This window comes from Salmo salar, chromosome ssa06 (assembly GCF_905237065.1).
Source record: "Salmo salar chromosome ssa06, Ssal_v3.1, whole genome shotgun sequence".
NCBI classification, from domain to species: Eukaryota; Metazoa; Chordata; class Actinopteri; order Salmoniformes; family Salmonidae; genus Salmo; species Salmo salar.
The window spans coordinates 20429709-21006424 of NC_059447.1; the positions used below are offsets into that span (position 1 = coordinate 20429709).

The window sequence follows — 576716 nt, forward strand, 5'->3', positions numbered from 1 at the left end:
ACCATGCAGGCCAGACGGGCTCCCCTTCTGTTGCAGTTCAGCTTGTTCCAATAACATCTCCCTTCTCCTGAAGTGTACACTTGTTCACTAGTTCCCATAAATCCCCCACACCACCACCACACACAAAAAATGATACTACTATCACTTTTCATACCCTTTTTACATGCATTTCGTAATTGGACCACTTAGGGGCACCATTGTAACATGAACAGTATGCGTAAGTGTATGCCATGCGTAATTGTGCTAGAGGGGTCATGTTACAAATAAATCGTTATTTACCTGAATTTAATGACAATAAATCATTGTGTTGTCAACATGATACAGCCGAGTCCTTTCCGACACAACAAAACAACCTCCCAACTCTTTTTGGTGAGGTCGCCATTTTGGACACTTGAGACACCCAGCGAGCACACTGATTGGTCGATTACATGCGGAGTCCTCGTACCTGGATCCCCATCCCGTGCTAAACGGCAGCATTTCCACAGCATGCGCTTGATTAGGCTACTCAGTGAGAAAGGACCCCTTCTTAGACCACTCTTCAAGAGCTGCGCTCTGGTAATGACAGACCCAGGCAAAACTCGTTGATTTCTAGCGAGGGAGGTGCTATTACGCACCAAACGAGTGCCCTATCCAATTATCTGGAAACCCGGCATGTGTTGTAATTGAATCCTTATTTCCCAACCGGTTGTTATGGATGGAGGTCGAGAGAGGGGTTAGTTAGTGCCTGTTGCTCTTTCCTGGTGCAGCATGTTGCACGGGGGGTCTCTCACTTTATCAGTCCTCAGGATGGGCATTTGGAGGGTTTGAGGACGCTGCGCCGCCAACAAGAATAATTCACTCGTTTTTGGATAGACGATACGACTAGCAGATATCTTGGCAATACGTTCGCCTGGGTGGATAATTTAGGCTATTTTTAGGAGTTTGCCTTTATTACATGTGAAGTTCAATGCTGGAATGTAATTTTTAATACGGAGTGTTTTCTTGTGTTTGGAGAGTTTTTGTGTGTGAAGAACCTGCAGAGCAACTTTTGGAACAAATTACGCATACGAAGATGATGGTGTTTTACATGTAGAGTGAAAGTTTCGCTCTGCGCTCTGTTGGGTCATTATTGTATTACATTTTTGTATTTTTTTCTGTTTTGCTAACTATATTCAAGAACAAAACAGGTTTAAAGTCCTGGACTGCAGGAGAAATGGCCAGCGAACTGAAACCACGGCTTTGTATCATGACAAAGAGTGAGAACGGGTATGGGTTTCACTTGCACGGTGAGAAGGGGAAGAACGGCCAGTACATTCGCAAAGTTGAGCCCGCGTCGTCAGCAGAAGCTTCGGGGCTGCGCCCGGGGGACCGTGTCATTGAGGTGAACGGGGGAAATGTGGAGAAAGATACGCACTATCAAGTGAGTATAGCACATCACGAACTGTCCAACTTCATCCGATTTTTTTCTGTCAATGGACTACATCGACATGTTTAATATGCGCCAGCAGTATACCACTGCTGGCTTGCTTCTGAAGCCAAGCACTGTTGGTCCTGGTCAGTCCCTGCATGGGAGACCAGATGCTGCTGGAAGTGGTGTTGGAGGGTCAGTAGGAGGCACCCTTTCCTCTGGTTTAAAAAAATGCCCCAGGGCAGTCATTGGGGACATTACCCTGTGTAGGGTGCTGTCTTTCGGATGGGACGTTAAACGGGTGTCCTGACTCTCTGTGGTCACTAAAGATCCCATGACACTTATTGTAAGAGTAGGTGTGTTAACCCTGTTGTCCTGGCTAAATTCCCAATCGAACCCTCATACCATCACGGCCACATAATCATCCCCAGTTTACAATTGGCTCATTCATCCCCCCTCCTCTGCACTGTAACTGTTCCTCAGGTCGTTGCTGTAAATGAGAATGTGTTCTCGGTCAACTTACCTGGTAAAATAAGGGGTAAATAAGTATGTTATGAGCCTAGTGTTTCAGTAATGATATTGTCATGGTAGTGACAGACAGACAGAGGATGACACGGAGAGGTCAGCCACTGTATCATCCACTGGCGTTCAAAACGTTGAAGGAGCACTTGACATTTGATTTGATACTTGTATTTATTCCCTGCACACTTAATATGGTTTTATAAGCATATTATACCTGTATAAAATAATCATAGTATACAACAATGGACAATACCAAAATACACCATTATTTTATCTCCCCTAAAACACTCAGCATTACCCCATGGAGTGGCATAATATAAATCATACCAAAACCCCTAACAACTTTTCCAGGTTAAAATATCCACTTTTTTACGACTAGGCATTGTAAGACACAGTGCATGGTTACATGGCACTCTAACCAAGTTGTTTAGTCTAGAATGTTCTATGGTCTGTGAGAATAAGCAGACAGTCTAGACAGCCTTTCATAAGTTGCTGGAAGACATCACACATCTCCCTATCATCAGCTGCTGAGACTGCCTGGTCACACACACCCACTCTCACACACACTCACACTGCTGTGTTGATAGTGATCTGAGTTCTTAGTGAATGGCTGTGTTGTATCTCCGATGGGCAATGGCAGCCTGAAGATGAGGCAAGCACACCTAAAGCAGACATAGCGTGCATGAGATTGAAGTGGAGCCAATCTATTCCAGTGAGGTAGGATGTCTGAAATGGCTGTCATCATGTTAGTTTCATGTCAGCGTGTGTGACCTCTGACATTGTGACCCAGGATGAGACATATAGTAAGCCCTGCTCTGTAAATGTGTAACACGTTGGTCCGGTGAGCCACACTCGCATGATGAGGAACCTAGCCTGAGACCTTGTCTGAGACCTTTAGAAGACCTAATACTTATAGACTTTAGCTCAGTGGGCTGACACAGTCTTGTGGCGCCCATGCAGGAGACCTGGGATCAAAACCCGGTTAGTCACGTGTAGTCCAATGGGTATGCAATCAATCTGGACCTCATAACCAACTGTTCTATAAATCACCAGAGTTCCAGACGTCCTCGTTGTGTTTACATCCCAAACCCTTCCTCCCTAGTCCCTCACCCCATGCCACTCAGCAGTAAGTCATCACTGGCGGAGACAGACGTCTAGTGAACTAGATAATAAACAACAGAGTAATATATACAATAAAAAAATTAACAGTAACACTCACAAGTTTCAAAGAAATATACACATTTCAAATGTCATATTATGGCTATGTACAGTGTTATAATGATATAATGATCTCCCTCTCCCCACAGGTGGTGCAGAGGATCAAGGCGGTGGAGCATGAGACCAGGCTGCTGGTGGTAGACCGGGAGACGGACGAGTACCTCCGCAGCCTGCGCCTCGTCTGCACCGAGGAGATGGCTGTCCGTCTGGGGGGACTCACCTCTGTGTCCCCCTCCTCGCCCCCGGCCTCCTCGCCCGCGGCCAAGAGAGAGAACGGCTCTGTGTCCAAGCTGCCCGCCACCCTGACCAGAGAGGTACCCAAGCCCACGCGAAGGTCTCCGTCGCGGGCCGCCAAGAAGGTGCGTACCCCCTCGGGTTGAGACTCAATGGATGTTTACTCTGTAGGGGTGTTGTGGTGGTGGGTTAGTGCTGGGCTGGAACGAAAGCTTCCACACGCACAAACACACACCAGAGACCACCAGCTGACATAGATTGTTTTTTTACACTGGAGTAGGGCTGTGTTCTTGACTTGGTGCAGGGCTGGAACAAAATCCTGCACTCATATCTGCACATCAGATATGGACTGAAGGCTGCTGGATCAGGGGATGGTATTTCGGGGATTATGGCTAAAGTTAGGGGATGTTCGAGAGAACATACAGTACTTACTTAGGCCTTTGAATTCCTTATGGAATTACTCGCTTCCAATCTCTTCCAAACTCTTCTGTCCTGCACCATTCCTTCAAGGTGTTGCTACGTCAACCCCACTTTCACTTGTTCTGTGTTACCCCTCCAGGTGTTCTTAGGTCTTCCTCTCTTGCTTTCACCCTGTGGTTTCCAGGTAAGATTGAGTTCGAAGTTAGCTCAAGGGTAGCTAAACCCAAGCTGCTATCTGCTATCTACACAGTACCGTACTGTCACAGTGTGCTGGTATTTGAATGTGGGTCAGCATTCTCTCGCTGTAGCAGCCAGAGAAGCCGATGTATAACATCTGATTGCCTATAGTCACAGATCTAGGGTCAGTTTATCTTCCCCAAATCATAACCTCCGCTATTAGGGGGGAGACATAAAAATTGACCTTAGATCTGTGTCTAAGGGTGACTCCATCCTATTCCCGCTGAGATCTGATTACCTGGGTCTTGTTTTTCGAGCTGGCTGACTGAGCTCCAACCTGATCTGATGGCCTAGATTAGATTAGACCTGTCCTCTATTTGAGGGGAGCCCTGTCCAAGCCCTGTGTGTGTGTGTGTGTGTGTGTGTGTGTGTGTGTGTGTGTGTGTCAGATGGCAGGATTGGTTCCAGACTTCTTGTAGTTGTAGTGGTCAGAAAGGCACTCAAGGGTCATTACATCACAGTGGTTAGGATTCTGACCTAATGGCCAATGCAGCAATTCTCCCTGTGCTTGCCAAGTACCTAAGTGACATCCTGTGGCTGTAGAAACTACTATCCACACAGTATTACAGTAGACCTCAGAGTAAAGTGCTGAGCTAGGATCAGTTTAGCGTTTTAGATCATAATACATGAATAATAATAAATAAGATGGATGGACAGTGGGACCTGATCCTAGATCAGCACTCCTACTCTGTAAGGCTTTATGAATAGGGACCCTTGGGTGAACATGTTCTGGTGAATGGTTGTATGTGCAGATGAAATATGATAGCCCTGGCTTATAGCCCTGGGTTGCAAACAGTTTATTTTCTCAAATCTAGTTCAAGTATTGCATGTTGATTTGGAAAACATTTCTGTTGGGTCCCTGTCTTCCTGACAATCTACTCTGCTTTTGTTTTCATCTGCAAGTTGAGGCTTCTCTGCTTCTGTTTCATGCATTCAACAGAACATGTGTTTTCACTTACGCTCGTCTTGCCAATTGGTGCACGATGCAGAACTCTTATTTATACATAAGCACTGACAAGGCCAATCTGTGTGTGTGTGTGCGTGCGTGCGTGCGTGTGCTGTGGTGTGTGTGCGTGTGGTGTATGTGTGTGTGTGTTTAGCCTTTGCTCAGCTGCGATCGCTTTGTGAGCCGTGGAGAGAAATCCCAGCAGCCTGAGGGGCCAGAAGGCCTAACTAAGCTCAGGAAATGTATCTCTCTCTCTCTCTCCCCCCCACACCCTTCCCTCGCTCTCTCAATCTCTCTCTGCCCAAGCTTGGCTGAAGTGAACATAAAATACACAGAGACGCCAGAAACAAGTCCTTTCCAAGTGGAGGAGAGGAAAGGACTGAGTTTGGGAAACCCTGCACAACAGCCAGTCAGTGGGCCAGTGTACGGTAGTGTGGATGTCTGGAGGACACACACACACACACTCTCATGTATGCACGGCACGCACACACACACTCATGTATCCACAGCACGCTCACTCACGTGTGCACGGCACGCACACACACACTCTCATGTATGCACGGCACGCACACACACTCTCTCATGTATGCACGGCACGCACACACACACTCTCACGTAGGACTAGGGTCCTGCAGCTGGACATGCCTATGGTAATGTCTAACAAGCTGTGGGTGGACGAGGAGGGGATATTTCCTGTTTCATCACAAAGGGATCAAAGTGTGTTTGTGTGTGATGTGTGCATGCATGCGTGTGTGTCCACTCTAATCCACAGAGCTAAAAGAATATATTTATTTGTTGATATAGTATAGCTGGTGGCCAGGACTCATTCTAAAATAACAAGGGGACAGTATCCGGTCTGCAGCCTTTAGCTGACCCCAATGCCTGTACTCTGTCAGTGTCCCAACTGAGAGTCCATGTTTTATAAGAGATGTATTTCAGTCTAGATATGCAATATAAAACATGGACCATGCATCTGTAACTTCCATTGCAGACTCCAGAGGCTGACGTAGAGAGTGTTGGGGGGGGGGTACGACTGGAACGTCCCTCCTAGCTGTCAGTACCAGCCGTCTGTCTCGCACCCTGTCTCCCACACACGTCTGTTTTCCCGCCTTGGCCTCCGCTGTGGTCCATAAAACAGACGTAGAAACGTCTGACCAGCTGGATGGATGGGGAACAGGGAGGGAGGGGCTCTGTAGCAGGGCAGCTGCTCAGTCTTTCACAGGATGGCTACTTAACCACAAAGCAGTTGTGATCAGTTTTAGATGTGACTGTTTAGTCTACTCAGTTATCTAGAACACTAACGAACCTCTCTTTTCCTCTCCTCTTTACTGTGTATGCAGTGAGCCCAGTTTGCTACAGGAAGTGTTGTCAGGGCAGCCAGACTCCTAGGGTTACCTTGAATTCCAGGACTTCCTGGGGGGAGGAGTCGAGGGAGGAGCTGAGGGATTAGGCTCCAGTCTGCAGCCCAGTCTGTTCTGGGGCTGGGAAGTAGTGCAGGCAGCGCCTCCGCAGAGCTCCACAGACCCCCTGTCACCAACCATAATCACTAACACATTCACCTAATGTGTGTGTGTATGTTCATGTGTGCACGCGTGTGTGTGTCTGCATATGTGCATGTGTGCATTACTGCCTGTGTAAGTGGATGTATGCATGCTTGTCTGTATGTCCACGTGCCACCTTTTGCATCGGTGCATCTGTGTGTGTAGAAGTTATACGATTCTTACTGGGGTTTTCTCTCCCTTCATCTTCTGGTTTCCTTTTCCCTGCATTCCTCTACTGTTTACACTCCTGTAGATTTGAGAGACAGCTAAGAGTCCAGAAGAAGAGAGTGACTCAGAACCAACTGATTTCAGGCTGTACTGACTGTGTGACTGTACTGTAGCTGTACTGACTGTGTGACTGTAGCTGTACTGACTGTGTGACTGTAGCTGTACTGACTGTGTGACTGTAGCTGTACTGACTGTGTGACTGTACTGACTGTGTGACTGTAGCTGTACTGACTGAGTGACTGAAGCTGTACTGACTGTGTGACTGTACTGACTGTGTGACTGTAGCTGTACTGACTGTGTGACTGAAGCTGTACTGACTGTGTGACTGTAGCTGTACTGACTGTGTGACTGTAGCTGTACTGACTCTGTGACTGTAGCTGTACTGACTGTATGACTGTAGCTGTACTGACTGTGTGACTGTATTGACTGTGTGACTGTAGCTGTACTGACTGTGTGACTGTAGCTGTACTGACTGTGTGACTGTAGCTGTACTGACTGTGTGACTGTAGCTGTACTGACTGAGTGACTGTAGCTGCACTGACAGTGTGACTGTAGCTGTACTGACTGTATGACTGTAGCTGTACTGACTGTGTGACTGTGTGACTGTAGCTGTACTGACTGTGTGACTGTAGCTGTACTGACTGTGTGACTGTAGCTGTACTGACTGAGTGACTGTAGCTGCACTGACTGTGTGACTGTAGCTGCACTGACTGTGTGACTGTAGCTGTACTGACTGTGTGACTGTAGCTGTACTGACTGTGTGACTGTAGCTGTACTGACTGTGTGACTGTAGCTGTACTGACTGTGTGACTGTAGCTGTACTGACTGTGTGACTGTAGCTGTACTGACTGTGTGACTGTAGCTGTACTGACTGTGTGACTGTAGCTGTACTGACTGAGTGACTGTAGCTGCACTGACTGAGTGACTGTAGTTGCACTGACTGTGTGACTGTAGCTGCACTGACTGTGTGACTGTAGCTGTACTGACTGTGTGACTGTAGCTGTACTGACTGTGTGACTGTAGCTGTACTGACTGTGTGACTGTAGCTGTACTGACTGAGTGACTGTAGCTGTACTGACTGAGTGACTGTAGCTGTACTGACTGTGTGACTGTAGCTGTACTGACTGTGTGACTGTATTGACTGTGTGACTGTATTGACTGTGTGACTGTAGCTGTACTGACTGTGTGACTGTAGCTGTACTGACTGTGTGACTGTAGCTGTACTGACTGTGTGACTGTAGCTGTACTGACTGTGTGACTGTACTGACTGTGTGACTGTACTGACTGTGTGACTGTACTGACTGTGTGACTGTAGTTGTACTGACTGTGTGACTGTAGCTGTACTGACTGTGTGACTGTAGCTGTACTGACTGTGTGACTGTAGCTCTACTGACTGTGTGACTGTAGCTGCACTGACTGTGTGACTGTAGCTGCACTGACTGTGTGAGTGTAGCTGTACTGACTGAGTGACTGTAGCTGTACTGACTGTGTGACTGTAGCTGTACTGACTGTGTGACTGTAGCTGTACTGACTGTGTGACTGTAGCTGTACTGACTGTGTGACTGTAGCTGTACTGACTGAGTGACTGTAGCTGCACTGACTGTGTGACTGTAGCTGCACTGACTGTGTGACTGTAGCTGTACTGACTGTGACTATCGCTGTACTGACTGTAGCACCAGGAATGCAACCCCATTATGCACAATGTACACACATTAATAAAAACATGATTTACCCTGTACAGTGTATGTTTGACTTGATATTGTATGAAGAGAAGGCGTAACTGGGGAGAAAGAGAGCGCTAGAGAGGAGAGAGATTGAGAGAGACAGAGAGAGAGTGGTGAGAAAGAGAGAGCTAGAGAGGAGAGAGATTGAGAGAGAGAGAGAGAGAGAGAGAGTGGTGAGAAAGAGAGAGATAGAAAGAGAGAGCTAGAGAGGAGAGTGATAGAGAGAGAGAGAAGAGAGAGACAGACATATGGTTGTAATGTTATGTACATATGTTAATAGTGGTGGATTTAAAACTCAAAACAGGAAGGAGGACGTTTTCTCATTTTCACCCATAAGCACAGCAGGCTTACCTATACAGTAATGTGAGTCGTGTCCAGCTTTCTAAAAAGTCTTATTTAACGACTCTAATAGAATCCTAATAGAATCCTACTGAGGACAATGACTGGAGCTGCAGAGGGAGTGTGACTGTTATATAACACATATTATAAACTGGGAGGTTCGAGCCCTGAATGCTGATTGGCTGACAGCCGTGGTACATCAGACCGTGTACCACGGGTATGACAAAACATTTGTTTTTACTACCGTAATTTCCGGACTATAAGCCACAACTTTTTTCCCACGCTTTGAATCTCACGGCTTAAACAATGACGTGGCTAATATATGGATTTTTCCTGCTTTCAAATGTTTTTTTGGTTTTTTTTAAACACATTCTGTGTCGTGTTTTTTGGCGGCATGAAGCTTTCATTAGCCCAATGAAATTGCCGAACGGGTTAAGGTCAAACAACTTTTTTGTTTACTGTTTAGATTAAATCGAGCGCTCTCAAACTTCCCATCATTCTGATTACGGTAGTCATTTTGTCACCCTCATCATGGCAAAGACACGGAGAAATGCATATGATGCAGCTTTCAAGTTGAAGGCGATTGATCTGGCTGTTGGAAAAGGAAATAGAGCTGCTGCACGGGAGCTTAGTCTTAATGAGTCGATGATAAGACGTTGGAAACATCAGCGTGAGGAATTGACTCAGTGCAAAAAGACAACTAAAGCTTACTGCAAATTTTTTATTTTTGTTACAAGCCGTGTTTCGTTAAAGCCTGTGTAAAGTTCATTTGTTTCAATGTACCGGCTTATTTATGTTCAAAATAAAAAAATAAAAAATTATTCAGTGGGTGCGGCTTATATTCAGGTGCGCTCAATAGTCCGGGAATTACGGTACTCAAATTACGTTGGTAACCAGTTTATAATAGCAATAAGGCACCTCGGGGGTTTGTGGTATATTATGGCCATTATACCATGTCTAAGGTCTGTATCCAGGCACTCCGGATTGTGTTGTGCGTAAGAACATCCCTTAGCCGTGGTATATTGGCCATATATCACACCTCCTCTGGCCTTATTGCTTAATTAACAGGGGGCGTGGGTATATCTGAAGGCTGCTCTCCACACAAACACACGCACTCACACATGCACACAAAGAGAGAGAGACACACACGCACACACTGACTGGGGTCTAGATATTACAGTAGGATGCTGTGTCTAGCCCAGCCAAGACTATTTCCTCCGGGTGTATGTATATATAGAGACTGATGTAAAGAGACTCACTCTAAGGCCTAACAGCGGCTAACAGCTTTCGTCTTTTGTTTGCCTCTCTCTCTCTCCCAATTTCAATTCAATTTCAATATAAGTGTAACGGCTGTCTGTGGAAAGAGTAGACCAAGGTGCAGCGGAGTTAGTGTTCATCTTGAGTTTTAATAAACGTAAGAACACTATACAATAAAACCGACAGCCAAACAGTACTGTCAGGTGCAAGACACTAAACAGAAACAACTACCCACAAAACCCCAAAGGCAAACAGGCTGTCTAAGTATGATTCCTAATCAGAGACAACGATAGACAGCTGCCTCTGATTAGGAACCCTACTCGGCCCAAAACAAAGAAATACAAAAACATAGAAAAAGGAACATAGAACGCCCACCCAATGTAACACCCTGGCCAAACCAAAATAAAGAACAAAAAACCCCTCTCTATGGCCAGGGCTTTACAATAAGGGCTTTATTGGCATGGGAATCATATGTTTAGATTTGCCAAAGCAAATGGGGGCTCCTGAGTGGCACAATGGTCTAAGGCACTGCATCTCAGTGCAAGAGGTGTCACTACAGTCCCTGGTTCGATTCCAGGCTGTATCACATCCAGCTGTAATTGGGAATCCCATAGGGTGGAAAATTTGTTCTTAACTTACTTTTTTTTTAAAGCAAGTGGAATAGATAATAAACAAAAGTGAAATAAACAGTAAATAAATCTATTCACACACTTGCCAATCAGACCTTACCATTGGATGAATGAGTGGGTTTTAACTTGCCAGTGAAATGGTGAAGGAAATGAAAACGGAACCATGTGGTCATGAGGATGTATCCCTTACCTCTTAGTCAGCAGCTATCACCTTAACACTTACCCAGTCACACAAACACACCCCCCCTCTCTCACCTTCTCCAGAAGAGGCGGGGCTTAGTCTTGTATTGTCACCAGCACCCGTGATAAAGGGTCAGGTGTCACTTTCTCACAGCATCACACAGAGCAACCTCAGCCACACACACACACACACACACACACACACACACACACACACACACACACACACACACACACACACACACACAGCCAAACCACTACAGAGACTACTCTTCTCATGCGTCTGTGGTGCCGGGGGTTGAGAACAGGTGAGTGACATCATTAGGACTGTGTTTGTGTATGTGCTCATTCACAGTTAAATCAGCTTACTGTGTTGGCATCAAGTAAAACTATTATGTCACTTGGTTGTGTGGGGTTTGGCACCACTCATTATGACGTCAGTAGAGTGTGTAGGTGTTGGGGGGGAAACAGGTCAAAAACACCTTGTTGACCTCCATATCTGTGTAGCAGGCACGCATGCACACACACACACACACACACACAGAGAGACAGAGACACACACACACACACACACACAGACAGAGACACACACACACACACACACACACACACGACATATGACAAGAGAGAAGCTACATGTATCTAATTATAGACAAAATGAAGAAAATGATAAGCAGAAACATAATATCTAAATTATGCAAAAAAAACAGTCCTGTCCCCCATATCAAAAAGTATTGGACTGTAGCCACATGTTCTATGTTTGGGGTTGGGTGTTCTATGTTTGGGGTTGGGTGTTCTATGTTTGGGGTTGGGTGTTCTATGTTTGGGGTGGACTGTAGCCACATGTTCTATGTTTGGGGTCGGGTGTTCTATGTTTGGGGTTGGGTGTTCTATGTTTGGGGTGGACTGTAGCCACATGTTCTATGTTTGGGGTGGACTGTAGCCACATGTTCTATGTTTGGGGTTGGGTGTTCTATGTTTGGGGTGGACTGTAGCCACATGTTCTATGTTTGGGGTTGGGTGTTCTATGTTTGGGGTGGACTGTAGCCACATGTTCTATGTTTGGGGTCGGGTGTTCTATGTTTGGGGTGGACTGTAGCCACATGTTCTATGTTTGGGGTCAGGTGTTCTATGTTTGGGGTGGACTGTAGCCACATGTTCTATGTTTGGGGTCGGGTGTTCTATGTTTGGGGTCGGGTGTTCTATGTTTGGGGTGGACTGTAGCCACATGTTCTATGTTTGGGGTCGGGTGTTCTATGTTTGGGGTGGACTGTAGCCACATGTTCTATGTTTGGGGTCGGGTGTTCTATGTTTGGGGTGGACTGTAGCCACATGTTCTATGTTTGGGGTTGGGTGTTCTATGTTTGGGGTGGACTGTAGCCACATGTTCTATGTTTGGGGTGGACTGTAGCCACATGTTCAATGTTTGGGGTCGGGTGTTCTATGTTTGGGGTGGACTGTAGCCACATGTTCTATGTTTGGGGTCGGGTGTTCTATGTTTGGGGTTGGGTGTTCTATGTTTGGGGTGGACTGTAGCCACATGTTCTATGTTTGGGGTGGACTGTAGCCACATGTTCTATGTTTGGGGTCGGGTGTTCTATGTTTGGGGTGGACTGTAGCCACATGTTCTATGTTTGGGGTTGGGTGTTCTATGTTTGGGGTGGACTGTAGCCACATGTTCTATGTTTGGGGTCGGGTGTTCTATGTTTGGGGTGGACTGTAGCCACATGTTCTATGTTTGGGGTCGGGTGTTCTATGTTTGGGGTTGGGTGTTCTATGTTTGGGGTCGGGTGTTCTATGTTTGGGGTGGACTGTAGCCACATGTTCTATGTTTGGGGTTGGGTGTTCTATGTTTGGGGTTGGGTGTTCTATGTTTGGGGTTGGGTGTTCTATGTTCTATGTTTGGGGTGGACTGTAGCCACATGTTCTATGTTTGGGGTCGGGTGTTCTATGTTTGGGGTGGACTGTAGCCACATGTTCTATGTTTGGGGTCGGGTGTTCTATGTTTGGGGTCGGGTGTTCTATGTTTGGGGTGGACTGTAGCCACATGTTCTATGTTTGGGGTCGGGTGTTCTATGTTTGGGGTGGACTGTAGCCACATGTTCTATGTTTGGGGTCGGGTGTTCTATGTTTGGGGTGGACTGTAGCCACATGTTCTATGTTTGGGGTCGGGTGTTCTATGTTTGGGGTGGACTGTAGCCACATGTTCTATGTTTGGGGTCGGGTGTTCTATGTTTGGGGTGGACTGTAGCCACATGTTCTATGTTTGGGGTCGGGTGTTCTATGTTTGGGGTTGGGTGTTCTATGTTTGGGGTGGACTGTAGCCACATGTTCTATGTTTGGGGTCGGGTGTTCTATGTTTGGGGTGGACTGTAGCCACATGTTCTATGTTTGGGGTCGGGTGTTCTATGTTTGGGGTTGGGTGTTCTATGTTTGGGGTGGACTGTAGCCACATGTTCTATGTTTGGGGTCGGGTGTTCTATGTTTGGGGTGGACTGTAGCCACATGTTCTATGTTTGGGGTGGACTGTAGCCACATGTTCTATGTTTGGGGTCGGGTGTTCTATGTTTGGGGTGGACTGTAGCCACATGTTCTATGTTTGGGGTTGGGTGTTCTATGTTTGGGGTTGGGTGTTCTATGTTTGGGGTCGGGTGTTCTATGTTTGGGGTGGACTGTAGCCACATGTTCTATGTTTGGGGTCGGGTGTTCTATGTTTGGGGTTGGGTGTTCTATGTTTGGGGTCGGGTGTTCTATGTTTGGGGTGGACTGTAGCCACATGTTCTATGTTTGGGGTTGGGTGTTCTATGTTTGGGGTTGGGTGTTCTATGTTTGGGGTTGGGTGTTCTATGTTCTATGTTTGGGGTGGACTGTAGCCACATGTTCTATGTTTGGGGTCGGGTGTTCTATGTTTGGGGTGGACTGTAGCCACATGTTCTATGTTTGGGGTCGGGTGTTCTATGTTTGGGGTCGGGTGTTCTATGTTTGGGGTGGACTGTAGCCACATGTTCTATGTTTGGGGTCGGGTGTTCTATGTTTGGGGTGGACTGTAGCCACATGTTCTATGTTTGGGGTCGGGTGTTCTATGTTTGGGGTGGACTGTAGCCACATGTTCTATGTTTGGGGTCGGGTGTTCTATGTTTGGGGTGGACTGTAGCCACATGTTCTATGTTTGGGGTCGGGTGTTCTATGTTTGGGGTTGGACTGTGCCTGTTCTATGTTTGGGGTGGCTGTGTGTTCTATGTTTGGGGTCGGGTGTTCTATGTTTGGGGTGGACTGTAGCCACATGTTCTATGTTTGGGGTCGGGTGTTCTATGTTTGGGGTGGACTGTAGCCACATGTTCTATGTTTGGGGTCGGGTGTTCTATGTTTGGGGTTGGGTGTTCTATGTTTGGGGTGGACTGTAGCCACATGTTCTATGTTTGGGGTCGGGTGTTCTATGTTTGGGGTGGACTGTAGCCACATGTTCTATGTTTGGGGTGGACTGTAGCCACATGTTCTATGTTTGGGGTCGGGTGTTCTATGTTTGGGGTGGACTGTAGCCACATGTTCTATGTTTGGGGTCGGGTGTTCTATGTTTGGGGTGGACTGTAGCCCATGTTCTATGTTTGGGGTCGGGTGTTCTATGTTTGGGGTGGACTGTAGCCACATGTTCTATGTTTGGGGTCGGGTGTTCTATGTTTGGGGTGGACTGTAGCCACATGTTCTATGTTTGGGGTCGGGTGTTCTATGTTTGGGGTGGACTGTAGCCACATGTTCTATGTTTGGGGTCGGGTGTTCTATGTTTGGGGTCGGGTGTTCTATGTTTGGGGTGGACTGTAGCCACATGTTCTATGTTTGGGGTTGGGTGTTCTATGTTTCGGGTTGGGTGTTCTATGTTTGGGGTTGGGTGTTCTATGTTCTATGTTTGGGGTGGACTGTAGCCACATGTTCTATGTTTGGGGTCGGGTGTTCTATGTTTGGGGTGGACTGTAGCCACATGTTCTATGTTTGGGGTCGGGTGTTCTATGTTTGGGGTGGACTGTAGCCACATGTTCTATGTTTGGGGTGGACTGTAGCCACATGTTCTATGTTTGGGGTCGGGTGTTCTATGTTTGGGGTGGACTGTAGCCACATGTTCTATGTTTGGGGTGGACTGTAGCCACATGTTCTATGTTTGGGGTCGGGTGTTCTATGTTTGGGGTGGACTGTAGCCACATGTTCTATGTTTGGGGTCGGGTGTTCTATGTTTGGGGTCGGGTGTTCTATGTTTGGGGTGGACTGTAGCCACATGTTCTATGTTTGGGGTTGGGTGTTCTATGTTTGGGGTGGACTGTAGCCACATGTTCTATGTTTGGGGTGGACTGTAGCCACATGTTCTATGTTTGGGGTCGGGTGTTCTATGTTTGGGGTTGGGTGTTCTATGTTTGGGGTGGACTGTAGCCACATGTTCTATGTTTGGGGTGGACTGTAGCCACATGTTCTATGTTTGGGGTCGGGTGTTCTATGTTTGGGGTGGACTGTAGCCACATGTTCTATGTTTGGGGTGGACTGTAGCCACATGTTCTATGTTTGGGGTCGGGTGTTCTATGTTTGGGGTGGACTGTAGCCACATGTTCTATGTTTGGGGTCGGGTGTTCTATGTTTGGGGTGGACTGTAGCCACATGTTCTATGTTTGGGGTCGGGTGTTCTATGTTTGGGGTTGGGTGTTCTATGTTCTATGTTTGGGGTCGGGTGTTCTATGTTTGGGGTGGACTGTAGCCACATGTTCTATGTTTGGGGTTGGGTGTTCTATGTTTGGGGTTGGGTGTTCTATGTTTGGGGTTGGGTGTTCTATGTTTGGGGTGGACTGTAGCCACATGTTCTATGTTTGGGGTCGGGTGTTCTATGTTTGGGGTGGACTGTAGCCACATGTTCTATGTTTGGGTGCGGGTGTTCTATGTTTGGGGTGGACTGTAGCCACATGTTCTATGTTTGGGGTCGGGTGTTCTATGTTTGGGGTTGGGTGTTCTATGTTTGGGGTGGACTGTAGCCACATGTTCTATGTTTGGGGTGGACTGTAGCCACATGTTCTATGTTTGGGGTTGGGTGTTCTGTGTTTGGGGTGGACTGTAGCCACATGTTCTATGTTTGGGGTTGGGTGTTCTATGTTTGGGGTTGGGTGTTCTATGTTCTATGTTTGGGGTGGACTGTAGCCACATGTTCTATGTTTGGGGTTGGGTGTTCTATGTTTGGGGTGGACTGTAGCCACATGTTCTATGTTTGGGGTGGACTGTAGCCACATGTTCTATGTTTGGGGTCGGGTGTTCTATGTTTGGGGTGGACTGTAGCCACATGTTCTATGTTTGGGGTTGGGTGTTCTATGTTCTATGTTTGGGGTCACATATAGTTGGCCGGTGCAGGCGGGTGAACAAACATCTGACCAGCACACCGCTAACAAACACACACAGTAATGTTCACAAGCAGCTCTTAACATCTTCAAAGCAAATGCAATTTTATTTGTCACTTGTGCTGAATACACCTTACCGTGAAATGCTTACTTACGAGCCCTTAGCCAACAGAGTAAAAGAAAAACAATTTGCTAAATAAACTAAAGGTAAATAGTAGCACGATGAAATAACAATAATGAGGCTATTTACAGGGGGTATCGGTATTGAGTCAATGAGCAGGGGTACAGGTTAGTCCAGGTAATTGAGGTAATATGTAGGTGGGGTAAAGTGACTATGCATAGATAATAAACAGAGAGTAGCAGCAGTGTATGTGAGGAATGTGAATGTATGTGTGTGGTGTCAGTGTGTGTGTGTGTGTGGGGTATGTTTTTGTAACGGGCGTCATATGAAGGGGACCAAGGCGCAGCGTGTTGAGTGCTCATCGTTAATTTTAATGAAAATTGAACACTGAGTACAAATAAACAAAAATGACAGCCGACATTTCTGTCAGGTTAATCTAACAAAACAGAAAACAACTACCCACGAAAACAAAGGGAAAAACAGGCTGCCTAAGTATGGCTTCCAATCAGAGACAACGATAGACAGCTGCCTCTGACTGGAAACCATACCCAGCCAAAACATAGAAAAACAAACATAGAATGCCCACCCACCTATCACACCCTGACCTAACTAAACAGAGAAAACACAGCTCTTCTAGGTCAGAGCGTGACAGTACCCTGAACCTATAGGGGAGGGGCTGGGTGGGCATCTATAATTGGCCTTAGCCAATTACCCGTGTGCCCCCGGGCTCCTGTTGCTTTCTTGCCCATTCCTTAATACTAATACTATATATATATATATATATATACTGAACCCATGGTGGAACCTGGGAAGGAAGACCTGGCGGAACCTGGTGAGGAAGACCTGGCGGAACCTGGTGAGGAAGACATGGTGGAAACTGGTGAGGAAGACTTCAAAGTCCTTACGTCTGCTGCTCTTAGTCCAGTGATGATTATGAGGCCAGCCAGGGACATGTTGCTATTGATGTGGCGTTGATGTGGCTATTCTTCCCACAGTGGTTGAGGCCAGGGATTTTCTGTCTGAACTGTGAGTTGAGTTTATATTTCTCCTTCTGCTGGTTTTGATGCCATATTGACCCAGAAACCCCTAGCCACAGCTGGGCATAGCGTTCTCTGTCAGAAAACACACTGTGAGGGATTTGTTCTTGTTCTGTCAGACTATGTAATGGTGATTTTTCTCTCTGAACTATGGGTTGTTGTGAAAATTGGGCATCTTTTTGTGCAACCCCTAATGCCTTTTGGAGACTCTCCCTCCCTCTCTGTTCCCCCCTCCTCTCTCCCCTGTCAGACTCTGTACTGGTGTCTACGTCTTGATGTAGTTGACAGAACAGAGTAAGTTGTTTACTGTCAAATCCTCTGAGCTTTTGGTAAATCCACTTGTTTCTGTGGGATTGAGGTCGTTGCTTATGTCTCCAGTGATTTCATTCCCCCACTGGGCACAGACCTCAGTTCAACATCTAGTTTTTAGTTCAATTTGGTTGAGTAGTCAACTGACGTGAATTCAACGTGAAAGCAACAAAAAATTCACCATGTCATTGGATTTAGGTTAAAAGTTGGGTGAAGAAAATACAACATTCCCTTATGTTGATGACTTTTTGCAAATCCAATCAGTTGATTCAACTTCATCACATTGAGAATTTTTTGTTGTTGAAATTATGTGATTCAAGCAGTCTTTGCCAAGTGGACAGTTACCATATATGTCCTACTTCCATTTTCCCCGTGTCTGTAAAGTAACATTAGCTTAGTGCAATCACCTGTGTGTGTTTGTGTGCTGTACTCGTGCCCTATGTGAGTTGTATACTGGTACGTTCATATGCAATTGGTTGAATAGGTGCTAGTATCTCTCCAGGTGTTGCCATCCACTGTGTCAGAACACACTAACACACTCTCCAGTCTGAAGCGTGTCTGGACCAGGCCAGGGTTAGACTAGTGATTGACCTACTCCCTCATAAGCTTGGAGGTTCTTCTTGCAGCGTAGAGACCCAGACACACACACACACACACACACACACACACACACACAACCCTCCTCCTGCATTACAACATCATGTTAAGGCTTTATGAAGGAAGGCCTAACTGGAAACATCTGCTCTTCTCTACCTCTCACATCTGTATATATAAACAACCCGGGGGGGTGGTCCTAATGTGTGTGTGTGTGTGTGTGTGTGCGTGTGTGCGTGTATCAGGTGATGGTGAGGTCAAACAGACACTGATCTGAATCTAAACACTAACAGAGAGACTAAACACCACAAACAGAGAATAAACAACGAATAGCTACAAACTGCAGCTAGCTGTCAGTCCTTACTAGGGATGGGCACGGTTATTCCAATATCCGAACGGACTTCAGGGTTCAATTACCTGGGAGAGTATAAAAAAAGATATATTAAAAAGATAGGCCTATTTTAATGAAAAGGCTTTGTCTAAAATGTAATTCAATTATCTGTGACATTGCTACATACAAGGACAGACATTTTAATAAAACAACGGTTATATGACAATTTTTCACGCGTGTAGCCTGTTATTGTCGTCAATCAAAGCAGCACCACAGTGAGGCTGCAAGTGAAGTGGGAGATTTCTAATAACGCTAAATGGAATTACAATTACAGAATGAAGTTGGCTAAATGAGGAGTAGGCTACAGTGATCAACCAACAGGTAAGCTGTTTAATATGAATGGAGTTGTTGTAGACAAGGACGCGGGGAGAGCAGCAGAAAATATCAATTAGCCTTGCTAGCTAGACTGGCTTGTGTACTTAGCTAGTTTCTTTATATTGATTTGATGCAGTCAAGAAACACACGATCTCTCTCTTTATGTCAGACACACCAGCCCCTGCTCCTCTAGCACCCCTCTCCCATCTGTCTGCTGAAACAACAAGCACAGTGGACCGCCTCTCCTGAGTCGCGCAAGCAAGTCCCCACTCATGTATTTCAACTATCCAGATTTACGAAGGGAAAAAAATCTGGACATTATAAGAATAGTGAAATCATTTCCAAGTCCCATCCCTAGTTCTCACTGCATGATACCATATCACTGCATGATACCATATCATTACCACAGTGCAGATGATATGATATCAGTACACATGATACCATTTCACTACATGATACCATGTCACTGCATGGTACCTCAGTAGGAAATGATGGAGCTAAAGATGGGAATCTGATCCATATTCATGTGTCCTCCTCTGCAGGGCTGCTGGTGCAGCAGTGGAAGAGAATCTGTGTGGGAATAAATGGATGTAGAGAACATGGTGTGGGGTTAGGGTCAAGGTCAGAGGTTAGGATTGAATAAACACAGATACCAGGGAGGGAGGGAGGGAGGGAATAATGATAGAGAGCTGGAGTAGAGTGAAAGAGTGTTGTGTTGAAGGAGAGAGAAAAAGACTGAAGCAGTAAGAGGAAGGAGGTGAGAGAAAGAGGGAGAACGAGAGAGAAAGAGAGAGGGAAGAGATAAGAGAGAGAGTTGTGTGTTAGAGGATGTATTCTTGGGTGCTAGCCTTTAAGCAGTAAGAGGAAGGAGGTGAGAGAAAGAGGGAAGAGATAAGAGAGAGAGTTGTGTGTTAGAGGATGTGTTCTTGGGTGCTAGCCTTTAAGCAGATAGAGTATCCATGACTAATGGACAACTGCTTTGTAAATACAGTTGTAGAGTACAATGATGACACACACACTTCTGTCTTTTATCTGTTGAAGCTCAACAGGTTGTTCTGGATCATATGAACTTCATAAATCCCTTCTTTCACCTCTTCTCTTTCTTTTCTCCTATTCCCACATTTCTCATCTCTCCATCTGCAAAGGGATTTTGTAAATGTTGTTTTTGTCTTCCCTCATTGTTTTGATGTAATTCTGTGGGTAGTATTCTGCCAGTTTTTCTCTGTGTGAGAACTTGTGAAAAGTCTCATCTGGCTCTTTGCTGTCTCACATTGTGTCTCAGTCTGTCTCACATCAGTTCTCAGTAATGGGATAAAGATGACTGGGGTCGGCTCCACTCGAGAGGGACACAGTACAGGAGTCTTCTGTATTCTGGAGCCACTCAGCTGAGAAGAGAGCTGAAAGCACAAAGCAGCTGGGTTAAAACACTCTCCTTGCCTCATATTCACTAAGTGTCTCAGAGTATGAGTGCTGATCTGAAATCAGTTTTTTTTTGCTTTTAGATCCTAATATATGTATATATATGGAGAGGTGGGACCTGATCCTAGATCAGCACTCTGAGACTCTTTGTGAATACAGGCCATGGTCTGTAGGCTGTCACTGAACCACTGAGACTGATCTCATGTCTCACCTTTACCTAATCGCTCAGTGACAAAAGAAGGCTATAGATATATAGTCATGTCCCATATGGAATACTGTAGTGTTTCCTCATCTGTACTGTGGTAATGGTGAGTCATGGAAAAGCAATGTGTCCTATTTGTTCTGAAACATGAACCCCAGTAACCCAGTGTTTATCAGTCCCAGTGCTATATACCTTCTCTCCCATCTCTTCTGTTCTTCCCTTCCTCCATCTCCACTCCAGTCTCCCATCCATCCCCCTCTTCCTCAGTCCCTGCTGAAAGCCAGCTGTGTTATGTCCAGATGTGGGTGTGTGGAGGGGCCAAGGGGGGAAGGCGGGCCTGGGGCTAGGGCTGAGGAATGCCTGGAGTTGGAGCTGGCATGTGGGGTATGGGGAGTCTGGTTGGGGGGAGGGGTTTAGGGGGAGTGTGTGTGTGTATACAGACGTGTCTTCCCTCTGTTATCTCTCCAGGCATGACTGCATGTCCGGCACCGGGGTCATTCCCCCTGTTAACCCAACAGACACACACACAAACATACACTGTGTTGAAATGTTGAATGTTTAGGTTTTGTGTGGCCTTTGGCACACATCAGGGGAGATGGTTGCTCAATAACCCCTACCGCTCTATGCTCTGGGCTGCCCTGGTGAATCAGGAATGGATCCCACAGCACAGACACACACAGCTATGTGGTTTAGAGGTCTGTTTGCTAATCACACACAGGCTCTCTCTCACACACACACACACACACACACACACACACACACACACACACACTAGTGATGTAACAATAAAGCTCCAGAATACTGCGTAGGTTCTTCTAACCAGGAAAGGATCGATACTCTGCTGCCCACTCACTCATCATTACCTAACTGTGGGAACCGCAGAGAGAGAGATGGATGGAAGGATAGAGGAAATGAGAGAGCGAGTCAGAGAGAGAGAGATGAGAATTGTTGTATTTGACTGTTTCTGATGTACCGTGCTCTTAGGTGTCGTGAAAGGCACTTAAAATAGATTGTGCTATTATTGTTATTATGAGAGAGGGGGAGAGAGGGGGAGAGAATCTATTGTTCAGCTGTAGTTGACAGGTCTTTGTAATGAGATCCATACAGCTGTACTACTTGCTCCATCAAGCACCTCTCCTCTTAAACCCTTCAAGCATGCCCTCCAACATACAGTAACCCCAGTGTCCTGGCTAAATGTCCTGTGTGGTCCTCATACCGTCATGGACACCTAATCATCCCCAGCTTCCAATTGACTCATTAATCCCTCCTCCTCTCCCCTGTAACTATTGCCCAGGTCATTGCTGTAAATGAGAATAATTTCCCAGTAAACTTACCTGATCATTTTTTTAATAGAACTAAAATAAGGGTTAAATACAAACATCCACCACACACACTCTTTTCCACACTTTCAACCTCTTAATCTCTAGGAAAGGGGGGCAGTATTGAGTAGCTTGGATGAAAAACATGCCCAAAGTAAAATGCCTGCTACTCAGGCCCAAAAGCTAGAATATGCATATCATTAGTAGATTTGGATAGAAAACTCTCTGAAGTTTCTAAAACTGTTTGAATGATGTCTATGAGTATAACAGAACTCATATGGCAGGCAAAAACCTGACAAAAAATCCAACCAGGAAGTGGGAAATCTGAGGTTTGTAGTTTTTCAAGTGATTGCCTATCCAGTATACAGTGTCTGTGGGGTCATATTGCACTTTCTAATGCTTCCACTAGATGTCAACAGTCTCTAGAATCTTGTTTCAGGCCTCTACTGTGAATGGGAAGAGAATAAGAGCTGATTCAGTCATGTGTCTGGAAAATTGGCATGAGCTCAAACATGCGCACGGCCGTGAGGGCGAGCTGCCTTTCCTTTCAATTCTAAAGACAAAGGAATTGTCCGGTTGGAATATTATTGAATATTTATGATAAAAACATCCTAAAGATTGATTCTATACATCGTTTGACATGTTTCTACGAACTGTAATGGAACTATTTTGACTTTTCGTCTGGACTAAACTCACGCGCTTAGTGAATTTGGAGTGCTGGACTAAACGCGCGAACAAAATGGGAGGTATTTGGACATAAAGATGAACTTTATCAAACAAAACGAACATTTATTGTGGAACTGGGATTCCTGGGAGTGCATTCCGATGAAGATCATCAAAGGTAAGTGAATATTTATAATGTTATTTCTGACTTCTGTTGACTCCAAAATGGCGGGTATCTGTATGGCTTGTTTTGATGTCTGAGCGCTGTACTCAGCTTGTTGCAAAGTTTGCTTTCGCCGTAAAGCTTTTTTGAAATCTGACACAGCGGTTGCATTAAGGAGAAGTTTATCTACAATTCTGTGCATAACACTTGTATCTTTTATCAGAGTTTATGATGAGTATTTCTGTAAATTGATGTGCTCATTCACTGGAAGTTTTGGTGGCAAAACATTTCTGAACATTACACACCAATGTAAAATGGGGTTTTTGGATATAAATATGAACTTTATCGAGCAAAACATAAATGTATTGTGTAACATGAAGTCCTATGAGTGCCATCTGATGAAGATCATCAAAGGTTAGTGATTCATTTTAGCTGTATTTCTGTTTTTTGAGACGCCTCTCCTTGCTTGGAAAATGGCTGTGTGGTTTTTGTTGTCTAGGTGCTGTCCAAACATAATCTAATGCTATGCTTTTGCCGTAAAGCCTTTATGAAATCAAACACTGTGGTTGGATTAACGAGAAGATTATTTTTAAAATGGTGTATCAAATGTATGTGTGAGAAATTTGAATCATGAGATTTTTGTTGTTTTGAATTTGGCACTCTGCTATTTCACTGGCTGTTGGCGGGGTGGGACGCTAGCGTCCCACATTTCCTAGAGAGGTTAACCTTTTACTGCAGTGGGCTACATCAAAGTCACACAGAGTGTTTCTTGGTAGTCTTAACCTCTTGGGGCTAGGTGGGACGCTAGCGTGCCACCCGTGGTGCACTCCATCAACAGCAGGTGCATTTCAAGAGCGGCAAATTTGAATCCAAATAAATGTCAAAATTCAAATTTTTCAAAAATACAACTATGTTACACCATTTGAAAGATAAACATCTCCTTAATCTAACCACGTTTTACGATTTCAAAAAGGTTTTACGGCGAAAGCATAAATTTAGAGTATGTTAGGACAGTACATTTACAAGAGTTGTGTGTAATGTTTTGTCAAGTCAAAGACAGGGTCACCAAAACCATAAAACCAGCTAAAATGATGCACTAACCTTTTACAATCTCCATCAGATGACACTCCTAGGACATTATGTTAGACAATGCATGCATTTTTAGTTCTATCAAGTTCATATTTATATACAAAAACAGCGTTTTACTATGGCATTGATGTTGAGGAAATCGTTTCCCTCCAATAACCGGCAGTCAAGTCAGCGTCAGAAATTAAATAATTAAAATTAGAAAACATTGGTAAAATATTATATTGTCATTTAAAGAATTATAGATTTACATCTCTTGAACGCAATCAACTTGCCAGATTTAAAAATAACCTTACTGGGAAATCACACTTTGCAATAATCTGAGCACTGCGCCCAGAAAAATAGGCGTTGCGATACAGACTAGACGTCATGTTGGGGAGATCTAAAATCGAAAATACTATGTAAATAATCCATTACCTTTGATTCTCTTCATCAGATGTCACTTCCAGGTATCACAGGTCCATAACGAATGTAGTTTTGTTCAAAAAAGCTCATCATTTATGTCCAAAAATCTCCGTCTCGTTAGCACATGATGTAAGCCAGCCGGACTTCTCGTCATGAACGAGGGGAAAAAATATATTTCCGTTCGTTCAAACATGTCAAACGTTGTATAGCATAAATCATTAGGGCCTTTTTAACCAGAACATGAATAATATTCAAGGTGGACGAATGCATACTCTTTTATAACGTATTGGAACGAGGGTACCCAACATGAAGTAGCGCCAGGTGTCTAATGGGACATCACCGTTCCATGGCTCTTGTTCGGTCAGATCTCCCTCCAGAAGACTCAAAACACTTTGTAAAGGCTGGTGACATCTAGTGGAAGCAATAGGAAGTGCCAAAATATTCCTAAACCCCTGTGTTTTTCAATGGGATAGGTTTAAAGTCAATACAACACATCAGGTATCCACTTCCTGTCAGAAAATGTCTCAGGGTTTTGCCTGCCAAATGAGTTCTGTTATACTCACAGACACCATTCAAACAGTTTTGGAAACTTTAGAGTGTTTTCTATCCATATATAATAAGTATATGCATATTCTAGTTACTGGGTAGGATTAGTAACCAGATTAAATCGGGTACATTTTTTTTATCCAGACGTGCAAATGCTGCCCCCTAGACCCAACAGGTTAAACAAATCTACTTTGAAACCAAAGTATACACCATGGTTATGGGCTTAAGGAAAGAAGACACCTGTACCTGTCAGATATAGTTTGTATCCCAATATTACACTTTATATACGTCACCGAGGACTGACATATAATTAAACCGTTTCACATAAACACCGGATTTTCAGCTGTAAAAAAAAGTGTATTTATTATGAAGTTATGAAAAATATGAATAACATTCCACCCATGGGGCCACTAGAGGGCGATTTGGTCATTTGACTGCAGGAAAGGTGCTACGGGAATGTGGAGTGGAGATCAGACAGGAATTACTCTTTATGTATGGACTGGGATAGATGGAAGTAATGCTTTGTATCCCTATGGATGAGTGAAAATGATATGGATCCAGCCATCCCTCTCTGGGTTCCAGGGAATGTGGAGTGGGCTGGATCAGACTGGAATCATGCTTTGAATTCCTGTGTCGGGGTGTGGACTGGACTGGGATAAATTGGAATGATGTTTTGTACATGGACTGTGATAAATGGGAATAATGCTCTGTATCCCTATGGATGAGTGGGAATGCTCTGGAATGCTACAGACACTCAGCTGCTTGCCAAACTCATGGATTAACTCATGGGTGTGTGAGGCGTTCAGGTGACATGCATGAATTACATGGGCCCCAATGCAATCTGGATGAGAGGACATTGTGGACACAGAGAGGAATTCAACCTAATTGATTCAACATGCTTTTTGAGACATATTTTTGGGAAGCACTGCCTGAAATTCATGGTGTCATATTATTGTGAAAGAAAGAATGCTTTGATTAAAATTGAACCATGCTGGTTGGATTGTCGGATTTTAATTGAAAAGGTAAATTGTGATTTGGATTAACACATTAGTGGTGTAGATGGTATCTATCCTCCTCGCTATCTCTACCTCTCTATATACTTTCTCTCTCTTTCACCCACGCTTTCTTTTTTTCTCCCACTCAATCTTTCTCTTGCTGTCTCTTTCACACACACACAATCTCTCCCTCTCAGTTACCATCAGTGTACATGCTGTTGGGCCTCATGTTTCTTGGCAGGGGGTGTTGGTGCTCTCGCCTTTTACACACACACACACACACACACACACACAAACCAGGGTTTCTGTCCCCAACAGTCATAGGACCGATGTTGTCATCTGGGGGCCTCCCGGGGTGTGCTTGTGTCTCTTCGAGGTCATGTGTCACCCCCCCGTCACACAACACCCCTCAGAGGGCCCAGTCTGCCCCCCACCCACTCTAACACACACATGCACCCCTGAGCCAGCAGAGGGGTGGCTGCTCCAAACTGATAACATGGGTGTGGAGCTGCCTGTGTGACACACATCATAACACTAGAACACAGAGAGAGAGAGTAGAGGGAACGAAAGAGGCAGGGGAGAGAAAGTAGGTAGTTTAGAGAGAGGAGTTCAAATGGAGAGACATTGCAAATGAATGAGAGATAAAGCGAAAGAGTGAGATATTGAGGCCAAGAGAAAAATATGGAAAATTAGAGATATTGAGACAGAGGGAAAAAGATGGAAAATGAAAGAGAGCTATTCAGACCGAGACAAAAATACAGAAAATTTGAGTTGTTGAGACTGAAAGAAACAGACAGAAAGAGAGAGATATTGAGACTGAGAGAAACAGACAGAAAGAGAGAGATATTGAGACAGAGGAACAGACAGAAAGAGAGAGATATTGAGACAGAGGAACAGACAGAAAGAGAGAGATATTGAGACTGAGAGAAACAGACAGAAAGAGAGAGATATTGAGACAGAGAGAAACAGTTGGAAAGAGAGATATTGAGACTGAGAGAAACAGATGGAAAGAGAGAGATATTGAGACTGAGAGAAACAGACAGAAAGAGAGAGATATTGAGAGAGAGAAACAGACAGAAAGACAAATGGGTTGAAAGAAATAAGGTCTTAACCAGCTGTTTGGATTCCTCACTCTGTTGGAAAACTGACAGAAAAGCAAAAACAGAAAATGAGTCAACCCAATATGGCTGTTTTCAGTTACATGATATTCATATCAAGGTCATCTCCATGCAGTCTGATGCTGAGGGCAATATGATAGTTTACACGTCTGGCAATGGTTTAGCTTAATTTACGAACAGAAATGCATGCAGTCTTTTAGCCCCCAACTGTAATCCACAATGAACTTGAAAACCCAGCCAGCATGCTTCTCTTAGAAAGGGTGTGTGTTCAGCATGTGTTCAGCCTCACACACTCCCATGTCTGTCTGTCTGTCTGTAGAATGACAGGAAGATGACAATGTGATTACGTAGTGAGACAACACCTTGTCTCTCTGTCCATAGGTGGTTGTTTTGTCAGTTTGTCAGTTACTGCCTTTGGATTTCTTGGAAATAAGGACCTCCAAACAAACCTCTTGTATTCAAGATGGCCGCTGTGTCTCAGATATCTATGGTAACACTGTGCATAGAATGCACAGAAATTGACCGATTTTCAGAAACCGTCTGGATCAGTTTTGCCTTTTTGATTATAATGAATAAGATTATAGGAACAGGGGGGACCTGATCCTAGATCATCACTCCTGAGACGCTTTTTGAATACAAGCTCTGACATTGTTATTCCACAGGAAACTGAATGAACCCACCATTATGGTTAGCAATGGAATATTCCATCCCAGCATGCCAAGATTAGCTACTTAGCTTTGTTTTAAATGGTCAAATCTATTCAATGCTAAATCTATGGCTGTGTCTGAAAGGTTACTAGGGGCTCGATTCAATATGTAGCGCAGAAGATCAGCGTTATAGCGCGATTCATATTGAAAAGCAATGTTTCTGCGTTAGCGGAGATTGCATTCGAGGTAAAATGCTGCATATGTCGGCTCAATCGGAAATTACCTTTAAAATTCAACTGTGCTACAATGCAGATGTCCTGCGCTATGGATTGAATCAAGCCCTAGCTGTCCTCCAATTGGCTTTAAGTGTCACGGTTGTCGTTGGTAGAAATGGAGGACCAAAACGCAGCAGGTACGTGAATGCTCATCTTGATTTTTAATTATCTTCAAAAATGAACATACAACATAACATAAACGAAAAAACGAACAACTAACAAACAGTCTGGCAAAGCAAAGCTCAACACAGAACAATCACCCACAAATCACACACAAACACACCCTAATATATGGGACTCTCAATCAAAGGCAGATAGACAACACCTGCCTTCAACTGAGAGTCCCAACCCCAATTAACCAAACATAGAAACACACACACCAGACTAACCATAGAATACAAACACATAGACCATCAACCAAAAACCCGGAAATACTAAATCAAACACCCTTTACACAAACACACCACCCCGAACCACATAAAACAAATACGCTCTGCCACGTCCTGACCAAACTACAAAAACAATTAACCTTATACTGGCCAGGACGTGACATTAAGAGACATTGAGGAAACAAATGCGGGGCACAGGGTCATTATTAACCAAATGGAAGAAAACAGAATGAAACAGTGATGAACTACATGTACTTTGTCCAATGAGAAACACTAATGTTTATTTTCTGTCGCAAAAAGTTTTTAAACATTTTCAGTTGCTAGTCCTTATGAAGGCAACCCTGGTGTTAGCTGCTTTCTGCTCCTTTCCTCAGGCTGCTGTTCATTATCCTTTAGTTCTGTGTTGTAAAGAAGCACTGTATAAACAACGTTTGATGGACTGATGCACTGTGGGACTCGTGGATCCTCCTGGTTGTGATTGGTCACGGTGCAGACTTCCTGTCTGTCTGTCCGTCTGTCTCAGAGGGGTTTTAGAGGGCTGTGATCAGCATGGATTAGAGATGCTAGGATAACTCACACCAGATGAGCTGCACTTGCACCTGAGGGGAGAGAGAGGGAACTGGGGAGTGAGGGAGTGTGGAGGAAAGAGTGATTGGAAGAGAGAGGGAGTGGAGTGGTGGTGAACAGAGAAAATTAAGAAGAGGGAGAATAACAGGGAAAGATAACTGAGGAGAGAGAGGGAATGAGGGAGAGAGAGAATGCAGCAACATGGTCCAGTATTTCAGTGAGGTGGATCATATCTGCATGACTAACAGAGGATCTCTCTCTCTCATTGAGATATTTAAATGAACATGTCCTAATGGAGTTGAACGTGACTCCTACCCTGAACCTAGTTGCTCCCAGTTGACCATAGAGGGGTGTCCCTGACTCCCTGCCCTGCTGTCCTCGAAAGCCACCAAGCTAGAAAGAACATGTTAATTAGCTAGCGTGTGATGCTGGGCTGGGTTTCTATAGTCGTGTGTTCTGCTGTGCTTCAGCAGCCCTGTCTCCCAGATCACTGGGGATTGGAGCCTGAACAGGTGACATGCTTTGACAAGAATAAGATGTGCTGCCAACACAATATTGTCTGGCGGTCGCCGGTTGGCCTATCTGACCCTGTCTTGTTTTTGTGAACGTGATTGTTTTGCACAGAAATAAGATACAGTGTACTTGGAACCAGAGCCGTGTGTGTGTGTGTGTGTGTGTGTGGCGATAGTGGGCAATGCCAGATCAGTTGTATTAGTCTCATTTAAATCATTCATCTACTGCTGAACATTACACTCAGCTAGTTCCTCTGACTCAGGCTGTTCACATGTTGACTACTGTAAAGTCAAAACCATGTGACAGTTTGGCTGAAGGTGTTTGGAGAATACATTATAACACACACACACACTGTCTTTCTTTCCCTGCCAGCTATCCGTGTTAGTGAAAAACCCTTAGGACCTTCACAGAATGATAAGGTTCAGGAGAATATATCACTGTGGTGGTATAAATAATGTAGTAACAACATAACCCATGACCATATCTGGAATCTAATAAGACAACCACTCATTCCCTTTCTTCTTCATATATATTACTACATGTTATATTACTACATGTTATATTACTGCATGTTATATTACTACATGTTCTATTACTACATGTTCTATTACTACATGTTATATTACTACATGTTCTATTACTACATGTTATATTACTACATGTTCTATTACTACATGTTATATTACTACATGTTATATTACTACATGTTCTATTACTACATGTTATATTACTGCATGTTCTATTACTACATGTTCTATTACTGCATGTTCTATTACTACATGTTATATTACTACATGTTCTATTACTGCATGTTATATTACTGCATGTTCTATTACTACATGTTATATTACTGCATGTTATATTACTACATGTTCTATTACTACATGTTCTATTACTACATGTTCTATTACTACATGTTCTATTACTACATGTTCTATTACTACATGTTCTATTGATACATGTTCTATTACTACATGTTCTATTACTACATGTTATAATGCTACATGTTCTATTGCTACATGTTATAATGCTACATGTTATATTACTACATGTTCTATTACTACATGTTCTATTACTACATGTTCTATTACTACATGTTCTATTGCTACATGTTCTATTGCTACATGTTATATTGCTACATGTTCTATTGCTACATGTTATATTGCTACATGTTCTATTACTGTACTATTGCTACATGTTCTATTACTACATGTTATAATGCTACATGTTATAATGCTACATGTTATATTGCTACATGTTATATTGCTACATGTTCTATTACTACATGTTATAATGCTACATGTTATATTGCTACATGTTATATTGCTACATGTTCTATTGCTACATGTTCTATTGCTACATGTTATATTGCAACATGTTATATTGCTACATGTTCTATTACTGTACTATTGCTACATGTTCTATTACTACTTGTTATAATGCTACATGTTATAATGCTACATGTTATATTGCTACATGTTATATTGCTACATGTTCTATTGCTACATGTTCTAATGCTACATGTTCTATTGCTACATGTTAAATTGCTACATGTTCTATTGCTACATGTTATATTGCTACATGTTCTATTACTGTACTATTGCTGCATGTTTATTCTGCTGTAGCCTATGTGGATATCATTGATTCTCATCTCAGAATGTCAGCTTGGCTTCCAAAGAGTTCCAACTGTAGTCTTTTCACCCTCAGTCAATCACGCTTGGGGTCAACTGAATTCATGTGATTCAGGAAATACATTGAAATTCCAGTCCAAGAATGGAAACATCCTCATTAAAAAAAAATGGCACTTGGAATTTAAATTCTTCTCCTAATGAATTGGCTGGATTGAAATGGTACTGACCCCAACCCAACCCTGAGTGCTGGGGCTACAGGTGATTAAAAGGTTTTGTTGTGTGTGTGTGTGTGTGTGTGTGAGAATGTACATGCTTTTGCATGCTTTTAAATGTAAGTGTGTACACACATAAGTGTGTGTCTGCGTGCGCACTTGTTTCTAAGTCAGGTTCAGAATGAGGTTCATCCAAGGCCAGTGCTCCATACAGAATACGTCAGAGAACAGAGTACTACAGAATACGTCAGAGAACAGAGTACGACAGAATACGTCAGAGAACAGAGTACTACAGAATACATCAGAGAACAGAGTACGACAGAATACATCAGAGAACAGAGTACGACAGAATACATCAGAGAACAGAGTACGACAGAATACATCAGAGAACAGAGTACGACAGAATACATCAGAGAACAGAGTACTACAGATGCTGGTTCCAAAGAAAGCACACTGCTGAACACATCACAATAAAATGCACTGTGTGAGGAGCTTCAGACAGATACACACAGATACATACGCAGATACACCACACACACACACACACAGCCTCACAAGGACACACACAGAAACACAATACAGATGAATTATATGTGAAGGTGGCTGCAGTGTGAAAATAATAGGTTGGATCCAATCCCAGGCTTTACAGTACAGCTGACAGCTGCTGATCTCTCACTCCAACTGAAGGAGGAACAGTGTGACTCTGTCCATTATGGTTAGGGACAGGAGTTTTTCCTGACAATGCGATTACGACCTGATCTACAGGATGTGCAGGCCTTTGTTTTATCCCAGCCCGAACACACTGGTTAAAGAAAGGAAAAGAGGAGTGAAAAATGGCTTGCTGATTAGTTAGCTTGATGTATCAGGTGTGTTAGTACTGGGCTGGAACAAAAACCTGCACACCCAGTGGCTCTCCAGTGTAACTCCTCCATCCCTGCTCTGTCATCTCCACCCAGTAAGCCTGTTCCTGTTCCTCTATAGACAGTGACCATGTTCCTCTATAGACAGTGAACCTGTTCCTCTATAGACAGTGAACCTGTTCCTCTATAGACAGTGACCATGTTCCTCTATAGACAGTGAACCTGTTCCTCTATAGACAGTGACCCTGTTCCTCTATAGACAGTGAACCTGTTCCTCTATAGACAGTGAACCTGTTCCTCTATAGACAGTGAACCTGTTCCTCTATAGACAGTGACCCTGTTCCTCTATAGACAGTGAACCTGTTCCTCTATAGACAGTGACCCTGTTCCTCTATAGACAGTGACCCTGTTCCTCTATAGACAGTGAACCTGTTCCTCTATAGACAGTGACCCTGTTCCTCTATAGACAGTGACCCTGTTCCTCTATAGACAGTGACCAGGTTCCTATTCCTCTTTAGACAGTGGGCTGATAAGGAGTTCACCGTGAGATCAACACTCTTCCCGCTAGAGCAGCCTTTCCTCTCTCTCGATGTCTCTCTCTGACCCTATCATCCAGTCTTTCTGCTCTCGCTTTATCCTCAGCCTCCCTGGTCTCTGTCTCTCTGTCCATCTGTCTGCCTCACTCTCTCTCTGTCGCTCTCTCTCTGTCTCAATTCAATTTCAATTCAAGGGTCTTTATTGGCATGGGAAACAGGTTTACATTGCCAAAGCAAGTGAAATAGATAATAAAAAAATGAAATAAACAATAAAACATTTATAGTAAACATTACACTTACAAAAGTTCCAAAAGAATAAAGACATTTCAAATGTCATTATGTATATATACAGTGTTGTAATGATGTGCAAATAGTTAAAGTACAAAAGGGAAAATAAATCAACTTAAATATGGGTTGTATTTACAATGGTGTTTGTTCTTCACTGGTTGCCCTTTTCTTGTGGCAACAAGTCACAAATCTTGCTGCTGAGATGGCACACTGTGGTATTTCACCCAGTAGATATGGGTGTTTATCAAAATTGGATTCGTTTTCAAATTCTTTGTGGGTCTGTGTAATCTGAGGGAAATATGTGTCTCTAATATGGTCATACATTTGGCAGGAGGTTAGGAAGTGCAGCTCAGTTTCCACCTCATTTTGTGGGCAGTGTGCACATAGCCTGTCTTCTCTTGAGAGCTAGGTCTGCCTTCGGCAGCCTTTCTTAATAGCAAGGCAATGCTCACGGAGTCTGTACATAGTCAAAGATTTCCTTAAGTTTGGGTCAGGTGTTCTGCCATTGTGTACTCTCTGTTTGGGCCAAATAGCATTCTAGTTGCTCTGTTTTTTTGTAAATTCTTTCCAATGTGTCAAGTAATTATATTTTTGTTTTGTCATAATTTGGTTGGGTCTGTGTTGCTGTCCTGGGGCTCTGTGGGGTCTGTTTGTGGTTGTGAACAAAGTCCCAGGACCAGCTTGCTTAGGGGCCTCTTCTCCATGTTCATCTCTCTGTAGGTGATGGTTTTGTTATGGAAAGTTTAAAAATCTCTTCCTTTTGGGTGGTTGTAGAATAGAAAGTCTCTTTTCTGAATTTTGATAATTAGCAGGTATTGGCCTAATTCTGCTCTGCATGCATTATTTGGTGTTTTACGTTGTACACTGAGGATATATTTGCAGAATTCTTCATGGAGTCTCAATGTGGTGTTTGTCCTATTTTTGTGAATTCTTGGTTGGTGAGTGAACCCCAGACCTCACAACCATGAAGGGCAATGGATCCTATAACGGATTCAAGTATTTTTAGCCAGACCCTAATTGTTATGTCAAATTTTATGTTCCTTTTGATGGCATAGAAGGCCCTTCTTGCCTTGTCTCTCAGCTCGTTCACAGCTTTGTGGAAGTTACCTGTGGCGCTAATGTTTAGGCCGAGGTATGTGTCGTTTTCTGTGTGCTCTAGGGCAACGCTGTCTAGATGGAATTTGTATTTGTGGTCCTGGAAACTGGACCTTTTCTGGAACACCATTATGTTATGTCTATCTGATGATAAACCAGAGGAGGAGGCCATGAAAACAGATCCCAGCATGCTTGTCCCAGCCTGCAGAACACACACACACAATTACACTCAATTCACACACACACACACACACCGCTGCCTCAGTAACACACACACCGTTGCCTCAGTAACACAGGGGATTATTATGTAATACAGCCAGTGGGAAAAACAATTAGCTGCCTGACCTCTGTCTCTCCTTTCCTTTCTTCTCCTCTCTCTCTCTTTCTCGCTCTCTTTCTCCCTCCCTTCAGATTGAGCAACGGCAGAACTGTGTGTGACAAAAACACACACACATTCTCTATTTGAGGGCAGAACTTCGAAGCACAGAATCTCAGAGACACAGCAATTGCGCTATTTCAGACTGGCCTTACCAAACTATCCTCATTATGATGAGGCCCATGACTATAGTTACACATAATGTAATGTTAATGCATAGCCTCACAGATATGAATAGACTTTGTGTTGTGGTTCTCCTGTAATTACTTTTAACACCTAATGAGATTGTGTCTGATTTTGAAAACTCCTAACTGTTGACCTGTTGATGACCTCTTATCTGACCCTTTACCTGAAGGCCACGCTCCCAAGGTGAGACCCGGCGATGTCAGTTAAACTGGCCGTGTTGGTTACGCTACTATTACCATGACAATACCTTGTACTCATGACATCATCAATGTACTACTGCTGAGGGCACGTTCACTCTATGATGATTTGTTTGCCATGATGTCACTAGGGGTTGTAACGTGTCCTGTACTATCCTGTGCAGTTAGTGTCTTTAAAGAAAATGTTACAACCCTTTCTCCAGTTTTACGAGAGTAGGCAAACTTGCCATGGAAAGTGCAATGATAAGCTTGACTTTCAGGAATAATCTTATGAAAACTCATATTACATTTTTGGTCTTTTTTTGGACTCTTATGGCCTAAAGGTGAGTGTGCGAGGCGTCTGTGTGATTTATTTTAGAATGCATGGTTTTGAATTATAATGACCTAACCGAAGCCGGAAGGGCGGGTTGTCCGCTTTGATGCCTCACTCAATTACAACATGTCTCGCTTTTTTTGAACTGGAAGAGGTAGCTAAGTATTGAGGCTTTACCATACATGGTACATTAGACCTATTCATCCACCAATGGAAACACAACATCGCTATCAGCAAAGATGATTGGAGATATGGACTATCCTGCTAGCAAACATCCCGTCCTTTCCACCCGCCTCGCTCTGCTTGCTCAGCCCGCCCGCTTCTGGTCTGTTTTCCGCTTTAGTCGAATGTTTCCATATACAGTATGTGTGTATCACAGGTGGCTACTTAGGGGAGGACGGCTCATAGTAAAACCATGTGTTTGATCTGTCGGATACCATTCCATTAATTCCGTTCCAGCCATTAATATGAGCCCGTCTTCCCCAATGAAGGTGTTTATGGTTTTCAGGACACACTGCACACACTGTAACCTTCAGGGCTCATAACGAACACCAACTTAAATATGACCTCCAATTGGAGACGATGACCAGCTGCCTCTAATTGGAGATCATCCCAAACACAGCCCAACATAGAAATACAAAACTAGAACAACCCAACATAGAAATACAAAACTAGAACATAACAACAGAAAAACTAAACTAGAAAACCCCCCTGTCACGCCCTGACCTACTCTACCATAGAAAATAACAACTTACTATGGTCAGGACGTGACACTAGCTCCTAACCCTAACCACAAAACTAACCCTAGCTCCTAACCCTAGCTCCTAACCGCAAACCTAATTCTAACCCTAACACTAATTCTAACCTTAACCCCCTAGAAATAGCATTTGACCTTGTGGGGACCAACAAACTGTCCCCAGTTGGTCAAATGTGTTTACTATTCTTGTGGGGACTTCTGGTCCTTCTTCTGGTCCCCACAAGTATAGTTAAACACGTCCACACACACACACACACACACACACACTTATGATACACCACATTCACACACACAGTAACACACATTCACTTCACACACACACACACACTGGCTGGCACAGTCCTGAGTACTGGTACTAGACAGAGAGTCAATGATCCTTGGTAGTGACGGGGTTAACAGTGGTCATGATCCAACTATCCCAGCAGTCTCTTAGTGAATAATTCAACAACAGCACCGATCTAATTTCATCAACCACACACACACACACACACACCATCATAATCTTACTCACACACACACCACATACTGTACAGACACACACACACACCACATACTGTACAGACACACACTCAGGGCAGGTTGATGTTTATTGGGATGAGTCTTGTCCTTGAGGCAGGACTGGGGGCGTCATACAGAGACACACACATCACACAAATACACAGACAGACAGACAGACAATGGAAGGAATGCATGTCGTTGCACTACGTTCATTGATAGATCATTCACTGCCTGTCAACCGGGCACTGCTCTGGGGCTGTGTTACTGAATGTGGTGTCAGTGTGGAGGGGCCAAAGGGACTGGAGACTGGAGAGGCTGGATGGGTCAGTGTGGAGAGTAAAGGGACTGGAGACTGAGGAGGCTGGGTGGGTCCGTGTGGAGGGGTAAAGGGACTGGAGACTGAGGAGGCTGGATGGGTCCGTGTGGAGAGTAAAGGGACTGGAGACTGAGGAGGCTGGGTGGGTCCGTGTGGAGGGGTAAAGGGACTGGAGACTGGGGAGTCTGGGAGGGTCAGTGTGGAGGGGTAAAGGGACTGGAGACTGGGGAGTCTGGGAGGGTCCGTGTGGAGGGGCCAAAGGGACTGGAGACTGGGGAGTCTGGGAGGGTCAGTGTGGAGGGGTAAAGGGACTGGAGACTGGGGAGTCTGGGAGGGTCAGTGTGGAGGGGTAAAGGGACTGGAGACTGGGGAGTCTGGGAGGGTCAGTGTGGAGGGGTAAAGGGACTGGAGACTGGGGAGTCTGGGAGGGTCAGTGTGGAGGGGTAAAGGGACTGGAGACTGGGGAGTCTGGGAGGGTCAGTGTGGAGGGGTAAAGGGACTGGAGACTGGGCAGTCTGGGAGGGTCAGTGTGGAGGGGTAAAGGGACTGGAGACTGGGGAGTCTGGGAGGGTCAGTGTGGAGGGGTAAAGGGACTGGAGACTGGGGAGTCTGGGAGGGTCAGTGTGGAGGGGTAAAGGGACTGGAGACTGGGGAGGCTGGGAGGGTCCGTGTGGAGGGGTAAAGGGACTGGAGACTGGGGAGTCTGGGAGGGTCCGTGTGGAGGGGTAAAGGGACTGGAGACTGGGGAGTCTGGGAGGGTCCGTGTGGAGGGGTAAAGGGACTGGAGACTGGGGAGTCTGGGAGGGTCAGTGTGGAGGGGCCAAAGGGACTGGAGACTGGGGAGTCTGGGAGGGTCAGTGTGGAGGGGCCAAAGGGACTGGAGACTGGGGAGTCTGGGAGGGTCAGTGTGGAGGGGCCAAAGGGACTGGAGACTGGGGAGTCTGGGAGGGTCAGTGTGGAGGGGTAAAGGGACTGGAGAAGCTGGGTGGTTCAGTGTGGAGGGGCCAAAGGGACTGGAGACTGGGTAGGGACTGGTGAGTGGAGGGAGGGAGTGGATGAGAGCATAGAAATATCATCTCAATAGTGATTGTATGTCTATGTGTGAGAGAGACCAGACAGTAGGTACTAGAAGCAAGCGTCAGGAGTTTTTCCCTAGGAGTTCTATCCTAATACCAGGACCTAGTTCTATCCTAATACCAGGACCTAGTTCTATTCTAATACCAGGACCTAGTTCTATGCTAATACCAGGACCTAGTTCTATTCTAATACCAGGACCTAGTTCTATGCTAATACCAGGACCTAGTTCTATGCTAATACCAGGACCTAGTTCTATGCTAATACCAGGACCTAGTTCTATTCTAATACCAGGACCTAGTTCTATTCTAATACAGGACCTAGTTCTATTCTAATACAGGACCTAGTTCTATTCTAATACCAGGACCTAGTTCTATTCTAATACCAGGACCTAGTTCTATCCTAATACAGGACCTAGTTATATTCTAATACCAGGACCTAGTTCTATTCTAATACCAGGACCTAGTTCTATTCTAATACCAGGACCTAGGTCTATCCTAATACCAGGACCTAGGTCTATCCTAATACCAGGACCTAGTTCTATCCTAATACCAGGACCTAGGTCTATCCTAATACCAGGACCTAGGTCTATCCTAATACCAGGACCTAGGTCTATCCTAATACCAGGACCTAGGTCTATCCTAATACCAGGACCTAGGTCTATCCTAATACCAGGACCTAGGTCTATCCTAATACCAGGACCTAGGTCTATCCTAATACCAGGGCCTAGGTCTATCCTAATACCAGGACCTAGGTCTATCCTAATACCAGGACCTAGGTCTATCCTAATACCAGGACCTAGTTCTATTCTAATACCAGGACCTAGTTACAGTATATCCTAATACCAGGACCTAGTTACAGTATATCCTAATACCAGGACCTAGTTACAGTATATCCTAATACCAGGACCTAGTTACAGTATATCCTAATACCAGGACCTAGTTACAGTATATCCTAATACCAGGACCTAGTTACAGTATATCCTAATACCAGGACCTAGTTACAGTATATCCTAATACCAGGACCTAGTTACAGTATATCCTAATACCAGGACCTAGTTACAGTATATCCTAATACCAGGACCTAGTTCTATCCTAATACCAGGGCCTTGAGTTCTTCCGGGTCAGGTCATGTGGTCAGGAAAAACTCCTGACTCTACTTACAGTGCATACTGTTTCCTGACAATGTAACTTGACCAGGAAAAGCCCTACACTCAGCCTGACGATGTTGTATGGATATCATGAAGGTGGAAAACATGCTGTTTGGATTTTCCTTTAGGAATAATTAGAATTTATGCCTGTTAGTTTCCAATGGCCGTGTTCAGAACAGAACAGAAACGTAGCTCACACATATTGGAATGGGAGTGGAGAATGTCATTCTGTACAGAGTTCCTAAACAGAACACTCGATTTTCCAAAACAAAGATGGCGTTCTCACCATGAAGTGATTTCCTGATTATAGGCTTGTTTGCCGACAGAAGGGAAAAAGCAAAAACTCGATTTTGTTCTGTTTCTCATCAAAATATCTAAAAGCCACTGACCCATTAGAGAGAAAATCAAAGAACCCCCCCCCCAAATCAATCCAAATCTTTTCTACAGTGATAGCGTTGGAATTGTCCATTTTTCCCTCATAAATAGGGGTGGAGGTTGAAAACTGCCTAACCCCACCTGAAAAATAACTAATCTAGTAGGAAATGAAACTACCACATGTACACTGGCTTTATATCCATCCAGAATTCCAGATATCGTCATTAACCTAGATAGGAAATACCTCTTATTCTTGTTCCCAGTTGGCTCCAAAACTCCCACACTGTTGCCAAGTGGGGTTGGAGGAGTGAAGCCTGGAGGGCGGCCATATTTGGCAGTGTTGTGATTTATATTCTCTATCTCTGCTGGCTGTCAGCTCAACTAACCAGTCCCTCCACACCCGTCACAGGTGTGAGAGTGACTATAACTGAAAGATGTTGTAACACCAAGCTCAGTGCAGTACACCACATGTAACAACCACTTCTTTAATGTTTGTATAAGGTATGCGCATACATCATCTCAACATGATCATGTCATAACATACATCGTCTCATAATGATCGTGTCATAACATACATCGTCTCATAATGATCGTGTCATAACATGCATCGTCTCATAATGATCGTGTCATAACATGCATTGTCTCATAATGATTGTGTCATAACATGCATCGTCTCATAATGATCGTGTCACAACATACATCTCATAACATTGATTATTTTCCTTTGTTTAGTTCTCCTCTGTTTTTTCTCCATTCATTTAATATATGTTATCTTGCCCTTCAGAAACAGGAGAAAACAATCACATGAACGACTGTTGGTGTACTGACATTTGATCATTGCCATCTGGCTTGCAGAAATAGAGAAATCCCATTTAGATATACAGTATTGTCAGAGTTGTTATGACCACTTGGCTTGGACAGATCCTCAGGAGGCTTCGCATATCTTCCAAGTCCCTTCTTTTTAACTGATGCATTGTTTTTCCTCCAAGCCTTAACCAATCACCACTCTTTAATAAGACGTCTCCCGTTTCGCTGCACCTCGGGCCTAGATTGGGCCTCACAGACGGTGCTGGCTAAGGTAGAGCGAAGGGAGCCTTTGGCACATAAAGAGGAAGACACACACACGTACAGAGGGACGATGACATGGGCCACCCTCCAGGGGGTGATTAGTGCTGTGTGGACGGGCATCTAGAGGCAGTCAGAGGTTGGCTTGGCAGGGACGGCCGTCTCCCCTTGCTAATGTCTACCAGCAGGGCTGTTCACACTGTTTATCTTACTCTCAGACCTTCCTAACTCACTCACTCACTCACTCACTCACTCACTCACTCTGTTTCAACTCTCTCGTTTCTTCTTTCTCTTTCATACACACACAACCTCTCTTTCTCTTTCTTCTCCTCAACTTTTTCTCTCCATCTCTCTATACCTCTCTCCCTCTTTCCTCTCTTTATTTCCTCTCTTTCTCTTAATCTCGCTTTCCCCCTCCCTCCCTCCTCCATCTCTCTCTATGTGGATCCAGGACAGATCCCTGTGTGCTAATAGCTAAGTGACCTCTCTGTATTAAGCCCCACCCCTTCATCCTGGCCTTGCGGTCACTTCCTGCTTCTCCTCCAATAAAAATGTATTTGAATGAAATCAGTCTGAATCATTCCATTGTACTCCAGACCAGGCCTGGATGACTTTCTTAGGGTATCCTTCCCGGAACGCTGTTGGGTTAAGCAATTTTATGGAATTCTGTCCATGAAATGGGCCATGTTTTATATTTTGGTGTTGAGGAGAGAGAGAGAGATTTAGTAAGTATTAAAACAGATTTTCCCTCCCCTATTAGATATCTACCTCGTAATACTTCTAAAAGTGACATCCATACATCTGCGTACTCCTTCCATCCCACACCCATCCCTCCCTCCTTGTCTCCCTCTATGCCCAGCGAATGGCCGACCATTGTTGTTGTCCCTCCATGTGAGCCAACATGGTGCACCACACCCTGTGTGTCTGTCTACTAAAAATACCTTGGCAGGACTGGATGTATTGTCTGATGACAGGCGATGTATAATGCAGATATTGTGTGATAGTGTACACACACACACACACACACACACACACACACACACACACACTGATAGCGTGTGTCAGGTATGTGTTCTGCATTGGGTGTTTGAGGGATAGGGTCCCATATGGGGGTTAGCCCAGACCCCCTACACCCCCTTTACCACTCCCTAACAACTCTTTATCACCCCACAGTGGAGGTGAGGTTACACCATGTCATTAATAACACTCTGACACCAGTGACACGTATTGTTGGTGAATGAACCTAGATGCTCATTGTGACCTTTTACACAGATACTCAACACAACATTTACTGTTATGATGTGGTGTTGGGATGAGTTAGTCTTATACAAGGTGAAGGTCTTTGAGTTGGAGATTGTCTTTCTATACTAGTCCAAATCATTTACATTACAACTATAGACTCAGTATAGAGAACCTGCTGAATGTTTTTTCCACTGATAGGCTAGCAGTGTTAAGGAGATGCAGGCCTACATATGAACATTCCTGTGGTGTAATAACTATTTTATTTCTTTGACAGTCATCTTACTGTAATAACATCAGAATGATCTGTCACAGAGGATTTCTCTCTCTGCTCATATGGCCTTAGTACATGTGCTGGTGTTGTACATAATACGTGTAGGTATCTTCAATCTGTTCTGCTTCTCTGACTCAAGTTAAACAGGATATACAGTAGATAGGTAGGGGTCGTATCTTATCTGTTCTGCTTCTCTGACTCAAGTTAAACAGGATATACAGTAGATAGGTAGGGGTCGTATCGTCAATCTGTTCTGCTTCAAGTTAAACAGGATATACAGTAGATAGGTAGGGGTCGTATCTTCAATCTGTTCTGCTTCTCTGACTCAAGTTAAACAGGATATACAGTAGATAGGTAGGGGTCGTATCGTCAATCTGTTCTGCTTCTCTGACTCAAGTTAAACAATATCATTAGGTTGGTATCTTCAATCTGTTCTGCTTCTCTGACTCAAGTTAAACAGGATATACAGTAGATAGGTAGGGGTCGTATCTTTCTGTTCTGCTTCTCTGACTCAAGTTAAACAGGATATACAGTAGATAGGTAGGGGTGGTATCGTCAATCTGTTCTGCTTCTCTGACTCAAGTTAAACAGGATATACAGTAGATAGGTAGGGGTCGTATCTTCAATCTGTTCTGCTTCTCTGACTCAAGTTAAACAGGATATACAGGGGAGCACGTGATGCCGCAGAGCTGAACAGACGTTGACAAACCAAGCTCTTCAAAGTTATCGTATTATTACCTAAATAACAACGTTGAAACAATATTCTAACATCGGCTGATAAATTGTCAAGTACTTACCTTCCCAAAGAGCCATGGACCTCCGACCGAGAGGCAAGAAGGACGACCAAAACGTCGTTGAATCCCAAGATAACGATAACGCCACAGCTAGCAAGTTTAGCATTAGCCCTCATAACTCAGACGACAGTTCCAGACTGTTGCTCTCGGCAGCCTCGTTACTCTCCTCCGGGAAATTCAGGATGGTAACAAAGGTCTTTCTATGAAAATTGACAAGAAATCGGCTGAACTCCATTCTTCCATCGACGACCTGAAATCCTCCATGAATGATCTCCTTCTGAGAACGACTGAGGCCGAGATGCGCATTAGCACAATTGAGGATACCATCGCTCGACATGACCAGGTTCTGATAGAACTGCAGAAGGATAATGCCTACCTCAAAAACAAAGTAGAACAGATGGAGAACCAGAGCAGACGTAGTAATATCCGTGTGGTGGGATTGAAAGAGGACAGCGAGGGCCGTGACCCGGTCTGCTTCTTCACTCAATGGATCCCGGATGTCCTAGGCATAATCAACTTCACCAAGCCTGGAAATCGAACGCGCCCACAGAACATCTGCGCCCAAACCCCGGCCAGAGGAGCCCCCACGTGCCGTTCTGGTCAGGTTCCTCCGTTTCCAAGACAGAGAGAAGATACTGCAACTTGCAAGAGCCAAAGGGGACATCACCATCAATGGCAAGAGGGTCAGCCTTTTCACGGATATGAGTGCCGATCTCGCCAGCAAGCAGTTCAGACCTACCGCCAAAGCACTGAAGGAGAAGAACATCACCGGCTACCTCATCCACCCTGCGCGGATGAAAGTTCAGTACAAAGGCCGATGCCATATCTTCAACACACCGGGAGAAGTGTTCACCTTTCTCAAAGAACGGAACCGCGTCTGAAAAACGGTCTCTCTGGGGGATAAGATCCAATTTATTTATTTTCTCTTAGCTGGACTGAACTGCTGATATCTTCTTGGAATATGGATCCGTTTACCCCGCTATCCGGTCGCTATAATTGATTTGTACATTTTCAACTAACCGTTTTTCCCCGGGGTGAGTTATATTACATTTACAGGAGAGTATATTTTGGTTTAGTCAAGATCCACTGGGCGAGGCAATAAGTGGGCTTAGGCCCACTGCTTTCCCCCCATTTATGTTTCTCCTCTCCAGTAAAGAGACTCAAGCAGCCCTTACCGTGGGCAGTAAATATTCAGCCAGAAATGTCTATTCACAACGTTTGTTTTCAACTTAGAGAGCTCGCAGGTTTTAGTTTACGCCAAGGTTTAGCTAGTAAGAGTAAGGTGGAAAGCGAGCAGCAACTTATCTCTACAAGTGTATTCATGTTTGATTGTTGGGATTGTTGTTTTAGTCTGACAATCGGGGTGGGTGGGATTTTTTTCCACATTTTTTTCCATGTTTATTGTTGCTTCCTTCCTAAAGAGACACATAGGTCACTTCTGTGTTCAAACCAAAGTTGAAACATTTCCTGACTATTTACATATGAGAGATTTCCATTCGGTTACATATTTGAAACCCATCCTATGCTTAATCCACTAAAATATGTCACATTCAACGTAAAAGGGCTTAACAGCCCGATTAAAAGGAAAAGAGTCTATACATACCTTAAGAAATGAAAGGCCGATATTGTGTTTCTACAAGAAACACATCTTACAGCCAGCGAACACAAGAAATTGAAGAGGGAATGGGTAGGACAAGTTTTCGCGTCCTCTTTTAACTCCAAAGCAAGGGGAACTGCAATTTTGATAAGTAGACACATCCCCTTCTGCGTCAACAACACCATCTCTGATCCCTCGGGCAGGTTTGTTTTGGTGCAGGGCCATATGTTTTCAGAGTCTTGGACCCTGCTGAATATTTATGCTCCTAACTTCGATGACCATATGTTTATACAGAATGTCTTCCTTCAGGTCGCTCAAGCACCACCAGGATGGCTACTGGTTGGAGGAGATTTAAATGTTTGTTTAGATACAGTTCTTGATAGGTCCTCGGATAAACCCTCCCTTCTTACCAAAGCCGCCAAGCTCACCATGTCATTCATGAAAGATCTTAATTTACTAGACATCTGGAGACAGTTGCACCCACAGGATAGGGACTACTCTTTTTATTCACACCCACACAACACACACACGCATAGATAACTTTTTACTATCGACCCAACTGTTTCATAGAGTGTTAGATATCGAGTATCTCCCCAGATTGCTTAGTGACCATTCTCCTCTGGTATTATCAAGCTCCATTCCTAACAAGGTAAATGGAGCATATAGATGGAGACTAAATTCTACACTTCTAAAGCAACCTGCATTTTCTGCATTTATCAAAGCGCAGATCAATATTTTTACTTTGACAAACAAACCCTCCGCTCCTGACAGTTTCATTCTTTGGGACACATTGAAAGCCTATCTGAGGGGACAGATCATTTCCTATACTAAAGGGTTGAAGAGAAAACACGGTGCGGAACTGAATGTCCTTGAATCTGAAATCTCTGAGCTAGAGAAAACCTACCAAAGAGGCCCGACTAAAGATCTATACAGGCTTTTGGTAAATAAATAACTGAAATATAATATTCTGAAAACATATCAAGCTGAGAGGGCCATCACTAAATCAAAACAGCGTTATTACGAGCTTGGAGAGAAAGATCACAAAGTACTGGCATGGCAACTGAAAGCAGAGGAAAGTAAGAGGACAATTAATGCTATAGAAATCCTTACTAATGAGATATCTTTCGACCCTACCGAAATTAATAATACCTTTAAGAAATACTATGAAGACCTCTACACTTCCCAATCAAGCGATGATCTATCAGAGATCGACTCCTTTCTCTCCTCTCTCAACCTCCCATGCCTGTCAGAGGAAGACAGAGAGCGCCTGAGTGAAAACTTCTCAGTTCCTGAATTGGTGGAAGCCATTAAATCCTTACCTTCTAATAAATCTCCTGGGGAGGATGGCTTCCCTCCAGAGTTCTATAAAGAATTTAGGGAGCTGTTGATCCCCTACCTTATGGAGGTACTTAAAAAAGCCGGGGAAAGACAACTGCTTTCCAGAGTCTTTCTCTCAAGCAGTGATTACTGTAATCCACAAGAAAGGGAAAAACCCGCTAAAGTGCGCCTCCTATAGACCAATCTCTCTCCTTAACACAGATTGTAAACTGGTCACCAAGATGCTATCTAAGAGACTGGAGTCATGTCTTCCCCTGCTGGTCAACCCAGATCAGACTGGCTTCATAATTAATAGACTGTCCTCCAATAATCTCAGAAGGTTCTTTGATATAATTCACCTTGCTAACAAAAACAAAATACCTAGTGTCGCAGTCTCCCTCGGCGCTGAAAAGGCCTTTGATAGGGTTGAATGGCCATACCTCTTTCGCGTCTTGGAAAAGTTTGGTTTAGGTACTGTGTTTGTAAATTTGATAAAATCACTCTACAAATCTCCTAAAGCTAGGATTGCTACCAATGGGATTACTTCCTCCTCTTTCCCTCTCTATAGGGGGAACAGACAAGGTTGCCCAATTAGCCCCCACCTCTTTGCCCTCGCCATCGAACCGTTGGCTGAGGCTATTAGATCGTGCCCTGACATACATGGCTTTGAGGTGGGCCCCCATACCCATAAATTATCACTCTTTGCGGACGACCTTATCTTATTTCTAACAAACCCAGAACACTCCCTCTCTCACTTGCAGATCCTACTACAGTGTTATAGTTCTTTCTCTGGATATAAGGTTAACTTCGATAAAAGCGAAATCTTACCGTTGCCTGTCTTTGACCATCATACCATCAAGCACAAGTTTCCTTTTCGATGGTCGCCTCTGGGCTTCACATATTTGGGCATAATGGTGGATGGTAACCTGAACAACCTCTATAAACTCAATCTGGCCAGCTTGTTGCAAAGGGTGGAGGGTGACCTGTGTAAGTGGATGGACTTGCCTCTCACTCTACTGGGTAGACTCAATGTGATTAAAATGAATATCCTGCCCAGATTTCTATATTTGTTTCAATCTCTCCCTATCCCTGTGCCCGCAGCATTCTTTTCCTCTCTCAAGCTGACTAGACGGTTTATCTGGCATGGCAAAACCCTGAGGGTTAGCCTGGACAAACTGACCCTGGATTACGTTCAAGGGGGCTTAAACCTCCCCAATTTTAGAACGTACCACTGGGCTTTACAGTCTAGGTTTCTGGCTCAGAGGTTTGACAATGGTCCCTCTCCCTCATGGTTGAACATTGAAAAGCTTGAGGTGAATGATGACACGGGGGCAGAATTGTTTTACAAATGGGACAGAAAATCTATAAAAAACCATCACAGACAACCCTTTAATCATACATTCTGTCCTGGCATGGTGCAAACTGCATGAGCTGTTCGGACGAGGGGGATTTCTCTCCCCTAAAACCCCTTTATGGAACAATAGATTGATCCCTATGTTTTTCCAGAATAGTAACTTTAGACCATGGTCTGATAAGGGGATCACTCTTCTGGAACACTGTTATGAGGAGGGAGTTCTTATGTCTTTTGAACAGCTGAAACAGAAATACCACTTGTCTAACAGGGACTTCTTTAGCTACCTACAACTACGAGACTTTATTAGGGTGACTCTCAAGGGACAATGGAATCTACCTAAGATGTCACCTATTGAACAACTCTGCCATGCAGACCAACCACTATTCAAGACCATTTCCCGTGTTTACGATGCTCTTATGTCAGTACTAACACTGCCTGAGCTAGATAAACCCTGACTCAGATGGGAAAAAGATCTGGGTATTGATCTTGATGAGGGCCTATGGAGTGACCTATGCAGGGATGGTGTTACATCCACATTGAACTCCAGATACAGATTGATCCAGTTTAATTTCCTCCATCAGCTCTATATCACCCCATCTAGACTGCACAAGTTCAACCCTGATATCTCCTCCCTATGTTTTAGATGTGGCTCAGATGAAGGAACATTCCTCCATTCCACTTGGCAGTGTTCAAAACTACATGGTTTCTGGCAGGGGGTATGCGATACCATATCCTCAATCCACGGGGTTGCATTCCCTTTAGACCCCGAGGTCTGTCTTCTGGGTAACTATACTAACACCAATCTTAGGCAAAGTCATACTATAAAGCTAACAGAAATATTGCTAGCGATTGCCAAGAAATGTATTGCCTTGAAATGGAAATCGGATTCCTTCCTGCCAGTTGCAATGTGGCTATCGGAAGTTAATAGTTGTATCCCACTGGAGAAAATCACTTACTGCTTGAGGAATAAGTTAAAGACATTTTACAGAATTTGGCAACCTTTTATTGACTGTATGGAGAATCTCCCCCCACATCACATTGATTGATTCTCTATATAATTCTTATATAATGTTTCACACGTAATGTATAATATGTAGCTTACAGCAGGTGACCATATGATTCAATGTCTCATTTTTTTTACTCTTTATTATGACTTATGTATCATGTATGTTTTTTATGTATTATGTATGTCCGTATATATAATTTTAATTTTTTTATTACGCTCGTCTGTTACCGTCACTTTGTCCTTTGTTGTCTAACATATTTTCACTTTTGTTTTGAATGTTCTTAATTGGAAAATGCAAAAAGAAAATATTCAACAACAAAAAATGGAAAAACAGTAGACAGGTAGGGGTCGTATTGTCAATCTGTTCTGCTTCTCTGACTCAAGTTAAACAGGATATACAGTAGATAGGTAGGGGTCGTATCTTATCTGTTCTGCTTCTCTGACTCAAGTTAAACAGGATATACAGTAGATAGGTAGGGGTCGTATCGTCAATCTGTTCTGCTTCAAGTTAAACAGGATATACAGTAGATAGGTAGGGGTCGTATCGTCAATCTGTTCTGCTTCAAGTTAAACAGGATATACAGTAGATAGGTAGGGGTCGTATCGTCAATCTGTTCTGCTTCTCTGACTCAAGTTAAACAGGATATACAGTAGATAGGTAGGGGTCGTATCGTCAATCTGTTCTGCTTCAAGTTAAACAGGATATACAGTAGATAGGTAGGGGTTGGGATCAATCAGAAGACACATTTCATTTCCCTGTGATAATGGACAACAAATTAAATACATTAGTGGTGTTTGTTTGGTAGAGAACACAAACAAGCAATAAAGACTATTGGAGGGATCCAAACTTCTTCTTTCTGTACTTAAATTTGACAAGACTTCTTTGAGTACTCAGTAGTGTATATGACTAGACTGTAGATTATATTATGTATCTTTCTCTCTGTTCACTACAGGAGGCTCTGGCCCATGTTAATGCCCATGTCCAGGTGGCGCGGCCACCAGTGGACCCATCGGAGCTGTTCCCCAGGCTGTGCCACCTGGTGCGGGTCGAGACTGGCTACGGCTTCAACCTGCACAGTGAGAAGTCCCGGCCGGGCCAGTACATCCGCTCCCTGGACCCTGGGTCTCCAGCCGACCACGCCGGGCTCAGACCACAGGACAGACTCATAGAGGTGAGGAGAGAGGGGATGGGTGGAGGAGGGAAGGATGGGTGTCGAAAGAGGGCAAGTGGTTAGAGACTAAAGAAGGGTGGGGGACTGTGGAGCTCCATGAAGGTGTTTATTTTTCATGAAGGTGAGGAGGATAGGTTTGTGAGGAGGAGGCTGGGAAGAAGGGCTAGTCCAGGAGGAGGATAGAGGTGCAGGGGATTGGTGGGAGAGGGAGGGAGGAGGGAGTCTGATGTCTTAATAATCATGGAACTATGGACCAGTAGATGCTTGGTTTGTAAACTTTAGACGTAAACTTTAGACAAGTGGTGAGAGAGAAGGAGACAGACTCCAATCAGCTAGTTTACAATGGTCCTAATGAGACCCTAATGAGGTGGGCTTTGAGAAATGGGGTTGGAACACCCTAATTAAGGGGGTTTATAGAACATGTCAGAGAGAGAGGGAGTGGGGTGATTGAACATGTGTCTGAGATAAGGGATACAGAGTGAGACCCCAAGAGGCCTTTTACTCCCCTATGTACATGCAAATGGATGTGTGCTTGCTTGTGAATGTTTGTTTGGGTTTGTGCTTATCAGTGTGTGTGTACACAGGTGTGACCTCGTGTGGCAGCAGTCTCAATGCTCATCCTTCATGCGTGTGCAGGGCCACATGTGCCTGGTTTAACCCCTCTAACGATACCACTGCTATAACACGGCCTGGACTCCGGCCTCATCTCTCACATGTTTTAATTGAGATTAAGGATGACAGGCTGATAGAGGGGAGAGGTTGTTCATCAGTCTGAAAGCAGGATACAGACGGGAGAGAAACATATGAGGCATGAATGTGTGGGAGAAAGAAGGGATGGGGGGGATAGCAGAGGGTCAGAGATAGAGGGATAGAAGGAGACAGACAGGGGAGAAGCAGACGTGTGGAACATACTGATCCTGCTCACCATACACCCTCTCAATCAGACCCAAGACACATTCCCATGAACCCTGACCCCAGAGCAGTACATCAGGGCCTAACAGGGCCACACAGGGCCAAAACAGGGTCAAACAGGGTCAGATGGGGCCAAAAACAGGGTCAGACGGGACATAAAATACACCGCATCAAAAACACAGGGTCAAATGAAATTCACACAGAGCCAAACAGAATCTAGCTTAGTTTAACTAAACCTAACCTGGCTCGTAGCATTACCATGACGTTACCATAGCGTTGTGGTGAAAACACAAGGCTGGAAACAGTATAAATAAAGTGTAATATGGCAGGCAGAGCAGTTGCATACAGTAGACCCCAACAGGGTCAAAGAGAGACACACACAATCACACACACATGCACGGCTATACCATTCCAGTCCTGCCCATACAGTATGAGTAACACGGACGGCTATACCATTCCAGTCCTGCCCATACAGTATGAATAACACGGACGGCTATACCATTCCAGTCCTGCCCATACAGTATGAATAACACGGACGGCTATACCATTCCAGTCCTGCCCATACAGTATGAATAACACGGACGGCTATACCATTCCAGTCCTGCCCATACAGTATGAATAACACGGACGGCTATACCATTCCAGTCCTGCCCATACAGTATGAATAACACGGACGGCTATACCATTCCAGTCCTGCCCATACAGTATGAGTAACACGGACGGCTATACCATTCCAGTCCTGCCCATACAGTATGAGTAACACGGACGGCTATACCATTCCAGTCCTGCCCATACAGTATGAATAACACGGACGGCTGCACACACACTGGCACTAGAGGGAGGAGTTGCTTTCAATGCTTTGATGTCCCTCTGTCTGTCCAGCAACAGGAAACAGTGAGAGTGAACTGTAGCTATGGGAGTTAGCTTCCTGTGTCTGTTAGGTGACAATAACAGGCCAGGTCACTCCCTGTCCATGTGCTCTAAGGTCCATAAATAGGTTTTATCATGTTTATATAGAGACTAAAGAGTCCCTGCCCTGAACCTGAAGACACACATCCAGAGAGAGAGACAGAGAGGCCTAGATCTTCTGCACAGATTCTGTCAGACCTGGGAGCTAACAGTAAATCTCAGTAAGACAAAAATAATGGTGTTCCAAAAAAGGTCCAGTTCCCAATAAAGCCCCTTAAATTGAAATGTAATTGACAGAGATAACCTGAATACACACACGCCCAGGGAGAGAGACAGAGATACCCCGCCCTGAACCTGAATACACACACGCCCAGGGAGACAGAGACGGATGACTACACAGGACAGTAAATACAATGGGCTCCATTGGGTTAATACAGGGTATAGTTCAATGCAGTACTGTAGGATATTCCACTGACTCCCCTCCCCACTGCTTAGATACTGTAAGCACTCAGAGAGCCCAAATACTTGAGACAATACAGTACTGTCTGTCTCTACTGTGTCTTCAATTCATAACAATAGAATCTCATTCTACGTCTATGCATTACCTTCCACAATATGTCTGCAAAGCAGCATTCAGCAACCATCTGTGACATTCCACCACATCATATTCAAAAAGGTATTTGTAGATCAAGAGCCTGTATTGGTGTCCTCTTCTGAACACAACACAGTTAAAAGCCTTGGCCTTCTCCCTTCCTGTATGACTGGGGCTCAACAGCATCAGCTGTGTTTTGACAGGACCAAGTGAAAGGGATTTCTAATGAACACAGTCTGGGTGTACAGTTTCAGCTCAGAGTGGTTCATCTATAGTCATTGAAACCCTGTCCGTGTTGGCTAGATTAGCGCTAAGTGAAGTTACTCCCTACCCACTGATTCAGGGTCCCTATAATCAGTGGTGGAAAAAGTACCCAATTGTCATACTTGAGTAAAATTAAACATACCTTGATAGAAAATAACTCATGTAAAAGTGAAAGTCACCCAGTAAAATACTTGAGTCAAAGTAAAAAACGATCTGGTTTTAAATATACTTAAGTATCAAAAGTAAAAGTATAAATAATATTAAGCAAACCAGATGGCACAAGTTTCTTGTTTTTAAATGTACGGATAACCAGGGATACACTCCAACACTCAAACATAATTTACAAACGAAGCATGTGTGTTTAGTGAGTCCGCCAGATCAGAGGCAGTAGGGATGACCAGGGATGTTCTCTTGATAAGTGCGTGAATTGGACCATTTTCCTGTCCTGCTAAGCATTCAAAATGTAATGACTACTTTTGGGTGTCAGAGAAAATGTATTAAGTAAAAAGTACATAAATATAAATAGTAAAGTACAGATACCCCAAAAAACGACTTAAGTAGTACTTTAATGTATTTTTACTTAAGTACACTATATACACAAAAGTATGTGGACACCTCTTCAAATGAGTGGATTTGGCTATTTTAGCCACACCGTTGCTGACAGGTGTATAAAATTGAGCACACAGCCATGCAATCTCCCTAGACAAACATTGGCAGTAGAATGGCCTTATCAGATAGCTCAGTGACCTTCAACGTGGCAGCATCATAGGATGCCACCTTTCCAACAAGTCAGTTCGTCAAATTTCTGCCCTGCTAGAGCTGTCCCAGTCAACTGTAAGTGCTGTTATTGTGAAGTGGAAACGTTTAGGAGCAACAACAGCTCAGCCACGAAGTGGTAGGCCACATAAGCTCACAGAACAGGACCACCGAGTGCTGAAGTGTGTGGTGCGTAAAAATCATTTATCATCGGTTGCAACACTCACTACTGAGTTCCAAACTGCCTCTGGAAGCAACATCAGCACAAGAACTGTTCGTCGGGAGCTTCATAAAAATGGGTTTCCATGGCCAAGCAGCCGCACACAAGCCTAAGATCACCATGCGCAATGCCAAGCGTCAGCTGGAATGGTGTAAAGCTCGCCACCATTGGACTCTGGCGCAGTAGAAACGCGTTCTCTGGAGTGATGAATCACACTTCACCACCTGGCAGTCTGATGGACGAATCTGGGTTTGGCGGATGACAGGAATACACTACCTGCCCGAATGCATAGTGCCAACTGTAAAGTTTGGTGGAGGGGGAATAATGGTCTGGGGCTGTTTTTCATGGTTCGGGCTAGGCCCCTTATTCTAGACGATTCTGGGCTTCCCACTTTGTGGCAACAGTTTGGGGAAGGCTCTTTCCTGTTTCAGCATGGCAATGCCCCAGTGCACAAAGCGAGGTCCATACAGAAATGGTTTGTCAAGATCAGTGTGGAAGAACTTGACTGGCCTGTACAGAACCCTGACCTCAACCCCATCGAACACCTTTGGGATGAATTGGAGTGCCGACTGCGAGCCAGGCCTAATCGCCCAACATCAGTGTGCAACCTCACTAATGCTCTTGTGGCTGAATGGAAGTATGTCCCCACAGCAATGTTCCATCATCTAGTGGAAAGCCTTCCCAGAAGATTGAAGGCTGTTATAGCAGCAAAGGGGGGACCAACTCCATATTAATGCCCATGATTTTGGAATGAGATGTTCAATGAGCAGGTGTCTACATACTTTTGGTCATGTAGTGTACTTTACATCACTGCCTATAATCATTTAGGTTAGGATCAGGAGTAGGCTGATCTGGTCCTAGATCTGGGGTTAAGGGTTAAGGACTACTTTTACCTTATGCACTTAGAGCAGTTTCCCCTATACAGTCAGTGTCAGTAAACTGTAGTCAGTGAAGCCCTGTCACTCAGTCATTGGTTTTAATGCTGTGTCTCTTCGTTTTAGCTGGATTAGTGCTAAGTGGCTAGGTCACTATACCTGCTGAAACTGCAGGCAGAGCCCCGGGGGCCCTAGGTAACCCCAGGCAGGTGTGTGGGCTCAGCGGTTGACTAGAGGATGATTATGTGTGTGTTATTCTCTGTGGCTAATGGAGGATGTCCTGACCAAGCAACTGTGTGGCACGGTGCACTGCTTGGTCCATCTGTCAGCAGCTCGTTAGCAAGGTGAAGACCCATTTTCTCTCTCACACACACACACACACACACACACACCATTGGAAACATTCCAGGGTGTACAACCTAAGCAAACACTGACGATTATGATAGTACCTTGAAAACGACTGCTCTGTAAAGCATTTGAACAGCACTGTATTCCAATGAAAAACAGGTTTGGCCCACTAGCACTACACTGACTGTTGTATTGTGTGGGAGTCGCCTAATGAACAAGGGCCCTATTAATTAGCTTGAGTGGGCTGGATTGTTTTGCTGGATTGTGAAGGATTGCTGCTGCTATGAAACATGACACAACACCTGCTCCCCTAGCCCAACACAAAGGGGGCTTGTTCCTCCTCATGCACTAGGGCTGGTAGGATGAGACGATTCTCTACCAATTAGTGTGTGATGACTCCACTGAGCCTTATGTTCTGACACCTACTCTAATGGCGAGAGAGAGACAGAGAGAGAGAGAGAGAGAAAGACAGAGAGAGCAAGACAGACACGGAGAGGGAGAGACAGAGAGGGAGACAGAGAGCGAGAGAAAGAAAGAATAGATAGAGATGTGTTTCTGATAGTGAAGGGGTCAGCACCTTAAGGTTATCACTGCTTAACTCTCACTCTCTAGTCTGGTATCTAGCCGTGCTGTTACAGTGTATTAGACCAGTCTGGTATCTAGCCGTGCTGTTACAGTGTATTAGACCAGTCTGGTATCTAGCCGTGCTGTTACAGTGTATTAGACCAGTCTGGTATCTAGCCGTGCTGTTACAGTGTATTAGACCAGTCTGGTATCTAGCCGTGTTGTTACAGTGTATTAGACCAGTCTGGTATCTAGCCGTGTTGTTACAGTGTATTAGACCAGTCTGGTATCTAGCCGTGCTGTTACAGTGTATTAGACCAGTCTGGTATCTAGCCGTGCTGTTACAGTGTATTAGACCAGTCTGGTATCTAGCCGTGTTGTTACAGTGTATTAGACCAGTCTGGTATCTAGCCGTGCTGTTACAGTGTATTAGACCAGTCTGGTATCTAGCCGTGCTGTTACAGTGTATTAGACCAGTCTGGTATCTAGCCGTGTTGTTACAGTGTATTAGACCAGTCTGGTATCTAGCCGTGCTGTTACAGTGTATTAGACCAGTCTGGTATCTAGCCGTGCTGTTAGAGTGTATTAGACCGGTCTGGTATCTAGCCGTGCTGTTAGAGTGTATTAGACCGGTCTGGTATCTAGCCGTGCTGTTACAGTGTATTAGACCAGTCTGGTATCTAGCCGTGCTGTTACAGTGTATTAGACCAGTCTGGTATCTAGCCGTGCTGTTACAGTGTATTAGACCAGTCTGGTATCTAGCCGTGTTGTTACAGTGTATTAGACCAGTCTGGTATCTAGCCGTGCTGTTACAGTGTATTAGACCAGTCTGGTATCTAGCCGTGCTGTTACAGTGTATTAGACCAGTCTGGTATCTAGCCGTGCTGTTACAGTGTATTAGACCAGTCTGGTATCTAGCCGTGCTGTTACAGTGTATTAGACCAGTCTGGTATCTAGCCGTGCTGTTACAGTGTATTAGACCAGTCTGGTATCTAGCCGTGCTGTTACAGTGTATTAGACCAGTCTGGTATCTAGCCGTGCTGTTACAGTGTATTAGACCAGTCTGGTATCTAGCCGTGCTGTTACAGTGTATTAGACCAGTCTGGTATCTAGCCGTGTTGTTACAGTGTATTAGACCAGTCTGGTATCTAGCCGTGCTGTTACAGTGTATTAGACCGGTCTGGTATCTAGCCGTGTTGTTACAGTGTATTAGACCAGTCTGGTATCTAGCCGTGCTGTTACAGTGTATTAGACCAGTCTGGTATCTAGCCGTGTTGTTACAGTGTATTAGACCGGTCTGGTATCTAGCCGTGTTGTTACAGTGTATTAGACCAGTCTGTTCACAACCACCTCCTACTGCCCTCACTTCATAAGCAGCAGCGTTAGTGAATTTTAAAACAAAATCCCCCTCAGGACACTGATACCTGAAACCCACACTATTGGTTCAGCAGAAGCTAGGCATCAATATTTGATGGTGTACCAACATTAAGGCAGGCAGCACCGTGCAAAGCTACAGTACTAGCTGAATAGAGTTAATGGAATATACAGGAGTCTGTGGAAAGTCACAGGGAGAAACTCTCCGACGGAAACTTACTGATGTGTTAGTGACTGGGGTGTAGGTGTGAGGGCTTCTCACTTTTCATACACTCTCGCTCCCCTCTCTTTCTCTCCTCACACACTCCCCCCTCACTCTTTTCCAGCTGAATTCACAAGTTGCCGAACCAATAAAAGAGGGATTACTATGACCAAAGAGAGAGAAAAAAAGTGTTTGAAAAGGAAACAAATAAACTATGTTCTACTGTTAGAGCCCATTAGCTTACATGCTCGTTCCATCCTTGTTGTAATGGGGTATGGAATGTAAAGGTATTCTGTTCAGCTTTTACGTCATTGAGGAAGGAATGCAGAATATTCTCTCTCTATGTACCATCTTGCAAAAATGTGTGTCTGATTCCTCACAGGTATTGTCCTCACTCTTCATTGAGTCCAGTGGAAAATGATTGTTTTGGTGCATAGCACCCTCTACTGTTTGGATCAAGTAATGGTTCGCATATTCAGTTGATCCATGTCTGAATAAATAAGTATAAGTATTTTAGTTTAGGCTATACCATGGTTTTGGACAGTTGTGAATGTGTTCTCTAAAACGCTGAATCAGGTAAAGAGAATGTTGTTGGATTGAGACTGGTGAACTGCTGCACTGGTCCAATGTGGACGTATCAGAAATCAACTGTAAGTCAACCAGTGTAAAGTCTGCACACCAGTAATGACAGACGAGCGACCAACCAACATCACTAGTGTGCTTTTTTAGAACTTGTTTTGGATACTTAGTTGTTCCTGTCTGAACCAGCAGCAGGATCTAGAGTTTTCACTGTTTCTTTCCTACTGTATACATATTCACAACCAGACAGCCTTGAACATCTTTCAGACATTGAAACATTGAGACAGTGACGAGGCCAGATCACAGAATCCCAGACAACAGTATAGATGGAGACATCTAACATCACTCACCCATAACACCCTTTCTTCCCCTCTGTCTCCCTTCTCTCCTTTCAGGTGAATGGAGTGAACGTGGAGGGCATGCGCCATGCGGAGGTTGTGGCCTTCATAAAGACAGGAGGAGATGAGACCAGGCTGCTGGTGGTGGACCCTGACACAGACCATCACTTTAAGAAGATGGGCGTCACCCCGTTGGCCAGCCACGTCAAAGGTAGGCCTACACCCGTGTTTATCTGTAAAACAGAATATTTATTTAAAGTGTACTCTTATAAACCACGCCAAAGGCACAGTACAGCTCAGGACAAGTCTCTAGTCTAATTGGACATCTACATTGTACAGTTGCATATTGAGGAGGCGGGAATGGTGTTGATGAGCCTAATCTACAGTGAAATGTTACGGTGTAGTTCATCAAAACCAGCATCAGATTACTGACCTCCAAATCTGAGCCTGTAATTCTGGGTGTTGGGTGAAGGTGCCCGTAGGGTGGATCAGTTTTGCATTTCCCCCACTAATGGTTAAGGTTAGGATTGGGGGGAGGAAAGGGTAGAGAAGCTGATCCTAGATCTGTACATAGAGAGTAATTCTGACCCTTCTTTCCCAGACTATGACGGTCCGTCCATATCCAACGGCTCCCCCAGTCCTCAGATCAACGGCAGCTTCACCAGCCGCTCCATCCAGTCACACCACTCTGACCTGAGCAGTCCAGACAACAGCCTGCAGGTGAGACGTGTGTGTGTGTGTGTGTGTGTGTGTGTGTGTGTGTGTGTGTGTGTGTGTGTGTGTGTGTGTGTGTGTGTGTGTGTGTGTGTGTGTGTGTGTGTGTGAACAAACATGCAAGAAAGCGTGCAAGGTGTGTGTATATGTGTGTCTGCATGCGTGTGTGAACTATATTGTAGTGTACAGTATATAACCTCTTATTTCATATAACACATACAGTGTTTCACATTAACACAGATATTATCAGAATTACACATCAGGGTTCTATTTCAATTCATTAAATTCAGGAAGTAAACTGAGGTCTACCAATTTTACCATTCCCACATTTGACCAATTCCAAATCATTGAGCAAATTAGAAGAATTGGAATTCCCTGTAACGGGTCCTATGTGTAGCTGGTGTAGAGAGTCAGGCGCAGGACAGCAAATATGAGCAATCAACGTACTTTTACTCAAAATGTGAAATATACAAAGTAACAAATACACGCACACCATGACAGACCGAAAATACAATAAACAATCACTCACAAAAACCCATGGGGGAACAGAGGGTTAAATAATGAAACAGTAATTGTGGGATTGAAATCAGGTGTGTAAAACAAAGACAAAACAAATGGAAAATGAAAAGTGGATCGGGGGTGGCTAGAAGGCCGGTGACGTCAACCGCCGAACGCCGCCGAACAAGAAAAGGGACCGACTTCTGCGGAAGTCGTGACATTCCCGTTTACTTCCTGAATTGACTGAATTGAAATTGAATTGCCCTCAACCCTGCCATGCGTGTGTATGTCAAGCCACACTATAACTACCACGTAGTCTCCGATATTAATCTCTGTCTGTCTCTGTCTGTCTGTCTAGCTGGGAGAGGACGAGGCGGGCCGTCTGATGGACCCGTTTGCTGAGATCGGCCTGCTCCTGAGTCCCACAGCAGCTGAGGCCAAAGAGAAGGCCCACGCCAAGAGAGCCAAGAAGAGAGCCCCTCAGATGGACTGGGACAAAAAACACCAGCTCTTCAGCAACTTCTGAACTTTTCTGCCACCCAATGAGAGAAGCAGAGAGACTGTCGAATTTGACATTTCTGAAAGTTACCTTCAACATCCCTACCCGTTACCGCACCACCACTACCAACCAATCCAACAGAAGAGAATACGCAGATAGAATGTTGTTCTCTGAACGTTGGCAATCCAACACACACTCCCTCCTGCTTCCAAAATGGACGGGATGGAATGATGGACATCTCATCCTTTACCCCTCCTTCAATCCTCCCTTCTTCCACCCTTCTCTATACCCCCATCCCACCCCAGAGAGAGCTTGTCTGCTGGAATGGACTGGAATAAGTGACTCAAGATTACCAGCTTCTTCTGAATCCTCCAATCATCATCGCTCTTTCCCTAAACCATCCAATGTCCCTCTTCTTCTACCACTAACTCCCACCTTCTCTGAGGACTGCTCTGGACAGAGGAGGCACTTATTTTTATATTTAGAAAGTGGAAAACCACCATAATAGGTGTTAGCCAGCCCAGCTATATGGAGTATGGGGAATATGGACTATGTGAGATGTTTGTGAACACTGTGACCTGATCTTAAACATTGGGGTTTGTTTTGACCCTGTAAGAGAAGGAACGTACGTACGCCCAAAGATGGATAAAACTCTTCCTCCCATGATCCTCCTGTGATTTTATTGTGTGATCGATGGGCCTCTGACTTCAAGCATTCAATCACCAGGAAAAGCACAAACTAGAGGCTGAATAGCATTGCTTCTGTATCATCTCTGTTTGTATTTGTATCAAAGCATCTGTTTTCTCATAATGTCATAACATTTCCACTTTGCTCCCTATGTTGGATATGAACTGGTATTCATAGATGGTGTTAACAATGCATAGACAATCAAAAGCCTTACTCCATCCATACCTCCCTCTCAATATGATAGCATTTAAGATACATTGACTAAATGCATACATACATGCACACACACAAGCCCCCTATGATTCTCTAGCCTATATGCCTGCTTCACTCATTCTAAGGCAGTTTTAGTTTATTTACGGGACCCTTATCTTTATAACATCAATGACATCCTCTCCACTATTTCATATCCCAATGTCCCCGACATAGAAATAGAATTACTAGAACGGGAATTCCTCAATCAAGTTAAAAAGAGTGACTAGATCAAGTGTTGAGTTTTGAACACTGCCTGTCTAGTACACCAGGGGGTGCTAATAAGACACACAGCAACATGAAGCCACTACAGTACACTGCTCAGAGATGTATGAGGATTGGGACATGAAAGTACCATAGAAGGAGAAGATAGCCTGGGGATGATATGACCACTTTAAAGATGTATGAGATCTATGTAACACCTTGTAACATTTACGTAAAGCCTGCAGGTATGTGTTATTACTAGTTATGAGGATCTATCATGCTTTATTACCTGTTATGAGCAAATATAATGCTTTATTAATTGCTATGAGCATGTATAATGCTGTATTACTTGTTATGAGCAAATATAATGCTATATTACTTGCTATGAGCATCTATAATGTTTTATTACTTGCTACAGTATGAGCATCGATAATGCTGTATTACTTGTTATGAGAAAATATAATGCTTTATTACTTGTTATGAACATCTCCATCTATGAGCCGATCACCTTTATATGCAAAAGTATAGATACAAATAATGTATGAAATACCAAGATGGATATTGTACGGGATTGAAAGTGAGCCCGGCGTATCAAAGAACGCTTACATCACTCAGTGTTGATGTGATGTTGTGGTAATGTTATGCTCATGTTGTGGTAAAGTGATGACAGACTGACATAGTGCTTGTATCAGCTACTCCAGACTGGCCTGTCTTTCCGTTTCACTTCAGAAGGGAAGGACACAGTTATTTTTGTACAACATGCCTGAATGCTGTGGATTGTGGATCGGCTGTGGTATCAGGGGCTTTGGTATGTGAGTATAGCCTGGTCAAGGATCTATTTGTGCGTTATAGCCAACTCCTATGGTCATTATCAAGAGGTGTCACACAACAATAGCCATAGGAGTTGGTAAGACAGCACAAACCAATCTCGGACCAGGCTACTCTGAGCTATGGGGCTAGGGGCTCTGATCAGTGGGCCTGCCCAGTGGGGTCTGCGGTGGTGGGGCAGTGGGGTGTGTGGGAGAGGCCTATCCTGGAGGTCAGACTCAGAGATGCTCTAATGAATGAGACCAGGGGAGCCACAGGACTTACAGGAGATTAGTCCTAGCATAGGATAGCATGGGGACAGCTGTCCTGCACACAGACACACACCAGACCAAACCACTGGCACGCGTCATAGAGGGGTGAAGGTCAAGTTTATCTTACTGTGTGTGTGTGTCATCCACTGTTACGGATAGTAATCTCAGGTCCCCCCGGTCGTTCATATTGTGGTAGGATCTACACAAAGAGAACACTCCCCAGACCAAACCACTGCTACATCTCATACGGGGGTGAAGGGAGATAGAAGGGAAAGTTTGTCTCTGTGTCATCCATTGTTACTATTCACCCAGGGTCCGTAGAGTGCCGATCTAGGATCAGTTTTGCCTTTTAGATCATAATTAATAAGATTATATGGACAGGAGCGACCTGATACTAGTTCAGCACTCCTACTCTGAGACGCTTTCTGAATACGGGCCCAGGTCCCCCCTGGAGGTTCATATTGTGGTAGGATCTGAAATGCGGGTTCCTGGTTGGGCTAGGTCTGAGGTACAGGCCAGGGTCAGCTGTGCTATGCGGCGCCGACACCACACTTAGGACGGAGAGAAATGTCTGATCTGTTCTCATATATTGCACAATACATTTTTTGTTAATACGCATATTGTCATTACTATTACTCATAATAGTACAGGGGGAAAAAACGGTTTTTATTTCTCTGGTTTCCATTTGTGATCTAGCACCAATGTGTTTGCATAAGGGTTTTTACTATTGGTCCATATGATAAGCTGACCATTAAACCCTGAGCAGAATGGCATATGACCCATGTATATTTACATTTTAGTCATTTGGCAGACGTTCTTATCCATTTAAGTCATTTAGCAGACGCTCTTATCCAGAGCGACTTACAAATTGGTGGATTCACCTTATGATATCCAAAGCGACTTAAAGGGGTTAAGTGCCTTGCTCAAAAGTTTGTTGACAGATTTTTCACCTGGTCGGTTTGGAGATTCAAACCAGCGACCTATCGGTTACTGGCCCAATGCTCTTAACCACTAGGCTACCTGCCTCCCTACAGTGTGTGGCAGGTTGTATTTTTTCAATAAAGTGTGACAATCTCCTTCTGGACAATATGACATCAGCTCAGTGTCATCCCTTCTTCTTCTGTAAGTCTGTTGTCTTGTCTCTGATACTAGTGGGGGGGGGGGTCATCTGTTCAATGAGCTAATCTTCCCACAGCTGTGATCCAGGAGTTCTCAGAGTAACTCCTCCTCTTCTCTCTCCGTTTGTCTCTCTCAATCTTCCCCCTTCTATCTATCTCCCTCCCTATTGTCCCGGTCCTCCTTCGTTCTTTCTCTCTCTCTCTGTCCCCCTCGATCCCTAAGGATTATGTCAGTGTTGGCATACAGTTTCACTCTGTTTCCAGAATTCTCTTGTGCCTCCAGCTGCCGTGAGTACTCAGGCCCGTTAGAGGTCACGCAGAGGTCCAGAGTGTGTGTGTTGGAGGAGTTTGTGTGTGTGTGTGTGTGTGTGTCTGTCTGTCTATCTCTGTGCGTGTGTTCAGTCAAGTGTGAAAGAGTCTCATTATAGAATGTGTGTCCTTTATTGTCTACTACGGTGCTTCAGCAGACTGGCATTCAGAGCTTCCCAGTCTGTTTGTACTAGACTCAGCAGACTGGCATTCAGAGCTTCCCAGCCTGTTTGTACTAGACTCAGCAGACTGGCATTCAGAGCTTCCCAGCCTGTTTGTACTAGACTCAGCAGACTGGCATTCAGAGCTTCCCAGCCTGTTTGTACTAGACTCAGCAGACTGGCATTCAGAGCCTCCCAGCCTGTTTGTACTAGACTCAGCAGACTGGCATTCAGAGCTTCCCAGCCTGTTTGTACTTGACTCAGCAGCCTGGCATTCAGAGCTTCCCAGCCTGTTTGTACTAGGCTCAGCAGCCTGGCATTCAGAGCTTCCCAGCCTGTTTGTACTAGACTCAGCAACCTGGCATTCAGAGCTTCCCAGTCTGTTTGTACTAGACTCAGCAGTCTGGCATTCAGAGCTTCCCAGCGTGTTTGTACTAGACTCAGCAGAGACACTCTGACTGACTGGTGCCTAGTGTCTGTGTATCCTCCTACGCTTTCCCAGAAAGCCAGTCATGCATAGGTCAGAGGTCTGCGACTGGTCAAGTTAACGGTAAGACAGTGAGAACACAGTGATGACATGGTTACATGGGTCGTATTAATTAGGGCACACAGTAGCAGAATGTTTTGAAACTGAAAACAAAAAGGAGCATTTCTAATTGAGCAAGTCTCTCCCTGTTCATGCCGTTTTCCTTGTATTTGTCATTTAGCAGACACTCTTATCCAGAGCGACTTACAGAAGCAATTAGAGTTAAGTGCCTTGCTCAAGGGCACATCAACAGATTATTCACCTTGTCGTCTCAGGGATTCAAACCAGCGACCTTTTGGTTAATTGACCAGCGCGCTTAACCGCTAGGCTACCTGCTGCCCCTCCACTTGGTTCCTAGTGAATACAGCCCTGTTGTGGGAGCACAGTGATGACATGTACACATACCTATTGTCATTGTTGAGGCTGTGTCTGAAATGGATGTGGAGGTGGTGAGGTCTTTCCAGAGTCAGGTCAACAAATAGACAAGACGTGGGCTGTGTCTAAGAGATTACTAAGATGTTATGTTGACTTTGTAAATCCTAACCTCAACAAATAGGCAGCATGTTCAAAACATCCCTATATCAGCAGAACCATCGGAGTTACAGACATTGAAACCACCAGAAACCACTAAAAAGACATTCTCTGGCCACATACAGTTAGGCTTATCTACATTTACCTCAGCTGTTCACTAACAACTGTAAAAAATAAAAACTGTACACTAACAATTTAAAAAAACAACTGTACAGTAACACTCAGAAACACAATACACATTCAGTCAGCTAGGTGGAGCAACGGCAACAGTGCAAACTAGGGTGTGTGTGTGTACACGCATGCATGCTTGCCTGTCTGCCAACATGTGTGTTTGCGTACGTACGTGTGTGTGTGTGTGTGTGTGTGGAGCCCAGTACATCCGTGCCATACCTGGTCTTTGTGGTAATGCGATGCCACACAAGGACACATTAAACCCCCCAGAGGCGCTGGTGGAGACTGACTACGTTCTAGATGTGAAGCCAGGCAACATCAAAGGATGGACAAGTTCAAAGCAGGCAGCAATTTATCAGAGCAGTAAAAACGGATAAAGGATCCACAGGTGATCATTTCTATTCAGTCTGTCTATACAGGCATGTTTAGCGTCTTCTATTCAGTCTGTCCCTGTCTATGCAGGCATGTTTAAACTCTCATTGTTGTTGGGTTTTGATGGGTGATTGCTCTCTCTTTCCCTATGTGTCTGTCTTTTTCTTTCTCTCTCTGCCTCTATTGTGCTCTCACTCACTCGCTCTCTCTCTCTCTTCAATAACATCTCTCTCCCGTCTTGCTCACTCTTTGCCTCTATTTCTCTCTCTCTCCCCCATTCATCCCTCCCTTCCTCCATCCATCCCTCCCTTCCTCTCCTGCCCTGCCCAGGTTGGAGTAGGGCCCCAGTAGTGCCAGTAGGGCAGCTGTGCCCAAGAGGAGAAACCGGAGCCGAGCCACGGAAGCACACGGGTAGAGGAGGGGGAGAGTAAGGGGGGAAGAGGAGGCGGGAGTCTCCGTAGCCATGGTGACTGTGTGTTTTTGTTAGCGGTGCGTGAGTCAGCCGAGCGATGAGTCACAGTCAGGAGGAAACACACACGGAGGCACTACAGACACACAGACACACTCACATGCACTCCCACTCACTGTGGAGCCAAATAAGGACAACTACACTAACATGCACACAGAGAGAGTAGAAAGAGAGAGAGGAGAGTAGAGAAGGAGAAAGGAGCATGAATGAAGAGAAGGAGAGGGAATAAGTAAGTCTGACTATGAAAAAGAAAGAGAGAGAAGCGCTGAACGATTAAAAATAGAGAGACATGCAGAGAGAAATACAAAAGAAGGGAGTAGAGAGAAGAGTGGAACCACAAGCAGACAAATGTGGATGGAGGGAGGGGAGGAGAGGGAGAGGTTGGAAGAGGGCACGGGCACATACCTCTTCCCAGGGGCACACTTTATGAGGGAGTCAGGGCGGAAATGAACACACCCTGTTAGTGCACACCTTGGCTTAGCTGACTAATCCTACAGTTACAGACTTAAGGCAGTGATTCCCAACTCCAGTCCTCCAGTACCCCCAACAGTACACATTTGTTTGTAACCTCAGACAAGCACACCTGATTCAACTTGTCATCTAATCATCAAGCCCTCAACGAGTTGAATCAGGTGAGTTTGTCCGAGGCTACAACAAAAATGTGTACTGTTGGGGATACTGGAGGACTAGAGTTGGGAAATGCTGCCTCTGGGGATTGTCCTATATGCCTACACATATACAGTTCCCTCCTGAATTATTGTCACCCTATGTAAATATGAACAAGAAAGGCTGTGAAGAAATGTCACTGTTGTTTGTCAGCTTGATCTTACACTCAAAATATAATATGCATCTAACCTTTAATTGAGTTGAAATTGTTTAAAGAAAAAAATCATCAAGAAAAAATAACTTTATTCAAAAACATGCGTGTCACAATTACTGCCACCCCTAGAAATTCTTATGAACAAAATCTAATTGATGTATATTCCGATTAAGATTTGACTTTTTAAAGTTTATCTGATTCTATGGGAACTCTTAAGTGGTCATCCATGACTTCCTGTTTCACTGGGGAATAAATATGCGGTGACACACAGGCTAAACTCCCTTAGTCATCCTTCAACATGGGAAAGGCCAGAGAACACACAAATGAAATGATACAAAAGGTTGCTGACCTTCACAAATCAGGCAATGCCTATAAAAAGATAGCTACACACCTGAAAATACCCATCTCCACTATTAGGGCAATAATTAAGAAATGTTAAACAACTGGATCTGTGATGAACCTGCCTGGAAGAGGACACAAGTGTTTTTTGCCAACACGAACAGTGAGAAGGATGGTTCATATTTGGAGAATTGCAGAAGTTGGTTACATCTTGGGGTCACCAAGTCTCCAAAACTACAATTAGACGCCACCTCCATGCCACCAAGTTATTTGGAAGGGTTGTCAGAAGAAAGCTTCTGCTGTCACCAAACCACAAGCGTAAGCACCTGGAGTTTGTTAAATGTCATTGGAACTTTGATTGGAACCAGATTCTATGGTCTGATGAGACTAAAATAGAGCTTTTTGGCCACAAACACCAGAGGTGGGTTTGGTGTAAAAAGAGCCATGGTCATGCAGAAAATAACCTAATCCCCACTGTGAAGTATGGTGGTGGATCAGTGATGTTGTGGGGCTGTTTTACTTCCAAAGGCCCTGGAAACCTTGTTAGGATACCTGGCATCATGGACTCTTCAAGTACCAGGAGATTTTAGGCCAAATCCTGTCTGCCTCTGTCAGGAGGCTAAAACTGTGTCGTCGCTGGATCTTCCAGCAGGACAACGATCCAACACATACCTTCAAATCCACATGAAAATGGTTCACTGACCATAGAATCAAGATTTTGCAATGCCATCCCAATCCCCTGACCTAAACCCCATTGAAAACCTGTGGGGTGAGCTGAAGAGGAGAGTCCACAAGCAAGGACCAAGGACTCTGAATGATCTGGAGAGTTTCTGTATGGAGGAATGGTCTCAAATCCCTTCCTATGTGTTCTCCCACCTCATCTAACATTGTAGGAGATGACTCAGAGCTGTTATCTTGGCAGAGGGAGGTTGTGTTCTCCCACCTCATCTAACATTGTAGGAGATGACTCAGAGCTGTTATCTTGGCAGAGGGAGGGTGTGTTCTCCCACTTCCTCTAACATTATAGGAGACGACTCAGAGCTGTTATCTTGGCAGAGGGAGGGTGTGTTCTCCCACCTCGTCTAACATTATAGGAGACGACTCAGAGCTGTTATCTTGGCAGAGGGAGGGTGTGTTCTCCCACCTCGTCTAACATTATAGGACACGACTCAGAGCTGTTATCTTGGCAGAGGGAGGTTGTGTTCTCCCACCTCGTCTAACATTATAGGAGACGACTCAGAGCTGTTATCTTGGCAGAGGGAGGGTGTGTTCTCCCACCTCGTCTAACATTATAGATGACTCAGAGCTGTTATCTTGGCAAAGGGAGGGTTCTCCCACCTCATCTAACATTATAGGAGACGACTCAGAGCTGTTATCTTGACAAAGGAAGTGTGTGTTCTCCCACCTCATCTAACATTATAGGAGACGACTCAGAGCTGTTATCTTGGCAGAGGGAGGTTGTGTTCTCCCACCTCATCTAACATTATAGGAGATGACTCATAGCTGTTATCTTGGCAGAGGGAGGTTGTGTTCTCCCACCTCATCTAACATTATAGGAGACGACTCAGAGCTGTTATCTTGGCAGAGGGAGGGTGTGTTCTCCCACTTTGTCGAACATTAGAGGAGACGACTCAGAGCTGTTATCTTGGCAGAGGGAGGGTGTGTTCTCCCACCTCGTCTAACATTATAGATGACTCAGAGCTGTTATCTTGGCAAAGGGAGGGTTCTCCCACCTCATCTAACATTATAGGAGACGACTCAGAGCTGTTATCTTGGCAGAGGGAGGGTGTATTCGACCACCTCGTCTAACATTATAGGAGACGACTCAGAGCTGTTATCTTGGCAGAGGGAGGGTGTGTTCTCCCACCTCGTCTAACATTATAGGAGACGACTCAGAGCTGTTATCTTGGCAGAGGGAGGGTGTGTTCTCCCACCTCGTCTAACATTATAGGACACGACTCAGAGCTGTTATCTTGGCAGAGGGAGGTTGTGTTCTCCCACCTCATCTAACATTATAGGAGACGACTCAGAGCTGTTATCTTGGCAGAGGGAGGGTGTGTTCTCCCACTTTGTCGAACATTAGAGGAGACGACTCAGAGCTGTTATCTTGGCAGAGGGAGGGTGTGTTCTCCCACCTCGTCTAACATTATAGATGACTCAGAGCTGTTATCTTGGCAAAGGGAGGGTTCTCCCACCTCATCTAACATTATAGGAGACGACTCAGAGCTGTTATCTTGGCAGAGGGAGGGTGTATTCGACCACCTCGTCTAACATTATAGGAGACGACTCAGAGCTGTTATCTTGGCAGAGGGAGGGTGTATTCGACCACCTCGTCTAACATTATAGGAGACGACTCAGAGCTGTTATCTTGGCAAAGGGTGTGTTCTCCCACCTCATCTAACGTTAGAGGAGACGACTCAGAGCTGTTATCTTGGCAGAGGGAGGGTTCACAGTACTACATGTACTAAATGCAGGGATGGCATTCATTGTGACATTTATGTTTTCAAATATAATAAAGATTTTTTTAACTAAATGAACGGTTCAATGCAAATTATATTTTGACTTTAAGATCAACCTGATAAACAACAATTACATGTATTTTTTCACAGCCTTTTTTGTTCATATTTACCTATCCTAATCTATATAATAGAGTGGTATCTGCTTTTGTCATCATATAGGCAGTGTTTCATTCTAGTTAGGGATAGTCCTACACCTACACACCAAGAGATGAACACCATCATCTATATAAAAGACAGGTTTCTGCTTTTATCCTATAGACCCATCAAACTCAACTCTGGACCTCCAAGGCAGTTCCACTCCTTATTTTCATCGTTCCCCTCTAATCAGGGACTGATTTAGACCTGGGACACCAGGTGTGTGCAATTAATTATCAGGTAGAACAGAAAACCAGACTGCTCCAGACCTCAGCCCTTGATTTTATTTGAATATAAATCATTATATCAAATCAAACTCAACACATCACTGAGTAACACTCTTCATACTTGCATCATGTTATGTTTTTTTTGTCATCAGCAAGAACTAGTGAGTTTTTTAGGATAAAATAAACTGAATAGAGCTAAGCACAGGCAAAATCCTAGAGAAAAACCTGGTTCAGTCTGCTTTCCAACAGACACTGGGAGACAAATTCACCTTTCAGCAGGACAATCATCTAAAACACAAGGCCAAATATTGCTTACCAAGACGACATTGAATGTTCCTGAGTAAACTAGTTACAGTTTTGACTTAAATTGGCTTGAAAATCTGTGACAAGACTTGAAAATGGCTGTCTAGCAATGATAAACAAAAACTTGACAGAGCTTGAATAATTTTTTAAGAATTATGAGCAAATAATATATACAATCCAGGTGTGCAAAGCTCTTAGAGAATTACCCAGAAAGACTCACAGCTGTAATCCCTGCCAAAGGTGATTCTAACATGTATTGACTCAGGGGTGTGAATAGTTATGTAAATGAGCTATTTTGTATTTCATTATCAATACATTTTCAAAACTTTCTAAAAACATGTTTTCACTTTGTCATTATGGAGTATTTTGTGTAGATGGTTGAAAAAAATGTGTTTTATCCATTTTGAATTCAGGCTGTAAAATAAAAAAATATATGGATTAAGTCAAGGCGTATGAATACTTTATGAAGGCCCTGTATCTTAGTTAACTATCTAAGATGCACCAAATACATTTTCTCTAGCTCAGGGCTCCAGCTGTGCATTTGGTTTGCTAACTTGCTCACTATAGGTATCTGGCTTGCAAGATCAAGCTTCTTATTTACAGCAGAGACAATCAATCCCCTGCTGTATCAGGTGTGAGTAGCCTTTTGAGATACTGTAGTTGTATAACTTTATGAGCTGGGTTGTCTATCCATGCATTTAGTTTATGTCTGCTTGCGCTAGTTAGCATTTAGCTAGCGTCGGCTATAGCAATTCACTAGTAATTTGATAGCATTTGTTAGCATAAAAAAAAAACGTTTGGAAAGAAATAGAGCCCTTTTTTTATGTTTGGAAAGAAATGGTGCCCCTTGTGTTCACTACCGGTAATACTGTATACAACAGTATGGTACAGGAATGGTATGGAAATCTGGATACTGCTCAGCCCTAGTAAGCCCTGCTCTGTTCTGTCCTGTTCCCTTCCGTGACATACATCTCCTGTTTTTACACTATCATAAAAGCAGTGATATACTCAAGTACTCAACACTGAACATCATACATTTTTTCTCAGAGTGTCCCCGACTCCCCAACTGATGCTAAGATATGCTATACAACTGCTTTGCAGGACAGCCAATGAGATAGCAGGCCATGCATGGCTATAAGTCTTTACTATTTCGTGACCATGTGACCTGACCACCAAAAACTCCTACTAAGGCCCTATAAATAGTCTTCTAGCCCAGTCAGTATGGCATCGACAAGATGGCATTACATGTTCTACCATATGGTCCATTAGATCAGGAGGCTAATTGAAATGTAAATATGTCATATGCGCAATCGTTTGTTCTGTGTGGCCTGCCATCCATCTGTTGTATGTCATGGTAATGGTAAAGCAGACAATTCTATTAACATGGGGTTGTCCATGCAGGACTGACATTGTTACAACAAAGACTTCTGACTGGAGTGGGAGGTCAGTGGGAGGTCAGTGGGCAATGAAGAATAATACATGGATTTTAACACAGAGAGCGGTGGGGGGGAGGGAGAGAAAGAGAGAGCGAGAATGTGACAGAAATCATGAGAGAAACAATTGTGTGTGAGAGACTTAGAGAGATAAGGGTGTGCGTGCATGCGTGCGTGCGTGCATGTGCCTATTTACTTGCATAGATGCCTGCGTATGTGTGTGCCCATGTGTGTGGCACGCCCGTGTGTGTGTGTGATAGAGAGACCTTGCAAGAGCTATTTGATTGATGAACAAGAGGAAGTCACTGGGCTTGTGTCATTACAGATGACCTCAGACAGTTGAATGGAGGAACAAAACACAGACTTCCCCCCTTACCTCAACAGTTTACTCACGCCCACACAGTTTTACAATTAACTCAGTCAGTTCACTAGGATACCACTGCAATACATTCAACACAACACATTTCATTTCCTTCCTTTTCATCACCGTCACTGCTGTTTCACCACGGCTTGCAACACTACAGTTGTGGGTTGGATTCTCGTAGGGTCATGGATATGGTTTCCACAAATAATAAAATACGTGTTGTTTGAAAAATACATACAAACTTTATATAAAGTCTTCAGCTAAATGACCATATCATCACCATCACTATCATGCTCATCATTATAGTTGTCATCATCATCATCGTTATCGTCATTATCATCATCATTATCACCCTCTCTTCCCAGTGTGTTGTTCAGCTCTGCTGGAGTAGTCGACATAGAAATAGAATAACTAGACTAGACAGAGAATAGCTTCTCTAATCATTCCCAACATGACCTCATCTCTGGAACATCCACACCACAGTGTCTCTATTAGTGAGCTGAGATTAGTCTGTGCAGTGTTCATAACATGTAGTGTGTGTGTATGTCTCGGGACTGGGTGGAGAAGCCTTTATCAGAGGGACAGGAGTCAATATCATTTAATTACAGATATTAACTAACGAAGTAGAGAAGGAGACAGAGAGGGTGAGGGATAAATGAGAGAGGAGAGGGGGAGCAGGAGAGGGGAGAGGGGGAGGCAGAGAGAGGAGAGGGGGAGTCAGAGAGAGGAGAGGGGGAAGGAGGATGGCGGGGAAGAGACAAAAGGAGAGAGGGCAGAAGGATTGAGAGAGGGAGAGAAAAGGGGGATGAGGGAGAGAAAAGGGGAGATAAGGGAGAGAAAAGGGGGATGAGGGAGAGAAAAGGGGGATAAGGGAGAGAAAAGGGGGATGAGGGAGAGAAAAGGGGAGATGAGGGAGAGAAAAGGGGGATGAGGGAGAGAAAAGGGGGATGAGGGAGAGAAAAGGGGAGATGAGGGAGAGAAAAGGGGAGATGAGGGAGAGAAAAGGGGGGATGAGGGAGAGAAAAGGGGGGATAAGGGAGAGAAAAGGGGGATGAGGGAGAGAAAAGGGGGATGAGGGAGAGAAAAGGGGGATGAGGGAGAGAAAAGGGGGGATAAGGGAGAGAAAAGGGGGATGAGGGAGAGAAAAGGGGAGATGAGGGAGAGAAAAGAGGGGATGAAGGAGAGAAAGGTGGTTATGGCAGGATATATTTAGCCAGTGAAGGGGTAGAGGGCGGTCTCTTCTCAAGGGGTTTTCCAGGGTATATTTAGGCTAGGCCTCCACTAAAAGAGAAAGAAAAGGAATGATGTGCTTACAGTACAGAAGGACCACCAGTCTGATGTAACACTGTGCAATAAGGGACACACACGCCCCACTTTTCATCAGGGACACATGCTTCTGCTAACAAGTTAACAACACAAGACGGATTTTAGACTGCCAAATACCACAAGGCAACTGTGGACCCCATTTTATTTCAATATAAAAACTCCTTGAGACTTTTCAACACGTCCACCAACACTCAACTCCCAGACACCACAAACGGAGTGGACAGGGGGTACCGTCAGGAGCCAGTCTACAAGTCTGTTTTCCCCACACAAATGTAGCTAACGTAGTGAAAATTAAAGAGAGTAAGACAGACACCGCTGAAAAGTGACGCTAATAATAATGAGGCCAAAGCTGTGCGGTCTCAGTAGCATTAACGATAATAGCATGCGTACTGGCCGGGGAGCGGTGAGTGGAGAGCGAGCACCGAGCCGCAGTGACGTCATTGTGGTTCCACAGCACTTCCTGTCTCTGCTCTGCTGCAATGTTTGTGTGTCTTGTCTCCATGGCGACTGCCAACACATAAATACCAGAGAGAGAGAAGAGAAAAAGAGGGAGAGAGAGAGGGCGAGGGAGAGAGAAAGAAAGAGAGCGAGGGAGAGAGAAGGAAAGAGGGTGAAGGGAGAGAAATAAAGTGAGTGAAAGAAATGAAAGGAGAGTGAAAATGAGGACAAACTCATTACCCACCAAAGTCAAGTGGACCCAATCTAGCCCTCAGTGACTGGCTAACTGGACCCAATCTGGGCCTCAGTGACTGGCTAACTGGACCCAATCTGGGCCTCAGTGACTGGCTAACTGGACCCAATCTGTCCTTCAGTGACTGGCTAACTAGACCCAATCTGGCCCTCAGTGACTGGCTAACTGGACCCAATCTGGCCCTCAGTGACTGGCTAACTGGACCCAATCTGGGCCTCAGTGACTGGCTGAGGGAGGCATGATGGTCCTGACTTTACCACCCTGCACTGAGCCTGGAAAGCATTCTGTTGACGTGGTACCAAGAGAACAGAGACTGTGACCCCAAGTGCCCAGGTCTGGGTCTGTTCTGGGTCTGGTTTGGGTCTGGTCTGGGTCTATACAGTGCCTTAGGAAAGTATTCAGACCCCATGAATATTTCCACATTTTATTACATTACAACCTTATTCTAAAAAAAATCCTCATCAATCTACAAACAATACCATAATGACAAAGCAAAAACAGGTTTTTAGAAATTTGTGCTAATTTATTAAGAATAAAAAACTGAAATATCACATTTACATAAATATTCAGACCCTTTACGCAGTACTTTTTTGAAACACCTTTCGCAGCAATCACAGCCTTGAGTCTTCTTGGGTATGACGCTACAAGCTTGGCACATTTGTATTTGGGGAGTTTCTCCCATTCTTCTCTGCAGATCCTCTCAAGCTCTGTCAGGTTGGATGGGGAGCATTGCTGCACAGCTCTTTTCAGGTATCTCCAGAGATGTTCGATCTGGTTCAAGTCTGGGTTCTGGCTGGGCCACTCAAGGACATTCAGAGACTTGTCCCAAGGCCACTGCTGCATTGTCTTGGCTGTGTGCTTAGAGTCATTGTCCTGATGGAAGGTGAAACTTTACCCCCAGTCTGAGGTCCTGAGTGTTCTGGAGCAGGTTTTCATCAAGGATCTCTCTGTACTTTGCTCCGTTCATCTTTGCCTCGATCCTGACTAGTCTCCCAGTCTCTGCCGCTGAAAAACCTCCCCACACCATGATGCTGCTACTACCATGCTTCACCGTAGGGATGGTGCCAGGTTTCCTCCAGACGTGATGCTTGGCATCCAGGCCAAAGAGTTAAATCTTGGTTTCATCAGACCAGAGAATCTTGTTTCCCATGGTCTGAGAGTCTATAGGTGCCTTTTGTCAAACTCCAAGTGGGCTGTCATGTGCCTTTTACTGAGGAGTGGCTTCCATCTGGCCACTCTACCATAAAGGCCTGATTGGTGGAGTGCTGCAGAGATGGTTGTCCTTCTGGAAGCTTCTCCCATCTCCACAGAGGAACTCTAGAGCTCTGTTAGAGTGACCAAGGCCCTTCTCCCCCAATTGCTCAGTTTAGACAGGTGGCTAGCTCTAGGAAGAGTCTTGGTTGTTCCAAACTTCTTCCATTTAAGAATGATTGAGGCCACTGTGTTCTCGGGGACCTTCAATGCTGTAAACATTTTTTGGTACCCTTCCCTAGATCTGTGCCTCGACACAATCCTGTCTCAGAGCTCTACGGACAATTCCTTCAACCTCATGGCTTGGTTTTTGCTCTGACATGCACTGTCAACTGTGGGACGTTATATAGACAAGTGTGTGCCTTTCCAAATCATGTCCAATCAATTGAATTTACCACAGGTGGACTCCAATCAAGATGTAGAAACATCTCAAGGATGATCAATGTAAACAGGATGCACCTGAGCTCAATTTCGAGTCTCAAAGCAAAGGGCCTGAATACTTACGTACAATTTCTACAAACCTGTTTTCTCTTTGTCATTATGGGGTATTTTGTGTAGATTGATGATGATTTTTTTAGAATAAGGTTGTAACGTAACAAAATGAGGAAAAGGTCAAGGGGTCTGAATACTTTCCGAAGGCACTGTGTGTCCCGTAGTAATAATATTGATTTGTAGAGCAAAATGTAATGGAAAATGCACCCATCTTACTCAGAGTATCTTACAACAGTCATGTTTAGGAGGGCGTATAACTATGAACATTGCCGATAGAAAAGTCATAGAGCTGACTCTACGTGACAGAGAAGTATGTCTCTTCTACACCATATATCTCTATCTGAATGTTCCATAACATTTTGCCTCACTGAATGTGACCCAGGTCTGCAATGTAGTAGCCTGGGCCGCCAGTATTCAAAAAGTACCTTAGAGTAGGAGTGACAAATCTAGGATCAGTTTAGTCTTCTAGATCATAATGAATAAGATTATATGGGCAGGGAAGATCTGATCCTAGATCAGCACTCTTACTTTGAGACGCTTTGTGAATACGGGTCCTGGTCCTAGATCGGTATGGGCTTTAGCCAATTAGTCCTCTGCATGACAACGGTAGTCAGAGGAAGTTGGTGAAAGCATGCATTCAGATCTGGGACCAGTCTAGCAAAACCTTCAAAGAAGTTTGCTGAAACACATACAGATCTGGGTCCCATCCTCACTGAGTCTCAGTGTATTCCCAGTGTAGAGTGATTGAGAGATGAGGGAGTGGAGTCAGGTAGTAGTTCGGTCCAGTGGAGGGACGTCTCTCTCCACTCTCTCAGAGGAAGACCTATTTCCTCTCTGGAATGCTTGTATAATTGGATCCCTGCTGTCATGACAACCAAACGGGATCTTTTTTTTCGTGTCCCGGGGCTGAGTTTAGAGTCACTTATAGTTGTGTGACTCACTGTCTGAGACACACTGACTCTGACACTTCACATGACTACCTCTCACACACACACACACACACACACACACACACACACACACACACACACACACACACACACACACACACACACACACACACACACACACACACACACACACACACACACACACACACACGCACACACACAACAGACAATTACTCTCACATTCATTTTGAAGTCAGATTCAAAAAGATAAGTATTTTAATTTTGGAAAGTACTTGGAAATACACTTGGAAAGTATTGGCATGCATTTCAAAATACTAAAATACACTACACACCCATGCATTTAACCCAGATATTTGAAAATAGTACTTAAAATAAGTAAGCTATTTATAGGAAATTATTTTAAAATACTTTAAAATACTTCCAATAGAAGAAGTTGATTCGGGCCAGATTATTTAAAAATGGTCAAATACACAGAAAATGTGTATTTAACTAACAAATAATCTAATACACATTTTAACCCAGGTCTGACACACACACACACACACACACACACACACACACACACACACACACACACACACACACACACACACACACACACACACACACACACACACACACACACACACACACAACGCACACATAAGAGTCACGTGTTACACATTTCTCTCAATAAACTCTGAGCTGAAGGTGCAAACTGACCCAGCGTGAACATGTACTGTAACATAACATCCACATTCATTACACTGAACTACAACCCCTAAATGTTGCAAACAGGCATTCCTTTATGACCCCCCTACCCTTTACACACATACACTCCACAGACACACACACTGACACACACACTGAGCACACAATCCCATGCATGCACCTTGCACTGTGAACCTGGACCCTCAAGGACACACTCACACTCTACTTGAGCTTTGTTCTAGATTATAGCTCTGCATTCTATATTAGGACTCACATGATGACTTTTTCTGTCTAGACCATGACATTTCATATGCTACGACAGAGGAGCCTTCTTAGTGCTGAGACACACCACTGATTCAGTATCAGGGAGACATTACAGACAAATTCAGTCCATCTGACCCTGACGCACTCACGCACGCAACAAGTTCTTTTTCAGACAGGCCTTACACACATACACTCACACATGTACACACACACACACACACACACACACACACACACACACACACACACACACACACACACACATACACTCACACATGTACACACACACACACACGCACACACACACACACACACACACACGCACACACACACACGCGCACGCACGCACACACACACGCACGCACACGCACGCACGCACACGCACGCACACACACACACACACACACACACACACACACACACACACACACACACACACACACACACACAGATGCAGATTATTACTGACATACACAAACAATACACGCTTCCCACAATTCAAAAGAAGTTCTATGACAACATAACAAATCCACACAAATCCATGAACATTATCAAATTTGTCAACTGTAATGTCAACCAAAAGACCCATTTCAAGACAAATGTATCTCTGTTATCATCTGCCTTACGGTAAGAATCATTACATATGCCTTTGTTAGTGTTGCTTAGAAACAACAAGTGTGTGTATATGTGTGTGTGAGCGTGTGTGTGTGAGGAATGTGTAACGTACACTACACACTGTGCTTACAGGGGCGTGGTCATCTAAGTAAGGCTCTTTCCTCACACACTACCCACCCTGAGGCTTGTGGCGGTAGGGGAGGAGTGGATGGAGGGAGGAGAAGAGAGAGTAAGGAAAGTCGTAAAGTCTTTAATAGCCTCTCTCAGAGGCTCGTCTTACACGCGGTTGAGGAGAGGAATGAGGAGGCAGGGAGTGGCTGTGTCAACACTGGACAGGTGCGGACCAAACCACACAGGCCCTCTCCTCTCCTTCCCTCCCCGTCCCCCCAAGAGTTACCAACCACTGAGCCTCACAGAGCCATGAGGACTCATAAAGATTGTGGTCCCTAAAAAATCTAAACGAGCACCTGTTGCTTCACAACAAAAACAGAAAGTGGAAACACATGATAGAATCAAACTTAATTGGGAGGCTTAAAAACAACAGAAAGAAGGGCCTCCCGAGTGGCGCAATGGTCTAAGGAACTGCAGCGCAGCGCTAGCTGTGCCACTAGAGATTCTGGGTTCGAGTCCAGGCTCTGTCACAGCCGACTGTGACTGGGAGACTCATGGGGCGGTGCACAATTGGCCCATCGTTGTTAGGGGAGGGATTGGCCGGCAGGGATGTCTTTGTCCCATCGTGCACTAGCGACTTCTGTGGTGGGCCGGGCACAATGCACTCTGACATGTTTGCCAGGTGTACAGCGTTTCCTCCAAACACATTGGTGTGGCTGGCTTCCAGGTTAAGTGGGTATTGTGTCAAGAAGCAGTGCAGCTTGGTTGGGCTGTGTTTTTGGAGGATGCATGGCTCTCGACCTTCGCCTCTTCCGAGTCCGTACGGGAATTGCAGCGATGAGACAAGATCGTAACTACTAATTGGAAACCACATAATTGGGGAGAAGGTGTACATTTTTTAAATAATAAGTAAAAACAACAGAAAGACAAAAATATGAGGCTTATTGAATTTGTGGACTTTGGTTCATAGTTTTCCACCTCAAGCATAATCTGTTACTGATGCAGTAACACAAAATAAAGAGCATAAGTCAGTGATATCCATTTCAAAGAAAACAGGTCAACCTAAAACAGTAAAGTATGTTAAGCATGGGCCAAGACATTACACAATGAACACCCCATAAAATGTTATCCTCTCAGCCCAGGCTAAGTCTTGGTGAAATAGCATTGCCCCTTTATTACCAGCATTACAGCTAATTGCCTCCCTGCCCTCTTTCCTGTGTGTTACAGCGATGTGGGGAAGGGGTGGACCCAAGCTTTGACGTTTACAAAAAGGAATCCCCTCAATGGCTGGGGCTGGGCTGCCCGACTCACTCAATCCGTCTGGCTCCCAGACACACACACACACACTCACACACACTGTCTACTCTGGGAGAGAGACAGAACAGAGAGAGAGAGAGAGAGAGAAGGAGAGACACTGCAACCTTGAAGTTCAACTCAGTCTCTGGGAGAGAGAGAGTGAAAGAGTGAGAGAGAGGCAAACAGTCTCCTCTCAGGTATGTAACACTTATATCTTCTATCACATAGGATGTTCTTTTTTTCACCATTGTCCCAGATAATGGTCTTATTGGATAATTGACGACTTTAACTTTGTTTAGTTTTTTAAGTGAGGATGTAGGCCTAGGTGTATGTTCCTAACAGGGGAGGGAACCACTTCACTTTTCACCAGCTGTTTGTACAACAACCTGTGGATCAGGCTTTTTACTTTTTCCAGTGAACGGTGGATATGCTTATCTGGATCTGCTACTCAAGTGTCGTTTGGATAAGCGACATATCGCCCTGATCTAAGAGTAATCTCTGCCGCCAATGTGAACATCCACCCAAAGGTCATGCTGTACATAGTTTCATTGTCTGTGACAGTCTGTCTAGTCTGTCCGTATGTCTGTCCGTATGTCTGTCCGTATGTCTGTCCGTCTATCTATCTATCTGTCCGTATATCTGTTAGTCTGTCTCTCGCTCTCTCTTTCTGTAAGTCTGTCTGCCTATCCGTCCGTCTGTCTGTCTACGTCTGTCAACCAGCCCTGAGTTAGTTGGGGGCTGAGAGCTCAGCGGATGTCATAAAAAGTTTGTTGGAAAAGCAGGCGAGAGAAGGACGTGGAGCAGACAGAGAGAGAGAGAGAGAGGGAGAGAGAGGGGCAGAGAGAGGAGAGCTCTGAACATTCCTGTCATTGTTCAGAAGTCCTGTAAGTCTGCTACAGCAGCCCAGAGAGGAGAGAACCTCCATGAAAGGGAATTATACAGATCACGGTTCTAGTCAAGGGTTTAGCCAGCCAGGATGTCTGTCTCTGGCTATCTGGCTCCCCCTCTCTGGGGCTCTCAGCATGGGTCTCTACTGGAGCTAACTGGGCCTCCAGTCCTAGACCTCCAGGCAGAGGGAGTGGTGGGGGGGTGATCATTTATCCTCTCACACTGTGCTCATTAAGGCTGCAAGTGTCACCGGACATTGGGGAGAGGGGTGGAGGAGCGGAGGGGTGGAAAGGTGGAAGGGCGGATGGTGACGAAGAGGAGAAAAATAGATGGAAGGAAGGGAGAGAGAGAGAGGAGAGGGAGGTGGAAGAGGGCGAGGAGAAGGAGAAGAGGTGCCGGACAGGAAGGTGGAAGAGGGCGAGGAGAAGGAGAAGAGGTGGAGAAGTAGAAGATGAGGGTCTGGAGCGAGGCCTGGTGTTTGGGGTGTCTAATTTGGGGTGTCTGCGTGTGTATGTGTGTATATACATGTGTGTAAGGCGGCATGGGCGTCTGTGGCAAAGTACAGTGGTGGTGGGGTTTGGCAGGGGATAAGGCCCAGGGTAGGGTTACAGCCGCTGGGCTGAAGGGAGAGAAGGATTGGCCGGGCTGAGCTGGGCTGGTACGGCCATCGAGCTTTTCGTCTGGAAATGCTTTTTATTTTCATACTAATGTACCACATGTGATGCGTTCCCTTGGTTGTTGGTTCGACTTCGAGTGAACTTTGAATTGGCTTTGATTCTGTTACCGCTGTTAAACATAACAATGACATTGACATCTTTCTGTGAATGTCCTTGAATGTCACGGAATCAGCACTAACTATGCCCTCGCACACATGCAAACACACACACACACACTTACTAGGAGGAAATGGAGGCAAGCACACACAAAGGAACGGGTGTGGTAGTGTATCAAGGTGTGTAGGTCTATAGAACTAGGTTAAAGCGAGTGTACCACACACTACTTCAGCTCTCTTGATTGAAGGACTGATTGAAAGGCTTAAGATGATTCATGGTCATTTACGGTAGGCCTCATCCTGTTTGTTACGATGTCATCTTAGCAACACCCCTGATCCCTGCTTATTTACAGTATTGAGCATCATGTAGATCATGGGAATACAGTAGTTTCCATAGTAACACATAGAAATATAATTCAACTAGACATTATGTTCCAGTCTATATTTATCTGTCTATGTACAGCAGTGGAGGCTGTTGAGGGGAGGACGGAGCATTCACTCCATTCCAGACATTATTATGAGCCGTCCTGCCCTCAGCAGCCTCCACCGATGTACAGTATGCTGTAGTCTGGAAAAACACAGTATTACACTTTGGTGAAAGTAGACCGTAGTGGTACGGTTGGTCCAGTTGGTTCTGTATAAGCTAACGGGAGCCAGTTCACACCACCAAGTTGAGTATGATGTCAGGCTGCTACAGTATCGCTTTGGATTCTGTTCTCCTTTTATGAGTCGCTAAGGTCAGAGTGCTGCTAACACACTCACTGTGTTTGCTCTAAAGGACATTGTGAAAAAAATGTTGTTTGTATATTGATTATATGCATACTCTGTGTGCATTGTACTCTGAAGTGTGTGTGTGTGTGTGTGTGTGTGTGTGTGTGTGTGTGTGTGTGTGTGTGTGTGTGTGTGTGTGTGTGTGTGTGTGTGTGTGTGTGTGTGTGTGTGTGTGTGTGTGTGTGTGTGTGTGTGTGTGTGATAGGCTGCCTGGATAGGCACACAGGGAGAAGATATGTGTTGAGACAACACACATTGAGATCCAGCTGTCTTCACAGAGTGTTTTCCACTTAGCGTTATGCCCTTGTGTAAACGGCTGTGTAAATGCTACTGCTCAACTCACACACACACTACCCAAATATCTGAGAACAGAGAGATTGGTGGCAGGAGGTGTCCACGTCTACACATAGAGAAACACACACACACACCCCCCTATACGCTCTTTTCCATATACACACACACATAGGCTACATACGTACGTATGCATGCACAAACACACACATCCACACACACACACACACACACAGCTTGTCATTGCTAACATACATCTGCTTCTGAACATCACACAGTCAGTGACTACATTTTCCTCCAATTCTTCGCTTTGCTCGGGATTCACAAATTACCAAATTATGATTAGTTGAGAATTAGCCAAAAACTCGTTGACTCAGAATGAGAGAGAGGGGGAAAGCAGTGAGAGATATTAGCCGTCTATCCCTTGAATAAGTGTTTGAGGTGAGGCGGCAGGGCGGCGTGCGTCACCAGCCATGCTGTCATTAAGAGGAGAAGAGGGAAGGAATGAGCTCATATACTAACGGCTGGGGGTTAGAATGGGGAAAGGGGAAAAAGAAGGCGCCAATGGAAAAGATGGGGGGGAGAGAGAGAGAGGGGGAGAGATCGATCCAGCTAGGAGATGAAAGGACATATGGGTACACAGCATAACTGGCTGATATGCTGCCAGAGAAGAGTTTCAGTTCTGGTCTTTCTTATAAGGGCACTGACAAAGACCTTGAATGACCTTCTGTCTCCAGCAGACTAAAGCTTTAGTAAATATTATGAACATGAAACTGTCTTGAAGGCAAAGTTATTCATATGTAACTCATACAGTTAGAAGCATAGATGCAATAAAAGACATCAGATACAACTCAATGATAAAAGGCTAGACATACTGTAGCCTAAATTGTGAAGAAAATTGAGTATTTCTCTAAATCAACTTGCAGCTTCCCTGTGTCCACTGACATGTGAACCAACAACAGTGGCCCTCAATGATGCAAAAACGATAACTCAGCAGGTAATTGAATCAGTCCCCAAATTGAAGTCAGTCACACTCCATACTGTAAGCAGAGAGAGCCAGAGCTAGAGAGAGAAGAATGACATGCAGAAACTTCTAGTTGCTCGGTTTCTTCCCAGCAGCCACCCTATCACGTCTAGTCCTGAGCTGTTAATCAAGCTTTGATTGATTAATTGACCCACAGAGAGAAGCAGTGGTGGGACAGAACATTGGTTTGGCAGAGCAACCCAGGTTTTGGTCAGAAAGAGAGAAGCTTGTTAGCATTAGCATGTACTCATAGGGCTGTTATGCACCAGTACAGAGAGAGCGAGAGACGTTTGTTAGCATTAGAAGCGGTCATAGGGCTAGTCTGTTCCATCAAGAGATATTATTAGCATGTGCTGGGCTGGTCTGTCTGTAGGCTACCCAGAGATAAGAGAGATATGTTTGTTAAAGTTTGCATTAGCATGCCAGCCTGCAGGCTACACAGAGATGTTTGTCAGCATTAGCTAACAGTGAGCACTCATAGGGCTGCTTTATACACAGTTCATAGCGTGACCCGGTATGGAATATAGAACCTTTATCTCTGTGGAATCTTATCTCCGAGGGACCATTTACTTCAGGTAGTCCAAATACATACAAGTTACATTTAGACATAAATAGTAACTGTATATCAACATTTTGGACACAATCAAGTGAGCTGTGTACACATTTTGTAATGAGTGTTTATTTCACTGTTTATTATCTTTGGTTTGTGTTAAAACCGCCGGTCTGTTAGACATCAATGACACACTACATTAGCTAATTATAGTCTGACACTACTCTTCATTCACAGATCCAGCTTGGTAAAGTATATTAGGAACTTTACAGCTTTCAGTGCTACAGCTACCATTAGCATCTGCCTATACAGACGACAGTTATATAGCAAGTTAGCATTAGCGATGCTAACACGGGTGTACCTTGGCTGGCACGGCACGGCAGGCATTGTGTACAGACACACGACAGACACCAGACTAACTTATTTAGGGCCTGGAATTCCCCCCAAAAGGTGCTCTAATACTGACTCATATGGTGTGATCTAGAGTCACAAGACTAGAATAAAACAGCTCTCTAAAATTGATATCCGTCCATTAGGTAATGGTTAAATATAGCACTTTGGTAGTACTGGATGTACCAAACTCTGTCTTGACGTGTCATTCACTGTGGCAGAGGAAGAACCCAGCTCCTGTGAGGTTTTGCTGGGGCGGAGTTAAGGACAAAACCCCAGCTCCTGTGAGGTTTTGCTGGGGCGGAGTTAAGGACAAAACCCCAGCTCCTGTGAGGTTTGGTTGGGGCAGAGTTAAGACAAAACCCCAGCTCCTGTGAGGTTTGGTTGGGGCAGAGTTAAGACAAAACCCCAGCTCCTGCGAGGTTTGGTTGGGGCAGAGTTAAGAACAAAACCCCAGCTCCTGTGAGGTTTGGTTGAGGCAGAGTTAGGACAAAACCCCAACTCCTGTGAGGTTTGGTTGAGGCAGAGTTAGGAGTGGTCCTGTCCATGGTGAGTTATGGTTAGGGCAGAGTTAGGTGCAGATCCACTATGAGGTTTGGTTGGGGCAGAGTTAGGAGTGGTCCTGTCCATGGTGAGTTATGGTTAGGGCAGAGTTAGGTGCAGATCCACTATGAGGTTTGGTTGGGGCCGAGTTAGGAGTTAAGAGCAGCGCCACTGTACACTGAGTCAGTTTCCCCAGTCAGGGGCACAGCAGAGGGGCCCAGAGGGTACTGTATAACATCTTAATGGGAGTGACAGAGAGAGGGGCCCAGAGGGTACTGTATAACATCTTAATGGGAGTGACAGAGAGAGGGGCCCAGAGGGTACTGTATAACATCTTAATGGGAGTGACAGAGAGAGGGGCCCAGTGGGTCCTGTATAACATCTTAATGGGAGTGACAGAGAGAGGGGCCCAGTGGGTCCTGTATAACATCTTAATGGGAGTGACATACAGGACCCTTTGGGCCCCTCTCTCTAACATCTTAATGGGAGTGACAGAGAGAGGGGCACAGAGCGTACTGTATAACATCTTAATGGGAGTGACAGAGAGAGGGGCACAGAGCGTACTGTATAACATCTTAATGGGAGTGACAGAGAGAGGGGCACAGAGCGTACTGTATAACATCTTAATGGGAGTGACAGAGAGAGGGGCACAGAGCGTACTGTATAACATCTTAATGGGAGTGACAGAGAGAGGGGCCCAGAGGGTACTGTATAACATCTTAATGGGAGTGCCACTTGGCTATACTTCCTTCTGACCTAATTCTCTACACTATCATTGAAAAGCTATTTTTAAGAGGCCACAGGAAGCTGGGTCTTCAAGAAGCCACAACACACTGCTGAAAAAGGGTATCAACAATGACCTGGGAATGACGAAGATATGACAGTGCTGAAGAAACACACACACCCAGGCACACACACGTACAAACACACACACACACACACTGAGCTGGCTGGAGTTTTAGACATTGTGAAAGGAGGGACCAGGGGAAGATCCAGAACAACACCCTCATGGACTTATACAGAAACTATCTGTGGGTTTTCATCTGGTGTCTTTTAGGATAGCACATCTTAGTGTGCCATGGACACAGACACACACCTCCACCACAAACGCCTCAAGTCTAGTCAACCATGCTGCCGGCCAGGGGAATTCCTGGTAGAGTGATTTTTAAGACTAAAGACTGAATCACATTGCCAGGGATTTCCAATGGCCGGCATGAAGTATGCAACCTGGATCTAATGGGAATAAAGGTGTGTGAACAAACATATATATACACACACACACACACACACCTGGTTGTGCGGCGGCAGGACTTAGCACACATGTGAACACTGTAAGTTTACCTCCATGTTCACAGTGGTTAAGTTCTGCCGCCCTGGGGCCACAGCTTGTATGTCTGAACCCAGGAGAGGAGAGGGGGCAATGGGGAGGATCACTGGGACCCTTACCCCAGCCTGGATCTCTAAGAATGGACCTTAGTATTGCCAAAGTTCAACCAGTTAGTGTTTACGCCATTGTAATACTAAGCATTGGTGGACCTATTTGAAGCATGACATTAGGTAACACTTCATTTGGATAGTCCCAAGTAGATGGTTTGTAGATGTTCAATAACTGTCAGCAACATTTCAGCTAACTATCCATTACCCGTAACCATCTGCAGATCATCTGTTTGGGACTCTCTAAATAAAGTGTGGCCTGACATTATCAGGGCTGTTTATATGTCTGTCTGTAATTCTGATGGATCTGTTGGTCGCTCCTATCTCTCTATCAACTGGCTGTGTGACCAGGTGGGAAGTCGTTCATCCTCTCCAGGTGCATTAATGCTTCTCGGACTGTGTTCATGCATGAATAAAATAAGACAGAATTCATAGTCATCCATCAGTTTCTATTCTCTGTGTGTGTGTGTGTGTGTGTGTGTGTGTCTGTGTGTGTGTGTGTGGTGTGTGTGTGTGCCCCCAGTGCTTGTAATTGAAGTGTTGGTCTTACTTGTGGTTTTAGCAGGGAGTGTTTGTGTACCCACCGTTTCCTGTCATCCGAACAATACAAATTGAATGCTTTGATCACTCCGTGTGTAACTAAAACTTTCCAAATGTCAGTGTTTGGTTACTAGTGTCTATTAGTACAGTATAGGACATGTAGTGTATTCAAAGAACTGTGAAGGTCTCTCTCTCCTCATTAAGAGCAGTAGGTCAGCTATCTCACTGCTGTCTCTTCCTGCTGGGGTAGCTACTGTATGTGTTAGCATATTAACTACTCTGTGTGTGTACATCCGTGCCTGCATGAATGTGTATTATGTGTGTGTGTGTGGTCTCTCTCTGCCCCCTCACTGGGCCTGTCTCCCGTGCCTGCTGTGCTGATAATCAGTGTGTGAGGTTAGCTGGCTCAGTTCAGCAGGAACAGGGGCCTGGCCCATCCACAGTGGCTGGAGGCCAGAGAGAAACATACTAGAACAGGAGAACCATCCTGACCTGAGACCAGTGTTTCACTCCACTAAACCATCAGCAAGAGGTGTATTCATTAGTGCAAAACGTTTTGCAACAAAAATTACAATTTCTTATAGGACAAATTCAAGGTTAGTCCCTCCCAATTTGTCCAGTGTACTTGTTTGGTTCCTAGTGAATACACCCTCGTCTTCCTCCATCATATCCGTCTCTCCATCAACAAAAACGTAGCCATGCTTCTTAAATTGAAGTACGGGACAGGTGAACAGAAAACAGATTGAATTGTTGCATATGTTTTAATGTTATATTATTTAAAAAAATCCTAAATGTGTGTGTTTGATATGAAAGTATGCAAATAAAAGAATACTCTAAAATGCATTATCTTTTTCTTTGTGTTATTTCTCAAGTTTGTTATTTCCAATTAATACCACGGTAACAAAACCTATTCTACAGGTTTATAACAAGATGTACTATCTCTATTTATCTCTCTCAATCTCTATGTTCCTCTTCCTGTCTTTCTTTATCTCTGTGTCCCTCCTCTTTATCTTCCCCTATGTCCTCCTCCTGTTTTATGATCTTATTGTCCTTGACTTGTGCTGTAAACTCTCTCAGCCCTCACAGCAGATGTGATGTGGATTGAGTAACAACAGCAAAATGGAAAACTTCACATAATGTGCTTTCAGTTACATGTGCAAGTTGTGAAACTTCATAACTTAGGAAAAAATATGTTTTTTATTGTCACATATATCAGCTAGGTGCAGTGAAATATGTTGTTTTACAGGGTCGGCCATAGTAGTATGGCACCTCTGGAGCAATTTAGGTTTAAGTGCACATTGACAGATTTTTCCCCTTGTCGATTTCTGTAAACGAACCAGCGAACTTTCGGTTACTGGCCCAATGCTCTAACCACTAGGCTACCTGCCCCCTGAATAGACTAGTACATGTCATAATGTAGTACTAACTACATTGCTGAGCTATGTTTCTCCATTGGGACTTAATCTGTAAATATCTCAATATATTTGTGATATTAATCAATACTGTAATGATGAATAAAGGTTGCTAGAACAAAGTAACTCACAAATATTAAACAAAACACCACACACTAAAGACGATGCCTGCATGCCACACCCTTCTAGCGCAAATCATTTGCAATGATGAAACAACTGAAGCTTAGCTATCTGAACACATCATATAACACTTGTGGTGTACTAGAACATGGTGAACCGTGTTGTGAACCAAAAGGCAACGTGTCTCAACTGAATATCACACCACAATATTACATCACAATCCTCTGTTTCTGGCTTGAGGCTAAGGTTTGTAAAACGCTGTCTATTTTACATATATGGAGGTAGTGTTGCCAGATTTCATGACACTTTACAGATGAATCTGAGCCAAAATCCCACCAAGTCCATTAAAAGGTAGTCCAGTTGCAGGTGAGGAAAACTGCCCAATCTGGCACCACCATATGGGGTAACAAAAGACAGATGAGAGGGTTGACAGAGTTCATGTCTTCTTAAAGGGAGATATATAGAGTGAAATTGATCCCTATCTATGTTTTATTTTTTATTTATTTAACCTTTTAACTAGGCAAATCAGTTACGAACAAATTCTAATTTACAATGACGGCCTACACCAGCCAAACCCGGACGACACTGGGCCAATTGTGTGCCGCCTTATGGGACTCCCAATCAAGGCCGGTTGTGGATTTGAACCAGGGTATCTGTAGTGACTAACTAACTGTGGGAGGTTACCCACAGCAGGTGAGACAGGGTCAACCAAACGATCTATATCAATGGGGTCATATTATCACTGACTTCTACAACCACCAACCAACCCCACCCAGCCTGCGCCAGCTGTCGAAGCTAATGATCATAACGGCAAAGATGATAACGACACCGATTATAGAGGCAATGACGATAATGCTGATGATGGAGGTAAAGAGTTTAGCGTCGGTCCGGATGTTTGTATTCTCTGGGTCGTTGCCGGGCCAACGGAGAAAGTCTCCGTCAGCAGCGGCAACTGGCTGCGTCAGAGGTTACACCGCATCAATCAACTTCCTGTTTCTAAGAAAGCAGTTTGTAGGTGAGGCTAAAGATCTCTCTCTTTTTCTCTCTCTCTTTTCACTCTCTAGGTTGACTCCCTCTCTCTCACTCACTTTCTCTCTCTGTTATTTATTTTTATTTAAAAAATGTACAGGTCAAATCTGAGGGGTCAAGTGCCCCCCGCACTCCCTCACCTGCTGCCACCTCTGCACGTAGAGGCGTCATGCCCATAGGGGGCACAGGGGTACATGCCCCTTCAGATTTGTCCTGTAAAAATAAATGTATAGTGAATAAAAGGGTTTGTATTACAAATAGAAAATAGAAAATGGAGGGGGGAAAAAAGTTAAATTTTTGGTTGTTGTTTCTTTGTAATACTACTAGCCACCTAGCAATTTTATGAATTTCACTATAACTAGCCCAGATAGGTTTCCAATCTCCAAACATCATAACTAGCTACCAAGAAGCCATTTCAGGCTATCAATCAAGTTAGAGTTGCTAGCTTGTCAAACTATCTACGATGGGATGCCTGCTAGCAAGGTTGGTAGACTTTAGAAAAGCAAGCAATTACTACATGTACTGAATAAAACTCACATTCCTTTCAATACCAAAAAAGATATAACCACCAGTCTGGAGGACACAGACAGCTCAAGAGATATGCTTAGATATGCAGAAAAAAAAAGTTAAATTCTCAACTTCCAGCAAGAGGCCTAGCCCCCGTCCGAACCACCCCCCGGCCATCTTCACAAACTTTGTGCCCCCTCAGATTTTGGGGGTGAATGACGCCCCTTAGCTTGGCATGGATCCAGGGCGGGAGTCCCCATGGCAACATAACAGATAAACAGTGAAGCAGATAAGAGCATGAGGATGCCGCTGCTAAAGAGTGTACAGACAGGACATACACACACTACATACATAGAAAAATACGCACAACAACACACACACGCTGCACTAGACTCTCGACAGGCTCAACCCACCCTGCAGCTGTGCAGCCTGTCATCTTTCACTTTCCCTCTTTCTTTTTTCCTCCTCCCACTCCCTTTCTTTCTCTCTTTCGCTCTCTTCTCTGTCTCTCCCCCTCTTTCTCTCCCCCCTCTGCACTCTCTCTGTCTCTCTCTCCCTCTTTCTCTTTCCCTCCTTCCCTCCCTCTCAGCAGATATCTGCCAATCTGGCTGCTGTACAGACATAATTGCCATTATGACTGTTGTGGCCCCCACATCACACAGAGTAGTGATTGTTCAGCGAGAGAAGGTCCTAACACTGTCCGCTCTGTGGAGACGTCACACAACATTATCATAGCGTGACTAGATAATGCACACACACACACAGCCCTGAGCACGCACGCTCATTCACAGACACACTGCCGTGAGCACACATGCCCACACAGACACGAGACAACTATCCACGCAATATCTTCTCTCTCTCAGACTTTCTGTCTCCTCATCATCCAATAAAGCGCTAAACAAACATAAGCGTCTATACGTGATGGAAAATCCATACAGTGTGGCCTTTGTGCTGTCAATCTAATGTCTAGCCCTTGGTAAACACACCCTACAGCACACCGTGCCACACACACACACCATACAGCACACAAAGCCAATAGAAAATGAAAGGTAGATTAAATGGATGGAAAAGCAGTTTGGGAAAAAAGAGGAACTGCGGAGAGTGTGTGGGGGGAGGACACATTGAGGCTGAGGTTTGGGAAAATGGACCTTGTCCAAACATTCTATTCTGTTTTGTTTTATTCCCATCTTGGAAAGGTCAGATACATTTTGGGCAAAAAATTTATAAAACATTCCTGACGTCACTGTGGCTTTACATGAATAAACACATTTGTGGTTGTTTGGAAAAGTTCCATTTAAAAGGTTGTAATATAATGGGTCTGCATGGTGACGTGTAGGGTGGAAGTTTGGGTATATGGGAACTATGATTAGACATTGGAAGGCTCAACTCCCCTTAGGGGAACACTGATGGTACTATTTCAATGAGAGAAGAGTGCATACTCTCTCTACTATTGAGGTTAAGGTTATAGTGTGAAGTGACTGATGCCAGACTCATAAAAGCTGAGAATGTGTTGACAATTATTTAATCGTTATGTAATGCAGGTTTTTGGTTTTACTATCCTTGTGGGGACCAGATGGAAAATTAGCTGTCCTCCGGCTACACCATGGTGCTACTCTACAGAGTGCTGTTGAGGCTACTGTAGACCTTCATTGCAAAACAGTGTGTTTTTATCAATTATTTGGTGACGTGAATATATTTAGTATAGTTTTATCTAAAAAGGATAACTTTAATGTTTCACAATTTTTATTTTTATGAAATTCATTGAGGATGTTCCTCTCCTTCGTCCTCTGAGGAGCCTCCACTGCTCATGGTTACATTAAGACACCCAGGAGCTGGTGCGAGATATGGGTTTGAAAACGTACCTCAATGCAGGGATGGGATATGCCAATGTACTCCAAATTTGACCTTTACCCACACTGATACATAGAGGAGATTGAAATACTGCTAGTTTTCCCGGAAAACTGCCTTTTTCGTCCTCATGCTAGCTAGCAGTAGCCAATCAGTTCCTTTGTTGTTCAATATGAAGTGCCATTCCATAATGGCTGTTGTGGCTACTGCTAGCTAGCATGAGGACAAAAAGGGCAGTTTTCTGGGAAAACAGCAGTTTTTCAATCTTCTTGATGGACCAGTGTTGTAGAGTAGTGGTTAGTTTTAGGGTTAAGAGTTAGGGTTCTAATCAAGTCAAATCAAATTATATTGGTCACATACATGTGGTTAGCAGATGTTATTGTGCGTGTAGCGAAATGCCTGGCTTCTAGTTCTGACAGTGCAGCAATATCTAACAAGTGATATCTAACAATTTCACAACATATACCCAGTTACACACAAATCTAATTTCACAACACATACTCAATACACACAAATCTAAGTAAAGGAACGGAGTTAAGAATATATACATATTTGGACAAGCAATGTCAGAGCGGCATAGACTAAGATACCGTAGAAAGTATAGAACGCAGTATATAAATATGAGATGAGTAATGCAAGATATGTAAACATTATTTAAGTGACTAGTGTTCCATTTATTAAAGTGGCCAATGATTTCAAGTCTGTGTATATAGGCAGCAGCCTCTCTGTGCTAGTGATGGCTATTTAACAGCAGGATGGCCTTGAGATAGAAGCTGGTTTTCAGTCTCTTGGTCCCCGCTTTGATGCACCTGTACTGTCCTCGCCTACTGGATGATAGCAGGGTGAACAGGCAGTGGCTCAGGTGGTTGCCGTCCTTGATTATCTTTTTGGATTTCCTGTGACTTCAGGTGCTGTACTGTAGGTGTCCTTGAGGGCAGGTAGTTTGCCCCCGGTGATGCGTTGTGCAGACTGCACCACCCTCTGGAGAGCCCTGCGGTTGTGGGCAATGCAGTTGCCGTACCAGGCGGTGATACAGCCCGACAGGATGCTCTCAATTGTGCATCTGTAAAAGTTTGTGAGGGTTTTAGCTGACAAGCCAAATTTCTTCAGCCTCCTGAGGTTGAAGAGGCACTGTTGCGCCTTCTTCACCACGCTGTCTGTGTGGGTGGACCATTTCAGTTTGTCAGTGATGTTTACGCCCAGGAACTTAACTTTCCACCTTCTCCTCTGCTGTCCCATCGATGTGGATTGGGGGGTGCTCCCTCTGCTGTTTCCTGAAGTCCACGATCAGGTCAGGTTAGGTTAAGAGAAAATAGGAATTTGAATGGGAATCAATTGTTTGGTCCCCACAAGGATAGTAAAGCAAACGCATTTGTGTGTGTGTGTGTGTGTGTGCGTGTGTGTGTACAACCGGTAACGGTGCCAACAGACATTTCACAGAACAGCCCACATGATTCTTTCATTAACTCTTCAGGGGAACTGGGAGAGGCGGAACAACATAGACAACAGCCGTGATTGATGGAATGGTTACCTGACATGGCCTCTTGGATCTGGAAACCCATTCAATAACACCCACCAACTGAAAACACACACCAATGAACAAACACACTACCACACATCTCACCCCACAGTAGCATGTAATGGCAGTGTTAATGCCAATATCCTCTCACTGTCAATAACTACACCCTTGACTTGTTTTGAGCTTTATAACTTCATTTACTTACTACAACTGCGATAGGTTGCTGTCTCACCTGGCTATCTTAAGATGAATGCACTAATGTAAGTAGCTCCGGTTGCCAGAAGATACTGACCCTACTGTTACGCTTGTTTACACTGAGCTGCACTGGGGTCAGAACACAATCATGGTTACTTTAAGACACTTAGGAGCTGGCGCCAGATGTGGGTTTGAAAACGTGCATCAATGCAGGGATATGCCAATGTACTAAACATTTTGCCTTTATCCACACTGATACATCGAGAAGATTGAAATACTGCCCTTTTCATCCCCATGCTAGCTAGCAGTAGCCACCGCAGCTATTTTGGAATGGCTGTGTCAGCCAATCAGTTCCTTTGTTGTTCAACATGACGTGCCTTTCCATAATGGCTGCTGTGGCTACTGATAGCTAGCATTAGGACAAAAACGGCAATTTGGATAAAGGTACAATTTGGAGTATAGTGGCATATCCCATCCCTGCATTGAGGTACGTTTTCCAACCCATATCTCTTGCCGGCTCCATGGCGTCTTCATATAATCATGATTGTGTTCCGACCCCAGTGCTGCTCAGTGTAAACAAGCATAATGGTAGGGTCGGTATCTTCAGCACACATTCAACTCAGAGGGCTTGATGATTAATTAAATCAGGTGTGATTGTCCAGGGTTACAATAAAAATGTGTTCTGTTGGGGGGGGCTTGAGGACATGAGTTGGGAAACACTGTGCTAAATTACTAAAATGTAGTGTCTGCTGGTTTCTGTTTTTTCCTTTCAGTTAAGTACTAGACAACCAGGGGAGGGCAGTTCCTTACTAATTATTGACCTTATTTCATCAATTGAGTACAAGAGAGGAGCGAAAACCCGCAGACACTCAGTCCTCTGTGGAATGAGTTTGACATGTGACGTAACTGTTGTGCTGCTGTCATGTTGCTACCATGTTGTTATGTTGTTCTGCAACCACGCTGTGTTGTCATGTGTCGCTGCCATGCTATGTTGTCGTCTTAGGTTTTTCTTTGTAGTGTTGAATTGTCTCTCTTGTCGTGATGTGTTCTGTCATATTTTTATTTGTTATTTTTAATCCGAGCCCGTCGGCTTTTTGCCTTTTGGTAGGCCATCATTGTAAATAAGAATTTGTTCTTAAGTGACTTGCCTAGTTAAATAAAGGTTAAATAAAATAAATGTATAACACTGCACAACAAAAGTGAGCTGCCCAATTCAGTTTTTTTTTCTATACTTGTTGGTTTTTTGACCAATCAGATCAGCTCTTTTTACAATATTTGGGCAAAATATCAGAATTGAGCTGCCTGTACTCAGCTGTAGATTTGCTCACATGATGCTGATTCATGTAAAGTATAAACATTCTGACTGATTGGCAAGTACATCCATGTACACAATGGTAGCTAATGCCTCCAGATCACTGTCAGAGATGATATGCACTGTAGCTAGAAGAGTTGCGGTCAAGGAATATTGTATATGTGCGTGCAAAGTGTTTGAGGCAGGGGAGACCCCTTATGGTCATTTCAAGTACTACAGCACTGCTGAACATCGTTTTTGGGAGAAGAAAACAAGAGGTAGTAAGACAACATCAGATGTTTTATTCTGTAATAATGGAAACATTCTGAGGTTGTTTTTATTAATTTACATTTTTAGATATACATGAGTAGGTACTAGGTAATAAATAAATACATTTCACCTCAGGTAAGCGTTTCTTTGAATAACAGTGCATGCTCCCCTAAAGAGACCCTCTCACTAACTTAAAAAAATAACATCTCATAAGTTTACCATATAGTAATGTCTCACTCAGCAATGGCATTCTCATACGTGCCAGTATGCACGCATACACAAGCCTGTACACACACAACTCATTGCTACATGGCAATTCACGTCATTCAACAACAAAAACACTTTCACTGCGCTAAATGTACCCCGTAGCAAATACTTATTTCTGAAATATCGGAGAGAGAAGTCCGTAAACAGAACATCACATCTAAAAATAGACACAGGGAGAGATCACTGTCATATGATGCATTATCATGATGATGTGGCAAGTGACAATTAACCTTTTGAAAGTTCTATATCTTGAAAACTTGATTGCTGACATGCAAAACATTTTGGGACTGTATCAACAGTTGACTAATGAAACAAAAACATTTTTTTTTTGTGGATTATTCTTTTAAGTGTGGAGTGGGAACACCTTGGATAGTTTGGTTATTCTTTCTGGTCAGGAATCAGCTTGTCAGCATGGTGGGCAAACGTCTCAGCTACCAACAGTGGGAAGACTATGGAAGCATCAGCGTACACCTGGAGAAACAAAACAACACAGAAAGGAAACAGAAGATGGGAACGGAAAGAGATGGGAACGGAAAGAGCCATTGGACAAGGTTCAACATGAGTTTGTGTTTTATCTTTGGTCGATCTAATGCATCTATCAAGAGTTCTGGGGGCACTGCTCTCCTGCTTGACCCCGAGTTACACTTTCACGTCATCTATATTAGCGTAAGGTGAGGCCAAAAGCACATTTCCATCTTCAGGTGGCCAATAAAGTTAGATTATTTTCTATTCTATTCCATCCATTAACCTTCAGACTGGGGATAAGATAGCTGGTGAGTGAGTTACCTTGACTGGCTTGGCATCCATGCGGATCTTCCCCCAAGACACTGCCTCATCAGGCCTGGCCCCTGAGTCTGAACCATCAAACTCCTGCCCAGTGTTCACAAACACTGCATAGTCCGCTCCATTCCTCTGAGGGGGGGGGGGGGTTTACATTATAATAAATGGTTTGACCTGGTTGGTTAGTTACGGTTGCTAAGCACCTGTGGTGGGGAAGCTACTCTGAAAATAGTTTACCAAGCTACCAACTACTTTGAAAAAGTAGTTCACTACATCCAAACTACTACATGATAAACTATATTATCTCAATCTGAAATGTCCTCGACTTTCAAACGGCAAGAGCAGTAGTTCCAGTAGTTAGCTACACCGCTACCTGGCAGATAAGTCATTAACTACTGGAAACACTACGAAGATTTGAATGTAGTTCAACTACCACCAAGCTACTGCATAATGTAATTACATTACTAGTTGAACTACATGTAATTTACTACTCCCCAACACTGCTAAGCACGTCAACTTTCTAACTGGTGAATTGCGACAGCACAAAATTATAGGATAATAGGTGAATTGAACAGTTCATAATTTACACCAACATTATAATTAAGGAATATGATCATAGAGAACATTTTATAGTAGTAGTAATAGTAGTTACTTACCATCAGATTGGCATTGGCTATATGGTGTTTGACCAGGCCCCCACCCAGAATAATCATCCCTGTCCGTTTGGCAAACACTGCCTTGCTGTTCAACCTGCGGATATCTACAATACAGACCGTGTTATACATTTACATTTTAGTCATTTAGCAGACGCTCTTATCCAGAGCGACTTACAGTAGTGAATGCATACATTTCATTTTTCATACAATTTTTTTATTATTATTATTTTTTTTCTTCTTCTTCATACTATCAGCACAATACATTACACACCACCCTTCAACTACAAAACCAAGCACCAAAACAGTCACATATACTATTGAGTGCATAGATATCTGGAATGAATGTCACCAAGTGGCAAGTTTGTGGTGGATGAGATATGTACAGTAGAAGTCAGAAGTTTACAGTCACCTTAGCCAAATACATTTAAACTCAGTTTTTCACAATTCCTGACATTTAATCCTAGTAAAAATTCCCTGTCTTAGGTCAGTTAGGATCACCACTTTATTTTAAGAATGTGAAATGTCAGAATAATAGCAGAGAGAGTGATTTATTTCAGCTTTTATTTCTTTCATCACATTCCCAGTAGGTCAGAAGTTTACATACACTCAATTAGTATTTGGTAGCATTACCTTTAAATTGTTTAACTTGGGTCAAACGTTTAGGGTAGCATTCCACAAGCTTCCCACAATAAGTTGGGTGAATTTTGGCCCATTCCTCCTGACAGAGCTGGTGTAACTGAGTCAGGTTTGTAGGCCTCCTTGCTCGCACACGCTTTTTCAGGTCTGCCCACAAATTTTCTATAGGATTGAGGTCAGGGCTTTGTGATGGCCACTCCAATACCTTGACTTTGTTGTACTTAAGCCATTTTCCCCCAACTTTAGAAGTATGCTTGGGGTCATTGTCCATTTGGAAGACACATTTGCGACCAAGCTTTAACTTCCTGACTGGTGTCTTGAGATGTTGCTTCAATATATCCACATAATTTTCCTGCCTCATGATGCCATCTAGTTTGTGAAGTGCACCAGTCCCTCCTGCAGCAAAGCAATCCCACCACATGATGCTGCCACCCCCGTGCTTCACGGTTGGGATGGTGTTCTTCGGCTTGCAATCCTCCCCTTTTTCCTCCAAACATTACAATGGTCATTATGGCCAAACAGTTCTATTTTTGTTTCATCAGACCAGAGGACATTTCTCCAAAAAGTACGATATTTGTCCCTTTGTGCAGTTGTAAACCGTGGCCTTTCAGGTTATGTCAATATAGGACTCGTTTTACTGTGGATATAGATACTTTGTACGTGTTTCCTCCAGCATCTTCACAAGGTCCATGGCTGTTGTTCTGGGATTGATTTGCGCTTTTCACACCAAAGTACGTTCATCTCTAGGAGACAGAACGCGTCTCCTTACTGAGCGGTATGACGGCTGCATGGTCCCATGGTGTTTATACTTGCGTACTATTGTTTGTACAGATGAACGTGGTACCTTCAGGCGTTTGGAAATTGCTCCCAAGGATGAACCAGACTTGTGGAGGTCTACCATGTTTTTTCTGAGGTCTTTGCTGATTTCTTTTGATTTTCCCATGTCAAGCAAAGAGGCACTGAGTTTGAAGGTAGGCCTTGAAATACATCCACAGGTACGCCTCCAATTGACTCAAATGATCTCAATTAGCCTATCAGAAGCTTCTAAAGCCATTACATAATTTTCAGGAATTTTCCAAGCTGTTTAAAGGCAAAGTCAACTTAGTGTATGTAAACTTCTGACCCACAGGAATTGTGATACAGTGAATTATAAGTGAAATAATCTGTCTGTAAATGATTGTTGGAAAAATTACTTGTGTCATGCACAAAGTAGATGTCCTAACCGACTTGCCAAAACTATAGTTTGTTAACAAGAAATTTGTGGAGTGGTTGAAAAATGAGTTTTAATGACTCCAACCTAAGTGTATGTAAACTTCCGACTTCAACTGTAGTTACAATGTAAAGCAAGGCAAGTGTGTGGTCTCACATCACCAAAGGAAAGAACTAGCAGCAGCTAGCCTAGCGGTTCGAGCTTTGGGCCAGTAACCGAAAGGTTTGAATCCCTGACACGACAAGGTGAGAAATCGGTCGATGTGCCCTTGAGCAAGGCATTTATTCCTATTTGCTTCGGTAAGTTGCCATGGATGACAAAAACTGAAATGTTCACAGACAGAACCCCAGTCCTCATGTCTCCTCTCTCTCTTACCATCTACTATATCCAGCACCAGCCCAGGGTTTTTATATGAGTGGAAAAAGATCATGTCCCCAATGGATCCATCTGTCAGAGCAGGGCTGAACACTGGGATGTCATTCTGCAACAGAGGTTGAAAATCTATTGATTATATGAACACAGCCTATTGTAACTCAATGAGGGCTACAGGGAGGGAGGGAGGCAGAGAGAGAAAATGTGAATGACAATTTAGTGTATTAGACAGCACCCACAAACAACTGATACAGCAACAAATATGAACAATAATATTATGATCCGTTAACCTTGTAGAGGTCATTGTGATAGTGTAAGGTGAGGCCAAAGAGGGGCATGAGCCCCCTACTGTACATTATACTGGTGAGTTTAGAGAGGGGAATGATAAGGATAATTCACAAATGGAGAGAGAGGGCAAAGAGCACTGGTTTCAATTCATTCCACTGATATCTCCTGTTTTATATCAAGGACAGGCTGATGAGACCAGTGAGCCCCTCCAGTCCTCACCTTATAGGCCCAGTAGTAGACAGACTCTGGGTTGTTGATCTCTTTGCCCAGACGGTGGATCATCTTGGACGGGGTCCAGTGGGTGCCCTAAAGGGTTAAGAGGTCAAATGAATGTCACAATACCAGCAACACCGGGATGATAAACTTTTTTGATACTTTTTACCCCAATTAATACAACCCAGACACAGATACTAAAGATGACATTTCCTGTACGAAGAGTTAAATTAGCTCACCTCATCTTTCTGCTCCTGCACCATCTGGTCCAGAATGGGCATCAGCCAGTCCTCAAACTTACAGTAGTTATCATTAGGTACCAGGAGGTTACCTATCCTAGAAAGAGAGCGAGAGTGGAGAGAGGAGAAAAGAGAGAAAAGATTAATGACAATTTAGTGTATTAGACAGCACCTACAATAATAACAACTGGGTGGTTCGAGCCCCAACTGAGTGGTTCGAGCCCTCTTCACCGTTAACTCAGACACCAGCCAGCTTCAGCTCAGTCAATACCTGCCAGTCTGCACAGCGCGATATCAACCCAGAACATATCGGACTGCTTTTTCTCTACCACATCACCAGATTCCTGCCGCAAGCTCTGGACCATTACACCGGATCATCGGAGCTAGCTAGCTGCAACCGAGTGGCTACTACTGGCTAACGCCTCTGTCCCGAAGCAAGCACCAGTTAGCCTCTCCCGGCTAGCCGAAGAGGTCTACCAGCTAATTATTGGGCTACAATACTTATTTTGCCAATTGGCCTGGCCCCTTTATTGCCGACACGGAGCCCCGCCGATCCATCACGACTGCTCTGCAGACGTAATCGTCCGAGGTGGTTTCAACAGGCTTTTCCGTTGCGATGCCGCCGAAGACCCATCTGCTAGCCCCGGCCCGCTAGCTTTCTGAATCGCCATGTCTCCAGATCACCTAGCGTAGTAGCGACTACCGAACGGCTCCCTGACTCACCTATTGCTGCTCATTGGACCCTACGCATGCCTCTCCCTAATGTCAATATGCCTTGTCTACTGCTGTTTCGGTTAGTTATGATTGTCTTATTTCACTGTAGAGCCCCCAGCCCCGCCCAACATGCCTTAGATAGCTCTTTTGTCCCACCCCCCACACATGCTGAGACCTCACCTGGCTTAACTGGCGCCACCAGACACAACCTCTCTCATCATCACTCAATGCCTAGGTTTACCTCCACTGTACTCACATCCTACCTTACCCTTGTCTGTACATTATGCCCTGAATCTATTCTACCTCGCCCAGAAATCTGCTCCTTTTATTCTGTTCCCAACGCACTAGACGACCAGTTCTTATAGCCTTTGGCTGTTCCCTTATCCTAATCCTCCTCTGTTCCTCTGGTGATGTAGAGGTTAACCCAGGCCCTGTAGCCCCCAGCACCACACCTACTCCCCAGGCGCTCTCATTTGTTGACTTCTGTAACTGTAAAAGCCTTGGTTTCATGCATGTTAACATCAGAAGCCTCCTCCCTAAGTTTGTTTTATTCACTGCTTTAGCACACTCCGCCAACCCTGATGTCCTAGCCGTGTCTGAATCCTGGCTTAGGAAGGCCACCAAAATCTCTGAAATTTCCATCCCCAACTACAACATTTTCCGACAAGATAGAACTGCCAAAGGGGGCGGCATTGCAATCTACTGCAGAGATAGCCTGCAGAGTTCTGTCATACTATCCAGGTCTGTGCCCAAACAACTCGAGCTTCTACTTTTAAAAATCCACCTTTCCAGAAATAAGTCTCTCACCGTTGCTGCTTGTTATAGACCCCCCTTAGCCCCCAGCTGTGCCCTGGACACCATATGTGAATTGATTGCCCCCCATCTATCTTCAGAGTTCATACTGTTAGGTGACCTAAACTGGGATATGCTTAACACCCCGGCCGTCCTACAATCTAAGCTAAATGCCCTCAATCCCACACAAATTATCAAGGAACCTACCAGGTACAACCCTAAATCTGTAACCATGGGCACCCTGTTAGATATCATCCTGACCAACTTGCCCTCTAAATACACCTCTGCTGTCTTCAACCAGGATCTCAGCAATCACTGCCTCATTGCCTGCGTCCGTAATGGGTCCGTGGTCAAACGACCACCGCTCATCACTGTCAAACGCTCCCTGAAACCCTTCAGCGAGCAGGCCTTTCTAATCGACCTGGCCCGGGTATCCTGGAAGGATATTGACCTCATCCGGTCAGTAGAGGATGCCTGGTTGCTATTTAAAAGTGCTTTCCTCACCATCTTAAATAAGAATGCCCCACTCAAAAAATGTAGAACGAAAAACAAATATAGCCCTTGGTTCACCCCAGACTTGACTGCGCTTGACCAGCACAAAAACATCCTGTGGCGTACTGCATTAGCATCGAATAGCCCCCGCGATACGCAACTTTTCAGGGAAGTCAGGAACCAATATACACATTTAGTTAGGAAAGCTAAGGCAAGCTTTTTCAAACAGAAATTTGCATCCTGCTGCACTAATTCCAAAAGGTTTTGGGACACTGTAAAGTCCATGGAAAAAGAGAACCTCCTCTCAGCTGCCCACTGCACTGAGGCACTGTCACCGCCGATAAATCTACAATAATCGCTCATTTCAATAAGGATTTTTCTACAGCAGGCCATGCTTTCCACCTTGCTACACCTACCCCGGCCAACAGCTCGGTATCCCCCGCAGCAACTTGCCCAAGCCCCCCCCCCCCGCTTCTCCTTCACCCAAATCCAGACAGATGATGTTCTGAAGGAGCTGAAAAATCTGGATCCCTACAAATCAGCTGGGCTAGACAATCTGGACCCTCTCTTTTTCAAATTATCCGCCGAAATTGTTGCAACCCCTATTACTAGCCTGTTCAACCTCTCTTTCGTATAGTCTGCGATCCCCAAAGATTGGAAAACTGCCGCGGTCATCCCCCTCTTCAAAGGGGGAGACACTCTAGACCCAAACTGTTATAGGCCTATATCCATCCTGCCCTGCCTTTCTAAAATCTTCGAAAGCCAAGTTAACAAACAGATCACCGACCATTCGAATCCCACCATACCTTCTCCACTACGCAATCTGGTTTCCGAGCTGGTCATGGGTGCACCTTAGCCACGCTCAAGGTCCTAAACGATATCATAACCGCCATCGATAAAAGACAGTACTGTGCAGCTGTCTTCATCGACCTGGCCAAGGCTTTCGACTCTGTCAATCACTGCATTATTATCGTCAGACTCAATAGCCTTGGCTTCTCAAATGACTGCCTCGCCTGCTTCACCAACTACTTCTCAGATAGAGTTCAGTGTGTCAAATCGGAGGGCCTGTTGTCCGGACCTCTGGCATTCTCTATGGGGGTGCCACAGGGTTCAACTCTCGGGCCGACTCTTTTCTCTTTATATCAATGATGTCGCTCTCACGGCTGGTGATTCTCTGATCCACCTCTACGCAGACAACACCATTCTGTATACTTCTGGCCCTTCTTTGGACACTGTGTTAACAAACCTCCAAACGTGCTTCAATGCCATACAACTCTCCTTCCGTGGCCTCCAACTGCTTTTAAATGCTAGTAAAACTAAATGCATGCTCTTCAACCGATTGCTGCCCGCACCCGCCCGCCCGACTAGCATCACTATCCTACCGATCCTTGACTTCGGCGATGTCATTTACAAAATAGCCTCCAACACTCTACTCAGCAAATTGGATGTAGTCTATCACAGTGCCATCCGTTTTGTCACTAAAGCCTCATATACTATCCACCACTGCGACATGTATGCTCTCGTTGGCTGGCCCTCACTACATATTCGTCGCCAAACCCACTGGCTCCAGGTCACCTATAAGTCTTTGCTAGGTAAAGCCCCGCCTTATCTCAGCTCATTGGTCACCATAGCAACACCCACCCGTAGCACGCGGTCCAGCAGGTATATTTCACTGGTCATCCCCAAAGCCAACACTTGCTTTGGCCACCTTTCCATCCAGTTCTCTGCTGCCAATGACTGGAACAAATTGCAAAAATCACTGAAGCTGGACTTATATCTCCCTCTCTAACTTAGAGATTCAGCTGTCAGAGCAGCTTACCGATCACTGTACACAGCCCATCTGTAAATAGCACATCCCCATACTGTAATTGATTTATTTTTTTGCTCTTTTGCACCCCAGTATTTCTACTTGCACATCATCATCTGCACATCTATCACTCCAGTGCTAATGCTAAATTGTAATTATTTCGTCTCTGTGGCCTATTTACTACATTTGCACACACTGTACATAGATTTTTCTATTGTGTTATTGACTGTACGTTTGTTTATTCCATGTGTAACTCTGTGTTATTGTTTTTGTCGCACTGCTTTGCTTTATCTTGGCCAGGTCGCAGTTGTAAATGAGAACTTGTTCTCAACTGGCCTACTTAGGTGAAATTATTAGTGAAATTATTATTATTATTATAAAAAAACATGTTTTTAAATATGGCCAATATACCATGGCTAAGGGCTGTATCCAGGCACTCCGCGTTGTATCATTCATAAGAACAGCCCTTAGCCGTGGTATATTGGCCATATACCACACCCCCTCGTGCCTTATTGTGTAATTGTATTATGATCTGTGATCCATAGTCGAGGTGATAGTGCTCTACCTGTTGATGCCTCTCTGTCTCAGCTCTTTGCCAGACAGGCTGAACTCCCCCAGGTAGGTGGGGGCCAGACACTTGATGAAATCCTCCTCGACTCCCCCCGCTGTAGTCACTATCACGTCCACCTGTTAGGAAGGTCCACAAACACATGTAGCATTTTACTAGTGTATACGATCACCTATATGCACTGGCATCTTGAAGTGAGTGTTTAAGTTGTAGGGGTGTCAAACTTAATTCCTGGTGGGCTGCAGCCTCTGCTGGTTTTTATTTTCAATAGGTGTCCAATTAAGACCTAGATAACCAGGTGGGGGCAGCTCCTACTAATCAAATTCCTTAATTGATCAAGTACAAGTGAGGAATGACAGCCAGCAGACACTGAGCGCTGGAGGACTGGAATTTGACACACGAGAGTGGGATGTTGTATAGGACTGTACCATTTTGTGCTGTGCCAGGTAGCGGATGGACTCCCTCACTCCAGAGCTGATGAGGTTGGAGGTATACCCCAGGAAGATGGTACAGCCCGAGTGGGAAGGGGAGGAGCCGCATCCTTCCTCTTCCTCCAGTGGCTCCAGACGCTTCTCAATCTGTGGTTATAAATAGATGACAGAAGGAGAGAAATATAGACCACATACAGTATGATAAAAGCTCTCTCTAATAAAGGGGTTTAAACATTTCTCCCTCTTCTTATTCCTCTCCCTCTTCCTCTCCCAATCCCCCAAAAAGCAAGGCCTAGAATCAGACAAGGAATGTCGTATGTCTACATAAATGGCAACAACTTGGATGCTAACATAACTCTCCACATCCCCAACTACTAGGCATCTTATGCCCTTATACGTCCTGGGATGTTTGGAGTAGGATCCCTAGTTCCCCCCTGTACACAGATCTTCGGTCAGGTGATTCTAGATCTGTACCGAGTAGATTGAGTCCTACACAGAGCGGGACATCCTCTAACCCAATGACAACACTAGCCTGCTCCCAGATCTGTTTGTGCTGTGTTGTCAACTCCTATGGTCATCAACACAAACAGATCTGGGACCAGGCTCTGAGAAGGCATCTCAACTCCCTAAATCTCTAGAGATGGATGTCGTCATCTAGCCTGGAATATAACCTTTTATGCTCCGTTTCACCATAGTTTTACTGAGCATATCAGTTAGGATTCCAGGCTAGATGGCCTCCAGTGAGTCTCACCATCTTGTTGATCTCCTGTATGGCATGGGCCACGCTGCTAGCCTGGAAGCCTGTGGTGAGGAAGGACTGGAGCAGAGCATGGTGGTCCACTCCCTGGTTGAAGTCATAGCCCTTGATACGGGGCATGTCGTCTGGGAGGGCCATGCTGGGCATCAGCACCGCATCCATGGCCACGAAGGGGGCGTGTTGTTCCGCCATGCCGTCTGTCAAAAACAAGGAAGCAAATCAAAAAGTTACGCAACGGTTGCATAAAGAGTGTTGAACATTCATTTTACCTAAGTGTCTGCAAAGATAGTTTTAGTGGCTTTCAACCTAGAATAGCTACAAGCAAAATGATCTGACAGCTGGAATCCTGTAGTTCATGTTGAAAAGGTTTGCAGTGTCAGCACCATTATCAACTCCTTAAATCAACTGTCAACTCCCTACAGTAGCTAGCTAAATCAACTGTCAACTCCCTACAGTAGCTAGCTAAATCAACTGTCAACTCCCTACAGTAGCTAGCTAAATCAACTGTCAACTTCCTACAATAGCTAACTAAATCAACTGTGAACTCCCTACAGTAACTAGCTAAATCAACTGTCAACTCCCTGAATCATTCTGATTCTACTGTATAGCTGGTGGCAAGCAACAAAATTAGGATCATGCCTTGTAGTGTGCTTAGTAGCAACTTATAGAGACAGCATTCTAACGTCATCATTCAGCACATTTCATGACACCGAGATCAAAGTATAACAAGTATAGTAGACGTTAGTTAGCAACTAACACTCCATTCATTGCCTGCTGGCTGCCTGGCTTGCAACTAGCTAGCAGCTAGCTAGCAGCTAGCTAGCAGCTAGCTAGCAGCTAGCTAGCAGCTAGCTATCCATTCTCTATTGGCTTAAATACAATTACACTCACTGACAAAAGAAGCAACATAAAGTTTTTTGAATTAGAGAATGCTGAAACTAAAAAGGTAGCACTGTATAAAGACAGCCAAAACAATAGCAACACACCACAGGTCTAGCGCTCTGACACTCCCCATGCAGTAAACGAAACAACTACGGAAAGCGCAAAGGTTCAAACGTAGCAACGCATTCTGGTAAAAGATTGTGTTCTGTACGCATCCTTCCTATGCTTATCATTATGTGGGTCAACATTAATATCACACACACACACACACACACACACACACACACACACACACACACATTTCCTGTCCTGCCTGCTCCTTCCAGTCTCTTTTATCATCAGTGAGGGATGTGTGATGTTGATGTGACATTTCCAGGACTGTGTGTGTAACCTTTAAACCTGACACACATCACAGCAGCTTTGAAGTGGCCTCCACAGTAACAGCAAAGATCAGAGGGGGAAACCAGAGGTTAAAAAGGGAGGCCAGATGCCACTCTGACAGAAATTGGGACCTCAGTTGGACGTAGGCACACATAGCCTAGTGTTAGAGTATAACAGTAACTTTTACATTATTATTTCAAATCTGAATCCATATTTGGTGGTGGAACAGGTTTCTGTGTTCAGCAAGTTGTACATTTTCAACTCTCAACAATTGATTGCAATTCCATTAATTTATTTTCTCTCACTTTGGAGTGGAAAGAAGTGGAGTTTCAGCTTGCTGTCTGGGGCTAAAAGTGGGAGTCTCTCTGGAGGAGGGGATGTCAGGGAAGGTGTGCAGCAATAACAGTGTGATGCAGGCACGGAGGACTGTGGAACAACTACGAGTGGAGGCAAGCATGGAGAGGATCAAGGTGAGAGTACACTAAAGTAGCCTGTGTGTAATGAATTGGTTGGAAGTAGAATTTCAAATTAATTTGGAGAATGACAATTTTGTTGATCAGTACTTTCATTTGATGAATCAAAAATAAGATCAATTGTGGGAGCAGTGCAGTCTGATACAGAACGGATAAAAGAAAACGTGAACTTACCCCCAGCCTCATCTTAGGACACATCAGTAACTCTGTGTATATTGGGCATCACCTTTCTCCTGAATGTACAATAACCTCAGCTTTGAGACAAGCTTTGAGATATGGCTGTTCCTTACTTCTTCCTCCCAGATCTCCACAGCAGCTGCCCAGCTGGTGCAGTACTGTCAGGAGCACAGTCGCAGTGACCCCCTCCTCACCGGCATCTCTGCCTCCTCCAACCCCTTCAAAGACAAGAAGACCTGTGTCCTGCTGTAGAAAGGCTGCCTCAGGACACTGCTCTCTGGTGCTGCATTCAACAGTGCTTCATCATCAACATCAGTGAAACGTTTTGATGCCAGGCTACTTCAAAATGTCCTACTTCATCATGCCAGACAAGACATTAACGTGTTGGCTAAAGCAAAAACTGACTGGTTGGTACAGTATTGGTCATGCTGTAACTTCAGCATATGGCTTGCAGTCTAGAGTGTCTCAATAACAAAGGAGAGCAAACTGTTTATATCTTCTTCTTGACATTACAGAACCACAGGGTACACTGGTAAACAATGAATTGATTGAGTGTAAACATTTTATTCATAAAAGAAATCACACATAGCATATTCACAAAAGCATATTTATAAAATCTGAATCATTTGGATATTTTTATGCAGTCAGAGGACTCTCTTGCAGCAGGTGAAGAGGGGTCGCAGATAAGGAGTTGGCATGGAGATTGATTGTTGCTAAGGACAGACACTGTTGCCTCAGACTATCAGTGAGTGTAATAACAAAAACTTGTAAGAAATAATTAGTGAACAATGCAGTACTATTGGGTTTTGCACTCAAACGAGCCACTTGAGCGAGGTGGATGCTGGGACGCTACAGATTCAAATCAACGTTTATTTTGTCACGTGTGTAACGGTACAGCGCTTTCCTCAACAGTGCAGAATGAAATAAAAAACTAAAAAGAGCATCACGTAACACGGTAAGAGTTGGTAAAGTGGTTACCCTAAGAGAGAATGAGGAAGAACTCAGAACAGTGTAATTGACAAACAGGTGCTGTGGTACTGAGTATAAGAACGCCACTACACACATTATGACAGTTAGACCAAAATACCTTACAATCAGTGTGTCAGAACGGCTTGACTGATCCTTTCCATTGTGTTTCCGAATCCGTTTCAATTGTCAAAGAGAAAAATACTTCATCTATTTTCTAGAGACCAACTGTCTGGAATGCTGGTGGCAGAATGTCCTCATTTTAAATCAACAAGCTGAAATCAGGCCATTGAAAAATCTAAATCATGTACAAGTGTTTAAAACCCTTCAGTAGTGCTGTGCCTCAAATTAACTCCCAAATATACGCTTGAAGCTAAAACCCAGTTTATGCGAAATCTTTTGAACGAGTGCTGGGTCAACAACACAGGGACACAGACAGAACTACACCATACCATGAAGTGTTATTATCTTAGGCCTTTTCTTTTACATTTCTTTACATTAGCTAAGGAAGCCTTTTTGTGTGTTCTTTTCTTATTTTCTTTGATAAAATACATGGGAATCACACAGACACACTAAATATGTTTGGCTTGTATATCGTTTTTTGGGTAAAGCTAAGAGCACTGGTCCTTCACGTCAACATTCTCACAGCATACAGTATGAAGGTTTATCATGTAAATGACAGACCATTATATGTCAGTCATCTTGCATCACTTCAGGAACGTAAGTAGATTAGGGTGGGTGTGGCCCCCCTCACCTCCTGGCCCTCCACACCTCCACACACATTTCTCCTGATGCGATAGCCAGCACTCCTGCTTCCACACTCAACTACAGAGAGCGAGAGAGAGGACAGAGACAGAGAGAGAGAGTAAAACAGATCTTTCTTCAACCAGATCAAGGTAGGAGGCTAAGGAGAGAGGCTATCAGCCATCAGAATCTCAAAATAAAAAAAGTGATGTGAAAAAAAGTGATGTGAGACTCACCCCATTGACGCCTGCTTGGTGGTGCAGTGTGCACAGCGTCCTTGGAGGGGAACAGGGGAGATGCACCTGGAAGATGAATGGTTGATAAGATAGGAACAGGGAATGAAGGAACATGGATTTGTTCATTAATGTCATCAATGCACACGCTCTTTGATAATGGTTTAATGTTGTTTGTAACCGAATGGGCATTTTGATTTTCCTCTTTGAGGACAATAAAGTAGCGTATCCATTTATCTAAAACCCCCAAACTTTGTTTTGGTCTCACATACTGAATGCTCTGGCCATTGGCAGCTGTCCTTGCCCAATCGCGTTGTAGCACTGCTCATACTACAAGACACACAATCAACATTTCTGACGTCAAAAAATTATCGGGACCTCCGACAGGGGTCTGCAGAATGGAACAGCAATCATCGGTGAGTCCTTGACCCGCTCAAACAAACTACACGGGTCCTGACGTACTGATCCTAGTCCAAATTAATAAGATTTCACCCCTATCATGAAAATTAATCTGGGACGGCAAAAACATGGCGAATTCATGGCAAAATCGTGTAGTGTATGCCTGGCATAAACCAGAAAGAATGCCATGCCCACCATTGTTCCACAGCATTCAGACTGGTTTAACCAGGCTAACAGGACGTACCTTGATGGTGCGGTCAGCGGAGCAGGTGTAGAGGCTCCCAGGGGACCTGTGGATGCCGGTGACCAGTGAGGTGTGTCCCACATCGAACTGGGAGAGGGGCTTGAAGAAACCGGCCTGCATGGAGAAGGCATGGAGCATGCCCCGGTTGTCCCCCGCCCACACCTCACTGTCACTGTAGCACATTGACAGCAGGTACGAGCTCAGCTGGGGAGAGAGGAGACAAACCAGAATGAAGACACACATACTAACATATTATAGCCTGGTCCTGGATCTGTTTGTGCCGACTTGCCAAATCCTGTCATTGTTGAACCAAATAAGACAAAACAGCACAAGCGGAAGGGTCAGAAATTAAGGAACTTGTCTGTTGGCCCGGCGTTAAAGAACATTTTTATAAATAAAAAAGTGTACCAGTTTCATTTAAGGACCAAAAACTTGACAGCTGTGCCATATAGATTGCAAAATAGTTTGGAAGAGATTTTCGAGGTACCGAAACCATGGCACATCGTTTATGAACTGATATGCAAAATGACACCGGATTCAAAATGTAGAATGTTTTAATTATTATACAAAATTCTTGCAACCAATAGAATGTTATATATATGGGGGATTCAACCATTCCAGCTGTGCAGATTTTGCTGTGAAGAGACAGAATCATTAGATGACTTGTTTTGGTACTGTCCACATGTAGCTTGTTTTTGGTCGCAGGTTCAGGAATGGCTGAACTTTCAGAATTACCTGGAGCCAACTCTGCACATAGCACTGCTGGGTGATTTGAAGAGTCATAGTCAATCAATCAATAATATAAAACTTTTAGTAAAAAAATCTTTAATTTACAATCTGTAGAAATAATGATAATAGAAAGGTTCAGAACTTTTGTGAAACATCACAGCACAGTTGAAAACTATATGGACAGAGTTAAGAGATAGATGGGAGGGGTTGAGTGGAGCTGAAGGGTGGGACTAAAAACAACAAGATAGCTAATGTGAAATATTATGTACCTGTAAAATGTATATAGGTTCAGAACTTTTGTGAAACAGCAGAGTTAAAAACATATGGCAAATAGAAAAAATAAGTTTGGACACACCCACTCATTTAAGGGTTTTTCTTTATTTTTAATATTTTCTACATTTTAGAATAATAGTGAATACATCATAACTATGAAATAATAAATATGGAATCATGTAGTAACCAAAACAAGTGTTAAAAAAAATCTAAATGTATTTGAGATTCTTCAAAGTAGCCACCCTTTGCCTTGATGACAGCTTTACACACTCATGGCATTCTCTCAACCAGCTTCATGAAGTAGTCTCCTGTTTCCGGTCACAACTTGCAGACTTGTTTACGCTGCTGTGCGTTTTGTTGCCGATCTTACTTTGCTACCTGACGGTTTTTTACTTTTTCATTACCGTATATTTTTACTTTTTCCCTCACTCAACTTTTTTCATTCATATTTTTACTTTTTCCTCACTCAACTTTTTCACCCCGGAGGTTTTATCTGGACATGGTTCGTCAGGACTTCAAACAGCCGAAGCTAAGTAACATTAACATGATGCCTTCTAATTGCAGTCGTTGTACTTATAATATACAGGAGAACGATCGCCTTACGGCAAAGATAGCTGTGCTGCAAGCCCAGCTTCAGACGCAATCGTTAGGCAAGGGTAATTTCAGTGTAGGATAGGATGAAACAGCGTCTGTGCCACCAGTAAGTACAGATAGTAACGTTAGTATAAACCCCCACTTTCTCATGGCTTCTGGAGGGAAACGCTGTAGGAATGCTCAACCGGTGTCGCTTATTCAGCCGACAGAAACTTTCAACCGGTTCTCCCCATTAAGCGAGTCGGAGTCGGAGGCCGAGACTTCTCTGGTCTCTACTCCTCCCGTTGTGGGGTCTGAGACGCCGACGGCTCCCACCATTAGCTCTGACAAATTGAAAACCCTAGTCATTGGCGACTCCATTACCCGCAGTATTAGACTTAAAACTAATCATCCAGCGATCATACACTGTTTACCAGGGGGCAGGGCTACCGACGTTAAGGCTAATCTAAAGACGGTGCTGGCTAAAGCTAAAACTGGCGAGTGTAGAGAGTATAGAGATGTCGGCACCAACGATGTTAGGATGAAACAGTCAGAGGTCACCAAGCGCAACATAGCTTCAGCGTGTAAATCAGCTAGAAAGATGTGTCGGCATCGATTAATTGTCTCTGGCCCCCTCCCAGTTAGGGGGAGTGATGAGCTCTACAGCAGAGTCTCACAACTCAATCGCTGGTTGAAAACTGTTTTCTGCCCCTCCCAAAAGATAGAATTTGTAGATAATTGGCCCTCTTTCTGGGACTCACCCACAAACAGGACCAAGCCTGGCCTGTTGAGGAGTGACGGACTCCATCCTAGCTGGAGGGGTGCTCTCATCTTATCTACGAACATAGACAGGGCTCTAACTCCTCTAGCTCCACAATGAAATAGGGTGCAGGCCAGGCAGCAGGCTGTTAGCCAGCCTGCCAGCTTAGTGGAGTCTGCCACTAGCACAGTCAGCGTAGTCAGCTTAGCTTTCCCCATTGAGACCGTGTCTGTGCCTCGATCTAGGGTGGGCAAAATTAAAAATGGCAGGTGTTCGCTTTAGCAATCTCACTAGTATAAAGACCTCCTCCATTCCTGCCATTATTGAAAGAGATTGTGATACCTCACATCTCAAAATTGGGTTACTTAATGTTAGATCCCTCACTTCCAAGGCAATTATAGTCAATGAACTAATCACTGATAATAATCTTGACGTGATTGGCCTGACTGAAACATGGCTTAAGCCTGATGAATTTACTGTGTTAAATGAGGCCTCACCCCCTGGTGACACTAGTGACCATACCCCCCGTGCATCCGGCAAAGGCGGAGGTGTTGCTAACATTTACGATAGCAAATTTCAATTTACAAAAAAAAAATAATAATGACGTTTTCGTCTTTTGAGCTTCTAGTCATGAAATCTATGCAGCCTACTCACTCACTTTTTATAGCTACTGTTTACAGGCCTCCTGGGCCATATGCAGTGTTCCTCACTGAGTTCCCTGAATTCCTATCGGATCTTGTAGTCATAGCAGATAATATTCTAATTTTTGGTGACTTATTTTTTATTTTTTTATATTTTATTTTTGCATTTTCCAATTAAGAACATTCAAAACAAAAGTGAAAATATGTTAGACAACAAAGGACAAAGTGACGGTAACAGACGAGCGTAATAAAAAATAAAAATTATATATACGGGCATACATAATACATAAAAAACATAGATGATACATAAATCATAATAAAATAAATATTAATAATAATAATGAGACATTGATTCATATGGTCACCTGCTGTAAGCTACATATTATACATTACGTGTGAAACATTATATAAGAATTATATTGAGATTCAATCAATGTGATGTGGGGGGAGATTCTCCATATAGTCAATAAAAGGTTGCCAAATTCTGTAAAATGTCTTTAACTTATTCCTCAAGCAGTAAGTGATTTTCTCCAGTGGGATACAACTATTAACTTCCGATAGCCACATTGCCACTGGTAGGGGGGAATCCGATTTCCATTTCAAGGCAATACATTTCTTGCCAATCGCTAGCAATATTTCTGTTAGCTTTATAGTATGACTTTGCCTAAGATTGGTGTTAGTATAGTTACCCAGAAGACAGACCTCCGGGTCTAAAGGGAATGCAACCCCGTGGATTGAGGATATGGTATCGCATACCCCCTGTCAGAAACCATGTAGTTTTGAACACTGCCAAGTGGAATGGAGGAATGTTCCTTCATCTGAGCCACATCTAAAACATAGGGAGGAGATATCAGGGTTGAACTTGTGCAGTCTAGATGGGGTGATATAGAGCTGATGGAGGAAATTAAACTGGATCAATCTGTATCTGGAGTTCAATGTGGATGTAACACCATCCCTGCATAGGTCACTCCATAGGCCCTCATCAAGATCAATACCCAGATCTTTTTCCCATCTGAGTCAGGGTTTATCTAGCTCAGGCAGTGTTAGTACTGACATTAGAGCATCGTAAACACGGGAAATGGTCTTGAGTAGTGGTTGGTCTGCATGGCAGAATTGTTCAATAGGTGACATCTTAGGTAGGTTCCATTGTCCCTTGAGAGTCACCCTAATAAAGTCTCGTAGTTGTAGGTAGCTAAAGAAGTCCCTGTTAGACAAGTGGTATTTCTGTTTCAGCTGTTCAAAAGACATAAGAACTCCCTCCTCATAACAGTGTTCCAGAAGAGTGATCCCCTTATCAGACCATGGTCTAAAGTTACTATTCTGGAAAAACATAGGGATCAATCTATTGTTCCATAAAGGGGTTTTAGGGGAGAGAAATCCCCCTCGTCCGAACAGCTCATGCAGTTTACACCATGCCAGGACAGAATGTATGATTACAGGGTTGTCTGTGATGGTTTTTATAGATTTTCTGTCCCATTTGTAAAACAATTCTGCCCCCGTGTCATCATTCATCTCAAGCTTTTCAATGTTCAACCATGAGGGGGAGGGACCATTGTCAAACCTCTGAGCCAGAAACCTAGACTGAGCAGCCCAGTAGTACATTCTAAAATTGGGGAGGTTTAAGACCCCTTGACCGTAATCCAGGGTCAGTTTGTCCAGGCTAACCATCGGGGTTTTGCCATGCCAGATAAACCGTCTGGTCAGCTTGTCAAGAGAGGAAAAGAATGCTGCGGGCACAGGGATAGGGAGAGATTGAAACAAATATAGAAATCTGGGCAGGATATTCATTTTAATCACATTGATTCTACCCAGTAGGGTGAGAGGCAAGTCCATCCACCTACACAGGTCACCCTCCACCTTCTGCAACAAGCCGGCCAGATTGAGTTTATAGAGGTTGTTCAGGTTACCATCCACCATTATGCCCAAATATGTGAAGCCCAGAGGCGACCATCGAAAAGGAAACTTGTGCTTGATGGTATGATGGTCAAAGACAGACAGCGGTAAGATTTCGCTTTTATCGAAGTTAACCTTATATCCAGAGAAAGAGCTATAACACTGTAGTAGGATCTGCAAGTGAGAGAGGGAGTGTTCTGGGTTTGTTAGAAATAAGATAAGGTCGTCCGCAAAGAGTGATAGTTTATGGGTATGGGGGCCCACCTCAAAGCCATGTATGTCAGGGCACGATCTAATAGCCTCAGCCAACGGTTCGATGGCGAGGGCAAAGAGGTGGGGGCTAATTGGGCAACCTTGTCTGTTCCCCCTATAGAGAGGGAAAGAGGAGGAAGTAATCCCATTGGTAGCAATCCTAGCTTTAGGAGATTTGTAGAGTGATTTTATCAAATTTACAAAAACGGTACCTAAACCAAACTTTTCCAAGACGCGAAAGAGGTATGGCCATTCAACCCTATCAAAGGCCTTTTCAGCGTCGAGGGAGACTGCGACACTAGGTATTTTGTTTTTGTTAGCAAGGTGAATTATATCAAAGAACCTTCTGAGATTATTGGAGGACAGTCTATTAATTATGAAGCCAGTCTGATCTGGGTTGACCAACAGGGGAAGACATGACTCCAGTCTCTTAGATAGCATCTTGGTGACCAGTTTACAATCTGTGTTAAGGAGAGAGATTGGTCTATAGGAGGCGCACTTTAGCGGGTTTTTCCCTTTCTTGTGGATTACAGTAATCACTGCTTGAGAGAAAGACTCTGGAAAGCAGTTGTCTTCCCCGGCTTTTTTAAGTACCTCCATAAGGTAGGGGACCAACAGCTCCCTAAATTCTTTATAGAACTCTGGAGGGAAGCCATCCTCCCCAGGAGATTTATTAGAAGGTAAGGATTTAATGGCTTCCACCAATTCAGGAACAGAGAAGTTTTCACTCAGGCGCTCTCTGTCTTCCTCTGACAGGCATGGGAGGTTGAGAGAGGAGAGAAAGGAGTCGATCTCCGACAGATCATCGCTTGATTGGGAAGTGTAGAGGTCTTCATAGTATTTCTTAAAGGTATTATTAATTTCGGTAGGGTCGAAAGATATCTCATTAGTAAGGATTTCTATAGCATTAATTGTCCTCTTACTTTCCTCTGCTTTCAGTTGCCATGCCAGTACTTTGTGAGCTTTCTCTCCAAGCTCGTAATAACGCTGTTTTGATTTAGTGATGGCCCTCTCAGCTTGATATGTGTTCAGAATATTATATTTCAGTTTTTTATTTACCAAAAGCCTATATAGATCTTTAGTCGGGCCTCTTTGGTAGGTTTTCTCCAGCTCAGAGATTTCAGATTCAAGGACATTCAGTTCCGCACCGTATTTTCTCTTCAACCCTTTAGTATAGGAAATGATCTGTCCCCTCAGATAGGCTTTCAATGTGTCCCAAAGAATGAAACTGTCAGGAGCGGAGGGTTTGTTTGTCAAAGTAAAAATATTGATCTGCTCTTTGATAAATGCACAAAATTCTGGTTGCTTTAGGAGTGTAGGATTTAGTCTCCATCTATATGCTCCGTTTACCTTGTTAGGAATGGAGCTTGATAATACCAGAGGAGAATGGTCGCTAAGCAATCTGGGGAGATACTCGATATCTAACACTCTATGAAACAGTTGGGTCGATAGTAAAAAGTTTCCTATGCGTGTGTGTGTCTTGTGTGGGTGTGAATAAAAAGAGTAGTCCCTATCCTGTGGGTGCAACTGTCTCCAGATGTCTAGTAAATTAAGATCTTTCATGAATGACATGGTGAGCTTGGCGGCTTTGGTAAGAAGGGAGGGTTTATCCGAGGACCTATCAAGGACTGTATCTAAACAAAAATTTAGATCTCCTCCAACCAGTAGCCATCCTGGTGGTGCTTGAGCGACCTGAAGTAAGACATTCTGTATAAACATATGGTCATCGAAGTTAGGAGCATAAATATTCAGCAGGGTCCAAGACTCTGAAAACATATGCCCCTGCACCAAAACAAACCTGCCCGAGGGATCAGAGATGGTGTTGTTGACGCAGAAGGGGATGTGTCTACTTATCAAAATTGCAGTTCCTCTTGCTTTGTAGTTAAAAGAGGACGCAAAAACTTGTCCTACCCATTCCCTCTTCAATTTCTTGTGTTCGCTGGCTGTAAGATGTGTTTCTTGTAGAAACACAATATCGGCCTTTCATTTCTTAAGGTATGTATAGACTCTTTTCCTTTTAATCGGGCTGTTAAGGCCTTTTACGTTGAATGTGACATATTTTAGTGGATTAAGCATAGGATGGGTTTCAAATATGTAACCGAATGGAAATCTCTCATATGTAAATAGTCAGGAAATGTTTCAACTTTGGTTTGAACACAGAAGTGACCTATGTGTCTCTTTAGGAAGGAAGCAACAATAAACATGGAAAAAAAGGGGGAAAAAAACCCACCCACCCCGATTGTCAGACTAAAACAACAATCCCAACAATCAAACATGAATCCACTTGTAGAGATAAGTTGCTGCTCGCTTTCCACCTTACACTTACTAGCTAAACCTTGGCGTAAACTAAAACCTGCGAGCTCTATAAATTGAAAACAAACGTTGTGAATAGGCATTTATGGCTGAATAATTACTTCCCACGGTAAGGGCTGCTTGAGTCTCTTTTCGGGAGAGGAGAAACATAAATGGGGGGGAAGCGGTGGGCCTAAACCCACTTATTGCTTCGTCCAGTGGATATTGACTAAACCAAAATATAGTCTCCTGTAAATGTAATAGAACTCACCCCGGGGAAAAACGGTTAGTTGAAAATGTACAAATCAATTATAGCGACCGGATAGCGGGGTAGACGGATCCGATATCAGCAGATCAGTCCAGATAAGAGAAAACAAACAGATTGGATCTTATTCCCCAGAGAGACCGTTTTTCAGTCGCGGTTCGGTTCTTTGAGAAAAGTGAATACTTCTTCCGGTGTGTTGAAGATATGGCATCGGCCTTTGTACTGAACTTTCATCCGCGCAGGGTGGATGAGGTAGCCGGTGATGTCCTTCTCCTTCAGTGCTTTGGCGGCAGGTCTGAACTGCTTGCGACGTCTGGCGAGATCGGCACTCATATCCGGGAAAAGGCTGACCCTCTTGCCATCGAAGGTGATGTCCCCTTTGGCTCTTGCGAGTTGCAGTATCTTCTCTCTGTCTTGGAAACGGAAGAACCTGACCAGAACGGCACGTGGGGGCTCCTCTGGCCGGGGTTTCGGCGCTGATGTTCTGTGGGCGCGTTCGATTTCCAGCGGCTTGGTGAAGTTGATTATGCCTAGGACATCCGGGATCCATTGAGTGAAGAAGCGGACCGGGTCACGGCCCTCGCTGTCCTCTTTCAATCCCACCACACGGATATTACTGCGTCTGCTCTGGTTCTCCATCTGGTCTACTTTGTTTTTGAGGTAGGCATTATCCTTCTGCAGTTCTATCAGAACCTGGTCATGTCGAGCGACGGTGTCCTCAACTGTGCTAATGCGCATCTCGGCCTCAGTCGTTCTCAGAAGGAGATCATTCATGGAGGATTTCAGGTCGTCGATGGAAGAATGGAGTTCAGCCGATTTCTTGTCAATTTTCATAGAAAGACCTTTGTTACCATCCTGAATTTCACGGAGGAGAGTAGCCAGCATGTCTTGCGAGGCTGCCGAGAGCAATAGTCTGGAACCGTCGTCTGAGATATGAGGGCTAATGCTAAACTTGCTAGCTGTGGCGTTATCGTTGTCTTGGGATTCAACAACGTTTTGGTCGTCCTTCTTGCCTCTCGGTCGGAGGTCCATGGCTCTTTGGGAAGGTAAGTATTTGACAATTTATCAGCCGATGTTAGAATATTGTTTCAACGTTGTTATTTAGGTAATAATAGGATCAATTTCAAGAGCTCGGTTTGTCAACGTCTGTTCAGCTCCGCGGCATCACGTGTCTCCATTTTTGGTGACTTTAACATTCACATGGAAAAGTCCACAGACCCACTCCAAAAGGCTTTCGGAGCCATCATCGACTCAGTGGGTTTTGTCCAACATGTCTCTGGACCTACTCACTGCCACAGTCATACTCTGGACCTAGTTTTGTCCCATGGAATAAATGTTGTGGATCTTAATGTTTTTCCTCATAATCCTGGACTATCGGACCACCATTTTATTACGTTTGCAATTGCAACAAATAATCTGCTCAGACCCCAACCAAGGAGCATTAAAAGTCGTGCTATAAATTCTCAGACAACCCAAAGATTCCTTGATGCCCTTCCAGACTGCCTCTGCCTACCCAAGGACGTCAGAGGACAAAAATCAGTTAACCACCTAACCGAGGAACTCAATTTAACCTTGCGCAATACCCTAGATGCAGTTGCACCCCTAAAAACATCTGTCATAAGAAACTAGCTCCCTGCTATACAGAAAATACACGAGCTCTGAAGCAAGCTTCCAGAAAATTGGAACGGAAATGGCGCCACACCAAACTGGAAGTCTTCCGACTAGCTTGAAAAGACAGTACTGTGCAGTATCGAAGAGCCCTCACTGCTGCTCGATCATCCTATTTTTCCAACTTAATTGAGGAAAATAAGAACAATCCAAAATTTATTTTTGATACTGTCGCAAAGCTAACTAAAAAGCAGCATTCGCAAATGGAGGATGGCTTTCACTTCAGCAGTAATAAATGTATGAACTTCTTTGAGGAAAAGATCATGATCATTAGAAAGCAAATTACAGACTCCTCTTTAAATCTGGGTATTCCTCCAAAGCTCCATTGTCCTGAGTCTACACAACTCTGCCAGGACCTAGGATCAAGGGAGATACTAAAGTGTTTTAGTACTATATCTCTTGACACAATGATGAAAATAATCATGGCCTCCAAACCCTCAAGCTGCATACTGGACCCTATTCCAACTAAACTACTGAAAGAGCTGCTTCCTGTGCTTGGCCCTCCTATGTTGAACATAATAAACGTCTCTCTATCCACCGGATGTGTACCAAGCTCACTAAAAGTGGCAGTAATAAAGCCTCTCTTGAAAAAGCCGAATCTTGATCCAGAAATTATAAAAAACTATCGGCCTATATCGAATCTTCCATTCCTCTCAAAAATTTTAGAAAAAGCTGTTGCACAGCAACTCACTGCCTTCCTGAAGACAAACAATGTATACGAAACGCTTCAGTCTGGTTTTAGACCCCATCATAGCACTGAGACTGCACTTGTGAAGGTGGTAAATGACCTTTTAATGACGTCAGACCGAGGCTCTGCATCTGTCCTCGTGCTCCTAGATCTTAGTGCCGCTTTTGATACCATCGATCACCACATTCTTTTGGAGAGATTGGAAACCCAAATTGGTCTACATGGACAAGTTCTGGCCTGGTTTAGATCTTATCTGTCGGAAAGATATCAGTTTGTCTCTGTGAATGGTTTGTCCTCTGACAAATCAATTGTAAATTTCGGTGTTGCTCAAGGTTCCGTTTTAGAACCACTATTGTTTTCACTATATATTTTACCTCTTGGGGATGTCATTCGAAAACATAATGTTAAATTTCACTGCTATGCGGATGACACACAGCTGTACATTTCAATGAAACATGGTGAAGCCCCAAAATTGCCCTCGCTAGAAGCCTGTGTTTCAGACATAAAGAAGTGGATGGCTGCAAACTTTCTACTTTTAAACTCGGACAAAACAGAGATGCTTGTTCTAGGTCCCAAGAAACAAAGAGATCTTCTGTTGAATCTGACAATTAATCTGGATGGTTGTACAGTCGTCTCAAATAAAACTGTGAAGGACCTCGGCGTTACTCTGGACCCTGATCTCTCTTTTGAAGAACATATCAAGACTGTTTCAAGGACAGCTTTTTTCCATCTACGTAACATTGCAAAAATCAGAAACTTTCTGTCCAAAAATGACACAGAAAAATTAATCCATGCTTTTGTTACTTCTAGGCTGGACTACTGCAATGCTCTACTTTCCGGCTACCCGGATAAAGCACTAAATAAACTTCAGTTAGTGCTAAATACGGCTGCTAGAATCCTGACTAGAACCAAAAAAATTTATCATATTACTCCAGTGCTAGCCTCCCTACACTAGCATCCTGTTAAGGCAAGGGCTGATTTCAAGGTTTTACTGCTAACCTACAAAGCATTACATGGGCTTGCTCCTACCTATCTTTCTGATTTGGTCCTGCCGTACATACCTACACGTACGCTACGGTCACAAGACGCAGGCCTCCTAATTGTCCCTAGAATTTCTAAGCAAACGGCTGGAGGTAGGGCTTTCTCCTATAGAGCTCCATTTTTATGGAATGGTCTGCCTACTAATGTGAGAGACGCAGACTCAGTCTCAACCTTTAAGTCTTTACTGAAGACTTATCTCGTCAGTAGGTCCTATGATTAAGTATAGTCTGGCCCAGGAGTGTGAAGGTGAACGGAAAGGCTGGAGCAACGAACCGCCCTTGCTGTCTCTGCCTTGCCGGTTCCCCTCTTTCCACTGGGATTCTCTGCCTCTAACCCTTTTACAGGGGCTGAGTCACTGGCTTACTGGTGTTCTTCCATGCCGTCCATGGGAGGGGTGCGTCACTTGAGTGGGTTGAGTCACTGACGTGGTCTTCCTGTCTGGGTTGGCGCCCCCCCTTGGGTTGTGCCATGGCGGAGATCGTTGTGGGCTATACTCGGCCTTGTCTTAGGACGGTAAGTTGGTGGTTGGAGACATCCCTCTAGTGGTGTGGGGGCTGTGCTTTGGCAAAGTGGGTGGGGTTATATCCTGCCTGTTTGGCCCTGTCCGGGGGTATCATCGGATGGGGCCACAGTGTCTTCTGATCCCTCCTGTCTCAGCCTCCAGTATTTATGCTGCAGTAGTTTATGTGTCGGGGCGCTAGGGTCAGTCTGTTACATCTGGAGTATTTCTCTTGTCTTATCCGGTGTCCTGTGTGAATTTAAATATGCTCTCAATTCTCTCTTTCTGTCTTTCTCTCGGAGGACCTGAGCCCTAGGACCATGCCTCAGGACTACCTGGTATGATGACTCCTTGCTGTCCCCAGTCCACCTGGCAGTGCTGCTGCTCCAGTTTCAACTGTTCTGCCTGCGGCTATGGAACCCTGACCTGTTCACCGGACGTGCTTGTTGCACCCTCGACAACTACTATGATTATTATTATTTGACCATGCTGGTCATTTATGAACATTTTAACATTAACATCTTGACCATGTTCTGTTATAATATCCACCCTGCACAGCCAGAAGAGGACTGGCCACCCCTCATAGCCTGGTTCCTCTCTAGGTTTCTTCCTAGGTTTTTGGCCTTTCTAGGGAGTTTTTCCTAGCCACCGTGCTTCTTTCACATGCTTTGCTTGCTGTTTGGGGTTTTAGGCTGGGTTTCTGTACAGCACTTTGAGATATCAGCTGATGTACGAAGGGCTATATAAAAATAAATTTGATTGATTTGATTGATTGATTGATTGCATTTCAATTAACAGGTGTGCCTTGTTCAAAGTTAATTTGTGGAATTTATTTATTCTTAATGCGTTTGAGCTAATCAGTAGTGTTGTAACAAGGTAGGGGTGGTATACAGAAGATAGCCCTATTTGGTAAAATACCAAGTCCATATTATGGCAAGAACAGCTCAAATAACCAAAGAGAAACAACAGTCCATCATTTCTTTAAGACATGAAGGTCAGTCAATACAGAACATTTCAAGAACTTTGAAAGTTTCTTCAAGTGCAGTCACAAAAACCATCAAGCACTATGATGAAACTGACTCTCATGAGGACCGCTACAGGAAAGGAAGACCCAGAGTTACCTCTGCTGCAGATTGCAGCCCAAATAAATTCTTCAGAGTTCAAGTAACAGACACATCTCAACAGCATCTGTTCATAGGAGACTGTATGAATCAGGCCTTTATGGTCAAATTGCTGCAAAGAAACCACTAAAGGATACCAATAAGAAGAAGAGACTTGCTTGGGCCAAGAAACACGAGCAATGGACATTAGACCGGTGGAAATCTGTCCTTTGGTCTGATGAGTCCAACCGCCGTGTCTTCGGGAGACGCAGAGTAGGTGAATGGATAATCTCTGCATGTGTGGTTCCCACCGTGAAGCATGGAGGAGGTGGTGTGATGGCGCTTTGCTGGTGACACTGTCAGTAATTTATTTTGAATTCAAGGCACACTTAAACATGGCTACCATGGCATTCGGCAGCGATACGCCATCCCATCTGGTTTGCGCTTAGTGGGACTATCATTTGTTTTTCAACAGGACAATGACCCAAAACACACCTCCAGGCTGTGTAAGGGCTATTTGACCAAGGAGAGTGACGGAGTGCTGCATCAGATGACCTAGCCTCCACAATCACCCGACCTCAACCCAATTGAGATGGTTTGGCATGAGTTGGACCGCAGAGTGAAGGAAAAGCAGCCAACAAGTGCCCAGCATATGTGGGAACTCCTTCAAGACTGTTGGAAAAGCATTCCAGCTGAAGCTGGTTGAGAGAATGCCAAAAGTGTGCAAAGCTGTCATCAATGCAAATGGTGGCTACTTTGAAGAACCTCAAATTTAAAAAATATATTTATTTGTTTTACACTTTTTTGATTACTACATGATTCCATGTGTGTTATTTCATTGTTTTGAGGTCTTAACTATTATTTTACAATGTAGAAAATAGTAAAAATAAAGAAAAACCATGGAATGAATAGGTGTGTTCAAACCTTTGACTGGTACTGTATGTATATTATTATTATTATTATTATTATTATTATTATTATATAAATAAACAGTATTACTTTTTATATCTGTGTCTACACATACCTGTGATGACCTGAAGTACCCAAAAATACTTTGAAAGTCTCCAGTAATATACCCTGCCTTTGCAACCCTAAGTGTGGGGACTACATGAACAGTAAATTGTCAACCTAATACTGTGTGTGTGTGTGTGTGTGTGTGTGTGTATGCGTGTTTGCACCTGTAGTTTCTGTAGGGTTTTCCCTGCTCTTCGGTCGTAGATGACCACAGTGCGGTCTTTACTCCCAGATAGGATGTACTGCTCGTCTGCTACCAGGCAAAGCACCGCGTTGCTATGGAGACGCAGGCTCTTCACCAGAGGCTCCGCCACTGCAGCGCAGACAGATCATGACATCATCATCCAGCGACATCTGACAATGTTAGTCTGTCAAATTTCATAAACCCATTGATTTGCTCTAATCAGATGATATATTCTGAATGGGCAGTCCATTTGGCCAACCAAAGGATAACACATAGAAATATAATTACTGGAATGGGTAAAGGCCCTTAGTCCAATTACCCCTCAGTAAGTCTATTTCTATACGATAACCATTAGTATTGTTTGTGTTCACTTTTATCGACTGATATAATCTAATTTAGTAGAACAGAGACTACAAGTACCCATCTTATGAATCACTCACCTCTTGTGTCGTAGACGCTGACCTTCTTGTCGTAAGTGCCGGCCAGCAGCACGTCCTTCTGGGGGAGGGCCAGGCAGAGCACGGCAGCCCGGGCCCTGATTAGGCCCCTCTCAGCTCCTTGGGCCCCCAGGTCCCATAGCCTCACTGTGCTGTCGAAGGAGCCCGAGGCCAGCAGGGGTCCCCGGGCCGCCAGGCACCACACCCAGCCTTTGTGGGTGCTGAAGAGGCCCTGGCCCCCCAGTGTATGGAGTAGCCTGCCCGTGGAGCCCCCATCCCGTAGGTCCCACAGGTTCACGTTCCTGTCCCGGGAGCCTGAGGCACACACCGCCCCGTCGCCCCCTACCAAGAGGACCGAGTTGACCTCAGCGATGTGCCCCGAGGGGAGGGAGAGGCGCTCCAGGGCTGGGGGAGGACTGGGAGCGCGGCTGGACCCATTTCTCTCCCCCTCTCTTCCCAATCTCGGGCCCGCTATGTAATCTTGACCATCTCTATCCGCCAAAACTCCTACTCTCTCCTCCACCTCGATGGCCTCCAGGACACCTTGTTCATCATCTCTCTCCTCCTCCATCATGGCCTCGGCTGCAGCCTCCTGCCTCTCCTCTCCCTCCCCAACTCCCATCGGTAGATCCCCTTCCCTATCTTGCTGCATCTCTCCCTCCTCCATCAACTCCTCCCCATCCCACGGTACCGCCATCACGCCCTCCACTTGAAAACCCACCTCCTCTACCCCTTCATCCACTTGGGGCCTGCCCTCTTCCACCTCCTCCCACTCTCCAATCCCTTCCTCTGCCAGGGCCTCTCTATCCCTTTCCCTCTCCTGGGCCCTCTCCACCTCTCTCTCCCTCTCTGCCTGCTCGGCCTCCCTGGCGGCCCTCTCCCCCTGGCCCGTCCAGCAAGCGATCAGCTCCTCCATCTCCAGGCAGGCCGAGGGCCAGTCGAAGCCGTCCCGTGGCCCCACGGGGAAGGAAGCTCTGGGACCAGTTAGCCTGCGTGCCCGCAACTGCCACGCCGTGCTGTCCTTACCCACATTTCCCAGGGCATGACACACCTGTAAAGGGAGAGACATGGACCTGATTCACACTGTAGGGCTGGCCTGAATAGTACTAGGCTGGCTTGGAAATTGTATTTTCTCAAGATCCTTTCCAGCATGGTTCCAGCAGCTATGATGGATGTGTAACCAGGTCATGACAGCCCAGTACAGCTCAGATAGATAAAGACCTCAACCTCTTACTTTTTCAATTGTCACTAGCCTAGCATGGTTTCCAGTTTATTATGGCATTAGCCAACACTGTTGTCAATGGCATGCTAGACAAGCTAAAGCAGATCGGCATCCAGGAAAGGTATGACGCTGTCCACTGACACACACCTGTGGCAGGACCGTGATGACACACTGTGCCGGGAGGTGGGAGGCGATGCGTGCCACCATCTCCCATGGCAACGACAGCAAGCCGCTTCCTTCAGCAGACGGGGAGGGGCTCGGTTCAGCAGAAGGGAGCGGAGAGCCTGGGGGCAGCCTGTGAAAAAGAACAGTGTGTTATACCCTTCTTACACATCCATGTCAACCCAAACAGTATAGGCGCTGACACATTGTCTTTTCCAGCACGGTTCCAGCTACTATGGCGGGGGCATCAAAACCAAGCCAGCAGTGCTCATTACTGCACTACTAAGTACACTGCTCAAAAAAATAAAGGGGACACTTAAACAACACAATGTAACTCCAAGTCAATCACACTTCTGTGAAATCAAACTGTCCACTTAGGAAGCAACACTGATTGACAAATTTCACATGCTGTTGTGCGAATGGAATAGACAACAGGTGGAAATTATAGGCAATTAGCAAGACACCCCCAATAAAGGAGTGGTTCTGCAGGTGGGGACCACAGACCACTTCTCAGTTCCTATGCTTCCTGGCTGATGTTTTGGTCACTTTTGAATGCTGGCGGTGTTTTCACTCTAGTGGTAGCATAAGACGGAGTCTACAACCCACACAAGTGGCTCAGGTAGTGCAGCTCATCCAGGATGTCACATCAATGCGAGCTGTGGCAAGAAGGTTTGCTGTGTCTGTCAGCGTAGTGTCCAGAGCATGGAGGCGCTACCAGGAGACAGGCCAGTACATCAGGAGATGTGGAGGAGGCCGTAGGAGGGCAACAACCCAGCAGCAGGACCGCTACCTCCGCCTTTGTGCAAGGAGGAGCAGGAGAAGCACTGCCAGAGCCCTGCAAAATGACCTCCAGCAGGCCACAAATGTGCATGTGTCTGCTCAAACGGTCAGAAACAGACTCCATGAGGGTGGTATGAGGGCTGACGTCCACAGGTGGGGTTTGTGCTTACAGCCCAACACCGTGCAGGACGTTTGGCATTAGCCAGAGAACACCAAGCTTGGCAAATTCGCCACTGGCGCCCTGTGCTCTTCACAGATGAAAGCAGGTTCACACCGAGCACATGACAGACGTGACAGAGTCTGGAGACGCCGTGGAGAACGTTCTGCTGCCTGCAACATCCTCCAGCATGACCGGTTTGGCGGTGGGTCAGTCATGGTGTGGGGTGGCATTTCTTTGGGGGGCCACACAGCCCTCCATGTGCTCGCCAGAGGTAGCCTGACTGCCATTAGGTACCGAGATGAGATCCTCAGACCCCTTGTGAGACCATATGCTGGTGCGGTTGGCCCTGGGTTCCTCCTAATGCAAGACAATGCTAGACCTCATGTGGCTGGAGTGTGTCAGCAGTTCCTGCAAGAGGAAGGCATTGATACTATGGACTGGCCCGCCCGTTCCCCAGACCTGAATCCAATTGAGCACATCTGGGACATCATGTCTCGCTCCATCCACCAACGCCACGTTGCACCACAGACTGTCCAGGAGTTGGCGGATGCTTTAGTCCAGGTCTGGGAGGAGATCCCTCAGGAGACCATCCGCCACCTCCTCAGGAGCATGCCCAGGCATTGTAGGGAGGTCATACAGGCACGTGGAGGCCACACACACTACTGAGCCTCATTTTGACTTGTTTTAAGGTCATTACATCAAAGTTGGATCAGCCTGTAGTGTGGTTTTCCACTTTAATTTTGAATGTGACTCCAAATCCAGACCTCCATGGGTTGATAAATTGGATTTCCATTGATTCTTTTTGTGTGATTTTGTTGTCAGCACATTGAACTATGTAAAGAAAAAAGTATTTCATAAGATTATTTCTTTCATTCAGATCTAGGATGTGTTAAGTGTTCCCTTTATTTTTTTGAGCAGTATATAATGGAATTGTTCTGAAAGCAGAAGACTGTTGTGAGGGTCATCAGAGGTACTAACCCTAGCTGTCCAGGCCTGGAGGCTTCATTGGAGGGCTGTTTCAGTGGTGCCGATTTAGCTTCTTTCTCCCCTCTCCCGGCCCCTGCCTCATCTTGCCCCACAGTGACCCGAGGCTCAGACATCCACTCCACTTACTGCAGGAGAGTGCATCATACATTTTAGTTTAATTTCTGATTCTCAGCTAAGACGGTCTATCATTGATGACTGGCACAATTAAATTGTCAATTTTATTTTATTTTTTATCCATTTCACCTTTATTTAACCAGGTAGGCAAGTTGAGAACAAGTTCTTATTTACAATTGCGACCTGGCCAAGATAAAGCAAGCGGTTTGACACATACAACAACACAGATTTACACATGGAGTAAAACAAACATACAGTCAATAATATAGTAGAAAAATAAGTCTATATACAAAGTGAGCAAATGAGGTGAGATAAGGGAGGTAAAGGCAAAAAAGGCCATGGTGGCAAAGTAAATACAATATAGCAAGTAAAACACTGGAATGGTAGATTTGTAGTGGAAGAAAGTGCAAAGTAGAAATATAAATAATGGGGTGCAAAAGAGCAAAATAAATAAATAAATACAGTAGGGGAAGGGGTAGTTGTTTGGGCTAAATTATAGATGGGCTATGTACAGGTGCAGTAATCTGTGAGCTGCTCTGACAGCTGGTGCTTAAAGCTAGTGAAGGAGAAAAGTGTTTCCAGTTTTAGAGATTTTTGTAGTTCGTTCCAGTCATTGGCAGCAGAGAACTGGAAGGAGAGATGGCCAAAGGAGGAATTGGCTTTGGGGGTGACCAGAGAGATATACCTGCTGGAGCGCGTGCTACAGGTGGGTGCTGCTATGGTGACCAGCGAGCTGAGATAAGGGGGAACTTTACCTAGCAGGTTCTTGTAGATGACCTGGAGCCAGTGGGATTGGCGACGAGTATGAAGCGAGGGCCAACCAACGAGAGCGTACAGGTCGCAGTGGTGGGTAGTATATGGGGCTTTGGTGACAAAACGGATGTCACTGTGATAAACTGCATCCAATTTATTGAGTAGGGTATTGGAGGCTATTTTGTAAATGACATCGCCGAAGTCGAGGATCGGTAGGATGGTCAGTTTTACGAGGGTATGTTTGGCAGCATGAGTGAAAGATGCTTTGTTATGAAATAGGATGCCAATTCTAGATAGGCCAATTCTAGATATAGGTATTTGTAGTTGTCCACATATTCTAAGTCAGACCCGTCCAGAGTAGTGATGCTGGACAGGCGGGCAGGTGCAGGCAGCGATCGGTTGAAGAGCATGCATTTAGTTTTACTTGTATTTAAGAGCAGTTGGAGGCCATGGAAGGAGAGTTGTATGGCATTGAAGCTAATCTGGAGGGTTGTTAACACAGTGTCCAAAGAAGGGCCAGAAGTATACAGAATGGTGTCGTCTGCGTAGAGGTGGATCAGAGACTCACCAGCAGCAAGAGCGACATCATTGATGTATACAGAGAAAAGAGTTGGCCCAAGAATTGAACCCTGTGGCACCCTCATAGACTGCCAGAGGCCCGGACAACAGGCCCTCAGATTTGACACACTGAACTCTATCAGAGAAGTAGTTGGTGAACCAGGCTAGGCAATCATTTGAGAAACCAAGGCCGTTGAGTCTTCCGATGAGGTTGTGGTGATTGACAGAGTTGAAAGCCTTGGAAAGGTCAATGAATACGGCTGCACAGTAGTCTCTTATCGATGGCGGTTATGTTATCGTTTAGGACCTTGAGCGTGGCTGAGGTGCACCCACGACCAGCTCTGAAACCAGATTGCCAGACCCTAGGTCAATAGGGTCATGATTGCGCATTCATTGCTAACAAACGGAATAACTACAGTAAAAAAACTAAAATCTATACACCACAGTGGGATATTGCCCTAGTAATTTGATAGATACAGGCAACAAGTGTAACATGCTAGCAAGCTAGTTAGATGATGCACTTACCCACAAGTCCCTGTCACTTATGGGGAGGTCTGACAGACAGTTCATTTGACAGCAGTAGCCTTAGTCAGTCCCCGTATGCTTTTAAAAAAAAACTGTATGCTGAATATTTTCAATATGAGCCCGGTGCGAGACGAAAAAGCCTAACAGCTAGACAGCGACGGTTGCTACCGGGCGTTGGCTGGTACTATACTATCAGTGTCAAGCACGCTAACTTGCAAGATGGCCTTTGTTTGCAAATCAAGCGAGTAATCCTGGAACTGATCACATGCACAAGTTCACAACTGTGCTCACCAGCTCCTCGACATTTAAAGAAAACACTGACCGATCTCTAACTCAGGCTTTCAAAGAAATCGGTTAGACATGAGTTGCTAGCTACTGTAAGAAGTTGATCCTTCATTCAAATGAGGTTTCCACTAGCTAGACAGCTGTATCGTAAAAACGAGCATCTGGATCTCAATTTAAGGTGAGCAGTGTGGTTAAGGTTACCTATTCTAGAAATAGGTACGGTTTATGACTGCCAGTGGCGCGACGACCCTAACAAATGGGGTTTCTTTTCCGGCGCATTCAACATTTCGTCATCAGCCTAAAACGTAAACAAACTACAATCTGTTTTTTTTGTATGGCTATTTGTTTGTACACTAGCCCTTTGTTGGCTTTGTAAATTGTATTGTTCATTTAAGAAAAAAAAGCATAGGATCAGTTTTGACAGTGTTTACAATAAAGAATTGCATTCATACATTGAATGATAGGTCTGCACTTTAAGCGTAATCCATATGTTGTCTCAGAACAAGCCGAGTTCAGATCCTCTCATCTGATGGAAGCCATGAAAAAAGTATACCAAATGTGACAGGGCGCAACATTAACTTGGCAAAGCCAAACTCAATAATATGTCAGAAAATTGCTACATTAATGCTATAATCCCAAATTCATCTAAATAAAAAGAGTCCACATCGGTTTATTCCCAGCTTGATAGAAAACCTTTTATTTCCCCATTCTCAAAAGTAAACTAGAAAGTGATACATCAGTTAACATCCCACCTGCACCACAGTTGAGGAAAAAAATACCAGTACTACATCAAATTCATTCCTCAAGGCTCATATCTAGATTGAAACAAAAATACAGGAGTTTCACAATTCTTCCCTTCTTTCCCCAGGTATGCACCACGCTCTGTCTCCCCCTCTCAGTACTACCACTTTACATTAAACTTGACAAAATCAAATGGTCCGCTATAAAACAACGAAAACAAAAAAATTCTTTAAATAAAAAGAACATTACAGGGGGAAAAAACTTTTAAAGTCTAAAAAAACTTTGTGCGCTTCTTCTGCACAAAAACAAAAATATAAAAAAATAACGGTCATTTAAAATAAAAATGAACATAAATAAAAAAACAAAATGAACATCTCATTAGCCTTGGAAAAAAAGTAAAATGCCTCTACTTGTGGAAAACTGTTAAACTTGAGAAGTATAGATGGTTTTGAGATCAATGTTTCGCTACTACGATTTAAGAGGAGATTTAACACCGCTCAACATTTTTAGCCAATTCTTCCTGATAGGACCCAGTGTCACATTGGGAGCATTGTGCAAAGACTGTGGCAATTAGCCAGTATCTCTGTGCACACCTATCCTACTCTCAACCTTGGCGGACCAGACACCCACCCACCAACACTTGCATATCAGTTTACCCCTTTAGGATATGATTAAAGTGTCACCCTCTAAGGGTGGAAGCGGTTTACAAAAGTGTGTAAAGATTCAAAATACTGTCCAATCAACCACTTATGTACAAGTGGGTTGGTGTTAAAATCCATGTTATATGGATAAACACATTGTATACAGCTTACTTGAAATTGCATTTTCATAGGTACGCCTGACGCTTAAGGCAGTGTTTTCTTCACATTTTGAATATCTATTTTCATTGTGCGGCGTAAGATAAAGATGTCCATAGTTTAATTGACTCGCTAAATCTTAGCTAAGCTCTGAAAGAGAACTGATGTACGACTGGCAATCACAAACGGAGATGGTAAAATATGACAAGTGTTGATGATACACAGGGTGTCTCCAATATCTCAGGTGTGAGCTACATGTCCATCACCTTGTGGGAGGGCCGGTACAAAGTTAAGTCTAAACGGCACACACGCTTACAGTAAAATACAGACACTCAACGAAATAGTCCGACGTGACAGAGCTCCAGACATCGACAAAATACAAGACAATCACTCCCTCACGAATGTTAATGTATCCAATCTCAGGGGGAAACAGAGAGATTAGGATCAGTATAATAATACCCAGACATATCCTACACAGTATCCACGGGTTGAGGAAAACAGCCACCACCAACTGGACTAGAGCCAGTTTAACCTGGACTTTAAGTACTTCTACTAAAGATAGCTGCCCACTTTTATTATCACAGCATGCGTGGGTGCGTTGCATTTGATGAAGCTCTTAAAGACGTCCCCCTAGAAGGGCATGTATCCGCCTTTAATGAGATGATAGTCAAATAAAGCGATTATGGAAAAGCATGCAACTCAAGGTTGTTCGGGACCATGGACGAGATATGTATTATGTATTATTATGATAGCCGACCGACTCGTCAAGGTCTTTTTCCATCTTCGTGGACTCATTGCATTCTCCACTACATACTCATCATTCTGCTCACGTAGAAAAGGCTGGTACATTTTCTGTTGGACTGTCTGGAAACACTGGTGGGAAGTACATTTGATCCAAAATACTTGATGTTGGTCAGTCCTTCCCCTTTAAAAGGGCTTTCAAATGAAATCATACCCATTGATTCTTGAATATAACATATGCCTAATGCGTTTAGCTCAACTGTCAAACACCACCAGAACCCAAAATGAGCTTTTTAGTCCCGTTTGTTAATAAAAACGTATACAAACACTGTATAGCCTCAAAACACGGTTAAAACGATCATCTTGATACCATGGACAGTCAGTCCCTGTATCCATTACTCTGTCCATGAGGCTGAGCGTCGTTACATTTCTCCAGCCTCATCCCTCAGCTGTTTACCAAATCAGTGGCGGATTAGCCGTTTGGTATTGTTCAAAATGCTGATTGACCCTTTAAATCTTTTCCATCCATCTGATTGCATGCCTTACTTTTAAACCAAGCATATGAACGGAGGCATTAGCCTTAACCTAAAATTCTCATTTTGACCATTGCTTATACAATATCTTATTTATATCGTGTCTTACTTCAGCAAGCCATAACAGTCGTAAAAAAAACAAGTGCATAATTTCAATTCGAACCAGCAACTGATTTATTCTAAAGTTCTTCCTGAAGCCTTAATGCTCAAGTCCATTGTAAAAACTATAAAAACAAAAGTAGCAGCAAAACGGATTATGATTTTTACTACAGTATAACTGGTTGCAGGGATGTGATTCTTCCATCTTCTATAAGATCGATTGAATCTTGCGTCTCTGAACTATGGCATCGCTGGATCTCGACACTATAGAAACCCACCCGTCCTGTTTGTTAGGTCTGGCGACGGGGAGGGCTGGTCACAGAATAAGTACGATGGGGTGGCTAAATAACCTGGTGTTGTTACCTTAGAACAATAAGCTGACTACCATTGTTTCTAAAGGTAAAAATCTACTTGTAACAATGACATACGCACACACGTCACTTAAGAGGTTATCATTGCCATGCAAACCAATCAATCCCTTATTGGAAAAATGACCTTTGTCAGCACTACAGTAAAATGATTCCTGGTAGGATTGTGTCTGTCTGTTGTAGTAAAACTATGAAAGGAAAAAAAAGACTACATTTAAATTAGTATTTCTCAAAAAGTAAAATGAATTCAGCAAACGTGGGAAAAGGAAGAAAAACTGTCTAAATATACCCGTGTTTAATAGAGAAGTCCCAATATGAACAGGTATGGTACTGTACTGTCTATGAAAGCTTGAGTAGTAAAGGTGCAAATTACTCTTCTAGAACTCTCCCCGTTATTACGTTGAAAAGCATTTCATGCTTTCCCTTCTGAGGCTAGCCTTCGGGAAGCTATCATAAAACATTAGCGCTACTTCGGTATCCCACCCACAGCCTTTGTATAGATTATCAAATGACTATTGTAGAATGTATGCAAAGTGCTTGTGCACTGATTGGTCTTTCGGGCCAAGGCAACTACCTTCGCTTCCGGAACTAAGTCTAAGTGTGCCAGTCTACATATTATGTGAGTTGTGTTTTTAAACTGTGGCTCCTGGGCTGGTTTTTAGATTTCTCCTTAATTTACTTATTCCGGGGTTGCTGCCACCCCGCCCGCCCTCCCACCACAGCTCTCCTCTAACCTTGGTATCTAAAGAGTTATCGAATGGATTTAAGCCGTTCGCAGCCGACCCCTGCATATGCTTATCCTACCCTCCCTCCCCCTCTTACAGAACCCTGTGGCTTTGGTTACATCGGAGTATGTCGTCGGATTTAAGTTTGGCGTTTGAAATCCAGAGGCTTTCTCCCCAGTTTCCCTCCCAGTAACCCTCCCTCCCACCCACCCTCACAGAGACACACAGGGTCGTGGGACTTGTAGTCTGAATGGACAGGAGCCAGGGCCAGTCCCTCTCCTCCTGCCCCCACGATCAGGGCAGTGCAGTAACACAGATGGATGAGTTCCCCCAGTAACCCTCCCGTAGATTAAACCTGGAGAGGGGAGAAAGTGGGAAAGGGGGAGAGAGGAAGAGGAGCGAATAAGAAGAGGAGAGAAGAGGGAATAGGAAGAGAGAAGAAACAATGTTTTTATTTATTCAGGTGAACAGAGAGAACATGGAGTAAACATAACATTAGGATTTGGGGAAGGGAAGCTGATCCTAGATGAGTTCTACCTAAAGTGAGTCAATACCTGACAGGCGTGTCCTGTGTCGGCGAGGGGAACTACACGCCATAGCAGGCCGACAGCCTCTCCTTCAGCAGAGGGGGGAATTGTTCTGAGAACTGCTGCCAGTTCTCCTCGCCCACCTGGTCCTTGAAGCCATGGAGGATCTACAAAAACAACAAAGCTTGTAAATCAAGGTGAGATATAGGGTCAGAGGACTTCAACGACTGGCAAGCTGGTTCTCTTTTGTTTTCTTAGCACCACACGTCTCAGAGTCTAAAATATCCACAAGATATGTTCAGATTTCGAATGTCTGTAGAAAAAGATCATCACAGGCTGTGGAGAAAGCAGAGCACTAGGTCGACTTAGAACCCAGCAGTCTAGAACCTTTGTATTCTGAGGATCAAACATATGGGTGAGATTTGTTGAGGTTTATATCTCCGGAGTGCTTACCTTGTAGAACATGTCCCTCAGATCGTCCTTAGGACTAACCCAGGAGGCCACAGCATCACAGAAGAAAATGAAGTCCTGAAGAGACACCAAAGTTCATATGACAACATCCTCATCATGCAACATTCATATCGCTCATTTAGCATCCAATCATCCTTCAATGACACCAAACGCGCTACGTTGAATACAATGTGCCTTCTCTCACCAGTTATCTCAGTCTAAATTACATCCACACTAGTTATTCAGATTTGGAATGTCTGTTTAGAGTTCATTATAGACAAGAGCAGAGGCAACACACTCAGGGAATAAAAATATAACAAGTCCTGGCCCCAGTAAATACATGTTCCTGTGTGGAACAGTGTTCAGAAGCCCCCCCCTCACCTGAACCACTCCAGCAGGGTTGACTCCAATCATCATGCAGATTCCACGGAACGCAGAGTCTTTCTCCTCATTGTCCCTGATGTTCCTCAACGATGTGCACCAGGGTCTGATAAACTGTTGCAGCATGGGAGACACCTCCTGTGGACACACGTAGCCCAGCCTGCCGATCGTAATGGCTGTCCCAAGTGAAACACAGAGGAGTGATGATTTATGTGGCAATAACTAATTGGCCATAACAACAGGGTTTAGAACAATCACTTCAGTGTCAGAAGTGTTAGTCACACACTCAGACCTTAAACTTCCACATAGAATATTTCAGATTTCGAATGTCTGTTAGAGAGATCATCATAGGTGTGGACTGGAGCCTAAATACTGGTTTTGTCTATGGGGGTGGGGGGTTTAAGCATGCGTGTCTGTGAGTACCGTACCTGTATTCTCCAGGAGGGTCTTGGGTGTGTTAGGTCTGTTGATGATCTCCACCAGGTTGTTGAGGACCAGCCCAACATAGGGTTGCATGTCTGATCCTACAGGCACCAAGGAAAACACCACAATCATCCAGTTGGAAATAATGGCATTGCTCGCCATACATGGGTTCAATTACTATTGGAAATCTTTCAGATACTTTGAGCATTTTCTGAAGCCTGCCTGGAGTGGCAAATGGACAGGGTTTAAACTTTAGGGACTTTTCTATTGGTTCCTTTCCAACACAATCAAGCTTAAGTATTTCAAATGATTTCAAATATAATTTGAAGCCAGGTCTAAAATCAATCGATTCCTACATCAGCACTCAAGTATTCACTGTCATTTAGAGTATTTATAGTGTCATTACAATCATTCCTATCAAATCACCACTACCAACATGGATTACTGATGGAGTCAATCTGGTGGTGTTGCTTTCTGGCCAATTTCCCAAAATGGCCGCCATCTTTAAGCAATGGTTCCCCCTAGCTCAGCTGAGCAATCTTCTTCATCCTTCTTGTCAGTTGTCCCTGTAGAGGTATTATAGCACAATGTCGCTACACTGTACTACTGCTGGTCGGCCTGCCATGCTTGCACACACCTGCAGGCCTCACTGTTACCGAGTCCAATGGTAGCAGGACCCATCACTCAGGCATCTTGCAGCACACTGTAGTCAAGGAAGATTGGCTCACTAGTATGACAGAGGGTCATTGAGTTCATGGGTTATAGAGCAAGGGCAGCGAATCAAATCGGACAGAGTTAGCTACATGCTCCATCCAAAAGACACCAAACCCTAGCAGCACACGCCATAACACACAGCACCATAACCATCTGTGTGTTCATCCCTATGTTGTGACCTCACAGTCACACTCAGACCTTTCACTTCCACATACAACACTTCAGATTTGGAATGTCTGTTAGAGATCATCATAGGAGTGGATGGTCGCTGGTGGTCTGTGTGTGTTATGAGAGTTAGAGGGAGAGGAAAAGCAGAGATAGCGAGACACACATTTTAGAGTGGTTGTGAGGTAAAGAGTGGGTGTGTAAGAAATGAAGACTGCAGTAAGTACACACAGCAAGCAGTAACTCACCCATCTGCATGGCGATCTCGCCAATGGCCCAAGTAGCGTTGTTACACACAGAGATGAACTCTGGGTTCAGGTTCAGGCCCAGGATCGGCATGAACTCAGCTGGAGGGGAGAGACAGGTTTATATACAAACTAGTCACACAATCACTGGTATACACACACTCCCACAAACACACAGGTTCATTAAACAGTACACACAACTAGTCACACAACCAAATGTTATACACACACACCAACATACAAATAAAACAAACTACTAGTCAGTCCACACTCCTCAGCGCCAGTAACTGGTGATCTCCTCCTGATTATCAATCTACTCTTTCATGACATTGACAATTAATGTCTTCACTACTATGGTTGACTCACCAATGCAGGGTTTGACATGAGGGAAGCAGGCCTTGGTCAGGTCACCCAGCAGGGCAAAGGAGCTCTGTCTCACCTCTGGCATAGGGTCCTGGAGGAACGCACAGTTAGTCTCAAACTCAGACACACATCTGGTTAAAACAACTATTTTGAACTTTCCTTAACACTCCAAAAAGTAAGAATATCAACTTTCATGTATTTCTTTTGGCCAACGACAGAGCAGCACTGTACAAGCTATACGGCAACATATCCTCCTTCAAGTTGACTAACTTCACATTTTCAAAATGGCCGCTGACAGTTGGCACTTGGAGGCCCCTGAGTACCTGCATGCACTGGAAGAGCAGGGTCATGATGTTGCTGCGGGCCACCAGCTGGTCCACACTGGCCCCCAAGCCCTCGGCCAGGCCACTCAGCAGGTCCAGGGCCACAATCATGAAGTCCTTGTCAGGGGCTTCGTACTGGTCAGGGTGCTGGTTGTACATCTGGAGAGAGAGGAGACGGACAGAGAGTCAGTGGGTTTTGGTCACAGTTAGGATATGAAGCTAAAACGTACGATTTGTTTAATAAATTGCTGAATAAACGCAGTTTGTTCACACTAACTCATGCTTTGTGGTGTAGAATAAATTGACAAGTAACATTTGTTTATAGTAAAACAATTCCTATCTGAAACCAGGTTTCCATCCAACCTTTTCATGTGTGGAAAGTAAATGTCGGATAAAAAAAAAGTCACGACAGGCATGATGGAAAGAGAAAATTTGTCTAAACTTCCAAAATGTGGACGACAAAAAAAATACGCTCAACAAGGTGGAATCTTTTTGCTTAGGTAAAATCTATTATGCGAGAAATGGCAGTGGAAAAACTTGTGTAAATATTGATATAACCATCATACTGAAGGTTGAGTCACATGATGACATGTGGTCCCCCCACTACAACACAGGAAAGCATGCAGTTTATTAGGCTACAGATGAAAGTTATGAACTTCACAGGGTGGTTAACCTCCCTGGGCAAGGTGGGACGTTTGCGTCCCCCCTAGTCAACAGCCAGTGGAATCGTGTGGCGCAAAATACAAATACCTCTTAAACGCTATAACTTCAATTTCTCAAACATATGACTATTTTACACCATTTTAAAGACAAGACTCTCTTTAATCTAACCACACTGTCCGATTTCAAGAAGGCTTTACAGCGAAAGCAAAACATTAGATTATGTCAGGAGAGTACCCTGCCAAAAATAATCACACAGCCATTTTCAAAGCATGCATATATTTCACAAAAACCAAAACCACAGCTAAATACTGCACTAACCTTTGATGATCTTCATCAGATGACACTCCTAGGACATTATGTTATACAATACATGCATGTTTTGTTCAATCAAGTTCATATTTATATCAGAAACCAGCTTTTTACATTAGCATATGATGTTCAGAACTAGCATACCCACCATAAACTTCCGGTGAATTTACTTAATTACTAACGATTAACGTTCACAAAATACATAAATTATTTTAAGAATTATAGATACAGAACTCCTTTATGCATCGCGGTGTCAGATTGTAAAATAGCTTTTCGGCGAAAGAACATTTTGCAATACTCTGAGTAGATAGAAAACACACTGAAGTTTCTACAACTGTTTGAATGATGTCTGTGAGTATAACAGAACTCATATGGCAGGCAAAAACCTGAGAAAAATCCAACCAGGAAGTGTGGAAATCTGAGGTTTGTAGTTTTTCAAGTGATTCCCTATCCAGTATACAGTGACTTAGGGTTCATTTTGCACTTCCTAAGGCTTCCACTAGATGTCAACAGTCTTTAGAACGTTGTTTCATACTTCTACTGTGAATATGGAGCAAACAAGAGGGCCTGGAAGTTGATAAGTGAGATAATTACATGAGCTCAGAGGCGCGCACTCAAGTGAGAGTTAGCTGTGTTCCTTTTCTTTTCTGAAGACATTGGAATTGTCCGGTTGGAATATTACTTAAGATTTATGTTAAAAACGTCCAAAAGATTGATGCTATACATCGTTTGACATATTTCTAAGACATAAATATAACTTTTTTGACTTTTCGTCATGACATTTGCGTGCGCTTCCTGCATTTGGAGTAGTGGACTGAACGTGCGAACAAAAGTTGGTATTTGGACATAAATGATGGACTTTATCGAACAAAACAAACATTTATTGTGACCTGGGATTCCTGGGAGTGCATTCTGATGAAGATCAAAGGTAAGTGAATATTTATAATATTATTTCTGAGTTTTGTTGACTCCACAAAATGGCGGGTTTGGTTTCGTGTCTGAACGCCGTACTCAGATTATTGCAAAATTTGCTTTCGCCGTAAAGCTTTTTTGAAATCTGACACAGCGGTTGCATTAAGGAAAAGTGTATCTATAATTCTTTAAATAACTTGAACACTTTATCAACGTTTATGATGAGTATTTCTGTAAATTGATGTGCTCATTCACCGGAAGTTTTAGGAGGCAAAACATTTCTGAACATTACACGCAAATGTAAAATGGGGTTTTTGGATATAAATATGAACTTTATCGAGCAAAACACATGTATTGTTTAACATGAAGTCCTATGAGTGCCATCTGATGAAGATCATCAAAGGTTAGTGATTAATTTTAGCTGTATTTCTGGTTTTTGTGACGCCTCTCCTTGCTTGGAAAATGGCTGTGTGGTTTTTCTTGTTTAGGTGCTGTCCTAACATAATCTAATGTTATGCTTTCGCCGTAAAGCCTTTTTGAAATCGGACAATGTGGTTGGATTAACGAGAAGTGTATCTTTAAAATGGGATATAATAGTTGTATGTTTGAGAAATTTGAATTATGATATTTTTGTTGTTTTGAATTTGCCGTCCTGCTATTTCACTGGCTGTTGAATACTGTGTCCCGCAGGTGGGACGCTAGCGTCCCACATACCTCAGAGAGCTTAACCACTATGCTACCTACACGCAACAAGTCAATTGGATGGAAACATCTCTGGTGGGAAAACGCACATAATGTTTTTATGTAGAATATTTGCATGAAAATCTGGTCGCCAATTGGAAGGGAACCTAGCTATATCTGGCTTATCTTGTAACCGTTTGTTGCTATACATTAACATGGTTCTTCACTGAAGGCATGTCTGGTGATTTAATGTGTATAAACTGTACTAGAGAGAGCAATAGTAATGGTGTCTTTGTAGGTACTAACTCCACCATGGCTCGTAGGACAAAGCCTATGGGAAAACAAAACGTATCATTTTGGGGGGATAAACGGCAAAGATAAGGTCTGTGGTAAACACAGGCTTAGGAGATCTTATACATTTTGTTTTATGAGAATCTTCAACTAACGTTACTTCTTGTGAATTGAAGAATTAATGTAATCAAAACAAGCACATAAAGGCTTCATAATTCATAAAGGTTATGTCATTAACCTGTTAGGGCTAGGGGGCAGCATTTGTACGTCTGGATAAAAAAATGTACCCGATTTAATCTGGTTACTAATCCTACCCAGTAACTAGAATATGCATATACTTATTATATATGGATAGAAAACACTCTAAAGTTTCTAAAACTGTTTGAATGGTGTCTGTGAGTATAACAGAACTCATTTGGCAGGCAAAACCCTGAGACATTTTCTGACAGGAAGTGGATACCTGATGTGTTGTATTGCCTTTAAACCTATCCCATTGAAAAACACAGGGGCTGAGGAATATTTTGGCACTTCCTATTGCTTCCACTAGATGTCACCAGCCTTTACAAAGTGTTTTGAGTCTTCTGGAGGGAGATCTGACCGAACAAGAGCCATGGAACGATGATGTCCCATTAGACACCTGGCGCGCGAGTTCATGTTGGGTACCCTCGTTCCAATACGTTATAAAAGAGTATGCATTCGTCCACCTTGAATATTATTCATGTTCTGGTTAAAAAAGGCCCTAATGATTTATGCTATACAACGTTTGACATGTTTGAACGAACGGAAATATATTTTTTCCCCTCGTTCATGACGAGAAGTCCGGCTGGCTTAGATCATGTGCGAACAAGACGGAGATTTTTGGACATAAATGAGCTTTTTTGAACAAAACTACATTCGTTATGGACCTGTGATACCTGGAAGTGACATCTGATGAAGAGAATCAAAGGTAATGGATTATTTACATAGTATTTTCGATTTTAGATCTCCCCAACATGACGTCTAGTCTGTATCGCAACGCGTATTTTTCTGGGCGCAGTGCTCAGATTATTGCAAAGTGTGATTTCCCAGTAAGGTTATTTTTAAATCTGGCAAGTTGATTGCGTTCAAGAGATGTAAATCTATAATTCTTTAAATGACAATATAATATTTTACCAATGTTTTCTAATTTTAATTATTTAATTTGTGACGCTGACTTGACTGCCGGTTATTGGAGGGAAACGATTTCCTCAACATCAATGCCATAGTAAAACGCTGTTTTTGGATATAAATATGAACTTGATAGAACTAAAAATGCATGCATTGTCTAACATAATGTCCTAGGAGTGTCATCTGATGGAGATTGTAAAAGGTTAGTGCATCATTTTAGCTGGTTTTATGGTTTTGGTGACCCTGTCTTTGACTTGACAAAACATTACACACAACTCTTGTAAATGTACTGTCCTAACATACTCTAAATTTATGCTTTCGCAGTAAAACCTTTTTGAAATCGTAAAACGTGGTTAGATTAAGGAGATGTTTATCTTTCAAATGGTGTAAAATAGTTGTATTTTTGAAAATTTGAATTTTGACATTTATTTGGATTCAAATTTGCCGCTCTTGAAATGCACCTGCTGTTGATGGAGTGCACCACGGGTGGCACGCTAGCGTCCCACCTAGCCCATAGAGGTTAACCGACTGTGTTACCCGAGGTAACTCATTTCCAGTTTTTAGAACAAGCTGTCGAGCTCTATAGGTTCTTACCATGGCCTGAGCGAGGGTCTTCTGGACCAGGGTTACACAGCGCTGGTAGACAGGCTCACAGTAGGGCAGGAAGCCACTTTGCAGGGCCGTGGCCACCGACGACAGACACTGGGGAGGCACAGGGAGAGACAGGGTTAGTTTGGTGGGTGGGGGACGGTAACAACAAAAATACTGCCTGCATATCAACAGGTCAAAGTAGTGTCCTGTCAGTGTGTCCTTTCCTTCATTTGCACCGATCTTAAAAGGGACAGTTCACAAATTTGATGTATTTTTTTTATACCTAGGTAATTTGGAAAAAATATTCTTATTCTTAAAATTCCCTTTAAGATATAGCATTCTTTTACTGTTCCTGTGATTTCATATCAACAAAAGTAGTCAAGGAGAGGGAGTGTATTTATAACTTTTCAGATACAGAAGTCAGTCAGTCCCCGTTTAGACCTCATGAGCCAATACATTTTTAGCAAAATCACGTCCAGACGTCAACATTTTTTAATTTTTTAAACAAACCCAAGATCGACCAGAGCCTGTCGTTTCCAATGGGAGGAAATTAATCATAGTGGGCAGAACAAGCAAGAGGTGGGTAGCACCAAGCACCTGCTAGTGAGATTCTATTGGCGCATTCAAGTACATATTTGCATATTTTCGTGAGGGAATGCCTACTCTGAAGTGAGCATGTGCAATAACTAAATTTGCCCTTGCACTCCTAAACACACATTTGTTTTACTTTGGCAAAGGGTAAAGTCCCGAAAACACAGTCCAGTCTGTTACAGATTCTAGTTTTAGAAACAGAAAACTGTATGGAGATCAAATGTTCCATCGATGAAAACATGCAGAATGTCAGATTAAATACATCTCGCTCCATCTTCTCCCACGGCCGGCCACTGGGCTTCCTCTCATCACCATATCTGGTAGTGAGTGGAAATGCCAAGCGGATGCTTCACACATACATCCGGTGAAATATCTGTCTTTGTTCTATCCAACGCTTCTATCATTAAGATGTGTAGTACAATAAGATGTGCAGTATAATACAGACCATTGGAAGCACAACAGTCACCCGTTTTCATTGGTATGCTTTGAGTGGCTCTAAGAGCTAAAGATCCTTTTAAAAATCAATAAAAAATGACCTACAACAAAAAACCAGCCTAGTGCCTCATCTCCGGCACCAGTTATTTGTCAGCTGAAGAGGTTAAGGAGACCAGTCCTACCAACATGCTGCTGTGGATCAGAAAACGATCTCTAATTAGCATCATGTATGTTCAGATGAGAACATGTCATCACTTCCACAGCAGCAGCTAAACGCAAAGTCGTTCTGCAGTCTCCGTACACACACACACACACACACACACACACACACACACACACACACACACACACACACACACACACGAGCAACAGTCTACCAGCCACTTAAGGAGTTCTAGGCTTTTCCCCAACATGCCAGATTGTCCTTCACCAGAATATCATTATTGTTGGTGTCTGGCTCACGAGACTAGCAACAGCCATAAAGCAATGACAGCAAATACCATAAAATCACATCTAAGAATGATCCACCTCGTGATGCACCAAACATGGTTGTATATAATGTATATAATAATGTATGTATGTATATAATGATGTATAACCTCCAGAAGTGGAAAGAGATCCTTGTCCTCATCCTTCAGCTCATTCCATTTGGCAATGAGGGGAGGCATCAGCTTCTGGATGTACTCCTGTAGGGGGAGAGAGGAGACTCATTATACACTTCAGTAATAAAGATGAAACCTGTGTAAACCAACCAGGTTGAGGTTGTGACGTAGCGACAACCTACACGTGACATGATTTATACACGCGTCTTCTCTCACTAAACCACCTCAGAGTCTAAAATACATCCACACTGGTGATTCAGATATTCATCATAGAGGAGAGCAGAGAGGCAACCATCTTCACCATAAAGATGACCCTCTGAAAAGTAACCAAGGAGGTTGTGATACAGCAACAAAGCACCACAACAGAGGATGTTGTACATCATAAGACGGTTAGGAGTTGTTGGCCATGAAGCTGATCCAGCTTGCTGATCCAGCTTGCTGATGTTTCTAAGTGCTAGTTTTCTAACTAAGTGAAGATCCAGACTCACAGGCTGGTTGAGGTGGTGTCCTACGGAGTCGGCGAGCGTTCCGATGGCGTCGTAGAGGATGAGCAGGTTCTTGTGCTGGTACTTGCCGAAGGCGAACACCAGCGTGTCCAGGATGAAGCTGAGGTAGGGCACCAGCTCTGTACACGCCTCCTCCTCCAGGGTGGCAAACGCACTGAGGGACACAAAGGCCAAAGGGTCAGAGTACAAGAATGGACACGTCACACACACAGACATTAATACAATGGAAACACAATAACATCTGCTTTAACAACCAAGCTGGCCTATACACAACCCTTTAGGAGACCAGTCCTACCAATATTCTGCTGTGGATCAGAAAACGATCTCAAATTAGCATCATATGTTCAGGTGAGAAACATGTCATCACTTCCACAGCAGAAGTCAAATGCCCAGTCATTCTGCAGTCTCTGAACACACACCCCCTCTTGAGCGTTTAATTGAGCTTGCCTTGAGTGCCAGGGTTGAACTTTTGGGACTATTCTATTGGTTCCATCACAGCAGGCAAGCTCAATCAAGCACAGCTTAAGTAATTGGGGGGGGCAGGTCTGACTGTCATAGCTGAAACACATTGACAATGCCAAAAGGACCCTCCCCCACACACAGCACACACCTGCAGGCGGCCTCCTGCACCCTCTTGTTGCCGTCCAGTATCCTCTTGAGCAGCTCGGTCATCAGGGGTTTGAGGTGGGAGTCTGGGGGCTGGCTGACCACCCAGTGGGCGTAGCGGGACAGGGTCCAGCAGGCGATGGAGCGCACCAGGGCCTTCTTGTCACACAGGCACGCAATGAGGTGGGGGAGGAGCTCCGGAAGGTAGGGCACCATGCCCTGCATACAGCCTGGAGGAGAGGAGGGGTTAGAGAGAGAGTGTTTTTTCACAGTTCTAGAGGTAAGGCACCACAATGCATGGAATTTTACTTTACCTTCTATGATGCTATTTTAATATTTGGTTTGTGATTGGGGGTGGGGGGGGGATCAGTTTAGTAGGGAGGGTATGAGGGCAAAGCACATATTGGAGATAAAACCTCATAATATTAAGTGATCAGTTTAACCATGACACATTGTCTTTAGCTGGTGTATTTGTGAAGAGATTCAATTGAATATTGCCATCTGTGTATCGCTTAGGCAATGTTCAATTCCTCCTTTCATGACGATAAAGTTGGATAGAATTTGAATCTGGCTAGCCTGAGGCAAATTCTTTATTGACAACACTCAATTGTAGGCCAAGTCTATTATCAACACAAAGCCACGTGAAGGACAGCCAGTCATCTGGCTTAGTGTTTATACGTTTTAATATAAAATATACTCTCAAATGGAATCCAATTAGTGTACATCCTATTAGTGACGTGTTAACTGGGTCAGCGCAGTGGAAAATATATGGCATTACACCTACTCTGCATTAGGACAGTGACACGTCTCCCTATAATGTCAACATCTGCTGTCTGCCTATATGAGTGTGTTACTGACTAACAGACAGGGGGGTCATAAAGGGCTGAAGAATGAGAGAAAGAGAAGGTGTAGCCAAATCACAGTGGAGAGAGAGCAAGACAGAGACACAGTAGAGTGACAGGGGAACCAGACATTGGCTGGAGCAGCCACTGACAAAAAGGAACGACAGCACCACTGCCAAGTCAATCTGAACTGACCTATCACAACACGGAACTAGACAGAGTTCCACTAGCAGAGAGTCCGCAGGGACAGAGTGCAGTTTTCATTTCGTTGACACCTATTTTTCAGTGGCAATTGACGAGACGATAACTGACTAAACAAACCCAGAAAACACTACAATTCAGCAAAATTATTTTTCATTTAAGTTGATGAAAACAAGACAAAATACTGACTACAATCACTTGTTTTTTTTACCTGCTGCAGAGTAATGTGTTCTGCCAATTGGACTATTGGGAAGAGAATCCTGCGATATGTTATGCAGAACGATATGTTGGATGGACAAGGCTATGTATGTTTGAGCACATGGAAGTCACTGATTTGTGTTTACTATTGGTTAATGAGCCATGAAAAATGTGATGACTAAAATATGACGACAACGAAAATACATTTAGTGGACTAAAATGGTCCACTATTTCCATCATTTTAACAATAGCTACACTAAATCATTATTCAAATGACAAAAATGTGACTTTGTAATATTTCAGTCAAAATGAGTAAGACTAGACTAAATCTAAAAAAGAATGGCAAAATGAACAGAGTAGAGAGGTATGACTGTAGGAGACCTCAGGAACCAGACAGAGTAGAGAGGTATGACTGTAGGAGACCTCTGGACCAGACAGAGTAGAGAGGTATGACTGTAGGAGACCTCTGGACCAGACAGAGTAGAGAGGTATGACTGTAGGAGACCTCTGGATCAGACAGAGTAGAGAAGTATGACTGTAGGAGACCTCTGGACCAGACAGAGTAGAGAGGTATGACTGTAGGAGACCTCTGGATCAGACAGAGTAGAGAAGTCTGACTGTAGGAGACCTCTGGACCAGACAGAGTAGAGAAGTCTGACTGTAGGAGACCTCTGGACCAGACAGAGTAGAGAAGTCTGACTGTAGGAGACCTCTGGATCAGACAGTAGAGAAGTATGACTGTAGGAGACCTCTGGACCAGACAGAGTAGAGAGGTATGACTGTAGGAGACCTCTGGACCAGACAGAGTAGAGAGGTATGACTGTAGGAGACCTCTGGACCAGACAGAGTAGAGAAGTCTGACTGTAGGAGACCTCTGGACCAGACAGAGTAGAGAGGTATGACTGTAGGAGACCTCTGGACCAGACAGAGTAGAGAAGTATGACTGTAGGAGACCTCTGGACCAGACAGAGTAGAGAGGTATGACTGTAGGAGACCTCTGGACCAGACAGAGTAGAGAGGTATGACTGTAGGAGACCTCTGGACCAGACAGTAGAGAAGTATGACTGTAGGAGACCTCTGGACCAGACAGTAGATAAGTATGACTGTAGGAGACCTCTGGATCAGACAGTAGAGAAGTATGACTGTAGGAGACCTCTGGACCAGACAGAGTAGAGAGGTATGACTGTAGGAGACCTCTGGACCAGACAGTAGAGAAGTATGACTGTAGGAGACCTCTGGACCAGACAGTAGAGAAGTATGACTGTAGGAGACCTCTGGACCAGACAGTAGAGAAGTATGACTGTAGGAGACCTCTGGACCAGACAGAGTAGAGAGGTATGACTGTAGGAGACATCTGGACCAGACAGAGTAGAGAGGTATGACTGTAGGAGACCTCAGGAACCAGACAGAGTAGAGAGGTATGACTGTAGGAGACCTCTGGACCAGACAGAGTAGAGAGGTATGACTGTAGGAGACCTCTGGATCAGACAGAGTAGAGAGGTATGACTGTAGGAGACCTCTGGACCAGACAGAGTAGAGAAGTCCGACTGTAGGAGACCTCTGGACCAGACAGAGTAGAGAGGTATGACTGTAGGAGACCTCTGGACCAGACAGAGTAGAGAGGTATGACTGTAGGAGACCTCTGGATCAGACAGAGTAGAGAAGTATGACTGTAGGAGACCTCTGGACCAGACAGTATGAATACTAACACCATCATTAACAGTCAGGAGTTAATTAGAATGCATCATATCCAGAGGGACAGTCAACTCTCAATGGAGTGAGAGAGGAGAAAGAACCACTGTATACTGAACGTCACAGGATACAGAAGAGAGGAGAGCAACAGAGCAGAGTAGCAGACAGAGAGAGAGAGAGAGTCAAGAGAGAAAGAGTCCAAAGTGTGGAGGGGGAGACACACAGATGGAGAGAGACTGAACAAGAGATCTATGTGAAGTGTCAACAGTGTGATTGATTGATTTCCTAGTCCTTACCCTCAGCGATGGCGCCCAGCACCAGGATGCCAGACTCCTTTATGACCCAGTCAGGGGAGAAGAGAAGGCCCTTGAGCAGGGGCAGCAGGTGAGGCAGCAGCTCGTCTCGGAACACATTGGCCAGCACATCCAGCGCCGCCGCAGAACACTTGCCTACAGGGAGATAAGAGGGACAAACCTTTAAAAGGGATAGTTCACTCAAAAACATGACAAAACACTTGTTTACAGTTTTGCTCTGTACAGAAGTGCTCTGTGTTGAAAACTTAACTGCAGGGACATGCAGCATTTTGGGGGATTTTATTAACAGTGGACTAGTGAACAAAACACGAAGATGGTTTTAGAGTGAACTAGCCATTTAATATCATACACTTTTCACACTACTGAATCTGGGCCACGCCAAGTTGTAAAGGTCTGAACAGTAACAGATTCTCCAAATAAACCAACTAAGCTGGGCTGTACACCCATTCCTTTAAGGTGGGCACGGAGACCAGTCCTACCAACATGCTGCTGTGGATCAGAAAACGATCTCAAATTAGCATCATGTATGTTCAGATGAGAACATGTCATCACTTCCACAGTAGCAGCTAAACGCAAAGTCGTTCTGCAGTCTCCGTACACACACACACACACACACACACACACACACACACAGTCTACCAGCCACTTAATGAGTTCTAGGTTTCTCCACAAGTCAGATTGTCCTTCACCAGAATGTCATTGATGTTGGCGTCCAGCTGACGAGACTAGCAACAGCCCTGAAGCAATGACACAGCAATTTCCATAAAATTGTCTAAGAATTATCCACCTTGTAATCTAGTTACGACACCGGTAAAAAGCGATATCATTTCGGTCAAGGCTACGTGAACTAACACTCATATACAGAATAACACTTCCATGTTTTATTTCTATACAGACACCATTGTGATAACAGTGGTCTTCCACCGTTCTGGTGCATCTCTGCATGCCAATCGCTACTGATGCCAGTAATCACTACTCTGGCTGTGCTGTTCAGGGTTCACACTGTCCAATGAGCACCTCCAGCTCTACTGCTAATGAGACGCTGGGGAGCAGTGCACTAACAGTGGAGAGAGCAGCCAAACAGGGAAGTAACCGAATCGGTGCTGTCAGGATGGTGTGAGTACTTTTGATGACACATTGTCCCACAGGGATGACTATCAAATGTATATTACGCCGTTTAGCCAGCACACGCAGACCAGACTCGCGTAGAGCCTGCAGCAGACCAGACTCGCGTAGAGCCTGCAGCAGACCAGACTCGCGTAGAGCCTGCAGCAGACCAGACTCGCGTAGAGCCTGCAGCAGACAATCCTCCTGCTCCATTCATCTACAGTATCAGTCTGTTTTCTCTAACGCATCTCCACCCTGGCTGCGGGGGTTTCAGTTACAGTCGGCTTTAAGTCATGTCCGACTCACGTAGGTTCCAGTCAGATAATGTATCGTCATCATCGTCGTCGTCTTCGTCGACGTCCTCTCCCTCCTCGCCCTCTCCTCCCTCGTGCTGCAGGGTGACGGTGCGAGACTTGTGGAAGCGGGGCTTGATGTCCTGCTCACTGTCCGGCACAGCCTCGTCCTCCTCCACATCACCCTGGAGAGAGAGAGAGATGTATCATTGCTATGCGTTTTATTTTTCTGGTCCGAGGTCTGTGCTGTGAAACATGACAGTATGCATAAGAGATGACTACACAGCACAAACATATCTGGGACCAGGCTAATATTTAATAACTTGGGCCAAATGTGGTTTCAGTTCAGGAGGCTAAGACATTGTCACTCTAAAAAGCATGCTGAACCATGGACATATGGACACAGCTTAGTGCCAGAAACAGCCAGAAGGGTATTAATGCAGTCAAATTAGTAACTGTGTGGCTTCTATGACCGAGGACTATGAGTCAGAGTAAGGAGTGCCTGGCAGGGGAAATCCCCTGTGGGTTAGCCTGGGTGATGTGTTGTGGAACTGGGAATGTGTGGACAGTTGGCAGAGGGAAAAACCGTGCTACACCACTAACTGGCATTAACCAGACACAACATTTAGGTCAGAGAGTACGAATACGTCAAACATCAGTCGAGTCTCAAGCATAAAGCTGTCACCACACCAAGAGTACCAGTAAGAAGAGAGAGGAGGGAAGGTGGGAGGAAAGACTTCTGGGTCGTGTTCATTAAGCACACAACTGAACAAATGGTCCGAAACAGGGAGGTACTGTCTTAACTGGTCCTTTTCAAAGCGGTCCTTTTTACGTTTCCCCGTCGCAAATGTTTTCTAGTGTGCCCTAATGAACACAACCCCGGTGGGGGGAAATAGGTGTGGTGTCATCATTCACACCCAGAACAGAGAGACAGGCTCACCTTCAGCAGGATAATGTCTATCTCAGAGTACTTCATGCCGTTCACCAGGATAGGAATGAGCCTACAGGAGGAGACAGAAAAGACACCATTAGTCAAGCAGTCTCCCTACTGTTGGTCAATCAGCAACACTGCATTTCTTGGTTCCATATAATAATTGATTGAAGTTACACAGCGTCAGATGTGGCAAGTGGGCTGCAGCTGTCTGGATCAGACAGTATGAATACAACAAGCATCACTGACCATCACAGTTAATGTGTTATGCATCATATCCAGACAGCATGGGAAGGGCAGAGGGTAAACGTCAAAATGAGGTCTGTACTGCAGCTAGCCAACCCTTTTGAACTGTAATCAACATTCTGTTCCTCTGAACATTCTTCTCTTTACGTCACCCCTAATAGAACACAGTACAGTGTGTAAACAGAATGAAACACACCAGGAAGTATAGGACCTCTATGGGTATGTTACTCTTACATGCTGTACTATTGACTAACCTCTGTTGCCCTCTACACCTCTGACCTGACCGTCCCCACTCTCTCTACATCACGTACAACCAACACAGTCCAGGTGATGCTGTATGTTACAGGTATGTTTAGGATTACTCACTGCACCAGGTGTCCAGAGAGCACCTCCTTGCAGATGGGCTGCTCAGCCAGGGTGAGCCAGAACTCACAGGCCTCCAGAGAAACGTTCTCATCCGGGTCCTGTGTGCGCTGCAGCATGTACTGGTGGGGGAGAGATACAGACACAGCAGTGTCAGGGGTTGGGATTGGCTGATGGGGTATGACAGTGTCGGACGTGCTGACCGGTAAATAAGTAAATAAGGAAGTGGTGGTCTCACCTGTATGATGCTGTGCATGTGAGGGATTAGCCGGTCGATACGGACCTCCAGCAGCATGACCAGAGCCCGGCACACGTTCTTCCTCACCTCGGAGTCCTCGTCTGTAGCCAGCGCAAACAGGCTCTGAGAGAGACGGAGACACGAAGAGAGAGAGAGAGAGACCAAGAGTGGCCAGAGAAGAAAATGAGACAGAGGTCAGTGTTGAATCTACAGCTATCCTCAACACCGTTGATTACAGTACACACCATCGGCTGTAGATTCTGGATTAGACAGTATGAATACAACAAGCGTCAATGACCATCACTGTCAAGGTGTTCTGCAACATAGCCAGATGAGCAGATCAGTGTTCTTCAGCATCACCACCATAGAAGTAGAACTACTAGAATGGGAATAGCCCATCAGACCACGGTGATTATATTTCTATGGTCAACAGTGTTGTGTGTTGCCTGATGCTCACCTCGATGAAGGTGTCGATGTTGTCCATCAGGGCCTGGGCTCTGCCGATGATGAACTGGTTCACACAGGCGATGGCATGAGATCTATAGGCAGAGAGAATAGCACCATGAGAAACAGAGTTTTATAAAGGGAGCAAATTAATGTCTTTGAAAACAGTGGGATAGTAGGTGGAAAACGTTTTGAAAATGACTCAAAAGTTCCACGCAACTACCTGAGCTGGTCCAATAAGAACATCTGTAATCCGGTGCAAAACGTTTTGCTATGGTGTGCTATGCTCTACTGGACACAACAGTGAGAACAGAGGAACAACCAATGGCGTCTGGATGCAGCCTGTTCACAGATCTGTTTGTGCTGTCTTGCCAACACCTATAGTCACTGGCATAACAATGACCATAGGTGTTGGCAAGACAGCACAAAGTGATCTGGGACCAGGATAGTCTGGAGGTACAGGGGACCTGGGACTGACCTGATCTTAGGGCTGCAGTGCTTGAAGAACTGCAGGAACTTGGGGATCATGATGTTTAGCGGACGGTTGAGTGCATCGCTCTCCAACAGCTCCGACGAGTCCTCGCAGATCTTCTGCAGGGCGCCAAACGAGCCCTGATCAAGAGAACACACGCAGACAGACAGAGTCAAACTCAGAGCAACAGAGGGGAATGATGTAGGATATTTGGAGGCAATAGGCTACAGGTCTGGATCAGACAGTATGAATACAACAAGCATCACTGGCAATCACTGTCAAGGTGTTCTGCATCATTTCCAGATGGCATGGGATGTGGAGAGAACGCTATTGAAACATTTAGCAGAGAGAGTAAAATACTTCTTAGGAGGTAAAGAGGGTTGCGGAGAGGTAGAGAGCGGGGCAGGAGAGGTAGAGAGCGGGGCAGGAGAGGTGAAGGAGAAGGGATATGAAGATGGAAGGAAGAAAAAAGGGACAGGGGAGGTAAGGGGAAAGAGAGGGTGACAGGGAATGAGGAAAAAATAGAAAAGCAAGGGAGGACGGAAAAATGAGAAAGAAAAATGAAGGGTGACAGATGGAAAAGAAAGGAGGAAGAGAAAGGGGGAGAGGCTAGAAAAAGATGAGTGTGGTAGGTAGGTAGCTCTGACCTCGCAGGTGTTGTAGTCCTCAGAGTTGAGCAGGTTACACAGCTGGGGCAGCAGCTCTGGCCAGGTCTGCAGCTCCCCTTTAGAAGTGATCGTGGTGATCAGGATACCTGCGAGAGAGGGATGAAGAGAGAGGTTAGGAACCAACAATCATAGGGTGGTCTGGTCTTAATACTCTCTGGGAGGGGACACTGCCGTTGTCACTGGGCACCATCATTTTGCATTGCCCAGTGACTAGGGTGGGCGGAGTTTACACATTTTAGACCATTCCATTGGTCCTTACGTGAAATCTCCACCCATCCAGGGCACCAGGTGAAGCAAAACGATTGAGCCCACTGATCTGGAAGAGGTGGACAGGTGAACGTAAACCCTCCTGAAGGCTTCCACCTATGCTGTCTTGTCAGACCAGATGTAGGGAAACAGGGATGTACAAGAGAGTTAAGGAATCAAGAGACCTCTGGATCAGACAGTATGAATACTAACACCATCATTAACAGTCAGGAGTTATAAAGAATGCATCATATCCAGAGGGCAGGATAGGGGGGTGAGAGAAATTTATTTTTGGGGAGATGAGGTGAAGATACAGTTGAAGTCAGAAGTTTACATACACCTTAGCCAAATACATTTAAACTCAGTTTCACAATTCCTGACATTTAATCCTAGTAAGAATTCCCTGTCTTAGGTCAGTTAGGATCACCACTTTATTTTAAGAAAGTGAAATGACAGAATAATAGTAGACAATTATTTATTTCAGCTTTTATTTTTTTCATCACATTCCCAGTGGGTCAGAACTTTACATACACTCAATTAGTATTTGGTAGCATTGCCTTTAAATTGTTTAACTTGGGTCAAACTTTTTGGGTAGCCTTCCACAAGCTTCCCACAATAAGTTGGGTGAATTTTGGCCCTTTCCTCCTGACAGAGCTGGTGTAACTCATTCAGGCTTGTAGGCCTCCTTGCGCGCACACGCTTTTTTAGTTCTGCCCACAACTTTTCTATGGGATTGAGGTCAGGGCTTTGTGATGGCCACTCCAATACCTTGACTTTGTTGTCCTTAAGCCATTTTGCCACAACTTTGGAAGTATGCTTGGGGTTATTGTCCATTTGGAAGACCCATTTGCGACCAAGCTTTAACCTGTTGGGGTGTAGGGGGCAGTATTTTCACGGCCGGATGAAAAAACGTACCCAAATTAAACTGGTTACTACTCTTGCCCAGAAACTAGAATATGCATATTATTAGTAGATTTGGATTGAAAACACTCTGAAGTTTCTAAAACTGTTTGAATGGTGTCTGTGAGTAGGCAAAAACCAGAGAAAAATCCAACCAGGAAGTGGAAAGTCTGAGAATTGTAGTTCTTTTGATTCTCTATCGAAACTACAGTTTCTGTGGGGTCACAGAAGGCTTCCATTGGCTGTCAACAGCCTTCAGAAAGTTCTTTCAGCATTCTCCTGTCACTGGACAGATAATAGGAGCTCAGTCAATCAGTGGACTGCCTGTGGACAAAGGGATTGGATATGCTCGATCCCGCGAGTGCGCCGTTCCTTCTTTTTCTTCTTGAATGAATATGCTATTGTCCGGTTGGAATATTATCGCAATTTTACATGAAAAATAACAAAGATTGATTTTAAACAGCGTTTGACATGCTTCTAAGTACGGTAATGGAACATTTTGACTTTGTCTCTGGTACCGCGCTCGCGCGTTATGCCTTTGGCTAAGTGATCTGTACGCACAAACAAAACGGGGGTATTTGGACATAAATATGGATTATTTCGAACAAAAACAACATTTCTTGTTGAAGTAGCAGTCCTGGGAGTGCATTCTGACGAAGATTAGCAAAGGTAAGAGCATATTTTATAATACTAATTCTGAGTTTAGGTGACCCCGAACTTGGCGGGTGTCTGTATAGCTTGCTGTGATGGCGAGCTATGTACTCAGAATATAGAAAAATGTGCTTTCTCCGTAAAGCTATTTTAAAATCTGACACAGCGGTTGCATCCAGGAGTAGTCTATCTATAATTCTTTAAATAATTGTTATATATTTCGTCAACGTTTATGATGAGTATTTTTGTAAATTGATGTGCACATTCACCGGAAGTTTTGGTGGGAATACATTTTCTGAACATCACGCGCCAATGTAAAATGCTGTTTTTGGATATAAATATGAACTTTATCGAACAAAACATGCATGTATTGTGTAACATAATGTCCTAGGAGTGTCATCTGATGAAGATCGTCAAAGGTTAGTGCTTCATTTAGCTGTGTTTTGGGTTTTATTGACACATGTCCTTGCTTGGAAAATGGCTGTGTGATTATTTTTGTCTATGTATACTCCTAACATAATCTAATGTTTTGCTTTCGCTGTAAAGCCTTTTTGAAATCGGACAATGTGGTTACATCAAGGAGAAGTGTATCTTTAAAATGGTGTAAAAATAGTTGTATGTTTGAGAAAAATGAATTATGACATTTTGTTGTTTTGAATTTGCCGCCCTGATATTTCACTGGCTGTGTCCCACGTAGCCCATAGAAGTTAACTTCCTGACTGATGTCTTGAGATGTTGCCTGTATATATCCACAATTTTCCATCCTCATGATGCCATCTATTTAGTGAAGTGCACCAGTCCCTTCTGCAGCAAAGCACCCCCACAACATGATGCTGCCACCCTCGTGCTTCACGGTTGGGATGGTGTTCTTCGGCTTGCAAGCCTCCCCCTTTTTCCTCCAAACATAACCATGGTCATTATGGCCAAACATTTCTATTTTTGTTTCATCAGACCAGAGGACATTTCTCCAAAAAGTATGATCTTTGTCCCCATGTGCAGTTGCTAACCGTAGTCAGGTTTTATTATGGCGGTTTTGGAGCAGTGGCTTCTGCCTTGCTGAGTGGCCTTTCAGGTTGTCGATATAGATACTTTTGTGCCTGTTTCCTCCAGCATCTTCACAAGGTCCTTTGCTATTGTTCTGGGATTGATTTGCACTTTTCGCACCAAAGTACATTCATCTCAAGGATACAGAACGCGTCTCCTTCCTGAGTGGTATGACAGCTGCGTGGTCCCATGGTGTTTATACTTGCGTACTATTGTTTGTACAGATGAACGTGGTACCTTCAGGCATTTGGAAATTGTTCCCAAGGATGAACCAGTCTTGTATACAATTTTTTTTTTCTGGGGTCTTGGCTGATTTCTTTTGATTTTCCCATGATGTCAAGCAAAGAGGCACTGAGTTGGAAGGTAGGCCTTGAAATACATCCACAGGTACGCCTCCAATTTACTCAAATTATGTCAATTAGCCTATCAGAAGCTTCTAAAGCCATGACATCATTTTCTGGAATTTTCCAAGCTGTTTAAAGGCACAGTCAACTTAGTGTATTTAAACTTCTGACCCACTGGAATTGTGATACAGTGAATTATAAGTGAAATAATCTGTAAACAATTGTTGGAAAAAGGACTTGTGTCATGCACAAAGTAGATGTCCTAACCGACTTGCCAAAACTATAGTTTGTTAACAAGAAATTTGTGGAGTGGTTGAAAAACGAGTTTTAATGACTCCAACCTAAGTGTATGTAAACTTCCGACTTCAACTGTAGCTACTAAAAAGGGAGGGACAGTGAGAAAAATGAACCACATTAAAGCAACAGAAGGACAGCAGTTGCCTGAGACAATGAGACAGATTTAACGCGTGTCACGACCCCACCCCCAGACCCAACTCACCCACCCACCTACCTACGCACCCAGACCTAACCCACCCACCTACGCACCCAGAGCTCTCACACACACACACTGACTCACCGATGGTGGCGCGGATGAGGGGCGACGGGTCGCCTATGTTGTTGAGGCATTCCTGCTTGATGAAGTCAGCCACGGCCGGAGGGAAGTTCTGGTAGTGGGCCTTCACATTGTTCTTCAGGATCAGACCACTCAGAGAACGAGTGGGTTCATCTGGAGAGGGAGAGCAGGAGAGGATGAGGTGCGGGGAGGAAAGGATGAGGTCGGGGGGGGGGAGAAGTAAGGAATGATGAGGTCATGGGGTAGAGGAAGAAAATAAGAATGTCAGAGATGCAGACGAAGACCACAGCAACGTGCATTCCAAATGACACGTAGCAGCCTAGAGAACCACTAATAACAAGGCTAGCAGATAATGACGGCATGCTGACCAAAGAATGGATACAGACAAAGAAACCCAAAACTACTTTTTGAGCTAAGAAGTAATACGTGTGCCCTAATGTACACGACTCAGGCTACCAGATGCTCAACTAGAACATATAAACTCAGACAGGGCTCTCACCTTCAGTTTTCAGTCTTGTGAGCACAAAGATTAGATAGTTGTTGAAGTCAGGGAACTGGTTGAGCTGTTCAAGTTTCTGACAGCGCAGTTAAGGGAAATATGACATCACAGACAACTCACACGATGCTCAACTCAAACAAATAACTAGGAGTACACTTTCACTGCAGCACTAATCTACGGGTGACATTTAGACAGGGGAAAAATACCACTTGTTGAAATACTAAGTGAGGCACTTATTTCATAAGTTAGGAATGCGACAGAGTTTGGAATGCAACGGAACTGCGATTTCGTCACATACCGGCTAAGTTTAATTCTAAAGCTGCAGAAATGGTTTCTGCACCTTTGTATAGGTTGTACCATATGGACAGTTTTGAAATAACTGCTGTTATAAGTAGCGTTACCCATGGTTCCTAATGAGGACAAGGGTTTAAGTAAGTAATAAGTTGGCTAGTGGGAGTTATGGATTGGAGGGTTAAGATTATATGCTATCCTAACAAAGGCTAAATCTATAGGACCAGACAGAGTAGAGAAGTCTGACTGTAGGATACCTCTAGATCAGACAGAGTAGAGAGGTATGACTGTAGGAGACCTCTGGATCAGACAGTATGAATACTAACACCATCATTAACAGTCAGGAGTTACATAGAATGCATCATATCCAGAGGGCAGGACAGTCAGTGTGACTGTCTTATAACAGTATCTCCACTTTAACATTGTCAATACAGGCCCCATAGACAGATCAATGCAAACTGAACTAGATGCAATAACCATAGAATAATATGCCATTTCGCAAGCTCTTTTATCCTAAGCGACTTACAGTAATGTGTGCATATATTTTACGTATGGGTAATCCCAGGAATCTAACCAACTATACTGGTGTTGCAAGCACAATGCTCTACCAACTGAGGACCACAGAAGAGCACACAGAAGTACCACTGCCATACAGGGCCCCATTCCACTAACCCCACCCTCCGGTCAGTGTCTGTACATGAGGATACTTGTTGCACGGCTCGCTGTGTGGCCGTGTTGGGGGACTGGGAGTCCTTGAGGAGCTGGAGGACCTGCTGGAGTCCCTGTTCGTCCGGCTGCCACTCCATCCTGCACGGGGACCACACACACAAAGTTACAGATATAGAAATGATGTCCCTGTTACTGATAAAAGATAATACAACAAGGAAAAGGAGTGATATAGAGAGTTCTACTAGAAGAGTCAGTCTGCAGGGACCGAGAGAGTATAGGACTATGACTGTATGAGAGACCTCTGGATCAGACAGCATGAATACCAACACCATCATTAAGTTACGCATTTTAAGTGTGCATCATATCCTATGGGTCAAGTGGTCTCAGAATTCTACAGTTAACTTAGTGTAATTAGCAATGCCAAAATGAGACAGGGTTGCATCATACATTTACTGCACCCTATTACTTACTGGTGCATTACTTTTGACCATGGCCCGTAGTGCACAATGGGGAATAAGGTGCAATTAGGGAAGTAACCATGGGCTGACTGACCTTTCTATAGTTTAAATAATTTACGAGGGTTTATAAACAGATGCTTCTTGTGTTGTGGCACAGATTGGCACTGGGATATATGACAAAACAAATCAATACTTATATGTAGACCTAAGAAACAGGCTACAAAATCTACATGCTCTTGCAGCCAGATTCCCAAATTGAACATTGAGGGATTCTATGATTAAAATATCGACTGCCAGACTAAACACCATGTGCTCATTAATGATGTGGAATTCAGTGGCATTATGCGACTGAAGGTGAGACATGCACATGGCCTGAGCAGGGCAAGCAAAAAAGCGCCATTTGCACTCGTTGCCCGGAGCATGAGCTTGCTTCTAACCGGAAACGGGTCTATAAGGCTGTGTAAACAGAGCACCAAATTTGTGGGAGCTTGAAGCTGGAGTTGAAATTGGTAATCGGATTGTGGCAAATAAAACGAGGCGATGCTCTGCTTTAGACAAGGAGTAAAATATCTCCGTGACCCAGCTTAACCGCCCTAATCCTGCCCCACCCCCCACGACACCCGGTTCCCTTCTGCCAGTGTGCTGCAATATAGTTAGTGATCCTTGGACTTAGAACGACTTTAAACAATTGCCGCCTTACAACTTTCTTTGGTCACAACACAAGTAACGTTAACCAGCGGATATTTAAACACCACAAACTATCTTGATAGTGGGAAGTTTAACTAACCGGACAACTATCTGACTAAAGTTGGCTCTATGGTTATATTACTTACGACATTCTAACTATAACTAGTCACGAAAACCCCGAAAGTACTGGCCATTCGGTAGCTTTTCGGATCAACGCAACTGAATTTAACGCTTCTCACCACGGCAGTCCCCGGCTTCAGCCACACACATGCAGTAAAAAAAAAGGCCAAATATGCGGCCTCGCCACTAACAAGCAATACAAAGATAGCTTTATAGCGTAAGTTAACTAACCCAAGGCAGTCGATATATTATTCGATTTAACATGTGAGAAAATTAACACCGACTGAGAAGTACTTGCTCGTAAGTTTAGCTAGTTACTCTACTGCTAAACATGGCTACAAACGTTAGCCAAGCTAACGAACTAATAACATATCTTTCCAAATTTGGCCAGTGGGCTACTTTGTTAATATCCAACTTTACAATAATCCCTAGCTAAATCCCATAGAGTATCGACAAACGGTAAATTCGTTGATGTTGCGTTTACTTGCTAGTGTGGCCCAATACATTCATGTGCTCTCGCTAGCTAATAAGCTAACGTTAGCTAGCTCACTAGCCGAAATTGTCAGTTTGTTAGCTAGCTAATGCTAACTAAGCTATTTCGATTCCCAACGCTTAACGTTACCTGCTTGCTAATGTGACCAATTATTCAGATATCAACCATATTTCGTCTTAATTTATTTAATATACCAATATAAACACATTACATGCTACGTACAATATTGATTTGTAGACTGAAGTTTGTCGACGGGGAAGCTTCTTTCTCGTGCTCGTCCTCTCTTGTACTACAGGTTTGAAACGAACACGCCGATTCTGTAGGACCCACTGACCCTTTCCGGTTTCCGTTCACTTTCTTCTTCTTCGGTGGGGATTAACGGCGGTTGGCATCCAATATAATGTTGCATTACCGCCACCAACTGAACCGAAGAATAAAATCATTATACTTTGTGATATAACAAATACTACACTCATAAAAAGAAACACCCCCGTTCCACTAATTTAACCTGATCTAATCCTACACCAGGCCAACAGCCTGGGAGGACAGGACACTACCATTCAACACACCCTGTAACTCTTCTGCAGTAAAATGTTGTAATCCCAAGTACTTCTCGGTAACTGCCACAGCAACGCTTATTTCTGTGACTTTACGTTCCATACCTATGGTACAGTTAATAACCATAGCAATGAACGCTAAAAAGCCAACCTTACTGAAGCACATTTCATTCGTATGCCTATCACTCTGTACTGGCAAAATTCTACTACTAACTGGGAGCCTCTTCGTATCCCTCACCCCTGACCCATCTTCCTCTACTTTCTTCACTGCCTCAGCATACAACACTTTCTCCACAACTCTGACCATGGCAATCTCAACCTGCCTCTCTCGCACCAGACACTTCTGATCTCCAGCAACATGGGCAGTTTACACACACCACTTCTTTCACTGATATTACACAATCCTTTGACTCAAGCCCTCCTGTATGTACACTTCTCACGCCTAGGAATCTTCCTCCTACACACTGCTGCAACATGACCATACACATGGCACTTGAAACACCGTAGTGGGTTCGGCCCAAATGCTCATACTGGATAACTGATATATCCTACCATTAATTTGTCGGGTAAAGTCTCAACATCAGATAATCAAATCAAATTTTATTGGTCACATACACATGGTTAGTAGATGTTATTGCGAGTGTAGTGAAATGCTTGTGCTTCTAGTTCCGACAGTGCAGCAATATCTAACAAGTAATCTAACAATTCCACAACAACCACCGAATACACACAAATCTAAGAAAAGGGATGGAATAAGAATATGTACATATAAATATATGGATGAGCTACAAAAGAAAAACCAGCTACATCGGACTACAAAAGGAAAACCAGCCACATCGCCGACACCGACATCCTGCTTCTGGACAAGCTAAACACCTTCTTCGCCCGCTTTGAGGATAACACAGTTCCACCGACACGGCCTGTTACCAAGGAATGTGGAGCTTTCCTTCTCCGTGGCCGCCGTGAGTAAAACATTTAAACGTGTTAACCATCGCAAGGCTGCCGGCCCAGACGGCATCCCTAGCCACATCCTCAGAACATGCGCAGACCAGCTGGCTGGTGTGTTCAAGGGCATATTCAATCTCTCCCTATCCCAGTCTGCTGTCCCTACATGTTTCAAGATGGCCACCTTTGTTCCTGTACCCAAGAAAGCAAAGATAACTGAACTGCTCCGTGGCTCGACGACTCATTGCGAGCTCACAGAACAGGGTTCCGGGCAGCCGAGCGGAAATGGAGGAAAACTAGCCTCCCTGCGGACCTGGCATCTTTTCACTCCCTCCTCTCCACATTTTCTTCCTCTGTTTCTGCTGCTAAAGCCACTTTCTACCACTCTAAATTCCAAGCATCTGCCTCTAACCCTAGGAAGTTCTTTGCCACCTTCTCCTCCCTCCTGAATCCTCCTCCCTCCTGAATCCTCCTCCCCCTCCCCCCCTCCTCCCTGCGGATGACTTTGTCAACCATTTTGAAAAGAAGGTTGACGACATCCGATCCTCGTTTGTTAAGTCAAACGACACTGCTGGTCCTGCTCACATTGCCCTACCCTATGCTTTGACCTCTTTCTCCCCTCTCTCTCCAGATGAAATCTTGCGACTTGTGACGGCCGCCCAACAACCTGCCCGCTTGACCCTATCCCCTCCTCTCTTCTCCAGACCATTTCCGGAGACCTTCTCCCTTACCTCACCTCGCTCATCAACTCATCCTTGACCGCTGGCTACGTCCCTTCCGTCTTCAAGAGAGCGAGAGTTGCACCCCTTCTCAAAAATCCTACACTCGATCCCTCTGATGTCAACAACTACAAACCAGTATCCCTTCTTTCTTTTCTCTCCAAAACTTTTGAGCGTGCTGTCCTTGGCCAGCTCTCTTGCTTTCTCTCTCAGAATGACCTTCTTGATCCAAATCATTCAGGTTTCAAGACTGGTCATTCAACTGAGACTGCTCTTCTCTGTGTCACGGAGGCTCTCCACACTGCTAAAGCTAACTCTCTCTCCTCTGCTCTCATCTTTCTAGACCTATCTGCTGCCTTTGATACTGTGAACCATCAAATCCTCCTCTCCACCCTCTCCGAAGTGGGGAATCTCCAGCGCGGCTCAATCTTGGATTGCGTCCTACCTGACAGGTCGCTCCTACCAGGTGGCGTGGCGAGAATCCATCTCCGCACCACATGCTCTCACCACTGGTGTCCCCCAGGGCTCAGTTCTAGGCCCTCTCCTATTCTCGCTATACACCAAGTCACTTGGCTCTGTCACATCCTCACATGGTCTCTCCTATCATTGCTACGCAGACGACACACAATTCATCTTCTCCTTTCCCCCTTCTGATAACCAGGTGGCGAATCGCATCTCTGCATGTCTGGCAGACATATCAGTGTGGATGACGGATCACCACCTCAAGCTGAACCTCGGCAAGACGGAGCTGCTCTTCCTCCCGGGGAAGGACTGCCCATTCCATGATCTCACCATCACGGTTGACAACTCCATTGTGTCCTCCTCCCAGAGTGCTAAGAGCCTTGGCGTGACCCTGGACAACACCCTGTCGTTCTCCGCTAACATCAAGGCGGTGACCCGATCCTGTAGGTTCATGCTCTACAACATTCGCAGAGTACGACTTGCCTCACACAGGAAGCGGCGCAGGTCCTAATCCAGGCACTTGTCATCTCCCGTCTGGATTACTGCAACTCGCTGTTGGCGGGGCTCCCTGCCTGTGCCATTAAACCCCTACAACTCATCCAGAACGCCGCAGCCCGTCTGGTGTTCAACCTTCCCAAGTTCTCTCACGTCACCCCGCTTCTCCGCACACTCCACTGGCTTCCAGTTGAAGCTCGCATCTGCTACAAGACCATGGTGCTTGCCTACGGAGCTGTGAGGGGAACGACACCTCCGTACCTTCAGGCTCTGATCAGTCCCTACACCCAAAGAAGGGCACTGCGTTCATCCACCTCTGGCCTGCTCGCCTCCCTACCTCTGCGGAAGCACAGTTCCCGCTCAGCCCAGTCAAAACTGTTCGCTGCTCTGGCACCCCAATGGTGGAACAAGCTCCCTCACGACGCCAGGACAGCGGAGTCAATCACCACCTTCCGGAGACACCTGAAACCCCACCTCTTTAAGGAATACCTGGGATAGGATTAAGTAATCCTTCTAACCCTCCCCCCCTACCCTCCTCCCCAAAAAAGATATAAATGTACTATTGTAAAGTGGTTGTTCCACTGGATATCATAAGGTGAATGCACCAATTTGTAAGTCGCTCTGGATAAGAGCGTCTGCTAAATGACGTAAATGTAAAAATATAAAATGAACTAAATTACTTTCGCCGAGTAGCACACATCTTTGTCATCATGAAGTGCTTTGAGAGACTAGTCAAGGATCATATCACCTCTACCTTACCTGCCACCCTAGACCCATTTCAATTTGCTTACAATAGATCCACAGACGATGCAATCGTCATCTCTCTGCACACTGCCCTATCCCATTTGGACAAGAGGAATACTTATGTAAGAATGCTGTTCATTGACTATAACTCAGCATTCAACATTATAGAACCCTCTAAGCTCATCATTAAGCTCAGGAGGTTGAAGAAATTTGTCTTGGCACCTAAAACCCTCACAAACTTTTACAGATGCACAATTGAGAGTATCCTGTCGGGCTGTATCACCGCCTGGTACGGCAACTGTACCTCCCGAAACCACAAGGCTCTCCAGATGGTGGTGTGGTCTGCCCAACGCATTACCGGGGGCAAACTACCCGCCCTTCAGGACACCTACAGCACCCGATGTCACAGGAAGGCCAAAAAGATCATCAAGGACATCAAGCACCCGAGCCACTGCCTGTTCACCCCGCTATTATCCAGAAGGCAAGGTCAGTACAGGTGCATCAAAGCTGGGACCGAGAGACTGAAAAACAGCTTCTATCTCAAGGCCATTAGACTGTTAAACAGCCATCACAAGCACATTAGAGGCTGCTGCCTATAGACATAGACTAGAAATCACTGGCCACTTTAAGAAATGGAACACTAGTCACTTTGATAATGTTTACATATCTTGCATTATGCATCTCATATGTACAGTTGAAGTTGGAAGTTTACATACACTTAGATTGGAGTCATTAAAACTCGTTTTTCAACAACTCCACAAATTTCTTGTTAACAAACTATAGTTTTGGCAAGTCGGTTAGGACATCTACTTTGTGCACGACACAAGTCATTTTTCCAACAATTGTTTACAGATTATTTCACTTATAATTAATTCACTGTTTCACAATTCCAGTGGGTCAGAAGTTTACATACACTAAGTTGACTGTGCCTTTAAACAGCTTGGAAAATTCCAGAAAGCTCAGAAGCTTCTGATAGGCTAATTGACATAATTTGAGTCAATTGGAGGTGTACCTGTGGATACATTTCAAGACCTACCTTCAAACTCAGTGCCTCTTCGCTTGACATCATAGCAAAATCCAAAGAAATCAGCCAAGACCTCCACAAGTCTGGTTCATCCTTGGGTGCAATTCCCAAACGTCTGAAGATACCACGTTCATCTGTACAAACAATAGTACGCAAGTATAAACTCCATGGGACCACGCAGCTGTCATACCGCTCAGGAAGGAGACGCGTTCTGTCTCCTAGAGATGAACGTACTTTGGTGTGAAAAGTGCAAATCAATCCCAGAACAACAGCAAAGGGTGTATTGGGTATATGTTGTGAAATTGTTAGATTTTACTGCACTGTCGGAGCTAGAAGCAGAAGCATTTCGCTACACCCGCAATAACATCTGCTAAACACGTATGTGACCAATAAAATGTGATTTGATTTGACATCAAAACTCAAAAGAACAGACAGTGACTCTTCTGTTTCACCACGATAGCCACCAGGTCTGTGTCGCTCCAGACGGCAGGTGTCAGACACCAGGAATCTTTCACTTCAGCTGACCCATCTTCACCCCCACACTCCTTTCTATGGCGCCCTGTTCTTGAAAACAAAGCAAGTAAGGAGGGAGATGTAATATCTCTTGCCCCCATCTGCGTGGTCCGGAGTGCCCACTCCCTTTTTTAAATTAATGTAAAAAATGTTGTAACCTTTTATTTAACTAGGCAAGTCAGTGAAGAACAAAACAATCATCACAAGACCACTTCGGGTTACCTTCATCGATTCAACAGCACCAAACTCCTTTCCCACCAGTGGTATAAAGTACTTAAGTAAAAATACTTTAAAGTACTACTTAAGTAGGTTGTGGGGTATCAGTACTTTACTATTAACATTTTCTAAAATGTAGTTTTATTTCAATACATTCCTAAAGAAAATAATGTACTTTTTACTCGATACATTTTCCCTGACACCCAAAATTACATTTTGAATGCTTAGCAGGACAGGAAAAGTGTGCAATTCACACACTTATCAAGAGAACATCCCTGGTCATCCCTACTGCCTCTGATCTGGCAGACTCACTAAACACATATGCTTTGTTTGTAAATGGTGTTGGAGTGTGCCTCAGTCTATCTCTAAATAAAACAATCCAGAAAATGGTGCCGTCTTGTTTGCTTAATATAAGGAATTAAAATTACTTTTACTTTGATATTTAAGTATATTTAAAACCAAATACTTTTACTCAAGTAGTATTTTACTGGGTGACTTTCACATTTACTTGAGTCATTTTCTATTAAGGTATCTTCACTTTTACTCAAGTATGACAACTGGACACTTTTCCACCTCTGTTTCCCACCCATCCTGAAACCACATATGGGTCCGGTAAAAAACAGGTCCACTTTCTCCAAAAACGTCAGACTTACTGGATCAAATTCATCCTTATCCTGAACATCGGTGCAAGGCTCAGGCTCCAATATCGTCTCCATTCACTTTCCATAGACCTTTGTCGAAGTAAGGGAACTTCAAGTTGACCGTGGTGAGAGGCCAGTTTCATTTTTTTTAAAGGCCTCTCAAAAGGGACATAGTTATTATTTAGCTAAATATAAAAATATGTTTAATAAAACTAACAGCAATTAACTTTCAATAACAATTTTTTATAAAAAAGTTAAACTATGCTATTCTGAAATAGCATTTCATCTGACCTAATGAGCAGACATGATTGACAGTTGTAGTTCAAACTGAACAATGTAGACATTGTGTTGTCGTGTCTTTGGCATCATTAAATTGAAGACTGTTATTTTATCTAATCAATTCTCTGTAATTATTATTACGTGATTAACTAATCATATAAATGTAATTAATTAGGAAGTCGGGGCACCAAGGAAAATCTTCAGATTACAAAGTTATAATTTTTCTACTATAACTTTTCAGATATTTTCAATATCTGATCGATTAGTTTTCTAATTAATAAATTATTCTTTACCTCACGTCTCATTCCAAACGTCGTAAATTGTTGGTTATGTGCACGAACCCAGCCTTCACTATGAATCATCCATACATCAATTGTCTTAATCATTTATTTACTAACTAACTAAATAATCACAGAAATGCATAACAAACAAACAGTAGATACGGTTACAAGGAAGTGATAGGGGATGTGCCCTAGTGGGCTAAACCGATATGACGCTTGGTAGACAAAGGGACTGAGAAGGGCGTGAAAGACAAGATACACTACACAGTTGATAATTATAACAATTGAAATGCTAATCCTTTGCACATGAACGCTCACTCATTCGGGAATAATTGCAATCAATATATATATTTACACTCACTGTGTCGTCATGATCTCTGTTGGAATCGTCCGTCTTTCTGTTGGAAAGTTCATCTGAACTTCTCTTTGCGTCCCTGGAGTCTTTCGTGGTTAGAATGGACACTTCAGAGTCCCATTCAGAAATGTTCTTATAGAATAGATGTTTCGGTGGTTGTCAGTCTTCGCATTCAATCGACATAATTTCTAGCTGCAGAATAGTAATTAGTATCGAAGATTTGCTCTTATTCTGTCGATATCGATAGTCTGAGTTTAACCATTTCCACCAGTGTAGCCAATGCTCCATGTGGTTTGGTTAGGAATTCAACAACCGAGGAATGCATGGTCTCTACTCAAACCTTAGCCCTCTCGGTAATCGAGGTGCGCATGGTCCCTACTCAAACTTTAGCCCTCTCGGTAATCGAGGTGCGCATGGTCTCTACTCAAACCTTAGCCCTCTCGGTAATCGAGGTGCGCATGGTCTCTACTCAAAACTTAGCCCTCTCGGTAATCGAGGTGCGCATGGTCTCTACTCAAACCTTAGCCCTCTCGGTAATCGAGGTGCGCATGGTCTCTACTCAAAACTTAGCCCTCTCGGTAATCGAGGTGCGCATGGTCTCTACTCAATCCTTAGCCCTCTCGGTAATCGAGGTGCGCATGGTCTCTACTCAAAACTTAGCCCTCTCGGTAATCGAGGTGCGCATGGTCTCTACTCAAACCTTAGCCCTCTCCGTAATCGAGGTGCGCATGGTCTCTACTCAAACCTTAGCCCTCTCGGTAATCGAGGTGCGCATGGTCTCTACTCAAACCTTAGCCCTCTCGGTAATCGAGGTGCGCATGGCCTCTACTCAAACCTTAGCCCTCTCGGTAATCGAGGTGCGCTTGGTCTCTACTCAAACCTTAGCCCTCTCGGTAATCGAGGTGCGCATGGTCTCTACTCAAACCTTAGCCCTCTCGGTAATCGAGGTGCGCATGGTCTCTACTCAAACCTTAGCCCTCTCGGTAATCGAGGTGCGCATGGTCTCTACTCAAACCTTAGCCCTCTCGGTAATCGAGGTGCGCATGGTCTCTACTCAAACCTTAGCCCTCTCGGTAATCGAGGTGCGCATGGTCTCTACTCAAACCTTAGCCCTCTCGGTAATCGAGGTACGCATGGTCTCTACTCAAACCTTAGCCCTCTCGGTAATCGAGGTGCGCATGGTCTCTACTCAAAACTTAGCCCTCTCGGTAATCGAGGTGCACATGGTCTCTACTCAAACTTTAGCCCTCTCGGTAATCGAGGTGCGCATGGTCTCTACTCAAACCTTAGCCCTCTCGGTAATCGAGGTACGCATGGTCTGCAGTGGGCTTCTCCAGCTGGGGTTTATATTCGGAACAGCAGAAAAGGGCTGTCCCATGACGCCAGATCAATGTCTGTGCTCATGTGGCGGGCCAATGACAGTTACATTTGAAAGGGAATTGGATTCTCTTTCATTAAACAGTTTAAAATCACATTACATAATTTCACGAATAGTTTAATCTTTACTCATTCATTTTATACAATATTTAGATGCAAGCCTCAAACAGAGTTATGGTAATGTGGCTGTATTGTCTCTCATGATGTCACAAACATTAAACAAAATGGACCGGTCGTAGCGGAATTCTCCCCAGACCGTTTACACATTCTCCAAAACATGGATATTGTTCAGTTCTCAAGTTCTGTGAAGTAGAAGAAGTTCCTTTGTTCTACTGTGAAACCTCTCTCTATACTGCATGGCGGGGGGGAAGAGAGTCTCCTCCAGGAATTTATGACCTGAGATAACAGAGCCTGGGTGTAGGGGGAAGAGAGAGGTGGTGCTTGCTATATCCAAAGAGGGCCACGTCATGACAGTATACACTGTAGGCAACATGGTTTTTCACACAGGCATACATTTGCTGTAAAAAAAAGTTTACTGTTCCCAAACAACATTCCTTGTAGTTGGAGCATGGAAAACAAATGGTCGACTACATCCCTTTTCCTTTCCTTGAAAACAAGACGAGTGGCGTATTTCAACTTGTGTCGTGTTGTTTTTAGGGCAACCCTTTCCCATGAATCAGTGATCTGCATCAAGATCAACAAGCACAATATCCCACAATTGAGGTGTTTGGCCCTTGGGGTTCCGACTGAACAATGGCTGTCTTGTCGTTGCTATGAGGAGATCATACACACACCAAAAGAGTCGATCGGTAGCACCAGACAGACAGTAGGGTCATACACCCACAGGCATGAAATGCTTCTCATAGTCCGAAACAAACGGATCGTCCTCCAACAAGCTCCCGGACTCTCCCCCGTCCCTCTCCTCCTCGTCAGTATCAATAATTCTACTGTAACCCTTGTCAGCATCCTCCTCCTTTTCCACCTCTTCGTCAGTCCTTATGTGGGTGCGCTCCTCTCCCACCACCCCCTCTGTCTGTCCATTAGGGCTGGACCTATTTCTAGGACAGGCATTGGCATCCCAGAAAGGGTTTTCCACCACCTCCAGCTCAGAGATCTTTGGGTTAGACTCCAGAGGAGAGAAGATCGCCGTCGAGGAGCTGTTAAACTGGAGCAACGACAGGCAGGGAGTCAGACATTCATTTAGTCCTCTATGGTTGTATGTTATGCCTCTGACTGGTGATAATATAACTCAAGGGAATGGTATATTACTATCCCAATACAGCCCCTGCTACTGTATGTGGTATAATCAACATTTAGGTTCATGTAGTACGCACATTCTTTATTTTACAACAGGTTCTTAATGGAACATTACAAATAAGATACCATCCATATCTATAGGTAGTGTGTTCCATTGCCCTAAATGGCTGGAGGAAGAAAAACCAGGCAGGAAGACATGATGAACTCCGGGCCTCTGCCTGGGGCTCTGTCCACAACTAACTAGAATACTATAGACTAACTAATATCACACTCACTGATAGTAGATCAGTAATTCACAGCCACATAGTGATAGTCTGCTCTGCTCTCACCTGCAACTTCATCTGTTGGAGCAGTTTGCTGTTGCTGGGGTCAGGCACTTTCGCACAAGTCTTCATTTGTATACTACAGAAAATACACAACAGTATCATTCACATACTGCACACCAAAAGAGTTGTGTTCCTTCAATTGACATGTCCATTTGTATATCACCCTAAAAGTGGTAGAAATGTATTATCCATTATACAGTGGGGGAAAAAACTATTTAGTCAGCCACCAATTGTGCAAGTTCTCCCACTTAAAAAGATGAGAGAGGCCTGTAATTTTCATCATAGGTACACGTCAACTATGACAGACAAAATGAGAAACAAAAATCCAGAAAATCACATTGTAGGATTTTTAATGAATTTATTTGCAAATTATGGTGGAAAATAAGTATTTGGTCAATAACAAAAGTTTATCTCAATACTTTGTTATATACCCTTTGTTGGCAATGACACAGGTCAAACGTTTTCTGTAAGTCTTCACAAGGTTTTCACACACTGTTGCTGGTATTTTGGCCCATTCCTCCATGCAGATCTCCTCTAGAGCAGTGATGTTTTGGGGCTGTCGCTGGGCAACACGGACTTTCAACTCCCTCCAAAGATTTTCTATGGAGTTGAGATCTGGAGACTGGCTAGGCCACTCCAGGACCTTAAAATGCTTCTTACGAAGCCACTCCTTCGTTGCCCGGGCAGTGTGTTTGGGATCATTGTCATGCTGAAAGACCCAGCCACGTTTCATCTTCAATGCCCTTGCTGATGGAAGGAGGTTTTCACTCAAAATCTCACAATACATGGCCCCATTCATTCTTTCCTTTACACGGATCAGTCGTCCTGGTCCCTTTGCAGAAAAACAGCCCCAAAGCATGATGTTTCCACCCCCATGCTTCATAGTAGGTATGGTGTTTTTTGGATGCAACTCAGCATTCTTTGTCCTCCAAACACGACGAGTTGAGTTTTTACCAAAAAGTTATATTTTGGTTTCATCTGACCATATGACATTCTCCCAATCCTCTTCTGGATCATCCAAATGCTCTCTAGCAAACTTCAGATGGGCCTGGACATGTACTGGCTTAAGCAGGGGGACACGTCTGGCACTGCAGGATTTGAGTCCTTGGCGGCGTAGTGTGTTACTGATGGTAGGCTTTGTTACTTTGGTCCCAGCTCTTTGCAGGTCATTCACTAGGTCCCCCCGTGTGGTTCTGGGATTTTTGCTCACCGTTCTTGTGATCATTTTGACCCCACGGGGTGAGATCTTGCGTGGAGCCCCAGATCGAGGGAGATTAACAGTGGTCTTGTATGTCTTCCATTTCCTAATAATTGCTCCCACAGTTGATTTCTTCAAACCAAGCTGCTTACCTATTGCAGATTCAGTCTTCCCAGCCTGGTGCAGGTCTACAATTTTGTTTCTGGTGTCCTTTGACAGCTCTTTGGTCTTGGCCATAGTGGAGTTTGGAGTGTGACTGTTTGAGGTTGTGGACAGGTGTCTTTTATACTGATAACAAGTTCAAACAGGTGCCATTAATACAGGTAACGAGTGGAGGACAGAAGAGCACCTTAAAGAAGAAGTTACAGGTCTGTGAGAGCCAGAAATCTTGCTTGTTTGTAGGTGACCAAATACTTATTTTCCACCATAATTTGCAAATAAATTCATTAAAAATCCTACAATGTGATTTTCTGGATTTTTGTTTCTCATTTTGTCTGTCATGGTTGACGTGTACCTATGATGAAAATTACAGGCCTCTCTCATCTTTTTAAGTGGGAGAACTTGCACAATTGGTGGCTGACTAAATACTTTTTTCCCCCACTGTATGTTTTAGTTGAAAGGGGTATAACATATTGTTTGTTTTATGTTTTTGATCAAGACCATTGTTATGAATGGAGGGCACAATTGAAAGCCCAACTCAACTGCCCGTTCTCATTTCCACTTCCTCAAGTGTTTCCCCTTTTGTAAACCTATTTCGGGCATGGGTGAACTTTCAGAGAGATAGAGGAAGGAGACATGAGAGAGCACCACACCCTGTATGTGTTCAGTCGGCATGAAACGTTGCAAAGCCTTTTAAAACATTTTGTGTTAGTGTGCCCTAATGAACATGGCCCTGGTTCAAGACAATGAGAAAATAATCAGAATCAGGCTATTTGGGTTGAAGTATGGGAATCCAGTCTCTCACATTATGATGATCAATAGCAACATCCCTGCTATTATTCCTGGCACCAGATATTTGAGGTAACCTGTGACAACAAGGGGAGAGAGATGGGGGAGGTCAGAAGGCAAAATGACCAATTAGACCGCAATCCATGTTCATAATCACATACTGTAGCACAAAGGTCTATTTCATACAAGGCATGCATTCAATATTACACTGTTATTACTTTCTAAGGAACTTCAGGACCCTTTCTGTTTAAAAGGTGATGTTATATACAGTATTATACACAACCTATAATAATATATCTAGTTTGTTTAATAATATATAATAATTAGTGTTATACATGACCTCAGTGTCACCAGTTAGGTACATAAGCACTTAAAACATCTCATCACGGTTGTTAGAGAACCTATAACAGCTATATGCTTCTTGTCATCATTATCAAATTACTACATAGCAGAGTGGTAGAATACCATGGCTGTTCTCAGTAGAGAAGATGATGGTTTCACTGGGTCCCAGTCCAGCCTTAGTCTCAGCCCTGATCCAAACCTGGTGGTGACCCGATGTAAGTCCTAACAGATGGAAGCTGTTCTGGTCCCCACTCACGTTGTACACTGCAGATGAAGGAAAGGTTGAATGATTGGGAGCAAGGCCACTGATGTGTGGGTACCAGAGTGTGCAGCACGGTAGCCATTCTTATTTACAATGACGGCCTACCCTGGCCAAACCCGGACGACGCTGGGCCAATTGTGCGCCACCCTATTGGACTCCCAATCACGGCCAGATGTGATACAGCCTGAAATCGAACCAAGGACTGTATTGACACCTCTTGCACTGAGATGCAGTGTCTTAGACCACTGCGCCACTCGGGAGCCAATAATGACAATAGGAGTTGGCAAGACAGAACAAACAGATCTGGGAACAGGCAAAAATGTTTAATACTATTTAAGCTACTACAATGTAATGCTATATTTTATGGTAATGTACACAATGGGCAGTGGAGACTGCACTTTTATTATAACAATATAACATTGTAGCAACAAAAGATTTATCCCAGATGGTCCTCCACTGTCTTTGTGATGTTTACCTGTAAATTTGTTTAATACCAGCTGATAGCGCAGTATGAGCCCCGTACTCTGGGTCAGGGAGCCGTGTTGCCAGGACAAAGTCACATGTGTGTCAGAGATGTGCTGGGCCTTGAACTCAGTCACTTTGGGTGGGACTGAGGAGTGATTGAGAGAGAAGGAGATGGAGGTGAAATGGATAGAGGAATAGTCAAAAGCAGCAGAAAAATAAACTATAAATAAAAACTAAAAACATTTTACATGCTTTAATATACTTACGTCCATGAAGAGAATACGAGATTGCAGACGCAAGCAGGCAGCTACTGTTGATGAACACTGCAAACAATGACACATTGTAGGCAGTGTAGTTCACAAAATCACCTGTAGGTGGAGACAGAGACAAAGGCGATGCTGTCATCTTGAAACCAATTTGAAACATTACAAAATACCAATAAATATGTTCAGAGAGAAATGGTATTATAGATCAGTTTAAGCCACACAAACCTCTTAAAATGATTGATGTATGATTTTGGTGCACTTTTATCCAATCAAAGCCCTGTGTCGGAGGAAGTCCCACCTGCTTGTACTGCACCACATACTCATGCATGTTTTCAATGGGCTGGGGTGGCAGAGACCAGGATACATTGAGGCTCAATATATCCTGGTTCACAGTGAAGGATAGCTCTGGCACCTGTAGACCTAAGCGAAAGAGAAAATGTGTGAATCTGTGAAGACAGAAACATACAAACCTACACTCTATTATCACACTCACACACACCTTTCAAATCAAATCACATGCGCCGAATACAACAGGTGTAGACCTTACAGTGAAATGCTTACTTACAAGCCCTAACCAACAATGCAGTTTAAAAAAAATAACAATAAGAAATAAAAGTAACAAATAATTAAAGAGCAGCAGTAAAATAACAATAGCGAGGCTATATACAGGGAGTACCAGTGCAGAGTCAATGTGCGGGGGCACTGGTTAGTCAAGGTAATTGAGGTAATATGTACATATAGGTAGTTATTAAAGTGACTATGCATAGATAATAACAGAGAGGAGCAGCAGAAAAGAGAGGGGGGGTAATGCGAAAAGTCTGGGTAGCCATTTGATTAGATGTTCAGGAGTCTTATGGCTTGAAGCTGTTTAGAAGCCTCTTGGACTTGGTGCTCCGGTACCACTTGCCGTGTGGTAGCAGAGAAAACAGTCTATGACTAGGGTGGCTGTGGTCTTTGACCATTTTTAGGGCCTTCCTCTGACACCGCCTGGTATAGAGGTCCTGGATGGCAGGCAGCTTAGCCCCAGTGATATGCTGGGCCGTACGCACTACCCTCTATAGTGCCTTGCGGTCGGAGGCCGAGCAGTTGCCATACCAGGCAGTGATGCAACCAGTCAGGATGCTCTCGATGGGGCAGTTGTAGAACCTTTTGAGGATCTGAGGACCATTTCCAAATCTTTTCAGTCTCCTGGGGAATAGGTTTTTGTCATTCCCTCTCCACGACTGTCTTGGTGTGCTTGGACCATGTGAGTTTGTTGGTGATGTGGACACCAAGGAACTTGAAGCTCTCAACCTGCTCCACTACAGCCCCGTCGATGAGAATGGGGGCATGCTCGGTCCTCTTTTTCCTGTAGTCCACAATCATCTCATTTGTCTTGATCACGTTGAAAGAAAGGTTGTTGTCCTGGCACCACACGGCCAGGTCTCTAACCTCCTCCTCATAGGCTGTCTCGTTGTTGTCGGTGATCAGGCCTACCACTGTTGTGTCATCGGGAAACTTAATGATGGTTTCCCTTACCTGATGTGGGTAGAGCTAGGGGAGCAGGTTTGGTGGCACCCTGGGAATTGTAGACGGACACATCCACCCCTGATACACCCCGCAGAGAGGGTGTAAAGCGGCATCTCTTCTCTTGACAGACACAAAGGCCACCAGGCTCTGACATGGACACGTTCACAACCGCCACTGTCCCGTTACTGTGTGATAATGTCACCACGTACCCCAGCACCTTCCCCTGAGCCAACCAGCTGGGCATCTCCTGTGGATAGATACCAGACAGGGGTATTAGTTATAGCAGGCTATAGGGAAGGGGGTGTTTTGGGGAGGCAGGTAGCCTAGCGGTTGAGAGCATTGGGCCAGTAACCAAAATGTTGCTGGTTTGAATCCCTGAGACGACTAAGTGAAAAATCTGTTGATGTGCCCTTGAGCAAGGCACTTAACTCTAATTGCTCCTGTAAGTCGCTCTGAATAAGAGTGTCTGCTAAATTCTGTAAATGATTTGAAGTTCTTATGATTAGAAAATGCATAATCCTTTGAAACACTTGTCTAACCTGATTATATGGTATATGTGATATATGATTTTTTGTCCATTAAAATAACATCAAATTGATCAGCAGAAATACAGTGTAGACAATGTTAATGTTGTAAATGACTATTGTAGCTGGAAATGGCAGATTTATAATGGAATATCTACATAGGCGTACAGAGGCCCATTATCAGCAACCATCAGAGCCAGTTTGCGCTGCTCTGTGAAGGGAGTAGTACACAACGTTGTACTTGATCTTCAGTTTCTTGGCAATTTTTCACATGGAATAGCCTTCATTTCTCAGAACAAGAATAGACTGACGAGTTTCAGAAGAAAGTACTTTGTTTCTGGCCATTTTGAGCTAACAAATGCTGATGCTCCAGATACTCAACTAGTCTAAAGGCCAGTTTTATTGCTTCTTTAATCCGACAAGTTTTCAGCTGTGCTAACATAATTTCTAACGGGTTTTCTAATGATCAATTAGCCTTTTAAAATGATAAACTTGGATTAGCTAACGCAACGTGCCATTGGAACACAGGAGTGATGGTTGCTGATGCTGGGCCTCTGTACGCCTATGTAGATATTCCATTATTATTATTATTTTTTTTTAAATCAGCCGTTTCCAGCTACAATAGTAATTTACAACATTAACAATGTCTACACTGTATTTCTGATCAATTTGATGTTATTTTAAATGGACAAAAAATGTGCTTTTCTTTCAAAAACAAGGACATTTCTAAGTGACCCCAAACTTTTGAACGGTAGTGTATGTGTGTGTGTGTGTGTGTGTATATATATATATATATATATATATATATATATATATATATATATATATATATATATTACCTATTATGATGGGATGTTGTGTTAACATACCTTCCACATAAGGGCACATTGAGAAAGCTCAGAGGTGACTCCACAGTCACTCCACACATCCAATGCTTTCACAGGTGCTGAGAAAGAGAGAGAAATAGTTGAATCATCTATCACCACAGAATAAGTGAACAAATATTTTCAAGCTGTGGAGACCACAGGATTACATTACCCATCAGCACCCACTGACAGACCTGACTCAGAACTCTGTGCTGTGTAGACTGAGCTCCAGTCACTCATCAGGGCCTGAGGGCCCTCACAGGCACAGCGCACCTGGAACTCATAAACAGTGTAGGGCCGTGGAGTCAGGAGCAGGAAGCTGCGTAGAATGTCCTCTTCCTGAGCAGGACATGAAAGAATGACACACAAAAGAACAGGGATGGGCAAGAGGCAGCCCCAGGGATGGGGGGGATGAGGGATTATTTTGGATTAAAAAGCAACTCCAGGCTACATTGCACATTTAATAGCTTATAGAAAGTAAAATTATAATGGAGCTATATATTTTTGAAATAGCTGGCCTTTTCTGCATGCAAATAGATTTTGACAAACAAATTGGTCCCAAAAAAATTGTGCGTGCGGCCCTAAGCCTCAAAAAGTTACCCATCCCTAACTCAGAAGGACAACATTCCCAGTGCAAAATTCCCAGATAATCGAGAGACAATGGTATTTCAATGTTTCATTTCCTACATCTAAGGGACTGAATGTTTGAAAAAATAAACAAGTGACCCTCCCCAATACCCAGAATAATAATTACAACAAAGTGGATAGCAGAGAACATGACTTTCATTTACCCTCACTCCTAGGACAGACCAGAGCCTTAGATATGCAGTTTTAGAAACTGTTCTTAGTTTTGTAAGCATTACATGGCAAAGTAGCCAAAGTTCTCTATCAACTGCAAAAATTGAACGCAACAGAACCAGTTACAACTGAAATACCTGATGATCAATGAACTAGAGAAAAAGCCATTCATTTTTTAACACAGCAACCACATATCATCAGTTAGCCCTATTTGTATTTGTATTTATTATGGATCCCCATTAGCTGCTGCCAAAGTGGCAGCTACTCTTCCTGGGGTCCAGCAAGATTAAGGCAGTTTATACAATTTTAAAAACATTCCAATACATTCACAGATATCACAACACACTGTGTGCCTTCAGGCCCCTACTCCACCACTACGCTTCCCCAGTTGTTTAGTTAATTTTCATTCCAATCTCCTTTGCATTAGCGTAGCCTCTCCTGTAGCCTGTCAAGGCAGTTTATACAATTTAAAAAACATTCCAATACATTCACAGATATCACAACACACTGTGTGCTTCTCCAACCAATCTCCTGATCCTCAACCCTCCTCTCCTCCCTTTCTGCATCCTTTGACTCTCTATGTCCCCTATCCTCCCGACCGGCTCGGTCCTCCCCTCCTGCTCCGTGGCTTGATGACTCATTGCGAGCTCACAGAACAGGGCTCCGGGCAGCCGAGCGGAAATGGAGGAAAACTAGCCTCCCTGCGGACCTGGCATCTTTTCACTCCCTCCTCTCCACATTTTCTTCCTCTGTTTCTGCTGCTAAAGCCACTTTCTACCACTCTAAATTCCAAGCATCTGCCTCCAACCCTTGGAAGTTCTTTGCCACCTTCTCCTCCCTCCTGAATCCTCCTCCCCCTCCCCCCCTCCTCCTGCGGATGACTTTGTCAACCATTTTGAAAAGAAGGTTGACGACATCCGATCCTCGTTTGTTAAGTCAAACGACACTGCTGGTCCTGCTCACATTGCCCTACCCTATGCTTTGACCTCTTTCTCCCCTCTCTCTCCAGATGAAATTTTGCAACTTGTGACGGCCGGCCGCCCGCCCAACAACCTGCCCGCTTGACCCTATCCCCTCCTCTCTTCTTCAGACCATTTCCGGAGACCTTCTCCCTTACCTCACCTCGCTCATCAACTCATCCTTGACCGCTGGCTACGTCCCTTCCGTCTTCAAGAGAGCGAGAGTTGCACCTCTTCTCAAAAAACCTACACTCAATCCCTCCGATGTCAACAACAACAGACCAGTATCCCTTCTTTCTTTTCTCTCCAAAACTCTTGAGCGTGCCGTCCTTGGCCAGCCCTCTTGCTATCTCTCTCAGAATGACCTTCTTGATCCAAATCAGTCAGGTTTCAAGACTGGTCATTCAACTGAGACTGCTCTTCTCTGTGTCACGGAGGCTCTCCGCACTGCTAAAGCTAACTCTCTCTCCTCTGCTCTCATCCTTCTAGACCTATCTGCTGCCTTTGATACTGTGAACCATCAGATCCTCCTCTCCACCCTCTCCGAGTTGGGCATCTCAGGCGCGGCTCACTCTTGGATTGCGTCCTACCTGACAGGTCGCTCCTACCAGGTGGCGTGGCAAGAATCCGTCTCCGCACCATGTGCTCTCACCACTGGTGTCCCCCAGGGCTCAGTCCTAGGCCCTCTCCTATTCTTGCTATACACCAAGTCACTTGGCTCTGTCATATCCTCACATGGTCTCTCCTATCATTGCTATGCAGACGACACACAATTAATCTTCTCCTTTCCCCTTCTGATAACCAGGTCTGGCAGACATATCAGTGTGCATGACGGATCACCACCTCAAGCTGAACCTCGGCAAGACGGAGCTGCTCTTCCTCCCGGGGAAGGACTGCCCATTCCATGATCTCGCCATCACGGTTGACAACTCCATTGTGTCCTCCTCCCAAAGTGCTAAGAGCCTTGGCATGACCCTGGACAACACCCTGTCGTTCTCCGCTAACATCAAGGCGGTGACCCGATCCTGTAGGTTCATGCTCTACAACATTCGCAGAGTACGACCCTGCCTTACACAAGAAGCGGCGCAGGTCCTAATCCAGGGACTTGTCATCTCCCGTCTGGATTACTGCAACTTGCTGTTGGCGGGGCTCCCTGCCTGTGCCATTAAACCCCTACAACTCATCCAGAACGCCGCAGCCCGTCTGGTGTTCAACCTTCCCAAGTTCTCTCACGTCACCCCGCTCCTCCGCACACTCCACTGGCTTCCAGTTGAAGCACACTCCACTGGCTTCCAGTCCACTGGCTTCCAGTTAAAGTGGTTGTTCCACTGGATATCATATGGTGAATGCACCAATTTGTAAGTCACTCTGGATAAGAGCGTTTGCTAAATGACGTAAATGTAAATGTAAATGTACCACATCTACAGTATTAAATCCATGTGTATGTATAGTGCGTATGTTATCGTGTGTGTGCGCATGTGTCTGTGGCAATGTTTGTGTTGCTTCACAGTGTCACGTTCTGACCTGTAAAGGTGTTATTTGTTAGTGTTTAGTATGGTCAGGACGTGGCAGGGGGTATTTTGTTTATATGTTTCGGGGATTGTTAGTCTATGTGTATAGACAAGGGGTGTTTGTTTAGAGTGGTCTAGAGGTTTGGTATATGTTCTATGTTAGGGCATTTTCTATGTTTATTCTAGTCACTCTGTTTCTATGTGCAGTTTTGTTCTTGACCTTCAATTGGAAGCAGCGGCTCCTCGTTGCTTCTGATTGAAGGTCCTATAATTAGGGATTTGTTTGTATTGTAGATTGTGGGTAGTTGTATTCTGTTTTGTGCTTATCACCTGACAGAACTGTTAGTGTCGTTTCCGTTAATTGTATACGTGTTTCATTTGTTTCTCCTTCTTCAATATTAAAAAAGAAAATGAGTATACACTTCCTTGTTGCGTCTTGGTCCTCCACACACGACACGCGTTACACACAGTCCCCGCTGTTCCTATATGCACTAGTAACTTTTCTTCATTTGGGAAACTATCATTTTAAAATGTATTCTATTTTATTCCATGATATTGTTGTTACAAAATAGATGTGTGTTGACTGTGATTAGGGCATGGGATTATAAGAGCACTGCTAGGCTAAATTAACAAACTAGGCATGCATAGCTCATCGCATGATCCTCAAACCAAAGACTGGCCAAACTCGTGTTTCTGAAAGTGAATTCAAAGGCAGTGTAGAATGACTATAATTGGTCCCAAATAATCTGTGTAAATTACTTGAATATGGCTAATTGTAAGGTCAATAACTCTGATAAATACCTCCATTATGGGCAACGAAACATGTTGTTTTTATTAAAATCAATTATAGCAGTAGGAAGCTTACCTCCAGTCCTCCTCATCTTTGCACTCTCCCTCTCAAACTGAACAGGACATCAGTAGGCCTAGTCCGCACATGTGTGTAATGCAGTGTAGGCTAGTTTTATATACACCATCCCAGCAGCAGATAAACTCAGGAAAAAAAGTACATTTTCTTAGAAATATAACTTTGCCCTGTGCTTCTCCAAGCATGCTCTTCGTATAGCCTAGGCCTAAAGCATAGGCTATGGATCATTTGATTGAGACCACACTAGTTGCACTTGATATTGCGCGCCAGCAGAGAATCAGGGATGAGGGGCAGCGTCGAGCACACATCGAGATATAATAAGCAACTAATTCTCAATATGACATTTAATCGATTACAAATTACATGACCCTCCCCTGGATTAAATTAAAAAAGACTAAACCCTCCCCGACTGAAATTGAAAAAACATCATAGGGTACATTTCGACCGCTCCCAAAATACCCTGTCTTCTGTCCTGAAGTGCACAGTACTCCCCGCGTTGGATTGGTGTAGGTTTTGGCGGGAGGGAGTTTCCAACATATTTCTTATACCGATCATTTTACTTTAAATCCATGAATGGAAGTGAACAAGTGCACACTTGGGGAAATGAACAAAACCCCAGCCATGCTCAGCTCACTCACCTGAGTCCAGCCCTGCTGGTCCTGGGTGCGATACTGGACCTCACAGAGTTGGTCAGAGCTGCCTTGATCATCATCACACTGCAAAATCCAGTAGATCTCCAGAGGCTGAGAGCAATGGTGAGTGATTTCAGGGGTGGGTGGCTTTTCTGGTAGAGGAATGGATAGGGAAGAGAGGACAGAGTGGGAGAGTGAAAGAAAGAGAGAGCAAGAGAGAAAGCAGGAGATAGAGAGAGGGTGGGGGAGAGAGTGAGGGTGGGGGGAGAGAAAGAGCACAAAAGAGAGTCAGTAAGAGAGCGAGAGAGAGAGACAGAGACAGAGCCTGAAAGTGTCATGTCTGTCCCTCTGAATAAATAGGGAATGTACAGAGAAAAGTCATCCCTGACTGACTCACTAATATCGCCAGTGTTGAAGGCAGCCATTGTAGACGTGGCAGAGCCATGCTGGTTCGCAGCTTTGACCAACACAGTCAGGTCACTGTAACTGGTGTAAAGTTCACGAGGGATCACACCACTTACATTGGTGCCCTCCACCGCGCTGCTAATGCTGAAAAGGAAGATGCAGGACACATAAATACACACCACTCAAACACCACATCTGACAGCACTGTGCAGACATACAGTCTTAGACCACAGACACAGACCTAGCTCCAACACACCAAGCATGCCACAGGGCTGCAGATAGGGCTGTGACGGTCATGGAATTTTGGATGACGGTTATTGGCCAGTTAAATGACTGAGGTCACCGTAACAACTGTTCACATAGCAAAAGAAAAGACACATTTTCTACTCTCTGCCGCTCCTGATTGCATGCGCTGCCATAGAAATACAATAAAACGGGCGTCCCCATCAAGTCAATGATGGCATAATGGGTGTGAGTGTACCCATAGGTGCAAAGCTAGTAAATTCACTCTGGAGAGCCAGAGAGCGCGCTCTGGGCGTTTGTAAATTAAAAGAGTTGTCAGATTGTCAGTTCGTAAATTCAGAGCGTTTCACTCTCGGAGCGTTCAGAGCACACACTGGACGCTCTGGCGGAGGAGTAGGTGATCCGAGCGTTCTGGCCTCACAATGGCAGTCAAGCACCCAAGCTAACTGGATAAAGTTTGCTAGCTTGCAAGCTACTTCCAGACAAAAGTGAGAGAACACCTCACTGACCATTTTACACACACTAGCAAAGCTGGTTAGGCTTTTTCCATGTTATCCAAAGCGTTGGTGACTGTAACTGTGCTGCTGGCAACAATTTAATCACGCTTAATTACACCGGCAATATTCAATGCTGTTGCGCATTCGTAAATTTGTCAGTTATTCTGCGCTCTGGCACACTGAGATGAGAGCTCTGAAAACGGAGTAGATGGCCAGAGCAAATTTACGAATGCACCCCTAGGGTGAAGATGGAACAGCATCACTAATCCGCGCTGAATCAACCATGGGAACAACTCTAACGTTGTATCTACGGTGTCTAGGCAGAAGGCAAGCGGTCTGAAGCATATCATAAGGCTGGTGAAGAAAAAATATATTTTAAGTGAATTCTACAAAAAAAATACACCAACCATCTAAACTCAGCAATAAAACTGTCAATTACTGTCAACTAAAACTGTCAACTGTCAAAATTAGTTTCAGCAAACTTAACATGTGTAAATATTTGTATGAACATAACTAGATTCAACAACTGAGACATAAACTGAACAAGTTCTACAGACATGTGACTAACAGAAATGGAATAATGTGTCCCTGAACAAAGGGGGGGGGTCAAAATCAAAAGTAACAGTCAGCGGCCACCAGCTGCATTAAGTACTGCAGTGCATCTCCTCCTTATGGACTGCACCAGATTTGCCTGTTTTTGCTGTGAGATTTTACCCCACTCTTCCACCAAGGCACCTGCAAGTTCCCGGACATTTCTGGGGGGAATGGCCCTAGCCCTCACCCTCCGATCCAACAGGTCCCAGGCGTACTCAATGGGATTGAGATCCGGGCTCTTCGCTGGCCATGGCAGAACACTGACATTCCTGTCCTGCAGGAAATCACGCACAGAACGAGCAGTATGGCTGGTGGCATTGTCATGCTGGAGGGTCATGTCAGGATGAGCCTGCAGGAAGGGTACCACATGAGGGAGGAGGATGTCTTCCCTGTAACGCACAGCGTTGAGATTGCCTGCAAGCTCAGTCCGATGATGCTGTGACACACCGCCCTAAACCATGACGGACCCTCCACCTCCAAATCGATCCCGCTCCAGAGTACAGGCCTCGGTGTAACGCTCATTCCTTCGACGATAAACGCGAAACCGACCATCACCCCTGGTGAGACAAAACCGTGACTCGTCAGTGAAGAGCACTTTTTGCCAGTCCTGTCTGGTCCAGCGACGGTGGGTTTGTGCCCATAGACGACGTTGTTGCCGGTGATGTCTGGTGAGGACCTGCCTTACGACAGGCCTACAAGCCCTCAGTCCAGCCTCTCTCAGCCTATTGCAGACAGTCTGAGCACTGATGGAGGGATTGTGTGTTCCCGGTGTAACTCGGGCAGTAGTTGTTACCATCCTGTACCTGTCCCGCAGGTGTGATGTTCGGATGTATCGATCCTGTGCAGGTGTTGTTACACGTGGTCTGCAACTGCGAGGATGATCAGCTGTCCATCCTGTCTCCCTGTAGCGCTGTCTTAGGCGTCTCACAGTATGGACATTGCAATTTATTGCCCTGGCCACATCTGCAGTCCTCATGCCTCCTTGCAGCATGCCTAAGGCATGTTCACGCAGATGAGCAGGGACCCTGGGCATCTTTCTTTCTGTGTTTTTCAGTCAGTAGAAAGGCGTCTTTAGTGTCCTAAGATTAGATAACTGGGACCTTAATTGCCTACCATCTGTAAGCTGTTAGTGTCTTAACGACCGTTCCACAGGTGCATGTTCATTAATTGTTTATGGTTCATTGAACAAGCATGGAAAACAGTGTTTAAACCCTTTACAATAAAGATCTGTGAAGTTATTTGGATTTTTACGAATTATCTGTGAAAGACAGGGTCCTGAAAAAGGGACGTTTCTTTTTTGCTGAGTTTAGGTTGAAGATTACAAGGTTAACAACGGGGTTCTAATATCCCATAACTCTTTGCAATTCATGGGACCAACATTGCTAGTTAGCCTCGGCACCTAGTAGTTACAAAGGTTATGGATACTGACAAGATACATGTCTCTCCATCCTAGTTGTCCACAAAGTGGCGCTGCGGGCTGACTAGCTCCCGCCTATCCTTTATTTGTATTGGTGGATACATCTCATTATTGTGGTCCTTTTTTGACTATTGAAAGAGGGTTTCCGACATCAACCGCGTGTATTCAATAGACAGAGATGCTATGCTACTAGCTTCATTTCATGAATATGCATAGCCATCGCGACAACTCCAATATAAAGTGTTTTTTCTCAAAGTTGCCGGGACATCACATGTCCTACTTATATCAGTACACTCATAACAACTTAAGTATTACGAAACTTCTATTCGATCAAATAAACTTCACGTAGAAAATAAGCCATACATTTTTTGGTTGACCAAATTCGACACTCTCATTAACCTCCATGAAAAAACTCAGTGGGCGAAACAACGAAAAAACGCCACCTGCTGGAAAGAGACAGATTTTCCGCTGCGTTCAGCCTTTCTCATTCTCTTCATCTCTGGTAGTAATCAATGGCACTGGTCGAATGTGTTTTTTGTTTCGGACGCTTCCACATGGCATTACTACGTTGTCTTAACCTTGTATCAAAGACAGTACAGTATGAAGATAGGCTAAACTGCTTCTCCAATAGAAATCCCTGATCACACTTGTAGTTGATGTCATGGTGACGTTGGCTAGCTAAACTCATGTGAAGAAACACTTCCAATCAACTTCCAATATAGATCTTTTCTTAGACAATGTAGCAAACATTGCTAAGAAGATTGATAATGATTTCAGGGATTTTTGTGATGAGTTATCTGAAATTGAGATAGACTGTATTAAAAGCCTTAAGGACAATAGGTCCCCTGGAAATGATGGTTTAATAAGCGAGTTTTATAAAGCATTCAATGATAAATTCTTGCTATGTTTCAAGAATCCATAGAAAAAGGGGAGTTACCGGCTTCCTTAAAGCAAGGTGTAATTACTTTGATTCCCAAACCTAATAAGGATACTCTTTATATAGACAACTGGAGACCCATTTGCCTGTTGAATAATGATGGGTAATTATTTGCCCTTGTATTGCTAAGAGGTTGAAACGAGGCTTGCATCATATAATTGATGAAGAACAATCTGGTTTTATGCATGGTCGACACATTAGTAATAACATCAGGTTGATCTTAGATATGATTGACTATAATGACCTCATCCTTGATGAGTTTTCTTATGTTTGTTGGTTTTTATAAAGCTTTTGACAGTGTAGAACATGAGTTTATGTTCAAAGCAATTCGTTTTTTGGGGTTTGGTGATTTTTTTTTGAAAGCAGTCCAAACTTTATATAGTGGTTGTACTAGCTCTGTAAAATTAGCTCACGGGACATCCCAAAGATTTGATATTGGCCGTGGCATTAGGCAGGGCTGCCCAATTAGTCCATTTTTATTGGATACTCAAATTATGGCTTTTCATAACAAGAAAGGGAATTATCAAGGAGTTTCAGCACTTGGCAAGGAATTTAAACTATGTCAAATGGATGATGATACCACCATATACTTCCTGTATTGAAGACTTTTCCTTAGTTTCGGGTTTGAAAATTAATATCAATAAGTAATTCTTATTTCCACTCAAGGATTGTGTTTTACAGGAAGTATATGGTATCCCAATTAAAGATAAGGTTACTTATTTTGGAATTGTTATATGCAAGGATGAAAAACAAAGGAGTGAATTAAACTTTAACCCCATTATTGAGAAAACAAAGAAGAAAATGAACCTCTGGTTGATGAGAGATATTTCATTATACGGTTGGGTTTTATTGTCCAAAGCTGAAGGGCTATCCAGATCGGTTTATGTCTCGTTATCACTTGACTTACCCCCTAAAATTGTAAAGGACTTAGATAAGATTCTTTATCATTTTATTTGGAGGAACATGCCTCGCCATCTACAAAAATATATTCTCACTAATACCTGTCACGTTCGTCATAATAATGATCGGACCAAAGTGCAGCGTGAGTAGCGTTCCACATAATTTATTACAAAGTGAAACTTTAGAAAAATACAAAACAAATAAAGAATAAACAAACCGTGACTAACAATGCAACTACACAAACAATATCCCATAACCCCCAAGTGAAAAACAAGCTACTTAAGTATGATCCCCAATTAGAGACAACGATTACCAGCTGCCTCAAATTGGGAATCACACAAATCATCAACATATGATAAAACCTAGAACCCCACATAGAAATAAATAAACTAGATCAACCCCCAATCACGCCCTGACCTACTCTATCATAGAAAATAAAAGCTGGTCAGGACGTGACAGTACCCCCCCCCAAAGGTGCGGACTCCAACCGCAAAACCTGAAACAAAAAAAAGGGAGGGTTATGGGGGGGTGTCTAGTGTCGGTGGCGGCTCTGGTGCAGGACGAAGAACCCTCTCATCCTGCGGATCCGCCAGCATTGGAGGCGGCTCTGGTGCAGGACGAAGAACCCTCTCATCCTGTGAATCCGCCAGCATCGGTGGAGACTCCAGACCGCCGACCGTTGCTGGAGGCTCCGGACCGCGGACCGACTCAGGAGGTTCCGGACCGGGGACCGTCGCCTGGAGGTTCCGGGCCGGGGACCGTCGCCTGGAGGTTCCGGACCGGGGACCGTCGCCTGGAGGTTCCGGACCGGGGACCGTCGCCTGAAGCTCTGGACCGGGGTCCGTCGCCTGAAGCTCTGGACCGGGGTCCGTCGCCTGAAGCTCTGGAACGGGAAGGCGCACTGGAGGCCTGATGCGTGGGACCGGCACAGGTGGCGCCAGACTGGTAACACGCACTTCAGGAAGAGTGCGAAGAGGAGGCACAGGACGTACTGGACTGGGAACGCGCATTGAAGACCTAGTGCGTGGATCCGGCACAGGTGGTGCCAAACTGGTGACACACACTTCAGGGCAAGTGCGGGGAGCAGGCACAGGACGTACCTGACTGAGGACACACACTTCAGGAAGAGTGCGAGGAGGAGGCACAGGACGTACAGGACTGGGAATGCACACTGAAGACCTAGTGCGTGGAGCCGGCACAGGTGGTGGCAAACTGGTGACACGCACTTCAGGGCGAGTACGGGGAGCAGGCACAGGACGCACTGGGCTGTGGAGGCGCACTGGAGACCTGGTGCATAGAACCGGTGCAGGATATACTGGACCGTGGAGGCGCACTGGAGATCTGGAGCATAGAGCTGGCACAACCCGTCCTGGCTGGATGCTCACTTTAGCCCGGCAAGTGCGGGGCGCTGGCACAGGACACACTGGGCTGTGAAGGCACACTGGTGACACAGTGCGTAGAGCTAGCACAGGATATCCTGGACTGTGAAGGCGCACTGGAGGCCTGATGCGTGAGGCCGATACAGGTAGCACCGGACTGGTGACACGCACTTCAGGGCGAGTGCGGGGAGCAGGCACAGGACGCACCGGACTGGGGACACGAACTTCAGGGAGAGTACGAGAAGGTGACACAGGACATACTGGGCTGTAAAGGCGCACTGGAGACCTGGTGCGTATAGCCGGCCTCAATTGTACCGGAACTTTAACACACTTCTCAGGACGAGTACGGGGAGCTGACACAGGTGGCATTGGACGACTAACACGCTCCTCAGGGTGAATGCCATGCATACTACGCCAAACCAACAGCTCTCTCTCTTCACTCTCCTCCAATTTATCCAACAATTCCTCGAAAGTCTCTAAATCTCCCCTCCGTTCACTCTCCTCCAATAACTCCTCAACGGACTCTGACTCACCCCAATATTCCTCTTCGCTCTCCGACTCGCCCCTTGCCGACCAACCCATGTGCCCCCCCCAAAAAATATTTTGAGGTTGCTTCTTGGGCTTGTGTCGTGGCCGCGAACCCTGTCGTCATCGCTGTCCTTCCTTCACCGCTTGCGTCTCCCGCCATGGAAGGCGATCCTGTCCTGCCAGTATTTCTTCCCAAGTCCAGGATCCCTTCCCATCCAGAATCTCTTCCCAAGTCCAGGACTCCTTCACCTGGTCATGCTGCTTGGTCCTGGTCGGATGGGATATTCTGTCACGTTCGTCATAATAATGATCGGACCAAGGCGCAGCGTGAGTAGCGTTCCACATAATTTATTACAAAGTGAAACTTTAGAAAAATACAAAACAAATAAAGAATAAACGAACTGTGACTAACAATGCAACTACACATAAACAATATCCCATAACCCCCAAGTGAAAAACAAGCTACTTAAGTATGATCCCCAATTAGAGACAACGATTACCAGCTGCCTCTAATTGGGAATCATACAAATCACCAACATAGAAAATAAAACCTAGAACCCCACATAGAAATAAATAAACTAGATCAACCCCCAGTCACGCCCTGACCTACTCTATCATAGAAAATAAGAGCTTTCTATGGTCAGGATGTGACAATCCCCAAGAACAAGGAGGTCTTGAGGTTTTAGATTTCAATACTCTAAATAATACTTTTAAAATAAATTGGATTCTGAAGTATGTTGGTTGGTCAGTTACTGAATGAGGATGAATATCTACTCTCATATGGGGAATTTCTTGATAAGTTTTAAATTCCAATAACCCCAAAAGAATATGCAATATTTTTTGATGCGATTCCAAGGAGGGTTGTATCTCTTTTAAATTCCTCTGTGGTTGGTGTAAGTAACATAGATTTACATGAAAATATATTCATTGGCAATATTAACATCAAAGATAAATGTAGTAATAAACAGATTAGGAATATTGTTTGTGATACTACAATTTCCTCAGCAAGATTCTTTCGGTCAAATATCTATGGTGATATACAGTGGGGGAAAGCTTGGAAAATTGCTAACAAATATTGTATCAGTAAAAAAGTAAAGGAAGTTTCATTTAAAATGTTAGATAGAATTATTCCTGTGAAACATGTTTTGGAAAGATTCAAGCTAAATATTGACTATAACTGTGATTTCTGTGGAATGGAGAAAGAGACCATTTTGCATTTGTTTTTTGCCTGTATTTACAGTACATTTTTTGGGATTGACATACAGAATTTTGTTACAAAAAAATAGGAAAGGTTGTACTATTTAATGGTTTTGATACAATTATTTATTTCAGAAATTCTGACATAGATAAAGATGTAGTATATTTAATTCAACTGCTAATAATACTAGGTACATTTCATATTCACAAATGCAAATGGTCTAATTCAAAACCAAACTTTTTTCACTTTATAAATGAATTTAAACAATGTGGCACTACTTTAACTAAAATGAAAAACAAAAAGACAATTAAAACTTGTGGTATTATTAATGAATATGATTTGTTTGTTTAGGATTCCTGGCAATGTAAATCGTTTGTATGTATGCTTGTTTGCATGTGACTATTCCTCTTTTGTTTGTTGATGTTTGTTAAAAAATAAATAAAAAATACATTTAACAAATTTAAAAACACGGTTGTCTCGCGTCGAACTGCGCATGTGCAAGCTGTCAAATCAAAGGCACTGTCACGTCCTGACCATAGTAAGATGTGATTTTCTATGGTAGAGTAGGTCAGGGCATGACCTACTCTACTATTGTGTTTTGTGTTTTTCTAGGTTTTCTATTTCTATGTTCTTAGGTTCTAGTTTTTGTATTTCTATGTTGGCTTGTTTGGGATGATCTCCAATTGGAGGCAGCTGGTCCTCGTTGTCTCTAATTGGAGATCATATTTAAGTAGGGGTTTTTCTTCCTGGGTTTTGTGGGTGATTATATATTTTGAATAGTGTTTGTTTCTCTCTGTGTCACGGTTTGTTGTTTTGTCATTTTCAGTTATTTGTGTATTGCAAAGTTTCACGGATTTAATCAAATGTGGAACTACAACCACGCTGCACTTTGGTCCGCTCCTTTCGACCGCCATGACAGGCACTCCTTCAATATGAAGTAGTTTTTGACGAAAATTAAAACGTGTCATTTTGTCACCTTCACGAGGTTTGAGTAATAACAAGTTCAACTACTTAAAGCTACAATATGTAATTTTTTGGGCAACCGGACCAAATTAACATAGTTTTTAGTGTTATAGATCTGTCATTCTCATTGAAAGGAAGTTTAAGAAGAGGTACATATGTTCTATGTGCGCTATTTCTATGCTTTCCGTTCTTAAGTTTTGTTTTTGTGTCTTTTACTTTCGGTTTTGTACACAAGCTTCAAACAGCTAAAAATACTATATTGTTGGTTGTGGGAAAGATATTAGATGGTACAATGATTCTCCACACTGTACTTGCTTGTTTTGTCACAAACTGAAATTAGGCGAGCTATTAGAATTTTAGCAAACATAGTGCATCTTTAAGACATTGGATCGAATCTAGGTTGTCCCTTTCGATTTCAATAAAATTAACAACTAACGGAAGAATTTGTCATTTCTCTCATTGACTTCTCGAACCCCACGACTGGTCTGTTTGGTCTGTTTCTCAATCGTTCCCGGAAGTTTTGCGATTTTGTGGCTCTGGGTTTAGAAACTCTGTGCTTGTATTTTTTTTTTTAACCTAGACTACTAGTCTAGGTAAGAAAATACAAAGATTAAGGCATTGTAATAATTCCATGCAGAAGCATTTGAAAATAAACATTCATGGGATCAGCGCCATTGCTAACTAGCAACACTGGTCCCATGAATTGCAAAGAGTTATGGTAAATTAGAACACTGTTGTCTTAACCTTGAAATCTTCAACCTATATGTTGGCTAGATGGTTGTAGTATTTTTCCTTGCATTAGCATAAAGTGCTTATTTTTTCACCAGCCTTATGATATGCTTCAAACCGGTTGCCTTCAGCCTAGGCACCGTAGCTACAATGCTTGAGTTGGTCCCATGGTTGATTCAGAGCGGTACAACTTTCGCATTATTGTGACGTTTACCTTACCATCGTCAACCTAGGAGCAAAGCAGGAAGTAAAAGCAGGACACGTACCCATCAGTATGTGCTGTGATTTGTTGATTAAACTCAACTGACATTCCAATGTATGAGCCACATCAGTTAAAATCATTAGAATTAAAATTTTACATTACCATGGAAATTATTGCATCACAATAGAAGGCAGCCATTGCGAGAGTACCTATGAGTTTCCCAGTCAAATTGCCAGGGTTAGAGGTTCCAAGCCTGTTTTATTCATTCTACAGTATTTCTGTATGTGCTGATGCTGCAGGGAGAGAGGTTTTGCCTAGGCAACCGAAGACTTGTTTGTTACAACACCTTGCTTGTTTCAGCAAAGCGCAACGAAGTTTCATGATGTTAAGAGTCCATGTTACCGCAGAAACGGACTCAACCACAAGAACGCCCAGCAGTCCCATCTTCAGTCAGTTGTTTGTTCCACAGCATGGTTATGACAGTTATTTTATTTTATTGACAGTTTTCATCCATAACCGTCGATTACACAGTTATGCAGTAATTGTGCCAGTCCTAGCTGCAGATTAGCATTGTGAATGCCCACCACCGCGAAAAATAAAGCCAAATTCCCACTTCCCACTTGGTTACGAATGCAGCATAAGAGTCCGCCTCTTATGGTGCATTTGTAATCAAGTGGAAAGTGGGAATTTACCACCATAGGGTTAGCTATAGGACTCTAGATGCATAAAACCTGTTTTTGGCATGGAAATTGCCAATGAGGGCTTAGAAAAGTAATAACACGTGATAATAAAAGTAATGATAAATACAAAATGAGTAATGACAACACGGGGTACCAGTACCGGGTCAATGTGCAGGGGTACAGTGCTTCGGAAAGCATTCAGACCCTGTGACTTTTTTCATATTTTGTTGCGTGACAGCCTTATTCTAAAATTGACTAAATCATTTCCCCCCTCATCAATCTACACACAATACCCCCAAATGAAAAAGCAAAAACAGTTTTTTTGATTTTTTAGAAGAATTTTAAACATAAAAAACTGAAATAATTGGATTGGAAACCCAAATTGGTCTACATGGACAAGTTCTGGCCTGGTTTAGATCTTATCTGTCGGAAAGATATCAGTTTGTCTCTGTGAATGGTTTGTCCTCTGACAAATCAATTGTAAATTTCGGTGTTCCTCAAGGTTCCGTTTTAGGACCACTATTGTTTTCACTATATATTTTACCTCTTGGGGATGTCATTCGAAAACATAATGTTAAATTTCACTGCTATGCAGACGACACACAGCTGTACATTTCAATGAAACATGGTGAAGCCCCAAAATTGCCCTCGCTAGAAGCCTGTGTTTCAGACATAAAGAAGTGGATGGCTGCAAACTTTCTACTTTTAAACTCGGACAAAACAGAGATGCTTGTTCTAGGTCCCAAGAAACAAAGAGATCTTCTGTTGAATCTGACAATTAATCTGGATGGTTGTACAGTCGTCTCAAATAAAACTGTGAAGGACCTCGGCGTTACTCTGGACCCTGATCTCTCTTTTGAAGAACATATCAAGACTGTTTCAAGGACAGCTTTTTTCCATCTACGTAACATTGCAAAAATCAGAAATTTTCTGTCCAAAAATGACGCAGAAAAATTAATCCATGCTTTTGTTACTTCTAGGCTGGACTACTGCAATGCTCTACTTTCCGGCTACCCGGATAAAGCACTAAATAAACTTCAGTTAGTGCTAAATACGGCTGCTAGAATCCTGACTAGAACCAAAAAATTTGATCATATTACTCCAGTGTTAGCCTCCCTACACTGGCTTCCTGTTAAGGCAAGGGCTGATTTCAAGGTTTTACTGCTAACCTACAAAGCATTACATGGGCTTGCTCCTACCTATCTTTCCGATTTGGTCCTGCCGTACATACCTACACGTACGCTACGGTCACAAGACGCAGGCCTCCTAATTGTCCCTAGAATTTCTAAGCAAACGGCTGGAGGTAGGGCTTTCTCCTATAGAGCTCCATTTTTATGGAATGGTCTGCCTACCAATGTGAGAGACGCAGACTCAGTCTCAACCTTTAAGTCTTTACTGAAGACTTATCTCTTCAGTAGGTCCTATGATTAAGTATAGTCTGGCCCAGGAGTGTGAAGGTGAACGGAAAGGCTGGAGCAACGAACCGCCCTTGCTGTCTCTGCCTTGCCGGTTCCCCTCTTTCCACTGGGATTCTCTGCCTCTAACCCTTTTACAGAGGCTGAGTCACTGGCCTACTGGTGTTCTTCCATGCCGTCCATGGGAGGGGTGCGTCACTTGAGTGGGTTGAGTCACTGACGTGGTCTTCCTGTCTGGGTTGGCGCCCCCCCCCTTGGGTTGTGCCATGGCGGAGATCGTTGTGGGCTATACTCGGCCTTGTCTTAGGACGGTAAGTTGGTGGTTGGAGACATCCCTCTAGTGGTGTGGGGGCTGTGCTTTGGCAAAGTGGGTGGGGTTATATCCTGCCTGTTTGGCCCTGTCCGGGGTATCATCGGATGGGGCCACAGTGTCTTCTGATCCCTCCTGTCTCAGCCTCCAGTATTTATGCTGCAGTAGTTTATGTGTCGGGGGCTAGGGTCAGTCTGTTACATCTGGAGTATTTCTCTTGTCTTATCCGGTGTCCTGTGTGTATTTAAATATGCTCTCTCTAATTCTCTCTTTCTCTCTTTCTGTCTTTCTCTCGGAGGACCTGAGCCCTAGGACCATGCCTCAGGACTACCTGGTATGATGACTCCTTGCTGTCCCCAGTCCACCTGGCCGTGCTGCTGCTCCAGTTTCAACTGTTCTGCCTGCGGCTATGGAACCCTGACCTGTTCACCGGACGTGCTTGTTGCACCCTCGACAACTACTATGATTATTATTATTTGACCATGCTGGTCATTTATGAACATTTTAACATTTTAACATTTTGACCATGTTCTGTTTTAATATCCACCCTGCACAGCCAGAAGAGGACTGGCCACCCCTCATAGCCTGGTTCCTCTCTAGGTTTCTTCCTAGGTTTTTGGCCTTTCTAGGGAGTTTTTCCTAGGGAGTTTTTCCTAGCCACCGTGCTTCTTTCACATGCTTTGCTTGCTGTTTGGGGTTTTAGGCTGGGTTTCTGTACAGCACTTTGAGAATATCAGCTGATGTACGAAGGGCTATATAAAAATAAATTTGATTTGATTTGATTTGAAATTTGAAAATTTGAAATAATACATTTACATAAGTATTCAGACCCTTCACTCAGTACTTTGTTGAAGCACCTTTGGCAGCGATTACAGCCTTGAGTCTTCTTGGGTATGACACTAAAAGCTTGGCACACATGTATTTGGGGAGTTTCTCCCATTCTTATCTGCAGATCCTCTCAAGCTCTGTCAGGTTAGATGGGGAGAGTCGCTGCTCAGCTATTTTCAGGTCTCTCCAGAGATGTTCGGTCGGGTTCAAGTCCGGGCTCTGGCTGGGCCACTCAAGGACATTCAGAGCCTTGTCCCGAAGCCACTCTTGCATTGTCTTGGCTGTTTGCTTAGGGTTGTTGTCCTGTTGGAAGGTGAACCTTCGGCAGAGTCTGAGGCCCTGATCGCTCTGGAGCAGGTTTTCATCAAGGATCTCTCTGTACTTTGCTCTGTTCATCTTTGCCTCGATCCTGACTAGTCTCCCAGTACCTGCCGCTGAAAAACATCCCCACAGCATGACGCTGCCACCACCATGCTTCACCGTAGGGATGGTGCCAGGTTTCCTCCAGATGTGACGCTTGGCATTCAGGCCAAATAGTTAAATCATGATTTCATCAGACCAGAGAATCTTGTTTCTCATGGTCTGTGAGTCTTTAGGTGGCTTTTGGCAAACTCCAAGCAGGCTGTCATGTGTCTTTTACTGAGGAGTGGCTTCTGTCTGGCCCCTCTACCATAAAGGCCTGATTGGTGGAGTGCTGCAGAGATGGTTGTCCTTCTGGAAGGTTCTCCCATTTCCACAGAGGAACTCTGGAGCTCTGTCAGAGGGACCATCGGGTTCTTGGTCACCTCCCTGACCAAGGCCCTTCTCCCCCAATTGCTCTGACCGGCCGGCCAGCTGTAGGAAGAGTCTTAGTGGTTCCAAACTTCTTCCATTTAAGAATGATGGAGGCCACTGTGTTCTTGGGGACCTTCAATGCTGCAGAAATGTGTTGGTACCCTTCCCCAGATCTGTGCTTCGACACAATCCTGTCTCGAAGCTCTACGGACAATTCCTTCGACCTCGTGGCTTGGTTTATGGTCTGACATGCACTGTCAACTGTGTGACTTTATATAGACAGTTATGTGGCTTTCCAAATCATGTCCAATCAATTCAATTTATGACAGGTGGACTCCAATGAAGTTGTAGAAACATCTCAATGTAACAACCTCTTTCCAGAGGGGGGTGTGTGTGGAATCAGGAGCAGGAGAGCAGAAGGGTTCCAGGGAATCAAATGTATTTTAATACAGGCGGTCCCAAAAGCACAGCACAAAACGCACAAGGAAACCACACTAAATATATCATCCACCCACAGGGATTGGAACACAGTTCCCACAGAGGAGAAACCTCAACTCCGAAAATCTAGCGAACACAAATGTCCATGGCAAAACACATACCGTTCAAAACCGAAACCAAAATCCCGTGGTGCAGGCACGCACCCCTTACCGTACTAACTAGTAACAATCCCGCACACATCCTAACCTGCAGCGGGGAATAATATACACACCGAATCAGACACAACAAGACACAGGTGTGACAAACCAGACAGTGCTAAACGAAAAGGAAAAATGGGATTGGTAGCAGCTAGTAGACCGGCGACGACGACCGCCGAGCACCACCCGAACAGGGAGGGGAGCCACCTTCGGTGGACGTCGTGACACTCAAGGATGATCAATGGAAAGAGGATGCACCTGAGCTCAATTTCAAGTCTCATAGAAAAGGGTCTGAATACTTATGTAAATAAGGTATTTCTGTTTTATATTTAAGAATTTTTTTTAAAGTAGAAAAGTAGAAACTAAAACTGTTTTCGCTTTGTCATTATGGGCTATTGTGTGTAGATTGATGAGGAAAAACGTTAATTTAATATATTTTCGTATAAGGCTATAACATAACAAAATGTGGAAAAAGTCAAGGGGTCTGAATACTTTCCAAATGCACTATACGTACATATAACTAGGAATAAAGTGACTAGGCAACAGGATAGATAATAGACAGTAGCAGCAGCATATATGTGATGAGTCAAAGAAGTTAGTGCAAATATGGTCAGTGCAGATTGTCCGGGTAGCTATTAAACTAACTATTTAGAGGTCTTATGACTTGGGGGTAGAAACTGTGTTGGTGTGTGTGGACCATGATAGATCCTTAGTGATGTGGACATCAAGAAACTTGAAGCTCTCGACCCACTCCATTACAGCCCTGTCGATGTGAATGAGGGGGTGCTTTGCCTTCCGTTTCCTGTAGTCCACGATCAGCTCCTTTGTCTTGCTCACTTTTGAGGGAGAGGTTGTTGCCCTGGCAGTCTCTGACCTCATCCCTATGGGCTGTCATCGTCGCTGATCATGCCTACCACCGTTGTGTCATCAGCAAACTTAATGATGGTGTTGGAGTCCCTGGGTGAACAGGGAGTACAGGAGTGGACTAAGCATGCACCCTTGAGGGGCCCCCGTGTTTAGGGTCATTGTGGCGGATATGTTGTTGCCTACCCTCACCACTTGGGAGCGGCCCGTCAGTAAGTCCAGGATACAGTTGCAGAGGGAGGTGTTCAGTGCCAGGGTCCTTAGCTTAGTGATGAGCTTGGAGGGCACCATGGTGTTGAACACTGAGCTGTAGTCAATGAACAGCATTCTCACATAGGTGTTCCTCTTGTAAAGGTGGGATAGGGCAGTGTGGAGTGCAATAGAGATTGCGACATCTGTGGATCTGTTGGGGCGGTATGCGAATTGGAGTCGGTCCAGGGTGTCTGTGATGATAAGTACCTTGATGTTCTTGGGCACAGGGACTATGGTGGTCTGCTTGAAACAAGTAGGTATTACAGACTGGCTCAGGGAGAGGTTGAAAATGTCAGTGAAGACACTTGTGTGGAGTAAAGGTGATCTAGAGTTTTGTCGTCTGTAGTTGCACAGGTGACATGCTGGTAGAAATGATGTAAGACAGATTTAAGTTTCCCTGGATTATAATCACCGGCCACTAGGAGCGCGGCCTCCGGATGAGCATTTTCTTGTTTGTTAATAGTGCCATACAGCTTGTTGAGTGCGGTCTTAGTGCCAGCATCGGTTTGTGGTGGTAAATAAACAGCTACAAAAATATAGATAAAAACTCTTTGTAAATAGTATGGTCTACAGCTTATCATGATGTATTCTAACTCAGGTGAACAAAACCTCGAGACTTCCTTAACATTAGAGAACGCACACCAGCCATTGTTAACAAAGAGACACACACCTCGGCTTTATACCTCTTCAAACAACACAAACAACGCAGTTTGCACTCGTTCAGTTTGTTTGCCAACTCATAGAAGTAGTAAAAAATGTTTTTGACTACTTCAAAATGGAGATGGCCTCAATGGCACTGCCTGAGCGCTCACAGATGCCATAATGGGAAATATATAAAGATGATATCGCTATCATTCTCTGTGTTTACCACATATGAATGGAAGAAAAGAAAATCCTCCAACTGGTAATTACTAGTGGGAAACTTGTCTGTTTCGCTCGCTTGAATGCTTTATCTGAGATTGATACGTCTTTCTGTCGGTGGCCTCTCTGTCAAATAAATTATCACTATTTCAATATTTTATTTGGACCGACAAGGTGGTACGGTAAGGCACATAAGTCCGGCCCTGGTACGGGCAGAACCATTGAGCCATCTCCATTTTCAATAAGTCCATTTTCTTCTTCTTCTACTTCTATGAGTTGACAAACAAACTGAAAGGGTGCATACTGCCATCTAGAGTGTGTTGTTTCAACAGGTATAAAGCCAAGGATGGTGATTTACTACCACCTACAGTTATGGAATGTTTACTCACGAGTATAATTCATTGGCTGATCCCTCCTGATGACCCAGATGGAATCATGTGATCCTTCCTTCACCCATAGGAAGTCCCACCCAGTTGACTACTTTAAAATGGTGAATCCTTTGATGACAATGTCCATGCCAAATGGGTTTTATCCATATAGAGTCCTCTGTCTAACGTTATGGTGGTAAACTCCCACTTCCCGCTTGGTTACAAATGCAGCATTAACCCATCAGTTTCTAAACACCACGAGTCACCGCGGGTTTCCAAACACAGCGAATAAACAGCTATTCTTGCATCTGTGTAGGAACAGTATATGATAGTTATGATGTATACAGGCTATAGTAGACATGTCTTTACCCCTCCGTAGAATTCCAGTGCAGGCTGTAGGAGGTGGGGATCTGTGGGTCCTGTCCTGGATCCCAGAAACAGTGGATATCTGCCTGTCGTCCCTCCGTATAGGGGATGTGACACTGGGGAGCGGAGGGAGGAGATGGAGGGCCTGCAGAGAGTGAGGGAGACAATGAGGGAGGTAGAAGTGAATTTCAATTGATAGAGTAAAAAAGACAGACAAAAAGAGACAAATCCAATCAAAGTTTATTTGTCATGTACACAGTTTTGCAGATGTTATCACAGATGCAGCAAAATTCAAGTTTCTATCTCCAGCAATATATAGCAATACAATAATAATACACACATAATCCAAAAGCTAAAAGAATTATGAAAAATGAAGACATATCAGAACAAGCAATGTCAGAGTCCGGAATATAAGTAATATATATATGAATAGTGTGTATGGACAGTATGTAAATAGAAAAGGTCTGTACAGCAGTAGTTTTGTAATTTTTTATTTCACCTTTATTTAACCAGGTAGGCCAGTTGAGAACAAGTTCTCATTTACAACTGCGACCTGGCCAAGATAAAGCAAAGCAGAGTTACACAGAGTTACACATGGAATAAACAAACATACAGTCAATAACACAATAGAGAAAAAGTCTATATACAGTGTGTGCAAATGAGGTAAGATAAGGGAGATAAGGCAATAAATAGGCCGTAGTGGCGAAATAATTACAATTTAGCATTAAACACTGGAGTGATAGATGTGCAGAAGATGAATGTGCATGTAGAGATGCTGGGGTGCAAAGGAGCAAAAAATAAAAAATAACAGTATGGGGATGAGGTAGTTAGGTAGGATGGGCTATTTACAGATGGGCTATGTACAGGTGCAGTGATCTGTGAGCTGCTCTGACAGCTGGTGCTTAAAGTTAGTGAGGGAGATATGCCATTCAGTGATTTTTGCAATTCGTTCCAGCCATTGGCAGCAGAGAACTGGAAGGAATAGTTATATAGGATGAGCCATGACTAGAATACAGTATATAAATATAAAGTGGGTAAAACATTATTACAGTGGCCTCCCGAGTGTCGCAGCGGTCTAAGGCACTGCAGTGCTTGAAGCGTCACTACAGATCCAGGTTCGATCCCGGGCTGTGTCGCAGCTGGCCGCGACCGGGAGACCCATGAGGCGGTGCACAATTGTCCCAGCGTCGTCCGGGTTAGGGGAGGATTTGGCCGGTCGGGATGCCCTTTTCCCATCGCGCTCTAGCGACTCCTGTGGTGGGCCGGGCGCATGCACACTGACATGGTCGCCTGTTGTACTGTGTTTCCTCTGACACATTAGAGCGGCTGGCTTCCGGGTTAAGCGGGCATTGTGTCAAGAAGTAGTGCGGCTTGGTTGGGTTGTGTTTTCGAGGACGCTTGGCTCTCGACCTTCGCCTCTCCCGAGTCCGTACGGAAGTTGCAGTGATGGGACAAGACTAACTACCAACTAGAGAGAAAAAGGGGTAAAACATTTTTTATAATAATAACATTATTAAAGTGACCAGTGTTCAATGACTCTATGTACATAGGGCAGCAGTTTCTAAGGTGCAGGGTAGAGTACCAGGTGGTAACCGGCTAGTGACAGTGTCTAAGGTTCAGGGCAGGGAACAGGGCGGAGGCCGGCTAGTGATGACTGTTTAACAGTCTGAGATGGCCTGGAGAAGCTGTTTATCAGTCTCTCGGTCCAGGCTTTGATGTGCCTGTACTGTCTCCGCCTTCTAAATGGTAGAGGTGAACAGGCCATGGTTCGGGTGACTGAGGTCCTTGATGAGCTTCTTAGCCTTCCTGTGACACCGGTGTTCTAGATGTCCTGGAGGGCAGGCAATTTGTCCCCAATGATGTGTTGGGCTGACTGCACCACTCTCTGGAGAGCCCTGCGGTTGAGAATGGTGCAGTTGCCGTACCAGGTGGTGATACAGCCCGACAGAATACTCTAGGTGGTGCATCTGCAGAAGTTTGTGAGGGTCTTAGGGGCCAAGCTGAATTTCTTCAGTCTCCTGAGGTTGAAGAGGCGTTGTTGACCATTTCAGGTCCTAAGTGATTTGCACGTTGGGGAACTTGAAGCTTTTGACCCTCTCCACTGCAGCCCAGTTAATGTGGATGGGGGCGTGCTCTCTCCGCTGTCCTTCGTTTTGTTGACGTTGAGGGAGAGGTTATTTTCCTGGCACCACTCCGTCAGGGCTCTCACCTCCTCCCTGTAGGCTGTCTCGTCATTGTTGGTAATCAGGACTACCACTGTTGTGTCGTCTGCAAATTTGATGATTGAGTTGGAGATGTGCGTGGCGATTTCACGGAAACAGATAGTGAGAGAGAAAGAGAGAAATAAAATCCAGATGACATTTATCTTTAAAGGAACTGTGCCAGTTTAGCGTTCCTTCTGTTGTCATTGCCATCCACTTGAATCTAGACCCCCCTCACACACACAATGTTGAAACCACAAGCACATACTGAGAGCGTTTCAAGGAACATGAAGCCCAAATAGGAAATGATAACAAGACAGAGATCTTGCGAGGTGGTGACACCCTTCCTCTCTCAGAGTTCCTCTCCTCTTCTAGTATCAGTATGACACATACAATCATAACCACACACCAAGGGTTGTGTTCATTAGGCACCAAACAGACGAAAAACGTCTGAAACAGGGAGGAACTACCTGGACTTGTCCAATAAGAAACACTCATATGCGTTTTCCATTGCAAAACTTTTCCATTGCCTTCTATAATGAACACAACACAAGGTCCATAGCATATGTGATATGAGTAACAGGGTGGTGATTAGGAACCATTTACTTCTTGGTCCCCTACGCATTAGTTAAGACTGATACTGATACGATCTCTATGGAAGGTTGTGTTGAATAAAAGGAAGGAAATGGGGATGCATAAAGTCTAGCAGATGTTATAGCGGGTGCAACGAAATGCTTGTGTTACATTGCATGTCAGAGCAAAAACCAAGCCATGAGGTTCAAGGAATTGTCCGTAGAGCACCGACTGTGTCGAAGCACAGATCTGAGGAAGGGTACCAACACATTTCTGCACCATTGAAGGTCCCCAAGAACACAGTGGCCTCCATCATTCTTAAATGGAAGAAGTTTGGGACCACCAAGAGACTTCCTAGAGCTGACAGCCCGGCCAAACTAAGCAATAGGGGGAGAAGGGCCTTCGTCAGGGAGGTGACCAAGAACCCGATGGTCACTCTGACAGAGCTCCAGAGTTCCTCTGTGAAGATGGGATAAACTTCCAGAAGGACAACCATCTCTGCAGCACTCCACCAGTCAGGCCTTTATGGTAGAGTGGCCAGACGGAAGCCACTCCTCAGTAAAAGGCACATAACAGCTCGCTTGGAATTTGCCAAAAGGCACCTAAAGGACTCTCAGACCATGAGAAACAAGATTCTCTGGTCTGATGAAACTAAGTTTGAACTCTTTGGCCTGAATGCCAAGCGTCTGGAGGAAACCTGGCACCATCCCTACGGTGAAACATGGTGGTGGCAGCATCATGCTGTCGAGATGTTTTTCTGCGGCAGGGACTGGAAGACTAGTCAAGATCGAGAGAAAGATGAATGGAGTAAAGTACAGAAAGATCCTTGATGAAAACCTGCTCCAGAGCACTCGGGACCTCAGACTGGGGCAAAGGTTCACCTTCCAACAGGACAACGACCCTAAGCGCACAGCCAAGACAACGCAGGAGTGGCTTCAGGACAAGTCTATGAATGTCCTTGAGTGGCCCAGCCAGAGCCCGGACTTGAACCCGATCGAACATCTCTGGAGAGACCTGAAAATAGCTGTGCAGCAACGCTCCTCATCCAACCTGACAGAGCTTGAGAGGATCTGCAGAGAAGAATGGGAAAAACTCCCCAAATACAGGTGTGCATTTTTGTTATACTGTTTATACATACTGTGTATTTACAATGCATTGAGAAAGTGCATTGAGAAAACTCAAGGCTCTAATCACTTCCAAAGGTCCTTCAACAAAGTACTGAGTAAAGGGTCTGAATACTTATGTAAATGTTATATTTCAGTTCTGATATTTTTATGGGGTATTGTGTGTAGATTAATGAGGGGAAAAAAACTAATTTAATACATTTTAGAATAAGGCTGTAACTTAAAAATGTGGGAAAAGTCAAGGGGTTTGAATACTTTCCAAATGCACTGTAAATACACAGTATGAAAAAACAGTTTAACAAAAATGCAATGTACAGTAGTAGATGTATTAAAATGAGATATGTGAAGAATACAGTACATGAATGCACAGTGTGAAAAACAGTATAAAAGAAACAGTTCAGTGTTTAATAATAAGAATGAACTAATAACAGAGACATACAATCAGATCAAACATATAGATCAGCATTACGGTTTAGTCCATCTAAATTATTTGAAGAAACCCCAGAGCTCAGGGAATGGTGGATCTGAGGGTGTGTCAAATAAAGATTATAAATAGTCACAAGGAGAATTTCCTGGTCACATGACTTTACCAGGAAAAAGATCTGGGATCAGTCCAGTGTGAAGGACTCACCTGGTTGAGGTAAGCAGGAGTGCAGTAAGAGCAGCAGGATCAGCAGGAGGCATGGTACTCTGGGCCATGCCATTACTCACACCACTATGCCATCAGCACCTATGGAAAACACACACACCAAATGAGTGGTGAATGGCAGGTGTATGAATGTTTCAGAATTCTCACACACACACGTGGACACACACGCACAGACAAAACTTTTACACTTACACACACACACACACACACACACACACACACACACACACACACACACACACACACACACACACACACACACACACACACACACACACACACACACACCCTTAAAGGTCCAATGCTGTCATGGACCTCGTAAGGATTGGACCAAGGCGCAGCGGGTAAAGTGCTCATCTTCTTAATTTATTTGAAGTAACGTGAACACTTAAACAAAAGTAACAACACGACGAAACAGTTTGTCGTGGACGAATCAGTATTAGTTGGGTAACATAGATAATTAAGATGTTTTATTAGTATAATATGCTTATTTGAGGTACTTGTCATTAGAAAGTGTCCATTGGACTCTGGTGTCTTTTCAGTTGCATGTCTACCTTAGCTGGGGCTCAGACACTTGGGGCCCAGAGAGGGGAGAGGTCAGACTTGTCGTCATGAGAATGTATCTTTACCTATTTCTTAAACCATGTGAAGGGATGGCGTGATTAATGGGGATCCAATGACTTGTCTCCACAATGTCTGTGAGCAAGTCACTCCCTCCTTTTCTTTATTGTGGGGAGGATTATGGCAGTAAATGGACCCTTGTATGTCCTCTCTTAGATCTCACACTTATCCTGTGATAATATATGGCCTAGAGGCTCACTCCCCCCAGTGAGCCTGTCCAGGAGTGGGGTCAAGAGGGGGTTTACTTGAGATGGGAGTATCTAGAGTTGACAATTGATATATGCCATTGGATGAAATAGTTATGTTCAATACCGTACCAGGGAGGGACGGTTCTAAGGAGACCAGATACTGGGCTATATAATGAACCCTGTTGACATAGCAGTTACTGTCTGATGTGTTTTATTGATATCTGTCATACAAAACTTAACCTTAGTGAACTGTTACTCAGTATCTGTGGTTTGTCAATGTACGTTGAAGGGGGTGTATCGTTGCTATAAAAGATCCCTGTAGCCATTCTGTAATCACCTTGTTCAATAGTTCATTCGAGAGAGTGCATTATTGAAGGTCAAGTACTTTTGCAAAAGTATCTTAAGTATTAAAGATGTAGTTTAACTCGGACTGGTGTGTTTGTAACTCTTCTCATTTGGTAATGCAGAAATTAGCCACCACAAGTTCCATAAGGCACACAGGCTATTCAGAAAATAACCACCCACAAAACACAAGTGAAAACAAACCCAACTAAATATGGCCTCCAATTAGAGACAACGACAACCAGCTGCCTCTAATTGGAGGTCATTGCCAAAAACCCAACATAGAACTAGAAAACTAGATATACACATAGAAATAGAAAATATAGAACATAAACCAAAAACACCGAAACATACAAAACAAACACCCCCTGCCACACCCTGACCAAACTACAATGACAAATAACCCCTTTTACTGGTCAGGACGTGACAAATGCAGCCAGATTTAATATCAATATCAAATAATTTCTGGGTAACAAATAAAAAGTACCTTACTGTGATTGTTTTCAATTGAAATGATCAACAACAACAACATAGCTTCTTAGCAAAGAGCAATTTATAAAGCAAGAATTTTGCTAGGACTGTCTGGGAGTGATCTGAGTAGGGAATGTCAAACTGAAAACTAGCTGTTATTGGCAAAGAGGTTTGAAACTCTCTTTCTTATTGGTCTATTAACTCATTTAATGCCAGGTGATGTCACCAGGCAGGTAAAATATCCATCCCACCAAAACAGGCTGAAATGACATTTCAAACAGCTCCTACACTAAAAGGGCATTATCATAATTTTCACAATTTCACAGTATTATTCCAACCTCATAGTGTGGAAATATATAATTGAAATAATATCAAAGTGGTCAACCGCCTCTGTTTTGGTAAAAAGATGAGGGATGGGCCTGGAGAAATGTAACCACTCTCAAATTCATAGACAGGGCTATGGATGCAAGGACTGACCATGCATGATATTAAAATTATAGTTTTAACCATGCTTTGGGGCTAGACAGTGTTTGTTTACATTTACATTGTTTACAAACATTGGAGTAAAACAAGAATGATCTTTGGTGGTAGGTGTTGTTCACACAGTAACGTGCAAACCTTTTCAGTGTTACAGCCAATGATTTATATATACACTAGATGACTGCTTGGGGGCGATGTGTTGAAGCCACTGTGCCTCCAGCTTGGCACTCCCTCCCTTACTGTTGTAAAAAATACTTTGGAAGCTATAAAAATGTATGTATTAATGTCAACATTCGTTTTTGCCACATGTATTCTATTATAGACATCTTAACTGACAAGGGAGAAATCTGTCGTTCTGCCCCTGAACAAGGCAGTTAACCCACTGTTCCTTGGCCGTCATTGAAAATATGAATTTGTTCTTAACTGACTTGCCTAGTAAAATAATACATACTTTAAAATTATATTATGTGTGCTTAACATAAACATTTTAAATATATACAAATGTCTTCCTTATTAAAGTACAATTTTTAGAGATTACTAATGTTACTGCCCCACTACAACAACAAAAATTACAAAAATACATGTAATTTCGTCCTTGAAATATTTAATGGAAATACTGTAGAATTTCATTCATTCCTATAGATTGGTGTTCCTACACTGGCCAATACATAACAATCAGCAATCCAGGGTTTATATACATCATTGGTTACATATCTGTCACTGTCTTCGCCACTGACATATCTGCCACTCTGTGTATTGTGTAGCCTACATACATATTTTTAAGCCAAAAGCACATGATGACAAAAGCATCTGGTTTCTATTAACCATTGTTGTCATGTTATGATGCAAATTAGCTTACCATAGCCATAAGTATAGAGATGAGAGTGAACATGCAAAGTCTTGTACTATTTCAAGTCTAAAAACGTTATACTGGTAGGCCTAATGATCAATATGATTTCGGCAAACTGTAAGTTATGTTGAAAAATAAGTGGTTCGAAAAATAAGAGCTATTACCTCGTCATCAAGAAAGACATCAAAATAACGGAACTTCCATCTTTCGCCAGCATTCTATTGTACATTGAATGAATTACGTGCGCAGAAGTTTGGGTGCTTTTCGCTGCACACTGGCTGTATTTCATTCCAAACGATGCTTCCTCCCTTGCATCCTCGCTCACTCCCTTTCACTCGAAATGATCAGACTGAATAGGTAAAAGCAATATGGCAGAAACTAGATTGGATATGTGTGTAGACCTAACTATTTCTCACGCGTACAGCTTGTCTATGATCCGCAAAGCGGAGTGTAATGAGCCCCGAAGGAAGTGGACACATCTCTAAAAAGCTCCGTGATCTGTCTATGACCCGCCTACTTTGTTTTACGGAAATTGCCTTTGGCAGCGATCCCCTATTGCATCAATTTTAACCCTACATAATAAGGGTGTTTTCACATATAGTCAGTCCTCTTTAAAATAACTGATCTCAGTCCTCTTTAAAGTGAACTCTGGTGTAAAAAAAAAAGCGAAATATCTCAGTTCTCTTTGTATTCACACTGCCCTTTCCTTTGAATGAGGACTCAACTCTTTTGCCAGTTCACTTCCCCTATTTTGTGGCCCGAATCCGTTTTGCATTTACATTTCTATGTTTAGAAGGGAACCAGGATCTTTTTCCAACATTCACTTAATGCACTGTGGGTTTTTCAAAGTGCAGGCGGAGCCGTTCAATGAGAAGGTGTTATCCGACAGCTAGATATACCTTATACCTACTTACATTTTGGAAGCTAATAGATTGCATTTAGTGAAAAGATGAGAGATAATAATTGTAATCAGAATATACTTTTAACATGTAAATAGTATTGGAAACATAATAAATGAATTTATGTAGGCCACTGCCACTTCCAGATTGTATCAGTTTTGTTCAGTTCCCTTAGGGGCTCCTTTGAGGGGTCAAGTGTGTTTTATTCCAGTGGGATTGTGCTCCATTTCAATGAGTCATTTTATTCAAAACGCAATATTTTTGTGCAGTAGAATTAAAAGTTGCTTTACACATGTCATAGGCCAACTCCATTATGTCCTATGGCCCTATGTTTTCCTATGTCATGATTCTGGCATTGGCCCTATCTGTGGCTGGTGGGAAAACATACCAAAAGTCAGAATGTTAAGCAAATCAAATCTTTATTAAAACCTTTATAACAGGTTCATAATCCAAAATAAAACAGATTTGACAGATTAAAAAATAAAATAAGGGCCATGTGAATGACGACAGTGAATGGACAAAAAGTATGAAGGATCCAAAAACAGCAATGGAGAAAGAGGTCTGGAAACCACATTTCATCACAGGTAGCCAAATTCCACACGTATAGAGACAGGAAGATATCGGTATTCAGTCCCAGTCGGTAATGACATAATAATAAGGAATTCCCGTAGACCACGCCCATAAATTGGGGGAAACCCGCAGATTTTTTTGTTATACAGAAATAACAAAACATGCCAAAATACTCCTGTGTTGTTCAATGTACATGTAGTAGCCAGGTCAGAAATTCCGACCTATGGTTCGCAATGGTCCCACGTTGGGAAATAGAGCCTGCGAGAAGAGCCCTGTGGCTTCAGGCTATTCGGTGTGGGAAATGTGGGGACGCGGTGTCCAAGTAGGCTATACGTAGCTATGTGTGTGGAAAACATGTCATCACGGTTAACACATTTAACTTGTTTAGCTCATACTGTCCGTTTGTAATTCCACTGGCTGGATAGTCAGATTGTTTGTGCTGTTGGTCTTGGCTAGCTTAATGTCCCGGTCGGTAGCTAGCTCTCACTCAAGTTGCTGCTAGCATTGTCATGAAAAAGGGCATAATAAGGGAAGCCCTACAATATTACGTTTTTCTAAGTAGTGAGAACGCTAGGGAGAGGCAATATTGAAAAGTAATCTTTAGACATGTTGTACTTTTCTTAAATTGAGTTTTGTAATTGACTAAAACAAGCAGACAATGAGAAACTTGCGTTTGAAAAAGATAACGTTTTTGCTGTGAGCCAATGAGGAAACCTAGGTAAACACAGGTTGTTTTACAGGCAGGTAGGGTCATCACGTTCAATCTAATACCGACTGGGTCTATATGGAGAATAAGGTTATATTCTCCCTGCACAGTTAACATGATACTTTAACTCGGAATTACTGGGGAGAGCAGTTAGAAAAACCGAGAGAGAGAGATATGAGAAAATACAAGGTATGTGTAGGGCTATGTGTGTGCATGGGAGGGGAGAGAATGCGGTGGATTCTCAGCAAATGGAGCTGATATCTCCCTTGCTGCAGCCCCACTTGCAGCAGGCGTTGGACAGGCCCACCACCACATCACGGCCCTTACGGTCTGACATACGGAGAGCCTCCAGTATCTCCTCTGAGATGAGGGAGCGGGCTGGCCTGCTGATGAACACCCCACCCTCCTGGACATGCTGGAAGGGACTCTCTGGGACCTGGGAGTCTGGGTTCCAGCCTTCAGATGAGTCCTCGTCATGGGAGCTGAAAGGGTCCTGAGGGAAGTCTCCTGAAATGCAGTTTATAATAGGAGTGTTTAAATGTGATATTGACTCTCAGTGCTGCTTAATTTATACATTCAAAAGGCAAAGATTACTGTGTTTCTATTTCAAATCAAATGTTATTTGTCACCTGTGCCAAATACAAGTAAAAAATAGATAAGTCATTTTTTAAAATAAAAGTAACAAATAATTAAAGAGCAGCAGTAAAATAACCCTAGCGAGGCTATATACACTGGGTACTGGTACAGAGTCAATGTGAGTAGCAGTAGCGTAAAAGGGGGGGGGGGGGCAATGTCTGAGTAGCCCTTTGATTATCTGTTCAGGAGGCTTATGGCTTGGGGGTAGAAGCTGTTTAGAAGCCTTTTGGACCTAGACTTGGTGCTCCGGTACCGACTGACACTCGGTAGCAGAGAGAACAGTCTATGACTAGGGTGGCTGGAGTCTTTGACAAATTTTTGAGCCTTCCTCTGACACCGCCTGGTATAGGGGTCCCGGATGGCACGAAGTTTGACCCCAGTGATGTACTGGACCGTACGCACTACCCTCTGTAGTGCCTTGCGGTTGGAGGCCGAGCAGTTGCCATGCCAGGCAGTGATGCAACCAGTAGGATGCTCTCGATGGGGCAGCTGTAGCACTTTTTGAGGATCTGAGGACCCATGTCAAATATTTTCAGTCTCCTGAGAGGGAATAGGCTTGTCGTGCCCTCTTCACTACTGTCTTGATGTGTTTGGACCAATGCACAATACATTTAAAAAAATGTAAAAAAATGTGTGGATGTTATACATTCCAATGGACAAAGCCAGTGATACAAAAAAAGCCAACATAGTTCTTTCCCTTTACTCAGCAAACCATAAATCACTGATAAATTGAATCAGGTGCATTACTGCTTGGCTAGAATCTAAATGTGCACAATTTAGAAACACAATGACCCAATAAAAGGCTTGTCCAGCCGGCATGCCTCACCTGCACTCCCGAGTGACCGTCTCCAGCGAGATCCTCCACAGGTGAAGATGACCGCCCGGATGAACTCCCGGCCACATAGCTTCACTCCATACGTGGGGCGCTCCATCCCCTGCACCCCAGCCACTAACAGACACACAGCTAATACCAGTGTTTTCCACATCATGTCCCAGGAGGTGAAAGAACGAGTGAGCATACAAGGAGAGAGAATAGATTCTTCAGTGGTAGACTGGGCTGTTTTTTTCTCAGTCTCTGTGGTGGCGAGTGTTGTGTGACTTCCCCAGTGACCTGGTATTGGTTTATAAAGGGGTCCTCAGCCATACGAGGTAGACATGGAACTTGCACACGCACATCCTCCCAACCAGGACAGTCATAGATAGGAGAGAGAGATAGACCCAGAGACCTTTATGGAGACAAAGCACTGACCAAAGGTGGCATAATTAGCCAATACTGCTCAAACGCGACGATGATGTCAGAGTAGTTTGTAATCTGATTACAGGAAAAACTAATTTTCTGGATGTCAAACCCACATTTCATTTGAATCCTCACCTGCACCTTTTTTGTGGTCATCAGCCACCTCACACTCACTTGATCACCAGACATTTCTGCTTATGCAAAGCAAGTGTTAATGTGCAGAGTTACAGTGTAGTGGTAACACTCCCTAACACGTTACATACAAATCCCATCCGGAGACCAGGGTTCAATCCCTGTGTCCACCCTTCCCACTGTTTCTCCCTCTTGTCTATTTCCTCACTATCTGAATAAAGTGTCAAAACACTTTAAAAATACACATTTAAACTTGATCAAATCTTCTACAGGGGTACAGTAGGAATGTTGGGTATGATGACACAGTTCAGAAGTGTGATGTCAAAATGTCGCTATCAAGAACATGTTTTCTCAAACACAAATACCCAGTTTAGTACTTACAGTATACTACAAATGTACATATGTGCTACATTTCAGTAGTGGATGATCCAGCCTCCAGACGGAGGAGGAGCTGTGACTGTGGACGACGACGAGGTGCCCGTTGAGGAGCTCCGTGGCCTGTCTGTCAGATGTCTCTACATCTATGCTCCCTCCTCTCAAGATACTACCTTTCTGAACTGCCAATCATCTGAAGGTGACCATTGCCAAAATACTGACAGATCCCTACATTTGTTTTGTTAAATAGTTTCTGGTTTATTTTGTTTTCAAAGTGACTTTGAGATTCTGCTTGTAATGAAAAGCGATAAATAAAATACATATGTTTATTATTATATAGAACTTACTTTCAAGTAAAACTTCAACTCTTCCCCTATACCACTTCACACCTTTTCAGTGCTGACTCTGTGTAACCCCAGCTGCTCTGATTATTCTCCCATGACTTGCTTCTCCCCTCATATTTCTTCATCTCTCTCTCTCTCTCTGAAAAAAGAGGGATGAAGTCACAGGTGGGGGGTTTCACACAGCAAGGAGTAGGGGGTGCGTGCAACAGAATGAGGCAAAGCGGGTGACATTTTCAAAGGCAGATAGCATGGAAGTCATCATCTGAGTCAAACAAAGGCTGGGGCCCTATCTGTGTCACCGCATAGTTAAAGGTCTCCCGTTTCAGAATTGACAATGGATTTGTGAATTTGTAATTAATAGGTTGATAACAATGCGAACAACATGGTATTTCAGGGGGACGTTGGAGACTCATTTGCACATTGTCTAGTGGTGAGTGACCAGGTGAGGAGGTTAAGAGAGCGACATTGATGGCGACTGAATGTGTTTCTTTTTGGATAAATTGTTTGTGGCCAGTACGTAGACTTTGTCTGTATACGTGTGTGTGTGTGTGTGTATGTTTGTGTGTGTATTTGTGTGTATGTATGTGTGTGTGTGTAAACTCAGCAAAAAAATAAACGGCCCTTTTTCAGGACCCTGTCTTTCAAAGATAACGTGCCTTAGGCATGCTGCAAGGAGGCATGAGGACTGCAGATGTGGTCAGGGCAATAAATTGCAATGCCCGTACTGTAAGACAACGCTACAGGGAGACAGGATGGACAGCTGATTGTCCTCGCAGTGGCAGACCACGTGTAACAACACCTGCACAGGATCGGTACATCTGAACATCACACCTGTGGGATAGGTACAGGATGGCAACAACAACTGCCCGAGTTACACCAGGAACGCACAATCCCTCCATCAGTGCTCAGACTGTCCACAATAGGCTGAGAGAGGCTGGACTGAGGGCTTGTAGGCCTGTTGTAAGACAGGTCCTCACCAGACATCACCGGCAACAACGCCGCCTATGGGCACAAACCCACCGTCGCTGGGCCAGACAGGACTGGCAAAAAGTGCTCTTCACTGACGAGTCGCGGTTTTGTCTCACCAGGGGTGATGGTCAGATTTGCGTTTATCGTCAAAGGAATGAGCGTTACACCAAGGCCTGTACTCTGGAGCAGGATTGATTTGAAGATGGAGGGTCCGTCATGGTCTAGGGCGCTGTGTCACAGCATCATCGACTGAGCTTGTGCATTACAGGGAAGACATCCTCCTCCCTCATGTGGTACCCTTCCTGCAGGCTCATCCTGACATGTCCCTCCAGCATGACAATGCCACCAGCCATACTGATCGTTCTGTGCGTGATTTCCTGCAAGACAGGAATGTCAGTGTTCTGCCATGGCCAGCGAAGAGCCCGGATCTCAATCCCATTGAGCACGTCTGGGACCTGTTGGATCGGAGGGTGAAGGCTAGGGCCGTTTCCCCCCAGAAATGTCTGGGAACTTGCAGGTGCCTTGGTTGAAGAGTGGGGTAACATCTCACAGCAAGAACTGGCAAATCTGGTGCAGTCCATGAGGAGGAGATGCACTGCAGTACTTAATGCAGCTGGTGGCCACACCAGATACTGACTGTTACTTTTGATTTTGACACCCCCTTTGTTCAGGGACACATTATTCCATTTATCTTAGTCACATGTCTGTGGAACTTGTTCAGTTTATGTCTCAGTTGTTGAATCTTGTTATGTTCATACAAATATTTACACATGTTAAGTTTGCTGAAAATAAACGCAGTTGACAGTGAGAAGACGTTTCTTTTTTTGCTGAGTTTATGTGTGTGTATGTGTGTGTGTGTGTGTATGTATGTTTATGTGTGTGCAAGAGCACATTCCCTCCCCAATATTTCCCCCTAGACATAACTACGACAAAACAACCAACAAAAATTGGAGCTATGTCGGTCGCTGGGTCTGTACTTAGTCACTGGTAAGCTTTGAGGGGACTCCAATGGTAGGTACACCTACAGTTCATACCTTGGCAGTGGTTTTGTAGATTGCTTTATCACTGATCCCAACCCAGAGTCTCTCAGAGCATTCACAGTCAGCCCACTGACACACCTATCAGATCACAGCAAAATCCCAGTCTATTTGAAAAGCGCAATATTCAATCATGAGGCATCAAAGCCAAAGGGACTGCATAATACTAAGACATGCTATCGATGGAAGGAAAGTAGTGTAGAAACCTACCAAAAGACAATTGGGCATCAACAAATTCAATCCCTTTTAGAAAACGTTTCACTGCAATAGTTAAACTTGTCATTACAAAGCCTAAAGTATATCTGACCTTTCAGCTGCCTTATCAAATCTAAAAATGTCAAGCAGACAAACTAAGAAAATTAACAATGACAAATGGTTTGATGAAGAATGCAAAAACCTAAGAAAGAAATTGAGAAACCTATCCAACCAAAAACATAGACCCATGTATTTCACTGTGTTTCCCACGCCAATAAATCCCTTTACATTAAATGTGAGAGAGAGCAGGAGAGAGAGAGAGAACCGAATCCATGTTTAACTGCTCATTTTTATTCAGTGTTCATATACAGCGTTGTTGTTTTAGACAACTAAATTCACTGATCACTCATCTGCAATATAATAGTTATGTCACTTTCGCTTAACCTTATTGCTCTAAAAGAGCTCGCTACACTAGGTCTAGGCCTACACAATAATAAAGTTGCATGCTTGCAGACCAGGTGACATTGAGGTCGCATTGTGTAACTTAATGTAACATTTTATTTCAACGTATTTGATCAAATAAAACGGCGATCAAACTGAAATACAGTGTTACTACCAAATCACAAGTTGATTGACATTAGAATAATGACATTTCTATCCCGGATATGGGATCCGCCTCAGTTGTTTTAATTTCATGTTCAAGCTGGACACCGGTTTCTCACAAATGTGATGAAGTGCTTTGTATCGGCAAATTATGTGGTACTACCACTTTAAAAGATGTTGGGAGTTGTCTGCCAATCAGCGCGAATGAGGGGGAGGGAAGAAAGCGGGTGGGTAGCAACAGTTGCCCCGGTGAGGACGAAGCGCCATAGCCACGGTAGCCCTGGCGACAAGAACCCAGCAACGAGAATCAACAACAACAGCCTGAATCCTTGAAAAAAATTAAAACAAAAATACCGGTGGGAAATTCACTTGGAATCAGAGGTGAAACTCTAAACATATTAGATAGCTTACGTGTGCGTCTAACATTTCAAATGAAACATTATGTTGGATGCTGCTGTTTTTTTTGCCTGTTTCAGTAGCCATTTATAGGAAACTGGTTGCCAACGTCTCTAGCTAGCTAACTGGCTTATCAATAGTGTCTCTTGAAACGCGGTGTCTGAGTGCATTATGCCTGACATGACGCTTTAATACCCAGGCCGTTGTTATGGCGATGTCAAATGCACGATATGGGTACAAAATGGCGGGTGTTGTAGATACGCGAGACAAGCTAATGACCGTTCGCTAGCTCAGCTGTTGACATGCAGCTTGCTGACCAGCTTGAAGCTAATGTTAGCTAGCAGGCTACGTGGAATACCACAGTAGTGTGTGTCAAATAATGTACTAACTTTACCTAGCTTATCAGCTTTAACGCAAAATGTCCTTCTGCCTGGCTGAGACAGAGGTTGACTAGTTAACCAACGTTAGCTAGCTAGTAGCTGCTAGCCAATCTCACTGCGAGCTGATAGTAGTAGCCTGGATAAAAAAAAAAAGCTAACTAAAGATGCATTGTAATTTGGTAAATAAAGAGAAATAGCCGGCCAGAGGTTTTAGTTCTCAAGCCCGTACGAAGGCAGGAAAGGTGGCTGGCACTGGGAAGTGAAGTCAAGCAAGCAATGTAAAGAGGGGCGTGTCAGTGAGGGGCGCGACTGACTATATTATGCAGATGCAAGTTACAGTGGCAAGGACCTTGAAATATGGGGAGGGGGGGGGACATTTGCGTTAATTCCAAACAGTAACTCATTCACTTGGATAGCTAAACTGAACTTTGTCCAAAATCTATATCTTCGTCTCATTTTGTCATCAGCAAAGGTCATATATAGTTATTTGCTGAGTATTGGCTACTCAATAAAACCCATACTATTGATAGGTTAAAAGGGGTGAAAATGGTAGTGTTCTTGAAAACATTTTTGCTTCACATCTGTAAGCATGCTATACTGTTATAAATTCCGCAGAGCAGTGTCTCTTCTGTATATGAGAGAAAGCGGCAGGGCAGGGTAGCCTAGTGGTTAGATTGTTGGACTAGTAATCGAAAGGTTGTAAGTTTGAATCCCCGAGCTGACAAGGTACAAATCTGTCGTTCTGCCCCTGAACAAGGCAGTTAACCCACTGTTCCTAGGCTGTCACTGACCTGCCTAGTTAAATAAAGGTTAAAATAAAAAGCGAGTGAGAGAAGTGTTTGGTACTTTAGGGAGAAATAGACATGTCAAGGCTATAGGCTGAATATTCTATTCTAAAAGAGTGGCCTAGATTCTGTAGTTCGTCCAGACACCATGTTATTACCCCTTCATTAACAGTGTAAATTACAAGTGAACTAAAAGTAAAAAACACCAATGCTTTACGCAGTGTCAATAGACAAGCAGAATGGAGACAGGTTTCCCCACTTTACTCATGTTGCAGTCCTGTGAAGCTCAGTTGGTGTGTTCGATTCCCACGAGGGACCAGTACAAAAAAAAGTATTAAAATCAATGCACTCACTACTGTAAGTCGCTCTGGATATGACAAAAATGTAAATGTAAGAAGCCTTCTGACCTGTAGCAGCAGCAATCACATTAGAGATGACTGCTCGCATTACAGGTAACGGGACACCAAATGCATGCCTTTCTTTCCCTTCAAGCCTTCTACTTCCCCACACCTCTTCTCTAGCTGTACCACTCTGGAGGGGAAATCTCAGTCATAAGTGAATTGACTCATTATTATGCCCAGACAGAATGTGTAAAGAAACAGAAGTTCCCCATGTGTATAGCAATTTCAATTATGGAATTAATTAGAAGCAGTGCTAGAATACATTCATTACGGTGGTATAATTGTTTAAAATGTATGTAAACTGTGTTTAAACTTCTCTGTCTGTATTCTGTCTCTAAATGTTTTCTATCACTAGCAGCACCATATCACCAAGTACAATTCAGAGTATGTGCAAATGCACATGGCGAATAAAGGTGATTCTGATTCTGAGACGGCAGTAAAAAGCCAGGTGTTGATAAGAAACCTCTCCTGCTGGGTTCCATCTGGCCTCACTGACTCAATCATTATCACGTTAAGGAACAGTCTGGATGATGATGATGATGATAGGGCTCCATTAAAGATAAAGCAACGATTTAACAATTGCTACAAAAAAAAAAAAAAAGTATTTCATCCCCTGCTGATTTTGTAAATTTGCCCACTGACAAAGAAATGATCAGTCTATAATTTTAATGGTAGGTTTATTTGAACAGTGAGAGACAGAATAACAACCAAAAAATCCTGAAAAACACATGTCAAAAATGTTATAAATTGATGAGCATTTTAATGAGGGAAATAAGTATTTGACCCCTCTGCAAAACATGACTTAGTACTTGGTGGCAAAACCCTTGTTGGCAATCAGAGAGGTCAGACGTTTCTTGTAGTTGGCCACCAGGTTTGCACACATTTCAGGAGGGATTTTGTCCCACTCTTTGCAGATCTTCTCCAAGTCATTAAGGTTTTGAGGCTGACGTTTGGCAACTCGAACCTTCAGCTCCCTACACAGATTTTCTATGGGATTAAGGTCTGGAGACTGGCTAGGCCACTCCAGGACCTTCATGTGCTTCTTCTTGAGCCACTCCTTTCTTTGCCTTGGCCGTGTGTTTTGAGTCATTATCATGCTGGCATACCCATCCACGACCCATTTTCAATGCCCTGGCTGAGGGAAGGAGGTTCACACCCAAGAGTTGACATGGCCCCGTCCATCGTCCCTTTGATGCGGTGAAGTTGTCCTGTCCCTTTAGCAGAAAAACATCCCCAAAGCATAATGTTTCCACCTCCATGTTTGATGGTGGGGATGGTGTTCTTGGGGTCATAGGCAGCATTCCTCCTCCTCCAAACACGGCGAGTTGAGTTGATGCCAAAGAGCTCCATTTTGGTCTCATCTGACCACAACACTTTCACCCAGTTGTCCTCTGAATCATTCAGATGTTCATTGGCAAACTTCAGACGGGCATGTATATGTGCTTTCTTGAGCAGGGGGACCTTGCGGGCGCTGCAGGATTTCAGTCCTTCATGGCGTAGTGTTTTACCAATTGTTTTCTTGGTGACTATGGTCCCAGCTGCCTTGAGATCATTGACAAGATCCTCCCGTGTAGTTCTGGGCTGATTCCTCACTGTTCTCATGATCATTGTAACTCCACGAGTTGAGATCTTGCATGGAGCCCCAGGCCGAGGGAGATTGACAGTTCTTTTGTGTTTCTTCCATTTGCGAATAATCGCACCAACTGTTGTCACCTTCTCACCAAGCTGCTTGGCGATGGTCTTGTAGCCCATTCCAGCCTTGTGTAGGTCTACAATCTTGTCCCTGACATCCTTGGAGAGCTCTTTGGTCTTGGCCATGGTGGAGAGTTTGGAATCTGATTGATTGATTGCTTCTGTGGACAGGTGTCTTTTATACAGGTAACAAACTGAGATTAGGAGCACTCCCTTTAAGAGTGTGCTCCTAATCTCAGCTCGTTACCTGTATAAAAGACACCTGGGAGCCAGAAATCTTTCTGATTGAGAGGGGGTAAAATACTTATTTCCCTCATTAAAATGCAAATCCATTTATAACATTTTTGACATGCGTTTTTCTGGATTTTTTTGTTGTTATTCTGTCTCTCACTGTTCAAATAAACCTACCATTAAATGTATAGACTGATCATTTCTTTGTCAGTGGGCAAATGTACACAATCAGCAGGGGTTCAAATATTTGTTTCCCTCACTGTATCTATAGCTACACTGAACAAAAATATAAATATAACATGTAAAGTGTTGGTCCCATATTTCATGAGCTGAAATAAAAGATCCCAGAAATGTTCCATACACACAAAAAGCTTATTTCTCTCAAATGTTGTTCACAAATTTGTTTACATCCCTGTTAGTGAGCATTTCTTCTTTGCCAAGATAATCCATCCATCTGACAGGTGTGGCATATGAAAAAGCTGATTAAACAGTATGGTCATTACATAGGTGCACCTTGTGCTGGGGACAGTGAAAGGCCACTCTAAAATGTGCAGTTGTATCACACAACACAATGCCACAGATGTCTCATGTTTTGAGGGAGCGTGCAATTGGCATGTTGACTGCAGGAATGTCCACCAGAGCTGTTGCCAGAGAATTGAATGTTCACTTTTCTACCATAAGCCACCCTAATGTCGTTTTAGAGAATTTGTCAGTACTTCCAACCGGCCTCACAACCACAGACCATGTGTAAGCACGCCAGCTCAGGATCTCCACATCTGGCTTCTTCACCTGCGGGATCGTCTGAGACCAGGTACCCAGACAGCTGATGAAACTGTGGGTTTGCACAACTGAAGAGTTTCTGCACGAACTGTCAGAAACAGTCTTGGGAAGCTCATCTCCGTGCTCGTCATCCTCACCAGGGTCTTGACCTGACTGCAGTTCGGCTTCGTAACCGACATGGGAAAATTCTCACCTTCGATGGTCACTGGCACGCTGTAGAAGTGTTCTCTTCACGGATGAAACCTGGTTTCAACTGTACCGGGCAGATGGCAGACAGCGTGTATGGCATCATGTGGGCGAGCGGTTTGCTGATGTCAACGTTGTGAACGGAGTGCCCCATAGTGGGGGTGGGGTTATGGTATGGGCAGGCATAAGCTACGGACAACGAACACAATTGCATTGTATCAATGCCAATTTGAATGCACAGATATATTGTGAAGTGATCCTGAGGCCCATTGTCGTGCCATTCATCCGCCGCCATCACCTCATGTTTCTGCATGATAATGCACAGCTCTATGTCACAAGGATCTGTACACAATTCCTGGAAGCTGAAAATGTCCCAGTGCTTCCATGACCTGCATACTCACCAGACATTTCACCCATTGAGCATGTTTGGGATGCTCTGGATTGATGTGTACGACAGCGTGTTCCAGTTCCCGCCAATACCCAGCAACTTCGCACAGCCATTGAAGAGGAGTAGGACAACATTCCATAGACAACCATCAACAGCCTGATCAACTCTATGCGAAGGAGATGCATCGCGATGCATGAAGCAAATGGTGGTCACACCAGATACTGATTGGTTTTCTGATCCACGCCCCTACCTTTTTTAAGAAGATATCTGTGACCAACGGATGCATATCTGTATTCCCAGTCATGTGAAATCCATAGATTTAAGGCCTGATGAATTTATTTCAATTGACTGATTTCCTTATATGAACTGTAACTCAGTAAAATCTTTGAAATGGCTTCATGTTGCTTTTATATTTTTGTTCATTGTAGATTAGCCTGGTCCCCGATCTGTTTGTGCTCTTGCCAACAACATTGCTGTCATTGTCAAGCCAAACACAATAATTCCGTCAGGAATTGGCAAGAGAGCAGAATAAGACTGGCACCCAGGCTTCAGCTAGATCTCTCAGCTAACAAGATTTTATTTTATTTTTCACATATTCAGTGTCTGAGTCCCAGTTCTCGTGATGGCCACGACAGGCTACGTTGGGGAGTTGCAGCCCGTGACAACCCAGCCCCAAGGGGCAGCGAGTGGGAGTGTGACGGTGGCCGGACAGTCCTCAGCCTCCGCTGCCCCACACACCGTGGTAGCTCCAACGCAGCAGTTCCTGGCCGAGCTTCAGACCACGGTGGGGGCTCCTGCAGCCACAGCAGGACAAACCACACCCCCTGCACAAGCCACTCCCACTGCGGGACAGAAGACAGCAGGTATTGTTTCTGCCAGTATAATGTTTCATTTGTTTGTAATACATTTATTAAATGTGATGTATAAATAAATATTTCTATAGTTTCATTGACACATTTATGTACTTTTACGTCATTTTGAGTGATGTCTTATAGGTATGCATCAATTCAGATGCTTATGACAATGTGTATCATGCAATAAATAAACCCTAGTGTCTGTATCAGTTGTCCAGGTGGCGCCCACACAGGCTCCTCCCCCCCAAACCCAGTATGTGACGGCTGAGATCCAGGGTTCCTCATCACAGGCCAACAACGCCCAGAACACCCCCCAGTACATCGTAGTCACCGTCACAGGTGAGCCGGGCTCAGCATCACATCACATGCTACTGACTGCAGACTTGATTTATCTGAAGTCATGACCGACACTAGACTGCTCCCAGATCTGTTTGACAACTCCTATGGTCATTGTCACGCAGACCATAAGAGTTGGCAAGAAAGCACAAACACATCTGAGACCAGGCTACATTATTGCGGCATTTCATTCAGAAACCTGACAATTTGTATTTATTTAATTTTATTGAACCTTTATTTAACTAGGCAAGTCAGTGAAGAACAAATTATTATTTACAATGATGGCCTACCAAAAGGCAAAAGGCCTTCTGCGGAAATGGGGGCTGGGATTAAAAATAAAAATAGAACACAAAACATGGTGCAAACATTATTTTAGCTTAGAATAGGTACAATATGCTTTATAGAAAATATCAATTATAAAACTAAAGATAAATTAGAATCAGATTACATTGGTGTCACGTTCTTTGATGGGCCTGAGAGAGAGGAAGTAACAAGTCTCACAGCTTCCTGTTCAAGCTCTGCTCTTGATCTTAAGAGAGCCGTTCTGTTTCACAGTTTCTACCAAATGAGTCTAAAAACCTGCAATGAGTGGAATGTCTCTGATCGCTGTGAACTCTGTCCCTGTGCTCTTGCTTATCATGAAGAGGTTGTGTACTGTAATATGTGGGTGTAGTGGCTCAGAAAGAAGTCACAGTTTCATATTAGCAGGTCTCGCTCTATCTCTCTCTCTCTGTTTTTCTCTCTCCCTTTCTCCCTCCCTCCACACCCCTCTCTCTCTCTCTCCCTTTCTCACTCTCTCTCCCTTTCTCTCTCTATCCCCCTCTCTCGCTCTCTCCCTTTCTCTCTTTCTCTCTCTCCCTTTCTCTCTCTCTCTCTCTCTCTGTTTTTCTCTCTCCCTTTCTCCCTTTCTCCCTCCACACCCCTCTCTCTCTCCCTTTCTCTCTCTCTCTCCCTTTCTCTCTCATTCTCTCTCCACAGAGGGCTCTCTTCATTCAAGTGACTCTGTGTCTGACTCCAGCCCTCCTCCAGCTGTGGTACAGCAGACTGGGGTTCCCACACAGGTGGTGCAGCAGGTGCAAGCAGCACAGCAGGTAGAGGTCCCTTCCCCTCTCTCATTCACACCTGGGTCATGTTCATTAGGCACCAAACAGAAGAAAACGGATTAAAACAGAGAGGTGACTATCTGGACTTTTTTCTGTTTCATGCCCTAATGAACATGATCTTGGTAGACACATGATATTGCAACAATTGCAACTCACTTGAAACCACACAGAAAAAAATGTTTATTATTCACAACTCATCATAAGACTTGGTGAAGCCAAAATAGTGCTGACATAAAGTATTTATGGTGTCTAGCATTGGTACACTATTATGTGGAAAATGAGAAGTGATAGTCTCAGCGGTTATGGGTTTTACGTCAACAACCTCTGGACAAACCAAGAATTGAGGAAAAAGTTTATCGAAACTAGCATTTGCTGTTCCCCGAGAGAACTTGGCCGGAAATAGCTCAAAAATACTTACTAGTCTCTCAAGCCTATGGTGTCTAATTGCTCTCAGATGGCAAAACAGTAACTCAGATGTTTTATTGTCACACACTGGATAGGTGCAGTGAAATGTGTTGTTCTACAGGGTCAGCCATAGTAGTACGGTGTGAAACATGTGTTGGACAAGTCAGGACATGGGAAGAATGGGAAGCATGAGGAAAAATGTTCAGTTCTCGTCAAACCCAGTTTGAGTTGATGTAACAGGGCTATTATCTTAGCTACCAGACGCTATTGTCTTAGCTACACACTGTGTGAATCTATCTGTGTTGTGTTTCCTGTCCTTAGAGGTCAGTGGTGCAAGCAACGTCCCAGATCACAGCCAAGACTGAACAGGGTATCACCACCCAGCTGAGTGTCACCAACCTGCAGCCTGTCCACCTCACTCAGGAGGTAAGACACACACACACACACACACTCTCAAAAATGCATAACACACACATTTTTTATTTATTTCACCTTTATTTAACCAGGTAGGCAAGTTGAGAACAAGTTCTCATTTACAATTGCGACCTGGCCAAGATAAAGCAAAGCAGTTCGACACATACAACAACACAGAGTTACACATGGAGTAAAACAAACATACAGTCAATAATGCAGTAGAGAAATAAGTCTATATACAAAGTGAGCAAATGAGGTGAGATAAGGGAAGTAAAGGCAAAAAAGGCCATGGTGGCAAAGTAAATACAATATAGCAAGTAAAACACTGGAATGGTAGATTTGTAGTGGAAGAAAGTGCAAAGTAGAAATAGAAATTATGGAGTGCAAAAGAGCAAAATAAATAAATAAATACAGTAGGAGAAGAGGTAATTGTATGGGCTAAATTATAGATGGGCTATGTACAGGTGCAGTGATCTGTGAGCTGCTCTGACAGCTGGTGCTTAAAGCTAGTGAGGGAGATAAGTGTTTCCAGTTTCAGAGATTTTTGTAGTTCGTTCCAGTCATTGGCAGCAGAGAACTGGAAGGAGAGATGGCCAAAGGAGGAATTGGCTTTGGGGGTGACCAGAGAGATATACCTGCTGGAGCGCGTGCTACAGGTGGGTGCTGCTATGGTGACCAGTGAGCGGAGATAAGGGGGGACTTTACCTAGCAGGGTCTTGTAGATGACCTGGAGTCAGTGGGTTTGGCAACGAGTATGAAGCGAGGGCCAGCCAACGAGAGCGTACAGGTCGCAGTGGTGGGTAGTATATGGGGCTTTGGTGACAAAACGGATGACACTGTGATAGACTGCATCCAGTTTATTGAGTAGGGTATTGGAGGCTATTTTGTAAATGACATTGCCGAAGTCGAGGATCGGTAGGATGGTCAGTTTTACGAGGGTATGTTTATTGGAGATGGATTGGAGATGTTTGATATGAGTCTGGAATGAGAGTTTACCGTCTAACCAGACACCTAGGTATTTGTAGTTGTCCACATATTCTAAGTCAGAACCGTCCAGAGTAGTGATGCTGGACAGGCGGGCAGGTGCAGGCAGCGATCGGTTGAAGAGCATGCATTTAGTTTTACTTGTATTTAAGAGCAGTTGGAGGCCACGGAAGGAGAGTTGTATGGCATTGAAGCTCGTCTGGAGGGTTGTTAACACAGTGTCCAAAGAAGGGCCAGAAGTATACAGAATGGTGTCGTCTGTGTAGAGGTGGATCAGAGACTCACCAGCAGCAAGAACGACATCATTGATGTATACAGAGAAAAGAGTTGGCCCAAGAATTGAACCCTGTGGCACCCCCATAGAGACTACCAGAGGCCCGGACAACAGGCCATCCAATTTGACACATTGAACTCTATCAGAGAAGTAGTTGGTGAACCAGGCGAGGCAATCATTTGAGAAACCAAGGCTATTGAGCCTGCCGATGAGGATGTGGTGATTGACAGAGTCGAATGCCTTAGCCAGGTCAATGAATACGGCAGCACAGTATTGTTTCTTATCGATGGCGGTTACGATATCGTTTAGGACCTTGAGCATGGCTGAGGTGCACTCATGACCAGCTCTGAAACCAGATTGCATAGCGGAGAAGGTGCGGTGGGATTCGAAATGGTCGGTAATCTGTTTGTTGACTTGGCTTTCCAATACCTTAGAAAGGCAGGGTAGGATAGATATAGGTCTGTAGCAGTTTGGGTCAAGAGTGTCCCCTTTTTGAAGAGGGGGATGACAGCAGCTGCTTTCCAATCTTTTGGAATCACAGCCGACACACGAAAGAGAGGTTGAACAGGCTAGTAATAGGGGTTGCAACAATTTCGGCAGATAATTTTAGAAAGAAAGGGTCCAGATTGTCTAGCCCGGCTGGTTTGTAGGGGTCCAGATTTTTCAGCTCTTTCAGAACATCAGCTGACTGGATTTGGGAGAAGGAGAAATGGGGAAGGCTTGGGCGAGTAGCTGTGGGGGGTGCAGTGCTGTTGACCGCGGTAGGGGTAGCCAGGTGGAAAGCATGGCCAGCCGTAGAAAAATGCTTATTGAAATTCTCAATTATAGTGGATTTATCAGAGGTGACAGAGTTTCCTATCCTCAGTGCAATGGGCAGCTGGGAGGAGGTGTTCTTATTCTCCATGGACTTTACAATGTCCCAGAACTTCTTTGAGTTTGTGTTGCATGAAGCAAATTTCTGCTTGAAAAAGCTAGCCTTGGCTTTTCTAACTGCCTGTGTATATTGGTTTCTAACTTCCCTGAAAAGTTGCATATCACGGGGGCTGTTCGATGCTAATGCAGAATGTCACAGGATGTTTTTGTGTTGGTTAAGGGCAGTCAGGTCTGGAGAGAACCAAGGGCTATATCTGTTCCTGGTTCTAAATTTATTGAATGGTGCATGCTTATTTAAGATGGTGAGGAAGGCATTTAAAAAAAATAACCAGGCATCCTCTACTGACGGGATGAGGTCAATATCCTTCCAGGATACCCGGGCCAGGCCGATTAGAAAGGCTTGCTCAAGGAAATGTTTCAGGGAGCGTTTGACAGTGATGATTGGAGGTTGTTTGACCGCTGACCCATTACGGATGCAGGCAATGAGGCAGTGATCGCTGAGATCTTGGTTGAAAACAGCAGAGGTGTATTTAGAGGGCAAGTTGGTTAGGATGATATCTATGAGGGTGCCCGTGTTTAAGGCTTTGGGGTGGTACCTGGTAGGTTCATTGATAAGTTGTGTGAAATTGAGAGCATCAAGCTTAGATTGTAGGATGGCTGGGGTGTTAAGCATGTCCCAGTTTAGGTCACCTAGCAGCACGAGCTCTGAAGATAGATGGGGGGCAATCAGTTCACATATGGTGTCCAGAGCACAGCTGGGGGCATGCACAAGACATAAACAGAACACCACACATAACACAGAAATAAACACACACTCATAACCATCCTTTGAGCTAAAGATAGTATATATAATTCAACAACCACACGCTGTATTGCATTGTATTATGTATTCATTTGGTCCTGCTGAGCCAGATCAACATCACAACATTTCCCTCCTGGTTGGTTCCAGAGTTCGCATAGCAAACTGAGAGAGAGGGATGAGACAGACGTAGGGAGAGACCGAGAGGTAGAGGAGGAGTGGACAACAGCAGAGCAGAGCAGGACAGACGCACAGTACTTTGCATGGGTGCCGTCAGACAGACATCCAGACATGCAGACAGACGGACACAGCCTCCAGGAGTACCCCTCCTACTTCCCCCTCTCCCTCCCCCTGGCCTTCCCTCCCTTCGCCTTGTCCCTGTCGGTGCTCTCGCTGGGCTGGGAGGGAATGGAGATGGGAGGCTACCCCACGGTCACCACAGCCCAAGGACAGCCACTCCTGTTTGACGCAGCCTCTGCCCTCAGAGTAGGTCTATTAGGTAGAATTTCTGGCTTAGTCTCCCACTACTAAGTGCAGTTTTAACTTAAAGATGCACTATGCAGAAATTGCTCCGCCATTTCCGGGCTCCCAAGTGGAGCAGCGGTCTAAGGGACTGCATCTCAGTGGAAGAGGCGTCACTACAGTCCCTGGTTCGAATCCAGGCTGTATCACATCCGGCTGTGATTGGGAGTCCCATAGGGCGCTGCACAATTGGCCCAGCATCGTCCGGGTTTGGCCGGGGTAGGCCGTCATTGTAAATAAGAATTTGTTCTTAAGTGACTTGCCTAGTTAAATAAAAGTTAAATAAAAAATTGTTTGCCTGATTTCAGTTTATGTGACAAAACAAGCAAGTATAAGTGTGGAGAATCATTGCACCATCTAAACCGCTGTGAAATATTCTTTTCGTAACCAGAAATATGGTATTTTCAGCTGTTTGAAGCTGGTGTACAAAACCTAGTAAAAGACGCAAAAATGAAACTTATGAACAGGAAGCAGAGAAATACATAGAACAGATCTACCACTTCTAAGACTTGTTTTCAGTGAGAATGACGGATCCATAACACAGTTATATGTGAATGGAATCGGGTCGCCCCAAAATGACTTATTGCTGCTTTAAATGGAAGTTAGGTATCCTAGAGAGGCTATCAGTGAGTAACAGAGTGGAGTGGGATTAAGGCAGAGACAACACAGTAGGTAGGAAAGAGCAATGTGAAGGGTAAGGGGAGCAGCCTGCAAGTCAAGGTCATTTTCCCATTGAAGTGAATGAGCCTGTGATTGATGTGGTATGCCTCATGATTGACTACGGTTGAAATATTTGGACACACTTCAAAGGAAATTGGAGGAGGGGGAGTAGATTAGTGTTTTGACCGTGTGTGTGTGTGTGTGTGTGTGTGTGTGTGTGTGTGTGTGTGTGTGTGTGTGTGTGTGTGTGTGTGTGTGTGTGTGTGTGTGTGTGTGTGTGTGTGTGTGTGTGTGTGTGTGTGTGTGTGTGTCCCAGGTGCAGCAGCAGCTCCAGCAGGTGCCAGTGCAGCATGTGTACACCAATCAGGTGCAGTATGTTGAAGGGGGAGACAACAACTACACCACCAGCACAATGTAAGCTTTCCTCTCCACTACTCTCTCTAACACTACCTGTCTATGGTGATATAATGCTATGCCACTATGCTTATATAGTTTGTTAACTGTTGCTAACTAGCTAGCTTGATCACCTCAACTTCTAAAACTAGACAGTGGAGTTGGCCAGACAGCACAGACAGATCTGTGACCTGTTTTTGTGATGCAGTGGTTTATCTTTCAAGACAACAGTTAAACTGCTGAATTTGAATCTATCTGTCTCTCTCTCCTCCCCTGCTCCCTTCATCCCTCCCTGTTCCCCCCCTCCTCCCTCTCTCCAGTCGTTCAGGCAGCTTCACCTACACAGACACCCCTCTGTACACCCAGACCACCGCCGCCCCTTACTACGAAGCCCCTCCCACCTCTGGCTCACAGGTCCCCACCACCGGCACACCCCTGACCGTCTCCGTGACAACGGGCTCCACCGGTGGTGTGTCTATGTATGTGGCTGGCACAGGCCAGATCGTGGCCAATCCGGCGGCCTCCGCTGGGGGTGGGGCGACGGTGGTGGCGACAGGGGGAACAGCCAATGGGACTGGGGAAGGGGCGGGGGCTAATGGAAGCGGGGGCAGCTATGTGATCCAGGGGGGGTACATGCTGAGCGGCAACAGTCAGGGGAGCTACTCCTCCCATAACGCCCGCTCCTCTCCTGCCACCGTCAGTACAACAGAGGGTGAGGAGGGTAGTGGCGTACCGTCGGCAGACAAAAAGGTATGAGGCAGAGACGCCAATCTCAATACTATTCTCTCACACACACCTATCAGTGTTCTACTATTCTCAGTACTAGACTGTAGGAGGGACATGGCTGTTCTACTAGTCTCAGTACTAGACTGTAGGAGGAACGTGGCTGTTCTACTAGTCTCAGTACTAGACTGTAGGAGGAACATGGCTGTTCTACTAGTCTCAGTACTAGACTGTAGGAGGAACGTGGCTGTTCTACTAGTCTCAGTACTAGACTGTAGGAGGAACATGGCTGTTCTACTAGTCTCAGTACTAGACTGTAGGAGGAACATGGCTGTTCTACTAGTCTCAGTACTAGACTGTAGGAGGAACGTGGCTGTTCTACTAGTCTCAGTACTAGACTGTAGGAGGAACGTGGCTTCATCATGTTTTCATGTTATAGCAGGGCATCTTATAGAAGAGAAACTTTGATTGAAATAAGACAACTCTGTATTCTTATTTAAATTCCTCCTATTGTAAACTGCCTGTTTGGCAAGCATCCCATCACTATTTCTATTTGTTTATGAGTAGTGTTAGGTTCTAGTTTTCACAGTACAAACTCAACGGACACTATGAAGCTTTAAACCAAGTTTATTCTGCCCAGAGGGTTAATACAGCTGCATTAGACAAACACATGGTTTCACCCATAGTAGTTTACATACCCCACTTTGGGTGGAGTCTCCTCCTCACTAAACATTGCATCAGTATTGCTAGGCAGGAAGCTGAGTGATCTGGGCCTTTAACGGTTCCTCCCCTTATCAGTACTGCTACATGGGATCGTTCTCCCTGCACTACTAACCCATCCATCTCTCCTCTCTCTGTGTCCCTCTCTGCCAGGTGCAGTGGCTGCTAGATAACTATGAGACAGCTGAAGGGGTCAGTCTGCCTCGCTCCACCCTCTACTGCCACTACCTGCTGCACTGCCAGGAGCAGAAGCTGGAGCCCGTCAACGCCGCCTCCTTTGGGAAGCTGATCAGATCCGTGTTCATGGGGCTACGCACGCGCCGCCTGGGCACCCGGTGAGACGGGTTATATCATACACACACACAGAAGCGCACACACAAACATACATACACACAAATACGTACAGATGAACGCACACAGGCACATGCATGTAGACACACACGTCGGTAGGCGCGCATACACACACACACACACACACACACACACACACACACACACACACACACACACACACACACACACACACACACACACACACACACACACACACACACACACACACACAGTGATGCCCCAAAAGCATAGGCTGAATCAGAGGCTGAGTTGTGTGTGTGTTCCAGGGGGAACTCCAAGTACCACTATTACGGCCTGAGGATCAAGGCCTGCTCCTCTCTGATCAGACTGATGGAGGACCAGCAGCACCTGGCCATGAGACAGCAGCCCTTCTCTCAGAAACAGAGGTGGGCTATCAACCTCTCTCTCTCTCTCTCTCTCTCTCTCTCTCTCTCTCTCTCACTCTCTGTCTCTCTTTCCTACCCTCTCATTCTTTCTCTCTCTCTTTCTCTCTCTCTCTCGCTCTCTCACTCTCTCTGTCTCTCGCTCTCACTCTCTTTCTCTCTCTCTCTCGCTCTCTCACTCTCTCTGTCTCTCGCTCTCACTCTCTTTCTCTGTCTCTCTCTCTCTCACTCTCTGTCTCTTGCTCTCTCTCTCTCACTCTCTCTGTCTCTCTCTCTCTTATTCCTTATTCCAAGATCTTCTTGTGTCATTTTGTTGTATCTCTCTCATTCAAGCCTCCCTGCTGTATAAAGGAACTTCATTATTTTCATCATAAACCCCTCCTCCCCAGGTTGAAGCCGGTGCAGAAGGTGGAGGGGATGACCAATGGCATGGCGGCAGGCTCGGGCCAACAGCAGCAACAGCAGCAGGGGGCGGGGCTCTCTGACATCAGCGCCCAAGTGCAGCAGTACCAGCAGTTCCTGGGTGAGGGGGTGGGGGGCGTCAGGTCTGTCAACACGAGGGGGATTTGGGGTAACACCTTATTGTACCGTCTTGTTGTTTACATCAAGTAACTACTTCACTTAGTGTTTATATGACCCCCAAAGAAACAGAAGAGTGATTAAAATGTACCTACTATGTAATAACATTTTACCATATTTTACCAAGTACAGTAGAGAAATACAAATATACAAATCTCAGAGTTATAGACTGACTGATTAACGGAATGGACAATATCGAACCGGGACATTTATTAAACGCTAACAAATGAACTTCAGTAGGTTACAGACAGTGCTAAAACAGGTCAGACATTTACAGTATCTGTGTAAATACACAATTAATATTGTCTTCTGTCCCCATGCAGACGCGTCTCGGACCCTCCCAGAGTTCCCTGACCTTGACCTGCAGGGGAAGGCCCTACCGGAGGGCATAGAACTGGAGCACATCAAGAGCTTCCAGCTGCTGTATCGGGAACACTGTGAGGTGCCTGTCTGTATGTCACACTGGTTGTTTATATGTACAGTATGTTACTGTGTGTCTGTCTGTCTATAGAGAGGCCTACCCCTGTCTGTCTGTCTGTACAGAGGCCTACCCCTGTCTGTCTGTACAGAGGCCTACCCCTGTCTGTCTGTCTGTACAGAGGCCTACCGCTGTCTATCTGTACAGAAGCCTACCCCTGTCTGTCTGTACAGAGACCTACCCCTGTCTGTCTGTCTGTACAGAGGCCTACCCCTGTCTGTCTGTACAGAGGTCCTACCCCTGTCTGTCTGTCTGTACAGAGGCCTACCCCTGTCTGTCTGTCTGTACAGAGGCCTACCCCTGTCTGTCTGTCTGTACAGAGACCTACCCCTGTCTGTCTGTACAGAGCCTACCCCTGTCTGTCTGTCTGTACAGAGGCCTACACCTGTCTGTCTGTACAGAGGCCTACCCCTGTCTGTCTGTACAGAGACCTACCCCTGTCTGTCTGTCTGTCTGTACAGAGACCTACCCCTGTCTGTCTGTCTGTACAGAGGCCTACACCTGTCTGTCTGTACAGAGGCCTACACCTGTCTGTCTGTACAGAGGCCTACCCCTGTCTGTCTGTCTGTACAGAGGCCTACACCTGTCTGTCTGTACAGAGGCCTACCCCTGTCTGTCTGTACAGAGCCTACCCCTGTCTGTCTGTCTGTACAGAGGCCTACACCTGTCTGTCTGTACAGAGGCCTACCCCTGTCTGTCTGTACAGAGACCTAGCACTGTCTGTCTGTACAGAGCCTACCCCTGTCTGTCTGTCTGTACAGAGGCCTACCCCTGTCTGTCTGTACAGAGACCTACCCCTGTCTGTCTGTACAGAGGCCTACCCCTGTCTGTCTGTCTTTCTGTCTGTACAGAGACCTACCCCTGTCTGTCTGTACAGAGACCTACCCCTGTCTGTCTGTACAGAGACCTACCCCTGTCTGTCTGTACAGAGCCTACCCCTGTCTGTCTGTCTGTACAGAGACCTACCCCTGTCTGTCTGTACAGAGCCTACCCCTGTCTGTCTGTCTGTACAGAGGCCTACACCTGTCTGTCTGTACAGAGGCCTACCCCTGTCTGTCTGTACAGAGCCTACTCCTGTCTGTCTGTCTGTACAGAGGCCTACACCTGTCTGTCTGTACAGAGGCCTACACCTGTCTGTCTGTACAGAGGCCTACCCCTGTCTGTCTGTACAGAGACCTACCCCTGTCTGTCTGTACAGAGCCTACCCCTGTCTGTCTGTCTGTACAGAGGCCTACACCTGTCTGTCTGTACAGAGACCTACCCCTGTCTGTCTGTCTGTACAGAGGCCTACACCTGCCTGTCTGTACAGAGACCTGCCCCTGTCTGTCTGTACAGAGGCCTACCCCTGTCTGTCTGTACAGAGACCTACCCCTGTCTGTCTGTACAGAGACCTACCCCTGTCTGTCTGTCTGCACAGAGACCTACCCCTGTCTGTCTGTCTGCACAGAGACCTACCCCTGTCTGTCTGTCTGCACAGAGACCTACCCCTGTCTGTCTGTACAGAGACCTACCCCTGTCTGTCTGTACAGAGACCTACCCCTGTCTGTCTGTACAGAGACCTACCCCTGTCTGTCTGTCTGCACAGAGACCTACCCCTGTCTGTCTGTACAGAGACCTACACCTGTCTATCTGTACAGAGGCCTACCCCTGTCTGTCTGCACAGAGGCCTACCCCTGTCTGTCTGCACAGAGACCTACCCCTGTCTGTCTGCACAGAGACCTACCCCTGTCTATCTGTACAGAGACCTACCCCTGTCTGTCTGCACAGAGACCTACCCCTGTCTGTCTGCACAGAGGCCTACCCCTGTCTGTCTGTACAGAGGTCTACCCCTGTCTGTCTGTACAGAGGTCTACCCCTGTCTGTCTGTACAGAGGCCTACCCCTGTCTGTCTGTACAGAGCCTACCCCTGTCTGTCTGTCTGTACAGAGGCCTACCCCTGTCTGTCTGTCTGTACAGAGGCCTACCCCTGTCTGTCTGTACAGAGACCTACCCCTGTCTGTCTGTACAGAGACCTACCCCTGTCTGTCTGTACAGAGACCTACCCCTGTCTGTCTGTACAGAGGCCTACCCCTGTCTGTCTGTCTGTCTGTACAGAGACCTACCCCTGTCTGTCTGTACAGAGGCCTACCCCTGTCTGTCTGTACAGAGACCTACCCCTGTCTGTCTGTACAGAGACCTACCCCTGTCTGTCTGTACAGAGACCTACCCCTGTCTATCTGTACAGAGGCCTACTCCTGTCTGTTTGTCTGTACAGAGGCCTACCCCTGTCTGTCTGTACAGATACCTACCCCTGTCTACCCCTGTCTGTCTGTACAGAGCCTACCCCTGTCTGTCTGTCTGTCTGTACAGAGACCTACCCCTGTCTCTGTACAGAGACCTACCCCTGGTGTATGTCATTGTTCATTCATCAGTTCTTGTATAGTCCTGTTATGTACATGTAATCTGTACGTCTAACTGTTGTTTCTGTCGGTCCAGCTGTCCTGTGCATCCTTTGCATAAAGGGAGGAGCTAAGCTAGTTGATACTGATGGTGCTGGTGTTGTCTCTTTGTTTCCAGGCTATTCTGGACGTGACGATCAACCTGCAGTTCACCCTGGTGGAGACCCTGTGGAAGACCTTCTGGAGGTTTGAAGAGAGCCAGAGTGGAGACACTGGCACACTGGCTGTGTACGTCTTGTCCTGGGACTTCAATATGCTACTAAAGCAACTCGTTTTTTTTATATATCAAGTCGTATTTTCGAGACTCTTGTGTCATTTTCTAACGTATCTGTATTGTTGTAACAGACATGATGAGTCTGAGAAGCGCCTGCCCAAGGACTGTCTAGTGATCCTGTGTAAGTACGACCCTGTGCTCCGCTGGAGCCGTGACTGTGACAACACCCTGTACCAGGGTCTGGTGGAGATCCTCATCCCCGATGTGCTGCGGCCCATCCCCAGTGAGTTAGAACGCACCACACAACACATCATACTGATAAAACTACAGAGCAGTATACAGGCCCTTCAGAAAGTTAGCAAACCTATTGTAAAGTGGTTGTTCCACTGGATATTATAAGGTGAATGCACCAATTTGTAAGTCGCTCTGGATAAGAGCGTCTGCTAAATGACTTAAATGTCTTGACTTTTTCCACATTTTGTTGTGTTAAAGCCTGAATTTTTTAATGGATTAAATTGAGATTGTTTGTCACTGGCCTACACACAATACCCCATAATGTCAACGTGAACTTACGTATTTAGACATTTTTACAAATGAAAATCTGGAATGTCTTGAGTCAATAAGTATTCAACCCCTTTGTTATGGCAAGCCTAATTAAGTTCAGGAGTAAACATGTACAGTGGGGGAAAAAAGTATTTGATCCCCTGCTGATTTTGTACGTTTGCCCACTGACAAAGAAATGATCAGTCTATAATTTTAATGGTAGGTTTATTTGAACAGTGAGAGACAGAATAACAACAAAAAAATCCAGAAAAACGCATGTCAAAAATGTTATAAATGGATTTGCATTTTAATGAGGGAAATAAGTACTTGACCCCCTCTTAATCAGAAAGATTTCTGGCTCCCAGGTGTCTTTTATACAGGTAACGAGCTGAGATTAGGAGCACACTCTTAAAGGGAGTGCTCCTAATCTCAGTTTGTTACCTGTATAAAAGACACCTGTCCACAGAAGCAATCAATCAATCAGATTCCAAACTCTCCACCATGGCCAAGACCAAAGAGCTCTCCAAGGATGTCGGGGACAAGATTGTAGACCTACACAAGGCTGGAATGGGCTACAAGACCATCGCCAAGCAGCTTGGTGAGAAGGTGACAACAGTTGGTGCGATTATTCGCAGATGGAAGAAACACAAAAGAACTGTCAATATCCCTCGTCCTGGGGCTCCATGCAAGATCTCACCTCGTGGAGTTGCAATGATCATGAGAACGGTGAGGAATCAGCCCAGAACTACATGGGAGGATCTTGTCAATGATCTCAAGGCAGCTGGGACCATAGTCACCAAGAAAACAATTGGTAACACACTACGCCGTGAAGGACTCAAATCCTGCAGCGCCCGCAAGGTCCCCCTGCTCAAGAATACATATACATGCCCGTCTGAAGTTTGCCAATGAACATCTGAATGATTCAGAGGACAACTGGTGAAAGTGTTGTGGTCAGATGAGACCAAAATGGAGTTCTTTGGTATCAACTCAACTCGCCGTGTTTGGAGGAGTAGGAATGCTGCCTATGACCCCAAGAACACCATCTCCACCGTCAAACATGGAGGTGGAAACATTATGCTTTGGGGGTGTTTTTCTGCTAAGGGGACAGGACAACTTCACCGCATCAAAGGGACGATGGACGGGCCATGTACCGTCAAATCTTGGGTGAGAACCTCCTTCCCTCAGCCAGGGCATTAAAAATGGGTCGTGGATGGGCATTCCAGCATGACAATGACCCAAAACACACGGCCAAGGCAAAGAAAGGAGTGGCTCAAGAAGAAGCACATTAAGCTCCTGGAGTGGCCTAGCCAGTCTCCAGACCTTAATCCCATAGAAAATCTGTGGAGGGAGCTGAAGGTTCGAGTTGCCAAACGTAAGCCTCGAAACCATAATGACTTGGAGAAGATCTGCAAAGAGGAGTGGGACAAAATCCCTCCTGAGATGTGTGCAAACCTGGTGGCCAACTACAAGAAACGTCTGACCTCTCTGATTGCCAACAAGGGTTTTGCCACCAAGTACTAAGTCATGTTTTGCAGAGGGGTCAAATACTGGTTTCCCTCATTAAAATGCACATCATTTTCTAAAATTTTTGACATGTGTTTTTCTGGATATTTTTGTTGTTATTCTGTCTCTCACTGTTCAAATAAACCTACCATTAAAATTATAGACTGATAATTTCTTTGTAAGTGGGCAAACGTACAAAATCAGCAGGGGATCAAATACTTTTTCCCCCCACTGTACTTAACAAGTCACATAATAAGTTGCATGGACTCTGTGTTCAATAATAGTGTTTAACATGATTTTTGAATGACTACCTCCTCTCTGTACCCCACACATACAATTATATGTAAGGTGCCTCAGTCGAGCAGTACATTTCAAACACAGATTCAACCATAAAGACCAGGGAGGTTTTCCAACGCCTCGCAAAGAAGGGAACCTATTGGTAGATGGGTGAATATTCTTTGAGCATGGTGAAGTTATTAATTACACTCAAGAAGCCACTCTGGATTTCACCATGAGGTCGGTGGTGACTTTAAAACAGTTACAGAGTTTAATGGCTGTGATAGGAGAAAACTGAGGATGGATCAACAACCTTGTAGTTACTCCACAATACTAACCTAATTGACAGAGTGAAAAGAAATAATCCTGTACTGAAGAAAAATATTACAAAACATGCACTAAAGTAATACTGCAAAAGAATGTGGCAAAGCAATTCACTTTTTGTTCTGAATACAAAGTGTTATGTTTGGGGCAAATCCAATACAACACAGTACTGAGTACCACTCTCCATATTTCCAAGCATAGTGGTGGCTGCATCATGTTATGGGTATGCTTGTAATCGTTAAGGACTGGGGAGTTTTTCAGGATAAAAAAGAAACCGAATGGAGCTTACAGGCAAATCTTAGAGGAAAACCTGGTTCAGTCTGCTTTCCAACAGACACTTTCAGCAGGACAATAACCTAAAACACAAGGCCAAATCTACACTGGAGTTGCTTACCAAGAAGACAGTGAATGTTCCTGAGTGGCCGAGTTACAGTTTTGACTTACTGTAAATCTGCTTGAAAATCTATGGCAAAGCCTGAAAATGGTTGTCTAGAAATGATCAACAACCAATTTGACAGAGCTTGATGAATTTTTAAATTAATAATGGACAAATGTTGCACAGTCGATGTGTGAAAAGCTCTTAGAGACTTACCTAGAAAGACTGGCAGCTGCAATCGCTGCCAAAGGTGATTCTAACATGTATTCACTCAGGGGGTTGAATACTTATCTAATCAAGATATATTACACTAATCTATCTACATAACATGACATAGGCCTGGTGGAGATTCTACATAACACAATAAAACACAGAGATCCTCAACTCTCAAAGGTGGTTTGAGTTTAAGGACATTCCATTCACCACCACATAGGAGAGCACATTCAGTTCAGCCCTGTGTCAACCCCTCTCTCTCCTGTCCACAGGTGCCTTAACTCAAGCCATCCGCAACTTTGCCAAGAGTCTGGAGAGTTGGTTGACCAACGCTATGATGAACATCCCAGAAGAGATGGTCCGCATTAAGGTGTGTGTCTGCTTGCATGCGTGTTGGGCAGCATGTGTTGGTTTCTGCGGTGTGTGTGTGTTCTTGGAGAGGTCTTGTCACGCTCTCTTTTCTCACTTCCTCCTCTCATCCTCCAGGTAACGTCAGCCAGTTCGTTTGCCCAGACGCTGCGCAGGTACACTTCTCTGAACCACCTGGCCCAGGCAGCCAGGGCCGTGCTACAGAACACAGCTCAGATAAACCAGATGCTCAGCGACCTCAACCGCGTGGACTTCGCCAACGTTCAGGTCTGTCTGACCTAAGACCTGTGGTTACAGTGTATAGTAACAGACACTGTCCAGACCATAGACATGTCATTATATTGATATGATGCAGACCAGCACTGAGGGTGATCCCTGTAGTGTTTGTTTGGTAGATGTAGTATAATGTCCTAAAGCTCTGTGTGTTGTTGTCCTACTGACGTAACACAGGTGGCCTATATTACCTTGTCATTCAACTACTATATTTTGTAATTGTGAAGTGACAAAAATATAAGAGACAGGATACTGACGACTCTCTCTCTCTCTTTCTCTCTCCTTCCTCCCCTCTTTCTTTCTCTCTCTCTCCCCCTCCTCTGTCTCTTTTCCTCTACCCCTCCCCCCTCTCTCCCCCCTGTCTCTCTCCCTCCACCTCACTCTCCCCCTCCCCCCTCTCTGCCCCCTGTCTCTCACTCCCTCCACCTCACTCTCCCCCTCATCTCTCTCTTTTCCTCTCCCCCTACCCCTCTCTCTTTTCCTCTCTCCCCCATCTCTCTATCCCTCCACCTCTCTCTCCCCCTCCTCTCTCTCTCCCTCGCCTTCCCTCTCTCTCCATACAGGAGCAGGCGTCGTGGGTGTGTCGCTGTGAGGACCGTGTGGTGCAGCAGTTGGAGCAGGACTTCAAGCTGACCCTGCAGCAGCAGAACTCTCTGGAGCAGTGGGCTGCCTGGCTGGACGGAGTGGTCTCCCAGGTCCTAAAGCCCTACCAGGCCAGCACCGCCTTCCCCAAGGCAGCTAAGCTCTTCCTGCTCAAGTGGTCCTTCTACAGGTGAGAATGGGATTAGTCCCAACGAGTCCCATGACTGCTAAATACGGTTTAACATTTTCGGTAATTTCATACATGTTCAACTAGAATCAAATGGGAATAGGCAGGGAGAGAGTCCTCCAACTGGGAAATTTGGGAAAGGTCCTACAATTTTACAACGCTACTGTCCAGAGACGTATTTTTCCTGGTTAGTCAGGAAATCCAGATTTGTTTGTCCATGCCAAACCGATCTGTTCCTCCTCTCCATCCAGTTCCATGGTGATTAGAGACCTGACTCTGCGTAGTGCTGCCAGCTTTGGATCCTTCCACCTGATCAGACTGCTGTATGATGAGTACATGTACTACCTGATAGAACACAGAGTGGCCCAGGCTAAAGGAGAGACACCCATCGCTGTCATGGGAGAGGTACACACACATATACACACATACACACACGCGCGCACAGTGGCCCAAGCCAAAAAAGCTAATGTGCTGTTGATATTAGTTACCATTGTTCAGTTGTTACCATTCAGTTGTTACTGATTCATTTCCTATGTCTCTCAGTTCGCCAGTCTTGGCAGGAGTTTGAACCCACTGGATCCAGACAAAGGTAACTACCGTCCATGTTGTTTGATACAAAGCACATGCAGCCAGACATAAAGCTACTTATTGAGGATTTCCCAATCCCAGATCAATCCCTACCCTTACACATTTGTGGAGATCTGAGAGCATAGGGGGTAGGGGTTAGGGACTCATTTGGAATTGGGCAATGTATTCCTATAACCATGGTTTCTGATATTAACCTTCATCCCACTTGTGTGTGTCTCCCAGAAGAGGAAGAGGAGGAGGAAGAGGAGAGCGATGACGAGTGTCAGGAGCTGTCTCTGCCCTCTGACGGGGCGGGGCTGGGGGAGGAGTCTCTGGAGCCGCCTACCAAGCTGGCCAGAACCGACCAGAGAGTACTCTTCACCACGGGCCAGGACTGAACACACACACACACACACACACACACACACACCTGATACACACACTGATACACACTAACACACACACACACACACACTGATACACACATGCACAAACACACTTCCATTCACAGACTGACTTACACAAATACACACACATTTGTATACACACATACACCAAGATACCCTTATATACACTAATATGTACACTAGAGGTTGACACGGAGTGAAAATTTATTCCTGTTCTGTCTTGTCCTGTAAAAAATGTTTCCTGTAATGCCCGGATCCCGTTTCTATAACCCCAGAACTTTCCTGTCCCATTCTGATAGTAATCACTCAGGTCCCATGCAGATTTTTACACCCAGAAATCATTTCCTCCGTTATGCCTCGATTACACCAATAGCGGCATTGCATTTTGGTACACCAGATGTACATTCATTTCCACTGGAACGCTGTGTTTGCCTTGCAGCATTGCGTTGCAGAGGCAGTTGCAGTGCGTTCTGTGTGGTGGATTCGTTGGATATATCGAACGTATGCATCAGACTGTATGTGAAGACGGCCTGACAGAAATGGTAGCAGAAGGTGAATGTTGAAATGTGGAATACATATCCAGATGATGCTGCGTACCATTTAGCGTAATGACACTATCGTGTGATCGGGGCGTAAAGTAGTGACTGGCTCCAACTGAAGCGAGGCGTGAGAGTGAGCTGGAAGGAAGGAAATTCTCATTATATTTACATTTTTTTTATTTATTAAGTAAACGATATTAGGCTTACACAGTTTATTTGAATGAAATGCTCCACACATTACAATCCTGTGGATTGTGGATCCTGTGCTGTCCCGAACATGACTCTAGAACGTCCCATTCCTGACAGACCTGTTCCCATGTCAACCTCTAATGTACCGTTTCTACACACATTTCAGTGTAGATACTGTACACACACACACACAATGTTCATGCACTCAATGGAAATTGCTGCAGTCTCTACACATAGATGCTGACCCATCAGTGCACACACACACAGACACACACAGACATAAGGTCTATATGGCACAAGGCTGCTGTAAGCACAGATACCACACATGCATGGATGGGCACACAATCACCGGTCCGGCATTGCTGGACAAAGGACGCAGGGTGAACTTACACACACCTGCCCGACCCATGGAGTGAAGAGAAAGTGTGTGTTGTCACTTGGATGGATCTGTGTATTGAACAAGGACCTGCCATGTTTCTCTGTATTGGTGTCACTGGCTGACAACAGGGCAGCGCAATGTACATGCCAACCTAAACTACCCTCCAACAACTGTCTGCTGTACCAAGGTGGTCCTGAAGATGTGACGGTTAACAGTTTGTCCTCCCTTACCCAACCCTTCTGTATAGGGAGGAACGGAGGGAGGAAGAGGATGGAAGAGGAAATGGCTGCTTACCATTCTGCAGTTCTAGATTGTCCATTTAGCTGTCACTCTCATGTCAATCAAAGCCCAAGAGCCAGTCAGAAGGAGATGGGGCATGTGGGTGACAGCAGATAGACTGTAAAGAGAGTTGTGTGTGTGTGTGTTTTTGATGCCCGTGGGGTGTGTGTGTGTGTGTGTTTTTGATGCCCGTGGGGTGTGTGTGTTTTTGATGCCCGTGGTATGTGTGTGTGTGTGTGTGTGTGTGTGTGTGTGTGTGTGTGTGTGCGTGCGTGCGTGCGTGCGTGCTGGGGTCCTACTGCTGTGCTGTATTTTTAGGGTGCGAATGAACATGCGTGGATGTTTGTGATCGTGTGTGTGTCTTGTAACGTGTGTCTGGTTGTACGATTGTTGAGTCTGTGCTTCAGAAGAAGTGTTGACTGTATATTTGGTGGATATTTTAAAAGGCATTCGAAATCATTTTGCGTGAATGTTTTTATTGGTTTTTTTTTCATTTGATTTGTTCCTTTCCTGAAAAAGAGTGTCATGGTTTTGGGGGTTCCTGTCACAACCACTCACACGCACACAAAAGATAAAACCCTGGTTTAAAGGTGTTTCCATGCCAACCCCATGGATGTGGAAAAGTAGTCCCATAATTTCTCTCACCTGCAGTGTCCATCTGCCTCTGCTGCTGAATGTGCAGTTCTGTAAAGAGGGATCAGTTCAATATATATTCCTGTTTGTGTTTTCAAGTACTTCATTGCCATCAGTTTTATTGGTTTCTGTTGAGACCTTTGTGGCCTCTTGTCCACACGTCATTGCGCCAGCCTTATTTTTTATGTTTGTTTTGTCTTTCATTTCTGTGCCAAACATTTCTGATTTCAAATAATTACTTTGTTTGTTTACATATTCCAAGAAGGACTGTGCTGGACTGAGTTAGAATGCGATAATATAATTATATATATGTGTGTCACTATTTCCTTTTCATTGTCACAAAGTGAACCTTTCTTTGTCTGGTGATGTGGTGTCAATCTGTCACACACTAAGTATATTTTGTGTGTATGTGTATTTACTGAGCGTCGTTATTGAGTGTGAGTGTGTATGTTTGATTTCAGTTCTCCTCAAGTGAGCTCTCCATACATACACAGGCCCAGGGTCCTGCTTCGTTTGCACAGTCACAGTCAACGACTGTCCTTTTATATGGTGAGATGTCAGTAGCCTGGTTCCAAATATGTTTGTACTATCTTGCCAACTCCTGGTTTGACAATGACCTTATAAGTTGGCGAGACAGCACAAACCGATCGGGTACCAGGCTAGAATATAACAGTTCTGCCTATTTATCACAGACAGTCTCCACTTCGAGATCCCTATAGATCTCTCTCATGTACAGTACTGTATATCTGTGTCTGATGGAATCGCAGCGCACAGGTGTAAGGTATTCTGGGGAAGACCCTTACAGTCGGTGCCGTTGTTGTATGGGTTTAGCATGGTCCCAGATCTGTTTGTGCTGTGTTATAGAAGTTGGAATGACAGCACAAACAGATCTGGGGTCAGGCTCGATGTGAAACGAGACAGGGGAATCAGTCACCTTATCTTCCTCTACATCTCTCATTCTGTCTCACTCGTTTCCTTCCTGCTAATGTTTTTCTGCTGTTGATTTTTTGTTGAAGCCATTTTCATAGAACATTGTCCACCACTATCAGTTCGGTTGTTGAACATGTATTGTATAAACATTTCATTGCATTTAAGTGTCACAAGAATGTTTTCAAAGGCAGTAATGCATATCTTGAGCACTCAGTGTGGACCTCTAAACCAGCATGTTTAACCCTCAGCGTATGCTGCTACCACAGCTGATGATATGTCCTGCGGATCTCCCTATACAATGGCCATTCTTTTCCAGACAAAAATGTTTGTCATTTTTATAGAGTTCAGTTTCTTACTTCTAAAAACAAAAACGGTATTGTGTGGCAGTGTTTTATGAATTTGGTCCAATACACGTATGACTGTGCCTTTGGGAGGTTGTAGAATGCACTTCAAATGTTTTTAATTTTAAAGATAGAAAATAAATTAAGAATTTTTTAAGTTGTCACACCCTTGCCTTTGTTTTCTCCTCTGAAATGTACAGACTCGTTTCCGTTGGAGCAGGATGTGGGGACTCTACATTGTGATGTACAAAGACTGTACTTTCCATCACAGTGGCTGTGGTGTATTCATTAGTGCAAACTGTTTCAGAAAATAAATGTTTCTATTGGACAAATTGATGTAGGTCCCTCCCCATTTCGTCCTGTTTGCTTCTGTTTGGTTCCTAATAAATAGACCCCTCGTCTGTCACATAGCCTTTGTGGCAAGCACTGCTCAGAATCAAATTGTATTTTTCACATGCACCGAATACAACACTTGTAGACCTTACAGTGAAATGCTTACACACAGAAGAGCTCAGGTTCAGCTTCCTGTCCCCTTTCTGTGTGACAGGAATTGAGAAACTAATACTAACACACACACTTAACATTTTACATTTTAGTCATTTAGCAGACGCTCTTATCCAGAGCGACTTACAGTAGTGAATGCATACATTTCATACATTTTCTTTTCCAAACTGGTCCCCCGTGGGAAACGAACCCACAACCCTGGCATTGGTCCCCCGTGGGAAACGAACCCACAAACCATGCTCTACCAACTGAGCCACACGGGACCACACACAAACGAAGGACCACAGTAAATACATTTTCCTGAAAACAGACTGTGGTCAAGTCACGTTGGGGTCTACATTGTAATAGACTGTGGTGAAAGCACATTGGAAGGATTTAAGTGGTTTACTTACTCTTTGATAGACATTTAGTTAATGTGTTGTCTACATGCTGATACTACTACAGTTAAGGTAGTCTCGCTGCTCTCGCATAGCCAAACAGGCACTAATTAACCTAGAACTCTGGAAGTAAATAAGAATTTGTTCTTAACTGACTTGCCTAGTTAAATAAAGGTTAAATAAAAATAAAAATAAATAAAAAGGTGAGGCTACATGAGGCAGCTCTCTAGTGACCCCTAGTAGTGGGAATGGGATAGTAATTTAACTAGGCAAGTCAGTTAAGAACAAATTCTTATTTACAATGACGGCCTACTCCAGCCAAACCCGGACAACACTGGGCCAATTGTGCGCTGCCCTATGGAACTCCCAATCACGGCCAGATGTTATACAGCCTGGAATCGAACCAGGTACTGTAGTGACGCCTCTTGCACTGACCAACTGGCAGGTGTCTTCCCTGACATTTTCAACATGTCCCTGATTGAGTCTGTAATACCAACATGTTTCAAGCAGACCACCATAGTCCCTGTTCCCAAGAACACGAAGGCAACCTGCCTAAATGACTACAAACCCGTAGCACTCAAGTCCGTAGCTTTGAAAGGCTGGTAATGGCTCACATCAACACCATATTCCCAGAAACCCTAGACCCACTCCAATTTGCATACCGCCCAAACAGATCCACAGATGATGCAATCTCTATTGCACTCCACACTGCCCTTTCCCACCTGAACAAAAGGAACACCTATGTGAGAATGCTATTCATTGACTACAGCTCAGCATTCAACACCATAGTACCCTCAAAGCTCATCATTAAGCTAAGGATCCTGGGACTAAACACCTCCCTCTGCAACTGGATCCTGGACTTTCAGACGGGCCGCCCCCAGGTGCTGAGGGTAGGTAGCAACACATCTGCCACACTGATCCTCAACACTGGAGCCCCCCAGGGGTGCGTGCTCAGTCCCCTCCTGTACTCCCTGTTTACCCACGACTGCATGGCCAGGCACGACTCCAACACCAGCATAAAGTTTGCAGACGACACAACAGTGGTAGGTCTGATCACCGACAACGACGGGACAGCCTATAGGGAGGAGATCAGTGACCTGGCCGGATGGTGCCAGAATAACAACCTATTCCTCAACGTAACCAAGACTAAAGAGATGATTGTGGACTACAGGAGAAGGAGGACTGAGTACTCCCCCATTCTCATCGACGGGGCTATAGTGGAGCAGGTTGAGAGCTTCAAGTTCCTTGGTGTCCACATCAACAAACTAGAATGGTCCAAACACACTAAGACAGTCGTGAAGCGGGCACGAGAAAGCCTATTCCCCCTCAGGAAACTAAAAAGATTTGGCATGGGTCCTCAGATCCTCAAAAGGTTCTACAGCAGCAACATCGAGAGCATTCTGACTGGTTGCATCACTGCCTGGTAGGGCAATTGCTCGGCCTCCGACAGCATGGCACTACAGAGGGTAGTGCGTACGGCCCAGTTCATCACTGGGGCTAAGCCGCCTGCCATCCAGGACCTCTACACCAGGCGGTGTCAGAGGAAGGCCCTAAAAATTGTCAAAAACCCCAGCCACGCCAGTCATAGACTGTTCTCTCTACTACCCTATGGCAAGCGGTACCAGAGTGCCAAGTCTAGGACAAAAAGGCTTCTCAACAGTTTGTACCCCCAAGCCATATGACTCCTGAACAGGTAATCAAATGGCTACCCAGACTATTTGCATTGTGTGCCCCCCCCCAACCACTCTTTTACGCTGCTGCTACTCTGTTTATCATATATGCATAGTCACTAACTATACATTCATGTACATACTACCTCAATTGGCCCGACCTATTAGTGACCCTGCACATTGCCTAACCGGGCTATCTGCATTGTGTCCCGCCACCCCCTTTTACGCTACTGCTACTCTCTGTTCATCATATATACAGCCACTTTAACCATATCTATATGTACATACTACCTCAATGAACCCGACTAACCGGTGCCTGTATGTAGCTTCGCTACTGTTAATTTTCACTGTCTTTTTACTTATTTACTTACATATTGTTCACCTAATACCTTTTTTTTGCAGTTGGTTAGAGCCTGTAAGTAAGCATTTCACAGTAAGGTCTACACCTGTTGTATTCGGCGCATGTGACAAATAAACTTTGATTTGATTAAACCGCTGCGCCACTTGGGAGCCCAAACACTAGTCTTGCTCCTTGATAAAGCATTATGGAACACACTAACAGAAACAAAACTGGACATACAAGTTTGAAAATATGTTGACTTTTCACCCTTTTAATTCAACAGAATATTGCTGCTGGTGGTCATTTTACTCACAATATCAACACTGTGCCCTGCAAAATGCAGACTCCAATACAGTGCCCAAGCTGCCATTCTTCCTCAAGAGTTAGTGAATCAACATGTCTGGGTCATGTTCATTTGGGCACACCGTACCAAAACGTTTTGCAACAGAACATTTGCGCTTATTGGACAAGTCCAGGTATTCCCTCCCTGTTTCAGTCTGTTAGTCCCTTATGAACACGACCCTGAGGTTAACAACCTCAACAACCATAAATTGCCATCTTACTCATGACTTTAACCATAGCTTATTCCAGTGCAACCTTAACTCACTCTGAATAGGGCCAGGAGTTTTTCCCTGACCAGGGACCCTGGTTAGGGTTGCAAAATTCAGTGAACTTTCAATAAATTCCCTGGGTTTTCCAGAAATTCAGGTTGGAGGATTCTGGATTTCCTGCTTATTCCCTCCTGATTCCGGGAATCCTCCAACCGGTATTTCAGGGAATTTATTGAAAGTTCCTGGAATTCTGCAACCAGCCCCATTTAAAGCCTATAACTATGGCCAAAAGTTTTTCCCTGGGCAGGGAAAACTCCTGCCTCCAATGACCATCAGAAGGTGATCTAACTGGTGGGAGGTCAGGACATCCCATCAGAAGGTGATCTAACTGGTGGGAGGTCAGGACATCCCATCAGAAGGTGGTGATCTAACTGGTGGGAGGTCAGGACATCCCATCAGAAGGTGGTGATCTAACTGGTGGGAGGTCAGGACATCCCATCAGAAGGTGATCTAACTGGTGGGAGGTCAGGACATCCCATCAGAAGGTGGTGATCTAACTGGTGGGAGGTCAGGACATCCCATCAGAAGGTGTGATCTAACTGGTGGGAGGTCAGGACATCCCATCAGAAGGTGGTGATCTAACTGGTGGGAGGTCAGGACATCCCATCAGAAGGTGGTGATCTAACTGGTGGGAGGTCAGGACATCCCATCAGAAGGTGGTGATCTAACTGGTGGGAGGTCAGGACATCCCATCAGAAGGTGGTGATCTAACTGGTGGGAGGTCAGGACATCCCATCAGAAGGTGGTGATCTAACTGGTGGGAGGTCAGGACATCCCATCAGAAGGTGATCTAACTGGTGGGAGGTCAGGACATCCCATCAGAAGGTGATCTAACTGGTGGGAGGTCAGGACATCCCATCAGAAGGTGGTGATCTAACTGGTGGGAGGTCAGGACATCCCATCAGAAGGTGATCTAACTGGTGGGAGGTCAGGACATCCCATCAGAAGGTGGTGATCTAACTGGTGGGAGATCAGGACATCCCATCAGAAGGTGATCTAACTGGTGGGAGATCAGGACATCCCATCAGAAGGTGATCTAACTGGTGGGAGGTCAGGACATCCCATCAGAAGGTGATCTAACTGGTGGGAGGTCAGGACATCCCATCAGAAGGTGGTGATCTAACTGGTGGGAGGTCAGGACATCCCATCAGAAGGTGGTGATCTAACTGGTGGGAGATCAGGACATCCCATCAGAAGGTGATCTAACTGGTGGGAGGTCAGGACATCCCATCAGAAGGTGATCTAACTGGTGGGAGGTCAGGACATCCCATCAGAAGGTGATCTAACTGGTGGGAGGTCAGGACATCCCATCAGAAGGTGATCTAACTGGTGGGAGGTCAGGACATCCCATCAGAAGGTGTGATCTAACTGGTGGGAGGTCAGGACATCCCATCAGAAGGTGATCTAACTGGTGGGAGGTCAGGACATCCCATCAGAAGGTGATCTAACTGGTGGGAGGTCAGGACATCCCATCAGAAGGTGGTGATCTAACTGGTGGGAGGTCAGGACATCCCATCAGAAGGTGATCTAACTGGTGGGAGATCAGGACATCTCTTATTGGAACATTATTCAAAACATTTGAAAAATAAAAAACGTGCAATGTAGAAGACCGTGTCACAGATCAAGGAAAACTAAAACTTCTAACACCATTCGTCTCCCGTGCAACAGGTTGAGTTAAACAGACTAGTGTTATGTGATGTATGCAGTAGGTAACTTCCCACTGTAGATATACCCGTGGCTATGTTAACTAGCGTTCCACAATCACTGAAGTCTTCCGCTGTGCAACCACACAAACACACTCATATAGACACGCACGTTAATCATCACTTGTGGGGACACATTCTAAACACTGTAGTCACACAAACAGAAAACTAAAATATAATTCACGGAACATAAAATCAAAAGCAAAGCTCAAAATGTATGAAGACCAAGCAACTTAGGTGATGGGAATGTTCCAAATGAAGGAGAAATCAAACTACCAAGTAATTAAAATAATCACCTTTAAAAGCAAAACCTCCCACTCTTAATCATTTTACCATTAAGGTAATCTTTATAAATCAATGTTAATTTCAGTAAATGCAGTATTAGTAGTGTAGGACTAGAAGTAAGTCACTTGAATAGACAGTTTGGCTGTTGTAAATCAAATTCAAAAAAGGGGAAAGTGCGATTTCATTGGGTGAGTGATGAGCATTTCAGGAAGTAAATCTGGCTTTCATGGTTTAGAGTTCAAATCTCCCAAGTTCATGTTTTTATTGACAGATGATGGAGAAAACAAGGGAAGATTTCAGGGAACCAAAATGAAAGATACCAGCCCAAGAAATCCATCCCATTATTCAGCTCACAGGCAAAGCAATAGTTTTTTCTTTTCGCATATTTATTTAAACAAGTGGTGAGTTGGTGGATGGGGAAAGGGGAGGGACAGGGAAAGGACTGCCAGCATAGAATCCCTTCAGAACAAAAAATATAGATATAATAAAATAAATAAAAAATGGCCGGATTCTGTTGACTGGTTGGGTTAAGTAGTAGTAGCCTTTCTTCATGAGTCTCAGCCGAGCCTCTCACTGTGTCTGGAGAGAAAGAACAGAGTAAGAGTACCGAGTCAGAGAACCACAACAACCAGTAACATCTTCAGCCTGGATGCCAAAAACAGACTGCAACCCAGGCCAGTACACCTCAGGACAGAACGCACACACCTAGGCAATATACAAAACCCAACTTGTTAGACATACACATCTGAGTACTCTCACAGTACACACAGAGTGTAACTTTACCTGCTGGCCTTGCTGAGGGGTTGCAGGCTGTCCTGGGGCCTGTCCTGTTTGGCCGTAGTAAGCAGCCTGCTGCCTGTAGTACTCTGCCCAGGCTGCACTGTAGTCCTGCTGGCCTCCACCTGGGGCTGCTGGGGCACCTGCTGCTCCTGGCCCTGCTGCAGAGCCTCCTGCCTGGGCTGGGGGAGCAGAGGAGAGGGGGTCTTATGGATGAAGAAGAGATATGCTATGATCGACATGGTTAACATGAAAGATTCATGTTCTTAAAGCGCTGGTTCACTTCAAAATTAAAGTTCGTCAAATGATTTTAGACCTTGAAAGTAATCTAAAGTCAAGCGTAGTCAACAGCCCACAACAGTAGACAGCTATACGCCTCGATACAAAATTAAAATGGGAAAGATAGACACGGTCTAAAATGACAAAATTAGACAGTGTCCAGCTTTCCTTTTCTAAGAGGGAAACAACTGCTCTCTTTCCTCCTGTGGTGTTATTCTAGTAACTATAGTAGACCAGTGGTCTCACCAACACCCATCTTCTTGTAGTACTCCTCCCAGGCCTTGGTGTAGTCAGGCTGGCCCCCAGGGGTCTGGCTGGCCTGGGGCTGGTCTCCAGGTGCTGGGCCACCAGCGGTGGGGTTGGTGGGGGGCTGGCCGGGCCCTGCTCCCCCTGGCTGCCCTCCCTGGTAGTACTGGCCATAATAGGCTGCCCAGGCTGCGTTAGGGTCCGTGGCACCGGCTGCCTTGCCTAAAAAAGATGGCAGTTGGAGGTGAGGTCCTCATAGGGCTGAGCGTGCCCTGCTACCTGCCTGAGCTTAGAAACCAGGGGGCAGAGAGAGATAGGGTGAGTTATTATCAATAGCCAACACAGAAAGACATTCTCCCATCACAGATGATTTTGATAATAGTTGCAGGGTTATGTACCACTAAAAGCTAGCCTGGCCCCAGTTTGTGCTGTACTCCTATGGACATTGTGACACCAGACAATGGAGTTGGCAAGACAGCAGAAACATATCTGGGACCAGGCTAACTAAAGCCTGCTCTCTGTTGTAACCACTGTTTTGAAATGACACGGAGATAAAACTATATGGTAGGAAAGCCCAAAAGAGACCACTGGTAGGCTGGGTGGAGTTGACTCCATATTTCTTTCCCTTTCTCAGTCTTTTCAAATAAGTGATTACAGCGAGAGAAAACATTGGGAGGCCATTGAAAGTTATAGTTCCAATGTAACCATTTCCTGTCCACAGTGAGGGTCTGAAAGGTCAATGTTGCAGGTCACTCACTGGGGTCGTGGGGTGCTTGGGGCTGCCACTGGTAGGTGTTGCCCCAGCCCTGTGGGGGGTAGCCATGAAGACCTCCACTTGGGGGGGATAGAGAAAACCCAGTTACTACTCAGTAGACTTCCATTGGTCCAATCAATGATTGTATCGTTGTAATGTAACATTTTAGCCAGTAGAGGCTTGTAAAAGCCAGAGTTTGTGATGACTACATTTCCAGTCTCCACTCACTGTGGTCCAGGGGCTCCTGGGGGTCCTGGGTTATAGGGATCAGGATTATAGGGACCCATGGGGCCTGGTCCACCAGGACCTGGACAAACAGGACAGAGGGGACCCTGGAAAGCACAACCAGTTAGATGCATGGACATTATGTTCACATCTATGGTGAAAAGACTGAAAGCAAATCAATCGCCAGTTTGACTCTATTGACTGTGCGTTGAAGCAATCATGTCCATTTCCCCAAATGAGTTTTCCAACACCACAAACCCATCCATCCTTCCGCCCTTTCCTCCTTACCCTGAGCAGGAACCCTGCATACCTCGATCTTGTCCTCGATGAGCTGCTTGGCGTGATCTATCTGCTGCGGAGAGCCTCGAATGACAAAGAGCTTGAAGTTAGGGTCCCCGTTGGGGGGCACCTGGCGGGAGATCTCCACAAAGGCCCCAGTCTGCTGGTTGATGGCCTTGATGTTCTCCCCGCCCCGTCCGATCACCAGGCCACACTTGTGGGCTGGAATGGAGAAAGTCATCTCCCCTCCTCCACCACCAGGGGGACCCCAGCTCCCCTGACCCCCTCGGCTGCGGCCCCTGCCGCCACCACTTGGGGACATGCCTGGAGGCCCGGGAGGACCCTGAGAAGGAAGGAGGGTGGAAGAGAGAGAAAGAGGGTCTTAATACAATTTATATTTAAGTCCTGGACGTCAGAAAGTCAGCGTTTGTTTAAGATGAGGATATTTACCTCCTAATAACAGTAATGTACTGTATGGGGAATTATGGGAACGCTCTAACACTAGGACTATCATGTGTCTAGGTTATGGAGTCCATTTGTTTACAATGTTCCATTTGTTTACAATGTTCCAGTGGTTCACTAAATGCGTTGAGTGTTGTATGTTCCACAAGGCATGGCATCATGGCAGCTCCAATACACTTGTATGTAAACAGTTCCAAGCTGGCGTGTGAGCAGTGGCTGTTTTTCAGATACTCTACGTGTGTGTGTGTGAGGTATGTACCCCCTGTCCTCCCTCCTCTCTGACCCTGATGCTCTGCAGTAGCTCCTGGATGATCTGGGCAGCATTGTCACAGCAGTCTGGTGGGCCCATGATGTGGGCCATCTTATCTGGACCTGTGCCATCATCTGCAAAGACAGGACATTTCCTCTGAGTCTTGTGCAACACCACATACAGAATGTAGAGCTTGTTAGTAGACACCACAGAACTTGTGGTTAAACCGTGTAAATGAGTTGAGTAGCAGTAGTTCATATGACATGACTATGAAACGTTATGTACCTGGTTTAAACTGAATCCTAACTCCTGCGTCGTTCTGAATCTTCTTGATCATCTCCCCGTTGCGACCAATCACCACCCCGACAGAGTGTCGCGGCACTGGAACCTAGCCAATCAGAGAGCAGGTTAGACAGTGCCAAATAGATTAGACTGATAGCTATAGGAAGGTGCTCACTCTCATTCGAATAAAACTTCAGACCTGTGATGGGGAATGTGAGTCCCTCTCCACACACACACACACACACACACACACACACACACACCCCCCTCTCACTTACGTCTATGGCTCCCCCACCTCCCCCCATGCGGGAGCCGTACTCGTTCCTGTCTCCGAAGCCAGGCTGATCCCTCTCCCTCAGTATCTCCTGCACCAACTCCATGGCTTGCTGAGCAGACCCACAGGACAGATTTCAAATTCAAACAACTTTATTAAGTCTCCTTAGGGAGAACAGCTATTAGCACATCAAAAGTTGCTACCAAATCCCCCATCTGCAGAGCTGCAGTACAGCATGCCAATTCAATATGGGATGCAGATTGTAGCAAGGCCTTGTGTTACCTCCACTTTGTATGGCTCCCCGATGATGCGCAGGGGCTTGTCCATGTTGGGTCCCTGAGACGCGTCCTGAATCAGGATCATCTTCACTCCTGCTCGCTCCTGTCAACGCCGCAGACAGACAGCATGGTCAGCTCTGCTCAACCAACCGATGGCAATGATTCACTCACAACTCCCGCTCAAATGGCCCATGAAATACTTGTGTAATGAGATACGAGAGTTTCCTGCTTATATTTCTATCATGCTTGCTTTGTAGATTTACCAACCAAAAAAGTAAATTTGCATGACTGCACACATCAGCCTGTTTGCGATGAAACTGTCAATATATCAAAACCCACGGCAATGTGTTGTGGAACACTTCTCTGGCTACTGGTGAGGCCGACTGACTGTCTGTATATACCTGTAGCTGTTTGATGGTCTCCCCTCCCTTGCCGATGATGAGGCCAGCCTTGCCTGCGGGAATCATCATCTCCTGCCCTGAGCCACTCTGTCCATTGGTCGCCTCGTGGAAGGATGAGGGGGGCGTGCCCCTCCCCCGAGACACAATCTCATCCAATAAAACCTTGGCTTTCCTAGTCAGAGTGGAAGAGAGAGAGGGGTGGGTCAACTCAACTGATGAGTGCAACAGCACACATTAATAGTGGAACTACAGAGATATGCCATACATAAAGATAGCGTTGTGTAAATTCAGTGGCTAGAGGTGAACAGCATCTTGGGATAACAATACAAAAATATCACAATTAGCTAGTAGGATCTCACTTACTGTATGGAGTCTGGGGACCCTGTGAGAGAGACACTCCTCTCTGGTAAACCTCCACTGTCTGAAAACAACCAACAGTCAATAACACCACACACACACACACACACACAACCATAAAAACAGATGAAGAGTTCAACTATAGCTCTGCTCCTAACCATTGACTATAAAGGCCACACTTTCCACAGTCCCTCACCTGGGGCTATCTGAACCTTGCAGCCTGATTCCTGCTGGATCTTGTTGATCTGTTCTCCGCCCCGGCCAATGACTGGAGGAGAGGAAGAGAGGAGAGTTGTTATTTTTATTGATTCAGATGTTCATGATGTGTCCAGTAATGTTCAAATTCAACACATGAACACGAAAAAACGAATCCAAATCAAATCTATTTGTCACATACACATGGTTAGCAGATATTCATGCGAATGTAGTGAAATGCTTGTGCTTCTAGTTCCGACCATGCAGTAATATCTAACAAGTAACCTAACCTAACAATTTCATAACAACTACCTTATACACACACACGCACAAGTGTAAAGGAATGAATAAGAATATGTACATAAAAATATATGAATGAGCGATGGCCGAACGGCATAGGCAAGATGCAGTAGATGGCATAGAGTACAGTATATACATATGAGATGAGTAATGTAGGGTATGTAAACATTATATAAAGCGGCATTTGGAGAAAGTGCACTTACTGAGTCCCACCATTCCATCAGGAACACTGTACTCCTCTGAGGTGGTTGTGAGCCTGGCACTGTGGGAGAGAGAAGCCAAGCACAACCGTTCGTTATCCAAATCATCAACATATTGTCACCATTAATCTTCTGCTGAAGAACTAATTCCAATCCCCAATACTATTTCACTTCATTTTAGAGACCTACTTGGATTGTTTTGGATTAAATTATGCTAATGATTTACCTCTGCTGGGCCAGTGCTGCCAGTTGGGCTCCGATAGCTGTAAAAGGAAAGAGAGAAAGAAAGAGATATATATAGAGAGAGAGGACAAGGCTCAGATTACTGACACACTGCAAAATGAGGACAAGACAAACACAGGTGATGCTCACAGACACCGACCAGAGAAGAGGGGCCGGACAGTACAGACACCGACCAGGGAAGAGGGGCCGGACAGTACAGACACCGACCAGGGAAGAGGGGCCGGACAGTACAGACACCGACCAGGGAAGAGGGGCCGACAGTACAGACACCGACCAGGGAAGAGGGGCCGGACAGTACAGACACCGACCAGGGAAGAGGGGCCGGACAGTACAGACACCGACCAGGGAAGAGGGGCCGACAGTACAGACACAGACCAGGGAAGAGGGGCCGGACAGTACAGACACAGACCAGGGGAGAGTGGTGAAACAGTACTGACACCGACCAGGGAAGAGGGGCCGGACAGTACAGACACCGACCAGGGAAGAGGGGCCGGACAGTACAGACACCGACCAGGGAAGAGGGGCCGACAGTACAGACACAGACCAGGGAAGAGGGGCCGGACAGTACAGACAGACCAGGGAAGAGGGGCCGGACAGTACAGACACAGACCAGGGAAGAGGGGCCGGACAGTACAGACACCCGACCAGGGAAGAGGGGCCGACAGTACAGACACAGACCAGGGAAGAGGGGCCGGACAGTACAGACACAGACCAGGGGAGAGTGGTGAAACAGTACTGACACCGACCAGGGAAGAGGGGCCGGACAGTACAGACACCGACCAGGGAAGAGGGGCCGGACAGTACAGACACCGACCAGGGAAGAGGGGCCGACAGTACAGACACAGACCAGGGAAGAGGGGCCGGACAGTACAGACAGACCAGGGAAGAGGGGCCGGACAGTACAGACACAGACCAGGGGAGAGTGGTGAAACAGTACTGACACCGACCAGGGGAGAGGGGCCGGACAGTACAGACACCGACCAGGGAAGAGGGGCCGGACAGTACAGACACAGACCAGGGGAGAGGGGCCGGACAGTACAGACACAGACCAGGGGAGAGGGGCCGGACAGTACAGACACAGACCAGGGAAGAGGGGCCGGACAGTACAGACACAGACCAGGGAAGAGTGGTGAAACAGTACAGACACCGACCTGGGAAGAGGGGCCGGACAGTACAGACACAGACCAGGGGAGAGGGGCCGGACAGTACAGACACAGACCAGGGGAGAGGGGCCGGACAGTACAGACACAGACCAGGGAAGAGGGGCCGGACAGTACAGACACAGACCAGGGAAGAGTGGTGAAACAGTACAGACACCGACCTGGGAAGAGGGGCCGGACAGTACAGACACAGACCAGGGAAGAGGGGCCGGACAGTACAGACAGACCAGGGAAGAGGGGCCGGACAGTACAGACACAGACCAGGGGAGAGTGGTGGATCAGTACTGACGCCAGACCAGGGAAGAGGGGCCGGACAGTACAGACACCGACCAGGGGAGAGGGGCCGGACAGTACAGACACAGACCAGGGGAGACAGTTGACATTCATGTAAGACATGGAGCAGGTTTAGTAGGTAGTAGGAGACATGAGGAAGAGAAACTTACAGAGAGCTGTGGCTGAGTCCACGTCACTCTGTGGAGCCATTTTCTTGCTCTCAGGTTGATCTGTGGGAAGAAAAAAAACAAGTAAACAAAGGTTGAATCTGATCTCACAATAATCTGTGTGCACACACACACACACACTCCAGTTATCAGACGTTCACATTGGCAGTGGCCCTTTCACAGTCCCCAGCAGTGTGTGTGTGAATGTGTGTACCTGGGTCCTCCAGCTGTCGTTTCTGTGCTGTGAAGGGAAAGACGTCTGGTGCATTGATGTTGTTCATAGGGGCTACCCCTGCACATTCACCAATCTTGGCAGCAATCTGATGCACAAAAGTTGAAGTCACTTGAACACATAACAGATATTCAAAGAGCATATCATGACATGATGAGAATGTCTGATTTATTTGTGCTGGTCGTGGGTATTAACTAACGTTGAGAAGTAACTTCAAATATTACATGAGATGCTAATTGTTCGTGAGCTGAATGATGTCAATTCAACTCAAGTGGGCAAACTTGACAGTGTTGGCTGGTTAGCTGAGGATATATACTTTGTTGGGAATGCACTCAAAAACACAGACAAGCGGAGGGCTCGAAGCCCGCTTGTCTATCATCAGGACTTTGTCTTTGAATGCAGCAGAAGCAGCCAGCTCTCAACAACATTGGGAGACGGCTAACTCAACTTGCACGCACTGGAAACAACATCATAACGGTACTTCTGCAGTGGCACGTCAACTGGGTCTTCAAATTCACTTGACTTATAACGTTAACTAGGTAGCTATAATAATCATAACTGGCAACAGTATTGATTGCTCGCCAAACATAGTCAGCCAGCTTTGCAAGCTAACAACCACGAAACAAGACAATAGTCACATTTTCTTCACCCCTTCCCAGTGGCGCTCACGCGCATAGCTACACTGCCTCCCGCTTCTGTCTCACCTGCCGGGCCCGTTGTACCGCGTCTGCAAAGGCATCTTTTTTTATTCCACCACCGTTACCGATAGCTAGATGTCCGCCGAGAGGAGCTCCAGCCCCGGGTGCCTGTACCGAGCTGTACTCCGACATGTTTGCGGAGGGGAGAGAGAAGAAAATACGAAAGTTAAAGTGGTGTTTAGGCCAGGGCAGACTGCGCAGGAGCGGGAAGTCAGACGATCAAATATTCCGGGAGGGGAAAGCAACCGGAGATGGAGCACTGAGAGCGGGAACAAGGTTTAGATGACTTTTCTACAAATAATGTAAAAACATAAAGTTATAGTAACATTTTCTGAAGACACTTTATTACAAAATATGAATTTCAACCCCCAACGTTTCGGAAATTTTTTAAGATAACTTTTGTCAAAGGCAGTCAAAATAACCTTCACATCTTCCAATGACACGGACTGTCTATGCCTATACGGTTTATGGTCTGTGCACTGATCAGAGTATGAATTTGTAGTAGCTGTCATAATTTCCACCTGTACAGTACATTTATTAGCAAACCTTGATGGATCATCACTAATACAAGCAACGAATAACATCTACTTCACTCTCATTTATTTCAAAACTAGACAGCAGTAGGTTGATTTTTTTATCTGCTTTTGCTGTATTTGTTTAGAAACAGAACTGCTAGTTATTTACAATATCACGTGGGGTGGAGCCTTGCGGTCAAAACATCAACAACTGTTCGTGACGTGTACATGTTCTGCCACTGTGAGTTGGTGACGCTGAAGCACAAGTCAATTTGGCGCCCTTTGGCTAGACGAGTCACGCGGGATTTTTGGAAAACTGAAGCCAAACTACCAGTGTACCCAATATACGGAATTATTGCATATATATGTGTGTAATTCGTCGTTAATATCTAGAATTTACTTTGCAGTTACATGTTAAAACTTCGTTGTAGTTTCGTTACGCGTTTTGGACAGCTTGCTAGCCGACTATTTTCCAACTAACTAACGTTAACCATGCCATCAAACAATAGTCGGATATAGCTAGCTAGCTAGCTAGCTAGATATTATATTAAGATATTTATTTCCGTAGACAGACAGACAGTTAGATAGCAAGCTATCAACTTTGCCACACAATGACAGTTAGCGTAGCTTAGAGGTTGTGTCTTCTAGAGGGATCAAGGAGAAGAGCTGGTAAGTTGTGTTATTTTGTTTTAGCTTACTTACGTTACCACATTCACCATTGACCTGTCACTTAACTAGCTAGTTATATCTATACAGTTGCTGCTTTTCTGGTTAACTGACTACTACTAGTTAGTAGGTAAGTTACCAAAGTACTTAACTGAACCAGAATGCCCCAACTAGTTAGTCACTGCAACTAAAACCATTTAATTATTTTAGGTCAGTGAAATTATGGCTGGTGTCGTTGCTATGGCATCTGTCATTGAAGATTTTGAAACTCAGGTATGTCCAACCAAATTCCATCTGTCTACAGAAGCCTGTGTCAACGCATTGGATACATTTTTTTAATTGCATAGTTTTAATAATTGGGAGCGTAATCATCTCACCTTGTTTTACAGCCATGCAAGAGATCACACAAAGATGCCCATGCTCCTCCTGTCAAGATGATCACAAACTACTTTTCCCCTGTGGTCAAGCCCATGGAGATGGAGAAACCCTTCTCCCCACCCAGGTCCAACAACATCATGGATTACTTCAGCCGGAAGACCACACCAGTTAGAGAGAAAGGTAGTACCCCAGAGCAGACTAAGGAGAACCGCTTGGGGCCCCAGCCCTCTAAATCACCAGCCAGCCTAGACAGCCCTGTGAGGTTGCCAGCCAAGTCCCCTCAGAAACAGGGCAGGAAGCCCATCAAAGTTGCCTGGCAGTTACAGGAGACTGATGCTGATGCAGGTTCCACTGAGACGGAGGGGTGTGTGGTCTTAGAAGGGCCAGGAGATGGTGAGGGGTCAGAGGGCAACGTATTGAGCAGCAGCTGTGGCTTCCTGGGTAGTGACACAGCTGCCCTGCTGGCCCAGTTCAGTGCTGATGCTGGCATGGCTGGAGACACCTGTGGTAAGAATGACCCTGGCGCGGCATGTCCTGAGAAGGCTCAAAAAGACAATCATCCCAAGGTGGACTCTAAAAAAAGGGCTCCTGCAAACAAAAAGGAAAGTTGCGACGGTTCTAAAATACCTAGAAAAGACAAGGTGACTGTCAGTAAGGCTAAAGCCAAGCAGCAGCAGGAGGAGGATAAGGAAACGGAGGAGGATGTGCCTGAGGTCCAGGAGGCTGAGCTCTCTTTGTGTAATGCAAGCTTAGAGGTGAACGTGGGTGAGGCGTCTCAGTTGAACGGGAGCACCGTCACCATCTCCTTTGAGGACTTCCTGCAGACTCAGGGCCAGGGAGAGGAGAAAGTGGGGGAGAAAAGCGGAGTCGAGCCAGAAGACACGTTGGATGTACCCAAAGCCAATGAGTTTTGTCCCCTGCAGATATCTCCTCGAACCCTCACCATCCAAGCTGAGGTGCACACCATTTCCCCTGGCCACGAGCCAGTCCTGGTTGCAGAGAAAAAGATGGCCTCCATCTTCTCCAGGGAAAAAGAGGGGAGCCTAGCACCTGTAGTGGTGAAGACCGCTTCCTCTCCTCGTCCCCAGTCTAGACCGGAGCTGCCTGCCCCCAAAAGGAAGTCCAACGTGGTCCTGCAGGAGGAGGACCTGGAGCTCAGTGTCGTTGAGTCTGAATCATCCACTCCCATGTGCAGCCAGACTAAGCGGAAGCAGTTCATGAATGCTTTCAAGCAGCCAGCCAAGCCCGGCAAGGGCCCTGGGAAACAGCCTGTGGACAAGGCCTTGGGGGAGGCTGGGGAGGAGGCTGCTGAGGAGGAGAACCACTCTGCTGCCCCAACACAGGAGCAGCCAGGTAAAAATGCAGCTAAGAAAAAAACGCAGAGAAGAGGGAGGAAGAAGGCCTTGAAGCAGGAGTCAGTTCCCTCACCTGCGGCACAAGAAGACCATGTTCCCATGGAGACTGACACTGTGGAGACTGATTTTAAACCCAAAGGGGAGTCCAACACTGATGCTAAACCTGAAGCAGAGCCTACCACCTCCACACCAACAACAGTCAGGAGGTCCACCAGGGAAGCCCCTCGCAGGCAGACACCTCTTGTTGATCCAGTAACCCCAGTGAGGAAAACAAAAAAAGAAAGGGTGAAAGATGTTGCAGCAGTCACAGAGGACTGCCCGGTCCAGATGTCCACCCCGAAGTCAGACAAGTCCAGACACAGGGTGTTCAGAGCACAGATGGTCTGTCCACCAGACAAGACAGGAAGTCCCATCAGGTGAGGGATGGCCAAGATGTCTTTAAGCATAGTTTTTAATTGTCTCGCTTTTGCATCCTGTTGGTCAGTAACAGAGAGGCAATAGGTTTGGACATAGATTGACTCGTCCACAATGGAGGCCTGTCCCTAGTCTGGACACTGCTTTAAAGGCAGGACGATACATTACTACAGACAGTAGTGCTTTAGCTTCATGCTGACTTTGTAATATCTAGTTTGCATTGTATATGTTTGAAAATGTAAATGTTGGGCATTTCATTTGTTTTTGCTGTTTTTACTGCCTTTGCATAAACTATTATCACTTTATTGTTACCTTGAACCTTCAGGATGAAATTTACCAGAGTCGTCTTCCTAAGCTCTGCATCAAAGTCTGAGGGTGGAAGTGATATTGAGATCTTGAGTCCCCTAGCTACTAAGGTAGCCTCTGTTTTTATCAGTTGGAATATGAAACCGATGTTTTGAATTAGCAGTTATAATTCAGCACACACTTTCCTTTCACTTGTAGTTTTTCTTCTTAAACCCATTTGAATCCTCTTGATCAGGAATCCAATGCATCCAAAAAGAGAAAAAAGGCGAAGAAGTTGGTGGAGAAAGCCCGGGAGATGCAGCATAGTAAAAAGGCAGCCGTGGACAAGGAGGGTCAGAGGTCTTTACGACGCTCCTCCCGGAGCCAGGTCTCAGTCAAGAAGAGCTACAGTGAAGACGAGGTACACTACAGTCCTAATGACATTTCAGTTAAAGATTGTAGGTTTTTCCTTACTTGGGAGAAAATGTTCTACTCTCGCTCAGTTGTACTGTACAATTCATGCTCCATTGATAACAGTTGTCATATTAGAGATGATGCATGTACTTTTCAATCAACCTGACTGTCTTGTTTCCTGTCCATTTCTCCAACTGTGAGACGAAGCAGAAGTACAGAAAGGCATTGTTTCATAGATAACCCGCTAACCCTTTATTTTTGCGAACCACTGTTTGTGCAGGACTCAGTGGTTTGTGTGGAGGATAGCCAGGATGGCTCTGCTCCGACTGCCAAGGAGAAGGGCAAAGCTCAGAAACGCAGTCTAAATGATGTATTGGGGAAAAAAGCACCTGCCAGCAAGGAGGCCAATAATCCAGCAGGTACTGTATCACTGTTGTTGACATAAGCCGTAACATGATTATAGAAAGAATCTATAATTTGCTCACCCTGAGGTGTTCTGGCTACAGGACGTACACAGGCTGTAGTTATTTTTTAGAAAGGGGATTTTTGACATTGCACAATTTATTTTCAAAGCCTGGAGGAGAAGGGGAAGTGTATTATTTGTGTAGCGTGACAAGGTGAAAGCCGTACTTTGTTATGATTGTTAATTAAGCATTTAATTGTTTAAATCATTATATTTGTTAAATGTCATTTGTATTTTGTGCACATATACTTGATGAAATCTTGTCTTATACGGGCTGAGCACCAATTGCTGTATGATTATGATTTTATTTATTTTTGGTATATGTATGTATAGAAGGACACTAACATTAATGTTTTGTGTATTTTTTTACCTTCCAAAGTGGCTCCCATGTTCCTTGGGAAAAAAGCACAGAGGACATCAGTCATATCCATCTTTGATGATCGCAGGTAAGCTTATTACAGACTTGCAGCTTATTACCAATAACACCGTTTGGTCTATATTCAACATTTTTGCAGACCTCAACAAGACCTTTGACCTTACACCCCTATTGTGCCTCTTACCCTTTCTAGCCGTGATGATTCAGAGAACTCTCAGGGTGATGAACAGTTCCGAGCCCGCAGAGACTTCCTGAAGAGTGGCCTCCCAGAGTCCTTCAAGAAGCAGATGGCCAAAACCGTTGCCACCAATGAGGCCTACGCAGTCTCCTGCTCCTCCTTCCAGCCTGTAGTGCATGTGCTGCAGATGTCACAGGGTGTGTGTTTTCTCCTTGCTATTTCTGTCCCTTCCATACAAGTGTACTTATTGGTTTTTATAAAGCATAAAGGTTGCAACACACTGATGTTTAGATTTTTTGAATGGCCATTTTTACTGACGTAAATCTTAAGAAACTGAAAGATAATGAGTGTGCACTGCACTGAGATTTTTATTACCGTAATTTCCGGACTATAAGCAGCAACTTTTTTCCCACGCTTTGAACTTCGCGGCTTAAACAATGACGGGGCTAATATATGGATTTTTCCCGCTTTCAATTTTTTTTTTCACAAAAAAACACATTCTGTGACGTGCTCAGTTTTTTGGCGGCATGAAGCTTTCATTAGACCAATGAAATTGCCGAACGGGTTAAGGTCAAACAACTTTTTTTGTTTACTGTTTAGATTAAATCGAGCGCTCTCAAACTTCCCATCATTCTGATTACGGTAGTCATTTTGTCAACCTAATCATGGCAAAGACACGGAGAAATGCATATGATGCAGCTTTCAAGTTGAAGGCGATTGATCTGGCTGTTGGAAAAGGAAATAGAGCTGCTGCACGGGAGCTTAGTCTTAATGAGTCGATGATAAGACGTTGGAAACAGCAGCATGAGGAATTGACTCAGTGCAAAAAGACAACTAAAGCTTACTGCAAATTTTTTATTTTTTGTTACAAGCCGTGTTTCGTTAAAGCCTGTGTAAAGTTCATTTGTTTCAATGTACCGGTAGGCACCTGCGGCTTATAGACATGTGCGGCTTATTTATGTTCAAAATAATTTTTTTTTTAAATTCAGTGGGTGCGGCTTATATTCAGGTGCGCTCAATAGTCCGGAAATTACGGTAAGTAATTTGTGTGCCATAACTGGGATTTGAACTGGAAACAGCCTTTTCACCGCGCTTCCTGTTCAAGTGTTCCCTCTGTGTTTTCCATCTAATTACGTTTTTCTTGGCCCTTTGACAGAGTGTCCCCTCTGGAGTCTACCATGGCCTGTTTCTCCTCGCTTACACTTCCTGAAGGAGCTTCGATGTCAACCATCAAACCAGCTTCCATCCCTCGATAGTTCCACTTGCTGTAAGACTGAGCCAGCCTCCAGAGCCCACACTGAAAGGGTATGTTGTAATATTATTTTACACATTTCATATTTCACTGGTAATATTCCATGTAATATTTACAAGTGTAGTTTTGTTTGTTAATCAACTTTAGATAACTGAATAATTTGTTCTCAACAGGGGTCTGGCTGGCGAGAAGATTTCGCTGAGCCCATTCGTAAGCTCCTAATGGGGGAGATCAGTGCATCCAACCCTCCTTTCCCCGTCCAGCGGTTTCTCACACGCTTCCTGGAGAGGCGGACGGACCACCTCCAGCAATGCACAGCTTCAGAGGCAGACCCCGGTACCAAACTCTCCAGCAGTGCCCCAGCATCGACCGAGCCTGTGGGGGGAAAGAGGAAGAGAGTGGAAGAGGGTGAGGGGGCCGTGGGAAAGGTGGCCAAGAAGCAGAGGTCCAGGAGGTCAGAGGAGAAGATCATTGTGATCGAGGGGGACACCATCTCCCCCGAACCTAAGCCACCCAGGAGGGGAGGGCGAGGGAGGAGGCGCAAGCAACAGGAGAACGAGGAGATGAAAACACCACTCCCCTCCCAAAAGGACCCTGTGTTACTCCTGGAGGACTCGCCACTGGCTAGCAACTCTGTCAAAGATGGTAAGAGGGCAAATAAGAAAAGTAGTTCTCTGTAAAACCTCATATCTTGTAGTATCTGTGGTAGCTGAAACATGGCCTTTCAGTTAGATGCTTAAATGTGCTTCCTTTTCATAACATTACAACTAGTAACTGCTTTTTTTATTCCACCAGACTTCGTAAAAGAGGATGCGTTGTGGACAGAGAAGTACCAACCACAGCACTCCAATGACATCATAGGCAACACTGCCTCAGTCAGGAGGCTGCACAGGTAAGGGATTGTGGTGTATCTACTGAATGACTCAACTGAATAGCTCAGTAGCTAGGTGTACTAGGCACCCTGCTGGCTCTACACAGGTATTACAGATATACAGTACATGACCAAAAGTATGTGGACACCTGCTCGTCAAACATCTCGTTCCAAAATCAACGGCATTATTATGGAGTTGGTCCCACCTTTGCTGCAAAATAGCCTCCACTTTTCTGGGAAGGCTTTCCACTAGATGTTGGAACATTGCTGCGGGGACTTGCTTTCCATTCAGCCATGAGCATTAGTGAGGTTGGGCACTGATGTTAGGCCTAGCTCGCAGTCGGCAATCCAATTCCTCCCAAAGGTGTCTGTGCAGGCCACTCAAGTTCTTCCACACCAATCTCGACAAAACATTTCTGTGTGGACTTCGCTTTGTGCACAGGGCATGCTGAAACAGGAAAAGGCTTTCCCCAAACTGTTGCCACAAAGTTGGAAGCACAGAATCGTCTAGAATATCATTGTTTGCTGTAGCGTTAAGATTTCCCTTCACTGGAACTAAGGGGTCTAGCCTGAACCATGAAAACAGCCCCAGACCATTTATTCCTCCTCCACCAAACTTGACAGTTGGCACTATGCATTCGGGCAGGTAGCGTTGGCAGTGCGCATGATGATCTTAGGCTGCTTGGCCATGAAACCCATTTTCATAAAGCTCCCGACGAGCAGTTCTTGTGCTGACGTTGCTTCCAGAAGCAGTTTGGAACTCGGGAGTAAGTGTTGCAACCGAGGACAGATGATTTTTACGCACTTCAGCACTCGGCGGTCCCGTTCTGTGAGCTTGTGTGGTCTACCACTTCGCGGCTGAGCTGTTGTTGCCCCTAGACGTTTCCACTTTACAATAACAGCACTTAGAGTTGACCGGGGCAGCTCTAGCAGGGCAGAAATTTCAAGAACTGACTTGTTGGAAAGGTGGCATCCTGTGACGCTGCCACGTTGAAAGTCACTGAGCTCTTCATTAAGTCCATTCAGCTGCCAATGTTTATCTATGAAGATTGCATGGCTGTGTGCTCGATTTTATACACCTGTCAGTGACGGTGTGGCTGAAATAGCCGAATCCACACATTTTAATGGGTGTCCACATACTTTTGTGTATGTAAAAGGTATGAATCAATGGCTTTATGAGCTTTATTGAAAGCCCTTGTGTATTACATGCCATTAATTCAATGAATTTATCATGTAATTTTGCATAAACCAATCCGTTTGCAGTTGGCTGAGGGAATGGAAGCTCAGAGCTGACCGGGAAGAGAGGAAAAAACAGAAGGAAAAGAAACAGGAGGATGACAGCAATGGTAAGAGATGGTCACCTTGGAAAAAATGGTGGAGCCCTCTATTCTAAGATTTTGCTCTTGTATTTTCAGATAGCAGTATGACTGTTTGAGCACGAACACATTTTTCCCTCCTTTGAAATAGTTACATCATCCTATATAAAAGTAACTTTTTTTCAAAGTTACCACAGAGTAAACCTAAAGCAGCCTGATGTTCCCCTCTTGGCCACACAGACTCATGGGACACTGAAGACGGGGACTCTCAGGAGGTGGAAGACTTTATGTGTAACACGCTGCTGATCACTGGTCCCACGGGGGTCGGCAAGACCGCTGCCGTCTATGCCTGCGCCCAGGAACTCGGCTTTAAGGTCTGTTCACGCTTTACTCCACTTGCCTAACACAGCGGTCACCAACCTTTTATGCTTTGTGACCCACTGGTCTATTAAAAAGCTTTTTTTTATTTTTTTATCATGATGTTTCTGCATACAAATTTGAATGTACTTATTTTACACCCTCAATCAATCAAATGTATTTATAAAGCCCTTTTTACATCAGCAGATGTCAAAGTGCTATACAGAATCCCAGCCTAAAACCCCAAACAGCAAGTAATGCAGATGTAGAAGCACAGTGGCTAGGAAAAACTCCCTAGAAAGGCAGGAACCTAGGAAGAAACCTAGAGAGAAACCAGGTTATGAGGGGTGGCCAGTCCTCTAATGGCTGCGCCAGGTGGAAATTATAAGAGTACATGGCCATTAAGGCCAGGTTGTTCTTCAAGCTGTTCAAACTTTCATAGAGGACCAGTAGGGTCAAATAATAAATCAAATAACATTTTATTGGTCGCGTACACACATTTAGCAAATGTTATTGTGGGTGTAGCGAAATGCTTGTGTTCCTAGCTCCAACAGTGCAGTAGTATCTAATAATTACAGTGGTTGTGGAGTGCAACAGGTCAGCACCTCAGGAGTAAATGTCAGTTGGCTTTTCATAGCCGAGCATTCAGAGGTTGAGACAGCAGGTGCGGTAGAGAGCGAGCGAGTCGAAAACAGCAGGTCCGGGACAAGGTAGCACGTCCGGTGAACAGGTCAGGGTTCCATAGCCGCAGGCAGAACAGTTGAAACTGGAGCAGCAGCACAACCAGGTGGACTGGGGAGAGCCAGGTGCCATCAGGCCAGGTAGTCCTGAGGCATGATCCTAGGGCTCAGGTCCTCCGGGAGGGAGAGATGGAAAGAGAGAATTAGAGGAATCATACTTAAATTCACACAGGACACCAGATAAGACAGGAGAATATACCAGATATGAGACTGACCCTAGCCCCCCAGCACATAGACTATTGCAGCATAGATACTGGAGGCTGAGACGGGTGGGTCGGGACACTGTGGCCCCGTCCGACGATACCCCCGGACAGGACCAACCAGGCAGGATATAACCACACCCACTTTGCCAAACACAGCCCCCACACCACTAGAGGGATATCAACAAACCACCAACTTACTACCCTGAGACAAGGCTGAGTATAGCCCACGAAGATCTCCCCACCACACGAGCCCGAGGGGGCACAAACTGGAAAACCGGACAGGACGATCACATCAGTGACTCAACCCACTCAAGTGACGCACCCCTCCTAGGGACGGCATGGAAGAGCAATAGTAAGCCACTGACTCAGCCCCCGTAATATGGTCAGAGGCACAGAATCCCAGTGTAGAGGGGAGCTGGCCAGGCAGAGACAGCAAGGTCGGTCCGGTGCCTTGCCGTTCACCTTTGCATCCCTGGGCCAGACTACACTCAATCCTAGGACCCACTGAAGAGTTGAGTCTTCAGTAAAGACCTAAAGGTCGAGACTGAGTCTGCATCTCTCACATGGATAGACAGACTATTCCGTAAAAATGGAGCTCTATAGGAGAAAGCCCTACCTCCAGCTCTTCGCTTTGAAATTCTAGGGACAATAAGGAGGCCTGCGTCTTGTGACTGTAGTGTACGTGTAGGTATGTACAGCAGGACCAAATCTGAGAGATGGGTAGGAGCAAGCCCATGTAATGCTTTGTAGGTTTTTATTTTATTTATTTTTGTTTCACCTTTATTTAACCAGGTAGGCAAGTTGAGAACAAGTTCTCATTTACAATTGCGACCTGGCCAAGATAAAGCAAAGCAGTTCGACAACATACAACAACACAGAGTTACACATGGAGTAAAACAAATATACAGTCAATAATACAGTAGAAAAATAAGTCTGTACAATGTGAGCAAATGAGGTGAGATAAGGGAGGTAAAGGCAAAAAAGTCCATGGTGGCAAAGTAAATACAATATAGCAAGTAAAACACTGGAATGGTAGATTTGTAGTAGAAGAAAGTGCAAAGTAGAAATAGAGATAATGGGCTGCAAAGGAGCAAAATAAATAAATAAATACAGTAGGGGAAGGGGTAGTTGTTTGGGCTAAATTATAGATGGGCTATGTACAGGTGCAGTGATCTGTGAGCTGCTCTGACAGCTGGTGCTTAAAGCTAGTGAGGGAGAAGTGTTTCCAGTTTCAGAGATTTTTGTAGGTCGTTCCAGTCATTGGCAGCAGAGAACTGGATAGAGAACTGGAAAGAGGTTAGCAGTAAAACCTTGAAATCAGCCCTGGCCTTAACAGGAAGCCTGTGTAAAGGCTAGCACTGGAGGAATATGATCAAATTTGGGGTTCTAGTCAAGATTCTAGCAGCTGTATTTAGCACTAACTGAAGTTTTATTTAGTGCTTTATCCGGGAAGCTGGGGAGTACTGCATTGCAGTAGTCTAATCTAGAAGTGACAAATGCATGGATTAGTTTTTCTGCATTTTTGGACAAAAAAAGTTTCTGATTTTTGCAATGTTACGAAGATGGAAAAAATCTTTCCTTGAGGTAGTATTGATATGTTTGTCAAAAGAGATCAGGGTCCCCAGTAACGCCGAGGTCCTTCAGTTTTATTTGAGACAACTGTATAACAGCAGGTCTTTGTTTCTTGGGACCGAGAACTAGCATCTCTGTTTTGTCTGAGTTTGAAAGTAAAACATTTGCCGCCACCCACTTCCTTATGGCTGAAACACAGGCTTCCAGGTTAGGGAATTTTGGGGCTTCACCATGTTTTATCGAAATGTACTGTTGTGAGTCATCCTCATAGCAGTGAAAGTTGACATTGTGTTTCCGAATGACATCATCAAGAGGTAGTGTGCGTGTATATATATATATATATATATATATATATATAGAGAGATAGATAGATAGATAGATAGAGAGATAGATAGATAGATAGAGATATAGATAGATAGATAGAGATATAGATAGATAGATAGAGATATAGATAGATAGATAGATAGAGATATAGAGATATAGATAGATAGAGATATAGAGATATAGAGATATAGATAGAGATATAGATAGATAGAGATAGATATATATATATATAGAGATATGATATAGATATAGATATCTATATAGATAGATAGATAGAAAACAATAGTGGTCCTAAAACAGAACCTCGAGGAACACTGAAACTTACAATTGATTTTTCAGAGGACAAACCATCCACAGAGACCAACTGATATCTTTCCGAACGATAATATCTTTGCTCCTAGACAAATGAGGGTTTCCAATCTCTCCAAAAAAAGGTGCTGATCGATGGTGTCAAAAGCAGCACTAAGGTCTGGGAGCACGAGAGCCTATGCAAAGCCTTGGTCTGACGGCATTTAAAAGGTCATTTACCACCTTCACGAGTGGCAAATGACCAGACTGATACATTTCGTATAATTTTTTATCTTCAGGAAGGCAGTGAGTTGCTGCGCAACAGCTTTTTCAAAAATGTTTGAGAAGAATGAGAGATTCGATATAGACCATTTTTAGTTTTTACATTTTCTGGGTCAAGGTTTGGCTTTTTCAAGAGAGGCTTTTATTACTGCCACTTTTAGTGAGTTTGGTACACATCCAGTGGATAGGAAGCCATTTATTATGTTCAACATAGGAGGGCCAAACACAGGAAGTAGCTCTTTACTTCTGCACCATCGAGGGCATCTTGACTGGTTGCATCACTGCCTGGTATGGCAACTGCTTGGCCTCTGACCTCAAGGCACTACAGAGGGTAGTGCGTACGGCCCAGTACATCACTGGGGCCAAGCTTCCTGCCATCCAGGACACCTCTACCAGGCAGTGTCAGGAGACACAGAATTAAACAACTTGAGTGTCTCCATTTGATCCTAGGTCCTGGCAGTTCTGTGCAGACTCAGGACAATTAAAGTCACCCAAAATTAGAATATTATCTGCCATGACTACAAGGTCCAATAGGAATTCAGGGAACTCGGTGAGGAACGCTGTATATAGCCCAGGAGGCCTGTTAACCATAGAAATAAAAAGTGATTGAGTAGCAACATATCCGCCTTTGCGGCATGCGTGGGGGATATGGTCACTAGTGTAACCAGGAGGAGAGGCCTCATTTAACACAGTAAATTCATCAGGCTTGAGACATGTTTCAGTCAGGCCAATCACATCAATATTATGATCAGTGATTAGTTAATTGACTATGACTGCCTTGGAAGTGAGGGCTCTAACATTAACCTCTGTCAGGTATGTGGGTCAACAGCCAGTGGAATCGAGTGGCGCGATATTCAAAAACCTTAAAAATGCTGTAACTTCAATTTCTCAAACATATGACTATTTTACACCATTTTAAAGACAAGACTCTCGTTACTCTAACCACATTGTCCGATTTCAAAAAGGCTTTACAACGAAAGCAAAACATTAGATTATGTCAGGAGAGTACCCAGCCAGAAATAATCACACACCCATTTTTCAAGCTAGCATATAATGTCACAAAAACCAAAACCACAGCTAAATGCAGCACTAACCTTTGATCTTCATCAGATGACACTCCTAGGACATTATGTTATACAATACATGCATGTTTTGTTCAATCAAGTTCATATTTATATCAAAAACCAGCTTTTTACATTAGCATGTGACGTTCAGAACTAGCAAACATACCGAAAACTTCCGGTGAATTTACTAAATTACTCACGATAAACGTTCACAAAAAACATAACAATTATTTTAAGAATTATAGATACAGAACTCCTTTATGCAATCGCGGTGTCAGATTTTAAAATAGCTTTTCGGCAAAAGCACATTTTGCAATATTCTGAGTAGATAGCTCGCCATCACGGGCTAGCTAATTTGACACTCACCAAGTTTGGCGTTCACTAAACTCAGAATTACTATAAGAAAAATTGGATTACCTTTGCTGTTCTTCGTCAGAATGCACTCCCAGGACTTATACTTCAACCACAAATGTTGTTTTGGTTCAAAATAATCCATAGTTATGTTCAAATATCCTCTGTTTTGTCCGTGCGTTCAGGTCCCTATCCGAACGTTGACGCGCGGACGCATGTCGTGACAAAAAATTTCGGAATATTCCATTACCGTACTTCGAAGCATGTGAAACGCTGTTTAAAATCTATTTTTATGCGATTTTTCTCGTAAAATAGCGATAATATTCCGACCGGGAGACGTTGTTTTCGTTCAGACTGAAAGAAGAAAATGGTGTCTTCACGCGCACCGTGTCATTGTTCTCAGATCGACCACTATCCAAATGCGCTACTGTTTTTCAGCCAGGGACTGCAGAGTCATCATTCCCCGTTCTGGCGCCTTCTGAGAGCCTATGGGAGCCTTAGAAAATGTCACGTTACAGCAGAGATCCTCTGTTTTCGATAAAGAGCCTATAGAAGGCCAAGAAATGGTCAGAGAGGGCACTTCCTGTATAGAATCTTCTCAGGTTTTGGCCTGCCATATGAGTTCTGTTATACTCACAGACACCTTTCAAACAGTTTTAGAAACTTTAGGGTTTTTTCTATCCAAATCAAACAATTATATGCATATTCTAGTTTCTGGGCAGGAGTAATAACCAGATTAAATCGGGTACGTTTTTTATCCTGACGTGAATACTGCCCCCTACCCAAGAGAGGTTAAGTATCCCTATTTTGAGATGTGAGATATTACAATCTCTTTCAATAATGACAGGAATGGATAATGACAGGAATGGAGGAGGTCTTTATTCCGGTTTGCTAAGGTGAACACCATCATGTTTAGTGTTGCTCAACCTAGATTGAGGCACAGACACGGTCTCAATGGGGATAGCTGAGCTGACTACACTGACTGTGCTAGTGGTAGACTCCACAAAGCTGGTTAACAGCCTGCTGCCTGGCCTGCACCCTATCTCATTGGGGAGCTAGAGGAGTTAGAACACTGTGTATGTTGATAGATGAGAGCACCCCTCCAGCTAGGATGGAGTCTGTCACTCCTCAGCAGGCCAGGCTTGATCCTGTTTGTGCGTGAGTCCCAGAAAGAATTTGTAATTGGCCCTCTATCTTTTGGGAGGGGCAGAAAACAACATTTTTCAACCAGCAATTGAGTTGTGAGACTCTGCTGTAGAGCTCATCGCTCCCCCTAACTGGGAGGGGCCAGAGACAATTACTATATGCCGACACATCTTTCTAGCTAATTTACACGCTCCGAATAAGTGCACTAACTCTTTTGACTCATCACATGCTCTGCTGCTACTGTTTATCGATCTTGTGAACTAGTCACTTTACCCATATGTACATAAACTCAGCAAAAAAATAAACGTCCTCTTACTGTCAACTGCGTTTATTTTCAGCAAACTTAACATGTGTAAATATTTGTATGAACATAACAAGATTCAACAACTGAGACAAGCTGAACAAGTTCCACAGAAGTGGATATGTGTCCCTGAACAAAGGGGGGGGGGGTCAAAATCAGAAGTAGCAGTCACTATCTGGTGTGGCCACCAGCTGCATTAAGTACTGCAGTGCATTTCCTCCTCATGGACCGCACCAGATTTGCTAGTTCTTGCTGTGAGATGTTACCCCACTCTTCCACCAAGGCATCTGCAAGTTCCCGGACATTTCTGGGGGGAATGGACCTGGCCCCCACCCTCCGATCCAACAGGTCCCAGACGTGCTCAATGGGATTGAGATCCGGGCTCTTCGCTGGCCATGGCACAACACTGACATTCCTGTCTTGCAGGAAATCGCGCACAGAACGAGCAGTATGGCTGGGCGGCATTGTCATGCTGGATGGTCATGTCAGGATGAGCCTGCAGGAAGGGTACCACATGAGGGAGGAGGATGTCTTCCCTGTAACGCACAGCGTTGAGATTGCCTGCAATGACAACAAGCTCAGTCCGATGATGCTGTGACACACCGCCCTCCACCCCCAAATCGATCCCGCTCCAGAGTACAGGCCTCGGTGTAATGCTCATTCCTTCGACGACAAATGTGAATCTGACCACCACCCCTGGTGAGCCAAAACCGCGACTCGTAAGTAAAGAGCACTTTTTGCCAGTCCTGTCTGGTCCAGCGACGGTGGGTTTGTGCCCATAGGCGACGTTGTTGCCGGTGATGTCTGGTGAGGACCTGCCTTACAACAGGCCTACAAGCCCTCAGTCCAGCCTCTCTCAGCCTATTGCGGACAGTCTGAGCACTGATGGAGGGATTGTGCTTTCCTGGTGTAACTCGGGCAGTTGTTGTTGCCATTCTGTACCTGTCCTGCAGGTGTGATGTTCGGATGCACCGATCCTGTGCAGGTGTTGTTACACGTGGTCTGCCACTGCGAGGACGATCAGCTGTCCGTCCTGTCTCCCTGTAGTGCTGTCTTAGGTGTCTTACAATATGGACATTGCAATTTATTGCCCTGGCCACATCTTCTGTCCTCATGCCTCCTTGCAGCATGCCTAAGGCACGTTCACGCAGATGAGCAGGCACCCTGGGCATCTTTCTTTTGGTGTTTTTCAGAGTCAGTAGAAAGGCCTCTTTAGTGTCGTAAGTTTTCATAACTGTGACCTTAATTGCCTACCGTCTGTAAGCTGTTAGTGTCTTAACGACCGTTCTACAGGTGCATGTTCATTCATTGTTTATGTTCATTGAACAAGCATGGGAAACAGTGTTTAAACCCTTTACAATGAAGATCTGTGAAGTTATTTGGGTTTTTATGAATTATCTTTGAAAGACAGGGTCCTGAATAAGGGACGTTTTTTTTTTTTTTGCGCTGTTTATTTACCTCAATTACAGTACCTTGTTCCCTCTAAGCCTGCACGCAGCTCCCAAGTGGTTTCTTGCATCAAACAACAGTTTCAGTCACCTTATCTGAAGGACAAGTGGATAAACAGGTTATCAAGCCCTGCATGTTTTTTTTTTTTTCAAAAGTTTCATATAATGTAGGCCTACATTGAGCACCACACATTTTCTGCTACTGTAGCCTGAATGATAGAACAGCTGTTTCCATGTTAAAATGTTATGGGATGCATTTTGTTGGTGGTGGACCACTCTGGTAGGCCTACATTATGATCAAATAGCCACAGCCTACTCAGTGTTGACAGTAAATGCACGCTGGAAGTTGCACAGCATTTTCAAAATGTTCAAGTTTGTGCTCAGCAGACCTGAAATTTGCTCTGTGACGAAAAAAATTGAGGGAACATTGCTTGTGTCCCTGCACATCGGCTGGGTACTGGTACCCCGCGTTCATAGCCAAGTTATCAGTACTCATTGTGTATTTTATTCCTTGTTTTTGTCTTTCTATTAATTTTTCTCTCTGCATTGTTGGGAAGCATTTCACTGTTAGTCTACACATGTGACATACAATTTGATTTGAAAAGAGTCCATATATTTGTACCTTGTTTCACCAAGTAAGCTGACTAAGAACGCATTGTAATTTACAGCAATGACCTGGGGAATAGTTAGGGGAGAGGAGGGGGATGAATGAGCCAATTGTAAACTGGGGATGATTAGGTGGCCATGGTATGAGGACTACATTGGGAATTTAGCCAGGACACTAGGGTTAACACCTCTACTCTTACGTTAAGTGCCATAGGATCTTTAGTGACCACAGAGTCAGGGCACCCGTTTAATGTCCCATCCGAAAGACTGCACCCTGGGGCATTGGGATATTTAGACCAGAGGACATTTTTTATTTAACTTTTATTTAACTAGGCAAAGGAAAGCGTGGTTCCTACTGGTCCTCCGACACCACTTCCAGCAGCATCTGGTTTCCCATCCAGGGACCGACCAGGACCTACCCTGCTTAGCTTTAGAGGCAAGCCAGTAGAGGGATGCAGGGTGGGATTCTGCAGGGTGGGATTCTGCTGGGTGCCCTCAAATCTTTTAACATCTCTGTCTTAGCTAATATATTACACAGACAGTTATGTATGCTACTTTGAAGGCAGGAAGTCTAACCTGTGTCACCCTTCTCCAGGTGTTTGAGGTGAACGCGTCGTCCCAGCGGAGCGGCCGTCAGATCCTGTCCCAGCTTAGGGAGGCCACCCAGTCCCACCAGGTGGACATCCAAGGGGTCAACGCCCATAAGCCGTGCTACTTCAGCAGCTCCACCGCCAGGCCTGGATCCTCACCACGTAAGTTTAGAAGAGGTTTGCCTTTCTTCTTGCAGCCCAGTGTTTCTTTGAACAAAATAATCTCTTAGGACTGCTTTGATAGAAAGTAGATTTTATTTTTTATTTGACCTTTTATTTAACTAAGCAAGTCAGTTAAGATCCAATTCTTATTTACAATGACGGCCTAGGAACAGTGGGTTAACTGCCCTTGTTCAGGGGCAGAACGACAGATTTTTACCTTGTCAGCTCGGGGTTTCAATCTCACAACCTTTGGGTTACAAGTCCAACGCTCTAACCGCTGGGCTACCTCCCGCCCCAGACAGTTCTACACGATAAAATCGGCCTAAATCTATGCTATCTTCAGGTTACATGCCAGTTTCATTTTACACTTACATGTAAGTCATTTAGCAGACGCTCTTATCTAGAGCGACTTACAGGAGCAATTAGGGCAGGAGTAATTCGAATGAAATGCCTTGCCCAAAGATTCATAGACAGATTGTTCACCTAGTTGGCTTGGGATTCAAACCAGCAACCTTTCGGTTACTGGCCCAACCGTCTTAACCGCTATGCTACCTGCCGCCAGTTTCTTGAGTTATGTGACCCATAGTGTATAAAGTAGGATTCCTAAAGATCCAGGTTGACAGGTGTTGATTCTGTTGTCCATCTCCCAGGGAAAGTGTACTCTCCTCGAAGGGTAGTGTCCTCCCCCAGGAAGCCCCCCCAGTCCCCCCGTGGAGCCAAGAGGGGAGGCCTGGCCCCCACCTCCCTGGCCAACTTCTTCAAAATGGGCCGACCTGGTCCCACCAACAAGGAACCTGCCAGTGCCAGCCAAGACCAGAAGCAACCAACCGGTTAGAATGAATTCCTTGTCCTTCTTCCTCCCTAGCTTGAGGTTTGTCAGTCAGGTGTTAAACAGTCTAGGTCCTAAATTAAACACAGCAGGGAAGCTTTATTCCCCTCAGTTACTATTTTGGATAAACCCAAATCTAGTCTGCATACACACGTCAGAACTAAATATCAGTGTTATACTCTTCCAGCTGTTCCCAAGAAGACCAGTAAAGCCAAGGAGAGTTCCAGTAAGACGGAAGAGCCTCAGAACGGGGCAGCAGCCATCACCAAGGACTCCTCCTCCAGTGAAGAGCAGAGCAAGAAGACAGCCACGTCACTCATTCTCTTTGAGGAGGTGGATGTCGTCTTCGACGACGACTCTGGGTTCCTGGCTGCCATCAAAACGTTCATGACCACCACCAAGAGACCAGTGATCCTCACCACCAGTGGTGAGTGGGGGAGCAATCCACATTTCATGGTGGAAGACTAAGTTGTGGTTCATGGTTGTATGTTTGTACACTGTGTCAAATGAATAGCACAGACCAGAAGGTGGAATGCACTGTGAGTTGAACCTGTTTCTCTCTTCTAGATCCCACCTTCAGTACCATGTTTGATGGCTACTTTGAGGAGATCCATTTCAAAACCCCCTCAGTGGTAAGAAAACCAATAAACTACAAACCTATTTTTTTTGTGCTTTTTTTTTGGCTTCTTGTCAATGTACTCAACAGAATAATGTTGAAGGTATATTTTAAGCATGCTTTCTAGTTGCACAGGAAGAATGTTCATTTTATAATAGGAAACTCGTATTGTAATTTGCGTATGTTAGTGTGTAACTCCTTCATACAGGTACATGAGTGTGTGTGGTGGTAACACCTCTTTCTCCTATACAGGTGAATGTGGGGAGCTACCTGCAGCTGCTGTGCCTGGCTGAGAACATGCGTACGGACGCCCGCGACGTCTCCTCTCTGCTCCATCTGAACGGTTGTGACATCCGCCAGAGCCTTCTGCACCTGCAGTTCTGGAGCCGCTCCACAGGGGGGCGGAAGCTATCCCGTCCCCTCCCAGACTCAGCCCCCACAGGTGAGGGCAGAGTAATGTTCACTAAATAACTGTATAAACAACGCTGCCAATTAATACTGATGGTGATAAATGTTATTTTTATGTTGCATATTCAGCGACACATTTCCAGCCAAAGACAGAAGAAACTGCAGGTGGCTCTGTGGTGAGTAAGGGGGTGACCCCAGCAGGACCCCTGCCCCCCTGTGACACAGGCTGCACAGAGAGCATGCTGGGGCTGCTGAACATGGAGCCAGAGAGGGACATGCAGGATCTGTTCAAGGTTGGTTGTCAAAAGTCCATCTCTTTTCTCCTTGTTGTCTTAAGAGGACACTCAAGATAATTTTTGACCGGTCTCTTGTGGTATGATCTCTCATAATTACAATCCCTGTCAAACCACCTTCTCAGAGTCACTTTATTATCTGTAAGTTAGTGTGGAAGTATTAATGTATTGTCTCCTCAGAGTCAGTCCATAGTGGAGCCAGGTTGCTGGGAGCTGCTGACCACCAGCAAGAGGAGAGGAATGGACCTGCTCTACTCCAACATGGAGGCCCTGCTTCCCCTACCCAACTCACACCTCACTGTCACAACCCACAGGCGGCCACAGGAAGTGAGCAACCGGACACAGGAAGAGTCCAGCGCTGAGCCACAGGAAGTAGCCACTAGTATGAATAGTATAAAGCCAGAGATTGATCCACCACTACCACCTCAGACTAAGGTTGATCCACTGCCCCACCCCAGGCTCCAGCAGTTGGCAGAGGGGTCAGAGACAGACGGGAGCCCGGTGAAGGTGTCCTCTAGAATGAAGAAGAAGCAGCTGGGTACCCGAGAGGACCTGGACCCCTTTCACTCAGACTCTGATACCGACGACGCCTTCCTCTCCCTCCACACTAAACCACCTCCCAACCCCCCTCAGACACAGACGGAAGGGGAGGATAGTCAGGACGATTCTACCATCAACAAGGTTGAATTAGAATCTGTGAAGGCTAGAGAGGAAGAGGTAAAGGAGAAGGCCCCTGCCCCGGTGAGGATGAGGGTGCCGCTCACCCCGGAGCAGAGGATGAAGAGTGAGCCTGTGTCCCACTGCCTGGGCTCCCTGGCAGAGTTCCTCGACCACATGTCCCTCCTGGACTCCTCCCTTTGCCTCCACACCTCACCTGTAGGTGGCGCCAGACACACACACAGGACATTCGGCCTGAGAGCTGAGACTAAAGACGGGATGAATGACGAGCCCAGGGAGGAGTGCCATGGAGGGAGCTGGGTGGAGGGGGAGAGAGCGAGGGAGATCCAGGCTGCTGTGGAGGCTCTGAGCTTCCAGAGGTGCAGGGCTGGGGTGGAGGAGGCATGGGGTAAAGCTCAGGGTCTAGAGGGGGAACTGGGGAAGGAGGCTGTGAACGAGCTCACACTCCCTGTGGTCCCGCACAGACAGGGCTTCAGACTCACCCAGAACAGCCCCTGTGAACCAAAGTGAGTCTTCTTGTCTGTTTGTCCTTCACTGTATGGCTTCTAATGATCAGTTGGCAGGGTATTGCTTACTATAAAAAGTATTATGAATGTATCATTTATATGTAAAATATTGTATTCGCGTATTAATAATTGATTTGATCATTGAGTATAATTTTAGTATTCAACATTTCAAAGAAAAGTTTCATTTGGTAATAAATTGAACACATTTATGTATTACGCCCCTTTTACATCAGAAGTCATCATTAAATGCATTTTAAAGAATCTAACTTATCCTGTTTGCTGTTGTTCCTCCAGGGTTCTCCAGAGGAGGAGGAAGGTGATGGACATTCTACCCAGCCTAGTGGCAGGGACACTGGGTAACAGAGCTGCTGCAGCCCTGGACTTCCTTCCGTTCCTACGGACCATCTGCCGATCAGAGACGCTCAAGGAGAAGTTCAAGGTTAAACGCAGGTGAGAGGTCAGGGCTTATAGGTGCAGAGGTTAGGGGTAAGGTTAAGTGGAGGTGAGAGGTTAAAGGTTATGGATGTGGAAATCAGGATTAGAGTTAAACAGGGTTTTAGGGGGACGCCCAGCTCTGAACCACCCCAAATCTCTCATTCTGTATAGATTGATACCTAGAGACTAAGCTGCTCTCCATTCTGTATAGATTGATACCTAGAGACTAAGCTGCTCTCCATTCTGTATAGATTGATAATTACATACTTTTTAGTTTTTGTCTGTATACTGTGTACAAGACAGCCTAACCAATACTATTAAATCCTTGATATATATATATATATACATACATACATACATACATACATACATACATACAATGCCTTTGGGAAAGTATTCAGACCCCTTGACTTTTCCCACATTTTGTTAGGTTACAGCCTTATTCTAAAATGTGTGAAAAAAATATTTTCCCCTCATCAATCCACACACAATACCCCATAATGATCAAGCAAAAAATGTTTTTTTTACAAATGTATACAAATAAATAAACCTTTACATAAGTATTCAGACCCTTTACTCAGTACTTTGTTGAAGAACCTTTTGGCAGCGATTACAGCCTCAAGTCTTCTTGGATATGATGCTACACGCTTGGCACACCTGTATTTGGGGAGTTTCTCCCATTCTTCTCTGCAGATCCTCAAGCTTTGTCAGGTTGGATGGGTAGCGTTGCTGCACAGCTATTTTCAGGTCTCTCCAGAGATGTACCGATCGGGTTCAAACCCGGGCTCTGGCTGGGCCACTCAAGGACATTCAGAGCCTTGTCCCGAAGCCACTCTTGCATTGTCTTGGCTTTGGGCTTAGGGTTGTTGTCCTGTTGGAAGGTGAACTTTCGCCTCAGTCTAAGGTCCCGAGCGCTCTGGAGCAGGTTTTCATCAAGGATCTCTCTGTACTTTGCTCCATTCATCTTTGCCTTGATCCTGACTAGTCTCCCAGTCCCTGCCGGTGAAAAACATCTCCACAGCATGATGCTGCCGCCACCATGCTTCACCGTAGGGATGGTGCCAGGTTTCCTCCAGATGTGACACTTGGCATTCAGGCCAAAGAGTTCAATCTTGGTTTCATCAGACCAGAGAATCTTGTCTCATGGTCTGAGAGTCATTTAGGAGCTTTTGGCAAACTCATAGCAGGCCGTCATGTGCCTTTTACTGAGGAGTGGCTTCAGTCTGGCCACTATACCATAAAGGCCTAGTTGGTGGACTGCTGCAGAGATAGTAGCCTAGTGGTTAGAGTGTGGGGACAGTAACCGAAAGGTTTAATCAATGTTAGAATAAGGCTGTAACGTAACAAAATGTGGAAAAGGTCAAGATGTTGGCACTATTAAATTGCACCCCCTTTTGCTCTCAGAACAGCCTCTATTCATTGTGTCAAGTTGGATGTCCATTGGGTGGTGGACCATTCTTAATACACATGGGGAAACTTGAGCGTGAAAAACTCAGCAGAGTTGCAGTTCTTGACACAAACTGGTGCACCTGGCACCTACTACCATACCCCGGTCAAAGGCACTTACATTTGTCTTGCCCATTCACCCTCTGAATGGCATGTTACACAATCCATGTCTCAAGGCTTAAAAATACTATTTTAACCTGTCTCCCCCCCCATTCATTTACACTGATTTGAAGTGGCTTTAACAGGTGACATCAATAAGGGATCATAGCTTTCACCTGGATTCACCTAGTCTGTCATGGAAAGAGCAGGTGTTCCTGATGTTTTGTACACTGTTTTTTTTATTATTCAGGCATAATGTAAGGGTATATCATTTTGATAGTGCTGGACAGAGGAAGTATATGGTATTTGAGTTAAGCCTTCAAACGGTTATGTTATGCTCTCTCACTCTGTTAATATAATGGAATAGGGAAGCTGTCAGTTTTAATAATTCAAATCAAATTAAGTGGGTCCTTACATTTGTCCTATTTCACACATGTACAAGCACATGTGTGAATTGGATATTTGTTTTTTGCTTATCCCACCCCTGAGAAAACCCTGAGAGTGGGGTCGGAGCCAGGGATCAGCCATTATTGATGGTGACCCTGGCGCAATTAGGGTTAAGTGCCTTGCTCAAACACATCGACAGATTTTTCACCTAGTCAGCTTGGGGATTTGAACCAGTGACTTTTCGGTTACTGGCCCATCGCTCCTAACTGCTAGGCTACCTGCCACCCTTGATGCATGTTTCCATCCTCACTTCTGTTTCATACCCTAGGCTGTGGGTCTGAGGTATGTTTCAGAATGACAGTAGTTATTTTAATCTAGTTTGTTTATTCCATAGAAACCCACAGGTCACTGGGGTCACTTTTCTTCATGCTCACTCAAAGAATTGGAAGCTTTCCCATTAGATCTAGATTCCTGAGAACAACTCCAGCTGCTGTCGCACACTTCAAAATAATTTATCCAGATAACTTGACAATACTGTAATCATTTAGTTTGAGATGGATGATAGATGGACAGATGTAGTCTCAACAAGAAAGGTTGTGTGCTTTGGGTTTGCTATTGTACTCGGTGGCACCTCTTACGTGTAGTTTAACCTCTCTGGGGTATGTGGGACACTAGCGGGACGCTAGCGACACACTATTCAACAGCCAGTGAAATAGCAGGGCGCCAAATTCAAAACAACAAATCTCCTAATTCAAATGTTTCAAACAACTATTATATCCCATTTTAAGATACACTTCTCGTTAATCCAACCACATTGTCCGATTTCAAAAAGGCTTTACGGCGAAAGCATAACATTAGATTATGTTAGGACAACGCCTAGACAAGAAAAACCACACAGCCATTTTCCAAGCAAGGAGAGGCGTCACAAAAACCAGAAATGCAGCTAAAATTAATCACTAACCTTTGATGATCTTCATCAGATGGCACTCATAGGACTTCATGTTACACAATACATGTATGTTTTGCTCGATAAAGTTCATATTTATATCCAAAACCCCCATTTTACATTGGCGTGTAATGTTCAGAAATGTTTTGCCTCCCAAATCCTCCGGTGAATGAGCACATCAATTTATAGAAATACTCATCATAAACGTTGATAAAATATTCAACCGTTATTCAAAGAATTATAGATACACTTTTCCTTAATGCAACCGCTGTGTCAGATTTCAAAAAAGCTTTACGGCGAAAGCAAATTTTCCAATAATCTGAGTATAGCGCTCAGATATCAAAACAAGCCATCCAGATAACCGCCATTTTGGAGTCAACAGAAATGACAAGAATTACATAAATATTCACTTACCTTTGATCTTCATTGGAATGCACTCCCAGGAATCCCAGTTCCAGAATAAATGTTTGTTTTGTTCGATAAAGTTCATCTTTATGTCCAAATACCTCAATTTTGTTTGCGCGTTCAGTCGAGTAATCCAAATCCACTGTGCTCGCGCAGTGAGTTCAGACAAAATCAAAAAAGTTTTATATTACAGTTCGTAGAAACATGTCAAACGATGTATAGAATCAATCTTTAGGATGTTTTTATCATAAACATTCCATAATATTCCAACCCGACGATTCCTTTGTCTTCAGAAATGAAAAGGAACACACCTAACTCACGGGAGCGCGCGAGATTGAGCTCATGTCATTTTCTCAGTCATCTGACTCCATATGCTCTTATTCTCTCCCCATTCACAGTAGAAGCATGAAACAACGTTGTGAAGACTGTTGACATCTAGTGGAAGCCGTAGGAAGTGCAAAATGACCCCATTGACACTGTGTATGAGAGAGACAATCACTTGAAAAACTACAAACCTCAGATTTCCACACTTCCTGGTTGGATTTTTTTTTCAGGTTTTTGCCTGCCATATGAGTTCTGTTATACACACAGACATCATTCAAACAGTTTTAGAAACTTCAGAGTTCTCTATCCAAATCTACTAATAATATGCATATCCTACCTTCTGGGCCTGAGTAGCAGGCAGTTTACTACGGGCACGCTTTTCATCCGGACGTCAAAATACTGCCCCCTACCCAAGAGAAGTTAAGCTGAGGGTGGAAATGGGTAGAAGGATGTCTGTTTGGGGCTCCTGAGTGGCGCAGCGGTCTAAGGCACTGCATCTCAGTGGAAGAGGCGTCACTACAGTCCCTGGTTCAAACCCAGGCCGTATCACATCCGGCTGTGATTGGGAGTCCCATAGGCCGGCGCACAATTGGCCCAGCATCGTCCGGGTTTGGTCGGGGTAGGCCGTCATTGTAAATACGAAATTGTCCTTAACGGACTTGTCTAGCTAAATAAAGTAATTTAAAAAATAAAAAAAAGTTAAATGTTAGTCTATGGATAGGATGTGGGTTAGTGCATTTCTAATCACCCCCAGAATGGCTTTCTCTGTAGCTCGTGTCTATAAAAGTCTGAGGTGTGAGGTTGTGTATAGGATAAATATACACTTGAAGTCGGAAGTTTACATACACTTAGGTTGGAGTCAATAAAACTTGTTTTTCAACCACTCCACAAATTTCTTGTTAACAAACTATAGTTTTGGCAAGTCGGTTAGGACATCTACTTTGTGCATGACACAAGTCATTTTTCCAATAATTGTTTACAGACAGATTATTTCACTTATAATTCACTGTTTCACAATTCCTGTGGGTCAGAAGTTTACATACACTAAGTTGACTGTGCCTTTAAACAACTTGGAAAATTCCCGAAAATGATGTCATGGCTTTAGAAGCTTCTGATAGGCTAATTGACGTCATTTGATTCAATTGGAGGTGTACCTGTAGATGTATTTCAAGGCCTACCTTCAAACTCTGTGCCTCTTTGCTTGACATCATGGGAAAATCAAAAGAAATCAGCCAAGACCCAAGAAAAGAAATTGGAGACCTCCAAGTCTGGTTCATCCTTGGGAGCAACTTCCAAACACCTGAAGGTACCACGTTCATCTGTACAAACAATAGTACGCAAGTATAAACACCATGGGACCACGCAGCCATCATACCGCTCAGGTACCGCTTCATCTCCTATAGATGAATGTACTTTGGTGCAACAAGTGCAAATCAATCCCAGAACAACAGCAAAGGACCTTGTGAAGATGCTGGAGGAAACAGGTACAAAGTATCTATATCCACAGTAAAACGAGTACTAGATCGACATAACCTGAAAGGCCGCTCAGCAAGGAAGAAGTCACTGCTCCAAAACCGCCATAATAAAGTCAGACTACGGTTTGCAACTGTACATGGGGACAAAGATCGTACTTTTTGGAGAAATGTCCTCTGGTCTGATAAAACAAAAATAGAACTGTTTGGCCATAATGACCATTATGTTTGGAGGAAAAAGGGGGAGGCTTACAAGCCGAAGAACACCATCCCAACCGTGAAGCACGGGGGTGGCAGCATCATGTTGTGGGGGTGCTTTGATGCAGGAGGGACTAGTGCCCTTCACAAAATAGATGGCATCATGAGGCAGGAAAATTATGTGGATGTATTGAAGCAACATCTCAAGACATCCGTCTGGAAGTTAAAGCTTGTTCGCAAATGGGTCTTCCAAATGGAAAATGACCCCAAGCATACTTCCGAAGTTGAGGCAAAAAGGCTTAAGGACAACAAAGTCAAGGTATTGGAGTGGCCATCACAAAGTCCTGACCTCAATCCTATAGAAAATGTGGGCAGAACTGAAAAGGCGTGTGCGAGCAAGGAGGCCTACAAACCTGACTCAGTTACACCAGCTCTGTCAGGAGGAATGGGCCAGAATTCACCCAACTTATTGTGGGAAGCTTGTGGAAGGCTACCCAAAACGTTTGATCCAAGTTAAACAATTTAAAGGTAATGCTACCGAATACTAATTGAGTGTATATAAACTTCTGACCCACTGGGAATGTGATGAAAGAAATAAAAGCTGAAATAAATCACTCTCTCTACTATTATTCTGACATTTCACATTCTTAAAATAAAGTGGTGATCCTAACTGACCTAAGATGGAATTTTACTAGGATTAAATGTCAGGAATTGTGAAAAACTTGAGTTTTTAAATGTATTTGGCTAAGGTGTATGTAAACTTCCAACTTCAACTGTATATGAATTTACATCACATTTTAGTCATTTAGCAGACTCTCCTATCCAGAGTGACTTACAGTTGGTAATGTATTCTAGTAACCCTGTGTGCTGCACTGAAGGCCATCTAGGAACATGCTACAGTATGCTTGTCACTTATCTAAACAATTTGACTAAAGTTTGAGAATGTATTTCTCCCCCCACCTTAGGTTCCTCCACTACCTGGATGCCATTCACCTGGGCCTTCCCAAGGACACTCTACAATACCTAGCAGAGGACTTCCCTTGAACTAGAGAGAAGTGCACTGGTGTTTCTCAAATAGGGGGTTTAAGGACATACAGGTTGCCCATTTTGAGGCTTGATAACAGTATGAAAGCAATTATTAGCTGGGTTAATGTGATCCTAACTTGGGTCATATTCATTAGGTACCGAATGGAAGAAATCTGACACAAGGAGGGACTGACTACCTGAGCTTGTCGAATTACAAGGCAAGTTTTTTTTTTTTTTCTTATTCCATTGAAAAATGTTTTGCTACGGTGTGCCCTAATGAATATGACCCCTCAATTGCTACTAAATGACCAGAAATCTGCGGATCAATTCCCTCTTGGGACCTGGAGTGAGGTTCATCATGGATCCTTTTGAAGAGTGCTGAAACACTATTCACCTGTTCAATATGCATTTAGACAGTAATATAAAAACGGGAATGTGTTTTAGTGTAAATGTGTATCAGTACGTTTTATAGTTGCTTTTACGGAGATGTGCCTGTTTTTGTATTCTGCTGTGCATTTGGAAAAGTGTTTCATGAACTTATAAATTGAAGTGTTGTATGTTGAGAGATCATTTTAAGATTTTGAATAACATACTTATAGAAATACTTGTCGAAATTGTCAGTTTAAACAGCTGTGTTTTTGTTGTCAAACTACACTATTAACACAATCCTGTTCAAGCACTTCATATCACTTTTTTACTGTTCATATAATATAAATCCCACACACTTTACCAGTCGAAAGTGTTATTCTCTCATGAATTACAATGGCTTCATTATCTAATTGCAGGGTAGGATCAGTGATGTGTATATAATCTCTGGATTGTGGATGCTTTGTATTGGCCAATGAGAGGCTTCGAAGACACAAATCGGCCATATTGGCACTCCTCCGAAAAGCAGTCCTTAGTAATGAATTAAATTCTACAGTATTTTATTTAAATGTTTCATGGGCAAAATTACACGTTTAAGATTATTTTTTGTTGTAACTGAAACAGTACTTTCTAAAAGATATACTTTAAGGAAAATGTTTTAATATTTTGTCTTTAATGTTTAGCTTACATAATATAATTTAAACGTTTGTATTAAGGTGTCTGTAATAGAATAAACATGGCAAAAACAAATGTAAACATGGGTAAATGCATTTTTATAGCTTCCCCCCAAAAAAGTATAACGGTGGGGGGAATGCTAAAATGGAGTTGCGCAGTTGCTTCAAAACAGCGGCTTCTGTCAGTGTGTATATATAAATCATTGGGTAGGATGTCTTTTTAGATATATAAACATGAATCAAGTCGGGTTAGATTGATCACAATCTAATGTAACAAATGATTATGAAATATTTTTGTATTTACATATTTTGGTAAATGAATGTAATAAAACTTGGAAATAAAAAAGGACACGTGTAACAAGCCGCAGACGCAGCGTATCAAACAAAACCACAACTTTCATTTCTGTAGTGGGAGGTTACAAAATAAAAATCACAAGCATTTTACGTTCGTCATGATCCTACATACAGTACTGGTACACACGTTCCAGTTTTCGTCCAAACTCACAGAAACGTCAACATTTGTATTTCGTCACGTAAACGGATAATTACACCACTCATATTTAACCAAAATCGATACAGATTTATATTCGCAAAATAATGGCAAACAAGGACCGAAACAAAACGATTTTGCTGGAATTGGGGAAACTGCCAGAAAACAATCAATGCGCAGACTGTGGCGCGCCAGGTGAGTGACAACGTAGTTCCATTTAAATCCTAGTAAATTCAAGATATGAGTTAGGGATGAAGTTGCCAATGAGTGTACCATTTGTTCACATGAATTAAATCAGCCCATGTTCTGACTTGTATGTGTGTGTAAACATTGCTTTCTCACTACTCAACAATAACTTCTACCTACAAGGCTTTCCCGCTCATTAGGCGACCGCCTGTGGCGGCAGATTGAAGAGGGTGTCATTTTCTGAGCTAAACTGACCAAGACGCACCTCCAACAACACACAACCTCGCGTAATTCTTTCTCAAAACAATGTCAATTTCTCTCAACCAGTGTCATATGGTGGTTTTAGGTGAGCGCTGATGACGCTCTGTGATAAGCCCCCACTTTGTTAAAGGCAGGGGCTCAAAATATTTAGCTTGTCCATTCCCAGCGCGCCTTTCTGGGGTGCTGTTGGAGAGACGCATCGCTGCCATACTCCACCAACTTTCCGTCCAAAAAAAAACGATCTAACGTAAATCATGTAGCAGATATAGTAGCCTATATGGTACAAATGGTATGTGGCCTTTTCTGTAGCCCACAGGCTGGAGATAAAAGGTATGACAATGTAGTGAGACATCATGCAGGTTTCTCAGATCAAATAGCCTAACTACATGACGCCCAATCAAATAAAAAAATGTCCTGACATGTTAACCAACAACATTTTGGGTGCGTTCGTAAATTCACTCTGGCGATCTACTCCCATTTCAGAGCACTCTCGTCTTTGTGCCAGAGCGCAGAGTAACATGAATTTACCAACGCGCAACACACGTTGAATATGACAGGTGTCAGTAAACGTCGACACAAATAAGTTATTAAATTGTTGCCAGCAGCACAGTTAAGTCACCAACGCTCTAGATAACATGAAAACAGCCTTACAATTGCCAGAGTGAGGTGTTCTCTCATTTGTCTGGAAGTGGCTAGCTAGCCAAGTTAGCTTGAGTTGTGAGGTCAGAACGCTCGGATCAACCCTACTCCTCTGCCAGTGCGCTCCGGGAGCGAAACACTCTGAATTTATGAACAGACAATCTGACAATGCTTTGAATTTACGGACACTCCAGAGTGAATTTACGAACACACCCACAGAGCGCACTCCAAAGTTAATTTATGAACACACCGTTGTAATGTGCGTACACATTCGAGCGTCTCTCAGACTATGTTATGCAAATTAGTTGCTGTATGTGATGATGACGCTGGGGCATGCTGAGTGAGAGTTTTTCGAGAGGCGCTTGTGTGTTTCTGGTTAGTGCTGGGGTGCATTGTGTATATTAAAATAAATGACAACTTGATTATTTTATGGGAAATAATCGTCCTAGAATGTTTATGTTAGTCAACAAACTACATGTGAGTTTCGGTGGCCTTACAGGCTCATTACAATATTCTAAAAACAGGACAGGTCAAAGTAAAATGGACTATATGGAATGGATAATCAGGCTACAACTGCTGTCCAGGAGTTTCACCATAGGGGCTAAATTGTCATGATCAGTGGTTTCAAGTGTGCTGATCATAGTGAAAAATAAAATACTTCTGCATTTCGTGCTGTGTAAACCAGTGGAGGCTGCTGAGGAGAGGACAGCTCACAATAATGGCTGGAATGGAGCAAATGGAATGGCATCAAACAGTTTGTTGTATTTGATACCATTCCACCTATTTCGCTCCAACCGTTACCACGAACCCATCCTCCCCAATTAAGGTGCCACCAACCTCCTGTGGTGTAAACACATTGCAAATAGGCTCAGGATAACTCCTGATAAAGTTAGGTAGCTGATATTTAGAGCTTAAATAGCTAAATTGATTAGTCACAGGAATCAGGACTAATAAAGCAAATGCAACAGCCTGTTTTACAAACGGTGGGCCTAACACATGGATGGGCATTCATAAAATGACGCTGCAGGTGGACAGGGTAGGCAACACCCCAGTAAGCACGGACCAGCAGTTGTTTTTTGGTGCAGTCCAGCCGGCCTTGATTAGCATTGATTGGGCCCAAACATAGACATCTATAAATTATGTCTTTTCAAAATGAACCTGATTTCAAACGTCCGGAAAATACGTGTTTTCAACTTCAGGGAAAATACATATTTTTAACTTTCATTCAGAACCAAAAATGAACCTGATTTCAATGTCCGGAAAATACGTCTTTTCACCTTTCATTCAGAACCAAAAATGAACCTAACTTCAACGTCTGGAAAATACGTATTTTCAACGTCAGTTTGCTTACTGGTACAATTTCTAGTTTTGCAGGGGCAGCAATATTTTTGTCTTGCCTAGGGGGACCGAATAGCCAGGACCGGCCTGGTCACCATTGACTATTTTGATAGATATCAGTGATTTTCAGTGCTGAGTGACACCACACAGAGATGGTCATTCATTCTTTGATCTCTGTTTTTCCATGAGTTTTGAGTGATCTTGAGAGTCTTGTCTCTTTCTGGTGATCCTCCCGTCCTCTGCATACACTGTATAGATCCTGACTGGGCGTCCTATAAGCTGGGTGTATTCGTTTGTCTGAACTGCTCTGGAGTGCATCGCAACCTGTCCAACATCAGCCGCGTCAAATCCATACGGCTTGACTTCTGGGATGACGAGCTAGTGAAGGTACTGAATGGATCTCTTACAGCAGTGGTCAACACCAACCCTGGTTCTGGAGATCTACAGGGTGTTCAGGTGTCTCGTTCCAGCCCAACACTAACCAGATCAATCCATCAACAAATGATCATTAACTTTGTGCTGGGGTGGAATAAAAGCCTTCACAACCAGTATCTCTTCAAGACCAGGTTTTGTGACCACTACATGACAATTTCACTCCTGGTTCTCATCTTGGAGGACCACATTGGGTACTGGTTTGGTTTGCAATCTTAATCAATACAATGTATTTATGTCCTCTGTCAATTTCCTTCTTTTGGGGTGTTTGTTTGTGAATGAAGTTCATGAAAACCAATGGAAATGCCAGAGGCAGAGCCGTCTATGAGAAAGCAGTCCCAGCATTCTACTACCGGCCCCAGCAAGAAGACTGTGCGTAAGTGTTGGCATCCCAGGTCATTTCACTACTTCACTGACAAGTGCTCTTGGCACCGGGCATTCGTTTTTGTACAAACGAATGGCAGCATTTAGGGAAGTTGAAGGATGCTGACTTTGCGCACCAATGTAGAAAGGGGAAGGAAAGGATTGTATTGTTAAAAAAATAAAGAAGTGGAACTTCTGACAATGGAATTATAAATCATTTAACCAGTCAGTCAATTGTTGTCTCTCCCTCCCATTGAAAAATGATTTGTCTTTTGAAGGTTTAAGAAAAATAAATGCAATGGACAATACTTAGGGTTTCTATTCACCCTGTCTAAAACAATGCAGGAGAAACTGTGGACTCAATGATCCGATAAGCCTGTGAAACTGTAGAACATCTCATCCTTTTAACCCCCAGCGTCTTAAGGGAGCAGTGGATAAGAGCAAAATATGAGAGGATGGAATTTACCGGCGAGACAAAGTATCCTCCACTGGCCTACACCACAGGTGAACTGGCTTTACTGCTTGTCTGTGGACGTTCAAATGACATGTTATAACACATAGAACCTCATTTCTTCTATATTTCTGTATTATTTTAATTGTGGTATTCTGTACCTCAGTTGGTAGAGCATGGCTCTTGAAACGCCAGGATAGTAGGTTTGATTCCCAGGGCCACCTATACATGACAAATGTATGCGCGCATGACTGTAGGTCGCTTTGGATAAAAGCGTTTGCTAAATGACATGCATTGAAATTGAAATATTGTCCACAGTGAAGCATTTTGCAGGGTCAATGTAGTTTGTTCATCGTACACTGACAAGAAAAATCTATTCTTGTCACACTGACACTTCTGTAGACCTACAGCAGAGCATCGTTCACTTGAGTGAAAACCACACACAGAGACATGAGAGGCATACCCACATGTAATGAGGAATTACGGAAATGTAACAGAGTACACTTCTTTGGGTCCATTCCAGGTTTCTATGAAGGGATACTGTGGAAGAAGGGGAAGGAGAAGGGACAGTTTCAGAGAAGGAAGTTTGTTCTGTCTGAGAAGGAATTCACCCTGGCTTACTACAACAAGGAGGATGTAAGTGTGAGGTCATTGACATGCTGGGTAGCTTTGCTGCACGGCCAAGTTTCGAAACTGTTTATGGTCACATACTTAGAAAGTGTGACTACTGAAAGGTGAAAAGAGTTCAGTGCCATAGCTCTGCTAATATTTACAGGGGTTCACTTGTGAATCATCTTAACATCATTTGACTATGACATATGTTCAGTTTTCTCTCAAGTCAGGCTTACAAATAGTTAAGCCACATTGTTGAGTTTTCACTGGGCTTGCATTGTACGCATCATCACTCTGCGCCCTCAGCCATCCAAAGGGCCCAAAGCGCTCATCTCCATCAAAGACGTGAATGTGACCTTTCAACCTGAGAAAATTGGTCACGCCCATGGCCTGCAGATTACCTACCAGGAAGACAGCCACACCAGAAGTCTTTTTGTCTACCACGAAAGTGGAGAGGTGGGCATTTCTGTCTGTATTTCTCTCTTTATTATAGAAGAGTAGCTTTTGTATAGCCTGGTGATCAAAGATCTGTCACTGTGTGTTTTATACAACTCCTTTGCCATATGTTTGTTATGAAAGTGAAAACTACAGAGGAGTTTGATAAATCACAAACTGATCTCCTGGTAATACCAGGTGAGATTAGAGAAAGACGTTTGCCGTCACATGGCCTCATCCAAAACACGAAGTGGATAAGTGAGCAAGAAGCCATGCTAAAATATTTACAACTTTGCAAAACAAGCTTTTGTTAGTATTTTTGTCTGAGATCTTTGTTGATCTGCTTGTATTCACAGTTGGTTGGAGATAGTTTTTATGGCGTCCTCCTGTAGCAGATTATGCTGTATATCAGTGTGTAAAGCTTACTAGTCTTCCCTGCTCAGGAGATTGTCAACTGGTTCAATGCCATTCGAGCTGCTCGCTTTGCCTACCTGAAAACAGCATACCCCACAGGAAGTGATAAAGAAGTAAGTGTTTGTTAGACTATATTTCAGTAAAGTTTTTTTCAACCATGTTTGTACCGGCACAGTATCTCTATTTCCATCAAATCAGAGGCTACCAATGTCTCCCCCACATGAATTTTGTATTTTTATTTTCCCCTGTAGACCATTCACTTTAGGGTGTAAACATACTATACATTCCTGTATTATACTTATGATAAAATGTCTATTATATTCTACTGAGCCATTTACTTTATGTTGTTATTCTTAGATTTTCTTATTTCTTATTGTTGTTGCATTGTCGAGAAAGACCTTGCAAGTAAGCATTTAATTGGACAGTGTATACCATGTGTATCCTGTACATACGACTAATAAAACGTGAAACTATAGGGTGTTGTTATGCCATGTGAAGACAGACTTCTATGAATCAATGCATTAGAGGAAGGTCAACACGTTTCAGCTTTGAGAGTGTGTCACAAGATAGTATTTCCAGAAACTATTGGCTTGGTTTTATGTTGCAGAATACCAGTACATTTAGATGTAAATATTTCCTAAAGAACAGACAGTGGTTCCTAGTGCCTAAGGATAAATTCAGCAACCGTAGCGATCAATAACTACCGTTGCAAATAGCAATAAATGAATCGATGCTTATAAATGCTTCTTCTGTATTCCTCTTCATTATGTGTATTCTGACAGTTGAGGACTAGAATTACCAGAAACTACCTCAAAGAAGGATACATGGAGAAGACAGGTCCTATGGTAGGTAGTTACTTTGTGATTATCATACTAAATAATGACATTAGATAGAAGAAACGTAAAGTGACCTGGTTGTTACAATGTAATCGCATTATGAACACGGTGACATTAAAGTGTATCTGTTGGGAAGCAAAAGGAGACGTTCAAAAAGAGATGGTTCATCTTGGACTCCCAAGACAGGAAGCTCCTTTACTTCAAAAGCCAGCTGGTAAGAAAGGAATCCACCTCATCATCTCAAAAGGGTGTGTGTGTGTGTACCTGTGTGTATCCCTTGAATACTAAACTCTACACTATCAACATGTTGTGTGTGTCTGTTTACTACAGGATGCTGAGGAGCTGGGAGTTGTGTTCATCGGCACAGAGACCAATGGTTACTCAGTGAGTGAGTGCATTCCCAAAAGGACCAGAGGCAACAGGTGGAGGTGTGGAGTCACAGTGGAGACGCCAGACCGCCAGTTTGTCTTCATGTGTGAGCAGGAGAGGGAGCAGAGAGAGTGGGTGGAGGCCCTCAGACAGGTCATCTCTAAACCCATGCAGCCCCAGGACTACACCAGTAAGAGCCGTGTCACCAGTATTCACACCACAGGAGACTCCTGAGGGGAGGACGGCTCATAATAATGGGCAGAACGGAGCGGATGGAATGGCATCAAACACATGGAAACCATGTGTTTGATGTATTTGATACCATGCCACTGATTCCGCTCCAGCCTATACCACGAGCCCATCCTCCCAAATTAAGGTGCCACCAACCCCCTGTCTCTCTCACACACACACACTATGCATGTACTGTACATAGTATATATTCATACACCAAATGGTGAATAAACTAATGTACGCTTTTCTGGCTTGTCTTGTTTCAGCTGAAGCCAACATCCGAGGGAAGAGTTGACTTTCGAGAGAGAGCTGAGGGAAGAGTTGACTTTCGAGAGAGAGCTGACTTTAGAGAGTGAGAGAGAGATTCCACCAACATTGGCTGCAAAACCCACTCTGAAGATTATCTACACTGAACAAAAATATAAACACAACATGCAACAATTTCAAAGATTTTACTGAGTTACAGTTTATATAAGGAAATCAGTCTGTTGAAATAAATTAATTCAGACCTAATCTATGGATTTCACGACTGGGAATACAAATATGCATCTATTGGTCACAGATACAGAAAACCAGTCAGCATCTGGTGTGACCACCATTTGCCTGATGCAGCGTGACACATCCCCTTCACAAGTTGATCAGGCTGTTGATTGTGGCATGTGGAATGTTGTCCCACTGCTTTTCAATAGCTGTGCGAAGTTGCTGGATACTGGCGGGAACTGGAACACGCTGTCGATCCAGAGCAATCCCAAACATGCTCAATTAGTGACATGGCTGGTGAGTATGCAGGCCATGGAAGAACTGGGAATTTTTTGGATTCCAGGAATTGTGTACAGATCCTTGCGACATGAGGCCGTCCATTATCATGCTGAAACTTAAGGTGATGGTGGCGGATGAATGGCACAACAACAGGTTCTCGTCACGGAGTCTCTGCAGTCAAATTGCCATCGATAAAATGCAATTGTGTTCATTGTCCGTAGCTTATGCCTGCCCAAATCATAACCACACCGCCACCATGGGGCACTCTATTCACAACGTTGACATCAGCAATCCACTCGCCCACACAACGCCATACATGCTGTCTGCCATCTGCTCCGTACAGTTGAAACCGGGATTCATCCATGTAGAGCACACTTCTCCAGTGGCCATCGAAGGTGAGAATTTTCCCACTGAAGTCGGTTACGTAGCCCAACTGCAGTCAGGTCAAGACCCAGGTGAGGACAACGTGCACGCAGATGAGCTTCCCTGAGACAGTTTCTGACAGTTTGTGCCGAAATTCTTTGGTTTTGCAAACCCACAGTTTCATCAGCTGTCCGGGTGATTGGTCTCAGATGATCCCGCAGATGAAGAAGCCGGATATGGAGGTCCTAGGCTGACAAGGTTACTCGTGGTCTGCGGTTGTGAGGCCGGTCGGATGTATTGCCAAATTCTATAAAATGACGTTGGAGGCGGCTTATGGTAGAGAAAGTAACATTCAATTCTCTGGCAACAGCTCTGGTGCTCATTCCTGCAATCAGCATGCCAATTGCACGCTCCCTCAAAACTTGAGACATCTGAAATTCTCATCAACAGGATGTAAAGGGGCCTCCCGGGTGGCGCAGTGGTCTAAGGCACTGCATCGCAGTGCTTGCTGTGCCACCAGAGATTCTGGGTTCGAGCCCAGGCTCTGTCGCAGCCGGCCGCAACCGGGAGGCCCATGGGGCGGCTCACAATTGGCCAAGCATCGTCCGGGTTAGGGAGGGTTTGGCCGGCAGGGATGACCTTGTCTCATCTCGCACTATCAACTCCTGTGGCGCACAGTGCACGCTGACCAGGTCGCTAGGAGTACGGTGTTTCCTCCGACACATTGGTGCGGCTGGCTTCCGGGTTGGATGTGCGTTGTGTCAAGAAGCAGTGCGGCTTTGTTGGGTTGGGTTGGGTGGTGTTTCGGAGGACACATGGCTCTCGACCTTCGCCTCTCCCGAGTTCGTACGGGAGTTGCAGCGATGAGACAAGACAGTAACTACTACCAATTGGATACCACGAAATTGGGAACAAAAAGTGGGTATAATGAAAACAGGGATGTAAACAAATTTGTGCACAAAATGTGAGAGAAAGTTTTTTGTGGATCTGGAAAATTTCTGGGATCTTTTATTTCAGCTCATGAAACATGGGACCAGAGAGATTTACATGTTGTGTTTCTATTTTTGTTCGGGATATAAAAGAAATTCCATTATCACTGCATTGAATGTATCCCCTTTACTGACAGCAGGACTCTAAATATATTACTTCTTGGAGGAACATGTGGGTTGGAACATGTGGGACTGTGGGTTGTTTATGTACAATGCAAGTGTACAAAACAAGTGCACACGGGACACACAGCTCTGCCATTTTAATACGTAAGATTTGAGAATAACAATTTTACCTTCCATGAGACAGTACTGCCCCAATTCGTTTTTCAACAACAGTTTTTCAACAATTGTTGAAAAACGAATTGGGGCAGTACTGTCTCACCACAAATGATGGACAAATACTAGATGCTTTGCTCGGCATGGAAGGTAAAATTGTTATTCTCAAATCTTACGTATTAAAATGGCAGAGCTGTGTGTCCCGTGTGCACTTGTTTTATGTGTGAAGCCAGGTAAATTCTGTTGCTATGAGAAAGTAAACGTGTGTGTGTGTGTGTGTGTGCGCGTACATGTTATAAAATTAATATCAACTGGGATAATATCTAATACCAACTGTGATTACTTATATAATAACAACTGTATGTATTAGAAGGGTATGTTTTTAACCCTTGCTCTATCAATACACAATACAATCAAATCAAGCCACTACATTTGAATTCCAAGCCAATGTCACCACAGTAGCGCTAGAGGGTAGCTGATGCGTTGTCTATTATGTTTCGACAGATTTTGTCTGCTACTGTTTGCCGTAGTTGCCGGGTATTGGAGGTCAGCTGGAGGAGGTGTGCGTCTGAAATATTTCGTGCAAAATGTCATGAAAGTACAGAAAATAAAGGAATATAGCGTTTTAAACAATTATATCATTTACAAGAATGTGTATCGCTGTTGAGCGTGGAAATTCAATTGTACAAGTAGCGAGAGAAAAGATAACGAATTAACGGAGAAATTCCTCCGTCCGTTTTGTCCTACAAAGAAAGATGCGCCGACCACAGTTTGACAGCGCAGTCTAAACTGCGCAGGCCTGGCATTAGATAAACTGCTGTAGGGCGGCATCTGAAAGAATAGATTATATTTATGAAAGAACAAAGACTTTATTGATTTTTGAATTAAAAAAAACAGTTGCAAATATGAGGAAGGACGTGAGGATATTACTCGTTGGGGAACGTAAGTGGAAGATTCATTAAATATAGCTGGCGCTTGATGCCTACACAATAATTAGCTAGCATGCTAGCTAGCTTAACTCCGCGAATGCATTCAATTAATCAAAATACACTGTATATACGAATGTACAACTAGGTTGTGTGTTGTACTTGAATGACCGCACAACGAAGAATACCATTACATCGAACTGATTCAATGTGACATTGTGAAGACGTTTAGCCAACAAAATACCTAGCTAACTAGCAAATGCCGCAGTCAATGTGATTGGCTAGTTAATAAAGATTCTTGGTTTGTTCACTTAGTAATACGCACGCTGTAGTTGTTTAAAGTATGTTTGGTGTAACTTCTAGCCACAGTATTTAACTAGCTAGCTAGTAATGTAGGTTAGGATCGTATCAATAGAACACTCACTTAACCTTGCATGCGCTTTGCACTATCGATCTGTCCTCATGCACACTGTACTGTGTCAGCTTGACATTCCATGGAAACAGTAGAAATCAGGTTCTGCTCAGTTCTGTGTATTTTAGCCATTTGGCCACTTTGCAGCTTTTGGCCTCCACAATACACTTCTCACAAATCCCCATAGCCACATCTAGTGCACTTTGCAAATTAGAGCCAGATTTCATTTACATTCATCTTCACCTATATCCACAATGCATCAATCTTTAAGCTATGCCATTTACATTTGTCTTGAGAGCGACTATTGTCAATGATCACATTTTGTGGTAACGTGGGTAGGATGTGATAGAACTGAGACCTTTAAAGGAACTTGTGACAACACGCTGGTTGTCCTCCTTTCTGCCCTGTGTTCTTCTCACATCTGTTTATCAAATGCAACTGGCTGGCTGACCTACATTGACACATTCTCATAGACACATTCTCTTTGGCATTGCTGACAGGTCCCTTGAGAGGGCAGCCAAAACCGTACGTGTGTATGCTAACGTTGGTGATATCACTCAGCAACCAAGGATGCATTTACACAGACAGCCCACTACTGATCTTTTCCCAATTACTGGAAAAGGAGCTGATCTGATTGGTCAAAAGACCAAGTAGTAGTGTAGAAGGATCAGAATTGGGCAGCCTACAGGGAGGATGTCAGTGACATGACAGTGTGGTTCCGGAGCAACAACCTCTCCCTCAACGTCAGTAAGACCAAGGAGCTGATTGTGGACTACAGGAAACGGGGGAGGGGGCGAGCACTCCCCCATCCACATCCCTGGGGCTGCAGTGGAGCTGGTCGCTAGCGTCAAGTTCTTCAGTGTCCAAATCACTCAGAACTTAAAATGGCTGACACACACGTGCACTGTCATGAAGAAGGCGCGACTTCTTCCTCAGGAGGCTGGAAAGGTTTAGCATTGGCCTTCAAAGCCTCAAAGTTCTACAGCTGCACCATTGAGAGCATCTTGACTGGCTGCATCACTGCTTGGTATGGCAACAGTACCACCCTCAATCGCATGGCGCTACAGAGGGTGGTGCGGACAGGCCAGTACATCACTGTCATTCAGGACCTCTATATCAGGCTGTGTCAAAGGAAGGCCCGGAAAATCATTGAAGACTCCAGCCACCCATTCGCACGGCAAGCGGTACCAGTGCATCAAGTCTGACACCAACAGGCTCCTGAAGGGCTTCTTTCCCTAAGCCATAAGACTGCTAAATAGCTAACAAAATGGCCTCATGGACTATTGGAGTTGACTCTCTCTATGCGCTCTCACAGGACTCTAAACTCTCTCACACACACACACACACACACACACACACACACACACACACACACACACACACACACACACACACACACACACACAAAGCTTCATTTGCTCACACACACAGCATGCACATACATTTATACTGACTCTACGCACACGCACTCACATACATTCATCATATATGCTACTCTTTTTTATCATATTTCCTGATGCTTAGTCACCTTACCCCTATACATATATACCTCTATCAGTATCTCTGCACATTGTAAATATGCTATTGGAACTGACCCTGTATATAGCATACTTACTTCATGTTGTTCTTATTTCTATTTCTCATGTTTGTGCTCCACCTTGTTATTTTTTTCCCACATTGATATTGATTACTGCATTGTTGGGGTTAGAGCTGGCAAGAACGGCATGGCACTGTACTTGTGCACGTGACATTACCTTGAAACCTGCACATTGTATGGTACAATGTTGAGGTGACACTAAAGCTCAATTGATGATGTCTCCCTGTGATGGAGATCATCTCCTCATTGTAGCCTGGTTCCAGATCTGTTTGTGCCGTCTCGCCAACTCCTATGGTCATTGTCACTGTCATTGTCACATGACCATAGGAGTTAGCAAGACAGCACAAACAGATTTGGAATCAGGCTATCCTGTTTCAATCACACACTGATGCTTCTGTCTGACTCACACACTTGTCCTCTCGTCTCCACAGCCAAAGTGGGGAAGACGTCTCTGATCATGTCACTGGTCAGCGAGGAGTTCCCTGACGACGTTCCCCTTCGAGCGGAGGAGATCACCATCCCAGCAGACGTAACGCCAGAGAGAGTCCCCACACACATCGTGGACTACTCAGGTAACACCACAGACCATACAGCCTGAACATCCATCAATACTGAATGTTTAATACTGAACACTGTTCAGTGTTACTAGACTGCCCCTACAGACAGACTGTTATTTTTCAGACCTGGGATTCAGTCAATGCATGTTATGGCTGGAACTGTGTTCTACTGACGGTACTTACGACAGTGGAGTAGATGTGTCAGATTGACAAGACAATATCATACTGTCTTTGATGTTGTTGTCTTGTGTCTGTAGAAGCAGAACAGTCAGACGAGCAGTTGTATCAAGAAATATCGAAGGTTGGTAGGATACCATTTGAACCCTTTATTATCCCCATAAAGTAAACATTTATCCCCACCAACGCAGAATAACCTTGTCTCCATTTTTTTACAGGCAAATGTTATTTGCATAGTTTACTCAGTCAACAACAAGAAGTCCATTGAAAAGGTCAGTTTATAAACCAAGCATTCTCTCTGACAAAGAATAACTGACATTCAGATGTCTTGATTTAGTAACAGCCCACTGCCTGCCCGTTGTTAACTCTGTTCACCATGTCGGCCATATTGAATTAAAGAGAGCGCCAGGCAGGCCTGTGTTCTGAGTCTTGGCCTTGCAGCATGTAACGGGGTTTGATATGTGTTTTCTCTCCTAGGTGACAAGCCATTGGATTCCCCTCATAAACGACAGGACGGACAAGGATAGCAGGTGTGTGTGCATGTGTGTGTGTCTCCCCTTGGTCAGGGACAGTGGAGGTATACAGTCTGCTACTAAATCCCCAGTGGATGTGGAAAAGACTGCTCCAACAGCTAAAGTGCTGGTGTAGTTTTTGACAGCTTTGCCACATTTCACTTAGTAGATTGAAACGGGTGTCAAGTCATTTCAATTACATGCCATTCATTATAAGACCAGCCTGCTATATGGACCAGTTATGTCATAGACAAGGGAAAGTACACTACCGTGTACCTGTTTGTGTAACCTACTCCATATCAATGTGATAATGGAGGAAAGGTTACTGAATGACTAATGGCTATATAATGTAAGACCGTGTGATACGGCCTGCCGAGTGGTGCCGTGGTCTAAGGCACTGCGTCGCTGTGCCACTAGAGATCCTGGTTTGAGTCCAGGCTCTGTCGCAGACGGCCGCGACCGGGAGACCCATGGGGCGGGGCGCAATTGGCCCAGCGTCGTCCGGGTTAGGGGAGGGTTTGGCAGGCAGGGATGTCCTTGTCCCATTGCGCTCTAGCGACACCTGTGGTGGGCCGGGCGCAGTGCACGCTGACATGATCGCCAGGTGTACGGTGTTTCCTCCGACACATTGGTGTGACTGGCTTCCGGGTTAAGCGGGCATTGTGTCAAGAAGTAGTGCGGCTTGGTTGGGTTGTGTTTTCGAGGACGCACGGCTCTCGACCTTCGCCTCTCCCGAGTCCGTGCTGGAGTTGCAACGATGAGACAAGACTGTAACTACCAATTGGATACTTTGAAATTGGTGAGGAAAAAGGGGTAAAATAAAAAAAGACAGTGTGATACGATGGATCAGTTTTCCATAAGGGAAGCAGGTGGTCATGGACATTGTTGTCACCTCTAAGCTGTAAGTTGAATTGCAGCCCCCTCTGTCTCCTGTCATTGATTTAATATACCATTATACAGTATGTTGAGAGTCTGTTTCTATAGCGGCAGACAGCCAGACAACATTGATTTAATGTACCATTATACAGTATGTTGAGAGTCTGTTTCTATAGCGGCAGACAGCCAGACAACATTGATTTAATGTACCATTATACAGTATGTTGAGAGTCTGTTTCTATAGCGGCAGACAGCCAGACAACATTGATTTAATGTACCATTATACAGTATGTTGAGAGTCTGTTTCTATAGCGGCAGACAGCCAGACAACATTGATTTAATGTACCATTATACAGTATGTTGAGTCTGTTTCTATAGCAGCAGACAGCCAGACAACATTGATTTAATGTACCATTATACAGTATGTTGAGTCTGTTTCTATAGCAGCAGACAGCCAGACAACATTGATTTAATGTACCATTATACAGTATGTTGAGTCTGTTTGTATAGCGGCAGACAGCCAGACAACATTGATTTTAGGGTTGTCACAATACCAGAATCGCGATACTCTGAGGTATCGTGGCAAGGAAACAAAATATGAAGCGGACTATATTTCCTGAGGAAAACAGTCCTAATGTTTTTAGCCTCATGTTGTCACCTAGAATCACATGTTTATTTTTCATATAGAACACTATATTTTACATACAGTAGGTTTTAAAGGACCATAGAGTTTATTCTGCTTTGTGTGTTCCGGCAGACAGCCAGATAACGTTGTCTTGGATTGAGCCTGGATTTATTTAATAGGATCCGGTGTCAAGGCTAAATCTGCCTGGATTACTGTTAGACTGACAATCTATTGCAGTCTAGAACCCCTGAGGACAAACAAAATATTCCATTTTGAGACATTCTCAGACAATGACTTCTCATGATTGTTTTCTCAGAGCCCTAACTGTCTTCCTCCTCTATTGTTAATGACAATGAAATTCACCTTCCTTTTGAATGAATGGCTTGCAAGGCTGTTTTTCTCAGTCAAAATAAGATACTGGTCTGAAGTTGTAATGTTATTATAATGAGGTTGTAAAGATGTCATAATGATGTTGTAGTGATGCACAGTCGTGGCAGAAAGTTGAGAATGACACAAATATTAATTTCCACAAAGTTTGCTGCTTCAGTATCTTTAGATATTTTTGTCAGATGTTACTATGGAATACAGATGTATAATTCCAAGCATTTCATAAGTGTCAAAGGCTTTTAATTGACAATTACATGAAGTTGATGCAAAGAGTCAATATTTGCAGTGTTGACCCTTCTTTTTCAAGACCTCTGCAATCCGCCCTGGCATGCTGTCAATTAACTTCTGGGCCACATCCTGAATGATGGCAGCCCATTCTTGCATAATCAATGCTTGGAGTTTGTAAGAAATTGTGGCTTTTTGTTTGTCCACCCGCCTCTTGAGGATTGACCACCAGTTCTCAATGGGATTAAGGTCTGGGGAGTTCCCGGCCATGGACCCAAGATATCGATATTTTGTTCCCCGAGCCACTTAGTTATCATTTTTGCCTTATGGCAAGGTGCTCCATCATGCTGTAAAAGGCATTGATCGTCACCAAACTGTTCCTGGACGGTTGGGAGAAGTTGCTATCGGAGGATGTGTTGGTACCATTCTTTATTCATGGCTGTGTTCGTAGGCAAAATTGTGAGTGAGCCCACTCCCTTGGCTGAGAAGCAACCCCACACATGAATGGTCTCAGGATGCTTTACTGTTGGCCTAACACAGGACTGATGGTAGCGCTCACCTTGTCTTCTCCGGACAAGCTTTTTTCCGGATGCCCCAAACAATCGGAAAGGGGATTCATCAGAGAAAATTACTTTACCCCAGTCCTCAGCAGTCCAATCCCTGTACCTTTTTCAGAATATCAGTCTGTCCCTGATGTTTTTCCTGGAGAGAAGTGGCTTCTTTGCTGCCCTTCTTGACACCAGGCCATCCTCCCAAAGTCTTCGCCTCACTGTGCGTGCAGATGCACTCACACCTGCCTGCTGCCATTCCTGAGCAAGCTCTGTACTCGTGGTGCCCCGATCCCGCAGCTGAATCAACTTTAGGAGATGGTCCTGGCGCTTGCTGGACTTTCTTGGGCGCCCTGAAGCCTTCTTCACAACAATTGAACCGCTCTCCTTGAAGTTCTTGATGATCTGATAAATGGTTGATTTAGGTGCAATCTTACTGGCAGCAATATCCTTGCCTGTGAAGCCCTTTTTGTGCAAAGCAATGATGACGGCACGTGTTTCCTTGCAGGTAACCATGGTTGACAGAGGAAGAACAATGATTCCAAGCACCACCCTCCTTTTGAAGCTTCCAGTCTGTTGTTCGAACTTAATCAGCATGACAGAGTGATCTCCAGCCTTGTCCTCGTCAACACTCGCACCTGTGTTAACGAGAGAATCACTGACATGATGTCAGCTGGTCCTTTTGTGGCAGGGCTGAAATGCAGTGGAAATATTTTTGGGGGGATTCAGTTAATTTGCATGGCAAAGAGGGACTTTGCAATTAATTGCAATTCATCTGATCACTCTTCATAACATTCTGGAGTATATGCAAATTGCCATCATACAAACTGAGGCAGCAGATTTTGTGAAAATTAATATTTGTGTTATTCTCAATTTTTGGCCACGACTGTAATGTTGTTATGATGTGGTTCAGTCGGTAGAGATTTGAGCTTAAAATGCCAATGGTCGTCGGTTCGATTCCCGCTGAGGCCACCCATACAGATTTTTTTTATGCACACATGACTGTAAGTCGTTTTGGATTTAAGCATCTGCTAAAAGGCATATATTATTTAAGATCATATATGATGTTGTTGCAGGGTACCACTGATCCTGGTGGGGAATAAGTCAGACCTGGTAGAACACAGCAGTATGGAGACCATCCTGCCCATCATGAACCAGTACTCTGACATTGAGACCTGCGTGGAGGTAAGAGAACACTGACTGGTTACACTGTTTACTGCCGCCATTTTGGGGCTAAACTGACGAGTGCCTAGCAAGAGTACATTGAGAATGACCATATAGCTAGGCTAATGAAAGTTGTTGTTACGCTTGAGTTGAGGCTCAATCAAAATGGTATAAAACCACTAGAAATGTATTTAAAGGGTCTCTGATCATCTGATGAATGGAATTCAGGACTACAGAACTTTGATCAACAATGGTTTCATATTCTATCCCGGTTCTGAAATCCAAACAGCTGAAAACGCCTGGGAGACTCCTAATGTTTCAGCTAACTCCTGACTCCAGTTAGAATGTTATCTCATGGCTGGTAAATTAGTCTGTCTTTCTGCTGCAGAGACCCTGGTAGTATTCATTATGGCACACAACATAAAACATTTTGCAACGTAAAATAAAAATAAGTGTTTATTGGCCAAGTCCACATAGTAAATTAGCCTTTTTCAGTCAGTTTTTTTTATTTGGTGCCTAATGAACATGACCCCTCTGTCTTTCTACTGAGTGACTGAGTGTGTGCACTGTGTGCTGAGACCCACTTCTATCATGGAGGAAAGTAGTTGGCTACATTACTCTTCCATTGGTCTCATGTGACAGCCCAGTCACATGTCCTCTGGCTAGATTAGTTACAGGATAAAAGTAGTGGAGGTGGAGGGGACGACGTGTTGGAACACACACACACACACATAGAATACACACAGTCAGATGTGTTAAAGTGACAACCTGGTCAGGATCCGTTATGCAGTTGTACTGCACAAGGTTCATGGGTACTTGTACGTGATGCAACACTGTTCAGTCTCTACATGTTTAACATCTGAACACTCTTCCGCCCTGTGTGGAATTAGCCCCTTGTCATGGCAACGCCACTGGTGTTTATAGCCTGGCTGTTTCTGGACCCTAGTTTCACATTGAGAGATGATGTTCTGCTTTCCATGACCTCATTTAGACCACTAAGAGTGGCTTGTGGCTTGAGTGGTTTTTTTCACTGAAGCACCATAAATCTGCACTGCACCTAAATGCAACAACTCAAGCTGATTGAGAACCAGTTGATGTGTATAACCAAGTAGTTAAAGAAGTGGGATAGGTGATTAGTCAGGTTTGTAATAGACATGGTTTACACCGTACAATGAAATGCCGCCTTAACCCTTTATTTCAACAGTGGCGGCTGATATCCTACAGTACCCATAATGCTCTGTAACACAATTGGTTTTAGCTTTGTAAATGTAACCTTTATTTAACTAGGCAAGTCAGTTAAGAACAAATGATTCTTTACAATGACGGTCGACCCCGGCCAAACCCAGATGACGCTGGGCCAATTGTGCGCCGCCTTATGGGACTCCCAATCACGGCCGGATGTGATGCAGCCTGGATTCGAACCAGGGACTGCAGTGACGCCTCTTGCACTGAGATGCAGTGCCTCAGACCGCTGCACCACTCGGGAGCCCTAAAGATGTTACTAAAGTGAACATGGTTTCCTGTCTCCTTACCAATACATGGTTGTTAGACCACAGCATGGGTCTGTCTCCTTACCAATACATGGTTGTTAGACCACAGCATGGGTCTGTCTCCTTACCAATACATGGTTGTTAGACCACAGCAGGGGTCTGTCTCCTTACCAATACATGGTTGTTAGACCACAGCAGGGGTCTGTCTCCTTACCAATACATGGTTGTTAGACCACAGCAGGGGTCTGTCTCCTTACCAATACATGGTGGTTAGACCACAGCAGGGGTCTGTCTCCTTACCAATTCATGGTGGTTAGACCACAGCAGGGGTCTTTTTCTCTGTGTATTGTTCCAGCTGGTTTTGAGGTTACTGTATCTATGTGTTTGTCAGTGTATTGTTCTAGCTGGTGTTGAGGTTACTGTATCTATGTGTTTGTCAGTGTATTGTTCTAGCTGGTGTTGAGGTTACTGTATCTATGTGTTTGTCAGTGTATTGTTCTAGCTGGTTTTGAGGTTACTGTATCTATGTGTTTGTCAGTGTATTGTTCTAGCTGGTTTTGAGGTTACTGTATCTATGTGTTTGTCAGTGTATTGTTCTAGCTGGTTTTGAGGTTACTGTATCTATGTGTTTGTCAGTGTATTGTTCTAGCTGGTTTTGAGGTTACTGTATCTATGTGTTTGTCAGTGTATTGTTCTAGCTGGTTTTGAGGTTACTGTATCTATGTGTTTGTCAGTGTATTGTTCCACCTGGTTTTGAGGTTACTGTATCTATGTGTTTGTCAGTGTATTGTTCTAGCTGGTGTTGAGGTTACTGTATCTATGTGTTTGTCAGTATTGTTCTAGCTGGTTTTGAGGTTACTGTATCTATGTGTTTGTCAGTGTATTGTTCCACCTGGTTTTGAGGTTACTGTATCTATGTGTTTGTCAGTGTATTGTTCTAGCTGGTTTTGAGGTTACTGTATCTATGTGTTTGTCAGTGTATTGTTCTAGCTGGTTTTGAGGTTACTGTATCTATGTGTTTGTCAGTGTATTGTTCTAGCTGGTTTTGAGGTTACTGTATCTATGTGTTTGTCAGTGTATTGTTCCACCTGGTTTTGAGGTTACTGTATCTATGTGTTTGTCTGTGTATTGTTCCAGCTGGTTTTGAGGTTACTGTATCTATGTGTTTGTCAGTGTATTGTTCTAGCTGGTGTTGAGGTTACTGTATCTATGTGTTTGTCAGTGTATTGTTCCACCTGGTTTTGAGGTTACTGTATCTATGTGTTTGTCAGTGTATTGTTCCAGCTGGTTTTGAGGTTACTGTATCTATGTGTTTGTCAGTGTATTGTTCTAGCTGGTGTTGAGGTTACTGTATCTATGTGTTTGTCAGTGTATTGTTCTAGCTGGTTTTGAGGTTACTGTATCTATGTGTTTGTCAGTGTATTGTTCTAGCTGGTTTTGAGGTTACTGTATCTATGTGTTTGTCAGTGTATTGTTCTAGCTGGTTTTGAGGTTACTGTATCTATGTGTTTGTCAGTGTATTGTTCCAGCTGGTGTTGAGGTTACTGTATCTATGTGTTTGTCAGTGTATTGTTCTAGCTGGTTTTGAGGTTACTGTATCTATGTGTTTGTCAGTGTATTGTTCTAGCTAGTTTTGAGGTTACTGTATCTATGTGTTTGTCAGTGTATTGTTCTAGCTGGTGTTGAGGTTACTGTATCTATGTGTTTGTCAGTGTATTGTTCTAGCTGGTTTTGAGGTTACTGTATCTATGTGTTTGTCAGTGTATTGTTCTAGCTGGTTTTGAGGTTACTGTATCTATGTGTTTGTCAGTGTATTGTTCTAGCTGGTGTTGAGGTTACTGTATCTATGTGTTTGTCAGTATTGTTCTAGCTGGTTTTGAGGTTACTGTATCTATGTGTTTGTCAGTGTATTGTTCTAGCTGGTTTTGAGGTTACTGTATCTATGTGTTTGTCAGTGTATTGTTCTAGCTGGTTTTGAGGTTACTGTATCTATGTGTTTGTCAGTGTATTGTTCCAGCTGGTGTTGAGGTTACTGTATCTATGTGTTTGTCAGTGTATTGTTCTAGCTGGTTTTGAGGTTACTGTATCTATGTGTTTGTCAGTGTATTGTTCTAGCTGGTTTTGAGGTTACTGTATCTATGTGTTTGTCAGTGTATTGTTCTAGCTGGTTTTGAGGTTACTGTATCTATGTGTTTGTCAGTGTATTGTTCTAGCTGGTTTTGAGGTTACTGTATCTATGTGTTTGTCAGTGTATTGTTCTAGCTGGTTTTGAGGTTACTGTATCTATGTGTTTGTCAGTGTATTGTTCCACCTGGTTTTGAGGTTACTGTATCTATGTGTTTGTCAGTGTATTGTTCTAGCTGGTTTTGAGGTTACTGTATCTATGTGTTTGTCAGTGTATTGTTCTAGCTGGTTTTGAGGTTACTGTATCTATGTGTTTGTCAGTGTATTGTTCTAGCTGGTTTTGAGGTTACTGTATCTATGTGTTTGTCAGTGTATTGTTCTAGCTGGTTTTGAGGTTACTGTATCTATGTGTTTGTCAGTATTGTTCCAGCTGGTGTTGAGGTTACTGTATCTATGTGTTTGTCAGTGTATTGTTCTAGCTGGTTTTGAGGTTACTGTATCTATGTGTTTGTCAGTGTATTGTTCTAGCTGGTGTTGAGGTTACTGTATCTATGTGTTTGTCAGTGTATTGTTCTAGCTGGTTTTGAGGTTACTGTATCTATGTGTTTGTCAGTATTGTTCTAGCTGGTTTTGAGGTTACTGTATCTATGTGTTTGTCAGTGTATTGTTCTACCTGGTGTTGAGGTTACTGTATCTATGTGTTTGTCAGTGTATTGTTCCACCTGGTTTTGAGGTTACTGTATCTATGTGTTTCTCAGTGCTCTGCCAAAAACCTGAAGAACATCTCAGAGCTGTTCTACTATGCCCAGAAGGCAGTGCTCCACCCTACAGGACCCCTGTACTGCCCAGAGGAGAAGGAGGTGAGGAGGCCAGAGGGAAAACTCTTGGTCCCTAGCTACCCTAACTATGTAGTCTGATCAGGAAATACTTTTCCTGGTCAGGTTACACAATCAAAATGTTTCCTAGCGCTACCATGGGTACACAGGCAACATCTACTTTTTAGCTCTCCAAAAATATCATATTTTACATATTTCAAATGTATACTTTGTGTTTTTTCAGATGAAGCCGTCTTGCATCAAGTCTCTAACTCGCATCTTCAAAGTGTCGGACCTGGACAACGATGGCATCCTCAACGACAAAGAACTCAACTTCTTCCAGGTAGGAGCCTCACTGTGGGAAAATAAACCTCGTGGGAAAACCTAACTTGGCGGTAGCTGCAGGCATGTGTGCTTGATCTGACTGAAGTGAAATAACCTGATTTACTTTGTTTTCCAATGGCAGTTTATTTTAACTTGAGTGGAAGAGAGAGGGAGGGATAGGTTATTAGTGGGTTCACCGGTAGCCTGCAGACAGGTGGTTGATTTAGAAACCCTTTCAGAGCATCTTTTGTCTTCTAGTAAATGGTACAAAGCTGTCTACATATCTGCTTGTGACTTCATATATCCCAAACCACATTACATTAGTAGCTGTGTCAGACATGTTGGAACAGACTGGTTCTTGCCCATTTTGGTCTCACCAGGCGTCTGTTCAGTTGTGTTTAGGTAATGTGTGTTGAGTGATTTATTGTTGAAGCACTTGGATGCAGCATTGTGCCTTGTGTAGGCTTTCATTCTTCACTGTAGTTCTGTGTGGATATAGTAGTTCAAATCAAATGTATTTATATAGCCCTTCTTACATCAGCTGATATCTCAAAGTGCTGTACAGAAACCCAGCCTAAAACCCCAAACAGCAAGCAATGCAGGTGTAGAAGCACGGTGGCTAGGAAAAACTCCCTAGAAAGGCCAAAACCTAGGAAGAAACCTAGAGAGGAACCAGGCTATGAGGGGTGGCCAGTCCTCTTCTGGCTGTGCCGGGTGGAGATTATAACAGCACATGGCCAAGATGTTCAAATGTTCATAAATGACCAGCATGGTCAAATAATAATAATCATAGTAGTTGTCGAGGGTGCAACAAGTCAGCAACTCAAGAGTAAGTGTCAGTTGGCTTTTTCATAGCCGATCTTTGAGAGTATCTCTACCGCTCCTGCTGTCTCTAGAGAGTTGAAAACAGCAGGTCTGGGAAAGGTAGCACGTCCGGTGAACAGGTCAGGGTTCCAGCAGGTCTGGGACAGGTAGCACGTCCGGTGAACAGGTCAGGGTTCCAGCAGGTCTGGGACAAGTAGCATGTCCGGTGAACAGGTCAGGGTTCCATAGCCGCAGGCAGAACAGTTGAAACTGGAGCAGCAGCACGGCCAGGTGGACTGGGGACAGCAAGGAGTCTTTATGCCAGGTAGTCCCGAGGGGAGGGGAGGGAGGGAGGGAGGGGAGGGAGGGGAGGGAGGGAGGGAGGGAGGGAGGGAGGGAGGGAGGGAGGGAGGGAGGGAGGGAGGGAGGGAGGGAGAGAGGGAGAGAGAATTTAAATGCACACAGGACACCGGATAAGACAAGAGAATCCCCCGACACATAAACTACTGCAGCATAAATACTGGAGGCTGAGACAGGAGGGGTCAGGAGACACTGTGGCCCCATCCGATGAAACCCCCGGACAGGGCCAAACAGGCAGGATATTACCCCACCCACTTTGCCAAAGCACAGCCCCCACACCACTGGAGGGATATCTCCAACCACCAACTAGTTGTTCTGTGTGGGTATAGTAGTTCTGTGTGGGTGACACATGGTGTGTTGTGTGTCTGGTAGAGGACGTGTTTCAACATGCCCCTGGCGCCCCAGGCCTTGGAGGATGTCAAGAACGTGGTGAGGAAGAACATGACGGACGGAGTCGAGGACAACGGACTCACGCTCAAAGGTGAGATTGACCACACTGTAGGCCTTCCCTTCTTCTTTCATTCACTTGCTCTATAATCTCTCTCTATTCTCTCTCCCTCTCTCATTCAATCTCTCTATTCTCTCTCCATCTCTCATTCAATCTCTCTCTATTCTCTGCCCACTCTCCCTTGTACTCTCTTCTGTAACCTTCACTAAAGGTCAGGCATGAATAACATTTAATAACCCTTTACCAGTGTACTGTGTCCATCTCTAACGTTGCGTCTGGGTGTATCTCTGACGTGTGTCCATTCTTCACCCTGATTGGCCACTAGGGTTCTTGTTCCTGCACACGCTTTTCATCCAGAGGGGTCGTCACGAGACCACCTGGACGGTGCTGCGGAGGTTCGGGTACGACGACGACTTGGAGCTTCACCAGGAGTACCTGTTCCCCCTGTGAGTGGACACTTGAACCCCCCTGGACCAGGGTCGTGTACATTAGAGCACATCGTAGTAAACCGCTTTACAGCGGAAAACAAAAACGACATGTTCTGGACAAGTGTAGATAGTAATAACTTTCACTCTGTGTTTGAGCGCTTTCTTCCATTTCACGCCTAAAGAACACAACCCTGCCGTACGTATGGGCAACTCTTACCTCTGGGCAGAAAGAGGGAAATGTACACCTGTTTTATGTAAGGCTGGACGAGCATAACAATGACTCTCTGGCCCCAATTGAGTTTCAGTCAATAGCAGATAAAGGACATCTGCTCTGCAGGCTCTCACTTTCTTTCCACTGTGTCAAAGATGTTAAGGTTGAAACCTACTGAACCATCAAGCTGTCTGTGGGTGCATCTTACACTACTTGTTATGACTTGCAAGTAGCACTAGGTCTTTCCCAGGGTGAGCCTTCTGAACAATGCCAGTTTAGCCATAGCACTTTTAATGAGATTAATCCGGAATGTTCTCTTGTCCGTGCCAGGCTAAAAATACCTGCTGACTGCACCACCGAGCTCAACCACAACGCGTACCTCTTCCTCCAGAGTGTCTTTGACAAGCACGACAAAGTAAGTCTTGGATGACATAACTCCTCCTACTGTTGTGTTACCTTCTGCCTCACACAGACAAATATTCACAGGTTTTCCCAAAGTCTCAGTTGGTAGTTTCCCGGAATCAGGAGGGAATATGCAGGGAGGGAATCCTCCAACCGGTTTTTGGGAAAGTTACCGGAATGTTGCAACCCTACACAAAGCTATCATATTTTTAGAACTGTGGTCCTAACCCGTGTGTGTGTGTGTGTGTGTGTGTGTGTGTGTTTCAGGACAGAGACTGTGCCTTGTCTCCAGACGAAGTAAAGGACCTGTTCAAAGTGTTTCCCTACATGCCCTGGGGTCCCGACGTCAACAACACAGTGTGTACCAACGACCAGGGCTGGATCACCTACCAGGGTTACCTGTCACAGTGGACGTGAGTTAGGCCAGCATACCCTGGACTACACTACCTGTTACCTCTGTCTAACTTGAATGATTTGGTAATGCAGTTATACAGCGCTTTGCTGAAACTCAAACTTCTTCACTTTCATATGCTACTGTAGATGTGTACCAAAGCCTCCCACAGACAGACACACACTAACAGGCTTTCAATTTCTGATTGGCCAGGTTAACGACGTACCTGGATGTGCAGCGCTGCTTGGAGTACCTGGGCTACCTTGGCTACTCAATCATCTGTGAGCAGGAGTCCCAGGCAGCAGCCATCACAGGTAATGTGAGCGTGCGTGACTAGGTTTATATGCTTGTCATGTACTTATGTATTGGTGTTAATTATTGTTGACTCTCTGTTTGTGCATTTGAAACCTAATTACATCTACGGTCACTACAGTTGTGTGCGTGTGTGTGTGTTTGCGCGCACATGCATCTGTATATCTCGTGCCCTCTTCCTGACCCGTCTCTCCTCCCTCAGTGACCCGTAACAAGCGCATCGACCTGCAGAAGAAGCAGACGCAGCGCAGCGTGTTCCGCTGCAACATTCTGGGAGCCAGGGGGAGTGGCAAGACCAGCTTCCTGCAGGCCTTCCTGGGTCGCAACCTGCTGGTGAGTCCCTGGAGCTACTGGACAACTGGGGTGTATTCGTTATGGCACACCCCAGCAAAATGTTTTGCAATGCGACAAATTCACATAGTCCCTCCCTGTTTCATCCAGTTTTCTTTTCCTAATTTTGGTGCCTAATGAACATGATCCTGGCTTTTCCATCGAAGGCTCACTGCTACCTGCTAAGCACACATTTCTGTTTCATAGCTACTCTGAAGTAGCCAGGGAGACACGGGCAGTCTGTTACTGTGTTACTAACTCCTTTAAGACATAGCTTACTATCTATTATTATTATTATTATTATTAGTAGTAGTAGTATTATTATACAAACTTAACTATTTAGCAGTGAGGAATAAAATGTACTGTTGTATCAATATGGAGTGGTGAATGTGTGTTTTTCTGTGTTAACAGAAACAGCGGAAGATCAGAGAAGACCATAAATCGTTTTACTCCATCAACACCACGTATGTCTACGGCCAGGAGAAGTACTTACTGGTGAGGCTGTGCATCTCTCTCCCCGTATCATGCTTTCTGCCCGGTAACCAGATTAAAACCCCGGGAGATGCATTGTAATACAGTTGTATAATCTATAATACTGTGTTTTATGTGTTTCCAGCTGTCTAGCCGTAAATCATGAGTGTTTTCCCCTCGTATGTTTTGGAAACTAATATGTTCAGTGCTACACAGTGAATGTTAATCACCTGTCGAGTTACATACTATAGAACAAGACTGGTCCTGAGAGAGGCCTTTCTGCTGAAACGTTGACATTGAACGGTCTCAACTATTTCCCCCTTCTCCCCTCTTCACCCCTCTCTCCTCTTCTCCCCGATTCGCTCTCCTCTTTTGTCTCCCTGTAGCTTCATGAGGTGATGCCAGACTTTGACTTCCTCTCAGAGGAGGACCTGGCGTGTGACGTGGTCTGTCTGGTGTATGACGTCAACAACCCGCGCTCCTTTGAGTACTGTGCCAAGGTCTACAAGGTGTGTACAGTACCTCACTGACAAACTGTATCAAATCCATCAGTCCTTAGTTTAGTCCTGGGCCTGTATTCACCACATGTCTATAGTAGGATGACTGATCTTAGACCAGGTCTCCCCCCCGTCCATATAATCCTATTCGTTATGATTTAAAAGGCAAAACTGATCCTAGATCAGCACTCCGCTTGAGACGCTTTGTGAATATGGGCCCTGATCCTTGAGTCACTACACTGGAATAGAGGGACTTCTCAGCTTTCAGCTTTTCACCTTCTGCAACTGTTTACCAAAATGTTATGATATCAACAATCCTTATCTCGTCTTGTTCTTATAACTAACCTCTGAACTTGAACCTTTTGACCTATGACAGCAATACTTCATGGACAGCAAGACGCCGTGCATGATGATCGCCTCCAAGTCGGACCTGCACGAGGCGCGCCAGCACTACAGTCTGACCCCGCTGGACTTCTGCCGCAAGAACAAGCTGCACCCGCCCCAACCCTGGACCTGCAACACGGTGGATGCCCCCAACAAAGACCTCTACACCAAACTCACCACCATGGCCATGTACCCGTGAGTATAGTCCCCTCAAAGACCATAGTGGTCCTAATCCCATCCTCTGACTTCTGTCACCCCGTCGTCTTTTCCTCCAGCCAGCCCTCTGTGACCTCGTTACGTCCTGTATGATGTCTCCAGACACCCCTGGTGACCCCAGCCCCCCATTGTCCTCCATGTCTCTCTCTAGTCCTACATTAAGTTGCTTCTTCCTGACAGGGGGAGATATTTTAGGTGCTGTTTTATTTCAGTTCCTTAGCGTTGGCCACTGTCAATGTGTTGTGGTACGGTAAGTTTAATTGTAAGATAATGACTAGGCCATTTGAAGTCCCAAAACGAAGGTACTCCACTGAAAATCCTTTGGCCTTGAAGGAAGTCTCCCCAGTCAGCTGTACTGAATGGGTGTTATTGACTTGTTGACAGTCTTAGCCATTCATTCTCTATGAGAGGTAGAGTTAGTCTTCTACTTCATTTAAGAGATTAGCCATTGGTTTAGATTAATGTCTATTTAATTGAGCCTTAAATCTCAGCTTTACGGGGAAGAACTCCAGTTATCTAATGTTAAAAGCATTGGCTTTCCCAAGGCATAGAGAGCTAAGAATCCAGGCCCTCGCTCTTCAAATGACTGGACTCTAGGATGGAAATCCTTTGACAGAAATAATCAGCAGGTTCTGCTCTATACACTACAGTACTTCACCTGTTTCAGACATCTCTCTTGATCGTGAACAGAGTTGTTTATGTAGTTAGGACACTACTATTATTCTGCGTTCATTGGGTATTTGGTATGGACTGTTTCAGTAGCGTCTCCGGCTGCAGATAGATTGTAGGTCAGAGTGACTCATGCTGTATAACCCAGGCCAACAGGAAGATTATAATGGTTTACTTCCATGTGTTTTTAATGGTCAATCTGGAGATTCTGAGACGGGTTAGCTGTTTTTATTGAATTACCCTGAACTTTCTCATCACTTTGCCACTATTTCCTTCATTCTCTGTGGCTTTTCCCCTCTTCTACCTAAGGATGATTGTGGTATTACCACTAATGAAAGGTGTATGTTATTACAGAGGACATTTGTCTCCTCCTGTATGTTATTACAGAGGACATTTGTCTCCTCCTGTATGTTATTACAGAGGACATTTGTCTCCTCCTGTATGTTATTACAGAGGACATTTGTCTCCTCCTGTATGTTATTACAGAGGACATTTGTCTCCTCCTGTATGTTATTACAGAGGACATTTGTCTCCTCCTGTATGTTATTACAGAGGACATTTGTCTCCTCCTGTATGTTATTACAGAGGACATTTGTCTCCTCCTGTATGTTATTACAGAGGACATTTGTCTCCTTTTGTTTTCTTCAAGATCCTTTTTTTGAAGTTGAGGAAGAGGCCAACATTAGCCATACTTAAAAATGCCTTGTATGTGAAGAATGTTCCTCAAGATATGTAACTTTCATAATGCTCAGTACTTAGTTCTTACCACTTTCTCTGTATTACTGTACTTAGTAAAGTAATAACCAATCTTCTTTGCCTTTGTTAATGATGGAGTTATTGTATCATAACTCAGTAACCCAAAGTCCAAGTCCCCCCCTCCAATCTGGTGCTAGAACAGGGTCTGTCTTTCAGAGTTCTGCCATCCCACGGTGATGTTTCCACGGAAACATGTGAATCTGACTTGGTCTTTGTGTGTTTGTATGTGCGTGTGTGTGTTGTGATTGTGTCTCCTCAGCCACGCCAAGCTCCGCTGCATGTGTACCTGCAACAGGTGCACCTTCTGCATCTGTCAGAACATCCTCCGGTCCCAGCTACTGACAAACATAAAGGCCAAATTCTACAGTGTTGTTCTGAACAGGTCCATACTGTAAATACTATAGTGTTTAACAGCTCGTCCCCTCTCTCTCTCTACCCCCCGACGCCCCTATGAGGCGGGAGGGGGGAAACTAGCTTTCTAACCTGGGTGAAGGTTTTTCTCCTCTTCTCCCTCAATGCTTCCTCATAGTCAGGTTTACACTGCATATCCACAACGGAAAACTAGAAATAAGTTGAAATTCTGAGATCTTATTTCGATCTCCAGGCCTGATTTGTACATCTCCATTGAATTTCATATGATTGTATGGGTGGGTTTATAAGACTGTATTCCAAGTACTCATATCGGCTATAGAGTTGACAAGAAGGTTTCAAGACTCCATTTATTTGCTCTCCTTATTTGCTTTTAACTCAATCAAGTGGATTGTCCAAGCTGCTTCTGTCCCTATCTCTCTTATAACAAGAGAGCTCAGTAACAAGAGAGCTCAGTCCAATGCAGCTAGTGTTGCCCCTCGATTTGTTTATTTTTATCACTGGTGTCAAAGGTCGTGGAAGGGGGTGCACTGAGTTTTGTTTTTATAGGACGACTGTGAGAAGGTTCTGGTGACTTTTTAAAAGGACATTCTACTCCAAAATGAATGATGCCGACACCGCTATCTATGATACCCCACAGAAAGGAGCCCAATAACATATATATTTTATGGCTGACTCTTTTACCATAGCCTATACATGGCACTCTACCAATGTTCCCTATAAACTGCACGCGCGTGTGGCTGCACACCTCATCCAGGACTGCCGCGCAGAAGAAATGCCTTGCTACACAGAGACCAAGAGATTGAACTTCAATAAGTTCACCCAATTAGTTTGCACTATATAGATTACATTTTTTTCTGTGATCTAATCAACATTATATCAGCCCGTTTTCAATGCAACAAACCAAAACAAATCTAACTTTGCAAGATTGAGTCTGTGATTTTTGTTGTTGGCAGAGCCAGAGCACAAACAGAGTAGAGTTCTATTGGTCAAGTAGCCCACAAGCTCTTTCAGTCACCCGCGAGTGAATGTGCTTTTCAGATCAGAGCCGCCTGTGTGCACATTAGTTGATATTCTTTGCGAGTTATTAGACCAGTTATAGATTTTGCCAATGCTAATTCTGTGTTCTTATACTCAAACAAAATAAATTGGGATCCCAATCAGGGCCCCTGGGCATGTGCCCGATTGGTAATCCAGCCATGCGTAAAGTACTCCAAAATTAGATCAATTTAGCTTTTATTTTGGTGATTTTCTAGTTCTCAAAGATTATATTATAAAATATATATATAAATAGGTCAATTATCTTTTCTACAAACTTTGTCTGGTTTTAGTCGTTTTAAGTTTAAACTGAAAGCATTTTTCTAAAAAGTATGTATATTGTGTGTGTGTGTGTACGTACATGCATACATACATACGTACATACAGTTGAAGTCGGGAGTTTACGTTACACCTTAGCCAAATATATTTAAACTCAGTTTTTTACAATTTTTTTTACATTTAATCCGAGTAAAAATTCCCTGTCTTAGGTCAGTTAGGATCACCACTTTATTTTAAGAATGTGAAATGTCAGAATAATAGTAGAGAGAGTGATTTATTTCAGCTTTTATTTCTTTCATCACATTCCCAGTGTGTCAGAAGTTTACATACACTCAATTAGTATTTGGTAGCATTACCTTTAAATTGTTTAACTTGGGTCAAACGTTTTGGGTAGCCTTCCACAAGCTTCCCACAATAAGTTGGGTGAATTTTGGCCCATTCCTCCTGACAGAGCTGGTGTAACTGAGTCAGGTCTGTAGGCCTCCTTGCTCGCACACGCTTTTTCAGTTCTGCCCACAAATTTTCTATGGGATTGAGGTCAGGGCTTTGCGATGGCCACTCCAATACCTTGACTTTGTTGTCCTTAAGCCGTTTTGCCACAACTTTTGAAGTATGCTTGGGGTCATTGTCCATTTGGAAGACCCATTTGCGACCAAGCTTTAACTTCCAGACTGATGTCTTGAGATGTTGCTTCAATATATCCACATAATTTTCCTCCCTCATGATGCCATCTATTTTGTGAAAGGCACCAGTCCCTCCTGCAGCAAAGCACCCCCACAACATGATGCTGCCACCCTCGTGCTTCACGGTTGGGATGGTGTTCTTCGGCTTGCAAGCCTCCCCCTTTTTCCTCCAAACATTATGGCCAAACAGTTCTATTTTTGTTTCATCAGACCAGAGGACATTTCTCCAAAAAGTACAGTCTTTGTCCCCATGTGCAGTTGCAAACCGTAGTCTGGATTTTTTTATGGCGGTTTTGGAGCAGTGGCTTCTTCCTTGCTGAGCGGCCTTTCAGGTTATGTTGAAATAGGACTCGTTTTTAATGTGGATACTTTTGTATCTGTTTCCTCCAGCATCTTCACAAGGTCCTTTGCTGTTTTCTGGGATTGATTTGCACTTTTCGCACCAAAGTACGATCATCTCTAGGAGACAGAACACGTCTCCTTCCTGAGCGGTATGACAGCTGCGTGGTCCCATGGTGTTTATACTGGCGTACTATTGTTTGTATAGATGAACATGGTACCTTCAGGCTTTTGGAAATTGCTCCCAAGGATGAACCAAACAGAGTTTGAAGGTAGGCCTTGAAATACATCCACAGGTACACCTCCAATTGACTCAAATGATGTCAATTAGCCTATCAGAAGCTTCTAAATCATTGACATAATATTTCTGGAATTTTCCAAGCTGTTTAAAGGCACAGTCAACTTAGTGCATGTAAACTTCTGACCCACTGGAATTGTGATACAGTGAAATAATCTGTCTGTAAATAATTGTTGGAAAAGTTACTTGTGTCATGCACAAAGTAGATGTTCTAACCGACTTGCCAAAACGATAGGAATCTGTGGAGTGGTTGAAAAATGAGTTTTAATGACTCCAACCTAAGTGTATATAAACTTCCGACTTCAACTGTGTGTATGTGTATATATGTATGTGTGTGTGTGTGTGTGTATATATATATATATATATATATATATATATATAGTGTGTGTGTGTTATAACATTTAAAAAAAAAAAAATATTGTGTTGCGGCAACAATTTAGCAGTGGTGGTGCGCCGCGGCAACAGTTTAGTGGCGGTGCGCCGCAGCTAAATAAATACTGTGGAAACACTGTAGGCTAAGGTAGTGATCCAAAAATAAAAGAACTCAGTCCGGCTTTAAACTTACTCTTCAAAGTTGTAATAGTAGAATGCACAAGGTACATTTTCAATATTGGGTAGTGCTTCATCAGTTCCTCTTGTCATGTTAGTCAGAAATATCCAGATCAACTAGCCCATGTCGGATGTGTTTTTGAGGTTTTTTTGCCCATAGATATTGTTTTTTTGCCACTCAAATATCACAAAAATACACAATAGACATGGCAAAATGTATAGAATTGTAAGAAAATTTGCTTTAAAACTGCACAATGTTCTTTGAACATTGACACATTTTTTAGAATTGCAGGAAATAAGCTTTAAAAGTCTCTCCACCAACGAGAGGTGTGAAGAGTTTGTGTCATGAACAGTGCTTGTGCCCATAGAAATATACATGATGTTGGAAGGGGCCCCGAGTGGAAAAGTTTGGGAACCCCTGGGCTAAGGTAACATAATACTATAGGTCTGCTGTAAGGTAACATAATACTATAGGTCTGCTGTAAGGTAACATAATACTATAGGTCTGCTGTAAGGTAACATAATACTATAGGTCTGCTGTAAGGTGACCTAGTTGTAATGTGGTTGTGTGTCTTCATCTCTGCTATAGCCTCACACAGCACTCCCACTCTGCTCTCACCACCGTGACACAAGGCTTTACCCAATTATCTGCCACACTACACCATCATCTAACACCTGTGGTGCTAGCCAGGGAGGTAACCGTGTGGTCGATCCCACCGTGTGGTTCTGTTGCTTTCCGTTTGAGCCAGTCTGAACTGAAGATGCATGTGTGCAGTCTGTTAACGTGTCTAATTGCCGATGGGTTGTGGGTAAATTACCCTCCTGTAGCAACACGGTGCAGTCTATCATCAAGTAACTAATGCATGAATTTCTAAGATATAAAAAAATGTCAAAGTTGCTTGGCAAGTCATTAATCTTTCAAGAGTTGAGCATACAAGGGGATGTTGAAGCCAACATGGCCCTTTTTCGTTTAAGAATGGTGTTTCTATCATGTTAAGTGGATATGCAAACTGTAAATCTGTACTAAAGAGTAATTTGCATAGTGAGTGAGGGAGAAACGTCACCTTGCAGATCTTTCTGTTTTGGTTACTGAAGCTGTTGGTGAAACTGAAAGCCTCATAGAAGTCAGCTTGGGTTGGCTGACTGGTTATTCTCCTCTTCACGAAAGTAGATGTTGATATTTGGTTGAAATTGCATTTTCTAAATGTCTATCTTTTTTAGTTTTCTTTGACATTGAACTGTTTCCACCGCCAGAGGTGTGCATGGTTTGATTTCTATGATGATTTCAGTTTGGAGGTTGTGGAGTGATTCTCACTTCTTAAGTTTACACCCACAAGATACAGTTAGTCTATATAAGGTCCTATGTTAGGCCCTAAATTCACTCTCAAACGTGGCTCATACTGCAGCCCTAGTGTTATCATAGTCTAATAAACTGTGTAGATGAATTAGGTTATCTTATTTACAGTCCTGCTTCTCTTGTGGTTTAAACATTCTTTTTTTACTAAAAATACATCTTAATTTGTATGACAAATGTTTTTCTTCCATTCGTTACAAAGTGATTTTGCACTGTATATCGATCACATTTAATTTCATTGTGTTTCTGTTGTCGTGTTTTCTTGTTTTCATCCTATAGGTGTTCATACACATGTTTTTGGCTGCCCCTCTTTCTGTTCCTGTTGCATGTGTTTACCTCTTGTTAGTTGCATGCACCGGCTCTCTGTCTCGACGCTCTCTGTCTCGACGCTCTCTGTCTCGACGCTCTCTGTCTGTCTCGACGCTCTCTGTCTGTCTCGACGCTCTCTGTCTGTCTCGACGCTCTCTGTCTGTCTCGACGCTGTCTGTCTGTCTCGGCAATTCCAGTCCTCAGGGGCCTGACTGGTGTCACATTTGTCCCCCATCCCTAGCAAACACAGCTGATTTGCATTTTTAGCTGAAGATCATGATTATGTGATTATTGGAGTCAGGTGTGTTAGCTGGGACTGGGGGAAAAAGTGTGACACCAATCAGGCCCCCTGAGGACTGAAGTTGCCCAGGCCTGGTCTAGACGCTGTCTGTCTCATCTTCCAATCGGCTTGCCTTGGTCTTCAGCTCGCCACCGCCCCCCTATGGACGGCTATGCATAGGCTCCACTCAAATCAGCAGTCTGTTTTGAGCATTGGGAGGTATGGGAACTAGGCTAGTGCTTGGGGTTTGAGTGTGTGTGGTTTATGATGTGCAGGGTTTGGATGGCTTGTGGTGGCTCACCATTGCAGGGTTGACATTTCATTGTGCTTGTATATGCTTGTACAATAGAGTGTGTTGTGTGAAAGTGTAGATTACTATATGTATTGGTATGGTTTGGGAGGGTTACAATGGTTCCTACTAAGTTTACAATGGCTTCTGGGGACCCAGGCATGTCTGTTATAACACTATTGTGTTACAGTGAGGGGGAAAAAGTATTTGATCCCATGCTGATTTTGTACGTTTGTCCACTGACAAAGAAATGATCAGTCTATAATTTTAATGGTAGGTTTATTTGAACAGTGAGAGACAGAACAACAACAAAATCCAGAACACCGCATGTCAAAAATGTTATAAATTGATTTGCATTTTAATGAGGAAAATAAGTATTTTCACACTCTTAAAGGGAGTGCTCCTAATCTCAGCTTGTTACCTGTATAAAAGACACCTGTCCACAGAAGCAATCAATCAATCAGATTCCAAACTCTCCACCATGGCCAAGACCAAGGAGCTCTCCAAGGATGTCAGGGACAAGATTGTAGACCTACACAAGGCTGGAATGGGCTACAAGACCATCACCAAGCAGATTGGTGAGAAGGTGACAACAGTTGGTGCGATTATTCGCAAATAAAAGAAACACACAAGAACTGTCAAACTCCCTCGGCCTGGGGCTCCATGCAAGATCTCACCTCGTGGAGTTGCAATGATCATGAGAACGGTGAGGAATCAGCCCAGAACTACACAGGAGGTTCTTGTCAATGATCTCAAGGCAGCTGGGACCATAGTCACCAAGAAAACAATTGGTAACACACTACGCCGTGAAGAACTGAAATCCTACAGCGCCCGCAAGGTCCCCCTGCTCAAGAAAGCACATATACATGCCCGTCTGAAGTTTGCCAATGAACATCTGAATGATTCAGAGGACAACTGGGTGAAAGTGTTGTGGTCAGATGAGACCAAAATGGAGCTCTTTGGCATCAACTCAACTCGCCGTGTTTGGAGGAGGAGGAATGCTGCCTATGACCCCAAGAACACCATCCCCACCGTCAAACATGGAGGTGGAAACATTATGCTTTGGGGGTGTTTTTCTGCTAAGGGGACAGGACAACTTCACCGCATCAAAGGGACGATGGACGGGGCCATGTACCGTTAAATCTTGGGTGAGAACCTCCTTCCCTCAGCCAGGGCATTGAAAATGGGTTGTGGATGGGTATTCCAGCATGACAATGACCCAAAACACACAGCCAAGGCAACAAAGGAATGGCTCAAGAAGAAGCACATTAAGGTCCTGGAGTGGCCTAGCCAGTCTCCAGACCTTAATCCCATAGAAAATCTGTGGAGGGAGCTGAAGGTTCGAGTTGCCAAACGTCAGCCTTGAAACCTTAATGACGGAGAAGATCTGCAAAGAGGAGTGGGACAAAATCCCTCCTGAGATGTGTGCAAACCTGGTGGCCAACTACAAGAAACGTCTGACCTCTCTGATTGCCAACAAGGGTTTTGCTACCAAGTGCTAAGTCATGTTTTGCAGAGGGGTCAAATCCAATTATTTGCATTTTAATGAGGGAAATAAGTATAACATTTTTGACATGCGTTTTTCTGGATAGACTGATCATTTCTTTGTCAGTGGGCAAACATACAAAATCAGCAGGGGATCAAATACTTTTTCCCCTCACTGTACATGCTAACTCCTTTGTCAATGCCTGTTTAACCTTGGGAGAAGAGAATTAACGCACCAGAAATGGCATGCCACTAATACAGACGTTATTGAAGGCGGTCACACCACACTGACTAGCTGAGATACTATACTATTTAACACCTAATTGGTTTGAATCTTCTATATTTTTGGTTTACCCCATATATAAAAAAATATATATAATGCAATGACTCAAAGTAGCCTATTTCAACAAATTTGGAGAGCACACTGAATGTAAAGTATTTTCTAACCCTGTTTCTCCATCAATCTTAAGATTGAAGCCTGTCTTTTATTTGGCTGGCATGTTGCCAACTCAGCCATCGCATTGGACAAGATTTTTTAGCTGCGAGGTGTGGTGTGTGACCAAGCAGCTGCAAGGTGTGGTGGGGTGTGTTCTGTGGTGGTGTCATGTCCCGGTGTGTGTGTGTGTGTGTGTGGGGTTGGCGTTGAACTGCCCTACTGTGTGTGTGTGTGTGTGTGTGTGTGTGTGTGTGTGTGTGTGTTTTGTGTGTGTGTACGTACAAGGTTACATGATGTGGGCGCCTATCTGTTGGTTGACGAGGAGTGCAGTCTGATCCAGCAGGTTCACACCATCAGTAATGTAGAGGAGTCTATCTACATGGAGTCTTCTGTCCAGCCCTATGGGCCTCAGGCCAGGTAAAACACAGCATGGAATCTTCTGTCCAGCTCTATGGGCCCCAGGCCAGGTAAAACACAGCATGGAGTCTTCTGTCCAGTCCTATGGGCCTCAGGCCAGGTAAAACACAGCATCTGACAGACTGGGAGCTAAGGGACAGCTGTTTGTCACTGGCTGGGTAGATGCAGGTATGGTGGACGTTGATGTGGCAACGGCAAGCACTGTTGGGGGAGGAGATTGCTGTAGCCTCCGTTATTATATAAAGAGGAGATTATAATGAAGGCTACAGACATCGGGCTACACATCTACGTACTCTGGCCTCAACCTTTTAATAAACAACAGCCTTTGATCTGTTTTCACCCAGTGTACCTGATGGAACTCACTGATTACCTTTTTAATGGGCATCTATCATTACTTTTGAAGGTACCGGTCGATGTCTTAGTCCTACAAATAGCTGGTTGGTCTGGTTTGTGTATGGCTGCTTGCTGAAGAAGCTCTGTTGGGCAGCATGCTGGTGGGAGGAAGGTATTGCTCTTCCTCTGAGGTACATGTCATGGTTAAGCAGGATAGCAGTTGTCTATTTAATGGACTCTTCCTGCTAAACCTGCTTGAATGGGTTAGGGTTTCTGCTGCTGTGGGAGTCTGTCAGATATCACTGTGTAGATGAATGGGTTGTTGAGCTGTGTGTGTGTGAGAGAGGGCGAGAGAGAGAATTGTGTGTGTGTGTGAGAGAGAATTGTGTATGTGAGTGTGAACACGAGATTGTGTGTTTGGCAATTTATAAGTTAGAGCTTTCTGCTAACCTCTGCACTTCAGAAATTCCTCTTGCTTCTAGAGCCTCTCCCCCTCCCCTCTCCCTCCCTTCTCCTTCTCCCCCTCCCCTCTCCCTCCCTTCTCCTTCTCCTTCTCCCCCTCCCCTCCCCTCTCCCTCCCTTCTCCTTCTCCTTCTCCTTCTCCCCCTCCCCTCCCCTCCCCTCTCAGCCTCCTGTCTTCCCTCCATGTTGTTGTTTCATACTGTTAGTACTGTATGTTATAGCCAGGCCTTCTCCTCCTCCCCTCCCCCCCTCCCCCCCTCCCCCTCCCCTCTCAGCCTCCTGTCTTCCCTCCATGTTGTTGTTTCATACTGTTAGTACTGTATGTTATAGCCAGGCCTTCTCCCCTCCCTCCTCCCCTCCCCTCCCTCCCCCTCCCCTCCCCTCTCAGCCTCCTGTCTTCCCTCCATGTTGTTGTTTCATACTGTTAGTACTGTATGTTATAGCCAGGCCTTCTCCTCCTCCCCTCTCCCCCTCCCCTCCCCTCTCAGCCTCCTGTCTTCCCTCCATGTTGTTGTTTCATACTGTTAGTACTGTATGTTATAGCCAGGCCTTCTCCTCCTCCCCTCCTTCCCCTCCCCTCCCCTCTCAGCCTCCTGTCTTCCCTCCATGTTGTTGTTTCATACTGTTAGTACTGTATGTTATAGCCAGGCCTTCTCCTCCTCCCCCTCCTCCCTCCTCCCCCCTCCCCTCCCCTCCCCTCCCCTCTCAGCCTCCTGTCTTCCCTCCATGTTGTTGTTTCATACTGTTAGTACTGTTTTTAGCCATCTGTTGTTTTTCATACTGTTAGTACTGTATGTTATAGCCAGGCTTGTGCTCAGAGGACCTAGAAACTGAGGCACTATATTCAGTCAGTACAGTCAAAATGCTTGTTCATTTCCACCTCGTGTACCTATTGAATGTGACCCGGACTTAGGGCTTTTCTCTTGTTTCTGTTTCCCTAGCAGAACCTCCTCCCCATCCCTCACGCTTTCTGTCCATAGCCCCACCTTTACTTTCCTCGCCTTTTGGCTTTCACCCAATATATAGTAGTTATTGTTAGATTGACCAAACAAATCTAATGTTCCAGTAACAGCCACTCACATGTTAGTGTATGCGGTACTGCTCGCATCACAGACTTAGCCTGGGTAAACTAGCCTGAACGCTGAACTCCCCATTCTAGGGAAGTGAACCAATGGTGAGCGCAGCGTTCAGTCTGGTTAACCAGGCTATCACAGACTAGCTCATTTTCAGAAGACAGCCTGGTTAAACATGATATATTGTCTTCTGAAAATGAGCTAGTCTGTGATAGCCTGGTTAAACATGATATACTGTCTTCTGAAAATGAGCTAGTCTGTGATAGCCTGGTTAAACATGATATACTAACTCATTTTCAGAAGACAGTATATCATGTAAAGAGGTTGTATTGGTACTACAACATTGGTACTATCGAACAGTTTGACTGTACCTCTGTTTTTGTAGAGATTTGTTTAGGAAGCTCAGAGAACATGACTTTGGTTTGTCATTTGTCAACATGTCCTCATGTGATTTGGAAACGAGGCTGTATTGTTGTATTCATTTCTTTATCCCCCCTCTCTCTCTCTCTCTCTCTCTCTCTCTTTCTCTCTCTTTCTCTCCCCTCTTCTCAGGCACATGGCTCAGGCAGACCTGAAGAGCTCTACGTTTTGGCTAAGGGCAAGCGTGGGGGCAACCGTGTTTGCAGTCCTGGGCTTCGCTATGTACAGAGCTATCCTCAAACAACGATGATCTGGACAGACACAGGATGCATGAGATGACCCTTGACCCGCCCCCCACCGCCTAGTCTCTGCCCTTTGACCCCTCACCCCCTCCCTGAAAGAAAACATGACCTCCAACATCCCACAATCCTCTGCTCCCCTTCCCCAAAAAAGAGTCAACAACTGAATGAAACGGAACTTCCAGCCCATCTGAACCACCCTGATCCCACATCCACCCTACTGCAGAGGGAACAAACCAGAGAAACCATAGATTGATTTTATATATTTGAAACTGAGAAAAAAACTAGTCATCTTTTGCAAACTGTTTTTTGTTTAAAAAAATATATATAATTCTTGATGTTTTTCTTTGGAAAAAATTTCACCACAAACTCACATTGTGTATATTGAACACCATCTAATCAATCTACTGCAGGCATTCTGGTATCGTGTGATCTGGTCTAGTCTTGGGGGTTTTTCTTCTCCAGGTCAGACAGTAGTAGTTGCTGGTTGTTTTTAAATCTGTGTAGAACCCAGCCTTTTTTCTCAGGTCAGTATTATAGCTGGTTTGACCCCCAGAGCCCGAGAAAGCAAAGAAGGCAGCCGCATACAACTCACTACAATATGGACTGAAAATATTTGTTTATAGAAGTGTGTATATATAGATATATATATTTGCTCGGGTACTTAGAGAAATACCCAACCAGATTACGGCGTGAATAAAGCTTGCCAGTGAATAAAACATTCAGCTCTGTAACACCTCAACAGTGAGCCTACAGGAAGAGCTGCAAAGTCAAAGCCATTTTTAATGTTGAAAAGGTCATGGGTTTCGTGCACACGTTTCAATTGCTATTAATTTATTAACCTGTTTTCTTTGGTTTATCTGTTTGGAATGGTTTGTTCAGCATTGCATGAAACAGACGCACTTCAAGAGGATAATGCATTAATTTTCCATGTATTTTTGTATATCTAGTATTATCAAAGCCGTTAATAATGACATCCATCATTCACTTACTCTGAAAGACAAAAGACTACAACATTACCATGACTGTATCTGCTTCTTCCTCGACTTGTTTTATTTTCCTGTTTTAAAATAGCTTTTTTCCTTTCATATTCTGATTTGTATTTTTATGTTCCACTATTATGCCTACAGATGACACTGTTATTAACAGCCATGCAGTGCACCTCTGACTCCCTCCTTGAACCATGAACGGAACTGTTTATTCTCATTGACTTTTCCAACATTTACAATAAAGAACTGTGTGATCTGATACAGGTGTCTGCAATATGATTTGATCCATTCATATAACATGCATATTATCCCCCCTCAAACTATTCCCTGTCTTTTAGCAGAGTGTCAGAACAGTGTGTAAATGTTGGAGTCATCTGATTTCTTAATCCACCGTACTTACATTTTCATTGTACAACACGTCACTTAAAGTGTAGCCTGCTTCTACTAATATTGAATCCTTTGAAGAATAATGTACTCTTCGTTGAGCTCAAAATTCTCAGTGGACAAACACCTAAAATGTGGGTACATATAACGGCTAGGCAGGCGCGTATAGTTCAACACACACATAGTCAACTTGACCTTAATATCCCATACGTTTCTATACCGAGTGACTGCAAACAAACATAGGTACAAACAAGCATTATGTGGGTCAGAATGGAGAAGTGGGTCAGAATGGAGAAGTGGGCAGGTGATGAAGCCAGTGATGTCCCAGTTCTCAGTGAAAGGGGGAAGTCACCCATCGACTGGTGATACTAAACAAGAACTGATAACAGGATTTAGTATAAGTGTTAACTTCTGAAGCGATGTCAACGGACAGGCAACAGCTGCTTTTCGAGGGCTTCTTGAAGAAAAGGAAAGATACAATGGTAAGACAAAACTCTCAAATATGTAGAAAAACTTGTCACATTATCAGCTCAATTACTGGACTCAGTTTACTTGGTAGTTGTTGGGGAATTGTTAGATATTACTGCACTGTCGGAACTAGAAGCACAAGCATTTCACTACACTCAAATTAACATCTGCTAATAATGTGACCAATAACATTTGATTTGATTTGTTGATGAATACTTACAAGTGACCGCTTTTCCAATATTTTTGTAAACTGCTTTCTATTTATGCCAGTATATTTTATACTACTGTGTTTTACTCTGCTATTGCCAGTCAGTCATGGTTTGTATCCAGAATCAGGTCTTCACTATCTGGAGGGACACTGAGTCTGTAGGGACACTGAGTCTGTGTTTTACTCTGCTATTGCCAGTCAGTCATGGTTTGTATCCAGAATCAGGTCTTCACTATCTGGAGGGACACTGAGTCTGTAGGGACACTGAGTCTGTGTTTTACTTTGTTATTGCCAGTCAGTCATGGTTTGTATCCAGAATCAGGTCTTCACTATCTGGAGGGACACTGAGTCTGTGTTTTTTCTCTTTTAGAAAATGAAGTGGTCAACCTATTGGTTCAGGCTCCAAAACACAACATTATTCTTCTACACTAAGAAACATGGGAGTGCTGTGAGTATCGCTCAGCTGTGAGAAGTCCTTCAACGTTTTCAGGCGAAGTTGAATGTTATTTACACTGTTCAAAGTAGTAATAGTCTTATGGTCTTCTCTGTCCCCTACAGTCACACCTAAGAGGCCTGTACTACATCTACACTGTAAGTCAAACTGCTTTTATTTCATTTGGTCAGAAAGCCTTCATGGTCCTTCTAGCCAGACAGACAGGAACAATTGCCCTGGACTTTATTATACTTTTCCTTGTGTTCAATGAGCATTACCCACTATTCCATATGACCTAGTTACAGCTGCTTAATAGTATACTATTTACAAGTATGTATAGCACTTTGTCTGAAATAGAAGTGTTGTTGTTGGGTCAGGTGCAGTCCGTGCGTGAGATCCAGAGGGAGAAGCGTAAGCACTACGTGTTTGAAATCACCATGAAGAATGGGAAGAGGAAAGTACTGGTGAGTCACACAGACAGCTCCACTCCCACTTCAGGTGTACAGAACAGTGTGGTGTGGGCTGTACAGGCTGCCCTGTTGTTTCAGGATGTGGTCTGTTACCAGTGTCACTACAGAACCGTGTGGGCGCCGATGCCTGTGTAGGTTTAACATGTGGTTTCAGGATGTGGTCTGTTACTGTCACTTCATACTGACTGATGGGAATTTCCCAAGTGAAAGTACCAGGTGAAGAAGCTGTCTATTGTTCAGAAAGATCAATTCAACTGTATTCAAATCTTTTATCAGCTGTTTACATTTTAGTCATTTAGCAGACACTCTTATCCAGAGCAATTAGGGTTTGGTGCTTTGCACCTAGGTTTTGGACCTAGTTTGGCTTGGGGAATAGAACCAGAGACCTTTTGGTTATTGACCCAACGTTCTTAACCACTAGGCTAACTGCTGCCCAGCTGTGTGCTACAGTACTTGGATTGCTTAAAGTAATTTAACACTTCCTCCAACAACTATGGATGATCTTTTTAACTCAGACTGTAACAATGTACTAAATTCATCCCTGCTACCCCCTGACCATGTGTCTGTAGGCTGCAGAGACAGCTGATCTGAGGAGGGAGTGGATTGGCCAGCTGTGGAGGGCCATGCATCTCTCAGGCCCAGGGGGCACAGACCCAGGCTGCATACGGTAACAGGAAGCTCAGGATTATTGAAACACTACTGCACTGTTTGTCATTACATTACACTGTAGTAATTTATCAGGAGCTCATATCTAGAACGACTTCCAAAAAGTTAATTCAAATTAGGCTAAATAACCTATGAGCATTGTAAGTTAAACCTTAAAAAATAACTGTTTGTAACAATCACAGTGCTAGAGTAGATGAAATCTGTGCAGGTGTATTTGAAGCCTGAAACTACTATATGGATATGGGAGGATTTACTATGCCGACAGCACAGGAGGTTGGTGCCACCTTCATTGTGGAGGACAGGCTCGTGGTTATGGCCGGAGTGGAATTTATGGAATGGTATCAAACACATGGTTTCTATGTGTTTGATGCCATTCCATGAGCGCCGTTCCAGCCATTATTATGAGCCGTCCTCCCCTCAGCAGCCTCCAGTGGCAGACAGAGCCTAAGCAACTGCTGTCTAAGATAATGCTTTATGTATTCCTGGTGAGCATTTGAGTACCTTGGAAGGCATTATCTGCCAAAATGTTGGTTTAATAAAATATAGTGGGAAACATTAGTTTTATTTCTGTCCATTTGAGTGTTGCCTGTCCATCTGTTTTGTCTCCAGACAGCAGGATGTGAGGTCTGATGACCTGAAGGTCAGAGGTCGCTTCAGCACCTATAACAGCTCAGAATGTGACAGCATGACGGAACCACTGGGGGTTCATCGACCCCTCTCTGCACCCCTCAACCCCTCCATCCCTGACCAAGACCAGGGAACCAGGAGTACCCACTGCCTCTCAGGCCCCCTCACCCCTGACCAAGACCTAGACCAGGGGGACAGGAGTACCCACTGCCTCTCAGGCCCCCTCACCCCTGACCAAAATCTGGTCAGGGCTACCCTCTCTCTCTCCCTCTCTGACGAGCTCAGTAGTGAGGAAGCCATATGCCAGAACACCATCTCACATTGTAAGTAGAGCATCAATGGGGTGCTAAATCCTCTGTAAACTCAGCAAAACTTAAGTGTGGAAATATGTTTGTTTTTTCATTCACATTTGCTGTGCCAAGCAGTTGGAGGAGATCAACGGTTTGGTTGTCTAGTGGAAAGAGGAAATGGGCACGTTGTGGCATTTAATGCTTTGGTGGTGAGGTGGGGAGCCAAGCTGTATCTTCAGCTCTGAAATACGGCAACATCTTTTCACTGTCATTTCAGATGGAGAGGAGGATGAGGACAGTGTCCATAGATTTAGAAGGAGATGTGAAGAGGAGAGAGATGAAGAAGAGGAGGAAGAGTGTAAGGAGGAAGAGGATCAGTATGACATTCTACCAGCCCCCCGGAACTGTGAGTACTACCCTCATGGTCACATCAGTGTGTCATTATATGTCATAAATCAATAAATTATCAATCATAAATGTCATAAATTCTTCCATTATGGAGACCACTGTATATGATAAAAAATACCAGTAGATATCATATTACATGATAATGACTTATGTTAATGGTCTGTGTTTGATAAATGACCAAAAACCTACCTGCTATTTCCTCTGTAGCTGAGTATCACATCAACCAATCAGATGAAGACTTGACTGATGGAGAGGACCTCTATGACTTCCCACTGTCCAATAGGAGGGCAAGTGACCGCCAAGGTGAGATTATGAAAATGTTTATTTTTCAATGTATTGGGTTTTAAATTCATTCAATATTTTTCATTTGTTTACCAGCAAATTAAAGTGTATTTGAGTTAATTTTCATGTTCTATCTCAGATTATAGCGAGATGACAGAGAGCATCTATGACGTCCCCAGTTCCCTAATGAGGAAAATGTCTGAACACACACTTGGTGAGTGTGACAGCAGCGTTCTAGTTCTTATTCCCTTTTCATACATTTCTGTTTGCTGCTAATTTTATAGACACACAAATGTAAGGGCCCTTTCAATCTATATCCTTGAATAGCACGGTGTAAAGGTCATTTACGATTTTATTTATTTATCCTTTATTTAACTAGGCAAGTCAGTTAAGAACAAATTCTTATTTACAATGACGGCCTACCCCAGCCAAACCCGGACGACGCTTGGCCAATTGTGCACCGCCCTATGGGACTCCCAATCACGGCCAGATGTGATGCAGCCTGGATTCAAACCAGGGACTTCAGTGACGCCTCTTGCACTGAGATGCAGTGCCTTACACAGTTGAGCCGACATATGCAGTGTTTACCGTGAATGCAGTCTCCGCTAAGAAAGAAACATTGCCTTTAAATGTAAATCACGCTGTAAGGCTGAACTTCCGCGATACGGATTGAATAGAGCCCTAACATATCCTGAGAATGGTATACTTTTATTTAAAGGAATGTGTAGAACCAGAAGCAAAGTAGACACTATTTCCCCCCTATCTACCCCATGCAAATCCTAACCAGACACATCATCAGTATTAACAAAAACACGCACATCTTTATCCCTCACTCTCATAGCAGAGCCATACCCTGGAGGTGAGATACTGGTGGAGGACAGGGGCCTCCTGGATGACATGATGGCCAGTCTGGGTGGAGGGACGGTGGGCTGGATAACAGGTGCTTCTACTGGCTCTGTGGAGCCCTACGGGCTGGCTCATCATGGCTCTTAGGACTGGTATATAGTATAGACTCTGGATAATAGAGACTGAATGAGTTTTCCTCATTCAAATTGTTCTATAAGGCTTGACACATTCTGTTAGAGATTTAAATATGTTTACATTTTATGAAAGAAATCTCATTTGTCATGATATTCTATTGACTTCTCTTTTAATACAATCTACTGTCAATGAAATACCATATTAAATAACTAACTTTATACTGTCAGTGTTCCACTTAGTATATAATGTCATGAGAGAGGTACTATAGTATTCAGGCAGACCCTATCCTTTTTTAGGGGGTAGATCAGCTTTAATACTGCAGATAGATTGTGGCTTCTATCAATGTAATTGTCTCCATCATTTCCAATCCCCTATGTATTTGTTTTGTAAATATATACAGTATATATTATTTTAAATATATATATATTTTAAATATATTTTGCTTCTTTATTATTTTCCCCTAACCCTACCACCCCTCCCTTAATTGGAGTAAACAAATTAAGTATATTTTACTTCTTTATTATTTTACCCTAACCCTACAGCCCCTTCCCTACTTGGAGTAAACAACTTAAATATATTTTCCTTCTTTATTATTTTCCCTAACCCAACAATACTTAGGCTTCCATTTCCAGGTTATACATACTACATACATTTAATGGAAAATATATTTTACATTAGTTTCCTTCTGTTTGTTTTTACTCCCAGCCTTTAGCTACCCTCAACCCCTCCCATCTATCTCTGAAGACCATCCAATTTAGATTTTTTTATTTCACCTTTATTTAACCAGGTAGGCTAGTTGAGAACAAGTTCTCATTTGCAGCTGTGACCTGGCCAAGATAAAGCAAAGCAGTTCGACACATACAACAACACAGAGTTACGCATGGAATAAACAAACATTCAATCAATAATACAGTAATACAATACATTTCTGGCTGCCAAAAAAAAGGTTCTCATAGTTTCTACAGATTGTAAATTAAAGACAAACACCTTTGCTAAGAGTATTATTATACTATTGATCGATTGACTATGCCTTTTCAAATCACCCAGCAGAGCTATTTGCAGAGTTGGCTCCAAGTAAATTTGGCAATTTTTCTGCCATTTCTGAACCTGCGACCAAAAACAAACTACATATGGACAGCACCAAAACAAATGATCCAATTATTCTGTCTCTTTGCAGCAAAATCTGCAAAGCTGGGATGGTTGTAGCCCCATATATATAACATTCTATTGGTTGCAAGAATATTATATAATATTTTAAATGGAAAAACTCTGGCGTTGTTTTTTGGTCCTTAAATGAAACTGGTATACTTTGTTATTTATCACAATTTTCTTTAGAAAAATGTTGGTATTTAATGCAAGGCCGACAGACAAGTTCCTTACGTTCTCCCCTTTCTACTTGCCTCCTCCATTTTTGCGGTAATGCTGCAATCAGTTGGTTGTAATTTTGGATAGAGCAGACATTTCCATATATTTTTGTTAACTGCATGTATGAAATAACTCCACCAGTCCAATTTCTGATATAATTTACAAAGATTATACTGTCTTTTTTTAAATCAATTAGTATATTTGATTTCAACCATAATATTTCTTATGTCTTTTCTGGTGGATTAAACTGAAATTGCAACCAGCTTTCTATTGCTTGTTTTAAAAATAGTGATATTTTGGAGATTATTTCATTTTCAAATAACCGAATGTGAGAGGTTGTAATCTGAACGAAGGGAAAAAGGCCATTCTTGAAGACGGGGTGATTCACTCTTACTAATCTACTAGAGCAGGTATTCTTAAACTGGGGTACTACGCGCAATGCTGTCGGGGGTACGCCAAATAAAAATGTGATTCACATAATTTTGTAAAACATTTTTTTTATTATTTTTTTTATTCACATTTTCAAACAATCCATTTAGTAAGGCCCGCCTCCATAGAGACACATACCACCAGTTACTACCAGCAGTACTACACCTGCACCCGTCGACGACACAAGTTGTTCTGCTTCCACGAGCGTATCCAATGATAGCATCAGTAATTCTACATGTTGTTAGCCCAGCTAGCATGGACACTGACAGTTGTGAATCTGATGCAGCCGAAGAGCTACTGCCCCCTTACCTGGGAAAACACCGAACAACAGACAGGGACGTTGGACCATCAAAGAGGCGCAAATATAATGAGAACTACATTGATTTGGGGTTCACTTATATTGGGAGTAGTGCCTTTCCTCAGCCACAGTGTGTTATATGTGCAAAAGTACTATATCACAACTCAATGAAACCTTCACTCTTGCGCAGACATTTAGAAACAAAACATGTCAATTTGAGAAATAAGCCGCAGGAGTTTTTGGAGCGAGAATTAAGACGACTTTCGAGTAGTAAGACATGTATAAAAGCAACAGATACCATTAATAAGAAGAGGCTAGAAGCGTCTTATATGGTGAGCTACCGAGTGGCTAGGACAGGCAAGCCCCATACTATTGTGGAGGACTTAATGGGACAATGCTGGGTGGAAAAACTATACATACAATGTCTTCATCAAACATACACTGTTTCACGACGCATCAGTGACATGGCAGGAAATGTTTTGAAACAATTACTGCTTCGCATACAAGCCAGTTAATTATATGCGTTACAGCTGGATGAGTCAACAAACGTGGCAGGCCTGGCCTAGCTGCTGGTATGTCTGCTACGTTTATGGGGGTCAATTAAGGAAGACATCCTCTTCTGGAAACCAGGACAACAGGAGAGGATATGTTTAAAGTACTGGACAGCTTTGTGACATCAAATGGACTTTGGTGGTCAAGATGTGTTGGTATCTGTACTGATGGCGCAAAAGCCATGACAGGGAGACGTAGTGGAGTGGTAACGCGCGTGCAAGGAGTTGCTCCCGACGCCACTTGGGTACACTGCAGCATCTACCGAGAGGCTCTTGCTGCCAAGGGAATGCCTGACAGCTTGAAAGATGTTTTGGACACTACAGTGAAACTGGTTAACTTTGTTAAAGCAAGGCCCCTGAACTCTCATGTATTTTCTGCACTATGCAATGAAATGGGCAGCGACCATGTAACGCTTTTACAACATACTGCTGGATATCAATGGGCAAAGTATTGACACGTTTTTTTTAATTGAGAGACGAGCTTAAAGTTTTCTTTACTGACCATTTTCACTTGTCTGACTGCATGATGACAAGTTTCTCACACGACTGGCCTATCTGGGTGATATTTTTTCTCACCTGAATGATCTGAATCTAGGATTACAGGGACTCTCCACAACTATAATCAATGTGTGAGGCTATAATTAAGAAGTTGGAGCTCTTCTCTGTCTGCATTAACAAGGACAACACACAGGTCTTTCCATCATTGTATGATTTTTTGTGTGAAAATGAACTCAAGCTTACGGACATTGTTAAATGTGATATAGCGAAGCACCTGAGTGAGCTGGTTGCACAATTACACAGGTACTTTCCCGAAACAAATGACACAGACAACTGGATTCGTTATCCCTCTCATGCCCTGCTTCCAGTCCACTTACCCATATCTGAACAAGAGAGCCTCATCAAAATTGCAACAAGCGGTTCTGTGAAAATGTAATTTAATCAGAAGCCACTGCCAGATTTCTGGATTGGGTTGCGCTCAGAGTATCCTGTCTTGGAAAATCGCGCTGTTAAGACACTGATGCCCTTTTCAACCACGTACCTATGTGAGAGTGGATTCTCGGTCCTCACTAGCATGAAAACTAAATACAGGCACAGACTGTGTGTGGAAAATGATTTAAGACTCTCTCCAATACAACCCAACATTGCAGAGTTATGTGCATCCTTTCAAGCACACCTTTCTCATTAACCTGTGGTGAGTTATTCACAATTTTCGATGAACAAATAAGGTTTTATATGTAAGATGGCTAAATAAAGAGCAAAATGATTGATTATTATTATATTATTATTTGTACCCTGGTCCTATAAGAGCTCTTTGTCACTTCCCATGAGCCGGGTTGTGACAAAAACTCTCACTCATTCTAATCCTTAATAAATGTATTGTATGTGTGTGGCAGGCTTAAAATGATGGCAAAAAAGTGCGCTGACCCTGGTGCTAGAGGGGGTACGCAGCTGGAGGTTGAATGTGTGAAGGGGTACGGGACTATAAAAAGTTTGGGAACCACTGTACTAGAGAACCAGTTCGGATTTATGTATAGTTGTTGTACGATTGAAGCCTTTAGTGAGGTCTAATGCTTTAATATTTAATCATTTCTGCCCGTCCAAATTCATATTCATTATATAAATAGGCTCATTTAACGTTGTCTGGCTAGACACTCCAAATAAAGTGGAATAATCTTTGCTCATATGATTTAAAAAAATAAATAATTGTTAGGTGTAAGCAGGGCCATAATTACATAGGTAAACTGGGACCCTGTTGTATCATATGGTCAGAAATCAGATCACATATTCATGATTCAGTCCACACAGAGGATTCACATGACTATTTATACAAGTCAAACCACAGATCAACATGATAGACTCCACATTAATAGACATTAAATTGTACAGGAGATTTAAATGCACAGTTAAAAGGTTGTATGATCAGTAATCATTGTCCACTACAATAGCTCACCGACTAACATGTCACTTGGTTCACAGTTTAAAGGACACACCTTCACAGACAATATTGCTTCATTTTCACCATGATATACTTTTAGAGACGTAGACACATTGATAGGAAAACAGAACCTACGTAGTTGCTGTCATACAGGCACAATAATCATGTGGGTTATTTAGCCCTGAACATACTATCATTACAATAGGACTGGTGAAGAGTTGTGAAGGTCATTGTAACTTAACATACAGTGACAGTAGATCACAGGAGGTTGCTGGCACCTTAATTTAGGAGGACGGGCTCATGGTAATGGCTGGAGAGGAAAGGGTGGAATGGTATCAAATACATCAAACACATGGTTTCCATTCGTTTGATGTCATTCCATTCACTCCGTTCTGGCTATTATTATTATGAGCCGTCCTCCCCTCAGCAGCCTCCTGTGAAGTAGATATACAACATGTTGGCCTCTACAACACTGTAATATTCCCTACTGAGGAATGTAAGGATTAACCACATTAACGAGTATCTTTAGATAAGACGAAGACTGCAGTCAGCAACAGAAAAACAAGCAGCGCATGAATTTAGTCATTTAGCAGAAGCTCTTATCCAGAGTGACTTACAGTAGCGAGTGCATACATTTTCGTACTGGTCCCCCGTGGAAATCGAACCCATAACCCTGGCGTTGCAAGCGACGTGCTCTACCAACTGAGCTACATGGGAATATGAGTGTGTAGCTATTTTTTTACTGGTGAAATTGAGTAAGTAACAAAAGCTGATTAAAGTGATTTGTGCATTGTTCCACTATGCAGAAAAGCAAGATTGTACTGTAGTATGTAGATAGCATACAGACATGCAGACAAAAGGCAAGCAAGCAAAACTAATCATTTAAAAGAAATACAACATTTTGACATGATGTAAGACAAGCGAAACAAATTATTCCGATGTTGAGATTTATAGTACCGTAAATTCCGGACTATAAGCCGCAACTTTTTTCTCACGCTTTGAACCTTGCGGCTTAAACAATGACGCGGCTAATATATGGATTTTTCCCGCTTTCAAATTTGTGGGTCCTGACTGCGTGGAGCATTGTCAAAAAATCCACTATCATCAACGGGTTTCGAAAGGCTGGACTGCTGCGTGTTGAAGAGGGCTCAGCGGGGGATTTGCCTCCGGGTGAAAGTGACGAGAGCGACAATGAAAACGATCCAATATCGGATGAAGCAATTCTGAGGCTATTCAACTCCGACACCGAAGGAGATGACTTCAGTGGTTTCAGTGCACAGGAGGAGGAAGATAGTGACCAATGACTTTCTTGGTTCTGCTACTGTTTACTGCTAATTTTTAATTTTTTGTTACAAGCCGTGTTTCGTTAAAGCCTATTTATTTTTGTTTCAAGCCGTGTTTCGTTAAAGCCTGTGTAAAGTTCATTTGTTTCAATGTACCGGTAGGCACCTGCGGCTTATAGACATGTGCGGCTTATTTATGTTCAAAATATATATATTTTTTAAATTCAGTGGGTGCGGCTTATATTCAGGTGCGCTCAATAGTCCGGAAATTACGGTATGTGTTAAACATACTTATAGTGTTTCCATTAGTTTATAGTACTGCATGTTTTAATACCAGCAAAGAAAACAATAGTGTTAACATGACTTTGGATATTTTTGTTTTTAGAGTTAATTCTGATCCAGATACAACATACTTGGTCTGTTTCTTCTGGGTAAATGCTATTCAATCACACCGCAAATGGAAGACAGTGACCACTGATTAAACACCAACGGCAAAGGAAAAGTGCCAAAAACAGATACACACTGACATCTAGCATGGAAGAGTTCCAGTGTGAGGAGACCTGGGTCAAATACTTCCAAATCCTTGTGCTGTGCTTGATTTAGTTAGTCTGGTACAAAAGTGGCCAACTCAAATCAAGCACACCCCTATTTCACACAGGTCTGGGCCTGTATTCACAAATCCACATCTCAGAATAGGAGTTCTGACTTAAATAGGATAATTTATAAATACAGGCCATGGTGTTGAGACTGGGTGGGTTAGTGTTGAACTATCGCCGCCCTCGAGGTGTCACTGTCAATTCGAGTTTAACTATCGCCGACCTGGTGGCTGCGGTGTGTCAGTGTCTCTCATCCCTATCTCATCCCTGGGCCTTCTGTTCGCTGAGGAACTCGTCCAGCACGCAGATGATGCTGCAGGCCTCAGGAAGGTCCCGGTGCTCGGCATGGGCGTTCTGGAGCAGCACGTCCCCATTCCCACAGCCCTGCAGGAACTGGCAGCAGCGGAACAGAGCGTAGTGACTCGACTCAGCCTGGCGGATGAACCGCTTCAGACTGTTCATGTCCTGGATGGCCTGGAGAGACAGGGGGAGGAGAAGGAGAGAGAAAGAGCATGGATGAGAAAACAGTAAGCCATTTTAAACATGGCCTGGACATACAGTATTTATATCATGTTTTAAAATGATCCACTTGTCTGTGTGCTGTGCGTTTGCCCACCTTGAGTTTGAAGTTCTCCAGGATCTGTCTGAGGAGGAAAGGGTTACAGCGCTCTGCTGCGTTCAGGAATGCCTGGATCCAGTCATCACAGAAACGGTTACTAACTGTGGAAAAAGGTGTGAGAGGGATGACGGAGTGATTAGCCAGTGTGTAGTCTGTGACGATCATTCATGGAAAATGTATTGGTGATTCTATGTCTGTGTGTACATGTACAGTGCCTTCGGAAAGTATTCAGACCCCTTGACTTTTTGCCACGTTACAGCCTTATTCTAAAATGGATTCAATAATTATTTTACCTCAGCAATCTACACACAATATCTCATAATGATGAAGTGAAAACAGGTTTTTGTACATTTTTGCAAATGTATTAAAAATAAAAAACAGAAATACCTTATTTACATAAGTATTCATACTCTGCTATGAGACTCGAAATTGAGCTCAGGTGCATCTTGTTTCCATTGATCATCCTTGAGATGTTTCTACATCTTGATTGGAGTCCACCTGTGGTAAATTCAATTGATTAGACGTGATTTGGAATGGCACACACCTGTCTATATAAGGTCCCACAGTTGACAGTGCATGTCAGAGCAAAAACCAAGCCATGAGGTTGAAGGAATTGTCTGTAGAGCTCCGAGACAGGATTGTGTCGAGGCACAGATCTAGGGAAGGGTACCAACAAATGTCTGCAGCATTGAAGGTCTCCAAGAACACAGTGGTCTCCATCATTCTTAAATGGAGGAAGTTTGGAACCACCAAGACTCTTCCTACAGCTGGCCGCCCGGCCAAACTGAGCAATCACGGGAGAAGAGCCTTGGTCAGGTAGGTGACCAAGAACCTGATGACAGATCTCTAGAGCTCCTCTGTGGAAATGGGAGAACCTTCCAGAAGGACAACCATCTCTGCAGCACTCCATCAATTAGGCCTTTACGGTAGAGTGGCCAGACGGATGCCACTCCTCAGTAAAAGACACATGACAGCCCGCTTGGAGTTTGCCAAAAGGCACCTAAAGACTCTCAGACCATGAGAAACTAGATTCTGTGGCCTGATGAAACCAATATTGAACTCTTTGGCCTGATTGCCAAGCATCACGTCTGGAGGAAACCTGGCACCATCCATACGGTGAAGCATGGTGGTGGCAGCATCATGCTGTGGGGATGTTTTTCAGTGGCAGGGACTGGGAGACTAGTCAGGATCGAGGCAAAGATGAACGGAGCAAAGTACAGAGAGATCCTTGATGAAAACCTGCTCCAGAGCGCTCAGGACCTCAGACTGGGGTGAAGGTTCACCTTCCAACAGGACAACGACCCTAAGCACACAGCCAAGACAACGCAGGAGTGGCTTCAGGACAAGTCTCTGAATGTCCTTGAGTGGCCCAGCCAGAGACCGGACTTGAACCAGATTGAAAATCTCTGGAGAGACCTAAAAATAGCTGTGCTATTCATCCAACCTGACAAAGCTTGAGGATCTGCAGAGAAGAATGGGAGAAACTCCCCAAATACAGGTGTGCCAAGCTTGTAGTGTCATACCCAAGAAGACTCAAGGCTGTAATCGCTGCCAAAGATGCTTCAACAAAGTACTGAGTAAAGGATCTGAATACTTATGTAAATGTAATATTTCAGCTTTATAGATTTGCAGAAATTTCTAAAAAAAGTTTTTCTTTGTCATTATGAGGTATTGTGTGTAGATTGATGAGAGAATAAGATTGTAACGTAACAAAATGTGGAAAAAGTCAAGGGGGTCTGAATACTTTCTGAATGCTCTGTACAAAGACCTGTTTTGTAGAGTGGTGTGGCTACAGCTGTAACACAGATCTGTATTTGTGACTGTGGGAGAGTGTCTGTTTGTTAGAGTCGTTCCAATAGACCTGTGTGTGTGTGTATGTCCACAGGTTAGAGCAGTCACACAGACCTGTGTGTGTGTGTATATATGTCCACATGTTAGAGTAGTCACACAGACCTGTGTGTGTGTGTGTGTATATATCCACAGGATAGAGCAGTCACACTGACCTGTGTGTGTGTGTGTGTGTATATATATCCACAGGTTAGAACAGTCACACAGACCTGTGTGTGTGTGTGTGTGTGTGTGTGTGTGTATATATCCACAGGTTAGAGCAGTCACACTGACCTGTGTGTGTATATATCCACAGGTTAGAGCAGTCACACTGACCTGTGTGTGTGTGTGTGTGTGTGTGTGTGTATATATCCACAGGTTAGAGCAGTCACACTGACCTGTGTGTGTGTATATATCCACAGGTTAGAGCAGTCACACTGACCTGTGTGTGTGTGTGTGTGTGTGTGTGTGTGTGTGTGTGTGTGTGTGTGTGTGTGTGTGTGTGTGTGTGTGTGTGTGTGTGTGTGTGTGTGTGTGTATATATCCACAGATTAGAGCAGTCACACAGACCTGTGTGTGTGTGTATATATCCACAGGTTAGAGCAGTCACACTGACCTGTGTGTGTGTGTGTATATATATCCACAGATTAGAGCAGTCACACAGACCTGTGTGTGTGTGTATATATATCCACAGGTTAGAGCAGTCACACTGACCTGTGTGTGTGTGTGTGTGTGTGTGTGTGTGTGTGTGTGTGTATATCCACAGATTAGAGCAGTCACACAGACCTGTGTGTGTGTATATATCCACAGGTTAGAGCAGTCACACTGACCTGTGTGTGTGTGTGTATATATATCCACAGATTAGAGCAGTCACACAGACCTGTGTGTGTGTGTATATATATCCACAGGTTAGAGCAGTCACACTGACCTGTGTGTGTGTGTGTGTGTGTGTGTATATCCACAGATTAGAGCAGTCACACAGATCTGTGTGTGTGTGTGTATATATCCACAGGTTAGAGCAGTCACACAGACCTGTGTGTGTGTATATGTCCACATGTTAGAGCAGTCACACAGACCTGTGTGTGTGTGTATATATATCCACAGATTAGAGCAGTCACACAGACCTGTGTGTGTGTGTATATATCCACAGGTTAGAGCAGTCACACTGACCTTTGTGTGTGTGTGTGTGTGTGTATATATATATCCACAGATTAGAGCAGTCACACAGACCTGTGTGTGTGTGTATATATATCCACAGGTTAGAGCAGTCACACTGACCTGTGTGTGTGTGTGTGTGTGTGTATATATCCACAGATTAGAGCAGTCACACAGACCTGTGTGTGTGTGTGTGTGTATATATATCCACAGGTTAGAGCAGTCACACAGACCTCTGTGTGTGTGTGTGTGTGTATATATATCCACAGGTTAGAGCAGTCACACAGACCTCTGTGTGTGTGTGTATATATGTCCACAGGTTAGAGCAGTCACACAGACCTGTGTGTGTGTGTGTGTGTGTGTATATATCCACAGGTTAGAGCAGTCACACAGACCTCTGTGTGTGTGTGTGTGTGTATATGTCCACATGTTAGAGCAGTCACACAGACCTGTGTGTGTGTGTATATATATCCACAGATTAGAGCAGTCACACAGGCCTGTGTGTGTGTGTGTGTGTATATATCCACAGATTAGAGCAGTCACACAGACCTGTGTGTGTGTGTATATATCCACATGTTAGAGCAGTCACACAGACCTGTGTGTGTGTGTGTGTGTGTGTGTATATGTCCACAGGTTAGAGCAGTCACACAGACCTGTGTGTGTGTGTGTATATGTTCACAGGTTAGAGCAGTCACACAGACCTGTGTGTGTATATATCCACAGATTAGAGCAGTCACACAGACCTGTGTTGGAGAGTGTAGGAGGGCTGGTGGAGCAGTCTATGACCAGGTCAGTAAGAGCCTCTGAGGCCTTATACAGAGAGGCTGTGGTAGTGTCCTCCTGGACCAGGCCCTGCAGACTGGCTGCCTTAATGAACCTACACACACATGAACCATATTCATTTATATTCACAGCACATACTGTATATTCTTATAGTTTAACCACAGGAATAAAGACTAGGTGTTTTCAGATTATTTTCAGAAGTGATACTCATTTATTAAACAGAAATTCACCAAAAACCCAATTTGGACTGGACCTTTAAAGTAACTCACCTAGCAACATCAGCCTTGGTCCTGTCATCTGCATTGGTGACCTCCACATGTATGTGACTCAGAGCCTTCAAAACAATGACATGGGCCTGATCAGCGCTGCATTTTAAACAACATTTTATTCTACAATGACATGGGCCTGATCAGCGTTACATATTTTTTTTAAAAAGCATTATCCGACAATGACAACCAGTCAAAATTATTCTTGGAACTTTATTTCTGCTCTAAGCTATACAGTGGCAACAGTGATGGCCATCAAAGAAAATGATGCGTTTTTAACTATGCAATTGTGTGACTGACGCCAACACATGTGAAGATGTTTTGTGACAATATCTCATTTTGCATTTTTATGTTTCCACTTCCCATTTGTTTTGTCAAGCAAGATTGCTACTAGTCAGTAAAGACTAAATTATATCTTTAGCTAGTGGACACAGCCCAAGTAAGAAAAGTGACTGGGTATATGGACAAGCAAAAAAAATGGCATAGTGAAGCATGGAGGGGAAGTAAATGTATTGAAAGAATGAGGGGGAAATCACTGGTACAGGGGGAATTAATCACTATGGTAACAATCAAATAATGGGTCAAAGGTGACTCACAGCATGTAGCAGGAAGCTGATGCTCCCCTGGACCATCTGCACCACTCTGAGGATGTGCATCACAGACTCCTCGTACCACATGCTCAGGTACGGCCTGATCTCAGTCTCTAGGTTCACCAGCTACACACACACACACACACACACACACACAGAGAGAGATAACACTGTTTTAACCCTACACAGGGGCATGGGACTACCTATTTGTGTAGTCATTTTATATTTATAGTTAAGTAGGTCACACTGATAGCAAAACATTTCACAATGGAGAAGAAAAATCTGTGTTCTCATTTCACAACGTCAGGTAGTACCTCCCCGTTTCAAAACATTTTTTTCCCTACTGAACACAACCTAGATGAGTCCCCTTCAGATATAAATGTGTTTATTACAAAGGAGCCCTGTCCAAGAGATAATAGAATCCAGTACAATTATATTATTTTGGTGATTCCACTTCCTGCTTACCTCAGGAGTCTGTAGACTGCTCTGCAGGCCTTGCACGTACTTGTCCAGTTCAAGTCTAAACGTACGGTCGATTAAGGAAATGGTTTATGGTTTAATGAGTCTAGACTGACTCTACATAATTGTGATTCAGAAAGAGCTGCGTTAGCCTGTAAAGGATATAGGTTGAGGCCTTTCTCAGAGCCTCCCATGAGGCAGATCACATAGCCATTGCCGTCTGCATCGGGCTGCTCTGGGGATCTCTCCTGCTCCAGGAGACAGCAGTAACAGCCCACCGCCGCCTCTGGGACACTGGAATGGGACAACAAACACATTTATTATGAATGTAAAACACCGGGTTTACACTGCTTTAGAAGTGTGCAGGCTAATTGGTGCCACATTGCTTCAGATGTATACATAAGGAGAGAATACTTAGGTCTGATTCCAAATCAAGATCTTGCTTAGATAGATAGAGCCAGAGACACACAGGCCTATATACACAGGCCTGTATATAGTTACTATATTGCTGATACCATACCTAAGCAATCCAATCAGATCTGTGAGATGGGCTCAACAGGTCCCTAAGGATATTCAAGCTGGATTGGTTTGAAATTAGGTTCAACAAGTTCTTAAGGAAAGGAGAGATGGGTTGGTTTGGAATGAGGCCCTTAGTTTAAGTTAGTTAAGGTCACCTGAGCTCCACGGCGGCAATGTTTCCCATGCCCCCCAGCAGGGCTCCTTTGCTCAGCCTCCGGGAGATGTAGCATCGTAGCTCAGGCTCCGCCTCTACCGGCAGGCTGCTGTCCACTAGGGTGAGGCTGTTGGTGGGGCAAGAGTCAGTTACCATGGAAACGGAGTGACAGGCGACCAATCAGATCTGATGAGAAAGTGGGCAGCCAAAGAGGAGATGAAGAAGGAAGCCGACAAACAAAAGCCACATCAACACAACATGAAGGCTAGATACAGATATAGTGAAACAGAATCTTCCAGTTTCCATGTGAGTCACAGAGCCTATTTAAATCCTTCCTTCCCACTTCTCTTTCCTTACGGTCACTATGTAAGATGCATGATGTGACACTGAAATATCACGTTTTAATAACATAACAATATCATATTACAACTATATCATCAACTATATCATCATCATTATATAATCTGAGGCTGAAACAACTTGACGTCACAGAAAGACAACATCCCAAAAGAAGTAGGGTGAACAGTGTGTACAGAAGGAGGTAGATAGGTACTAGGCTTTGTGACTCCATATCCCAGATAGCCCGGAAGCACACTGATGACATCATGACAGGAAAGAAACAGTGTTGATTCCAGGTTGATAGGTTTCCAGCAGCAGGCCCATGGATACGACAGAGAAGGACAACACTGAAAGCCACAGAAATAGAATCACTAGAGAAACGGACGGGTCACGGGGAGACCTTGGTTACCTAAAGTCTTCCTGACTGGTACTGGCTGTGGAGTCTGTTCTTCTCTGGCTCCATGCCACGTTGCCCTCTGCAGCTGCCTCAGATCTAGACAGGTACTGTAGGTAGTTACTATACTCATGACTTGGTGGTTAGTTAGTGGAGAACAGAACAGCAAGTCTGAACTGACAGTACAGTAAGTCAGCAACAGGATCCACAGTTGATGTCCACAGAGAACCAGTGAATTTGGGAGAAAGTGGTTAAACAGTGACAGAGAAATTGGCCTCAATATGCAGCTGGACTAGCTTGATGATGTTATCACAGTCAGTGGAGGCTGGTGGGTGGAGCTATAGGAGGATGGGCTCATTGTAATGACTGGAATGGAATAAATGGAACAGGGTCCAACGTGTTGTTTCCATATGTTCCATACCGTTCCATTGCTTCCATTCCAGCCATTACAATGAGCCCATCCTCCTATAGTTCCTCTAATGACAGTGTATGTATACAGATTGTCAGAGTATTGAGACATTGGTGTGATTGGTAATGCATTTCCATTCATCCCTATGGAGAAGGGTGAGGGACCGAGGTCCATAGATTCTCTATAGCCTAGTAGCTAAGGCAAGTAAACATTACACGTCATCTGCAGATATTTGCATACCAGATAATGCCGTAGTTTAGGTCATTGTGTACTGTCAAAACAAAATGCTTGATGTAAAGTTAGATAAACTCAAACAGAACATTCAGATGGAGAAGATTACCTGGTGCCTTGGTAGAGATAAATGGTATAGTAACAGTTCAACTGTATTTTCTGATTATATCCCATCTCTTCGTTATCATAATCCGTATCCTTTTCTTCCACGTCAATTGAATCTTGGAAGGAGGACGTTTGCATGGAAGTTTGCGAGGTAAACATGATTCCTTCGCACGTATCAACAAATGACATATACCGAGAAATGACGTTCTGTTATATAGGATGCAGGTTGAACTGCATAAGAAATAATAACAATACTAGACATGTGAATAGACTAACAACTTCCTTTACTGAAGAGACGAGTCTATCATTATTTCTAAAGATCCATGATTTGACTCACGCATGCGCCGTGTAATTCCATGATTCCGTCGTTGTTTAAGGTCCGTGTAAAATTTGCTATGACATGATTTGGTCCAGGAAATAAACTGATCACATCAGTTATCAAAATGTCGTTGCACACTTATAGCCAAGTATCAATGGGTAACATTAAGTTCATGTTTCTGAATATACAAACATTGCCAAAATAACTTTTGGGATATTGACGTTCATTAGCCTGAACAGCCGCTAGTGGGCACTGTTTACCGGTCTTTTGAAGGTTTACTATCCGGTGACAGATGGACTGTTTTATATCTAGATTCCACAGTCACAAAGTCAAAATTGTCTGTATAATAAAAATTCATGTAAACAAATAAATGATTTTTGGTCTTAATTTAAGATTAGGCATAAGGTTAGCTGTGTGGTTAAGGGTAGGATTAAAAGTTAGGGTTAGGTATAAAATACTCCGGAGTGGCGCAGCAGTCTAGGGCACTGCATCTCAGTGCTAGAGGTGTCACCAAAGATGCCTCCTTTCCCACAGCACTGGGGATGCTTCCAGGGGAGCTGACACTGGGGTTATTACTAGGATTTATCTAGATGAATTACTTACATAAGTATTTATAAAGTTTATACAGAGACAATGACTGATAATTGCTGATTGTATGACTGTCTGCAGTACCCTTGAACAGCATTACCGGGAGTGAAAGACTTCAGTGTCTGTTCACATTCAATGGGTAAGCACAGGCTTAATATAATGAATGAAAAAGGACTGGTAAACACATCCATGATAAGCATGAGCTGAAGTCTGGTCAGTGTGGTGCTATTGATATAACCTGTGCATGGCTTGACAATTCTCATTATTTATTTCAAGTTAAAGCTGACAAAACTTTCCTTTTCAGTCCAGTGCAGCAGATATCTGTACACTCTTGCTTACAAATATTACTCTATTTATGTTTTAATCTTTATTATATCAATCAAGGCCTTGGTGATTTTGATCTGGTTGTGCAGTAGAACCAGTTGATTCTGGTAAAACTTAAATAAAAAAATTCAAAATTGGGCATCGGAACACAAAGCTCGTTTCAAATAAACACTGGGTCTAAATGAATTGTTTACGGGGTTACCATGTACACAGCTCTGATATTCCCACGGTCATGTGAATATTATTATAATTGTTTCTTTATTCTGTCATTGTTGCTAACTAGTAGGCAGGTAGTCTAGTGGTTAGAGCATTGGGCCAGTAACCAAAAGGTTACTAGATCGAATCCCCGAGCTGACAAGGTAAAAATATGTCGTTCTGCCCCTGAACAAGGCACTGTTCCTAGGCTGTCATTGTAAATAAGAATTTGTTCTTAACTGACTTGCCTAGTTAAATAAATGTAACAACAACAAAAAACAGGACATGAAATTCGCAGAGCAAAATTTGGGCGAGGCAACAGCCAGGCATTTAGGAATGGTAAAATAAAAAGGTCGAGCTTCAACGTTTGTCTGAGGTGGATCAGAAGAGGGTGAGACTAAGGTTGGGGGAGGAAAAAGGTTTGTAAGAAAATAGATGCCTAGTTCAAATAGAAGCCTGTCTTTACTAAGCGTTGGTTGTGTTCAGTGATTGAAACAAATTAACACCCAGGCTATTAATTGAGGTTTTACGGTAATTATACATTATTTCAATCCCATACCATGCTTTGGCTACACAGGCAGTCCAATTCTGATATTTATTTTTACTTATTGGTCTTTTGACCCATTAGATCAGCTCTGAAAAAGATGTAATGAAAATATCTGATGTGATTGGTCAAAAGACCAATTAGTGGAAAAAATATCAGAATTGGGCTGCCTGTGTAAACATAGCCTGACTAATGTTGCTAGCATATTATTTTCTTAAGTTTACTTTTGTAGTTGTGTTCATCATATAGCAACAAGAAGATGCTGCAATACTGTACATTGAATTGTTGATTTATTTCCCCTGACCCCTTTGTTTACACTGTTGCTCTTTAGTTATTGGCACTCATTATTAGCCACAGTATTTCTGTTGTTAATTAGCATAATGGCCTAATTATTCACAGACCCACCTAGTACACACAACTGTGACAAATGCAGATTTTGTTGCGGACAAATCCGGTTATATTCAAATTAGAATAAAGAACTTTAAACATTAACATGGCGTGTCCATTTTGTTAATCTGCAGTGTATTTTACATAAAGTATAATATGTATCATTTACTTGCAATTGAGAATTGTATTTAACATTATATAAGGTGTGTGAACCAAACATATTGTATTTGACTAAATGAGGAGGTTTTATGATCAACATGTCCTTTGTACTGGTAACAAAAATACCTCACCTGGATAGGCTTTTAACAAATTGTTTTATTTGACTAACCTCAATAACAGCACATATGGGTATTATGCATTGAATACTTGCTCTTAAGACGTCATTTTCATATGCATATGGTTAAGACGACATTAGACATTTTATACAGAATACTGCAACATTATTCAATATTTACATAATGCAGCAACAGGACCATGTACCCCTTATTTGTGTTCTAGGGTTCCCATTGTATTTACATTTTGCTGCTTGTATTTCTTGTCAAGTTATCAATTATTTGAGCAACCACCGCATCGAAAGAAAGGCCTGGGTAAATAAAAAGTGTTATTTTTGTTTGTATTTGGTAGAGAGGCAGAATGCTAAGGGATGAGCCTGATCTTGCTTCCCTTGGCTGTGCCTCGGACATACAAGTTTCCATTTTCTGTCCAACACTCTATACGTTTCAGCATTTGGACAACCGCAAAGTTTGTCCAAAGCTCCCCACCCGGCCACATCATTGTCATACATACAGTACCACAACATTATTTACCTTTTGCATAATGCAGCTTATTCGAACAGGACAATGTACTCCCTGTATGTGTTTCAGGGTTCCCCTTGTATTTACATTTTGCTGCTTGTTTTTCTTGTCAAGGGTCCATAATCAGCTGTTAACCATTCACAGTAGTGAAAATGTAAATCACATTCATTTAGTTACTCTCGTTTCGCTATGTAGTAGAAACCTTTTGGGAGCACATTTTGTGCTTATATGGACATAAAGTTGAAGTGTACTTTACTCCACCTGAACTTGAATGTCAAAAGCAACCACCCCATCGAAAGAGAATCCTAGGTAAAAAGTGACGTTTTCATTTGCATTTGGTAACGAGGCAGAATACAAGGGGATGACTCGGATCTTGCTTCCCTTGGTTGTGCCTTGAACAAACAGATGCTCATTTTCTGTCCATCCTTCAACACGTTTCAGCATTTGGACAACCTGTGTGGTTTTCCACACTTCCCCACCTCTCCACCTGAGCCTTCTCTCTGTGAGATTTCCCTTAATGTGCTTTTCAATAGCACTCCTATGAACAATCCTGTTCAGACCCCTTGCCTTTCCAAGAAAGAAGTGAGTCACTGTTCTGCTCTTTTTTTATTTCATTTTTAGCCAACGTAGTCTTTGAAGGTCCTCAATGGCTGACATTAAGACTTTTCTGTTTTTTGCAGAGCTAGGTTCATTGTCCTCTGGCCAGAATAAGCTTGAAAGCAAAAAGAAGGCACTTGCTGACTTGCTGTCTTCCCTGTAAAATCTCATGCTGAGATCTTGAACTAGCTTTGGAGAACCTGGTATAGCACAAGCAAGAGCTATCGGAGAGAAAATGTAGTTGAGCAGGTCTGTCTGGTCAAGTTCTTTCATTTTGGGGTTCTCTAGATACATGGAAATGATTTCCTCTAGCTTCTTGCCACACTCTCAGTCTTGCGGTCAGAGAGCAGGGAGAGGATGGTTGTGACATTCCCACCTCCTAACTCGTAAATTTTCATTCGTTTTTTGAACGGAGTGACCATTACATCTTCAGTGCAGTCAGGCATTGGACTGTCGACATGTAACGTCCGTCGTTAGAAGAAGGGCACCAAAGCGCAGCGTGGGTTGGGTTCATGATATTTTAATAAACGTGAATCAGCAAAACAATAAACAAAACACAACGAACTAACAGTATTGCAGGCTACTCACAACTATGCAAAATCAACTTCCCACAAAAGACAGGTGGAAAAAGGGCTACCTAAGTATGGCTCCCAATCAGCGACAACGAAGTACAGCTGTTCCTGATTGAGAGCCATACCAGGCCAAAACACAGAAATACAAAACAAGGATAGGGAACATAGAATGAACATAGAAATATAAAATATAGAACATACATCAAACCCCCAAAACACACAAAACAAACACCCCCTGCCACGCCCTGACCAAACTACTACAACAAATAACCCCTTTTACTGGTCAGGACGTGACAGTACTACAGTTTCAGAGGATCTGATGTGCAAATGTGCTTCCACCACTGCCAGGTTGGTGACATATGTTGACACTCTGAATTTACCTTTTTGTTGTTTCACCATGTAAAACACCCTCTAAAACCTTGGTTGTTTCTTTGTATGCATCTCTCTGAATGACCTCTTCAAACTTTACTTTTTCTGCAAGCCACAAGTGCATCCAGCTGATTTTCCTTCGTTGATAGAAATACTTCTCAATGCTAGTAACTTGGTCATTGCCCATTACATCCAAGTTTGTATCTTCACACTGGTCTGCACTGACTATGTCCAGAGAAAGCATTGTGTCTTCATCTATTGGCTTCAGGAAGCAAAAACCTTTGTTGAACACAGGTAAGCGTCGAGTCAGTTGTTTATTGGAAAGCTGAATGCTTTGAATTGTAGCATCTACATGACTCATTGGCATGCCCACAATACTGATTTATTCCAGTGATTCCAAATCACAAGATGCTTGAGTGAGACTTGACCACTTGTTGTAGTTCTCTTTGGACTGAAATGATAGCCAAATCCTCATGACCATTCATTTCTGCATAGAATACATGAAATGTATCAACAAATCAGTATTGTGGGCATTAGATGAAGACACAATAGATGAAGACACAATGCTGTTCGACCTGAAACATGAGCAAGAAAAGCACCACAAATTAACCTTTTGGAAGGATTTCATTGCAGATGACAGAGACAGTCCTTTTCAGTAATTTTTCCTTTGTTCTGATCCAGGTTTTTTCATCACAAGGATCTTCTCCTCCAAGGTAATCATTCCGCTCATTGCAGAATATACAGCTTGTCCTATCAAATAGCTGTAAGCTCTTCTTGAAGTCAATGGTGCTTAGACCAGGATCAATAGCAAAGTCATGCAAAAAGTGGAGGTTAGCAGCATGATGCTCACGATATTGTCCACAAAGTCCAGATGTTTTGGAGTCCGGATCAAAGTCAAAAACACAGAAGATTTTCATGTGCACTAAGAAGTTGATAGTCTTCAGATGTTCTTCTTGAAACTTATTTGTCACAATGATGAATGACAAGGTGTCATCCATGTACTTTTTTCCACAGGTCAAGAGAATTGACCATTTTCTCCCAAGATCCTCTCCACCGTCTGCAGCTGTTTGACTGGTAGAAGACTCTGCCTCTTCCCTCTGTAGATCTTTCTCTTTCAGTCCTTGAATGAAATGAACTAAGTCTTCACCAGGTATGTGGGGTGTATTGGCCCCTACTCTGTGGTATGGTGCTTTCTCCTCATAGATTACACTGTTGGTTTTCTCGCTGAACTTTGGAATGGTAACACTGTAAAGTTGGTTTTTCACCACTCTTGCCTTTGGGACAACGTCAAATTCAATGATCCAGTTTCCTCCACTGCTCCTCTTGTCAATTACCTCAATAAACTTTGGATTGCTTATGCATTTCCTGGCATAAGAATGGTGGTTTAAATCCTTGAAGCAGTTTTCAATGTAGTCCAATGCATCCACAAAGTCACTTTGGTTTTCAACTGGTATTCCGATGATTTCACCATGCTTGTAGATGCCTTTAATCTTATCCATGATCCCAAAGTGTATTGTGCCATTGCACCCACAAGCAAATCTGATTACCTCACTTGCGACTTTGACTCTAAGCTTCAGTGGTTCTAATTTGTGGCCATTTTTCAGTGACTTGTATTCATGGCATGGAACAATCATGTTTTCAATTCTAGTCTCTGGTGGAAGCGCTCTGTGCTTGACATATCAGAAGTCTTTGTCATGTTCATCAAATGCACGGAAGTTACTTAGAGAAGAAGATGAGCCATATGTTTGTTCATTTTCACTTGTGGAATTGGGTCCCCTTTCACTTGTTTCACTGGTCCTCTCAACTTTGTGTTCTGACTCTTGTGTGGATGCAGCACTGGATTCAACATGTCTGGTATCTCTCTGTGTGCTACTGCCTGCTTTTAGTTTCTGTGGTCTTGGCTTTAATAGATCATTACGATTAGATAGCAGAAGTTCAATTTGGCCACCTTTCATTTCAATTGTGTCACGTAGATATTCTCTTTGCAGCTTCATTCGTGCAGGTCCTGTTACCTCCTCTTTGTACAGTTTCCCAATGTACTTCTCTTTTACTCTAATGGATTTTAACCAGGAGCTCACATGGGATTCTGTCCATTTGCCACATGGCAATTTGTTCCACTCTGTAAAAAAAAGAATACTCCCCATGTAAGACTTCATGGCATATCAATATTTGCACCAAGGTTATAGTGAGTCATATTTAACATTTTGTCATTTAGGGAAGTGAATTGAAATTCAATAAATTAATTGAAAAATATTCAGAAGATAATGAATTTAATTTCAATTCACTGCCTAATGTCTGAATTGAAAATGTACCCCAACCCTGAGCATAAACTAATAACCACTTTCGATTGAGATTTCCCATCAGGCATTCATTTTATCCAAGGAACGTTGTACATATTGTACATGGGTCAATCTAAAAATGTGGTGGCTTTGGACATGGAATTTTGGAAAAAATGAGAAACTTTTCTATAAATGTCTAAACACCTCCCTCTGCAACTGGATCCTGGACTTCCTGACGGGCCGCCCCCAGGTGGTGAGGGTAGGTAGCAACCCATCTGCCACGCTGATCCTCAACACTGGAGCTCCCCAGGGGTGCGTGCACAGTCCCCTCCTGTACTCCCTGTTCACCCACGACTGCATGGCGAGGCACGACTCCAACACCAGCATTAAGTTTGCAGACAACACAACAGTGGTAGGCCTGATCACCGACAACGACGAGACAGCTTATAGGGAGGAAGTCAGAGACCTGGCCAGGAGGTACCAGAATAACAACCTATCCCTCAATGTAACCAACCCCTCTTTTACGCTACTGCTTCTCTCTGTTCATCATATATGCATAGTCACTTTAACCATATCTACATGTACATACTACCTCAATCAGCCTGACTAACCGGTGTCTGTATGTAGCCTCGCTACTTTTATAGCCTCGCTACTGTATGTAGCCTGTCTTTTTACTGTTGTTTTATTTCTTTACCTACCTATTGTTCACCTAATACCTTTTTTGCACTATTGGTTAGAGCCTGTAAGTAAGCATTTCACCTGTTGTATTCGGCGCACATGACAAATAAACTTTGATTTGATTTGATTTAAATGTGATTGGGCACATCTTCCCATTCTAAATCAACTAATATGGCAGCTTGATGACTTTAAATATGTGTTTTACCATTATGATAACATTGTACCACCAGTAGGAGTAGTAATACCAATGAAGGTAACACCAATGGCACATTTTAGGGTAATTGAGGATTTTCTTAAATGGAGGCCAGAGATGCTCAAATCTAAGGTCATTAACTTAATAATTTACTAAAGTGATATGATTAACATGAAACACCAATGACACGTTTTATTCAGACACTAAGTCATTCTCAAATGCATGACATGTTAAAAGGGTGTTATTAGCTAATAATTTTCCTAGGACATTGGATCGTTGGAAATTTGTAATTTGGTCTGGAGTCTAAATTGCAGATTTTTGGTTCCAACTGTCGTGGAATATTGCTTCAAAAATATAACACTCTTACAAGAACTTTTGAATTCAATATAGGCTTTAATACAAAGTAGCAAAGCCGAGATGTTCTGCGGACCACCGGCTTTGCTACTTTGTATTAAAGCCTATGTTGAATTCAAAAGATCTTGTAAGAGTGTTATATTTTTGAAGCAATATTCCACGACATTTTCACTTTTGTAATTGTAGGCATGCATTATATTCAGTATAGCCAATGCTCATAAAATGCAGTATTCCACAGTGCTGCGTATATCCATCATTTACATAGACAAAGAAACCATTGATGGGATCCCAAATGCAATACCTGGAAGGACAAATATTGAATCTTAAATCAATGGCATGGAGGGTATTCCAGGTGTTAGGTTCTAATTTTTCAGAGTAAATAACTCACGGACACTAGAGAAGCTTAATCAAGTTGAATTCTTCACAAAGGGTCGTTACAGCTGTTAGACACTCCTTCTCTCCAATCCTTACATTTTATGGTTTGACAGGAAGAGGGTAATAGGGTAATAAACCCTTATTACTCCCGTCAGGGGATCTGACCTAACCTCCTGACCTCAACCCCTCCTTCGCCTAATCCACAGATGTCCACCCGCTTCCCCTATAGCAGTCCTGGAATCTCCTCCTGTCCACCCAACACATTTCAAAGCCATCTGTCTTTCTACAGAGACCCATTACCTTCTGACATAAAACCCAGTCTCTTTCACTCCTTATACACTATGCGTCTGATCTATCATGTATTTAATATCTCAATGTTCAAAGTTTACCCCGAATCCAACACAGGGAAAGACATAGAGAAGAGAAGAGTGCTTAAACAGAAAACACAAGGTATGATGGTTTTTAATAATTGTGACACGATCATTATCATCCGCAAGCAGGTGTGATTACAGCAGCTGGAATGCTTGCATACAGTTGTGAGGGACTATTAACTAACCATTAACATGAACCACAATTATTCATTCTTCTACCTTATGCAACACATTTTCTGTCAACGATCATTATCTTTTTCTTGACCAGTCTAAGTGGTTGATTGTGCCTTTTAGTTAGTTGTTTGTTAGTTGACAGAGAGTCAGCAGATGAAGCTGAACAACCAGGATAACTCTGGTGAGTATGAGGAGAACAAGGAGCCCGGATCGTCCTTCCTGACGCCAGCTGCCCAGCCCCAGGCTGCAGGCTACATTCCCCCCATGACCCAGCCAGGGATGCCCCCTTTCCCCACAGCACTGGGGATGCTTCCAGGGGAGCTGACACTGGGGTTATTACTAGGACTTATCTAGATGCATCACGTAATTATTTATAAAGCTTATAAAGAGACAATAACTGATAATTGCTGATTGTTGACTGTCCTACCAAATCGTTGTTTTCTAGAATTTATTTTTCCCTTACAGTTTCTCAACTACTTTTGTTCGCTCAATACACCACCTGGTAAGTTTATTTGGACGTTCTTTAGGTCTAATAAACAGTCATGTAATAGTCATTTTACCAGAAACTCTTGTGATTTATGTGTTTTCTCTCTCCATTCGGTCTTTAGTATGACGCCCATAGGTGGGATGATGCCTCTAGGACCAGGGATGCCCCTGATGATGCCTCCAGGACCAGGGACGCCCCTGATGATGCCATGAATGCCACCAGGTAAGGGCTGTCAGGTTAAGACACACCTGTACAAGACTGCAGAAATCCACTCTAGATTCACACACCATAGCTCTGCAATGAAACTTTGAAACCCTCTGGTCCTGTACCACAGATACACAACAAGAGTTGTGTAGCATGTTTAACCATTTATGTCTCACATCGCCACAACATTGACATTACGTCCTTAGTACTTTTCTTCTTCTGGTCACTTTGATCATCACAATCACTCAAAAATGTTATGCTTATATAATCTTAAATGTGAATTATAACCACCTTCAGTCCTTTGCTGGGGAACATTGGTTTGGTTTCATCATGTTACAGATGGGGGCTCCTGCCGGAGTGCACACTCTTGCCTGAACATTTCTCTCCTCATTTTACACTAGGAGATATTGTTTTTCAACTAAAGTTTATAACAGGGTTTTCAAGACAAATGCGATGATTGTGCACTACAGGAAAAAGAGGACCGAGCACGCCCCCATTCTCATTGACAGGGCTGAAAGGGGAGCAGGTTGAGAACTTCAAGTTCCTTGGTGTTGTCACGTTTGTTGTATGAAGGAGCGAACCAAAGCGCAGCGTGTGTATCGTTCCACATTTTATTTAAACTGTGAAACTATGCAAGACATACAAATAAACTACTAAACAAAATAACAAACCGTGTCGAAGAGGTGAAAACATACACTACCTCAAAATAATCTTCCACAAAACCTAGTGGGAAAAACAACAACTTAAATATGATCCTCAATTAGAGACAACGAGGACCAGCTCCCTCTAATTGGAGATTATCCCAAAAAACAACAACATAGAAATACAGAAACTAGAACCCCACATAGAAATACAGAAACTAGACAAAACCCCCAACATAGAAAAAATAAACTAGAACCAACATAGAAATAAATAAACTAGACAAAATCCCCTGTCACGCCCTGACCTACTCTACCATAGAAAATAAAAGCTTTCTATGGTCAGGACGTGACAGGTGTTCACATCAACAACAAACTATCATTGTCCAAATACACCAACACAGTCATGAAGAGGGCACGACAAAGCCTACTCCCCATCAGGAGACTGAAAAGATTTGGCATGGGTCCTCAGATCCTCAAAAAGTTCTACAGCTGCACCATCGATAGCATCCTGATTGGTTGCATCACTGCCTGGTATGAAAGCTGCTCAGACTCCAACCACAAGGCACTAAAGAGGGTTAGCCGGTGGCCAAGCTGGGGCCACTGGGGCCAAGATTCCTGCCATCCAGGACCTCTATATCAGGCGGTGTCAGTGGACGGCCCTAAAAATTGTCAAAGACTCCATCTATCCTAGTCATAGACTGTTCTCTCCGCTACCGCAGGGCAAGCGGTACCCCCTGTATATACAGTTGAAATCGGAAGTTTACATACACCTTAGCCAAATACATTTAAACTCAGTTTTTCACAAATCCTGACATTTAAACCTAGTAAAAATCCCCTGTCTTAGCTCAGTTAGGATCACCACTTTATTTTAAGAATGTGAAATGTCAGAATAATTGTAGAGAGAATGATTTATTTCAGCTTTTATTTCTTTCATCACATTCCCAGTGGGTCAGAAGTTTACATACACTCAATTAGTATTTGGTAGCATTGCCTTTAAATTGTTTAACTTGGGTTAAACCTTTCGGGTAGCCTTCCACAAGCTTCCCACAATAAGTTGGGTGGATTTTGTCCCATTCCTCCTGACAGAGTTGGTGTAACTGAGTTAGGTTTGTAGGCCTCCTTGCTCACATGTGCCTTTTCAGTTCTGCCCACAAATTTTCTATAGGATTGAGGTCAGGGCTTTGTGATGGCCACTCCAATACCTTGACTTTGTTGTCCTTAAGCCATTTTGCCATAACTTTGGAAGTATGCTTGGGGTCATTGTCCATTTGGAAGACCCATTTGCGACCAAGCTTTAACTTCCTGACCAATGTCTTGAGATGTTGCTTCAATATATCCACATAATTTTCCTCCCTCATTATGCCATCTATTTTGTGAAGTGCACCAGTCCCTCCTGCAGCAAAGCACCCCCACAACATGATGCTGCCACCCCATGCTTCACGGTTGGGATGGTGTTCTTCAGCTTGCAAGCATCCTCTTTTTTCCTCCAAATATAACGATGGTCATTATGGCCAACAGTTCTATTTTTGTATCATCAGACCAGAGGACATTTCTCCAAGAAGTACGATCTTTGTCCCCATGTGCAGTTGCAAACCGTAGTCTGGCTTTTTTATGGCGGTTTGGGAGCAGTGGCTTCTTCCTTGCTGAGCGGCCTTTCAGGTTATGTCGATATAGGACTCGTTTTACTGTGGATATAGATACTTTTGTACCTGTTTCCTCCAGCATCTTCACAAGGTCCTTTGCTGTTGTTCTGGGATGATTTGCACTTTCGCACCAAAGTACGTTCATCTCTAGGAGACAGAACGCGTCTCCTTCCTGAGCGGTATGACAGCTGCGTGGTCCCATGGTGTTTATACTTGTGTACTATTGTTTGTACAGATGAACGTGGTACCTTCAGGCATTTGGAATTGCTCCCAAGGATAAACCAGACTTGTGGAGGTCTTGGCTGATTTCTTTTGATTTTCCCATGATGTCAAGCAAAGAGGCACTGAGTTTGAAGGTAGACCTTGAAGTACATCCACAGGTACACCTCCAATTGACTCAAATTATGTCAATTAGCCTATCAGAATCTTCTAAAGCCATGACATCATTTTCTGGAATTTTTCAAGCTGTTTAAAGGCACAGTCAACCTAGTGCATGTAAACTTCTGACCCACTGGAATTGTGATACTGTGAATTATAAGTGAAATAATCTGTCTGTAAACAATTGTTGGAAAAATTATTTGTGTCATGCACAAAGTAGATGTCCTAACCGACTTGCCAAAACTATAGTTTGTTAACAAGACATTTGTGTAGTGGTTGAAAAATGAGTTTTAATGGCTCCAACTGAAGTATATGTAAACCTCTCACTTCAACTGTAGCCTCAGAATTATTTTACTGCTGCTCTTTAGTTATTTGTTACTTTTATTTAAAAAAAATTTACTTATTTTTTATTTAACACTTCTCTTAAAACTGCATTGTTGTTTAAGGGCTTGTAAGTAAGCATTTAACTGTAAGATCTATACCTGTTGTATTTGGCACATGTGACAAATAACATTTGATTTGATTATCTTCATGACGAAGCTGTTGTCAAGAGACCACCAAAGGAGCCACTACGCCCTCAGCAGTACCCTTGAACAGCATTACCGGGAGTGAAAGACTTCAGTGTCTGTTCACATTCAATGGGTAAGCACAGGCTTAATACAATGAATTCAAAAGGACTGGTAAACACATCCATGATAAGCATGAGCTGAAGTCTGGTCAGTGTGGTGCTATTGAAATAACCTGTGCATGGCTTGACAATTCTCATTATTTATTTCAAGCTAAAGCTGACGAAACTTTACTTTTCAGTCCAGTACACTCTTGCTTACAAATATTACTCTATTTATGTTTTAATCTTTATTATATCAATCTAAGACCTTGGTGATTTTGATCTGGTTGTGCAGTAGAACCAGTTGCTTCTGGTAAGAAGAAGCCAATTGTTACACGTATAACAATTTCTACATTTTGCTTAGCGTAAAACTTTATTTAAAATTGGGCATCGGAACACAAAGCTTGTTTGAAATAAACACTGGGTCTAAATAAATTGTTTAAGAGGTTACCATGTACACAGCTCTGATACTCCCACGGTCATGTGAATAGTATTATAATTGTTTCTTTATTCTGTCATTGTTGCTAGCCATAGCGACACTAAAAAGAAACAGGACATCAAATTCACAGTGCAAAATTCAGGCTAGGCAACAGCCAGGTAAAACACAAGCAAGAGCTATTTGAGAGAAAATGAAGTTGATCAGTTCTGTTTGGTCAAGGTCATTCCTTTTGGGGTTCTCTTGATACATGTGTAACGGCTGTCTTCATAAATGGACCAAGGCGCAGCAGGTATGTGAATACTCATCTTTAATTACCCAACAAAAGGAGTAAAGCATCCACAGGAAACAATAACCACAACAGCAATAGTTTGCAGGCTTAAAAACGCAGAGCAAAACAACCACCCACAACCCCAAAGAAAAACACACACACCTATATAGGACTTCCAATCAAAGGCAACTCCACACACCTGCCTTCAATTGGAAGTCCCAATCACCAACCTAACATTTACCAAACACAAACCACCTGCCACATCCTGACCAAGACTAACACAATTACGCCCTCTGCTGGTCAGGACGTGACAGTACCCCCCCTCAAAAAAAGAAAACAAGAAAATCCCCAATACCCCAACAAAGCCAACAAACAATAACCCCTAAACAATAAGGGAGGGAAGGGAGGGTGGCTGCCGTCACCGACGGCACTGTGCTACACCCTCCCTCCCCAACCCACCTATCCTGGAGGTGGCTCAGGTGCAGGACGTGGACCTCGCTCCACCTTCGGCTGCGCCGGGCAGACGGGCCACTCGGGCTGACCCTGGCAGACGGACCACTCAGGCTGGGTCGGAAGGCAGGAGGGCCACTCGGGGCTGGGTCGGAAGGCAGGAGGGCCACTCGGGCTGGGCCGGAGGGCAGTCTGGCCCGGGCCGGAGGGCAGTCTGGCGACTTACGACTGGCGGGCAGCTCTGGCGACTTACGACTGGCGGGCAGCTCTGGCGACTTACGACTGGCGGGCAGCTCTGGCGACTTATGACTGGCGGGCAGCTCTGGCGACTTACGACTGGCGGGCAGCTCTGGCGACTTACGACTGGCGAGGCTGGGCTGACACACTAGACTCCTGATGCGTGGGGCTGGTATTGGACGTGCCAGCCTGGAGACACGCACCTCCATGCTAGTGCGTCTAGCGGGAAACACAGGACCGAAAGGGCGCACTGGCGGTCTTGAGTGCAGGGTTGGCATCACCCCTTCCGGCTCGATGCTCACCTTGCCCTGGCACCTGCGGGGTGCTGGTACTGGGCGAACTGGGCTGTGCGTCCGTATAGGCGAGATGGTGCATACCTCAGCGTAACATGGCGCCCTCCACCTCATACGCACCTCCCTGTAGTCACGGGTAGCTGGCTTACGGCTCTTCCCTGGCCTGGCCAAGCTACCCGTGTGCCCCCCCCCAAAAAAATTATTGGGGGTGCCTCTCGGGTTTCCTACCCAACCGTGTTCCAGCATAACGTTCCCGTTGGTTCCTCTGTCCAGCTGCCTCCACCTGTTCCCATGGGAGGCGATCCCTTCCGGCCAGGATCTCTTCCCAGGTGTAGGCTCCCTTGCCGTCCAGGATGTCCTCCCATGTCAATTCCTCCCCTTTCTTCTCCTGTGGCCTCCTCCTCTTCTGCTGCTTGGTCCTGGTTTGGTGGGTGGTTCTGTAACAGCTGTCTTCAAACACAAACCACCTGCCACATCCTGACCAAGACTAACACAATTATGCCCTCTGCTGGTCAGGACGTGACAACATGGCAATGATCTCCTCTAACTTTTTGCCACATCTCTCATTCTTCTGATCAGAGAGTAGGGAGAGGATGGTTGTGACATTACCACCACCCAGCTGGTAAATGTTCATTTGTCTTTTGAGTGGAGAGACCATTCCAGTATCACTGCAGTCAGACATTGGACTGTCTAAATGTGAAACAACATTACAGAAAAATCCAGCATAACCAGCACTTTTCCTTGTAAGCCATTTTCTTGGATTGCTCACTTGCTCAGGTTCTCTTGTGTCAAGCTCCTCCTCTTCCTCACTTATATCTGTACGATAGTAACTGAGCTCTTCAGAAATACACTCAGGAGCATTGTAAATACTCTTCTGCATTCCTTTTAACTGACCATGGAACTTCATCCAGGGTTCTTTGACAGCGTCTGGTATGTAGTCACTCAGTAAATACCTCATTAGTTCAGACTTTCCTTCTTTTGTTGAGAAAATATTCACTGATGATATGAGTTGAAGCAGCTGACATCCAATGTCTACTTCCCCAAAGGAGGAGTTGTTGAGACTGACTGCCTCCGATTTCTGAGCTTTTTCAGAGGCACGGAAGGCAGCAATTCCTTTCAGAGCTGTACCAATGGCTTCAGAGACCTCTTTGGGCCTTAGTTCAGCTTTCTCCAGAGCATCATGCTGTTCATAAAACCACTTCTTGTACACCTGCCCCTCCATATCAAGGATGAAAGTGTCATGTGGAAGCTGTGCTTTTGCTTCCTCCGCCCAGTGCTGGGCTTCAATGAATCTTCTATTTGTGTAAAGCAGTTGTGTAGCTGCTGGGCTACAAATGCATTATTTCCAAAGTAAGTGTAGGCTACTTCTAAAAGTTTCATTGCTTTTTGAAGGCCATCCTTCTCTGTACAGACATGCTCAATTAGAGGAGAGAACAAACTGTCGTCGGGATCTCCTCTGTTTATTTTGTTTCATCTGATGAGCAGATCTCGGATGAAATTCCAAAATTCATTCCTACCAAACCAATGATCCAGCAGCACCTTATCTAAGAGAATATTCTTTGCGATAGAGCTTTGAGGCTGAATGAGACAGCTGTTCCAGAATTTCCTTTGCTACGAGAGGATGGATTCTAATTGATGAGATTTGTGTTGTACTTTCTCTTAGGTGTATGATAACAAGTTTAGCTTGTTCACTAAGATAATTCACAAATGTATGGTAATGGAACTGATCCATTTGGAGATGTTGGTCAATATCTTCAACAAATGATCAGGTCTATATAATTATCAAACATACATTAGTAATGGAAAGGAAACACAGAGTCTTTGTTCAATTATGAAAATACTCCTTTAGTAATTCAATTGTAGGCAGAAGTTGGTACAGAGTACAGTATATAATAGCTCTCCCCAGGTTCTGCAAAATGTCTAAGACATCCTATAACTCATATAGCCTCTCCCAGTCCTCCTTGCGTGAGTTTCCCTGGCAACAACATTTTAATAAATCTAACCTCCCCCTGACAGCAGTAACCATCTTATTAGCAATTAAAAGCTCAGAAGTGGGTTTGACCGAAACTTGACCTTTCATCACAAGTATAGAGTCATAACAAGGTGAACGAGTCCAAGCATATTCTGACAGGTGGCTGTTTTCATCAGGCCTGCGGTAGCTTGGTGTTCTCAGAAAACCAGTCATATTCTCAGAACTTCAGATAGCCAGGTGGGGCCCAGTCAGGAGGAGTATGAACGTACTGTAAACTGTTTCCGTGTTCTGATAGTGTCTGAAGGGCACAATACTCAAACAGGTTTTAACACACACACAGAGGTCTCCTGAAGAGGAGACCTTACAGTTCATCATAACACAATGTATTAACCCTTTAAAAGGTATGAGACCTTGGTTTCACCCTCTTCAGATACCTAAGCCCAGGGAGACCTCACAGTGTGAGACAGAAATGTAGGAATTCGGAACATAACAGTTCAGCAAGGCCACAAATCGGATAAGGCGAGCGGTGAGAGATGAGGGGTCAATATCCTCCAGTAGGTTCTTCACAAAGTCCTCAATGTAACTCTTTTGGTATTCCTCACTCATGAGTACAAAAGCTAGAATGGACTCTGGTTCAAACATCAGTTCCTGACGTTTCTTTTTGAACAGAATCTTCTCCTGGCTGTGTGTCACTGGTACTGTCTGGGAAGGCATTGTTCTGCTCATCTTTTCTGGGTTGTGGCACCTTTTGCAGACAATAAGGATGAAACATAATACAGAAGGAATGATCTTCATGGTTGCAATTCTGTTACGTAATTCACGTTGGAACTCATCTATTTACTCTGCATTACAGTCATCCAGTAGCAAGAGCACTGGGAGATAGCTATTTTTGTCTTTCTCTTCATATTCTCGCAGGCGTACTAAATGCTGACAAACACACCGGAGTTTGGTTCTACAGTTCCAGAGGATCTGATGTGCGACTGTGCTTCCACCACTGCCAGGTTGGTGATATATGTTGACACTCTGAATGGACCTTTTTGTTTTATCACCCTGTAAAACACCCTCTAAAACCTTGGTTGTTTCTTTGTATGCATCTCTCTGAATGACCTCTTCATACTTCACTTTTTCTGCAAGCCACAGGTGCATCCAGCTGATCTTCCCTCCTTGATAGAAATACTCCTCAATGTTGCTAACTTGGTCATTGCCCATTACATCCAAATGTGTTTCTTCACACTGGTCAGCACTAACTATGTCCAGAGAAAGCATTGTGTCTTCATCTATAGTCTTCAGGAAGCACAGACCTTTGTTGAACACAGGTAAGTGTCGAGTCAGTTGTTTATTGAAAAGCAGAATTGTAGCATCTACATGACTCATTGGCATGCCCACAATACTGATTTGTTCCAATGATTCCAAATCACAAGATGCATGAGCGAGACTTGACCACTTTCTGCAGTTCTCTTTGGACTGAAATGATAGCCAAATCCTCATGACCATTCATTTCTGCATAGAATTCATGAAATGTATTAACAAGTGGCTGTTCGACCTGAGACATGAGCAAGAAAAGCACCACAAATGGGAAGGATTTCATTGCAGATGACAGAGACAGTCCTTTTCAGTTGTTTTTTCTTTATTCTGATCCAGGTTTTTTCATCACAAGGATCTTCTCCTCCAAGGTAATCATTCCGCTCATTGCAGAATATCCAGCTTGTCCTATCAAATAGCTGTAAGCTCTTCTGAACTCAGTGGTGCTTAGACCAGGATTAATAGCAAAGTGCTCACAATATTGTCCACAAAATCCAGATGTTTTGGAGTCCGGATCAAAGTCAAAAACACAGAAGATTTTCATGTGCACGAAAAGTTGATAGTCTTCAGATGTTCTTCTTGAAACTTATTTGTCCCAATGATGAATGACAAGGTGTCATCCATGTCCTTTTTTCCACAGGTCAAGAGAATTGACCATTTTCTCCCAAGATCCTCTCTAGTGTCTGCAGCTGTTTGATTGGTAGAAGACTGCCTCTTCCCTCTGTAGATATTTCTCTTTCAGTCCTTGAATGAAATGAACTAAGTCTTCATCAGGTATGCGGGGTGTATTGGCCCCTACTCATAGATTACTCTGTTGGTTTTCTCGCTGAACTTTGGAATAGTAACACTGTAAAGTTGGTCTTTCACCGCTCTTGCCTTTGGGACAACATCAAATTCAATGATCCAGTTTCCTCCACTGCTCCCCTTGTCAATTACCTCAATAAACTTTGGATTCCTTATGCATTTCCTGGCATAAGCATGGTGGTTTAAATCCTTGAAGCAGTTTTCAATGTAGTCCAATGCATCCACAAAGTCACCTTGGTTTTCAACTGGTATTCCGATGATTTCACCATGCTTGTAGATGCCTTTAATCTTATCCATGACCCCAAGTGTATTGTGCCATTGGTCTGCATTTTCATGCACCCACAAGCGAATCTGATTACCTCACTTGCGACTCTGACTCTAAGCTTCAGTGGTTCTAATTCGCTGGCAATTTCCAGTGACTTGTATTCATGGCATGGAACAATCATGTTTTCAATTCCAGTCTCTGGTGGAAGTGCTCTGTGCTTGACATATCAGAAGTCTTTGGCATGTTCATCAAATGCATGGAAGTTACTTAGAGAAGAAGATGAGCCATCTGTTTGTTCCTTTTCACTTGTGGAAATGGGTCCCCTTTCACTTGTTTCACTGGTTCCCTCAACTTTGTGTTCTGACTCTTGTGTGGATGCAGCACTGGATTCAACATGTCTGGTATCTCTCTGTGTGCTACTGCCTGCTTTTAGTTTCTGTGGTCTTGGCTTCAATACTTCCTTCCGATTAGATAGCAGAAGTTCAATTTGGCCACCTTTCATTTAAATTGTGTCACGTAGATATTCTCTTTGCAGCCTCATTAGTGCAGGTCCGGTTACCTCCTCTTCGTACAGTTTCACAGTGTACTTATCTTTTATTCCAATGGATTTTAACCAGGAGCTCACATGAAGGAAAAGCAGTGAAGGAAGAGTGAAGTAAAAGCAGCCAACAAGTGTTCAGCATATGTGGGAACTCCTTCAAGACTGTTGGAAAAGCATTCCTCATGAAGCTGGTTGAGAGAATGCCAAGAGTTTACAAATCTGTCATCAAGGCAAAGGGTGGCTACTTTGCAGAATATCAAATATCAAATATATTTTGATTTGTTTAACACTTTTTTGGTTACTACATGATTCCATATGTGTTCTTTCGTAGTTTTGATGTCTTCACTATTATTTTACAATATAGAAAATAGTAAAGATAAAGAAAACCCTTCAATGAGTAGGTGTGTCCAAACTTTAGACTGGTAATGTATATCAAAAATACCCAAAACATGTCACTACAACTCTACTCATCACTGCTAGTTCAATCCAATTTGCTTGCCCTATTGTACTTTAAACAATGCATAAAAATACAATTTTGCAGCTTAAAGGACTTGCATTATATTTTATCACTGATGAACTGTTCAATATAAACAAAAACATGTATGATGTGTATCTATTTGTAATTTTTACATTTTTCATGGTGGCACCTCAATTCACGAATGACCCACATAGCCAGTGTACATATTTGTATTTAAACATTCATCAGATGATGGATAATAGCCATTACTCTCTGATTACATTTCATGACTAGGCTTTAGAATTGTGACACTTTACGTTTTTCTTTTCTTATTTCAGGTCATTATAAAACTTTGGCCAATTATTTAAAATGGATGAAATTTGGAGCTATACATATTTATGCAATCTCTACTTAATGTATAGAATTGATTAGAAACAGAATCCACATTTCTGTCACGGCTGTTCGAATGATCGGACCAAAATGCAGCGTTGGTTTCGTTCCACATATTTATTGGACTGTGAAACTTAATGCGATACATAATAAACTGAAGGAACAAAACAACAAACCGTGACGCAGGAGGAACAAACACACTCACAAAATATAATCACCCACAAAACCCAAGTGGGACAAACAGCAACTTAAATATGACCTCCAATTAGAGACAATGACAACCGGCTGCGTCTAATTGGAGGTCATGCCAAATAAAAACCAACCTAGAAATACAAAACTAGAAACTAAACATAGAAATACAAAAACGGACAAACACCCCCTGTCACGCCCTGACCTCCTCTATAATAGAAAATAACAACTTACTATGGTCAGGACGTGACAATTTCACTGATAGATTTTCATTCATTGTTCTGTAAAACTACACAGTATAAAAGTATCTGATTTACCTCATTTTTCTATGTTTTTGTATTTCTTTGTTTTGGGCCGTGTGTGGCTACCAATCAGGTACAGCTGTAGTTCGTTATTGCTGATTGGGAGTCACACATAAGGAGCCTGTTTTTCCTTTGGGTTTTGTGGTAGATTGTTTCTGTTTAGTATCTTGCACCTGACAGTGCTGTTTGGCTGTTGGTTTTCTTGTTTTGTTGTATCGTGTTCGTTCGTAAATTAAAACTCAAGATGAACACTAACTCCGCTGCACCTTGGTCTACTTCCACAGACAGCCGTTACACTACCCTCATACATGAACTTGATATTCAGCGCAGCATTGTTCAAAGGCAGGTTTGTCAGCTTTTGACAATCACTTCAACCAGGAACCTCAGAACTTCCTCATTAAAATAACATTTTCTATGTGTAACTTTCATTAGTTCGAAGTATATGAACTTAATTTAATAGTTTTAAACAGATGTAATTGCATGTGTTTTCTCACCCTATAATTCCTGCAGGAGTTCAATGACTTCTCTACACACCTTTAATCATTCTCATAACAAATCACTTATGGAACGTGACTACCTGACAGTTAACATTTCTGAGTCCAGATTCCAAAACATAAACAATTCAATTCCAATACCCTTAATTCTGTGCAATCGTAACAAAATATTGTTCACTAAAAGTTCATACAGATGTAATTCTTAATAGCTGAATAAAGTTAAACAGTGAGTCATTAAAAATGTATTCGTTTTATACAGAGATTCTAGAGATGAAACAGCAATGTTTAATGGTAACGTCGTAGATTGTGCCTTTCCTGTGATAATCTTATGCCCTTAGTAATTATACAATTTTGAATCCACAACTAAACATACACACATTGCACTTTTAAAAGCCTTTATGATTATTATGTCATTCAATTAGCTTCTTACAAAATACAAATGTTCCACAATGTTTAAGTACATTTCATACTGCTCACCTTGAAACTGACGACTGAAAAGGTACTCACCATGTGAAGTGACTACCTGACAGACTGGCTGCTTTTTTCCAGGCATAATAACAGGGTGTGTCTTCTGCAAGGACAGTCCACACAGACATGCACTTTGTCCTAATGCCCCCCATGCATTTGAATAATGTCCATTATATTTCACTTTTCAAACACATTTATTCAACAATATTCATAAGGGGTAATCAAAATAGGTCTCTTTTCATTAAAGTACAAAAGGTTATTTTAGTAGACAAATGTGGTGGCAGTGAGCCAGACGGTTGCAGGTGTTACTAATGGGTGGGTTTAAGCCCGGGTCTTCTGCGCAATATAAGACTGTGTTAGCCTTATGAGATAAAGGATACATATTCATTTGTGGAGATAAATTCAAGTATTCAGGTCTCCCTGTAGCTCAGTTGGTAGAGCATGGTGTTTGCAACGCATGGTGTTTGCAACGCCAGGGTTGTGGGTTTGATTCCCACGGGGGGCCAGCACAGCAAAAAAATTTAAAAAAATAATAAAAAATGTATGAAATGAAATGTATGCATTCACTACTGTAAGTCGCTCTGGATAAGAGCGTCTGCTAAATGACTAAAATGTAAATGTCTCAGCTAAGATTGCTTACTACCACATTACAATGGCAAAGCATTACTCAGATGCCATCCAGACCTGAGTTCATATAGTACTTGAAATCTTTCAAATACTTTTGAGTGTTTGCTTGAGCCTGCCTGGAGTGCCAGATGGGCAGGTGGGGTTAGGGACTATTTGGCGAGTTTGAGACTATTCCATAGTTTCCATTGTGCCAGGCAAGACCAATCAAGCACAGCAAGCGTATGTATTCGAAAGATACTACACCCAGGGCTGGTGCCATCCCCTACTGCCATTGTGAACTTGAGAAAGACATTTCACCACTAAACTGCTACAAGGGTAATGCTGTAAGGCTGACCCTGTGCTGCCCCCAGCCTGTTTCATGAATAGTGTGAAAGGAGTTGGGGAACTGTGACAGTAAAGATACACATTTCAGTTTTTACAATGGATGAATACTCTATTCGAGAGTTTAATTTTGAAAACTCCCTATGAATGATGTTGAATAAATGTTTTAGGATTAGGAAGGTTGTTATGAATGATATTGCTATGACTGGTTTCATAAAGGTGTTATGACTGGTATCATAAAGGTGTTATGATAGGTATCATAAAGGTGTTGTGACTGGTATCATAAAGGGGTTTATGACTGGTATCATAAAGGTGTTATGACTGGTATCATAAAGGTGTTATGTATACCTCCTTCATGGAAAGTGTTACCCAAATATCAGGCTGGAATTCAATTTACAGATAAGTTATTCCACACTGCACTTTCAGAAGTGCATTTGATCTTGCTGTTTTCAGTTTCCTGCATGTGCTCACAGCCGTTCAACAAATATGGTCCTGTTTCCTCTCAAATGTATTCATCTAGATTGTTGACAGTTGGGGCTTTCAAGTCTTCTTCCTGTGCTGAGCTCATAGGTGGGAGGACTATACATGTACACAATGCATAACTGCAGAGCTTCACAGTTTAGTAGCCTATAGAAACAGTCCTCCTCACATGCTTCAACATTAGAATGATATGCTAGAGCAGGTAATGTGGATCAATACATAAGTAAAACCATGAAGACCAGCTGGTATTTGATTTGGATATTCATTCTCACACTGATGATCAGCACTGGTAAGTGGTGAATTTCTGCTGCAGCACTTCCATTGAGGGGTTTCCTCCAGGGTCTGAGGTTAAAAATGTTTTGTAGGATAAAAGTTGTGCTTGGATTTGTTGGAAAATATATTCATGTTCATTTATCCATTCAATCATATTATATGCAAATACCAAAAAGTTATCATTAATAACACAATGGAGGTTATGAGTAACTTGCATCAGTTTTAATCCATTACCCTCACTAACCCACAACTATCTCTCCAGCCCGTCAGGAGGTGATGTACATAAAGAGGTCAGAGGGGCAGTCAGTGGATCTCTCCTGTACACCTGAGCAGACAGGTGGAGCCCCTGTCAGTCTCTACCTGACCCACAGGTGTGTCCGGCCTGAGAGGGAGGTGCTGTTCATAGCCAAGGACCGGAGTTCCGGGACGGTGAGGGTTAACCGGCTGTACAAAGATCGTCTGAAGGTCACAGGCGGATTGAACTCTGACCTGCTCAACGTGACCATAGCCCACCTACAGCGCACAGACACAGGCCTGTACATCTGTGAGTTTGTCTACACAGCTGACCCCTCTGACCGAACATTCTCCGGCAGTCTGGAATTCTTCCTGTTTGTTGAAGGGACAGGTACGTGATCATGATTTGGTTATAGCACTGAAAAGGAACTATCAGTGGTCACCAACCATGGACCTGGAGAGTTACTGAGGGTGCAGGCTTTAAGCCCTGTTCATCCTGTGTCCACATTCTCATTGGGGGGAATTCCGACCCGAGTTAAACGCAAGTAAATGGAATGTAATTCCCTTTTTATGCACTGTTATCTCCACGTATTCTGACCTTAGATTTAAGCATGAGAAAAGAATGCTATTCACCCCGCTTTTCGTTGGGGTGGAGATCAATGAAATGAAGGTGTGGCGGAGATGTGTCTACAGATACTCCGTATTCTGACCTTGATTTAGGGCTTTATTCAATTTGTAAAGCTGAAGTGTTACAGATTCCGCGATATAAATGTAAAGGTAATTTCCGATTGAGCCGACATATGCAGCGTTTACCGTGAATGCAGTCTCGAATCCCATTAACTACTTTGCAACTACTTAGCATGTTAGCTAACCCTTCCCCTCACCTTAACCCCTAAACCATAGCCTAGATTACATTAGCCACCTAGCTAACGTTAACCACAACAAGTTGTAATTCGTAACATATCATATGAAATGGATAACGGACATCCACAAATGAATACATACCCTACAAAACATATCATACTGATTGGAGTGTCCCAGATTTACGATTACTATGTATTTGGATAAAAGTGTGTGTGTGTTGATTGTGCAGAGAGTGTGTGTCAGTGCTCCAGCTACCCCCCACTGATCTACACCATCTCTGCAGCAGCTGGCCTGCTTCTCCTCATCCTCATCTGGCTGCGTGCAGCGGAGTGTGTAAGTAGCCTAATCCACCTGAACCTTACCACCATACCACAACCAAGCATGTTAATGTCGAAATCTAAAGGAAGGGGCAGTCCTCACTGTCACTCTCGGAATTACTTCAGTTTATTTCCAGACACATGATGAACATTGTTTTCACATCTAGTTTTAGTCAGGTATAAAGTAATGACTACATTTGTCAGTATAAAAGTATGCCTCATATCCGTTTCAGGCTAAGCTGAGAAAACGTCATAAAACACAAGCCCCCAACCCCATCTATGAGGAAATGAACAGTGGGTGTCGAGGAGCTGGAAGTGCCCAAAATAACCATCCTGTGCCTACACACCTGGAGGAAACAGAGTCCCCTGTGTACGCCAACCCCCAGGCCAGACAAGCACAGGAGAACCACTACGCCAGCCCCCGACAGATCACTCTGAAGCCCTGAGCGAACCACGCTGAGGGTGCGTGACATGTCCCCCTAATGTTTTTTAAAAGGGGAGTGGACACTGATGGCAAAAATAAGAGTACAGGAGCTTCAGATGGAAATATAAATGTTCTAACCCACTCTGACAGGTGGTGGGAAAGAGTTTCTAACTCTACCGGATCTGATGTCATTGCTTTTTCAAGTGTGTGCAAGATCGTAAGCAACGGTCAACTATTGGTCCCACCTCACCTTTCTTTTCTACAGTGTCAAGGAGTCACCCAACTATGGTTGCTCAACAAACCCACCTACAGGATGAGAATGGAAGACTTACAGAGCTAGTACATAGGTCACTGTGCCTGTATAGGTGTACTAGTGGTGATGCCCTTAATGCACAGCTGCCCTCAGAACAGGATCTAATAGGGAAAACTCCAATCTGTAAACTAATTGACAAACACCAACATCAAGAACTGACCACAACACCCTTCAACAGCCAAGAAAAAACTGCAATTTTATTAATAGTTTGAAAGAAGCTCCATAGTTCATGAAAACATTGTTTTCGGTGCATGTCATTTAACAATCACATTCTATGAGGAGAAAGAGATACATTGAGAAAATCAATCATTACAAGCCACTGACTTATTCTTTAAATCTCAGTACAGACATTTTTCCTTAATATTTCAAAAACAAAAAAGGCAAAAAGCAGCCCTAACCCCAAATCCCCGTCCCACCCATCATCCCAACAAAAACTAAATAACTGAACGAAATGACAGAATATACAGATAGCCTTGGGGGTGACGGGCACAGTGCTAAAGAGTAAGACGCTCATTGGTTTAGGAATACACAGTATAGCCATGTAGCACAAGGTCAATCTGAATACACAGTATAGCCATGTAGCACAAGGTCAATCTGAATACACAGCATAGCCATGTAGCACAAGGTCAATCTGAATACACAGCATAGCCATGTAGCACAAGGTCAATCTGAATACACAGCATAGCCATGTAGCACAAGGTCAATCTCAATACACAGCGTAGCCATGTAGCGCGAGGTCAATCTGAATACACAGCGTAGCCATGTAGCGGTAGATCAATCTGAATACACAGCATAGCCATGTAGCGGTAGGTCAATCTGAATACACAGCGTAGCCATGTAGCGCGAGGTCAATCTGAATACACAGCGTAGCCATGTGGCGCGAGGTCAATCTGAATACACAGCGTAGCCATGTAGCGCGAGGTCAATCTGAATACACAGCGTAGCCATGTAGCGCGAGGTCAATCTGAATACACAGCATAGCCATGTAGCGGTAGGTCAATCTGAATACACAGCGTAGCCATGTAGCGCGAGGTCAATCTGAATTAAGGAAGCCGGATGTTGGGGTCTTGGGGGGGGGGGTAGGTATGATCTGCTCATATGAGCACCTACCCCCAACCAAATAAAAAGAGTGGATCCCGAAACCCCTGCATAAAATGTGCCTTGTACCCATCAAAGTCCCCCCCAAACTTGTGCATAGATCATGATCATCTACAACCAGCTAGTTTTAAAAACATCCTCCAAATAAATGTGATGTCAGTTTTTTCCCTGTTCTTTAATAAGAGAGAATGACAGAGGAAAGACAGAGTAATTAATGCACAATGGTCCTTATTCAGTCAGGACAGGACTTCTAAGAAAATACAATAAAGATTCAAAACATATAGAATTTGCATGTTCTTTCACGGTCATTGTTTTGTAACAATCAAAATGAAATGATAATTTTGTTTTTAAATGTAAAGCAATTTTAATAAAATGTATATAAAGCACTCCATTTCTTTTTTTAAAGTTCATTTAAAGTCCATTATTTGGTTAGTATGTACGGTGCCTTCATAAAGTATTCACACCCCTTGACTTTTTACATATTTTGTTGTTACTTAGTGGGATTAAAATTGATTTAATTGTAATTTGTTTGGCAACGATCTACACAAAGTTCTCCGATCTCAAAGTGTAAGAAAAATGATAATATTTGTACAAAATTCATGAAAAATAAAACAAATATATCTTGATAAGTATTCAACCCCCTGAGTCAATACATGTTAGAATCACATTTGAGTCTGAGTAAGTCTCTTTCCACACCTGGATTGTGCAACATTTGTCCATTATTCTTTTCAGAATCCTTCAAGCTCTGTCGAATTGTTTGTTGATCAATGTTAGACAACCATTTTTAGGTCTTGCCATTCAAGCAGATTTGTCAAAACTAACTCGGCCACTCTGGAACATTCACAGCCTTCTTTGTACGCAACTCCAGCTTAGATTTGGCCTTGTGTTTTAGGTTATTGCCCTGCTGAAAGGTGAATTCCTCTCCCAGTGTCTAGTCTAGTGGAAAGCAGACTGAACAAGGTTTTCCTATAGGATTTTAACAATTACAAGCATACCCATAACAAGACGCAGCCACCACTATGCTTGAAAATATGGAGGGTGGTACTCTCAAACATAACACTTTGTATTCAGGACAAAAGGTTAATTGCTTTGCCACCATTTTTGAATTATTACTTTAGTGCGTTGTTGCAAGCAGGATACATGTTTCAGAATATTTTTATTCTGTACAGGCTTCCTTCTTTTCACCCTGTCAATTAGGTTAGTATTGTGAAGTAACTACAATGATAGTGAACCATCCTCAGTTTTCTCCTGTCATAGCCATTATACGCTGTAACTGTTTTAATGTCTCCATTGGCCTCATGGTGAAATCCCTGAGCAGTTTCCTTCCTCTCCGGCAACGGAGTTAGGAAGGACGCCTGTCCTGTAGTGACTGGGTGCATTGATACACCATCCAAAGTGTAATTAATAACCACCATGCTCAAAGGGATATTCAATGCCTGTTTTTTTTTTACCCATCTACCAATAGGTGGCCTTCTTCGCGAGGAATTGGAAAACCTCCCTGGTCTTTATGGTTGAATCTGTTTGAAATACACTGCTCGACAGAGAGCCCTTACAGATAATTGTATGTGTGGGGTACAAAGATGAGGTAGTCATTCAAAAATCATGTTAAACACTATTACTGCACACAGAGTCCATGCAACTTATGTGACTTGAGCACATTTTTACTCCTGAACATATTAGGCTTGTCATAACAAAAGGGGTTGAATACTTGACTCAAGACATTTCAGCTTTTCATTTTTTGTCAAATTTAGAAAATCATAATTCCACTTTGACATTATGGGGTATTGTGTAGGCCAGTGACCAAAACAATCTAAATTTAATACATTTTAAATTCAGGCTATAACAACAATATTTGGTAAAAGTCAAGGGGTGTGAATACTTTCTGAAGGCACTAAACTGCTACGGATTTAGAAACAAAGGATATTTTCTCTCTTTCTGAAATCCATAAGTTTCAGTGCTTCATTTTTTTAAACATTTTTTTCTTTTCTTCGTACATTAAAATGGAGTGGAGTTGGAACTCTGGCCTTCCTGAGACAAGATCCACTTTATGTGTGCAAGATCGTGAGCAATTATGTTTTTTTTTTGTTTTTTTTACAAAGGAAAAATGTAATCAATAAAAACGCACAGGGTTTAGATAGTCCATGAAATCAACATAGAACAAAGATGTCAAAGGTCAAATATAACATGACAACACTGTTGGATCCCAGAGTTCTGAAAGTAGCACAATATTAAAATCTTCATTCTGTAAAGTGTTTTTGTTATTCTTTTTAAAATGGAAGTATTTGTCCTTTTCTTTTTCATACAGTTAATTCCTTTTCCTCGAACTTCAGAAAAACAAAAATGGTTGTAAACCGTCAGTGGCCTTGCAGAAAACAAGAAAACATAACATGAGATTTTAACAAAAATGAAACTGAACGAAAGCTAACAAACCAAAAAGGTAGGCACCTCTGAAGTGAGCCTTGTAACCAACCCTCCTTCTGATGTCTTGTCCTTCGGTTTCTCCCTGAATAGACAGGGAGAGCTACAAGTCTCTCTACCCAAACTCTATGGCCACAGGTCTTCAAAAATACATTTTTTGTAACTTTTTTTCAATATTTGATTTTTTTGTTACTTTTCTATACTTTTTATGTTTATAATCTGAAAAAATGGTGCAATACTTATAATTAATAATCCATATTTTTTCTTGGATTATTCCACAATGAAAGCCACTACAAGGTAGATAAACACATTACAGATTAAAAACACTTATTTTCTTAAGTCCTTGAGTAAACATTTACACGTGAAGTCGCCGTCTGCCCCCAGTACTTTATCTGGCGTTGTTCGATTAGCTTGAGGGGAGGGCTGACACTCAGTGCAAAGCTAGAGTCTAATAACAATAAACATCAGAATATACTTTTGATAAGCCAAAAAACGTAAAACTAATATACTGAATAGAAATAAAATGAAAAAGCGGAGACAATTCCCGCTGTAAATCACAGGCTCACAATCGTTTGAAACCTCATACATACTGTCTGTCAAACAGACACACATCCATCCATCCATGAACCATACAGTACAGGCAACCTTGTGCAAACACTCGGATACAGACGTCATTTAACCTTTTTTTTTTTATACCAATCTTTTTTTTAACAATCCTCATTTTTCTAATTTAGTTCACTCGCAACAGATGTCCTCAAATATCTAGGAAGTGTATGAATGAGACAAAATTATTACAAAGTGTTCACATTACAATATTGGCGCTTCTTTTGATTCAAGTATTTGTATTCTTTATTTTTGTATTACTCTGATATGTTAATATTATATTTTTCTTCTGGGAAATATACAGAGAAGGAGAATACATAGGGGTAAGGTTGGACCTGGGGCAGAGAGAGCGGGCTTAGGGTAAAGTGGAAAGAGAAACCTAGCTGTATACATACATACACACTTGGATGTATACATGTATATAAACTAGCATGTGCATATTCAACCCAGGCCCTTGAGAAAGATTTGTTTTTTTTGTTTTCCTCTTGAAATGGGGTCCCTACCCCAGAACCTACTCTGGTCCATGATTGAGAAGCAAACGTTGCTTAAACTCCAGTTGCCTTTGAGTGATTGAAAAAGGGAGATTCTCTTGACTTCCTACACCAGTCATCCATGGTGTATATTGGTGGGTCAATAAGGTGGGGTAGGGGTGGGGGGGGGTAGAGTGACAGGTGGTCTCTCAGTGCTGGTGCTGCACAGAGAATCCTGAGACGCCTCTGAGGCTTGACCCCCCCCAATCCCTTTTTTGTGACCCCATTCCAGTCTGTAGCCTTGGGAGCCCAGCGTGGAGCAAAACAATTCAGGTTTTTCAGAAACAGGCAATTAGTGATTGTTGCTAATGTCACACGACAACGATGAGTACGAAAAACAACTCTTGGAAGAGGGCCTTTCCCCTTTTAAGACTTGGTACCGAACAACAAATATGTGAGGTGTGTCCTGGCCCTGCTGATGCGGTGGGCCCCACCTGGACCCTAACCCAAAAACCCAGATCTGTGGCAATGTTCTGTTCTGTGGGTGGTACACTCGAGGCTGGAGGTCAGAAATGAACACCAGCGATTCAGCGTTCCAGAAGGTAGCCCCAGTAAGAGTGCCACGGTTGGGGGAAAAAGGCTTACAGACACAGAACGAGGCCTCTCAGCCAAGGAGTGCACAGCAAAAAACATACTTTAGGACTTTTTTTAAACACTTTTTTTGTACTTTAGTTTCTACTTTTTGTCAACCTCCCCCCAAAAAAGATAACATGTTTTTGGTTTTATAAAGTGTACCCGATGTGACCCATCAACAGTACACACAGACTGCCTGTTTTCTTTTGATAGCTGGGACAAGGTACTGCCTCATATGTCCTGGCCCAAATATTACCCCCTCCTCCCAGCCAACATTCCTCCATGACCATGTGCCTTTAAGTCTAGGATTCAGGAGGAAATGTAGGCTCAAAACTACTGAATCATGGAAATTGAAGGCTCATTTGACAGCAGAGACAACTCAATGGTAAATGGCAGGGCTGAAGTATATATTTTAGTCCAGTTGGCACAAGACGCATGAGGAAGGACTCCCAGAAACCCCACCACTCAGCAGGTTATTATTAGTGTTATCTAAAAGCTCTTGAAATCATCACAATGAACAACTGTACTTTACAGATGTACTTTACACAAAGCTACAGCGCCAACAGGGGAAAGCAGAGTCTACTCAGTGGTCCTCCTCCTGAGCTGTGTATGTATGAGGGATATCAGTGAGAGTGAATTACAAAGACACCACAGTGATGGGGCAGTGGGGAGGGTAGTTTGGAGTCTGCCTAGTGCTGGCTGGTATGAAAAAATGCCAGGGGGGTGGAAAGGAGGGGGTTAGACAATTGGCAGATGGTTGGTGGACTGATGGTTGATGGTTCTGAGCGCGAACCTCTGTCTTTGCATAGAAATCGAGTGCTGCGTCAGTTTATATGGTATTCAGGTTGACGGAGAGGGATAGTGGTATAGGGGTCTGTCTTTTCATTCTGCCAGAAAGCTCCTCGACAGCCTATGGAAAATAAAGCACCAGTGTGTGAGGCCTGACTGGAGTGGAGGATGTGTGTGTGGAGAGGACAACATGGGGATGGGAAGGGAGAGAGGGTGGGCTGGGCAGCAGAGGCTGTGAGAGAGGGGGAGCAGGGCTGGCCGGGTAGATAGATACCCTCTGAATCTCACACCTGATCTGACTATACATTAGAACCATCAGGTCCGCTCCTGAACCAAAACACTGACTGTCCAACAACCACACCAAATGAACCACCCCCACTGAGATCTGCAATGTCCGTATCCATAACATTCCTGTGGTGGGCTGCGTTTGCTGAGGTGCGCGTCGAACCAGAAGTATTTTAGTTTCTGCTTACGAGCAGGGGACAGGAGAGCAGCTGAACACTGCATGGAGCCGTCGAAAAAACATCCGTAAAAATCATTGTAATCATCATAAAACAAACAACATCAACAACAGCAAGTTTGACAAAAACTAAAATAACAACTCTTGTGATTGTTCCAGAAATTAAAATAATAAACCAAAAAAATGAAAACTTAACACAATTCAAAAACCTCTCCATTTCTGGTTAAAGTGATCCTTGCATGAGAGGGAGGGATAGAGAGAGGGATAGAGTGGAGGTGATGAACAACAGAAGAGAGAGGGATAGAGAGAGGGATAGAGTGGAGGTGATGAACAACAGAAGAGAGAGGGATAGAGAGAGGGATAGAGTGGAGGTGATGAACAACAGAAGAGAGAGGGATAGAGAGAGGGATAGAGTGGAGGTGATGAACAACAGAAGAGAGAGGGATAGAGAGAGGGATAGAGTGGAGGTGATGAACAACAGAAGAGAGAGGGATAGAGAGAGGGATAGAGTGGAGGTGATGAACAACAGAAGAGAGAGGGATAGAGAGAGGGATAGAGTGGAGGTGATGAACAACAGAAGAGAGAGGGATAGAGAGAGGGATAGAGTGGAGGTGATGAACAACAGAAGAGAGAGGGATAGAGAGAGGGATAGAGTGGAGGTGATGAACAACAGAAGAGAGAGGGATAGAGAGAGGGATAGAGTGGAGGTGATGAACAACAGAAGAGAGAGGGATAGAGAGAGGGATAGAGTGGAGGTGATGAACAACAGAAGAGAGAGGGATAGAGAGAGGGATAGAGTGGAGGTGATGAACAACAGAAGAGAGAGGGATAGAGAGAGGGATAGAGTGGAGGTGATGAACAACAGAAGAGAGAGGGATAGAGAGAGGGATAGAGTGGAGGTGATGAACAACAGAAGAGAGAGGGATAGAGAGAGGGATAGAGTGGAGGTGATGAACAACAGAAGAGAGAGGGATAGAGAGAGGGATAGAGTGGAGTAGTAGTAGTTAATACGAATCGGACAGTTCTGACAGCTGCTCTTGGGCACCAGAGGCCCGAGAGGTCCCTGGGGGAACCAGTCTGTGAGGCTCCCCAGGGAGGGAGAGGGGAAGGTGGGGTGAGAGCTGCTGCAGAGGCCTGGTGCGGAGCTTCTATGAAGTCCACCCCCTCCGCAGCAGGCAGGCACTCAATGGCCACACGATCATACAGGTTGGCAGGGCTTGTGAAAAAGGTTGAGAGATAGAGAGTAAATGACGATCCCCCTGCAGAATCCATCCACAGAACATTGCCGCAGCATCTAGTTGCGTCTCCAGAGAACAAGGCTAAAGATTTTCAGTCATGTAACAGTGATATTTACTTTGATAGAGTGAAAGGGAAAACAGGCGAGTGCTTCGGGGTCTCACACCCGATAGTGCCCAAAGTCTTTCATTCTTTCTTTCTTTCTTTCTTTCCTTTCCATTCCTTCATTTTGCTACCATTTCAGAAACTTTCCTGGTAGCACACACAGACCGCGAGAAAGGGAAGGTTTAAAATAAAAAAACAATCTGAAAACTGAAAATAGTTTCACATCTGTGTTACAGTTCATAAAGAGTTACGGAGAAGCCACGTCGTAGTAGATTGCTTTTTTTTTTTTTTTTTAGTTTTTTTCTCTCGAGTTTTTCAGTGTCACACGCTTCTCCTCTTCTGATTCGTTGGCATTGAAGTGAAGGAGCTTGACGCTCTTTGCTAAGTGCTATGATAAACCACCTCTTCTTATAAAACAGTTATATATTTGTTCCATACTTTTTTGTACCAAATACAACAATGGAAAGAAAAAAATGCATCGTTTCGTCTTGTTGATAGATAAGGAACAAGTCTCATTTTGGTATAATGCCCCATACACCCCCTTCCTTACCCCTGTACCCCTCTAGTCTGTCACTGTTGTGTGAGGCTGGATTAGAAAAGACCTAGTCCGAGACTGAATAACAAGTGCTTGTTGTATATCCTTGTGTTTCACGGATAAGTGGGTCCAGCCAGCTCACACACCCAGGGGGGTGGATATAGAGAGTCCTTGCTGTTTTTGATTTTGTCTCCGCTCTTGAAAGAGGTTTGTGAGAGAAACCCTTTGAGTACTTGGGGTGGACGGTAGTAGAGAGTAGTCTGTGGCTTATATTGCACGTCACTTGAAATGGTGTGTTGGTGTAAAGGAGAGATTAGTGGACCACGGTAATGACTGAGGTCTTCCGCAGTCACAGAAAGGGGGGAACCAGACCACAAGTTCGTCCTTAAAAGAGTTGAGGTGCATTTCAAAAGAAGTGTTTTCTTACAGTTCCATAGAGCAGTGGTTACTAGACTTCAACAAGACGGTCATACACACATGTAAACACACGCCCCCGGAAATATTGACACACTGGAGTTATATTTCTCTTCGCTTATTTTGCGAATGTTTCGGGGAAACAAAACTCCATGACAAAAATGGCTTTAAAATGAACAAGGCGAAGATTTTTTGCGTTTGCATCATCAATCCCTTTAAGAGTGGTGGAGACTGAATAATATGCTTGTGACCGCCGAGGCTTCCAGTTGAGAGCTGCTGTGGCCTCAGTCTCTTACAAGCACATCCTCTCCCCTCGGGTTTCGCTGGCTCAGAAATGAGTGTGCAATTCTCAGTACGTTTTCTTCAGTAAGTACAGAGTGAGTGAGAATCAGTGAATAAAGGAGGGGAACCAGGCCAGGAGGGAGGTTAAGGCTAGTAATTAGTGCTGAGAAAAAACAAACAAGAGAAATTCCGGACTGGTAGAAAGTTCTGGAACCTTCCCGACAGGAAGGGGATGGGCTTTGGGAATGATGTGTATCTATGGTTTCTCTGAGGTGTGGATTGACTGCTGCCAGGCAGCAAGGGATTATGGGAGTTTTGAAGATGGCAGCTCGTTGTTTGAAGCAGTTAGTCTAAAATACACGTTTCACATGACAAACAGTTCTCAGAGTAAAGTTCAAATGTTTCTCTTCCTTTGTTGGTTGAGTCAAAGGCATACTCGTGCTTTTCCGAAAGTCCAAACATAAAACACTGTAACCCGAGCCTCTCGCCAAACAAATCTAAAATGAAATGTTTTTTTTTTCTTTTTAAACAAACAGAAAAATTGGAAGAGGGTGAGCAGCGTGGACACAGAAGAGTCACCTCGTCCTCCTCAAGTCTGTCCCTCGATCATCCCACCCACACTGATTATCACCACATTGATTTGCTTGGTTTTGCTCTTCTGTCTGTATACATGTATATATGTATATGTGTAGTACTGTGTAGTATTCCATTCCTCCTTTTTCTAGCATGGAGCTCTGTGACGTGGTCCTACATGGACTCCCCGCTCAGCAGGTCCCCAGGCAGCAGCGTGTTGATTGGAGTAGGACTCCCCATGACCCGCCCCTCCTCTCCACTGGGCGGTCCCCATAGACTGGAGTACTGGGGCACACCCCCCCACAGCAGGTCTCCACCAGTCTTGGCTCCACCTCCTCCCATGCCGCCACTGCTGCCGCCAGAGTTCCAGTGGGGGTGGCCAATGGGGTGCGAGGATCTGGGCCCGGAACTGCCCATCCGCGTCTGATTGACGCCTGGGTCAGCCTGCCAGCTGGTGGTTGAGGCTAGCTGCTGGCCCTGTGCAAAGAAGCGCTGGACCTCTTCCTCCCCAGCAAACTCTGCCAGGATGGTGGTGTTACCCAGAACGCACCTGGACAGGAAGAGAGACAGAGAGGTGTTATTTAGTTAGCCTCGTTGAAGTGGCCATTCTCATACACCACGCTATAGAAACGTTTTTTTTTACCCTTTGTGGAAGCAGGCCGGGCACCCACTAAAAGATCTCTCTAAGTTCACATTTTTACAAATTCTAAGTTCTCCCAGTTCTAAGTTCTTTCACACCTGACAGTTGACATGACATAAGTGTTTCTGCCTACGAGCAGTGAGAGGGGCAGGAAAACTGCCAACAACATCTCCGTACATGTGCAGGGACTTCTGGGCCTTGGCGGCCTCCTCCTTGGAGCTGTAGCGCACCAATGCGTTGCCCTGGGTCAGGTTGAGGTGGAATGTGATGAGGGGGCCATGCTGCATGCATAGCGTCCGCAGGGTGGACCCGTCTATCTGGGGAGTGAGGTTCCTCAGGACCAACCAGCTACTGGTCCTGTTGGAGCTGTCTGTACTCCATGTGGTAGCTGCTATGAGGATAGAGGGGGAGGGGGAGGAGAGAGGAGGGGGATAAAGAGGGCAGAAAGAGCTAAATAAATCTAAAATGCAGAATTGCGCTATATCCAACACCATGATGTCACAATGTCAGAAGTGGATTCTCCAAGGAGCTAGGAAAGTCAGTCAGTAAGATGGGTGGTGTATTCTAAGCAGTAAGCTCTGTAGTTTAGGTAAACCACAGTGTCAGTTGATCAAGAGAGGTGCGTTCAACCACAACAAGGCTTTCTCTGGGCGTTGTCTAGACCGCCTTGGCTGCACCAAAAGGGTACCAAGTCTCTGCCTGCCAGGCTACAACATACACCTCTAGAACCTGGCCTTTAGTCTGTATCACCTCTAGAACCTGGCCTTTAGTCTGTATCACCTCTAGAACCTGGCCTTTAGTCTGTATCACCTCTAGAACCTGGCCTTTAGTCTGTATCACCTCTAGAACCTGGCCTTTAGTCTGTTCACCTCTAGAACCTGGCCTTTAGTCTGTATCACCTCTAGAACCTGGCCTTTAGTCTGTATCACCTCTAGAACCTGGCCTTTAGTCTGTATCACCTCTAGAACCTGGCCTTTAGTCTGTATCACCTCTAGAACCTGGCCTTTAGTCTGTATCAACTCTAGAACCTGGCCTTTAGTCTGTATCACAACATCTCTAGAACCTGGCCTTTAGTCTGTATCACCTCTAGAACCTGGCCTTTAGTCTGTATCACAACATCTCTAGAACCTGGCCTTTAGTCTGTATCAACTCTAGAACCTGGCCTTTAGTCTGTATCACATCACCTCTAGAACCTGGCCTTTAGTCTGTATCACCTCACCTCTAGAACCTGGCCTTTAGTCTGTATCACCTCTAGAACCTGGCCTTTAGTCTATCACAACATCTCTAGAACCTGGCCTTTAGTCTGTATCACCTCTAGAACCTGGCCTTTAGTCTGTATCAACTCTAGAACCTGGCCTTTAGTCTGTATCACAACATCTCTAGAACCTGGCCTTTAGTCTGTATCACCTCTAGAACCTGGCCTTTAGTCTGTATCACCTCTAGAACCTGGCCTTTAGTCTGTATCACCTCTAGAACCTGGCCTTTAGTCTGTATCACCTCTAGAACCTGGCCTTTAGTCTGTATCACCTCTAGAACCTGGCCTTTAGTCTGTATCACCTCTAGAACCTGGCCTTTAGTCTGTATCAACTCTAGAACCTGGCCTTTAGTCTGTATCACAACATCTCTAGAACCTGGCCTTTAGTCTGTATCACCTCTAGAACCTGGCCTTTAGTCTGTATCACCTCTAGAACCTGGCCTTCAGTCATCTTCTACTCTAACTGAACATTTATGAGGGCTACAGTTTTTATGGCAAGCACAAGAAATACACTACATTTTTTGGAGAGTAAGACAGATGTTACATGAACTTCATAACTGATCAACTGCAGATGCACTGGTTGGACCAAACCCATTCAGTCAATTAATTTATCATTTATCCAGTCAGTCCCCATCCAGTTACTTAACAGCTAATCAAATAGACACCCAGACTATTTGCATTGACCCCCCCCCCTACCCCCTTTGTTTTTACACTGCTGCTACTCGCTGTTTATTATCATGCATAGTTACTCTACCCCTACCTACATGTACAAATTACCTTGACTCGGTACCGGTTCCCCCTGTACATAGCCTCATTATTGTTATTTTATTGTGTTACTTTTGAAATATATATATTTTTTTACTTTCGTTCATTTAGTAAATATTTTCTTAACTCCATTTTCTTAAAACTGCATTGTTGGTTAAGCATTTCACAGTAAGGTCAGCTCTATTTGTATACAGCCCTGTTGTATTCGGCGCATTTGACAAATACAATTTTATTTACCTGAGGAGTAGGAGCTGCTCCAGCCTTGGGCCAGGCCCAGGGAGTTGCCTCCCCAGGTGGAGGAGTGCTTGGTGGGGTTGGTGAGGCCCGGAGGGGGCCGTGTGGGGGCGGCTGTGTTACTGCGGGGCCCCTGGGGGACCTTCCACAACTCATGGGACAGAGAGACCTGGGAGGGGTGGGAGATGGGCCCCGGGGACCAGGTGGACTTCATGTCCGACAATTTACCTGAAAGAGAGATAAGAAAAAAACACAATGATTGCTTGGCAACAATTGGAGATACTTGGCATTCTTCTATCAACAACACATAGGGAACTAAACAACCCAAAACACTAGTCAGAATAATACCCTGGTAGAGGGGTTGTTGACGGTAGAGCAGAGCATTCATTCTGCTTTTCCTGTATGTGTTGAACCAAAAACAGACGTAAACACAGCTAGACTTCACACACACACACAGTCCCAGACCGCACAGTAAGCAGTACAGCACAGGGTCAGTCTCAGTCCATGCCTCACAATATGGGACAGATCAGGCCAGGAACACAGATAGACCTCTTACTAGAACTATAGTAAGATATAGTATGATATAGTATATATATACCCTCCTCCCAGTTCCCCCCCTATTCTCTTCTCTCCCCCCATGCTACACACAGGGGTGTGGCTACATCAACACCACCAGAGGGAAGATGTATGAGGGGTGCAACTAAAGCGATGGTAAGGATGGGGTCCTCCTCTGGACCAGATACTGAGCCACCAGAGACAGGGCAGGGAGGAGGTAAGGGTAGGGTTGGGACAAGCAGCAACACTGATGGGGGGCAGGGGGACAAACTAGCTCAAAGCGGAAGTGACCCCTACCCACAGATCTAGGACCAGATTATCATATCACCTGATCCTAAACATAACCACTCGGAATATGGTAGGATATAAGATTTGACCCTGTATCAGTGGTTAGAGGCGACTTCCGCCCACTCCGACAAACCGTGTACCTGGGTCGTCCGTTTCCGGGGACGACAGACTGAACGAGCTAGAGTAGGCACTGACTGGCCAATCGGTGGAGGGGGGCAGGGCCTCGTTCTGAGATGAGGTGGGGGAGGAGCCTATGGGGGCATCGCATCCAGCAAAACAAAAACAGAAGAAGAAGGGAATGGAAGAGAGAGAGAAAATCTAATAAAGAAACAGAATAAATGAAAGTGGATGACTGAATAGCTGTGGTGCTCTGTGGCTGTGTGATATGGGAGAGTTCAAAGTGTTGGGAATAAGATGATCTAGTAGTGTAGATATATGAGTGTCAGATTGTACATGCAGTTAAGTGAAGAAGCAGCAGGACCAGAAGAAAAAAAGCAGGCTCCCTCCAGTGACCTAACTGTTACAGATATTCAGTCTCCCCAACCCACTGGGATACATTGCAGGCACAGTATCTGATTTGGCCTGCAGCAGTTTTCTTTGAATGAGTCAGGTCATCTCAGACCCCCAGCTCTCCTCTCTCAAGACCAAGTCTACCAGAGGGAGAGCGCCGTCATTATGTATGTATAGGACTACTTACAACATGAACACTCCCCTCCCTCCCTCTCACCTGTCCGTCTCCCCTCCCTCCCTCACCACTGTCTCTCACCTCCCCTGTCCCTCTCCACCCCAGTCTCTCACCTCCACTGTTCCTCTCTCCCTTCCTTCTCCCCCCTCATCTCCCTCACCCTCCCTTTCCGCTTCCCTGGTCCTCCTTCCTCACCTCCGCTGCGGTCTCTCTGCAGGTAGCGGTTGACGTCCTGGATGTTGGTGTTGATGGTGGGGCCGCTGGGAACGCTCCCCGGGGTCATGTTGGGGTCGTTCTCCGGGTTGATGTTCTGCAGGCCCTTCCAGGGCACGCCCGGGCAGAACTCTGTAGGAGAAAGTGATGGTACAGGAAGTATTACAATTGTCATTCCTCTCATTCATTTACATGATTACCTGGTTTAGTAATGTACAAAATACAAAAATACAAAATGTGGTGCTTGCAATGAAACTAAACCCTTCTGATAAATTCACTTGAAAACAGAACTAATTTGGCCACATCAGTCCCATGATCATCATATTAGGTGAATTGGTTTTTGGCTGGACAGTAAGCAGTCACTGTAGCTGTCCAGGAGTGTTTTCCACCATCCCAGTCTAACTAGCCATCTAACTGACCTGGAGGCCAGGTGATGTTGGTGCCGTTGACCATCTTGTCGTTGGGGCTCTTGCCCTGGCTCCAGCTGTCTGGGGGCACCAGGGGGTTGGTGGGGGACTCGGAGCCAGGCATCATGCCGTAGGGGCTGTACCCATCCTCCATTTGGGGGGGCTTCCCGGGTGGGCCCAGGTTGGAACCTGCCAGAGACAAGAGGGGAACCGGGAAGTTGGTTAAGTACAATGTAAATTAGAACTAGAGAATGGAATACTTAGTCAGGTTTAATAGAAACCAATACAGGAGGGGTTGGGTTAAATGCGGAAGACACATTTCAGTTGAATGCATTCAGTTGTACAACTGACCAGGTATCCCCCTTTCCTAGAACATATAGTAACATTGAGATGGAAATTACAAGGTTCCACTTGAAAAACCCAAAACTACGTTCTGAAGCTGCCAACTGAGTGTCATACACCATGGTCCTTCCATATTCCCCAGTTCTACTCAGTCCAGCTCAGTAGAGTTCAATACATCTTTATTGAGTGTCATACACCATGGTCCTTCCATATTCCCCAGTTCTACTCAGTCCAGCTCAGTAGAGTTCAATACATCTTTATTGAGTGTCATACACCATGGTCCTTCCATATTCCCCAGTTCTACTCAGTCCAGCTCAGTAGAGTTCAATACATCTTTATTGAGTGTCATACACCATGGTCCTTCCATATTCCCCAGTTCTACTCAGTCCAGCTCAGTAGAGTTCAATACATCTTTATTGAGTGTCATACACCATGGTCCTTCCATATTCCCCAGTTCTACTCAGTCCAGCTCAGTAGAGTTCAATACATCTTTATTGAGTGTCATACACCATAGTCCTTCCATATTCCCCAGTTCTACTCAGTCCAGCTCAGTAGAGTTCAATACATCTTTATTGAGTGTCATACACCATGGTCCTTCCATATTCCCCAGTTCTACTCAGTCCAGCTCAGTAGAGTTCAATACATCTTTATTGAGTGTCATACACCATAGTCCTTCCATATTCCCCAGTTCTACTCAGTCCAGCTCAGTAGAGTTCAATACATCTTTATTGTCCCAACATTGGACAATGGTGTCAACAGTTTGTACCGTGCTTGTTCAGGTTGGGCTCCAGAGAGGATGAGCCTCCAGAGAGGCTGTCCATGGAGTTGGGGTGTGTCCACTGGGAGAGGCGAGACTGGGGCTGGGGAAGCTCCTTCATGGACAGGCCTCCCACCTCTATGCCGGTTACATTCATGTTAGGATTCAGTCCAGCTGGGAGATGGGGAGGGAGAGGGAGCGAGGGAGACAGCGAGGCAGCGAGGGAGACAGCGAGGCAGCGAGGGAGACAGCGAGGCAGAGAGGGAGACAGCGAGGCAGAGAGGGAGACAGGCAGGGAGGTAACACCAGACAAGTCAATAAAGCATTAAGGATGAAGCACTCGTTTCTTGTTTTGCACTTTGTTGCTATGGTTCTTTATATAAATCCAATCAATCGTAATGCCTTTGCCACAGGATATCTGTTAGACACTGAGCAAGTCCCAACAGCTGTACTTGAACACAGACAGATATTGACCAGAAAGATGATCTGTTTAGCACAGAAAGGGCACACACAGGTCTGGGACCTGTAACAATGATGACATTCCCAGTCCTGCCATCAATCAATCAATCAATCAATCAATCAAATGTATTTATAAAGCCCCTGTGACGTCAACAACTGTCCCAAATTGACAAGAGCCCAAAGAGCAAACAGAAGCACAGTGGAACTACAATGTGTTGTGCACATTGTGGAACAGAGTTCCCACTCACAGAGAGGGTAGGGGCTGTAGGAGTTGGGGGACGACTGCTGCTCTTTGGTCTGCAGGTCGGGTAGGCCCGGAGCCTGGGGGTGGCCTGGGAACAAGTCCAGGGCTGATTTGCCTTGGCCGTGGTGCAGGCCGGAGGAGGAGAGGGAGCCGAGGGTCTGCTGCTGCTTCATCAGCAGGGCCTGGGCCAGCTGTCTCTGGTGCTGTTGGATCTGCTGCTGCATGTTATTGATTGTACGTGCAACCTGCAAGAAGAGGAAGTGACATCAGAGAGACACACAAAGCTGGTGGTCAGTTTCTCTGTGAGCCAGCAGAGACCACAGGAACATTTTCAATGGGACAGTTACTGGAGAGAATGGCAAGTATAGCCCCTTATACATATAACATCTGCTTCTACTAAGGATTAACCACCCAGGTTATCTCACATTCACCAGACTAGGAACCCAGGTATGTCTACAAAGCACATACACCCCCTCTGCTGTAGTAGAATGGTAAAACATTAGGGTTTTACCCCAGTATGAGGCCTGGCCGGGTTCAGGATCAGTAGATATGAAAGGCAGAGATGGGTGAAACTAGTGGGCTGTATTTGAGAGGGAGGGACACAGAGGGGGACTCACGTGCTGCTCTTGCTGTCGGATGGGAGCAGAAACATTACGCTGCGCCTGCAACATCTGCTGCTGAATTTGTAAACGCTGGTATGCCTGCAGAGGAATACATGTTTACACACAAATCCACAGACGCATATGTACATAAATATGCACGTGCACACACACACACAACTGCACACACAGCACTTTCTAGTTGCTACAGAATGCGATCAGTCAAAACCTAAGGGTTTTTCACATCTCTAAGGCAATGAGGCAGTGGAGAAGTGTATGATATAAGCGTGTACAGAGTGTATCTGCATAGTGTTTTATATGGAGGAGTCCTAAAGTAAACTGAGAGGAGACCAGAAGAGGACTCACCAGTTGCAGCTGGTATAGTTGGTTCAAAAGGGTCATATGTTGAGGGTTTATTGGTGAGGTTAAAAGTGCAGGATTCAGACCAATGTTTTTTGCTGCAAACTGTAAGAGCTGTGCTTGAACCTAGACAAGAGAGAGACCAAAAGATACGGTTTTAGAAACCATAAACTAAAGTACGAGAAAAAACGGTGGACAGGACTGAGGCGCTTATGCACGTAAACTATGCTGAGGGTCGCTGAAAAATGTGTGTGTGTGTATGATTCTATATATGAGTGCAAGTGTGTTTGTGTGTGTGTGTGTGAATGAGTGAGGGGAGATACTTGGAGGGGGCTGAGAGGTGTGTGGTATTCCCCAGGTCGTATTCATTAGGCACTAAATACAAGACAATGAATCCAAACAAGGATCCCTCCCTACCTGGACTTGTCTAATAACAACCTCTCACTTTCGCTGTCCGTTGGAAACCGTTTTACACAGTTTTCCCATAATGAATACAACCCTGGTCCATGTTGTGTGTGTGTGTGTGTGTGTGTACCTGAGGGGAGAGAAACTGAGGCACTTGAGCGCGTAGACTAGGCTGGGAGGAGCCGAGAGGCGGCACTGACGGCTGAGGAGGAGGTTGCTGCATGGCCCGGGCTTGTGCTGCACCGCTACTGCCCAACATTCCACTCTGCATCTGGGAGGGAGGAGAGGGAGGGAGGGAGGAGAGGGAGGGAGGAGAGGGAGGAGAGGGAGGGAGAGAGAGGGAGGTAGAGAGAGGGAGGGAGGAGAGGGAGGGAGGGAGGAGAGGGAGGGAGGGAGGGAGGAGAGGGAGGAGAGGGAGGGAGAGAGAGGGAGGTAGAGAGAGGGAGGGAGGAGAGGGAGGGAGGAGAGGGAGGGAGAGAGAGGGAGGAGAGGGAGGGAGAGAGAGGGGAGGGAGGAGAGGGAGGGAGGAGAGGGAGGGAGGAGAGGGAGGGAGGAGAGGGAGGGAGGAGAGGGAGGGAGGAGAGGGAGGGAGGAGAGGGAGGGAGGAGAGGGAGGGAGGAGAGGGAGGGAGGAGAGGGAGAGAGAGGTGGAAACGAGTGTGGAACAGCATGATGATAGGGACCCACTATTCTGCACTGTTGAGGAAGAACTGCAAGTCTGCATATCTCTGAACCGTTTACAGCCATTGCACGTGACGAATAAACTTTGATTTAGATTCATAAAAAGTCCAACAAGATTTAACAGACTAGACAAAACCCCAGTGAAAAATCCAAACCTAAATACAAGCTCCCTCTAGCTCTGTCTGTCCCCTGCCAGTCCGTCCATCCGTCCGTCCATCTCTGCCTATCAGTATGCCAACCAGTCCTTTCTCTTCTCAGACTCCTATCTTTCCTAGCAGTCTGTCATTCAACTCCACATTACCCCCAATTCTGCTTATGGCACCTGTCTGTTGCCTGTCTGCTGTCTAAACCCCACATAGCCGTAGACAGTGTGCTGCCTACCTGTCTGTTGTTCAAGTTTTGCATGGCTAGGCCCTGTGGGCCGCCCAGGCCCTGGCTGGATAGAGGCAGGGCAGTGCTGGGCAGGGAGGGGAGTTTCAGGCCGAGGGGGCCGGGGGAACAAGGCATAAACGGTGAGGAGGTGTGGACGTCCTCCACCAGGCTACCAACACCGTCCTGCGCCCACACAGACAGCCACAGAGGGAGAGCGTCACCATTACACTCTCAATGGGTGGATACATAGAAACTGAACCTTACCCTGTACAGAACAGAACCCGTCCCCTCATAACTAGCGAAGAATGGAACAAACACACTATTGAGTGAGTTACACAACAGTGTAATGTCAGTATTATACTGTTTACAAAAAAATATATATATTTAGGCATTTTTTAAATCTTTTTTTTTGATTCCTTGATAAGGTGGTTCCCCAGAAAATGGTTCCCCAGAACACTACAGTGAGGTAAAATAGTATTTGATCCCCTGCTGATTTTGTACGTTTGCCCACTGACAAAGAAATGATCAGTCTATAATTTTAATGGTAGGTTTATTTGAACAGTGAGAGACAGAATAACAACAAAAAAATCCAGAAAAACGCACGTCAAAAATGTTATTAATTGATTTGCATTTTAATGAGGGAAATAAGTACTTGACCCCCTCTTAATCAGAAAGATTTCTGGCTCCCAGGTGTCTTTTATACAGGTAACGAGCTGAGATTAGGAGCACAGTCTTAAAGGGAGTGCTCCTAATCCCAGCTTGTTACCTGTATAAAAGACACCTGTCCACAGAAGCAATCAATCAGATTCCAAACTCTCCACCATGGCCAAGACCAAAGAACTCTCCAAGGATGTCAGGGACAAGATTGTAGACCTACACAAGGCTGGAATGGGCTACAAGACCATCGCCAAGCAGCTTGGTGACAAGGTGACAACAGTTGGTGCAATTATTCGCAAATGGAAGAAACACAAAATAACTGTCAATCTCCCTCGGCCTGGGGCTCCATGCAAGATCTCACCTCGTGGAGTTGCAATGAACATGAGAACGGTGAGGAATCAGCCCAGAACTACACGGGAGGATCTTGTCAATGATCTCAAGGCAGCTGGGACCATAGTCACCAAGAAAACAATTGGTAACACACTACGCCGTGAAGGACTGAAATCCTGCAGCGCCTGCAAGGTCCCCCTGCTCAAGAAAGCACATATACATGCCCGTCTGAAGTTTGCCAATGAACATCTGAATGATTCAGAGGACAACTGGGTGAAAGTGTTGTGGTCAGATGAGACCAAAATGGAGCTCCTTGGCATCAACTCAACTCGCCGTGTTTGGAGGAGGAGGAATGCTGCCTATGACCCCAAGAACACCATCCCCACCGTCAAACATGGAAGTGGAAACATTATGCTTTGGGGGTGTTTTTCTGCTAAGGGGACAGGACAACTTCACCGCATCAAAGGGACGATGGACGAGGCCATGTACCGTCAAATCTTGGGTGGGAACCTCCTTCCCTCAGCCAGGGCATTGAAAATGGGTCGTGGATGGGTATTCCAGCATGACAATGACCCAAAACACACGGCCAAGGCAACAAAGGAGTTGCTCAAGAAGAAGCACATTAAGGTCCTGGAGTGGCCTAGCCAGTCTCCAGACCTTAATCCCATAGAAAATCTGTGGAGGGAGCTGAAGGTTCGAGTTGCCAAACGTCAGCCTCGAAACCTTAATGACTTGGAGAAGATCTGCAAAGAGGAGTGGGACAAAATCCCTCCTGAGATGTGTGCAAACCTGGTGGCCAACTACAAGAAACGTCTGACCGCTGTGATTGCCAACAAGGGTTTTGCCACCAAGTACTAAATCATGTTTTGCAGAGGGGTCAAATACTTATTCCCTCATTAAAATGCAAATCAATTTATAATATTTTTGACATGCGTTATTCTGTCTCACTGTTCAAATAAACCTACCATTAGAATTATAGACTAATCATTTCTTTGTCAGTGGGCAAACATTCAAAATCAGCAGGGGATCAAATACTTTTTTCCCTCACTGTATGTCTGCCCTGGCTATACAGCATCTTCTCATTGAAGAACCCAAGGACAATATAGGAGTGTGTGATGTTGGGGAGGGGGTCAGGGGTCATTACCTTGTCGAGGAAAGGGGAGCGATCTGAGGAGGACTCTTTGGAGTGGAGGGGAGGCCGGCAGCCCATTGGCCCCTTGTTGATCAGACAGTTGTTGTAGTCGGACATGCCCATCCCCCGCCTGTCCAGCTCTGTCTTCTTCTCCAACAGAGCACCTGAGAGAGACAAAGTAGCGAGAGTAGTGAGAAAAAGAGAGCAGCGAGAGAACACAGGGATATTACCAACACTGATACAGTCAGTGACAGTGCATCAAGAACAAGGAGTTAACAGAGTGTATTGAGGACTGGGAGAAGAGACTTACTCATGGCCTGGTCCAGGTTCATGTTGTTCCTCTTCAGAGCCTCCTCGGCTGGATCTCTCTGGACACACACACACACACGGCTGTCAGCAGAAATATCTCACAAACATGCATGTGTACGTGTGATCCTGTGTGGCTCAGTTGGTAGGAACATGGAGCTAGCTACACCAGGAAGGCGGGTTTGATTCCCGCGGGGGCTACCAACATGTATGCATTCACTGTTGTATTAAAGTGTCTGCTAAATGGCATGTTATATTATTATCAGATTTCTATGTATAAAGATTACATCAGTGTGGAGTTTGACCCCAGAGGTAGTAGAAGGTAGCAGCACTCACAGGGAAGCCCATGTCTGTCAGCTGCTTGATCAGGCGATTCATGATCCAGGCTTCCTCCTGCTTGCCTGGAATCTTCCCCTTGGGTGGGCCCTTCCTGGGTCTGTTGCCCCAGGAGTTGCTCTCCTGGGAGGCCTGGCTGCTCCACATGTCCCCGTCGTCAGGGTCCCACTGGCCCCCAGACAAACCCATGTCCTCCCCCCCACCGCCACCTCCGCCACCCCAGCAGTCTTGCATAGATTTGGGGGCTGCAGAGGGAGAGAAGGAAGTGTTGTGTTACTATCTTTTCAAATTCATTTTTATCCATCATCCTCCACAAAGTTAAGACACCAGCTGCCACTGATTATGACATAATATATTTGTATTGGTTCAGACAGTGGGGTATATGTATTGGTTCAGACAGTGGGGTATATGTATTGGTTCAGACAGTGGGGTATTTGTATTGGTTCTGACAGTGGGGTATATGTATTGGTTCAGACAGTGGGGTATATGTATTGGTTCAGACAGTGGGGTATATGTATTGGTTCAGACAGTGGGGTATATGTATTGGTTCAGACAGTGGGGTATATGTATTGGTTCAGACAGTGGGGTATATGTATTGGTTCAGACAGTGGGGTATATGTATTGGTTCAGACAGTGGGGTATTTGTATTGGTTCTGACAGTGGGGTATTTGTATTGTCAGTTGATTTAGACTTATTTTAGTATAGCACAGCCATGCACTGGTAAATTACAGAGTTCGGTATAGAAAGACTATTGGAGAATACATTGTGTATTCAGTCTGCCACCAGAGGTCAGGGTAGCTGCATACTAAATAGAGAGTCAATTTGTTTTCAGCAATTATATTTCCATGACTGATCAAAACGTGTTTTCTCATGGCTTTCTTGTCCCTCTGCAGCAGAGATATGTTTGGAACATCGAAACGCAATAAATATCACATATCCTATCAGCACGCAAGGTAGCCTGCAGGTACAGTGAGGGAAAAAAGTATTTGATCCCCTGCTGATTCTGTACGTTTGCCCACTGACAAAGAAATTATCAGTCTATAATTTTAATGGTAGGTTTATTTGAACAGTGAGAGACAGAACAACAACAAAAAAATCCAGAAAAACGCATGTCAAAAATGTTATTAATTGATTTGCATTTTGGGAAATAAGTATTTGACCCCCTCTCAATCAGAAAGATTTCTGGCTCCCAGGTGTCTTTTATACAGGTAACGAGCTGAGATTAGGAGCACAGTCTTAAAGGGAGTGCTCCTAATCTCAGCTTGACACCTGTCCACAGAAGCAATCAATCAGATTCCAAACTCTCCACCATGGCCAAGACCAAAGAGCTCTCCAAGGATGTCAGGGACAAGATTGTAGACCTACACAAGGCTGTAATGGGCTACAAGACCATCGCCAAGCAGCTTGGTGACAAGGTGACAACAGTTGGTGCGATTATTCGCAAATGGAAGAAACACAAAAGAACTGTCAAACTCCCTCGGCCTGGAGCTCCATGCAAGATCTCACCTCGTGGAGTTGCAATGATCATGAGAACGGTGAGGAATCAGCCCAGAACTACACGGGAGGATCTTGTCAATGATCTCAAGGCAGCTGGGACCATAGTCACCAAGAAAACAATTGGTAACACACTACGCCGTGAAGGACTGAAATCCTGCAGCGCCTGCAAGGTCCCCCTGCTCAAGAAAGCACATATACATGCCCGTCTGAAGTTTGCCAATAAACATCTGAATGATTCAGAGGACAACTGGGTGAAAGTGTTGTGGTCAGATGAGACCAAAATGGAGCTCCTTGGCATCAACTCAACTCGCCGTGTTTGGAGGAGGAGGAATGCTGCCTATGACCCCAAGAACACCATCCCCACCGTCAAACATAGAGGTGGAAACATTATGCTTTGGGGGTGTTTTTCTGCTAAGGGGACAGGACAACTTCACCGCATCAAAGGGACGATGGACGAGGCCATGTACCGTCAAATCTTGCACATTAAGTTCCTGGAGTGGCCTAGCCAGTCTCCAGACCTTAATCCCATAGAAAATCTGTGGAGGGAGCTGAAGGTTCGAGTTGCCAAACGTCAGCCTCGAAACCTTAATGACTTGGAGAAGATCTGCAAAGAGGAGTGGGACAAAATCCCTCCTGAGACGTGTGCAAACCTGGTGGCCAACTACAAGAAACGTCTGACCACTGTGATTGCCAACAAGGGTTTTGCCACCAAGTACTAAGTCATGTTTTGCAGAGGGGTCAAATACTTATGTCCCTCATTAAAATGAAACTAACATTTTTGACATGCGTTTTTCTGGATTTTGTTGTTGTTATTCTGTCTCTCACTGTTCAAATAAACCTACCATTAAAATTATAGACGGATCATTTCTTTGTCAGTGGGCAAACGTACAAAATCAGCAGGGGATCAAATACTTTTTTCCCCTCACTGTAGCCTAGCGGTTAAGAGGTAAACGAAAGGTCGTTGGTTTGAATCCTTGAGCCGACTAGGTGCAAAATCTGTTGATATGCCCTTGATCAAGGCACTTAAACCTAATTGTTACTGTAAGTTGCTCTGGATAAGAGCGTCTGCTAAATGACTAAAATGTAAAACATTGTAATATCATGAGGTCCCAGCCCTAGTAAAAACATCAGCAATTCCGATTAATCAGGAAAAATCTGATCTAATCTATAAAAAGTACTAGAGTTCTTCTCACCTGGTTTGCAAGGTGCAGATCCAAGGGGTGGGTTGCCCCGTCTGTAGGGTTCGGGGCTGTTGTCACCCACACCCCAGCCCCCATGGCTCCCGGTGGGTTTCCCCCAGGCGGAGGTCCCGTTGTCCACGCTGACCGGAGGGGGAGCAGGCTCCCCCCAGGAGGGCTCTAGTTTGGGGTGGGCACTAGAAGGCTCCCCCCAGCCTAGGAACAGGATGACTTTGATAAGGTCACACATGGATTGGATAACAGTACAGATCAACGGACCCAAAACAAACTCTTGCTCTGGAACCTTAGGTCAATATCAGTTTCTACCCCCAAGCCATAAGACAGCTGAACAATTCATCCCCCTGTTTATTATCTATGCATAGTCACTTTACCCCTACCTACATGTACATATTACCTAAATTACCCCGTACTCCCACACATTGACTCGGTATCGGTACCCGCTGTATATAGCCTTGTTATTGTTACTTTTTTATTTTTCTTAAGAAAATATTTACTAAATTAACTAAACTCTTATTTTCTTAAAACTGCATTGTTGGTTAAGGGCTTGTAAGTAAGCATTTCACAGTAAGGTCTACCTACACATGTGTTCATGTGAAAAATATTTTATCCTACAGGAGAAACCCCTGCACTGCCATTCATACACTCAACAAAATGCATGTATTGTCAATGTCAACATTGTGTGCATCCTTGTTCTAAATCTAAGTTTAAACAGTCACAATGTAACAAAAAAAAAAATCGAAGAAAATCATATTGCTAAAATGTACCATTCCTAACCTTTCTTTCCTGGTTTCTACAATGCCCCTTTAAGCAGGACAGGCTAGACCTTGGCCAGGCTAGGACAGAGGCTGCAGTTTAACTCTTGGCCCTCTCTGTAGTAACCAGTTGGCCTGGCTGAGAGTCAGGCAGCCCCATCTCTGCCTGTGCCAGTTTGTCTATCGCTCCAAGAGGTCTACTTCCTGGATCAGATTTCACTCTATCAGTTATGATTATCTCCTCATCTCCTTTCCTTCATGACCACTGACGTTAAAGAAATCAATAGCTTGTCATTTTAAGTATCAGGGTTATGTGGGAAAGGAGTGAAGGAAACTAAAGACATATTTCAGTGTATACTGTATGGACACAAAACTTGTACTGTATTATTTTGTGTTGCATGGTTGATTGTGATGCATAAAAGAGCAGCATATGGGGCAGTGACTAGCCAGAACCAGCAGGGGCTCTCTCTCTCTCTCTCTCTCTCTCTCTCTCTCTCTCTCTCTCTCTCTCTCTCTCTCTCTCTCTCTCTCTCTCTCTCTCTCTCTCTCTCTCTCTCTCTCTCTCTCTCTCTCTCTCTCTCTCTCTCTCTCTCTCTCTCTCTCTCTCTCTCTCTCTCTCTCTCTCTCTCTCTCTCTCTCTCTCTCTCTCTCTCTCTCTCTCTCTCTCTCTCTCTCTCTCTCTCTCTCTCTCTCTCTCTCTCTCTCTCTCTCTCTCTCTCTCTCTCTCTCTCTCTCCCTCTCCCTCTCCCTCTCCTCTCTCCCTCTCCCTCTCCCTCTCCTCTCCTCTCCTCTCCTCTCCTCTCCTCTCCTCTCCTCTCCTCTCCTCCTCTTCCTCCTCCTCTCTCTCTCTCTCTCTCTCTCTAACTACTGACAGATGGTGGTTACTCCTATAATCACACACTTCCTCCACAGCTCAAACGTTTTGTGGCTCCAATCGCTATTTTCACAAGCCGGGTTAGTAAACAGCATTCTTGGGCTTCCTCCGCCACGTGAGCCCACGTGAGGTTGCCACAGTTACGCACACAGATGGGGCGCCCGTGTTGTTGTTGTGAAACCAGAGGAGAGCGAGATTCAGAGAAGTAAAGGGGGTGGGGCCAGGGTGGGCTGGCATCGCTTTCGCCAATTTGGTTCTTCATTTAGATGGAAATCTAAGTGGCGAGGTTTTACCTTTAAACGGATCAACGTTTTGGAGCCAAGCATGTGCTCGCTGTGCGCAACCTAACAAGATTTTGTGATAAGTCATAGGTAGAACACAACTATTTCCATGTTCTTGTGTGTTCACGGTATAATAACAGTTGATTGAACTGCGACAACGGTTTTAAGTTGCCACTTTTTAACAAGACGACTAATCTTTATCAGGCCTGGCACAGTGAATTCATTCTGCCTGTTAGGTTTGAGTAAAACCCACAACACTGTTCTCCTCCCATGACTGCATGTACAAAACGTAAACCCAACACTGTTCTCCTCCCATGACTGCATGTACAAAACGTAAACCCAACACTGTTCTCCTCCCATGACTGCATGTACAAAACGTAAACCCAACATTGCTAGACACTTCACAACTTCATAAGACTCCTGATCTAAAAGCTAGATGGCATTGTCAAAACACAAGATTATCAAGAACACAATCACAGTAACACTATAAGCCATCCATTCATAGAGTATGTCTTCTCACCTGGACCCATGAGGGGTGGTCTGCTGTGTGGTGGAGGCGCAGCCTGGTGAGGCATGGCTGGGTCCATGGGCCCACTGTTCTGGCCTGGGCCCTGGGGGTTGTGGCCCCCATGGCTCTGGAGGGGTGGTGGGGGGCCGTGGTAGGCGTGAGAATGGTGGGGAGGGTGATGTGGTGGGTGGGGGTGGTTGTTGTTGTTTCCAGGGGGGCATGCGGGGGCGTTCCCTGGAGCGTTCCCTGGGGGTCTACCTTGTGGTGGCCCTCCTCCCCCAGGGTTGTTCTTGTCCCAGAGGTTGACCGTCTTGTTGTAGGCGCCCGGGTCGCCCCAAGCCGAGGTGCCGTCGTCAATCTCCATCTTGCGTCGGATGGAGGGTGGGGAAGGCTCCTCCCACCCTGTGGGCTCTCCTCCTGAGGGGTCCTGCTTGCTCCCTCCTCCCCCGTTGCCCTCCCGGCCTGATACACTGGGCTTCACGGGGCCAGGGCCTCCCCAGGATCCCATGCTCCCTTCTCCACCTCCTGCCCCGCCCATGCTCCCTCCTCTAACTCCTCCGCTGTTGCCGTTGGAGCTCTCCTGGGGCTTGCCGCCCCATCCTTGGGCAGGGCCACTTGGGCGCTGTTGGGCCATCGCTGGCTCTCCCCAGCCTCCACCTCCTCCAACATTTCCCCCCATCCCCGGACCAGGTTTTCCCCAGCCTCGGTTGCTCTCTTTCCAGCCTCCTGCACCTTCTCCCTCCCAGGGAGGGTTGGTGGTGGGACTGTTCTTCTTGCCATCTGCAGGCTCTCTCCAGTCTCCTCCTCCTCCTCCTCCTCCTCCATTGCCCCCTCCTCCAGCGCTGTTGCCCCAGCCGCTGTGGGGCGGCTTGGGCCCATCTCCCCAGCCCTGGGGCTTGGGGGCCTTGCCGTGGGGATCATCCCAGCTTGGGGACTTCTCCTCTGGAGCTCCCCAGGACTGGTTCCCAGCTTTGGGCATGTTGGGGCCTGGCCCGGGGCCTCCTGGTGGGGGGTTCCCCCAGCCCCCGGGACCGTTGGGGGGATTCTTGCTGCTCGGTTGCTCACCCCAGCCAGAGCCGGGTTGGCTGGCTGGAGGCATGGAACCACCCCAGCCAGGGGCAGCCTGAGGACCAGGCCCGGGACCCTCGCTCTTAAGGTCAGCCCGATGAAGGGGGCCGTGGCCGGAGGGCCCTTGGGCTGGCTCGGTGGGAGTGTTGGGGCCGGAGCCTCCCCAAGAGTCCGTCCCGGCAGCATCTGCCTTTCGTTGCGTGCGTGCCGCCTCCTCCATGTCCCAGGACGTGTGCTGGCGGACGGGGGTCTGGCCCCAGCCTGTGTTGCACAGCACCCTGGGGTCCAGGTCAGGGGCTGGGAGCAGGGGGGCAGGCTCATCCCTGGACGACCGGTCCTGTCGGCGGGAGTGTCCCGCTCCATCCATGCCCTCACTGCTGCCCTCGCTGGCCGCCGTGGTGCTAGGGGCTCGGGTGCTCCAGGAGCTGGGCTGCTGGGGAGGAGAGCTGGGGGCGTCCCAGCCCCCCTGGCCCTCGCCAGAATGCTGCTTCCCCCAGGCATCTCCGCTGCTCTGGCCTCCCCAGCCTCCAGAGGTTCCACCACCACTGCTTCCATGGCTCCCCCAGCCCCCGGCCCCAGAGTCCCAGCCCGAAGGCTCCGCGGAGGAGGCGACTGACTTGGAGTCTCCATTGTTGCCCCAGACGGAGCTGCCATCCTCTCCATTGACCAGCTGGGAAGCTCCAGGAGGAGGCTGGCCCAGGGAGCCCATGCCTCCGGAGGGGCCACTCCAGCCGGACACGCTGTGGATAGGGGGCTCCTGTTGCTTGCTAGTATGATTTGGTCCATCAGTGTTAAGGTTCTGAGGTTCTGAGCTAAAAGACACATTCGTGGACGAGGATGGGTGGGGCTCAGATGATTCTCCCCAGGTGCTGCCTCCCCCTACCGGAAGGTTGCCGTTGGTGCCGCCCACCATGGTTCCTCCTCTGTTGCCGTTCCCCTGGGCGGGAGAGGTGCCTGGCGGGTTGCAGAGGTTTGGAGGGGGTTGAGAAGAAGGGGGTTGATTGGGGTTGGCTCCCCCTGAGCTGCTTCCCCCCGCTCCTCCGCCCCCGTCGTGTCCCAGAACGGGCCAGGCCGAGGGGTTGGCATTGGGGTTCAGGTTCAAGTTAAAGTTGGTGGAGGAAGAGGTGCCCCAACCTCTGCCTCCTCCTCCCATTGGGCCATCACTCTTCCCCTCCCCACCCCCGACAGAGGACTGAGGAGGGCCGTGGGGGGAGGGACCGGGACCAGATCCCCAGCCCCGATTGGCTGCTCCTTGGCTGGAGGCCATGCCGACCATGCCAGCCCCGGGGTGATTGGCTGAGCTGCCGTGCCCAGGGCTGGCTCCTTTGCTGCTGGGGTAGTTGGCAGGAAAGTGGCCTGTCTGGCCGTTGGCCCCTGTGGCCGTGCTCATACTGCTGCTGCTGGCCGGACCAACAGGGTCAGTGTCCAAGGGGCATCCTCCTGCAGGGCCCTGGCTCTGGCTCTGGCTGCTGCGGGAAATGGAGGGCCAGGCCTCGGTGTCGCTCTCGTCGATGATCACTGTTTCCCAGCCACTGTGATTGGCCGACGCTGAGGCGGAAGTGGCACTCCGATTGGCTGGCTGGTGTCCCCAGTGGGGATTCTCATAATGGGCTCCCGGGCCACTCTGTGGGGGCAGCTCTATTGGATGAGAGAGGATGGAGATAAAGAGAGGATGGAGGGAGAGAGAGGGAGGGAGAAAGGGAAAAGATTAGTATGTCATCATACCTAGAAGATAACATGACAACAGTTGGCATCTAAACATATGCCAAGAGTGTGCAAAGCTGTCATCAAGGCAAAGGGTGGCTACTTTGAAGAATCTCAAATTTAACATATATTTTGATTTGTTTAACCTGTTGGGGGTAGGGGGCAGTATTGACACGGCCGGATAAAAAAACGTACCCGATTTAATCTGGTTACTACTCCTGCCCAGTAACTAGAATATGCATATAATTATTGGCTTTGGATAGAAAACACCCTAAAGTTTCTGAAACTGTTTGAATGGTGTCTGTGAGTATAACAGAACTCATATGGCAGGCAAAAACCTGAGAGGATTCTGAACAGGAAGTGGCCTGTCTGACAAGTTGTTGTTCATCTTGGCTCTTTTTATTGAAGACTGAGGATCTTTGCTGTAACGTGACACTTCCAACGGCTCCCATAGGCTCTCAGAGCCCGGGAAAAAGCTGAATGATATCGAGGCAGCCCCAGGCTGAAACACATTATCGCTTTTGGCAAGTGGCCGATCAGAGGACAATGGGCTTAGGCGCGTGCCCGAGTCGACCCCATGCTTTATTTTCTTTCGTCTGTTTACCTAAATGCAGATTCCCGGTCGGAATATTATCGCTTTTTTACGAGAAAAATGGCATAAAAATTGATTTTAAACAGCGGTTGACATGCTTCGAAGTACGGTAATGGAATATTTAGACATTTTTTGTCACGAAATGCGCCATGCTCGTCACCCTTCTTTACCCTTTCGGATAGTGTCTTGAACGCACGAACAAAACGCCGCTATTTGGATATAACAATGGATTATTTGGGACCAAACCAACATTTGTTATTGAAGTAGAAGTCCTGGGAGTGCATTCTGACGAAGAACACCAAAGGTAATTACATTTTTCTTATAGTAAATCTGACTTTGGTGAGTGCCAAACTTGCTGGGTGTCTAAATAGCTAGCCCTGTGATGCCGGGCTATCTACTTAGAATATTGCAAAATGTGCTTTCACCGAAAAGCTATTTTAAAATCGGACATATCGAGTGCATAGAGGAGTTCTGTATCTATAATTCTTAAAATAATTGTTATGCTTTTTGTGAACGTTTATCGTGAGTAATTTAGTAAATTTTTAGTAAATTCACCGGAAGTTTGCGAGGGGTATGCTAGTTCTGAACATCACATGCTAATGTAAAAAGCTGGTTTTTGATATAAATATGAACTTGATTGAACAAAACATGCATGTATTGTATACCAAGGCCATAGGCGTGTCATCTGATGAAGATTATCAAAGGTTAGTGCTGCATTTAGCTGTCTTCTGGGTTTTTGTGACATTATATGCTAGCTTGAAAAATGGGTGTCTGATTATTTCTGGCTGGGTACTCTGCTGACATAATCTAATGTTTTGCTTTCGTTGTAAAGCCTTTTTGAAATCGGACAGTGTGGTTAGATTAACGAGAGTCTTGTCTTTAAAATGGTGTAAAATAGTCATATGTTTGAGAAATTGAAGTAATAGCATTTCTAAGGTATTTGAATAACGCGCCACAGGATTCCACTGGCTGTTACGTAGGTGGGACGATTTCGTTCCGCCGACCCTAGAGAAGTAAACACTTTTTGGTTACTACATGATTCCTTGTGTTATTTCATAGTTTTGATGTCTTCACTGTTATTTTACAATGTAGAAATTAGTAAAGAAATAAGGAAAAACCATTCAATGAGTAAGTGTTCGAAAACTTTTGACCGGTAGTGTACATGCCAAAATGTTCCCAAACTGGAGATTTAACCGATGACAAAGGATGCTTCAATTCTGGCTTATGGATCCCACCAGTCCCCATCTACACAGTTCCCGGCTGCGCCTCACAAAAGGATTGCTTGAAATCAGCCAGTTAAGATTCTAATTTTGATTACAACGTGCGCATAGGCTGTACTTGTTTTCATAGCCTACAATGTTTATTCAGCTCAAATTTACTCACGAGGCGATGGCATACAACTCAGTGTAGGCATAGGCTAGTGTTTTTATTGGTTTTCTGTATTCATTTCAGGTTCACAGTGGTACGAATACGCCACTGCTTATAACTAACTATAAGTTAAGTATAACTATAAGATGTCATTTGGTTTACTAACTTGTTAGCTAAGTGGCTCGATGTTAAGATCAAGCTTCTTGGTTACAGCAGAGATATTCAAACCCCTCCTGGATGAAGAACCCTGCTGCCTAAATGATTTTGTGTATAATTATTTTGATAACTAAATAGCTCCCCCTTGTGTGCACTTCCGGTAATACAGTAAACCCCGGTATGGTACAGTATGACGTATGATAATCTGTCTACTGTCCGACCCTGGTTGAAATGTTGACTGCTGTGGGAGTTTTGTTTATTCTGTATATTACGAAATATCCCGATATACAGTATTAATGGTATATCGCCCAAGCCTAGTAATCGCAACAGCTTTACCCTAGTTGCAGCCATCTTGGAATAAAGTGGAAGCCTAGGTGGAGTCCACTGGCAGATCTGAAGACGCCCATCCTCAGTCCTAACCCTTGACCCCTGACTCCTGCAGTTCAGCCTCAGCATTTGGCTTGACTGAACCACTCTGCCCTGGAGTGTATTCAATTAGGTGAAACACTTCACAATGATGCCGGTACAAATGTAATGTGTACAGCTGACATGACTCACAGTTCTACATGACAAACACAACAAGTACCTAATCTACACAATACAACATTTATATCTGAATGTTTTGTAACGTTGCACCCCTGCTGTACAGAAGATTGCCTCCCAGTCCCCTCAAATCGCTACTGCCTCTACTCCTCAAACCCAAACAGTAGGATTTCTCTCTTCCAATAAAGAAACCCCACTGCTGAGAGAGGCTTGGTTAACAACAGTTCTAGAACTATCCCCTGAAGCAGCTTGGTGCATAAGAAGTGAGTCAGTCCAAAAGCAGCAGCTGCTCTAGATGCGCTGCCGTGGTAATCACTCTGCTGCCGCCGCGGCAGTTTCCTCTCGTTGTTTTTGGTGTGCCTCCACATGCATGTGTGAGCGGGGCGGACCTCTGCACACACACACAGCCTCTGCTTTTGCCTGATCTTTAAATGGGGAGAGATGCCGTGTGTGTGCAAGCTTTGGCTGTCTCTCACACTCTCTCTGCAGAGCTTAGGCTTCTTCCAATGATTATAAAAGAATGGGAGAAACAGAGAGAGAGAGGGGGAGGGAGAAACGGGCAGTGTCTCAGACACAGCGGTGTGGTTTCTGTGGTGTAGTACAGGACGCCATTTTATCAAATCTGAACCAGAGCCAAAAAGGCTCAGAGCTACAGTCTGTATCTGTTTCTCTCTCTCTCTCTCTCTCTCTCTCTCTCGCTTCCTGCAGCACGCTCGCTCCTCTGAAAAAAACACACTAAAACTATCCTCATGAAGATATTCATCAGAATGCCATCTGTCGCTGCTGGATGTTTTCCGTTGCAAAATCACACATCTTTGTACTTGCATGCATTTAAAAGGCAATCGTGCACTACAATGCACAACGCAGTGAAAGACGCCCAGCGAATAAAGAGAAAGAGGGGGGATCACGGGCGAAAAGCAGGAACAATACCTGAGGAGAGGTACCTTCCGACCATGGTGAGCGAGCGCTACGTTTGGAGCGAAGCGGTGGCGGCGCAGGCAGCCATCCCCGTTTGTCTCTAGTCTCAATATGTCTGCTCGGCTCGCCAGGGCTTTCAGAAGCTCATTTTTGAAATACTGCCAAGAAGCTGCGAGCTCTCGCGGCATGAGAGAGACACACACCCTCCCCCCCTCTGCTCTGTTCCAGCCTGCTTTGGCCTGGCTAGAGCCATCCTGCCCCTCTCTCTTTCTCTCTGGCTTTATTTATAACTCGGCTCTATTCCTATCCATGGAGAGAGGATATTCTCTCTATCAGAGACAGTAGGGGCAGGCGTAAAGGGTTATGGTTAAAGCCGAGAGCATTTCATTGTGCACTAAACAAAAGGGAGATTCCTTTTTGCTCCCTCCCGCTTTCATGCTTTTGGAGTCGTCACTAAATATTTAGCCAGGACCACTCCATTTACATTGAGCACAGCCTGGCCACAACGGGAGACTCTCCAAAAGCAGAACAGCAGCAGGACATGGACAAAAGCAGAGCTTTTGCTGCATCGTTGAGTGTTCAGGAATGACACTCAAATGTGCACACACATACGCACGTATTCATACATGTTCACCCGCACACTCAGACCATAACACGCATCCAGACACATGCAGGTATGCAGACACATTCTGTGTACATATGCATCCAGAAACATATGCATGTACACATATCATATGCACACACACAACCCTCCCCCTCCTGCTTCAAAATGATTTCCTATAGTATGCTGGCAGTTGACGCAAAAACTGCTGTTGTGTGACGTCCCAAACAGAGACAGACTAGTCTGCAGCGGGACTACACAGCACATACCAGAGCAGCTCCCTGGAACACAAAACAGCCCCAGTTTGGCCAGGAGAAACACCACCACTTCAATGGCTGCATGGAAAACAGCATAAACACATGAAATGAAGCTCACATGGCTGTGGGCAGGAGGCCAAGAAGAGCTAAACGTCTGTCTTTACACAGTGTGGTCTGGAGTGACGGCGTGAGGGAGTGAGGGAGGGAGGGGAGGAAAGCGTGGCAAAGAAAAGGAGAAGAAGAGAGAAAATTAGGTAGAGACAGCAGAGAGGAGGGGTTAGAGAAAAAGAGAGCTAAAGAGGAGGGGCAGGCCGCTATCGGGCGCCAGCTAGGGGCTGGCCGCTATCGGGCGCTAGCTAGAGGCTGGCCGCTATCGGGCGCTAGCTAGAGGCAGGCTGCTATCGGGCGCTAGCTAGAGGCTTGCAAAAGAGAAGCAGTAACAGCAGCAGCTCCTAAGCTAACTGAAGGTGGGTATTGTTTACAAACGAGTCTCTACTGCTCCAACACACAATACATCAAAATCCCACCAGAAGAACAGTGGTTCCTTATGTGGAAACCCAGGCCCCAGCCTTTTCCACCATGTGTGTGTGTGGTGTGTGTGTCAACGTGCAGTGAGGTCATCAAAGCCCCTCTGATTGGTGCTTTGTTTATAAATAATGCCCTTCATACAAACTGTCTGGATGGCGCTTACCCAAACCTCCAATCCACTACGTCGTTGCTGTTTTCCAGAAACGCGGACGGATGGTGAATTGCAATCTCAGCCTAGACATTGCTGTTGTGGTTGTTAAGGTTTTTGTTTAGTAACTTTTCCTTTCGTTTTGTTTCAACAAGTTGGGTTTGTAGGGTGAGAGAGTGTGAAAGTGAGGTAAATGAGGAGAGGGAGATGAGGAGAGGAAGAGTGTGAAAGTGAGGGAGATGAGGAGAGGGAGATGAGGAGAGGAAGAGAGTGTGAAAGTGAGGGAGATGAGGAGAGGAAGAAAGTGTGAAAGTGAGGGAGATGAGGAGAGGAAGAAAGTGAGGGAGATGAGGAGAGGAAGAAAGTGTGAAAGTGAGGGAGATGAGGAGAGGAAGAAAGTGTGAAAGTGAGGGAGATGAGGAGAGGAAGAGAGTGTGAAAGAGTGAGGGAGATGAGGAGAGGAAGAGAGTGTGAAAGAGTGAGAGCAGGAGGAGCGATGGCTAGTCCCAGTCAGCACAGAGAATGAGAAAAAGTGAAGGAGAGAAAGAGTGGAAGAGAGTGAAGAAGAGATGGATGTGTTTGTCAGGTCTCAGCTGGGTTGGTCCAGGCATAATGAAGTCCCCCGGGGGCAGGAGAGGAGAGGCTTGTAGAGAGAAAGCCCCGCTGCTCTTTCAATCCTTCCAACCAGACAAACGACACGCACTATTCCTTACCATACACACACTGCTGCACCCCCACCATCAAACCTCCTCTACCATTCCCATGATTAGTCTAGCCTACAGTCTCATGACTATTGGCCCATAGAGAAACAATATTAGATGAAAACATGCTCAACTCAATTGTGTGCTGTCCTGTCGACACACTCCCCCTGAGTAAGGCACAAGCCCAGTATGCTACGAGGAGATGATGCCCAGAAAAGCTGCAACTTCGAGTGTCAGACTTTATTCAACATCATCTTGATTATAGAAGAGCAACAAACATTGGGTCTGAGACGAAAACAAAGCAAAGCAGGCCATGCAAACACGGAGATTACCATAACAACAAACTGTAATTTGGGTAAACAACTGATTGCAGAAAAAGGCAGCATTACATACAGCAGGGACGTCCTTGTATTGCTTTGACTACTATGAAGTAGAGATAGCTGGATGTTTGTCTCAGCTTGTTCAAGGCCACCGAGTCTTGCATTATTGACCATACCTGTTCTAATAGATTCAGTGGAGTGCAATTTATAGATAGAAATCTGAAGAAGTGCTGAGACAAATGACTATTGACTAAAGCCCCAGGTGGCACAGGTCGTCTAATAATACAGTACCCAAGTAGTGTGTGTGTGTGTGTGTGTGTGTGGAGCCCATCACTGTACGGTTACAAAAAGTTTAGACGGGCAGAGGGGAGGGGGCAGTGTGAGGGAAGACAGAGAAGGTCTTACACAACAACCTCCTCTGTGTCCCTGTTCTACTGTTGTGTGTGACGACGTGACGTAAATGCGACAGGACACAATCTGGCGACACCACTGGCGGGCATTGGGCCACAGAGAAGACAGGCTGGGTCCTCAGCTCAATGAGAGAGGGAGACACCAACAGACAGACACTAGAATGGCAGCCTATTGCTGGGGTCCTACAGCTTCCAGTGTTATGCAGTGGTTTCAGCTTGCTAAGAAACTGGTAGATGACTCCTACACTGTAGAATTGTATCTAGTATCATTGGGATAGAGCTTACTGCAGAGGCGTTAATGCACAACAACCCTACTGCTAAAATATGTAAAGGTAACACTTCTATGAGTGCTGTTATGAGGACACAGCCATACTTTAAAAAGCAAAGCAAAACACCCTCATAAAAGCCAACTACAGATGTAGGCTCTTAATTTGATCACCCTGTTGCAGGACAACTTTCCTGCAATGCAGGACATTTCAAATGTGTATCGTTTTTGAGGTTTAACCTCTTACATCTAGACGTTCCGCTAGCGGAACACCTGCTCCAATATCCAATGATAGGCGTGGCGCGAATTACAAATTCCTCAAAAATACAAACACTTTTTCAAACATATGACTATTTCACAGCATTTTAAAGACAAGACTCTCCTTTATCTAACCACACTGTCCGATTTCAAAAAGGCTTTACAGCGAAAGCAAAACATTAGATTATGTCAGCAGAGTACCCAGCCAGAAATAATCAGACACCCATTTTTCAAGCTAGCATATAATGTCACAAAAACCCAGAAGACAGCTAAATGCAGCACTAACCTTTGATGATCTTCATCAGATGACACACCTAGGACATTATGTTATACAATACATGCATGTTTTGTTCAATCAAGTTCATATTTATATCAAAAACCAGCTTTTTACATTAGCATGTGACTAGCATGTGACTAGCATTCCCACCGAACACTGCCGGTGAATTTACTAAATTACTCACGATAAACGTTCACAAAAAGCATAACAATTATTTTAAGAATTATAGATATAGAACTCCTCTATGCACTCGATATGTCCGATTTTAAAATAGCTTTTTGGTGAAAGCACATTTTGCAATATTCTAAGTACATAGCCCAGCCATCACGGGCTAGCTATTTAGACACCCGGCAAGTTTAGCCTTCACCAAAATCAGATTTACTATAACAAAAATGTTATTACCTTTGTTGTCTTCGTCAGAATGCACTCCCAGGACTGCTACTTCAATAACAAATGTTGGTTTGGTCCCAAATAATCCATCGTTATATCCGAATAGCGGCGTTTTGTTCGTGCGTTCCAGAAACTATCCGAAATGGTGCAATTCGAAATGGTGCATGGCGCAATTCGTGACAAAAAAAATCTAAATATTCCATTACCGTACTTCGAAGCATGTCAACCGCTGTTTAAAATCAATTTTTATGCAATTTATCTCGTAAAAAAGCGATAATATTCCGACCGGGAATCTCCTTTTCGGCAAACAGAGGAAAAATCACAAAGACGGGGGCAGCCAGGGCACGCGCCTTAGCCCACAGTCCCTTGATCGGCCACTTGACAAAGGCGATAATGTGTTTCAGCCTGGGGCTGGGATGACGACATTCTGTTTTTTCCCGGGCTCTGAGAGCCTATGGAAGACGTAGGAAGTGTCACGTTAGAGCAGAGATCCTTTGTAATTGAATGAGATGGCAAAGAAGTTCAAGAAATGGTCAGACAGGCCACTTCCTGTAAAGGAATCTCTCAGGTTTTGACCTGCCATTTGAGTTCCGTTATACTCACAGACACCATTCAAACAGTTTTAGAAACTTTGGAGTGTTTTCTATCCAAAGCCAATATTTATATGTATATTCTAGTTACTGGGCAGGAGTAGTAACCAGATTAAATCGGGTATGTTTTTTATCCAGCCGTGAAAATACTGCCCCCTAGCCATAACAGGTTAAAGAAGCAATACAACTGGCCTTCTTTAGACTAGTTGAGAATCTGGAGCATCAGAATATGTGGGTTCGATTACAGGCTCAAAATGGCTAGAAAAAAGTCCTTCTGAAACTCGTCCGTCTATTCTCGTTCTGAGAAATGAAGGCTATTCCATACGAGAAATTGCCAAGAAACTGAAGATCTCGTACAACGCTGTGTACTACTCCCTTCACAGAACAGCGCAAACTGGCTCTAACCAGAATAGAAAGAGGAGTGGGAGGCCCTGGTGCACAACTGAGCAAGAGGACAAGTGCATTAGAGTGTCTAGTTTGAGAAACAGGTCCTCAACTGGCAGCTTCATTAAATAGTACCCGCAAAACACCAGTCTCAACGTCAACAGTGAAGAGGCGACTCGAGGATTCTGGCCTTCCAGGCAGAATTGAAAAGAAAAAGCCATAAAAAGAAAAGATTAAGATGTGCAAAAGAACACAGACACTGGACAGAGGAAGATTGGGAAAAAGTGTTATTGACAGACAAATCCGAGTTTGAGGTGTTCGGATCACAAAGAAGAACATTCGTGAGAGGAGGAAAAAATGAAAAGATGCTGGAGGAGTGCTTGACGCCATCCGTCAAGCATGGTGGAGGCAATGTGATGGTCTGGGGGTGCTTTGGTGGTGATAAAGTGGGAGATTTGTAAAATGGATCTTGAAGGAGGAAGGCTATAACTCCATTTTGCAATGCCATGCCATACCCTGTGAACGGTGCTTAATTGGAGACAATTTCCTCCCACGACAGGACAATGACCCAAAGCACAGCTCCAAACTATGCAAGAACTATTTAGGGAAGAAGCACTCAGCTGGTATTCTGTCTGTAATGGAGTGGCCAGCAGTCACTTGATCTCAACCCTATTGAGCTGTTGTGGGAGCAGCTTGACCGTATGGTACGTAGAAGTGCCAATCAAGCCAATCCAACTTCTGGGAGGAGCTTCAGGAAGCATGGGGTGAAATCTCTTCAGAATACCTCAACAAATTTACAACTAGAATGCCAAAGGTCTGCAAGGCTGTAATTGCTGCAAATGGAGGATTCTTTGACGAAAGCAAAGTTTGAAGGACACAATTATTATTTCAATTAAAAATCATTATTTATAACCTTGTCAACGGCTTGACTATATTTCCTATTCATGTATGTATGTATTCATGGAAAACAAGGACATTTCTAAGTGACCCCAAACTTTTGAACGGTAGTGTAAGTATTCAGACCCTTCACTCAGTACTTTGTTGAAACACCTTTGGCAGCGATTACAGCCTTGAGTCTTCTTGGGTGTGACGCTACAAGCTTGGCACACAAGTATTTGGTGAGTTTCTCCCATTCTTCTCTGCAGATCCTCTCAAGCTCTGTCAGGTTGGATGGGGAGTGTTGCTGCACAGCTATTTTTAGGTCTCTCCAGAGACGTTCGATCAGGTTCAAGTCTGGACTGTGGCTGGGCCACTCAAGGACATTCAGAGACTTGTCCCGAAGCCACTCCTGCATTGTCTTAGTTGTGTGCTTAGGGTTGTTGTCCTGTTGGAAGGTGAACCATCGCCGCAGTCTGAGGTCCTGAGTGCTCTGGAGCAGGTCTTTAATTCAGACCAAAGAGTTCAATCTTGGTTTCATCAGACCAGAGAATCTAGTTTCTCATGGTCTGAGAGTCCTTTAGGCGCATTTTGGCAAAATTCAAGCGGGCTGTCATGTGCCTTTTACTGAGTGGCTTCTGTCTGGCCCTTCTATCATAAAGGTCTGATTGGTGGAGTGCTGCAGAGATGGGAGAACCATCCAGAAGGACAACCATCTCCACAGAGGAGCTCTGTCAGAGTGACCATCTGGTTCTTGGTTACTTCCCTGACAAAGGCCCTTCTCCCCCGATTGCGCAGTTTGGCCGGGCGGCCAGCTCTAGGAAGAGTCTTGATGGTTCCAAACTTCTTCCATTTAAGAATGATGGAGGCCACTGTGTTCTTGGGGAACTTCAAATGCTACAGAAATGTTTTGGTACCCTTCCCCAGATATGTGCCTCGACACATTCTGTCTCGGAGCTCTACAGACAATTCCTTCAACCTTGTTTTTTTCTCTGATATGCACTGTACTTATGTAAATAAGGTATCTATTTATTTTTAATACATTTTCAAACATTTATTTGAAACCTGTTTTCGTTTTGTCATTATGGGGTAGTGTGTGTAAATTGATGATTTTTTTTTTATTTAATCAATTTTAGAATAAGGCTGTAACGTAACAAAATGTGGGAAAAGTCAAGTATGAATACTTTCCGAATGCTCTGTAGGTAGAGTGAAAGAGCGGTAGGTAGAGAGAGTGTGAGAGAGAGAAACAGAAGCGGGATGGGATCTGGTTACGGGACCGCGTAGCACTCCGTATGGGCCGTTAAGTAACATCCTGCACACCCACAGCCTGGCGCATGTGCTGCCCTATAGGGTGAGGGGTAATACTTTCAAATCAATACATCGAGTGGGTGACACACTGCTTCAAGAGGGGATCTTTAACCCTGTACATACACTTGTGGAAATTGGCCTGTATGGATAGGGCTAAATTTAAAATGTTTCTTACAGAAGAAATATGGAAAGCAAATGCATAACCATGGTAGCAATCAAAAGAAAACCATTTGGAGATTATGGGAAAATGATTAGTCTAAAAGTGAGGACAACTGTTCACCTGACAAGACGGAATCCAAATATTACACCGTTGATTTTGTTTAGGGCTGTGACGGTGTTGGAAGTTGAGGTTAGGGTGATTTGCCAAGCCACTCAAAAGAAACGTGTGTGTCTTTTCTCTGCAACTTCACTATTACCATTACACTTTATCATCAATAGCATTTCATTTATTATTATTATTCAAGTTATTATTACCTCTAAATATAAGTCTAGTATTCCAATTAAGAAATGTCAATACCAAAATGTGACAATTTAACACACAGGCTATCAGACTCAAAAGAAATGTGCAATTTCAGTGTTTCGATACACCACGTTACTGGTTTGTGTGTCCATTTTGTTTCAATGTTACTGTTGTCTTAGGCCTTAAAAGCCCTATGTACAAAGGGGAGGTCACAATTCTGTTTGTACATGGACATGCTTCTTAATTAATAAACATATTTGGAACAAGCCAATACACTTCATTATTATCATGGCGTTTCATTATTATTATTTAGGTTATTACTTATAAATATTAAGAGAAGACTCCCACAATGAGAGAAATAATGTAGCCTAAGCTACTGACAATAGGCCTTTTACAAGAGTAAATCATGACAGGAGCATTTGATTCTTATTAGATAGATTCCAGACAGGCTACTTCAGCAAACTTTCTGAATGGACATATAGGCCAGCAGAGAGAATCAGCGAACTCACACACACACCCTGTAAAAGGACCCGTCAATCAAAGCCACCAGTATGTCAGTCAAGAGCAAATATTTCTCCCTTCCTTAAAACATTAAAAACCTAGGCCTACCATAGGCTTTCTGAAAGTAGGCTATAAGATAATGAATTGGCAAGGAAAGTATGAATTGGAGAAAGAGCTGTGATTGACAATGTCATACTATCATTAAAATAGAAACAAATACACACAACATGTCCATAGCCTATTTATCAGCGTTGATTAGTCTAGAAAATGAAGAAACGATTCCGTATCAAATTATACCATGCCAGGTTGGAGAGGACTGGCACATTGTCCATTTGACACAACACTGGCGCATTATAGGCCTCAGAGCCAGAACAACCTTGTCGACTGCTGTTGAATAATGAATTAAGTCAGACACACCCAACCTTTTTAAAAAGAAAACAGATTTATTTATCTACTAGCAAGGAATGAAAACGTGCAGTGTAGGCTAGAAGAACACTAGCGCTCTACACCCCTGTGCATCTAGAGGTTTAGCTGCTGGAGCTAAAAACAACTGTTGGAAAGAGGAGACCTAGACAGTTTAATAGACTAAGTTAGCAAAACAATGGCTTATAGTTATTAGTAAATACTCCAGCTATTAAGCCAAGTTGATCTACCTTAAAGTTCATCTGAAATATTTTTCCCAACCTGATTGTAGGCCTATTTAAAATGGTTCTGATGGTTAATTAATTTTCATGACGGGCTTCATCCATAACGGTCAGTTACAGGGTTAATCAATTACCGTCACAGCCCTATTTATGTGTACTTTACATTGACTGTTCTTTTTGCGGCATTTGTTGAAAATGTAAATTTAAATGTAATAATTTGGGGTAGGTGCAACATAAGACAAAAAAATGACAAGGTTTGAGTGAGAGGTCAAACTAGTGTCTCCAAGAGCCCACACATCTCCAAGGTCTGCACAGTAAGTCATTTCAATGCACTTTTATGACTGAAAGAAGAGTCTTCAACAAAAAGGTGCATTTGTTTTAGCTCTCCTAACTGTGCTGTTGAGGAACTAGGACAAGCACACTTGGTGTTTTGTTTGGAATACAGGCCTGCATCCCCGCCATCACACAATTACAGTTGTTGTTTACGTAATCCAAGGCAGTTCAGAGAAGCAGATCGTAATGTTGGTGAACATAAGTGCATTCAGATGCGTGGTCTGTGGCAAATGTTCTCCACAATACAACAAACACAGGCTCATTGTGTTCAGGACAACCCAGGGTACAACGCCATGTCATCTTGTAACTAACTGTACATCAAATACAGCGATCATAAATGTTGACACTGTATATTCCATTCCTTTTATGATATGGAAATGTGAAGTGCACATTTGGACTCCCGGGTGTTTGGCTTGCTTGTATGACATCAAAGCTGTATTTATTATAATCCTTAATGTCTCATCTTTCAAAAATACTGTACATCGAGTCCTCTTAATTTACTCAGACAATAAAAAATGCGGGAGGGATGGGGGAAACTTCTTGTCGTGCGCGGTGCTCAAGTTCAGAACGGCTGTCAGTCAAAACCCCTACAGAGCTGTGAAGTGGAGACCCTGAGGTCTGAAGTCATGTATAGCATGTTACTGTACATGCCACTGCATTCCAATGTCTATGAGTGTAAAGGGCTACGGCAGACAGAGAGACATGGGAAATAGAGGACCTCTCTCTAGAACCTGTAGTGGGGGCTCAGGACTGCACTAACGGAGCCTGATGTGTCTGTAGAAGGCCAGTAGCCAGTGGTCATCCTCAGTACCATCATAAACACATGCAACAGGTGACAATATGCATGGCTATATGTATGTATGTGTTAAAGAGAGAGCGGGTGGGAGGGAGCATGCATATGAGCTGTACGACTCTGTATGCTACGTGTCTGTACTGTAGTGTAGCGTGTCAGAGGAGATAGAGCTGTATGCTGGTCCAGCACCATCTTGCGGCCTACAGTGTCTCCCTGGCCTATCCCAGCAGCCCTGAGAAAGAGAGACAGAGAGCGCGCGAGTGAGCAGAGAAGTCTGCCAAAGGAGTGAAGTGAATCATGAGCTTTTACCGTAAGTCATGAGTCACACAGCCCACAGACCTGGGCCTCTCGCCCTCTCATTTCACTCAGATTTCCTTGCTCTCCACGCCCCCCCCCACTTCGCTCTCTTCAACTCTCTATTACTTCTTTATTTAACCAGATAAGTCAATTGAGAAACAATTGTCATTTACAATAACGACCTGACCAAGAGGTATAACATTGCAAGAGTTTACAGGACAACACACAATACCACTAAAAATAAATAAAAACCCCTCTCTGACCTGCACTCTCTCCCTCTATTCTTCCCTCTCACCAATTATTTCCCCTTCTCTCCCTCTTTCCTTCTCTACCCTGCTCCCCCTCTTTATCTGTGCCAGATCAGTCCCACTCAGGCCCTGCCAGGTCTTCATAGCTCCACCATTACAGGAAATAGCTCTGGTCAGCACAACTCAAAGCTCTTCAGACAGTACTAACACACAACAGAACTCTTTCAGAGACTCCCTCTAACCAGCAAACAAGAAAAACAAGTGCCAAAAATGTTACATTTTCAGAAAAAGGAAATGAAGGACAAACATGAAATCTTAACAGGAAATGTATCTAGACTACAAACTATCAAATATCTGACCTGCTGAATCACTGAATGTTTGAAACACTACACACAGACCAGTTTTTTCCGGATCAAAATGGGGCTTAGGTGGTGGGCGTGGCCAAAGAAAACATTTAGAGGCCCTCCTGTTGGCCACAGTGACAAAATGTAACCGTTTTAATGCCAATTTCCTGCAATTCTAAACATTTAGCCAGGTGTCGGAGATAAGATTTAGCAGTTAACGCAAATCTCCTGCAATTCTACACATTTAGCCATAACACAGAGACAAATGTGCAATTTTAAAGCACATTTCCTGCAATTCTACACATTTTGCCATGGTTTACGCTAATCGGAGAGACTCAACATTATAACAAAATCAATGGGGGCCTCATGCCATAACAAAAATACTCCTCAAGGCATCATTTTTACATTTTAGATTCTCCCTGACTGTCTAGCTTTTATTTTGTTCCATAGGTCCAATATCTTTTGGGTTTACCTTCGATTTTGTTTTAGTTTACACTGAAAAGTTTTTTCCATTCCGAACATTATTTGCATGTTAGCCAAAGTCCCAGAATGACACTTGATCCAGACAGATAATCTCAGCTACTGCTCTGTTGGGCATCTTTTGAGTTCAATATTTTTCAGAGACAGCCATGTACGCATAATCCAGCGTTTCCCAAACTCGGTCCTTGGTACCCCAAGGGGTGCAAGTTTTAATTTTTGTATCTCTATTGATAATCTGGGTAAATCATGATGTGGCCTAGGCCTATTCACAATAAAAGGGAATGCATATTCAATAGGAGTGTTTGCATGCATTATTTAGCATGTTGGCTGATTTTCATGGGGCTACAGAAGACAACTGATCAGTTTCCCTTTTATTTGGGCCTTATTTTCTTGTACTGATCAACACAATTTGCTTAGAATAAGTTATTTTATAAAAGTGTGCGCTCTCTTTTTAACCAGTAATGACGTCATTCATGAGGCAAAGGGGGGGGGGCAGCCAGTCGAAGCCATATTCACATACACAGTCAGTTCGCAGAGGCAACAGAATCTTTTGGAGAGACCGATTAACTTCTAATGGATGGTGGCAGTATTGAGTATCTTGGATGACTGACGTGCCCAGAGTAAACTGCCTGCTACTCACTCCCAGAAACTAAGATATGCATATTATTAGTAGATTTGGATAGAAAACACACTGAAGTTTCTAAAACTGTTTGAATAATGTCTGTGAGTATAACAGAACTCATATGGCAGGCAAAAACCTGAGAAAAAATCCAAACAGGAAGTGGTCTGTAGGAGTTCAATTAACTCCCTATTCAAACTACAGTGTATGTGGGGTCATGTTGCACTTCCTAAGGCTTCCACTAGATGTCAACAGTCTTTAGAACCTTGTTTGAGGCTTCTACTGTAAAGTGATGATGAATAAGAGCTACTGGAGTCAGAACACTGCCAGCAGGGCATGAGCCTCAGGCATGCGCGCTCACGTGAGAGGTACCTCAGTTCCATAGCATTTTTTGAAGACAAAGGATTTCTCCGGTTGAAACTTTATTGCGGATTTACGATAAAAACATCCTAAAGATTGATTCTATACATCGTTTGACATGTTTCTACGAACTGTAATGTATATTTTTGAGTTTTCGTCTGACCTGCGCGTCCTGAATTTGGATTTGTGAACTGAAGGCGCGAACAAAAAGGAGGTTTTTGGACATAAAGGATGGACTTTATCGAACAAATCAAACATTTATTGTGGACCTGGGATTCCTGGGAGTGCATTCTGATGAAGATCATCAAAGGTAAGTGAATATTTATAATGCCATTTCTGACTATTGTTGACTCCAACATGGCAGATATATTGCTTGGCATGTTTTTGTGTCTGAGCGCCGTACTCAGATTATTGCTTTTTTGGTAAAGATTTTTTTTAAATCTGACACAGCGGTTGCATTAAGGAGAAGTTTATCTAAAGTTCCATGCATAACACTTGTATTTTCATGAACATTTATGATGAGTATTTCTGTAAATTGATGTGGCTCTCACCGGCGGTTTTGGAGGCAAAACATTACTGAACATAATGCGCCAATGTAAACTGAGATTTTTGGATATAAATATGAACTTTATCAAACAAAACATACATGTATTGTGTAACAAGAAGTCATAGGAGTGTCATCTGATGAAGATCATCAAAGGTTAGTGATTCATTTTCTCTCCATTTCTGCTTTTTGTGACTCCTCTCTTTGGCTGGAAAATGGCTGTGTTTTTGTGTGTGTAGGCGCTGACCTAACATAAATCATATGTTTTGCTTTTGCCATAAAGCCTTTTTGAAATCAGACACTGTGGCTGGATTAACAAGATGTAAAGCTTTAAAATGGTGTATAATACTTGTATGTTTGAGGAATTTTAATTATGAGATTTTTGTTGTTTTGAATTTGCCGCCCTGCACTTTCACTGGCTGTCTTCATATCGATCCCGCTAATGGGATTCAAGCCATAAGAAGTTTAAGTGAATTCAAGTTTTGTTGGCAATCATCTTCGCAATCAGCATATTTTGCGTTATAGTTTGCATATTATCACAAACAAAGAATTAGGGTAGTGAATAGATGTTACAGTAGTTGCTCCACTAAAAGTTTTGCGATTATGCTGCGGGACTTAGAGGTTATTTGTGGTTTAGTACGGTACCCTGCATCACTACTTCATTTCTCCAGACCAGCGCAAGGTGACGTTAGAGCACTGATTATGCGTTTGGGTCCCAAGGCGCTACTGTGTCTCTGTAGTACTGTAGCTTACTCCCGACCAGTCATGTTGTACAAGACACTGCATCGCAGTGCAAGCTGTGTTGCTACGGCTGCTGGTTCAATACCCGTGCCAGCCTCGACTGGGAGATCCTTGAGGTGACTGTAGGTTTTTGGTTTCTCTCCCTCTAAAAGCATAAATAAACAATTCTAAATAACAAACTGGCTTTATTTACAAATTAGTAACACTGTCTCACCCCATGTTCAAGAACGGCCTTCCCCCCCGCTCATTTTACGTTATTTGAAAACAAAATATTTTATTTAAAACAAAGTGATTATGATTAATTTAGAATGATATAAAAGCGCCTTGGATATTCTCACAGATATATCATTAACCCTGTTATTAGCAGGACAATATAAACTCAGCAGAAAAAGAAACGTCCCTTTTTCAGGACCCTGTCTTTCAAAGATAATTTGTAAAAATCCAAATAACTTCACAGATCTTCATTGTAAAAGGTTTAACCTGTTATGGCTAGGGGGCAGTATTTTCACGGCCGGATAAAAAACGTACCCGATTTAATCTGATTATTACTCCTGCCCAGAAACTAGAATATGCATATAATTATTAGCTTTGGATAGAAAACACTCCAAAGTTTCTAAAACTGTTTGAATGGTGTCTGAGTATAACAGAACTCATTTGGCAGGCCAAAACCTGAGAAGATTCCATGCAGGAAGTGCCCTGTCTGACAATTTCTTGCCCTTCTTGATTATCTCTATCCATTACAGGGGATCTCTGCTGTTACGTGACACTTCCTACGGCTCCCATGGGCTCTCAGAAGGAGGCAAAAAGCTGAATCGTGGCTTTGCAGGCTCTGGCTGAAAAAAAGTAGCGCGTTTGGATAGTGGCTGGTTACAGTACTGTGAGACTCAGGCTCTCGTCTGTTTACCTAAACGCAGATTCCCGGTCGGAATATTATCGCTTTTTTACGAGAAAAATGGCATAAAAATTGATTTTAAACAGCGGTTGACATGCTTCGAAGTACGGTAATGGAATATTTAGACATTTTTTGTCACGAAATGTGCCATGCTCGTGACCCTTATTTACACTTCGGATAGTGTCTTGAACGCACGAACAAAACGCCGTTATTTGGATATAACAATGGATTATTTTGAACCAAACCAACATTTGTTATTGAAGTAGCAGTCCTGGGAGTGCATTCTGACGAAGAACACCAAAGGTAATCAAACTTTTCTAATAGTAAATCGGAGTTTGGTCAGGGCTAAACTTGGTGGGTGTCTAAATAGCTAGCCGTGATGGCTGGGCTATCTACTCAGAATATTGTAAAATGTGCTTTCACCGAAAAGCTATTTTAAAATCGGACACCTCGATTGCACAAAGGAGTTCTGTATCTATAATTCTTAAAATAATTATGTTTTTTGTGAACGTTTATCGTGAGTAATTTAGTAAATTCACCGGAGGTTTGCGGGGGGTATGCTAGTTCTGAACGTTACATGCTAATGTAAAAAGCTGGTTTTTGATATAAATATGAACTTGATTGAACAAAACATGCATGTATTGTATAACATAATGTCCTAGGTGTGTCATCTGATGAAGATCATCAAAGGTTAGTGCTGCATTTAGCTGTGGTTTTGTTTTTTGTGACATTATATGCTAGCTTGAAAAATGGGTGTCTGATTATTTCTGGCTGGGTACTCTGCTGACATAATCTAATGTTTTGCTTTCGCTGTAAAGCCTTTTTGAAATCGGACAGTGTGGTTAGATAAAGGAGAGTCTTGTCTTTAAAATGCTGGTAAATAGTCATATGTTTGAAAAATGGAAGTTTTTGTATTTTTGAGGAATTTGTAATTCGCGCCACGCCTATCATTGGATATTGGAGCAGGTGTTCCGCTAGCGGAACGTCTAGATGTAAGAGGTTAAACACTGTTTCCCATGTTTGTTCAATGAACCATAAACAATTAATGAACATGCACTTGTGGAACGGTAGTTAACTTCTTTGGGCTAGGGGGCGGTATTTTCACGTCCTGATGAAAAGTGTGCCCAAAGTAAACTGCCTGCTACTCAGGCCCAGAAGATAGGATATGCATATTATTAGTAGATTTGGATAGAAAACACTCTGAAGTTTCTAAAACTGTTTGAATGATGTCTGAGTATAACAGAACTTATTTGGCGGGCGAAACCCCGAGGACAAACCATCCAGGAATTTTGTTGTTGTTGAGGTCACTCTTTTCAATGGGTTTTCAATGGGAATCTAGATTTCTAAGGCACTTGCTTGCAGTTCCTATCGCTTCCACTGGATGTCAACAGTCTTTAGAAATTGGTTGATGTTTTTCTTTTGAGAAATGAAGAAGCCCTGTTCAGATCGAGGGTCGAGTGAAGTGTACTGTTTGTTAGAGGCGCATGACCTGAAAGCTCGCTCCACTTTGTTTCCGTCCTGTATTGAACACAGTTTATCCCGTCTTAAATTTGATCAATTATTTACATTAAAAAATACCTAAAGTTATATTAGGAAAGTTGTTTGAAATGTTTGGAGAAAGATTACAGGTATCTTGATATTTTGTAGTCATGTTGCGCTAGTTGGAACCGGTGTTTTTCTGGATCAAACGCGCCAAATGAATTGACATTTTGAATATATAACGATGGAATTAATCGAACAAAAGGACCATTTGTGATGTTTATGGGACATATTGGAGTGCCAACGGAAGAAGCTCGTCAAAGGTAAGGCATGAAAGGTTAGTGCTGCATTTAGCTGTGGTTTTGTTTTTTGTGACATTATATGCTAGCTTGAAAAATGGGTGTCTGATTATTTCTGGCTGGGTACTCTGCTGACATAATCTAATGTTTTGCTTTCGTTGTAAAGCCTTTTTGAAATCGGACAGTGTGGTTAGATTAACGAGAGTCTTATCTTTAAAATGGTGTAAAATAGTCATATGTTCGAAAAATTGAAGGTTTTGCATTTCTAAGGTATTTGCATAACGCGCCACGGGATTACACTGGCTGTTGAGTAGGTGGGACGCAAGCGTCCCACCTAGCCCATAGAGGTTAAGGGGCATTGCACTAATAATGGCGCTGACTAGGGAAACAATCCCACTGTTCTTAGTGCCAGTCTGCACATTCAAACTAAAACAATGTAACTAATAATGGCGTGAAAAATTCAGAGGGCCTTTATTCAGATAACAAATCACTCACTTTCGTTTGGGCCTACCGAGTGGCGCAGCTGTCTAAGACACTGCAAAATGTGTTGCTACAGATGCAGTTTTGATACCCGTGCCAGCCGCCACCAAGAGATCCATGGGGCGGCTTTTGGTTTTAATTCATTAATTAATTTAGAATCCCCCCAATATGTAATTATTGGCGGAGAGTCACGTCATATTTGCCTATATACTGTAGGCCTACCGTAGGCGACATGAGTCTCACTAGTGTTGAGTAATGTGCTGTTAAAAGTGGTGTAGGTCTTATTTATTTAAAGAGCATATTGAAGTTAGAAGCAATAGGATTTGAAGCAATAGCCTCCAACTATTTTAGCACCATTGGGACTGGTCTTGATAAATTTAGTTTCGGTACTGGTTAGAAGACTACAATTATACAATTAGGGTGTAGAAATGTTGTGCTTTTAGTGTAACCTTTATTTAACTAGGCAAGTCAGTTAACCTGTTAGGGCTAGGGGGCAGCATTGACACGGCTGGATAAAAAACATACCCGATTTAATCTGGTTACCACTCCTACTCAGTAACTAGAATATGCATATACTTATTACATATGGATAGAAAACACCCTAAATTTTCTAAAACTGTTTGAATGGTGTCTGTGAGTATAACAGAACTCAAATGGCAGGTCAAAACCTGAGAGATTCCTTTACAGGAAGTGGCCTGTCTGACCATTTGTTGAACTTCTTTTCCATCTCTATCATTTACTAAGGATCTCTGCTCTAACGTGACACTTCCCACGTCTTCCATAGGCTCTCAGAGCCCGGGAAAAAACAGAATGTCGTCATTCCAGCCCCAGGCTGAAACACATTATCGCCTTTCTCAAGTGGCCCATCAAGAGACACTAGCTTATGCGCGTGACCCCGACCGCCCCGCCTTTGGGATTTTTTCCTCTGTTTGCCGAAAAGGAGATTCCCTGTCGGAATATTATCGCTTTTCTACGAGAAAAATGTCGTAAAAATTGATTTTAAACAGCGGTTGACATGCTTCGACGTACGGTAATGGAATACTTAGAATTTTATTGTCACGAATTGCGCCAAGCGCGTGACACTTCTTTACTATTTCGGATAGTGTCTGGAACGCATCGAACAAAACGCCGCTATTCGGATATAACGATGGATTATTTTGGACCAAACCAACATTTGTTATTGAAGTAGCTGTCCTGGGTGTGTATTCTGACGAAGACAACAAAAGGTAATGACATTTTTATAATAGTAAATATGATTATGGTGAGTGCTAAACTTGCCGGGTGTCTAAATAGCGAGCCCGTGATGCCTGGGCTATGTACTTAGAATATTGCAAAATGTGCTTTCACCAAAAAGCTATTTTAAAATCGGACATATCGAGTGCATAGAGGAGGTCTGTATCTATAATTCTTAAAATAATTGTTATGCTTTTTGTGAACGTTTATCGTGAGTAATTTAGTAAAATGTTAGCGAATTCCCCGGAAGTTTGCGGGGGGTATGCTAGTTCTGAACGTCACATGCTAATGTAAAAAGCTGGTTTTTGATATAAATATGAACTTGATTGAACAAAACATGCATGTATTGTATAACATAATGTCCTAGGGTTGTCATCTGATGAAGATCATCAAAGGTGAGTGCTGCATTTAGCTGTCTTCTGGGTTTTGGTGACATTATATGCTGGCTTGAAAAATGGGTGTCTGATTATTTCTGGCTTGGTACTCTGCTGACATAATCTAATGTTTTGCTTTCGTTGTAAAGCCTTTTTGAAATCGGACAGTGTGGTTAGATTAACGAGAGTCTTATCTTTAAATGGCTGTAAAATAGTCATATGTTTGAGAAATTGAAGTAATAGGATTTTTAAGGTTTTGAAAATCGCGCCACAGGATAGCCGTGGCTGTTACGTAGGTGGGACGAATTCGTCCCGCCTAGCCTAGAGAGGTTAAGAACAAATTCTTATTTACAAGGACAGCTCCTTCCTCCCCGTCAAGGAATTGAACCCCGGACTCCCGCGTGCCAGCACGACACGGGGATTCTTTAGCTGAATAGCCCAGTACTGTAGCCTACTCCCGACCGTCACGTTGTACAGCGCCATATTTTCCGTTCCATCCTTATTTAAAAAGCATATTGAAGTTAGAAGCAATATGATTTGAAACAGTAGCTATTTCAGCATCCTTTCGTGCTGCTATGAAACAACATGGGGACTGGTCTTGACAAATCAATTAGATTTTTTATTTTCACTGAATCTCCGTTTGGGTATTGGTTACACTACAATTAGGGTGTGGAAATGTTATGCCCCTTAGATATTAATTTAGAATCCTCCAATCCTCTTACGCTCTTAGTACTGTAGCCTACTCCCGACTGTCACGTTGTACAGCGCCATATTTTCCGTTACATCCTAACAGAAACCCTGGGGGTTTCATTTTTCTTGGAATAGAAACACCATAATATTAATCACGTTAAATTTCTTAAAATCAATCCCATATACTATGCTCTTACAGAAAAGGTTTTAAATTCTCTAGTAATGCCAATATTGAAGACTATGCTTCTCAAAGATGCCCTCTGGTGGTCAAACTAGCTGACAATTAAATGACGTACCATAGAATTCTGCATCAGCCTGCAAGGTATGCTGCAACTTTTAAAGGAGGAACCACTGTAGCGTCAGCTGTAAGCTAGCAAGAAACGTTAGCCTACAAAGCTGGAAGCGACTGGTATCTTCTTGCATTGTAAAGTGCTGCACCATTCAAGTGTGTTAACTTCTGTGCAGCATGAGTGGGGCGCTAACATGATGTGGCCCAGACTCCCAGTACAGCATGAGTATGGAGCTAACATGATGCAGCCCAGACTCCCAGTGCAGCATGAGTGGGGAGCTAACATGATGCAGCCCAGACACCCAGTACAGGCTAAGTGGAGCAGGCACGGTGCACTCGCACTATAAGGTGGACATTGGCTGCGCTGGTAGACAGACTTGATCAATGAGACACATTTGACAGAAGTACCGGAAGTAAAATAAATTCCAGTACCAAACCATTTTTCATGTTCTAGTATTGAAAAAATACAGAAGGGTCGGTATACCATGCAACACTATTAGGCAGCCCGCCCAATACTTTTCTATGCAGAAAAAAACCCTGCAGACACAAACTTTACTTATAGAAACTAATAATGACTGAGTTGAAATCTTTAGACTGGTCTTCAGGTTGTTTAAATCAGATCAAATCTCTCTCTCACACACATGCCAGATGTGTTTACTCTCCGCCCCTCCACAGTGGCTGCCTGCTGTAATTTACTCTCTCTATTTAGAATCCCAGGCCAGGTCGAGCACATTCAAAACAAACAAGGAACACAACAACAGATCCTCCCACACAGCGGTGCACACAGCCCTGCAGGTAAACTAGACTGCAGTCTGAAGCACAGTGTGGTACACAGCAGACCCAAGGAAACAGGCAAGGTGACAATGGCATACACTAAACATACCTAAAAGGAGAATGCAAAGTGGCAAACTAAACAAAATATGGGGAAAACACTTGAACTATCATCAATATAAGACAGGAATCCCGGAAAAGCTCCACTAAATAAATGTACAACACATAATCACAGAGAAAACAAGTTGGACTGTCGACTGTAGTCAAGTTCAGGATTGTGGAACATTCCCAGAGGTCAAAAGGTCACAAAGGAAAAAGCTCAAAGTGAAGTGCTAACCTGTGTGCGATGCACCAGAGGATTTCTGACTCGAGTCAGGTTCGGGTCGTCCTGGTACAGTTGGAAGGGTCCCAGGGGGCAGCGGCTGACCCCTCTTCAGCAGCTGCTTGTGCTCCTGCTGGCGGAAGCGCGGAGGGATCTCTCTTGGCGGGTAACGCTGTTGGGCGGGCGAGGGCTGGGACTGCTGCTGGGCACTGGAAGGGGCGCGCTTGCCATTACTGCCACTGGTGGGGGGCACAGACGGGGTGGCACTGGGGTTGGCGGGGGGAGGAGGAGGGGTGGGGCCGGGCTTGGCTGAGTCTGGCACTGTGGAGGGAAGAGAGAGGCGGCAGGAGGTTAGGGGACCAGGCAGAAGCTGATTTATTCAACACACACACATTCATATACTTAGCAGTCTATTGATGATACCGAGGCATCATCAGCTCATCATCCCTCGATCTTAAGCATTAGTAGGCTTAAGGCAAAGCCCACTAACTGATCTTAGATTAGTGTTTATAAGGACAATCACATCCTAACCCTGGAAAAATAGGCAAGTTTTAGAGCTACTCTTCCCTCTGTAACCCCCCCACCCATCCTACTGACCTAGCCGTGACTTCTTCTCACATTTACATTCCACCCTGACCGTCTATTATGTCTACGCTTCCAGCCCCTATGACAAACTCCACTCACCCACTTCCTCAGTCTAGCATTTACATTTTACATTTTAGTCATTTAGCAGACGCTCTTATCCAGAGCGACTTACAGTAGTGAATACATTTCATACATTTTTTTCCCCCCGTAGCATTAGCATAAGCCAGCTAGCACTGTTTAGCATGGTATGCTAGCTAATTACTCAACTCATTAATTTCCTCAGCTCAGTAATAGCTAGCAAGCACCATTAAGCATGCTAGCTAAGTACTATATTCATGTATTGCCTCAACTGTTTTAGCATGCTAGGCTGCTAAGAAGCTAAGTACTGTACTCATTAATTTCCTGGCTCAACATTAGCAGTTTTGTAGGCTAGCATCTTAAGTATTAGCAACAGAGGGGAAGTGCTCAAAAAGGTCAGGGCTCAATCCGTATGAAGAGAGGCCAAGTAGCAAGAGGATCAGATTTGCAACGACAGGCATCAGGTGCATTATGGAAAAGAGATGTATTCTGGTCATAATCTCTGTACTGGTGCTTACATAATAAACGTGATAGTCAGCAAAGAGCCTACTGCCGCTCTGCCACTTAATTCATTAAATGCATGATCATTTTTACCATGCTAGTAAATTATCATTTTATTTATTTTCGGGCACTACAAAAGGTCCACCTGAAATGGACACAAGCTAACCTATTATACCAAGTAAAAGAGGCTTGTAAGTCGCTCTGGATAACAGCATCTGCTCAATTACCAATATGTTAATGTATGTGTAAGTGTAGAAAACATGGTGAGGGTAAAACATATATATATATTTTTTAAATACATTTAAAAAAAAAAAAACGACCTACTAAAAAGACAAAGGCTTAAAAACACAGCAAAATAAGCTGACTATACCGCTCTCTGACAAATTCCTTAGAAACAGATTCATACATTTTTGTTCCACTGTTTTGTTATGCTTCCGCAAAAAATAATTCAACAAAATTCTGATTTAAATAACTTGGGAAAAGAGGAATGCTCACAGACACAGACAGTAGTGGGATGCAGTCTAAACAAAGACATGCCTGCTAAATCACACAGCCAGAGGGAGCAAGAGAGAAAGATCTGGCATGGCAACACTAGTAAAAACATCAGCAGGATCCAGCAACACAGACCAGAAGCCAAACAAACCAGCGTGAGATTGTGATGCGTTTTACAGTACGAGAGAATCAATGTGTGAGACGGGCAACAATCCTGTTGCTTAATAATCTCACATAGTAAAAAGCTCATTATAAACTGGGTGGTTTGGGCCCTGAATGCTGATTGGCTGACAGCTGTGGTATATCAGACCGTATGCAGTACGACGGGTATAACACATTATTATTTATTTTTTTACTGCTCTAATTACATTGGTAACCAGTTTATAATAGCAATAAGGCACCTCGGGGGGTTGTGGTATTGCGTCGTGCACAAGAACAGTCCTTAGCCGGGGTATATTGGCCATATACCACACACCCCCTCAGGCCTTATTAAGTAACCCACAGAAAATCATGTGTGGGTTCTGCGTACGATGCTGTATGGGAACAGTGCTGCTCCATTGACCGCAGCCCAATGTTTGTGCAGTGAACAGTGAACAGCTCACACACACTGTTATGTAACCGGGAGGCCCACAGTAAGGGGGAAGAGGACAGAATGGTGTCATACAAAAACATTTATTTAACCTTTATTTTAGCAGGGAGTCATACTAAGACCAAGATCTCTTATAAAGAAGAGGCCTGTAATTACAAAAATATACACATTAATACAACATGAAAAGCAGAGATACAAAACAGTCATAGAAAACAAACATTATACATTTTTTCACAAGTAAGGTGCAAAAAAACTAAAAGCAGATTCACCTAACTCTGTAAAGACAAAAGGAATTTCCAGAGTTAGCCATCCCTGAGACCGGGGTAACCCCATTTTGTTGGCCAGAATTTCTGGCAACCCCACCCCACCCCAAATCGAAACAACCTTAAAATAAATAAGTACATTTAGATTCACATCCACAAATAACCTTCAATTCAAATATCTTATCAAAGCACCAATAAATACATTTACTCAATGATATTGTATTTTTCTAATAATCTTTCTCAAATATGTTTGCATTAGGGATGTTACCGGTTAATCAGTTAGCCCCCAAAAACACATTTCACCGGTCTTGCTTATCGGTCTATAGAGTAAATTTGTGGAATTAAAAATTGGCTCGTGTGTATTTGTTAGTCGTCATGCATTTTAATTTATCACACGCGCACAGCATACACAGCCTAGTTTGAGGAGCGGAATAGCCTACCATCTGTCAGACAGCACAAGAGTAGCTTCTCAAAAAGCCTGTGTAGGCTACTGGAGTGAATTCAGCTGCATAGGCCATCTACCGTTGACTACATTTTTACATTTTAGTCATTTAGCAGACGCTCTTATCCAGAGCGACTTACAGTAGTGAATACATACATTTCATTTTATGCATTTATTATTTTTTTATTTTCTTTGTACTGGCCCCCCGTGGGAATCGAACCCACAACCCTGGCGTTGCACACACCATGCTGGCTTTGCAAACACCATGCTCTACCAACTGAGCCACAGGGAAGGCAGCACATCACCCACCACTTTGCAATGTGAGCTTGAAACCTGAATGTTTTCACTTTACCTCAAATAAATCAGGCATGTCTTACCTTGTGTCAAAGTAGCCTTGAGAAAATCCATCCATAGAAACGTGGAGGCAATTATTTTATTGGTTTTCATATCAACTTTCTTTTGTTGTCCAGAAGCCAAATGCATTATCCTAGTCATATTAGCAACCCATCATAGTAGCTGCTATTAGATTCCCCCTCTTTCTACGTTTCTAAAAGAGATGTTCATCTCTGTCACATATGGAACTGCTCACATTAGGTGCTCTGTTGAGAACGGTGTTTCCCGCTAATTGCATTTGGGTAAATGTTTGAAAATGACGTTTTATTAGCTGCTTCATTATAGGAGTTGCATGTTTAATAACAGGCTATAGCTTTTTGACTGAAAGACGATAGGCTTGCTATTGTTGCATGTTTCCATTAAGCTCTTAATGAAAAATGTCCGGTCCTTGTATGCATGCATAGTATCAGAGAGGAAGAGGCAAAGCGAGATGTTTCACTCTCGCCAAAATAAGTCCACTGCATTTCTATGGGCTTGTTTTGTGCCTAAACTTGTCGCCTGCCTTTCTGCCTTGGGACGACTCCCATTGTTAGGGTGGAAACATAAGCATTTCCCACGTGACAGCACTAGCGACTCCGAATACCACTGATCTAGGAGGGCTAAACTAGGCCTAATTTCTGATTAAGAATGCAGTGATGTGTACTGAACCTGTCGCCGTGTAATAAAGTGTAGTGCACGGCGATACTATTAGGCATGACCTAATTTCAGTAGAAGCCCGTTTTTATTCTCAACTTCTTAACTCAGTGTGTTTACTTTTAAAAATATTTTACCCCCTTTTTCTCCCCAATTGCGATCTTATTATGATCTTGTCTCATCGCTCGGTAGAGGCGAAGGTCGAGTCATGCATCCTCCAAAACATGACCCGCCAAACTACACTAATTGACATCCGCCTCCTGGAAGCCAGCTTCATCAGTGTCGGAGGAAACACTGTTCAACTGACGACTGAAGTCAGCCTGCAGGCACCCAGCCCACCACAAGGAGTCACTAGAGTGCGATGAGCCAAGTAAAGCCCCCCCCGCCCAAACCCTCCCCTAACCCAGACAACACTGGGCCAATTGTGCGCAGCCCTATGGGACTCCAGGTTGCAGCCGGTTGTGACAGCCTGGGATCGAACCCGGGTCTGTAGTGACGACACAAGCACTGCGATGCAGTGCCTTAGACCACTGCGCCACTCGGGGGGCCTTCTGTGTGTTTTTTAAAGACAGCTATCCAGATACTTATAAACATGGACACGATCAATGTGGGCACCATCCAAGGTACAGATGCTTAAATGTATCAACATACAGCTGGCTGGTTATATGCTGTAATGGCAGGATAGAAAGATAATTTGTTAAAATCCAAATAACTTCACAGATCTTCATTGTAAAGGGTTTAAACATGGTTTCCCATGTTTGTTCAATGAACCATAAACAATTAAATGACCATGCACCTGAGGAACAGTCCTTAAGACACTAACAGCTTACAGACGGTAGGCAATTAAGGTCACAGTTATGAAAACGTAGGACACTAAAGAAGCCTTTCTACTGGCTCTGAAAAACACCAAAAGAAAGATGCCCAGGGTCCCTGCTCATCTGCGTGAACGTGCCTTAGGCATGCTGCAACGAAGCATGAGGACTGCAGATGTGGCCAGGACTGGCATAAAGTTCTCTTCACTGACGAGTCACCGTTTTGTCTCACCAGGGGTGATGGTCGGATTCGTGTTTATCGTTGAAGGAATGAGCATTACACTGAGGCCTGTACTCTGGAGCGGGATCGATTTGGAGGGTCTGTCATGGTCTGGGGTGGTGTGTCACAGCATCATTGGACTGAGCTTGTTGTCATTGCAGGCAATCTCAACGCTATGCGTTACAGGGAAGACATCCTCCTCCCTCATGCGGTACCCTTCCTGCAGGCTCATCCTGACATGACCCTCCAGCATGACAATGCCACCAGCCATACTACTCATTCTCTGTGTGATTTCCTGAAAGACAGGAATGTCAGTGTTCAGCCATGGTCAGCAAAGAGCCCGGATCTCAATCCCATTGAGCACGTCTGGGAACCTGTTGGATCGGAGGGTGAGGGCCAGGGCCAGGGCCATTCCCCCCAGAAATGTCCGGGAACTTGCAGGTGCATTGGTGGAAGAGTGGGGTAACATCTCACAGTAAGAACTGGCAAATCTGGTGCAGTCCAAGAGGAGGAGATGCACTGCAGTACTTAATGCAGCTGGTGGCCACACCAGATACTGACTGTTACTTTTGATTTTGACCCACCCTTTGTTTAGGGACACATTATTCAATTTCTGTTAGTCACATGTCTGTGGAACTTGTTCAGTTTATGACTCCGTTGTTGAATCTTGTTGTGTAAATATTTGTATGAACATATGTTAAGTTTGCTGAAAATAAACAGTTGACAGTGAGAGAGCATTACTTTTTTTGCTGAGTTTATTTTTCTAAATAACAGCTGGTGCACGATATCTAAGGAAGTCTTGAGGTTTTGCTCGCCTGAGGTAGAGTATCTCATGATAAGCTGTAGAGCACACCATCTATCTAGAGAGTTTTCATCTGTATTTTTCATAGCTATCTACATACCACCACAGACTGAGGCTGGCACTAAGACCGCACTCAATGAGGTGTATTCCGCCAAAAGCAAACAGGAAAACGCTCACCCAGAGAAGGCGCTCCTAGTGGCCGTGGACTTTAATGCAGGGAAACTTAAATAAGTTACCTCATTTCTATCAGCATGTTAAAATGTGCAACCAGAGGAAAAAAATAAATAAAAAAATTCAATAAAATACATACTCTCTGGACCACCTTTACTCCACACACAGAGACGCATACAAAGCTCTCCCTCGCCCTCCATTTGGAAAATCTGACCATAATTCTATCCTCTTGAATCCAGCTTACAAGCAGAAATTAAAGCAGGGAGCACCAGCGACTCGATCAATAAAAAAATAAAAAAGTGGTCAGACAAAGCAGATCCTAAGCTACAGGACTGTTTTGCTAGCACAGACTGGAATATGTTCCTGGATTCCTCCGATGGCATTGAGGAGTACACCACATCAGTCATTGGCTTCATCAATAAGTGCATCGATGACGTCGTCCCCACAGTGACCGTACGTACATACCCCAACCAGAAGCCATGGATTACAGGCAACATCCTCCCTGAGCTAAAGGCTAGAGCTGCCGCTTTCAAGGAGCGGGACCCTAACCACGGAGGCTTATAAGAAATCGAAGCACAGCTGAGCGCTGCCCATTTAGACAAGCCTACCAGATGAGCCAAATTACTTCTATGCTTGCTTCGAGGCAAATAACACTGAAACATGGATGAGAGCACCAGCTGTTCCGGAAGACTGTGTGATCCCGCTCTCCGCAGTCGATGTGAGTAAGACCTTTAAACAGGTCAACATTCACAAGGCCGCTTAGCCAAACGGATTACCAGGATGTTTACTGCGAGCATGCACTGACCAACTGGCAAGTGTCTTCAATTACATTTTCAATGTCTCCCTGTCTGAGTCTGTAATATCAACATGTTTCAAGCAGACCACCATAGTGTTCTTGGGCACAGGGACTAAGGTAACCTGCCTAAAGGACTACCAACCCGTAGCACTCATGTCTGTAGCCATGAAGTGCTTCGAAAGGCTGGACATGGCTCACATCAACACCAGTATCCCAGAAACCCTAGAACGACGCCAATTCGCATACCACCCTAACAGATCCACAGAAGATGCAATCTCTATTGCACTCAACACTGCCCTTTCCCCCCCTGGACAAAAGGAACACCTATGTGAGAATGCTGTTCATTGACTACAGCTCAGCGTTCAACACCATAGTGCCCTCAAAGCTCATCAATAAGCTAAGGAGCCGGGGACTAAACACATCCCTCTGCAACTGGATCCTGGACTTGCTGACGGGCCGCCCCCAGGTGGTAAGGGCAGGTAGCAACACATCCGCCATGCTGATACTCAACACAGGGGCCCCTCAGGGGTGCGTGCTCAGTCCACTCCTGTACTCCCTGTTCACTCATGACTGCACGGCCAGGCACGACTCCAACACCATCATTAAGTTTTCCGATGACAACAGTGGTAGGCCTGATCACCAACAACGATGAGACAGCCTATAGGGAGAAGGTCAGAGACCTGGCCATGTGTGGCCAGGACAACAACCTCTCCCTCAACATGATCAAGACAAAAGGAGATGATTGTGGACTAAAGGAAAAAGAGGACCGAGCATGCCCCCATTCTCATTGACGGGGCTGTAATGGAGCAGGTTGAGAGCTTCAAGTTCCTTGGTGTACACTTTACCAACAAACTAACATGGTCCAAGCACACCAAGACAGTCGTGACAAAACCTATTCCCCTTCAGGAGACTGAAAAGATTTGGCATGGGTCCTCAGATCCGCAAAAGGTTCTACATCTGCACCATCCTGACTGGTTGCATCACTGCCTGGTATGGCAACTGCTCGGCCTCCTACAGCAAGACACTACAGAGGGTAGTGTGTACGGCCCAGTACATCACTGGGACCAAGCTTCCTGCCATCCAGGCTGTGTCAGAGGAAGGCCCTAAAAATTGTCAAAGACTCCAGCCACCCTAGGCATAGACTGTTCTCTCTGCTACCGCACGGCAAGCGGTAACGGAGCGCCAAGTCTCGGTCCAAGAGGCTTCTACCCCCAAGCCATAAGACTCCTGAACATCTAATCAAATGGCTTCACAAACTATTTGCATTGCTCCTCCCCTCTTTGTACCGTTGCTACTCTCTGTAGTTATCTATGCATTGTTACTTTAATAACTCTACCTACATGTACATATTACCTCAACTAACCGGTGCCCCCGCACATTGACTCTGTACCGGTACCCCCGTATATAGTCATGCTATTATTATTTTACTGCTGCTCTTTCATTACTTTTTACTTTTATTTCTTATTCATATTTGTGCTGCATTGTTGGTTCGAGGCTCGTAAGAGAGCATTTCACTGTAAGGTCTACACCTGTTGTATTCGACGCATGTGACTAATAACATTTGATTTGATTTATTTATTTGATTTCCCCCCTGGTTCTCCCTCTGCCCCAGCAGCAGAGCCTCATTGTGGGCTACAGCTGTTGCCACCAGCCCCCTGACCAGCTCCAGCTCTACCTCAGCCTGCCTGCAGCATAGGAACTAGGCAGGAAAGCTCGAGCTGGAGCTCGCCTCGCATCAGACTTCTCGCTCTCTACCTCTCCTCCCTACCCCTCCCTCCTCATTCATCCATTCCTCATTGTTTATAGCCAAAGATGGCTACATTAGGCCAAGCAGATGGAAGGCATATAAATTACGCTGGCTAATTCTCCCTGCTGCTGATTCAGAGGGGATTTTCCTGTTAAAACGGAGTATTCTACATCCCGCCTTTAAATAGAACAGTATTAGAGTGATGGCGGTCTCTCTGACGTAGAGGCTTCTAGAAGTACTGGGGACGGATGGAGGGAGCGAAGAGGTGGGGCTAGCGGTCTGTTCTCTGGCTACACCAATCACAACATGGTGCAGAGAATAGTGTGCGTCACAGTCCCACCACCCCCGTGTCTGTCTGTGTCTCTCTGAATCCAGCCCTCCCTCTAATCCACTTACAATTAGAGCACTACTCTTCCTCTAAAAACAGAATCCATGAGGTGTGATGAATACAGTGAAAGAAAGAGATGGAAAAAAGTTTGAGCCAGTTTGGATACACAGTCCTCAGCTGGAGAGCGTTGTGTGGATTCCCAGTTCATCAAAGATTCACATCAAACTACGGCCCTGAGATCGGACAGCCTCACGCAAAGGACTTGAAAAGAGCCCTTAATTTTCTGACGATCCCACACACACACACACCAGGGGTCACGTTAGAGTTCAAAAATCTGCATTTTCAAAACACAATCAAAAAAATATAAATAAACATTCTGTGTTTCAAACCATTTCACCTGCGTTGTATTTTCAAAGTCAGTGTTTTTTGCTTCAATAGTGATCGGGGGTGCAACTATAGTTTTCCTTCACAGAAAAGACAGTGCAACACATTCAGCAGAAAGTAGCTTCACCTTCATCAGATGACAGAAGTGCAAAGCTATTTGGCTCGTAGCCACACAAGTAAAAAAAGGAGGCCAAATGTCTGAAGTTTGAGGTGCCCTTAATCTGTCTGTCTCAGTGTCTGTGTGTGTTCGCACCATGCAGACTGCTCCCCACTCATCAAATCGGGCCACACACACAATTATAGGCTTTTCCATAGCTTACGTCTTTAAATCGGCCAGAGAGAGGAACTGAATGGAGAGCTTTCATACCCGGGGCCTCGACAACAGCTCACACTGCTCTAAACAGGCTACTATTGCCCAATGTTTGGGGGGAAACAAGAGTCGATCGGAGAGATTAATTACTAGGTCTTCTCTGTTATAAATGGGCTGCGTTCAGGAGGAAAAGTGTTCAGCTCCATTTCACAGCAGTGGCGGGTCTTGGAAAGCAAGTCACTACAAGTGTTGACTTTAATACTGTGGTATATTGGGTTCAGGGAAGCTATGGATGTAAAAATAGAACGCAGTCATGAAAAGGATGGGATGTGTCATGGCCTTACCAAGATGGCGGCGTGCAATAGAGCTGAATACATTATTGAATAGCTTCACAATGCAGACCAATGAATGACAGTCAATGTTGGCAACAAAAAAAACATCTGTTGCTTACAGGTAACTTCAGTCATATAGATATCAGGCCTAACAGATCAGCTAGTTGATTAATCACAGAAGAATACTGTATATAGATACTGATCTGAAAATAAGATCAGATGAGACTGAGGTTAATGTAACAATCATATAAGAACGAGATTGTGTGTGTATTTACATGCATGTATCCATCCATGTTTGTGTGTGGAGTGTGTCTCTCTGAGGGGCTCGTCTGTCTCCCCCTCAGCTTGTTGAGCTGAGCTGCCATACTGAGCAGAGGGTCTCAGAGGGGAGGTGGAGATGATAGGGCTTAATTAATCCTGATTAAATATGGGGCTGTAATTTCAAGGAACAGCTCTCTCCCAGGTCTCCTGATCCCTCAGAGGTCTGAGAGGCAGGAGGACTGTAGTTTAGAGGAACAGCTCTCTCCCAGGTCTCCTGATCCCTCAGAGGTCTGAGAGGCAGGAGGACTGTAGTTTAGAGGAACAGCTCTCTCCCAGGTCTCCTGATCCCTCAGAGGTCTGAGAGGCAGGAGGACTGTAGTTTAGAGGAACAGCTCTCTCCCAGGTCTCCTGATAACTTATAGAGGTCTGAAAGGCAGGAGGACTCAACTGTGTTTAACACTTTGGTCTGGCTACTGTATATTGAAATGGCAATATACTTTACTCAACAATATACTCAACAATTTAAAACATTTTAAAGATGCACTATGCAGATATCACCCCACCATTTCCTGGTTGCTAAAATTCTAATAGTTTGCCTAATTTCAGTTTGTGACAAAACAAGCAAGTATAATGTAGAGAATCATTGTACCATTTCAACCGCTATGAAATATATTTTCCATAACCCAAAATTGTATTTTCAGCTGGTGTACAGAACCAAAAGTAAAATATGCAAAAATGAAACTTAAGAACGGGAACCATAGAAATAGCACACATAGAACAGATACAGTATACCGCTTCTTAGACTTGATTTAAATGAGAATGACTGATCTATAACACACATTTCTATGTAAATTTGGTCGGGTCGCCCAAAACGTTACATATTGCAGCTTTAAGGATTTGAGTGTTAGTGTGCACCCAAGATGGAGGCCAGACAGACAGGATGAGGGCACAAGGACTGGAGCTGGTTCAGGTTAGCAGGACAGGATACTTTTTTCACACACACCATTTCCCTATCATAAAACATTGGTGGAATGTACTGGGGAGTAGCTGCAGCTGGTGGCTGGGAGAGAGACCTGTTCAGAGGTGGAACTCTCAGTCACACACACACACACACGTAGGAGTGTGTGTGAGATAAAGTGTCAATGTTATGCAACTGACCTAAGGAGAGAGAGCCAACTGGCCCACTGCGTCCCCTATTCCAGTAACCCATTAAGTCCAACTCCTCTACCTGATTGCCCAGTTTCCTACACTCCACTGCTACTTTACCTGCCCACTCAACCCTGCCTGTCCACCCCATACATCATCCCACCACAACTCCCTCAGCAGCCAGCGCAAGCCTTACACCCAGCCTGCTCACCTCAACGTACACCGCTATAGATTCATGTCTTCCTGAAGGTAGTGTGGGTTATGGAGTGGTCGCTGGAAGTGTCGGCTTTGACAACCCAGGAGTAGGTATTAACATGAATAACTGGATCCCGGGACTGTCACATTTCCCCCCAAAATAAAATGACAAGACCCGGGAAATTAGCCTACAACATTTCCCCCCCAACGTTGCATTAATGCAATTCCCCAAAATACACAACATGCGCAGCAGCAGGTTAGCACAACATATAACAGCACATTATCCAAACAGGTTGTCGCCTGAAAGCCACTAGCCTAGTGGATTTACTTCACACACAGTCACCATGAATTCAAAGCACACACTGCCCGCACACAGTTAATAAACCCTACAGGAAACCTCTACAGCAGGCTACAGTAGGCCTACAAAATAACATGGGCCTCTTTGCGCTGTCATTTCGACAGTCACACATTTCACAGGCCTATGCACAATTCACTAAATAGGTATCTATGTCACAGAAATTAAGTCTGTTACCAATTCAGAGAGGCATGAGAGAAAATGATATCTTCTCCTGTCCTAGAGCCTAGCCTATTTTCCTATCCAGTCCCAATCCCACTGAAACCTAAAATCCTAACTCCTGTCTAGCATGAAAATTCCTAACTTCATTCTGTAATCCATTAGGTTACAGGATCAAATCTCGTCTCTGGCCGATGCATGTGAAGATGTGCTGCGCAGCATTTCCTCTGCGCTGTCTCGTACTTGCTGCCCATATGAGAGCGTCTGTAGAGAATCAACAAACGTAGATACGGATATGTTTTAAACAGAGTTGGTCCCCGTTAAAATAGATTAAATATCAAGTTATTTCCACTCTTCATCTCCCAGTTACTGATGAGCTGATCTGCTGTCTGTATAATCAGCAACTCCAATTAGCCAAATATAGGAGATATTCTGTCATTCGTTGAAGGAAGTTATCTAGCAAGCTTAGCAACGTTGGTAATTTTACTTGTTTGACTGCCGTTACAATGTCTGTATGATTGGACCGCTATTCTCCAGGTGTGCTGTGTGTCAAGATGTGCTGAAATGCGCTGAAATAACTGAGGAGCATGATAATGGTCAGAATTTATGAACAACTTGTTCCGCAATTCACAACAATGTCACGGCGATCAAAGATCGAGTAACTATCATTAATAAATCAGTTTCATTTGCGCTGAATTCTTTACATAGTGGCGCAGCCAAGCCGGCAAGGTGGCACAGCGCCCCTCTTTTTGCGGGAGAACCCTGGCATTGTGACCATATCTTGGTTTTAAACGCTTTAAAGTGGGCACTGGAATTATTCCTGGTATTGAAACTTGGTATATTTTTAGGAAAATATAAATCCCTACCCTGGAGTGTGTGTGTGTGTGTGACACTGTCCTATCTCAGTCATTTGTATAATTCACATCACATATGTGATTTGCGAGCCATTCTGCTCCACTGTTGGGGCTAGTAACATAAGCATTTAGCTGCGCCTGCTAATCTTGGTACGCGACCAATAAACTTTGGTCTGATACAGCTACATACCAGAGGAGGCTGGTGGGAGGAGCTATAGGAGGACGGGCTTATTGTAATGGTTGGAATGGAATAAATGGAATGAGTCAAACACGTGGTTTCCATGTTTGATAGCGTTCCATTATTCCATTCCAGCCATTACAATGAGCCCGTCCTCCTACAGCTCCTCCCACCAGCCTCCTCTGCTATATACAATCCCAACAAGACATATCAGCTCTAACCTTAACATACTCCTAGACAATACAGCATAAACTGAATGAATGCCTCCCTTGCCTCTGTTCAGTGATTGGCTAATATCCACCTCCACTGTATTCATTCTCATAGCGTTTAGCCGCTAAAGAGACAACATCACAGCGACAGCAGCGCGAGGAATTAATAAATTCCCTCCAGAATACACTGCAATTTATGGCTCTGCTACGACACAAAGCGCTGTGTGTAATTAAGTCAATGTGAAACGGCAAATTAATCTTATGAAATGACAGCGTTGTGTCGCCGCAGATTTGGAATAACAATGTGATCTTATGGCGCTATGTAAATGTGGTGGCTGCAGCTCCGTCTGGAATGGATGCTGTGTGTATGCTCCCTCCTACTCCTCCTTAATCCATCCATCCTTCAAGGACTACCGCAGACCTCTCCATGCTAACAGAGTTACCGGATATGTATCCCTATGTTACAATATCCCCTCATCGTGCAGCGCCAGGGAGAACATGCCTCCACATGGGTGATGGTCCAGTAGACAGGGAGGACTGGTGTCTGATGGGGTGGGGCATGCTACCTGCCATAGACAGGAGAGATTTAGGCACGGCTGTGTTTTAACACTAGATGGTAGTGGTGGTAGAAACTAAGGCACGGCTGTGTTGTAAATAGTAGTGGTGGTAGAAACTAAGGCACGGCTGTGTTGTAAATAGTAGTGGTGGTAGAAACTAAGGCACGGCTGTGTTGTAAATGGTAGTGGTGGTAGAAACTAACCATTCCAACCATTACAATAAGCCCGTCCTCCTATAGCTCCTCCCACCAGCCTCCTCTGGTATGTAGCTGTATCAGATCAACGTTTATTGGTCGCGTACCAAGATTAGCAGGTGCAGCTAAATGCTTATGTTACTTGCCCCAACAGTGGAGCAGAATAGCTCGCAAATCACATATGTGATGTGAATTATACAAATGACAGAGATAGGACAGTGGCTGTATATGAGAGCTATCATTAGGCATCACATAGTGATAGATGCCTGTTTACTTTAGTCTCTCTCTCTCTCACACACACACTCCAGGGTAGGGATTCCTATTTTCCCGAAAATATGCCAAGTTTCAAAACCAGGAATAATTCCAATGCCCACTTTAAAGCGTTTAAACCCAAGATATGGTCACAATGCCAGGGTTCTCCCCCAAAAAGAGCTATGCATTGATATAATTGTGTTTGTATGAGTGCCTATACTACATACAGTCCCAGTGGAGGTTGGTGAGGCAGAGGGAACTTATTTATATGAATGTACTGTATGCCTTAGCCGTGTGTGCACACATGTGCCTTTTATGTTGATCTAGATGCGCACTGCTTACTGTATGTGTAAACTGTAGACAGGAAACGAGTGTGTTCTCGCTCACTTTCTCACACTACTCTTTCTGTTTCTTTCATGTACTTTGTTCCTGCAGTCTGTTTCCTTCAGACCCTTTCTTTCACTTTTGTCATTCCTGAGAAGGAAATATGTTTGTGACAAGCCAGGTGAATTTCCTTCTGCCTTTTTCACCCCAATCTCTCTATTCCTCCATCCACCCCCATATATATTCGCCTCCTCCCTCCATCAGACCCAGGTTGGGCCTCCCCATTTCAACCACAGTAGAAAAGTGCAGTATTACACTGGTGGCCTCTCCCTGCCTGTTGTTACCCCTATCATGCACCTTCACACTAACCCTGCTCTCCTCAACAGTCAACACCAGCCAGCTTTCAGGGGACTTTTCAGCCATACAAAATGGCTTGGTGGAAACATGCTAACCAAGAAAACTAACCCAGATTACTGCTAACTGGATGGAAACAGGCTAACAAAGCTAACTGGATGGAAACAGACTAACAAAGCTAACTAACCCAGATTACTGCTCATTATTGCAGCTCAGCAGCACAGACAGGCTCCAGTAGATACAGTCCAGCAGCCTACTATACCCTGTAGGGTTATTACACTAAGATGTCCCTTCCTCATCTTGACCTTTAAACCCCCCACTTCCCCAACCTCCTGTTAAGTGCTAGATGGCCGTTACAGGACCATTAACAGATGCCCTAATGAGCTTTCCTAGCGACTATCCCTCAAAACATAAGCCCCTCCCGGCCCCATCTGGCCAGTCACACCACATAACAGGTCCTCTCCCTCTCTCCAGTCCTCCTCTCTCGCTCATTAAGAGCTTTGGCACAGAGGGAAGTGAGAGGATGTGTTCTATCTACAGTGCTCTGGGTTCAATTCACTTCAAAACCCTGCCAGCTAAGCACACACTGTGCATACTCTCACTTTCTCTGTTGCTCCGACTGTCGTTCTCCCTCCATCCCCCTCTCTTTTCAATCAGTAAGTCAGTCTAAGGTAATAGGAGGTAGGAGTGGTTGCAGAATGTTGGAAAAGATGAAAACAACGCACCTTTGGTTTTCTGTTCAGTGACCTGGAAAGAAAGAGGAAGAACATATTAGAAACAGATTATTATTTTTTTTTTAAAGAGTTCACGCAAAAAACACAAGTACAAGGGACTACAGATGAAAATGAGCTGGCTGGATAAAACTGCCACATTTATTGAAATGTTGATATGTAGGCCTATTGTCCCTGTCAAATACACATAATAAAGAAAGGAGTCCTAACTGAAGTATGTGTTTTATGTCAATCTTTAAAGCAACACACAATCAATAGGTCTCCTCTCTCGGAATTAGCCTGCTAGCGTTAGCATGCTACTGGGTTGGCTGCCTGCACTTCAGCCTTGCTCTGACTGAAGCCAGCCCATTCCATTGGCACAGAATGTTCAGGGGAATGTTCTTATTAGCCTATTATAATGCTACATGTTTTATGTTCATCCCTCCACCGGCTGAGCTTAGGGGCTATTGCCTGGTGGGTCATGTGGTTTAGTTAGCCAGAAAGTGAAATAAGAGGCAGACAACACCCACACACACACAAACACAGGTACAGTGGCGTGTATGCAGGAACACACACACACGCTAGCCAGCTCCCCCCTTCAGCTCTGCTTTCCTCAGCCTCACAGGAGGCTGCATGTGATAAAGAGAAGCAGCATGACACGTTAGCCTGTTTAGCCAACGGAGTGGAAAGGGATCACTTACTGACACGGTTCAGAGCAGAGGGAGAGAGGGAGCGAGGGAGGGTGAAAGAGGAGAGGAAGAGAGCAGGGCACAGGGTAGAGGCTGATATCATCATCTTGCTTTGTGTAAAGCTACACCATTAAAAACAGGGGTTGGTGCTTGTATGAGGTAGTACAATAAAAAAAAAACAGGGGTTGGTGCTAGAGGTCGACCGATTATGGTTTTCAACGCCGATACCGATAACGATTATTGGAGGACCAAAAAAAGTCGGTACCGATTAAAATCGCCCGATTTTTAAATATAAATATATATATATATATATGTAATAATGACAATTACAACAATACTGAATGAACACTTATTTTAACTTAATATAATACAATACATTTAGTCTCAAATAAATAATGAAATATGTTTAAATAATGCAAAAACAAAGTGTTGAAGAAGAAAGTAAAAGTGCAATATGTGCCATGTAAAAAAGCTAACGTTTAAGTTCCTTGCTCAGAACATATGAAAGCTGGTGGTTCCTTTTAACATGAGTCTTCAATATTCCTAGGTAAGAAGTTTTAGGTTGTAGTTATTAGGGCCTATTTCTCTCTATACCATTTGTATTTCATATACCTTTGACTATTTGACGTTCTAATAGGTACTTTAGTATTGCCAGCCTAATCTCGGGAGTTGATAGACTTGAAGTCAAACAGCGCAATGCTTGAAGCACAGCGAAGAGCTACTGGCAAATGCAGGAAAGTACTGTTTGAATGAATGTTTACGAGCCTGCTGCTGCATACCACCGCTCAGACAGACTGCTCTATCAAATTATAGACTTAATTATAATATAATAACACATAGAAATACGAGCCTTAGGTCATTAATATGGTCAAATCCGGAAACTATAATTTAGAGAAAAAAAAACGTTTATTCTTTCAGTGAAATAAGGAACCGTTCCGTATTTTATCTAACGGGTGGCAACCCTAAGTCTAAATATTGCTGTTACATTGCACAACCTTCAATGTTATCTCATAATTATGTACAATTCTGGCAAATTAATTACGGTCTTTGTTAGGAAGAAATGGTCTTCACACAGTTCACAACGAGCCAGGCGGCCCAAACTGCTGCATATACCCTGACTCTGCTTGCACAGAACACAAGAGAAGTGACACAATTTCCCCAGTTAAAATAAATTCATGTTAGCAGGCAATATTAACTAAATATGTAGGTTTAAAAATATATACTTGTATTGATTTTAACTTCACTAGGGTAGGGGGCAGCATTCGGAATTTTGGATGAAAAGCGTGCCCATAGTAAACAGCCTGCTACTCAGGCCCAGAAGCTAGGATATACATATAATTGGTAGATTTGGATAGAAAACACTCTAAAGTTTCCAAAACTGTTAAAATAATGTCTGAGTATAACAGAACTGATATGGCAGGCAAAAACCTCAGGAAAATCCATCCAGGAAGTACTATTATTTTGAAAGCCTGTTTTTCCATTGAAAGCCTATCCAGCATACAAAGACTTAGGACCCAGTTCACGATCTCTATGGCTTCTTCTACATGTGGCCAGTCTTGAGGCATTGTTTCAGGCTTTTACTCAAAAAAATGAAGAAGATATAGCACTTTCAATGAGTGGACAGTTGAAATTTCCAGACATGAGTCCAGCGTGTGATCGGGAGCGTGCCTTTCTTGCTTCTCCTTTTCTATTGACGAAGCTTTTTTCCAGTTGAAATATCGATTATTTATGACAAAAACAACCTGAGGATTGATTTTAAACATCGTTTGATATGTTTCTATGAACTTTTATTGTACTTTTTAGATTTTGTCTGTCTGTTGTGACCGCGCTTTGTTCCAATGGATTGCTGAACAAAACGCACCAACAAAACTGAGGTTTTTGGACATAAAGAGGGACATTATCAAACTAAAACATTTGTGTAACATGGAGTCTTCGGAGTGCAACCATATGAAGATCAAAGGTAAGTGATACATTTTATCGCTATTTCTGACTTTTGTTACTCCTCTTCTTGGCTACTAACTGTTCGTAATGATTTGTCTGCTGAGCGCTGTTCTCAGATAATTGCATGGTTTGCTTTCGCCGTAAAGCCTTTTTGAAATCTGACACAGCGGTTGGATTAACAAGACGTTTATCTTTAAGCTGGTGTATAACATTTGTATCTTTTATGTATGTTTATTATGAGAATTTCTGTTTTGTTGAGTTTCACGCTCTGCAATGTCACCGGATGTTGTTTGAGACAGTGGATTATTGAACAAAAAAAACTGAGGTTTTAGAATATAAACATGGACTTTATCGAACAAAACGAACATTTATTGAGTAAATGGGAGTCTTGTGAGTGCAAACATGAAGATCAAAGGTAAGTGATTAATTTTATCACTATTTCTGACTTGTGTAACTCCTCTACTTGGCTTGTTACTGTTTGTAATGATTTGTCTGCTGGGTGCTGTTCTCAGATAATCGCATGGTTTGCTTTCGCCGTAAAGCCTTTTTGAAATCTGACACCGTGGTTGGATTAACAAGAAGTTTATCTTTAACTTATTATGGCTGGGTGGCAGTATTGAGTAGCTTGGATGAATAAGGTGCCCAGAGTAAACTGCCTGCTACTCAGGCCCAGAAGCTAAGATATGCATATTATTAGTAGATTTGGATAGAAAACACTGAAGTTTCTAAAACTGTTTGAATGATGTCTGTGAGTATAACAGAACTCATATGGCAGGCAAAAACCAGAGAAAAAATCCAAACAGGAAGTGGGAAATCTGAGGTTTGTAGTTTTTCAAGTTTTGGCCTATCCAATATACAGTCTCTGTGGGGTCATATTGCATTTCCTAAGGCTTCCACTAGATGTCAACAGTTTTTAGAACCTTGTTTGAGGCTCCTACTGTGAAGTGGGGGAGAATAAGAGCCGATTGAGTGAGAGGTCTGCCAGATGGACATGAGCTTCAGCCATGCGCGCACCCGTGAGAGGTAGCTGAGTTCCATTGCATTTCTAAAGACAAAGGAATTCTCCGGTTGAAATCTTTCTGAAGATTTATGATAAAAACATCCTAAAGATTGGTTCTATACATCGTTTGACATGTTTCTACGAACTGTAATGGAATTTGAGTTTTCGTCCGGCCTGCGTGTCGTGAATTTGGATTTGTGAACTGAAGGCGCGAACAAAAAGGAGGTATTTGGACATAAAGAATGGACTTTACCTTACAAAACAAACATTTATTGTGGAACTGGGATTCCTGGGAGTGCATTCTGATGAAGATCAACGGTAAGTGAATATTTATAATGCTATTTCTGACTTCTGTTGACTCCAACATGGCGGATATATGTATGGCTTGTTTTTGTGTCTGAGCGCCGTACTCAGATTGCTTTTTCGGTAAAGCTTTTTTGAAATCTGACACAGCGGTTGCATTAAGGAGAAGTTTATCTAAAGTTCCATGCATAACACTTGTATTTTCATGAACATTTATGATGAGTATTTCTGTAAATTGATGTGGCTCTCACCGGCGGTTTTGGAAGCAAAACATTACTGAATATAACGCGCCAATGTAAACTGAGATTTTGGAAATAAATATGAACTTTATCAAACAAAACATACATGTATTGTGTAACATGAAGTCCTATGAGTGTCATCTGATGAAGATCAAAGGTAGGTGATTAATTTTCTCAATTTCTGCTTTTTGTGACTCCTCTTTGGCTGGAAAAATGGCTGTGTTTTTCTGTGACTAGGCGCTGACCTAACATAATCGTTTGGTGTGCTTTCGCTGTAAAGCCTTTTTGAAATCGGACACTGTGGTGGGATTAACAACAAATTTATCTTTAAAATGGTGTAAAATACTTGTATGTTTGAGGAATTTTAATTATGAGATGTCTGTTGTTTGAATTTGGCACTCTGCACGCTAGCGTCCCACACCCCCTGGTGAGGTTAAGAAAAAGGCATTGATGTTTATGGTTAGGTACACATTGGTGCAATGACAGTGCTTCTTTCGCAAATGCGCTTGTTAAATCATCACCTGTTTGGCAAAGTAGGCTGTCTCAATGATAAATTAACAGGAACCGCATTGATTATATGCAATGCAGGACAAGCTAGATAAACTTGTAATATCATCAACCATGTGTAGTTAACATAATCACTAGTTAAGATTGATTGTTTTTATAAGATAACTTTAATGCTAGCTAGCACCTTACCTTGGCTCTGTGCTGCACTCGCATAACAGGTAGTCGGCCTGCCACACAGTCTCCTCGTGGAGTGCAATGTAATCGGCCATAATCGGTGTCCAAAAATGCAGATTACCGATTGTTATGAAAACTTGAAATCGGCCATTCCGATTAATCGGTCGACCTCTAGTTGGTGCTTGTATGAGGTAGTACGATAAAAACAGGGGTTGGTGCTTGTATGAGGTAGTATGATAGAAGTGTGTCCAAACAACAAAAACCATATGATGTCACACCTTTTTCTGAGCAGCTTCCTTCTTTTTCTTTTCTTCTTGCCTCCTCTTTTTCTTTTCTTCCATCAAATGGTTCTGGTCTCGTGTTCCCTGCTTCTTCTCTCGGCTGTAACAGAGGATCAAAAGACAGACATGTTTTACAACGCGGTCGCTAGCGAGGTGAGGACTGTCTGCATGTGAACACTTGGAATCTCCCCATCCCATGAATTCCATTCTGAAGTAGAGAGTTATGTACAGACAATAGAAACACCATTAACAGATTGACATGCGTGTGTGTGTGGCTTGGGTTGTATTGGCTCAGGCTGGCTTGTGTGGATGACTTGTGTGGTCTGGAAACTATTTGGAGGCATTGTGGTGCTGGTGGAGGCCAGAGCTGTGGTCCTCTTAGTGTTACTGAAACCCTTGATATGAGGCCCCATTCTTCAATCACCAGACATCCAGCCAGTACCTACCACCACCTCCAAGACAACCCAGATTTTTTTTTTATATGACCTGACATTTCCACATCCTTTTACGAGCAGCAAGCTGTTCCAGAGGAGAGTTGGGTATTCAGCGTCCCAAATGGCACCCTATTCTCAACATTGTCCACTACTTTTGACCAGAGCACTATATTAGGGAATAGGGTACCATTTGGGATGCATCCCGATCCTATATTTAGCCTTAATAAGCCTAGGTCTTTCTATTTTGACTTAAAAAGCTCTGGCATTTAAGGACAGAGATGGGAGAATTATAACTGCATGGAAAAATACATAAATTGGAATCCGGTTTCCTTGAACCGGAGATGAGAAATTGCACCTAAAAATACAAGCCAAGCATGTGCTGCAATGCCGTGCCATCGCCTGGCAACAAGAGCTCCCGAGGCCTGATGAGTGTGCAGCCAGGTGGAGAGGTGGTGGTGGATGTTGGCCCTTAATAAGCACTGATCCAGAGTCAGTTAGGTTTTTAGACCACTGCACAGTGCACTGCATATTAGTCACCGGTCTTCGGGGCATCAGGGTTGACAGTGTCTCTAGAAATACCAAATTTGATTAGTTTAATTTTTTATTTAAACTAGGCAAGTAAATGAAGAACAAATTCTTATTTACAATGACGGCCTACCCCGGATGACGCTGGGCCAATTGTGCGCCGCCCTATGGGACTCCCACTCACGGCCAGTTGTGATACAGCCTGGAATCGAACCAGGGTCTGTAGTGACACGTCTAGCACTGAGATGCAGTGCCTTAGACCACCGCCCCACTCGGGAGCCCAAATCAGGTGTGTTTTTGTTGGAATTCAACATGTCTGGGGGAAAAGGTTTGAGAAACATGACTAACCTATAAAAACACAACTACCATAACCAACAGTCTGCTCCCCTTCTTCCATTAGGATACAATATAAACAGAAGGCAAAGAAGCAGGCTGAAGCACAATAAGGAAAGTCTACCACAGACTTCAATACAACAGAAGGAGGCTCAGTTGCTCACGCAGACAATTAACAACTAAGCTAAAACAACTGACCTGATAATAGTAATGTGTGTAGGCTGGCGAATGTCTCAAAGAAATCACACACAAAACACGCCGTATCTCACATATCCACGTAGCCATACACTGATTGGCCAGCCGACAGGCTAATCAGGCAATCTCGGGGGCTAATCTTGGTTTTGGTCCTCTTAACACTTCACCGGGAATTACCTCACAGTATGGGCCACAGACTAGCTTGGAACAGAGCTGAGTGCTCCATGTGTTAAGTGAAACTGTTGACTAGCCATAAGCCGCTGCAGCGTTCTCCATGTTGGCCTCTATTTGGTTCCAAAGAGCAGCAGTAGGAAAGAACAGAGCTATTAATAGGCAACTCCTATCGTCTGGCTGTTTTTAAGGTTGAAGACCTGAGATTATGTGGATGGAAATTTGCCTCAGAACTCCGATGTGCTTCCATACCACGGCTAACCCATTACATCCATAAATATTTATTTTTGTGGGGTCCACAGCCCAGCTATAAAGCCTAGCTACAGCTGCTGGCTAAATATAGCCACGGTCTCCATTCAACATTGATGCACTGTGCTAGTGTCACACAGTATCAGAGGAATGGAGTGATGGCCCAGCTGATCTAAACTGCTGTCTGTCTAGGCACAGGCTGAACCGGAGAACATAGACCTAGGCTACACATACTGGAAACTGTCCAGAATCATTTCTGTTCGGGATCAGTTGGTCCTTGTGTAAGAAGACGACTCTGGTAAAAGGACTGTGAAACAAGGACTTTCGTTTTTTTAACCAAATATTACGATTGCAATTTGACGTGGAACAAAGATCAAATCACTTGGATGAACTGTTGGAATCATCGAAAGAGAATGACTTATATTAAGAAGGAAAGTTGAAAGCAGCATCATTCTTGTTTGGAACAATCGGTTGACTGCATTTGACCCAACAGAACAGCATGCAAACATATAGTAACTACCAGCGAGGAGGAGGAACGGTGCTGCTTGCGTGACGGGGCAGTGCGTGGTGTGTGGGGGAAGCCGCTGCAAGAGGAAAACTAACTTTAAAAACGTCCGTTACACTGGGCTGAGATGCCTTTCAAAATATCACGTGACATGGATCTTACCAATATTGCGATTTCAATGTGAATCTGATTAATTGTGCAGCCCCAGTGTGTGTGTGTGTGTGTGTGTGTGTGTGTGTGAGAGAGAGAGAGGGTGGTCTAGGGAGATGGATCCCCAAGCAATGCCAAAATAAGGTATCTAAATGAGAGTCATTGAACAAATGAGTTGTTTTGAGGGTTGAATGACTGACATGGACATTGAGGCAGTGCCAGCCAGCAGTCAGTTTGGAGCAGGAAGACAGTGATTGATAAGCTAAACGTACAGCCTTGAGCTGGATGCTGCTGGTGAGGTAAACCCCTTACAACAATGGTGCTGGAGGAGAGAACCACTAAAACACAACAAGAGGATTAGAGAGGTGATGTCTATTAAACCAGACTGCTTCTGGGAACAAAGGCGGACAATAGGCAATCAGAGAGAGGGTAGAGGAAGGACCGTACAATAAGGAGGGTAATGGTATGATAGGGTGGGGAGGTGCAGGTTACTTTTGATATGCAGACACTCTGGTGTATGTGAGAACACATACAAGGAAGGGGGGAGGTGGTGTGTGTGTGTGTGTGCACGCGCGCACGTGCCCTCAATGAGACCGAGGGGCTGTGTGTGAGTGGTGGGGGAAGGGGGCTTGCGAGATGATAGTCACTGGGCACAGAGCCAGGAATGCCAGCACTGCAAGACAAATAAGAGCGAGGCTGCTGAGCCCCCGGGAGAAGGATTGCTTGCTCGCTAGCAACCGCAAAGGCGGAATCAGACTGCAGCCCCTCTGCTCGGCACAATCATACATTAGGAAGACAGACCGCACTTCCCAAAGCGCTCTGGAAAACGAGATCTGATGTGCCACATTGGAGCCCTTAGGGAATCCCAAAACACTGCTTAAAATTCTCCATCCATCCGCCAAAACAAAGACAGTTAAATTTTAAAATATCTGGGAAACCAGGCCTGGTATTCACAGCGGAATTTGAAAAAGGCTTTTGATAAAGTACGACTGGAATTTATACATAAATGCCTGGAATATTTCAATTTTGGAGAATCTCTTATACAAATGGGTTAATTATATTTTATTTGGAATGGCAAGCCAGACAAAATTATAATGAATATTAATTTGGAGGGCATAAACGATTCAATAATAAATAATCTCACTAAAGGCTTCAATCATACAACAACTACACTTAAATTCAAACGGGTTCTCTAGCAGCTTAGTAGGAATGGCTCACCCCATGTTCAAGAATGGCCTTTTTCCCCCCGATGACAACAGATTACAAAATATCGCTATTTTTAAAATAAGCCATAGAAAGTTGGTTGCAATTGGTTTAATCCACCAGAAAAGACAGAACAAATATTACAACAAATACTATGGTTAAACTCAAATATATATACTAATTGATCAAAAAAATATATATAATTTGAAAATAAATTATAATTTACAGGACTGGTTGACTTGTCACACATGCAGCTAACACATGTCTGCTCAATCTAAAATTAAAACCAACTAATTGCAGCATTACCGCAAAAATGGAAGAAGCACTTGGAAGGGGAGAAAGTAAGGAACATGTCTGTCGGCCCTGCATTAAAGACCAAAATTGGTTTAAAAAATTGTGATAAAAAGTATACCAGTTTCATTTCAGGACAAAAAAAAAAAAAGTGACAGCTGTGCCATATAGATTGCAAGATAGTTGAGAAGAGATTTTCGATGTACCGATTCCACAGCACATGGTTTATGAACTGATACGCAAAACGACGCCAGATTCAAAACTTTGTTTTTCAATTTAAATTATACAAAATTCTTGCAACCAATTAAATGTTATATTAATGGGTGATACAACCATCCCAGCACTGCAGATTTTGCTGCGAAGAGAGAGAATCATTAGATCACTTGTTTTGGTACTGTCAAATATGTAGCTTGTTTTTGGTCGAAGGTTCAGGAATGGCTGAAGAATTTACCTGGAGCCAACTCTGCAAATAGCACTGCTGGGTGATTTGAAAAGTCATAGTCAATTCACAAATAATATAATACTCTGAACAAAAATGTTTCTTTAATTTACAATCTGTAGAAACTATGAGAATAGAACGGTTCAGAACTTTTGTGAAACATCACAGCTGAAAAATATATGGCAAATATAAATCAAAACTGGATGATGTTCAGAGATAGATGGTAGGGGTTGATGGTAGCTGAAGGGTGGGACTAAAAATTACTAAATGTGGCTGTTCTCAGACGATCCCACAGATGAAGACGCCTGGTGTGGAGGTCCTGGGCTGTTACACGTGGTCTGCGGTTTTGAGGCCGGTTGGACATACTGACAAATTCTCTAAAACGACTTTGGAGGCAACAACTCTGGTGGACATTTCTGCAGTCAGCATGCCAATTGCACGCTCCCTGAACTTGAGACATCTGTGGCATTGTTGTGTGACAAAATTGCACTTTTTAGAGGGGCCTTATTGGACCCAGCACAAGGTGCACCTGGGTAATTTTTTTATTTTATTTTATTTAACCAGGTAGGCAAGTTGAGAACAAGTTCTCATTTACAATTGCGACCTGGCCAAGATAAAGCAAGCAGTTTGACACATACAACAACACAGAGTTACACATGGAATAAAAAAAACATACAGTCAATAATACAGTAGAAAAATAAGTCTATATATGTAACAGTGTAGGTTCCGTCCCTCTTTTTTTTTAAGTGTTTCCAGTTTCAGAGATTTTTGTAGTTCGTTCCAGTCATTGGCAGCAGAGAACTGAAAGGAGAGACGGCCAAAGGAAGAATTGGCTTTGGGGGTGATCATGCTGTTTAATCAGTTTCTTGATATGCCACACATGTCAAGTGGATGGATTATCATGGCAAAGGAGAAATGCTCACTAACAGGGATGTAAACAAATTTGTCCACAAAATTTAAGAGAAACACGCTTTTTGTGCGTATGGAACATTTCCGGGATCTTTAATTTTAGTTCATGAAACAAACACGTGTGTGTGTGTGTGTGTGTGTGAGATATCTACACACACACACACACACACTACCAGTCAAAAGTCTGGACACACCTACTCATTCAAGGGTTTTTCTTTATTTTTACTATTTTCTACATTGTAGAATAATCGTGAAGACATCAAAACTATGAAATAACACATATGGAATCATGTAGTAACCAAAAAAAAAAAGTGTTAAACCAATTAAAATATATTTCATATTTGAGATTCTTCAAAGTAGCCACTCTTTGCCTTGATAACAGCATTTGAGTAGGTGTGTCCAAACTTTTGAGTGGTACTGTATAAGGAAAGAGAAAAAACAACAACTGGGTAATAGTTGATGATATTCCTCTAACATAGCGAAGAGGATCTTCCTCTTCCAACAACTGCAAGCTATTCTCTATGAAGTCATGCTAATGCTCTGGCCAGGGCTGATCCACAAGGACAGGAGATTTGTCAGATGCTCCACTCCTCCTGGCACTCTTAGCAGGCCTCCAGAAATAAAATCTATGGATCGGCTCCAGCAGTTGAAGTTCCCGATGACTTTCATCCTCTCCGTCAGTAACCGGAGCAGCCGTTTCACGAGCCCGGTCAAACTATTTATTGCTCCAATAGATCACAGAACGTCGCCAACAAAATAACTTATTAGACTCCAATCACGTAGCACTTGCTCCGTTTCCACATTCTTCTTCATAAAAAGCCATTATCCAGCAGGTCTGAAGAGTGAAAGGGCTGTATGTGAAGGGAAACTCACGTAGCAAGAAGACAAAATTAAGACCGATCAATGTAATAAATGCTGTCTTTGTGCAGTGCTGGGGAGTCAGGAAAATTTTTACTGAAGCAGGTGAAGAAGAACTCCAGAACTTTGTGTAAATGCAATAAAACAACTTGCTAGACTTGCTGAATGTTCAACTGATGAGCTAACTCCCATTAACCTTTTGGGGCTAGGGGGCAGTATTTTCACGGCTGGATAAAAAAACGTACCCGATTTAATCTGGTTACTAATCCTACCCAGTAACTAGAATATGCATATACTTATTATATATGGATAGAAAACACCCTAAAGTTTCTAAAACTGTTTGAATGGTGTCTGTGAGTATAACAGAACTCATTTGGCAGGCAAAACCCTGAGACATTTTCTGACAGGAAGTGGATACCTGATGTGTTGAATTACCTTTAAGCCAATGCCATTGAAACACACAGGGGCTGATTAATGTTTGCTTCTATTGCTTCCACTAGATGTCACCAGCCTTTACAAAGTGTTTTGAATCTTCTACTGTGAGATCTGACCGAACAAGAGCCTTGGAACGGTGATGGCCGATTAGACTCTGGCGCGCGAGGTCATGTTGGGTACCCTCGTTCCAAAACGTTTTAAAAGAGAATGCATTCGTCCACCTTGAATATTATTCATGTTCTGGTTAAAAAAGGCACTAATGATTTATGCTATACAACGTTTGACATGTTTGAACGAAAGTAAATATATTTTTTCCCCTCGTTCATGAAGTGAAGTCCGGCGGGCTTAGATCATGTGCTAACAACACGGAGCTTTTTGGACATAAATTATGAGCTTTTTTGAACAAAACTACATTCGTTATGGACCTGGGATTCCTGGAAGTGACATCTGATGAAGAGAATCAAAGGTAATGGATTATTTACATAGTATTTTCGATTTTAGATCTCTCCAACATGGCCGTTTGTCTGTATCGCAAAGCGTATTTTTCTGGGCGCAGTGCTCAGATTATTGCAAAGTGTGATTTCCCAGTAAGGTTATTTTTAAATCTGGCAAGTCGATTGCGTTCAAGAGATGTAAATCTATAATTCTTTAAATGACAATATAATATTTTACCAATGTTTTCTAATTTTAATTATTTAATTTGTGGTGCTGACTTGACTGCCGGTTATTGAAGGGAAACGATTTCCTGAACATCAACGCCATAGTGAAACGCTGTTTTTGGATATAAATATGAACTTGATAGAACTAAAAATGCATGCATTGTCTAACATAATGTCCTAGGAGTGTCATCTGATGGAGATTGTAAAAGGTTAGTGCATCATTTTAGCTGGTTTTATGGTTTTGGTGACGCCTGTCTTTGAATTGACAAAACATTACACACAGCTATTGTCAATGTACTCTCCTAACATAATCTAACTTTATGCTTTCGCCGTAAAACCTTTTTGAAATCGGACAACGTGGTTAGATTAAGGAGATGTTTATCTTTCAAAGGGTGTAAGATAGTTGTATGTTTGAAAAATTTGAATTTTGACATTTATTTGGTTTCAAATTTGCCGCTCTTGAAATGCACCTGCTGTTGATAGGGTGCACCACGGGTGGCACGCTAGCGTCCCACATAGCCCCAAGAGGTTAACATGTTCAATGGCCCACTTTGGCCAAGTAGCCTAGTCTGCATTTCTTAGTGTAATTAAAAATAAAAAAAATAAAAAATTTAAAAAAATATATATATATAAAAGAAATATTTTTACATACAAGGCTAAAGGATATAAAGTCTATTGAAGTACTGACACTGGGCTTGAGAGGCTGTTAGATAGAGAGTGGAATCAGTGGATGACTCACAAATTGGTCACCTCAAGTGGGCCTCTCTTCAGAAGTCTACGAAAAAAAAGCCAAGCCTTCAGTCAGACCTCACGGGGACAAACCCTACTGTTCACTTCAAGGGCCTTTCAATAATCTCCCTTTTGCTTCATTTAGGTCTACTTGGAGAATGACAAGTGTTCTGCCCCAGAGCTCGGCCCCTCTGGGAGTGAACATGCGTTAGCAGGGAGAAAAGCCCCAGCGCCAGCTTCATGGCTCGTTAAACCTGGCCTAACGTTTACCAACATGGTGCCATTGAATGAGTGCTGCCCGTAATAGGGAAAAGTTAATGATGACATAAGGGGAATGAGTTGTTTATAAGGAAACAGAAGGATTGCGCTTCAGAGGTATGCTAGGTCTGGTCTACATCTTATCAGAAGAGATGGCGTCCATTCCGTTTCAAGTCTGGTAGCCTAGTTAGGGGGATGGCCGTCCATATCCATTTATGAATTCACTAGGATATCTTGGACAATATCTCAAAGTGGGGTTTGCAGACTGTGATATTTCCATTGCCAGCTTGTACAACTCTTTGAATTTGCAGTTATAAAATCACTAGGATTAATCCCACTGAGATCGATGTTTAATCTAGAACAGAGAGATTCTAATAGTGGGTAGTGGGGAGAATATCTTCAAGTGTGGTTCCTTCCCAAACTGTGATATTTCCCTTGCAAGTCTGCACAACTTTTTGAATTTGCAGTTCACTGTGTGAGCTGAATGCAAACAACATAATCTAGTGCAAGAATATCTGTCAAATCAAACAGACTGGCTGTTGAGTGCTTAGTTACACTAGCATATGAAACCACGTGACAAAGAATGAAAAGGTGCACTCTTTAGATCATCAACAAAAAGATGTTTAACCTGTTAGGGCTAGGGGGCAGTATTGACACGGCTGGATAAAAAACATACCCGATTTAATCTGGTTACCACTCCTACCCAGTAACTAGAATATGCATATACTTATTACATATGGATAGAAAACACCCTAAAGTTTCTAAAACTGTTTGAATGGTGTCTGTGAGTATAACAGAACTCAAATGGCAGGTCAAAACCTGAGAGATTCCTTTACAGGAAGTGGCCTGTCTGACCATTTCTTGAATTTCTTTTCCATCTCTATCTTTTACTAAGGATCTCTGCTCTAACGTGACACTTCCCACGTCTTCCATAGGCTCTCAGAGCCCGGGAAAAAACAGAATGTCGTCATTCCAGCCCCAGGCTGAAACACATTATCGCCTTTCTCAAGTGGCCGATCTAGGGACTCTGGGCTTATGCGCGTGACCCGACCGCCCCCGCCTTTGTGATTTTTTCCTCTGTTTGCCGAAAAGGAGATTCCCTGTCGGAATATTATCGCTTTTCTACGAGAAAAATGGCGTAAAAATTTATTTTAAACAGCGGTTGACATGCTTCGAAGTACGGTAATGGAATATTTAGAATTTTATTGTCACGAATTGCGCCATGCGCGCGACACTTCTTTACCATTTCGGATAGTGTCTGGAACGCACGAACAAAACGCCGCTATTCGGATATAACGATGGATTATTTTGGACCAAACCAACATTTGTTATTGAAGTAGCAGTCCTGGGTGTGCATTCTGACGAAGACAACAAAAGGTAATCAAACTTTTATAATAGTAAATATGATTATGGTGAGTGCTAAACTTGCCGGGTGTCTAAATAGCGAGCCCGTGATGCCTGGGCTATGTACTTAGAATATTGCAAAATGTGCTTTCACCAAAAAGCTATTTTAAAATCGGACATATCGAGTGCATAGAGGAGGTCTGTATCTATAATTCTTAAAATAATTGTTATGCTTTTTGTGAACGTTTATCGTGAGTAATTTAGTAAAATGTTAGCGAATTCCCCGGAAGTTTGCGGGGGGATGCTAGTTCTGAACGTCACATGCTAATGTAAAAAGCTGGTTTTTGATATAAATATGAACTTGATTGAACAAAACATGCATGTATTGTATAACATAATGTCCTAGGGTTGTCATCTGATGAAGATCATCAAAGGTGAGTGCTGCATTTAGCTGTCTTCTGGGTTTTGGTGACATATGCTGGCTTGAAAAATGGGTGTCTGATTATTTCTGGCTTGGTACTCTGCTGACATAATCTAATGTTTTGCTTTCGTTGTAAAGCCTTTTTGAAATCGGACAGTGTGGTTAGATTAACGAGAGTCTTGTCTTTAAATAGCTGTAAAATAGTCATATGTTTGAGAAATTGAAGTAATAGGATTTTTAAGGTTTTGAAAATCGCGCCACAGGCTGCAAGTGGCTGTTACGTAGGTGGGACGAATTCGTCCCGCCTAGCCCAGAGAGGTTAATAGAATTGGTATTCAGAATCAGATTAAATTATTCATGTGAAGATGCTGTGGATCAAGGCTTTTCCTCACTTGGGCGTACACTATACTTCATATTCAGCCTACTACATCCACTTGTATGGCACTCAATTATCAAGAATGAATTTGCCTTTCTGGCTGCTTGGAGAACGCCTGAGGACCAAACTGCTGAGTCGGGACTAGGAGAGCGATACGCTTTAGTTATGCTGATCTGTGCTTCGATCGCTTTGTACTTATTCAGACCTGATTAATAACAACCTTGGATTCTTCTGACAGCTCGAGTTGTTGATATTCATGTGTTCTTCTAGGCCTTGCCTGAAATCTCTGAGGGGCAGATCAGGGAATAACTTGGGACTATCAACAATGCTAACTTGTAAGAAATAGAGCCAATCAAAACCATTACCTCAGAGATCCTGTCCTGGTTAGCCAATAGTGTGGCATGCAAAGTCAAAACATGCAAACCTATCTCTAAGAAACAGTTTGACATCAGAGCATTTCACAAAGAGCAAGGTTAGTCATTTCAAAGGCAAAAAACTACCCTGTAAGCCAAACTGCCAGAGCTGCCACAGAAACCTAACCTAGCTATCAAGCCACTGTGTCTATGCCCAGCTGAGGAGAGTAACTGAATGCAGGCCTAAGACCTGATCTGTATAGTAATCAGAGCATTAAGAGTGTGTGTGGGGTGGTCGATGTCAAGTGACCGTGAAGACAGTGTAATGACAGATGTCACAAGGATAAGGGGATACAGGAAGAGAAAATGTGTTTCAATTAAAAGAGATTATGACATCTTGAAAGTTCAAAGGATTCCAACTGTAGAAGAACAGCTCATTGTGCCATGGAGTCCCTCTCGCTGAAATAATGGTACGGGACCGCTTCCTATAAACACATCTAGGGACGGGTGTTGACTAGCAAAAGCTAAACTGTTGCAACATCTGATGGGTCTATCCATTTTCTCAAATAACCCTGTGGTTGAATGTCTCTATTCAAATAAACAGGCCAAATAAACAAAGCCTTGTGAACAATAAAGCAACCTTCCTCTGGAGCACATCCAACTCCGGCAACATGGCCCATCTTCCAGCCAGGCAAGCCCCATCCTCTCTGGGAGACAGACAGACTCATGCCAGGGCAGCCCAGCACTGCCATTATGACTGCATGCCCAGAGCAGGAGGCAGTTACCACCAACAATAAATGTGTATTCATGTCAGAGGAAGCAAGAGGTGGAAAACGCTTGCTAGTCACTACCTTTTAAAAATCAGCAACCAACAGAAACCTGGCAGGCTGAAGCAGAGAACCAAGCTTGGAAGTGTGGACCCAGCTTCAGCCATGTCTGTTTGGTTAGACTAGAGAGATTTGATTGGCTGTATTCCGACCACACAAGGGCCAAAGGTTATGTCTAGATGGGATGCATCTTGTCAAATTTGACACCAAAAGTTGTTTTCCTAACCTAATTCTCCTAACCTGCAACGAAGTCAATTTGGAAAAAAACTGTATCCCTTCTAGACAAGATCAGGGCCAAAGCAGTTAACCAGAAGTGCCATGAGAATGGGAAAGGATCCAAGATGGACTTCCAAACCACTCTAATCTCAAATGTGTAGAACCTCACAGATAGAGCCCGCAATTGCTTGGCTAATTTGTTTAACCACCCCCATTACTGTACCAGTCACTGGATAGTAGTCCTGCTTGTGACCCCAACCAGCTAATTTTGTTTAGGTATTTGACTACATTGTCTATTTTATCACCACAGCAGTACCCAATGCCTACCTGCTTACTCTAGAATAGATCTATGTGCTTAGCATTTCAAACACATATGCCAGTCGGCATGTGCATGTGGGATGTTGTTGAAGCCCATTATGAATTTCATTGGTCAATGCAAATGTCACGGTCAAAGTTACATCTTTCTAACTATACTGATAATTTTCCTCCCAGTGTGCATTATATGTTTGCATTTCAGATCAGTTCTTTCATTTTATGAATACATTTTAAAAATGGTTATTACAATGAAGTTATTTAATAAAAACAAGACCTTGGTAGTCAAATTTAGAAAATTGCCAACAATGTTGCAATGCTCAAACATGAAGGCATTAGGCACTGTTTTCATAAATGGATGCTGTTTATCAATCGGAAGCTGCAGCCGCATATCAGGGGCGCGTTGCTTGGATGCGAATCCCCGCCCCTCTAAATATTTCTCTAAATAAATCATGTTAAAAGATTAGAAAATACAATACGTCTTACCTTATTTCCTACTGTGGGCTTTAGTGAATTTGAATTCAATTTGAGGTGTAATTTGCATGACAATAATCGATGTTCTGTCCTTGATACCCGTATTACAGACCAAGAATTCGGTCGCAGCAAGAAGCTACAGTAGCAAAGCAACACAGTTAACGTTAGCTCTCTGTAGTCCTAACCATTTGTCAAAGTTTTAGGTTCAAAACGTGTTTTCTAGTCTCGAATTTAATTGCAAACAACCAAAGCAAATGTTGATTATCTCGGAAACAACTTGAAATAGAGCAAGTGTCAGAGAGAGGAAGAAATAGCAGCAAAGTGCGATATTTAAGCAAACAAGCTAGCTAATGTCAAGCAAGATAAAGTATATCGTTGCAACTTGTGTAACTTTTCAGCTAACTATAAAAATTAACACCATATGCAATTTCAGTAACTTACCTTGTCTTTGATAAGCTGACATTTTTAAAGTGCAAAAAAATATGTTTTACAGCACGCGACTGTGAAATACTCGCAAATAGAGGAATCCAAGAGAGCAAATTCTTGCAAAATCCAATATTTGGAGAGGGTGTATTTCCAAGATATCCATTAAAACATCGTCGATGATAATTCCTACCGTTCAGTGGGCTTTCGTTAGTGGTGCCTCTGCAGCCATTTTGTTCAAACTAGCGATAGCAGCAGCTCGCGACGCTTCAATCCGAGGTACAGGACGTGCCTCTGTCCCTAGCGACTGGCCACGTGACCTCCAATAACAAACTGGTCCCACTCAAAAAGACTCCCCATGCTCCGCCTCGCCGTTTCCATGACAACTACAGTGGCCAACCTCTCTCTACCTCCTTGTTTCCTTGCCTTCCTTCCTCTCCCTTTCTAACTTTCTTATTGAGAAAGCAATGCAATAGCTATACAGTGTTTGAGCTCACAGTTCTGTAGCTTTTGAAGATTTAGAACGTTTAGTTCCTAATGTGTTATGTGAGCAAGTGCAATGTTTATGCTTCGCTGGATATGTACTTTTCACCTACAGAGGGCACAGTTTCAGCACATCTTATGTTGGTCATACACCAGCACTTACAAACATGTTCCTGCTCTCTGTGCCAGCCCAGCATTCCATTCCTATTTGCATAACATACACACCAGCAGTACCCCACACCATGCCTTATTTTTCTATATTATTTGTTGTTGTTGTTGCAAACAAAGAATGAAATAGATTTTTAAGTGGACTCCACAGGGTTCTCTAGCAGCTCAAGGTGATGATTCCAACTGGGCCAATTCAAATTTACAAAATGAGACTCAGCATGGAAGATTGGAGGCTACAATGGGCTTGTATGCTATCTACTATCTGGTCGGGTAGGAAAACACAATTACCTCCACCAGTCAATATTTTAGTCATGCTGGAATGATAACGATAAACTTCTCCATCCCCCACTTCCAGTTTATCTCTGTCATCCTTCTCTCGCTCTCTCAAGAGACAAACAAATACGATCAGAGTGCCGGACAAATATTTCACTGTGCAACGAGCCAAATCTGGATCTCACTAAGGACCCTTATCTCTCTCTCATTAGCTCTGATCTACTATTCACACCCAGGCTAAGCAAACCCCATCTGATACTGTTGCTTAGAGGCTTAGATGAATATGTGTCTATCAGAAGACATCATATACATGACCATAAAACTATGACTCTGATAATAAAATGGGATGACAGCCCCCCATGAGTACACACAATGAAATAACCATCTGGACTCATGTCACCCACATGGATTATGGCAGAGGTATGCATTACGGCGACAGTAACAAAGCACAATGACTCAGCCTACATCATGATGAAGTACATGGTGAGGCGTGGAGGAAGAGAGGGAGGGGGAGAGAGAGACTAATCATGGCTAATGGAAAATACTCCTGGGGGTGTCATGGCCTCTACAGACGTTCATAATTCAATGTCCCCTGGTAGCTACCAGGCTCTGTGTGTGTGTGTGTGTGTGTGTGTGTGTGTGTGTGTGTGTGTGTGTGTGTGTGTGTGTGTGTGTGTGTGTGTGCCCAGTGCCCAGTGCCCAGTGCCCAGTGCCCAGTAGGATCCTATAAAGGGTTAAGGTTCATCTTAGGCAGACTCAGGGGACCAGACAGGGGTTGTTGAACTTGATGTCACCAGAGTGGACGTTAGTATCGATCGCGGTCACAGGGAGTCAACGTACGCCGTGGAGCCGGTTAGAGATTCAATTAGGACCCCTGCCGACCCCGCGACATCTGTCTGCCAGAGATAAAAGGTCAGGCTGTTAACGTGTAACAACTTGGCCCCGTGGCAAACACAGGAGGTAAATTAAAGGAGGAATTGTCACTGGGGAGACGAGGGGTGGAGGAGACAACAGTCTCGGATAGGAGGACTGCTTTATAGATTCAGTTAAGGTATTATCTGTTTAATATACAGATACAGACTAACACAGACAGTGATAAACACAGGGACAGCCATAAACACAGAGACAGCCATAAACACAGAGACAGCCATAAACACAGAAAGACAGAGACAGCCTTTAACACAGGGGCAGACGGATTCACACAGATGCACGCACACTGGAATCCACAGACTCACAAAATAGTTTTTAAAAAGTAAATAAAATACAAATATTTTTTATTGTCACATACACCAGATAGGTGCAGTGAAATGTGTTGTTTTACAGGGTAAGCCATAGTAGTATAGTACATTGACCTTGATAATTAGATAATTTCGCTAAGGTTACCTGAACGTTGTTACAAATGATCTTTTCCATATATTTAAGGTAGAGTCAGCAAAATTATGTTGCACTAGCAACATTGCGATGAGCAAGAAGCAAGACTTCATTCTTACACAGTCACACAGAGAATCTGCGCATGGGCACAGGTTTGCTTCACGCTCTTACAACGTGGTAGCCACGTCTAATTCTTTCACCCATTCAATCCCCCATTCACCCCCTCTGTTACTTGTTCATGGGACCAGCTGACATTCACTCACCTATTTACACTTGTTCACTCACTCACTCCCTCTGTCTTTTCCTCTCTCCCTCTTTTTCCCCTCACTAACAGGGATGGAAAAGGTCCTGGAATATCCTACTCAAGTAGAAGTACTGTTACTTTGATGACATTTTACTCAAGTAGAAGTACTGTTACTTTGATGACATTTTAGCCAGGTATCATATACTGTTACTTTGATGACATTTTACTCAAGTAAAAGTACTGTTACTTTGATGACATTTTACTCAAGTAAAAGTACTGTTACTTTGATGACATTTTACTCAAGTAGAAGTACTGTTACTTTGATGATATTTTAGTCAAGTAGCATATACTGTTACTTTGATGATATTTCACTCAAGTAAACGTATTGTTACTTTAATTACATTTTACTCAAGTAAAAGTACTGTTACTTTAATGACATTTTACTCAAGTAAAAGTACTGTTACTTTAATGACATTTCCCTCAAGTAGAAACATGCTACTGATGCTAGCCTCGTGGGCATTAGATAGTCTATTGTGGCTCAATTGTAAGATAGAGAGTCACAACCACACTGTTTATCAGGTTTATTACACACAAACATAATTGGCTACCTTTATGGGATTCAAATGAACAATGAACTACCGGCAAACATTGGCTTGTGATTGCTCTCTTTCTCTATCGCTCCATTTCTGTGTCCCTCTCGCTCGCTCCCCCCCTGCCCCCTATCTTTGTCTCCCCCTCCCCATCAACTGGGAGACACTGCAGCCAGGTTTAGACAAGACAAGATAGAAAGACCAGTAACACTCTCACTGTATCGTTTCTCAGGAGATGACCTCTGCTCTCCAGACATGTTGACATTTTTTAAAGAATTGTTTTAAAAGTCAGTGTCCAAATTTCAGTTTCCATTTAACCCATCTAAACAGTACACGGAATTATACATTTATGGATTTTTTTAAGGTATTGTTTTCTCTTTAATTGATCAATAAAGAGAAAACAATACCTTAAAAAATCTATAAATGTATAACAGGAGTGGAGAAATTGTATTGATTTCTTTCAGCATCTGGAGAGAATGCAATGTTCAGTTAGATCTGTAGAGGCGCTGTCTTCATCATAAAAGCTGATAGTAGGCTATTTCAACCACAGAAAATATGCATCGAAGCCAAACTGAAACCTTATCAGAAAAACATTGGGTCGTTTTCACAGCGTTATTTTTCCTTACAACCGGTCTAACTGATGTCATCAAAAAGAAAGGAGGACCAAGGCACTCTTCATATAATTCATTAAAATGCCTTCATTTGTATGGCATGTTCAATTGAAACAAAGTGTAATAACTCTGACACGTTTCGGCTGCATGGCCTTCGTCAGGGAGGCCATGCAGCCTCCCTTTACACAGAAAATCGTTTCATTTTTTTTGTGATATTGCATTTTCTCGCCAGTCCTTAAAGGTCTTTTCTTCCGCGAACGAAAATGACAAAGAAAACTTTACCGACGTCAACTAGATTGAAGCATTCATTCTATCGATCTATTACATTATTCTGTTGAGCAAGTGTTTATTTAGTCTTCTGGGGAAACATATAATGACAAGAGAGAAGCGACATGCAGGCCTATCTAATTATAGACAAATAGCCTACCAAAACAAATCCTGCACCCCCTGTCAAAAATAATTCTGCGGTCTTTGACTGTAGCCTATAGCGTATTTTCTATATTTTTCGGGTTAGGGTTAGCATCAGATTTTCACTTTATCACATATAGTTGGGCGGTTGTGGATGGGTTATTTGCAAGGGCGCATGAAGAAACAGCTGACCTGCACACCACTAACACACACACACACACACACACACACACACACACACACACACACACACACACACACACACACACACACACACACACACTCTGTTTATCTACACTTGTGATGAGCATGTCTTTCTGAGGGGCTGGAAGTGAAGAGCAGCGCAGCCATCAAAGCCTCTTCATACTGTTATCCTTCAAAACCTGCTGGCACCTCAGCAGCCCCACGCACCTGACATGTTCACTCATCGTTGTTTCGGAGGAAGTGCGCTAGCAGCGCTAAATGCTAACGTCTGCTAGCGTAGCACCAGATTGTTTTGTGGGCTTGAGATGAGATTGAAGATTGTGGGGGGATGGGAGGGACAGGGAGATATATCAGTCATGAATAACATAGTGATCTGTTTCTATAGGGCAAATACCCACTTGATCACTGTCTCTGCTGATATGTGTCAGGCATTGTCATTAGAAAGAGAGAACATCTCTTTATATATATGTGTGTGCAGGGGCCCAGCTGAGGACGGGAGGGGGGGCATGTACCCCCTGCATTTTGAAATTGCATTTTTGTCCACCCCAGTTTTATCATTGGAATGTGATACAAAATGAGGCAACGGTGTGCTTTAGGACCATGCGGACACCTCCTAGCGTCAGGTAGGCTGTTTGACGTGTTTATTTGACTGGATAAAAAAGAAATATAGCAAAATACTTATGCACCCCCACTTCTAAAAACCAAAGTTTCACCACTGTGTGTGTGTGTGTGTGTGTGTGTGTGTGTGTGTGTGTGTGTGTGTGTGTGTGTGTGTGTGTGTGTGTGTGTGTGTGTGTGTGTGATGTGTGTGTGTGTGTGTGTGTGTGTGTGTGTGAGACACTACACCTGGGGTAGGCAACTAGATTCAGCAGCAGGCCAATTTTTGTTGTCATGGGGGGCCAGAACATAATTATAATATTTTGCACACTGCAAATTGACCACAACTAAGCCCCAAAAAGAGATTGCTGTTTTCAAATACTATCATTTCATACCTTGATAATATTGTCTATGTTATTTGTGGTAATACTCGGTGAACAGACTTCCTAAATGAAACTTATTTTTAGCTGAATTCCTAGTGATTTGGGGGGCAAAAAAATCACTTGCAGGACGGTTTTGGCCCGCGGGCCGAATGTTACCGACCCATCATTACACTGTCTGGGCTGGGGAGTCAGACAGAATAGAGGCTGATCTTGACTTCACTCTGATCAATACTCTTATCCCCTGAGACACGGTGTGTATGTGTATGTGTGTGTGTGTATGTGTGTGTGTGTGTGTGTGTGTGTGTGTGTGTGTGTGTGTGTGTGTGTGATATTGATGAGCAGGACCGGAGTGCAGTTGGAGCCATGGACCAACAGGAGATGTGGATGAGTTAATGAATGTGATTAGGAACTGGAGGTTGACTAGGAAGACAAACAGCTAAACTTGATTCCCATTTCCAGTTGTTATCCTTTAACCTAGTATGCATATTAAAAATACTAAAGACAAAGCAAGAAGAAGAGGTCACGGCATCCAGTGAATATTCTATTATGCTGCAAACAAAAGTATTGCCATAACATAAAGTAAACTATTCATTTAGTGTTATAGAGGGGGGAAATGAGGCTATGTTTTCAACCTGCAATCTGAGGTATAACACTGGGTTTTCTCAAAGGGTTGCTGGAGAGTGTTGTGCTGGTGGTGGGGATAACAGCCTCTCTCTCCTCCCCTTCTCCCTTTCCTCCTCTCGCCCCTCTCTCTCCCTCCTCTCTCTCCCCCTCCTCTCTAACCCAGCATACATGTGTCACAGTGATGAATGCGTCCTTCCTCCAAATGACCTCCAAGGTCACGAGAAGCAGGGAGAATGCAGCCAGCCTCATTTCCCAAGAAGCCTTAGCAGGTAACAGCCACTTGGCCTAATCTGAAATGTAATGAAACGGGCTCTCACGCAATGGGCTCTCCACTGGGCTGGAGGGTTGAGTGTGTGTGTATTTTCTCTCTCTCTCACACACACATACACTGGATTTATATCGGTTGGTGACCATTATTTTATTATTGTGGCACCAGACTCACTCTGCATCACTGGTGTCTTTCTCATCCACATATCAAACCCAACCCCACCACTCTACATGACACACTGCAGACACCCCACGCGTGCACACACACACACACACACACACACACACACACACACACACACACACACACACACACACACACACACACACACACACACACACACACACACACACACACACACACACACACACACACACACCAACAACAACAACAACAAGATCTCTCTCCACAAAGGCCAAGTTGGAATAGAAGAAGAACAGTAAGTGAGTGAGGTGTTATGGGCCAGAACCAGGCGGTATGAACCTGGTCTTGAAATCAAAACACACAGTCATTCAGAAATCAGACAATCAACCAACCAAACAACCAATCAACCAATCAACCAACCAACCAACCAACCAAACCAACCAACCAACCAATCAGCCAACCAACCAACCAACCAAACCAACCAACCAAACAACCAATCAACCAACCAACCAACCAACCAACCAACCAATCAGCCAATAAACCAACCAACCAACCAACCAACCAATCAGCCAATCAACCAATGAATACATCTGAAAATCCCATAGATTTACACAAAGCTGGATACAGCAGCCAGGCCAAGCCACATTGGCCCTCACATTTACCACATTTCTGCAGTGGGATTAGCTTGGTAAATAATACATGAGTGTGTAACTACAGTGGTGAGATGATGGTACCAGGATGAGTATAGCCAGTGCAAGGCAACAGCAGCGTCTTCCTCGCAGTGGAGAAGGTCTTATCTAGGCTATACTATCAATCTCAATGCCACGTCCCGAGATCCTATATCCACACATTATTAATTTAGTATTCTTGAATTAACATTATTGTTCACTTAATTATTTAGTATGTCTTAATTATCTCTTAGATAATCTATGCACGCTAGGTCATGGGGAACGTAAATTAGAAATGATGATGTTTCTGTGGACTACATGAGGAATGTAGGGTATTTTCTGCATATGAATCACCATTGAGTTGTAATAATAGATGTCCCTGGTGCATTGTGGGGATTGTAGTGTCTGTGTTGCTGTCTGTTGTTGTATCTCTCTTTCTCCTCCTCCTCTCCTTTCCGTTTCCCAGTCAGGGCACACACTCTACAGAGCAAAATAAATCATTCATACATCTGTGTATAATCCCGTAGGCCTGCTCCCCAGACAAACAGAGAGCGACCGACAGAGACAGAGAATAGGAGTTAAGATAAAAGAGACTAGGAGTTAAGTCCTCAGTCACCTTCATCACTCCCAGTCCTCAGTCCTCTTCATCACTCCCTACCTGCCTGGTGTTATTGACCACCCCAGCCTGTGGTGCTGTAGCTCAGTAGGTCTCCACCACTGTTTACTGCCTCCTCCATGGTTCTGGGAGGCCTCTGTCTCCATCACTAATTTACTGCCTCCATGGTTCTGGGAGGCCTCTGTCTCCACCACTGTTTACTGCCTCCTCTATGGGCCTGGGAGGCCTGTCTACATCACTAATGTACTGCCTCCATGGTTCTGGGAGGCCTCTGTCTCCACCGCTGTTTACTTCCTCCTCCATGGTTCTGGGAGGCCTCTGTCTCCATCACTAATTTACTGCCTCCATGGTTCTGGGAGGCCTCTGTCTCCACCACTGTTTATTGCCTCCTCTGTGGGCCTGGGAGGCCTCTGTCTCCATCACTAATTTACTGCCTCCATGGTTCTGGGAGGCCTCTGTCTCCACCACTGTTTACTGCCTCCATGGTTCTGGGAGGCCTCTGTCTCTACCACTGTTTACTTCCTCTGTGGGCCTGGGAGGCTAGTAGGGTGAGTTATGGTCCAAGCAGAGGAGGATATGGAAGGCAGCCACACACACACACACACACACACACACACACACACACACACACACAGGATATATTACATACGTATACTATTTCATTCATTCATTGGTTCATACAAGTGGATTGGCCCCTCAGTAGAGAGGAGAAGCACGGTGCTTTCCTACTCCGGCCTTACCCTGCCCTCTTCTACCTGATTAATCCTCTGATTAAATGAGCTGCCTTTCTCTGGAGTATCAATAACCCTCCTGTACAGCCGCTAGCAGTGATCACTCCCTCTGTCCTGTAATGGGATACAAACAGGCTTACTGCTCCCCAACCCACTGTCTCTGTGTGTGCGTGTGTGTGTATAAAATCAAATCAAATTTGATTTGTATCATGCGCCGAATACAACAGGTGAAGACCTTATCTTGAAATGCGTACTTACAAGCCCTTAACCAACAATGCAGTTTTAAGAAAATAAGAGTTAAGAAAATATTTACTAAATTAACTAAAGTAAAAAATAACAATAATGAGGCTATATATAGGGGTACCGGTACCGAGTCAATGTGGGGGGGTACAGGTTAGTCGAGGTAATTTGTACATGTAGGTAGGGGTGAAGTGAATATGCATAGATAATAAACAGCGAGTAGCAGCAGTGTAAAGACAAAGGGGGGGTCAATTCAAATAGTCTAGGTGGCCATTTGATTAGTTGTTCAGCAGTCTTATGGCTTGGGGGTAGAAGCTGTTTAGAAGCCTCTTGGAGCTAGACTTGGTGCTCCGGTACTGCTTGCCGTGCGGTAGCAGAGAGAACAGTCTATGACTTGGACTGTGGTGGTCTGCTTGAAACATGTAGGTATTACAGATTCGGTCAGGGAAGTGAAGACACTTGCCAGTTGGTCAGTGCATGCTGTCTGTGTGTGTGTGTGTGTGTGTGTGTGTGTGTGTGTGTGTGTGTGTGTGTGTGTGTGTGTGTGTGTGTGTGTGTGTGTGTGTGTGTGTGTGTGTGTGTGGGATGCAGTGTGTTCATGTGGAGCTGCTGGTTAAAGGGGCTAGCACAGGGTTTTCTTGGAAGTGTTTTTGTTCTTGGGGTCTAAAGAGCTCCCAAGCCTTAAGAGCCAAAGGGACAGCCTCTGGGTGTGTTCCAAATGGCACACTATGCACAATGTAGAGCACTACTTTAGGGAATAGGGTGCCATTTAGGAGGCATCCTCTGTGTCTGTGTTCTCTGCCTACAATGCAGAGTTCAACGAGAGAGAAAGATCGGAAACCTGAAACACACCAGAAAATTGTTTTGACCCATATATGGAATACAGCCATAGCCTCTTCCAAATTATTCACATCTCAACATGAAATGAATGATTCCCTCCATCTTCATTCCGTGTGATTGTTATGTTATCAAAGAGGAGATGACAGTTGATTCAGAAGCCAAACTGAAAGATCAGGGGAATGGGTGGAGGAATTGTCGGCTGCAGGAGATTCACACATACGTGATAAACAGCTAAACTATCTCCATCAGGAACACGATAAACAGTTAGACTACCTCGATCAGGAACACTATAAACAGTTAAACTATCTCCATCAGGAACACACATCAAACAACTAAACCATCTCCCTCAGGAACACGATAAACAGTTAGATTACCTCGATCAGGAACACTATAAACAGTTAAACTATATCGATCAGGTACACTATAAACCGTTAAACTATCTCCATTAGGAACATGATAAACAGTTAAACTATCTCCATCAGGAACATGATAAACAGTTAGACTATCTCCATCAAATATAATATGTGGACAACTACAAATACCTAGGTGTCTGGTTAGACTGTAAACTCTCCTTCCAGACTCACATCAAACATCTCCAAACCAAAGTTAAATCAATAATTGGCTTCCTATTTCGCAACAAAGCATCCTTCACGCATGCTGCCAAACATACCCTTGTAAAACTGACCATCCTACCGATCCTCGACTTTGGCGATGTCATTTACAAAATAGCCTCCGATACCCCACTCAACAAACGATGCAGTCTATCACAGTGCCATCCGTTTTGTCACCAAAGCCCCATATACTACCCACCACTGCGACCTGTACGCTCTCGTTGGCTGGCCTTCGCTTCATAGTCGTCACCAAACCCACTGGCTCCAGGTCATCTACAAGACCCTGCTAGGTAAAGTCCCCCCTTATCTCCGCTCACTGGTCACCATAGCAGCACCCACCTGTAGCACGTGCTCCAGCAGGTATATCTCTCTGGTCACCCCCAAAGCCAATTCCTCCTTTGGCCGTCTCTCTTTCCAGTTCTCTGCTGCCAATGACTGGAACGAACTACAAAAATCTCTGAAACTGGAAACACTTATCTCCCTCACTAGCTTTAAGCACCAGCTGTCAGATCAGCTCACAGATCACTGCACCTGTACATAGCCCATCTATAATGTAGCCCAAACAACTACCTCTTCCCCTACTGTATTATTTATTTTATTTATTTTATTTTGCTCCTTTGCACCCCATTAACTCTATTTCTACTTTGCACTTTCTTTTACTACAAATCTACCATTGCAGTGTTTTACTTGCTATATTGTATTTACTTTGCCACCATGGACTTTTTTTTGCCTTTACCTCCTTTATCTCACTTCATTTGCTCACATTGTACATAGACTTATTTTTCTACTGTATTATTGACTGTATATTTGTTTTACTCCATGTGTAACTCTGTGTTGTTGTATGTTGTTGAACTGCTTTGCTTTATCTTGGCCAGGTCGCAATTGTAAATGAGAACTTGTTCTCAACTTGCCTACCTGGTTAAATAAAGGTGAAATAAAAAAATAAATAAAAAAAAGAACACTATAAACAGTTAGACTATCTCCATCAGGAACACACATCAAACAACTAAACTATCTCCCTCAGGAACACGATAAACAGTTAGATTACCTCGATCAGGAACACTATAAACAGTTAAACTATATCGATCAGGTACACTATAAACCGTTAAACTATCTCCATCAGGAACATGATAAACAGTTAAACTATCTCCATCAGGAACACTATTAACAGTTATTCTGTCTCCATCAGGAACACAATAAACAGTTAATCTCCATCAAGAACACAATAAACAGTTGAACTATCTCCATCAGGAACACACAATAAACTATCTCCATCAGGAACACTATAAACAGTTATTCTGTCTCCATCAGGAACACAATAAACAGTTGAACTATCTCCATCAGGAACACACAATAAACTATCTCCATCAGGAACACTATAAACAGTTATTCTGTCTCCATCAGGAACACAATAAACAGTTAATCTCCATCAAGAGATTACTTTATCCTGGGATAGGATAAAGTAATCCTTCTAACCCCCCCCTTAAAAGATTTAGATGCACTATTGTAAAGTGGTTGTTCCACTGGATATTATAGGTGAATGCACCAATTTGTAAGTCGCTCTGGATAAGAGCGTCTGCTAAATGACTAAAATGTAAATGTAAATGTAAGAACACAATAAACAGTTGAACTATCTCCATCAGGAACACACAATAAACTATCTCCATCAGGAACATGATAAACAGTTAAACTATCTTGATCAGGTACACTATAAACCGTTGAACTATCTCCATCAGGAACACTATAAACAGTTATACTGTCTCCATCAGGAACACAATAAACAGTTTAACTATCTCCATCAGGAACACTATAAACAGTTATACTGTCTCCATCAGGAACACTATAAACAGTTAAACTGTCTCAATCAGAAACACTATAAACAGTTAAACTGTCTCCATCAGGAACACGATAAACAGTTAAAATGTCTCCATCAGGAACATAAACAGTTAAAATGTCTCCATCAGGAACATAAACAGTTAAACTGTCTCCATCAGGAACATAAACAGTTAAACTGTCTCCATCAGGAACACTAAACAGTTAAAATGTCTCCATCAGGAACATGATAAACAGTTAAACTATCTCCATCAGGAACACGATAAACAGTTAAAATGTCTCCATCAGGAACACAATAAACAGTTGAACTATCTCCATCAGGAACATGATAAACAGTTAAACTATCTCCATCAGGAACACTATAAACCGTTAAACTATCTCCATCAGGAACATAAACCGTTAAAATGTCTCCATCAGGAACTATAAACAGTTAAACTGTCTCCATCAGGAACATAAACAGTTAAAATGTCTCCATCAGGAACATAAACAGTTAAACTGTCTCCGTCAGGAACACGATAAACAGTTGAACTAACTCGATCAGGAACACTATAAAAAGTTATTCTATCTCCATCAGGAACACAATAAACAGTTAAACTATCTCCATCAGGAACACTATAAACAGTTGAACTATCTCCATCAGGAACACAATAAACAGTTAAACTATCTCCATCAGGAACACAATAAACAGTTAAACTGTCTCCATCAGGAACACGATAAACAGTTAAAATGTCTCCATCAGGAACATAAACAGTTAAAATGTCTCCATCAGGAACATAAACAGTTAAAATGTCTCCATCAGGAACATAAACAGTTAAAATGTCTCCATCAGGAACATGATAAACAGTTAAACTGTCTCCATCAGGAACATGATAAACAGTTAAAATGTCTCCATCAGGAACACAATAAACAGTTGAACTATCTCCATCAGGAACATGATAAACAGTTAAACTATCTCCATCAGGAACACTATAAACCGTTAAACTATCTCCATCAGGAACATAAACAGTTAAACTGTCTCCATCAGGAACATAAACAGTTAAACTGTCTCCATCAGGAACATAAACAGTTAAAATGTCTCCATCAGGAACATAAACAGTTAAACTGTCTCCGTCAGGAACACGATAAACAGTTGAATTAACTCGATCAGGAACTCTATTAAAAGTTATTCTATCTCCATCAGGAACACAATAAACAGTCGAACTATCTCCATCAGGAACACACAATAAACAATCTCCATCAGGAACACTATAAACAGTTATTCTGTCTCCATCAGGAACACAATAAACAGTTAATCTCCATCAAGAACACAATAAACAGTTGAACTATCTCCATCAGGAACACACAATAAACAATCTCCATCAGGAACACTATAAACAGTTATTCTGTCTCCATCAGGAACAAAATAAACAGTTAATCTCCATCAAGAACACAATAAACAGTTGAACTATCTCCATCAGGAACACACAATAAACTATCTCCATCAGGAACATGATAAACAGTTAAACTATCTCCATCAGGAACACAATAAACAGTTGAACTATATCGATCAGGTACACTATAAACCGTTAAACTATCTCCATCAGGAACATGATAAACAGTTAAACTATCTCCATCAGGAACATGATAAACAGTTAGACTATCTCCATCAGGAACACTATTAACAGTTATTCTGTCTCCATCAGGAACACAATAAACAGTTAATCTCCATCAAGAACACAATAAACAGTTGAACTATCTCCATCAGGAACACACAATAAACTATCTCCATCAGGAACACTATAAACAGTTATTCTGTCTCCATCAGGAACACAATAAACAGTTGAACTATCTCCATCAGGAACACACAATAAACTATCTCCATCAGGAACACTATAAACAGTTATTCTGTCTCCATCAGGAACACAATAAACAGTTAATCTCCATCAAGAGATTACTTTATCCTGGGATAGGATAAAGTAATCCTTCTAACCCCCCCCTTAAAAGATTTAGATGCACTATTGTAAAGTGGTTGTTCCACTGGATATTATAGGTGAATGCACCAATTTGTAAGTCGCTCTGGATAAGAGCGTCTGCTAAATGACTAAAATGTAAATGTAAATGTAAGAACACAATAAACAGTTGAACTATCTCCATCAGGAACACACAATAAACTATCTTCATCAGGAACATGATAAACAGTTAAACTATCTTGATCAGGTACACTATAAACCGTTGAACTATCTCCATCAGGAACACTATAAACAGTTATACTGTCTCCATCAGGAACACAATAAACAGTTTAACTATCTCCATCAGGAACACTATAAACAGTTATACTGTCTCCATCAGGAACACTATAAACAGTTAAACTGTCTCAATCAGAAACACTATAAACAGTTAAACTGTCTCCATCAGGAACACGATAAACAGTTAAAATGTCTCCATCAGGAACATAAACAGTTAAAATGTCTCCATCAGGAACATAAACAGTTAAACTGTCTCCATCAGGAACATAAACAGTTAAACTGTCTCCATCAGGAACATAAACAGTTAAAATGTCTCCATCAGGAACATGATAAACAGTTAAACTATCTCCATCAGGAACATGATAAACAGTTAAAATGTCTCCATCAGGAACACAATAAACAGTTGAACTATCTCCATCAGGAACATGATAAACAGTTAAACTATCTCCATCAGGAACACTATAAACCGTTAAACTATCTCCATCAGGAACATAAACCGTTAAAATGTCTCCATCAGGAATATAAACAGTTAAACTGTCTCCATCAGGAACATAAACAGTTAAAATGTCTCCATCAGGAACATAAACAGTTAAACTGTCTCCGTCAGGAACACGATAAACAGTTGAATTAACTCGATCAGGAACTCTATAAAAAGTTATTCTATCTCCATCAGGAACACAATAAACAGTTAAACTATCTCCATCAGGAACACAATAAACAGTTGAACTATCTCCATCAGGAACACAATAAACAGTTGAACTATCTCCATCAGGAACACAATAAACAGTTATTCTATCTCCATCAGGAACATGATAAACAGTTAAAATGTCTCCATCAGGAACATAAACAGTTAAAATGTCTCCATCAGGAACATAAACAGTTAAAATGTCTCCATCAGGAACATGATAAACAGTTGAATTAACTCGATCAGGAACTCTATAAACAGTTATTCTATCTCCATCAGGAACACAATAAACAGTTGAACTATCTCCATCAGGAACACAATAAACAGTTAAACTATCTCCATCAGGAACACAATTAACAGTAAAGCTATCTCCATCAGGAACACACAATAAACCATCTCCATCAGGAACACTATAAACAGTTATTCTGTCTCCATCAGGAACACAATAAACAGTTAATCTCCATCAAGAACACAATAAACAGTTGAACTATCTCCATCAGGAACATGATAAACAGTTAAACTATCTTGATCAGGTACACTATAAACCGTTAAACTATCTCCATCAGGAACACTATAAACAGTTATACTGTCTCCATCAGGAACATGATAAACAGTTAAACTATCTCCATCAGGAACATGATAAACAGTTAAAATGTCTCCATCAGGAACATAAACAGTTAAACTGTCTCCATCAGGAACATAAACAGTTAAAATGTCTCCATCAGGAACATAAACAGTTAAACTGTTTCCATCAGGAACATAAACAGTTAAAATGTCTCCATCAGGAACATAAACAGTTAAACTGTCTCCATCAGGAACATAAACAGTTAAACTGTCTCCATCAGGAACATAAACAGTTAAAATGTCTCCATCAGGAACATGATAAACAGTTAAACTGTCTCCATCAGGAACATGATAAACAGTTAAAATGTCTCCATCAGGAACACAATAAACAGTTGAACTATCTCCATCAGGAACATGATAAACAGTTAAACTATCTCCATCAGGAACACTATAAACCGTTAAACTATCTCCATCAGGAACATAAACAGTTAAACTGTCTCCATCAGGAACATAAACAGTTAAACTGTCTCCATCAGGAACATAAACAGTTAAAATGTCTCCATCAGGAACATAAACAGTTAAACTGTCTCCGTCAGGAACACGATAAACAGTTGAATTAACTCGATCAGGAACTCTATTAAAAGTTATTCTATCTCCATCAGGAACACAATAAACAGTCGAACTATCTCCATCAGGAACACACAATAAACAATCTCCATCAGGAACACTATAAACAGTTATTCTGTCTCCATCAGGAACACAATAAACAGTTAATCTCCATCAAGAACACAATAAACAGTTGAACTATCTCCATCAGGAACACACAATAAACAATCTCCATCAGGAACACTATAAACAGTTATTCTGTCTCCATCAGGAACAAAATAAACAGTTAATCTCCATCAAGAACACAATAAACAGTTGAACTATCTCCATCAGGAACACACAATAAACTATCTCCATCAGGAACATGATAAACAGTTAAACTATCTCCATCAGGAACACGATAAACAGTTGAACTATCTCCATCAGGAACATGATAAACAGTTAAAATGTCTCCATCAGGAACATAAACAGTTAAACTGTCTCCATCAGGAACATAAACAGTTAAACTGTCTCCATCAGGAACATAAACAGTTAAACTGTCTCCGTCAGGAACACGATAAACAGTTGAATTAACTCGATCAGGAACTCTATAAAAAGTTATTCTATCTCCATCAGGAACACAATAAACAGTTAAACTATCTCCATCAGGAACACAATAAACAGTTGAACTATCTCCATCAGGAACACAATAAACAGTTGAACTATCTCCATCAGGAACACAATAAACAGTTATTCTATCTCCATCAGGAACATGATAAACAGTTAAAATGTCTCCATCAGGACCATAAACAGTTAAAATGTCTCCATCAGGAACATAAACAGTTAAAATGTCTCCATCAGGAACATGATAAACAGTTGAATTAACTCGATCAGGAACTCTATAAACAGTTATTCTATCTCCATCAGGAACACAATAAACAGTTGAACTATCTCCATCAGGAACACAATTAACAGTAAAGCTATCTCCATCAGGAACACACAATAAACCATCTCCATCAGGAACACTATAAACAGTTATTCTGTCTCCATCAAGAACACAATAAACAGTTGAACTATCTCCATCAGGAACATGATAAACAATCTCCATCAGGAACACTATAAACAGTTATTCTGTCTCCATCAGGAACACAATAAACAGTTAATCTCCATCAAGAACACAATAAACAGTTGAACTATCTCCATCAGGAACACACAATAAACTATCTCCATCAGGAACATGATAAACAGTTAAACTATCTTGATCAGGTACACTATAAACCGTTAAACTATCTCCATCAGGAACACTATAAACAGTTATACTGTCTCCATCAGGAACATGATAAACAGTTAAACTATCTCCATCAGGAACACGATAAACAGTTGAACTATCTCCATCAGGAACATGATAAACAGTTAAAATGTCTCCATCAGGAACATAAACAGTTAAACTGTCTCCATCAGGAACATAAACAGTTAAAATGTCTCCATCAGGAACATAAACAGTTAAACTGTTTCCATCAGGAACATAAACAGTTAAAATGTCTCCATCAGGAACATAAACAGTTAAACTGTCTCCATCAGGAACATAAACAGTTAAAATGTCTCCATCAGGAACATGATAAACAGTTAAACTATCTCCATCAGGAACATGATAAACAGTTAAAATGTCTCCATCAGGAACACAATATACAGTTGAACTATCTCCATCAGGAACATGATAAACAGTTAAACTATCTCCATCAGGAACACTATAAACCGTTAAACTATCTCCATCAGGAACATGATAAACAGTTAAAATGTCTCCACCAGGAACACTATAAACAGTTATTAACTCGATCAGGAATACTATAAACAGTAAAACTATCTCCATCAGGAACATGATAAACAGTTAAACTATCTCCATCAAGAACACTATAAACCGTTAAACTATCTTGATCAGGTACACCATAAACCGTTAAACTATCTCCATCAGGTACACAATAAACAGTTAAACTATCTCCATCAGGAACACACAATAAACAATCTCCATCAGGAACACTATAAACAGTTATTCTGTCTCCATCAAGAACACAATAAACAGTTGAACTATTTCCATCAGGAACATAAACAGTTAAACTGTCTCCGTCAGGAACACAATAAACACTTAAACTGTCTCCGTCAGGAACACAATAAACACTTAAACTGTCTCCGTCAGGAACACAATAAACACTTAAACTGTCTCCATCAGGAACACAATAAGCAGTTGAACTATCTCCATCAGGAACACAATAAACAGTTAAAATGTCTCAATCAGGAACATAAACAGTTAAACTGTCTCCATCAGGAACATAAACAGTTAAAATGTCTCCATCAGGAACATAAACAGTTAAAATGTCTCCATCAGGAACATAAACAGTTAAACTGTCTCCATCAGGAACATAAACAGTTAAAATGTCTCCATCAGGAACATAAACAGTTAAACTGTCTCCATCAGGAACACGATAGAATGTCTCCATCAGGAACACAAACAGTTAAACTATCTCCATCAGGAACACACATTAAACAATTAAACTATCTCCGTCAGGAACACGATAAACAGTTGAATTAACTCGATCAGGAACACTATAAACAGTTAAACTATCTCCATCAGGAACATGATAAACAGTTAAAATGTCTCCATCAAGAACACAAACAGTTAAACTATCTCCATCAAGAACACTATAAACAGTTAAACTATCTTGATCAGGTACACCATAAACCGTTAAACTATCTCCATCAGAAACACAATAAACAGTTAAACTAACTCGATCAGGAACACACATTAAACAATTAAACTATCTCCATCAGGAACACGATAAACAGTTTCATTGTTTTTATCGTGTTCCTGCTGGATACAGTTTAACACAGGTCTCCCGTTCATTAGCCTTCAGCCCACTCAATACCACTCAAAGTGGCTCTAATTCAGCTAAAACGAGAGATTACAAAGATTTCACTTGAAGAGGAGAGAAGTGGGAGAAGTTATAAAAAGCCTAAGAAATTATGAAATAACCTGGGTGGACTTGATGCTATAAAATAAGTTGATGTTATTTTTCCTTATTTGTTTTTTAATAGTTGTGTTTATTGTAAAAACCGAAATAAGATATTCATTTAATAACCATTAAAATATCTCATTAGAATAACCATTTGCCTAAAATAACAGTAAATAGATGTATTGTAGCAAGAACTGAATATTTTGGTATTTGCATATTTTTGTTCACCGCTAAGTAGCTCACCGGGCAATAATGAATTAATCCCAAATTGAATTAAGGCGTTATTACTGGCTACGGGCGATCTGATTATTTGCCTTATTAAATCTGCTGTAAAAGGCCCGCTGTGCTTCTGTCAGGTTTGGAGCGGGCAGCCGACTAGACGGCCCGGCCCACAGGGCAACTCTCTCACTCCACCAGCTGAGGCCCCCACCGACCGTTACCAAGGCAACGGCATAGCAAGAAGATATAAGGCCTGCCAAATGGAAAATGTCAATGACAGTAGATATGTTGATAGAGTGTTGTAGTGTTAAGACAGGGGCAAACAGGCTGGGAAAGAGGAGGAGGAGGGGAGAAAGGGGGATAGGAGAGGGGAGAAAGCTGGGAGAGGAGGGTGTTCAGTGTGTGTGTGTGTGTGTGTGTGTGTGTGTGTGTGTGTGTGTGTGTGTGTGTGTGTGTGTGTGTGTGTGTGTGTGTGTGTGTGTGTGTGTGTGTGTGTGTGTGTGTGTGAGACGAGGGAGACAAGCTAAATGCGAGGCTGAGTGTAATCCGACAGAGCTGACAGGGAGAGACTGTCTGCCTTCATTAGAATACAGCCATCCAACCCCTAGTCTCCCCTGGTAGACAGTGTGATTGTGGTTAGGTGATACTGGGGAGGAGTGAGACAGGGTGTGTAGTGGAGGTGGTGGTGAGAGGTACTCTGTTCTAATCCACATATTGATCCCCCTGCACGGGCAGACTGACGATCGATGCAGGCAATAAAACCAAGCTGTATCGCCTCTAGGGAGAGGTAGAGCTCTGACCCGCAGGCAGACTGATAGGCTTGAAGAGTTTGTGGGAGGAGGGGGGGAGGGTCTGTGTGTGTTTGAGGGGGGCTGGCAATGTTTGTGTATAAGAGCCAAAGTGAGGGCTAGAGGGAGATCAGACAAAATCATGTCATACACACCTCCCTTCAGGGACTCTGTACCATTGAACTAATGTTGCCATTCATGATCTCAAATAGGATATTGACCAGTCATATTAAAAGCACATCTACAGTACACTAACTGTACGCAGGCAGAAAGACAGACAAACAAACAGAAGGAAGGTGGGTCTACATGCAGCAGTAGAGGAGAGAATGGTGGAGTGGTACAGGGGGAGGGTCTACATGCAGCAGTAGAGGAGAGAATGGTGGAGTGGTACAGGGGGAGGGTCTACATGCAGCAGTAGAGGAGAGAATGGTGGAGTGGTACAGGGGAGGGTCTACATGCAGCAGTAGAGGAGAGAATGGTGGAGTGGTACAGGGGAGGGTCTACATGCAGCAGTAGAGGAGAGAATGGTGGAGTGGTACAGGGGAGGGTCTACATGCAGCAGTAGAGGAGAGAATGGTGGAGTGGTACAGGGGAGGGTCTACATACAGCAGTAGAGGAGAGAATGGTGGAGTGGTACAGGGGAGGGTCTACATGCAGCAGTAGAGGAGAGAATGGTGGAGTGGTACAGGGGAGGGTCTACATGCAGCAGTAGAGGAGAGAATGGTGGAGTGGTACAGGGGAGGGTCTACATGCAGCAGTAGAGGAGAGAATGGTGGAGTGGTACAGGGGAGGGTCTACATGCAGCAGTAGAGGAGAGAATGGTGGAGCGGTACAGGGGAGGGTCTACATGCAGCAGTAGAGGAGAGAATGGTGGAGTGGTACAGGGGGAGGGTCTACATGCAGCAGTAGAGGAGAGAATGGTGGAGTGGTACAGGGGAGGGTCTACATGCAGCAGTAGAGGAGAGAATGGTGGAGTGGTACAGGGGAGGGTCTACATGCAGCAGTAGAGGAGAGAATGGTGGAGTGGTACAGGGGGAGGGTCTACATGCAGCAGTAGAGGAGAGAATGGTGGAGTGGTACAGGGGAGGGTCTACATGCAGCAGTAGAGGAGAGAATGGTGGAGTGGTACAGGGGGAGGGTCTACATGCAGCAGTAGAGGAGAGAATGGTGGAGTGGTACAGGGGAGGGTCTACATGCAGCAGTAGAGGAGAGAATGGTGGAGTGGTACAGGGGAGGGTCTACATGCAGCAGTAGAGGAGAGAATGGTGGAGTGGTACAGGGGGAGGGTCTACATGCAGCAGTAGAGGAGAGAATGGTGGAGTGGTACAGGGGAGGGTCTACATGCAGCAGTAGAGGAGAGAATGGTGGAGTGGTACAGGGGAGGGTCTACATGCAGCAGTAGAGGAGAGAATGGTGGAGTGGTACAGGGGAGGGTCTACATGCAGCAGTAGAGGAGAGAATGGTGGAGTGGTACAGGGGGAGGGTCTACATGCAGCAGTAGAGGAGAGAATGGTGGAGTGGTACAGGGGAGGGTCTACATGCAGCAGTAGAGGAGAGAATGGTGGAGTGGTACAGGGGGAGGGTTTACATGCAGCAGTAGAGGAGAGAATGGTGGAGTGGTACAGGGGGAGGGTCTACATGCAGCAGTAGAGGAGAGAATGGTGGAGTGGTACAGGGGAGGGTCTACATGCAGCAGTAGAGGAGAGAATGGTGGAGTGGTACAGGGGGAGGGTCTACATGCAGCAGTAGAGGAGAGAATGGAGGAGTGGTACAGGGGAGGGTCTACATGCAGCAGTAGAGGAGAGAATGGTGGAGTGGTACAGGGGGAGGGTCTACATGCAGCAGTAGAGGAGAGAATGGTGGAGTGGTACAGGGGAGGGTCTACATGCAGCAGTAGAGGAGAGAATGGTGGAGTGGTACAGGGGAGGGTCTACATGCAGCAGTAGAGGAGAGAATGGTGGAGTGGTACAGGGGAGGGTCTACATGCAGCAGTAGAGGAGAGAATGGTGGAGTGGTACAGGGGAGGGTCTACATGCAGCAGTAGAGGAGAGAATGGTGGAGTGGTACAGGGGAGGGTCTACATGCAGCAGTAGAGGAGAGAATGGTGGAGTGGTACAGGGGAGGGTCTACATGCAGCAGTAGAGGAGAGAATGGTGGAGTGGTACAGGGGGAGGGTCTACATGCAGCAGTAGAGGAGAGAATGGTGGAGTGGTACAGGGGAGGGTCTACATGCAGCAGTAGAGGAGAGAATGGTGGAGTGGTACAGGGGAGGGTCTACATGCAGCAGTAGAGGAGAGAATGGTGGAGTGGTACAGGGGAGGGTCTACATGCAGCAGTAGAGGAGAGAATGGTGGAGTGGTACAGGGGGAGGGTCTACATGCAGCAGTAGAGGAGAGAATGGTGGAGTGGTACAGGGGAGGGTCTACATGCAGCAGTAGAGGAGAGAATGGTGGAGTGGTACAGGGGAGGGTCTACATGCAGCAGTAGAGGAGAGAATGGTGGAGTGGTACAGGGGAGGGTCTACATGCAGCAGTAGAGGAGAGAATGGTGGAGTGGTACAGGGGGAGGGTCTACATGCAGCAGTAGAGGAGAGAATGGTGGAGTGGTACAGGGGGAGGGTCTACATGCAGCAGTAGAGGAGAGAATGGTGGAGTGGTACAGGGGAGGGTCTACATGCAGCAGTCAATCCAGGGTGAATAAATCTCATCCAGTATGAGGGAGAGAGCGGATGATGCCAACCACCGCAGACAGACAGGCCAGCCCCAATCTTTTAATCACATCCCAATATGTATAATTCCAGTGTATGATTCACTAGTTGGTTTGTATGAGTAGGGGTGTTAAGCTACTGCTCAAGTAAATCTAATCAGCATCACATAAGATTCAGTAGGCCCCCAGGTGTGTGAGTGAGTATTCTAGCCAGATCCCAGATCTGCTTGTGTTCTCTCGTCAACCCCTTGTTATCTGGGATCAGGCTACCTACAGTATCATCCATCTGCCATGTGTGAACAGTATAGACACAACTGATGTGTTCTATTGGAGTGAATAGAACCTTGAGCACAACAACATGTACCTTTTCAACAAGAACTAACTAACCTGATAGTGTGGTCCACTCCTTCAAAAGTGTCTCTCACCAGTAGTAACTGCAGAGAGGGAGAGGGGGAAAGAGAGAGTGATAGATTAAGAGAGAAAGAGAGAAAGAAAGAAAGAATGAAATAAAGAAAGAAAGAAAGAAAGAATGAATGAAAGAAAAGAGAAGAAAGAAAGAATGAATGAATGAAAGAAAGAAAGAGGAGAGAGAAGATAGAAAGAAGGGACAAAAAAAGAGAAAAAGAGAAGTGTTTAAATAAATGAAAAGGTCTTTGGGACTCTGTACTTCACAGACACTAGGCTAGCTAGTAACACATCCTCAGGCTTCTGCTCTTAAGAGGATTTGAGTTCATTAATAGATAAGGACAGTGGGAGACTGAGGAGAGGAGAGAGGGATGAAAGCAATGGTGGCCCTTCACTCTGTCTTCTTTGGGATAAAGGTATGGACTCATTCAACAGCAGGGACTCTTTTCTTTGCACTGCTTGTTACCAGACATGGTGGCATCGCTTCAAATTATTTGAGGACAATGATAGTTTGACCTAAAACATCAGTTTGAGCACAATGCATCTAAATTAAATAGACTTTTTCCCCCGTCTCCCTGTCACTTCACACACTGTCCATGAGTCACTGTCCACACTATTCCACAAGGCAACAGAGAGTTTATGCTAACGACATCCAACAATCCATTTAGCAGAGAATCTGGCTAACGAGATAAGACTAGCTAGCTAACTCCGGGTGATAGAGAGGGGATGAGGCCTGAGAGGATAATCGGACCACTTCATTGACACATTTTCTTTTAACCCTTGCGTAGTCTTAACATTCTGTATACTCCCCTTGTCCTAAGGGTAAAAAATTACCCGCCTTCACTAAACCCCTAAAATAAAGAAGCGTAATTGAATTTGAAACCCCAAATCTATTTTGCATGAATAAACAACCTGTCATTCATCACAAACTTTGTGAATATCTGGGTTTTCCCTCTTCACAGTGCAGAAAGACTGCATTTAATCAGTGGACACCGCTCATTTGTATTACAACACACCTGTCATAATTGTTTTCTTTACTAAAGTAGTTTATTATTATTATTATTATTATTGCTAAAAGGTACTGCATAGGTGTAAACATACATGTTAGCAAGATATAGCACTTGTATAGCCTAAGAAAGTAGCAGAAATGTACAGAAAGTAGTATTGAATGCATTTTATTGAAGAGAAACAATAACATTCTTGAACTTTTTTGGCAGCATAGTGAAATACTAGACTATAAAACACTAGACTTCTCCCATTTTTCTAACAATTTCCCCCACCCACAAGGTGTATAAACAACAACAATAAGAATAAAATAAGATAATAGATACAAAACAAAAACGTGAAGAACATAAATCAATCTACTCTAATTAGCACATGTAGGACAGTATGCAAGTGTGTGTGCATAGACTTTGCAGATGTATTTCTCACATGTGCAGCTCATAGTAATTGTTCTACAGTTCTTCTTTGGGGGGCAGAATTGCCATCTCTTTCTCTTGCCTGCCCCAGCTGCAGCCTCAGGTGGATCAGGACAAGATTCAGCCCCCTGAACAGCTTTCACAAGCGCTGCAGAGGCTGCTGTGCTGGGGAGGTGCTCCTTTCTTTGAATGTGTGGGGTTACAAGTGCCTTTCCCAGCTGCTCCAAGAGCAACTTCCTCTTGTTCCGCTTATCAGGCATCCAGGTAGGGTTGATCTTGTTCCATATCACAAAGGCAATTTATGAGGACACATCAATGATATTATGGAAGATGACCAGGGGCCTGCGGGCAGTCATCCTCCTGCAGCTGTAAGTTCCAATCACCTTGTCCAGGTTGTCCATGCCTCCTTTGTTGTGGTTGTAGTCCAGGATGATGGCTGGCTTTCTGTCCTCATGATCACTGATCTCAGCCGTTTTGTGCAGTGTGCTCAGGAGGACCACATTCTTGTTTCTCTTTGGGAGGTAAGAAACTAGGGTGGTGGTGAAGGCAAACTTTATTGACAAGGCCTCTCTCCCCCTTGTTGTGAGGAGTGTAGAGGGAGCTCAGGCTTGTTCTTTCTAACTGTGACAACCATGGTGATCTTCCTTTTCAGGAGCTGCTGGCTGAGTTCAATCAGTAGCACACATAATCTCAATTTCCCATTGTGTGTGTGTGTGTGTGTGTGTGTCTTTGTGGTGTGTAAATGATTTTATAACTGCCAGGTCAAAAATGGCCCTAAGACAATCTTTGTACCCTGGTGGTGTACGGCTTTCATGGAAATATGAACAAAGGCGATGTTTCACTTTTTCTAATGTTGGGGTCACTCCAGGAAAAGTAATAAAATTTCAAGTTGAAAAAATACAATTTAGGGGATATTCTCTGCTGTTAAACAAAGTGGCGGGTCATTTTTTACCCTTAAGACAACATAAGGGTTAATATCTTTTCTCCTCCCCTTCTTGTCTCTCCCCAGTGCTTTTTCTCTCCCCCTCTCTCTGACACACGTCTCACCTCCAACCCAGACTCCCCAGGGAGCACTAACAGAGGTCAGAGATTAGGGGTCATGGTCTCAGGCAGGCCAACCCAGACAGGGCTTATCACCGTTTCACCCCATCAGCGACTGCATTCTGACCAATAACCAGCCAACAGATAGAACCTTAATGGTAGAAGGCTGATGTTGCCTCTAGAAAACTGATTCAGGGTCAGTATTGTTTTCAGGTTCAGCTTTTCTGCCCTTATAGGAAAACCGATCTTTCAAAATACAGAAATCATCCCCATATGATGCGTTGTGCATCTTGTGGTGCAAAACACAGAATAATATAATGCAAAATGCATCACATGCAGATGATTTCTGTATTTTTTGGGACTATGTCCAAAACCAATGAAACAAATACCAAAAGATAGTTTTTGGGTGGAGTTTTCCTTTAATGTTATGGTTAGTATTTGGGGAAAGTAGGCTATGCAAAACTGACTTTAGATCAGTGTCATGCTCTCCTTTAATACTTATATGACACCCAGACAATGCACTGGGTGGAAGGAAAAGGACATTTAAAATGGACAATATCGTCTTCTCTTCTGTACACGTAGAGGCTGTAGAGAAGACAAATGGACTGGCCTGGAGAAGCAGTCCAAGCTTCAATGATTTAATAAAATATGTAAAGCTGTATTTAAAAACATATTTATGAGAAGGCAGACTATTAGATCTCACCAGCCAAACATTTTTTGATTACTTCAAGGCAAGGAAAGATATTTCAACTTTGACAACCAAGTCTTTTTTTAAACAAGGATAAAGCATGCTGTGTTGCTTAATTCTTCTCCTCATGTGTCCGTGTGTGTGTGTGTGTCCGTGTGTGTGTGTGTGAGAGAGAGAGAGAGAGAGAGAGAGAGAGAGAGAGTGAGTACACACGTCACCCTCTGTGTTAATGAGCAGCATGGCTGAGGCTGTAGAGCCCTTATTGATAGGGATTCATGGGAGGTTGAGGCCCTTTATTAAATCAGAACTGAGATGAATTAGAGCTCTAAAGAGGAGATTTAGATTTATATCACAGCTCTGCCATTAGGGGACTGGAGCACAATCACATCTGCTAAGTCACTCTCTGTAGGCAAGACACTGACGGTCCTCTTCTATTCTCTCCATTTATCTCAAACTCTCTCCTTCTCTCCACCTGGATTTACCATTCTCTGTGACAGGGTCTATTCCCTCCTCATAACAGAGGTGTTAAATCGTTTCTGTGAGGTTCAGAGAGAGATTCATAAAGATTCCTTTCCAGAACCTGTTGTTGTGACACCAATAGAGTGGCATTGGTAGCATGATCCAAGGAAAGGAGGATGAGGGACAGAGGGATGAAGAGAGTTGGAATGAGATGGGGACAGAAATATGGTCAACAAAACACATACGCACGCACACGACAACACACATTCACATTTTGCTCTCCTCAGGAATCTAATTTCAAACGTAAATCATTAGAGCACAGTGGTCTGACATTGGAATGATTCCTCTGTGTCTAAATCCACCACTAAAACCACATTCCCTCTGCCCATGCTGTGCAACACAAAGACAGGCCCCCCAGAAACAAGATTAGGAACCAACGAGATCTCAGATGCCCATGATCCTCTCTGCTCCATCAAACCTCCAGTGAGATGCAATTGTGGTTGGGCTGAGGAAGGGGCTGTTTCCAGGGCAACCAGCCTTGCCAGTACACACGGTCAGTTGTCCTGGGCAGGGCTGAGTTTTCCAAAACTTTTATTACCACTTACAGTGGGGGAAAAAAGTATTTGATCCCCTGCTGATTTTGTACATTTGCCCACTTACAAAGAAATGATCAGTCTATAATTTTAATGGTAGGTTTATTTGAACAGTGAGAGACAGAATAACAACCAAAAAATCCAGAAAAACGCATGTCAAAAATGTTATAAAATGATTTGCATTTTAATGAGGGAAATAAGTATTTGACCCCTCTGCAAAACATGACTTAGTACTTGGTGGCAAAACCCTTGTTGGCAATCACAGAGGTCAGACGTTTCTTGTAGTTAGCCACCAGGTTTGCACACATCTCAGGAGGGATTTTGTCCCACTCCTCTTTGCAGATCTTCTCCAAGTCATTAAGGTTTCAAGGCTGACGTTTGGCAACTCGAACCTTCAGCTCCCTCCACAGATTTTCTATGGGATTAAGGTCTGGAGACTGGCTAGGCCACTCCAGGACCTTAATGTGCTTCTTCTTGAGCCACTCCTTTGTTGCCTTGGCCGTATGTTTTGGGTCATTGTCATGCTGGAATACCCATCCACGACCCATTTTCAATGCCCTGGCTGAGGGATGGATGTTCTCACCCAAGATTTGACGGTACACGGCCCTGTCCATCGTCCCTTTGATGCGGTGAAGTTGTCCTGTCCCCTTAGCAGAAAAATACCCCCAAAGCATAATGTTTCCACCTCCATGTTTGACGGTGGAGATGGTGTTCTTGGGGTCATAGGCAGCATTCCTCCTCCTCCAAACACGGTGAGTTGAGTTGATGCCAAAGAGCTCAATTTTGGTCTCATCTGACCACAACACTTTCACCAGTTGTCCTCTGAATCATTCAGATGTTCATTGGCAAACTTCAGACGGGCATGTATATGTATTCTTGAGCAGGGGGACATTGCGGGCGCTGTAGGATTTCAGTCCTTCACGGCGTAGTGTGTTACCAATTGTTTTCTTGGTGACTATGGTCCCAGCTGCCTTGAGATCATTGACAAGATCCTCCCGTGTAGTTCTGGGCTGATTCCTCACCGTTCTCATGATCATTGCAACCCCACAAGGTGAGATCTTGCATGGAGCCCCAGGCCAAGGGATATTGACAGTTCTTTTGTGTTTCTTCCATTTGCGAATAATCGCACCAAATGTTGTCACCTTCTCACCAAGCTGCTTGGCGATGGTCTTGTAGCCCATTCCAGCCTTGTGTAGGTCTACAATCTTGTCCCTGACATCATTGGAGAGCTCTTTGGTCTTGGCCATGGTGGAGAGTTTGGAATCTGATTGATTGCTTCTGTGGACAGGTGTCTTTTATACAGGTAACAAGCTGCGGTTAGGAGCACTCCCTTTAAGAGTGTGCTCCTAATCTCAGCTCGTTACCTGTATAAAAGACACCTGGGAGCCAGAAATCTTTCTGATTGAGAGGGGGTCAAATACTTATTTCCCTCATTAAAATGCAAATCAATTTATAACATTTTTGACATGCGTTTTTCTGGATATTTTTGTTGTTATTCTGTCTCTCACTGTTCAAATAAACCTACCATTAAAATTATAGACTGATCCTTTCTTTATCAGTGGGCAAACGTACAAAATCAGCAGGGAATCAAATACTTTTTTCCCATACTGTAGATCATGTGAAGTCCATCGGTAGGCAATGGATGAATAGCAGGTTGGGTCTGTTAGATGTGTTACATGTTTGTTATCTTTCAATTGTCCCTGATAGGCGTAACAACTGCTATGCATCTTGTGGTTGGAAAGAACCTAGCAGTCTGAGGCCCTCAGCTGTCTGCTCCCCAGTGGTTTACACTCAGTGAGATAGAATTTGTGACAGACAGTTGTTATCCAGTAGGCAGAGTGAGTGACTGACAGTTACAGTGTATATAGTGTTCATTACTGAACCCTTCTCTCTCTATTTTCAAAATGTATTTTACCTTTATTTAACTAGGCAAGTCAGTTAAGAACAAATTCTTATTTTCAATGACATCCTAGGAACAGTGGGTTAACTGCCTTGTTCAGGGGCAGAACGACAGATAACGCTGTCCTATAGTCAGAATACAACAATGACTTATAACGCTGTCCTATAGTCAGAATACAACAATGACTTATAACGCTGTCCTGCAGTCAGAATACAACAATGACTTATAACGCTGTCCTATAGTCAGAATACAACAATGACTTATAACGCTGTCCTGCAGTCAGAATACAACAATGACTTATAACGCTGTCCTGCAGTCAGAATACAACAATGACTTATAACGCTGTCCTGCAGTCAGAATACAACAATGACTTATAACGCTGTCCTGCAGTCAGAATACAACAATGACTGACAGAGAGACCGCAAGACAGAGAGCAAAGAAATGTATTGTCATTCCTACCACAGAGTAGACATTTTGCTATTCCTACCAATGAGTAGACATATTGCCATTCCTACCACAGAATAGACATATTGTCATTCCTACCACAGAGTAGACATATTGTCATTCCTACCACAGAGTAGACATATTGTCATTCCTACCACAGAGTAGACATATTGCCATTCCTACCACAGAATAGACATATTGTCATTCCTACCACAGAGTAGACATATTGTCATTCCTACCACAGAGTAGACATATTGCCATTCCTACCACAGAGTAGACATATTGCCATTCCTACCACAGAGTAGACATATTGTAATTCCTACCACAGAGTACATATTGCCATTCCTACCACAGAGTAGACATATTGTCATTCCTACCACAGAGTAGACATATTGCCATTCCTACCAGAGAGTAGACATATTGTCATTCCTACCACAGAGTAGACATATTGCCATTCCTACCACAGAGTAGACATATTGTCATTCCTACCACAGAGTAGACATATTGTCATTCCTACCAGACAGTAGACATATTGTCATTCCTACCACAGAGTAGACATATTGCCATTCCTACCACAGAGTAGACATATTGTCATTCCTACCACAGAGTAGACATATTGTAATTCCTACCACAGAGTAGACATATTGTCATTCCTACCACAGAGTAGACATATTGTCATTCCTACCACAGAGTAGACATATTGTCATTCCTACCAGAGAGTAGACATATTGTCATTCCTACCACAGAGTAGACATATTGCCATTCCTACCACAGAGTAGACATATTGTCATTCCTACCACAGAGTAGACATATTGTAATTCCTACCACAGAGTAGACATATTGTCATTCCTACCACAGAGTAGACATATTGTCATTCCTGTGGCGTAGCAGCAGCAGCCATACAGGACAGGGTCATCTGTCTCCATTTCCTCTTCCTGTCTCTCTGTCTCCAACGCCAGCTCAGCTCTAATCAATCTAATTAGTCAACCACCACAAAATAACTCCCTGTCTACCCCCTTCCCCCGAGGTAGTTCAGGGTTTAGAGGGAAGGTGTAGAGAGGGAAGGGGTAGAGAGGGGTATAGAGGGAAGGGGTAGAGAGGGGTATAGAGGGAAGGGGTAGAGAGGGGTAGAGAGGGAAGGGGTAGAGAGGGGTATAGAGGGAAGGGGTAGAGAGGGAAGGGGTAGAGAGGGGCATAGAGGGAAGGGGTAGAGAGGGGTATAGAGGGAAGGGGTAGAGAGGGGTATAGAGGGAAGGGGTAGAGAGGGGTAGAGAGGGAAGGGGTAGAGAGGGGTATAGAGGGAAGGGGTAGAGAGGGGTAGAGAGGGAAGGGGTAGAGAGGGGTATAGAGGGAAGGGGTAGAGAGGGGCATAGAGGGAAGGGGTAGAGAGGGGTATAGAGGGAAGGGGTAGAGAGGGGTAGAGAGGGAAGGGGTAGAGAGGGGTATAGAGGGAAGGGGTAGAGAGGGGCATAGAGGGAAGGGGTAGAGAGGGTTAAAGTGTTGCCCAGCATGAAAACACAAGAGGTCTATGAATTCTGTACATCTCTTCCACAATCCTCTCTGTTTGACAATGGCACCCTAATTAAAACAGCAGAATCTCTGCTTCAGGACTTACTAGTTTAACGATAGGACTACTGGTTACTAATTAAACACAAGCAATCAAGTAGCATCTTAGCGGTGGGAAAGGCTTAGTGGTGGAAGTGGGGAGTGTGTCTATGTGTGTATGCATACTACAGTATGTCTATATCTCAAAAATATGTCTAGCCTCTGTCAAGTCTAGAAAATAATCCAACTAGGACACCCTACTGTCTGTTCCGAGATGGGGAAATACAAATGCCACATTCTGCATTCACACACACTCTCCTCTCTTTCCATCTCATGTACTTAGAAGAGGAGAACAGCTTCATCTGCAACCCTGGCCAGTGTCCTGCCTCCCTGCCTCTCCCCCAGGATCAGACCTGAATGGTTGTTCAGCTCAGCTGTATAACTGCTGTAAGTCTGGTGTGTGTAGCGAAGAGAACGTGGAGCGTTGTTTTAACCGGTCCCCCAGGCAGGACCCAATATGGCCATTAAACATGAAAGTTACTCAGCAGGCTAAACAGCCAGCTAATTAGAGGAGTGTCCCCCAGGGGCCCCAGGCCTTATATGTTTACTGGGAGAAGAGAGAGAGAAGAGGTCCCCAAGGCTAGGTTAATAGTAGCTTAGTGTCAAGCGCTATGGCTCTTACCTCTTTCTTTAATGGCCGCTCTCACTTTCTCTCGCTGTGAACCTCTTTCTTTAATAGCAGCACTCACTTTCCCTTGTTGTGAGCATCTTTCTTTAATGGCAGCACTCACTTTCTCTCGTTGTGAGCCTCTTTCTTTAATGGCAGCACTCACTTTCTCTCGTTGTGAGCGTCTTTCTTTAATGGCCACTCTCACTTTCTTTCGCTGTGAACCTCTTTGGGATAGGGGGCAGTATTTTCACGGCCGGATAAAGAACGTACCCGATTTAATCTGGTTATTACTCCTGCCCAGAAACTAGAATATGCATATAATTAGTAGATTTGGATAGAAAACACCCTAAAGTTTCTAAAACTGTTTGAATGGTGTCTGTGAGTATAACAGAACTCATATGGCAGGCCAAAACCTGAGAAGATTCTATATGGGAAGTGCCCTGTCTGACCATTTCTTGGCCTTCTGTATGTAGCCCCTTTATCGAAAATACAGGATCTCTGCTGTAACGTGACATGTTCTAAGGCTTTCATTGGCTCTCAGAAGGCGCCAGAACGTGGAATGATAACTCTGCAGTCTCTGGGCGAAAAACAGTAGGGGTTTTGGAGAGTGGTACTTCTGAGAACAATGGCACTGGTGCACGCATGCATGTGACGATTCCATTTTCTTCTCCATTCAAACAGTTTTAGAAACTTAAGGGTGTTTTCTATCCAAATACAATAATTATATGCATATTCTAGTTTCTGGGCAGGAGTAATATCCCGATTAAATCGGGTACGTTTTTTTATCCGGCCGTGAAAATACTGCCCCCTATCCTAAACAGGTAAATGGCAGTGCTCACTTTCTCTCATTGTGAGCATCTTTCTATAATGGCAGCACTCACTTTCTCTCGTTGTGAGCATCTTTCTTTAATGGCAGCGCTCACTTTCTCTCGTTGTGAGCGTCTTTCTTTAATGGCAGCACTCACTGTCTCTCGCTGTGAGCGTCTTTCTTTAATGGCAGCGCTCACTTTCTCTCGTTGTGAGCCTCTTTCTCAAATTGTTTCTCGATCTACCTCTCCTTTCTTCTTTTCAATTAACACACTGGTCTGCCTTTCCTCCATCTCGATGACTCTCTCTCTCTTTATCTCATCCCCTCTCTGACTCCCTCTTCAGATCTGTTCATTTGGGGAGTATGATTGCTTATTGTATGCTAATCTGGTCAGCCTAAACAAAATCCATTTAATATGAGTGGCATAAATGGTAATTTGATGAGAATTTCCCAACGGCTGGGGGGACGACTCCACTGTTATGTTCTGGATGTGGATGTCTGGATATCTGTGGGAGTGTGTCAGTGTGTGATCTGAGGTGAGGAGGGGAGAGGAAAAAGGAGAAGAAAAGAAAAGAGAAGGAGAAGGGAAAGAGATGCAAGAGAGGACATGAGAAAGGAGAAACATCTAACAAGCCAGATACTGCTGCTTCCTAATCCCACTCTTCCCATCTCTAATCCCACAGTAACCTAACTGGAAAATCTTCTCTCCATCCTTTCTAGATTCCCACAGTCCTGATAAATCCACAGCTGAACTTGATCAGAACTTTAAAGCATATTAAATGTCTTGTGCCTGGGTGGAAATGTTCTCACCTGAGACTCATTGTGCCCAGGGGTTTATGGGTGAGCATTGGGATCTCTCTGGTAGTTGAAAGATTTTCAACATCCACACATATTGTTGACTAGATGAAGCGCTGTAACAGATTGCTAATGTGACTGAATAGACTGAACACGGGCCTCTTCCATGCCACACGACTGTGTTAACCCGCTCAGCGAAAGACATTAGCTATGGGGGAGCTAACGCAAGTCTTCAGGTCTCAGGCAAGGTTACTTATCTAATAAGCATTGTTCACCAACCATCTCCGTTACACTAATGCCAAGTTAGTCATCCACATTTTCACTATGACTTAGACCCTCGCTCTCTTTTCTCTCCGAAACGGTCAGGCCTATATATATTTATCAGGCCTATATAAATAGAAGCTACAGGTTGTCAACTCCCTCTCTCTTGTTCTCTCTTTGTGAAGCACACTTGGGTTCATTCATCTCCATTTTCCTTTACAGCAGCATTCTATCCTGTTGCTCTCTTTGAACTCAAGCCTCCTCGTTCATTAATGAAAGACAAGCATCAAGCAATGTGGGGCATGAATTAAAACACCTCCACAAGTAAATATTTTATCCATACTGTTCTGTTCTGATGCTTGCATTTAAAAGCAGTGGATTGGTGGCATAGACATGGGGTAGAGGGAAGTTTTCACCATTTCCTACACCAGTCCATTATTTTTTTAATCCCGGAGGGGTGTGAAGAGAGATTTCAACTAGCTGTGTACATGACTGAGCATCTACAGACACCAGATTCCCACTATATGAGTACAGCATGGGGGTTGGACAGTTACAAACACTTCAGTCTCTTTCTCTCTCTCTGTGTGAAGGTAGCCATCCATCAGAGGGTATTGTCTGTCTGCCAGGGTCTAATCCAGTTGCTCTGAAGTAGCAGCAGAGTAATGGTTGCTGTGTTAAGATTGGCTGTCCCTACCCCCTGCAGCACATATCGGTGAGTGTCAGGCCCCATGAGATAACGCACACACACTTTGGCACAAGTACACGCACACACACACACACACACACACACACACACACACACACACACACACACACACACACACACACACACACACACACACACACACACACACACACACACACACACACACACACACACACACACACACACACACACCTGACCCCCTTGAGCGTTATAGCATAGCTTACAATAGGAATACCCCTCAATAGGTCACAACTCTGTATTAAAGATGTAGGTTTTAGAATACACACACACACACACACACACACACACAGTTCAGCTTGATCCCTCCAGAAGGACACTTATAAAAACAGCCAGGGACAAAAAGATAAAAACACTGAAATGTCTGGATAAAGACAGAATCCACTTTTTCTTCTTTATTTTCACTTTTGTTTATTATCTACTTCACTTGCTTTGGCAATGTTAACATGTGTTTCCCATGCCAATAAAGCCCTTGAATTGAATTGAAATAGAAATAGAGGGAGGATGACTGGGTGGGTTGAAATCACCTTGTCCAGAGAGTAGTGTAATTTACATGGTGCATAATCTCCAAGGCTCTGCCATGCAAATGAGCTGGAAAGTAGAGATGAGAGAGATGGACAGGAGGGAAGAGATAGAGAGATGGAGAGAGTAAGCAGAGAAGAGAGGGAGAGAAAGGGAGAAATAGACAGAGAGAAAAGGGGGGTAGAGAGAGAAGTGGAGACTTCGGGAATGGATGGCTGTCAGAGAAGGATTTATTCGTGGAGAGCCAGGTGGCACAGATCCAGTAAATCACTTAACACCACCAGACACTTCCAATCAAAGTTACAGAACCCCGACTGAGAGCTCTACCAGTCTCCCAATCAAGACCCTCAGAGTTACAGACACACACAGAGAGCTCAGCCTGTCTGATGGGGAGTTGGAATACAAACGGTTTCAGGGACACATAAGGCTGTGTTTCACAGGCAGCCCAAGTCTGATCTTTTTTTTAACGAAGTCTGATCTTTTGACAAATCAGATCAGCTTTTTTTGTTTTGACAATAATTGGGCAAAATATCAGAATTGTGCTGCCCGTGTAAAGTAGAGTATATGGCCCTGGTATCATCCTAAACCCTCCTTTCTTGGATTACTTCAACCTTCCACTCACACACGTGGAAATACCTCTTTCTGACCTGAGAGAATGAGGATTTCCACATGCACACACACATGCCCACACAGATCAGGCGTTCACCAAAAGCTCTAGAGAGCCCTCTCTATTGTTGAGATTGAGAACATTGACAATTGAAATCCAATACAGCTTCATAGCTTTCTAGGAATCAGGAAACATATTGCTCCTGAGAAATATTCAATATATATATCATATATGATGTGGTGCTCCTTATGCAGTTGAAGTCAGAAGTTTACATACACCTTAGCCAAATACATTTAAACTCAGTTTTTCACAATTCCTGACAATTAATCCTAGTAAAAATTCCCTCTGTTTTAGGTCAGTTAGGATCACCACTTTATTTTAAGAATGTGAAACGTCCGAATAATAGTAGAGAGAATTATTTCTTTCAGCTTTTATTTCTTTCATCACTTTCCCAGTGGGTCTGAAGTTTACATACACTCAATTAGTATTTGGTAGCATTGCCTTTAAATTGTTTAACTTGGGTCAAACGTTTCAGGTAGCCTTCCACAAGCTTCCCACAATAAGTTGGGTGAATTTTTGCCCATTCCTCCTGACAGAGCTGGTATGCTTGGGGTCATTGTCCATTTGGAAGACCCATTTGTGACCAAGCTTTAACTTCCTGACTGATGTCTTGAGATGTTGCTTCAATATATCCACATACTTTTCCTTCCTCATGTTGACATCTATTTTGTGAAGTGCACCAGTCCCTCCTGCAGCAAAGCACCCCCACAACATGATGCTGCCACCCCCGTGCTTCACAGTTGGGATGGTGTTCTTCGGCTTGCAAGCCTCCCCCTTTTTCCTCCAAACATAACGATGGTCATTATGGCCAAACAGTTCTATATTTGCTTCATCAGACCAGAGGATATTTCTCCAAAAAGTACGATCTTGGTCCCCATGTGCAGTTGCAAACCGTAGTCGGTTTTGGAGCAGTGGCTTTTTCCTTGCTGAGCGGCCTTTCAGGTTATGTCGATATAGGACTCGTTTTACTGTGAATATTGTAACGTGCGTCGTATAGAGGGGACCAAGGCGCGGCATGTTAAGTGCTCATGATTATTCTTTCATGAAAACTAAACACTTTTACAAAGAAACAAAACGACAGCAAACAGTTCCGTCAGGCAAACAGACAACAAAACGGAAAACAACTACCCACAAACACAATAGAAAAAAACCCAACTTAAATATGATCTCCAATTAGAGACAACACGAACCAGCTGCCTCTAATTGGAGATCATCCCAAAACTCCAACCTAGAAATAGAAAAACAAGAACTAAACATAGAAATAGAAAACATAGACAAACCACCCAAAAACACCCCCTGTCACGCCCTGACCAACTCTACTATATAAAAGGACATCTTACTAGGGTCAGGACGTGACAGATATAGATACTTTTGTACCTGTTTCTTCCAGCATCTTCACAAGGCCCTTTGCTGTTGTTCTGGGACTGATTTGCACTTTTCGCGCCAAAGTATGTTCATCTCTAGGAGACAGAACGCATCTCCTTCCTGAGCGGTATGACGGCTGCGTGGTCCCATGGTGTATATACTTGCGTACCATTGTTTGTACAGATGAATGTGGTACCTTCAGGGATTTGGAAATTGCTCCCTAGGATGAACCAGACTTGTGGAGTGCTTGGCTGATTTCTTTTGATTTTCCCATGATGTCAAGCAAAGAGGCACTGAGTTTGAAGGTCGGCCTTGAAATACATCCACAGGTACACCTCCAATTGACTCAAATGATGTCAATTAACCTATCAGAAGCTTCTAAAGCCATGACATCATTTTCTGAAATTTTCCAAGCGGGCCGCCCCCAGGTGGTAAGGGTAGGCAACAACACGTCTGCCACGCTGATCCTCAGGGGTGCGTGCTTCGTCCCCTCATGTACTCCCTGTTCACCCACTACTGCGTGGCAAAACACGACTCCAACACCATCATTAAGTTTGCTGTCGACACAACAGTGGTAGGCCTGATTACCAACAACGATGAGACAGCCTACAGGGAGGAGGTCAGAGACCTGGTAGTGTGGTGCCAGGACAACAACCTCTCTCTCATTGTGAGCAAGACAAAGGAGCTGATTGTAGACTACAGGAAAAGGCGGGCCGAACAAGCCCCTATTAACATCGACGTGGCTGTAGTGAAGCGGGTCGAGAGATTCAAGTTCCTTGGTGTCCACATCACCAACAAACTATCATGGTCCAAACACACCAAGACAGTCGTGAAGAGAGCATGACAACACCTATTCCCCCTCAGGAGACTGAAAAGATTTGGCATGGGTCCTAAGATCCTCAAAAAGTTCTACAGCTGCACCATCCTGACCGGTAGCATCACCGCCTGGTATGGCAACTGCTCGGCATCTGACTGTAAGGCACTACAAAGGGTAGTGCGTACGGCCCAGTACATCACCTGCCATCCAGGACCTCTATACTTGGCGGTGTCAGAGGAAGGCCCCAAAAATTGTCAAAGAGTCCAGTCACCCAAGTCATAGTGTCACGATCGCTATCTTCGAACTCCCGATCATAAATAAACCAAGGAACACAGCGTGCATGGAATTCCACATTTTTTTAATGAAAATGAAACTCACCAAAACAACAAAAAAACAGGAGAACAACGAAAACGTGACGTTCTGGGGCTGCTCAAAGGCAGCTACACAAAAACAAGATCCCACAACTCAAGGAGGGAAAAAGGGCTGCCTAAGTATGGTTCCCAATCAGAGACAACGATGGACAGCTGCCTCTGATTGGAAACCACACTCAGCCAAAACAAGAAATAGAAAAACTAGATTTCCCACCCCACATCACACCCTGACCTAACCAAACTAGAGGAAAATAAACGTCTCTAAGGTCAGGGCGTGACACATAGACTGTTCTCGCTGCTTCCCCAAGTCATAGACTGTTCTCTCTGCTTCCCCAAGTCATAGACTGTTCTCTCTGATACTGCACATTACCGGAGCACCAAGTCTCGAACCAAAAGGATCCTTAACAGCTTAAAGCCATAAGAATGCTGAACAATTAATCAAATAGACACCCAGACTATTTACACTGACACCCCTCCCCATTTGTTTTTACACTGCTGCTACTCACTGTTTATTATCTATGCATAGTCACTTTACCCCTACCTACATGTACAAATTACCTTGACTAACCTGTACCCCCACACATTGACTCGGTACAGGTAACCCCTGTATATAGCCTCGTTATTGTTATTTTATTGTGTTACTTTTTATTATTTTTTACTTTAGTTTATTTGGTAAATAAACTCTTAACTCCTTCTTGAACTGCATTGTTGGTTAAGGGCTTGTAAGTAAGCATTTCACGGTAAGGTCTAAACCTGTTGTATTTGGTGCGTGTGACAAATAACGTTTGATTTGATTTGATTTTTAAGCCTTGAGACATGGATTATGTATGTGTGCCATTCAGATGGTGAATGGCCAAGACACAATATTTAAGTGCCTTGGAACGGGGTATGGTAATAGACACACCGGTTTGGGTGTGTCAAGAACTGCAACAGCGCTGGGTTTTTCACGCTCAACAGTTTCCTGTGTGTATCAAGAATGGTCCACCACCCTAAGGACATCCAGCCAACTTCACACAACTGAGTCAACATGGGCCAGCATCCCTGTGGAACGCTTTCGACACCTTGCAGAGTCCATGCTCTGGCGAATTGAGGCTGTTCTGAGGGCAAAGGGAGGGAGGGTTCTTAATGTTTGTTATACCCAGTGTATATCATATAGTAAATTATGTATTGCTCCTTATGTATCAGGAGAATTGTGGGTTAACTATATGGGTCAAATCAATCCTGGAAGGTTTCCTAGACAGACTCAGGACCAACATCGGCACAAACACACAGCAGGGGGAAATTGAAAAGAAAGACAATTAAACGTGTAGAGGAGAGTAAACAGAGGACAGAGATAGAGGAGACACAAACATACAGTTTGAGAGAGTAGCATTCAGAGAGCAGCATTTAACAAGGGACATAACTCTCCTATTCTCCTTTAATAAACAGCAAGTCTCTGCAGGCTACAGTGGGGCTGCCTTTCTAGTTTAATATCAGGCAGCTAAAGCGGCTTGACAGATCCCAGGAGAGGAAGGAGGGAGGTAGGGAGCGAGAGGAGGAAAGAGAGAGGGACAGGGGGGGTGAGAGGGAGAGAGGAGATTCAGAGAGAGAGAGAAAGAGAACGTCAGACGCAGAGAGAAAGAGATGGGGAGAGTCACTGGAGATTGAAAGAAGAGAGCGCAACAGAGCGGCCCATCAGATTCAGTTGAAGATTAAATTAAAAGTCCCAGTAAAAAAGTCTTAATCTTCTGAACATTCAGATATCATTAAGGCCTAGAGGGGGGTAGCAGGGTTCAGTGCTGTCCCCAATCAATACTTGTATTACCGGAATAATTTAATATACTGGGGTTCCATATCACACCATTTATTACAATAATATAGAATGCCATTCCTGACAGCCTGTCTCTTTTCATTAGGAGAGGATGGATGTACCCTGGAAATATACTGAAATAACTGAAAATACACCGTAATAACTGAAAATACACGTCATGAAATCCCATATACTATTTCATTGGGTGGTAGGTCTTTGATTATTGCTCAATAGCTTACCTTTGTGTTCAAGGTGGTCTCTCTGTCCTCAGTGGCTTTGTAGACCCCTGATGGCAGTTCCATAGCCTGCAGATCAGACAGGAGGAGAACTGAACCAATCAACCAGTTGGTTCCAGAATAATACATTCATAGCATCTCCATAGGTACATATGTGACTATTTAAAAAATATATTTTGATTTAAAATTCCTGTTTTGATTGAAGATGAATACTACTTCCTTGATTCATTTTCAAATGATCCACAATTGAAGCTCAAACAGATGACACGTGTAAATTAAGTGTATGCACGTGACAACAGAACACTCACAACCCCTGCTCACTTACTGTAGGCTACAGCACTGTCTCTTTGGCGTTATGGTACTAAAAAGCATTAAAATATAAATGCTAAATGTTCTGATTGATTCACCCCCAACATCTGCCTGGATACCATATCTCCATGGAGACCATTAGAACACCTTTCCAGTCTGTTTGTCCAATGAGTTTGTTTTCCTGTTTATGCCTGAATGACAGAGGCTATACATGTACCATTACCAGAGTGCTAGAAGAAATGGTGCAACACTACAGTACATAGAACTAAAGGGTTCGATGCAAAGCACCATTATTTCACCAGTGTAGCCGACACAATGTGGTACTGGAACAGAAGCATGTTGTCTCTGCTGCTGACGTAAGAATCACAGTGGAGAAATAACAACGCTTCGGGAACAAAGATTGTAAACGGCAGGGAAAGGATGATGGTGTGAGAATGGTGTGTGTGTATGTGGTGGTGGGAATGTGAGCAGGTAAGCATGTGTGTGTGTGTGTGTGTGTGTGTGTCAGTGGAGGCTCTGCAGAAGGGGAAGGGGAGGACCATCCTACTCAGTGAAGACAAATACAATTTAAAAAATCTACATTAAAAAAAATCATTTTTAGATAGAACTATACTAAATATATACACATCACCAAATACCTGATTAACACGCTGTTTTACAATGGTCTACAGTAGCTTCAACAGAACGCTCTAGGGTAGCACTATGGTGTGGCCGGAGGACAGCTAGTTTCCGTCCTCCTCACCTCCTTCCATTAACCTACAAGGTAATTATGACAACTTCCAGAGGACGTCCTCCAACCAATCAAACTTTTGCAGTATGAACTTACATGTTGTCCATCCAATCAAAGGATCAGAGAATTAACCTAGTACTACACATGTGTGATTTAGAATGTGGTTCAGACTCATAGACATCACCCCCCATCCCTCTTTCTCCTCTCCTTTTCCCCCCCGCCTCCATCCCAAACCTAATTTACAATCATCTGAGAGTCACGCTTGAGTAGCACACCGCCAGATGACTGCTTTCAAATAAACCAGACCTGATTGAGTACATCAAGCCATCTTTAAAATCCTTCTCAATCTGACTGGTGGTCACTGCAGGGTATGAGAAGAGGGTTCAGGAGTGTGTGTTTGTGTGTGTGGTGAGGGTGTGCAGAAATATGACTGTCCCTCGTTGCAACGCCTGGAGTCCATGTCTATAAGGCCTGGGCATTATTCAAAATCCCCTTTTCTCCAATCTCTGATAGGATTTACAGTCTGTCAAGATTCTCCATGTGGAAAACACCAGCCTAGCATCCATGTCCACTTTAAAGAAACACGTGTAGATTTTCCTCAGGGAGTCACAGATAGGATCTACAGCTCAACATTAAATTCACTGTGCAGGAAACACACATATGCAAGCAGGTAGGCACTCACACACACACAGACACAAAGTGCTTGGCTCTGTGACAAGGCTCCCTCCCTCTCCAGCCCCCCAGGGGTACACCCACCCATACACCACAGCATGAAGACCCACCTGGAGAGTACGACCCCCCGTCACACTCCCATCACCCACCTGGAGAGTACGACCCCCCGTCACACTCCCATCACCCACCTGGAGAGTACGACCCCCGTCACACTCCCATCACCCACCTGGAGAGTACGACCCCCATCACACTCCCATCACCCACCTGGAGAGTACGACCCCCCGTCACACTCCCATCACCCACCTGGAGAGTACGACCCCCCGTCACACTCCCATCACCCACCTGGAGAGTACAACCCCCCGTCACACTCCTCCATCACCCACCTGGAGAGTACGACCCCCCGTCACACTCCTCCATCACCCACCTGGAGAGTACAACCCCCCGTCACACTCCTCCATCACCCACCTGGAGAGTACAACCCCCCGTCACACTCCTCCATCACCCACCTGGAGAGTATGACACCCTGTCACTCTTCCCCATCCCTCATTGACTTGAGGGTGCCAGTGTAGTGCAGTATTTCCCAAACCAACCGGTCCTTAGGACCCCCAGCTGTACCACATACTGAGTTGATCTGTTTGCGTAATTATGTCAATGTTTGGTATGACAAGGAGTTGGCATGATAGCACAGACAGGGACAGGGCTACATTGATCTATTCCATTTCCAAAACTAGCACACCTGATTAAATTAGTTGTGATTAGTGGGGAAAAACCCTGCCTCAGTGGCACAAAGCAGGGGAGAACAGACTGCCCACTTGCATTGAGGATTTCAAGTTAAAGGCTGACTGCAGTATTGCAGGCATTGTTTCCAGTAAACAGGATCCTCCATTATACTGAATAGGGAATTGACGATCTTCGTGGTCAATATTCGTGGATATATATTTTTTTTCTCAAACACAACCATGATATCAATAATTGCTTCTCTTTTACCAGATGTATGTCCTTGAACCGACTACTTTAAAATCACACACATATGAAGTTATAAGGATAAATGAGTTGCTAATGGCAGCCTGCAATACCGCTGCTGGCATTTCAATTTGAGATACTCAGTGAGAGGGGGCAGCACTGAGCTAGCCTGCAACGTCACTTCATAGAGTAGCTCAAATTGTACATGCAATGTTTCCAAAAACTTCTCAATGTAGCAAGACTCCTTCATGTAGCAAGATGGCGACACAATGAAATGACACTTCCTGATCATCAAATGCGCAACTGAGCATTCTCATAGGAAACAATGGGGTGGTGTCATCAATGGCTTTTTCACAGTTTATAGCACAAACCCTAGGTAAAACATGTCAAATATACAATGTTCACCATCCTACATGTATCTGCAAACTGTACTTTCACACACCCATATATGCATGATTAAACACACATATACACACACAACATTGCTACAGACACACACACACACACACACACACACACACACACACACACACCTTCTCCCTCCCCGTCGTCCCCCTAAAGGCGGAGTCTCTGATTGGTTTAATTACTCACAGTGATCAGCCTGATGAGAAACCATCACACCGGGGAGAACGAAAAACACCTCTCTTTCTCTCTCTGTGTCTACAGTATCTCTTTCCTTTCTTTCTAGATTTCTGCTTCTCTTTCTCACAACAGTCTCTCTCTCTAGCTCCAGTGCTTCGTGATAACTGGTGTGCCCGCACGATGTTAAAGCATCACTCTCTCTCAGCCTCCCTCCTCCGTGACCATACAGACTGGCATTGTTCTATCCCCCTGAAGGAGTACCCCTCGCCCCAAAAGTGACCCTGTACGACCTCCGTTATCACCCCAAATTCCCCCCGTTCTTTTCTTCTCCTAAACAGACCACAGACCGACAAATTTCTATCCTGTGCCAAATCTCTTCCTGTGAACACATCCATCCCTCTATCCCTGTTTCCGATCTAATTGACTTTACAGCCGTCTTTTAATTAACAGAGGACCTGATTTGCATACGTCTGGGTTCATTTGCATACAGCCAGGGTAGATTTGCATATGGCTGTAGCGCCCCTCCCTTTGCATGTCTAAATACTTGACACAGAGCCAGGAGCAGCGAGGAATCTGACGTCAGAGGCTAGAGGGAGAGAGGGAGAAAAGAGACGGCAGGGAAGGAGGGAGAAAGATGGGGAGGAGGGGGGAAGAAAGGATGGAGGTAAGGTGGCTGAAAAACAGCTAAACAATAGGGAGGAGAAGAAGCAGATGGAAGAGGAGGATCTGGAGACAAATGGGTGACAAACACCTTGAGATGGGGGGGTACACACACACACAAACAAGGCGAGTGTACAACTGGCACATAATACCTGCACAGATTTCGCCATCAAATGCTAATTAACAGCGATAACAGGATAAAGAGATGCATGCTAAATATTTGTACTCATCCTACAAACAGTCCCTCATTGGAGACACATAGGCTCTATGCAGATGAGCAGGGCGGGATCGGTAAATGAGACGAAGTAATGAGAAGCAGTAACCTAACGAGATGCAGTAGAATAACAAGATCCAGTAATGAGATGCAGTAACCTAACGAGATGCAGTAACCTAACGAGATGCAGTAGACTAACAAGATGCAGTAACCTAACGAGATGCAGTAACCTAACGAGATGCAGTAACCTAACGAGATGCAGTAGACTAACAAGATCCAGTAACGAGATCCAGTAACCTAACGAGATGCAGTAGACTAACAAGATCCAGTAACGAGATGCAGTAACCTAACGAGATGCAGTAGACTAACAAGATCCAGTAACGAGATGCAGTAACCTAACGAGATGCAGTAGACTAACAAGATCCAGTAACGAGATGCAGTAACATAACGAGATGCAGTAGACTAACAAGATCCAGTAACGAGATGCAGTAACCTAACGAGATGCAGTAGACTAACAAGATCCAGTATCGAGAAGCAGTAACCTAACGAGATGCAGTAGACTAACAAGATCCAGTAACGAGAAGCAGTAATCTAACGAGATGCAGCAGCCTAACAAGATGCAGTAACCTAACGAGATGCAGTAATGAGACCCACAGACTAACGAGATGCAGCAGCCTAACAAGATGCAGTAACGAGATGCATGTATGGTAACCACATTTGACTCCGTTCCATTGATTCCATTCCAGCCATTACATTGAGTTTGTCCTCATTTAGCTCCTCCCACCAGCCTCCGCTTACATTTAGTGTAACTACATATCAACCACTGATGCTACAGCAAATGGGCTCTATATAGGGAAGTGCACTAGGGAATAGTGTTGATTCATCAAATGGTTTGTTTCATCTTGATAGACACATTCTGATCAGTCACAGGAGCCAGTCTGACCAATGACATTGAGAAATGGCACCCTATTCCCTATGAAGTGCACTACTTTTGACAACCAGTGCCCACTAAGAGGTGCCAGTCCGACCAATGACATTGAGAAATGGCACCCTTTTCATTAGGTGCACTACTTTTGTCTCTACCCACTGTAATTCAGTTAATGAACCCCCTCCCAAAGCGTGACTGAGTGGTCTGTCTGACTGGTAACACGTTAGTGAGTCAGCCATTTTTTACTGTGCTGCACCTGCAATGTAATCTGGCATCCTTATGTGAAAGCTGTTAAAGTAGTGTGGCGAGGCATGTACAGTTGAAGTCGTAAGTTTAAATAAACTGAGTTTAAATGTATTTGGCTAAGGTGTTTCATAATTCCTGACATTTATTCCAAGTAAAAATTCCCTGTTTTAGGTCAGTTAGGATCACCACTTAATTTTAAGAATGTGAAATGTCAGAATAATAGTAGAGAGAAGGATTTATTTCAGCTTTTGTTTCTTTCATCACATTCCCAGTGGGTCAGAAGTTTACATACACGCAATTAGTACTTGGTAGCATTGCCTTTAAATTGTTTAACTTGGGTCAAACGTTTTGGGTAGCCTTCCACAAGCTTCCCACAATAACTTGGGTGAATTTTGGTCCATTCCTCCTGACAGAGCTGGTGTAACTGAGTCAGGTCTGTAGGCCTCCTTGCTCGCACACGCTTTTTCAATTCTGCCCACAACTTTTCTATAGGATTGAGGTCAGGGCTTTGTGATGGCCACTCCAATACCTTGACTTTGATGTCCTTAAGCCATTTTGCCACAACTTTGGAAGTATGCTTGGGGTCATTGTCCATTTGGAAGACCCATTTGCGACCAAGCTTTAACTTCCTGACTGATGTCTTGAGATGTTGCTTCAATATATCCACATAATTTTGCTCCCTCATGATGCCATCTATTTTGTGAAGTGCACCAGTCCCTCCTGCAGCAAAGCACCCCCACAACATGATGCTGCCACCCCCGTGCTTCACGGTTGGGATGGTGTTCTTCGGCTTGTAAGCTTCCACCTTTTTCCTCCAAACATAACGATGGTCATTATGGCAAAACAGTTCTATTTTTGTTTCATCAGACCAGAGGACGTTTCTCCAAAAAGTACGATCTTTGTCCCCATGTGCAGTTGCAAACCGTAGTCTGGCTTTTTTTATGGCGGTTTTGGAGCAGTGGCTTCTTCCTTGCTGAGCGGCCTTTCAGGTTATGTTTAACTGTGGATATAGTAGATATTTTTGTACCCGCTTTCTCCAGCATCTTCACAAGGTGCTTTGCTGTTGTTCTGGGATTGATTTGCACTTTTCGCACCAAAATACATTATTTTCTACACGTCTCCTTCCTGAGCGGTATGACGGCTGCGTGGTCCCATGGTGTTTATACTTGCGTACTATTGTTTGTACAGATGAACGTGGTACCTTCAGGCGTTTGGAATTGCTCCCAAGGATGAACCAGACTTGTGGAGGTCTTGGCTGATTTCTTTTGATTTTCCCATGATGTCAAGCAAAGAGGCACTGGGTTTGAAGGTCGGCCTTGAAATACATCCACAGGTACACCTCCAATTGACAAAAAGAATGTAAATTAGCCTATCAGAAGCTTCTAAAGCCATGACATCATTTTCTGAAATTTTCCAAGCTGTTTTAAAGGCACAGTCAACTTAGTGCATGTAAACTTCTGACCCACTGGAATTGTGATACAGTGAATTATAAGTGAAATAATCTGTCTGTAAACAATTGTTGGAAAAATTACTTGTGTCATGCACAAAGTAGATGTCCTAACCGACTTGCCCAAAATATAGTTTGTTAACAAGAAATTTGTGGAGTGGTTGAAAAAGTAGTTTTAATGACTCCAACCTAAGTGTATGTAAACTTCTGACTTCAACTGTACACAGCTGGTATGGTCTGGAACTAACATGCAGCACTGACACATTGTCATACTGCTCTAACTAACCCATTATGCTGACTGCACCCATTTGATACACACAGATATTCACACACCAACCCTACTCACACTCTTCCCAGGCACGTGAACCACATTCTGACCAGTAACCATTTTGACCAGTAACCAAGACAGACAGTTGTGCCATTTAGGCTGCAAATAAGTTGGGAAGAGATTTTCGATGTACTGATTTCATGGCACATGGTTTATGAATTGACACACAAAATGACACTGGATTCAAAACCTAGAGTTTTTTTTAACTTGAATTATTATACAAAATTCTTGCAACCAATAGAAGGTTATATAAACTCAGCAGAAAAAGAAACGTCCCTTTTTCAGGACCCTGTCTTTCAAAGATAATTTGTTAAAATCCAAATAACTTCATAGATCTTCATTGTTCAATGAACCATAAACAATTAATGAACATTCACCTGTGGAGCGGTCGTTAAGACACTAACAGCTTACAGACGGAAGGCAATAAAGGTCGCAGTTAGTACACTAAAGAGGCCTTTCTACTGACTCTGAAAAACCCCAAAAGAAAGATGCCCAGGGTCCCTGCGTGAACGTGCCTTAGGCATGCTGCAACGAGGCATGAGGACTGCAGATGTGGCCAGGGTAATAAATTGCAATGTTCGTACTGTGATACGCCTAAGACAGCGTTACAGGGAGACAGGACGGACAGCTGATCGTCCTCGCAGTGGCAGACCACGTGTAACAACACCTGCACAGGATCGGTACATCCGAACATCACACCTGCGGGACAGGTATAGGATGGCAACAACAACTGCCCGAGTTACACCAGGAACGCACAATCCCTCCATCAGTGCTCTGACTGTCCGCAATAGGCTGAGAGAGGCTGGACTGAGGGCTTATAGGCTTGTTGTAAGGCAGGTCCTCACCAGACATCACTGGCAACAACGTCGCCTATGGGCACAAATCCAATTGCTCAGAAATAAACATTGTAAAACCTTCAGATAGCAGATCAAATTGACAATGAACGAAGGATGCATTACTGGGGCTATATTAAAATGGATGAGAAATCAACATTTTACCTGAACAAAAGTTGCTGGACCAGACAGGACTGGCAAAAAGTGCTCTTCTTTGACTAGTCGCGGTTTTGCCTCACCAGGGGTGATGGTCGAATTTGCATTTATCGTCGAAGGAATGAGCGTTACACCGAGGCCTGTACTCTGGAGCGGGATCTATTTGGAGATGGAGGGTCCGTCATGGTCTGGGGCGGTGTGTCACAGAATCGTCGGACTGAGCTTGTTGTCATTACAGGCAATCTCAACGCTGTGCATTACAGGGAAGACATACTCCTCTCTCATGTGGTACCGTTCTTGAAGGCTCATCCTGACATGACCCTCCAGCATGACAATGCCACCAGCCATACTGCTCGTTCTGCGCGTGATCTCCTGCAAGACAGGAATGTCAGTGTTCTGCCATGGCCAGCGAAGAGCCCGGATCTCAATCCCATTGAGCACGTTTGGGACCTGTTGGATCGGCGGGTGTAGGCTAGGGCCATTCCCCCCAGAAATGTCCGGGAACTTGCAGGTGCCTTGGTGGAAGGGTGGGGTAACATCTCACAGCAAGAACTGGCAAATCTGGTGCAGTCCATGAGGAGGAGATGCACTGCAGTACTTAATGCAGCTGGTGGCCACACCAGATACTGACTGTTACTTTTGATTTTGACCCACCCTTTGTTTAGGGACACATTATTCCATTTCTGTTAGTCACATGTCTGTGGAACTTGTTCAGTTTGTGTCTCAGTTGTTGAATCTTGGTATGTTCATAGACATATTTACACATGTTAAGTTTGCTGAAAATAAACGCAGTTGACAGTGAGAGGATGTTTCTTTTTTTGCTGAGTTTATATGAGGGATCCAACCATCCCAGCTGTGCAGATTTTGCTGTGAAAGACAGAATCATTAGATCACTTGTTTTGGTACTGTCCATATGTAGATTGTTTTTGGTCGCAGGTTCAGGAATGGCTGAAAAATCACAAATCGAGCCAACTCTGCAAATAGCATTGCTGGGTGATCTGAAAAGTCATAGTCAATCCACCAATAATACTCTGAGCAAAGGTGTTTATCTTTAATTTAGAATCTGTAGAAACTATGAGAATAGAAAGGTTCTTCAGAACTTCTGTGAAACATCACAGCACAGTGGAAAATATACTGCTCAAAGAAACACTTAAACAACACATCCTAGATCTGAATGAATGAAATCATCTTATTAAATACTTTTTTCTTTACATAGTTGAATGTGCTGACAAGAAAATCACACAAAAATAATCAATGGAAATCCAATTTATCAACCCATGGATGTCTGGATTTGGAGTCACACTCAAAATTAAAGTGGAAAACCACACTACCGGCTGATCCAACTTTGATGTAATGTCCTTAAAACAAGTCAAAATCAGGCTCAGTAGTGTGTGTGGCCTCCACGTGCCTGTATGACCTCCCTACAATGCCTAGGCATGCTCCTGATGAGGTGGCGGACGGTCTCCTGAGGGATCTCCTCCCAGACCTGGACTAAAGCATCCGCCAACTCCTGGACAGTCTGTGGTGCAACGTAGCGTTGGTGGATGGAGCGAGACATGATGTCCCAGATGTGCTCAATTGGATTCAGGCCTGGGGAACGAGCGGGCCAGTCCATAGCATCAATGCCTTCCTCTTGCAGGAACTGCTGACACACTCCAGCCACATGAGGTCTAGCATTGTCTTGCATTAGGAGGAACCCAGGGCCAACCGCACCAGCATATGGTCTCACAAGGGGTCTGAGGATCTCATCTCGGTACCTAATGGCAGTCAGGCTACCTCTGGCGAGCACATGGAGGGCTGTGCGGCCCCCCAAAGAAATGCCACCCCACACCATGACTGACCCACCGCCAAACCGGTCATGCTGGAGGATGTTGCAGGCAGCAGAACGTTCTCCACGGCATCTCCAGACTCTGTCACGTGCTCAGTGTGAACCTGCTTTCATCTGTGAAGAGCACAGTGCGCCAGTGGCGAATTTGCCAATCTTGGTGTTCTCTGACAAATGCCAAACGTCCTGCACAGTGTTGGGCTGTAAGCACAACCCCCACCTGTGGATGTCGGGCCCTCATACCACCCTCATGGAGTCTGTTTCTGACCGTTTGAGCAGACACATGCACATTTGTGGCCTGCTGGAGGTCATTTTGCAGGGCTCTGGCAGTGCTTCTCCTGCTCCTCCTTGCACAAAGGCGGAGGTAGCGGTCCTGCTGCTGGGTTGTTGCCCTCCTACGGCCTCCTCCACGTCTCCTGATGTACTGGCCTGTCTCCTGGTAGCGCCTCCATGCTCTGGACACTACGCTGACAGACACAGCAAACCTTCTTGCCACAGCTCGCATTGATGTGCCATCCTGGATGAGCTGCACTACCTGAGCCACTTGTGTGGGTTGTAGACTCCGTCTCATGCTACCACTAGAGTGAAAGCACCGCCGGCATTCAAAAGTGACCAAAACATCAGCCAGGAAGCATAGGAACTGAGAAGTGGTCTGTGGTCCCCACCTGCAGAACCACTCCTTTATTGGGGGTGTCTTGCTAATTGCCTATAATTTCCACCTGTTGTCTATTCCATTTGCACAACAGCATGTGACATTTATTGTCAATCAGTGTTGCTTCCTAAGTGGACAGTTTGATTTCACAGAAGTGTGATTGACTTGGAGTTACATTGTGTTGTTTAAGTGTTCCCTTTATTTTTTTGAGCAGTGTATATATGGCAGCTAGAAATCCAAACTGGATGTTCTTCAGAGACAGATGGGAGGGGTTGATGGTAGCTGAAGGCTGGGTCTAAAAACAAACAAGATAACTAATCTAAAATATACTGTATCCGTAAAACTAATATAGTATGTATAAGCAGGAAGTAGAAGCCTAAGTATTGTTGTCCATTAGTTTACTCCAATTAGGTGAGGGGTGGTAGGGTTATTGGAAAATAATATATGTGGGGGATTGGAAATGATGCAGATAATTACATTGATATAAGCCACAATCTGTAATATTAAAGCTGATCCACCCCCTAAAAAAAAGACAGAGTTCCTGTTAACTCTAGAAGTCTCTGAGGGACGGCTCATTCATTAGATATTACACAGACACACAGCTTCATTAGATATTACACAGACACACAGCTTCATTAGTTAGTACACACACACAGCTTCACTAGAGAGCACAGACACACAGCTTCATTAGTTAGTACACACACACAGCTTCGCTAGAGAGCACACAGACACACAGCTTCATTAGTTAGTACACACACACAGCTTCACTAGAGAGCACACAGCAACCCAGCTTCATTAGTTAGCAAACACACACAGCTTCACTAGAGAGCACACAGACACACAGCTTCATTAGTTAGTACACACACACAGCTTCACTAGAGAGCACACAGCCACACATCATCATTAGTTAGCAAACACACAGCTTCACTAGAGAGCACACAGACACACAGCTTCATTAGTTAGTACACACACACAGCTTCACTAGAGAGCACACAGCCACACATCATCATTAGTTAGCAAACACACAGCTTCACTAGAGAGCACACAGACACACAGCTTCACTAGAGAGCACACAGACACACAGCTTCACTAGAGAACACACAGCTTCACTAGAGATTAGACACACTTTCTTCATTAGTTAGCACACAGAAACACAGCTTCATTAGTTAGTACACACACACACACACACACAGCTTAATTAGTTAGCACACAGACACACAGCTTCATTAGATTGTATGCACGCACACACACACAGCTTCATTAGGTAGTACACACACACACACAGCTCCATTAGTTAGTACAGACACACTTGCTTCCTTAGATAGCACACACACAGCCTCATTAGTTAGTACACAGACACACAGCTTCATTGGATAGCACAGACACAGCTTCATTAGATAGTATACAGACCCACTTGCTTCCTTAATGAAGGTCATTTCTCATTAGACCTGGGCTGCACAACGCTGGACGTCTGCCAAGAAGACCAGTGAAGGACGAGGAAGACGAGGAGGGAAGGGGTAAGGTTGGTGAAGGATTGCAGCTGCTCTACCCGTCTCCCTTTCACTTTATTTCTTGCTCTCTTTGCTCGTTTGCTGTTTAGGGAGTATTTTCAGACAGGGATGTGTGAGTACAATACTGTATGTGGGGGTCTGGATCTTAACCTAGTGGGTCGGTTGGGGGTGGCCGGGTGAGGTTTGCGATGGTTGCGGGCAACGGGTACTGGCATGTTGCATCTGTCTGCTAATGCCAAGGGGAGGCGCCATTTTGAATACGAAGTCTCCCTCTCTCCATTTTGAAGACTGGGGGAAAGAGGGGGAATTGCACTCACTCTCTTGTGCACACACACAATGAAATATACATATAGTGATGGAACCATATGTTTTTTGGAGTCTCAAAAGTAGGAGATATTTACCTTGTAAACCTGGAGGAAAATAAATGTTTAGGCCTATGGGTTAACATGATTTACATCCTATATATGTTCAACTAACATCGCTGTGAAACACAACCCTGGTGTAGCAGCACGGTTCACCAGCGCTCTCATGTGATAAATTGTGGGCGAGTTGCTGAAGGATTAGTACCCCTGTCCCTCCGCAGCCACTAACGCTAACACGCTAGCCACTCATTTTCTGTCAATTCCATTAGCATCTCCTGTTAGCCTCACAGACCCGATGTCTGCAGCTCCTCTACAGATCGAGCTGGGGGCTGGCTTGTCAGTAACTCTGGGCCGCTCAGTAACTGTGGACCCTTCATTGGCTCCTTCATTTCACTGTGGGTAACATGCACTCTCAGGACTTCTGGTAATTAGTGTAAATGCAATTAAGCCGTGCAACGAGGCAGCGATATCGATTACTACTGGCTAATCAAAAACAGGCTAATGACTTGGCAATTAAATCAGCAGCTAGATGGTATTAGATCAGTAATGCAGTCAATAGTTCTATACGAATTTTCATATAAACAACTTACCAGTTTCATCAAGTTTAAAAATCTAACTTTTTCTAACATGTTTAAGAGTATAAAAATATATACAAATCTTACAAAGTATGCAAAAAATATAAAGGTCTAATTTAACGACTAACAGTTGGAAAAGGAGGAGAAATTGACAAGGAAATGACTATATACAACTTTCATCTTTATTTCTTGAAAATAACACGATATCAAAAGGTAAATTCTGTTATTATTAATACCAGTACAAAAATGTATCTGACAATGAATATACAGGACAGAGCATGACGACGCTGATGTTTGGAAGTTGAGGATTATAGTTTGAAACTGAAACACATAAAACCTTTAAACACCACATATTCCTGTTACTGGTTGATATCCAAGAAACGGAAGAGGAGAACAAGAGAAAAGAAAGTGGGAGAAAGAGAGAGAACTAAGAGTTTTTGAGGAGGACTTTAGTTTCAGGGAGCAGTCTGATATAAAGAGACTTGATAACAATGAAATGTCTTCTGCTGTGGTGATTGGCACCAGCTAGCACATCAGTAATAGGACCAGGAGTTTTCCAGACCATTTGGCCTGACCAGGAAAAACTCAGTTCCCTGGTTATAGGCTATGGAGTATTATCCTAGTCAGGTCACATTGTCTGGAAAAACTCAGGGCCTTAATTGTCACTGTTGTCCTTCCAGTTTAAAAGCATGTGCTAGTGGAATGTCTCCAATAAATAAGAAGGCAATGGTGTTGTCCAAGGCACAGAGACATGGCACATAGCTAGGACCAGGAGTTTTTCCTAAACACTTGACTTGGGCAGTAGAAACTGATTAAGTGCTCTCGGCTCAGGACAACTACTACGTGTGGATGAGTGGGTGGGTGGTACAGTTTTTTATCATTCTAATGTGCATAAATACTATTTATTTTAAATCACTCTTTAAACATCTGTATATAAAAAAAACACCCCAAAATGACATCTATTATTTGGAATGAAAAAGGCACTGAGGGCATTTGAAATCTATTTTCTGACAGTAATACCTTTACGACGACGCAGCCATGTAAAAATAACTATTACCACAATAGGATGACGGACATGTATCGCTGTACTGTTATTAGCCCAAGGCTTAAAGCACTGGCTCCTCAATGATAAGAGAAACAACAGGAGAGTGTTCCCCTCACTCTGCATCATACACGTGTAGGACCAGGAGTTTCCTGACCATGTGACTTTACCAGGAAAAACTCATGGTCCTAGTTACAGCCTATAAATACGACTCAGAGACGACCCTAGTTACAGCCTATAACGACGATTCAGAGAAGACCCTAGTTACAGTCTATAACAACGACTCAAAGACCCTAGTTAGTTTATAACTACGACTCAGACAAGACCCTAGTTACAGTCTATAACGACGATTCAGAGAAGACCCTAGTTACAGTCTATAACTACAACTCAGAGAAGACCCTAGTTACAGTCTATAACGACGACTCAGAGAACATCCTAGTAACAGGCTGTTAGAAGGGCTCAAGGGTTTTTCTGGTCAGTTCAAGTTATGGGGAAAAACTCCTGGCCCTACAGACGTGTCGACGATGTCCACTAGACTCAAAACCTCCAGTCCATCCCCGACATTATGTAACCCTGACATTATGCAATCCTGACCATTCCAACAGCATTATCAACTTCCATCACAATTAAACACTCCCCATTCACCATCTTCAACTGACCCTTCTCAGACATCATCAAACAGAACTCTGACAAATTAATCAACTGCCATAGAATGAATAGATTTGATTTCTATGTGTCATACTTCTAAATACTTAGCTGAGTATCTGTCCTGTGCCTCTGCTGCTGTCGCGATGGATCCAGTACCACAGTTCTGGGGCCGAGTGTATAAAGCATCTCAGAGTAGGAGTGCTGATCTAGGCTCAGGTCTCTCTGTCCATGTAATCTTTTATCTAAAAGGCAAAACTGATCCCAAATCAGCACTCCTACTCAGAATACAGTCTCTCAAGGCTAAACTACTCCCTCTCAAAGGGAACAGAAATAAACATTGTAGAACCTTCAGATAGCAGATCAAATTAACAATGAACGAAGGATGTATTACAGGGGCTATACTAAAATGGATGAGAAATCCATATTTTACCCGAAGGAAAGTTTGAGGGCACTTCTGTCACTGCTTGTATGTAATGGGCCTGATATCACAGTGCTATTTTGATAACCAACCAGACAGACGAGGGACCTAAAGAACGACAGAATAACTGAAAACACACAGATTAAGGTTGCAGTACATAGTGTTTACTTAGCCTGGTTAAACCTGAATGAATGCAAGTGATAGCTAGCATTTACCCCCCCCAGGTTATCATCGAGGGGCAATGCATTGGCATCAACAGTCCATTCTATGTGTCTGTATTTGGCCACTTGGGGGCGCTAAGACTACACTCCTCAGTCCCCCTAGTGTGTGTCTTCTCCCTTCTGTATAAGGGTTTGGCATTGAGAGTGAGTGGAGGGGAGAGAGGGATGGAAGGATAACGGGATGGAAGGATCGAAGCGGCTTCGGAGGGAAGTGAGGGCTCATGGGAGACGGTGGGCAGGGCTCTACATCTCATGGGAGGTCATGTGGTGTTGGGGGAGGCCGTTGGCATGGGCGACGGCGGTGTTGTTTTCGTTGAGGCGGCGGACGCGGTACACCTCGTAGTGGATGCTGCTGGTGATGTCCTTGATGTTCTCCATGTGGGTCCTGACAGGGGAGAGACGGGGCTTGTTAGACATCAGCTGAGGTCAATATAAGGGATGTAATGATAAATGACACACAGACTGATTTACAGACAAACATACACACACACACAGACTGACAAAGACACATTGTTCAGAAACACATTATCATACTCACACACACATTCACATACAACACACACGTAGATATTTACCTAATCAGTAGATCCCGCAAATAGGCAAACTCACAATGAGCAATGTTCTCAACTGCAGAGAGAAGACACATGGTAAGCGCCTCACGAGGTCAAATCAGACACCAACACACACTGATGCAGTTCGCCACTACCCCACTACATAGAACTAGTGAGAACAGTGGAGAGAGAGAGAGAGAACTAGTGAAAACAGTGGCGAGAGAGAACTAGTGAAAACAGTGGCGAGAGAGAACTAGTGAAAACAGTGGCGAGAGAGAACTAGTGAAAACAGTGGCGAGAGAGAACTAGTGAAAACAGTGGCGTGAGAGAACTAGTGAAAACAGTGGAGAGAGAGAACTAGTGAAAACAGTGGAGAGAGAGAACTAGTGAAAACAGTGGAGAGAGAGAACTAGTGAAAACAGTGGAGAGAGAGAACTAGTGAAAACAGTGGAGAGAGAGAACTAGTGAAAACAGTGGAGAGAGAGAACTAGTGAAAACAGTGGAGAGAGAGAACTAGTGAAAACAGTGGAGAGAGAGAACTAGTGAAAACAGTGGAGAGAGAGAACTAGTGAAAACAGTGGAGAGAGACAGAGAGAAAAGAACTAGTTAATGCTGACTGCTGAACAAATTCTGTCTGTCTGACATGACACCGCTGGCCACTGGATGATGCGTGTCTGAATTATAGATAATATCACAGGTCTATAGGCCAACATCAGAACCTGCCACTGCAGACACTCTAGGCTTCCTTTGCAGGAAATGAAGGTTTCCTTTAGGGAGGTTTTAATAGAAGTAGAGAAGTAGTCACCCGTCTCAGTCTGATGGGGATGTAATTAAATGCATGGTTGAAATTAGATCATGTGAAGTGTGTGATGATGACATTTTGAAATGGTTTGCATATAGTACAGGTTGTTATGCTGGAATTCACATCTACTACTGAGAGAGACAAGTGAACATCTATGGTTCTAGAAGTATTTGTACATATGCCAATAAAAGCCCCCAGACAACACCCCCACTGAGTTTTAGGATTAGGGGTGTATCTAGTTGTTGACCCCTGGTTCAGACCGATGCTAACTAGGTAACCAGGGGTGTGTGAGTGGAGCACAGTGGAAACCCTCTGAGACAATACGCCACCAGTCCAATGAGTGGCACTTTCAGTGGGGACGGGTAGATCTCTACTGTAGCCTCCCCTCCACCCCTCTGTCACTATGAGACCAGAGGCCTGTACACACTGCAGCCTCTGTAGAGAGGTGTTACATGCTCTGCCTCCCTCTTCCACACAGACACATTGTAGAGCGGTAGTCTCAGCCAGCTGTATGACACAGTCTGTGTCTCTGTCTGTCTGGGCTGGGGACGAGTGAAATCATCTGAGGACTACTCCTCCCCCTCTACTCCTCCCCAAAGCTTCCTTTGTAAATCGGGAGGTGCGGGAACAAAAAGTGAGAGGGGGGTGACCTGGGGAGCTCTGAGGTATCGGAACACACAATATATATTTTTGTAACCTTTATTATAAAGCATTGAATGCATATTATCGTATTGCATCTGCGTAGTGGCATAGTGCAGTATAGTAGATGCACTTACAGAAGTTGCAAACATAGGGAAAATGTTGAGTAGCCTAGGGTCCGGGAAAAATATGGCCTTTTATAAACATATTTCACGCAATTCCATGTCAATTTACATAAGTGGAGACTGTCAGAATCTTTTTTAATACCGCACAAATGATCGAAATGACAGGCTGTACTTTGACAGTGACTAACTGAGAATCTGATAGCAGTAAAAATCAATAGCTTAGGACTAGGTCTGTGGAGACACACATATTGTCCAATATGAGGAAGAAATTATAGTCCTAACAATTCTTTACAGTTTCACTGACTCACCCAATGATGCACAGATCACTCACTGGTGATGGCCGATGCACTGGTGCCAAAAGACAAGCCCATCCCTCTTGTTTTACTTGGACAGATTAGAGTCTTCTCTTTTTAGCAGGAGCCATTTGCATTCCAACCTGTGTTTTTGCGGAAGGCTTGTTTTGTCTGCATGCTGTTTATTCACTTAGATTTGCAGCGTCTTCGCAACTGCACGTTATGCTTTGTTATTGGGCTATGCACAATCCACAACTAGGCTATTTTTTTAAATAAGCTTGTCATCCTCTGTGGCTAAATTATAGGCCTTCTAATGGTGTAGTAGGCAGCAGAATTAACGAAGAGGGAACTCAAATGAACTTTGATCGGTTTTATTCAAATTATTACATTGCAAAAAATAAATTTAAAAATCATGCCACAAGAAGTACAGTCCAAAACGGAGGTGCCACACTGATCCTCTCCCTCTACTCCTTCCGCTCATCTCCTCTGTCTTGTTAAGTCTTAACTGGCCGGTGTACATTAATCAAGAAAGGAAAACTAAAAGACCTCTTCATAACGTTAGCCTTCATACTGCTGAGAAGAGAGACTACTGCTCAAAGATAAAAAGACAAAAAGTGCTAAAGCAAAAATGAGAAGATGGAGGAAGAGAAGAGAAGCAGGAGGCCATCTACCTTCTATGGTTCCCCACTTTGTCTTTCTTCCCAGAAGCCTCCTGCCGTTGACCTGGTACTCCTGGTCGCTGCCAACCACAGCAAACGGGATCATCTCCTACAGGACAGAAAGAACACAGAGACAGACAGGAGGAACAAAGAGACATACCATGAAGAGTCAAATAAACTGACATTTGATATATATTGCAGCAGAGGGACCTAACTGTAATTTAACCAGGTTATCAACATGGATCAACAGGGACCTAACTGTAATTAAACCAGGTTATCAACATGGATCAACAGGGACCTAACTGTAATTAAACCAGGTTATCAACATGGATCAACAGGGACCTAACTGTAATTTAACCAGGTTATCAACATGGATCAACATGGACCTAACTGTAATTAAACCAGGTTATCAACATGGATCAACATGGACCTAACTGTAATTTAACCAGGTTATCAACATGGACCTAACTGTAATTAAACCAGGTTATCAACATGGATCAACAGGGACCCAACTGTAATTTAACCAGCTTATCAACATGGATCAACAGGGACCTAACTGTAATTAAACCAGGTTATCAACATGGATCAACAGGGACCTAACTGTAATTTAACCAGGTTATCAACATGGATCAACAGGGACCTAACTGTAATTTAACCAGGTTATCAACATGGATCAACAGGGACCCAACTGTAATTAAACCAGGTTATCAACATGGACCTAACTGTAATTTAACCAGGTTATCAACATGGACCTACTGTAATTTAACCAGGTTATCAACATGGATCAACAGGGACCTAACTGTAATTAAACCAGGTTATCAACATGGATCAACAGGGACCTAACTGTAATTTAACCAGGTTATCAACATGGATCAACAGGGACCTAACTGTAATTAAACCAGGTTATCAACATGGATCAACAGGGACCTAACTGTAAATTAACCAGGTTATCAACATGGATCAACAGGGACCCAACTGTAATTAAACCAGGTTATCAACATGGACCTAACTGTAATTTAACCAGGTTATCAACATGGACCTACTGTAATTTAACCAGGTTATCAACATGGATCAACAGGGACCTAACTGTAATTAAACCAGGTTATCAACATGGATCAACAGGGACCTAACTGTAATTTAACCAGGTTATCAACATGGATCAACAGGGACCTAACTGTAATTAAACCAGGTTATCAACATGGATCAACAGGGACCCAACTGTAATTTAACCAGGTTATCAACATGGATCAACAGGGACCTAACTGTAATTAAACCAGGTTATCAACATGGATCAACAGGGACCTACTGTAATTTAACCAGGTTATCAACATGGATCAACATGGACCTAACTGTAATTTAACCAGGTTATCAACATGGATCAACATGGACCTAACTGTAATTTAACCAGGTTATCAACATGGATCAACATGGACCTAACTGTAATTTAACCAGGTTATCAACATGGATCAACAGGGACCTACTGTAACAGGGACGTAGCACAGATGAGTGGAGCTATAAGCGGTAATGTGAGGGCTTATGGCTAGGGGCAAGTGGGTAAAGCTGTGGATGGATGTGTCAACTCAAATCACCCTGATCTTGTCATTAATCATCCGGTCCTCTGCGTCCTCGTCAAACTCCTTCTGGGGGTACACGTCGATCCCATTGGCCCGTAGCTCTTCCCTGATCTGGGGACACAAAACCAGTTCTGGGTGAGAGGTGAGTGTGAGACTGGCCCGGTAATGGTAACACATCCTCCCCACACAGAGGGCTTCCTTCTGGAGCTGAAGGAGCAGGGTTAGGGGGAGTGACCTCCATGAAGAGGGGAGAGGTTAGGGTAGCTCTGTGACTAGGGTGGAGACTGAAAAATTCATTGAAGTGTGTTTCTCATCCTCTTCTGTGGAAAAGCCCCAGTCCATGGGATGTTGCTTGCTGGTCCCTGAGCTGGTTAACTGGCTCTCATTTAGTCAGTTCAACAGTGATAGTTTATTGTAAGCGGCCTTACAATAAAACATCTAGCCTGCTGGTCCCTGCTATAAAAAAGGTTGAGAAAAACGACAAATGCATTATACACCATTGCAGAGACTCGAATACATGAATTAAAAAGGTTATGGGAACACACAAGCAAAAGCCTAACCGCAATTAGCCAGACATGTCTGACAAATCCTTTGGATACATAACAGTATTTTGTGAGAAATCGAGACCATCTGCACACTGCGTTACCCACAGCTTTAGGTGGTGTTAACTTAAATCCCTTCACTAATCTCCTCCAAAATGTTCTGTTGAAACCAACGGACCATCACTGTCAGTGTACACGTTTACAAACAGACAAGCACACACACACACACACACACCACCCCCTTCCACACACACACACACACACCAGTTAAACTGTTTCTATCCGGTCGTACAGAGCTTCCCTAATGAGAGGGACACTGGTGTGGATCTGTGAGCATGGCTGCTATAATTGCCTTGAAATGAATGCCTGCCCTTTTCAATTACTACTTTTTCTACTACAACAACCTCCCATTCCCCTACATCTACTACTACTACTACTACATCTACTACAACAACCTCCCATTCCCCTACATCTACATCTACTACTAATACTACAACAACCTCCCATTCCCCTACATCTACTACTACTACTAATACTAATACTACAACAACCTCCCATTCCCTTACATCTACTACAACAACCTCCCATTCCCCTACATCTACTACTACTACAACAACCTCCCATTCCCCTACATCTACTACTACTACTACTACTACTAATACTACAACAACCTCCCATTCCCCTACATCTACTACTACTACTACTACTACAACATCTACTACTACTACTACAACAACCTCCCATTCCCCTACATCTACTACTACTACATCTACTACTAATACTACAACAACCTCCCATTCCCCTACATCTACTACTACTACTACTACATCTACTACTAATACTACAACAACCTCCCATTCCCCTACATCTACTACTAATACTACAACAACCTCCCATTCCCCTACAATTACATCTACTCTACTAATACAACAACCTCCCATTCCCCTACAAGTACATCTACTACTACAACCTCCCATTCCCCTACATCTACATCAACCTCCCATTCCACTACTACTACATCTACTAATGCTACTACAACAACCCCCCATTCCCCTACAATTACATCTACTACTACTACTACAACAACAACCTCCCATTCCCCTACATCTACAATTACATCAACCTCTCATTCCACTACTACTACCACATCTACAACAACCTACCATTCCGCTACATCTACTACTACATCTACTACTGCATCTACTATTACCACTAATACCACTGCTGCATCTACTACTACTACTACTACTACTACTACTACTGTTGCATCTACTACTACTACTGTTGCATCTACTACTACTACTGTTGCATCTACTACAACAAACTCCCATTCCCCTACAATTACATCAACCTCCCATTCCGCTACATCTACTACTACTACTACTACTGCATCTACTACTACAACAACCTCCCATTCCGCTACATCTACTACTACTACTACTACTACTACTGCATCTACTACTACAACAACCTCCCATTCCGCTACATCTACTACTACTACTACTACTGCATCTACTACTACAACAACCTCCCATTCCGCTACATCTACTACTACAACAACCTCCCATTCCCCTACAATTACATCAACCTCCCATTCCGCTACATCTACATCTACTACTGCTGCATCTACTATTACCACTAATACCACTGCTGCATCTACTGCTACTACTACTGGTGCATCTACTACTACTACTGTTGCATCTACTACTACTACTACAACAACCTCCCATTCCCCTACAATTACATCAACCTCCCATTCCGCTACATCTACTACTACTACATCTACTACAACAACCTCCCATTCCGCTACATCTACTACTACATCTACTGCATCTACTATTACCACTAATACCACTACTGCATCTACTACTACTACTGGTGCATCTACTACTACTACATCTACTACAACCTCCCATTCCGCTACATCTACTACTGCTGCATCTACTATTACCACTAATACTACTGGTGCATCTTCTACTACTACTACTGGTGCATCTTCTACTACTACTACTGGTGCATCTACTACTACTACTGGTGCATCTACTACTACTGCTGCATCTACTACTACTGCTGCATCTACTACTACTGCTGCATCTACTACTACTGCTGCATCTACTACTACTTTCCCTCTTGGGGTCTGTGATCAAATAATTATTTTATGTTTCAGATCCCCACCACATAGGAGGAAGTGATGTAATGGAGTCCACTGTGACCACATCAGCAGTCAGGGGAGAGAGGAAGGAGGAGAGGGAAGGAGACGGGAGAAGTTGGACAGAACTCACCTCTAGCCAATTCAAAATTGGGGGAGAGGGAGAGAGAGAGAGAGAAAAGGAGGGAGAGACAGAAAAGGAGGGAGAGAGAGGTTGGACTCCCACAGAACTCCTCTCCAATCCAGAGCCTGGCAATATAGGTCCTGACCTCACAAGTATTCTATACACACAAAACATCCTCAGTGTTCTCTCATTGGACAGTGACCGAACGGGCGGCAGTGGCCAAACAACTTAAGAAACATTTCCTGTTACTGCGGAGAACACAAAATATGTGAGAGAGAGAGGCAGCATGCAACAGAAAAAGAGGAATTGGAGAGAGAGAGAGAGAGAGAGAGAGAGAGAGAGAGAGCTCACCTTCTGTTTAAAGAAGTCCCTCTCCTCCAGGGTGAGTGTATCTGCCTTGGCGATGACAGGAACAATATTGACCACCTTACTGAGACGCCTCATAAACTCCACATCCAGAGGTCGCAGACTGGAAGTGTGAGAGAGAAGGGGAGGAATGAGAGAGGGGCTTCATTTCACCTGTATCTATAGCAGACCTGGGTTCAAACACTATTCGAAATGTCTCAAATACTTTGAGTATTTGCTTTAGCCTGCCTGAAGCGACAGGTGGGCGGGGTTTTCACTTTTGGGATTTTTTTATTGGTTCCATTGCAACAGGCAAGCTCAATCAAGCCTGGCAAATGTATTATAAATTATTTGAAATAGTATTAGAACCCAGGTCTGTTTTATAGTTCTTGTTCAACGTTTTACAGTCTTTATTTGGGTCGACAGTGTGATACATCCTAGAACCAACAGAGGGCGGTATCCTCCAAGAGAAATACCCATAGCGAGGCCGACACAAGCAGACACAGTACTGTAGCTTCACGTACAAACTCTATGTACAAGCTAAACCTACTGTATATCTGAGACCCACATCAGTCAGTGCGTGTCTGTCACTGTCAATTAAACCACACTGAGCCTTGAACTGAGCAGGGCCTTATCCACCATAGAGCAGTTGGTTGGAGAAACCCAGTCTTCCATAAGTGTGAAACTCATCTGTCTGTGGTTTGTGCAGCTGATGCTGGCTCAGATCACTGCACTAGAAAACTGCCCATTGTTGATAAAGACCTTTGGGTCACACAGATGAGCATGTGCATACACACACACACACACACACATATGCACACGACACACACGACACACACACACAACCTCTGTTTCATATCGCTCCCATTAGAGTATTAAACATTAGACTAGAACAGTTGTTGGGCAGGACATGTGACAGACATCCGCAACGCTGGAACAACATGAAACGCTGCTCAAGCTATATCGGGGGGGACGACAATATGTTAAGGCTCTCGCTCTTGTACATCACAACCACAGAAATGAGGGCAAAGCCTGCAGTCCACCACAGCACTGGAACCCAGACCATTGCAACAAAGGGTAGAACCATCATGGGGTAGATGCAGAGGAGAAGCAGACATAACACAGGAGGAAAATTCAATTAAAGGGTAATAGCTGTATACCGTAGCAACATTTATTTTTTTGGGGGGGGGTAGCTCTGTATGAAGCTCAAATAAGGCCCAGATGTGTGAGCAGCAGAAACCCCAGAGACAGAAACTTGGAGCAGGGAGGCAAACACAGGCATTTGTTTCAAGGCCTGGCGAAAGAGAGCGAGAAAGCCATTTTTCCCAGTCATGGAAAACGGGTGTTATGGGACGTGTTGCAACTCGCTGCCTGTGAAACAGGAAATGGAGGGGGGTCTGGAAGAGTAAGTGTTCCCACATCTGTCTGTCCCTCTGAGCTGCAGGAGCAGAGGAGGATCCACTACAGGTCAATCCAGAGCGGTGGTGAGGGGTAGCAGAACATGACCTGTACATTCAGACAGACAGTCCTAGACTAAAAAGCGTACTCAACAGAGAATCTCCATTCTGTCCGGGAATCTGGCCCATACATAGGCTGTATATGTTACACAGAAGGGCACAGTATGACGTTGGACATCATATGTGATATTTGAATGGCACAGCACGGGGCATTAGATTGTTGTTATAACTAATGTGTATCAGAAAGTCATGCCAAACTCACTGTGTCCTCCTCCTCTGTTTCCTGTTCTGATGATTCAGGGCTTTTTGAGTAGGACTCTCCCTATGACTCACTGCTTATCTAACATAAATCACTTCCCTCTCTCACTCACTCGATTTCTCACTCTCCTTTTTCAATCTCCCAGTTGCATATCCTCTCCTGTTCAGGGACAGCAGGGGGCAGCAGCACTGTTGCACTGACACTGTGCTTGTGTGTGTATGACAATTATTGTGATTGATTACATGCCATTTTTGATCACTCAAAAGGCATGATAACTGTATAGAACAGTAAAAAGTGGAAAATCCCAAAAATGAAGTTTAGCTAATAATCAGCTTGACTATCTCCCAGGATATCTAAACATTCACCTGAAACATTCCACACATTCATACCCTTCACAAGGAAAGTGTGAGTGTGTCTGTGTCTACGTGTGTGTGTGTGTGTGTGTGTGTGTGTGTGTGTGTGTGTGTGTGTGTGTGTGTGTGAGTGAGAGAGTTTGTCTGTGCATGTGTGTGTATGTGTGTGTGTGTGTGAGAGAGTTTGTCTGTGCATGTGCACATCTACCTGTGTGTGTGGTGTGTGCGCATGTGCGCTTCTTCCTGTGTGTGTGTGTGTGTGTGTGTGTGTGTGTGTATGTCTGTGTGCGTCTTCCTGTTTGTGTGTGTGTGCGCGTGTGCCTGCCTCACCAGTGTCCAGTAGGGGGTATGAAGTAAATACAGCAGTGAACCCGGGAGTCTGGAATCCTCTTCTTCCTGTTGATGTTGATCTCCTCCTGAAGGTACTGCTCATACTGGGCATTAATGAACTTCATGATGGGCTGCCAACTGTGGAGGGAGGGAGGGAGGGAGGGGAAGAAGACAGGAAGTGGAAGGAAGGGGAGAGACAGATTAAAAGAGAAAGGGGGAGTTTTGGGGGATGGATAGGGGGAGACAAGTGAGAAAGACAGGAAGAGGGAGTTAGCAGGGGGAGAGAAAGAGGATAGATGAGGTCATACACAGTACTGTGTACACTAGTCATCTAGATGAGATGTAATGGGTTAAGCATTTATATTAACGAGAGAGAGAGACCGTACCACTCAAAAGTTGACACACTTATTTATTCAAGGGTTTTTCTTTATTTACTACTATTTACATTGTAGAATAATGGTAAAGATATTAAAACTATGAAATAACACACATGGGATCATATCATAAACAAAAAACTTTTAAACAAATGAAAATATATTTTATATTTGAGATTCTTCAAAGTAGCCACCTTTTGCCTTGATGACAGCTTTGCACTTTTTGAATTTGTTTGGTTACTACATGATTCTATGTGTGTTACTACATAGTTTTGTCTTGACTATTATTATACACTATTATTACTTATACACAACTTAGCCAAATACATTTAAACTTAGTTTTTCACAATTCCTGACATTTAATCCTAGTAAAAATTCCCTCTCTTAGATCAGTTAGGATCACCACTTTATTTTAAGAATGTGGTGTTAAGTCCTAACTGACTTGCCAAAACTATAGTTTGTTAACAAGAAATGTGTGGAGTGGGTGAAAAGCGAGTTTTAATGAGTACAACCTAAGTGTATAATCTTCCGACTTCAACTGTATATATATCTATCATATATATATATATCTATCATATATATATATATATATATAGATATATATATATATCTATATATATCTATATCTATATCATATATATATCTATATATATATATATATCTCACTCACACACACACACACACATATTGTTGAAGTCGGAACTTTACATACACTTAGGTTGGAGTTATTAAAACTCGTTTTTCAACCACTCCACACATTTCTTGTTAACAAACTATAGGTTTGGCAAGTCAAGTTAGGACATCTACTTTGTGCATGACACAAGTCATTTTTCCAACAATTTTTTACAAACAGATTATTTCACTTAATCACAATTCCAGTGGGTCAGAAGTCTACATGCACTAAGTTGACTGTGCCTTTAAACAGCTTGGAAAACTCCAGAAAATGATGTCATGGCTTTAGAAGCTTCTGATAGGCTAATTGACATCATTTGAGTCAATTAGAGGTGTACCTGTGGATGCACTTCAAGGCCTACCTTCAAACTCAGTGCCTCTTTGCTTGACATCATGGAAAAATCCAAATAAATCAGCCAAGACCTCAGAAAAAAAAATGGTAGACCTCCGCAAGTCTGGTTCATCCTTGGGAGCAATTTTCAAAAGCCTGAAGGTACCATTGTTCATCTGTACAAACAATAGTACGCAAGTATGAACACCATGGGACCACGCAGCCGTCATGCCGCTCAGGAAGGAGACGCGTTCTGTTTTCTAGAGATGAAGGTACTTTGGTGCGAAAAGTGGAAAGCAATCTCAGAACAACAGCAAAGGACCTTGTGAAGATGCTGGAGGAAACAGGTACAAAAGTATCTATACCCACAGTAAAACGAGTCCTATATTGACATAACCTGAAAGTCCGCTCAGCAAGGAAGAAACCACTGCTCCAAAACCACCATAAAAAACGAGACTACGGTTTGCAACTGCACATGGGGACAAAGACTGTACTTTTTAGAGAAATGTCCTCTGGTCTGATGAAACAAAAACAGAACCGTTTTGCCATAATGACCATTGTTATGATGTTCGGAGGAAAATGGGGGAGGCTTGCAAGCCGAAGAACACCATCCCAACCGTGAAGCACGGGGGTGGCAGCATCATGTTGTGGGGGTGCTTTGCTGCAGGAGGGACTGGTGCACTTCACAAAAGAGATAGTATCATGAGGCAGGAAAATTATGTGGATATATTGAAGCAACATCTCAAGACATCAGTCAGGAAGTTAAAGCTTGGTCGCAAATGGGTCTTCCAAATGGACAATGACCCCAAGCATACTTCCAAAGTTGTGGCAAAATGGCTTAAGGACAACAAAGTCAAGGTATTGGAGTGGCCATCACAAAGCCCTGACCTCAATCCTATAGCAAATTTGTGGGCAGACCTGAAAAAGTGTGTGCGAGCAAGGAGGCCTACAAACCTGACTCAGTTACACCAGCTCTGTCAGGAGGAATGGGCCAAAATTCACCCAACTTATTGTGGGAAGCTTGTGGAAGTCTACCCAAAACGTTTGACCCAAGTTAAACAAAGGTGAATGTAAACTTCGAACTTCAACTGTATATACACATAGATAGGATATATCCTATGCACATTATAAATAACATTTCAGCTATGGATTGTACTGTTACTGTACCAGTTGTCGTTGTTGATCTGATCGCCGAAGCCGGGCGTGTCGATAACAGTTAGTTTCATCCTCACCCCCTTCTCCTCAATGTCTGAACACAGACAGACACAATTAGATTGAATACAAGCACCTCTGAGAGGCCAAATGTACCTCAGACTGTAATCACAACACAGGGTAGACTGAGTAGAGAGTGAGATGGATGAAGTGAAAGATGGAGCTAGAGAGTTGCAGAAAAGAAAGAGTGAAATAAACAGTGTGAGTGATCTCTTCCTCCTCTCACCGTGGCTGACAGACTTGATATGGATGGTCTTGGGGATCTTCTCCTGGGACGTGGCCTGCACTGACTTACGGCTCACCTTGGACTTGAACAGAGTGTTCATCAGAGTGGACTTCCCTAGGCCGCTCTGCCCTACACACACACACACACACACACACACACACACACACACACACACCTGAATGTCAGACACATTGGTCATGCAAATAAATACAATTAAGCCACAATTTACATTTTAGTCACTTAACAGACCCTCTTATTCAGAGTGACTTACAGTAATGAGTACGCACATTTTTATACTTTTGATTCATACTGGTCCCCTGTGGGAATCAAGCCCACAACCCTGGAGCTGCAAGCACCATGCTCTACCAACTGAGCTACACACAATAACAGAAACTCTACAATGAAGGGAAAACAGTAGCCCATGCCTTGATTCAAACCAATACCCTCTCATCTAGTGTGACTGTATGGAATAGACTACTCTGACAATGGGGGACTTCCTCTCACCTTTCTCCAGAACATTCTTCAGACACTCTTCCCACTAACAGGTTAATTCCAGTGGTGTAATGACTGACTAGCATGGCCTCATTATTTCACACTGAGACAAACAGAGTTTAACACCAGAGCTGTTCCAGCCTGTCACATCCACTCAGGGGAGAAAGAGAGACTATGGCACAAGATTTTGGCTGCAGTGGGTGAGAAGTTACAGGTGTCTGCAGTAAGGCCTCCCCGCACACACACGTTATGTCGGTGCCTTTTTCAGAATTCCCTCTGTGGCTCTGATATGAGTCCCAAGTACAGAATAATGACTCAGTCACTTGGCCAAGGCCTTCCCTCCCACTCTCCCTCCTGTCCATTAAAGTTGGCCTAAAGGAAATACATGTCCTTTCAGGGCACAGACCTGCAGTCTGGGGAAGAGCTCTGCTGTCAATTAAACCCCACAGAGCCTTATCCGCCATAGAGCAGTTGGTTGGAGAAACCCAGTCTTCCATAAGTGTGAAACTCATCCGTCTGTGGTTTGTGCAGCTGACGCTGGCTCAGATCACTGCACTAGAAAACTGCCCATTGTTGATAAAGACCTTTGGGTCACACACACGCACCATAAGTCTATGACGCACACACACACCTCCCCCTGATCTCTTATCTCTCCCAATACAGCAGGGTTCCCTAACTGTAAACTATTTTGTATTACTGGACATAAGACTATAAACACACAGTCTTATGTCCAGCTCCAAGTGATTTTTTTTTTTGGGGGGGGGGATCTGTTCCAAAGTTCTCCCACGCATAATAGAGAGATGTATGTGATCGTATACAAATGTAAGCAAGGTTTGAAATGATTCTGTTTTAGTCAAATATTATATCACTTTGGGCTTCTTGCTGTCCATTTACAGTCTACAAATTATTTATAATAATGTTCCGGACCCCATGACCATCCGCTCAAGGAACAAAAAGTCCCGCGGCTGAATCTAGTTGATGATCCTTGCAAATGAGTATTAAAACAGTCTGGAACAGCTGTTGGGCAGGACATGTGACCGCCATCTGCAACGCTGGGTAGACATGTAACACTGCAGTCTGGAGAAGAGCTCTGCTCTATCAGCAGTAGAGAGGAACCAGCTGGAGAGGAGGGTGTGTGTGTGTGTGTGTGTGTGTGTGTGTGTGTGTGTGTGTGGGTCAGAAGATAGACGACATGGGAGAGATAGATTGAAAAGCTGGACTAGACAGAACCCTGAACATTCTAGAATTAGGGAACAACATACTGTGCATGGACCCAAAAGATTGCCTGTAGCACCTGATTACCGCCAACATCACTTTTGGCCCCTGGGATCAACTGTGGGTTAACGAGGGAGAGTGTAGTGTTTATGACCCCTTGACAGGTAACACACAGTTTAGTTCCCTGTCTGGTTAAGTCAACAGACTGGAGCTCAGGGCCTCTGGTGTTCTTAGTAAGTGTTTTTTTTTCACACACAATAATGGAGGTTTATATGTTGAAACTTCATTTGGGATTTAAGGCTTCAAACAACTGATTAATGACCAGGCCCTCAGTGTCTTGACTCCGACCTCTAACATTATGGGAAGTAGTACAGCATCGTCCCTTTACAACACATCTGTGTTTGCTTCGGACCTGAAGAATCAAAGCTTTCCAAAGAGCCTCTCCAGTGTTTCCACCAAGTATAACAATTAACCACTTACTGTATTCCAATCAAAAACCATTGCCATACAATACATTTTGGATTATTATGATAACCCAAATTGCACGTTCGGGGACCGATGTGATTGTTAAAGAAGAGATGTGCACTATCCAGGCCAATACCAACCCTGTGCTCATGCTGTTTAAGTCCCATACCAGTGGTACTGTATCACATTGTTTAGGGGTCTAGAATTCCCCTGAACGGTTGGTATGAGTGGCTGAGCCTGAAGAGGGGAATCCTGTGAGCTACGGGGCCAAGGTCAGGGCTCAGTGGGATGGGCTGTAGACATGCTGATCCCCCATAGCTGAATGGCTGGACCCAAAGACCAGCCAGATTGTGGAGAGGAAGGACAGGGTATCAATACAACAATACAGGTGTATTAAACATTAATAACCATCTCAGAGTAGTTGTGCTGATCTAGGATACGTTCTGCATTTTAGATAATGAATCAGAATGTTATAGACAGGGAGGACCTGATCCTAGTTCAGCCCTTCTACTCTTAGATGCTTGTATCGTTAGATTAGTAGTGTGTGACTGAGGGTCACGGCTGGTTATTATATAAGGATTGTGGAGGTATCGTTAGATTAGTAGTGTGTGACTGAGGGTCACGGCTGGTTATCATATAAGGATTGTGGAGGTATCGTTAGATTAGTAGTGTGTGACTGAGGGTCATGGCTGGTTATCATATAAGGAGTGTGGAGGTATCATTAGATTAGTAGTGTGTGACTGAGGGTCACGGCTGGTTATCATATAAGGATTGTGGAGGTATGCCCAGCAGAATCAGCTTCCACACACACACACACACACACACACACACACACACACACACACACACACACACACACACACACACACACACACACACACACACACACACACACACACAACTGTTCAAAATGTTGGGGTCACTTCGAATTGTCCTTGTTTTCCATGAAAACATACATGAAATGAGTTGCAAAATGAATAGGAAATTTAGTCAAGACATTGACAAGGTTATAAAAAAGTATTTTTAATTGATGTAATAATTATGTTCTTCAAACCTGGCTTTCGTCAAAGGATCCTCCATTTGCAGCAATTACAGCCTTGCAGACCTTTGGCATTCTAGTTGTAAATGTGTTGATGTAATCTGAAGAGATTTCACCCCATGCTTCCTGAAGCATCTCCCAGAAGTTGGATTGGCTTGATGGGCACTTCTACATACCATACGGTCAAGCTGCTCCCACAACAGCTCAATAGGGTTGAGATCCGGTGACTGTGCTGGCCACTCCATTATAGACTGAATACAAGCGGACTGCTTCTTCCTTAAATAGTTCTTGAATAGTTTGGAGTTGTGCTTTGGGTCATTGTCCTGTTGTAGGAGGAAGTTGGCTCCAATTAAGCACCGTCCACAGGGTATGGCATGGCATTGCAAAATGGAGTGATAGCCTTCCTTCTTCAAGATCCCTTTTAGCCTGTACAAATCTCCCACTTTAGCACAACCAAAGCACCCCCAGACCATCACATTGCCTCCACCATGCTTGACAGGTGGCATTTAGCACTCCTCCAGCATCTTTTCATTTTTCCCTCCTCTCACGAATGTTCTTTTGTGATCCGAAAACCTCAAACTCGGATTTGTCTGTCCATAACACCTTTTTCCAATCTCCCTCTGTCCAGTGTCTGTTCTTTTGCATATCTTAATATTTATTTTTTATTGGCCAGTCTGAGATATGGCTTTTTCTTTGCAATTCTGCCTAGAAGGTCAGCATCCTGGAGTTGCCTCTTCACTGTTGACGTTGAAACTGGTGTTTTGCAGGTACTATTTAATGAAGCTGCCAGTTGAGGACTTGTGAGGCATCTGTTTCTCAAACTAGACACTCTAATGCACTTGTCCTCTTGCTCAGTTATGCACCGGGGCCTCCCACTCCTCTTTCTATTCTGGTTAGAGCCAGTTTGCGCTGTTCTGTGAAGGGAGTAGTACACAGCGATGTACGAGATCTTCAGTTTCTTGGCAATTTCTCGCATGGAATAGCCTTCATTTCTCAGAACAAGAATAGACTGACGAGTTTCAGAAGAAAGTCCTTTGTTTCTGGTAATTTTGAGCCTGTAATCGAACACACAAATGCTGAAGCTCCAGATACTCAACTAGTCTAAAGAAGGCCAGTTTTACTGCTTTATTAATCAGAACAACAGTTTTCAGCTGTGCTAACATAATTGCAAAAGGGTTTTCTAATGATCAATTAGCCTTTTAAAATGATAAACTTGGATTAGCTAACAACGTGCCATTGGAACACAGGAGTGATGGTTGCTGATAATGGGCCTCCGTACGCCTATGTAGATATTCCATTAAAAAAAATCAGCAGTTTCCAGCTTCAATAGTCGTTTACAACATTAACAATGTCTACACTATTTCTGATCAGTTTGTTATTTTAATGGACATTTTTGTTGTTGCTTTTCTTTCAACAACAAGGACATTTCTAAGTGACCCCAAACTTTTGAACACACACACACACACACACACACACACACCACCCTGAATGGGTGGCAGGTTGCCGAGCTCTGTATCCAGGACACCAGGGCCAACCACAGGGGAATGTGAAAGGAATGCAGATTTGTCGGCATACTCCACATCACAGAGAGAGAGAGAACAGACACTAACCATGGGCCCTGCCTCACCCCTCAACCCCCTCATTACCCTACCCACACACCCTCTCACCCACTTCCAGTGCAGTACAGAAAAGTAGGCTGAAGAACATGTAGATGTGTCCCACTCAGCGGAACTACTGTATACTGACCTTTCTAAAGAGGATTCAAAATGCAGTTCCATGTAGGACACACCACTATTCAGTATGGGGGATTCTTATGAGACAGTTCCATGTAGGACACACCACTATACAGTATGAGGGATTCTTATGAGACAGTTCCATGTAGGACACACCACTATACAGTATGGGGGATTCTTAGGAGACAGTTCCATGTAGGACACACCACTATACAGTATGGGGGATTCTTATGAGACAGTTCCATGTAGGACACACCACTATACAGTATGGGGGATTCTTAGGAGACAGTTCCATGTAGGACACACCACTATTCAGTATGGGGGATTCTTATGAGACAGTTCCATGTAGGACACAGCACTATTCAGTATGGGGGATTCCTATGAGGCATGATTGATGTGAGAGGAGTGTAGTGTACTTTTCATTCCAACTCTTCATCCTTTCTATATATCCTCTGTATAATACACACTGAACAAAAATAAAAAAATTCCATTTGCACAAAAAAAGCTTATTTCTCTCAAATTTTGTGCACAAATTTGTTTACATCCCTGTTAGTGAGGATTTCTCCTTTACCAAGATAATCCATCCACCTGAAAGGTGTGGCATATCAAGAAGCTGATTAAAAAGCATGATCATTACACAGGTGCACCTTGTGCTGGGGAGAACAAAAGGCCACTATAAAATGTGCAGTTTTGTCACACAACACAATGCCACAGATGTCTCAAGTTGAGGGGAGCGTGCAATTGGCATGCTGACTGCAGGAATGTCTATGGCTGTGCCCCTGCCCAGCCGTGAAATCCATAGATTAGGGCCTAATGAATTTATTTCAATTGACTGATATCCTTATATGAACTGTAACTCAGTAAAATAATTGAAATTGTTGAATTTATATTTTTGTTCAGTACACTTATTATATACCAGAGCAGTCTGTAGCAGAGAAATTAAAACATTAACCTAACATCCTGTATTCTGTCTCCTTCCCTACAGCTGTTCTCACAAATTACACCCGAGTGCACATATACACTGCAGGAGACTAGGTGGTCGTTTTGGATTTTCTTTTTCATGGATGAGTCTGCATCCTCCTTCCTTGAAGTATCCCTGTAGGCTGTAGTCTAAGTGAGCCGTTTTATCCACGGAAAGAACCCACAGAGCAGACTGACAGTCGCGACATCATCAAATGGAGACGTGGTGTGGAGACAGCATGGCAAAGGGGTTTTATAGGGGCTGGTCTGGAGAAGGAAGGCGTGTGTGTTTTAAAAATCGACCGTTTTAAAAAGGAGCCATCACACACTGATGAGGGAGAGTCAGTATGGTGGGAGGGTCAAAAGGCTGTGTGTGTGTGTGTGTGTGTGTGTGTGTTTCTTAATTAGAGAGATCCTCTGGTTAAATTAGAGATATATCCTCCTTGAATAACACAGGAGAGGATAACAGTAACTCAGCCTCTCACTGTAAACACAACCTGGTCCCTATCACACACGACAACCTTCTGGCATGTGTTTCTTCAGGCTGGATAACAGCCTCTCACTGTAAACACAACCTGGTCCCTATCACACACCACAACCTTCTGGCATGTGTTTCTTCAGGCTGGATAACAGCCTCTCACCGTAACCACAACCTGGTCCCTATCACACACCACAACCTTCTGGCATGTGTTTCTTCAGGCTGGATAACAGCCTCTCACCGTAACCACAACCTGGTCCCTATCACACACCACAACCTTCTGGCATGTGTTTCTTCAGGCTGGATAACAGCCTCTCACCGTAACCACAACCTGGTCCCTATCACACACCACAACCTTCTGGCATGTGTTTCTTCAGGCTGGATAACAGCAGACCAGGATGTTGAGCTCATTTGATGTAAACCTATGATCATATACAGTACACATGCATTCGTCTCTCACCATGTTAACTCACCCACTACCATGATGTTGTGCTGATTGTGTGTGTGTGTGTGTGTGTGTGTGTGTGTGTGTGTGTGTGTGTGTATGGCATTTGCATTGCTCGCTCGTTGGGGTTTTAGGCTGGGTATTTGTAAAGCACAGCTGACGTAAAAAGGGCTTTATAAAATAAATGTGATTGATTGAATTTGATCTGTTTGTGTGGGTATGTTCTCTCCCTTCATGTTAACTCACCCACTACCATGATGTTGAGTTCGAAGCCCTGTTTCATGGCTTTCCTCCGCATCTGTTCCAGGATGGCATCGATGCCCACATAGCTGAAGTCCCCCATGCCAGGACCTGGCACAGGCTTCTCCGCCTGGCACGCTGCGGGCACCGCTGGGGGTGGCATCATCTCGGGCACGGCCACCTCAGACATGGCTCTACTGCTGTAGCTGGTAGTGACCTCTGACCCTGAGGAGAGAGGGAGAGAGAAATACATGTCAGTACAAGTGGATAAACCATTTATTTACTCTCGTGTGATCATGTATCTTTGAAACATACTGGACACATCACATGAGCTTCCTACTGTGAAATAGAGAAAATAATTTAAAGTAGCAAGATAACAAAAACCTTATACATTCAAGTAACCAACTTACACTAAACATATACAGTGAGTATAACATAAGAATATCAGAACCATATTGCTGTGTCATCAGAAACAAGTGAAGGAGTTGGAAGGATGTGAGGAGCTAGTTACTAGATAGACATAATAACCTAGCTAGACCTGGGCTAGAGACCACACACTAGTCTGAACAAATATCCATACATTAGGACCTAACATGGGCCAAAGCCCTGCTAATACTAACAGACAGCTGAGCACACCAGGACAACTACCTGTGGTGTGTGTGTGTGTGTGTGTGTGTGTGTGTGTGTGTGTGTGTGTGTGTGTGTGTGTGTGTTGGAGCTGGGGAGACAGTGTAAAAGTTGACGAGGTGTAGACTAGCGGACCATAAACTAAGGAAATGTAAAGAAAGCCCCCCCCCCCCCATATCACTACCTGTTATTACTGAACCAACCATGTTTCAGCACCACCCAGAGCCTTCTACAGTACTGAACCAATCGTGTTTCAGCACCACCCGGGGCCTTCCGCAGTACTGAACCAATCGTGTTTCAGCACCACCCAGAGCCTTCTGCAGTCACACACTTACTCAACAGTCATATTGAAGTAAACAGTCTCTACTGAGGGTTAGATACACAGTACATGTTTGTCTGACCACCGCAGGACTCGTATACATTCATAGAATAATATTCTGTATATTTTCCTGAGTTACAGGAGGACCCCTCTGCAGATTCTAACTCAAGTTAACTATGTATGCTGGGTGGTGCCTGATCACCAGGCATATTGTTTAATATGGTGTGTCCTGCTGATGAGAGAGTGAAAAAGAGAGAAATCACTGGGCTGTAACCTGACCTACTCACAACTCTGGAATCAAGAGTGCTATTAAGGATGACTGACAAACACACACACACTTCAAGGAGGACAGTCAGCTCCTCTCTTGGAGCCCCCAGGGCAGGCTGCCAAGAATTTTACAGCCATCAGGATTCCATCCCTCCTCCCTCCAGCTAGTTACAACTCCGATAACAACAACACTGAAGAGAGAAACCCAGGAAAATCCCAGAGTTCACTGTAAAGACTACTACACTAGGTTCTGGTAGGAAGAGAATAGGCTAGTATATCTTGTTCCCTGATAACACTTGATACCAGTCCGTTTTCAAAAGAAAAGTCTTGTGAATTGAGTATGATGTCAAAGTAAAATGTTTCTATAGAAACGGGCAGAGTTAGAGACACACCTAGCCTATAGGGAACTAGCTCTAGCTGGCCTCCACACCACTTCCCCATCCTGGTCCAGACACCAGTCAACAGTTATGCAGGACCCTCTCCTCTAGTAGTTTCCACTGCAACAGGTACAGAGTAATACTGATCAACATGTCACTATTCTAACTTCCAATACCTGGCTCTACCCTGCGCTTACAGTTCTTGACTGGCATATGAGGGTGGTTGGCCATAGATAGATCTGGTGACCAGAATGTTTGTGCTTCAGCCAACTCTTCTGTCATGTGTGTTGTCATGGCATACAGTAGAAGAAAGGATGACTGAGGAGTTGGCTGAAGCACAAACAGACCAGGCTACCTACAGTACCAGTCCAAAGTTTGGATACACCTACTCATTCAAGGGATTTTCTTTATTTTTACTATATTCTACATTGTAGAATAATAGTGAAGACATCAAAACTATGAAATACCACATACGGAATCATGTATTAACCAAAAAAGTGTTTAACAAATCAAAATATATTTCAGATTCTTCAAGCCACCTTGATGACAGCTTTGTGCACTCTGGGCACTCTCAACCAGGAACCAATTCTTCACCTGGAATGCTTTTCCAACAGTCTTGAAGGAGTTCCCATATATGCTGAGCACTTGTTGGCTGCTTTTTCTTCACTCTGCGGTCCAACCCATCCCAAACCATGTCAATTGGGTTGAGGTCGGGTGATTGTGGAGGCCAGGTCATCTGATGCAGGACTCCATCATTCCCCTTCTTTGTCAAATAGTCCTTACACAGCCTGGAGGTGTGTTGGGTCATTGTCCTGTTGAAAAACAAATGATAGTCCCACAAAGCGCAAACCAGATGGGATAGCTACTCTGCGTCTCACAAAGACACGGCGGTTGGAACCAAAAATATAAAATTTGGACTCAGACCAAAGGACAGATTTCCACTGGTCTAATGTCTATTGCTCGTGTTTCTTGGCCCAAGCATGTCTCTCATTATTGGTGTCCTTTAGTAGTGGTTTCTTTGCAGCAATTCGACCATGAAGGCCTGATTCACACCGTCTCCTCTGAACAGTTGATGTTGAGATATGTCTGTTACTTGAACTCTGTGAAGCATTTATTTGGACTGCAATTTCTGAGGCTGGTAACTCCAATGAACTTATCCTCTGTAGAATAGGTAACTCTGGGTCTTCCTTTCCTGTGGTGGTCCTTATGAGAGACAGTTTCATCATAGTGCCTGATGGTTTTTGCAACCGCACGTTCAAAGTTCTTGACATTTTCCCGATAGACTGACCTTCATGTCAACGTAATGATGGACTGTCGCTTCTCTTTGCTTATTTGAGCTGTTCTTGCCATAATATGGACTTGGTCTTTTACCAAATAGGGCTATCTTCTGTATACCACCCCTACCTTGTCACGACACTACTGACTAGCTCAAACGCATTAAGGAAAGAAATTCCACAAATTAAGGCACACCTGTTAATTGAAATGCATTCCAGGTGACTACCTCACGAAGCTGTTTGAGAGAATGCCAAGAGTGTGCAAAGCTTTTATCAAGGCAAAGGGTGGCTACTTTGAAGAACCTCAAATATAAAATATTTGTTTAACACTTTTTTGGTTACTACATGAATGTGTTATTTGTTATTTCATAGTTTTGATGTCTTCACTATTATTCTACAATGCAGAAAATAGTCAAATAAAGAAAAACCCTTGAATGAGTAGGTGTGTCCAAACTTTTGACTGGTATTGTATGTCCAGCTAACCTCATATGCCAGTCACGTACTGTAAACAGAGTTACTTACAAAAGGCTCCGACTGATGTAAAAGACTCATTGGGTGAGGTTAGGTGCAATGGCTCATCTCCATGGATCCAGAGACAAGACGACGCAGTGTCCATCCCAAATAGAGTCACTGCAAAGCCCTTTCCCTTCCCATCAGGGGACACCGCAGAACCCCTTTGGAGAGGATGGGGCATAACTCTATCTGACCATGGTACAGAACTGCTATGATGAGTGTTACAACAGGCTCTGCAAGGTGAGGAGTGAAAGATCATGGTTAACAAGGCGACAGAGTCTCGAGCCTCTCTTCGTTAAATAAGAGTCACAGCTTGTCTCTTTTTCCTTCCCTCTTCAGGGGACACTGCAGCACCCCTTTGGGAGAATGGGCCATACATGTACCTGTCTGTTGCCTCTACAGGGAGCCAGAGAGCTCTGGTACGTCTTGGCTGTGTTTGGGCCTGTTTAAGAAGAAGTAAATAGAAACACACACTAATCTCCCATTCCTGGTTGTTAAGAAACGTTTAGTTTCGAGGGTTTAGAGGGTGACACTCTATAGGAACGATGCAGGGATTAGGGCTGAGATGATACCAGTATCACAATTCAAAGCATTGTAACAACCCTAGCTTTGTACATTGACAGCTCATGAACCAGATGACACTAGGTACACTACCAACCAACAGCACATACAAGAGGACCAGACAACCTTTGTCTGACTGCACTGCTAAGACGTTGTGCAACTTTGTGAAGTAAATGTAGCCTTTGTTTAACCACAATCAAATCCCTGGAGATTAAAACCCCTCTTCAAGGAGACCTGGAAATTAAGTAAACTAACTCTAAAAACTCGAACAGCAGGGGTATTCAACTCTTACCCTACGACGTACGGGGCCTGCTGATTTTCTGTTCTACCTGATAGTTAACTGCACATACCTGGTGTCCCAGGTCTAAATCAGTCCCTGGTTAGAGGGGAACAATGAAAAAAAGGCAGTGGAACTGGCTTCGAGGTCCAGAGTTGAGTTTGAGGGCTCTACAGTATGTCAGCCAATATGTCTTGCCAAAGTGCATAACATGGAACTGATTGGATGTAGTATTTCATATTCAGGGATGCCTTGGCCTGCGCTGTGCAGCGCCGAAACATAGGTGTCTGAGTGCTTTTTGGAAAATGACCCTATAAATCTGAAATGACCCTTGACCCCTTCATTAGTCAGAACGTCTGGTTGGCCATTTAACCTAAACAGCTGGGAGACATTAGCAGAACATTATCTCACGGGGACAGGGAGAGAAGGTTAACCAGACAAGAAAAGCAGAGGAATGGATGAGGGTCGTGTGTGTCTCATCTTTAAAAACATGTCATCCATTGAGTATGGTTCCAGTCGGTTTCCCAGAATGTGAACAACCTCGACATTATCACTGTGTTTGCTAGCTGACAACAAACCACCTTCAGGATAAAACAAAACCTAATAAGACAAACTGTCAGCCAAGCAGATTGTAGATATGAGTCCAAGTGAAGATGAACCTGTTTCTGGAACTTTCATGGATTATCTCTACCTTTCTAATTATAAAATGGTTATGAACACTCTGTTATGTTATAAAGCATTATGCATGGCACATGAAGCTTTATGTGATTGTAACGCATTATAAACAGGGTATTCGCAGGGAGAGTAATCAATGTTTAAGTAGAACAGATGTCAGTTGAATAGTAACAGTCAGCAATCAGTGGGACCATAAGGTTCACTATGTAGGCAATATGTTGTCATGGATGGATCCCTCTAATGATCATTTCCTGGAATTGAGTGGATTACATTACATTACATAGGCTACATACATTTACTGGATATCTGTCTTTTGAATGGGATGTGCAGTCTTTCGGATGGCAGTCTTTCCCCGAGTGGCGCAGCGGTCTAAGGCACTGCATCTCAGTGCTAGAGGCAATACTACAGACACCCTGGTTCGAATCCAGGCTGTATCACAACCGGCCGTGATTGGGAATCCCATAAGGCGGCGCACAATTGGCTCAGCGTCGTCCGGGTTTGGCCGGTGTAGGCCGTCATTGTAAATAAGAATTTGTTCTTAACTGACTTGCCTAGTTAAATAAAGGTTACATTTTAAATAAACAATGTTAAACAGATGGCCTGACTCACTGTGGTTATTAAAGATCCCATGGCACTGCAAAGAGAGGAGGACATGTAATTAGGATGCCTTTATTTAGGTGACACTCATTGTAAGAGTGGTGTTAACCCTGATATCATGGCTAATTTCCCAACCTGGCCCTCATCATTTGTCATGGAAAGGGAAAGGGGGATACCTAGTCAGTTGTACAACTGAATTCATTCAACTGAAATGTGTCTTCTCCATTTATGGAGCATCAAATCATCCCCAGATTCCAATTCCATTGGGCTCTCCTATCCCTTGAAACTCTTCAACCAGGTTGTTGCTGTGAAAGGGTGTGTCAACCTAAAATTAGGTTCAGATTTCCTTCATTTCAAGATGAAATTGGCATGAAACATGCATTTCGTAAGAATCCACAGAAAAATACTTTTAGAATTCCCACAAAAAAATAAAAATACTTTCCCAGATTTACTGGAATTGTTGTGCTCCTGTTTTCAATTATGGCCCATAAAGAATGTTTTTTTTTTCTGTCATTGCCGAGTATGCAGTTGCTTTGCTCTGTAAATAAAGACAGAATTCCCAATACCAGAGAGGGGAGAGGAATAGACAGGAGAAGAGCAGAAAGGGAACTGAATAGATCTGATTTATTCTCTCCATGCATAGCTTGGGGCATTCCCACTTACCAGCCAGCTAACTACAAACAGGCCCTAAAATATTCCCAAAAAGTTGGTTATTTTTTCCTCAAACCCCCCCCCGCAGGCCAGATCCAGATGTTTGACACCTGTCCTACACTGTCTATAATCTCTAGCCCTGCATCTACTGCACATTGTGTGTCAGGAGGGAGAACATTTTTTAAAACAGGGAACAACTACATTACCTAAACTTGTCCAATTAGTGCAAACACTAATTATTTCAGTTTTCCAACCCAATGTGATTTGTTCACCATTGGTCAGATGATGTTAATCAAAAGGTTAGGGCTGCGGTTAGTTGAACATCAACTGAACATCTATCAACCATCTATTTGGGACTATGCAAATGAAGTGTTGCCTTACATGTTTCGTGTATATGTTTATGACATCATTCCTCCCCTAACTGATATGACATGGGGGGGGGGGTCATACAAGTATACACAGCTGGCCTGCTGAGAACCGTGTCAAACATGTCAATGGGGCTCATTCATAAGCACGACAACCAGGACACTTCCAACCTCACTGTGCTGGTCACAAACCTTTTTATGAGTGTACTCTAGAAACATCTGTTGCTTTTTCTCCACATTCCGAGACTCATGAGAGAGAGAACAAGAGAAAGAAAGAGGGATCCATAAAGAAGGCAGAAGATAGTTCCACCTGTCGTCTATAGCTTTATTAACAGCCAGAGTGAGTAGCCATCTCTTCAGTCTACATGTTTACAATGACATTTTGTCCATAAGCTCCTTTCTAAAGCAAATTGAGTACCCTACTCCAAACTATTATTAATCAAGAAATCAGAAAACAGACTTCCTCTAACAGTCGAAAGTCCAACTAGTTGTGACCGAGTCCTGGTTTCATTCTTCCTATGAATTTCTCCGGTCAAGAACCAGGGAGGAAAGAGGGGAACAGATGACAATGCATGTGAAGAACAAAAGAAAGCCTGGCATCATCAACACTGCAGATGAGCCATCAGATCCTGGGACACAGAAGCCATTGTCAGGTACAGTGCACACATGATGAGTCACCGTCATATGACAGGGGCTGACACAGCAGTACGGAGGCCAGCCAGTAAGACCAGGCATTACTCTGCATTATGGTACAAATACCCCCTAGCCAGACCCAAAGAGAAGCCCCAAAATGAACCGGGGAAGTGTTGTGCTTCTATGTGGGTGTGTTTGTGTAGCCAAACCCGTTTCCCAGGGTCCTCTCCATTTCTGGTCTCCTGAGAATGTGGCCTACGACCCCGCAGGGCTGTGAAAGCAGATGTTGTCACCTGATGCTGGGGATATGTGTTGTGTGTGTAGAGTTGTTTACCGAACACATCTATATGCCCAATACATGACACAATATCAGACACTCATTTAAAAATGTATGGACAATAAAGACATAAAACGACAAAGAGAGCATGTTCTAACACTCCAACATTTTTAAGGTGTAATCGTCTTCAGATTGTAACAATGTGCATCGACCTTATAAAACCTACATCCAAACATTTAACTTTACAAACGGCACCCCATACCTACCATAGACTTCCAGTGATGGGGTCAGTGTGTTTCAGAGTGATGTTAGACAGACAGAGGGGTTGAGGGGTTAATTCAGTCATGCTGCAGTGCTGTTATCTGTCTCTCTTTATCTGACCTGTCACTGTTTCTGACAGAAAACAGACAATGCAAGGACCCCTAACTGCCCACAGGGACATTATCTACCTGTGTAACATAAACACACATCGACACAGAGAAACACAAAGGTACACACACACACACACACACACACACACACACACACACACACACACACACACACACACACACACACACACACACATGAATGTGCACGCTCACGCACTTAGTTTCAGGTCAGATATGCAGCATTGTCTGGTGAAAATATGCACAGGACCATTTCCTCATTATTTTGAGCAGGATCTTTTTACACCAACTGTAGATTCCTCCTGCGACACCAGCTCTTAGCCTGGTCCCAGATCAGTCTGTGCTGTATAGCTAACTACTATGGCCATTGTCATGCCAATCATGTTTGACCATAGGAGTTAGCAAGCCCGCTTCAAATGGAAGTGAAAGATACCACTTCAAAATGAAAATCTTTATATTTTCAGTTGAGACGTGTCTTTAGCCCGAACCTGCACAAATGTAACCTGCCTGACTAAAATGTTGTAGATATCAATTGTCCGGTTAGAAATGGCCCATATTTGTAGACTTAATTCATTTCAAAACGTCACATTCCTCTAGTAAAGGCTACGTATAGCAGTAAAATGCCCTCGATAAATGGTCGGTTGGGTCGGTATCAGTAATGTTAGACGTATCGTCCTAGCTCTATGAACTACACACCAGTCTGCACCCCTTCCCTTCTTCCTTCCTAGACCCACTGTCCTTCACTGGAACTAAAACCACAGACCTCATTATCTCATACATACCATTTCAGAACTAAAACCGCTTTCAGGAGACAAGGACATACATTACATGGCTACATGCCATACTCCACCAGTCATAATGGTATGCAAACGAATGACCAAGGAGAAGTGAAGAAATAATATGTAAGCAAAGTAGATACTAACCCACTTAACAGATGCAGGTAGTTTGTCTACAGACAGAACCATACCTCTGGGAATCAAACACACACACACACACACACACACACACACACACGCACAGGTAATGACGACCTTTCCGGCATCACATCAGCAGCTGTTGAAGAGCCACGGTGTCTGTTCTCACCTTGCAATGCACCAGAGCCCCTAACTGTCCAGAAAACAGAGCTCCTTTGAACTAGTGTGTCTGTAAATCAGATCCGACTGACTCAAAGGTGAAGAGCGCTTCCGTTATTCTGCTTATTTTTAACTGCCTGATATCAGTGAACTATGCTTATGTAAAATAGCTGGGGTCAAACCTGTTTATACAAAACATAAGTTGTGGGAAGCCATTGTCAGAGCAGTGCCATAGTTGTGCTTTTACTGTGACAGCCAATAAGAACAGCAATATGCAATCAAAGAAGAGAGAGGGATGAAAGAGATAGACCGAAAATAGAGTCATCTACCTCCACTTTCCAGACACATCACTCCATCATTTTAACTACAGGGAGTACTTTTCACTTTGAACGGGCGGCTGGAGACTACTTCCCAGCAGGGTCTCACACCCTATACTAAAAGTATCTGCCTCTTTCCACATGTTTCCACGTGTGGAAATCCCTCCCTGTACAGTACTGCTCTGCACTGCCTCTCTCCGTGTTCTGTACCTGGTCTGTATGCAATACAGCAATGTCATGGATCAATGTCCCTTCCAGCACTACACAGCCCCATGTGTGGATCACGTCATTAGAGGAAAGTTAGAGAAAAGACGGAACGAGGGGAAAAGAGAGCTGAAATTAACCAGAGCTCAGCAGAAACAGAGAAACTTAATGAAACATGGCAGCAGCAGAGAAGCAGTGCTGTGGTTATGCAAACAGCCTCCTCACCTCCCAGGATTGATTACAAGGCTTGGCCCTGGAGCTGCAGACGCCATGTTAGAGAGACACACAGAAATCTTATCCCCGAACCCCCCCCCCACACACACACACTCTGTGCTCCCCCGCTACGCCCCCTAAACTCCCAAGAGCCCAGAACAACAGAGAAAAACTAGAGGATGAACCAGCAACAGTGTCGGGTTCCGGGAGTACAGTACAACATATGAGAATCGTATTCCCCTCTACAGTACAACACAGAGAATCGTATTCCCCTCTACAGTACAACACAGATAAACTTCACAAAAAGCCTATTCCCCTCTACAGCCATACCTCAGTACATCTGAGTGGAACTTTCTATCAAGACAAACAAATACACACTAACATAAACATGCACACTCACACACAGTAGTGGAACTCCTGGGCAGCAGAGTAAAGAGAGAGCTAGTACTGTACCACAGACAAACAGGAAACTAGAAGAGACGGAGGGAGAAAAAGAAAAGCAAAGAAAAAGAGAGGGGAGAACAAGGAAACCACACACAGTACACACTACGAGGGAGGCAGAACCGCAAACTCACCGTGTGTGTTGTCCCGTGCTGAAGAGCAGCCCCCTAGTGAGAGCCAGTCCAGTCACCGAGGAACCCCACGGCCCCTCCCACCTCACCCGTCATGTGACACTGGGCCACAGGCATGCCACACCCCCCTCTCACTCACACCACCCTCCCCTCAACATCTTCAGAGAGAGGTTAAACACCACTCATGCTTCCCATCTGAAACAGTTGGTAATACTTTGTGCATACAGTATCAGTCAAAAAACACACCTATTCATTCCAGGATTTGTATTTATTTGTTTCTATTTTCTACATTGTAGAATAATAGTGAAGACATCAAAACTATGAAATAATACATATGGAATCATGTAGTAACCAAAAAAGTGTTCAACAAATTAAAATTTATTTAAAATATGAGATTCTTCAAAGTAGCCACCCTTTGCCTTGATGACAGCTTTGCACACACTTGGCATTCTCTCAACCAGCTTAATGAAGTATTCACCTGGAATGCATTTCAATTAACAGGTGTGCCTTGTTAAAAGTTAATTTGTGGAATTTCTTTCCTTCTTAATGCGTTTGAGCCAATTAGTTGTGTTGTGACAAGGTAGGGGTGGTATACAGAAGATAGCCCTATTTGGTAAAAGACCAAGTCCATATTATGGCAAGAACAGCTCAAATAAGCAAAGAGAAACAACAGCCCATCATTACTTTAAGACATGAAGGTCAGTCAATGTGGAACATTTCAAGAACTTCAAATGTTTCTTTAAGTGCAGTTGCAAAAACCATCAAGTGATATGAAACTGGCTCTCATGAGGACCGAATAAATGCTTCACAGTTCAAGTAACAGACACATCTTAACCTGTTGGGGATAGGGGGCAGTATTTGCACGGCTGGATAAAAAACGTACCCGATTTAATCTGGTTACTACTCCTGCCCAGTTACTAGATTATGCATATAATTATTGGCTTTGGATAGAAAACCCCCTAAAGTTTCTAAAACTGTTTGAATGGTGTCTGTGAGTATAACAGAACTCCTATGGCAGGCCAAAACCTGAGAAGATTTCAAGCAGGAAGTGGCCTGTCTGAGAAGTAGTGTTTCATCTTGGCTCTTTTTATTGAAGACTCAGGATCTGTGCAATAACGTGACACTTCCTACGTCTTCCATAGGGTCTCAGAGCCCGGGAAAACGTTGAACGATATCGAGGCAGGCTCTGGCTGAAACACTTTATCGCTTTTGGCAAGTGGCCACTCAGAGTACTATGGGCTTAGGCGCGTGCCCGCTTCGACCGAATGGTTTCTTTTCCTTTGTCTGTTTATCTAAACGCAGATTCCCGGTCGGAATATTATCGCTTTTTTATGAGAAAAATGGCATAAAAAATGTATTTTAAACAGCGGTTGACATGCTTCGAAGCACGGTAATGGAATATTTAGAATTCTTTTGTCACGAATTGCGCCATGCTCGTCACCCTTATTTAGCCTTTAGGATAGTGTCTAGAACGCACGAACAAAACGCCGCTGTTTGGATATAACGATGGATTATTTTGGACCAAACCAACATTTGTTATTGAAGTAGAAGTCCTGGGAGTGCATTCTGACGAAGACAACAAAGGTAAGAACATTTTTCTTATAGTAAATCTGACTTTGATGAGTGCTAAACCTGCTGGGTGTCTAAATAGCTAGCCCTGTGATGCCGGGCTATCTACTGAGAATATTGCAAAATGTGCTTTCACCGAAAAGCTATTTTAAAATCGGACATATCGAGTGCATAGAGGAGTTCTGTATCTATAATTCTTAAAATAATTGTTATGCTTTTTGTGAACGTTTATCGTGAGTAATTTAGTAAATTCACCGGCAGTGTTCGGTGGGAATGCTAGTCACATGCTAGTCACATGCTAATGTAAAAAGCTGTTTTTTGATATAAATATGAACTTGATTGAACAAAACATGCATGTATTGTGTAACATAATGTCCTAGGGTTGTCATCTGATGAAGATCAAAGGTTAGTGCTACATTTAGCTGTGGTTTGGGTTTATGTGACATTATATGCTAGCTTGAAAAATGGATGTCTGATTATTTCTGGCTCAGTACTCTGCTGACATAATCTAATGTTTTGCTTTCGTTGTAAAGCCTTTTTGAAATCGGACAGTGTGGTTAGATTAACGAGAGTCTTATCTTTAAAATGGTGTAAAATAGTCATATTTTTGAAAAATTGAAGTAATAGCATATCTAAGGATTTGAATAGCGCGCCACAGGATTCAACTGGCTGTTGAGTAGGTGGGACGCAAGCGTCCCACCTAGCCCATAGAGGTTAACATCAACTGTTCAGATGAGACTGCGTGAATCAGGCCTTCATGGTCGAATTGAAACCACTACTAAAGGACATCAATAAGAAGAAGACTTGTTTTGGCCAAGCAATGGACATTAGACCAGTGGAAATCTGTCCTACTCTGTCTAATGATTCCAAAATTGAGATTTTTGGTTCCACCCGCCAAGTCTCTGAGATGCAGAGTAGGTGAACGCATGATCCCCGCATGTGTGGTTCCCACCGTGAAGCATGGAGGTGGTGGTGTGGGTGTGCTTTGATGGTGACACTATCAGTGAAATATTTAGAATTCAAGGCACACTTAACCAGCATGGCTACGGTCTCTCGAGTGGCGCAGTGGTCTAAGGCACTGGATCGCAGTGCTAGCTGTGCCACTAGAGATTCTGGGTTTGAGTCCAGGCTCTGTTGCAGTCGGCCGTGACCGGGAGGCCCATGGGGTGGCGCACAATTGGCCCAGCGTCGTCCGGGTTAGGGAGGGTTTGGCCGGGAGGGATATCCTTGTCTCATCGCGCACTAGCGACTCCTGTGGCCGGCCGGGCGCAGTGCACGTTGACACGGTCGCCAGGTGTACGGTGTTTCCTCCGACACATTGGTGCGGCTGGCTTCTGGGTTGGATGGGCATTGTGTCAAGAAGCAGTGCGGCTTGGCTTGGTTGGGTTGTATTCCAGAGGACCCATGGCTCTCGACCTTCGCCTCTCCCGAGTCCGTACGAGACAAGACTGTAACTACTACCAATTGGATACCACGAAACTGGGGAGAAAAAAGGGGCGAAAAATACAACAACAAAAAAAAACATACAAAAAAACAGCATGGCTACCACAGCATTCTGCAATGATACACCATCCCATCTGGTTTGCGCTTAGTGGGACTATCATTTGTTTTCAACAGGACAATGAGCCAACACACCACCAAGCTGTGTAAGAGCTATTTGACCAAGAAGGAGAGTGATTGAGTGCTGCATCAGATGACCTGGCCTCCACAACCACCCGACCTCAACGGTTTGGGATGAGTTGGACCGCAGAGTGAAGGAAAAGTGCTCAGCATATGTGGGAACTCCTTCAAGACTGTTGGAAAAGCATTCCAGGTGAAGTTGGTTGAGAGAATGCCAAGTGTGCAAAGCTGTCGTCAAGGCAAAGGGTGGCTACTTTGAAGAATCTAAAATATATGTTTAACACTTTTTTGGTTACAACATGATTCCATATGTGTTATTTCATAGTTTTGATGTCTTCACTATTATTCTGCAATGTAGAAAATAGTCAAAATAAAGAAAAACCCTTGAATGAGTACTGTATATTATAACGACATTTTGATGTCGTTATAATATACAACTAAGTGTTTGTTGTCATTCAACGCTAGACAACTCGTTTTCATATTAAAAAAAATTACTTCAGAAATACTGCACCAAACATCTTTGTTAGATGTACAAATGCGCAACAAAAATCTAAATCTGAGTTATCTTAGATTAATTCTGACCATTTTGAGGAAGTGTATACTGGCTACGGCATCTCAAGATGGACAAACAGTACTATTGCTACTTTGTTGTTTGTTTTTCAAGCAAAGTTATTTTAAGGGAGTATGAGAGCACACTCATTCTTAAGGCTTCCACATGCTTCGGTTCGGCTGGTGTCTAGCCATTTCTCTGTGTGTGTGTGTGTGTGTGTGTGTGTGTGTGTGTGTGTGTGTGTGTGTGTGTGTGTGTGTGTGTGTGTGTGTGTGTGTGTGTGTGTGTATATAGACACACCGTCCCTGCTCCTCTACCCCTCATCCTTCCCTTCCCCCTAGCCACAGGTTTGAGAGAAGCCAGCCTGTCCATCCCCCTGGTCCTCCTGTCTGTCCCTGATTTACAACCCGCCAATGACCTGCTTCAGCCCTTTGTTCCTGGAATTCACAGGATCCCAATCATTTCACAACACATACCAGAGGACTAGCAGGCCCAAATAAACATGATGCCACGTGTTTACTTGCTATTGTGGGAGCTACATCCAACAATGGATAAGGAGGATTGAGAAGTAGGTTAAATATTTTGTACTGTAACTGTGTAGCAGGTTTACGTGTTGCAAAACTGTGTCCATACCGAGAAAGGGATAACATCTTGTAATTCTTTTTGACCACAATTTTACCACCATAGCCCCATCTCTCAGCTTTATGGCATTAATAACAAACCACTCAGTGGGGCTGCTGTTCGGTTGAAACAAACATTCAGGAGTGTGCCTTTAATTCTTGATCATTAAAGGAGAGTTGCTCCCTTGAAATCCCAGTTCTACAGTGGTTCTAGTTTCTACTGCAGTGGTTCTAGTTTCTACTGCAGTGGTTCTAGTTTCTACTGCAGTGGTTCTAGTTTCTACTGCAGTGGTTCTAGTTTCTACTGCAGTGGTTCTAGTTTCTACTGCAGTGGTTCTAGTTTCTACTGCAGTGGTTCTAGTTTCTACTGCAGTGGTGTACATACTGCTCCAGGGAGAGGCATGTCTCAGTAGGTTCTTTGATACAACTAGTTGTCTGTGATTAAAGAGCGAAGGAAACAGCTGTGTTTCTGGCCACACAGGAAGTGAAATTATATACCTACCAGGGGCTAAAGCACCACATGTCTAACACACACACATGCGCAATCCATCACCTGAGTTTTTTTGGGGATGAAAGGGATCACTTTTTCACATTTAATCAAATACCTCATTCGTTTTTACAGCAACTACTGTTCCTGGATGGATGGCTTTATTTGGTTTCATTCATCACAAACCCTGCTGGTCCAGTGAAATGACTGAGTCTGTACTTTGTGAAAAGTCTTCGGGTAATTTATGTAAGAAACTGAATGTTTTCTCTGAACAGGAGGAGAAAGTGAGCAACTGGAAAAAGTAACCTTGGACAGATGACCAAAATCTCCCCTAAAAATTCCATGGTTGTAGATTCATGACAGGTCCCAGTTTATGTCCAACCCTCACACACCAGCCCTGAAGAACCCACATCCACCTAACTATTAGACTGTGTGCCAAATGGCACCCAATTCCCATAGGGCTCTGGTCAAAAGGAGTGCACTACATAGGGAATAAGGTGCCATTAGGGAGGCAGATTTACTCTAGCCTAATACTCCCTCAACATACACCCTCAGCACACATCCAGCCAGCTCCCCACTTCCTGCTCGGGGTCAGAGGGGTGATCACGCATCAACATCAACTGGGAATAAAAATAAATCCTGGGTGTATTTAGTCCGTTTTACAATGTTTATAAGAAGCCCTGTATTCTCTAACTAAAGGCACCCTATTTCAAAGCCCTGTATTGTGTGTGTGTGTGTATGTATAAAATCAGTAAATGCAGAGAAACTATGTTTAAAGAGGGGACCGCTAAGTAGATAAACCGTCAGAGTTCTGTGGTTTTCGGAGCACAAGTTTGACTTCATCACAGCGTTGCTGTCTTTCCTGAGAGTTTTAGAGCCACCCATTCGCTGAAGCTTTCCCAGCTGTGTTGCTAAGCGCTGTGCCAGATTGATCCGGTCAGCACCAGGGTAGTGTAGACTGAGCATGTGCAGAATCCTCCGTAACCAGAGCCCCCTGGGTCCCTCCAACACAACAGTAACTCTCATTACTATCCCTTAGACAGGACAAGTCAAAGAGAGGGAGAGAGTACTATCCAACTTTTACAGGATAACAAAAGCGCTGTGGAAGGACAACAGCCTTTTTTTAATATGTTCTTTAGAGTGTCTCCAACTATTTCTTCTGGTTTTCTGATAAAGCGATAGAAACAGAGGAAGAGAGAGGGGAGTACTGGAACGAGAGAGAGAGGGAGAGAGAGAGTACTGGAGCAAGAGAGTTTTCTTCCCTCCCTGTCAGCCCAGAGGCCTTACTTTAGGTAAACATGGTAACATGCCATCAGTGTCTGTTCCCTTTTTCCACTGAATTACAGAAAGAGTTTTGACTTGGCTTTAATGAAGACCATTTGCTAGGAAGAGTCGCGCACACGCGCACACACGCACGCGCGTGCGAGTACTTACAAAACTCAGTGTGTCCTTGTCTTGTTTTCCAGTGGAGCTGCTCCGTGTTGTCCTGCTGTAAAGTTCTGAGAAGACTGAATCTTAAAGACAAAATGTTGTACTGTACAACCCTCCCCGCACTTCTCAAAGTCTAGCTTTCCACTCAAAACTTGGCCGCTCATTCCAGGCTTGTCTCTTTTTCATTCCTCTGTTCTCTCTCCCTCCATCTCTCCCCTCTGTCATCTCTCTATAGCTGAGCATCTAGCAGGGGTCCCTGGGGCCCAGAGGACTGTGGAAGGATTGGCTCTATTCTGTACATTACTACACCCTCAACATTGATAACACACTGTATTTCTGCAGTGGGAACAAAGCTAACGTACTGCTCATCCACCCCCCACCACCATTCCTCCACCAACCTCCCCATAGATTCATCAGTCCCTAATTCATCCCAGCCAAGCCTACTGAAGTCAGAGTCACTAAATATCAAACCAGCTATATCCTAACCAAACCTGGTCCAAGATCTGTTTGTGCAGTCTCGTCTACTTCAAAGGCAATTTGGCAAGACAGCACAAACTGATCTGGGACCAGGCTAGCTGTATCCTACCTGAAAGCAGAGATGTCAGCAGAGAGGCCCATCTGAAGGACATAGTAGAGGGACATCATCTTATTGTATGATCAGACATTGAAAGACACATGTTTTTCTCATTAGCAAAAACTGCATCACAAAATAAGTCCAACAGTCTCTCCTAAACATCTTTGACTCCAAACTGACTGAACACACAGAGTGATGCCAGAGCTAAAGCCAACCATAATTTGTTTGATCGGCACAACTTGGCTCGTGCCTTTAGTATCGACTCCATTTGAGTGGCTGCCCTGCGGAGAACATGGGCTTTCCAAGATAAAAGACCTTCGTTTGACGGAGACGCAATGCCAGAAACCCAATAGCAGGGGCCCTGTGGGCTGATGTTACTGGAATAGATGGAGCCAAGATGGAGACGGGTCTTGGCAGGGACAGTGGAGAGCTGCTTGGCTGACCTCCCCGTGCGTGTGCTGCAGCGGGGCTTTCAGACCATAGAAACACAATGTATAGATTGAAGAAACATGGCGTTTTCAGTGTTTCAAATCACATTTGGTTTGTTCAACTATGGTTCCAATCAAAAATGTTCAGCCAAATATCAGATTACATGCATTTTATTACCGGTGACTGAATTTCAAACAAATGTTCTGCAATCATACACATAGCTGAAATACACTGAGAGCAGATAGAGGAACTGTGCCATATCATAGAAGTAGGAAACCAGTTCCAAACCATTTCTGCAGTCTGTGTAGGTGGGATGTACAGACAGCGAGGAGAGGAGTGTGAGAAAGAGAACAAAGTGAAAAGCCTGATTGAGGTGTGTGTGTGTGTGTGTTTGTGGAGAGAGATTGAGAGGAGAAAAGGACCGACGTGAATAGCCAGCTTGTGTCCCACAGGTTTCCAGACAGAAGGCTGAGAATTCAGGAGGACGGAGAGAGAAGGAGAAGACCGAGAGACCAAACAGGACCACTATTGTTCCCATACAGTATACGGGGAAACCCAAAAATAAGGGCATGTGAAGGCTGGCTCACGCACATTTTAGTGGGAAAAGCAGTTCTGTCGAGTCATGTCTGCATTGTAGTCATTCTACACCTTCACTACATTCTTTAACACTAATAATCCCTTTCGAAGAGATAAGTCAAGTTCCAATGTAGTTGGGCCCGTAAGTGTCTGAGTATAAGTGCTGATCTAGCATCAGTTTTGAGTTTTCGATGATAATGAATAAGGTTGGAGAGTTTCTAGAAACCTCTAGGCCTACGTTAGAAAGTATAAAGTTTAGTGTACAGTGGGAACAGAATCAGCTAATGCCCTCTATTGTCGTCAATGTGAAAGATGTGGGAGTTTAATTAACCACCAGAAATACAAAGCTTCCTGGGGTTCATTTTTAACTAAAACACTTATTTTACCTCAGCAGTATATCCTTCTGGGCCATCCTGTCAGAAAATACAAGAGAAGACAGGAAATCGTGTGTGTGTGTGTGTGTGTGTGTGTGTGTGTGTGTATGTATAGGGGTGTCATAGGGGTGCAGAGCTCTGGGAAAGGAGGAAGTACTTCCTCTAACATGCTGATATAAACCCAGCAGAGCACTACAGTGAATCATCCCATAGAGCTGAGTTACGTAGAGCAGACCATTGAACTAGAATGACATTAACTTGAATGGGAAGGTCTGTTCTAGTTACTCCAGACCTTACCTCACTGACTTTCCCTCTGCATAAAAACACTACTGCCTGGCTCCGGTTTGCTGCTGGTCCCAAACCATCTCTCCACACCTTTAGTCAAGTATGTATACATTACCAAAGTAGTGGAAGTAAAGAACAACAAACTCACAGATGCTAGGGACAAGAAACAAAACAAGAAACAAAATACTGGGCCTCCCGAGTGGCGCAGCGGTCTGAGGCACTGCATCGGTGTTCTAGAGGCGTCACTACAGATCCGGGTTCGATCCTGGGCTGTGTTGCAGCTGGCTGTGACCGGGAGACCCATGAGGTGGCACACAATCGGCCCCGCGTTGTCCGGATTAGGTGAGGGTTTGGCCATCTGGGACGTCCTTGTCCCATCGCGCTCTTGCGAGTCCTTGTGGCGCCGGGGCGCATGCACTCTGACTTCAGTCACCAGTTGTACGGTGTTTCCTCCGACACATTGGTGCGGATGGCTCTTAGGTTAAGCGAGTAGTGTGTCAAGAAGCAGTGCGGCTTGGCAGGGTCGTGTTTCGGAGGACGCATGGCTCTCGGCTAGAGGTCGACCGATTAAACAGCATGGCCGATTAATTAGGGCTATTTCAAGTTTTCATACAATCGGTAATCGTCATTTTTGGACACCGATTATGGCCGATTACATTGCAATCCACGAGGAGACTGCGTGGCAGGCTGACCACCTGTTACACGAGTGCAGCAAGGAGCCAAGGTAAGTTGCTAGCTAGCATTAAACTTATCTTATAAAAAAACGATCAATTTTTACATAATTACTAGTTAACTACACATGGTTGATGATATAACTAGTTTAACTAGCTTGTTCAGCATTGCATATAATCAATGCAGTGCCTGTTAATTTATTAACGAATCACAGCCTACTTTACCAAACGGGTGATGATTTAACAAAAATGCAGTCGCTAAAAAAAGCACGAACGTCGAACCAATTTACCTAACCATCAATGCATTTCTTAAAATCAATACACAAGTATATTTTTTTAAACCTGCATATTTACTTGAAAGAAATTCATGTTGGCAGGCAATATTAACTAGGGAAATTGTGTCATTTCTCTTGCGTTCAGTGCAAGCAGAGTCAGGGTATATGCAGCAATCGTCGCGAACTGTGTTAAGACCATTTCTTCCTAACAAAAGACCGTAATTAATTTGCCAGAATTTTACATAATTATGACATAACATTGAAGGTTGTGCAATGTAACAGCAATATTTAGACTTAGGGTTGCCACCCGTTCTTTAAAATACGGAACAGTTCCGTATTTCACTGAAATAAATATTTAGTTTTCGAAATGATAGTTTCCGGATTTGAACATATTAATGACCCAAGGCTCGTATTTCTGTGTGTTTATTATATTATAATTAAGTCTATGAATTGATAGAGCAGTCTGACTGAGTGGTGGTAGGCAGCAGCAGCAGGCTTGTAAGCGTTCATTCAAACAGCACTTTCCTGCTTTCACCAGCAGCTCTTCGCAATGCTTGAAGCACAGCTCTGTTTATGACTTCAAGCCTATCAACTCCCAAGATTAGGCTGGCAATACTATAGTGACTATAAGAACATCCAATAGACAAAGGTATATGAAATACAAATGGTATAGAGAGAAATAGTCCTATAATAACTACAACCTAAAACTTCTTAACTGGGAATATTGAAGACTCATGTTAAAAGGAATCACCAGCTTTCATATGTTCTGAGCAAGGAACTTAAACGTTAGCTTTTTTACATGGCACATATTGCACTTTTACTTTCTTCTCCAACACCGCGTTTTTGCATTATTTAAACCAAATTGAACAGGTTTCATTATTTACTTGAGACTAAATGTATTGTATTATATTAAGTTAAAATAAGTGTTCATTCAGTATTGTTGTAATTGTCATTATTACAAATATATATACAAAAAATATTAAAATATTTAAAAAAGATTAATCGGTATTGGCTTTTTTGGTCCTCCAATAATCGGTATCAGCGTAGAAAAATCATAATCGGTGGACCTCTACTGTACTCTCGACCTTCGCATCTCCCAAGTCCATACGGAAGTTGCAGCAATGGGACAAGACTGTAACTACCAATTGGATATCACGAAATTGGGAAGAAAAAGGGTTAAAATGTACCAAAAAAGTATTATTATATAATAATCAATTGTAATAGAAAGGAAAACCCACACCTTGTCTGTTTTCTCCTGTATTTCTATTAGCAACATATATGAAGTATATACTGTACAGTATATACATAGCCAGCACAGTCTAATAAAAAGCATGAGCTGGCACACACCCAGAGAAAATTAGAGGTGTAGAGGTGCTGACTAACAGAGAATAAACTGGAAGCTATAAAAACAAAGAGTCACACTCCATATCTATTACCTCCCAGTAATTTATTGGGTAAAAAAACTGTGCTGGCCTTCTTCAGGACAGTAAAGTGGTATAACTGATCCACAATCTGACCAAATGTTTACTGACAAAGCAGATGGTGTGGACAGGGGATGTCCTACACTAAGGCAATATTGTGAGCCATCTTATTGCTATGACAACATGGCTACGCTGCAATACGATCAGGTCGTCCCTAGTGACACAAAGCTGTTGACATAAATGTAACAGGACAGGACATACGCCTTTGTCAAGTCATGTATAAGAAGTGTAATGTAATCTCTTACAGACAGTGGGGAATACCTGCCTAGTTACCCAAGTCTGGGAGAGATAACCATCTGTGGAAAATACCTACCTAGTTACCTGAGTCTGGAAGAGATAAAGACCTGTGTGGAATACCTACCTATTTACCTGAGTCTGGAAGAGAACCACCTGTGTAACAGCATCTCCTACTGGTTGTTGTTAGAGCTGCACCAATGGGATGCTGTTTTGTTGAGGTGTTAATGTCAGTGGAGAAACCAACACGTACTGTATGTGGTGTGTGTATCAACAGTCTAAAGTGGAATTTTCTTCTCTACCAGTTTTCTTTGTCTGTGGCGATGCTATCTGTAGAAGTGTCTTCTTTTTCTGGGAGTGTTTTAGGTTTTATTTATTTGCACCAAAGAAAACAAGTGAAAAACATAAACCATACTAATAAAAATAAAAAAACTGGTAAAAACGTTGTGCAGGTAAGGTTGGAAGCCCAAAAGGGCTTATATGAAAACCAGACCACCAAAAAACAATACAAGTAAAAAATGAATTGATCAATCAGATAATCAAACATGTTTTTTCTTAATTAGTATACTTTGTTTGTGTGTGAGTTAGGCTACATGGAGGGGATTACTGGGCTGTTTGGTTCATCATGCTGACCCCTAGTCTACTACTGGGTAGTTTGGTTCATCATGCTGACCCCTAGTCTACTACTGGGTAGTTTGGTTCATCATGCTGACCCCTAGTGTACTACTGGGTAGTTTGGTTCATCATGCTGACCCCTAGTCTACTACTGGGTAGTTTGGTTCATCATGCTGACCCCTAGTCTACTACTGGGTAGTTTGGTTCATCATGCTGACCCCTAGTCTACTACTGGGTAGTTTGGTTCATCATGCTGACCCCTAGTGTACTACTGGGTAGTTTGGTTCATCAGGCTGACCCCTAGTGTACTACTGGGTAGTTTGGTTCATCATGGAACTCCAGAGTATGGCACCTCTGTACCTGATAGCAAATTGACATGTGAGGCAGTGGGGAGGGTAAAATGTTATGGTAGTATCTTGTGTTGTATGCATGGATTTGGTATCAACCTGAGTCTCTATTCAGTCCCTTTTATCACAATTAGTCAACTGAGAAACACAAAGCAAAAAAACTGTAAAATATTTTGTGTGGCCAGAGGAATAAAAGACAGCTTTCCATTCCGGTCTTCTCTCTCTAGCCGGAATGGCACACACACGTCATAAACAACAAACACACTTCCCATCTGTAAATTATTCATCACTGAAGACATTTCCATGCCTTGTGACATGCACAAGTCCAGCTCCTCAGCCATCCCTTCTCCTTGCCATCAATAGCTCTTTATGTGGGAGAGAGGGAAACAAACACCATCTTAATAGGTTGTGACTGCAGCCTGAGAGAACACTCCCCCAGTCAGCACATGACCCTGCTGCTCCCCTCGGGGAGATACTGAGTCACCCAGAACTATCACTAATTCTGATCAGAAGTCACCCCACTAGCATCAAGCTAATCGTCATCAAAATGACTTCACGGTATTAGCATAGCCTGAAGCTAATTCCCATGATAAGCAACAATTGTACTATTCTGTACTACTCACATTAGCCTGGAGGCTAACTTTGATCAGCAGCTAAAGCTCTCCAAGCTTAAAGGGTCAATCTGTAGTTGCTACATATATTTTTTTACTTTATGATATGCACCCATTTATTCTTGAACTGTCGTAACCTATCAGAACCCAAAATATAAGCTTGTGCTAGTCCACTATATATCCACAAAACATGGTTAAAATGTTGATATCATGAGTCATTGCATCCGTAGCTCTTTTGATGAATTTCAGAGTGGTTATATTTCTCCAGCCCCATCCCTCAGCTTTTTACTGAAACATAGGCAGGGCGATCGCTTTGTTATCGTTTCAACTACGATTGCCCCTTTAAGGTTAATTTTGAACATACAGACTAGCTAATTAAAATTTTTCTCCACAGCAGCATAATAGTGAGTCTGATCAATGTGTCATTAGAATTCACAAGGCTCCTGAGGGCTTTTGGCCCCGATGGCCTGACCTTTGCCCTTACAGGATGTCCATCATGTGACCAGAGAGGAATGTGAGTGGACCAAATAAATGAAAAGGACAGAAGTACTGCCCGGATTTATTCCTCTCGACAGGAATGTCCTCCTACTCGGCTGACACACAGGACACATACAGTATGTGGTGTGCGCGTGCATACAGTATGTGGTGTGCGCATACATACAGTATGTGGTGTGCGCGTGCACACAGTATGTGGTGTGCGCGTGCACACAGTATGTGGTGTGCGCGTGCACACAGTATGTGGTGTGCGCGTGCACACAGACACACATCACCCTAGCAGACCTCTGACAATGAAAAGGCCTCACAACACAACAAGAGACTACAAGCTTGCGGTCAGACTAATGATTTCTCTCTTTCTTTTTCTAAATGTCTATTGGCTGTGTGTCACCCTGCATGACCACATCTCACAGTGGAGAGCTAGCCTACCAACCAAGATCCTCACCAGTCCAGTCCAGGGCTAACTAGTCATCCACAGAGCCCATCAGCATGTAATCAAGGCTATGCTCTACTTCCTAACTGGCTGTAAGGAGCTCCTTGACTGGCAATTTTTTTCTCAAAAAGACTGTATAGTCTATATGTGGCTCCTATCTGTTCTGGAACTAGTATTCCCACTCCATTCTCCCAATTCTTAGCTTCCATCACACAGCCTTAGAGAGCAGATTAAGCAATTCATGCTATAGAGAGACTCCCATCTTCAACCAACAAAACATGAGTAAACACTTAAATTACTTCCTGTGGTCAGGGAAAGGTCACGCTACAGTAACGAGAGGGGTCAGTGACATCAGCGAGGGGTTTACCGTCGTCCTGTCTTTGGGGTTAAGTCACCTTCTAATAGTCACCTAAGAAGTCACCTCGTTCCTTCACATTACGTTTCCCTCCCTCATCCGTCAAACAGAGCATTAGCAGAAACAAACACCCGACAATATGGTGCCAGTTAGTTGGTCTAACAGTTGACATTCCACAGATACACAGTAAGGTCAACAGAATAAACCAGGGTCGTATATATTAGAGCACAGCGTAGCAAAAGGTTTTGCAATGGAAAACAACAATGAGCGTTTCTTATTGGTTCAGTCTGTTTTCTTCCATTTGGTGCCTAAAGAATACAAGCTAGTCCTTATGATTAGTACTACTGCACATAGACTTTATGTGTGTGGTTTTCTAAATACTTCCCTTGACACGCTCAGTAATACTGTCCTTAGGCTGTCAGCACTGGCTGCTTTACCCCACCTGAGAGGCGTGTGTTTGTCTGTTTACTCTGGCTTGGTTCTGCTCAGTCCTTCAGTTGACAGCCAAGAGAAACTTGAACAAAGGTCCTACAACAGGAAACCAGAGGGATGGAGAGAGAGCGAGGGATCGAAAGAGAGAGGGAAGGAGAGAGGGAAAGAGAAAGACAAAAGGAGAGCAAGAGAGTATGCGTACAGGCTCACTGCGTAGTCACGTAGAAGCCAGGCATAGGCAGCTGTGTGTGTGTGTGTGTATGAGATCATTTCCTGTGGAAGCACCAGCCCTACAGAAACGTCTTCCAACATTTTACAGCAACACATTTCAAGGCTTTGAAATCCAATTGAAAACGTTCAATCACATACTAAATGTAATGTTTCACATGTCCATGCAACACACTGACAATGAAGCATTTCACTATGGACCTATAACGTTATGACAACGTAAAGTCCACTGTAACGGAGCAGACTGACATTTGACACATATTGTACTTGCTGTTGAATTAAAATGGCCAATGGAATAAAATTGGCCATTGCAAATAGTTAACTATCAATGGAAGATTGCAAAAACAAATCCCTCTCTACCCATACACTATGTTAAAGTATTTTTACTGTGGTAAATTAAACACACCTTAACGTAACACATTTGATTACCTAGTGTTTAACACCACCCCCATAAAGGTACCTGTACCTTACCCTTGTAACAGTAGTCCATCTCTAGCACCTGTCCCCTAGGCCAGACACCCGTAATACATGTCACAGGGTTAGGGTTAGCGTGCGCGCACACACACACACACACACACACACCTGAATTACTGTCCGACAGACAGGGTGGCCTGAGGCACCCAGGCAGGTTGGTCACACTCAAATAGAGAAGGGGCGTGACGGAACCTACTGTCCCTGCAGGCCACACACACACACACACACACACACACACACACACACACACACACACACACACACACACACCAGGGGAAAGGAGAGAAAGTCCCACTGGACTGCCCTCTCACAGTGCTGTACACTGGGGGTGCCAGAGGTAGAAGATAGAAGATACGGATGGAAACTCACTGATACTTCCCAAACGTGTCTGAAAACACACTCCTCCTACACAGGGCTTAAACGTCTGAGTCCCCACCCATCCCACCATTGTGGAGGTTGAATTAGCTATGCTTGGCTGTGATTGAAAATAAAGCGACATAAACCTTGTAACAGCAAAGTTGTCACTCAGACCATAGAGATACATTTATTTGATAAATGTATTGTCTAATGGTTTAATCATTCTGTTTCTCAGTCCTCTAACTATCTCACAGAGGGGGCACTAGTAGCCGACACGCCTCGTTCAGAGGAATGCTTTCACCCCTAGTTTACAATGACGGTCCTCTCATCACTACAGATTAATTTCTGGAATATGGGTTTAAACTATCGTTTTAGTCCCAAACACAATGTTAAAGCAGAGAAGTAAAACATGTAGTCAACCACAGCAGCTAACCCCTTCAACATGTAGTCAACCACAGCAGCTATCCCCTTCAACATGTAGTCAACCACAGCAGCTATCCCCTTCAACATGTAGTCAACCACAGCAGCTATCCAATTCAACATGTAGTCAACCACAGCAGCTATCCCCTTCAACATGTAGTCAACCACAGCAGCTAACCCCTTCAACATGTAGTCAACCACAGCAGCTATCCCCTTCAACATGTAGTCAACCACAGCAGCTAACCCCTTCAACATGTAGTCAACCACAGCAGCTAACCCCTTCAACATGTAGTCAACCATACCGACCCCCCTTTAACAGTATGTGTTTACTCTAAGCTGACTATAGGGGTCAAATGTGAGTTTCCAGTTTATTCCCGCTCCCTAATAACATTTATAGAATACCAGGGATCCATTTCGCCCACATCTGCACACTTCCCCCTCGGTTCAACACCCCCTCTCACTCTAAAGGGGTTCTCTCTCACACGCTCACTACAGGAGGAACTTACCCCCTTTCCTATCAAAACAATCTTTGGGATTCTCTCTCTCAGTTCAAGGGGCTTTATTGGCATGGGAAACGTGTTTACATTGCCAAAGCAAGTGAAACAGATAAACAGAATCTCTCTCGCTTTCATTACCAGTCATGTCTGGGTTCTCTCCTCTCCTCATAATACCCCAAGAGGAAAATATTAGCCAATGATGCAGGTCAAAGGGTGATTCCTGGACTGGTTCCATCTTACTTCACCACCCACACACCACTAGTCCTCAGCCCACCTTTCTCAAGATGTTCTTCCCTTCTTGTGATTTGAGGAAACTTTTACATCAGTAAAACATCTGATACTGATCTAAACCCAAGTAAAGAGTTTGTGCTGTGATATTCAGTATGATAACCATGACGAATACTCAACCAACACAAAATGCAGGACTTTCCCTGTTTGGAGCCATTCATTGGTCCCTAGGTGAAAACCCTGCCTACCTGGTGAGCTAAATCAAGTGTACGTATATATTACAGCCCTAGGAGGCCATGGTAGATTGGCAGAAAGTTATTTCAGCCATCGGAGAGGCTGTTTGTAACAGTGATGAAACAGCCAATAAGGAGCAGTCAACAGAGAAGCAACAGCAGCGCAGCGGAAAAAAATGGAAATTGAAGGGTTTCTATTTCTATGCTGCACATTTATGGACTCCAGATTTGGAATGTCACACCTACCAGCTGCCTGTGTCTCCCTTGGAGCAGACTACACAGACAGCATGAACACAACCACCTTATAGGAGCTCCACTTACAATAACACCACCATACTGCCTCACAGGGGCTTCACAATAACACCACCATACTGCCTCACAGGGGCTTCACAACAACACCACCATACTGCCTCACAGGGGCTTCACAATAACACCACCATACTGCCTCACAGGAGCTTCACAATAACACCACCATACTGCCTCACAGGGGCTTCACAATAACACCACCATACTGCCTCACAGGGGCTTCACAATAACACCACCATACTGCCTCACAGGGGCTTCACAATAACACCACCATACTGCCTCACAGGGGCTTCACAATAACACCACCATACTGCCTCACAGGGGCTTCACAATAACACCACCAAATGTATCTAATATTCTGAATTCTGTTTTTGTAACTTTATTTTCATCATCAGTACAGTAAGGGTTCATAGTGGATGGAGTTACTATGGCATCACCCGGGTCTGTTCATTATAACAAATTATAGTTCAGAACGGGGCACGAGGTCATCAGGTCAACGCCAAGTCTGACATCACACTTAAAGGGGCACTTCAACACTTTTGAACCTCATATTCATTACCACATAACACACCGGTACAGTATGTGCTGGAGATAATGAATGCGATTAAAAAGTGGTAAAGTGGCCCTTTAAACTTCCCCCACAATAACCTAAGACCTCTCCCACGAGGAGACAGGAATAAGTCAAGGCTACTTAGACCTTTAATGAGAGGTAGGCCTACATATAGGAAGCCTTCAAGCCCCCACAATGTCAACATTGCATCATCTGTACTCATACACTCATGACCTCACTCATACCTCCCTGACCCTTCAAGTTGAAACAGTCCCATCTGAGGCTTTTGTGGTGATTTGACAAAAGGCAAATCGGAAGCCGAAATAACATTGACTTCATTGCCCTTTTCATCTTTAAAACTGGATGGGCCGAAGGTTTGGTATGCCTGAATCATAGTCATAGTTCTTAGTGCACAGTTCCTAGCCACAGTAGGATGACAGGTACTTTTCCCCAGAAACATCTAAAATTATGACATATGACTTAGGAAAAAGCACCACAGAATGTTCTTCTTTTATCTCAAGGCTTTGCTAACCATGGCTGTGTCCCAAGTGACACCCTACTATGTTAATTTGTGCACTACTTTTGAGCTGGGCCCATAGGGCTCGTCAAAACTAGTGTATTTCATAGGGAATTAGGGTGCCATTTGGGACGTACACCAGCCCTTCACACCACAGCATACTTCTACCATTAGTCACTGTGCTTCAAAGTTCAAACTAGAGCTGGGACTATAAACCACAAATGATTAACACCAACCACTTAGCGTGGGTATTTCACTAATATCGTTCATTACGATAAATAACGTATAACGTAGGGCCCTACTAGAGAAATGTGAAGTTTGAAATAAATTCAGTTTGTTAATATGGGTGATTGTTAATGGGACAATAGATGGTTACAGCCATCACACTAGTAGTAGTAGTTTAAAGGGATACTTCGGGATTGTATCTAGTTCCCCAGAGACCCACGAATTCCTGGATACCATTTTTATGCCTCTGTGTCCAATATTAAATAAGTTAGAGGTAGGTTTGCAAGAAAATGCAGATACCCATAGACTTCCAGTCATTGTGCTAACACTAGTTAGCAATTGCGCTAGTGCTAGTTAGCAACTTCCATCAAACTACAAGCAGAGACATAAAAATGGTATCCAGCATTCACCTGACTCTGGGGAAGTAGATTAAGGATCTCATTGCCAAAATCTCGAAGTCTACCTTGAAAGAGTCAATTAAAAAAGCAGTGGTTCACATTCATGTTATAAATGTATCTTTCAATTTATCATTATCCTATTCATTCAGTCAATTTAGGGCTGGGTGGTATACCGTATTTTACTATATACACACACCGGTAATGATGCACGGACCGGTTTGAGTTTCTTGACCTTCTGTAACAGTATGTTTGGTTTGTTAAATGTGATACGCAACTCCTATGTGAATAATGTGTGTTTTTATAGTTTATTCCATTTGCTACTAGAGTCACAGTGGGGAAATTATAGTAAAAAGTGCAGAAATTGATGAAAATGCTAAAAAGTATTTTTGTTTGGAGTATAAATGGAGAAAGCCCCATTGAAATCCCGTATAATGTATTTGTTGTCACCCTAGTGTCATGAATTACTCAAAAGCATATTTAGAACTTGTATTATTCAAAAACCTAAAATACCGTCAAATACCGTCAAAAATACTGCGATGTGATATTCTGGCCATATCGCCCAGCCCTAAGTCAATTTATAGCTATATGAATGTGGCCATATCACTCAACTCTAGTTCAAACCCCAAAAAGCTCAAGGCTAGGTCAGGTTAGACAGAGGAAAGGAAGGCTATCTATCATTCTGGTTTTGAATGATCCATCTTTACAGAAGGACTTTACTGCATGTCTACACAGGACATAGCTGAAGTATAGACCAGGAACTATGAAACACAACCACTACTTTACTGCATTCTTAACACCGGAGTCTACCCTGTAAAAACATCACTTCCAGGAATATCTGAAATGAAAACCAAGGGAGTACCACATCATGTATAGTTCAGTTTCACAATTCACAGCTATGTCAACCTCTGTCTGCTTCAATTCAGTCCTTCATGAGGGCCGGATGTAATGGTTAGAGTACACTAAACTTGGCTGGCTGGCTGGCTAGCTGACTGACTGACTGACTGGCTGAGCCCATTTTTACTGCTGGGCCTCAGCTGGGATCCTCATCATTACTCTGCCCAATATTCCCAGTCAGACATCCAGACAGCACAGCAGCAAGAGCTCATGAGAAACCATCTGTAATGGTACTGTCACCTTGCAGAGTTCGGCTGCACTTTGTCTGAGTAAAAGGTGACTATTCACATGTCAAATAAGACAGATTGTGTATCTAAACTGTCTTGAAAGGGTGTGAGCACTGAAAACAAATGCAATTGACCTTCTACAACACAAATGATTCTGATCAAATCAAAGGAGCAACCCCTGAACTTTAAAAAAACAAGTGTGTACTTCTTACTTTCTCTACATTCTCTCTCAGCACAGAGCAGTTGTGAAATACAGTCTTCAAAATAGAGAGAGCACACAGAGGTGAAATGAACAAGCATTAGAGACTAATGCATAGATGTGTCAGACATAGAATTAGATTGACTTACTCTCTATAGGTCTGACGACGGGTGTCTCGCTGACCGGGGGCTGTGTCCTCTCACTCCTGGGCTCCACCAGGCTGGGCAGGGGGCCACTGGGCGCTGCGGGGTGGCTGTTGTTCTCCACCACCCTGACCGGAGGTGGTGCTGCCATCTCTGGCTGTCGGAAGACAGGCATCTCGGGTCTCCTGGAAGTAAGGCCCTCGACAGGACTGGCCATGGTGGGGTCGGTCCTCCTCTGAGGGGGGTCAGGGATCCGGGTGGCTGAGGGAGGCTGGGAGTCCCCCCTCCTGGGTGCCCCGGGGGGCTCGTGGGGCCGAGAGAGGGAGATCTCTGCCCGTCTGTGTGCCGAGCTGGAGCTGGAGCTGGTGGAGCTCTCTGGGAGGACTCCGGCTCGAGAACCAAGGCTCTGGGCCTCGGGCCTCTTCAGGCCGAAGCGGGCGATACCTGGGCTGGGCGAGCTGTCAATCTGCTTGGACGACACCTCAATGGAGATCTCGGTCCGGCGGGTGTAGGCTGTATCCAGGGCACGACCTCCTACCACGCCCCCGGACAGCTCCATGCGTCTCAGGTTGGTTTTGGGAGAGCAGGGGTTGGAGTCAGAAGGTGAGGTTCTGGAGGGGTAGTCAGAGTTGCGGGAGGAGCCCAGGTCGTGGAAGCTTCGCTGGCTGGAGGTGGAGGAGCGGAGGTTGGTCTTACGGGACAGAGGGGAGGGGTTGATGGAGACGTCAGACTCCTCCACCTCAAACGACCTCTTTAGTGCTGGAAAAGAGAAGACATGTTGTGGTCAGTCAACACAGACGAATTGTGTTGCCTTGTAAATTAATCAAGTAATATAATGAATGGATTAATAAACATCAAGATATGCATCAGTATATATCACAATCACAAAGGCTACCAACATACAAGAGGGGAAAGCGTTTCAGATTTTGATTCATCTCTTGGAAAAAATTGTATGCCTACAATTTGATTTCTAAAGTGTTTGAGGAACGCTATTCAAAAATCAAGTTGAAAACGGAATCACTGTGTCACATAAAACAAAAACCCTACGGAATCCCAATGAAACTAAAATATTAACAGGGAAAGTCCGTTCATTACCTGATTTAATACGCTTCACATATTTTTTCATCATTGCGATTTAGTTATTTAGCGTTCCTTCACTGAAAACGTGACTGACTCACAACAAACCGATGCGCACACTGTTCAAACAACCACAGAGCGGGGGGTGTATTCATTACCTCTTATGACGGAAACCGTTTACGGGTTAAGAACAAATGGAAGCAAACGGACCGAAACATGGCGGGACCTACCTGAATTTGTCCAATGGAAACTCTAGGTTTCGTTGCAAAACTTTTGGAGTAAACTGTTTCTGTTTGGAGTAAACGGTTTCTGTTAAATATTATAAAACATTTTACAACAGAATCGGCGTAATGAATACACCCCTGCGCTCGCCCTGCCCATAAATTGTGAGGAATCAGCAGGTATTTTTCAATAAAAAAATACTCAAATTCTGTTCAATTCTGCCCATTGAATAAAAACGCGGTTCTATCAACGAATAAAATAGATAAGCAGCAACAGGTTGGCTAACGGTGTGACCTTTATATATACCATCTATGGGTGGGACCTTTATATATACCATCTATGGTTAGGACCTTTATATATACCATCTATGGTTAGGACCTTTATATATACCATCTATGGTTAGGACCTTTATATATACCATCTATGGTTAGGACCTTTATATATACCATCTATGGGTGGGACCTTTATATATACCATCTATGGTTGGGACCTTTATATATACCATCTATGGTTAGGACCTTTATATATACCATCTATGGTTGGGACCTTTATATATACCATCTATGGTTAGGACCTTTATATATACCATCTATGGGTGGGACCTTTATATATACCATCTATGGTTAGGACCTTTATATATACCATCTATGGGTGTGACGTGCATCATGTGTTGGTCACATGGCACACTTACATTTATAGTAAAACCTGAAGCTGATTATAATATAATTATCTTTAGTAATTTCTTTAGTAATCTCTTTAGTAATTACGTTTCTACAATAGAAGGACCAATATTAGTCTAGCCCAGCTCACTAGAAATAGTATCCTACGCACTCTTCAGCATTCTGATTTCTAGTGAAATATCTTCACGCTTCAAATAAATTAAGCATCATCACACACCCAACCACCCCCATTTGCACACACACACACACACACACACACACACACACACACACACACACACACACACACACACACACACACACACACACACACACACACACACACACACACACACACACACACACACAGGGCTTTTGCCCAGACAGTTTCATGCTATAATCTTTATAAAATTATCCTTGAAAGCTAGCTATAGTCAGAGCATTCTTATGCTATTTAAGTGTCAGCCATGCCAAATTCAATTTATTATTCCATTAGCAAACACTGAGTTCTGCATATCAACAGGATGCCTTAACTAACCAAGGTAGACAGGGGAGTTGGCTAAAGCACTGGCAGATCTGGAGCCAGGCTAGTAGTGCAATGAGTCCCAGGTAAAACGATTTGGGACCTGGGACTTATTGTTTCCAGTTGTTGTTGTTGTTATGTTTCTGTTGTGTTTCTAAGTTGGCCTTACAGCCGTACAGTCAGGGTTGGGTAGGTTACTTTCTAAATGTAATCCGTTACAGTTACAAGTTACCTGTCCAAAAGTGGAATCAGTAAAGTAACTTTTGGATTACCCAAACTCGGTAATGTAATCTGATTTCATTAAGTTACTTTTAGATTACTTTCACGTTAAAATGCATTAGAAGAAGACAAACATGTACGTTACCAATTGAACGACATCTATTTCAGGATAAATCAATGTTCAAGTTTACATAGCTGGCCATATATGGATGTAAAATTTTACTTTATGGGTTTGTTTGTTATTATACTACATATAATAATATGATTAAATGATATCCTTACATTAAAAACCAAAGTCTATCAGTATAGATTAGCCACATTGTTTTACCAGAGCATAACCCCCAAACTAAGGACATATTAGCCAGCCCTACTCTGTTGTTTATGATTTTGTTGTCATGGAGGACTGATTGGGCTCATTGATTCCAGTTGATAAATAAATGCTGGCTTGTGGAATGGCATGCTTTGACCAATAATAACAAGTGATATCTGTATCGCCGTAGACTAAACCGCTGCTATCATCCTTACCTCCAAGCGTTTATGCAAGTTGGATAATCTTTGGATGCCAACAGCAGTCGCACCATTGGAAGAGATAGCTTGAACTGTAGCCTACAAAAGCCTCTTTCTGCTCTTTTCCCACAATCAAACCCATTTGGTGTGTCATCAACCCCTGACTTGTGGTCAGACTCGCTCAGGTGGAACAATCTTAAATGTTTTCAATGCTGATTTGAATATCATTGAAAAACAGAGAAGTGTCAAAGATTTTCTTTCTGAATTTAAAAGTAATCCTCAAAGTAATCACCTAGTTTTTCAAAAGTATCTGTCATCTGATTACAATATTTTTGCTGGTAACGTAACGGATTACAGTAACTGTTTTTGTAACCCCTGACATGTAACAGATTACATGTAATTAGTTACTCCCCAACCCTGCATACCATATGGGGTTCCATTGGTTTCGTGTCAGTTTGGAGGTTGCGACACCTGGCTAACCTCTGCTCCTCCGGACTAGGGCCCTGGAGCTCCCAAATAAACAACCCAGCCAGCGCCAGCATCTTCCCCACTCAGAAGGCCCCAAGCCAGGGAGCAGCATGGGGGTAATAGACCCCCTTATGGAGTACACTATTTCACACACTTGGTTCTTTTTATCAGGTTTTTGTGTGGTATTACTGAATAAAAGCCATGCTGGCTGCAGTTTAGGCAGGGCTACATCAAGATGTAAAGATGTGTGAGTAGATACATGACAGATGCTGTACTATTGATGGTGTTTGACACAGAATTCTGGGTGTAATAGCTGAACTTGGCAACAGTTCAGAAATAGTTTAATTCCACTGAGGAAAGAGACCAAAATGAGGAGTAACATTTTTCAGGATGCATTTTGGATATTTTTGTGATATAAAAATGGTGTGTCTGCTTAAACAAGACTGAGTCTCACTGGCTCCTCTAAACTCCCTCTAACCTGCTGTATAGATATAGGAAATCTCAGCTGGTTGACGGTTATCAACAGATTGGCATTCCAGGTCTGTTAGCACTCCGGGCTCTCCAGGTACTTTGGACCCATGGTCCCGGACAATGGCTGGCTTTATCCCAGCGCTCCCTGGCTAATAGTGGTCCGCCCTGGGCATGCCAGCGAGGTGCGGCCAGGTGACTGATGGCCAACTGTTACAAACAGGGATTAGGTTTCCTCCCTGAGACAAGAAGAGGGATCTGGCCCACTGTCAGCAGGGCCGTGTTTACATTTTACATTTTGGTCATTCAGCAGATGCTCTTATCCAGTGCATTAATTCAGCCAAGACAACCACATCACAATCACTGTAAGTAAAACTTTCCTCAAGCTATCAGCAAAATCAATGCTAATTAGTATTTGTTCATTGGGGCACAGCGTTAGAATATTTTTTTGCAATGGGGAACAAATATGAGCGCTTCATATTGGACAAGTCTAGGTAGTCCCACAATGTTTCAATCCGTTTTCTACCGTTTGGTGATTAATGAACTCAACCCAAGATAGTGGCCTGATGATGAGTGTGATAGAGAGTGCTGTGTTGTTAAGGCTGTATCTCAATAGTATAAAATGACCTCAGTCTCTCCATCTATTTTCCTACATCTGCACTAACATTAAAGAACTGGTCTTTTGAAAGTGAGTTCCTGGAAAGAATCCCCCATATCCTGTTGAAAACCAGTTTGGGAAGCCAATAAGATGATCAATCACATAGTAGTACACCTGGGATCCGGAGGAGTGGGGATAACTAACCTGGTGCACCACATGAATAACAGCTTCCAGCCTATATTCATAAAGCGTCTTAGAGTAGAAACGTTGATCTAGAATAAGTTTAGCCTTTTACATTACAATTAATGTATGGGGGGTAACTGATCCTAGATCAGCACTCCTACTCGGAGACGCTTTATGAATACAAACCCAATGGTCTCAGCTGATCCATATAATTCTGACCAGCTTTGAGGAGAGACAGAGGCTGTCCTGATGTGCCTACAGTGTATTACAGTTCACTGACAGCCATGCTAGTGGAAAAGGGATACCTACCGTAATTTCCGGACTATAAGCCGCAACTTCCCACGCTTTGAACCTCGCGGCTTAAACAATGACGCGGCTAATATATGGATTTTTCCCGCTTTCAATTTTTTTTGAAAGGAGATGACTTCAGTGGTTTCAGTGCACAGGAGGAGGAAGATAGTGACCAATGACTTTCTTGGTAGGCTACTGTTTACTGCTAATTATTTTTTTTTGTTACAAGCCGTGTTTCGTTAAAGCCTATTTATTTTTGTTACAAGCCGTGTTTCATTAAAGCCTATTTATTTTTGTTACAAGCCGTGTTTCGTTAAAGCCTGTGTAAAGTTAATTTGTTTCAATGTACCGGTAGGCACCTGCGGCTTATAGACATGTGCGGCTTATTTATGTTCAAAAAAAAAAAAAAAATTCAATTCAGTGGGTGCGGCTTATATTCAGGTGCGCTCAATAGTCCGGAAATTACGGTAGTCAGTTGCGCAACTGAACGCATTCAACTGCAATGTGTCTTTTGCATTTAATCCATCAGAGTGGTGCAGGGGGCTGCAGCCACGTCATCGGCACAGTTGTTGGGGGTTAACTGCCTTGCTCAAGGGTAGAACAGCAGATTTTTCCACCTTGCTGGCTCGGGGAGTCAAACCAGTGAACTTTCGATTACTGGCCCGCCGCTCTTAACCCGCAAGGCTACCTGCCGCCCCGTGATAAGGAGAGTCATGCATCTGGATCGAGATAAGGACTAATCCATGTGGCCCATGCTACAAACAAACATATACCAGATCTGCTACCACAGCTGACTAACCACCTGATGCTACGGCTGATCCTGCCTAACAGATCTAGAAAAACACAGATCTAGACCAGTGATGTCACAAAGAACACTTCTAAGACAAAATGGCATGAACAAAATGGACCATGAAATTTCATCTACCTGTAGATATGGCTGATATAATGCTTTATGAGACATATAAAGCCGTTTAGATACAGTGATTCAACAGGAAATAAGGAAGAGACTAAAACAACATCCCTGATGAAGTCATACTTACATAACAGAAATAACAGAAATTACTTGAAGCAAGGATGAATAGTTACAGTAGTTAGTCCCATAGAGATCCTATTAAATGATTAGCATTCTAATTCCTAATTCTATGGTTAGTCTTGTGTAGCCTCTTTCAGTCCACTTAACAGTAAAAAGAGGAATCATCTCAACTCAAAGAATATAGTAGATCCACAACACAAAAGTGCCATTTAAAGGGACACTTAACCACTTGTTAACCTCATATTCATTATCTCCAGCACCATACCAGGGTCTACATTTGTTGCGACAGTCTTCACAGTGTTGAGGATCCAACCAACAGATATTGTGACTGATGTAATGACCAGTCTGGGTGTAGTGGTGTTAGGGGAGGACAAAAGAGAAGGGAGCTGTGTGTGTGTGTGTGTGTGTGTGTGTGTGTGTGTGTGTGTGTGTGTTCGGATCTGTGGTAAGAGAGGCACCAGCTGTCTGGAGGCCCTACAGACAGACAGGAGACACAGGCACTCTCAGCTCTGTGTGTGTGTGTGTGTGTGTGTGTGTGTGTGTGTGTGTGTGTGTGTGTGTGTGTGTGTGTGTGTGTGTGTGTGTGTGTGTGTGTGTGTGTGTGTGTGTGTGTGTGTGGCCCTCTCCCCCTGTGTAGTAAGGTAAACACTGAGGGGTTGGAGCCTGGCTCACTGAGGCTCTGACGCACATCTCAGCCACTGGCCCCTAAATCACTACTGTGTTATACTCACACAATACTGCAGGAGGGGAACTGAGAGAGAGAGAGAGAGAGAGAGAGAGAGAGAGAGAGAGAGAGAGAGAGAGAGAGAGAGAGAGCGAGAGGGGGACTGTGTATAGTATGTGTTTATGTGTTTGCATGCCAGTGTGTGTGTGTGGTGCCTCCATGTCAGCTTGTCTGTATGTTTCCCAGCTCAAGGACAAAGGCGTGTGAAGCCTCAAAGAGTCTTTATCAGGAGCTGTACAGTATCAATGAGATAACAGTGATCACAAGCCTCCTAGCAACAGCTAGATAATTATAATGAGGACCAAATGTCAACTCTGGTCTTTATTTTATTCACCTCTTTACCTTCCTCTACCTTTCTCTACCTCTACCTCTACCTCTCTCTCTCCCCCTCTCTCAATTCAATTCAATTTAATTTAAGGGCTTTATTGCCATGGAAAACATATGCAAACACTGCCAAAGCAAGTGAAGTAGATAATAAACAAAAGTGAAATAAACATTACACTCACAAGAGTTCCAAAAGAATATTATGTGCAAATATAGTTAAAGTACAAAAGGGAAAATAAATAAACATAAATATGGGTTGTATTTACAATGGTGTTTGTTCTTCACTGGTTGTCCTTTTCTTGAGGCAACAGGTCACATGTCTTGCTGCTGTGATGGCACACTGTGGTATTTTACCCAATAGATATGGGAGTTCATCAAAATTGGATTTGTTTTCAAATTCCTTGTATATCTGTGTAATCTGAGGGAAATACGTGTCTCTAATATGGTCATACATTTGGCAGGAGGTTAGGAAGTACAGCTCAGTTTCCACCTCATATTGTGGGCAGTGTGCACATAGCCGGTCTTCTCTTAATTATATATTTTTTATTTATTTTTGTTTTCTCATGATTTGGTTGGGTCTAATATGTTGCTGTCCTGGGGCTCTGTGAGGTCTGTTTGTGTTTGTGAACAGAGCCCCAGGACCAGCTTGCTTAGGGGGCTCCTCTCCAGGTTCATCTCTCTGTAGGTGATGGCTTTGTTATGGAAGGTTCTGGAATCGCTTCCTTTTAGGTGGTTGGGTGATTAGGTGGTCTTTTCTGGATTTTGATAATTAGTGGGTATCGGCCTACTTCTGCTCTGCTTGCATTATTTGGTGTTTTACGTTGTACACAGGATATTCTTGCAGAATTCTGCATGCAAAGTCTCAATTTGGTGTTTGTCCCATTTTGTGAATTCTTGGTTGGTGAGCGGACCCCAGACCTCACAACCATAAAGGGCAATGGGTTCTATAACTGATCCAAGTATTTTTAGCCAGATCCTAATTGGTATGAGAAGACTTTGCCTATGTTTGGGTTTGTTTGTCAATCTCTCTCTCTCTCTCTCTCTCTCTCTCTCTCTCTCTCTCTCTCTCTCTCTTATCCTCTCCCCACTCTTCTCTCTTAGCCTGTCTTAAAACTTGTTTTCCAGGGCCTCCCGAGTGGCACAGTGGTCTAAGGCACTGCAGTGCTTGAGGCGTCACTACAGATCTGGGTTTGATCCCGGGCTGTGTCGGAGCCGGCAAGACTTTGCCTATGTTTGGGTTTGTTTGTCAATCTCTCTCTCTCTCTCTCTCTCTCTCTTATCCTCTCCCCACTCTTCTCTCTTAGCCTGTCTTAAAACTTGTTTTCCAGGGCCTCCCGAGTGGCACAGTGGTCTAAGGCACTGCAGTGCTTGAGGCGTCACTACAGATCTGGGTTTGATCCCGGGCTGTGTCGGAGCCGGCCACGGCCGGGAGACCCATGAAGCGGCACACAATTGGCCCAGCGTCGTCCGGGTTAGCGGAGGATTTGGCCGGCTGAGATGTCCTTGTCCCATCATGCTCTAGCGACTGCTGTGGCGGCCGGGGTGCATGCACGCTGACTTCGGTCGCCAGCTGTACGGTGTTTCCTCCGACACATTGGTGCGGCTCGCTTCCAGGTTAAGCAATCAGTGTGTCAAGAAGCAGTGCAGCTTGGCAGAGTCGTGTATTGGAGGACGCATGGCTCTCGAACTTCGCCTCTCCTGAGTCCGTACGGGAGTTGCAGCGATAGGACAAGACTGTAACTACCAATTGGATATCACGAAAAAGGGGTAAAAAAAGTACAAAAAAATAAAATAATGACTTGTTTCCCAAACACACTAAGACAGTCGTGAATATGGCACAACAAAGCCTATTCCCCCTCAGGAGACTGAAAAGATTTAGCATGGATCCTCAGATCCTCAAAAGGTTCTACAGCTGCACCATCGAGAGCATCCTGACTGGTTGCATCACTGCCTGGTATGGCAACTGCTCGGCCTCCGACCGCAAGACACAAGACCCAGTACATCACTGGGACCAAGCTTCTCTCCATCCAGGACCTCTATACCAGGCAGTGTCAAAGGCCCTAAAAATTGTCAACGAATCCAGCCACCCTGTTCTTAGCCTGTCTTAAAACTGTTCTCTTAAGACTATTCTCTCTGTTTCCGCACGGCAAGCTGTACCGGAGCACCAAGTCTAGATCCAAGAGGCTTCTAAACAGCTTCTACCCCCAAGCAATAAGACTCCTGAACAGCTATTTTTCACTTATCACTTTTTTTCCTTGAAACTTCTTAAAGCGTTGTTGGTTAAGGGCCTGTAAGTAAGCATTTCACTGTAAGGTCTACACCTGTTGTACTTGGCTCATGTAACAAATAACATTTGATTTGATTTGATAAAGGCACCCACCACGTGATCAGCTGATTGTCAGCCAGAAGGAGCAGAAGAGTACAGTTAAAGTCCTCATGACCAATGTGCTCCTCACAGTTTATTAGAAATATTGAGGCAAATTCAAGGGGTCTGAATGATCAGTAGATGTTGCACAACATGCAGATTCTGATCTGTGATTGGCCAATTGTGCCCTTTTTACAGCTGAGAGTGTCAGAGAAGACAATGGTGTGTGACCCTTGACCCTCAACAAAGTGGACAGGTCGGTGCGGGTGAGAACTCCTACTCTCAGCCTAGATCAGTACTGATCCTGATACCTGTTGAATTCACACAGGTTCCAGTGAAATAAGTCCAACTCTTTCTATGAGACACTTACACATAATAGAGAGGAAAATGAGGGCCTCAGCCTCGCCTCTCTCTCCTCTCTCTCCTCTCTCTCTCTCTCCTCTCTCTCCTCTCTCTCCCCTCTCTCTCCGCTCTCTCTCTCCTCTCCTCTCTCTCCTCTCTCTCCGCTCTCTCTCTCCTCTCCTCTCTCTCCTCTCTCTCCGCTCTCTCTCTCCTCTCTCCTCCTCTCTCTCCGCTCTCTCTCTCCTCTCCTCTCTCTCTCCTCTCTCTCCTCTCTCCTCCTTTCTCTCCTCTCTCTCCTCTCTCTCTCTCCTCTCTCTCCGCTCTCTCTCCTTTCCTCTCTCTCTCCTCTCTCCTCCTCTCTCTCCTCTCTCTCTCCTCTCTCTCCGCTCTCCCTCTCCTCTCTCTCCTTTCTCCTCCTTTATCTCCTCCTCTCTCCTCTCTCTCTCCCCTCTCTCTCTCTCCTTTCTCCTCCTCTATCTCCTATCTCTCCTTTCTCCTTCTATCTCTCCTCTGTACTCTCTCTCCTCCTCTCTCCTCCTCTCTCTCTCTCCTCTCTCTCTCTCCTCTCTCTCCTCTCTCTCCTCTCTCTCTCTCCTCTCTCTCTCCTCCCTCTCCTCTATCCTCCTCTCTCCTCCTCTCTCTCTCTCCTCTCTCCTACTCTCTCTCTCCTCTCTCCTCTCTCTCTCCTCTCTTCTCCTCCTCTCTCTCCTCCCTCTCCTCTCTCTCCTCTCTTCTCCTCCCTCCTCTCTCCTACTCTCCCTCTCGTCTCTCCTCCTCTCTCTCCTCTCTCCTCCTCTCTTCTCCTCCTCTCTCTCTCCTCTCTCTCCTCTCTTCTCCTCCTCTCTCTCTCCTCCTCTCTCTCATCTCTCTTCTCCTTCCCCTCTCTCTCTCCTCTCTCTCCTCTCTCCTCTCTCTCCTCTCTCTCCTTTCTCCTCCTCTCTCTCTCTCCTCTCTCTCCTTTCTCCTCCGCTCTCTCTCTCTCTCCTCTCCTCTCTCTCTTGTCTCTCTCTCCTCCTCTCAGGTTCCAGTGAAATAAGGCCAACTCTTTCTATGAGACACATACACATAACAGAGAGGAAAAGAAGGGCCTCAACCAGCGTGAGATGAGGTACAACCCAAAATATTGTATGAGCATGAGTGAGAGTTGTGCCTATTCCTTCTCAATGCACACACATATAATGCCTTATAAGTGCTTTTCTAATGCCATGTGATAGCACTCATAGAAAATGTTACCGGCCAAACTCACCTCATCAAGGCTACATCACATCCCTCTCCAAAAGGTGTCCATTACAGTTGTCAAACACACTCTCCAACTCGAGCAGGAAAAGTTCATATTAGCTAAAAGAAAAGGGAAGTCTTTCATTGCTTTGTTGTATGTTGAAGGCTGGTGATAACTCAAGAAGCCACGGCTTGGCTTGGCTGGGCGGGCGTGTGTGTTCTTTGTTCTGTGTGTGTGTGTGTGTGTCTGTGTGTGTATGTGGGCAGAGTATAAGTTACACTCCACATGTTCTACAGGGAGAATAACAAAGAGCGGTAGCTGAAAACATACAAAGGCCTGCTATGTTCTCCCTGCCTGGGAGTGACCCCAGCAGTAGGTTCCAGTAGCCTCCAGCTACAACACACACAGCACGGTGGCAGAGGCAGGACACCTGTGTTAGCCGTGAGAGGTGAACTGATAGGGCAGATAAGGACGGAGACGGCTGGTTGGCCTTTCAGCTCCTGGCAGGGGACACTTCCTGTGCTGTCCTCCAATGGGGTTCTCTAATAGAGTGGGGTCAGGGAAGCTACTGTGCAGAACAATGACAGATTGGCACAAAATGTAATAGTTAAGTTGGGAAACCAGTATTTGAGTGGGCTTGCTTTGTAATGCATTGTGCAGGTCAGATTCAAAATGCCAGATGAAATGCCTTGGGAAGCAGTTAAAAAGATTGAGCAATCAATCACGTTAACAATACGTTTTCAATGCCTTCTCAATGCGTTTTTACTGGACATGATTGGTCATCCCATTAACGCGAATCATCATAGAGCACAAGGGTTTAATTCCACTTTGTGTCCTGAAAAGCTGTCTGATTAGACCGTCTCAGACACTGATCCTTCCTCCCTGTTGAAAACCACCCAGAATGTGTCGGATTCTGTAGCTCCCATACATTCTAACAATCCCCTCTAGATATGGGATGTTCAGAAGACATGTTTTAGGTTATATAACGTACACTAACCAACTGAGGGGTATTCAGAGAAAACAACCACAGCTAAATCACACTTTGCTTAATTCTGGGTTTCTACAGTATGTGAAAGACTTGATGTATGTCCCAAATGGCACCCTATTCCCTATGGGCCCCGGTCAAAAGTAGTGCACTAAATAGCAAATAGGAGGATGCCATATGGGATGCAACCTTGGATCTCTACCTCTGGTCTAATTTCTGCCCTGCCTGTCAGAAACTGAGCCTATAAAAAGAGGTCGCCCCTTCATGTAGTTGTCATGGTAGCATAGGCTTGTACTGCAGGCTGAGGGAATACTTCCTGAGGGGAGGGGATAGCCCAAAGCATAACATAGCTAAGAACTGACTGTCATATGATGACATAAAGTAACCACTTGTGTTATTCATATCAACCATTAGTGGAACACAAAATAAGTACTTAAAGAATGATCTAAGATCAGATTGTTTTACCTCCAATACTGACCTGAACCTTTAATGGAGATAAGAGTATATCTAACCCTGAATCAGTGGCAACTTCTACTTCTCCTCACTGCCAACTTCTACTACATTGGCAGTGAGGAGAGGGTTAAAGCTGAGAGCAGGGCAGGCACTGAAGCTCCTCTGCTCCTCTGTAAAGAGAAGAGATGCCAGGCTGTGTGGATATCCACTCCTCTGTAAAGAGAAGAGAGGCCAGGCTGTGTGGATATCCACTCCTCCTCTGTAAAGAGAAGAGAGGCCAGGCTGTGTGGATATCCACTCCTCCTCTGTAAAGAGAAGAGAGGCCAGGCTGTGTGGATATCCACTCCTCCTCTGTAAAGAGAAGAGAGGCCAGGCTGTGTGGATATCCACTCCTCCTCTGTAAAGAGAAGAGAGGCCAGGCTGTGTGGATATCCACTCCTCCTCTGTAAAGAGAAGAGAGGCCAGGCTGTATGGATATCCACTCCTCCTCTGTAAAGGGAAGAGATGCCAGGTTGTGTGGATATCCACTCCTCCTCTGTAAAGAGAAGAGAGGCCAGGCTGTATGGATATCCACTCCTCCTCTGTAAAGAGAAGAGAGGCCAGGCTGTGTGGATATCCACTCCTCCTCTGTAAAGAGAAGAGAGGCCAGGCTGTGTGGATATCCACTCCTCCTCTGTAAAGAGAAGAGAGGCCAGGCTGTATGGATATCCACTCCTCCTCTGTAAAGGGAAGAGATGCCAGGTTGTGTGGATATCCACTCCTCCTCTGTAAAGAGAAGAGAGGCCAGGCTGTGTGGATATCCACTCCTCCTCTGTAAAGAGAAGAGAGGCCAGGCTGTGTGGATATCCATTCCTCCTCTGTAAAGAGAAGAGATGCCAGGCTGTGTGTGGATATCCACTCCTCCTCTGTAAAGAGAAGAGAGGCCAGGCTGTGTGTTGATATCCTCTCCTCCTCTGTAAAGAGAAGAGAGGCCAGGCTGTGTGGATATCCACTCCTCCTCTGTAAAGAGAAGAGAGGCCAGGCTGTGTGGATATCCACTCCTCCTCTGTAAAGAGAAGAGAGGCCAGGCTGTGTGGATATCCATTCCTCCTCTGTAAAGAGAAGAGAGGCCAGGCTGTGTGGATATCCACTCCTCCTCTGTAAAGAGAAGAGAGGCCAGGCTGTGTGGATATCCACTCCTCCTCTGTAAAGAGAAGAGAGGCCAGGCTGTGTGGATATCCACTCCTCCTCTGTAAAGAGAAGAGAGGCCAGGCTGTGTGGATATCCACTCCTCCTCTGTAAAGAGAAGAGAGGCCAGGCTGTGTGTGGATATCCACTCCTCCTCTGTAAAGAGAAGAGAGGCCAGGCTGTGTGTGGATATCCACTCCTCCTCTGTAAAGAGAAGAGAGGCCAGGCTGTGTGTGGATATCCACTCCTCCTCTGTAAAGAGAAGAGATGCCAGGCTGTGTGTGGATATCCACTCCTCCTCTGTCTACCCAAACAATTTCACCCACCACAGAAATCTGCTCTCTCGCTCTCTGGAATTTCCTCTCACTGCCTAAACGCCCTCAGAATGTAAAAGACAGTAAGAAAGAGAGAGAGTGTGTGTGTGTGTGTGTGTGTGTGTGTGCGTGCGTGCGTGCGTGCGTGCGTGCGTGCGTGCGTGCGTGGGTTGGTGGATGTGTGTGTGGGGGGAGGGGGGTGGTGGATGGGAACTACTTCACTCCACGGCTCTGGAGCAGTGGGACCTTGCCTGACCCCTCACCCTCCATGGATTCCTCTGCTCTATCGATCATGACATACATTCCGTCTGAAACTGGCAGCCTTGAGGTCGTTTGTGTGACTTCAAAATGTACAAATCAAATTCATCACCGATTGGATCGTCTCTAACAAATCTAACCAGTCAGAGTATCAAAGTGAATAACGTCATCATGTAGGCCGGCTCTGGAGCAACCACTCGGTTTCTGGGACCAATCAGAACGTCCAGAAAGTGTTCGCATTCTAGAAATTGTAGTGGAAGGAAGCAAATCCAGACTCATAGTGGAGAAGAAAGGTCAGTTTGGCTGGAG

General features: G+C 43.9%; 17 protein-coding genes and 4 non-coding genes across 55 annotated transcripts in view; 8 read left to right on the forward strand and 13 right to left on the reverse strand.

The window, feature by feature from the left end:
* The first annotated feature begins 382 nt into the window (after window positions 1–382).
* On the forward strand, window positions 383–61939 carry LOC106606537 (Na(+)/H(+) exchange regulatory cofactor NHE-RF2). 2 transcript variants are annotated; one of them, XM_045719912.1, is made up of 7 exons: window positions 383–555; window positions 1157–1399; window positions 3217–3486; window positions 48766–48984; window positions 56975–57128; window positions 57519–57637; window positions 58488–61939. In XM_045719912.1, exons 1-7 carry the CDS (start codon window positions 487–489, stop codon window positions 58653–58655), a joined length of 1242 nt encoding a protein of 413 aa, XP_045575868.1. In that variant the 5' UTR covers window positions 383–486; the 3' UTR covers window positions 58656–61939. The 2 variants fall into 2 exon arrangements, with proteins under 2 accessions (XP_045575868.1, XP_045575869.1); XM_045719913.1 differs by lacking the exon at window positions 383–555 and having other exon boundaries at window positions 564–1399.
* Window positions 61940–93697: 31758 nt separating this feature from the next.
* LOC106592861 (deoxyhypusine synthase) lies at window positions 93698–104994 on the reverse strand. Of its 2 annotated transcripts, none has more exons than XM_045719914.1 (10): window positions 104894–104994; window positions 103902–104104; window positions 103148–103297; window positions 102717–102838; window positions 98347–98443; window positions 98114–98200; window positions 97610–97715; window positions 95389–95492; window positions 94739–94864; window positions 93698–94423 (listed from the first exon to the last, which is right to left on the reverse strand). In XM_045719914.1, exons 2-10 carry the CDS (start codon window positions 104097–104099, stop codon window positions 94331–94333), a joined length of 1083 nt encoding a protein of 360 aa, XP_045575870.1. In that variant the 5' UTR covers window positions 104100–104104; window positions 104894–104994; the 3' UTR covers window positions 93698–94330. The 2 variants fall into 2 exon arrangements, with proteins under 2 accessions (XP_045575870.1, XP_045575871.1); XM_045719915.1 differs by having other exon boundaries at window positions 104799–104925.
* Window positions 104995–105306: 312 nt separating this feature from the next.
* LOC106606473 (guanine nucleotide-binding protein G(I)/G(S)/G(O) subunit gamma-12-like) lies at window positions 105307–106740 on the forward strand. Its single transcript, XM_014202686.2, has 2 exons — window positions 105307–105640; window positions 105947–106740. Exons 1-2 carry the CDS (start codon window positions 105548–105550, stop codon window positions 106070–106072), a joined length of 219 nt encoding a protein of 72 aa, XP_014058161.1. The 5' UTR covers window positions 105307–105547; the 3' UTR covers window positions 106073–106740.
* Window positions 106673–128536, reverse strand: LOC106606463 (F-box/WD repeat-containing protein 9). The gene is made up of 8 exons (XM_014202674.2): window positions 127977–128536; window positions 126018–126151; window positions 124085–124232; window positions 122719–123766; window positions 122259–122407; window positions 108407–108610; window positions 107767–107832; window positions 106673–107611 (listed from the first exon to the last, which is right to left on the reverse strand). The coding sequence occupies exons 2-8, from the start codon at window positions 126137–126139 to the stop codon at window positions 107537–107539; spliced, it is 1812 nt and encodes a 603-aa protein (XP_014058149.2). The 5' UTR covers window positions 126140–126151; window positions 127977–128536; the 3' UTR covers window positions 106673–107536.
* Window positions 128537–128930: 394 nt separating this feature from the next.
* Window positions 128931–166010, reverse strand: LOC106606464 (transportin-2). Of its 2 annotated transcripts, none has more exons than XM_045719916.1 (24): window positions 165412–166010; window positions 156455–156554; window positions 155457–155532; window positions 154961–155110; window positions 151178–151284; window positions 150537–150670; window positions 150072–150153; window positions 149615–149737; window positions 149380–149498; window positions 148777–148837; window positions 147850–148021; window positions 146419–146571; window positions 143194–143419; window positions 142566–142737; window positions 142075–142161; window positions 140453–140560; window positions 135857–136015; window positions 135537–135624; window positions 135174–135272; window positions 134052–134147; window positions 133624–133799; window positions 133246–133320; window positions 132820–132959; window positions 128931–132620 (listed from the first exon to the last, which is right to left on the reverse strand). In XM_045719916.1, exons 1-23 carry the CDS (start codon window positions 165462–165464, stop codon window positions 132852–132854), a joined length of 2724 nt encoding a protein of 907 aa, XP_045575872.1. In that variant the 5' UTR covers window positions 165465–166010; the 3' UTR covers window positions 128931–132620; window positions 132820–132851. The 2 variants fall into 2 exon arrangements, with proteins under 2 accessions (XP_045575872.1, XP_045575873.1); XM_045719917.1 differs by lacking the exon at window positions 165412–166010 and adding an exon at window positions 158397–158682.
* Window positions 148979–149049, reverse strand: LOC123743624 (small nucleolar RNA SNORD41). Its single transcript, XR_006770480.1, has one exon. It is a non-coding gene; the product is annotated as a small nucleolar RNA SNORD41 (small nucleolar RNA).
* On the reverse strand, window positions 150763–150833 carry LOC123743625 (small nucleolar RNA SNORD41). The gene has a single exon (XR_006770481.1). It is a non-coding gene; the product is annotated as a small nucleolar RNA SNORD41 (small nucleolar RNA).
* LOC123743623 (small nucleolar RNA SNORD41) lies at window positions 151632–151702 on the reverse strand. The gene has a single exon (XR_006770479.1). It is a non-coding gene; the product is annotated as a small nucleolar RNA SNORD41 (small nucleolar RNA).
* Window positions 156048–156118, reverse strand: LOC123743622 (small nucleolar RNA SNORD41). Its single transcript, XR_006770478.1, has one exon. It is a non-coding gene; the product is annotated as a small nucleolar RNA SNORD41 (small nucleolar RNA).
* An 874-nt stretch (window positions 166011–166884) lies between the features above and the next one.
* LOC106568321 (interleukin-6 receptor subunit beta) lies at window positions 166885–204822 on the reverse strand. 2 transcript variants are annotated; one of them, XM_045719919.1, is made up of 16 exons: window positions 204519–204822; window positions 201385–201483; window positions 197355–197408; window positions 196859–197000; window positions 179908–180059; window positions 179517–179662; window positions 174940–175084; window positions 174749–174825; window positions 173365–173602; window positions 172072–172266; window positions 171847–171948; window positions 171591–171725; window positions 170977–171117; window positions 170528–170588; window positions 168369–168441; window positions 166885–167947 (listed from the first exon to the last, which is right to left on the reverse strand). In XM_045719919.1, exons 5-16 carry the CDS (start codon window positions 179933–179935, stop codon window positions 167615–167617), a joined length of 1674 nt encoding a protein of 557 aa, XP_045575875.1. In that variant the 5' UTR covers window positions 179936–180059; window positions 196859–197000; window positions 197355–197408; window positions 201385–201483; window positions 204519–204822; the 3' UTR covers window positions 166885–167614. The 2 variants fall into 2 exon arrangements, with proteins under 2 accessions (XP_045575875.1, XP_045575874.1); XM_045719918.1 differs by lacking the exon at window positions 197355–197408.
* Window positions 204823–205655: 833 nt separating this feature from the next.
* LOC106606562 (relaxin-3) lies at window positions 205656–208254 on the reverse strand. The gene is made up of 2 exons (XM_014202852.2): window positions 207992–208254; window positions 205656–207036 (listed from the first exon to the last, which is right to left on the reverse strand). Exons 1-2 carry the CDS (start codon window positions 208182–208184, stop codon window positions 206771–206773), a joined length of 459 nt encoding a protein of 152 aa, XP_014058327.2. The 5' UTR covers window positions 208185–208254; the 3' UTR covers window positions 205656–206770.
* Window positions 208255–212261: 4007 nt separating this feature from the next.
* Window positions 212262–240145, forward strand: LOC106606563 (MHC class II regulatory factor RFX1). 3 transcript variants are annotated; one of them, XM_045719920.1, is made up of 20 exons: window positions 212262–212438; window positions 217897–218159; window positions 218361–218489; window positions 219465–219577; window positions 220316–220420; window positions 223489–223824; window positions 224837–224934; window positions 225234–225663; window positions 226510–226691; window positions 226977–227096; window positions 227483–227616; window positions 227996–228114; window positions 230707–230816; window positions 230934–231085; window positions 234310–234407; window positions 234524–234673; window positions 235243–235451; window positions 235700–235853; window positions 235992–236037; window positions 236259–240145. In XM_045719920.1, the coding sequence occupies exons 2-20, from the start codon at window positions 217919–217921 to the stop codon at window positions 236411–236413; spliced, it is 3081 nt and encodes a 1026-aa protein (XP_045575876.1). In that variant the 5' UTR covers window positions 212262–212438; window positions 217897–217918; the 3' UTR covers window positions 236414–240145. The 3 variants fall into 3 exon arrangements, with proteins under 3 accessions (XP_045575876.1, XP_045575877.1, XP_045575878.1); XM_045719921.1 differs by having other exon boundaries at window positions 226516–226691; XM_045719922.1 differs by lacking the exon at window positions 223489–223824.
* Window positions 240146–242854: 2709 nt separating this feature from the next.
* On the reverse strand, window positions 242855–253773 carry LOC106606571 (far upstream element-binding protein 2). 5 transcript variants are annotated; one of them, XM_045719931.1, is made up of 18 exons: window positions 253541–253772; window positions 252819–252924; window positions 252608–252667; window positions 250988–251024; window positions 250765–250823; window positions 250263–250334; window positions 250073–250130; window positions 249710–249881; window positions 249313–249411; window positions 249035–249142; window positions 248760–248862; window positions 248508–248608; window positions 247794–248105; window positions 247487–247590; window positions 247262–247338; window positions 246505–246726; window positions 245986–246161; window positions 242855–245781 (listed from the first exon to the last, which is right to left on the reverse strand). In XM_045719931.1, the coding sequence occupies exons 1-18, from the start codon at window positions 253664–253666 to the stop codon at window positions 245773–245775; spliced, it is 2001 nt and encodes a 666-aa protein (XP_045575887.1). In that variant the 5' UTR covers window positions 253667–253772; the 3' UTR covers window positions 242855–245772. The 5 variants fall into 5 exon arrangements, with proteins under 5 accessions (XP_045575887.1, XP_045575886.1, XP_014058336.2 ...); XM_045719930.1 differs by having other exon boundaries at window positions 248484–248608; window positions 253541–253770; XM_014202861.2 differs by lacking the exons at window positions 242855–245781; window positions 245986–246161 and having other exon boundaries at window positions 246520–246792; window positions 248484–248608; window positions 253541–253773.
* Window positions 253774–254284: 511 nt separating this feature from the next.
* LOC106606569 (ATPase family AAA domain-containing protein 5) lies at window positions 254285–282443 on the forward strand. Its single transcript, XM_014202858.2, has 22 exons — window positions 254285–254718; window positions 254926–254988; window positions 255105–256864; window positions 257188–257278; window positions 257404–257568; window positions 257842–257980; window positions 258404–258470; window positions 258594–258775; window positions 259735–259883; window positions 260004–260475; window positions 260626–260722; window positions 261965–262047; window positions 262258–262391; window positions 271295–271451; window positions 272102–272281; window positions 272468–272707; window positions 272848–272912; window positions 273149–273338; window positions 273434–273597; window positions 273778–274781; window positions 275076–275231; window positions 281459–282443. Exons 2-22 carry the CDS (start codon window positions 254938–254940, stop codon window positions 281535–281537), a joined length of 5625 nt encoding a protein of 1874 aa, XP_014058333.2. The 5' UTR covers window positions 254285–254718; window positions 254926–254937; the 3' UTR covers window positions 281538–282443.
* A 538-nt stretch (window positions 282444–282981) lies between these two features.
* Window positions 282982–295919, forward strand: LOC106606572 (arf-GAP with dual PH domain-containing protein 2-like). 4 transcript variants are annotated; one of them, XR_006770173.1, is made up of 14 exons: window positions 282984–283244; window positions 285730–285860; window positions 286190–286281; window positions 286684–286772; window positions 287243–287355; window positions 287638–287787; window positions 288210–288293; window positions 288963–289025; window positions 289153–289230; window positions 289347–289575; window positions 289883–289968; window positions 295370–295510; window positions 295753–295796; window positions 295891–295919. XR_006770173.1 is itself a non-coding variant. In XM_045719934.1 (11 exons), the coding sequence occupies exons 1-11, from the start codon at window positions 283157–283159 to the stop codon at window positions 289909–289911; spliced, it is 1146 nt and encodes a 381-aa protein (XP_045575890.1). In that variant the 5' UTR covers window positions 282984–283156; the 3' UTR covers window positions 289912–292432. The 4 variants fall into 4 exon arrangements, 1 of the variants encoding a protein (XP_045575890.1); XR_006770174.1 differs by lacking the exons at window positions 295370–295510; window positions 295753–295796; window positions 295891–295919 and adding an exon at window positions 292508–292639; XR_006770172.1 differs by lacking the exons at window positions 295370–295510; window positions 295753–295796; window positions 295891–295919 and having other exon boundaries at window positions 282982–283244; window positions 289347–289761; window positions 289883–292432.
* On the forward strand, window positions 292192–323341 carry LOC106606570 (mitochondrial Rho GTPase 1-A). Of its 7 annotated transcripts, none has more exons than XM_045719923.1 (20): window positions 292192–292563; window positions 295370–295510; window positions 295753–295796; window positions 295891–295944; window positions 296150–296202; window positions 299922–300030; window positions 304382–304483; window positions 304683–304781; window positions 306299–306407; window positions 306700–306820; window positions 307344–307428; window positions 307683–307828; window positions 308020–308120; window positions 308321–308451; window positions 308860–308943; window positions 309306–309428; window positions 309793–309995; window positions 311701–311823; window positions 319435–319566; window positions 321987–323341. In XM_045719923.1, exons 1-20 carry the CDS (start codon window positions 292482–292484, stop codon window positions 322102–322104), a joined length of 2160 nt encoding a protein of 719 aa, XP_045575879.1. In that variant the 5' UTR covers window positions 292192–292481; the 3' UTR covers window positions 322105–323341. The 7 variants fall into 7 exon arrangements, with proteins under 7 accessions (XP_045575879.1, XP_045575881.1, XP_045575883.1 ...); XM_045719924.1 differs by having other exon boundaries at window positions 292529–292945; XM_045719925.1 differs by lacking the exon at window positions 319435–319566.
* A 474-nt stretch (window positions 323342–323815) lies between these two features.
* On the forward strand, window positions 323816–329925 carry LOC106606586 (uncharacterized). 2 transcript variants are annotated; one of them, XM_014202882.2, is made up of 10 exons: window positions 323816–323948; window positions 324513–324590; window positions 324701–324733; window positions 324953–325039; window positions 325615–325712; window positions 326321–326661; window positions 326906–327034; window positions 327244–327339; window positions 327458–327532; window positions 328160–329925. In XM_014202882.2, exons 1-10 carry the CDS (start codon window positions 323886–323888, stop codon window positions 328309–328311), a joined length of 1152 nt encoding a protein of 383 aa, XP_014058357.1. In that variant the 5' UTR covers window positions 323816–323885; the 3' UTR covers window positions 328312–329925. The 2 variants fall into 2 exon arrangements, with proteins under 2 accessions (XP_014058357.1, XP_014058358.1); XM_014202883.2 differs by having other exon boundaries at window positions 328163–329925.
* A 4257-nt stretch (window positions 329926–334182) lies between these two features.
* On the reverse strand, window positions 334183–342876 carry LOC106606574 (protein Njmu-R1). Its single transcript, XM_045719935.1, has 10 exons — window positions 342612–342876; window positions 341878–341961; window positions 341131–341256; window positions 340622–340750; window positions 340463–340523; window positions 340004–340123; window positions 339411–339475; window positions 339102–339235; window positions 335374–335477; window positions 334183–335231 (listed from the first exon to the last, which is right to left on the reverse strand). Exons 1-10 carry the CDS (start codon window positions 342794–342796, stop codon window positions 335019–335021), a joined length of 1221 nt encoding a protein of 406 aa, XP_045575891.1. The 5' UTR covers window positions 342797–342876; the 3' UTR covers window positions 334183–335018.
* Window positions 342877–366062: 23186 nt separating this feature from the next.
* cd7al (cd7 antigen-like) lies at window positions 366063–369553 on the forward strand. Of its 2 annotated transcripts, XR_001329080.2 has the most exons (5): window positions 366063–366268; window positions 366515–366877; window positions 367580–367683; window positions 367901–369251; window positions 369437–369553. XR_001329080.2 is itself a non-coding variant. In XM_014202866.2 (4 exons), the coding sequence occupies exons 1-4, from the start codon at window positions 366211–366213 to the stop codon at window positions 368111–368113; spliced, it is 738 nt and encodes a 245-aa protein (XP_014058341.2). In that variant the 5' UTR covers window positions 366063–366210; the 3' UTR covers window positions 368114–369553. The 2 variants fall into 2 exon arrangements, 1 of the variants encoding a protein (XP_014058341.2); XM_014202866.2 differs by having other exon boundaries at window positions 367901–369553.
* A 6174-nt stretch (window positions 369554–375727) lies between these two features.
* On the reverse strand, window positions 375728–479129 carry LOC106601827 (trinucleotide repeat-containing gene 6C protein). 9 transcript variants are annotated; one of them, XM_045719938.1, is made up of 21 exons: window positions 478931–479129; window positions 442765–442867; window positions 437649–437670; window positions 422023–422328; window positions 395165–397858; window positions 392732–392932; window positions 390042–390286; window positions 389710–389767; window positions 389412–389563; window positions 387290–387463; window positions 386359–386499; window positions 385830–385949; window positions 385482–385565; window positions 384869–385109; window positions 384171–384335; window positions 383075–383251; window positions 382638–382787; window positions 381898–382008; window positions 380918–381142; window positions 378838–379051; window positions 375728–378570 (listed from the first exon to the last, which is right to left on the reverse strand). In XM_045719938.1, exons 2-21 carry the CDS (start codon window positions 442825–442827, stop codon window positions 378195–378197), a joined length of 5919 nt encoding a protein of 1972 aa, XP_045575894.1. In that variant the 5' UTR covers window positions 442828–442867; window positions 478931–479129; the 3' UTR covers window positions 375728–378194. The 9 variants fall into 9 exon arrangements, with proteins under 9 accessions (XP_045575894.1, XP_045575893.1, XP_045575895.1 ...); XM_045719937.1 differs by lacking the exon at window positions 478931–479129 and adding an exon at window positions 456050–456181; XM_045719939.1 differs by lacking the exon at window positions 478931–479129 and adding an exon at window positions 455875–456181 and having other exon boundaries at window positions 378838–379048.
* A 30085-nt stretch (window positions 479130–509214) lies between these two features.
* The window catches only part of septin9b (septin-9), a 125270-nt gene continuing 57768 nt past the window's right edge, over window positions 509215–576716 (reverse strand). For 3 of the 6 annotated variants that reach the window (XM_045719945.1, XM_045719947.1, XM_045719946.1), the window contains 10 exons: window positions 562015–562767; window positions 531474–531692; window positions 524401–524529; window positions 524130–524211; window positions 521586–521723; window positions 519193–519310; window positions 516042–516137; window positions 514465–514561; window positions 511959–512010; window positions 509215–511768 (listed from right to left, as the gene is read on the reverse strand). In XM_045719945.1, the coding sequence (XP_045575901.1) occupies window positions 511627–511768; window positions 511959–512010; window positions 514465–514561; window positions 516042–516137; window positions 519193–519310; window positions 521586–521723; window positions 524130–524211; window positions 524401–524529; window positions 531474–531692; window positions 562015–562767 (1826 nt within the window). In that variant the 3' untranslated portion in view covers window positions 509215–511626. Of the gene's footprint in view, window positions 511769–511958; window positions 512011–514464; window positions 514562–516041; window positions 516138–519192; window positions 519311–521585; window positions 521724–524129; window positions 524212–524400; window positions 524530–531473; window positions 531693–541651; window positions 541733–562014; window positions 562768–563103; window positions 563220–576716 lie in introns of those variants that run through there. The other 3 variants (XM_014202870.2, XM_014202872.2, XM_045719948.1) reach the window with 3 other exon arrangements.

Bases quoted from the DNA above. Each gene is read 5' to 3' on its own strand.
- LOC106606537 (XM_045719912.1), top strand. From the start codon at position 487: ATGCGCTTGATTAGGCTACTCAGTGAGAAAGGACCCCTTCTTAGACCA. The intron at 1,400-3,216 runs GTGAGTATAGCA...CTCTCCCCACAG, and splicing joins AGAAAGATACGCACTATCAA to GTGGTGCAGAGGATCAAGGC. The intron at 57,638-58,487 runs GTGAGACGTGTG...CTGTCTGTCTAG, and splicing joins GTCCAGACAACAGCCTGCAG to CTGGGAGAGGACGAGGCGGG.
- LOC106592861 (XM_045719914.1), bottom strand. From the start codon at position 104,099: ATGGCGGAACAACACGCCCCCTTCGTGGCCATGGATGCGGTGCTGATG. The intron at 103,298-103,901 runs GTGAGACTCACT...TTATAACCACAG, and splicing joins TACAGGAGATCAACAAGATG to ATTGAGAAGCGTCTGGAGCC. The intron at 98,201-98,346 runs GTGAGCTAATTT...TTAACCCTTTAG, and splicing joins TGCAGGAGCAGAAAGATGAG to GGCACCCACTGGACCCCGTC.
- LOC106606473 (XM_014202686.2), top strand. From the start codon at position 105,548: ATGTCAGGGAAGGTGTGCAGCAATAACAGTGTGATGCAGGCACGGAGG. The intron at 105,641-105,946 runs GTGAGAGTACAC...TCTTCCTCCCAG, and splicing joins CAAGCATGGAGAGGATCAAG to ATCTCCACAGCAGCTGCCCA.
- LOC106606463 (XM_014202674.2), bottom strand. From the start codon at position 126,139: ATGTCTGAGCCTCGGGTCACTGTGGGGCAAGATGAGGCAGGGGCCGGG. The intron at 122,408-122,718 runs GTGAGTGATTCA...TCTGCGCTGCAG, and splicing joins CAGCGTCTACGACACAAGAG to TGGCGGAGCCTCTGGTGAAG. The intron at 108,611-122,258 runs GTGCAAACACGC...CTCTCTCCCCAG, and splicing joins AAACCCTACAGAAACTACAG to CTGAGCTCGTACCTGCTGTC.
- LOC106606464 (XM_045719916.1), bottom strand. From the start codon at position 165,464: ATGAACTTTCCAACAGAAAGACGGACGATTCCAACAGAGATCATGACG. The intron at 149,499-149,614 runs GTGAGACCACCA...CTCCCCCACCAG, and splicing joins ACATGCACAGCATCATACAG to TACATGCTGCAGCGCACACA. The intron at 146,572-147,849 runs GTGAGTCGGACA...ATCTCCCTGTAG, and splicing joins ATTATCTGACTGGAACCTAC to GCAAGTGTTCTGCGGCGGCG.
- LOC106568321 (XM_045719918.1), bottom strand. From the start codon at position 201,457: ATGGCATGGCCCAGAGTACCATGCCTCCTGCTGATCCTGCTGCTCTTA. The intron at 179,663-179,907 runs GTGAGTCAGTCA...TTCCTCTACCAG, and splicing joins CTTCAACACTGGCGATATTA to AAAAGCCACCCACCCCTGAA. The intron at 171,726-171,846 runs GTAAGTATATTA...ATCACTCCTCAG, and splicing joins CTCGTATTCTCTTCATGGAC to TCCCACCCAAAGTGACTGAG.
- LOC106606562 (XM_014202852.2), bottom strand. From the start codon at position 208,184: ATGCTCACTCGTTCTTTCACCTCCTGGGACATGATGTGGAAAACACTG. The intron at 207,037-207,991 runs GTGAGGCATGCC...ACTGCATTTCAG, and splicing joins ACGGTCACTCGGGAGTGCAG to GAGACTTCCCTCAGGACCCT.
- LOC106606563 (XM_045719920.1), top strand. From the start codon at position 217,919: ATGGCCACGACAGGCTACGTTGGGGAGTTGCAGCCCGTGACAACCCAG. The intron at 226,692-226,976 runs GTGAGACGGGTT...TGTGTGTTCCAG, and splicing joins ACGCGCCGCCTGGGCACCCG to GGGGAACTCCAAGTACCACT. The intron at 235,452-235,699 runs GTGAGAATGGGA...CTCTCCATCCAG, and splicing joins CTCAAGTGGTCCTTCTACAG to TTCCATGGTGATTAGAGACC.
- LOC106606571 (XM_045719930.1), bottom strand. From the start codon at position 253,666: ATGTCGGAGTACAGCTCGGTACAGGCACCCGGGGCTGGAGCTCCTCTC. The intron at 249,412-249,709 runs GTATATACAGAC...CGGCGTTGACAG, and splicing joins AGACCATCAAACAGCTACAG to GAGCGAGCAGGAGTGAAGAT. The intron at 247,339-247,486 runs GTGAGTGGAGAC...ATCCCCCCCAAG, and splicing joins CCAGGAGCCCCTGGACCACA to TGGAGGTCTTCATGGCTACC.
- LOC106606569 (XM_014202858.2), top strand. From the start codon at position 254,938: ATGGCTGGTGTCGTTGCTATGGCATCTGTCATTGAAGATTTTGAAACT. The intron at 272,708-272,847 runs GTGAGTGGGGGA...TCTCTCTTCTAG, and splicing joins AGTGATCCTCACCACCAGTG to ATCCCACCTTCAGTACCATG. The intron at 273,598-273,777 runs GTTGGTTGTCAA...TTGTCTCCTCAG, and splicing joins ACATGCAGGATCTGTTCAAG to AGTCAGTCCATAGTGGAGCC.
- LOC106606572 (XM_045719934.1), top strand. From the start codon at position 283,157: ATGGCAAACAAGGACCGAAACAAAACGATTTTGCTGGAATTGGGGAAA. The intron at 286,773-287,242 runs GTGAACTGGCTT...GGTCCATTCCAG, and splicing joins TCCACTGGCCTACACCACAG to GTTTCTATGAAGGGATACTG. The intron at 287,788-288,209 runs GTGGGCATTTCT...TTCCCTGCTCAG, and splicing joins TCTACCACGAAAGTGGAGAG to GAGATTGTCAACTGGTTCAA.
- LOC106606570 (XM_045719923.1), top strand. From the start codon at position 292,482: ATGCGTTGTCTATTATGTTTCGACAGATTTTGTCTGCTACTGTTTGCC. The intron at 308,121-308,320 runs GTAATGTGAGCG...CTCCTCCCTCAG, and splicing joins CCAGGCAGCAGCCATCACAG to TGACCCGTAACAAGCGCATC. The intron at 311,824-319,434 runs GTCCATACTGTA...TGTACGTACAAG, and splicing joins TACAGTGTTGTTCTGAACAG to GTTACATGATGTGGGCGCCT.
- LOC106606586 (XM_014202882.2), top strand. From the start codon at position 323,886: ATGTCAACGGACAGGCAACAGCTGCTTTTCGAGGGCTTCTTGAAGAAA. The intron at 325,040-325,614 runs GTGAGTCACACA...ATGTGTCTGTAG, and splicing joins ATGGGAAGAGGAAAGTACTG to GCTGCAGAGACAGCTGATCT. The intron at 327,035-327,243 runs GTGAGTACTACC...TTTCCTCTGTAG, and splicing joins TCTACCAGCCCCCCGGAACT to CTGAGTATCACATCAACCAA.
- LOC106606574 (XM_045719935.1), bottom strand. From the start codon at position 342,796: ATGTCATTTGTTGATACGTGCGAAGGAATCATGTTTACCTCGCAAACT. The intron at 341,257-341,877 runs GTAACCAAGGTC...CCCCACCAACAG, and splicing joins ACCAGTCAGGAAGACTTTAG to CCTCACCCTAGTGGACAGCA. The intron at 335,232-335,373 runs GTGGGCAAACGC...CTGTCTCTCCAG, and splicing joins TGGAGAACTTCAAACTCAAG to GCCATCCAGGACATGAACAG.
- cd7al (XM_014202866.2), top strand. From the start codon at position 366,211: ATGAAGACCAGCTGGTATTTGATTTGGATATTCATTCTCACACTGATG. The intron at 366,269-366,514 runs GTAAGTGGTGAA...CTATCTCTCCAG, and splicing joins CACACTGATGATCAGCACTG to CCCGTCAGGAGGTGATGTAC. The intron at 367,684-367,900 runs GTAAGTAGCCTA...TATCCGTTTCAG, and splicing joins GGCTGCGTGCAGCGGAGTGT to GCTAAGCTGAGAAAACGTCA.
- LOC106601827 (XM_045719938.1), bottom strand. From the start codon at position 442,827: ATGGAAGAAAAGAAAAAGAGGAGGCAAGAAGAAAAGAAAAAGAAGGAA. The intron at 386,500-387,289 runs GTAGGCAGCACA...CCTCCCTCCCAG, and splicing joins AAAACTTGAACAACAGACAG to ATGCAGAGTGGAATGTTGGG. The intron at 379,052-380,917 runs GTAAATAAAATT...CTATCCTCATAG, and splicing joins GAGCAGCTCCTACTCCTCAG to CAGCTACCACATGGAGTACA.